This window comes from Anopheles arabiensis, chromosome 2 (genome assembly GCF_016920715.1).
Source record: "Anopheles arabiensis isolate DONGOLA chromosome 2, AaraD3, whole genome shotgun sequence".
NCBI lineage: Eukaryota > Metazoa > Arthropoda > Insecta > Diptera > Culicidae > Anopheles > Anopheles arabiensis.
In genome coordinates, this window is record NC_053517.1 from 18871594 (window position 1) to 19359180 (window position 487587).

The following is a 487587-nucleotide window of genomic DNA, read 5'->3' on the forward strand; positions in this document are numbered from 1 at the left end:
CCATCGACGGGGCTCATGCTCTGGACCACCATGAAGGGCTTTTTGATGGCTCACTTTCCCCGGCCGGCTGCGTGCGATCAGTACGGACAGTAATTATTTCATCAATTAAACTACACCGCGTTGATAAATGAAAACTAATTGCTCATTGTTTTTTGTTTGTTTGTCGGTACACGCGTTCACTTTTGCCACAATTTATGATTGACGTTTGAGCCGACGACGTGCCTTGTCGAATGATTGCGTGCTTTTTGGAAAACAAAAAGCATTTAACTTCAACGGACACTTTTGGATGAGGGATTCAACGGATTACGGGGGTTCCATTTAATACGCACTCACTATTGCAAAAGGGTAGTAGATGGACGCAATTTATCCTTTCCTTTTATTGCGTAACGCGTTCCGATCCGATGCTATTACACTTTCCAATCCTTTCGCTTCAGGTCAGCCTGATATATCCTCTCTTGGCTGGCGGGTCGGTCAGTTTGCTAACGCTCCCGTTTCAGTAGCGAGTGTACGAAGAGGGTTTTATTTATGATCCTTCGAGTGTACCATAAGCACCCTATTACACCGGTCATAAAAGTACCTAAGGCGGGCTGCTAGTAGAGAGAGAGAGAGTCCAGAGAGGGAGAAAGAGAGAGAGAAAGGTAATGCGACTGTTGCACCTCCTCCAGATTTGAAGTCGATCAGGCGGCATGTATTGCGGGTTTGCGTTTTGATTGATCGATCGCATTTCACTCTCGATCGGCAAAGGTGGCTTTTTGGACGCGATAGGGCGAAACAGGGTAGCGGCTGAAAGGAAAGCAGAAAAACAGGCAGAGAAGAAGTCGGTTCGAGAAAAATGGCAAGTCATTTATCGTGTGAGATTTGCTTCACTCGTCGCATCCATAAATCGATTTATTGCTGGTGATGGGTTGGGGATGTTTTTTTTCTTAGTTTAGCGCTTCATATTTTCCTTCGCTTTGTGAAATCACACTGCGGGCTGCTTATTTGTTTCGGTGGCGCATGATTTGTCCACTGGTGTGTGTGTGTTTTTGGGTGCCATTTAGGAAGATGAGCATGTTGAAAGAAGGAGGAAGCCAATGGTTTCATATTGACGTGTTTTTGTTCGTGTTTTTTTATTGAACAGAGATGCAAAGAGTGACAGATTGGGAGCATCGATCGATGCGGCGGAGTGATTTTGGTAGATTGATGAAAAATTAGTCGCACCAGTCGCCGCGTTACGCAACGAGCGCAATAAAGAGGAAAGTTACACATCGGGTGCGCGCGTTTATTTGAAATCAGCACGAACAATGAATGTGGGTAAAGTTGATTAATAGTTCAACACAGACAAAAAAGCATCATCGTCCACAGCTCTCCCACCCAACGGATGCGTTACAAAAGTGGCTAATTTCCTCCCCGTAGCGGAAAATAATAACCCCAATCGTTTAGTGGGCAGTGGAAACCTTTTCCCCGAAAGCGAAAGGAAACCGATCGGCGGCAACCAAGCGCCCACGGGGGGCTGGGCAACAGACAGCGACGAAAGATCGGCTCCATTTTTTTTACCAAATTATCCATAATTGCCCTTAACCCCCCTGGGGCAGGCTGCAAAGGGGGGAGTTTGCATCCACCCGATTGCGATTGCACCATAAATGAGGAAAAACGATGATCATAAAATAAATAGCACCAGCGCGGCGATGTGCCGCCACCGCACGCAGGCGAGGCACCGATGCGGACTCAACCTGTGGCCCCGGTTGTTGATATCATTAGGGGGAATCCGTGGCGCTGCGCAAGGTGCTAACTGGCACCTCTCCGCATTCGTTCTGTTGTCTTTGCGCGTGCGCTCGTTCGCTTTCAGTGTGTGTGCAGAGGAGCGATGAACGGAACACGGTGCCGTGCCGGGCGTTTATGATCGGACCGGCAGCATAATCGAGCCACCATGCACACAATGGAAGCATGTCGCTATGGGGCGTTACGGTGGAGTGCAGCATTGCGCCAAATTGTAGGCGCCGTTGGTGTAATTTCATTAGCAAAACTCACTCCACCCTTCTTGGTGTTTATTTTTTGTTATGCTAACGAATGAGCTGATTTGTCACACTGTCACCCATCCTACTCTGTGTGTGTGTGCTTTGGCATGCATTTGAAGCCACTTACTGTTAACTAGGGTGGGCAGAGTGTCAGTAGTGTAGTGTGTTGACACTTTTAGCTTTATAAGCGGCTGGATAGTAAGCGTGCAAGAAAGTAACATCATTGTTCTACTTGTGCGCTGGAACGATCGCGCCTGGGTAGCTGGCTACTTAAGCTCCTTAAGCCCCAGTGTCTGATGGCACTTTGACGTGTGCTTTGACTCAATCGTCACGGTGCCGGGAGTAAACACAATTGCACGCAATAGCAGTTCCGAATAGTGTGGTTACTTAACCTCAGTAGTAAGCAAGCGTAAATCAATGTGACAAACGGCAGCGCGCTGTTATGACATGTGGAGCATTTTTGAATTTGGCTAAGTGGATAAAAAGCATTCAAAAATTTGCAACCACTGGCTAATCGCAATTTATTTGCTACATTTTATGCGCTCATCTGAATGCGGAGGGTTCCAGTCGAGCTTTTACAGGCTGAGAACGTTCACATAGTAGGAGAGTGTAGACGTTCCCTCTCAGGTCTTTGAATAATTAAAAGCCCAAGCGAGAAGAAAAGGGAAGGGTTTTGTCTTCCAAACACTAATTTAATGTAGCGTCCACAAACTCTTCCTCGATTCGTTTGCGGTTAGTGGTGGGACAGCGTGAACACAGCTTTATGCAGATGCGTCGGTAGGCGGTGTCGGTAATCGTGCCCGTCTCATCTCGCTCGCTCTCTCTCTCTCCCTCGCTCTGGGCCCGGGGTGGAGGAGAGTAATTAAAAGTTTGCAATTACAGCCTCTGGGCCCGTGTGTCTGCTCTAATTATTGCCATTTTTAAGACTTTGCGGCAAGAAGAAGGAACGACACACTCACTGGTGGTTGTAGGTTGTTTTTTGGGTTTGTTTTGCGGTCTGGTTTCGCAAAAGTTACTACTACGATTTTATGTCAGCTCCGATGGTCGGCGCTTCCTCTTATCTTGAACAACCGTTTTTTTGTTGTTGTGTGTGTCTCTTCCCTCTCCTGCCTTATGCCACAACCGCATCTCTTAGCTTTGTGCGATATAACCGACGCCAGTGCATCTGCATCGAGCAGGTTGCACTTATCTGTTTCATGGTCTACATTCATGCCGTTCATAATGGACGGACACACACACACACTCTTTCTTTCTCGGGGCGGAATCCAACCGGGTGACGTAATTCACAGGCGCCCGCTTTCAGATCGCTCGGTTTGAAGATCGTTTCTTTCCTGCGATCGAGACGCGATGCGGCAGGTTGTAGCGTCGCCTTTTTTTACTTTTGATGGGTTTTGATGGGATTTCAACAGTCGGCGAGAGGCGAAAGATTCATTCCATTGTAACAGATTGTGCCAGATGACAGACGAATTTGAATATCCGGTTAAGATTTGCTCCACTGCATCTTGAGGTATGTTGCTGGCGGTCACGATGAAGCTGTTTGTCCACACAACAAGCACAATCCCTTCTGCACTATACACGATAAAACGCAAATTTAATTACTCCAACTCCTGTCTTCGTGTTGGTTGCCGTTATGCAAAGGCGAGCCCCCAAAATAGGATATTAATTTTCCCGGTTTTCGGGTTGTTTTCTTTTTTTTCTTCCAGAGCTTATATCATGATTCCGACACCATACTTCCAGCAACAGCAGCAGCAGCAGCAAGCACCGCACGCGCCAGCTGCCCCGACCGGGCCAGCCCTGCCATCGATTACACCGCCCTCATCGCCGGCAACGCCCCATTCCGCCCAGCAGCTGGCCGCGTATGTCAACGACCCGGACAATCACATCCAAACCTACTCTCACGGTGAAACTGGAGCACAGTCCCCAGCCACCGGGGCGACGGTCCAGCCTACGGCGCAACCCGATGTCGTATACGCCGCATCCTCTACCCCAGCTCCACCCCGGCATCAATCTCCGTCGGCCGAATTTTCCATCGTGAAGAGCGTGGAGCAGCCGGTCTACTACTCACACGACCTTCCACCGCTCCAATCGAATAAGCTGCCCCAGCACGGCGATGGTTCTGTGTTTCAGTTTGGTGGCGCACAGGTACACCACCCCGTCACCGGCAGACCTTTTACGGGCCATCACCACCACCAGCAGTTTCATCACCACCAACAACCTCCGCACCAGCTGCACTACCCTACGTACGTACAGCCGCACGGACACTCGTACGCCGGGGCCCAGCAACAGCTTCACTATCCTTCCCTGGCGCATCCGAACAACGGCATCTTGAACTACTTTGGCGTACAGCAGCGGCCACCCACTAGCCTGCTCGACTCGTACGTACCGTCCTCGCTGCAGCTTGCGAAAACGCCACTGTACACCACGAAACTGGCACCCCACGCGTACCCGGCGGTCCATCACGGGCAGCTGCATCACCAGCAGCCACGTCCGGTGCAGTTCTACCAGCAGGGTGCAGTTCCAGTGTACCCGGTGAACCCGCTCCACACGACCATCCTGCAGCCGGCCGGGCCAGCAGGACACGGCGCATCCTTCCCGCACGCGCAACCACTCGCGCTGGGGCAGCTTCCGTCGGGCCCGTCGGCCACCGCCCCCGGGTACAATACGATCGCGTACTCCGTGCCGCTGGCGTTCACGAAAACGTCCGCGCAGTACAAACGCTCACCGGCGCTGTTCAGTGTGGCCGGCTTTGCAAGACCGTCGACGGCCGGTTTGGCCACGACCAAGCTCCAGCCGGCGAAGCAGTTCGCGTGAGCGGGAATGCAGCTGCACACACGGTGGCGTAAACATAGAGGTTAATTTATTTAGTTGATAGAATACATTGTTGCGAGAGTTGTTGAATAGTTGCGGGTGTTTTATTTTCGTCATTTGGTATGTAAATCCGTTTGAGAAGACCGCAAATGGTTGTTTTATGGTGCGACTGCTGAACAAAAGCATCACATAGATCCTCATGATTAGACTGTACTGGGTAGCCGTGTGCCGTTGTCGACGTTAAAGCTATGTGAGTGCTGGTTGTTCCTGAGTTCGAATCTCGCGGTGGATGTCTTCTTATTAGTTTTCTACTCGCCGTAACATGAAGTCTTGGAAAAGGATCAGCTTCTCTTCTCTCTTTGGAACAGCTGTTTTAACAGAAAATGACCTGTCCATATTTTCCCAGTGGTGCTCAACTATTTGCACGCGGGGGACTATAAAGCTATATATTTACTTAGCAAAGTTATTGCTGGTTTTGCTATAAACCTAGCAAAAAAAGTGTTTTATTACGTTCCGTTTTGTAGCCGCGCTCTTTACAACTTCTCCTTCGGACGTGTATTTTACACCCACGGTACCATAAACGCACAACGCGCACCGTTGTGCAAAACCTTTACAACGGCTGTGCCAAATAAATGTCATCCGTTTTGCGATGCGCCCCGGTGGGAGGACCATCGTAAAAGTGTGAATCGTACCCAATGACTTTAATCGCCCTGGTCTTGGCGGGGAATAGATCACGACGCCATGGTTAGCGATCGCCACCGGCACAAACAACGCAGGCGTTTGTAATTGCTTTATACCGATAACAACCCCCCGACACTTACGCTCAGGCACGCGGGTAATATCCTCGTTTGCTATTTTACTTTCGCATTTCGGCAGCGAATGGCAGCGTGGCCGCTGGATCGTTTCTGTTTTTTTTTTTTTGTCACGCAGAATCATCTCCATTCTTATGCAACACACCGGGTCCACCGGGCGGGCGTAATGTAGCCGCATATATTTTACAAAGCTGATCGCATGCCGGCTATGGCCACAGAAGAATGACGGCCATCTCTCGCCCTCGGTGATCGCTCATAATCTCGTAAAATACATCGCATCTTGTTTGGAGCCGTGCCGTTTGCATGGGGAGTGTGAAGGCAAGAGAGAAAGAGAAAAAACGCCTCATTTTCGTCCCCCCCTCCATGTTTCGCTCACTTTTCTTCGTCATCGACCCTTCGTTCTTTTTTTTTTGTATTAGCCCCTGCGTTCACTTTCGTGTGTCATCCATGCTCGTTTATAACTATTTCACCACAAAACCGTTTAATTGACCAGCGTTGGCAGGGGAACGGGTTTCCTCGCCGTGGGAAATGGCACTTCGGTTGGGAATGCGGCTGGCAAATGGTGATCATACAGCAAATCGGGAACAAAAGTTGCCCTATTCAATCATAATGCGTCCTCTCCCCAAAAAATAAAGCTTCCCGGGTCTCATTATAATGGCGCAATGGTAAAGAAGAGAGAGCGAGAGCGCGAGAGAGAAAGAAAAACTCGCCAAAAGATACAAGATAAGCACGAACATTTGTGACTAAGACAGTCGCGCGCTGATGTGATCTCCGGTGACGGTTGGAGAAGAAATTTGTATGAATAATTTTATTCATAATATTTTCCCATCCAAGGCATGGCCGCTGCATTGGAGGGATGATCTGGCAAACAACTATAGTGCAGCGTTTGCAAATATGCAAATACAAAACTGTCGCAAAAAAGGGTGTCTATGCGGCGGAAAATTGGAAAGGAAAGAAAAACGATTGATTGTAGCTGTGTATTTTGATGGAGAAATAATTGTAAATGAGACATAAAACAAGACCTGACTGTCGTCTTACAAGAATAGCTCAATGTTTAAAAACAAGCGTTATGAAAGCTTTGCGTGGATTATCTTATTGGCAGAGCTGGCATGGAAATGCTTTTGCTTAACGTTTGCCACATTTCCACACCTTCCCAGATGGATGAAGTTGCGCGATGGATTAACCCTAACGCAATCCACCGTCATGTAGGTAGAAGAAAGATCGTGATACATCCCCCCGGCCGGCCGGCCAAATCAATTTGCTGACACAAAACATTCCAACCAATCGCTACAGACACACACACACACACGCGTTGTACCTTTGCGCACCCTGTATTTAAACGGCCCAGAAACGGCGCGCCATCCATTTCCCAATGCGCTTGCATCGTTTTCACTCACTCTGTGTGAGTGTGTGGAAGAAAAACGAGCAGATGTGAGTCTCACACAAGAAGGAAAAACACAACAGCATCTTCATCCCTTCAAGCCCCAAGAAGCTTGACCGTGTGCGCTTGAGCTCGTGCTTCGAGTTGCTGGGTGTTTAGTAAACATAACCCACAAAACTGTGCGCCGGAAAACGGACTGGGCTGGCGCCCGAAAAAACGCAACGCGCCTAAATGGTTGCCATTGCGATTGGCTTTTCAGACGAGAGGGAAAGATATGATGTCTCTCGGTGCAGCAAGAGTTCACTGGGCTACTGGGGGGAGAGGAATTGGCATACCCTTGAACCGCATCTGTGCTGCCAGTTTCGAAGCCTTGTTCAAACGATTCGTACACTGTAACTAAACAAAAAACAGCCTAACCCCGTGTACCACGGTGTGGCGGGAAAGATGTTTAATTTTTCCGAACGATGAATTATTCAATATTTGCATCGTTGTCTCGTGAGGTCAGGAAAAAAAAGTGTACATGGCAGTGTACATGAGCAAAAAAAAAAAAAACGATCATTCGACCAGTTTTTGCGCACGATGATGACATGCCATCGTGAATGTGGTTCGGCTCGCCAGTCGTTGGGGAGGCTACAATTATTGTCCCTTTTAGCTCTTTAGCAGCCGGTCTCGTAGTACAGTCGTCAGCTCGTACGACTTAACAACATGCCCGTCATGGGTTCAATCCCCAAATAGACCGCGCCGCCATACGTAGGATTGACTATCCTGCTATGGGGGGGAATCAATTAGTCACTGAAAGCCAAGCCCACGAGTGGGTACAGGCAGGCCTTGACCGACATCGGTTGTTGAGCCAAAGAAGAAGAAGAAGAAGCTCTTTAGCAGCAGTGTGTGGCTGAAGTGGCCTTATACAGGATCTTTTCTTTTCGCCAAGCACGAGTCAAGTAAAGTGTTCCAAGTGTGTGAGCAGCATTAAATGGAAGTCATTTAATGCTTAGGTCTTAGACACGATTTAATATCAATTGGCCGTATCCGGCCGGTTCGAGACAAAAACCCTTGAAGACTGCTTGGAGTTGACGACATTCGATTGTAGTGATCGTTGTGTTACGATCGAAGTGCCGCGACAGTTCACTGATCAAGTCTGACAGAATGTCTCACTTCACGTGCAAAAATGAACATTTTAACGCCGCCGTTAGATTATTAAAATAAATTGACAAAATTTGGTCAAAGATTATTATAAATCGGACTGCGCTTGTTTGAATACGAACATTTGGGCTCATTAAATGTGTCCTTCAACTCAACTCAACTACCAGTGTGCTCGATTGGAAAAGGTTTTGTTCGTGGAACGCCTCATGAAGCGTGAATAGGGTCGAATTAATTTAGCAACAAAACTTGAATCAGACAACTCATTTTATGCAATCAATCTAATTCGAATTGACGCATCCAAATCCGTCAGCTCCGAAGGACCACCCGTTTTTGCCGATGCCCGTTGTTGTCGCCTCACCACCTGACCCACTTTCAAACGGTCCAGTTTCGTGCGGGAACGTAATCGTTTTGGTACTGCTCGCTCGTATCATCGATTACACGAAAGCAAACCTTTCTTTGTTTGGAGACAAATAAGTTTCTACCGGCGTGCTGGATTATATCACGCAATGTGAAACAGAAACGCACAACAAAACCACAGCGGCGGATGCGGTGGGATCGTATGTGGGCCACTGACTGATCCGTCACCTCGATCGTGTGCTTGCTCTCGATCCTCACCTATCGCGCGCACGTCATTGATTGGCTTTCCGCTGGGTCCACTGAGTTTGTGTATTATTTACCAGCTCGCGCGCGCGTCCCAGACTCCAGGCTGATGCAACTCGGGAACACGTGGGGGCTGCTGCACGAGCTCGGGTGCGTAATTAATTGGAGCAGGTAACCATACTCTCCCCCCAAAAAGCAGCTAATCATGCTTCCTGCCTTTTTCATGCTGGCCGACCGACTACTACCTCGGGAGCCATTAAATCATCAATGGGATCAGGTCGGCTAATGCTTAACTGCAGCAGGCTGTTTTTTGTGTGATGAAAAGAATGTTGATTGAGTTGTGCAGAGTGCAGCGGGAGGGCTTGAAAATTAGATGCTATAATGGAATGGAGACATAGGAAAGCACACAGATCGATAAAAGTCGGGCTCGAATAAAAGGGAATGCGCGCACTATCCCCAACTCCGATCGCGATGCATTTCGAGGCAGGAAGTGGCTCGGCCTCACACACTAAATGTCACTGAAAACGATCTCTTGTCTTTAAAAGCTTTGGTGTCCCCTCCCCACCGATGCTCATCCATTAGCCGGCGAGAGTGTTTTTTTGTAAGGATTAACTACGCTCGATTCGGTCCGTACCATCTAGGAACGCTCGGTAATGGTAAGCACCGATCTTCCACCGCCCGTACCCAAAGTGACGCTGCTATTTTGTAAATAAAGAGATTGCATTACACAGGCGAGCTGAGTTGCAAATAACAAAAAAAAGAAAGAAGCAAAAACACAAAAGTGGAAAGAAAATGAGGCGTCGATAAATGCACATCTGCGATGAACGAAACAAAAAAACACAAAGGGCAAGATGTAGCAAAATTGACAGCTTCTGATGGTTGGGTTGGCGTTTGTTTTTTCTCTTAGTGCCGTTTTGTACACTTTCACTTGCTTAGGTTGGTATTTATTTTACCATTCAGCACGGCCAATATCTACTTAAAGCTGGCGATCTTGCATGTTCTGTTTCCAAACCCGTAGGAATCGCGCAGATGAGCTTAACGATTCCGGTACGTTGCATACGGCGATTGCTGCACTCGTGCTGCACTTTTGATGCACCAGCATCGGCGGCGACGGCGGAGGTGGGTTCGGTAGTAAACCAGTCTAACCAGGGAGCGAATGTTAATCGGCGAATTGTTGTTCATCGACCGGCAGATCACACAGCCGTGGGGAGAGGGATGGCGTTGAAGATGATGATGACCAGTTGTATTGGCCTGTTCGGTGGCTAAATTATTGGCTGCTGTCGGTGACGGGCCGTGCCGATACGTGCCGTGCATCCGTGCGCCCTTTTGGCTAGTCACTTTCACTGAGAGAGGGGGGGGGGGGAGGTGGTGGTTGTTTTTCGCGGTGGAGGATGCTTCACATTACACTGATATTAGACGAACTAGAACGTAGGAGCACAGATTATGCAATGAAGTGTAGTTGAGACAAGCTTAGGGATTTTAGTGTGATGAAGGCAGAAATCAAATCAAATTTAAATCCAATTTGAATTTATTAACATGAAAATATCGGCGATTACTTGTGATAATACTGAACAAGGTGGAGCAATATTACATTCGAATTAATCGTTAAATACTGCAGAAGCATTGGATTTAGAAAGAAAGGAATTAAAGTGACTAACTTATAAAAGGTATGAAAGCAAGTATAACTAAACCCATTTGCCTTGTTTTCTATTCCTTTTTGTACAGATTTTTGACCAGATTTTGACAACTTATCCAACTAAACAAACTACTAACTGGCAAAGACAACACTTTGATAAATGGAAATATTCATCTTGAAGTTTTCTTGAGGCCTAACATGTGTAAAACACGAAAGCTTTTTTATTTTGATTCAGTATTTATGGAAGTAGTATTCAAATTGGATACAAATTGCTTGTCAAGGTACCAATTATGGCCTATAGTGTTCCTAGCAATTCGCCATAGCTGTACCAATTGTGGCTGTAAGCCAAAACTCGTGAATATTTACTCCAAAAATTATTGTGTGACATTGTTTTAACTCAAATCAAGTAATACAAGGTTTCCCACGATTTATTGATCAGTTTCCATGATTTTTAGGTGCGTTCCCATGATTTTTTGATCGTATCCCATTGATTTTCGGTTCGTTCCCATAATTGATTGGTATTTTCCGATTGGATATCAATACAATTGGACCAAAAAATTCTGGGAAACGGCCAAAAAATCGTAGGAACGAACCAAAAAAATATGGGAACTCACCAAACATTGATGGGAACCAACCAATAAATCGTGGAAAACCCTGTAATGTGATGACTGTAGGTGAAGAAATATATGAACCCCATAAAATACGTGAAATTCATAGTTTAATATCTCCGTTTTCTTCTATCACAGGTTGCGTTAATAGGCACACTCAATCAGTCGCACAATTCATGGGGCTAATCCTTCTAAAATGTTACTGTCTTATTCTACTGATAACACCGCGTTTGGACACCTGGATCACCTGGAAGCTATACCGCAGTCAGCTACCGTTTCAGCACAAGACTCAGTGGAGCGAAAATCACGACGATCTGTTTCAATTGGTTTAAAGGAAGAGTCGTAGCCACTGTCCTACTATCCTGAAGATACCCAAGTAACAAAATCGACATGCTTTCTCATTCTACCCAATAGATCAGTAATCCTGAGAGAGCGAGAAAGCATGTCGATTTTGTCGCTTGGGTACTTCTCTCCAAGATTTGCCCTAACTATCGATGCAGGCAGAATCGCTTGTTACTGTTAAACATAATTAATGTAAAAAAGCCCCTTCTCTAAATTTAGCGCACAGTTAAACTAATAAACAAGACTCCCATCTCCCTCTCACCATAGGCACCGATCATCACCATGTAATCGAAAAAAGCTTTCCAACCGGGAAGACACCGAGAACGCTTCCCACTGAAACGAGCACTTCAATTAAAGACAAATGGTCACAAACATCAGGGCAATCATCGATAGTGGACTGCACCTCGAGACCGCAGCACTGTCGCTACTCTCTTCACGCGACGGTGGTGACGTAAGTGGTGTTAGCCGCAAGTGGTAGCCCTCTCTCCCTTGGGCCCACGGGGCGAAGAAGCCAGCCAGGGGTTTGGGAAGACCTGCAACGGTCGGTCGGTGCCGGTGACTTACTAATCTGAAAAATGCTGTACACAAAAATCTCTTGTCCGTCGCAGGCTAGCCGCGGCCCGTCGTCATCAGATCGACTCACGCCGTGAAGGTGGTCCTCCACCGGGCGATGCGCCTCGTGGGGTGGTAAAAATTGTTTTCATAACACCAGCAGTACCACCACCAAGCGCAGCGTAGGGTGTACAGCGTAGGGCAGTAAGTGCGCGCGAGCGGAGGCACTTACCTTTAGTTCAAGCAATTTCACACTAAAAATCATCAATTTGTGCTCCGAAGATGCCTGGTGAAAGATAAATGGAACGAGTGAGCGCGCAGCGCCTTCTCGTGGGGTGAAAGGGAAAAGGGGGCAGAGCAACGCGCGATCGCATCTTCAGCTGGCCAGAGGATCGCTGCAGTGGGTCGCCTTTTTTGTGAAACAATCTGTGGGGAAACATCTCCGGGAGGGGGGCCCTGTTGGGTTGACCTCATGCGAATCAAACCGCAGCATACGATTAAAGTAACCGTTTTCCTAATGCGAACAAGTTGTCGCCCTGGGTTGTCAATCGTGGGCTTACAAAATATGAAAGAAAAAACCGATCGTACCGCCCCGGCCTTTCCAGGGGGCTTCGAGAAATGGTTGCAAACTGTGTGTTTTTCCGAGACCGAACGTTTGACGTCTGGCTTTTGCTACAACTTTGCAACTGCTTCCGTGTCCCCCTGAGAAGTACAGGTGGGCCCGCCGGGCCACGTCTGGACATGCAAAGTACGGGGGCTGCCCTGGATTAGATCCGTGTTTTTGGACGCGCCAGGGAGGGATTCCAACGAGTTTCGTTTTCATATCTTTCGAGGAGATTTGCGAAAACATATCATGTTATGGTGCATAATCCCCGTTGTCTCTCTCTCTCTCCTTGTCGCCTGTTGCATTGCCACCAGTTTGGGGCGGATCTGTTGCTTACTTTCTTATCACATTTTATTTTCACTCCAGTCGCGCAACTGTTTTTTCCGTGTGGTGGTAGGTAAGGTGTTTGATAACACTTTCGCACTTTGCACATTTGCGGAACCGATGTCTGGTGTGGGGCGCTTCCCTTGTTGCTCGTTTTTAGCGACAAATATTACGTGGTGTTTATCTCTTTATAGCTTTTCTTTTGGGTGCGTTCCAAACGCACCGCCACAATTATTTGGGTTATTTCATTCAGTTTTCCATAATAATTGCCCGTTCGAGAGGTTTGGCCCCGCTCGGGCGACTTCAAGGGAAGGGCAGTGGAGTAGCTCCATTTCTAAGCGTGCTAAACGGCCACTGCATACCAACGCACACCAACCCCGTACCTTCACGCGGTTGATGGTTCGAGAGGTGTCGGAAAGAATAAAATTTCCTCATTTTGTTGTGTGATGTTTATTCGAAGCCGAGGGTTCCCCAAACGGAAGCACGTTTGTTGCAAATAAAAACACACACACACATTAATGTTCACAGTTTAGTGGGCAAAAAACTAAGAGTTAAAAAGAAATTTGAGCCTAGTAGTAAGTGGAAAGCGTAAGTGGACGTATGTATTCCACACATAAACACGTAGTGCGTGCTATTGGATCGTTTGGCGGTGTAATTGTTAACTAACACCTTGCTGCGGAAAGCTTTATTTCAAGTAAATGACGAAGACGATACTAAAAAACGGTAAGACATGCAGCCGATACATGGGAAATGCGTAATAGATCGCATTAAACAGCTGTGTTAATAATTATTTGCAATTAGCATGAAGTTGAGCGGGCTCACTAAAGTCTAATTGATTGTTTAACGGAAATCAATTCCCTTTTTGGCCCCCGAGGATTAGGAAAGAACTGCGCAAAGTTTATGTTCCGCCATCCTTGGGGCTAAAGAGAATTGCTGCTATCGTTGAATTGTTGATGGTGCTCTGGAAAAACACTCGAAAATTGCATCGATCGAAAGGGCTCCCGGTTGCAATGCAGCCAGTCCCCTTTTCTATCCGCCCGAGGTAGACCCTCCTCGGGCGTACACTTCTTGCGTAGATTAGAGTGCGCTTTTCTACAAGAGCCATCGACCCCTTCCCCTTCGACGCTAATCCACACCTGTTCTTCTTCCTTGTCCTAGCCACACTTTCGCCGCATACGCACCCACCCACCGGACCGACGGCGATCGATGATTGCGCAACTTCCGTTGCGTGGTTCGTGGTTTGGCAAACGTGGTTGCTTCCGTTGCTACTCGATTTTCGTCGTTGCTTCGTTGCTACACTTACACAGTGCTGCATGTGTGCTCTAGTTTTGTGCGTGCGTGATTGTTTTGTTGTTGTCTACCCTTTTTCTTCCTTTTTTTGCCTTTCCTTTTCTTTCACCTTTTCATCCCATTTTCAACGAGCGTTACAATACGACCCCCTGTGCAATAGGTCACGCAAATTGGGCGCGCAAAAATCGTTACGAACGATTGTTTTTTTTGGCTTCTTCTTATTGTTCGTTCGTTCCCTTCGTTTTGCTGGTACGAGTTCACGAGTCAACGAACAGTGCTCGCGCCAGTGCTGCAAAGGGGGTATGCGGTGACGGCAGTCGACAACTAAATTAGGCCAACAAATGATGAGATGGTTGTTTTTTCTTTCAATGTTTCGGGATGTTGAAGCAGCACACGTGAAGCAGCACACGTGAAGCAGCACTTAAGCGTGAAGGAATTAATAGGATGTCCCACGAAATAAAGCTCGTACAGGCGCTGCGGTAGTGGTGTTTGCTGGCACAACAATCGTTACACGCACATCGTCAGCATGACTGACCAGCGTGATTTCGGCGTTACGTGTGTGGCGGGAGCTGCAGCGTGATGCATTTCGCACGCAAGCTCCGTGGTGCGTTGATCCCGGCCAGAGCAGCAGGGCATCATTAAGGGCGGAAATAGACGCGGGAACAGTGCTAAAGGTCATCGCTGGATTATGTTGGTAATCTTCTTGGATCTTCGGCAAAGCTTGAGAAGACGTGCAGGATTTTAACAGAGTTGCCAAGAGTAAGCTACTTTCGACATACATGCATGTGTTGGCTAAGAATCGTCCCGATGATATTTCAATTTTTGTAAATTAATGAGTTCTTCTTGGATAGAGAGAAGATGCAATGCTGTGTGCATAGTTATTGTAGGCCTTATACAATGCTCCGATTGCACATGGAAATTACTTGGAGCTAAACTTAAGTTCCTCATACGTACACCGAACAAAAAAAAAGCGTCCAGAGTTTTACGTAAAGCGAAAGAATGCCCGGTTTTTCTGCTTAAAGACACCAACCCGTTCGCCAGGGTTCAGGGTCTCCGGAGGGAAGCCGTCGTAACCGCCAGCGAAGAAGCAATGCACACCGAAAAGGGTAAACATCATGCGTGCGGCGGCTCATTCTTGTTGGGTTAAAACTAACGGACGTACGGGGTGAACCTCATGCACTGCAGCTCAGCCAAACATCAAAACAGCTGTACGTGCACCAAACGCGGTACACCCTTACTGCCCGGAACAACGGGTAAACATGTCTGCTGGCAACAAACGCATATTTAAGTTTAGTGAGTTTATGTCGTCTTGCTCACAATCTCGGTAGATTGCAACCTGTAGACAGTGCCACAGTGAGTGAGTTGGGTTTGCGAAAGCTAGCTAAGGGCAAGTGAATTGTGCATCAGATCGTTTAGCAGCAGTGATCAGAGATGAAGGGCCGCCGGTTCCTTCAGCTGCTTCCAGTGCTGGCACTCTATGCCAGCAGTTGCCTCCCGCACAGTGTGTCCGCCCAGTTCGGCATGGGACCTTCGCCGCTGCTCAGCCTGGAGGATTACGATTCGGACGAGATGATCCCGCTGGTGCGGCAGGTGCGTGTACCCGAGCCAAGCAGCTACGCGCGATCGCAGCCAAGCGCGAGAATGCTACCATCGGTCGAGTCTTTCCCCATCACGGACGATGTGCTCAAGCAGCTGCGGTCGCTTTTGATCGTAACGCCGGAGAATAAAATTACCAAACTAAAGCTACCACGCAAGAGTGCAGCGAAAACGACGGTAAAGCACACTGCCACCGTTACTACCCCGACCGTGCCCACCAGCTCGACGATGTCGACTGTGTCGACTACGAGCGCACGGCCTGCGATGACCTCGACCGCCAGCCTGCCCGATTCGCGAGAAGTCGGCAAGAAGTGGTTCCCGCTGCTGCTGCAGGAAGCGATCGATAACATCCTGCAGAAGAACACGTCCGAGCTGGACGAGCTGGACGAGCTGGTCGATCAGATCGCATCCGGCAGTCGGGTGCACCGGCAGGAGGTGTATGAGGAACCGCCCGCGTCCTACCGCAATGCGTACGAGCAGCCCAGTGCGGGCGAAAGTGACACCGCTGGATCGCTGGATCTTCCCGCGGTCAATCTGGAGCAGTTCAGTGCCGGTGTGCCGTATGTGGTGAACATCTTCAACAACACGCAGATCGGCTACATCGTGATGCAGGTGGCGAATGATTCGGAAATTCGGGTAGAGCCTCCGGAAGATGCCCCCGAAAGCGTCACCGTCAGCTTCGATGTGGAGCGAAAGACGAGACGGACCGTGCCGGATACGAACGAAGAGTACGATTACAACCTGTTGCCTTCCTCGAACAGTTTGCCCCATCAGCTGTCCAAGTCGGCGTACAAAGAATCCCCAACCGTACAGTACATGCACAAATCAAAGCCTCCGGTACCACTGCCCGCTAGGGCGCCCGCGGTCGAGCCACCGTTTTTCAACCTTCTCAACACACCCGACAACGAACCGGTCCGGTACCGGGTGCTGCTACGCAACAACGACGCCCAGCCGGACAAGATCAACGTGCGGCTGCCACTTCCGGGCCAGATGCTAAGCTCGCCAGTGAAGCTGCTCACCGGCGACCGTCACCCAGCGAACCAGCCGCACGGGAAACCGCCCATACCGAAGCGGACACCGCTGTACCAGGAGCAGCAGCCCACGGTGCTGAGAAGTCGCCTGCCAGCCGCCGACACTGTGGTCGAGTCGTTCGAGTCCCGGCCAGCCGCCCGGCGACTGACGAACGGGCGCGTTGTGCGTAAGTATGATTACGAAAGCTCGGAAGGCGAGCTTCCGAGCGAAGACCAAACCGACCTCACCCTACCGGCCACTAACACCGTTACACAGCGGACAGCCAAAATTTTGTCCAGTGGTAAGCACGACCGCCCGACAACGACCGCTGTCCACCGTACCACGCCGGAACCGTACTCGGAGGCGCAGAAGTACAACATTGGCCGCACGTTCGGATCGACCGATGCGCAGCAGGACGGAGACAGCGAGCGCGGCCAGCCCACTACGGCGCGGTCCGCCACGAGCGCCGACAGCTCCAACCTGGCCGACCTGCCGGGCGATGACGTGCTGTTTAATCAGACGCCCGAGAACAGGATGGTAAGGGCGGGCCAGGATTCGGTGGTGGATGCGTACCGCAGGAAGCGGAAGGAAGAGCGGCCGCTGAAGCGATCGATCCCGACGAGCGACGGCGCACTGAACGAGCTGTTCGGGCAGGGAAAGGGACGAAGGCGGTGGGGTTCCAGGCTGCTCAGTTCCGAGGAGTCCGAGGAGGATAGGTCCTAAAGGCCGGGTAGGACGTGGTGCGACGTGTAAATAAAGACTGCCATAGACGTTTAGTAGGGAGCTTTAGTGAGCATTAGTGTGTTAAGGGGGTGTTGCTGTTGGAATGAATTATGCAAAAGTTAATTGTTTTATACATTAAAAAAATAACGATATTAGTAAAACGCGTTCTCATTGCAATTGTTGATCTACCAGTGCCTGTGTGAAAAGGGATTTAATATGAAACATTTAGAGCGTCAAAAGCGTGTTTCGTAGTGTCACTTAAGCCTGCCCACAATCTATCATCTAATTGCACCAGCAGGCATCAAAAGCTTCCTCCTAATGGCTCATCACTGGCTCGTATGCAATGATCTGCACGGCATAAAGCGCTAAGTAAGTATGTTGACATGAAAAGGCACAACAAGTGTCGTAAGTGTGTTGTGTCGAATTCATTAATCTTATTACGCCCGTTTTTGTGCCGTCGTTCGAGCGACTATCAACGATCTGGCCACACTGGGCACACCGGGATCCAGAATAGAGCACCCGACCGTACACACCGTCCACGGGGTCCACCGTTTGGGCGACAGTTTTGTGAAGAAATCGGCGGCTCGGTGGCTCACAATCGACACCTCAGACACGTGATGGCGTGACTAATGCTCTGCCAAGTGACGAACCGAAACGAACTCATCTTCCCCCTCCCCCTCCCCCCAAAACAGAGAAGGAAGCAAAAAAACAGCTCCATAAAGCAACAAACAACCAACCCGATCTAAGCTTGCCGTGGAAAAGCGTGTATCTCATCGCAGTCCCCTTCCGAGGTCCCGGAGGCGCCACGCCAACGAAACGGTTCCAAAAACCATGAAGAGGAAACACTTGAACTCACCATCTCCTTCCCGACCCCACTCTCGCCGACGACGACGACGACGCTCGGCAGTCTCGCAGCGGTGGCAGCGAAAGGCCCCCACTGGAGAGTAACCCTTTCCACTCGACCAAACCAAACGACCGCTTGGCTTGGCACCCGTTTGCGAAGGCTTCTGGCTCCAAACCCGCCGACCGTGCGCCGCGAGTGAACGACGCTATGAAAACCGTGCCAAACGGCGCGCAATTCGTTTAGACGCAACCGAGCGGCCGAGGCGTAAGTGCGTGCGCATCGTTTGGCTCTGGGCTCCGCCATCTCCGTATCTGTATATTCTCCGGACAGCAGCACAGAACCACACACACGGGCTGTGGTTTCTGGGTGTTTTGGGGGTCCTCGTGGTTGTGCTTGTGTGTAAAGCAGTTTCCGTGTTGTTTGCCCGGTATTATGCCGTTCGCTCGCCAGTTTGTGATAAAATGTGCATTTTAATAACGTTTTAAAAGAGGAAACGGTTCAGCTCACGGTTAGCCTTACCGGGGGAAGGAACGTGTAAAAAAAACATCATACCCCTCCTTTTGCGAGTGTTTTTCGCTGGTGTTTCGTACAGCCCGTGGCAAAAGGGGAAGTAAAATAATATAAACACAGTGGTACAACAATAACACCAAGTCGAGCACGAAAGTGCCCGGAAAACCCCCCCTCGGTGAACAAATAGTGTTGCATGCCTGCAGTGCAGTTCCGGTGCGTTACCAACGAGAAAGCAACCCCCTTTCAGAGCTTGTGGTGTGGTGCGGAGTGTGAAGCACCGGAGTTGTCCAGAACGTGTGAGACGAACGATACCGTGCCAACATGAGGTGGCAAATTGTGGTACGTAGAAGGAGGTTTTTTACTCGTTTTTATTAATATCTTGGAAGAAATGGAGCGAAGTGTGTGTCTTGCTTGAGTTTAAACAATTTCAACGAATGAACGAATTGCTCGAAGCAAATCGTCTTTAGGAGTCGAATTACTTCAATTTCCTGTCCAATTGGAAAATGAAATTTAAATGCCGCTAATGGGTTTATAAGCGTGTGATGCTAGAGAGAGAGAGAGAGACCTTTGATATTGCCGCCAATTCGAATTGCGACCCATTACTGGCACCATTTATTTGCATCCTCACGTTTGGCTTTTCACGCTTTTCACGAACGATCATTCGCTTCCTCTTCTTCTTCTTCCTCTTATTATTTCTCCTGCTTCAAAATACATCCATTTCCGTTACGGTGGAGCCTTGAGGCTTGCGAGTTCAGGGTTTACGTTTGATGCGTCTCAGCATTGAAACTCCCCACTTTTTAGTGTCAAAGACTTGAATGCGCTGAAGACGATGCTCTCTCACTTTAAAGAACGTAAATCGTGTTTTTTTTTTCAAAAACATGCGTTTTGGTGTTGCAAAAATTTGAATTGTTTGTTTGTTTGGCTCGCAAAAACAGAACGGTGTTAATCACGGCGTCAGCCGAGGGCTTTTAAGATGTGGGAAAATGTGTACAGCACAGCGCACCGGTGTAGGTGTGCACAATAAGTAATTAGCAAAGAGTGGTGACATAAATTAGCTAACTATGCGGTGAGAGGATCAAAACCCTTCCTAAAGCGTTCTTATTTAATTCTGCAACATCATTTCTGCCCGCTCGGGAAGCTCCTCTTCAGAGGAGGGAACAATTTCTATGGAAGTGACCTTACTGAGGGAAACGATGATTGCTAATGTAAATCGTGTATCGTATTTGTTGCTTTTTAAAATGCTTCTCCATTATTTTTGACACACGGAAATACAATTCAAACATTCGTCGAGTTGCTTTGCAGTTTTCCTTGAGCTTTTGCGAACAAATAAGTTTTGCAATTGTTGGGGTTTTTTTTTTTGTAACAAAAAGCGAAACATTTACCGTGTGATTTCATCCAGTATGTGTCTCACAACGTTGCATAATCCAATTTTTTCAAACACAGCCGGGATATTAATGTGAGCGCATTAATATAGTCCGATTAGATTTGAATAAAATCATAAAGGAACGCGTTGAATAACGTGACGGCCACACAAAAGACCTACTTGAAGTGGTTCTTTCAGCAGCGACAAGCAGATTGAAGCGTGCCTTTCATCGTCTACACATAATTGACCGATTGGGTTGGGCTGTCGCACGCGCGCCCGATCAATTCCGCTTCCCCTAACTGGAAGAGGCACCATCCCGATCATGTTTTTTTTTTCTCTTCCTATGCATAATCCTATCGCCATCTACATCCTCCTTCTCATCGTCATTGGAGGCCCATTTGTACACACACACAGACACACTACTCGGCAACTCGCACTCGGAAAGATATTTGAATGATAAAAAGAAACCATTTCACATCTCTTTGTTTGTATGACCGGCTGTTGGAGTTACGGGGATTCCCCCCCCCTTGCTTTTTGCTGGCCGATCCTCTCCATCAGGTGGCGTATGCATAACGGAACCCTCCCGGTCCACTCGGTCGGCAGCGGTATTGTGCGCATCACACTTGCGCGCGCGCGCGCTCATCGGGACGGCGGCTTGCGTAATTGCAATCAGCTTCAGTGCCGACAGTACCGATCCTATCGGTCCGTCGGGTTCGTTGCGGTGGCTGCGGTGCGCTTTGGTGCTGTGCACCCCAAGGGGAAGAGGAGGGGGAGGAGGAAGCTGTGCAGATCTTCTGCCGTGTTTCAAATCGATCGATTACCGGTTTCGGTCTGCGGGACAAAACCATCTGGTACTGGCGCTGTGGGGAGATGTGTGGTGGCTTCCTGTAGCGATTAGCAGCAAAGTTGTGTATGCCTAATGATGATTTCGGAGGGTAAGGTTGAGGGGTCCAGTAGCACCGCACATCAGGCTGAAGAGGTAGCAATTGTTTGAAGCAGTTGTTGCAAAGTATTAAATTAATTGTACGCTCTTTACAAACGGCGTTAAAGGACTTTCAATCAATTCGAGGTTCGTTTCTTTGCTCTAATTCAGCTCTTTTTCCCCGTTTGCCCCGTAGACACGTGTTACGGGTTGGATTTTTAGCAATTCAGCATTTCTTTTATATCTTTTTTTTTGTCTTGTAATGTCATAGCCTCATGACTCATGAGCCTAACGAAATTTTGCATACACTTTCCCTCTCCCCCTGTTTCATTATCTTCGCTCATTTGCCTATTTGCCTCATCTTGGCGAGCCTTTGTCGGTTTTGCCGCCATCGCACCGCGGGTGATTTTTCTCTTTGTACATTTTCCAACACCACACCAGCGGCCACTGGTCGATGATGCGCAATCGCAGCATGCCGATGTTGTGCCACACGGAGCGGGATGAGCCTTAGGCCGTGGTTTAACTGCCCCGAAATACACGCAACCGTCCGAACATTTAAAACCCGATACGCTGGGGCTAAGGAAAGAGCGCAGGGAAGGCAAATAATAATTAAACAAAAAAATACTACATACACATACACACGGGTGCGAGGAATTTTACACTGCGAGCGACAGCGGTTTTCCAAGGCACGAAACTTGTGGGGTGGGATATTTTTCATATTTTCATGCTTGTGGAGCATTTTTTGTCTGTTTGATTCTTTGTGTGTTTGCTTTGCGCTGCGCGGCTCGAAGCGTGCTTGTGTCTTGGGGAAGATTATTATTTTTTTATTTTGTTAGCTTACTAGAGTGAAGAGATAGGAGGAGAGATTGAGAGAGAGAGAGAGACAGAGGAGCTGAAAAAGTGTACGAAAGAAACAATTAAATCGCGAGCTGCCGTAAGCGCGAATACTGGCATCGGGCAGCAATACCAAACATTGGTCGTTGGTGCCCGATTGTGAAACGCGGACGCACGCCGGTTGCAGGTTGTACCCCGCCGGTGGCTGCGTAATTTCGCGGGGTCACTCAGTCACTCGTTCAGTAGTGTGTGCGAGTGGCGCAGTGCTGCCGTAGCGGTTCGGGCGGAAGATGGCAAGATATTATGCTCGGTGTAGTTGCTTTTGGGGGTGGATTTTTTTGTTTGTTTGTTTGGTGGTTGGGCTCTTCGGGCCACAAGACAGCGAGTGAATGAGCAAGCGGAGCTAATTAGACGTATAATTATATGTCTTAACTCTTATGAATTCTCCGCTCTACCCTCTGGAAATACTCTTAATTTTCGCTGCAAAAGAAAAATGCGTTACACAGTTGTAAAGCATAGATTTCACTTTTCATGCAGCTAGAAAAGAGGCACAAGAAAATAAGCAAACGACAAACCCTTTCTATTAAAGGTGATGTACGAATATGGAATATGAAGAAAAGCGATAAGAAAAGGAATAAGTCATTGAAAATTATCGAAAAACGCTAAGATGCGTAGTAAAACAATGAAACGAAGAAAAAACAAAATTGCCTAAAAGGTATAAAATACAGATACAATTCAGTAGAAGAAATGAAAAAAAGGAAAACATATTCAAACAAAAAAGTAAAAACAAAATGGATTTAGTATGTTCAGTTTTCAAATATGTTCAATTAAATTATGAACAAAATAGAAACAATGCGATACAATCAATTGAATAACAATGAATAAATAACATGAACAATAAAAGACAAAACCAAAACATAGAAACTGGTGCTTATTTTCAAAGTCTCAAATTACAAATGATAAAAAAAATAAAAGATATTAAAAGAATAAGCAAAACCAACAAAGATCATATTAATCCAGTTTTCGACTCAATCTTGAACTCATTAAAAAGGGCAACCTAACTTATTTGGAAGCCACACAAGCTCCTTGTTTCTTCTTTCATCTCTAACGCATAACAACTCAACCAAGCTTAATTGCTCGTTACACCCGTTTTAGACCAGTGTTGTGCTACTAAACGAGTGTGTACCATACCATTTAGCGACTAATTAGACGATCGCATGTCTCTTTCCACACACACCACCGATTGCTTTCTTCGTCGCGTCGGCGTCGAATCCACAACTGCTACGACTGCGGGCCAGTGGGTAAGCCTAGGATGTTTCGCTACACCTTGAAGTTTGGCGATGACCTTGTCCTTAATTGTGGCCCTTGTTTTGGGGGCAGTCAGTCCTTCGATGGTCGATGCGGGCAGATTTGGCATTAACATGTACGGTCATACTTGACACGATGCTGCACGATGTAAAAGGTACAGCAGAATCAATTAAAGTTTAGCAAAATCATGGCACAACTCTCCATTTGCGCACCGGGAAACGGCACGCGGACACGGAGCGAATAAAAGTCGACGTTGCAACAACGCAGCGCAAAAAGATGATCCTCCACGATGATTGCCACATTGACCAGGTGGCGGTGTTTCATGTGCGAAAATGCCTGCTGCAGCGGGATGTTGTGCAACTGTGGGCCGCTGACGATGAAAATTCGTACAACGGGTGGGGGGGGGGGGGGGGGCGAAAGAAAGTTGCACCCCGGGTGAGAGCAGAAAAGAAGATGCGCCAAACAGGACCACTTTCATCTTGTTCAGCTGTACAATACCAGAGGCTGGCTGGATGGTTGTAAATATAAATTAGAAATGGCTCTAGCACATCGGCCCCGGTACCATACGCGCACGTCTTACAATCGCTCCAGGGCTGGAACGTTCGGATTGGAAAAACCGGCTTGTAACGGGGTCGGGGATCGTCCGAACCGCTTCCTGTTTGGCCACTTTTTGTGTGTCTTTTTGGACATGTGCGACTCGGTGCCCGATTGTGACTTAACACAAACGCGCGCGCGCGAAGGTCCTCTAAAAGCGTCCAAAACAGGTTCGCTGGACTGCTGCGGGGTGGATGAGGGTAAAGAGAGGGAAGTTTTCACGCCTTCTGAAAAATTTCCCCTTACCGGACCCCGAAGCCATCGCCATTGGATTATACAACCACGCTTGTAGCCGGCCCCGGTGCCGGTAGAATGTGTTAGATGTTTCACGAAGGCGGGCGAGCGAGTGAGAGGCCCAGCGCAAAGCAAAGATTCAATTTCTTTGGCTTCCAGCATGAAAGATGAAAGTTGTTCTTCGCTTGCGCAGTCGCCCGGGACTTAGGTGTGGCTTATCCACACACTCACTGTACCCTTCTTGATTGGCTTCGATTAAATAATCGCACTTATCGTCGGTGCACAGGAGCCTGTGCGATACGCTGGTAACGTTAGTGCTTATTTACATAATGCCTGATCGCACATGATCTTGCCGGGGCTGCCATCCCACTCACGCGAAAGAAAGCCCGACACCCGCCAGTTTGGTTTTATGCGGCCATGCTGACCCGACTACAAAGTGTGTAACACACTAAAACAACACTGCAAAAAAAGTGGCAAAATTCGCATACCGACGCACTTTCGCGGTCGCGATGTCGAGACGGGAGGAGGATGGCGTTGAAAACGGGAGCACAACGATTAAAAGCTCGTTTCGGTGAATTCGATAATTGCTCTAGTTTGGGGGGGGGGGGGGAGGTTATTCCTCCGTGTCCGTTTGTTCGGCGTTAGTGTGAGATGCCGATCACGCACGCGCAGGCGGTTCGTGAGGAAGTCGACCGGGCTAAACGAGCCGCGCCGAAGATAGTTTGGGCCGTGCGCGCGGGCACCAAGAAGAGGCTGCTGAAATGGTCGAAAATAGCCACTTTACGGTTAACAGCACGACCCGTGCTTCACATTATCGTGCATTGTGTGCGGATTTGGTGTTTTTGGTTTTTGCACTTTTGCACGATGCCTATTAAACACGCAGGAAGTGATCACTGTTTGCCGTGTTGTACGGGGCAATTTAGCATTCTGTTTTACTCGTGCGTGTTTTTTTCGTAAGCGATTTGCGCGATTATTGCATCGGCACGATAACGTGCTAGCACGGGGACGATGGGCGTGAAAGTGAACGAATAATCGCTTCCGAAAGTGTGAGTCTTGGCTGGTTTGGTGCGTGATGTGTGTCCGAAAATGTGGACGGAGCGGCTTATGCGAGGCATACAAAGAGCTTTAAGATGTTTTGTCTGTGAAGCTTTTTTTAAGAAACTCAACCAAACAATGCAAAAGATGTCAACTTAATGTTGTTTCCTGTTTTTGTTCCTCTTTCCCCAGTTGCTTCTAGTTTCAGTGGCGGTCGCTTCCGGCGAGAAGAAACTCGAGAAACGACCGACCAAAAAGGCTCACTCGGTAAAGCCGACCAAAACGCCCAAATCCATCCTCGAAGAGTTTACCGCTCTGCCGCCGGCCGATGTCGACTTCATCAAGGAGCTGGACCGTCAGTTCAAGGAGCATGGCGACAAGATCCGCATCAAGGTGGAGCGCAGCAATGGGACGGACGGCAAAAACATCAAGCGTACGATTGACGGTGAACTGGGGTAGGTTATCTGGAGGAGTCTTCCAACAGCTCCACTGTGATACTAAATGTGATCAAATTCTCTCATGTGTTTTGTTTCTTTTCGCCAGATACGGTCACTACAGCAATCAGGCCGATACGGGGTATCATTTTTCCAAGCCGAAATACATGATCTACCCCTACTCGCAGCATGACATACCGCCGGTTCGATCGACGCACAGCACCCACGAGACGGTGACGGACATTGAGATCACGCCCTCGCACAGCTACGAGCTGAAACCGATCGAGGAGGTGTACCAAGTCTATCCGACGCAGCAGTACTCGCACGAGCAGCAGCATCACCAGCATCACCAGCAGTACTATCAGCAGCACCATTCGGGCCAGCAGCCTAAGCAGCTGTTCCACCAGGAGGATGATTCGCCGGTGATTGTGCTGAAGATTCCTGGCCCTTCCAAGTACGCGGCACATCTGCAGGCACTGTTGCAGCAGTATCTGGAAATTCGGGCCGCCCAGCTGTACAAGGAGTTGGAAGAGCATGAATATCAGCAGCAACAGCAGTATGAACAACATCATCACCAGCAGCAGCAGCAGCAAGTACAACATCACTATGTGCAGGAGCAGGAGGTGCATGCTCACCATCACCACCAGCAACAGCAGCAGGAAGAGTTGCAGCAGCAGCAGCAACATCACGAGCATCACACGAAGACAAAGTACAGCCAGCCCGATCCGGTCTATCCAACCGAGATCGCCTACGTACCGATGATTCGCACGCATCAAAATACGTACGTCCCGCTGCCGGAGCAGTACTACGACGCTCCCAAAGCTCCGTCGCCCCGGCCTACCAAGCATCGGAAAACGACCGTCACGCCAACGCACGTAACGTTCCACAGTACGGCCGCGCCAGAGCCCGCCTATCACTACCAAACCTACCATCCAGAGCAGCACGCGCAAGTGCACGAGCAGCACGAGCAGGCGCACGCGCCCGAACATCAGCAGATCCAGTACCAGTACGTGGCGCAGCAGCCCAGCGGGCACGGGGCCGAACATGAGACGCAGTACGTGTACGAGAAGCCGATGGTAAACTTTGTCACTCCAGTGCCCGAGACGCCAACGCACGCACACACGCACGAAGAGGCGTACCACCAGCATCAGCATCACCGGCAGCATCAGCCACCGAAGAAGTATCCCAACTTTGCCGAGTACCACCATCACCATATGCCGCCGCAGCAGCAGGAGGAAGAGTATCTGCCCGAGCCGAAGCTGGTCGAGAACTATCCCAGCCACAAGCATACGCGCGTCATCTACAAAAGTCCCTCCCTGAAGACGGAACTTCAGCAGGAAGCATTACAGCACGAACACTACCATCATCAGCAGCAGCAGCAGCAGCAGCACCATGAAGACGTCCACCATCATCATCAACAGCAGCAGCATCAGCAGCAGTACATACTGCAGGAAGTGTACCCGTCGCAGGCGTCCTACTTCGAGGACAAATCGTTCGTGGAGTCGGTCGGTCCGCAGGCAACGACAGACCGGAGTGAAACGGCTTCGCCGCACTACAACACCGAGCAGGTGGTGGCGATCACGCAGAAACCCAAGCGGCTGTACAACTACCACGCCCACTCGTCCTCGTCCGGCCATCACGGGTCGGGATCGCGCGGCTCCCGGATGGCGGCCGGTGGCAGCCGCTCGCGAAGCGGCTCGAAAGCGTCGAGCAAACGGGATGCGGCCGGTTCGCCCGCACCCTACACCGAGGACGAGTTCCGCAAGGTGAACAAGATGGTGCAGCGCATGAAGAAGAAGAGCCGCACGACGCCGGCGGACGAGGGTGGAATGATGACGGCCACCGCAATGAGCCCCACTAGTCCGAGTCCGCGGATGGTCGCCTAGGTCGGTCCGTCTGGTTGTCCGACACCCGTTTAGCAGTTTAGTGAAGTTCTAGTGAAATACCCCCGCACGACCAGTGCTGGCGATGATGCACACGTGTAGGAATGCTTCTTTGGCAGGAGTGTGTTTTCAGCCTGTTTTTTGTATTTAAATTATTAATAGCAGCGTTTAGTAGCGTCGTATGTAGATGGAGGATCAATGGAGACGGTGGGATAGCAAAGTGCTCCAATTCAGATGATAGAATACAGGCATAGTGGAATTATAAAGCGCCTAAAGTCATGCAATCTGCACGACAAAGTTACCGTTGTAAGGAGGTACACTGTCATTTACATGTTGAAAAGGAACAAATGTATTTAGCGATGATCGATACAATTGGATTGTCAGGAGAGGAGTCTTAACATATGAAAAATGAGAACGAAAATGACACTTCAGACGTCTTGCGAGGAGGACAGGAAGGATAAGCTAAAGAAATGCATAACAGCAGTGTAACTATTAACTTGTAAATGATGAAACATACCAGTTATTAAATAAATCTATTGATTAGCGAAACATTAAACATAGCTGGTTATTTTTATTGTTTTATTTATGAACTCATATACCAAGTAGGTATGTGGCAAAGGCCAGCATCCCGCAGTTCTCTTTTGTTGGCCTGCTCACGATAGAGCTCGTCGATGTTACATGGTCCGGTCAACAATAATTCTCAAGGATGCTCGGCCCCTGGCTGCAGCCTCCCATCCATGTAGACATCTCCGACAGGTCTCGCTGCACCTGATCCAGCCATCGAGTTCGCTGTGCTCCCCTGCGCCTTATGCCAAACTGGGAATCGCTGTCGAACACTATCTTGGTGGGGCATGAGTCCCGCATCCTCATGACATTGCCCACCATCGTATCCTGCCAGCCTTCGTCACCGCCAGTTGTCGTTGTTGAAGCGATGTTGAAGAGCAGAGAGGAGAGTCCGTCACCTTGCCTGAGATTCCTGTAAGATTCGAACGAAGCCAACCTGGCTGAGATTGGAGGTAGACAACCTGACCATGCCATGCTAGCGCAACGAGCTCGACCGAGAGAAAATCGTCATAGAGGAAACAGATCGGCATGACTGCGTTAATGACAAAAGAAAGGAAGATATTTCAAATGAAATGAAAATGAAAGGTATGAATCTGTACGAAGAAAATCTGATGTTTTCAGGTGTCGTGCAGATTGCATACATGTACATTTTGCACCCTGCTCACAAGGTATGCAATCTGCGATGCATCTCTAAGAAAAAAGAGGATATTGAAAGAAAAAGTAGCGGATTGATAAGAATGTTTTTGTTACTCTTTGTCAAACCAATAAAGGAATAATGAATTTAGCTTTTCATAAAATTCATAATCGTTCCATTTCACTTGTTTTTTCTCTCTCTCTTAGACTCCCTCAAATAGGCATGCATAATTGCAACACTTTAAGCAACACGCACACCGCAAACCATACTCTATTGGACAAAGCAAATGCGTTCCATTTAAAATATTAAAATTCTTTATTGGTAATGAAAGAAAAAAAAAACAGCATAACAAACACCACAGCATGCACCTTGCAAAGTCCGGCCATTTTCCACGTGAAAGTGAAACAACATACTCGGGCGGATGGTTCGCTAAAAACTGAAACCAACGTTCACTAACCTCATCGGCCGTCTGCGCGTGAATGAAAATGAAGAAGCCACGTCAGGGAAAGAGTAAGAAACAGATAAAAAAAGTAACGTAAGTCTGCTGTGGGGAAGCGTTTTACATACTGGCAGCTTGTTCGGGCGATGCAGTTGTGCATTATGCGTTTGTGGCAGGGCTTAGATTAGCTCATTAGGGCATGGAACATGATTTTATTATTTATCGTTGTTCGTTTGGTTTTGTTTTTTTGCGTGAACTTGACTTCAATTAAAGTGACCGCTTGCTCAATAAAGTAATTGGGATGCGATAAAGAAAGTTGTAAATAACGTGTGAGCTATAAAGTTTAATTTAAACATATGTGTTCATTTGTGTTTTACCATCAAGCTTGTACGAAAAAGGAAATGAGTCATAAAATAAATAGTAAATAAATTGGTCGATGCGCTAAACAAGTGATTACTCATCACAATCGCTTGCATTGTTAGCTTTTTGTTTCTATTTGCTAAGCCCATAAACTTTTAATTTGTTAAGCTGAAATTGGATGATCAAGACTCAGGCAAGTTTCTAGCATCACTTCAACCGCTCGATCATTATTATTAATGACGCGACAACGAAGAGGACCCATAACAGCACGTGCAGGAAAGGAAAGCACCATTAAGGGATCTGCTCATCTGACAGGATGGGCACTTGGGCTCGTTCGACGGTGCAGCCGATTGCACGGACACGCCACACACTCACGCACTCACGCGCATGCCCTCCCGAGCAGCACGCGAACAATGCCAATGCACTTTCTTTGCCAATAGAGTTTTACCTTTAATAGACCGTTCATGCCGTTTCAAACCACCGATCCTCCGTGTGTCTATGCAGCATAAAAGTAAAATCACCTGTTTAATCGAACACACCCGCGCGAGCACTCGTTCGTTCGGCACAAAAGCTTCAAATCTTTTCAAACGGAAGCCGCGATGATGGTCGGTCACTTTGTGTGAGCGGGCCCTATTATGCCTATCCCCGTGAAAGGGTGATTTACTCTGGGTGTATTGATACGATGGTTTGCAAACGTTCGCTCACTTCCCTTTCCGAACGATTGGTTACTGTGGTGGCCGTTTGGCTGGATGGATGATCATTAGCAGTCGCGCTAATCAAGAGATAGATGGCCGCATCGGTAATGTCTAGGTAATGTTGTGTGCGGGGTACGGCACGGGTCGTGCTACATCGATCGATCATCGAGAAATCCGGCAATGGGCAATTGCGTAATTTATGAGCTGTGTCTAAGTAGATTAAGTTGCAAGCAGAGCGCAGGTTCAGTTATTTTTACAATGTTTTCACTGTGATAAGCGAAGGGCTATCGTTCGTATCACACAATTAATATCAACTTTTATCGAAGAGAGTTTAACTTTTTTGCTTTGTTTTCCAAGCACGGGAATAACTGAAACTTCAAAAAAAAAATGACTGTAGTGAGTCATCATTGGCACAAAAATAAAGAATTTGTGTCGTCAGCAATGAACTCCACCAATCAGCAAATGACCACCAATGAGCAAATGTTCGTTTACAATCTATTTAATGATCTTTTGATTCAAAATTAAAATATCAATAAGGTGATAACACAGTGAAAACCTGCATTGAGAAATCCGCCGCAAAGTATGCAATCTATACAGCACGCTATGCTTATTGGAACATTGTACATTCCCTATTAATCCCTATTAATCAATCCTTGGTTCATGCTTTGCAGTTGGAATCGAATACAAATAATCAGAGAAAATATGTTAATGTTGTCCAATCGAAAGCTCCAACCATCATAAAAGAGCCATCGGCAACTCACCTAAATGAAGCCCTTACCAACAACGTCATATCTCCGCCCGAAAGGACATTCCGTGGCCGCGGTGTGAAATCTCACTCGCCAAGGGGCAAACAAACCCAATGCAACAACCTCTAAACACACGATCACACGATGCACCCGTACCATTGCCCTATTGCATGGGCTATAAATCGGAATCGCTGGGGGGTGTTGTGCGCACCAACGTCCAAGCAAAGCTAGCTAGCTAGCGCTTCGTCTGAGTCGCATGCCCCGAGATTGTTAATCCTGTCCAAACGCCAACCGTCCGTCTGCCGTGTGATGAGAGGCAAAAAAAACTCACCCCGCCTCCGTCCCAAAGCAAGGTTTTCCACCTGAAAGGAAAATCTGCACCTCCCCCCCTGCGTGAGTGCGATGGATGAGGGGTGAAGGAAAAACAAAAAGGCAGGTAGGATTAGTTTGTACGACTATGCAGAGCAGTCACTACCCTTTAGCGGGCGAAAGGGAAGGTATAGGAGGAGTGTGGGCGGCCCGCAACAATGGGGTGCTAACAAACGCCCGAGATGCCAAAGACTTTTCTTCTCGGGCGCAGTCTGGCGTTAAAGTTTGCGCCGCGTGGTGTATAAGTGGTGCGATTTCTTTTTCACTGCACAGTTTTGCTCTTCCTTTTCTTTTGCGGCAAAAATTGGGCGGCCCTCGTGAGGGAGAGCGAGCGAACCAATCCCCGGTACTGGCCGCACGGGAGGAAACTTTTGCAGGTGCACATCCTATAGTCTAGGGACGGATTTCGACAGAGTTTATATAAAACGCGCGTGGCCACGGTTTGTGCACAGTCAGTATCAGCTCGGCAACCGTGGCGCGTTACGATGAGGTTCCATGCACGTGCACTGCTGTTGATAAGCCTTGCCGTAAGTTATCAGTGTGTTTGTGTGTTTCTTGGGAGCGGAATATGGTGTAAAATGGAAAAAAGGACTTTGTGAATTAGTTAGGGGGAAAAGAATCCTTTGTGAGAAAACATAACTTTGCATTGCAAATGAAATACTGAAGTTTACTGACAAAGAGTTATTGTGAAGTGATGAACGTGACACCATATCATAAAGACATGTAAACAATTCTACAGTGAACAATGCACTAGTTTAAAATTGACATTGAACTACGAGTGTAATTTTGAAGGTGTTTCATAGTGAAGATTACTGATTGGATGTTCTTTTATTTTTCATTTATTTATTGGCAACTGTGGTGAAACGCAATTCGTGCTGACGATGCAATCACAACCCCAAAACAGGTGCTTCTATGCGCGGCCAGCGGTGAAAGCGGAAAGCACAAGAAGAAAAATAGACGACACGAGGACGAGCGGTCAGAACAGGTTTACTATGTGGATCAAATAGCATCTGCTTCTGCAATTTCACCCTGGACATCGAACCGTATCATCGCCAAAACTACTGGTGAGTAGCGAGCCGAATTTCCAAAATTTCCCACCTGGAAACTGACCTCCACTCTCCGCACGGCACAGAAAATGGTAAGGAGTCCCAGTACGTGATCAACATCGCGCCGGACGACGAAGTCATCATCCACGATGATCGGGCGGCAACCGATCGCACGTCGGACCGTGGCCCGTCGGACGACCAAACTCCGCAGGACTTTGTGCACGAGGCGCTGCGTCTGCGCAAGCAGTACATGCAGAACGGTCCGGCGAACGGCGGTACTACCCCGCTGCCGGCCAGCTCGTTTGTTGAGTTCACCACGGTCAAGTACGATCACTTCGGCCCGAGCAAGGCGCCACCGGAGCGGGAAGCACCGCAGCCGCACATCATCTACCACAGCAAACCTGTTCCGACGAAACCGGCCACCACCGTGGCTCCTGCGCCAAAACCGTCCGTCATGCCCACCTACCGGCCAAAACACATTAAGCCGAAAACTACCCAACCGATGCTGGTACACACGGTCACGCCGTACGTGGCGATCGAGCACGAGCAGCCTGCACCGTTGCCAACGATGGGCTATCGGCCCAAAGAGATGAAGGTGCAGGCAGCACCGAAACCGGAGACGGTAGCAAAAACGGCCCATCTGCCGGCAGGCGGGAAGGCTACACCTATCAAGCAGCAGGATACGGCCGCTTCCAGTGTGTACGTGCAGGCTGTACGGCCGGATGAGTCAACGTTCGGGAGCAGTAGCTACGCTACGCACCACGAGTCCGGCAGCAGCTACCAGGAGTTCCACAAGTTCACCCCCAACAGTGACACGCAGAGCAGCAGTTCGATACTGACCGTTCACAAGGTACGACCACCGCTCGAGGTGTACCGTGCCAAACCGGCGAAACATCCGCGGGAAGAAGAGCACCGAGAGTACCAGCCAAAGGGACCGAAATATCCGCGCGAAGAAGAGCATCGGGAGTATCTGCCGAAAACTCCCAAACCAAAGCCACAAGCACAGGTCCCGGTAGAGCTGGGACGCTATCGCCCGACAAAAGGTTTTGTGGTTGAGGAGGACCACACGCCCAGCTACCAGCCGGAGAAGAAACAACACTTCGTTTCCGAGGTGACCAACCCGCACGTGAAGTACGAGAAGGAAGTGGAGGAAAATTTCCTCAAACAGCAGCAACAGCAGCAGCAGCAACAGCAGCAGCACCAACAGCAGCAGCACCAGTACCATCAACAGCTCGAGCAGGAGCATCAGCACCATCACCATCATCACCATGGCTACGAGACGCCGCGACCTGAAAAGAAGCACAAACCACAGCCTACCGAGGAGCCGCAGTACTACCCTCCCAAGAGCTACCATCCGATCGAAACGATCACGCAGGTGCAGATGGAACCGGAACCGATGCCTTCCGAGGAACCGTATCGATACAAGCCGGTGAAATCGCACCACGTCGATACGTTCAAGCCAGCAGCGCCGATTAACTACGAGCTCGATCCAAGCCCGCCGGTGCAGGTGAAGGAAACGTACATTTACCATCCTGCCAAGTCGCACCACGTAGATCCGCCCAAGAAGCAGCCGGAAGTGAGCACGATTTCGTACCACGGCTCCAAACACTACGAACCCTCCGACAAGCATCTGCCCGAGGCGGTGTCACCCGACTTCTTGAAGCTGGCAACGGCGCGACCTGCGAAGCACAAGTACGCCGACCTTCCGAAACCTTCGCCCGCACCGAGCTACTCCAAGGTGACCAGCTATCCAACGCTGCAATCTACCAGCTCGCAGCGCGAGAAACCGACCTACGATCCGTACAAGTATCGCCCCAGTCCTACGCCGGAAGTGTCTAGCGTCGGGCATGGATTCCAGAAGATCTCATCCTCGCCGGCCTCGTTCCCGAAGTACATTCCAGCAAAGATTGGAGAGGCACAATCCGATGCCAGCACACCGTACAGCTACAAGCAGGGCCAGGTGGCGCCGGCCGAGACCTTCGCCAGCTACGTGCCCTCGTCTACGCCGGAATCGTTCAGTGTCGGTGTGTCGCAGGACTACCCGAAGATGTTCTCCGCATCGCCAACTCCGTACACCAAGTATGGGACGGGCAGCGCTGCACCACCAGCGTCCGACACGCTGTACGAGTTCCCGCACATGAAGGAAACGCCCAAATCGTTCTCCAAGTTCCAGGAGCCGAAGACGTACGCCAGCATTCACCCGTCCGAGCAGCCGTTCAAAACGCTCAGCACCACGATCTTCATGAAGCCGGCCGTTTCGGAACCGAGCTTTGCGTCCACCGCCGGTAAACCGATCCAAAACCTTACCACGTCGGTCGGGTTGAACGCTTCGCCGAGTGACGCTACCAAGACGGAGTACTACACCGATTCCGAGGTGACGACGTACTATGTACTCCCCAACGGCACTGAGATCAGGCTCGGAGACGACCCAGCCAAGATACCGCAGGAGTTCCGCATCACCTCGGACGATGCGTCTTTCCTCAGCAGCAACTACTCCACCAAGCTGGCGGAGGACTTTGCGATGAAGTACAACTGGGACAGTTTGCATGCGGTCGCCGACGGGGAGTTTTATCTTGGGTCTGCTTCGGATGCGGGACTGAAGGCGCTGATGAAGGATGCAGCCAAATCGTCCACTGCCAAGCACCACGAACCGATCGAGTACATCGTGCGGGACAAGAAGAAGCTGAAACCGCTCGTATTCCCCAAGGTGCCGCACAAACCGATCAAAACGGTAACGATCTACAAGTCGACCCACCGGTCGTCGGACGACATGGAGGGCGGATTCGAGCCAATGATCGGTGTGCAGCCTCCGATGGACAAGAAGAGCGAACTGCCCGGAGGGGACGACGAGTTCTACTACACGAACGAGGCGGTCGAGCTGGAGGAGGATCCGTCGAAGGCGTCCAAGAAGAATGCCGTGTTTATGCCGGGTCAGGGCATGATGGGTGGACGAATGCCCGGACCGGGCATGATGCTAAAGCTCGGACCAGGGTCCATGCCCGTGCGGGAACCACAGGGACCGGCACCGGCCCAGGACATGGACATGAGTGCGGAACCGTCGAAAAAGCACCAATACTTTGTGCTGTACCACATCGAGGACAAGGAAAAGAAGCCGTCCCGTCCGCATGTCCCGCAGCCACCGCCAACTCCAGTTGTGCCTAAGCAAGAGATACACTACCACTACAGCGAGAAGGAGTCGGAAGAGCCGGAGGTAACGCACGAACACTACAACTACCACCACGAGGAAACGATCGAAGATTCGGACGACGATATTCAGCACCACTACGTCAACCCCAACTACGGTAAGTTCAACTATCGGCCAAACATTGCGCACCCATCGTACCAGCGGCCACTGCGCGACAGTATGGGCGCTGGCAGCGAAACCACGCTGAAAGTAGTCGATCCGGATGCGAAGAATTCGCGCCCGCTCGAGATCACCAAGCAGGAGTACATGCGCCACGTACAGAACGCCGTCCTGCGGTACATGCGCCAGCTGCAGGAGGAGGGCCGTCTGCCGCAGATTGCGTCCCGCGACTCGGACGACACCCAGAAAGCGTTCGAGGAGATCGATCTGGCCGCACTGCTCGGCAATGGAAATGGAGGCTTCCCGAAGCAAAAGTTCCCCGCGCTGAACGGGGCGATGCGTGCGAACGTGCCACCGAGCCCGAGCCACTACAAGCCGATGAAGTCGGTGCCGAGCTCGTCGACGTACAAACCGACACCGGCCGCGCCCCAGAATGTGAAGCTCGGCAAGAACACGTACACGGCGGGCAAGCCGCTGAAGGTAGCGATCGAAAGCATGCAGGACACGCTCAGCAGCAACGTGGATTTGACGGTGAAGGGTAACAAGCCGCTGGTGAAGCCGGACCTGTCCGCCATCGACGTGGGCCAGTCGTACCTGCACGGGTCCACGCTGGATCATGGATCGCCGTCACCGAAGGATAGCCACAGCTACGGAGGGTCCAACGGGGGCGCTTCGCCTAAGACGAAGCTCCATTTCAACCAGCAGTCGCATCACGACATCAACTCGATGCTAAACGCTAAGGAGGGAGGTCTGCAGGGATTGCGGCCGAACTTGAAGGGTTCGTATCTGGACCATGCGTCCAATAACTTTGGTTCGATCAAGGCCGGGTCGGCGAACGTTGGTGCTTCGATCAGCTTCGGCAATGGGGGTATGGGAGGGCATGGGAAGGGGATGCATGCGGGTGAGGATGAAAACAACAAGATTGCGCCCGAAGCGCTAGATGCACCGATCCAGATCATCAACGGTATTCCGATAACGAACCCGTACAACATTGACATTAACACGCTCAGGTAAGAGAATATAAAAGGGATGGGAATTTGAACTTCTTATCGATATTCTGTGTTCTTCACTTTTCAGATACATGCTGGGAGGTCTCGCACAGGCACAAGCGGAACAGCAGCAACAGCAGCAACACACGCACAAAGAACCGACGCTCAAGCTGAAGGGTTCCAACTGGATGTCACTGCCGACGATGGCTAGCCCGACGCAGGTGTTTTCCTCGCACATACCAACCTACCAGCATCCCCCATCGGAGGTGAACAACTACAAGTACAATGCCAACTTCGATGCGAGCAACTTCAAGATCAAGTTCCCGAAGAACGTCAAACCGAAGGGAGCGTCCGGTAGTGTCGGTGATGCGGCGACCAGCGGCTCGATGAACTATGCTGCGTGGGCCGAGTCGCCCCGAGCACCGAACCTGCTGGTGAACGGGAACCACTTCAACCACGGTAATGGGAATAACAATCTAAACCATGGCAATGGCAACCAGAACCAGAACGGTATTGTAGGCAACAGCCGCCCGATGGCGGTACAGAACCATCACCATCATCAGCAGATGCAACAGCAGCAGCAGCCGCAGCAACAACAACAGCAGTTCCAACAGCAAATCCAACAACAATTCCAACAGCAGCAACAACAACAGCAACACCAACAGCAGCAACAACACTTTGTGCAACAACAACAGCATCAACAGCAGCAGCAGTTTATCCGTCCCAACAGAGAGTTCAACCCGGAGCTATACCTCAACCCGAACGGGCAACTGTTCCAGGGGCTGCTGAAGCAGAACCCGATCATGAGCAAGAAGGCGGCCACCAGTGACTGGAAACCGACCACAGTCAAACCAACGACCGGACCCTCCAAGCCGGTCAAGATCGACACCAGTCTGCGGCCACCGCCACCAGTAGTAAAGGGTTGAGGAGAGGGCGTAGCTCGAACCCTAACAGCACCACCATCAATACCAAAGTCAGATAGAACCATCCTAACTACGAAGGCTCCCAATGCGCTGTGATCATGTACTTACACTGTTTTCTGAGCCAGTTTCCAACGTTAAAAGCATTATTCAACGCTCGCGAGATGTTTTTCAACAGTACAGCAGTCAGAAGTATATGACAGTTGTTGAAAAACATCTCGTGAGCGTTCAATAATGCTTTTAACGTGGGAAGCTGACCCTGACAGCAGTATAGTATTAGCATGATGGCTAATGGCAGTCTGCTGAAAGGTGCCGAAAGGGCAGTGGTCGTCCACAGTTTAGGTGATGAAATGAAAGTATTTAGAGACATTGCATGCTTTGCATTGACGCTTCACCAGACCAGTTGCACTGGATGTTGTTCTATCAGCTTCCGTTTCTTCTTTTATGTAGTCGATAGGGAAATTAATTTATTTTTTACTCGTAAGTTCATCCTGCTAATCATCCTGGATAGTGGCTGTTCTTTATAGAGCATAAAGACAGCCCGACGTACTCACTGTAGCTCACTATAGATGTTAGGTAGTAAGTAAATAAAAGTATGATATATTGGATCGAAATCAGATCTCTTATGCTAATGATCGCAGTTCATCTTTTCGTGTGAAGTAGTGGATTCCCTAGACAGCGAAAGTAAAAAAAGAGTAGCAAGAAGACCGCTCCGTGCCCAACAAAGCGTGATCTTGATGGCGATAAGGAGCGTGTGATATATGCGGCAGTGCGCTTGACCCGTGTTGTGTTTGCACAAGGGCGCGAGAGCGTGTTGAACTTGAACCCTCTTTTGTACTTTTCCCCGAAAGTGACTAGCGTTCGCTGGCAGCATGAAAGTGAAACATTCAACATTAATTATCTCTCCACCGTCACTGACCAACGATGATCACCACAGTTGATGCCTTCATTAGGGCGACAAAAGGGAAAAATGAAAAATTACCCTTTGTAGCGATTGTGAGGTAAGATTTCAATTAAATCTAATGCCCAGTGTAGCACACGGAAAGCGAACGAAGGGTTGAAAAATTCCACCACCGCCTTCTCTCTCTCATTTACCCACACACATAAACCATGAACGATCGCGGGTGCGTATGTGCAGCCTGTCTGTTTATGCATTCGTGTGTGCACTTGTTTAGGTTTCGCTTTTTTCCTCTCCACCAAGCCAACAAAACAACATGCATGGCGATCGTTTTCTACGCTTTCTTCCCATTGGACGTTATCGTGGGCAGTGGTCTGGCGGGTAATAAACGTCTCGCGATTAGACGCTTTTGACGCACGAACGGCTTAGTTTCGTTGTGTTTGATTTTCTGTTAGATTCCCGTGTGGTGTTGTTTTTCCATCTTTCCTTTTGGTTGGTTTTCAGCCGAGTGTTAGTTTTACTACCGGAACATGCTTGTGATGAGTTGTTGTTATATATTTCTCACTCTCTCTCGCTCACTTATTCTTGCGCACACACTGTACCCCGTGCGAACATTACAAGTTAATCGTCTGCATCGCAGGTAGTGTGTGTGGTGGGCATTTTTTGCGCTGTAGTTTTTATCGTGAAACGTTTGCATTAATTAATTATTTATGATAAGCCCGCCGGCTGGGTGGTTTATTAACTAGAGCAAATCATCCGTAGATGGATGTGGGGTGTACTGATTTCCTGTGGATTATCCATACACCGGCACAATCCAGCACTTGAAAGATGCAATGGGGGTGAGAAAGCTCAGTGAGATTCAAAACCTATGCAATTTTAAAGAAATTATGACAGCACACTATGTGAGAGGTTCAAAGTATTAAAGCAGTAGGTAATTTTTTAAAATCCAATTATAAAAAATTAAAACTATAAAATACTAAATCACAGCAAACAGGTTTGCCAGGCCTGATCACGTGTTCGAAAGAGAAACAAAGACTCATTCCTCAGGTTATGACCATTTACGATCAGAGATTAAGAAAAGATGTTTGCGGACATGTTTAACATATGAAAGTAATTATTAACTGTAAAGAAAACAAATTGATTTTATAAAAAAAACGACAATACTTGGCACGTTTTTTTTTAAATAATACTGCACACTTAACCGCCAAAAAGGAGCTTTATTCGAAATCAAAAAAGCTCTGACCATCGCGAGCTTACGAGTTCGTTCATCTTGCACGCAAGTCATGTTCGCATGCTTTAGATCGCAATCAGTGAATGTCATCTAAATGAGTTTGTTGCTTTCATTTTCTTAATTAAAGATTTTTTTCAAATTATTCTGTGTTTAACACTTATTGTAATGTTAGAAATGAGTGTAATTTGTACGTTTTTATTAAAATATTTTCACTACAGTTGCTTACCCTAATCAATGTGCTCAATGAGTGTGTTTTCGCGATGCTTCTGGTTGCAAACTGGAAAAGTGGGTAAAACAATGTAAAATAAATATAATAAACGTGGTAATTATGAATAAACTTATACACATTAATGGATTAGACTATTTTGTGCTGCAGTATTATAATTTTTCATATAAGTCAGGAGTCATATCACATCCGCAAACCAATCGTACCTGAATCTTAATATTTCTAATCAAAACGCATAACTTTCCCACACTTTAATCGTCCTTTAATCGAGCACGTTTCCCGCCAGGCACTGCGGTGTCCACCAGTACGGACTTCTGTGTCTGATGATATTAAAATGCATCCCGCCGCGCCACAAAGCGGGCTGCGGATTGCAACGAGAGAGCGAGCAGAGAAATGCATAGCAAAAAAAAGTGCACCAGAAAACATGAGAAATGAAAGTAAAACCCCCGGTACTGCATCTAAGCGGGGTGACAGCAAAGCCGTGGAGAAATGACGCCAAGCTAAACGCCGGTTAAGAAACGCGTTTCCTGTGCGCTTATGCAATGCAAAAAACCATCGCCATCGTCCGTGGTGGGTGCATTCGGTGGGACGCAGATATATTGGGACGCGAGAAATTATGAAAGACAGCATCGCCTCGCCGAAACAAACAACAGCCACACGTGATGCCTGAAAAGATTTGTGATACATCCCGAGGGCTTAGGTGGGTTTTCCGATCCCACACAAAAAAATTGGATCATATGCCCCGGAGCATAAAATTGGCAGATTATGCATACGCGAAAACCGGATGTGGCGGATAAGGGTGGACGGCTGAATGACACAGTTTTGTTTCTTTTGCTTTCATCGATCGTTTTTTTTACGTTCGATTTGAGCCACGCGCGATTGGCCTTAATTTAGAGGAGGCTTGTGCGGTTGAGGATTTTGGGTTTTTGTTTTTGGGGCTTTACGAGCTCCAATTTTGATGCCCTCGGGAAGTGCTAAAGGCAGTGATCGGCCTGTACACAGCATGCAAGCTTTATGTAAGCTAAACGAGAACGACGTCAAATATCATTCATGCTGCGTGCATAAAAGGAAAGGAATATGTTTTTGGTTTTTACTATAGTTTGATTTTACGCTATTTTTCCGATTTCTATTGGATTTAATTTAAATTTAAATCTCGCTCCCAAATCCCTATTTTAATGCAACACACATCAACCATATGCAATTGCACACCTGGCATATAGATGTGCCAAAATCCGTGCGTAGGAAAATTGCACACGCTTCCACAACGTCGTGACACTTTCTTTCCCGGTTTCGCTCCAACCTGACCAACATAAATTATGTCCAAAGCGCGCGCTCGGTCGCACTTTCGCAGCTCGTTGAGATGCCCTGTCCATAAAGGCGGCCAGCCCTGCCGACAGCGTGCCCATTTTTCCATGTCAATCCAGTGTCAATATCCTGTCAGTGTGGCTGCTCCTAGCCACCGACCTCCTACACTAATCTTCCCAACTACTCCCACAGCTTTTGCCAGTGCTTCCTGCATCGGTGCTCCCTTTCCCATTTACGGGGTAGGCGCACACACTTGTTGCGCATTTTCACTTTCCTCTCGAAACGGCTGCGGCAGCATTCACGCACCAAGCGTGCGCAACAAACTTGCATCTAGCGCGCGGGATCGCGTTCTCAGGTGGCGAGGCGAGACTTCAACACCCGGTGTCCTGCCCGCGGAAACCCAGGAGGCCACGCGTCACGCTTGGACGCTCATTGAACTTGACATTTCGTTGCGTAATCCTATCCCGCGGCAGGCGCGTTGTTTGCGCACGTTTCACGCGTCCCTTGTGTGTGTGTGTGCAGTGCAGTTGCAGTTGGAGATGCAATTTGTGACCTTTTTTTCTTTGCTTTCCAACCGTACAAAACACGATTATCGTTTCGCTTCCCAGCTGCACGGAACCAAAATCGTCCTCCTCTCTGTTGGTGTTTCGTCTCTTGTGTGCGCACGCTGTGCATAACTAGTTGAGCCACACACACACAAGCACACAGACGATACGTTAAGCTTCCGACTTCCGGCTGTCTTGCTGGGCTGGCTTCGCTTCGGATCGGATCGATAAATGGCGTTTTCCGCAAAAAAACAAAAACCGTCCAACGAAGAGGGACCACGTGCGCGCGCGCCACTAGCGAGCACATGTTGGTATGGAAGCATGCGCGGCATCATGCCCCGCGGTTGCGCCGCTTTTGATGCGGTGGGTTAGGGTTTTTTTTTTACTTTTAATTAATTACCGTTCGCTCAGGGAATTGAGGGGAGGGGGAGGGGAGGCGCTAGGCACTAGTGCATGTGAAATGACATTGTTTGTTTGTGTTGTTTTTTTTCTTCGTTTGTTGTTCCATGATGAGTTTTTATGGCGCACTTCTAATTGGACTGGTTGGAAGCCGTTACACAATGCGGTGATTAAAGGTAGTAAGTGATCTGATATTTTTGTAATTAAGATAACCACTTTTTGAAGGGAAAATACAAAAAACAGAGACAAAAGAAATGTAAAATGAGAAACAAAGCAACACACGCGTGTAAAGCAATAAGAAAAGGAGAGGGGAAAAAAGAACGCATTTAATGAGCAAAATTTAGCAAAGCATGTAATAGCTCAAGGAAAATTATAAACAAATTAAACTTTATTCAAATAAAATGGAAAGTGGCGAACACGCGCATAAATTGTAGCACAAATAACCCACCGCTGTAGCGAGGGGGAACAGAACAGAGCGAAACATGACCGAGCAATGCTTATAATTAAACACAACAAAGCTTAAGCGATCAAGATAGCGCCACACACTATTTCTAAAGGCACCAAAGAAGTAGCCTTTTTGAAAATGGGATGGGGGGAAAATGGTTTGTCCCTTCCTTTTGTTTGTGCCAAGCTAGTCGAGTACAGAAAAATAAGCTTGGGGTGCGTGTATCACGCGAGCCTTTGCATGGACAGCCACTCTTCCCGCAGGGAGGCCCAAAAGATGCAAAACAACTCGGGGAACAATTAAACTGCGGTGTGCATAATAAATCAACTGCATTTCAATCGCCTTATGACCACACTCACGGCCCTCACAGTGCCGATGCTTTCGTCTGCCGAGCCCTTTCCAAACAACGCCGGAACAACGCTGGAACGCACGTTCGCCGCTCGCTGCACGATGCAGTTGGATGCACATTGCTTGCAAGCAGGAGCTTGCGGTCTTTTCCATTAGCCAGCAGGGGGCAGTAGCGATGAATTAATTCCCACCTGAGAGCAACTTCTAACCTCTCCAAGCTCCAAGAAAAGGGAAAGAAAGAAAAACGCCAGCCAGTTCAACGCGCTCTGGTCCACAAAATGAATTGAAGCCTTGTTGAGGTTGATCGTTGAGCCGTGAAATCGTCCTAAATCCCTTCGCATAATCACCACAAAAACATCATAACTAGTCTATGGTGGCCTGTTGCTGCTTGGTGGCTCAGTTTTGGTGGGTGGATTACTGCGCCATGTAATGCTCTCTCACCGGCTACAAACCATCATTTATGCAATGCGATGACCATAAAATTATAAAACCGAACCGTTTTGTGAATAGGCAAAAGGCTACGCTGAGGCTGGCGACTACGTGCCTTCTCGACAAGTTGCAGCAAATGACGATTGGTGTCGAACCGCCGGCATGTTGCGCGATGCACTTTAATAGAGCGCAGCTAATGGAGTTAGAAGATCCGATCCGGCAGGGGCCAGCAGCACTGGTAGACTGGTGTCTGGTGTCTTGTTGTGTTATGCCAGCAAACGCAGATCAACAGATCAGGTTGGTGAGGTGCTTGGCAAAGATCAATTGAATGGATAGATCAAGTTTACCTGAACCATATCTCCATAGCGCTAACGCACCGCTATCAATTTCATCTTTAAAAGCTCTCTTTTATTCTGTCAATTTAGCTGTCCCGACTCTGGCGGTGGCGCTTGCAGTAGTTTGAAGCTGTGGATCGTTTTTTTTTTACATTTCATCCCCCATAAGAAACAAAGACACATAATAGGGACCCGCGAGTTCCAGAGAAAGAAACTCCCAGCTTCGTTCTTCACGCTGCCGAACGCCGATTACGCAAAAGGGTCGCTCCCTGCTTTCCCTTTGCGCCTGCTGCCTGGTGACGTATGGGAAGTTTGCCTCCCATTTCTCGCTGCTTACTGTTACTGTTTTAGCGCCTCACAATTTATGGTTTTATTACTGGTGCTGGAGTGCATTTAAATCTTTCCATCGCCATTAGACGCGATCACCGCGAACCGCTAATTCGAGCGTTCAGGGAGAAAGACACACACACACATGGCATATCGACGATCGGGTGAACTCACATTACGTGAATGCTTTTGTGCAGTGCAGTGCGGTGTGTATTGTCTAGCCGAAACCTGTACCAGTGCGACGGTCGGAGGGATCGGGAAAATTGCGAATTGGGGGAAAAAAGGTGCGCACATTCGTTGCTTCTCCCAGGCGCCCCATCATATCGGGACGCCCTTACGCTTACCGCTGCCGCGTGCATCACGATCGCACGATCATCTCTCCACCTTCCCTTTCGCACCCGTTGTTCTTTAGGGTTTAGTTGGAGATACATTTTCTTTCCCTTTTTTTGGGGTCGCTTTCGGCCCGACCCGCTTATTTCCATCGCTCAAAATTGGCACATCGATTATGATTGCAAGTTGATCGGCCCCAAGTGCTGCGGCACGGTGAGAGTTGGTGCATTGTTAGGGCGGCGAACGGTTGCATGCACATTTCTGCACACTTATTCGTGCATCAATTATAGGAGAACTAGTACAATTTGCAAAATAGTACCGAAAGCTTCCAAAACAGAAGTACTTTTCACACAAATAATGGTACTTCTGCTTTGGCTGTAATTTCTCCAATGATCGTTGGAAGGATTAATAAACGCTCGTCACATGGCGTAACTTCCGGTCATTACGCGTTACCACGTTTCGATCAATTGGAGCCAACCTCCCCATTAGAAGTGTAAACGACTACACACACACACACTCTCCCATTGGGGAGGGTACGATGATGAGTTCAAGATTCAAGTCGTGATCGTTTCGCAAGCAGGAACCATCACGAGCAGTGTAGAAATTGTTTCCAACTACTTCTCTGAACATCGTCCATCGGGACCGGGGTATGATATCAATTTGCGTTCCAACTTCTTCGACACGGTCGGCTTTATGACACACTCCTTTTGCCGACTTCCACCACTTCGACGCCCCTCTAGAGCTTGTTGAGTGAACGAGTTTTGGTGCAACTCGTGCTTCCTGTTTCGATAACTTGTTTTTTGCTTCATCTTTTTGTGCCTGAAACTGTGTTACGTTGCAGCTGAGGTCAAAGCAGTTTGAAGACACGATCTTTACCTTTAACTGGACATATTCTAGCGAAACGAATTCTCATGCACCTTGAAGTAAGCACCGATCACCAACGATTGTGTTTTTCTGTATCATCTGCGATGGGGGAATTCCCTTTTCCGGTCGGGGCAGCCTGAACACGGTAAACCTGTCGCACCTGGCAGAAGAAAGTAGATCCACCGCTTCCACCCGACGCGACATGACACCGAGTCTGGTCGGAGCCAGCCATCTCTCGTTAAGGATGATCTCCACGGTTGACCATGGACTAGGCGTAGTAAAAGATGTAGTAAAAGATGGCCATTTGATAGCGTGGAACGCGTGATGGAAACCGGCGATCAAGAGTGAAATGGCTTTCGCCGGCCCTTTTTCGCTTCGTTTCGCTTGACCATGCGGGACATCACCGTCGCTCCGTCGTCGACGGACTGGCTGGCCGGTAAGCATCAGGCTGAGCAGCGCAACCGCTCAAGGGGGGGGTAAGCTTGATCATGAGAAATCAATTTACTGATCGACACGGACAACTTCCCAAAGGGTTAGGGTCTCGCTTTACGATAGGGTCGAAAGTATGCGGCTGTACCGGTATCGGCCCCGTTCCAGCAAAATGGATGAGCTGCGTTACTGCCCTTTGCGTAAGCTCTGCGTGGTGCGTATCGAAAACGGTCAACGCAGCTGTGTGGCACGTTGAAACGAAAGCAAATCCCCGAAAGCTGAACCATTGTGGTGGCGCCAGATTGTGTCACACACACAGGGATGTTGAAATAGGGCTAATAATGTGTTTGTTTTCTCCCGCTGCAAAAGCGATCGACCTGTTCGCGAGCTTTAGGAGTGGCGCTGTGGCGCAGCATAATTGGAGAAGGTAAAAATGATACATCAAACCGGAGATCTCATTACCAGGACACTTTGGAATGTAGTGCCTGCTGCCTGCTGCCACTGTCCATTGCGCCACGACAATTAGAGTCATTTTGTTTTGTTGCGACGTAATGTGATAGGATTTTCCTGTAAGCATAATAATCGCGCTCTGGGCAAGGGGAGATCATTTCTCGGTCTTTTTTCCTCACATTAGGTAACGCTAAGGGTAAGGGTAGAGCGGATCGGCGTAATTCTTGGTTAATGAGGTAGTTTGGGAGTATACTGTGTTGTTGTGACATTGGAGAATTAATGTTCGATTCAATTCAACTCTGTTTATCATAACAATATATTTCACAAGTATTTTTATGATCTATTGAAGATCATATCAGATTGATAAGATATCCGATAAATTTTGTTGTAGCTCTTATTTTTAAAGATTCGATATCTTCAATATAGAATGTAGGGCATTAAAATCACGTGAAGCCTTCATGAGGATCTACTTCAGATATCTGAATAATTCATTCTCAAAGACTAGATTGAAAATTCAGTATCTTCAGCATAGAATATCAAACAGATAGGACATTAAGATCACGTGAGATCTTCATTAGGACCTAGTGGATCGTCTGTCTTTCCCTTGCTCGCCTCTTACCACTAACCCTTGCAAACCATTTCCAGAGCGCGAGCTCATTTCCAACGCATTCACTTTCGCTTTCGCTGGGCCCCGTTTGGTGCACTTTTCCATCCCAACCACTCCCACCACAACCACCACCACCACCACTACTAGCATGGGCACACACGGCCGAACCGAATCGTTAGTTCGTTAGGAGGGGCACACCACTATAAAGCCCGCCGACGGTAGCCACCGAAGACATCACAAACCATCGCAACCCGTCCGCGTGCAGTCGTGTCGACTATCTCGAGTGTTGTGATCCCGTTGTGGTGTTACCCGTTCGAAAAACCGTTCGTGTTTGCCTGTGCAAGTTTCCGTTTCCGGATAGTGTGCCCGTTTAGCAGGAAGCAACCGTTCGTACGAAAATGTTCAAGTCTATTGTGAGTAGTGAGAAGTGATGGGGTTGACCGTTTTCCCAGTGTTGAATGTTCTCGTGCTCGTGTTGAGGAAGTTGAAATTCGCCCGAAAATCTAACATGACGTGATCTACCCCTTTCGCAGATCTTCGTGACGCTGTTTGTGGGCGTGTGCTATGCCGGTCTGATCCATCATCACGATCATGATGACGATGTGTCCGAGACGGAGCATCATCACAACATCGAGCATAAGCATGCGACGTCGCACCAGAGCTTCAAGTTCCACCACTTCCACGCCGTGCCGGTGTACGTGAAGAAGGAGGATCAGCAGTTCCTGAAGCATCCGGTTGAAATTTCGGGCCTCAAGCACAACCTGAAGGTGGGTGGCGTTTGGATTTTTGGGGGAAGAAACTGCGTCAAGAGGGCTCCAATATATTATTCTACATATTCTACGCTCCTCCTCCAGATCGTCCATCCCGAGACTGAGCAACATCATGGCCACGGGCTGACGCTGGAGAACCACAGCGAGTTCGAGAGCAAGCTGCACGGCGGACACGGATACGATCTGGGCCATGCCGGTTCGGAGCATATCGGCCAGGAGCACGGTTACGGTGGCCACGAGTTCGAGCAGCACCAGTTCGGCCACGAGCTGGATGAGCAGGAGGAGTAAGGTGCAGGATGGGGACAGCGCGCGGTCATTACGTGCATCGCGTGTGCAAAATGTGATATAGTCATTTAATGTTTAATCTCACCCGCCTCGTCCACACCCCGCAAGATGGCTAAGGATCCATAAGTATTAATCCATTTCGCTCCAGTCGTGTTTTTAGTAGCCACTCACACAACAAACAAATTCCGATCATTCGAATCATGACATAGTATTATTATTCCACTCTGGAAGAGACTTTTGCAGTTGTTAGATAACGTGGACAGTAATTTAGATTCATGAAGCCTCACTCAGCCTTTGTGTGAGAGAACGTGTTTTCTCTTCTCAGTGCAAGCTGTTAAGGGTTAAATGTTACTTGTTGTTAACCCTTAATATGACTCGCGAGAAGCTGTTCACATATGGCACAAAAAAAGTTGTAAAAAAGTCGAAAAGACTGACGAAAGACAAATTCTACACAGGCAAACACGCTACGACTGAATGAACTATTAAATGATCATCAATAAAATCATGAAAAATATACTGTTGAGTGCGGAATTACTTCCCATTACAAATGATATCACAATTAAAATGAACGCTTGCGATTAGTTAACATATTAAGCGAATTAGCAATATTTATTAGTATGGCATAATACAAGAAGCCATCCATAAATCTTTATCTCTCTTTCTCTTTTTGCTCTTTCTCTCTGCCACAATTAAGCACAGTTTACAACCTCTATTCGTCCCATTCTCCAAATTTGTCCTTACATAGTTTACCTTTAGATGTCCTTGTCTTGCTTCTTCTTCTGCACCAGACGCTCCTCCAGCTGGTCCAACCGGTCGGTCATGGCTTTGAGCGAATCCTTAATCCCACTCTGGATCTCGCTGTAGCGCTGCATCGCAATCACCAGGCTTTCCTCGAGCAGCTCGTTTGCCAGCTTCTGCTCGCCGGCCGTCTTCGTCATCGCACTGAGCTGCTCGCTAACGTCCGGCACATTGCGGAAGTATTCCGCGCCGAGCGTCGGTTCCAGCGATTTGATCTTCTGCAGCGTCTCGAACGTCCCGGCCAGATCGTTTGCTATCGTGTTGATGTACATCTCCTTCGCCTTGATGTCCTGCTTTTCCTCCAGGTAGGCCGGATCTAGGTACGCTTCCAGCTCGTCCTTGCGCTTGAACGATTCGAGAATGGCGCCACGGGCAGCACCATCCGCCAGGTGGCCGGTGCTGGCCGACGGCAGAAAGGACGACGCGGACAGGATGGCATCGGTTAGGTTTTCCGCCTGGCTCTCATCGGTTGGCAGCGGGCCGAGCAGTTGGTTTAGATTATCAATGCGCTTCTCGATCACGTTCAGTGCATCCATGTTGGTGTTGGGACGGGATGACGGAGGATGGGAAATCTCTGGAAACAGGTGGAAATTAGGTGGTACCGTTAGAAATCGATCGATGAGGTCATCGGGGAATTGGCACAAACGTGATAAGCTGCACACAGACAGCCGAAATTGCTTGATGAGATGAATATCTGCAACTTACCGTAGAGTATTTTATCACAGAAATCACAGAATTGTAAGTGAAGTTGGTTAATTTCTATAACTTTTATCGAAAACTTTGCTCCGTTCCGAATGTAAACAAATATTTTTCTGGTGCTGTCAACAGTGCGAAGGAGCATATAGTTCAGGTTGCATCGTCGTGTGCCAACTGTCTAAAGATGGCTGATAAAAAAATATATTGTTTTGATAAAATACGTTGTATTCAGCATCCAGAACAGAAAGAGATTAATTTACGTGCCTTGTTGAAGAAATCATGCTACTTGCATTATTTTTTTCATTTTACATTTTCCAGTTCGCGCAGTGAGAAGAACTGAACCTGCTGCCATAAACCCAATTTACTGTCACAATAGAAGTTTCGCGTGCAACTTGAATGAAACTCAGGTTGGTCAACGGTGAAATAACTGGCAGATTGAATACGGAAAAGAATTGGATATTTTCATGCAATAACATTAAAATGCAACGATTAAATTGACAGAAAATGCTCAAAACGTTCAAAACTAGAACAAAATATTGAAACCTCAGACCAAGGCTCAACTAAAAACATTAAATGAATCTCCTTCTTGCGGTGTCATTGCACTGCATCGCATAATGGCTTCCCGAAACCAAACTTGTGTACCAGCCTGGCTGCTCTGCGTGTGTGGTAGTGTTGGTGCAATCTTCAAGGCTTTGCACACCGGTGTGCGTGAGCTCGGCATTTTTGCGCGTGAAACGGCCTGGCACGCAGCATTGAGCATACTGTATGTAATATGCTCACGGCAGTCACAACACAACAACAAGCGGATACGCAGCGGCCGGAGCAGCGGTCTGCCGTTTTCAGAACCCAGCACGTTTCCACCCAGAGAGTGAGAGCAAAATAGAAGCAGTAGTAACCTTCACGTAATCTGTGTGCGTGTGTGTATGTGCATGTGATGCCTGTGTGAATGCAGGTTTTGATTGCGTTGTGTGATTAGGAGCAGCAAACACCCACGTATCAATTGCTGTCGCTCGCGTGAGGGTCGTTTCACGGCAAAAGATATTTCTGCGTGCGTGTCCAATCTATTGTTCTAGTGGAGCTTTCCTCCACTGTGGGCGAAAGAAAGGCAAATAAGAAAAAAGAAAGGTTTTTGTGTGCGCTAGAGCGGGAGAAGAAGCAAAAATAAAAAAGCAGCAGTGAAGTAGTGACAGAGTGAAGCTGTCAAAAGCGAAAAAAGGAAGAAAAACAACATTCAGCGGATGGAAATCAGCAGCAGCAGCAGCAGCAGCAGCTGAGCAGATTAGCAGAGGAAGCTGCTGCATTCCCCAGTGTTGTAATCCCAGTAGTGCGGTGTGCATGGAAAGGAAAGCGCACCCCCGTGCGTTTGTGTGGTGTGTGTGCGTGTGCGTCCTAGGTGTGTGCGTGAATGTGTGTGCGCATATGCTTGAAGTAAGAAGCAGTGAGTACGCATATGGTCCCTTCGCCCGAAGCTGTAGTTTTGAAGCACAAGAAGCAAACGCGCTGAAAAGAGTGCGCGACAGTACGCGCTTGAGCGAGCGAGAGGGAGCGCGCGAATAAGCAGCTGCGCCAGAGCAGCAGCAGCAGTAGCGTGGATGAAATTTTCGTAAAAGTGTACACAAAGGCAGCGCCAGCAAGCGGTTCTTACGGTATTGTCATTTCGTTTCGGGCCTCTCGCACACAATCCGCTGCTAGATAAGGAGTGTACACATGCAAATAATGAAAAAATGTTTCAACAATAAAAAAAAGAGTGAGCGCAAAAATTGGAAACCGTCGTCCCCCCGTTCCCACAACGGTGTGCGTGTTTATGTGTGTGTGAGAGAGATTGGGCGTGCGTTTGTGTGCGTGCATCAAGCGAAAGAGGTGTGATATTTGAAGTGCGCGAGTGTGTATGCGTGTTTGTGTACGTGCTCTCAAGAGGCCGATAGAGAGAGAGTGGGAAAGAGAGAGCGAGAGCAGTCTAATCGTTGTCGTCAGCATGTGCCATTGCGCTAAATGTTGCTGTCGGTATTAAAAATAAAACCGTGTCATCTTTGCCCGTGCCCGTGTGTGTCCGTTGATCGCACAGTTGATCATCAATCTCGCGCGTGTGTAAAAGTGTGCGTGTAATTTCTCATTCTGTGTGTGTGTGTGTGTGTTGTGTTGTGTGCGCCCACTGTGCTGAGATTTTCCAACCAATGCACCGTGTTGTTGTGCTGCTGGTGAAAAAGTGAGGCGTCCGGCCGCTGTTGTTGAAAGAGAGCCAGTAATCGAAAAGGAACGGTCGCAATAATTGTGCAACAACAGCGGTATCACCAAGTGCACCACATTGCGGCAGCACGGCATCCCCACGGTCCGCCCCCGGCGGTGGTGGCCGCGGACAGGAATGTGCAGCAAGTTGGCGCCCGAACGCAGCCGCAGCCGTCCTCCAGCCCGCAGCCGACCAGCTCGACTACCATGGGCAAGTCCAAGTTTCCCGGCAAACCGTCGCGTTTGGTGAACAAGAAGCGCGTCTCGGTCCTGTCGCCGGCCGGGCTCACGTTGAGCGATGAGGACAATCAGGAGAACCACGGCCAGCAGCAGCAGCAGCAGCAGCAGCAGCAGGTCCAGTCGGGAGTTGGGAGTGCCACGGGGTCAGTCCTGGCTGCCAGCAGCAACACGCACCGCACGTCGTCGCCTGCCTCGTCCGGGTCGTCCGCAGCAACGGTTTCGATGCGGTCCAGCAGCAGCAGCAGCAGCAGCGGCAGCGAGAAGCATTCCGCGTTCGGACAGCGCAAAGAGCAGCAACAACATTCGTCCGTGTCCGGTGCCGGCCCGAAGGCAACGAAAGGGTGCACAGTGACGAGCAACGGGGGCAGCAGTGGTACAGTGACAGCCGGGTCCGGCCAGTCCTCGGCGACCGCGGAGAATGGAAGCGGACGAAGGAACGGCACCGACAAACAGACGGCCGGAGCAGCAGCAGCATCAAAGGTAAGTTTCGCAACGCTTGTTTTTTGATTTATTTTTTTGCTTGTCGTTTTAGAAACATTTTTTTACCTTAAAGACGCTACAAGGATATGTTCAATTGTGTTCTTATGTTACAATTTTTTTGTCCGATCGAATTATCTGCTGATAAGCTCTTCAACACGTGTTGCATGTTACATTATCTACCAATGAGCTGGCCCAATCCTAGAACAAACGTCCCAGCGTAGCATTCCTCGGAAGTATGAAACGTCGTGCAATGCCTACTTCTTCACATTTCAAATAGAGCAACACCATTTCATTAAAAACAAAGCTCGATCGTATCGGAAGTGTTTTCCTATGCAATGATTTTCCCATCGATGGCAGAGCAATCAGGCCTGTTAAAAACATACCTTAATGTATGATTAATTGCCGCAAACGTTCCGAAACTACATGATAATGCATCGTTCTGCTTCACACAATGCGTGTAAACAGAACAATTGAAAACGTTGCTAAACAGTTTGAGTTTGAAGACCTTGAATTGAAAGGCTATTCTCCTGCACCTTGATTAATTCATTATTACCTTTTACACTCAATGATACACACTCTCCACGGCGTCAAAGGTGAGCGTCCGTACCCCGACCGTGTGCTGTACATCGCGCTCACACAGAAGCTGCAAATGGTTTTGGATGCTGCGCTGCTGTGCGTAATGTAATAACCACCAACCCGCCTTTTTTCTTCCTTCATTGCAGACAAGGTAAAGAAGGCGCAGCAACAGAAGCACCCCAAAAATGACGGGGCGATTATTAACTCTAGACGCTTGCGCGCGGCATTAAATCGAGTTTGCTGTAATCAAATATTCATTTGAGCTCATTACAAAACAGAAACTACCGCCCCAAATTATCCCTCGTTCTCGTACCATTTGCTTCGTACCTTTTTGGCCGGCGGTAGTGGTGTTGGCGGTGGGCTCCGGTTGCTGATGGCTACAGGAAGAGGCAATCAGTCGGGATTGGTATAATCTGTGCAGGTCGCGATCGACCATCCAGCATCCAGCGGCATCTCGAGCGGCTGCGTTGCTACTCACAACAGCGATCGATTTTGAACGTTCTTTCCGGTCGGTGCCGCCGCCGCCGCCGCCACTTCCTTCCGGCGTCCGGCGATTCCGGCGCCCGCCGGTAAGCGGAAATGATCCATCTCGCAGCAGGGGGAGGGCAAAATAGGCTGCGGTGGTGTGTTGTGGCGAATCATTAGCGAGCTGAACGCAGCGAAGCGTTCGAAGGATAATAACACGGCACTTAATAACATGTGTCCCAGCGCGGCTTTTGAGCTTTTTTTTTGAGAAAAGGCGCGCTTCCGAGTTTTTGAGTTCGTTTTTTTTTGCGACTCAACCTCTAAAACCCGTCCCGTGATCGTTTCTGTTTTCCCCCACCGTCACCATTGCGTCAGCAAAAATGTGATCTTGTGTTAGCTCGTTAGATACCAAAAAAAAAACCCTCCCAAAAAACAAGCAATTATCGCCGCCTCCATGCTGTGTGGAACCAAAAAAGAAAGAAAGGTCAGGCGCAACAATTACCGCTGTCGTTACCTTTTGCCCTTTTGGGCCGGTAAATGGTGTGCATTGGTGTGATCTTTCTCTTGCATTTTGGCTTCTTCTTCTACTTCTTCTTCTCACCATTGCTGCCCTCCTTCCCTTCCCGTGGGTGTGCCTCGGGCACTCACTCTCTTTCTGTCCCTGCTCGCTGCTTGATACCACTGCATCCGCCGCCGCCGCCGCCCCGGCGGGGAGGCGACGCATTTTCTGTCCGAACCACCGAACGCACACAACCCACATGCTGTCTTCGTAATAAGAGGGGGTTTGTTGTTGTAAACGGAGGCTTTTTTTCTGGACTCTCACCCCGGTTCTGGTTGTTTGCCGGCCAAAAACTGCGTACGTGCTCCGGTTTTGTTGCACAGCGTCAGCCGAACCGTTTTCTTCTAGCATTTTCCGGTCTGGCTGGAACAACCACCCTGCTGACACCTTCCAGCGATGCAGAACCGGTCCCACAGAGCCGGGTGAAGCCGGGAAGGGTAAGGAGAGGGACGGACGCCGAACCGCCGATCGTTCCTCAAGGAAAAAAAGAAGGGAAATGGAAACAACACTAATCGTGTCCGTTGATTTTGCGTTTCTGCCCTGTCTCTTGTGTGTGTGCGTGTGTCTAGATGGGAGAGACGCATACACACACACATACAGAGAAGCAGGAAGAAGAAAGGAAAGGAGGGAGAAAATGCATCACACGCGCGCACACATATGCTGCACTTTTGGTCGATTATGTGTAAAGTGTGTGTGCGTGTGTGTGGTGGAGCGGCGGGGCCCTTTGGAAAGAAGCGTTCAAATTCCGGGCTCTGTGCTGGCATTGTATGCACCCGAGGGCTGGCTGAGAAACAGCTGAGAAGCATAAAAAAGGGGAATTCCCCTAGACACAATCCGCGTGCGTCACACATTGGACGAGGAGCTTCTGCCGCAGGAGTTGTTGCAGCGGCGAGCGGGTTTAAAACAGCCGAAACACACACTCACTGCCACACTTGAAATGTAGAGCTTCCTTGCCTGGTTGTAAAATGCAATGCCGTGTTCGGCAAGAGGGAAGAAGCCGGGTGACGCAAGATGTTCTAGATATAATGGAAAATCTCTTCCACACACCGAAACAACAACAGCAACCACACCAGCGCGTGTTAATCGATCGATGCCGGAGAAATTCAATCAACCCGTGTGGCGGTTTATTGGCACTGTATAATTTGTGGATGCCGCCTGCTAAGACCGTGTTTCTATGCGTGTGTGTGTGTCTGCGTGGTGTTAAGTGTGATAAAAAGCCATCGCCGCCACCGGCGCCTCGACGACCCTTGTCGCTTCGCTGGCGCAAGGAGGGATGAGGTTCAGAAGCGTGTGTTGTGGTAATCGATCGACCCTTCGAAAAGCCGCCTAGCTTCTTCTCGCCCTGTGGGCGCTATGCTATGGTCATTAAAACTAATTTTAACAAGAACGCTCCCGGTCTCCGCCTTTCCTGCATCCTGCCCGCCCTTCGGTCGACGGAACGGAATTAAGTGCCACTTTCTTGCGCCTTTCTTTAAGTGCACAAAGGACCGCACACACATACACACACAGACAGACACTGCTGTGTGGCTGCTATGTAAATGTAATCCATTATTTAAGTACCACCGCTTTGGCCTGGGCTCTCTGTTGATCGATCTCGGCGTGACCGTGTGTGCACCCGAGGGAAAGAGGCTCCTATATTTTAACTCTCTCTCTCTCTTTCTCTTGGTCTTTTCGAAAGTGCCAGCAAGCGCCACCTATACCTCCCTTTTTAATGTGTGTTTGTGTGTGTGTGTGCGTTTGTATCAGTGTGCCCTTTTTGCCCGAGTGTGTCCCGATGACGGAAGGGGGGAAAAGGACGATGCGCGCCGAAAGGACAGAAATGACAGAACACGGCAGAGGCGAGCAGAGCAGGGTGGTAGTGTGTCCAGGTGTGTTAAACGCAAACGTTCGCCGCAAAAACCCCGAAAAAGCCGCTACGAGTTTATTTTAATGCCCTTTGGGCAAGTTTTCAATCTTCGATGCTCGTTCCACTCGCTCTCTCTCTCTCTCGTGCGTGCTTTTTCGCTCTCTCTCTCTCCTGCCTTGTACACGGGAACTGGTTCGTCGTTCCCCCCGGTGTGTGTGTATTGGTGGTTGTCACACCGCGTAAAGAGACCGATTTGCGTTATTTTATGCAACAAGAAACGGTGAGGTGATACAACAAAAAAAAAAAAAACGCGAGACTATTTATTAATCGATGCTCTGGAGGAACGGGGGGTTTTTCTTTCTTTGTGGCCCTTTGCCATTGTTGGGCTACACACTGTTTGACCCTTTGCGTGTCTGTGGGGATCTGTACGATTGTTCCTCGCCTTTTATGCAAATGATGCCGGTGAAATTGTTGGGGAAAAGAGTGCGACGCTTTCGCTTGTAAACATCGTATCGATGTACAATTAGTAAGCTTGCAACAAAGAAAACCCCCATGAACATAATCAATGGCGCATTCCCTTTTTGTTGCGGTGCTGTGTTTATGTTTCATTCACACCCCTACCCCGAAATGATCATTCACACACATTATAACTGGGGTCAATGGGTGATACTGATGTACCCGCAGTACGCACCACCAACACCACAAACAGTCTATAAATTAACCGTTTCAATTAAGGCGAATAAAACGCTAGTCAATAAATAAATTATCCGCAGTAAAGATGAAATATGCGTTCGCTTGCGTGTGCGTATGTGTGTATGTTTGTCTCATCGACCCAACTCTCCCACCGCGGGGTCGTCTACCCGTCATCTCTTCGAAGCCGAAGGCGAAATCAAATCACACACGCAGAAGAGAGCATTTTTGGATGGTGTGGAGGTGAAAATTTCGCTCTTCCCGCAAACAAAAACACACAAAGGTGGCCGCACACCCCTACCCCTACCAACCCCCCACGGTCTCCAACCCCCACCCGTACAGTGTGTGCTCATTCATGTATCTCTATGTGTACGCAAACACGCGCAGAAACCATCGCATATACGCACACAGCCAAACACATGCTCATCACCGTATATTGACCAGGTGCGTTTGAGAGGCTTTCGCGTGTGGGAGGGAGGGAGGGTTTGGTTGGGTGTTACATCGTGTTTTCTGCAGCGCAGCTTGAAAACGCGTTTTCGTGTCGGGTCGGATCAATTTTCTATAACAAAACTTGGGTCCCCCTTCGTTGTTGCAAGGGCACAGGGGGGAGAGAGAGAGAGAGAGCGCGTGAAAGAAAAAGAGAGAATGTAATATGCTCAAACACCACCAACCGAACATGTGTAGAGATTGAGCGTTTTGCGGTGTTTGAGGTTGAAGATGTATGCGCGCGCGTGTGTGTGTGTGTGTACCTTTCCCTCCCCCCTGCAAGAAAGGGGATGATTTGGTAGGGTGACTCTAGCGCGACCAACTCCTGTTGGGTGGTGCATTCATGAGCGCCGGCGGGCCATCAAGCAATTATGAGAGAGAAAGAGAGTGCAGATCCACAAAACTTCTCTCGAGTGTGTGGCGGCTGCGGCGGCGGCAATGGTGGATGATATCATCATCATTGCCTTCATCGGTGTGCACTTACACACACACACACACACACGCACACATAAATGGGGAATGGGAGGCTGATGATGGGCGGCGATGTAAACGCGATCTCTCGCTTCTGTAAAAGTCGCTTCTGTTGCGTTACGTTTGTTGCTGCCCGTCACGGGCAATATGTTTCTGCGTGTGTGTGTGTGTGTTGGTGTAATATCTCCCTTTAACTGTGGTGTGACCAAAGGGGGTGCTTTCTTGACGTTGCCCTTTTATTCGGTTGCTGACTGGCGCGAAAAGAAAGTGCAAGAAGAGAGCGCCTTCCTTTTCCCGCGCGTGTGCGTATGTGTGTTCGATGTAATACAGTTGCAAATCGACCCCCAAATTGACTTCACTTGCGCCTGCAGCCAGAAGCGAGAGAGCCACTGGACCCGCTCCGTATGTGTGTGTGTGTGTGTATGGGCAAAGGAGAGCGAGAGAGAGCAAAACGTGTGCTGCTGCGTGTGCGCACTGCACACAAACTCCGCGCGCTAGTGTTGTTGTTGTTGTTGCTGCTGTTGCTACTGCTTTTTATTTCACAACAAAAACATAGCTCCAGTGTCAACCATCGTTCACCGTGTGTACTGTCGGTATATACCACCCCCGCTGTCTGCCCCCGCCAGCACCGTTTGATAGTTGTTTCTTCTGATAAAAAGGGCATCGTCGTTGTGTCTGCCCGAAAGCAAACGCTCGCGCACATCAGAGTAAGAGACAGAGAGAGAGACAGAGAGAAAGAGAGCGTAAAGGCACGCGGTTTGCCAAAAATAAAAACAAAAATTGTCACTGACTCGCTGCCTAGACACGAACGCTTGGTTTTGACGGGTGGAAATGGGGAAAACTAGGTTGAAATAAATTAATGAATTTTGAATTATTTTCGCTCCTAGTTTGGCGTAGCGGGGGAAGCTTCATCATCGTCGGGGGGTGGTGGTGAATTCATTTGCTGTTGATTGAAGTTTCGTCATGAAACTAGCCTTGTTAACACTTTGGATCCTATAAATATGCTTTCATTCGTTATCATTGTTGTCTAGTTATATAGGGTGAAAAGATAAGAAGGCTGCAAATTTTAGGCAATTATTAGTATGAAACTTTAATACGATTGTTCATAATTGTCATCCTGGCACTTTTCCCTTTTAAGAACGTAGACTGAAATTTTAGCTTATCAGCTGTTTTAAATTGTATAGCAGTTTTCGAGCAGCTATCAATGTCGGTATAATATACAGGTGGGCTTATCCCAAGGTATAATTATTTAGAAGATTTTTATCGCTTCTGCTTCTGAATGAAGATTTTAGGAGTGTTTTATGTATTCGTCAAGTTACCAGAAAGCCGGTTTAAGCAAAACTTTTCATCCGTTCTGTCAAAAAGGTGACGTTCAAATTTGGTTATAAAAAACAGGCTATGAGAGTACCTGGTTTACATACACTTTGATTCTAAATTCCCCCAATCTGATCTCTAATGCACCTTGGGATAAATGAAAACACTTGTTTTGAGTTTTTTTCGAGCAGGTACTCGAATCTAATTCTAGCCTTGAGGCTTAAATAATCTGAGCTAAAAATCGCATGCTAGTTTTGTGTGTAGTTTTTTATGGAATGTTGACATAAATTCAGCCGCCAAACATGTCAAACTCCATGTAAAAAAGCTGTCTAATATCGTCAAAGGCCCCAATGACTGTTAAACGAACTGAATGTAATATATAGAAAGAGCTTATCTGGACGAACGAAACGTGTACTTATCGTTGGGAAGTTCAATGACACATCGCTTCGTTTGTAAAACATTATACTTCAACCTTTTATGCTAAAACATGTAATCCCAGGGTTCCAATTTTCATTATCACTTGCTCAGCTTACGGCCAATCACTGCCCAACTTTGGTCGTACATTCCTATTAAGGACGCACAGAGGACGCCCTATCGAACCTGGCCAATCACCCGTATCCTAAACGGTTTGTCCTCCTTTCTTTCGGGTCATCACTTTTTACTGCATGGACCATGAGCGTTAGTTATCTGTGCCGTGCCACGATCGTATCATGTTGATTAGCTCTCTTATCGCCATCCTCCCATCATCATCCTGTTGAAGAGCTTAATGAGAAACTGTAAGCATATTCATAGCAGTTCACACACACACACACACAGAGTGTAGCATATGCATAGGAGTAGGTGAAAATAAGAAATATATTCATTGTAATCCTGCCGATCTGCATAGAGAGAGAGACACACACACATGTAAAGAATGGAAGAGAGTAATAATGGCCAAAGATAAAACCTCACATGCAGCTTTTGTCCTTCGATGGTTGTTGGGCCAAAGTTGTAAAGCTGGCGATAAAACTCGGGAGATTGAATAAAAGTTGCTAACCCTTTCACCCGACCGAAGGACGAAAAAGCCGCCCCATCCAACCCCAAAATGGAAGGTATACGTGTGTATTAAGGAGTATTCAATTACATTCACTCAATATCTCGTTTCCAGCAAGCGGGGAGCGTTGCTGTGTGCAGTAATGCTTACAGCCCTTAATAAAGTATCCATTTTTTCCACCTTGTGTCGTCGTCGCGGTGGCGGCCAACTGCGGCATCAAATTGCACGTTGCAGCGACAGCACGACGGCGCTTTGTGTGTCGTCTGTATCTGCTGCAATGGACGCAAACCACAGGAATGTCGCTGTTGTGTCCTTATCCTTTCGGCACTTAATTTTGAACGTGTTGGGGTTTTTTTTTTTTTGGTGTGTGATACGCTCCTACAGCAACACGACGTTCTGGTCGCTCTGTGTTCTGGTCACGGTGAGAGAGTGTGAGAGAGCATTAAAAGACAGGCGCCATAAAAAAAGGACACGGAGAGATAAATGATAGCTCGAGTAGCTTAGATGAATATTAAAATTCGGGCGCCCGCTACCCGATGGGAAAGTGCGATAGAGCAGGAAGCAAACGGGGTTCTGTTCGGGAAGCGATGCCAGCAATATGATACTACAAAAGGTCACTTATTTGTGCCTCTGTGTGTGTATGCGTATCTTTGAACCCTCTTTTTACAGGCCAAAAGCATAATTCATCCGAAAAATGCACGGGAAGGCGTGCAAAACGCCACAGACGTCGCCAGTCGTGGAAGATAAATGATTTTTTTATTGCTTTTTAAACATGGCAACCGCACCTTTACACTCAACAACCTTTCCTCCTCCAGTAGCGTAGGGAGGGGGGGGGGGGGTGGCGTATGTTGGTGTTGTTTGATGGCTGGTGGTGGTGGTGGTGTTAGGTGGCTCACCAATAAGCCACACCGAACGCGCACGAGACATTGTATCGGTGGTCGTTGGAGATAACGCGATAACGGCTTCAAAATAATAAACGGCGTCGTAAAGTCTGTTTCCCCCTGTTTTGCACACACACACACGCACACATATAGAGCAGCAATAGATGAGGAAGAGACTGCTCGATTGACGCAATGTGACGCACAAACAGTTCCCCGGGCTCCATCTCGTGTGCGCCCGCCCTGTGGACGATATCGGAAACTCGTCGTGCCCACTTGTTCCGACATTGCTGTTGGTTGTTTAATCTTTCCGTAGCATAAAACACACACACACACACGCTGCTACATGGACGCAGCAGACTCTGCAGACACGAAGGTAAATGAGCTGCTGCGCTCCTAGAATGTTGCCCTTTTTGACGTCTCCTCCGGTCCCGCGTTTGACGCCTGGTGGTGGTGGTGGTGTCGTCCTTTGTCCTTTCGGCGATGAGCGCGAGTTTTTCCTCGCCCACACAATCTCCCATGCGACACAAAACGGTGAGCAATCATTCCGATGCAGATGGGTGTGTGTTGGTGTGGGAGATATGGGAGAGAGAGAGAGAACATATTTTCCACGGTTTGACGTCGCCGTGTGGTGGTTTTTCCTGCTTTTTCTTTTTGTGTCGATGTCGTTGCCTTTGTTTCCGTGGCCCCTGACACTGATTATCACGCATCAACTCCGGGACAATAAAAGAGAGAGAGAGAGAGAGAGAGAGAGCGCGCAATGTTTTTTGGGTGGAGAGTTAATTTACGCAATCCGACCGCGGCGACCGCGTGTTTCGGTGTGTGTGTGTGTGTGTTGGTGTGGAGATCGCTGACACACTGTTGCTGAAACCTAAGGGGGGGATGGTGGTGGCGCGATAACAGCATGGGGAAGGGTGTTGAAAAATCAGACTTTTCCAGAGGCGAGTGCAATCTCCCAAAAACAAAAAAAAAGTCGAAAACACCAACTATGAAGGGGTGCCTGGTTGGTCGGTCGTTCTCCCCCCATGATGGGGGGTGGGTGGAAAGAATCTTTTTTGGATGCGCAATAAAAACGTGCCACACACCAAACTGAGTGTGCCGAGCGCGGCGTTATGTGTGGTGTGATCTTTCGATAACCTTGGGATATATTTATATGTATGCATGTATGTATGTATGTGGGGGTGTAGGTGTGTTTGGAATGTTTGGCACTACAGCGACTTGCATGTGGCGGTTGTTGCGTGTTGTGTTTTTGATAATTTTTTTTAATGTCTTTTTCGATCGTTTGATGAGATTTTTGCAAAAAAAAAGAAAGAGAAGGGAGTAAACAACACTTTCCGCCGATTGTGTGCTGGGTGTACACATGATGTAGGACCTACACATACACATGACACACAGCATTCAAACTCCAAAGCTGTAGCAATCTAATGCCACTGTGCCAAAGGACGCAAAGTACGAATTTGAAGTGAAATTGGTTGGTTCCAAATTCCAACCCCAACTAACGATTTTCCGGACGATGAAAAACTATTTCTCCCCCCCCCCATTTTTTGTACTGCCGTTCCCCGTTTGCTAACAGGGGAAACAAAATACAACTGGATGGAAATATGATACAGGTTGAGGCTGTTTTTTGCACCTGTTATCCAACCGTCATCGATTCCTGGTTGGTCGTCCGTCCCGTTCTGCGTTCCTGGATCGCTCAACACGTGACTGGTGTTTTAATTTCTGCTTTTTTTGCATCCACGTCTGTGCTTCTGGGCTTGAAATTGTCGCAGAAAATAAAACCAAAACCAAACGGGGGAAAAAAAATCGAACCAACCAGCTACCACGCGGGCGCTCGACGAATTGGCCACAAATCGGTTGCAGTTTTTAGCAAAACACAAACAACAAGCGTGTTGTGTGTGTTTGCATGGTAGTTGTTGAAACTGTTGAAAAAGCAGGGACCGATAAAACGCATGCATATGCGCTCGCCGCCATTTACCTACACCCACCCTGGCCCCCCCGCAACTCGTTGCCAATGGCACATTAGCAAAACAAACAAAATCCTTTCGCTCGGTTTCTTGCACTTTTGCATCAAACCTCAACCGTCTCCCCTCCCAGTGGCGCTTGTTGTGTGGCCAGTTCGGTGGTGCAGAGGGTAGTTTTTGTTCGCCTACTTCGCTCTCCCTCTCTCTCTCTCTCCCATGCCACAAAAAACAACCCCACAACAATGCCAACGATGAAACACATTCGAAAACAAGGACACAGACGTTTTGCTGCGAGTGGAGGAGAAAAACACACGAGGAAGGGGGAAGGCTACTTTTAGGCGATGGCGCGCCGCGTGATGTCGTTGAACGGTTGCACAATGCATCATGCCCTTGTTTAGTCGCTCCCTCGATGCAGCGGCCTCGTCCCTCCGGTCGCTTTTCAACATACACACACACACGCACAAGGAAAATGGCTTCATTTAGACCCGCGCGCGGACTTGTATACGGACATGGGGTTTTGGCTTGGTGTGTAACAAAAAAAAGCAAAAAAAGGACCCCAAATTGACATCCATCCTTTGCCACGGACAGGCTTCACAGGTCCTTGGAATCGAAAAACAATTCCGGTTCGAGCGTGACATCGAAAGAGAGAGAGAGAGCGAGAGCTATTGAGAGTGAGATGGTCTAGTCGGACTCGTTCTCGGGAGTTTTTCTCTCAATGTTCTACCGACAAAAAAGGACCCGAACTGGGAAAAATATCAAATTTTCAGAGAGAGAGAGAGAGAGAGAGAGAGAGAGTGCAAGAGCTCCCCACAGGAGGGGGGCAAAAAATGGCAAAAAGAAGCCCAGACCAGAGGAGCACTGCAGATTTTGGCTTTTGTGGTTGATTGCATGCAAATGGCGAATTGAAAAGCATGTCCCCCTCGCGTGTTCGTGTGCTGGCTTTTCCTCGCTTTCTGTACTGTACGGCGGGACGACAGGCCGTGAGGCATTTGAAGAATAATTGCTAATTGCTTTTAGGGAGGCGGGAGATGAGGCCGCGGCCACCGCCCGATCAGGAGGTTTGTACGTCCAACTTTCGCATATTGATTGCATGTTCAAATTTCGGAGTCGTCCTCCCCGTCCCAAACGAATGGTTTGGTTGGAGTCCAGGAGTTGGTAGCAGCGGGAAGGAAAAAGGACAGATAAAAAATGATTTTACAGCTATATTCGATTTGTCTGCAACATGTCCTGTATCGGAAGTCATCGCCATCGGGACATGGGACTGCGATGCGATCGATTTGCAGGGTTTGTTGTTTGCCACAGTGCGAATTAATTTGAATAATTTCGGATGGAACTCTTTTGTGCTTAAAAGTTGTTCTTTTTGTAATGTTTTTTTTTAATTTATGTTTATGTACTAAACATTCTCAACGACAATAAAACAGGTCCTTTTTAATCCAATCATTTTTGTGCTTAATAACCCTTACAAGACATCCCCACCACCGGCAGAAAATGGCACGAAAATTCCACATAATTACGGTGCTTTTGCACAGCTGGTGGCAGGTGTAAACCCTTCCCAACATTGTGTATCTTTGTTTTAGCACCCACACCGCCGGAATCATGTTTTGGTGGCACACAACACACACACACATGGTCGGTACCGTTTCAGTGGAAATCATCTACCATATGCGCTCTCCTGGTATTGCCATTTGTTTGTGGTTATCAAATTAGAAGTGGTATTATTATAACCCTCTCTCTCTCTCTCCCTCCGTCTGTATCCAGTGGGACGGAGGAGAGGAGAGGAGTGTGTAGGGAAGAAGCAGCCCGCACTTATACCCAGGCCTAATTGCTTTCAGGCAGGGCAAAATTGAAAGAATAACTATTTTTTCCCTCTCTTCACGGGGAGCGGTGGCAAAGCACTGACGGTGCTCCCGGTACCACCACCGTGGCAGATACATCCATCATCTAGTGTAGACGCCTTAATTGTTTGCGGTAGCTCACCCCGGAACAAGGATCTAATTGCATTTGGCAATTCATCCCACTGAGGTGGGTAACAATAGGACGTGGAAATGCGAAACAGGCGGAAGTCTTTTACCGTCCGCGCTACCACCACCCCCTGTGTGTAAGGTAGCGTAATGTGTCACCCTCTCTTCTCAGACTTCCGGTGTGTGTGTGTTTCTTTTTTATTGCATCTGTTTGCTTTCTCCTTAAGAAAAAGGATCGATGTCCGGGGACCAAGCGTGAGCGTAATCGACTGAGCAAAGTCGCCGTTGTCGTCGTCGTCGGAATTCCAAATCGAAATCCCTTCGTTGTGCCACGGCGCGAGGTTAACTCTCACACTATGTTATTGTACGGTGGAATAGAGTGTGAAGCAAACTGATGGCTGAACTGTGTTGGGCGGGATGACGGGGGTTTGTAAGAGGGGACGCAATTCAATTATTCTCATAAACCCGGCCCCTGCCGGCCCCGTCTACCAGACGATATAATACAACCATCTTTCTAGCTGCTTGCTGCTGCTGCTCGATCCTGGCGCTATTACTGAGATGGGGAAACGATTTAATCAAATGCTACAGTTTCCACTTAATCCAACCGTCGTGTGTGTGTGTGTGTGCTTCGTTTTCTCTCCCCCCGACCGGATCATTCCGATGCCTCCAACCATTCCATTCTGCGCCATATCCTTTCGTCGTCGTAGTAATTGCATGTCGAATTGACATGAACGATGAATTCTGAACGAGCAAATCGAGTTGGCTGTGTTCGATAGGAATTGCATACGAATTTTCCCCCGGCACGTACACACAACCACCACGGAACAATGCTATGGTGTGCGATGGGTGAGAATGTTACATAAAAGGGGGATTTCAGATCCCTTTTTTCGGTTGAGAGTGGTTTAATGCGTCGGTGTGTTGTGCGGCCCCGCTGCTGCTGGCATAAGCTAAGCCCGCCCGAAAGTTATCCCTAGCATATAGTTTGCTAAGACCGTTATGATGTTGGGTGAAAGCTATCGCGGGCATTATCGGGGCGCCGTTGAAAGTTTTGTCGGCCAAAACTATCATTCCCGTGTGTGCTCGCTGTAAAATGGTGCCGGAAGTTGTATCGCAAACACGTTGATCTCGTTGGCCGTTCCAGAATCACTTTTTGCGTTCGTGCTAGTCAACGGGGTTTTCGCTCCATGAGAAAGTACGTCCCAGTTCTCCTCTCATGGGACAACGTAATGAAAGCGCGAAACCCAGACATGAACGGGAGCCAATTCCTGTGTGTTTCGGGAGCGCATCTGCTTTTGGAGGAAAAGTTTTCGACCCCCCCCACCCCCCAAAAAGGACCCAAGCGAAAAGGACACATGGTGCAATATGTTTGCGTAGTGAGATACTACTGTGCTTCCGAAAGTGCGATAATATGCTCGCCGTAGTCGTACCTTTCGCACGGCACTTCCAAACTGCATACAATCGGCGGAGGGCCATTGTGCCGCGTGATGTGCTGCATGTGTGCAGAATGCTCGTTATCTCGATTATTTATTCGCAAACGGGATTTCTATCAGGCCACACACGCAGAGCGGCATCTGCTGCTGCTGCCGGTATTTACGGCAATTGTTTTCCGATGCTCTCCCAGTGTTTGGTGTGCTGTTATCGTGGTTTCGGTAGCATATTTTCACGCCCCACTCACCCCACCCCACCCGCGGGTCCGATCCGGGTTGATGAAGTATGGAAATTAATTTCGAGCACGGTTTATAATTAAGATTTGAACACCTTTTCCCCCCGATGCGTTATCACCACGATAAGGCACACTCTTTCGGCGTTTTCGTTCATGTGCGCCGTACTTGATTTATAATTTTGTGCCTGTGTCAACGAGACACAATTTACAATGCCTGACAAATAGACAGGAAGATGTGGGAAGAAGTGGGCCCGCTGAGTGAGGCAGCGTAAACCCTTGTCAAGCGGGCACGGGCAAATAATAGTTGTCATGTTCGTGATTGATCGAATGTTGAGCACAATTTGGAGAAGTAGAAGAACGAAAAATAGATGTATCTATCATGCCTGTCAAGCGGAGAAGGCCACAAATGAGGGTGTGTGTGTATGTGTTTATTGGTTCACTGCACAGAAGGATGGACTTGGCTGGTGCAGACGTTTTGCATTAATTTATACAACGCTTCTGCGTTTTGGGCGCTGGGATTGAAAGAAAACAGGCGGAAATAAAACGGCTGCGCGTGGCGAGCGCAATATAAAACCGATTAATAACGATGTATTGGTCGGGGCGTTCCCATGGTGCCGTGCCAAGCGTTGGAGCTCACATACTGTTGGTCTTGCGATCAAATCCGAATATAATCCATCTTATTCGAAGTTTTAATTTGATTGTTCTGTGATGAGTGGCTGCTATTATGTTACTTGATTCCACGGTTATTTCCAGAAGTACGAAATCAACTGTGATTGTAAGTAAGTTACTTCACATACTTCACATGGGGAATATAAACGGTTAATTTAAACCATTGAATGCCTATCCATAGCTACCGTTTAACAGCTCTTGACGAAAGCATTATATATTGGGCCCTATCTGAGTAGTTATTATTTAAATGCTACACAAAACAAATTTTCCCTATTATGACCAACCTAACAGTGCTCCTTGAAATGTTCGCCCTTTTTCGGCACTCTAAACCTTTTTTTCCGGGCACATTGCTGAAGTATTATCCCGAAGAAAAGGGGACGAAAGTTAATCGCCGTTCCCCTCCGTCGGTTACGGTTGCGTTGTGCTACGCTCAATTCAAATCGATGCGTGTCACCCTGCGGCGGCCATACAACCGAACTCTGCTAATGGATGGCGACGCAAACGTAGTAATTGATTTTAATTCCACCCCACCCAGACTCTAAGCACTATAATAATAACAATATCCGTTTGTGTGACAAATCCGCAAAACCGGAAAACCGGAAACCCGGGGCAAAGCCATTTTGAATGAGCTCTCTCTCTCGCCGGTAGTTCGCATTGTTCACATTGACGGACGTGTGCACACTTCACGGTGTGTGTGTGTGTGTGCATTTTACTCAGTAAGGATTTTGGGAAGTGAAGCCTATTTGTAACACAATCGCACACTCACTATTGAATGAAGTGTGTTAGCCGCCGCCGACGACCGTTGGAAACAAAATTGAATAAACAACAGTAGTAGTGTGGTGGCAATTAATTCCCCCCCCCGGCGCTCTCTGCTGCTGCTGCTGCATCCCCGCGGATCTTGAACAATTGCAGTACAACAGCTCCTGCCGGGCCGCCGGGTGAAGTGGGAAGGGAGGATATAAAACAGTTTTGCATTCTCACCCAGCCAGCCCCAGTAAGTGAACCATTTTTCATTCGCTTTCCTTTCATCAATGCAAGGACCGCGGGCAAAACGCGGGGAGGCGAACGACACTGAATGCTTCATTAAACGTTTTTTTTTCTTATCCTGCCAACCACGGCGCCGCTGAATGCGCGCTGTCATCATCATCCAGCCAGGAAGAAGGGACTGCTGGAAAGTGCCCTCCCGGCGCAAAAGGCGCTCTATTCGAATGCGATTGTGACAAACGTGACGAATCGGCACACCACCCGGGCCCCAGCGTCAGTCAGCTGCTGCTGCTCTGTGCGCTTTGATTTCCAATTTTCCAATTTTCCCAAAAGAGCCATTCTACTACCTCAAAAGCACGGCGCATGCTGTCTGTGTGTATGTGTGAATATTGAATTACCACGGTGGCGGAACACGGGGTTTAAGTTCATCAAACGTGCACGAATTTCCCTGCCACACTTGCCAGGATGACGGTGGTGTGTGACGTGCTGTTTGCTGTGGCAAACGCTATGATCTGTGTCTCTCCAGCAGCAGCATCGGTCGACAAAGCAACATCGACGTACGACGGTACGAAATTTGCAATTCGATTTCCGGCTTTTCGGTGGTTTTGTGCGCATATAAATGCGCGCCATCGCGTCCCAAAGGACGATCATCGACACACACACACGCTGCATTGATTTGTGCTCGCTCGAGTTGTGTTGTGTCTTTGCGGGTGCGGCGAAGGTTTGCTGTTTGTGGCAGCCTGTTGGGCGAGGCGAACTTGTCTGACAGTAGTTCCACACTGTGGTACTGCCTGTTTATCGATGGAAAGCTCGCGATGTGTCCGCTCCGCTTTGCAGCAAAACAAAAAAAAAACCCCTTCGCACGAAACTTCTCCTTTGCATTTTTGCGCTTTGTATCGTTGCGTCCTCTTTTCGGCGGTATCGAAAATGCTAGAAATCAAATGCAAACACGCCGCCGCCGCGATGATGATGTTGCTTCTGACGCCGACCGCACATTGCACTGTGGCGCACCGAACCCTTTTTTCAGTGGCCTTTTTGTTGCGCACCTCACACACACACACACACACACACACACACACACACACACACACTCCGCGAAAGGAAGTGGCCGGATGAATGATGGCAATTATCTAGCGCCGGCGGTTATCGAGCTGTTTTTGCCGCTCCGGTCTCTATTATTAAGTGTGGCTTAAAAAATACCAATAGCTCCTCCTCCCCACTCCTCCACACACACATTCACACGCATGGCCACTCAAAGCCAGATCAATCAAAAACTCCGTTGCGGATGATGGCGGCTGCGGCGCTACGCAAATCGCGCTCTGCCGGAGCCCAACAACGAACGGGGTGGCGCCATTGTTGGCCTCTAATTGGATGATCTCTCGGTTCCGAGTCCCGCTCGCTCGCCGAAAGGGATGAATTGAAGCGCGCACATAACGAACAAAAAATATATAAAAAGCAACATAAAAAAAAACAAAAAAAGAGGAAAGGAACTTAAATTGCCGGCAGATGATCTTGTTAACGGGCATTTGCTTGGTGCGGTGGTGCTTGGAGTGTTATTTTTGGTTCCGGAATTGGGCATTGGCGGGGTGATGAAGATTTAATTTGCTGGTTTTGATTTCAACACTCCGCCGCGCCGCACGGGAAGCTTCCCCCCCATACAATATGCAGCAGAGGGGCCTCGGAGGGGCAGATTGGTTTTGATTCGGATTAATTGAAGCTTAATGCGTTGGAAAAATGTACGCTTTTGGGTGTGTGTGTCTGTGTTGTTCGTGTGGGTGGGAAGAAACAACAACTGGATGGAACTGTATCCGTTCTAGAAGGCTAATTAGTTTATTTTTAAAACCCAATTTTTAGCAGCAGCAGCATCATTCCGTTCGTGTGTGTGCCATTTCCAACCACAGCATTTTTTACCTTTTTGGCAGCCTTTTGCCAACTGCAATCTCCATTACGAACAAACCCCAAAAAAAAAAAAACAAAACAAAAATCGAACCTTGTATGACGTTCCCGTCGCGCGTTTGAAAGGTAAATAAACATAAAAATAAATGGTTACCCCCCCCCCCCCCCGGGGGCGGGGTGGGCTACTGTGTGTGTGTGCAGCAGCTGCTTTCGCTTGAAGCGGTTCTTTCTTTTTGTTGGTGGTGTGATTTTGTGCTGTTGTTGTTTAGCTGTTCATTGCTGCTGGTACACGCAAAAGTGTTGAACATTTTCTATTTACCTGGCGCGCAACAAGCGCGCAAATAAATGAGATCATCACCCCATCATTTGCAAGTCTTTCGCGCTCGTCGCGCCCCCCTGGTCAATGTTTGTGCTTACGCGGTCGTTACGCGGCGGTTACGGTTTATTTTTCTTTCCTTTCCCCAAAATTCACCCCAAAAACTCGGTGTCTGGGCGTGTGTTTTTTTCCTTCTTCTTCTCCTGACCCATGCCCGTGCATGTTAGTGTGGTGCCAACTCCGGGGGGGACCGGCCAGCATGGGGTTGCATGTTTTGCTGTGCGGTAGTGTGCTCGGTGTACATTTTATCGTTTTTTTGTTGTTGCATTGTTTTCATTGGCTTCCACAGCGATTGATCATTTCATCTCATCTCTCTCTCTCTCTTTGGCGCATCAAGTATGGTTCGTCGTACATGGCGGGGAGGTCACTTTTTTTATGCGTTTTCTTGAAGCAAATCATGCCAAAAGCGTCACTGCACGCGTAATCTTTTTTCGCGTAAGCAGCTCTATTTCTGTGAGTGATCCATAGCAACAACGGTGCCAACGCCATTTTGCCATTTCTCATTACCCGCTGTCTTCAAAATGAGGCAAACAAAAAAACGTGGAAGTAACGATAGAAAAACAGATGCGCTGTGTTCTTGCGAATCGGACACTTGCGGAATCGCAAAACAGCAGATCCCCAGCACGATTCTGGGAACTGTAAATTGGAAATCGTTAGGGCATGCTGCTGGTGGATTGCTTGATCGGGCTTGATTCTTCAAACCCAATTTAGGGAGCCAAAAATTGTAGTTTAAGTAGCGTGTTTGTACACTTCACAGTCAGTTTCGAACTTTGTTGTTCTCTCCCTCTGCTGCTGCTGCTGCTGCTGATGATACACGATATACACACACAGCATGAAAAAGAAACAGTTGCACACGAGCAGTAATTTATTAGATCTGTTACGATTATCACCTCCTCCCCGGTGCTGCTGGTGGTGGTGTGTTGGGGTGCGATGGTTGGTAGCGATTGAGCACACTTCCGTTGGAAACCGGGTTCCTCCTAGACTGCTGTCTATTTTTCACTATTTTCTCGCTACATGGGTGAATTCGATACACACACGCGCGCCTGGTTCGAACTTGGAACCATCTCCGGGGGCAACGGTATCTATCGCGAGCGACTTCACTGCCGCCACCGCCGCCGTGTCAAAGCAGAAACGGGTTTTCGGGAAAGAAAGCAGGAAGCGGCGGCAAGGGAAACGTTCCACAGCACCACCACAACCACCACCGTTGGTAATCGTTCGTTTCGCATGATCTCTGGCCCGACTTTTCCTTTGCACACCGTGATCTATATAAAGCCGGGCCTTCCAAGTGAACGGGCAAATTCCCAATTCGCATATCGGGGGGAGCGCGTGTAAAAATCCCGTTTTCTCCCCACACATCGAGGGAAGCGAGCGAGCGAGGGGCTTACATGCTAGCTGCTCTCTATCACGCGGTCCCGTGTCGTCTATGTAACCTCGATCAAGCGTCATGTTTTGCTGCGACTGTATGTTCTGTGCATCCCCCACCCGTACCAGGAGGCATTGGTTGGTATGCATCTGCTGTGGATGTCTCTTTGTTGGTGGATGGCCGTTCCGTTCATTGCGCTCACCGATTTATACTCCCACAGATATACAGAGTCAGCGCCAAAAGATTGCTGCTCCAGTGTGACCTACCGCGTGCTCTCACTTCTTTGTGCTTTGGTAGGTGACGTGGAAAGGGAAAAAAGAAGGTAAAAATGGCGTTATTTACACCCTGGTTAGCTTTCATGGTAGTGCCGAATCAAACACCCCACCGCACATTGTGTGTGTGTGTGTGTGTGATGATTATCTTCATCGTGAGGCTCATGTGATTTATTCCCGCACTATGTGTTGCGTGTAGTGATGGGTAAAGTTGGCAAAAATCCGGAGTTGACTCCGATCCGACTCCGATAAATTCGGAATCGACTCCGGAAGGTAGGTCCGCGCTGCAATATCCGGAGTCGATCGGAGTCGTCCGGAGTCGTTCGGAGTCGTCGGAGTCGTCGGTGTCGTCCGGAGTCGCCCGGAGTCGCCCGGAGTTGGAGTCATCTGCAGTCAGAGTCATCCGGAGTCGTTCGGAGTCGGAGTCGTCTGGAGTCGTTCGGAGTCATTCGACTCCAGACGACTCCAGACGACTCCAGACGACTCCGGACGACTCCGGACGACTCCGGACGACTCCGAACGGCTCCGACACCATGCGGATCTATTCGTTCCATTTTGCCGGAGTCGGAATCGAACTAACAATAGTCGGAGTCGGATCGGAGTCGTGGGTGCGCTCACTACAGCATATCACTAGTTGGGTGGTGGACGCCGTGTTTTTGCCCTGCGGAATCAGACATATCGTTTGCTACTCTCATCTGTGTGCGTCTGTGGGCAGTGTTTGTGTTGGCTTTTAAATTGTTTGGCTGCTTCCACTAAATGCGAAGGACAAACTTTCTCTGCTTACACAAGCACACCCCCCCCAACCAGGGTTATAAGGATGCTGTTGTTAGGTCATCAGACGCAAGGAATTCTCCTCTCCCGAAGGAAGAAGCGGAGCTGCCCAATCGATCCATCATCTCCTACCGTGTGCCGTACGGAAGTGCCCGCAAGAGTGACAGCTGACAGCTGATTTATAATCCATTTTGTGTGCAAGGAACTTATCCTACTTGAAGTTTCGTTCCGTTTTTTCCTCCACCCCTGTTTCATTGCGCTTGATTTTTTCCCTCCCCGGTTTGAGAAGAATAATAAAGAAATCATCTCTATCAAAGATCGATCAAACTGTTTGTGGAGTTTGCTTGTCGTATCGTGTGTTTTTTTTTGGGCTGGACTCTGTCTCCCTAATCGACTGTTACTTCAATCCTCTTATACGATTTGAGCTATCCTTGCGCGGCTCTCTTTGCTGGATTGATTTTTTTTTCTTCTAAAAAATCTGGTAACCGGAAAACGCGATTATATGCGTGGTTACGATGAAAGGAGATTGTCAAAATGGAAGTGATTAAGGAGCGTTGAAAGCACACACAAAAAAAGAAACGCACACACACACACATTTTTAGAGGATACGGCTCACTGCACGGAATGTGATCGAAGCTAGCTTAAGGTTAAGAGCTTAGGAGCGTAAGATTAGCGGTGTGGAAAATTGGCCTTCCAAATCACTTTCCCAGCGACCGGGTTTTTTTTCTCCTCCCCCCGTTGTCGTCGTCGCTAAGCAGATTGACATTATCGGCGGGTGATGTTGAGCTTTCGGGATTTCGAACCGAATCGTGTGGCAATCGTCCTGTAGCTACAAAGCCATTTGGATGTTTTTTTTATTATCGAGATAATATTGTTTTCGTTTCAATATTGCTGTGTGCAAACCGTGTGCAGTCGGGAGGGGTGAGATAAGGGGGGGAAAAGCGAACAATAAATTGACATGCTGTGACGGACAAAACCATTACAGGAGCAAACTCGTCAGTAATGTAATTGAATCAATAATCTCATTTAAGGACGGCAGTGGTGTACTTCCGTCTGGGAGGGAAATGTACAAAAAAAAAAAAGAATCATTCTTTTCGTCTTTGGCTTTTTCCCCCTTTTGTTCCGCTGTACCCATTTCCCATCGCCATTAGACAATGGCTTCGCTTTGCTAATGGGCAAAGAGAGGAACGCCAAATGGCCATTTACCTCCAGAGTGGAATAAAATAATTGCCCGTTTCCGATGTCTTGGTCTCGTGTCTGGTCCCGCGTGGTAGGTGTATGGCAGACACACAAACACACACACAATAGCGAATGGGAGAAGCAAATAGACAAACAACCACTCCGCGAGGAAGCGGAGCGGTTGAGGGTTGAGACACTCCTGCTCCGGAGCGTTTACTGTGATCGGATTAATTCGATTTAGAATCCTTGCTGCCGTCCGCCTGTGTTTGGCTTTGTCGTCAGACAATCGTTTTACGAGACACGGTTGCTTTGTTTGCAAATTAATTAAATCTTTTGTTGCTTGTGTGGGGGAGGTTTGTAACGCCACGGGCGAACTCCTTGTGGCTTGTCCTCTACCGTCCTGCCAAAAAGGATATTGACCATCCATCGTGGCGCCATACAGTTCAATGACATCTTGTGTGTGCGTGGGGATGATTACGTCTTATCGCTTCATCATCTGTATTCCCTACCCCATCATCACCTGATCACCCGTCAGACAGTCTGATGTAAGATGCAACACGCGCGACAGAAGATGAAGACAATCTGGAGATCAAAAATGAATGTGTTGAAAGATTGGTAGAGGAATTTCCACACACTTCACGAATGTTGTGTTTTGTGGGTTGATCCGCCACCGATTTCCCAAACTCTACGAGCATCTGCTATCATCGCGCGCCAGGGACGCTTGTGAGACGCTTTGCGCTTCCATCTTTGGCTCCTTGTCATCACCCCCACACGTGGCTTTTCGTCCCCACCCGCGAGTGTCGGTGATGGTTGGGGGCGAAGGTTTTAGCGAAATTTCATTAACATGCTTCGTGTGCTGTGCATAATTAACGAATTTAACTTTGAGCGTACGCAAATGCCGCCGGAGCGTGTCGCGTGTGTGCGTCGGTGAGGACAGCTTACGTAAGTACAAGCGGGAGAAATGTTGCCCTTTTGTTGTAATTAATATCCTTTTGACGGCGGGGTGATATGAAGCGATGAATGATGTGGGGTGTGGGAAGCGTCTGTAGGAAGCAGTGCAAGTGTGTGTGTATTGGTGTATACTACACATCGGGCCAAACGGAGTTGATCAATCTTCGAGAGCAATAATGATGCAGGAGATAGCGGAATTCGGGGGTCCGACAACGCCGTCCTTACGCTTCATTGGAGTGTGTGCAATCACGCTCCCGTCGCCCACTGGTTTTGGCACACGTGTGTCTTGTGACACTGACATTAAATAACAACTTAACACACTCGATTATTCACTATCTTCACGCTGTCGCGATCTTCACGCGTTTCCCAGGAATGGATAATTAAACGCCCGTGCGAACGACTTTCGGAAGCCATCGACCCGTTGGGGCAAATGTCAGATGCTTCACACTGTTCAACCATTCAACACCACCACCAACCTCTCCACCCCCGCAACGGAACGAATCATTAAAGATTTGTTTGCGTAGAAAAGCAGCCTGGCCCGGCGCGCGGCAGCAAGCGGAGACGAAGTTCCAGGAGAAGTTAAGCCCCGCCGTATTGCTTTTACCGAGATTAAATTAATGAGAGCTCAGTCAAATGGCAAACGGTTTGAGTGTGGATCGATTCCCCCTCTTTACGGACGTCTGCGGGTCGGTCCCGGGGAGCAGTTTGGTGGTTCGGTGTGAGAGTTTGGAAAAGTCTGAAGTTCTGTGCTAGCGGAGAGACGACCACCGAGCACAGGAATGTCCCGGAGCTCGACAAACAGACACGTACGTCCGCCGGGCTGCTGCATCCGTAGAATTAGGATATTGATCCGTTTCTCAAACTCGAACGGCCCCGGAATCACTTCGTCTCTCGCTGGGGCTGTGGTGATATTGATTTATTTGTCGCTTCTGTGTTGCGACTGGCAAATGGATGTTTTTGGGGATGTTTTTTTGCTCTCTTTCTTCTCCCATCGTGTGCTGGCTTTCCTTCCCTCTCTATCGTTCTCTTTTCCGTTTCAAAAGTTTTCTACATCTCGGGGCAAATTGGACGGTAAAGTTTTTCGCCTGCACACTCGGAGAAAATCAACCGATCGAATCGTCGAGCTCTCCTCGTTGCTTGATAGCTTACGAGCACAGGGACACCGTTTTCGGTGTTGTATCATCATGCCTCTTTCCTCTTTCGAGCGTTTGCCAAAATATCGGTGTCCCGGTCAGACCTTTTTGGGGGGCACCGTACCCTGGCAAAGGTTGCTGAATAAATTATTATCTTCGCAAAAACCCAAAATGAGCGCACAGCAGCGGTACAGCGTATAGAAGAGTTAATTAAAATGTGACACCAAAGCAGCAGACGCAAAATACACGCTTATACACACCTTCCAAGGAGTAGGGTAAAGTTTTGGCAGGTGCTTCCCTTCTTTTTGCTGGAGGTGAAATGAGTTTATTTGCCGGCTTGTTTTAGGTTGACCGAACAGCGGGTAAAGTATTACGTTTCTTTTGCAAACCGGCCATCTCCTTCTAATGCCCGCAAGATGAATTGCTTACCCAAAAATGGGTAATTTCTTCCATTGCTATCGCTGAAGCTACCGCTTTTATTCGAGCTAAAACTGTGGCTGTTTGATTATGCAAAAACCAACATTCACCAAGACGCTCAACGTGGGGGGGGGGGGAGGGGGGCGAGACGCGTGTGTTCTTCTAAGTGATCGGGCCCGGTTTTCTGCGTCGGCTGGGTCTCTCCCCATCATCGACTGTAACTACCGAGGTACCGAAGTTTATAATTTTATAAGGGAGGAACCCCTGCTGCTGCTCCCCGTTTGCCTTTCCTCCTTCCTCCTCCCGCCTGGAATGGCGACGGCGGTGGTTAAGTCCTTTTTAAAATTCAATCATGATTATTATTTGCCTGCCCCCAGTTTCGTGACCGGATCGAGCTGGTGGTGGTGGTCGAGTTACTGTGCGAGTGACCAAGCAAAATCTAAACCATCAAGGGCGGGGACCAAGCATGGGTGAGAGAAGCGTAGTGTGGGGTTAAAACATTAGTAAGTTATTGAGGCCCATTTGACGTTTGTGGTCGGCGCATGGAAAGCGCACGGGTGTGTACGTGTACCGACCGAGAAATTAAACGATACCTTTAAATTACGGGTGTCGTGATCGAAAGCTTGGAGCTGTTGTGTGTTTGGGATTCGTTCCCCTACTTGTGGACGCAGGGAGCGACAGAAGGAAGGGGCGGCTTAATTGGGGTCTTTTATTTACTCAAACATTTACCCCTCACTCACTCCCACCGTGGAACGGAAGTGAACTTTCTTAACGGCGGGGTAGCGGCGGGGAAATAATTCCCCATCGAACGTTTGTGTTCGCCATCCGACCAGAACAAAAGTAGTTCGCGTTGGGTGAGTAATGGGCATTTTCGCTCTCTTTCTGTGTGTGTGTCAACTCTCCAGCCCCAAACCGCCGAAACAGTGGCAAAGAAACGAAATTGGATTCGACGCAATCGGGGGCGAAAACCAACCTCCACCCCCCCCGGCATCTATAAAATTGTGGTTGACCGGTGTGCGGTGTGTGCAGCCGTGCTGGGGTTTTCCCGTGTTTCCCTTGCTTCCGGATGCACGTGAGTGCAATTTTTCATTCCATCTAAAAGTAAAGTGCATGCGGCACAGTTCACCAACCAAACCAAAACAGAAAAAAGATGGCAAAGAAAAACGCACTCCACTGCAGTTATTCGTTTTTTCCCGGTGGGTGAGGACGATGGAAAATCCCCTTGGCCATCCCCTCGCAGTAGCTATTGCGCTGTGTGACCTGTTCTGTTTTATTGCACACTTCCTACTTCCTTTTTTGAACGCGTATCGAACGGCCAGGATCGCTAGCACAACTTGCCAAGCTTAACGATTTGGAAACGCCAAACGTGTGTGTCCCCGGGGGGGTGGAGTTGACATTTTGCGCCGGTCGGCCCAGGACGGTTATGATTGCATTTTCGCTGACCTCAGCTGCCGAAGGGGGAGTAGATGGAGCGGTAAAACACTACTGTGCTACACTCGCAGGACACTCCTGGTGTGCCGCGCAAGGACAAAATCCTCCAGTCCTCGAACGATAAAATGCTACGGGTGGTCATAATTGGTCCGCCCGTGTCGGTGGACATTTGCTAGCCCTCGAGGGCCTGGCAGAAAGTGCTGCAAAAGGACTCCCGCAGGACCAGGCAGAAGGACGCCACGGTGTGTGATCCTTGCCAACACGCGTCACGCTTCATTAGAGTCGAAAGCTGCTGCCGTTGAGTTGCCCGCTGTGTGTTCGTGTTGTGCAGAAGTGCACATGCAACGATACTTGGGTCCGTTTTTCGTAGTGTGCCGCAGCGGGTTAACATGCGGTTTCGGGACGAGTTTCTTTTTTGCTGTGTTTGCTACGTTTGGAAGCTAATAAATGGACGTGTGATACTCGGAGTTCGGCGCTGAGGTTCGTTTTGGCAGGGAAAAGAGCTAGGAGGAGCCAAATGTTTCATTGCGAGTAGTGTATTTATCAGTGGTTGACATAATATGGCTACCGTTTTCGAAACGTTTTGACAGAACATTCAATTGGAATAGCTTATTAAATCAAGCATACATGTTGAAATCAGTAGATACGTGTAGCACATAGAGAAAATCCATTAATATCGCAAAACACGCTTCCGCTTATCAAAACGATACTTTTGCTATTTCCACCGGCAGTGGTGGCTGTAAAAAAGAAACAAAAACTAATCCCTCCAATAAAAGATAATCTCATTGTTCGGACGGTTTAAAGTCGCTCTCGAAAATGCGCTCGATTGCCGGGGGTCTAATCGGGCCTAATCAGTGAAGGGTAAAAATAATGTTGATATTTAATTTACCCAAGCATGATGGCGCCTCCAAACTGAGGATCATCCCCAAACTCTCCACAGCGTGGCAAAAGAGCTAACCAGCCGCGTAATAAAACATTTACGCCTGCAAAACAGCCCGGCAGCAGAAACCCGTACCCTTCCCTCTCCCGCCACCAGCGAATTGTGAACCGTCTTCCATCAATTATCGCACAAATCCTTCTGACCGGCGGGGGGGCTTTCCGCGGTCAACCGTTACCGCCGAGGGACGGTTCGACCAGAGCTGACCATAAAACAAAAAGGCCAAAACTTCAGCTCCGCCGCCGTATGTTTCCGCTCTTTGTTGTTCCCCTTGCCACGCTCCCCGTTCTTCGAGCAGCTTGTAAATTTTCCACCGGGCGCGATCGTTTCGCGCTAATTCGCTCTCCCTGGACCTCCTCGTGGTGGTCATTCGCACCGGGGTCGCATTTAGCAGTTGCTCGCAGTCTTTTTGCTTCCCCCCTCCCCCCCCCGGTTCATTCTTGTTTTGTTTTAATTTACGACGATTGCGCCTGCGTTTTTAGTGTCCCCGTGTGCGCGGGTGGTCCCGATGTTGGGCGCTCCACCGTACGCACTGTGTGGAAAGGGCGGGAAATGGAAGAGGCGCGGAAGCGCGCGCACCCCGAAAGCTATTATCGCACACGGCGGGGCTTAACAGGGAACAATAAAACGGCAAACCAGAAGGCAAAACCCGTCGTAAACCCCGACCGACACACAGCACACGCACCAGAGCACGGATTCCTCCTTCTCGGGCTGGTGGCTTCTGGTTTGGTGGTGGAAATGTTTAAAATGTTGAAGTTTACAGCCATCAGCCGCGTAGCAAGGGGGAAGAGGGATGGAAAAATAAAACATCAACCATCTGAAACCATACACACACACACACACACACACCAGCCCCCCCCCCCCTTCACACGACGGATTGCTGCGCCGTTTTTCAGGTGTTTGGGTTTTTGTCTGGCAATTTTGCTCGGCAATTTATATGTATTTTTATATAAACGTTTTTTCCTGTACGCGTATGTGCGGGGCCTCCCTGCTGTGTTTAAATTGTGCGGCAACATGTTCTCTTTCGTATACTACGCGGTTCCCTCTCTTTGTGAAGGTGGATTATTTTTTGCTTCACAAAAATTCTACAACCAATGTTTGATGTCCAATGACCAATGTCTACGTGTGTGGAAAGAAAGGGGGCAGCATCAGAAGCAGAATAGTTGTGCTGCCTTTTTCCATCGGATTCCCTTTGGCAGATAATGGTGAACGGTGTTCATATGTCTGTGTGTTTGGTTGTGCTGCCTTTTTTATTGCCCTTTCCAAACCATCGAACGATCGAGTGGCGCATCGTTTTGGGACGGCACAAGTGTAGCACATTCTCCAGACGGACTGTGTCGGTCGCAAAACAAAATCAAAATCATCCCTAACGACGCACCGTGCTGGAACCGTGTTATTTTTGTCTTGGCACAGCGAGGCAGCAGCAGCAGCAGCAAGTGAAGCGAATTGTAAATGTGAGCGCACGGTTCCTTCTGCTCGAAGAAATAACATCTCCACCCAAGGGGGAAAAAGCGACCACAACGCTACAATCCTTTTGCGAACAACCAGCCCCAGTTGGATCCGACCGGAGAGAAAACCCGCAAAGTGCGAAGTAGCTAAACGGTGTGTGCTGTGAGCGGCACCATCATCATCATCATCAACATCATGGGTTCCCCGGGATGTGTGGTACACCGGAAGAAGCGTTTTTCGTTCGCTTCGTCTTTGATTGTTTGTCTTTGTCAGCGAACCGGAGCGAAAATCTGCGTACCGGAACGCGAAAAATGAATGATACACCTCGTCATCGCCGCTGCTCTGCAGCTGCGGTGGAGTGTGTCCCGCTGCTGTATGGGGGAACACGGGGCATTAAAATGCGAGTTGGAGGAAAAGGAAAACTCCAAAGCGGCAGTCGAATGCAAACATTGGCGACGGGCGCCCCGGGTGCGTCGAAATGGTGAAGAGTCGGAAAAATTAAACCAGCCACAAAGGGGTTTTGCGGGTGAAGAACCTGCCATAGGGAAGGAATGAAGCATCGAAAACAATATCATTCCAGACACACGCGATGTGCCGAAGTGTCGGTAGCGTTGAAAAATCGTTGACTGAATTCTTTGTTAGCACATTGGAAACAACGAGAGCCGAACCGGTGAAGAACACCGGGCTCGTTTGTGGACACTTCACACCACCGGGTCGAGTGTCTGTCTCTTGCGGAGTTGTGCGACGGTTTTTGTAGCGGAAAGCGCAATACAACCGCGCATCGCATCTTGAGGTTTTGTAATTAAAATGGTCCAACGTGATAAGAGAGAGTGTCGCGCGGATGTTCGTTAGGACACGGCGCTGCACACTGCACTGCTCGAATAAAGAGCGCAATAATGAAGCTAGAGTGGAAGGGGAGCCTCTTAAGTTTGGTAACAAAAGCAGATAACAAAAAAGAATAAGTAAGCTAGTACTACGTTAACAAAGAAAGCGGATTACACTGAAGAGTGGTACTCCTTTGCAACACAAAGAAGTTGTATATTTGTATAACTTTTCCCTCCAGCCATGGGCCGCGATAATACACCGCAAGCACAAAAAACGGCGCTAACACACGTAATGGATCCTTTTTCGTTGAGCGACAGACGCCCTCGATTCACCCGCGCTCATCGTGTAAATTGAGCCTGGAAGATTATCCAAGATTACATTTCATCATGGCCCCCTTTCCGCGCTGGTGTCGCTGTTTTAGCGAAGCAGTAGTGGAGAGCGCGTCACTTCTACGGCAAATGGCAGTCAAACCGGTAGCGGATGATGATGTACTACTGCTGCGTCACTAAACTGCGCCACTGCCGTTTGCCACTCATCTAAACATTGTTTGCACAACCACCACCACCACCACCATCCCCGGTGATAAGTCCGCCGATCGATGATTATGTAAATTTATGCCATTTTACTCACCCGCCGACGAGGACCGACCGCGTCGTTTCGCTATCATCGGCGCCTTTTTCAGAAAACTCCATTCGCCGCCCGGTGCGCGCACGCAAAACTAATTGACACCTGAAATGTCGAGTTTTCGTCTTGAAAGATATGCCGCAAGGCGAAAAGGTTTCACCACTGGCCCCCGAAAAAGGGACCACTTTTGGGGGGAGGACGGAAGAAGAACCGCTGTTGTTAATTCGCGGTGTACTACTGGTTGTTGTTTGTGTAATGGATTTTCTTTGGTGCGTTTGCATCAAGAGTTTGACGGGTATACAGTATGGGCACTTCACAACAGCGTCAATTCTTGGATGGATGGATCCAGAGAAAGCAAGTGAAAGAGATTGGTTGGGTTTTTCACTTTAGTTTGTGGTCGTTTTCCTTATCCCCATTTCCTTGCGGGTAACGATGTGCTGAAGATTGTGTGTCTGTGTGTGTGTGGTTCTTGCTGAGTGCTTTCCGTGGGCGTCTTGTGCGATGCGTGATTGTGTAGAGTTTGAGGAGGTAGGAAGAAAACACATTTTACCTTTCTTGATGGTGAAGAAAAGGTTCACTTCACTGGCAGTTTTACACCAATGGGGAGAAAATCCCCATTGGGAAGTTATAAGATCTGACTATTACACAACCTTTGTATAAGAATACATTCGCTTGACGAGTCTTTAAAAAAAAAGATTTACAGGGTTATCTGCTCGGATTGTACGAACTTGGGATGCTGGTTGATATCACTTTGTCGTTATTTATTGACGTGTTCTAGCAACGCATTCACAGTGTCGTGTTAAGCGCTTGGACTGGCACACAATAGGGAGTGGGATCAATTCTAGCATCCTCGATCATGGATCACATGAGTGTTGATCAAACAAAATAAAATACAAAGACGTGTTAAATCTTTGTTTAGATATTAAAATGATGGTATGAAAATGTGTTTGGGTAACCCTAATGTAGCAAACAACAAAGCTTATGATGTCAAGATTTGGTTTGCAGTACCGAGATGAGAAGAGGAGAAACTGTTTTCCTCTTTCGTTTAACTTATCTTTCTCACCCAAAAAGGATTGTGTCCGTAATTCATTTCTGTTCCGGTGAGAGTTTTCTTGTTTGCCCTTTCTCTGCGCACGTCCACGTCCACGTCCTTTCAGCCAGGATGGCGGGATATCCTTTCCGTTTCAATTACTTTTGGACACTTTTCCGGGGGGCAATTTCTCCTCATTGTTACTGGTCACGCCTCTTGCCAGCACACTGCCGTGGTGGGGCAATTTGTTTTTTACCCCAAAGGAATGTGATGGGGAAGTTGAAGGCGAAACAAAAAATAAACAAGCTCCTCTACGGGGCACGACTGCCCAAGAAAGCGGAAGAAATACGTCAGAAATTCAACCACCGCAGGCAATCGGATTAGAAGGTCTGATTTTGTGTGTGTGTGTGTGTGTGTGTTTTTTTTTGCGCCCTCCGACAAACATGGATGCCAAATGCCACGTCCTAATATCTTGCCTTATTTCCCTCCACTCCCTGGGGGGAAGTATGTGTCCGTGGATGTGTGTGTCAGTGGAAAGAAAGTAAGACATTCGTCGGCTTTACCACCTCATCGTTTTCATCTTGATTGTACACCAGCCAGCGTATCTTTTCATTCTCAACTTATCCTTGCCGCTCCGAACCCGGCCAGTCGTCTAGCTGACCGTAAAGAAAGGATTTTCCAGCGCTTCAACCCGCAACACAAAATACCTTCGTCGCGCCGCCACAAAATAATGCTCGAAAATGTGTTCGTGGGAAATCGCAAGACTCTGTGGTCTTTCTTGTTTCCTCTTAGCTCCCTTTTTTTTGTTTTGCTGCTCCCACTGTACTGTCCAGCAATGCACAAAATCCTTTGCACGGGTAAGGCGCACTGGCGCACACTGGTGAGTGTCCCACACTCTTTGCATTCCCGGATCCAAATCCTTTGCAAACACAATGGCTAAACCGAAGAGTTATCGACTTCTCGAGTGGTGCACAGTGGTGCGCAATTGTGTGATGCACAGAAAGCTGTTGCCGTGCAGGAAGATGGATCTTGAGGTGGATGAGGATGAGGTGATGTGGAACGCACTCGTAACGCTTTTCCCACCCAGCAGGGCAACGGTGCTTCCGGGGGCGCCACAGGAGGAGGAACCCTGTCAGTCCGTTGCCCCGGTAAGCTGTTGCCGACCGACCGAGCATGATGTACCCCGGGTGTGCGCAGTCCTCAGCAATCGGCATTCTGTGCCGCTGCCGTACAGTCAATTTCAGTTTCACTGGCAACGAAGAGCGGGAAACGAAAATGAATTCTGGGCCATCTGTGGTCGGACTACAGGCGGTGCTACCGGGATCGTCCGCCGGGGGGAAGGCTTCACCCCTTTCAAACTGTCTGGGAAGGATTTGCAGTTTTGTATCCATTTTTGTTGCTTTTTTTTTGAGACTAGTTTTAGTGGAGTTGAAAAACCATTTGTGAAAAGGACCAGGAACAGGAGTTTGTTCGGTGATTGTCGAGATTGTTCCGGAATTTCGACCAGAGAGGTCGGATCCTTCGTCCGTTCGGTTTCGTAGTTTTGTGTGTGTGTGTGATGCCGAGTTGGTAGGATCTCTTGTGTGAGGTACCAAATCTAAATAATAGATCAGTATCGAATTTTCCCGACAAAAGAGAGGCGTCGAGAGTGCAGTTGAATGAGAACATGCAACAATAACAAATGCGTTTTTGAATTTAGGTAGCTTTCTTTCAATACGTAAAGCTGCTGGTGCCCACTCGTTTCGAGCATCTTAATCCCACCGAGCATATGAGGCTTGCAGAAGAGCAGACTCACTCACACACAACCAAACACAAAAACGCTAGCGACCGGAACCGTTCTAATCCTTTTCTCAACTCATCTCAGCATCCATTTTCGAACCATTTCTTATGATGTTTTTTGTTTGTCTTTTCTTTCACGTTTAGGTAAGTCCTGGAAAATCTGTGCTCACGAGAAGAGGGAGAGAAGCTCGCTTACGGAACGGAAGGAACAATAAACACACTCTTAAGAGAGAGAGAGAAGGCCCAAACCAAAAGGTGTGAGTAGACATAAAATCGCAGACTTCTTCCTTCCCGGGTACTGGGTCTAAACGTCAATGAGCCAACAACGACGATCCGGCGCGGTAAAAGTTGTTTGTCATCCCTCCCTAGCAGCAATCGGTCGGGCTACCTGAATCCACTTTCCCGTCTGCCTCTCGGTGTGTGTGTGCTTGTGTTTATTCTGCTTTTAAATGTCAATGAGAAGAAAAATGATGCCCATCAAGATACACACACACACAAAACACGTTCACCCGAATCGCTACTCAACCACAGGGAGGAGATTAAAAAGAGGTCAACAAACTGAATCCTTACGGGTTGCGCCATGCTATTCAAGGAAGGGAACAGGAAGAACGGAAAACTTATTCAAACTTGCCACATATTTTTTTCTAAATCTGTGTATCACTTCTATTGTTGTTGTTGTTGTTGTTTTTGTTACCATCATTTTACGCTTTTCCTGTGGCGCCTTTGCCGCCTTTATCCATTCCGCATGGGCCATATCATCGCCGCCGCTCGAGGGTCGAGTGCTAAAAGCTAATGGGTTTTCCCGTCCCGTTATTCTTGCAAACGCCAGAAATCCCCCTTGAAGTTGTTTCCTCCCTCGGCCACCGGCCCTCGCCCAGGCTTCAGGGGTTTTTAATAGAGTGAGGTGAAGAAAAAAAAGGATTTTTAGATCATTTCCATTTTTCGGATGTGGCGGGGTTCGATCGATGCAAAAGCAAGCCCGTACCGAGAGAGGGCTGTGGAGATGGGGCTGATAAAGATGGTGAAAATTTGTGCGCGCCTTCCCCCCCCCCCCCCCCCCCTTCTGTCGGAACACCTCGTTTTCGTGTTTGATGTCAGTTTTTCGCTCACTTGCGTATGGAAGTCACGTACGGTGGCCGTGTCTCGAGCAAAGGCCAGCCGGCCGGCCGGCCGGCCGGTCGGTTTCCGAGCGTACAGTGTGCTGCTCGTGTGATGCTTAATAAAAGGCTGAATCTCTGTAGCATACGTCCTGTGTGTGCGATGAGGACTCGTGATGGTGTAGTCTGATCACGAAGCATCATCACGGAAATTGACAGTATTTAGGGTAATAGGAACCCACAGCTCTCGACTGACGACCGCCCCGGGGCCCCCGGCAGAACGACCGATGAAGTGTAGTTTTGGATAATAAACACTCCACGTGAATTCTAAACATATTTTAAACCCGATCCATTCAAATGTGGTGGTGGTGGTGGTGGTGGTGGGGGTGGTGCCCCTATGGTAACGTATCATTACGTACGCTCATTCAATTATCACTCCCAACGAGCAGCCCCGGAAAGATATGCAAAATGTTTAATGAATTCGAGTCGGAACCGTTCCTCCGTCCCATCTCTTTCCTATCCCAACGTTGATTGGGCTCGGTGAACGTGTTCACGTGGCAGCCCCAAATTGCTCCCCAAAAAAAAAAAAAGAAAAGAAAAGGAAAGCAACGCAAACACTCAACGTTATTTATGATCTCGAAGAAATGGGATATTATCCTTTTTCAGTAGCTCGGGGTCGGCCCCGTGTTAAGCCCATTACCGACCGCTCGAAAGTCTTTGAATTTATATCCTTCCACCCTTCCCCTCTATAACCACTCCACTTACAACACATTCTCTTAAAAAGGATTCATTTGTTGCCATACCAACCACCATCCAGCGCCCCTCCCCCCCGGGGGCTATATCACAATGCTAATGAGCCTGGCAGATTGTCAGCCACTCTCGAGAATGTAACCGTTCCATTTTTCGGCACGGGGGCGCCTGGTGGTTGTGTAGAGTGGTAACGCCCGCGGTGTCTCTATTTAGAATACAATTTTGCACCCCATCAGAACAGCACACACAGAGGGCAAAACGGGAGTGAATGTTTTCGGTGGCCTTTTGTTTCGTGGAAAACCTCGTTGTTCTCGTGCTCTCTCTCTCTCCGCTTTTCCACCTCTTCACCGCTCCGGCTAAGCTAAAGGAGTTTATAAGCTTTCAATTAACGGTTCGCCGCTTGGGCTCCGTTTCGATTGGCTTGTTAGCGCCGGATTATGGTGCGAGTTCACTCCCGTGGCAAGGAGAGTGTGGCTGTATGTGTGTGTGTATGCGCCAGTTATAAATCCATCCACTGCTGTGCGTCTTTTAATAGGAAATACACAAAAACACCCAGGTGGTGGTGGTGGGTAACCTCGTAAAACAACACGCGCGCTAACACATTGTACCGCTTGCTGCTCGCCCGAAGGCGGAAAGGGAAGGAAATTGTTTTTCATCCGCCCTTGTCGATGGCCCTTTGCGTATACAGACGACGGTGCTTAGTTGAGTGGCCTGTTTTTCTATTATTTCTCCAGCGGTAGCGTCCCCCATCGCATCGCCGTGGCCGTACTAAATCTAATTTGACCAAATCTGGTCCCTCCTCCTGGCCCACGGAGAAAATAACTCTCAGTAGACGCTTCGAAACGCATAATAAATGTGGCAAATAAATAATGCAATCACAGAAGGAATGTTGTGCGCGCCACCATCATCATCGTCGTCGTCGTCCTTGTGGTGCTCTTTTTTTGGGAATCGATTATGTTTACCCGGCGGGGCATACAAGTGTGGCGACACGCAAGCCGCGCCACTACTACTACTACGCTTCGTTTCCGTTTTTTGTCGCCAAATTATGCATGCAAGCGCCGTGCCAGAACGACCGCTCTCTCTCTCTCGTTCGGCGGTGAGTGTCCTTTTTTCCCGTCTTCGCTTTCCCTCTCGCTCCACCCCTCTTCTGCGTGGATCGGCTTGTTGACATTCGGCGTACCCGAGAATGGATAACTTCCGTGTTTGTGCGTGGCGGCCGGCCGGCCTGTTGAGCGATGGGGGAGGGCTGCTTGCGGCGGGTGTTCCGTTCATATTTATGTTTATTTGCGTTGCAAACATGAAAAATTGGAACCCAATTTATGTCACAGGACAGGCAGTTATGGATGTTTTATTGAAGAGGTATCATCTCACGGTTGGGAAATTCCGGTGGCGATAACCATTTTGTCGACTCCCGGCACAGACACACACACACTAATGATGGGTTTGGTGGGGTTGTGTTTTTTTCAAATGAAATCACAGCATGAAATTACTATCTCATCCTTTTGTCAACATCTTTTGCGCCGTTGAAAAGCAATCAATGGGCAAAGAAAGATGAAATTTATCGATTTTCTTGAAGACGGGCGTGCCTTTGGCTCTTGCCTTGACTGTGGTTTGTGCAGAGGGGGGGAGGGAGAGACAATCGATTATGTTTTCAATTGTGGAAAACCCGCATATTTGCCCGCGGGCCATTTTTTCGCTTTTATTCCTTCCGCGCACAATGGGAAAACAGAATGGAAAATTTATGAAATTATTCATGGTGAAGACTGTCGCTGCTGTCTCGTTCGCAATTTAAACACACTGTCGATCAAAGCACATTTTCGACTGTTTGCAAACGTGACCTGGGGAGCATTATAATAATTTACAGCTCGAGAGTTTCCTTCTCACAAGGCAGGCAGGAAAAGGAATGTGAGCTGAAAAAATGCACGCAATCGGTAGTCGACAAGCGCTAACCCCAATCCGAGGACACCAAACACCGGCAACAGCGGGTCTGCTTGCGTCTACAATGCCGTTCAGCATTGTGGATGGGGAATGTATCTTGCTCTCCCCTTCCCGAGACGCTCACACAACCCCCGGCGGCTCTCGTTTTATGCTGGAGACGTTTCAAATTCAAGTGTTTATGCAAAGTTTTGACAGACGCCGCTCCCGTTCTTACCAGCCGTGCAGGGGAAGGCAGGGCCGTTTCATTTTCGTCTTGTTCGCGTACCTGCTGATCATCTGACATTTGCCTGTCATTATTGCTGTCGTTTAGATTTGAATGTTGATGTTTTGTTCTTTTTGTGGCACTGCTCGCTCCACTCTGTTTTTAATGCTGCCGGTTCCACTGCCGGTTGACAAAACGATATGGCAGTAAGGATGGCGATGATTTTAATTTTACTTTTGCCACTTGTTCTGTACCTCTCTGCGTTGGTGGGGAGGGTGCAAGCCATTATCGTAAAAACTGCGATGAGGTGTGTGCGCTTTCATGTACGCCTCGCTTCGTATGCATTAATTATGTTGAAGCAGTACAACGCAACAAACACACACACACACAAGGGTGCGAAACGTTTTGCTTCCGGAGGACCCCGACAAAAAATACTCGCTCCGGAAGAAAACAGTAATTAATATATAATTTCATTTACACATGCTTGTTCTTTTCCCGTGTGATGTTTGTCTCAATCCACTGCAACGGATACCCCTTTTTTGGTTGTAATTCCCGGTATGTGTTTGTGTGTTTGCCGAATAATGTTCACAACTTTCTTGCGCGCACCACTCGATCGAGAGAGAGAGAGAGAGAGGAAAGGATGTTTTCTCTGGTAAAACAGATTAAATTTCCCTCCTTTCCCGCCCATGTGTGTGCTCCCGCTTTTGCCGGTCTAACAACAATGTGTGCCCCGGCAGAGGGAGGGAGGGGAGGGTATGAGTCATCTCGGTGTGGCAGTCTTTTCACAACCCCCGGTTTTTATGCGCCTCCATTAACGGTGGAACGAATGTGTGTGCTTGTGTGCCTGCGCGCTTGTGCGTCTGTGCTTATATGCGCGAAATTTACACGCATCTTCGCAAACAACAAGCGGTACAAGGCCGCCCCGCGAAGATGTCAGGACGGCAATGACGGGGACAGCGACAATAAAGACAGGAAGCGCATAAAAATATAATCTTAATCTTAAACCCTCCTTAGTGCCGGCGCTACCTTCTCGGTTTCGGTGTGGAGGGGCGGGTGGGAAGAAAGGGAAAGGCCTTGGAAAATACACACGGTGAAGAAGAACCCGCCACGGCCACATATAAGCAGCAACGATACTTTTAACGTGCGGGGTGAAGTCACAGGAGAAGATATCTCGTGTCCTTCCTTCCTGTGCTGTACACCATCATCTCCCTCCATCAATGGGTTGGGGTGGTGGAATTATGCGACACGGCATCTCTTCGCATTTCAGTCGCTTTTGTGCTTCGGTGTCGCCCTCCATGGTTGAACGAGCAAAGAAGTGGCAGCGTGACTTCGAATGGACTGCAGGATCGACTGCTGTGAGTGGTCTTGTTGACTCGTTCACCTCACTCCCCCTAGCAAAACCAGATGTGTGTCTACGCCAGCACCGAATGTAACTACAGTAACCGACACACACACACACAGACACTCCAAGACATTCCCTTTATGCGTGACAGCAGCGCAGCGCACACACATATCCTTGAACTGTCTGTCTTCGGTTCCGGCCGCCGGTTCCGTTGCCGAGACACCGCACACTGCAAAGACGATAAAAAAGGGCTTCCTTGAGACACATTATACAGGAGGGCGCGCACCACACACACACACACACACAAACGCACACCAAGCTGTTTGCCCGGCAGCGGCTCGAAAAGTAAATCGGGAGCAAAAATAAACGTCTTACGGCGGTCGATTCACTACCATACCATCAGATTTATTCTCTACTTCTCGCCCGGTAACGACTCCGGTGTGCGCACACACCAGCGCGCACTTTGAGGGATTGGGTTTTGATGTGTTTGCTGCGTGACACCGGTTGTCGATTCCTCCAAATTTGGGGTGCGGTGTGTGGCAACGGCAAAAGTCGCTCAGAGGGTTTAATGGCGTTCCCCTTAATGTGTCGCTGGTCTTAATTTGGTTGTTTTCTTCTTCCAGCGGAGTTGTGTGGTTCTATGTGTGTGTGTGTGGTTCCCATTTTCTCCGTTTGGTCGCTATTATTAGTCATGCGTAATTTTCGTCACCCTATTTTGTTTTTCTTTTCTTCGTTGTTGTTTCCCTGCTACGAAAAGTGAATGACGAGCGCGCGGAGAGGCGTCCGAAGGGGGAAACGCGCTTATGCGAGAGAGAGAGATAGAGAGCGGCAGGGAGCAGGGAAAGAGGCGAAGGTCATTTAATTCCCGTGCGTTACAAATAGGGCTGCCCTTTCCCGCCGTACGCTGGCTGCTTACGGTTGGATTTAGTGTGTTTCCACCGGTGTGATACGTTTATCGCGATCGGGCCGAACGGAAGCGGCACCCGCGTGGCCCCCGTCGGGTTGCTCGGTCGCGTAAATGGCTGGTAACCTATTTTAATCCTCCTCAGTGCCGGCCGGCCGGGGCAAGGTATCGTGTTTCGATCGCTGGAAAGTGATCAAGATATTTAAAGAGTGGAAAAGTGGTTCCACCACTAAAATAAGGCTCACACAAAAAGGGATTAGGCGGCCCGGGGAGGGGATCAGCCGTTTTGTTTCTCCCCGGGTTGATGTGTTTATCTTTTGACAGCTAAATCTTTTGACGCATCAAAAAAGGATGGTTAAACGGAAATTGATGGATTTGGAATTAAAAAAAAAATAGAACATCCAACAACACCGATCAATCCCGCGCGCGCTGTTGGCTGAAAATGGACGCGCCCAGCTGCAGTGCTGTGTGGTTTCTTCGTTTGTTTTTGTCGCTCTTTTTGGATCGTTTTTGGAGGGATGAGAGAGAAAAAAAAAGGGTTAGAGTGGGTTCTTATCAAAGGAAAAAGACATTTTACCGAACGTTCCTGATTGACATGCACACGGTGGTGGCCGAGGATTGACTCAACGCACCCTCGCGCACAACAAATACCCACCAGCAAAAGCAGGCTTGCGTTTAAAACAGAAGCCACAGCAAAATGGTAATTGAGAGCGTCCCCTCATCGAATAAGGTTTGAATGCTAATTTGCTAAGGGTTTTTTTTTGTTCTTTAGAGCGTTATATATCCTTGTTTTTCCTTGCTATTGATCCCTAAGGCCGACGGGCCCTAGCGCGATATCCTTTTGACGAGCATGGTTTGTCTACACACACACAAACACGCACGCAAGCACCAAAAAAGTTGTATCAAATTTATTATTTACAAATATCCGCTTCATAACTTCCAGCTAGCGAAGAAGTTCGTTTTTATTTACGCAAAGTGAAGCGACGACATCGGGCGACGGGTTTCTCTCTTTCCCTTCGCTTTCTGACGATAAATTGGAAAATAAGCCTTTTTGCAGTGGTTTGCTACACGCTTTCCTTCAGCTTTGGTTGTCTATTGAGATGGGGATGGGGGGTTCAAAACAAAAAAGAAAAGAAAAAAACCCTGATGAAGTTGTCAGAAGGAAAAACCAACCACTTTGCTCTCGCTTCCAGCCGTCAGTAGCAGCGACGGCAGAGCGGAACGACAGTGTTGAAGGATGTGTTTTTCCCCCGTTTTTATTCATACCGTTAGTCCTTTGCCGCTTCTCGTGATGTGTTATTGACTGGTCGGGTGGGACGAGGATGGGTTTTTTTTGTTGAAACAAGCGCACATAACTTCTCACCCATCCATTTTGGTGGGGGCGGCTTTAGCGAACGAATAAATCCATTTCTAAGCGAAGAGCGACCCACTGTGTAAAAGGCTTTCGGAGATTGATGGAAATGGTGCTATCAAAACGCGATCGAAAAAATCGTAAATGTGTATATGGTTGTGCGGGCCGGAGGAAGAATTGTGTAGGTGTGTGTGTGGCGACTTTGGATTTGACGTCGAGTGAGGAAATCATAAAGTTGTTGGAGCCGAGAAGCGACAGCAGCAAAAAAACATTAAACCCGGAACAACCCCGGGTTCGCTCGCTCATCCGAACTGGATGGTGTGAAAGGGATGAAAACACTCGATTTCGGATCAAAATCTCTATATTCCAGGTGCTGCTGCAACCTTTTTTTTGTGGGGGTTCGATGATGATGGTGTTGTTTGGTGCTGCTCCTGCTCCTGCTGCTGAGTGCTGTGGTGATCGTTGTGGGATTTTGGGACTTCCTGCCAAACGCAAGTGTTGTGTGTCGTTTGATGGAGAGATGGAACACACAGCGATAGAGACACTAGGATAAAAGATGTCACACGATGCGCGGGGGGAAAAACTGAAACACAAAAGCAAGGGGAAAAACTACTTCAAACGAATGTCCGAGGGGAAGGCGAGGTTGGATGTTGAAGTGTCGATTTTCGTTAGTGTGTATCGACTATCATCGATTGAGTTGAGCGGTTGCTGCGCCGATACGCCGTATCTTCATGATTGCCCGATTGCAGATTAGGTTGTGAACCGGGTGGAAAATTCCTCTTCTTTCCACCGAGCAAAAAGGACGCGCCCCTAGCGTGTACGGCGCAAACGGTGCGCCGATATCGATTGGGGTTAACAGAAAAGCTGCTCTCTACGTTCTCCCAACCACCGTACAGCGAAAGGTGGTTGGTAAATCGTGACGCTACATTTAATATTTCTGGAAGAATGCATCAAAGTCCTGTGCCACGACGGGAAGGGTTCAGCAACAATCGGTATTGGTTCGGCAAGCAGCAGCAAGAAAAAAAGTATAGTATCATCATACGGTTTCGATCCAAAGATTATCGAGGAAAAGGGTTTTAGCAGGGTGTACAACAACAATCGGCAACCTTTTCAGGTAGGGCAATTGGGCAATAGCAAGAACCGCCCCGAGAAGGTACTCCAAAATATCCTGTTTTCCAACAGGAGGGTCTTCAAAGCAGGGCCCAACCCAACAGCGAGACTATGTGACTTTTCTTCCGACGATTCAAACGCGACGTGTCCGTTTTTATATTTTTCATTCATTTTGCTACCGTCCTTCGGGCGAGTTTGTTTCGATGTTTCTCCCGCTTTCAAATTGGGTTTCCATCAAATTTGCCCCAATCGGAAATTGGCATAAAAAGAAACTGACGAGTACGATTTATTCCAGACGATGATTCTCGCTTTCCCATAGTCCTCGCTGCTGTGGCTGGGTAGGTTTCAGCAGGCGCGTTGTGGAGGATTTTGGGAGGGTGGAATATTTACCAAATTTCTCCCAGAAGGATAAAAACAGCAATCGTCCCCAGAGGATGGGCGAGTAGATAGAGGACCATGAAAGGACATGACACGGTGATGGTGGTGGAAGAAAAATCCACCAAAAAGGAAGGAAAAACAGTTCACTTTTCATCGGAATCGCTCGGAATGCGGAAATGTTTTGAGCCAAAGTGACCGAAACGAGAGGGATTCACAATTTTCTTTTCGGTTTATTGATCAAATAGAAGGTTAGATGAAATTAAATCAGTACCATCTGTGTACGGCCTGGTTTGTGTGTTCTGCTTTTTTGCTTCGTGTTTTTTTTTTGTTGTTGAGCCGATCTTCAAACAGATTGCTTTTTCCTTCTGGTGCTTCTGTTTGCAACCGTTTTTTCTTCTCCTTTTTTGCATTAATGGAGAGCAGGCGAGTACCATTAGAATGTATTGGAGAGGAAGCGAACTACTTGCGTTACTGTCCATCAAATGGTTGTTTTTTTTTATGATTTTGTTCCGTCCTTCTGCTTATCTTGTTCCGGTGGATTTGCTCCACGATTGATGTTGATATTGACAGTTGCTGACAGGAGGAATAGCACGCAGGAGCACGTTAGGACATCCGGTTTTTCTCTCTCTGTTCTCCCAAACAATAAGCTTTGGAATTCAATTTGGTCGATTTACATTTACTCCTCATCGCATTGTTGTGGGTAGAGGAGCGATAGAAAGCGGTGCACACACCACGTCAAAAATTGTAAGCTACAGCAGTGTGTGTTGGTGGTTTTGCATTTCCTATTTTCCACTTACCGAAACACACACACACACACACACACACCCAAGTGCCCAAGAGCGTAAGAGGATACACTTCTCGATAAGACCTTAATTTAGTTTGACGCCAGTGCGCTTGAAAGGAATGCTCTTTTTTCACTCTCAACGTTTGCGAAAGTTGTCCGTTTTGTAGCGAATGCAAAAGCTGTTTTGTAGCGAAACAGGGATCAGGAGGGTGTGGTGGGGTGTTTGGGAAGAAGTAGATAACAGTGTATGCTATTTACTGTTCGATGCTACCCACTGTTTTTCAACCTCCATTTGCTCTACTACCGGATTGCGGAGGGTCATCCTTGGGCGAGCGCTTTTACAAAGCCAAATGGGGGAGCAGGAGGAGAAGGGAGGGGCTGCATCTCCATCGCTGTGGTCGGTGGGGAACACACAAACACATTGCATTCGGATTGGATGCAAATCGAAGCGCAGAGTTTTCATCCCCTTTTGCTGCAGGGAAACGGAAACCGGATCCGGATGGTGGAAACTGCAGCAGAAAATGTACTGTAAAGCTGCAAAATGCTGTCAATGTGTGTGTGTGTGCTGCCTGTAATGTGGTTGGAAGGGTTTTTCTTTCCTTTACCGGTCTCGGTGGAAATGAAAAGCGCCGCTTGATCAAACGGTACAGATACGGGACAGCGCATTAAAAAAAAACTCAACTGCGGCACTTCCCCCGATAAGGATGGGCGTAATTTTGCTGATTGCTATTTTACAGACTTTGTGATCCGCTGTGTTCTGTGTGTTGAATTGAATGGGAAGGGATTGCTTTCTAAAGGGACATTGTACACGAAGCGGAAAGTGTGTTTATCCTTTTATGAATAGGAGGGACTCCTTTATAAAGTTGCTGTATAGAATTATGCTAATTACATTAAATCAGACGCACACACACATACACACAGAGAAACACATGAATGAAGTTTGTAACAAAAGGTAAGCTGAGTATGATTTAAATGTACAAAAGTGCATTAGAGCCCAGGATTATCACATTTCCACTAATGCGCGTTTCCATTACACATTACCCACCACCATCATCGCAACCCGGCACGTGAGACCATACGCATGTCCTAGATGTGGTGGTGATGTGTGCGGTTTCGGGTGAACACATGCGTAGAAATCGCGCCCCAAAACCGAATTGCTGCGGTTTTTGCGTCTCCGGCAGCACAGTTTTCACCAACAACCGTCGAATAAAAAAAGCCCAACACGCATCGAAAATCACAAACTCCGTACTACCCGGTACCATTACTCATGTCAACGTTGCAGCTATGTGTGTGCTCGGTTCCGGGGTCGCGGATGTGGTGAATAAAACGCAGAAAGTGATGAGTGAGTGTGTGGGGGTGCTTTTGCAAACGGGGAGAGTTTTACGAAACGCGCCCAAACGCGACACTTTCCCGAACGGCAGCGCGTGCAATCCTATTAACTGTCCTGGATTTGCATATTTTAACACGCCTCAATGCCTCCATGTTTTGGCCGAGGCGCATCACACACTCCACGGCGGCGGCGGCGGCACCCTGTTTCGCGATCCGTGTGCGACCCGTGGATAGAATAATTGAAAGTGCGCGCACAAATCACCAACAAACCCACACCCCACTCACTCCAGAAAAATATGGGTCCCTCCCACCACCGCCCTCCATTATTTGGAGGATTTTGCATGAAGTGTGTAGTGCGATGGTGTGTAGACTTTCCGAGCGACCGCAACCGCGAACCGCGCAAAGCGCAAAACGATAGTAATCCTATGTGTGTGTGTGTGGTTGCGAAAGGGGCGGAGGCGATCCGGCCACCGTCAAAATTTCGGCATTCGGCTTTTATTTTATGTACAGCTGTATCCGGACCAGCGGGTTGTTGTATTGTGTCAGGCTGGACGGATTTTATGACCTAGACACACGACGGGGCACGACAAACGACGGCGGCAACCTTTCACCGATAATATGCAAATGTGTAACGTCAAAATAAATGGCATCATTATCGATGGCCGCCGCCGCCGCCGCCTGTGCCCGTGTGCTATCCGTTGAGTTTATCGGAACTTAATTCGCCTCCGTAAGAGCCCTGCTCCCATCAGTACGGTATCGTTTTTCATGTACTGCATGGAGGACGTGGGGCACTGTTAATTGCTATCGCGTTGCTAATTTCCTTAACCTCTTCGAGCTCCTTTCCAACGCGGATTGGTTGCGTGTTGCGATGGGTGAAACGATCCGCCTCCGAGCGCGGCGGTTGGGGAATGCTAAATGTCAACTTATTGGCTGTCATTGGGTGCATTTCTAGTGCCTTGGTTGCGTTGCTGTGTGTTGTGTGGTACAGGTGTTTTAGCTGCTAGGTTGTTGAGGCAGTAGCTACCACGCCATCTACAAAACGCTTGAGCAGGCATGGGGAGCGGGATTGGAATTAAGCGCACCAACCATCAATCTAAACACGGGTAAGGTGATGCGATATGGTTGCGCAATCAAAACACATCTCGAATGCATGCAAACATACACACACAGCGAGAAACAGGGAGAGTGAGAGAGCGAGTGAGAATGTGCGATGGACGCGCGATACCGGCGCCATGTTTATTTTGTGCTCACGGATGTGTGCCAAGTACGCTTGGCAATTTCTGGCGAATCGGACGGACGTGCATCAATGCAGCCGGCTGCGCGCCACCCCGGTGGAGAGCAATTTTGGATGGAAATGTTCGTTTTTCACTTCATTGCCAATCCGATTGGCCGCTGCGGTTCGATACGATTGATGGATTAGAGTTTGCGGGTAGTTGCGATTATCGTACGGGTAGGAGGTTAAGGATTTCAGATAAGCGCAATGTATAAGTTATTTTTTTATGAGGATTAAATGTACAAAGGTTATGTTTGTATTAACTCGGTCGTTTTCGTATGTTTTTAACATCTGTAACATAGTTTGAACAATTTTGACAGCTGTCAAAATGTGATTGATTTTGCACAGAACATCTTTTGGAGTCAATAAACCGTAAGAGATCTATGAACTGATGTATTACAGATAAGCTGTAAATGTCTGACTGATGACAACACATATTTAATTGCTGTCGCATTTTGTCTAAAATGGCGTAATAGTTCTTCAAGATGTTGATAACACTAATCAAAAAGTGTGTTTATATATCCTATCCATTTTCACGAACATCTATGACAGATTTCATAACTTGGGAGTACATATTTTCACATGTTTAGGGCTCAATTGTATGCATTCCAAAACTCATTCCACGTTTCACAAAGATATAAAATGAACTTTAATCTTTTTTGACAGCTATTATAAACCAAAATACTGACAGCTGTCAGGTACATGCTACTATGTCTGACAATAATTGCTCATATAAGAGTCCTAATATCAAAATGTGTCTACAACACATACATATAAATACTTTCATCTCCGGCAAGATCGAACAGGCGATACAGGCAAATCCGTACGACTCATCATCATCACCGAGTTGTAGAGGGGTAAAGTAATCTGACCGCCAGATTGAAACACTGCTCTTACTGCTCTCGCCTCATCGCAACACACTTGCTGTGGCCGGGCTTTGCATAATTTGTACTTCGAGCAATTAACGCATTTGCTCGGTTACTAGCCGCGTTGCGCTCCTACGACGCCGCCGTAGTGCCTAGTGAGGTTTAGCGGCTTTGGGGTTATATTCGTGCCGCGATAATTGCGGAGACCGTACACAATTGAATCAAATGTCGGTTTGTCTGTCTGTCCCGTCCGGCTGTCTGTCCACCCTTTGCCCCCTGCCAACAATCAATCTCTGTCTGTGGCTCTTTCGCACACAGCAAACGCGGTCGGGTCTCTTCCACCAGCGCAAGAGATACACAACCAATCGAAGATGAATTCGAATCTCAACGGCTCGCGCGAAGGAAAAGCGTAAATGCGAAACCACCAAGCACAGTACTCTACGGACACACGCACGTCATAGCAATTTATGTTGCCTGCTATTTGCGCTCAAAGTGCTTCCTCTCTGTCTCTTTCCATCGCTCGGCACTCCGGTACTCCGCGCGTTTGTTTGATTGGCTTATTGGTTTGGTGTGTTGTGTTGGCGGGCTTTTTGGCTCGTCGCGGTTTTGTTGCTGCTTTCGTTCGTTCGTTTGTTTGTTTGTTTATTCGCTTATTAGCTTGTTGTTTGCTCGTATTAACAAACTCGGCTCGGATTCACACGCCGGCCGGTTAAAGTCATAGTGGTTGGAAGGTGTTTTTCTTTAACGAGCGTTTAATTTTTTTATCCACAGCAACAACAATAAAAAATAAATAACAACCTTCATAAAAAAAACTGTGTGTCGAAAGGCAAAAACAGTCTAATCTTCATTTCTTGCTCCCACTTGCTCCGGGGCAGGAGTCGTCTTCCGCAGCTAGTGTTGTGTTTCAACGCCTGTTTAAGGATGCATTTATTGCATCCAAATGAACTGTATCGGGACTCATGCAGCGAAAACAAAACCACTTTATGGGGCTGCTGAAATAGATCGATTCGGGTAGGAAGAGGCAGACAGTGAGAGAGCATGCCATGAAACGCTTTTGTGTGACTTCTTGACGCTTAAGCAGCGGGCCCAGAAGGGACGGCAGAGACGGTCCGATGTGTAAGCCGATACCACCGGGCTTGCAAGGAGGCAGCATGGGAGGAACGCTATACGACGTACCCACCATAAAAACGTCAATATTTATGGTTTCTTCGGGCGTGTACGGGTACAGCAACCGCGGGTGCTGTGTGTTGCTTGCTTTCTTTCGGGTGTGGGTTACACTTTTGCTTCGAATTTACTACTGCCGCGCACACAGAAACACGTACACACACACACACGTACACATAACAGCCGCAAAAAGGATTCCTTCACGGATAACGTGCGGGGCAATTAGTGGTGTGTATTACGAGCTGTTAAGAACGTGCGGAATGTTTGTAAGAGTCCCTTCGCACACGCACACAGTTGTCCCGTGTGTTTCTGTATAGCTTTTTTTTTACGATGCCCACGTACATTTGTATATGACGGTTAATAGTTTAATGGCCTGATAGTGCGTGTGTGTGTATGTGTGCCCGTAACGGTACAATGGGGAAAACTGGCCTTAATGTGACTTGAATGGTTCCTCAACACGAAGGATTTTATGACGCCCTATCCTCCTGCACCTTAGCAGCACGCGGTAAGAAAAAGGTAGTCGACACGACGATTTGTGTCGACAAGGACGATTGGGTCCGTTTTGTGACGCGCGAGTGTGTGTGAGTGAGTGTGTGGCAGGCATGGTGTAAAACGTTGGCACCCACTCCTTACCCCAGCAACGACAGCGAGCCAACAACAACAGCTCGCCACCGCCACCACGTCCCAAAGTATATGCGGCGCCGTTGCAAAAATCCCACCTTGAGCCGTACTTACCTTGTTATTATTTTCGCTGCTAATCTGTCATTAGTTGTTTACCCTTGGATCATTAGCTTCTCCTTTCGCACTGTGCTCTCTGTCCCTGTCTTGCCAACTTCCTATCTTCCTCTCCAAAACCGATGGGAGGTCATATTTCATGGGGATTGAAATGCACAAACCCTGATGATGATGATGATGCCGCGGAGTTTTCCGTTTCGCCGCGTGTGATGAGTGTGCACAATTTGCACCGCAATAAGACGCTCAATTCGATACGACTCTCGATGGTACGTACGTGTTTTGTGCCGTTGTTTTGCGCCCGCAAGATCACCGGTGCGGCGGCCGGCTCGGGAAGCAGGAATTAAGTGAGGATTAACAGGAAATGGATATTCTGGCTGCCTGCGTACGGTTGCCGCAGGGATGGGAAATTAATTCAAGCAATTGAAGGAATAACATACATTTAAGCGAACGAACGAGCTCATGATTGGTTGTACGGGGAGGAATTTTGTACCTCACGATGGTCAGATCAGATCAGTGAAACTGTTTTATGTTTTGATGTTGTTTGCTGAAATAGAAGATCGGTTGCCAATTCCTTTGGCCCCTGGCTGGGAGGGGAAAAGGGAGAATATGAAATGATTGGCTCGATACCAATTGCGAAGCGAACGCTCCGGAGACTCGTGTAATGATATATATTGTGGCAGGATGAGTGAAAGGAATTTAATAAAGCTTATTATACGTATTTTGGGCAGTTTATTAATTTCAGCTTGCGGCCTTGATATGTGCACACTGCACTGTTTCTATGTTTGTGTTTGTGTGCGTGCATAATTACGAAGTCCCAAGCTCCTCTCCTCTCCAACCCAGGCAAATGGCAAACTCACCAGACCTTAGTGTCAGATATTAATTGGCACAGATAAATAGACTCATTTGCGCCGGCCCGAATTAGTCACAGCTGCCGCCGTCATCGCCGTTCCGTGCTGTGTGCAGTGCTCACGTTTCTTCTCATTTAAAAAATAATAATAATAAAACGCGCAGTAGCTCATCACCACAGCCGCTCAATCATCTTCCGCCGCCACCGCCATCGCCACCCTCGCGCTTTGCCATTGTTTTATAGCATCTTCGTGCGACGGCCGCCAATGTTCCACCGAATTTATGAGGTTTAAGATAATTATTCGCCCTTGCGGCTTCCTGGGGCACCACCACCACCGGTCCATTTCATAGTGCAATGAATTGTTGTGGAAAAATAACACTTGACACACCACCATCACCATCACCGAGTGTGTTTGTGTGAGATCGTGTCGTTAGCTTGATTGTGACTTTTGCTAACGATTTGCTGGAGAATCGAGTCAAAATATTATCTCCATTTATGTGTGGTCCGTTCGTTAACCGTTGTGCGCTTCGATGTGTATGTGTTTCACTATTTTTCCACTCTGCCCGCTGGTGTGTGTATGTGTTTGGGTGCCCTTATGTTTTAAGGTACAAGCACACCTGCACACGAACATTTCGGTGTCATTTAATTCGCGAGGGAAAGTAAAACAAAAACAGCCGGAAAGGAAGGAAAAAAGCGCCCAAACAGAAAAGCGCCGCGTGTTTGCGTGCGCGCCCCTTACTCCCCTCCCCTTGACATGCGGCACGGAAAACCGTTGTTAGCGACCGTTTTTACGATTATTGTACACCACTTAATGGACAAAGTTTCAGCGGTTTGAAACGATGTGGGGCGCGGCCGTGGCATTTTGTTGCAATAGGGAAGTAGTAGGGGTTGGTCGGGACGGGTGAACCGGATGTTTGTTATTTGGAGAGGACTGTTTTCTGGCACCTATTAGAATTTTTAACACAATTTTCCCAGTGTGTAAAGCAGAGAGGGGCTTACAACCTGCGTTGTAACGTTGACGTCGATTGGTGCTTATGATTTAATCTTGTTTTTATTCTCGTACGATCGGAGGGAAATTGTGCCCCCCGTTTCACCCCTGCCTTGGGGGGCCGTCAGGTGTGTGTGTTGTGCGGTAGATTCGACTGCCAAGATAATGATGGAAACGATTTTTCCCGAACCGCAAGCCCGGGCACGGTTTGTAACTGGTGCGCAATCGTACGTATCGTTTGCTATTGACGCGCAAACGATCTATTTCGAGCGAATCGTTGAAGCGCGTTGTTGAAGTCTAGGGTCGCGAGAGACGGTGCCGGGGAGGCATTTCCTTTTTTTTGCCGTAAGCACGGAATTTTTCGTTTCGTGCTTGCTTTAAACCTGCTAACCTGACGCGCTGATGATTATTGTAGTACACTTTTACGACACGAACCAGTAAGGCGATTGGGGGGGAAGCAAAATGGCAACGAGCAATAAAAGTCATCAAAAGCACAACTCACACTACTTACATTTCGCGACGGAGAGTGCAACCGGTAGGGAAAGGGTCGGTTCACGAGCAAAATATCTACCTCACGTACATCGCCACCATCATCATCATCATCATCGTCGTCGTCGTTCATCATCGGTGAAGATTTTTCCACCGGACAACGACGACGGTTTGATCGCTATCGCCCATAAATTCATCCGCCAGTTTTCCTGGGGCGTTCAGCATGGGGGGCTGGTGGGGGTCCGCGAGAGAGGGAAGCTGCTGCTGCTGCTGCTTTGCCCCACCAATCAAGATGCGCTGACGATGATGATTTAGCGCCGATAACGTCATCACGGTGGAAGCGTAATTGCGCCAGGTTTTGCACGAGAAGCGGTGAGGTGCGCTGTTTTATTAGGTGTGCTTTGTTGCTGTTGTTTTGGGCCTCGCTTTTTCATTCTTCATATACGCTGAGTGAGACAACAGGGTGCTTGAGAAACGAGGACACACACACAGAGGGGCTGTGATGCCGTGTGGTGCATCCGGTGTGCGGTGTGATTTTATCGGCAGTTGAATTGGTGCGAATGTTTCCGAGATGTGGTGCTGAGGGCTAACCTATTGAGGTAGCAAGGGGGAAATAAAACATGATCATGAGGAGATGGCCGTTTACCCGGTGGTTTTGGTTGCGACTAATTTTAGGAACGTTTTACTGTCTTAATGCCAAGTTTATCGTTTAAGAAATGTGCAATGAGACGTAAAATGAGCATTAGATGTGATCTTTTAAAAGAAAAAACGCAATAAAACGCAACAAACGCATGACAAACTGCTGACACCCGACCATTCATGGCAATGTGTCGCGATCTCATTCACGGTTGTGGACTTCCTCCTCCCCCTTCTCCCCTGTTCACTGGACGATAATAATTGACGCACGTTTCGTTTGACATTTTGGCGTCTATTCTATCGACACGCACCGGCCTTCCACCACTCACAGCCCAGTGAACTCAGTGTCTAAGTGTGCGTGTGTGTGTGTGTGTGTGTGCGTTGACTGGCTACACTCAAAACCCATCCAAACGTGTGATCCAAGGTGGATGGGGGCCAAGCTTTTGTTTCGAGCCTGAGAAAAAAAGAAGCCGGCTCGACTGTGTGTATAAATGCTGTGCAGTGGATCTGTTCTCTGCCCATCATCACCTCCTACATCTTGCCTCAATCCTCCACCCTTCCCCTCCACACCCAGCTACTGGTTCAAGGTCAAGCCCCCGGCGGGTGGGGCTGGTGGCGGAGTTGTAACGCGTTGATTGAGTTCTTGGCGCTAAAACATCTTTCCGTTCCGTAGAAACCGGTAGAAAAGCACAACCAACCTCCATTGTCTCGCGATGTGTGTGTGTGTGTGTATCTTGTGAGAGGCCTTTGCGAAGAGAATGGGCGAGGGGTTGAAACGGTTTCGGAAACGCCACTATTAGCCATCTTGTATGGGCCATGTGTGTGTGTGTGTGTGTGTGTGTGTGTCTTGCCCTGGGAGACTTGGCGATGCTGACGGGTCTGGGGTAGTGATGGGTAAATTCAACAAAAATCCGGAATCGCTTCCGAATGACTCCGCCATAATTGGAAGCGGTTCCGGAAGGTAGGTGCAAAACTCCGACCTCGGAGCCGTCTGGAGCCGTCCGGAGCCGTTCGGAGCCGTCCGGAGCCGTCCGGAGCCGTCCGGAGCCGTCCGGAGCCGTCCGGAGCCGTCCGGAGCCGTCCGGAGCCGTCCGGAGCCGCTAGTCGGCAGCCGGAGCCGTCCGGAGCCGTCGGAGCCGTCTGGAGCCGTCGGAGCCGTCCGGAGCCGTCCGGAGCCGCTAGTCGGCAGCCGGAGCCGTCCGGAGCCGGCGGAGCCGTCGGAGCCGTTGGAGCCGTCCGGAGCCGTCGGAGCCGTCGGAGCCGTCGGAGTAGTTGTAATAGTCGGAAGCATTCTGAAGCGCATTAATTTCTCGATATTAGTGATAATTTTATTGTAAAAAACAGTTTACGAGTAAAAAAAGAGTCTTCTTCATTTATTGATATGAAGTTTGTTTGTGTGTTTTTTTTTCAAAAATAAAGCCAAAAATAATTGTTTGCTCCGTATATATATAGGACAAAAATGAATCAAATTAGGAGGTCAAGGAGCAATAGAACTATGACGGGAGGTGGGTTTGATAAAATACGAAACAACGTAACGTAATTATGGCAGTTTTGCACGGTTGTTTACATCGACTAACGTATATGGTTTAGGCCGTACTTGTTTTTTACCGAATAACATGATGGCACATGGACAAGACAAAGAATATAACTATCAATCATCCGTCCATCTTTTATGAAAATAAAGATCAATAATAGTTTGGTTCATATTTTTTCCCTATATATACCGAGCAAACAATTGTTTTTGATTTTATTGTTTAAAAAAAATACAAAAAAACTTCAGAGCAATAAATGAAGAAGACTATTTTTTTACTCGTAAGCTGTTTTTTTAAATGAAATCATCGCTGATATCGGGAAATTAAAGCGCTTCAGAAGACTTCCGACTATTACAACGACTCCTACGGCTCGAACTGGCTCCGTCGGCTTCGACGGCACAGACGACCCCAACGTCTCCAACCGGTTCCGTTGGCTCCATCGACTACGACGGCTCTGTCGGCTCCAACGACTACGACGGTTCCGACCGGCTCCGGACGGCTCCGTCGGCTCCGTCGGCTCCGGACGGCTCCAACCGGCTCCGTCGGCTCCAACTGCTACGACGGCTCCGACTGCTACGACGGCTCCGACCGGCTCCAGCTGCCGACTAGCGGCTCCGACGGCTCCAACGGCTCCGACGGCTCCGAACGGCTCCGACGGCTCCAACGATTCCGGACAGCTCCAACGGCTCCAACGGCTCCGACGGCTCCGGACGGCTCCGACGGCTCCGACGGCTCCAGCTGCCGACTAGCGGCTCCGGACGGCTCCAACGGCTCCAACGGCTCCGGACGGCTCCGGACGGCTCCGACGGCTCCGGACGGCTCCGGACGGCTCCGACGGCTCCGGACGGCTCCGGACGGCTCCGACGGCTCCGGACGGCTCCGGACGGCTCCGACGGCTCCGGACGGCTCCGACGGCTCCGGACGGCTCCGACGGCTCCGGGCGGAATCGACGATTTGAATTTTTCGGAATCGGAGCCGGAGTAGCAATGCTTGGAAGCGATTCCGAACCGTGGGTGCGATTCCGGTTACCCATCACTAGTCTGGGGCTGGCCCGGCTGTGAAATGCGATAGTTAATGGTGTTACGAGCTTTAAATCACGCTGCTTACCACCGCCTGACTGCCGCGTCAATGGCGTTTCGGCGGCGGGATTTCAATGAGCGCGTTCGGTCGGAATGAAGGGGGGAAAATTATCTGTCAAAGAAGATTAAAATTAACTCGAAAAACATTTAGACCGCTGCTCATTCAGCACCATTTACCTGATCGTGTGAGATGGCCTGGCGAAAAGGGTTAACTGTGGCCAAAATAATTGACACATACTACCACCCCCCCGGACCGAGGGGTTGGACTGGACGGTGGTGGTGAGGTTAGAGAGGGCATTTTTTGGCTTAAAATCCCCCTACTCCACCTGTCACTCTTGATTAATCCGTGGCGGCGGTTATTTTGCAAAACGGTCACTTCCCCCCAAACCACCGTCCATTTTGAATGCGTTTCCGTTCTGCGCGCGTTCTTAGCTGGGTTAGGTCACCGCTTTGCGCTGACACTGATGACGATGACCACCGGTATGAGGAGACGCTTCTTCTTAGTCACAAACACACACGCATACACTAATCGAAAACTAACGCGATTTTTATTACTGTTTTGTTTTAAAGGCAATTTTTTTGATTCGTTTGTTTGCTTCGCGTTGCGCTGTGTTGTGTCATTTCAACCACCGGTCGCCAAGGTTTCACAATCGGCCTTCATTTCGACGTGTCGTTCTTTTTGTCTTTTTTTTTCATTATTTGACCATTCATTAATGGTTTTTTTTCGGGCTTGATGGTGGTGGTGGTGGATTCTGTTGTTGCTGCTCCCCTTCCGTCCGTCCGTGACCGATGTGTTAGGATTTTTGGCTGTTCGGGTTTTGAAGGTTATAATTTGCATACGATTATAAAAGCTTATCTGTGCATGAATAATGTCATTCGATGACATTGTCTTAACTGGGAAGCAGCAGGCGATGGCGATTTTTTGTTGGTGTCTGTGCGTGTGTGTGTGTATATCAACTTTTTCTTAAGCGATATCGGGCGTGACACGAGCACGATTTATGTCTGTGTTTTTCTTCTGTCTGTACCATCTTTCGTAATCACGATCATTAGCCATTTTTTTTTTATTTCGAATTCCGTGGATAATAAAAAGGATTTCCTTGGCTGAGACACTGTTGCTGTGTGGTTCTCGGTGTGGAGTTGCTTGCGTATAAATTAATTTGCGTATCTCACATCGTGGCATGATTTATAAACGTTCACGTTCACGTTCAATTATATGCACCCATCCATCCGCTTGCTTCTCGCATTCTGCATTCGCCGGGCGGTTCGTCCGTAATCAGACCGAAACCAAACAGCTCCCAATCCGCCTTTAAGTGTGTATGTTCAATGGTCACAAATTGGTCGTAAAGCATGAGATCGCCCTGTGTGTCTTATCAACCTTGAAACAGATGAGATAGTTTTACTGCCCCCCCCCCCCCAAATTGAAGCCTTTCTCCAGAATGGTTTGCAAAAAGGAAGGGCGAAAAAAGGAGTTGGGCCAAGGGTGCTTAACAATACGGTGACTCAAATATGGCTGCGTTACCGGCGCGCACCACCACAACTGCTGTTGCTGCTGCCATCGATGGTTGGTTTCGAGTACAAGTGCGCCTTACACACTCTCTACTGTGAGTCGTAAATGTTTATTGACCGCCATAAAATGGCGTTGTCTGGGAGCAGCGAATGCAATGGGAAGGGTTTCGGGTGTTGTTGCAAACAAAGCGCTGCCTGCGGACGGAGACGTTTTCCATGTCCATTATTTGTCAATTTCGTTACAAATAAAGTAAGATAATGAACGGAAACATGGAAGTCATGTTCGAGCACAGCTGAAAAAAAGCAAAGAACATCTGCACAAAAGATTACTACCATAGCAAATTAATTCCATTTTCGCTCCGAAATGTTGCCGTCCGTTGTCGTCAAGATGATTCTCAACGATTCAATTTACGATTTCCGAAACCGGGGACTGTCTCTACTACGGGCACTTTCCGGAAAACTGCTGCTGTAAATCATCGTTGCCCGAAGCAAAAACAACATGTGCTAAACTAATTATTTGCTGCTAGGAACGTCTTCCCTAGCACTCTCCAAAGCACTGTACGGAGCTTGGCATAGCAAATGTGTGGTGTTGTCGCAACCGTGTCTCCTCCCTGTGTCCTCTGTGTTGCGTGATAATTTGTGATACGCCAGAGAAGATTGGGCCTCATCAGTAAGTCTGTACCGAGCGACGCATAACTTGACCTTCCAACCCAACCACCAGCACTAACCCCTTCTCGCATTGGTCTCGGAGTGTTGTTGCGCACTCAGTTGAGTGACATTTGGCTCCGAGGCCAAATCGCTCGTCTACACTCTCCGCCTCCGCAAACGGGGGGGTAACGTATGTGTGCAAAGTTAATGCCATTTCTCAACTTAAATGAACACGCTGCGGTTTAGAGGGGTGGGGGTGGGGGACAGGGGGCATGTGCTGTGTCTTTCCGTTGTCTCCATGTACACGCGCACTGCGATCGCGCGTTAGAGAGGCATTCGAAGTTGTGCGCCAAACGGCCGGAGCGACTAATGCGCAGTAATGTGTGTACATCATTCTCGAACCACCATCGCCACCACCCACCCACGCCGAGAACGAATGGCCCCCGGAGGTCGAGGAAGCTGACACGGGTAAGGAGGGCAGAGTGACGAGGTCTCATCACTCAATTCAAGTCATCCGTCACCTGTGGTACAGATGCTCTAATCATCCACTAACTGCAGCTGTCAGGCGTACAAACAGTTTCTTATTTTTAGTTTCCTCAGTGGGGCGTGTGTGTGTGTGTGTGTGCACGTGTGTGATGCCATTGAAAATTGCACGATGTCTGTTTGGCTCGCTGGAGAGAACTGCGGAATAATTAGATCGATAAGTTTGTGGAAGAATTAAGGAAAAAATACGAGTCTGGTGCGCTCTCGGCAGGTTTTGATTGAGCGAAGCCCCAGCGCCGCCGCCGCGCACATTATCACAAAAGGCACCAAGCGTGACGAAATGTTGCAAACACCATTAGCATACAATTTTGCGCCAATGCTGTAATCTACAAAGCTCTGTCACCGTTTAAAAACCCATCGGCTTTAGGAGGACCCATCAGAAACGATGTGGAGGCTTTTAACCGGCTCGGTATTCAATTAATCAGACTGGTCCAGGGGGGGGGGGATCAGACTGCTGATATCGCTTAGGCATTCAAAAGAAAAGAAATAATCTACCCTTTAAACACAGTCAAGGCACACAGACACCCTCACACAAAACCCGCTCAACGAGTATTTCGTTTCATCCATCCCGGTGCTCTAGTGCTTTCGTTTTAAATATTCATAAGATACATCTTTTAATGATAGCTCCCAACACCTCCGGAGTGTCTCTCTGCCGGTGGTGTGTTGTGCTGTTGCGCGTGTGTCTGCCGGCTTTATTCCATTTTAAATTGTCAAAGCGATTAATATCAGCAAGCTTCTGGTGTGTAACCGGCTGCTGATGTTGCTGCACAAAGCCTTTCGTGCGTTTAAAGCATGGGAATTAAAATTAATAATTTAAAACTTATCATTTACCAACTTCCCCATTCTCTCCATCACTCATTCTGCAGGGATATTAACCAGACCAGGTCGTTACAAAAAAAAATAAAACCCGGCCCACAATCACTCGCTTTTGCCAGTGGCGATATTGATTTAATTGATATTGACAAATACCAAAGCATACACGCGCGCGCGCGCCGGCCACAGTTGTATGCAAATGTGCAAACGGAATTGATCGTCTTGAAAATCGAACGTTTACTGCCAGTTTTAAGCCTCGGAAACACACACACACACACGAACAGTTGTACAGCATTGAAAAAGAGAGAAAAGAGAAGGGAGATGCAAAAAATGGGCCCTGTCGTCTTACCATTTTGCCCGATGGGAGCGCGATATCGTGCGGATTATGATCGTAAGACATTGATTCGCTTTGGCACCTTTTGTGTGTGTGTGTGTGTGTGTGTGTGTGTTGTATTTCGATACACGTTTTCCGCTGGAGGACAGGGAGGGTTTTTTATTATTATTATTTCGTTTGCGTTTTGGGGCAGCCCCTGTAGATTGTGGCGGATGATGCCCCCAAGGGTGTCGTTTTTTGTTTGATGTGTGTGTGTGTGTGCGCACTGCTGTGTGTATATGCGTGAGATAGTGATACGGCGATGAAGCACGATCAGAAACAAATGAACGAACAAGGCAAGGCTATTAACGATTAGCTGGTGTCTGTGTCGCCGTAGGTTGATTTTTTTGTTTGGTTTCTTTGGGTATCCATTCTCGTTTTTTTCCTCTTCTTTTTTTCATGAGGCAAACTCGTTCGACCGGTGAGAGAAGAAGCATCGAAGCGGCCACGAATGCCGCTCAAGAGCTGTTGTGGCCCAGGGGACACAACGTATCGCGTACGCAAACGATATTCTACCGCTAATGAGACAGACAGCAAGGCGAATAAAAGCCTCCTCCATACGCCTTGGCTGCATCCTTCGGGCTGACAGGCATCATGACGTAGGCAGTGGCGGGGGGTGGGTGATTCACCAAGTGAGATGGTGTAATTTGGATATGCGGTGGTGTCCGTCAGGTTGCGCTCGTGTGTAATTAGATCTATTAGGGAAGCGTCTCTTTTTTGTTCGCTCTTTCGCTCCCTCTCTCGCTTGCTCCTACTGCGGCTAGTGGGGCCCCGTATTAATGGTCACAGGGACGTATTAAATTCGTCCAATTATTAACATAATCTGTTGGGTGTTGTATTAGATTACCCTCGCGGTCTCATATTTCGAGAGCTTCACCTCAAAATGATGATCGTTTATGTGCTATGCTGTGCTGTGTGCGTGTGTATGTTGCTCACGCGCCAAACCACACCAAACAAAACGGGCTCTCCGAAAGCCTTTAGCAAAATGCCTGCAATTTGCATATTTCTGTATGCATATCGTTCGCACGCTCGGCGTCGTCCTCCGCATACAGAAATATGATGCAGGAAACGAAGAGGGAGGGAAGAGGGATGGAAGAGAGTGAAGGGAAGCCACACGATGGAGGTGGCTTTTGAGAAAAAAAAACGGCACGACACAACAACAAAAAATCAGTAAGCCCGGGCGTGTTTGTAGGATGACAAACCGAGTTGGGGGTGCGATGGGAATCAAAGCGGGGACACAGAGAGCTCTCGCTGTGTGTGTGTGTGTGTGTGTGTATCGACACGCAACGAATGCGAGCGCGCGCCCGCGATGATCGACGCAAAGTCCAACCGAGCGACACAACACGATCGCGCTCTGGCCGGGGAAAGGTGTTTTTTTGTGCGCCTGGGCTTGCCTGGTGTGGAGAGGGGTGTACGGTGTGTGGAGGGGTTTACCCCCTTTTTGTTGCTGTTGCTTCTCCTTCACTTCTGACTGATCCACACACACACACACACACACACGCACACATGATCCGGCGGTGATTAACCTTGAGATGAAACGATTATTATTAATTCAAAATGGCGACCGAACGCGCGCCCCAACAACCGTCTCCTCCTCCCCGCAAGAATAACACTGAAACGGGCGGGACAAGGAAGGTGCGGTGGATGGAAGGGGGAAAAACTGGAAAAGACCACAACGAAGAAGAAGTTACGAAGGGGGGGTCGGAAAGGGTGCGCTGGGGAGTGCGTCCAGGGGCGAACAGCGACATCGAAACGTGGCATATGTAAACGATCGGTGAACTATAGGAGGAAGCGTCCGTTTTGTTGGCTGAAGGCATAAATGGACGCACGGACGACGACGACGACGCACGATTGCTGGGCAGTTTGGCCCGAAATCGAAATCGGCCAGGTCGGGGAAGAACGGGTCAAACGGAGGGACACACACATTATTATCTCCTGCGGACACATACTGGCTTGAAGAGTGGAAGAAGTTGTTAAAGAAAAAACGTCGAACCAGTAAGATAAGCAGCAAAATGTGAACATACAACACAGCCTCGCAAACGGGAAGAACGCGCGTCTCCCCCAGTCGCGGGTGTGTTTCTGTCGGTTTCAGCGCCGTGAAGGTCACCCGTTACGCTTCTGTCTGTCGCGCTGTATTTTTTTTTGTGTGTGCTGCTTTTATGAGGTTAGTCGTAAAAAATAATATCATCTTTAATCAATAAAACAGTGCACAGCCTCATTCGCTGGTGCTAATGATTTATGTACACTTCACCATGCTGTGTGCGTGGTGTGTGGTGCGTCATTTTGCCATCGTTTTATTTTTTTAATACGATCGGGGAGAATGGGCGAAAAAATGAACCTTGTTTCAATGTAGTGACGGCGGGAGTGTGCGTTCCCCTCTCACAGTCTCCTCCAAAACCACCACCACAACGGGCACTTCAATTCAATTGAGGCAAAACCAACGCTTACCAACAACAACAACCCCCCATCCACGAAACATGTGCTACACTTGTCGGAGCGATCTTTACAATTCGACAGCGAAACGAACGATCATGACATACTCAAAACTGTGTGAGCGTTTTTTTTTTGACGGGTCCATGTTGAATTGTTTGTTTTTTGCTGTCCGCCATTTGCACACGCAGCTCGCTTACAAATAAGCCATCATTTGTGTGGGTAGTGAGGCTGTTGTTTCCACCACCACCACCAGTTGAGTGAATATTCTCTTACAGGATGAAGTTAATTGCCGCCATTTGACTGACTTTTTGTTGCCGTCGTTGTCTGTATGTCGCGGCAGTGCAGAGTGCAGAGAAGAAGTAGCTTATGATTGTCCTAATGAGATGATAAATCCTGGCACACGAGATTGCTTTTGATGGCTTGTTTACGTCGATTTGTGCGGATAATTACTTGCTCTGGTGCTAGTCAATTTGGTGTACCCGCTTTTGCTGCATGTTTAGGGTTAGGCGGGGTTATCACTTAACAACTGTGAGCGAACATCCCAACCGAGCACAAAGACCTCTGATGCTACGGACACATCGGACAAATTGGGTAGGTTCCAGTGGAAACCATGCGAGAAACCCTGCCCTGACTATTGAGAGATGTCTACTAAACTGGATTTAGATATAAAAAGAATCATCCCATTCTCGCTACTAGAATCTTATTTTTCCGGATGTTTTACCTTCCTTACGAATTTTACGAGAACCGTAAATAAACAAACCACCCCCACCACCCACCAGCTCGGTGTAAATCGGTGGGGCGACGTCGTACGATGCATAGTTTTATTACTCCCTCAACCCCCGTGGTGGCTACTCATTTTATTGCGTTATGCACAGAAAATGATCCATCCCGGGCGCGCGCGATCAAACCATGCCGTACTTGCCGTTGGCCGGATTTTCCCTTCCGTGTCCCGTCGGCAAAGCGTAATCATTGCGGCACCCGAAAATGACATAAAGCTGTGTGTGGGAGCCCAAAATCGTAAAACTGGCAAAGATTTTAGTGCCATAAAATGCACTGTCGTCTGCTGCGCCTTGTCATCGTCGTTGCGCAACCGGAAGAATATTGGCACACCATTCTTATTGGCCATCGATTTATGGAGCGACAAAAGGCGAACACAAGTGATAAAAAGTGTTAAGACGGACGCGCACAATCATTCAGTCTGATGGTTTTTGTCATTTTATAGAACCATTTATGGTCTACCTTCTTGCATGCTTTGTGGTGCGCTTAGCATTTTTGTATGAACGTTCATTAGCATTTTTATGTGGCTTCTATCTGTTTTTAAATTCTTTTAAACTCTTGTAAAGACAATAATAATGATGAAAGCGCACGCTAAACTGTGTGTTTGTGCGGTGTGTGACCAGTCTAGCAGCAAATGGGATGAAAATTAATCAAACAAAAAAACAAAGGGCAAAGCTGATACAATAAACGAATGAACAACCTCATCAACGAAGCGTGACCGGAACCTTTTAGAAGCTTATTTGTTGCTCCATAAGTATATACAGGCTCCTTTTCACCTCCTGTTCGCTTCCCCTGTTGCAACACCCCCCCCCCCCCCCCCGTTATGACAGTTCGCGGTTACACCGCTCTCGACAAACTCCTGCTTTTATTGGGCCCTGTGTAAAGTGTAAAAATGTGCGTTTCGCTCTCCCTCTCCTTCTCTTCCGATGTATGTGTTTGTGGTAGTTATTATGAAGCCTTTAGCCTCTGCTCGACCATTATTCTGGTGATGATTTGCACGTTTTACGAGCCACCTTTTTTTATTGGGAAAGGAAAAGAGCCATGACGGACGGCGCCGAGGCTGCTGGGGCCTACACGTCGCGGCAATCTGTGGGGACTGAAAGTGTCGGCTTTTATTCGGGGCGAATGAATTAACTACGAGCCTACTTAATATGGGTGTTGAGAATGCTTATACGGCAATTACTGGCTCAAAGCGATGCGAACGCGGCAGGATGATAAAGGTTAACCCGAAACGGAAAACAGAATCTTCTTTCCCTCCCTGGTCTGGGAATAAGAGGTGCCGATTGATCGAAGGTCAATTTAATTTATTGGATGCAACACAGAGCGCTCTCACAGATGGAAGTAATTAACGTTGTTTGCTCGCACATTCACACACACACACATACGTCTGTTTGTTTAATTATCTTGCTTGTTCTTTCCGAACCGAATGTTACAATGTTATACAATGAGGCGGCAAATGTAAGAGATTTGTCTCGCGCGCGAGTTTCTGCATTGGGGGAGGGGGATGAGATCTCGCGGAAAGGATGTAAACAACACTGGTGGCTGAGAGCGTGCATTTGGGAGGGAGGACGCCACCATCATGCCCTTATTGACAGTATCGTTAAACCACGGGATGACTTGACGCATTTCGCCCCTTGGCCAAATCTTTCTAGCCGCTCGGCTGCATCGGTCGGAAGAGGGCGTGTTTATACCTTTTAATTATCAAAGTTAATGGTGGAAATGGAGTATCGTTTTCATTAGGATTACCGTTAGCCATCCATCTCCTATCCATTGTGTGTGTGTGTGTGTAGAGAGAGCGTTTCGGTGGGAGCGACAGGCATCGGATGTTGTAGTAATCATGCTACAACCGGACAACCCTAATCAACGCACTTAGAAAAATATGAGAGTAAAAAAATGGGGAAATTGATCCATCAGTCATAGAAGATAAACAAAATAATGATAGTTACCTGGGAAAATGGACGTAATTTACTTTTAAGTTCCACTAACGATCAGTGCTGTGCTGATTTAAATTGTCTACAATCCGGTGAGATGATGTACGATCGGATAGAACCATGCATAAATGCACGAACCAACGCAACAAAGGTCGTGTATCGTGTCCTCATCTACGCCCAAGAACTTTTATTTGGTTAAAAATGCAGCAACATAAATAAAACATTTACACCTCGTTTTTACTGGAAACTACTCGCTCTGTAACCTTTATTTCAGAATAAAATTCAAGCCAAATTCGCCCCATCAAATCATAGGCAAATCTAGCAGCAACTCATGCCTCGCCGCTCACCGTCAGCAATGACCTAAACTCAGTCACTCGGGCCCCATCGTGTGCGCATAACATTAGCGGTCAATTTTATGCACACAACACCACCACCTGTCAGCATATGGCAACATCCAAACGCCAAACCGGTGACATTCTCTCCGACCAGCCACACGGTTCATGGTTTCATGGCGTTTGACACACATTTTCACTCCCGGGGCCGGAGCAAAAAAAAAAAAACGAAAACAAATCGTTGACAGCGAGCAAGATGCGGGGTGAATCTAAACCCCTTACGCCGTACGTGTCCACACGCACTTCAGTGTCGGCCGTGTGCTGTTGGACGTCGTAGGGGTGACATCGTAGCGTATGCGTTCCTGATCTGACCCACCACCACATCACATTGTTGTGTAACGTGGTGTGTACGGTTTGTGCTTGCCTGTGTACCTTAACGACGCAGCCCCAGCCGTGTGGTGGTACATTATGGTCGTTAAAATAGTTATACAGGGGGGTGGTGGTGATCGTGTACTGGCCGCGTGGTAGGTTTAATTGTTTTTTCCCACACCAAAAAACAACCACTCTTTCATTATCATTATCTTGCCCTGATCCCTTCTTCGCTCTTCTCACCTTCACGCGCAAGAAGATTGCTGTGAAGACATCACAGTCACCTCCCCCCCGGGCGAGCTGCAAATTAGCACTCTCCAGCAAATGCATTTTCCGCCATATTGTGTGTAGGTGTTAATTATGATAATTGGTTTCGGTCGGTGGGCGGAAGCGAGCCGACTGCAGGAATACAAATTGCATTTACCGGTACGGCCCGGTCGAAAGCGAAAGCAGCACATTTGTCGTCGTCGTCGTCGTTCCTTCCGCAACTACCCCGGTCTACCCACGCTACCGCGTAGAAACCAAAATAAATGTCAGCCCGTTTTGACGGATGGAATCCCATTTGCCATTCAATTTGACGGTGGAAATGTGTCGACGGAGGTTTTAACGGCTGGCTGTGCCGGGCGCATTTTCGCCACGGTGTGATGCTGATAAGCCAGCCAGACGAGCTCGCGTATTGTTTCCCTCCTTCAGCGCACCTCCCCCTCAGAGGGGTGCTGGCTGTTCTAGGTCGTTTGCGATAAGCCGGCCAAAGTCTTGCCCCCGTTGCCATCCGTGGCCATTGCGCTCTCCCTTGCCGCGCGTGAAAAGCGTGAGTGTCAAAAAAGAGTGTGGACTTATTTGATGCGCTTGCTCCACTCTTCTCCTCCTCCTCCGACCAGGGACTGTTGGAGGCTGTTGACAGCGACCTGTCGGCGGCGGCACTGTGTGCGGTGGGCTTTGCTCGCGCTGTCAATTAATCATGCGACGACTTATTATCACGATCACAGCCGGGATGATGGATCACAGCGGCGGCGGCAGCAGCAGCAGCCTGTCTTTGAGAAGTTTCGTGCTTTTGTTGTGCGTTGGGCTTCCCCGTCCTACCGGTTATTATGCTCGTTACAGTTAACCTTTCTCTCGGTACCGGTTGGTGCCTTTTCGCGTGATCCACCACCACCTCACTAATGTGAAAGGTTTCCCGTCAAAACGTGATGTAGCCCAGATTTTGACCCGCCCGCCGCTTGCGGTGGTCGTCACAGCAAGGCGATGAAAAAGAGACGCTTAATTTTGTAAAGCTATAAAAACACGCACTCGCACACACACAGCCGCCTAATCCCTCTCGGGGTTTTAAAGTATGCCCTCTTAATCGATTGACGGTTTCATTCAAGACCACACCGAGTGCCACTCGAATTAAAAAATGAACATTTTCACACGAGAGAGAATACGAGCCGTTTCCTTCTCGCTTCGAATGGATCCGGATGATGTTTTGTTGTGATCAAAAGGCGGTTTCAATGGGTCGCGCACCCCCGCACCACCAGAACGTCATGAATGGCGACTTTGCTGTACGGCGAAAGAAAACGAAACCCCCTCAGGGCAAGCCCCAAAATAACAGCGAAAACGATGGGAAATTAATATCCAAACTGCTGCTGCTGCTGCTATTGCTGCCTGTGTTGCCCTTTGGCGGCTAATCTATAAAGCACCGTGCTTGAATTGAGGTTTCACTCCAATCGTCCAAAAAAAGAACATCTCTTGGAATGTCGGTGAGGTGAAACGGTTAAGAGATTTAAGAGCAACGGACGAAAATGGTGTGCCATAGAAACTATAAACAACCCCTTTAGGTGAAACCAATATTCTGCTAACCTTCCCACACACACACTCACACACACAAACACCATCTTGCTGTTTGTGTGCAGATTTGTGTGTGTGTGTGTCTTGGTGTTGGTGGTTCCATTCGCATCCGCTTCGAATTTGCTGGCCCCGCCGGTGAGGTACCATTTCGGTGCGCTCTCGTCCTTGGCAAAAAGACGCTCTCGGTCTGCGGTTTGGAGCTAATGATATGGCGTTAACGCTGCCGTGATGGCGCCGTTTCCATGCTCCCACCCCATCCACGCGAATGAGATTCTGGGAGAACAAACTGCCAGACAGTGCCAGACGCGACAAACCCACACGCTCCGCTAAAGAAATATATATAGCAGCAGTGCAAGGTTGCGATAGTAGCAGAAGAGTAATTTCATCATCACCCCGAAACCCCGTCGCACTGGTTTATCTGTCGCAGCGAGACAGATTAGACTTGAGAGTGTGGATGATTTAAATCGCCCGCGCTCTATCGATCGGCGCTGCGCGGTATAAATCATGCAAAACTCAAGCAAACGGATTCACTGTTTGCATGCACACAGTGCTTCGCTTGTCTCTTGCTTGCTGTGTGTGTGTGTTGTTATGCTAATCGCCGGGCGACAAAAAAGAAACGTATCGCAATCAATCGCGCCCCCTTACACTTCGGGGTCGGGGTGCAATAAAATATATTCACTAATCGTGACTGACGGTCCACAACAACACACCGGGACGGAAAGGTGTGGTGATGAACCTTCCCGGGGGGGGGGGAGCTGACCTCTCGCATTGGCGCGTAATTCGTTGCGCCCCTGTGTGTGTGTTTGCGTGTGCCTTTGCCCGACTAATTTGTACGATTTCTAATGCAAATAAATTCAGCGTGTCCCGCGACTTTGGGCCGCGGTTCGCTGTTGTGTGTTGCCACTGCACAGATATCGAAGTGGGGAAACGATTAATATCGTACATCAATCAATCGGGCGTGTGTGCTTGTGTGTGTGTCTATTATCAAAGGTGGGAAAAGGTACATTATGCAATAAAATAAAGTAAAAAAAAAATCGATCGACCCTTTTGATTGCTGGTGCGTGTGCGCTCGAGTAAATGAAATATTAATGACACTATAATTTCTTTCCTGCGTCTGCGTCTTCTCGTACGTTCGCGCGACGCATGCAAATGTAATGAAATGTATTTTAATCATTTATTTTTATCTCTCTCTCCTTCTCTCGGTTTTAGGTGAGTTTGCAGCTTTGCCGCGTGTGTGTTTATGCGTCTGCAATCTTGACGCGCCCGACGTGCATATGCCTTCATTCGCGCAAGTATATATATATTCCTCACATTCCATCACAAATAGCAGCAGACGCTGCTCACGCGAAAGCCATTAGAGGACGGTGCGGCACGCGGGACACGGGATTGTGTAATTAACTGCGTGATAGTTGTAAATTGTCAACGGATTTCTTGTGTCTGCACACTGCCTCTCTTTCTTTCCCTTTTTTGTATGCGCACCATACATAAAAGCTTTTGGTTCTGAATGAATAATAATTCATTCCTGCTGAGATACGCTCAGAACGAGGGATAGCATGCGCGCACAGCTATTAATATTGCAGTACAACTTCATTAAAGTTGAACAGCAATTAAAAAATCATTCTTCTCATGCTTTCAAAAACCTAATGGGATTTAGATACCAAAAAAAAAAAAAAAGGAAAGGTCCTAACACTGCATGATGATACAGAAAAAAACTTGGACAACCAACCAGTTCGTGTGTGCGTTGTGAATGGGAATTCATTCTTTTCTGTTGTATGAGTGCAATTTAAAAACAAGGGACAAAAAATAGATCGCAAAACGCGACGTCACTGTGCTAGACAGACAGACAGACAGATCATCGTCCACATGGTCCTCTGGCCCTGCACGCCTCGTCCCGGGGACACAATGGGGTGGGTGAATCGTCGGGGCACACTATAATGTCGCCACCGGCAGCTGGATGTTGATGAAGTTTTGAATTCCAATTTGCGTACCGAAGCTGTGACGAGATATGAGGATCAATTTCAACTGTCAGCTGAGCTTTGGGGTTTTGGGATTTGTGCGTTTTTTTGGTTTTGCAGCTGCTTTGCACATCTTTCCAGCTGCAATGTTGTCCTTGGTGTGGGTAAAACGGAACGTCCGCACCCACTATTCAACGCGAAATTGCGAAAAGTCGATCGACAATGGTTCATCCCGTGTGGAATAGCTCTTGGTGGTCGGCCCATAATGAAGAGTGCATTTGGAGTGCACCAATGAATTTACCTTTTACTTTTCTTCCCTTTTTTGCCGGGGCCATGATTTCTATGGCAATTTTTCATCTCACTTTCGCGGGCGGCAACAAAGCATCAGCAGCAGCACAAACGCAGAGAACCCAAAGGGCACACTCTGTGCTTGCAACTGCAAAATGGTTGAACTCTGTAAAAAAAACAGGGTACAACAAAGCGCCACTCTCCTTTGATCGATTCTTCCATTATCTGTCACCTAGCGCGCCTAGTGCAGCCCCCCCCACACACACACACAGACAGCCGTCGCAGTGTCCACTCCCAACAACCAACCCGTTCGCAAACCGTTTCGAAACAGACGACGGACTTTTTCGAAAGGAGGAAATCATACAGCGTTTCCCCTTTGCCCCCCTCTCTCTCTGCCATTCCCCAATGCCCTCCCGACCCTCCCTCTGCTCAACCACCAAGAGGGCGCGATCTGTTACGCTTGTGTAGAGTTCGGCATAGCGTTCGGATCTATCTGTCGAAACGCTGCTGCAGCTGGAGATCGTTTTTACGCCGCCACCATTTGAATGCTGTGGTGTGGAAGCTGAAGCGCGCGCGCGCCCCGCCAAACACCACCAAACACGTCTTGTTGTAAGCTAGTATTTTACACTCTGAACCCCGCTCCCCATGCGGCTACTCACAGAGCTCTATCGAATCTAGCGAATCTCGAACGCGATTTCGAATCGGCACCGTTTTTCGTGTCCGTTGGAGTGTGAGAATGTCAAACGAATGCAGCTCTCTGCATTGGAAATGGATCAGGAAGAAACGGGGGGGGGGAGGAGGGAGTTTAGTGGCAGGTTTTCCAACCGTCGCCATCGCAACCGAACCGTCTGTGGCCTATCGACCCACAAAGCGCACAAAACGGTAGGTGTGTATGTACAACAGCCACAGAGCGAAAGCATCGCGCTCAAGAGAAATTGGCCAATCGCGAGCGTGCCTGCCATTGTGCCATTGTGGAACACCTTCGCATTCAGATAGTCAGTGGGAAAGAGAGAGAGAAAGTGTGTGTGTAGTTTTTATTATTCAATTATTTGTGTGTAGTTAATTCACTGCGCGGAGCGACATGATGGAGAGTCGAATTAATCTTTCTTTCATGCATGCAATCTAAATAAATGGCGCGGACCGACCACACCCCCCTGCGATGGCGCTGCGAACAAATATGGCAAGCGAATTAGTGCGGATGGGTTTCGATTTAATTGATCTTTACGCTGCTGTTGAGCAAACACAGTTGCTGCCTTTGGAAAGCACTGTGCATGACTCACCGATTGAACCGCTCACATATGGACTCACATGGAGTTCGAATTGCCCCTCCTGGTCGGTGTTGGACGGTGCACAGTAGCGCGCGCGCTGCCAACACAAATCTCTCAGCATAATGGGCTTGCCCAGGGAGACGGGAGGCTAACACATTCCTGCATAGTTGGAGCAGCAGCAACAGCAGATGTGTGGCAAATGTTGATTTCGTCAGGCATTGCTACCACCACCACCCGGACAAGTGTGACAAGTGTGTTTAAGCTTAGCAAAGAGCTGTCAAACGCGTTTGCCAAGATCGGGAGATCCGCCGTCCGATGAAACATTAGGCGATTACTGAAGGGGATTTGTGCGTGTGTGTGTTTGTTTTTATTTTCTATTTCACTCCGGGTTTTTTTTTCTTCTCGATCGCCCGCTCCTTTGCTCGCTTGCCGAAGGGCCGAATGTGGTTACGGTGATCAGTCGCGGGCGCGCTCGAAGGTTCAGTGAGCAATATAGCAACAGCTATTGACACGATCGGCCGATTATTGTCAGTCGAGGTGCTCCGGTTTTGTCCGCCGACACACTGGCGCACACTAGCAAAAGGGTTGTGATGGTGGGTGGAGGGGGGGGGGTTGGGTAGAGTGTACTTGAGCGGTACGCCGCTTAGAAGTTCATTGACCGCTGCCAATGTCTTGGCTGTCCGAGTTGGTGTTGCCTTCTCGCATTGGTGTGTGGTACGCTCACGTGTGTGTCTCGTTTTGGTTGGATGTGTCGTTGGGTGGGAATGGATTTTAAACACACCATCGCGCCGTCATCAGTGCCCCCCCCCCCTCCCACCGGATTGAGTGTGGCAGAAGGGGGAGCGGAGCGGAGCTGGACAAGTGCGAGGAGGAGGAGGCGAGTGGGTGGTGGGGTGTCTTTCTCGCCACCTATCTCCCCGGACGGCAATAGAAGCCGGGGACACCAGCACACCAAGTGCCGTAGCGCAAATGCGAACCGCAAAGCGCAAAGATGCAGCAAAGACTGTGTTTTGTCTGTGTGTGTGTGTGTGTTATGGGGGGGAGGTGGGGTGAAACTAGGCAGATTACATGAAAAGGTAAAACCGTGTGTCCACGGCCGCTCAACCCGTTGTACGGTTGTACACGCATATATATGTGTGTGCCCGATACGCTTTCGAGTCTTGTCTGCTGCGAGGCACCATGTCACAAAGCTGTCATTTGTTTGAAGTTCGCCTATTCACAGCTCAACCGTACCGGCGAGGTGTGTACAAAATGTCTTGATTAAACACTGTTTCGGTTTCGCTTCTTGCCGACCGGCCGAGCGTCGTACGTTTTGGGTCTGCGGTGCTCTTGGTGCTCAGCTGTATTTGCACGACTAATCTACAAATTGTTACCACCCTTTGTCTACATGAATCTTTTCAACTGTATGCTCTGCAATGCAAATTCGGGGGAAACAAGACTTAGAGGAGATTTGAACTAAATTGAACCGGGATTTTGGGGGAGGGGGGTTCAAAGTACCTCAGTGCTCTATAAGAATTTTCCTCATACACTAGAACTGTGATGATTGCTTAAATTATATTTAATTTTGGTTTCCAGCTGCTGCAAGAGCATATCTTATGATAATTAAAAGCATTTCTTCTACTTCGTTCTAGGAATGAGAAGAAGCAGAAGAAGAAGACACGAATTTAATAGTTTAAAAACACACAGACAGCATTTCCCACAACACACACTAAATCATTTCAGACGATCGCGAATTCGATCGTTGACCTTTGCGAATTTGCGCTCTCTATTTATGTGTTTTTGTTTGTTTTTAGTGTAAGTTATTCTAGTCCTCGTTATGCTCTCAAACAAGCTCGGATTTAACGTTTTGTGGTTGTTCCGTTTTTATGTTCTCCCCCCGTACGGCGGTGTGCTTACCGCCTTTCTCACGTTCACGCGCTTCTACTACACGGCCAGTGCCACAGTGCGTCAGTGATGGTGATGATGGTGTACACTGGGTGCAAATGTAATCAACCCCTCCACCCCTATCGTTGGCCCCTATCTTCATTCAACTAATCCTCTAAACTGTGTGAGGCTTTGGACGGGCGATTATGATGCTCAGCGGGCGAGGAGAAGCATCCCCATTCCCCCCCCCCCGCCAATCAAACAATACCCCACAACACTCTCTCGAATGCCGCGTCCGTCCGACCAACACCAACCGGCCAGAACGGGTGGCCACGGGCGCGCAGAAGCTTAACGATATATTATTTGCGACTTTATCCTTCCATTTCCATCAAAACCATCGTACAAAAGAGTTGATCCTCTCCAACAAAGGAGAAACCACTAGCGGCACCGGTCGGAGGGAAGCGGCTCAGCCGTGGAAGGGTGTAATAGAATAAAACGGGAAACGGATCAAAAGATCAAACTCTGCTTCCCTTCTGTCCGCGTGTGGCTGTGTGGCAGTGTGTGTGTGTGTAGCAGGCCGAAGGGAAGCTTAACCATCAACCATTATTTTGGAACGCAACAAAACGTCTCGCGCGTCGATTAAGTGCTCGAGCGACAAAACAAAACTAGGAAGAAAACAAAGAAGGGGAAAAAAAACTGGTGTTGAAGCTTTTTTCACCCATCATGCCCTTCGCCACGCTCCTCCTACCACCCCTTTGCGCGATCGCAGCCGGGCCGGGTGGAAAACAAGGCACAGAATAATAGGGGAGTGAACATGCCGCTTTAAAAAAGTTTAATGCTTCCAGGGAGGGTCAGCCGCGAACCAGTGCGCCGAACTGCCGAAAGAAACAGGAAACTCGCCCCGACAGCATTTAGATGCCGGCGTGAATCAGGCTTTAATCATCTAGCGCGGTGGCATGAGGGAGGAGGGGTAGGCTTTTTTCGGACGTTTAGTGAGGCGAAAGGTAAAATAAGCTGTTCTTGAATGATGTTCGTTTTCTGAGGCACCAAGATAAATGATATAATCATCGCTCTTGGGCTGCTACTTTGAAACCATTTCTATTCAAACAAATCATTTGAGGTCATTTCATCATCCGGTGGCGGCAGTTGCGACCCTCCACCGTGTGCGTGTGCGTGTGTGGCGACCGGTGCAGGAGTGGATGCTACATTGAAACCAACACCAATCATACTTGATAATTATCAGCGTGATGATGTAATAATGAGAGCACTAAAAAACATGACAACATCGCCGATCGTCTCTGAGGTCCGCTTCTTCCCTCCCTCTATCAGATACAGAGAATTGCTTTGTGCCAGTTGTGTGAAGTAAAAATAGCCCGGCTACAGTTGCATATTGCAATCAGCACCATCATCATTACCGCTCCAAGTGCACCAACTGCTCCGCCGGATCGAACACCACGAGGAAGGGGCAATAGGCGCAGCAGTTAGCAGTGGTGTGTGCTCTCGATAGCAGTTGCGTCGCTGCACATTGGGTTTTATGCGGTTGTGCCTTGTTTGCCTCCGTGACCGTTAATCAACGTTGATTGGATGCGACGACGCGTAAAATATAATAGCTGACGCACATGCACACACACACACACACGGAGAGTACCGCCGGATCTCCCAAAGTGAGGTCGGGGACGATCGTAAATTATGGTTTCCGATAAACGCGCGCGTCCCCGTTGCTCTCAATCACCCTGCACCACCCGCCACTGCTGCAGCAGTATATCTTACGCGCGGGTGGCATCAGATTTGACATCAATCATAAATTGGAATGAGCGGGCGTGATGATGAGGTAACGGGTGTTAATTGTGCCTCGCTTTTTTCTCCCCCCCCCCCCCCCGTCGTATTCCAATGTGCGCTGCAGGCACACGTGTGCTATTAAAACTTCCATTAATTTGTGTTCATTTGTGTGTGTCTGTGTGTGTGCACACATCATTTGAAAGTGATCGCAATCGTGCTGTGTGTGCCTTTGAAATGTGTCGATTAACCTCCAGGAACGAACGAACGATTTCCTACTGAATGGATGTCCTAATGCCTAATGTTCTCGATTAAGTATCATCAGGAGGAGAGGGGGTTTCTTTTCAAAACCCCAAGGGGCAGCCAATTGTTGCGCGCCGGGAATGATTAATGAACGCACGGTGCAACGAGCAACAAGCAAGACAGAGCAAAGTCAGTAGCGTGAAATCGCATTTCCTCCGACACACACACACACATTCATTTGCCTCTTTTTCCACCGCTAAGTATGAATTTGGCTGTGGAAGTGACGAACATTTGAAACGCATCAGTAAATAGTGAACTAGAAATTAAACCGACACACACACACACTCGCACACCATACTCATAACCCTCTGCTCTTGTATAATTAAAAGCCCCGTCACTATACTCGCGTTAGTTGCCCCTCCCCCCGTCCCCCCCCCCCCCGTAGAAGGGGGCAATTAGCAAGCAAAACGTGAGATGATCAGTATCAGCAGCAACAGCAGCAGCAGCGATTTGTTTTGCATTTTTTGTTGTGTTGTTGTTCGTTCCTGCTGCTGCCTTCGTAAGTGTAATTGTGCTATGTACCACCTAGACCCGGGAAGAAAGGAAGGTAAAGTAGCTGGGGTAAGGGGTGTGTGGGAAAATAATCTTGCCTATAAATTTGCAAACACTTTGTGTGTTGATTTCGGAACGCGATAATAGGCACCTTTACGTATGTGTATGTAAGAGCGGAGGGTGTAAGCGGAGTGCGTGTTTTTCCACCGTATGCCTCCGGATTCGTCCGGATGTGTGATGTTTATCGGTCTCAAATTTTGTACAATGCTCCTCCGACGCTATAATGGTAATAAAACTGAATGGAGGGGAACGTGCGGGAGATAAGTGGGGTGGGGAAAATATTAAAATAAAGGCACCATTTAACATCGACGAGAAAACGCGCGCGCGCAAGCACGCAGGTGGATAATAAGTAATAGGAAAGGGGGAAGGGACCTCCGCGCCAACGGAAAGCAGCATTTAAAAACACTGAATGATGTGAAGTATCTAGAAGGAATGGAAATGTTAAACACAGCACACATCACCCATAAGATAGAAGAACATCACTATACACAAGCAACAAGACAGATGATTATGGGCAGTACGCAGGAAAGCACTTTAATATGCTCCATTGCGGATAGTTCAAACGGAGGAGAGCTAGAGTAGAATTAGTCCACCTGGGGCGCGAACCACACACACACACACACACGCGCACACACTTATCATTTGCATAAAAGCAGAGCAGCTTGTGAAGGGGTGTTAGGGAACAGCGTGTGTGCTGTATAAGATAACAAAATAACCCGAACATAACGCTCAAAATGCAAATCACCTACATTAAACAAACACTAGACACTGGCGCGAGTGCACAAAAAGGGAAGAAAGCGAGACACAGGCCAATCAAAAATGTTCCCTCCGAAAAAAAAAACCAAACAACTGTATGCTGGTACAATTTTGTGTGTCGCCGCCGCCGCCGTTAGCTTTTATATTTTGTCCGTAAAAAATGTTGTCCGAAGGTGATGAGGTGTTTTGTAATGGCTTTATCTGTGCGTGTCGTCCTTCCTTCGGTCGGGCTCTGTTCGAGGGGGGGGGGGGGGGAAGGGGTTGATTGATTGCGTCTAACGGCTGGCCCAGGATAGTGGGCAGAGAAGAATGTTCTTTTAAGTGGTTAACACCTTCGCGAACGTATTTTATAAGCAAGAAATGAAATAAATTCTCCGCGCCCGATAAACCGATAGTGACCGGTTTCTCTGTCCCCCCTTTTCGCTCCGATATATGTTCTGCGCCGAGCGCGCCGGAAATCTTAATGATAAGTGAACACACACTGCCCCATCGGAAATGTCATCGCCGAGATCGCCAATAAATGGTTTGGTGGAGGGGGGTGGTGAGGGAAGGAGCTTCAAAAATACAAGCTGAAATAACAACACCGACAAAGCAGCGAAGCGAAGGTGCTTTGGCCGTCGACGGATGTTGGCCGTTGATAGTTCGCTTTTCAGTTTTTCTTTTCTGTATGTGTGCCTGGTGGAAGAAGACACACAAAAACAAAACAAAAAATACTCGTTCGAAAAACTTACACTGTAAACTAAGCGCTTTCGGTGGTGCGCGCTCGCTCTCATACACACAAACACCCAGCGATCCCAACGCGGGGTATTTGCGTGGGCAAAAGTTTCCTTTCCAGCGGAACCGAAAAACTATCTATGACCTGTTGTGAACGGTAAGCAACGGAAAAGAAGCATCTGGAAAAACAATCTTTCCACTTCCGGTGGAGAGTGTGGGTGTGTGTGTGTGTGGAAAAACAATCGACTGATGGGACACTGCATCCTGTCCCGGGACAGCACATTTATCTGCTATTAGTTGCCGGTGTGTGTATACGAGCGCTCTTGCCCTGGTTAGTAACCGTAGGGATCGGATTTTCACACTCCAGTGCTGGTAAGGTAGCACAGCAAACAAACAGACACATTCCCCGGAAAGGCCACCGTTGTGGTGCATGATCCAGCTCCACAGGATCCTTTGTAACAAAAAAAAAAACAAAAACTCCCCAACTTTTCCGTTGGATAACACGACTCGGGAACGGGTACTGAGAAAAATAATTAAATTAAATCCCCACAAACTGCAATACCATTACAATCTCGCCCTCCCAAGGGTATGTGTGTGTGTAACAGAGGATGTCGCTGTCCCCGTTTTGGGTGTCCCATTCCCGGAGCCGCCGCTATGTTGGCACGGTCGTTATGTATTTTATGCTGCTCGTTGCTAGTTCGTTGACAGTTTGCGCCCGTAGTTACGGATGCGGACGACCGCCAATGCGCTAAAATTTCAACTACCCACCGACCAACACTCGGTGTACAAATACCAAACCCATCCCTCCCTCAAAGTTTAGTCCTTCATGGGAAAAACGACAAAAAGAAGAAAAAAACGAGGACGAGAGAAACGACCCCGGGGTTTGTGTGTGAGGTAAAGTGAATTTCAAAAGTGCAACTTTTGCATGAAATGAAACCTTCTGGTACATCCCCGTCCATAACCCACCTACACATTGTCGGCACACGACGCAACAAGGCTAGAAGCACGGTAACTCTTGGTTTTGTTTTGCTGGAAACTACTGTGTGTTACGCTGGTTTTGTTTTTTCAGTGCAGCAGTTTCCAATTCGCCTTTTTGCCCGGTGTGCAAAGTTTTTGGTCTACTTTTTAACCTTTCCTTTTTGCCCTACCGGGCACACGGAACAGCTGGGAACTGGGAAAGGGGTCCTTCTGCTCCCTGCTGGTTCACGCGAATCCTTGCATTTCTGTGCCCCTTCAATACCTGTCGCGAGAGATGCTTTGCAAACACATTGAAAACAATATTTTCCGGAATTACGAACTAACCTTTTCGCCGGAAGAGAGAGCACACACAGGTGCCCAACGAGCCCCTGTGGGAAAGAATAACGCGCGGGACCAAGCCCTCAGGCAGCAATTTTTCATCAACACAATCGGCCACGTGCGTCGTGTGTGCAGTGCGAGAGGAAATGGGGAGGAAAAAAATTAAATAAAATCATGCCAAAGCATGAAACTATTTTTCATCAGCTAACCAAGCCGGTAAGCCGGGGTTGGGGTGAAGTGGTTTTTGCTTTTGCAATGTTTTTAGAGCGCATCCCCCACACTCACTCCTTTTTTGCATATAAAACACGAAACCAAAACTGGAAAGCTGCTTATACCTACTGGATGTGCCAGGATGCTTTAGCATTCTTTATCCTTTAGCTGCAGCCGGTCAAAAGAAAAGAGAGAGAGCAAAAAATGGCAGCGAGAATACTTGAAGAGATTTTAACATGGTTTAGTTCAGTGCTGGAATGTGTTTTCTGTCTCCCCGCCACACTACTGCACCCCGTGAAGATGGCAAGAAAGTGATGGCAGGCGAGGGGGTAATTGATTGCATCAATGCTTTGCACAAAAGTTGGAACATTTTTATTAAGGCTCACACTCTACTCCCTTTTCTTTATTCGTGACGCTGCAAGACGGCTTGCGATAGGGTTTAAAATATGCGAACGCATACTAGCACGTACGTACTCTCTCTCTCTAGAGAAGATGTAGGATAAAAACTTTGTCTACACTGGTAGAGGGCCTTCCCCATCAGAGAATGAAGAATAAACCCTTGAAGAGGGTGGAGTTACCGGGCCGTGCGCTTGCACACACAATTTTAAGTGCGATAATCTGGCGTTCACGCTCACAACACAAACAACTATGATGAAAATTAATCCAATTTTACGCTCATTAAATATCTTTTTCTCCCGTTTTGAGCGCGCGTCTTTGAGTGTGATAAGATTCGAGATTTAATTAGGAACATCAACCCGTCCTGCTGTGTGCTAATGCGTGCAGCTACGAGCGGCTCTATCAGGCAGTTGCACTGACGGTATTGTTAATAGCCGCTTTTACTGATACGAATGGGTGGATTCATTTAACTAATCAACATCGCATAATACATAATCGAAATGCGTTACATAATGTCGAAACGCGCACAAAATGTCACCTTTATTACCTGTACTGTTCACTAAAGGGTAAGTTGTCGCTGTGTGCTTTCCACGCGTGTCGCCCATTTTTCACTTCTACGACGTCCTTGATTCTTTTACGCGCGTTCCCCACCATCTCCTGGGGCGGTCTAGGGTTTCTCTAGCTACCTTTCTGCCTGTGTGTGTGTGTGTGTATATGAGTGCATAAACCTTGGCACGACTTGCAAAACGGCTTCACTACACCCCGTACCGCATCTCTCGAGGTCGTTTCCCGTTCGATGGTAAAATTAATCGAACATTATCGTGCTCTTTGTTTTAAATGCCAATCAAGTAAAGAAGTAGCCACCCTGCACCGAACGGAGACCAGCAGAGCAACTTTGGTCCACAACGAGAACGGCTAGAGCTAGCGCTCTGCTTGTTTCCTCTGCTCCTTTCATATAGATCTGGCCTTATTGGCGTGTCCTCCCCAATAGCTTCTTAACGACGTTCACCGATTCGCGTTTGATCTGGCTGCTTTTTCTGCCTTGCACTGGGCGCGAGCGTGCACGATCCTCTGCAATCGCCATGGTAATTCTCCGAAACCTCCAACCAACTCCCCCCCACCATCCGTGGTGGTTTGCTGCTGCCGGCTTCAATTTATGTTCCCGTCGCCTATTTCTTTATCCTTCTGCATTAATGTTGCAATTGCTGGCGAGCCGGATAGTTTCGCAAACTATCTTTATCTGGTTCCCGGTTTTGCCTCTGTTGCGTTCGGCTCGGAGGACCGAAGAGGGGTTTTTTTTTGCTTCCCAAGGGCAACGGCAACGGTTTGCTACCATCACCATGCCCCTCCAAGGATCAGCCCCTTTCACATCGCCACACAGAGCGTCCGGCAGTTAGAGGCGGTAGTTGTGTGAGAGTTTTTATCGTCTTGCTCTGGTGTGCGCGCACTCTACCTCTAGTTAGGGGTTGTTGGGACGGATGCTTTACCTTCTGAGCGTCTGTTGGGTGGTGTTGGGCGGGAAAAGGGGGCATGAAACTCGCAAGCCAGCCAGCTCGTTAGTGAACCATGGGAAATGAACGCTTTCAATACCTCAATCCCAACATCCCCCCCACACACACACACAGCATTAACGGCCACGAAAAGAACCTCGACCCGTGGTGTGGGGGCAGCAGCAGCAGCTTGTTTTTGACCGATTGGTTCGGTTGAACAATTTAATAAATGTTATGCATACCACACGCTTCTTGACTCTAGGGTTTTAGCGCTGCTTGGCTTTCTTCGCTTCGCCGAGAACCGTTTTCTCCCAAATCTTTTATCGCGGCGGAACGGAACGGAAAAAAGTAATTAAAATGGGGCCTTTTTGGGAGGGAAAAACACGGCGGAGGGATTTTCAAATTAGTCCCTAAAGTGTGTGTGTGTGTATCAGAACTTAAGCGTCGGTAGCATTTTCTCGAACCCCGAACCATGCCGAAATTCCAGCTGTGGTGTGGTGCGCTTGCGGGAGCGGGTAAATTTTCATCATAATCGATCGGGGACCACCACCAACTCTTCTGCTACATCCTCCTCTTCAGCACGGGGTGGGAAGACAAGCCGAACAAAAGGGTTCAGGTGAACCGTGGAGCAAAAATCAATTTGCAGAAGCAATCCTTTATGCTTTCATGCGCGCTGTCCCGTACTGCTCTCCCAAACCCACCCTACCGAGGGTATGATGGAGGTCGCATGCATCGGACCATGCTAAATACACGGGACAATGATGGAGCGAGAGAGCAACGGGCCGGCAAAAAGGGTTCTGATAGACGAGGCACACAAGCTCTGGCACAAAGGGGGAAGTATGCCAAGAGGAAAGGAGCAGGGAATGGCGGGTTAAATTGTCAAGGAGTGGAAAATATATGACGATCCTGTCCTCCGTTCCTTCCCATCCCCACCAACAGACACCGTCCGGTCCGATCTCAACCGTCGCGAACATCACCACACACACAGGCACACAACATCACCCAGCCGGGGCGGAGTGCGGTGTCCTTCTGGTCGGTGCTCGGCGATGGGTTTTTGTTTTCGGATTTTATGTATCGTTTGCTTCTTCACCCGTGCCGTGCCACACTGCTGCCCTTCAATTAACCCGCGCCCGGTACGGGAGGGGGGGGGGTGAAGTAAAGTGAAAAGTTTCGCTTACTCTGCTGATGCTGCAACGCAGAATCCACCCAACCACCGCAAACCACCTTACACCGTTGGTCCTTAAAATGCTTTCCATCCTTCCACTTCTTTTTTTCTTTCGCCTTTTTTGTTTGTCTGTACTTCTGTGTGTGTGTGTGTGTGTGCCGATGAGAATAACTTATTCTCATGGAAACACAGATGCACATTCTTGGGTTGCGAAAGAGAGGGGGGGGGGGGTGGGTCATCATAAAAGAGTGTGTGGTGAAGGTGGCGAGAGGTCATGCAAAAATGAAAAGCATGCAAAACCGAAACCCAACGAGTGAAAGGTCAACCAAATGTCACACTGACATGCGTGCGTGTGTGTGTGTGTGTGTCTGGTGTTGGTTTGTCCACCCATCGATGTCAGTGGGGAGGTGGATATGGAAGGTGATAAAACGTAAAAAAAAGGTAACTTGTAATACCAGCGACAGGAGAGAGAAAAAAAGTACAAACCAACAGAAAAACACTCACCAGAAGCTTGAGAGCAAAGTTGTTCATAGAGGTGGAAAAAATACTTCATTTAGGAGGTAAGAGTTATGGGGATGTAACCCTTGTTTTTTTTTGTCTCGCCCCAAAGCGTATGATCAGAAAAGGGTTTGCTCTCGCACCGTTTGCCTTGCAGGTTTATATTGGACGGTAAGTTATGGGATATGGGATACGTGTTCGGTAGGAAATAAATTCCCCATTCCACGTATGCAACTGTTAAGGACCATCGTTCTGTGTTTCTGTCTGTCTGGACGCTTGTCAAACATTATTTTTCTCTTAAATACATACACACACATACATATATTTGATAAAACAGGATTTTTTTTTAGCAAGAAGCGAAAAGGTAAAGGCGTGTCCCAAGTGCGCGAATATGAATCTTTTCGCCTCCTCTCCGTTTGTTCCGATCTTCAGAACCGATGTGTGTGTAACCGCCGAGATATTGGCGAGAGAGAGAGTAGCATCACTTTTCGCACATGTGTGTTTTTGCGGGCAAAATCACATGCCCCCTCCCAGAACCGCAAGGACACAACTTTTCGCACACCCGCCCCACATCGTTCGTGCCATCTCCCATCTCCCTCCAGACAGCAACAAAGTGCTCGAGACACTCGACAGCGCTGAAGGATATGTCCACCACTCTACGGGCTCTGAGTGTTGTTGCGGTTGAATATGCGCAAAATTGCTTGTTTAACAAATTATTTAACCACTCTCCGCCGCGCGCGCACAGTGGTGGCCATGAGATCCAAAATGTTGGTGAGAAATGGCTGCCGCGAATGGACCGGGTCTGGCCCCCGAGACAGCACACCAGCGTGTGGGAGGGAGCGGCGAACGTTGACGTCGTTAGGACACGCCGCCGCTGCCTTCGACAGGGTGGGGGGCCCTGCTGTCGGACAGTTAATTAGCGTAGAATGTATGGAGTTGTGGTTTTGGAGTTGAGCAAAGGTAATAAGCTCTGTGTGTGTGTGTGTGTTTCCCTTTTTTTGACACACAAGAATGCGTTTGCCTGAGAATGTGAGCAAATTAATAGGTCTGCTTGTTTTGTGTTTAATCATTCTGTACGGTCCGCTGATTGTTCCGTCATCAAGCGCGGACCACTGTCTTTGTGGTCTGTTGTCAACGGTGGTATCATTAGAGAGTAAAACGCGAGTTTGGAGTTTTGTTTCTGTTTTGAGAGGTGTTGTTCAAGTGTACGGAAACTCAGTTGTTGAGACATGGAAACATGGAAAATGTTTTTAACAGCCAATTAATTGTGCGACTCGAATTGCTGCTGCAGCAAGTCTTTGCCCACGCAAGGTTTTGCCTGCTTTCGGGCGTTTTTTTTTTTATCTAGACAAATTTACTCTTTTTGTAAGGCAAATGTAAATTATGATGCACTTGTTGAAACTTTATTAATTAACTTAATTTTGAAAGGCGCATTGTGATCCTTCTTCACACTAATCAATATAAAGCATCTACGCTCACTTCAGCTAAAAAGCTTGAAGTACGGGATGCCTCTTAAACCCTCCTGCTCCCATACACTCCTTCAACCATGCTCTACATTCGCTGATTATCCTCTTTGTGTGTGTGCGCTCGTTGTAAAGCGACCGGGCCTTTCCTTTCTGCCCTTACCCCGCTTCGGAAAAAGACGGTGCGCGCTCGATCGGTGCTGCAGCACATCATCTCGTACGTTGCACTTTACACTTGTGGAAAATGCGTCCCGTGCGGTTAAGAACAAAGGACCGTCGCAGCCTCCACCGCGCTCTGGAGCGACGCGAAGTTAATTTTCCAAAGCCAAACATCGTAAAATAAAGGCTAAATGCAGCTGCTGCGGAAAAACGCTGATGATGCTTCATTAAGCACGATTCTTCTGTTTACCCAGCGGGTTGGCACCGGGGCAAGTGCTGCTACCGATCTTCCAAGCGGCTAGTCGGGTCTCGGTGGTTGTCTTGCTCACACAGACACACACACAAGAACGCTTTCGAAGCGTTAGAAGTGCGAGGAGCTTTATTGACCAATTTATTCTAACGTCCTTCGCTGTCGGGAACCGCGCCACAGCCCACATACAGCGCGCGCCTGTTTCGGGAACCTCCTCCTCCTGCCGTGACGGTTATCCGAACCTTTTCGGAAAGGACCGAACATAATCCCTTCACATCCACCGTGTGCTGGCAACTTCACTTTGGTGGCTGTTTTTTTTTGCTCTCCCTTTTGTAAAACCGGCCAATTTGTTTTGCTCACTCACACACCATTAGAGAAGGATCTCGAGCACAGCGGCACAGACCGGCCAAGACCGGCTCAACACGCTAAAGAAGGTGAAAATTGCTCCCTATTGTTTCTCCCAATCCCAGCCAGCCAGCCCCCTTCCCATGTCCATTACGCGATGAAAAATGATCGGAACTTTCCGTTCCCCCAGGAGGACCCACGGACAACCCGCTCTCCGTATGTCGCTCGGTCAAGTATCGTGTAATTGTGGGTGCCTTTTTTTGTTTTTTTTTTTTTTTTTTTGAAAACACAAGGGAGCATCGTTACAAAACAGACAAAAGAGCAGCACAGTGAGCGGCGAACAGAACAAAAAAAACAAAACAAAAAAAGCAACCGTGTAATGTGTGGACGAATTGTGCTAGAATTCCAAAAGTTTGCCACCATTCTTTTCCCTCTCTCCCCCACACCGAACACGGCCGATTTGCGCCACGTGGTGTCCATGGGAGCGGGGGAAGGGGGGGGGGCGTAACGACCCCGGGAAAGATTGCGTCATTTGGTGTAATCGGGCACCACTTCAGCGCTCATCTCATTTATTCGTCCGCCATGGAGCGGTTTCTCGCCGAGTTGTGTTTGAAGTTGTCGTTTTTTTTTTCTTCGGTTGCCTTTCATCATATCTTCTCAATCAAACTTGCTTCTTTTTTTGTAACGTGACCAACTACGACACACTCACAAAAACACCCACAATCACTGCCGCCCCACACGAAACTGTCCGGAAAATGTGTGGAAGTGGTGGGGTCGTTCACAGGCAGGCGGATGTTTCGGGGGAGCATAAACCGATTTATTGGTGTCGTTTTTCTGGCGCCGCACGAAGGGTGGAGTGTAATTGAGAGGGGAATATTTTTATGTGTTTGTGAGTGTATGTGTGTGTGTGTGTGTGTGTGTGTTTTTTTTTTTTTGGCTGATAGAAACAACAGTAACGAAAGCTGTATAAATCCACCGCACACAAAGCAAAGCAAAAAAAAGCCACGCACACAAAGAGAACCAAAACCAATCAATGTGTGGAAAATTCCTGTTTTTCAGTGTGCGCCGCATATGTGGTGGAGAGTGCCACTGCTTGCGGAAGCGGTGGGTGAAATGACACCATTCATCGGTAAAATATTTTCATCATGTTTCTGCATGCTTTTTGTCTGTTTGTCTGTATACCCCTCTGTCGCGCCTTGGCAAAAGGGATTGGAAATTATTTAAATACCTTACAAACGGAATAAAAACTCTGTGTGTCGGTGCTTCTGTTTTTCCCGTACTTTTCTTTCACTCTTTTTTTCGTGCCTACTGGTTGAAAATGAACTCCAGCTTTTTGTTGTTGTTTGGGGGTCGCGCGCCACATCGATCCGTGCTGATTTCGTTGTTTCGTGATTTTGACATTCTACCGCCATTTCGGGATACATTTTTCCACGCAGTTTCTCATTCCGCTGTGTATCAAAAATGAAAGGATTTTTTCCTCATCGTTTTTGACTGATGCCGGTTGCCGGAAAAGCCGCTGCCCGCGTGTCACGTGTGCTAAAACCGCGCGACAGATGCACGCTGCAACCACAAACCCCCTCCCCCTGCAGATTAACCTGCAGTGTGATGATGCAACACACACAACACTCTTTTTTCCATCCTTTCCACTTGCAGTCCGCTTGGGCTTGCGTGGCCTTTTGCAACAGAGAGAGAGAGAACCGCATCAGGATAATCCACATTTCCACTAAATCCACCCGAATGCCATTGTGTGGTGGGATTTTCCCGACCGAGGGTAAAACGCCAGGCCGGTTTTTCTACACTTAATCCATTGTGCAGTGTTTTCCACCGTCTTTTTGTCCCCCTCCCACAACAACCGAAGCCACACTGGTGTTGTGTGGCTGTGGTTAGGCTAGATCAACCCGAAAAAAGTAACCCAACTACTTGGGCTTGCCTCAAATAATTGTACCACTGCCACAGCGGGGGGATTGGGGCCAAAAAAAAAAGAAAGACTGTTTTGTGTGGTGACCACAAAGCCTCAAAAATCCAACAAAAGTCCTCCCTCTCCGTTTACGCCCGCTCACACGGGGAGACGATTTTCCAGACCATTGCTGGTGTTTGGTTCCGGAAAGAAAGCCCATTTGTTTATGTATGTGTGTGTGTGTGTGCGCATGTGATGTGGGGCGATGAGGGGAGAGTGTCGGATAGCCGGAACCATAATCGGACTAATGTTAGAATTTTCTCCCCTCCTCTTGGCCAGAAATTAATGGTTAGGAGGGAAGGGAAAAGTGAGTGTTGAAGGGACAGCTGAATATGTATGTAAATATCGTTAGAGATTATCGATTTTTCGTATGTCCGGTGGCGGAAAAACGAAACTAATCCGAGACGAGTTTTCCCAATCACACAAAGGAAAACTTTGCCGTCCTTCCTTCTGCTCCCTGCCCGCCAATCACGCTTGCTTCTTACGCACACACCGCATGTACCGCTGTTTTGTGCAAAGAAAACCGAGCGCCTCTCTCTTAGTCATGTTAATTCAACTGAATACGTAAGCGATCCTGTGGCATAATCCTCCCTTTCGTGTGTTTATGTACTCTAGTGTTTGCCTTTTCCACTGGTGGAAATGCTTTTTTTGTTTGTGTGTTTGTCCCCGGTTTGGGGCCACGGCGGAAGTTCTGCATACAAACGAGCGATAAACATCGTCGATGACATGATATTAACATGTCATTAACTGTGGCCGTTCATCTAAAGGCAAATGCTACTTTTGCTCCTCTCTCTCTCTCTATTTGTTTGCCAGTTTGTTTGCCGCCACTTTCACATTAGAGCACCACCGGGCTCGATTACACCAATCCTGCCAGTTCAAATTACCATAACGGAGCAGCGCTGTGCAGTGCTGTGCGTATATAAACATGTGCGGGCGATGGAAATTGGCAGAAAATTATAGCTCCATTGCCAGCGACGAACCAATTTGTAATTCCAACGCGACAACAATTCACCAGTGGGGATGTGGGGAAAAACAAATCATAATCGGTTGTGGTTTGGAGCCATTTTTTGTTGTTGTTTGTGTTGTGTTTGCATCGGTATTGCTCGCACAAATCAAATTAACTGTTATCGATCGGCTTCCGATAAAGTGCAGCATTGGCCAGTGATATCACACATATCGCTCATATCGCTCGGCACACACACACGTCCACCGGGTGGTGCCGGGAACCGTTTTATTGATTTCCATAATGAGCGTTTGACGTGTTTATGAGCAGCAGAGCAGCGTTCAAATTTCTAATCGATTTTTGTTATGAGGTGCTTTTTGGTCGCGTGAAAAAAGGAGATAACAGACACACACACACTCACTCATAAACGGTTATTTTATCGTGCCACCATCATGTGCAGTCGTTAAACAGAATGAGGGAAGCCAACACCAATAAAATATGAATCTTTTCGGCGCTGTTCGCTGTCGCAGTTTGCGCAGTTTGTGCTGTTGACAGCACCACCACACGGCTCTTTGCTGTTTGTTTGGAGGATGACACACCTGCGGAAAAGATGAGAGGTTTTATGGTGATAGTTTTCACTTTTCTTGGAGGTTTTTTTTAACCCCCGTATAGGGTATTTAAAAATCAATAAACGCGCTCGCACACACGGTTAATGTCTTAAAAAGAATAACAGAATCTCTGTTTTTTTATGTTTTTCACACATTTTATGACCGTTTCAAATTTCAACCCTTCGGGCCAACCTTTCGAACGAAGTTGCTCTGTGTTGCCGTGTAAGCGTAGAGGAAGAGGAGGGAGGGATGTAGGGATATAAAACGAAGCATACACACACACACTCACGCATGGTTTTAAAAGGGAAAAGTTTTCTCATTCTGGGTTCGTTTCCTGCTGCATTCACTCGAAATGTGTCCATTTATAGTCTCGCAATGCTGCTAGTGGAGGGTTAAAAACTCCAGGACGAAATAGCATTTATTTTACCATCCTTTCCACTTCCTTTTCCACCAACCACGGCCGCTCCACCAACCGGTGGCAAAGGAGGGGGTGCGTAGTTTTAAGCGGAAAAAATTCATCCCGGAGAAAAATCGGAAAAGTTTCTCTAGTCATGAAATCGGAGATACCGAAAAAAAGAAGACAGGAACGAACTTCCGGTGTTGTTTTTGCTCCTCCACCGTCGTCGTCGTCGTACGCTAAATAATTGCAGCTCCACAGCTTCCTTCCAGTTCCAGTGCCGTGTTTAGCCGTTTTTGTTACGTTTCGTACGACAGAATGCACAAAGGAGTTATCCTTCCCCGTTTTTTTTTGTTGATGTTGCGGGAGGAGTAGAAAATATTTAGCTTCCGCTTTTTTTGCGACTGATCGAGCTGAAAGGCGGAAGTGAGGAAATAAACGGTCCGTGTGTGTCACATGATTCACTTCAAGCGTATTTATCCATTTCCATTGTGTGTTGCTTTTAGGTGCGTTTGTTTAACTTGTTTCCATATCCCTGTTCCGCAATGCACCATTCCCGTTTCCTTTCGGTGTTCTTTTTATCCTTTTTTCCCCCACGATGTACAGAAGCCCGGAAAAAGGCGCAAACAGGAGGGAAAACAAGAAAAACCCCGAAAACCGAAACGATATGTAAATGCTCTTTTCCGGCTGTGCCACCACCACCATCGGGGTCAAAATCATCCCCCTTCGGTGGTCTTTTATTTGACCACGCAACAAAACGATGTTCGGCCGGAGTTGAACCATAAAAAAGCCGGAATAAATCCAACAACGGGGAAAGGAAGAAGGTGCACGTGTCGGAGGTTGTGATAAAAAAATAAATAAAATAAAAAACCCCTTTCAATTTGCTATGCAAGCGTGCGTGTTTGCGTATGCGTCTATGTGTGCAAAGGCGCAAAGCGCGATAAATTAGAATTCTTTTCTCAACAATCGTGGAACCGTAACTATTTCCACTATTATGCTACCGTTCGCTTCCCGATCACATTACTGCGCTGCGGCTCTTGGGTGGTGTCGTCTTTCCGGTTTCGCGGGGAACCGTTGCAAATTTCCTAAATATATCGAATTAAGCCAGCCCATTCGCCGGTTTCGGCCAAAAACGAACGAACTCTTAATGGATTTCCGGTTTGATTTTTATTACCATCAATCGCGCACTGACGACACGAATCCGTAGCGAATGCTGTTAAAGTATGTTTCCGCCACCGCTCACACCGTGAGTTAAGTGAGTTGAGCAAACAATGGAACGCGGCGCAATTTATGTCTCTCTTTGCTTTTGTGGGAAAACAGAATGAGGTGGAACGGAGTAGTGCTTCTCGTTTTATTACGACACTTTTTTGTTATGTGTCTGTATTCATTCAGTAAAACAAAAATGCAAATAGTAATGGGTACACAAACACGGTGATTCCAAGCATAATCTCATCGTATTATAAAAATATCAATCAAACGAAACTGGCTTCATAAAAGCCGGTTCCGACTCGATGCAGATAAGTAGCTTCCACACTACTACAGTGTGTCAAAAACCGATCGCACTTGTCAATAATACAGTCAGTAATATGCTGCGTGGGAAAATTAACATTACAAAGCTCCTCTCGCGCTATCTCGGCACAGTTAATGCTCTTCTGTAATCCCATCCCAATTTGGCTCCATCGGGGATTTTTAAGTGTGAACTCATTCGACACTCATTTAGCCTCCCTCCCCTTGGGCGCTTCGTGTGCTTGTTTGTCGGCTACTGTTTGTGCCACGATTTTGTGCCACTCACCCGTAAAACCGGCCCCGGCGGTGTGGTTTTTTGTGTGGAAAATTGATTTGCACCGCGGATCGATGAATTGATGAGGAAATGCACTTTCCTTCTCTGCAGCCTGTTGTGGCAACTCCGACCATTCCACCTCCCGGCCAACACATAAAAAGGGATCCATCCCTGCCTGCTTCATATCATGCAGTCTCTCCCTCTACGGTGTCTGGAATGCATTTCCGCAGGTCACGTTTAAATAGATCAATATTTCAATTTTGATACATTCGATAGATACACGGCGCCGCGTCTCGGTGTGCTCTCTTTCATGTGGACACAGGAACCACCACCACAGCCTGAACGAATTTTTCCCATTCCAAAGCTGTGAGGGAGGGCCACAGTAGGAAAAAAGGGGTTGAGCAACGGAATGGACGGGGATCCTAACCAAATCCTTTTACGCGTTCCATTTGCCATGATGGTCCTGGTGTTGTGGTGGAAGGCAGACAGGCAGGCTGGCACGTGGACACATAAAACGGGCGCACACTTACTTAATGCGCGCGTCATCAGTCATAACCGCAACCGCAGTGTTTTGAATAGAGTTAAATGGCGGTGGGTGGTTTTCGAATATGGAAATGAAGGGGGAGGCGAGAAGCAGAGGAGGGTGCGGTGTCAGTCCGGTTGCAATGATGACTTTCCGAGTTTTCCCCGAGTACACTGATGGGTAGCATCATCATCGTCCATCCATCATGCTCTGTCATGTTTGATGTTTAACCATTGAACGTGCATAATTTCCACTAATAAACTGATTTCATATTTGTCCACTCTTGTATGTGTGTGTGTGAACTTTTCTCCCGTGCCTTCTCCACCTTCCGGTCCCTTTCTTTGATACATCCAAATATGTTTGATGCCAGTGTGCAGTCGGCCGGATGAAAGCCATCAACTTTGGCATTTGCATTTTGTTTTTCACTTGCATGGTGAAACTTCAAACAATCACAACGAGGGCTGTATGTTGGTCAACTTATCGTACATATTTTATCATTCTTTCTGTTTGATGCTGTCTGTGCTCTGTGAGATTGATAAAGCAGCATGGAAAATGTACAGCATTTCCAAGGACCGGCTCAATCAACCAGACAAAACTGTTGCCAAACAGACACAGGGACAGGTGTTGCCTGCTGAACGGAAGGAATGGGAAGCTGATTAAGCAAATAATGTGTCACATATACTGTGTTTCAGCACGGAAAAGCATGCATGTTATCGAAAGTTAATCCATTGAAAAGGCTGTATCGTGTGCCTCTCTAATTAAACCAATTGCGTGAAAGGAATGAACTAATGAATTACATTCTCAATCGCCTCTGCTCAACGTTTTATTCGAATGTACAAATGTGTGTGTGTATTAAAATTATATTTCTTCCCCAGCTCCACTGTTTCTGTATTATTCGTTCCCTTGCGCGCATTCCCTTGGTGTGGGGTAATACGAAACCCGATCGATCGAATGATAAGTCGTGGCTGCTCAATTACAAAAAACGAGAAACTCGTACCACATCCGGGGAGGATCATAAATGCTGTTTTGCCCTCCGATCGTCACGCTCCGGTACACAAAACCGTCCACAACTCATTAAGCGAGACGGACGGTAAAATAACACCTTTGGTGCGCTGTGTTACACCACCCCGCACACAACAAAAATATATATAAAAAAAAAAAAAACGCAGAGACATTCGAACGAGAGAAGCGCGCGCGCGTTTGTGTGCATGCAATTGAACGCTTAATTTATCCATCCTCCGGTCTCCCTTGTTTGTGTGTGTGTGTGTGTCTGCGATTGCATCCTACTGCAATTTGCGTCGCCATGAATATCCGGTTTGACGTGGCAAGAGAGCTCAACAACGACGCCGAAACACGATGCAATATTCTTTCACACAGCTTCATTCTGTGTTTCGATTTCTCGCGCCTTCCGAACGCATCATTTTTCTTTTGCGCCTTTTTTCTCGCACGCTCAAGCCCCCCCCATCCTACCGGTTCCATTCACAACGTCCTTGTTCTGCCCGTTTGGGGGCCTTTGTATCTGAACTCTTTCACCTTCTTCCTACGCTTACGCAATTGCGCTCCAGCGTTTAATGTGTACCCATGCGACGACGAAAGACCCTTCCCTGGAACGAAGAAGTTGTTCCCTTCCATACAAGGTGATATCTCTCTTTCACGCTTGCCCTCTTCCTCCCCCCCCCCCTCCTCCTCAAACAGCGATGTGAAGGTGAATGATTTTGATGATATTTTTGCACAAACATAAAACCTCCCTGTTCTTCTCCTCCCGATCGTGTCGTCACTTGCATCGTCTTGCCGAGAAGAAGCGTTTGCGTGAGAATGAGCGCTTTGCTTCGCTGGCGCAGGGAAAGTTAGCTGATTGGGGCGCAGAACACATTGTTGAAACCGCGTGTTGTGTTGAATGGAAGGGGGTAGAGAGGGTTTGTCCCTTTCCCCCCTCTTCCCATCTCCATGGGTTTGCAAGATGCTTCAACTTTCGCGCGCCAACAGTGAGTGGTGAGTGCATTTTTACAATTGCATCATGCTGAAGGGCAGCAGCGTTGGCAGGGTTGTGCTGTGCGTGATTATTTTTGCCCTTTTTTGACGGGAAACTATTAAACCGGAATTCGCTTCCCTGTGTACGTGTGTGTGTGTGTGTGTGTGTGATTTTGGTGTGTGGCACGGCAGCAGCTCTCTTCAGTGTTCGTGCACACGGTCGGTTGATTATAGCGATTATTATGCATTCTTACCGTGTATGGTGGGCAGTTTGCAAAAAGGCGGGTGGGCCGTTCGGTTCTTGCCCAAAACAGGATGCAGGAGTTAATTTTTATACCACCGCTACACTCCCAAAAAAAAAAAAAAAAAAAAACCACAAAAAAGCCGTTGGGTTCGTGTCTTGTTGTGAATGTGACGAAATGAGTCTGTTGCAGGTTGATTTTTTTCGTCCTCTTCTCTCGATTTCATTCCCTTTTTTCTCCCTCCGGTAGATGACGAAACAAGTTGTCATCGAATGTGTTTGTCCTTGTAAAAAGTGTGTTTGTATCTGTGCGCGCACACAGACAAAACCAAAACGTGAAATCGATAAGAATGGAAAGTAGCGCTTAAAAAAGCAGCAACGACCGTTAACGTACAGCGGTTAATAATGGTCGGTACGGACAGGCGGATGCATATAATGCTGTTCCTGGCTGATGCACTTCTCCCCTCGTCTCAGCACCCCTCCCCTCCCTCGTTAATGCACTCCAGAACGTTTATATGCTGTTTAATTTTATTTATTTATTGGTCTAAATGGTTTGCGCTTCTCTCGGTGCAGAAGTGCATGCGTGCGTGCGTGTACCCCGGCCGTTGTGGTGTGCACTGCACTGCTGCATATCGAGTGCATATCCTGCAGGTGTGTGCGTTTGTGTCTTTGGCTGGAAACGCCACTTTCTCTTGCCCCCTTTTTCTCCTCACTGCGCCGAGGACAGCGAGAGGAGGCAGCAAAGGAAAACGGCAAACGCTTCAGAACATGAAACAAGTTTCTCGAAAGAATAATGTTTCTTCCCCGCTTCGTTCTGCTTCACCGTTTTGCTGCTTCCTTGTTGCTATCCCGCCAAGTAACGTCGCTTAACGTTTATCGAAAGCATTTTTTCAACACAAAAAAAAACAAAACAAAAAAACGCACACAGAATAAGGCAGCGGCAGCAGACACGGAGAGAGGAAAGGTTTTGAACGCAATGGACATGTTCTCGACATCGGTTGGTTGATTTCCTTTTCGGGGCAGCTTTGGAAACAGTTTTCGCATCTTGCACCACGACACCGGCACGGTTGTGGGAATCGGTTTTATCTTGGGGCGGCCCCTCCCCCTCCGTCGTCGTCGTCCTCAATCATCATGCATCGACCGGACGCGCGCGGGCACATGGATGAAAATGTCTCAGCGTCACACTGCGCGCGGGTTCGTCGTGTCGTGCCTTTTTGTGTCTTTGCTTCGTCCTTTCGAAACATGTCGTTTGGGGAAGGAGAGTTATTTATTTTTTTGTTTTGTGTTTTGGACGATGAACGATTATGGCAGCCGGAATGGAAATGTACATGTCCGATATCATTACCCCCCGTCTTTCTCGCCCTGCCGTCCACTGTGGTAGGCTATTATTTTAGGTTATCAAAATTATCATCAATTAATCTTGCGGTATTTAAGTGATAGGTTGCACTGGTGGTCACACGTGGCTACGTTCGTACCGGGCCTGTGTTCGTGTTTTAAGTTTTATCTGATAGTTTTTCGAAAAAAGAAAGATAATTAATGCAATGCATAGGGAGCTTAATCCCTCCCTTTATATCCTGAGGGTTTGAAATGTGTGTGTGTGTGTGTGTGTGTGCATGTGCACATGTTTATCGTGCCTTTGTGGCACCACGTGGCATTTAATTCTGATCACGCATGCAATTAAAAATAGAACGTAAATTAAACACATTTTACGTTGAATATTTTTGAATCGAAAAAGCATTATAAATAGGGTAATAAAAAAAAGCTCTTAGTAATAAACCTTGACAGGCCCAATTTCGTCCAATGCAATACAAAATAACTCGCGATAAAGAAGACTTTTGTTTGACACAATGCTCCTGACCACGATCCCCCCCCCCCTATTACTTGTGGTGAAATGACTCTGTGTGTGATTTAAACAAAAATACCCTCCAACCCAACCGAACTAGGTTCCCCGGGCGCGTAATGGAAGGAGAAATAAATCCTGCAATTATGCTCCCTCACGTGTGCAGTGTGTGGGCCATATAGGGATTACCGTGCGGCCAGTAACAACCACAAACCTCCACCACTGGTAGCAAATTTCAACAAGAAAGAGAGGGGAAAGAAGAAAAAAAGGCACTGCATTACGTACACACGCACCCCCTCGAAACCAACAATCATCCTTCCTTGTGCCCCCCCCCCCGCGACACGCCTTGAGCTGCACATCAAAAACCCGTTTTCGGGGGGGAGGCGATATCTCAAATGCATCGAGACACACTGCACATGAATGTGGTGGTTGTGGCGCAGTGTGGCCTTTTATTTTGCAGAAGCTGGAAAAACGGCCCGCGCAATTCGCATCAATGACGCGACCGAACCGTGCGCTTGTGTGTTTGTGTACTTAAGGGGTTTTAATTTTTCAGCAAACTCCTCTCTACTGACCACAATTTGTGTGCAATAATAATCCCCTTGTGCGCCCCGGGAACACTGCGCTCCTGCACCACGCAGAGTGTGATGTGCACAGGCAGTAAGAAAATCGTAATAAACATTAACAGCACTCACCGGCGTGTGTGTGTGTGTGAGTGCAAGGGTGGGAAAAAGGGTGGCAAGACTTTTGCCATATTAACGAGATTTGCGTACCCGGCTGGGGTTTCGATAATGAAATGAACGATTTTATTACATTGCAGGGAGGAAATAAAACAAAAACAGGCAAACGTTTTACTGCGGTGCAATTTTGTGCGTTTGCACCCGAGTGAATCATTGTGCCATTGTGGCACTGCATGCACTTTTTGTATGTGTGTTTTTTTATTCTCTTTTTCCTCCGCTTCTGTTTAATTTCGTGTGCAATCGCCTTCCATCAATAATGGACAGGCGATTGACGTAAAATCAATTCTAAAATTAAAGCGCATTGCTGCTGCCGTTTCCATTCTGCATCGATGCACCCACCACCACAACCACCCCCTCAATGGTGCACCAATGGAATGAGTGCAAAAAAAAACCAAACGGTGCAATGATGCGGCTTGATATAGAGGAAAAGTTTAACATTAATCAGTTTATGTCAATTCATGTTTACCACCACCATCCACCACCGCGGGCAAGGATTAATTAAATCCCTTTACTGACAGCTGCCTTAATTGCGGAACACACAATATAATATCGATTTGTGGGGAGTGATGCGCAGGGCTGGGGGGGAGAGCTTTTATGTGTCGTCCATCCACTGTCGGCAAAAGTAATGACGCGTTGAAAACCGTTGAGAAACGGCAAAAATTCGAATTGGTAAAGCGTCCACCGCACACACACACAGCCATATAAACGTCTGTGCAAATATTCGGCCACACACACACACGCACACAAGCAGGCGCACATGCACACGCAATGGTCAAAAATGCAGCGCGCAGCGAGTTGCATAACCTTTCTCTGCTCCTTTCGAAACTTCCATTTTTTTTTCCCATTTCGGGGGTTCGGTGCAGCAGCAGCAGGTTAAAAACGTGCCCCTTACGAAAAGCTTCAACGCTTCGATGTCTCCATTCCGCCCCTGTGCCAAATCGAAGGCCACCTCCGCCACCACCACCACCACGTGCAAAGCGCGGGAAGAACATAACAGAATCATTATCCAATCAACTCTTCCCAGCTTTCTGCAAAATGCTGGTGTGTTTTCTTTCCTCCCCACCGTTGGTGCGTTCATTCCTTCTCTCTCTCTGCACACACTTGCATATTGCGGGAGAATGCAACTACCCTTCGGGAACTGTGAACGCACACACAAGCGAAGGAAAATGTCGAATGTCGCTCGAATAAAGTGCCCCACGAGAGAGAGAAGCACTGGAATTTTATGTGCGCGCCACCAGCAGAAGCAGCATGCATGCATGTGCATGTGCATGATGCGAAGACGGTGCAAGCGGTTGCCTCGACGGAACCGGTCCCGGCGGGTGTAATGGTGTTGTGGTGCCGCAAGAATTAATGTCGAGATGATACGCTTTTTTTTTGGTGTGTATGTTTGTTTGCGCCAACATCCAACATTTCCGCGCGCGCGAAATGTGTTCTTTGGTGCATCGGGATTTTTCTCTTCCATTTCCTTTTCGTTATGCATGTGTGTGTGTGTCTAGGCGTATGTAAACACGCTATGCCCACAGCTCTTTTGCTTAAACCGAACCCCACCGCGGTGCCCGCGATGCGTATAAAATGTATAATCACTTATGATTGGCATTAGGAGGAATTAGTTGGCATGTTTTTGTCTGTGCCGTTTGTGCCAGCCAAGCCGAGCCGAGCTGAGCATAATGGCGCCTCGCGAAGTGTGAAGAGCAAACAAACACGCGGGGGAATACAAAAAAAAATAACGGGGAAATTCAATCTTCCCCGCTAACACGAATGAGTGGAACGCCGCCATGTGAGCGGGGCGCTGCATTCTGATGCCTTCAAGAATGATGCTTTGGAATGCAGTTTTTAAGTTCGTGCTGTTATGGGCACTAAGAGGAGACGGATTTTGCAGCTAGTCAGTCGTGATTGATGCTGTTAATTAGTGCAATAACGTCTAGGGAGCTAACTTCTTCATCTGTTCCTTTTTTTTCCTTCTCTCTCCTGTTGCCTCTTTTGCTTCTTACACATACGCACGTCTAGGCTTGACGCGGTCTCAATATCTCGGTCAACTGTAAAATGTGACGCAAAGGGCGGGGCGGGGGATTCAGGAAGAAGCCCGTTCCGCATTCTTGAGGCGCAAACGGTGGCGCGTAAACATTCTTTATGAAGTCGGTCTGTTTTGTGATAGAAGAAATGAATTTTCCTGCATGCAAATCATTGCTTAAGGGATTTATATTTGCATCACATGTTACATTTTTTTTTTTCGTTTTGATAAGTAACACTTTTAAACACACATTACACTAGCATGTGTGTTGCTCTTATTGTGTGCATAATGTTGCTCTTCCATGTTTTAATTTCACATTCATCCCACGTCCCGAAACGTTTAGTGTGGCAGAGTCAAATGTACACAAAACATACCTTGCATAATTCTTTTCATTGTGTGTCTGCGTTTATATTTGCATAAGGACCATCTGGTTTTTTTTTTGTCTGCCCCGCACACTCACCCCAGTAGTTCTTGTTTGTTATTTGTGTGTGAATCGGTTGGAAAATTGAATGCTAATTAGTGTGCAATTATTAGCATACGGTTGAGGTGTTGCGGCGGTCGCTGCGAGGATTTATTTATCTATCCATTTTCACTCTTTTTCACCCCCTCCCTCGCACCATGTGCTCTCTACTCTCGTGCCTCATTCTTAATTGTGTTGTGCGAGTTTATAATGAGTGGCAAAGAAAAGACCGCACAAACCGCGCAGTGCGCGCTCTCCCAGACGAGCTGTCATCGACAGGTCGAAGCACTCTCTCTATAAAGTTAAACTGCATAATTTCTGTTCCTCCTCCCTCACAACTCCCCCCCCTCCCCACTCCATTTCGTCAATAATCGGTTGCCGAGTGGCGTGGTAAACATTTAATGTCCCGTCGAATAATTAAAACTTCATTACGGAGGGCTCAAACACACACACACACACACGCACCCATTCACACATCAGTTAATGATGACGAGACACCGTAGTGGTGTGTGCATTTGGCTTCTTTTTTTTTTTGCGCAATTTGAATGCACCGATAAAAACAAAATACTCACACAACCTCTAATGGATGGGGGCGCAGTACATGCGCTTTACGTTTTGTACGGTGCAAGGAAATAATCGCTTTCAATAATTTATTACATTTATCATGTGCCCTGTCCCAGAGTCAGCAGCGAGAACGGGTGCATAAATTATGCTCTGCGGTGCTCTGCGAACAACACCATAACAACACACGCGCGGGCTGTGATGGTTGAGTTATCGAGCGGAATGAACGTTCTGACACATGGTTCGTCACCGGCACATTAAATTCAACCGTCGTCTCCCCAAACAACGGCGACGCGTACAATTGTTTTTATTTTTATCTTCAACAGCGCGCGCACAAAACACACACACACACACACAAAAATGGCATTAAAATTCCAACGTGACTGTAATATCGATTACTACCACTGCTTGTTTGTACACTTTGTCGCCAGCAAACAATTACCTGCAACAAACAAACAAAAAACGACGGAGTTTGGGTTAGAGCAGCGGGTGCGTGCGTGATGGTACGACACGCATCTTATTTTCACAATTACGATTATGAATGTTGCAAACCCCCTAACACCACCCCCTAAATGGAAGAGTCTAGGCCTGCCTGCCTGCCTGCACCACATCATGCAAATCGAATGCAAAATGAAGTTGCAAAAAAAAAAAAAAACGAGAAGAAAAACAAACGGTGGCACACCAAACTTTTCATGTCGTCAATTCCGCGCGAGTACGCGCGCCTGTCCCCTTCTTCCTGGTGCCGGTTGTTGCTGTCACTGTTGGCCCGTGTTGCCTCGCTGTGGTTGTTTGGTTGTTGACAGCCCCTTTTTGCTAGTTTGTGTCGTTTGTTTGGGTAACCTTTCGACCCGTTCGCCCGTTTTTTCTTCCTTCTTTTTCGCTGCGCTTATTATTATGCATTCCCCCATTAAATGCACCTTGCGCGTTTGCGTTTGCGTTTAATGTTACACCTTTTACGCTTATGCTTTTTAATACATTTTTACTCCATCCTGGGAAAGGGAAGATAGGGAGACCGAGGCAGAGGGTTAGAGGGGCAGGCTAACATGGTTCAAAAAGAAGAATATTTGCAACTGCAACATTCACACGCAGCCCAGTGTGCAGGCGTGTGCAAGTGCATAATGTTTGTTTATGCTCAGGCGGGGGGCGGGTCCCTCTCACACACTCTGCCATTCAATGTGTGCCTTGGCATTATTAATTAAAAAACGAACAAGAGAGAGAATGAGAATGAGTGCGAAAAATCCAAACACACACGGCAGCACATCTTAATGCTCTGCTGTAGGCGGAAATGCAAAGGGAAACGAACGGTGGTGCAAAAGCGGTTCATGCGTGACATTTTTGCAGTTGTTGGCCGTGCTGCTGCTGCTGCTACTACGTTTGATGATTACCATTCATTTAGAATAGGGAGTGGTAGGGAAGCAACTTACACTTTTACCCGCCCCTTCCCTGTGTCTGCGTAATTACTACTTTACGTGTGATGGTGTGTTTTTTTTTTTGTTTCTCCTTACACACATTCATTTGCTCGTATCAATTGCAACCTGCTGCTGCGTGTGTAGGTTGATTTTTTTTTAATTTATCCCGACTAGTTGCAGCAGTTATGCTTATCGAGATTACCCGAAACCATTTCGATGGTAATGTGCAGCCCCCTCTCCTCCATCATTAAACGTGGTGACCTTTCTCTCTTTCTCGCTTTTCCCTGAACTGCATTCTCTTGCGCCAAGGGCTGTGCGCTGCCGTGACGAAATGGCGGTGAGAGTCGACCGCCGCCTGTGCCTTTCTTCCTAAATGAAGTAAGAATGTGTTTTGCTATTTAAGTGCGTTTATTTTTTCACTGCCATCGTCATTATTCATTATCTCAGCAAGAGAAAACAATGGGGGGCGGCTCTCCACTCCACATTCTAACGGCGCAGAGCCCCGGTGACACAAACCCCCCAATAGGATGTGAAGTACGGTAGCGGTAAAGAGTGGTGTGCATTCTTCCCTTCCGACGATCGTTCGAAGAAAGGGTAGCGAACCACGAACCACCGGAAAAAAGTAGAGCTTGTTGCAAAAATATCCCAGCCCCACCCCAGCTCACGGACAGTGTTGAAGCTTAACCAACGATTAAGTAGAATAAATATATGCACTTACTACACCCAACGATCGACGCCCAAAGGTGGTGTTGAGCACGGCATGGTGGCATTATTCGCACCACCACAACCATCCCGTTTACACACCGTGCCCCCCCCCCCCCTCCGATGCTAACGATGCATTTGCACCCTTCCCGAGGCGGCGCAAAGGGAACGGAAAGTTGCTTTTAATTTTTTTTATTATTTTATTTTCCTCCCGTGTGTACCGTGTACTCGCCCAAGAAAAGTTCGGTTTCGTTTTGTGGTTTGTTTGAGCGCATTTTACCTTCTTGCGTTGGAAGCGCCTGCCTGTGTAAAGTGGTCGCGATCGATCATATCGTGGGGAAGTAAAGAGGAGGTGTGTAATGGGTGGAAAATGCTAAAGAAAACTCGTTTTTTGCACCATTTGACATTCCTTTCGGGAAGGGGAAGGAAAAGAAAAGGAAAAAAAGAGAGAGAGAGAGAGAGAGAGAGAGAGAGAGAGAAAAAGCACCCGCCGTGTCAGTGTGCGCAATTGCAAAAGGGAATTTCTGAGCAAAAGGGTCTACGAAGCAGCAGCAGACATGAACCTTCCGCCCTTTGCCGGTCGCCGATCCGTGTGTTAACCCTTTAATTAAGTGGCTGCTAATGGCGGGAACAGCATTTTGGTGGCCCCCCCTCTTCGTCGAAAAGTCCCTAATTAATGCCCCTAATAATGGCGCAGCTTTTTGGTGACCTCGGTAACCGTTCAGTCCCTCTCCTCCTTGCCGTTAATCAACCATCTCTCCGTACCTTTCCATTATTAACCGTTGATCTGGCAGGAAAAGTGCTACACCTTTAAGGGTTAAGTGAAAAGAACGTACCATCGGGGGAAGCCATGACGCAAAGTTTGTTTTTGTGTATGGTCCCACCCATCAGAGAGAGAGAGAGAGAGAAAAAGGGCGTTGCGATCGGAAAGCAAAGGTACACCATGCATAAGAAGAGGAAGGTTGCAGCGATCCGGGGTGTACTTACCGCGATTATCACCATCAACCAATTCGCAATCACAGGAATACGAAACCTCCAAGCACAGAGAACAGACAAGCGACCGGTGTACATCTCTATACTGTAGAGCCTCGAGAGTGTACAAAGTACTTGTCGAACGGCCCGTGGTGTAGGAAAGATTTTGACTTTAAGAAGTCTTTGTATTCCCTCTGCTCGGTGTCCTGTAGTTGTGTTCGATCCGTGTGTGTGCCTTTTGACCATCGTTGACCGTCGAACAATGGTCGGTGGGTGATCAACAACAGTAACAAAAACTACAACAACAAAAAACATTGGAGGGAAGAAGTAAGAACTCGATCACCTTTTGTGCCCTCCGCGTGTATTTCTTGCGCTCTCGAGGGTGTCTTTCTTCACATGTACAACGTGCTCGCTGGTCGTTCCGGTATCTCAGACAACCAGGAGACAAGCAGTAAGAAGGGACGGCGGGACACAGTTGCTGTGTGTGCATTCAAGGGTGCATTAAAAATACAGCAACACACGGTCAACAAAAATCATCATTTTAAAGTCCTTCCGATCCCGGACACCCTTGAAGATACGGTATGAATGCGTGCAGCAGCAGCAGCATGGGTCTTTTAAAGTGCAACAGCGCAGCGAAACACCGCGATGAAAAGAAGGTCCTCCTCGTTCGATGCGCACCGTGCTGCGCTGATCGATTCGCGCTGTATTTATGAAAAGAAACGCACTGCACTTGTGCAAGGTTAAGGCCTGGGTTGGTCGGTTATGATTATTTTATTAGTCGGGGACTCGCTCCGAGGTCTGTTCTTGTTTTTTTTTTCCTTTCCTTTCCTTTCCTTTCCTTTGCTCTGCATCGCCGGTACACCAATCGGCCAGGCGCGTTTAGCATCCGATTGTATGTGTGTTGTGGCCCGAATGGCATCGGGATCCGTTCGCTGGTCAATTTATCATCTTGCCACTCCAGTCGCGCGCGTATCTTTGATGCAACTACAGCGTGGCGAACCGCAACAAGAACGAGCACAGAAATTTGCTCAATTATGTGTAGAGCAACGCGCGCCCTCCTTCTCTTTGGATTTGCTGGTGCACAACAGTTTTTGCCTGTTTGCTGTCCGTTTCCTTCTCCTTTTCACCGTAGGTAGTAGACTGTGTGCTTTTGTCCTTTCCAGTCGCTGCTTCGAAAGATGAATAGAGACCCAGAGGATGAACGTTGAACACATTTGTAAAGGAAATCTGCACTGCACGCTGTTATCTTCATTTGATTTGTATTAATTATAACACATTTGCCGAAGATTGATCGAAATCCATCCATCCCTGGCATCGGTGCGGTGGCTGGCATTCAGTGTGCTTCTGCTGCTGCTGCTGCTGCTGCTACCCGTAAGTCCATTAGAGGTGATGATGCACTGAATAAAATGCATGAAGCCGTGGTGTGTAGCTGCTGAGTTCATTTACCATTGCAACTTCCATGCATTCTGCTCTGCACACACACACATACACACTCATCGTTGACTCGGCTTTTTGTGTCCTCTTTTTGTGCGGCCCACCCCACCCGATCACCCTTACCCTGGTGTGTCTGCGCGTGAGTGATATTTAATCAGCATAAAGAATGCAGAACAAGTTTTTCATCAAGTTTCGTGCGCGCTCTCTCTCTCTCTCTCTCTCTCTCTCTCTCTCTCCATCGACGATGCATACTTCCCATTATTTTGCTGCAACCTGAGGGCATTTCTTAAGACGAGACACCAACTCTCGTGCACCGCTCTCTGCTTTTTTCCCAACTGTTCGTTAAGGGGAAAGAAAGAACAAGAGAAACTCTTTCAATCCAGCGTCCAGAGTAGGACGAGAATGTGATGGTGTGCCAGCTTGGGAAAGCTTATGTACCGGAGGGAAATATAGTGCACGCTACCGCCCTCCCCCGCAAAATCGATATCAATCGATGGGGTGGGGAAAAGGGGGGAGATGGGTGTAATGTAAATGTTTGCAAACGATGTAAGCGAATTTATCCACGGCAGCGCTGCACTTCAGTGTGCGGTTAGGAGGACGAGCGTTTGTGGTGAGGCGCGTCCAAGGGGACGGATCGTTTTGATGGAATGTAGTTTTCGTCTACAGGATCTACACACCCTCACCAAAGCTGCGGGTCAAAACGCTCGAAAGAGGATAAAAATTGCTAAAGTACACACACAAAAACTGTTGTTAATCTGAAAGGCGATGGAAAAGCGCAACGGGCGGGTCGGGTTATGGGCAGTAAGCATCGGAGTTGTCGGACGCCGGATAACGTGTAGAGAGAGATACCGCCAGTTCCGTCCCCGGGAAATGCTTTCGTAAATGTTAGCTCAATATTGAGCGAACGTCGTGTCTTCTCGCGGGTAAGCTCTACTGTCAACACAGCTGCTACTGTGGGCAGATTGGATTCGAAACGGGAATGAAGGCAAAGGAGTTATCTGACCCGGCGGAAGCATCGCCCGAGACAGTCATCCCGTAATCTGCTTGCCAGTTGTGATTTTGATCTTAATGGAGGCGGGTTTTACCATTTTGTGAACAAAGCAATTCAATATTAATATGCTTCACTTCTTCACTGTGTTTAAGTTCTGCTCCCTCTGTCGTCGACGTGCGGCAATGCTTCTAAATGACTATACTTTTCGATTTCCGCCCCCCTTTTAATATCATTATGCGCGCGAGGTTTTGGTTTTTTGTAAATTAATGTTTTTCTTGTGTGGTTTTTCTTCTCGTTTCCCCCGTGTGTGCAATTTGTAGGATGGTGGCGCCAGCGAGAACAATGAAACCGAAAGCGGTGGCGATGATAACGATGACCACAACAATAATGGCGAAAACGAGGACGCCGAAGAGGAGGAGGAGGACGACGACGAAGAGGACGACGACGACGAGGACGATGATGAGGAGGATTACGACGATGAAGAGGACGACGAGGAGGAGGAGGAAGAGGAGGAGGATGAGGAGGACGACGAGGACGAGGAGCAGGACGGTGAAGGGCGAAAGATACCGCCGCCGGTCGGTGCAGTAGGCACGGCGGGGGACGAGTCAACCGCAACGAGCAGCAGCAGCAGCAGCAGTACTGCAGGGACAGCTGCCGCCACCACCACCAGTGCCACCAGCGGCTCGTCCACTGCAGCATCGATCGCTTCCACTTCGGGCCCCATTAGCGGCACGAGTGAGGTTAGGTCAGTCGTCGGCAACGGCCAACAGCAGTCGTCATCGCAGCAGCAACCGACGATGCAAAGCAGCAGTAGCAGCGCCCGAAGCGAGAAGCTGCCAGCCACCGGAAATGGTTTCGAAATGAAACCATCCACCCTGACGTCGGCGCTGGCCCGCCGGTGCCCGCCCGGTGTGGCATCCGGTCGAGTCAGCCGGCAGCAGTCGCCGGCGTCCTTCGACCAAACGCTCAACACAAGCACCAGTAGCGAAAGCAGCAACACCAGCAGTAGCAGTAGCAGCAGCAGCAGCAGCAGCAGTCTAAGTCCCACCATCGGCAGTACTGCGTCGTTGGGTCGCTCGCAGAAGACGGAAGTATCGTCGTCGGCCGAGCAGCAGGGAGCAGCGATAGCCGACGGAAGCACCGACTCCTCGCAGGCAACCGCCGCGACACTAATGGTTGGCGCGAAGCTACCAACGAACGCTTCCGCCGCCCAGTCGCCACCGGGCACGGTCGCAGCAGCACCACCGGTGAAGAAGAAAAGTGTTACGTTTCACACCACGCTCGAGACGACGGACGAGAACATCGTGCGGAAGGTGTACAACCCGGACACGGTTCCGCTGCCATCGATCATCAAGAAGGAGTGTCTCGCCCGGCCGATCCGGCTGAAGAAGAGCTTCAACCGGAAGATGAAGAAGCGGCTGCAGCGGGCGGTGGCGGCGGCGGCCGCTGCCGCAGCGGCCAGTGCGGCCGCCTCCGCGTCGGCCGGCACTTCCGGTGCGAGCAAAGCGATGGAATGTCTGGTGCGCCCGTCCCGGCTGACGGAGATCGTGCAAAAGTCGTCGTCGGGCGGCAAGCCGGCAGCATCCGGTGCTGCGTTGGTGAGCTCACTGGACAGCAAGCCCGGCTGCGGCTCGGTCGGTGGCCTTGGCTTTGGGCTGAAGGTGGCCGAGGGGCCGAAACCGGGTGGCGTTTGCTCCTTCGGAGCGTTGGTTGAACCGGCACCACTGGTACAGCCAGCAGCAGCAGCAGCGGCTACGACGACGGTGGCCACAGAAGGAGGCGAACTGACGAGCAACCGTAACCTCGAAAGCGGTGGCACCCAGTTCGGTGACAAGCGGTTCATTCTGCCGAAGCGGAGCGTTCATTCTAGTCGTGTGATAAAGCCGAACAAACGGTTTCTGGACGAGTTTGAGTTGGAGATTAAGAAGAAGAACAAAAACCTGGCTGCGGCGGCTGCCATTGCGGCTGCAGCTGCGGCCGCCGGTACGGGTTCCGCTTTGGGCGGTAGTGCTGGTGCTGGAATGGCCCCGAACTCCTCCTCCACTACGGCAGCCGGTCTGGGAGCGTTGGGCAAACCGACCGGCGGAGAGCTAGCAGCTGCTGCTGGAGACGGAAACGAAGGCGACGGTGTGGCCGGAGACGATACAAGGCGAAGGAAGGACAAGAAGAAGCTCGATGAATTGACGACAGGATCGTCCGACAAACTTTTAGCTACAGGTATGTTTTGTATTGCTTTTTTTTGGTGAGAAATTGTTTGATAATAACCCATTTTTTATCAATTTACTTTGCACAGCGCATCATCACAGCCCGGAGGGAAGCCCGGCCGGCGACCGTCCACTCATGACGCCCATCAGTATTAACCCATTCGCGAAGACATCACTCTCGGACGGTACGCTAGCGGGCGCGGGCACGAAAAGCGCCGGCTCGAAGCTCATGAAACCATCGCAACTTTCGCCGGCGATCGGGCCCGGCTCGGTCCTCGGTGCGGCCGGCAGCGCCACCAACACGACCACGAATCTCGCAGCGGCTTCCTCCATCTTTGGCAAGGGCATCCTGCGCCAGCCACGGTTGCAGTTTGCCACCTCGCTGCTCAACAGCGCCGGTCACAGCATCGGAGGCATGAATGGTGCCGCCGCCGCCACCCTAAACAGTATTACTTCCTCAAATTCCCACGCTCTTCACGCTGTGCCGTCGGGCACGAACAACTCGGTGGTGACGGCAGCAGCAGCAGCAGCATCGGCAACCCTCGGATCAAGCAACGGCGCGACCGAAGGATTGTTTACAATGCATCTGAAAGCGAAGGCAAAGCTCGACTCCTCGAAGCTGTTCTCGGCGGCGCTCGGTGTTGGCGCGGCCGCCGGTGTTGCCGGCCAGCCGGGCACGGGCAGCTCCGCCGGTGCAGCACCCTGCTGCATCTGCGGCATCCCGGTGAACTCGCGCCACTACGCGCAGCCGACGAAGAAGTACGGCGTCAGCTGCTGCGACGTGTGCCGCAAGTTCATCTCGAAGATGGTGAAAAAGCTGGCCACCGGGAGCCTGATCGGTCCGGGACAGCCGGCCGGCGGGGCGGACGTTACAATGCTCAAGTGCAAAAATGAGGGCAAGTGTCTGATCGTCCCACCGTCGCAGCTGATGCGGCCGGAGGCAGTGAAAACGCGCCACATCTTCAAGGAGCGGTGCCACGCGTGCTGGCTGCGCAAGTGTCTCGGTAGCTTCCAGCTACCGCCCGTGCTGAAGATCCGGCTGGGCCAGACGCTCCCGCTGACGATGCGCACGTTCGAGCCACCGGCCAGCGGAACGCCGGCCGGCTGCCCGATCACGCTGAAGAAGGATCCGTCGACGGAGGGCAATCTGTTCGCGAACAGCATTGCCGAGCACGGACCAGCGAACGGTGGGACCGCCGGGCGCATCCTGTGGAACAGTGGCGACAGGAAGCCGGGCACGCTGGCGGACGGTTTCAGCAAAGCGTTCAATCCCTTCCTGGCGCTGCACATCAATCCACTGTCGCAGAACAACAGCACGTTTGGCAGCGTGCCGCAGATCAAGCTGTCGCTTGGAGGTAGCGAACGGAGCAGCCTGATGGCGGCGAGCCCGAGTAGTTCGTCAGGCGCCAGCTCGTCCGGCGGCAAGAGTCCGCTGTCCGGCAAGGAGGACATTTTCGCGCCGATCGAACCGCGGAAGGAGAAGGACGGCGTTAAGGTGGAGGATACTAAATCGGTGCTGGCGGCAGACGGTGTCGCTGCCGGCGCTCGTAAGGACATCAAGGAGGAGCAGGAGATCAGCCCCATTAAGGCACCGCGCACGCGCAGCAAATCCGAAGCGACCGGCACGGACGCAGCAACAGCAACCACGGCAACAGCAGCGCTCGAAACGAAGGCGGAAGCATCCACCGCTTCGTCAGCTGCTGCCAACGGCTCGACGCAACAGCCTACGGCTGCCGGTGGCAGTGCTGCTGCCGGTTCGCAACCGGCGACCGGCCCGAACAAGGGTGCCGCGTCCGACCGGCAGCGCATCGATCTGAAGGGCCCGCGGGTGAAGCACGTGTGCCGCAGCGCGTCGATCGTGCTCGGCCAACCGCTGGCCACGTTCGCCGACGATGGTTCGGTCGGGTCGCCCAGCGGTGGTGCGCTGGAAAACATCGAAACACCGCCGAGCGATAGTGCGGCCGAACCGGCCGAAGATCTGCCGCTGATGGACCGGGAACGACGGGCCACGAAGACAGCGGTGCCGTCGGGCGTGAAGCCCCAGGACTGCAACGATTGTATCGATCCGGGCGTAGCGCTGTCGCCGCCCGCGACACCGGACGATGATGCGGAGACAGTGCGAGGCACACCGACCAAGAGCGATCGATTCGATCCGGACACGAGCGGATCGACGGAGAAGGAGCTGGTAATCGACGAAGACAAGCTGCCGGATGGGGCCGAGGCAAAGGAAGAACAGCTTGCCGATGCCGAATCGATTGTTAGTGATTTGAAGGCGCAAATTGGCGAGAGTGTTGCCAATACCATCGCGGCGACGGAAGCGATGCCCGCTAAGGAGGATCAAATGATGAAACCTCTTGCCGTGGCAATTCCTGCCGCACCGGTGGCAAAGCGGTACGACGAGAGTGTGGAAAAGCCGACCACACGGAAGACGACCAGCTCGTTCCGCCCGCAAGCCTCGAAGCAGTTCGGCGTCGGTGCAATCGCGAAAGGTCCCTCGAACATCAGCGGCCGGAAGCAGCAGCAATCGCAAGGGTCCTCCGCACTGGTCGCCCTTGGCGGGCGCAATGCAGCCGCCTCGATGGGCGTCGGAACGAACGGCGGCCTGGGGGCGGGCTCAAACCTACGCACCCCGAGCGATGTGCCGATGATTTCGATCGACTTCTGGGAAAACTACGACCCGGCCGAGGTTAGCCGCACCGGGTTCGGGCTGATACTGTCCGAGTCGATGCCGGTCCGTGCGCTCTGCTTTCTCTGCGGCAGTGCCGGGCTGGAGAGTATGCTGTTCTGCGTGTGCTGCTGCGAACCGTACCATCAGTACTGCGTGAAGGACGAGTACAATCTGCGAACCGGCACGGGCACGGGCCTGGACGATACCGGCAACATGAGCCTGCTGGACGTGACGCTCGGTGCGTCGCCCCAGCAGCAGCAGGAGCAGCTGCTGATCGCACGGTACAACTGGATGTGCCCTCGGTGCACGGTGTGCTTCAGCTGCAACATGGCGACGGGCGCGAAGGTAAAGTGTCAAAAGTGTGCGAAACACTATCACACCACCTGTCTCGGGACGAGCAAGCGGCTGCACGGTGCCGACCGGCCTCTGATCTGTGCCGCCTGTCTGCGCTGCAAGAGCTGCGGCACCACAAACGTGACGAAGTTTATCGGCAACCTGCCGATGTGTACGCCCTGCTTCCGGTTGCGCCAGAAGGGCAACTACTGCCCGCTCTGCCAGAAGTGCTACGAGGACAACGATTTCGACCTGAAGATGATGGAATGCGGCGACTGCCGCCGGTGGGTGCACGCGCGCTGCGAGGGACTGACGGACGAGCAGTACAACATGCTGAGCGTGCTGCCGGAGAACATTGAGTTTGTGTGCAAGAAGTGCGCGAAGCACAGCAGCGACAGCACGGCCCACCTGTGGCGTGATGCGGTCGCGGCTGAGTTTAAGGCCGGTCTGCTGAGCGTCGTGAAGCTGCTGAGCAAAAGCCGCCAGGCGTGTGCGCTGCTGAAGCTGAGCCCGCGCAAAAAGTCGCCCAACTGTACGTGCGGTGCTGCGGCCGGCTCGATCACGAACGGGAAGCAGATTTCGTTCTTCACCGCTGGGCAGCTTGGAGAGGGCGGATTTTCCGCCTCGAAGAAGCCGAAGCTGGACGAAGACTCGATCTACGACTTTAGCAGCGAGAACAGCTGTGGAAGCAGCAGCGGGAACAGCAACACCGGCGCTGGCTACGCCGTGGTGCCGGTGGCGGGCAGTAAGTGTTACTGCGCTGGGCGTCAGGCAATGCCGGGCAAGGGTTCGCCGAACGGGGGCGACATCAGTCTGGTCGACATCAAGCAGAAGATCAACGCCAACGAGTACTACTCGCTGCAGGATTTCCACTACGACATGAACCTGCTGCTGCAGGTCGTCGGCTCGGAGGAGCTGACGGTGGCGTACAAGGAGTTCCTGAGCGAAACGTTCCCGTGGTTCCAGAACGAAACGAAGGCGTGCACCGATGCGCTCGAGGAGGCGATGCGCGGCGAGGTGGATCAAGCGAACGGGCTGGATCAGTACCACCACTCGTCGGCCGGGGTCGGCGGAATGGGCGGTCGGGTCGGTGGGCACACTGGCGCAGCCCATCTGGCTGGCGGTGCGTACGAAGCGTTCGGACCCGCGCTCGACCAGAAAGTGCCGCAGATCGACATCCCGCTGGACGAGCTGACGGATTACTTCCACGACACGGAGGAGGAGCTGCTCGACACGCGGATGTGCATGCTGTGCAAGCAGCACGGCGAAGGGATGCCGCTGCACGAATCGCGCCTACTGTACTGTGGGCAGAACAATTGGGTGCACACCAACTGTGCGCTCTGGTCGGCGGAGGTGTTCGAGGAGATCGACGGTTCGCTGCAGAACGTGCATTCGGCGGCGTCGCGCGGCCGCATGATCAAGTGCTGCCACTGCGGCGTGAAGGGTGCCACCGTCGGGTGCAATGTGAAGAACTGTGGCGAGCACTACCACTTCCCGTGCGCCCGCCGCATCGGGTGCGTGTTCATGCTGGACAAAACGGTGTACTGTGCGGCCCACGCGGGCGAGGCGAAGAAGAAGCGCTGCCCGGAGGAGCGCCACTTTGAGATTGCGCGCTCGGTGTACGTGGAGCTGGACCGGCGGAAGAAGCGGTTCGTCGAGCCGGCCCGGGTACAGTTCATGATCGGTTCGCTGAACGTGCGCCGGCTGGGCCACGTGGTGCCGACGTTCAGCGACCACGCGGACGTACTCATCCCGACGGACTTTGAGTGCACGCGGCTCTACTGGTCGGCCAAGGAGCCGTGGAAGATCGTATCGTACCGCATCAAAACGTCGATCCAGTGCAACAACTACGGGTACGGGACCGATCTGGGCAAGAACTTTACCGTCGATCACTCGTCGCACAGCAGTACGGTGCAGTGGGGCCTCACACAGATTGCCCGCTGGCACACCAGCCTGCAGTACAGCGATGGGCAGGACGAGGCGGAGTTCGATGCGCAGGACGAGAGCGAAGCGCTGCAGCAGCATCTCCTATCGTCCATGTCCTCAACGGGCACGACGATGACCACCACGACAGCTACGACGCAGTTGCGCAATTACGACCGGGGCTCATCGGTGAAGCAGCAGCAGCAGCAGCAGCAGCAGCAGCAACTGCAATCGCTCTGCGAGTCGAATCACGGCGTGTGCGGCGACGATACGAACGACGAGGAGCCGCAAAACACGAACGATCTGCTGCCGCCGGAAATTAAGGACGCAATCTTCGAGGACCTGCCGCACGACATCCTGGACGGCATCTCGATGCTCGACATCCTGCCCAAGCTGATGACGTACGAGGATCTGCTCGCGATGGATCTGAAAACCGATGCCACCTTCAACGTGGACATACTGAAGGATCCGAACGGGCTGCTGCAGGTGCACAGCAATGTGGCTGGCTCGTCCTCGTCCTCGTCCGGTGCTCTTGCGTCGAACGCTCTCGGGCAGCCCTCCAAGCCGGAGGATCATGCCGGCATGGATGTGGACGATATGGTTAGCCTGCAGGAAGCGATCGGTGGTGCCGTCGGATCGGAGCTGAGCAACGACAGCTGGGCGAAAACGATCGGCACACCCGGCATCGAGGACGCCCTGCTGTCCAGCATGACGAAGCCGAACGCTACCAGTAACAGTGCGACAGCAAATGCTGGACAGCAGCAGCAGCAGCATCGCGAGCTGAAGCGTAGCAAATCGGACCTGCTGGAAGCGATCGCAGCGGTCGGTAGCCATCAGCAGCCGCGCGGCCAACGGTCCGGCAGCTTCTCCTGGAGCACCAAGCAGCTCGAATCGACGGCGGCCGTCGTGGCGAAGCGTCGCAAGATCGGTAAAAACAACATCAAACTGTCGGACGTGCTTTCGCTGGGAAGAATCAAGGAGGATGCGGCCGGCGCGGCCACCTTTGCCGGCACGCTGTCAACGACGATCACGACGACCACGACGACGGCTACACTGGCGACTGCAACGACCACCACCGTCGTGATGCAGCAGGAGCGGCGCAAATCGCAGGACGAATACTCCTGGGCCGCGATGAAAAAGTCAACGACCGTGCTGGAAGGCGCGTCGTCGGCGGAGAGTGGCCACGTGTTCCAGAAGCTGAAAATATCCCAGCTGGACGGTGTGGACGACATCTGTCTCGATGGGACGGTGGGCGAGATGAAGATTTACTCATCGCGCTCGATGATCGAGGCACCGGTCAAGTGTGACCGCTGCCAGGCAACGTACCGCAACCAGGAATCGTACCAGCGCCATCTCAGCTCGTGCGAAGTGCTCTCGACCAGCGAATCCGAGTCGGAAACTCGATCGCCTCGCCTGCTGAGTCCCGAACAGCAACAGCAGCAGCAACAGCAGCAACAACAACAGCAACAGCAGCAAATTATCACCGGCCAGATTGCGGGCACTGCCGGCAATACGTTCCTTTTGCCGCAGGCCACAACTCAACCGCAAACGATCACAACCGACATTTACGGCAATACGACGGGCTATCTGACCGGGACGGCGCAAGGTGCCGGCCATCCGCAAACCATTTCAGTGCTGCAGACCGGACAAACGATCAATCTCGGCAACGGCAATCAGGCGATACTGTCCAACCTGCCCACCTCGATGCCGATCACGATCAACCAGCTGTCGTCGAACGGCATCCCGATCCAAACGTCAGCGGCCGGGGCGCAGCAAATCCCGCTCCAGGGCACGGTTGGGTTGCAGAATCTGGCCGGCAACATGATCATCTCCGGCCCGAACGGTCAAGGGCAACTGTTCGCCACCACGAACCAGTTCCCCAACGCCACCTTCCAGCAGCAGTCGCAGCCGCAGCAACAGCAGCTCCTGCAGGACAACGGGTCGCAGCAGTACGTGCAGAGCAAGCAGCGATTCATTCAGCCGGCACCAACCGCTTCGCCGATCACGTTGCCCCACAGCCTTGCGTCAGGCGCGGGCCCCATGTCAACCACGACGCTCAGCACCGCCCAACCGCTCGGCAGTGTATTCGCCCAGCAGCCGCAGATCATCTCGATCGGACCGAACGGGCAGCCGCAGTTGATGACGATCGCCGCTCCACAGCAGCAGCAGCAGCAAACGATCCTGCAGACGGGCGGCGCTCAACAGCTGACAATGCAGCCGACAGCGAAGAAGATTGTCTACACTACCGCCTCGCCGAAGAAGATGATGAGTAAGCTGGGTCAGCAAGGCGCACTGAAAACGAAACGTGCGATGGCATCAAACGGTGTGGCCAAGTCGGCGATGCAGATGAAGGCCAAACAGCAACAGCAGCAGCAGCAGCACCAACAGCAGCAGCACCAACAGCACCATCTCCATCAACCGCAAGAGCAAACGATGACGCTACATCCCACCTTGCTCGGTGGCCAGACGATTGCTACACCTCAGCAGCAGCAGCAGCAGCAACAGCAGCAGCAACAACAGCAAATCCAGCTGATAAACGCATCCTACCCGCTGATCCGATCGGGAAACACACCACAGCAAGCGCCGGGAAACATCATCTTCCAGACCCAGCCGTCCGCCAACCAGCCCATCCTGGTGCAGCAGGTCGGCGGCAATCAGATCTCGTACCTCTCCGACCAGGGCACGCTCACGCACAGCCCGGTCCAGTACCAGCTGGCCCCGGCGAACGTGCTCACGCAGAACGGGTTCGCCATGGCCACGGCCGGCACGGATGCGGGCACGCTCGCCGCCGCCGCCAACAACATTCTCATCCCGAACGGTACCGGCGGCTACTCGCTCATCCCGGCGAGCGCGCTGCAGATCGCCACCCAGCCGCAGGTAATTGGCACGATCGTGCAACCCCAAGCAGCTACCCTCCAGTGCGGCATGATGGCGGCGGAGCAGATGGTGCTGGGTGCGCCGGGCGGTGCGACCGCCACCGCCCAGCCGACGCTCGAGATGATGGTGACGGATCCGGCGTCGGGCTGCATGTACCTGACCAGCCCCTCGATGTACTACGGCCTGGAGACGATCGTGCAGAACACGGTGCAGATGTCCTCGCAGCAGTTCGTGTCCGCCACGGCGATGCAAGGTGTGTTGAGTCAGAATTCAAGCTTTTCCGCTACTACGACGCAAGTGTTTGCGGCTAGCAAGATTGAACCGATTGTCGAAATGCCCGCAGGGTACGTGGTGCTGAACAACGACGGCACCGCCCAGCCGATGCAGATAGGAGCGACGTCGACGGCGTCCGTCGTGTCGCAGGCCCCGGTCCAGATCCAGACGTCCACCAGCGCGAACGGCGGGCAGCCGATCTTCCAGCAGGCGCAGGCTCCACTTCAACCGACCACAGTAGTATCGTCGATGGCCGGCACGCTCCCCAGCACGATGCAGACGAGCCACCAGCCGATGGGAACGATCCAGCAGCAGCAGCAGCAGCAACAGCAGCAGCAAATGTGGAAGATCGATGTGTCCTCCCCGTCGGCAATCAGTATTCAACCGAGTACAAACACAATTGCTAGCAGCAGCTCGACCGGCGCCACTACGTCGATCGTTACGCCACTGAAACCGTCGATGAAAACGATCGTGCCCAAGGCTCAGCCGCAGCTCGTCAACAAGGTCATGCCGAACACGGCCATGAAGGTGCTGAGCAGCAGCACGGAGCAGATCACTACCAGCAGCGGCGCGGTGTCGACATCCCAGCAGCACAAATCGTCCGCTGCCGCGTACCAGTCGATCGTCTCGTCGTCGGTCTACACGACGGCCACCGCCATGACCACCTCCACCAAGGTTTCGAACGTGATCAAACCGATCACCAAGACGACCAACTACACCAAACCGAAGATCGTGGCCAAGCCGGTCAAGCAGAAGAGCTTGTCCTCGGCCTCGTCGCTGCTTTCGCCGCCACCATCGACGCCGCCACCTCCGACCTCAATGTTCCAACTGGCCCCACAAAATCAGCAGCAACAGGCGCCCCAATCACTGATGATCACGACGCAACCAGTGCCGCAGCAGCACCAGCAGCAGCAGCAGCTACTACAGAACAGCATCACCCTGATACCGGCCGGCAATGCTATCGCCTCGGTAGTGAACAACTCATCCCAGCTGGTACCGATCAAGCCGAACGTGGGCGTGAACGGGCTGCCGACCATCACCGCCAACCAGCTCACCGTGAGCGCGATCAAGCAGCAGCCGTCGATGGTGATCGAGAAGCTGGCGCAACCGCCGGTAGCATCGCCCACAGGGCCAGCACCGAGCGGCGGTCCGATGATGATCATTCAGCCCACAAGCGCAGCGCACAAGAAGCCGCAGCACGGCAACACGCAGGGCGCTATGAAAAAGCAGAAAACCATGCTGCCGACGCAGATGATCAGCTACGCGACGCCCCAACAGCAAGCCCAGCCGGGCCAGCAGCAACCGTACCAGCAGGTAATGAGCGTGTCCACCGGCAGCCAGCAGCAACTGGCCGGACTTGCCCAGCAGCAACAGCAGCAGCAGCTGCAAGCTCAACCCATCACCATCACGCAGGGTAAAGGGTCGCTGGCGAAAAAGTCCGCCAGTGCGGGGCAGATCACGCTGTCGATTGCCAACACCGGCCCGAACGGTGGCAGCGGCCCAGTGCCGGTTTCGATGCCGGCCTCCACCATCACGATCACGCCCTCGCCGCCGGCCAGCATAACGCTGCCGACCGCACCCTACCCGATGCCGCTCTACTCCAACATTCCCACCAACGTGGTGAACCCGATACAGCAGCAGACGAACAGTCAGGGCAGCGGCGCCGGAGCGACGATCGCGTCCAGCGGCAACCCGGTACAAAACCGGCCCACCAATCGCGTCCTGCCGATGCAGGCCTCCGTACTGCAGCAGAAAGCGCCGGAAGTGTCGCAAACGCCGCCACCGCCACCCCTGAAGCTGCTGCAGCAGCAGTGCTCGGAGAAGCTGGACGAGTTTTCCATCATGCCCAGCAACCATCCGGCGCAGTCGCCGTACGGTGTGTCGACGCCGAGCGCCTCCCCGAACGATGTGGACCGGATGAAGCTGGCGGGCCAGGAGGAGAAGCTGCTGCCGTCGGCCGGCAAACCGAATAGCCGGCTTGAGATCGAGATCAAGCCGATCGAAATCGCGCCGCTCCCGTCGGCACTGATGACGCCGACCACGACGAACGGTAGTTGTACACCTTCGCCGCTGCCGCCAGCCATGCAGCAGCAGCAGCAGCAACAGGACTCCTCTCCGATGGTATCGCTAGCGCAAGCGGAAGAGCAGGCGAACAGTATGCTCATGGAGATGGAAGAGCAGACGGAGCAGCTACAGCAGCAGCAGCAGCAGGACCATCTCCAGCAGTCGCACGAACCCCTGACACCGAGCTTCCAGTTCAGTCTCAGCTTCGATGGCAACGGTACGCTGATCCCGCTCGGCGGTGGACCGCTCGATCCGCAGCAGCCCACCATGGCGGCGCAAATCGAAATCAAGCCGATTCTCCCGTCAACGACCGACGGGCTGCAATCCCCGCAGCAGCAAACGACGACGCTGATGTCGCACGATTCGCTCGAGGACGCGGAGCGGCGGGACACGGAGGAAACGCAACGCATCGACGAGCTGAAGCATTCGCTCGAGGCGGAAACGCAGGAGATGCTGGCCGAGGGCCACGAAGCGTCGCTGTGCGGAGACAGTGGGGCCGGCGGTAGCTGTGGCGCGGCGTCACCGTCCCTGAACGACGGTGAGTCCGATTCGCCCGAGATCAAGCATAAGATTTCGGAAATTCTGGACAATCTCGAGCAGCAGACGAGCCAGGAAGGGGAGCAGCTGCAGATGGACGCGTTCGAGAGCCTACGGCAATCGAAGGAGCTGCAGCAGGAACATCACCATCATCATCATCATCACCGTGCTATCGAAACGGATGCGGAGTGTGCGGCCGAAACGGAGCGGCTGGTGGCGGAGCTGCGGGAAGAGTTCCAGAGCTCGGCGGCGTCCTCGCCATCGCTAGCGACGACCGCCACGACCGTACCGTTGATGACGGTCGTCGAGCAGCAATCGAACGAAACTGGTGCCGCCGGCGGTGGTCCGCTTGCCGATCAGCAATCGCTGCTTGCCATCTCGAGCAGCATGTTCGAGCCGAAGATGAAGCCGGATGAGGCCGGCTGCTTCCGGGACGTGGTGGAGCGATCGAGCTTTGGCGGGTGCGGGCCGGCGGCGCACGATTTCGACAGCGTCGCGTTGCTGCACGGTGGCGATGCGGAGAGCGTGCTGTTCGGCAAGATCCGACAGCCAGAACCGTCGCCGATGTCGCAACCGTCGCCGACCGAGCACCACCACCAGCAGATGCAGCTGGACGAGGAGCTGCAGCAGTACACCTCGGTACAGCAGCTACCGCCCCAACCATCGGTGCAAACGGCAGCAGCCGCACCGAAACCACAGGCAGTGCCGCGCCCAACCAGTCCGAAGCTGCTGTACGAGATACAGTCACAGGACGGATTCACGTACAAGTCGACCTCGATCGCGGAAATCTGGGACAAGCTGTTCGAGGCGGTACAGCTCGCTCGGCGTGCCCACGGGCTTGCCGCACTGCCGGACGGTCAGCTGAAGGAGATGGCCGGCGTGCAGATGCTCGGGCTGAAAACGAACGCCATTCGGTATCTACTCGAACAGCTGCCCGGGGTGGAGAAGTGCTCGCAGTACAGTCCGCTGTACCACAAAAAGCAGACCGGTGGCGTCGGCGGCGGCCCGTACGGTGCGGGTGGAGCTGGCGCCGGAGTGAACGGCTTGGGAGCGAATGGTGGAGCGTCCGAGTATGCGGACTACTTCGAGGATCTGCAGGAGAACCCGCACGGTACGGCACGGTGTGAGCCGTACGGTACGCGCTCGGAGTACGACATGTTCAGCTGGCTGGCGTCCCGGCACCGCAAGCAACCGATGCCGATCGTGGCCCAGAACATCGACGATACGATCATTCCAAGGTAAGGTTATCATCAGCCTGTTCCGAAAGAGAGGCAAAACACACACTAAACACTGATCTCTTGTTGCTCTTGTTACAGGCGTGGCAGTGGCAGCAATCTGCCGATGGCAATGCGCTATCGCACGCTGAAGGAATCGTCCAAGGAGTCGGTCGGCGTCTATCGGTCGCACATACACGGTCGTGGACTGTTCTGCAACCGTGACATTGAAGCAGGTAGGTTAAAAGCGGCTATTCACGCGCGTGTGTGCGCTTGAATTCCGGTAACTAATCGTGTTGCTCTCGTCTTGTTTCATCTTTCAGGCGAGATGGTAATCGAGTACGCCGGTGAGCTGATCCGCTCCACGCTGACGGACAAGCGCGAACGGTACTACGATAGCCGCGGTATCGGTTGCTACATGTTCAAGATTGATGAGAACTTTGTCGTCGATGCGACGATGCGTGGCAATGCGGCCCGCTTCATCAATCATTCGTGCGAGGTAAGTTGTGTTTGCGGAGCATCGCTCCCTTTTGTTTTGTTCTTGCTTTACAGCAGCAATCTAATGTGTCTTTCTTTCTTCCCCCCCCCCCCACAACAAAACAGCCAAACTGTTACTCAAAGGTGGTGGACATACTGGGCCACAAGCACATCATCATCTTTGCCCTGCGGCGCATCGTGCAGGGCGAGGAGCTTACCTACGACTACAAGTTCCCCTTCGAGGACGTTAAAATTCCGTGCTCGTGCGGTTCGAAAAAGTGTCGCAAATATCTCAACTAACATCCAGCAGTCCAATCAGACCCCAAACTTGCTTGCCCATCGGTGTAGCAGCCCCGTGAAGAGCGATGGAGGAGAACGCACACAAACTGTACAGACCGGCCCCCATCAGTGTTAGGCAATTCGAGAGGACGAACACTTTGTCTCACTCGCACGTACCCATCCCCAGTTATTATTAGCCATACAAAGAAAAAGGAAGCAACAGTGTGTTTGTGTGTGTATGTAAATGAATAAGTCAACATGGAGCCACTCCAGCAGAAGAGTCACCGATAGACGGTCACTATCTCCAGCCTAGCGAGCTAGAGAGAGAGAGAGAAACGTAGAACGAAAGTGTAACACTCTAGTTTCGCCACTAGCCAGTGTGTGTGTATTTGTATGTGTGTAGATGTGTATGTGTGTTTTATGTAATTAGCCGTTAAGCTGTTAACAGGATATGTGTAGATACTTTTACCTTAAATGTGTACATGTATAAGTCTTAAACCGCGTGGCAGGTCAGGGCGAACTCCGCACCGTTATTGTCGCTTGTGGTCGCTCGACCCATCAGAGTGTATACCCTGTACCATACTATTGTAGCTGTATATGATGGGCACGTTCCGTGCCTGCCCGTATGTTTGCGTGTTTCTTAGTGTGTGTGTATGTGTGTAAAACTAATCGTTATAAGTATTTATATTGAACCCTGTAGGTGTAAGGAAATGTTTTAAACGTTTTTTTTTCCGCGTGTTGGTTTGGGTGGGAGAAGAACAACTGTATCCAGTGTGTCTCCTCTTCCTGCTCGTTGTGCATGTCTGTGCAGGCGAAACAAAAACAAAGTCACTTCGTCGTATGCTAAGCCATGCACCCACCCACCAACCCGAGTGCGTACTCAGTATCAAACACGGGGGGAGTGCATTTTACCACCATTTGAAGCTCCAAGTTAGGTTGAATTGTAAAGTAAAAGTCACAGGCGAGTCACAGGCGGGGACGGAAAGATGGATGGATGGAGGCCATATCAGCGCTATTTTTATTGAGCTGTCGGTGCAATGCTGTAACACTGATAGCTGCAGCATGCGCTAGTACACAGTTTTAAAACAAACAATTCGAAACGCATCTCCACACAACGTCACTGGCGTGACGTGGCGAACACATTTTAAAAGACGAAACTCACACATAAAATCACATCAAAATCCAAAAAAAAACTAGTAGATCGGTGTATCGGTTTGTCGTTTACTCCCATTAACAAAGAAATGCTCACAATATATTAGCAAAAATCAAACCTCTACTGTATATATGCAGTGCAGTAGCAGCGGGTTATTATCATTAGCAAGCTTACGGGCAGTGTTGGGGGAACTGTTCGAGGATCAATAGAGAAAAGTCCGTCAGTTTTGTGAACAGAGAAAAAAGTGGAAGAAGACAACAAACATAACCATGCTACTACTAGTAGTACTATTGCTACTTCTACTAATAGCTGTAATAACCCGCAGGACAATAGGCGAACTAAACGATTAAATTGCCATTTGAACCACATGATCAAAACATTTAAAAGAAATCCGTGAAATCTCTAATCCCGCAAACGCGCTCCCCTTGCTCCGTTGGCATCAGTATCAGAAGTAAGCAAACATCACAACTACTTTTATCGTAATACATTAAATGGGCAGATGGAAGAAAAAAACTGGTGGAACAGTTAATGGCGAATGTTTCCCAATGGCCGATAACGGAGACTCACCCCGCGACCGCGACGGGTGGTATAAGAATCCTTTAAAACTGATCTTGCCATTTCGTTGTGAAGCAAATGAACTGTGTGTAGTAATGTTATAATCTTTAAGCGTAGCAGAAAACGAAACGAAGAAACGGTAGAAGGAAGTGAAGAAAATTCCAACAAGTGGATGTGAATGTGGAAAAAGCATTAAATGTTTCACTCAACTAAGCGATAGTAAGCGAATTCAGTAGCGAATGGTGGTGAATATGCTGTTGTTTTTAACAAACGGTTTCTGACCATTTCACAACCAACACACACGAATCGGGCAGAGGTGTGTCAAATAACAAAACAGGAATGAAATTAATAATCAGATCAAAAGAAACGTTTTAAAACACGGCCCAATGCGTCGCCGCATGTTTTCCGCAAATTCTCATCATTTTAAGCTCATCTTTACCACATCTTTGTAAAGGTGGGTAAAACGGAGAGGAGGATAACAAGTGAATAACGAAGAAAAATTGTGCAAACATTTTAGCAAACTCGATCAAAGAACAAAACACGAAACAAATCAAACATACACAGAGACAGACGCGCGTGGAATGAATGTAAAAGTAAGAAGCAAAACAAAAGAAAGAAAAAAAGCAACAACAGTCACCAAACAATGTGAGACAAAGCTGTGACGATTACAGCTCACGAATGAAGAGAGAAAGGAAAACGCAAAAAAAGAAAAGAAAAACAAGGCAAGGATAGAAGGAAACGAAAGTAAGTAATCAACAGGCAACAACAACAAAAAACGGTGAAAGTGAAAACAAATGTGATACTAACGGGAAAAAAAGAAACTATTTGCGACAAGTAATTTAATTTAATCTTAGTGTAGGCATCAGTTAGGAAGGCAAACCCCGCTAAAACAAACGAGTAAAATACGGAATGGCGTGTGTAGTCACAGGAAGAACGCAAGAGAAAGACAGAGAGAGCGAGAGAAGGAAGGCAAAAAAGAAAAAATACAACACTCAACATTACAGACACATAAAAACCGACCCCTTTTGCTGTTTAGTCGTGTAAGGGAATAGTCAAAATCAAGCAGAAGATAGCAGCCAGATAGGTGCAAACCAGATATGTTAAAACAATGGGCAACATTATCTCCGCAATCCCCAAATGAAATGCGCGCAAATTTGATAACAAAGTCATCCCTTCATTATTTCACCGCTGCACGATCATCAACTTCTCATCTACTCTACTTACTCAGTTTGTTTTACCAGTGTGCGTTTTTTTTTGTTTTTGCAAAATAACCCTCCCCCAGAACCAGAATTTGCTCAGTGAATGTTCAGTGTTTTATTTTATTTTATTTTTGTTTTACCGCAGTTTTTGGCTTTTTACCGTACAATAAAACTCTGTGTAGTACTCTCTGTGCTGTTGTTTACCGAAATAGATAGACAAAAGTGTAACATGTAACGAACAGACTTGAGGGGAAAGTAGTAAGTCTCTGCCTGTGCCAGGCAGTGCAGGAAGAAACAGGCCGACGCGTAAAGTAAACTATAGAATTGAAAAAAAAAAACAAAACACACACAACACATAGAATAAAACTAAACAACAATAATCCGAGCGGGGAAAAATAGCAAACAAGATGTACCATAACGTGCGCAGCGTAAGTTTAAGTTTGAAGTAATCATTTCTTTCTGAAGTATTATTATATGTTGGGATAAAAATAAAAATATATCAACAATGGAAACAATTAATTTTGCGAGTTTTCCTTATTTTTGCTGCGAAATCCAAAACATCCGAAGTTCATAAATTAATTAATAATTAATAGAAAATTAAAACATCTTTTTCATTCTTTTCACTTAAATATTAAAAATGCTATTCTGTCCGCTAATTCATAGTTTTGCTGCACTATGTCTCACTCATCACGTCTCACGTTGCACACCGAGTTCACGTTTGGACATACACATTTCCTTCTCACTATTGAATACCCTCCTGAGCAACGACACCAACATGCTTCTCGCTCTGTCACCTTTGATTGGTCGCTGAGATAGAGCGAGAAAGCATGCGCATCTGATTGCTTGACGGTAGCACTGCTTTCCACTACACGTCCCATAGTGATTTACCGCTGACAGCAAAGCAGCGTACCGAACCCGTCTGTTCGCGTTCAGAGTAGCCAAGTAAACAACGCGCCACACGGACAGCAACGAATTTAGAACATGGAGAAACGAAAAGACTCACTTAGGGTAGGTGTACGGGAAAGTCGGCATTGTGTTCCCGGCCTCCTTGCAGGCACACAGGCAATCGGTAAATGGCAACCCGGCTCCTAACCTCATTACCCTGTTTCTGGCCAGATAATCGCACAAGCGCTGAGCAGCTACCGTGCCGAGGAGATGTTCATATCGTTCAACGGGGGCAAAGACTGTACGGTGCTGTTAGACCTAATCCACCAAGCAAACCTGAAGGATGCGAAACAGATCAAATGTATCTACGTTCGTCCCTTGAACCCTTTCAGCGAGATCGAGGAGTTCGTGGACCGGTGCCGGCAGCACTACGGCATCACGATAGCGACGGTGGACGGCGGCATCAAGGCGGCACTCGAGCAGATCTGCCGGGCGGATCCACAGCTGAGGGCCTGCATCATGGGGTCCCGTCGGTCCGATCCGTACTGTGAGCGGTTAGCATCGTTTCAGGTAAGCCCTTGCTTGCGTAGCAGTGTCCCCGCTCGTTTGGCGCGCGTTGTTTGCTGTCCCTGTCTGCCCGACGATTGCGTAATCCATTTCCGCGTTTGCACACACATCACTTATCGGACCGGACTTGATCATGATTCCGCGCGCTGTTTGCTGCTGATGATGGCGGCTGTACATTCAGGAAACGGACCCGGGATGGCCTCGATTGATGCGCATCAATCCACTGCTCGAATGGACCTGCGAGGACATCTGGAGCTACATCCGGGAACACAACGTACCGTACTGTGCGCTGTACGATAGAGGGTAAAATTCGTGATTCCGTTCACACTATGTGACGTGACGTGATAGAGTGCGCTTCCTCCCTCCTACCCATTCTAGCTACACTTCGATCGGCGATCGAACGAACACAATTCCAAACCCTCACCTGAAGGTGGAAGCGGACAGCAGTGGGGAAGTGACTTACCTGCCGGCGTACACGTTGCAGGACGCGGACAAGTATGAGCGGGCGGGCCGGCTCTAACACTCCCTCCGGTGACCCCGTGGTGCCTTTTGGTATGGCTTCGAGGAGGAAAAGACATAATTAAGCTGCCCTCCACGACAAAGCAGCGTGAAGATAAGGGCTGGTCGTCCCTTGTATCGCTTGAACGGGTGAATTTATGGCAGTTGCTTAGCAACATGACACTTACACACTAACACACGTACACTTTCCTTTAATGTTGTCCCCTCTCCCCACACACGAACAATACGCTGTAACACAAAACCGGTGGGGGGATGACAACACACTGTTAAACTGTTTTACAAAAACTCTAGCCCAAATGACTAAACGTTTCTTGGATTTTTCTGTGAAGAAAAGTTTTTTTTTATTTTTTATCTCGATCTTCTTTTTTACAACTTATTAATGACGTACGAAAAAAAAAATACGGAAAGAAAGGAAGAAAACGGTCGGCGGCGCAATGGTGGAGGGAAAGTGCAACACGAGAGTTGGTTGTTCGTGGCCTACTTTCTTTGTACATTGTTGGAAAGGAATGCCAGCGGGCCCTTCGTGCACTTGTTGGCGTAGTGTCCTTTGATGCCACACTTGAAGCATCTGGAAAAGGAAATGGAAAATGAAACTTTTTTTTTTAAAACAAATCTTACGCAAAACCACATTGCCCTCGATTACGTACGTAATTTCCTCGATTGGGCGTGGGGGAGGTTTTTGTGGCATGAAATTTCCCTCCTCGCCACCAGCACCACCACCACCCGGATTGTTTCCTCCGTCTTGATGAATTCGGTGTTTGAAGTAACCGAGGGCACGATACTTGGCATCCTCCATACGTTGCGTTGCTTCCCGTTGCTGTACCAAAAACAGAAGAAAGGTTGGCAATTATAATTCTCCTTTCCATCCTGCCCAAAACCCGGAGCCCTCGATACTTACCTCCAGTGGCATCTTCGGACAGTACGATGCTTTGTGGCCCACCTCCCCACAGTAATGGCAGGTGGTGGGACGCTTCGGCGTTTGGTCCTTAATCTCGGGCGGGGGCGGCAGTTCGAACCGCGGATGCATGTACTTACACTCCGGCCCGTCGGGACAGAAGCCGGCCAGATAGTTGTTGCACAGGACGCGCCGCACATGCCGGTGCCGGCAGTTGGGCCCATGCCGGCAGAACCCCCGATCGTACCAGGGGCAATCTTTGATTTTGCTCTCCGGATCGATGTGCAGAAACGGGCACTCCTTGTTGTGGCAGGCGTTGAAGCGGGAGTAGAAGTAGCATTCCGGCATCTTGGTCATGTCGTACTCGTGCAGAAACTCGCACTGGTCGCCCTTTTTGCACAGACCGCGCAGCCAGTGCTTGCACACGATCGTGCGATCGCCGCGGATGTGTCGGAACGGGCAGGAGTTGCCTTTCTTGCATTCCGTCCCGTCGGAGGCATTGAAAAACAGACACACGGCCGCGGTGGATTCTGAAAGCGGAGACCGGAAAGAAGCATTGGTAGAGAGTGAGTGGGAGGGGAAGAGTGGATACAAACGCCGTAACCACTTACTGTCCATCCCGGGGAAGGGAAGCGCCAGAGCTCCATACTGTTCGTTGAGATCCTTTTCTATCTTGAAAGTCCAACTGTCGACGTTCGCTATCAGCATGTCCATGGTCGGCACCGGTTTGTTGTGCTGCTCTGCTGCGTGATCCTATACACCTTCCCACCTTCCGGCACTACCGCAATGTACACCAGCTAAATGTGGCCGCAACGATGCTAAGCATTTAGGGGAGCAGCTTAATCACGGAACTGCTTTACCGGCCGCACGGGAAACACATGGGAAAACGGTATTAATTGGGGGAGAAATTCGCACAAATTCGGTGCTCTGCCGCACGCACGAACTGTTTGTTCCCGTTTTTGTTTACAAAATTTGACAACGCGTTACGCGCGGCGGTTGAATACTTGGTTTGATTGCAGGCGAGTTGGCCGTTGCCCACACGGCGCAACATTAGTTGTCTACAAACTGAGCTACTTTGGTCAACAATTTAGGCGAAAGGATCCATGTTTTTTTTTAAATAAACATTATTTTACATTGTTTGATGTGAAATATAGCTACTTGCATGCATACAAAAATCAGACCTCTAATTAAAGCTTCAGGTTCGTGTGACTTTTGGTGAATTTTAGTGAAAAGCATTTTAACCATCTTAAATCACAAACTTTTTATTTTTATTTATCAAAGTGTTCTCTTATTTCATAAACTGAAGTTCAGTGAAATTTTCAACATATCATATTAATAAAGAAATCAAAATCATCAATCAAACTTCATTTTGCTACCCATACCCATAAGTAGCTCAAAGTGCAATTCGAATAAAACTGAGCTACTGGACATGTGCTTGCTTTCTGACTCGAATCGTTTCAAAGCTCTTTACGTGGCAACATGCGAAAGTAAGCTTTGCTCAAACTTCTTTGCTCACACGTGCTACTTTCTCTTCAGTTCAATGTACGACCAACCGTGCAGCAATTAGGGCTTTCACCTTAATACACCTCTGCTGTTTTTCAAATTTACCTTTTTTTCTTATTCAACATTACATTTGGCCCTAAGAAAACAAAAATATGTTTTCGCATGAAATTTTCGGATATTGTAGAATAAAATGCAATAAACATCGGAAAGCTTTTAATTAAAAGTCGTAATTTAAAACATACAATTTATTCAATGAAAAGGTTGTTGTTCTCGCGTGTATTGTGTATTCTTCTTCTCCACCGTCCTCTTCTCTCTTCTCGCCCTGTTCCTCGTTCGACTGGGGTTTTTTACTTAAGATGTGTAAGTGTGTGTGTGTGTGTTTGTGTGTTGTTTTTTGTTCTATACAAGAGTATTTCGAAGGGATTTTAATATGAGCTAATACTTAACTTAACAACGGTGCCTAATGCTCCTCACTGTCCGTGTCACTTTTGTCTGGAGGGAAGAGAGCAAAGTTCCAGATTAGATGCTTGATGCTTGATAACACAAACAAAGGCTCATATAGCAACAGCTTACCTTTTTTACCGGTATAAGCGTGACGTTTTAGCCGATCGTACAGATCGTCCTTGGTACCGTACAACGATGCATTTGATCGAGCCAACGAATTAAGCTTTCCGTTGGCACCTTGAACACCGATGAATTGATCTGGAGTGTGGGAGAGAGAGAGAGAGAAAGTTAGAAGATGGAGAGAAAAAGGCAAATGCCAAACCAGATACGTACCATCTTTAAGATACGTTTCATTGTAGAAGTTGGGCATCTCCCAACCGTCCTCCTCGTCGTCGTAATAGTGTGCGTACGTGCTGTGATGCGATGGCGCAATACTTTCGGCATATGGCGTGTGCGCTCCGTAGTAGAAGTTAACCTGCGACCCGGTCTGGTCCGCAGCTGGTGAGATGATCTTCTTTGGATCCCGTTTGCGATTGGCTCTGTGGAAGCGAGAGGAGAACAAATTTAACACCTGCCCCCCAGTGCCGCCGTCGCACCACACTTACCGCGCACAAATCATCCAGATCAGTAGTACGATGAGTATGATGAAGATGACGGTAGCGGCAACGCCACCGGCAATGTAGGCAAACTCGGACCGCTCGGTACACTTGGTGCCGGTGAACGATCCCTTGCAGCGGCAGGACGGCATCCCCTTCGCATCCTTCACGCAGTGGCCCGCGTTCTCGCAGAAACCATTGCACATATCTGTAAGCAGGGCCAAACGAGGGGATCGATCATTAGCATCTTGACAGCTCTTGGCAATGCACCCGCAATGCACACTTACCCGAACACTCCATGCCGGTTCCGTTGAAGCCTGGTTTACACTCACACTTGAAGTCGGACGTTTCCGGTATCAGTATGCAGAACGCGTTCGGGTCGCAGCGCGGCGAACCGTCCGACACGTCCTCGCACGGGTTGATGCATTCGTTTTTGTTGTTCTGAAACCGACCAAAATTTGTTTTAATTTCCCGTTTCATCTCTATTCCCTTTTGCAGGAGCTGCAGCCCCCGAGCCTTACCGTTGCCGTGCTGCGCGTGGTGTGGTTCGGCGGACACGGAATGCAGGACGTCTGCTGGTACTCCGACTGGTAGAAGCCCTTGCGGCACTCGACGCACACGTTCAGCGTACCGTTCAGGTAGGTGCCGGGCGAGCAGATCGGCAGCGAGCACTCCTCCACGTTGGACGAGCCGAGCTTGGCGGTCGTGCGCCCGTTCGGGCACGGCAGACAGGACGACTGGACGCCCTGCTTGCGGTACGTGCCGCGCGGGCACGGCTCACACTTGCCCTCCAGCCCGAGCTGCATGCCGGAGCTGCACTCGTCCCGGCACTCGCTCTTGCTCGTCGCCTCCGCCGTACGGGTCGTCTGTCCTAGGCCGCAGATCTCGCACGAGAACGAACCCTCGCTCGGCTGGTAGTAGCCGTAGCCGCACGGTTGGCACAGTCCGGTAACGGAGTCGAGATACTTACCGGCGGCACATCGTTCTGCAAGGAATGGGAAGCGAGCGTTAATCAAGGGCACTGCACGAATGTTGGAGTTGTCTACTGGTCACTACTTACCCTTGCACTCGACGGCCGAGCGGGCACCAACCAGCGCCGTCACGCCGGGCCGGCCCGCAATCTTCGGGCAGCTCTTGCACTGCAGCTGGCCAATCTCCGGCTGGTACGAACCCTCCGGGCAGGGCAGGCACGTCTTGCTCGACACGTTGTAGAACGTGCCGACCGCGCACGGCACACAGTCCGGCTCGACCACCACCTGGCCCTGCGGGCAGGCGTACTCGGTGACGAGATTGAGCGAGGACGCATCGCCGAACGTGTTCGGCAGAATGTCCTGCACCGCAAACTGGTTGTCCTCCAGGATGAGCTTCTCCAGCAGGTTGAGCGTGTTCAACCGCTGGCCGTTCGAGTTGCTCACAATCTCACTGGGAAAAAGGGGGGAAAAAGTAAGTCATCGCGTGACACAATCTCTCTCTCTCCCCATCACTCTCTCTCTTACCTCTTGATCGGAATCGTTGCATTGATCGCGTACGCACTCTCCGGATTCGGCGAGATCTGCAGCACCGTCTGGCGCTTGACAATGTTCGGATGGCGGTTCCGGTCGCAGCGCACATCGATCTCCACGTTGCGACACTCGCGCGAACCCTCCATCGAGTACGAGCACAGGTTCCAGTCGCGGTTCAGTGCGTTGATCGCATTCTTGATGCGCTGCCGCAGCACACCCTGCCCCGCCTCGTTGCACAGCACGTCCGACGGGAACTGCATCTGGATGCGGATCAACCGCTGGGCCGGCTTGGTCGGCGAGCAGGACGGGTACACCAGCGGCACGGTCGGGTGGGCGGTCGGGCGCCAGAAGCCCTCCGAGCCGCACGTGTAGAACCGTGGCACCACCTGCGAGAACTTCATGCCCGGATTGCACGCGATCTCGCACACCTTGAACTGGCCGCCCGCACCCCAATCCTTGCAGCTTTGCGTGCCGCCGAGCGGATCGGCCAGCGCCGGACAGAACTCGGCCACGATCGTCACCCTGAACGCGCAGGCGGCCGTATTACCGGCCGCATCGTACGCCAGATACATCACGTCGTAGATGCCCCACAGCAGCGTCTCGCCCGACCGGTGCCCGTTCCGCTCGACGATCTTCGAAATGCCAATGTTGTCGGTAAACCGGGGCTCCTCCCAGTTCACCACCGTCGAGCCGTTCTTGGCCACGATCCACAGATCGGCCGGACAGTACTCGACCTGCGGCGGCTCCCGGTCGACCTGCAGCTGCTGACAGTTGGCACCGGCGTAGCCCGGTTTGCACTTCTTCTGGCCGCAGGTGGACGGGACGGAGCGCTGCACACCGCCGAGCGTCTGCTCGTAGCCGGCCCAGTTCAGGATGAGGTTTTTGTACAGTACCGGCTCGCTGCGACAGTCGCGCACCTGCTTCTGAATCTCGTTCGTCACGTCCAGCGCCCGGCTCCAGATCTGCACCTTCGTCAGCTTGCCCTGGAAGCCGAGATCGCTGTACGCTTCCTTCCGGTTGCCATCCATCAGCGGTGCGCCGAGTACGGGCCAGCAGCTAAGACGAAGTGAGACGTGTCATTAGAATGCTGCTGTGTTGAAGAAACTCCTCAGTATGAGACTTACTACTTGGGCAGCACTCGGTTCACACCGTACTCTGCCTTGCTGGCGATGAAGCCCTCCGTGATGAGCATCAGCTGTCCGGTTTTGCCGTTCCACACGACGGCAATATGGTGCCACTGGCCGTCGTTGATCGTGCTGTACTCCTTGAACGGCAGGAACACGTCCTGCAGATCGTCGAAGAACGAAACCTGCACTCCGCTCGAGTGGGCCTGCAGCATCGTCCTGCGCTTGGTGATCACGTTCGGTGCGCTGGAGTGGGAAAGCAAGAAAGCAATGGGAAGAGCCGGTGTTAAGCCTGTCGGTCTATAGAGATGCCCTCTCCCACACCCTGTACATACTTGGCCGAGTAGAGCGTGATGAAGATGCCGGTGTCGTCCTTCTGGGCGAACTGGACCCACATAGCGAGCGTCAAGCTGTCCGGTGCGGTCGTGTAGAACGGTACGACCTGCGACGCGGACGAATGGTACGGATCGCTGAAGTACAGATCGTAGTCAATTTGGACCGCTGTTGGAGGATTAAGAACGAACGGAACGAGATTAGTACAAGGTAAACCCCAACAAAAACACTGCTCCCTCCACAACGTGCACTTACATTTGCGACAATCGTCCCCGGTCAGGTTGAACGGACACTGGCAGTAAAAGTCATTGTTCAGATCGATGCAAACGGCCCCGGGTGGGCAGGAATTGTCCTTACAGTCGACCTGATCGTGCTCACAGTTCTTCCCCGTGTAGCCCGGCGGACAGATGCACTGGTAGCCGCTGCCCCGATCGACACACGTCGCCCCATTCTGGCAGGTGCCGGCCTCGCACGCATCAAACTCATACTGACACCCAACGCCGGTGAAATCGCTCGAGCAGGAACAGTTCAACCCGGAGCCATAATCCTTACACTGGCCCTCGTGCATACACGGCTGCCCAATACACCGATCCGGCGCCGTCTCACACTTCTTCCCATCGGTGCCGCTCGGACACACGCAGAAAAAGTCCTCGAACAGGTCGATGCACTCCGCATCGTTCTTGCACGGCCGCTCGACGTCGCACGCCGTCACCTGCACGTTGCACCGCTCGCCCGTCCAGCCCGCCGGGCACTGGCACTCGAAGCCACCGACCCGATCCAAACACGTTCCACCGTTCTGGCACGGCGCGTACTCACAGTCGTCGATGTCGCTCTCGCACAGCTTGCCCTCGAAGCCCTGCCGGCACGCACACTCGAACGCGTTCTCCCGATCCACACACTTCTCCGTCCCGATCGGGCTGCACGGATCGCTCAGGCACTCATTGCGGTCGGTTTCGCACTGCACACCGACGTACCCCGGTCGGCACATGCACGCGAACCCGTCGAGCCGATCCACACACGTACCGCCGTTCTGGCACGGTGCACTCTCACAGTCGTCCACCGTGTGCTGACAGTTCTTGCCCGTGTACCCGTCCGCACAGCTGCACTGGTAGTCGTTGATCAGATCCGTACAGACGCCACCGTTCTCGCACGGCGCGCTCTCGCACTCGTCCACATTGACGTCGCAGGCCGCTCCCTTCCAGCCCGGCGTACAGACACACTCGTGGTAGAAGTACCGATCGACGCACATGCCGTGATTGCACGGCTCGGAAAGGCAGAGGTTAATCTTCTCCTGGCACCGCTTGCCGGTGAAGCCCGGCGGGCAGGAGCAGCTGAAATCGTTCACCAAATCCGTACAGTTCGCACCGAGCAGGCAGGGCTTCTCCGCACAGTCGTCCGTGTTGATGCTGCACAGGTGTCCCTCCCAGCCGGCGGTACACTCGCAGCGGAAGCGGCCCTGCTGCAGCGCCACACAGGTCGCCCCGTTGCCGCACGGGTTCTCCCCGGCCGTGCACGGATCGATCGTGACGTCACAGTTGTCGCCGGTGTAGCCGCTGCGGCACATGCACGTGTAGTTGCCGAACCCGGGCTCGTCCTTGCACATCGCCCGAGCCGGACACGGATCCGCATCGCAGTCGCTCTTCGCCTCCTGACAGTTGATGCCGGAGTAGCCGCGCGCACAGCGACACTCGTACCCCTGCGGTAAGTCCTTGCATGTACCGCCGTTGTAGCACGGCTGCGACGCACACTCATCGATGTCAATTTCGCACCGCGTGCCCGAGAATCCGGCCGGACAGAAGCAGTGGATGTCGTGACCGAGCGGCACACACAGCCCACCGTGCTGGCAGGAGTTTTCATTGCACGTGATCGGTTTGCAGTCGTCGGCCGTTACCGAACCGACCGTATCCGTGCGGCGGCCCGACGGACACTCGCTGCAGCTCGTCGCGCCCTCCGACTTCTGGTAGTAGTTCTTCGGGCAGGGCGTGCACGGTGCCAGCCCGGTGTGCGAGTACGTACCGGCCGCGCACTTGCGCCGGCAGTCCGATTCGCTCTGTGCCGCCGGCTGGTAGGTGAAGGTACCGCTCGGGCAAGCCTGACAGTCGCGGAAGCCACCGAGCGGCGGCATCGCCGAGAAGGAATTGCGCGGACACTCCAGACACGGCACCAGACCGGTCGGCGAGTACGTACCGTAGCCGCAGATGGGCACACAGTCCTGTACCGCCTTCGAACCGTCCTCTTTGGTGTAGGTGCCGACCGGACACTTCAGGCACGAACCCTGTCGTTCGCGATGCTGATAGAATCCCTTGGAGCAGGGCGAGCATGTTTTCTGGTTTTCGCCCGCGTACGTACCCGCCGGACAGTGCAGACAGCGCGGCACATCGTTCGTGTCCATGTTCAGTACCTCCCCGACGCCACAGGTGAAACCGCGCGAGATCGCACTCTTGAGTGCACGCAGCGGTGGGCACTCATTCCCGATCGACTTCACGTTCGACAGCGGCTCGATCGCGGCACTCGCGTACGGGACGCTCAGATCGAAGATCAGATTCAGCGTGGAGCCGCACAGATCGTACAGCTGCGGTTGCTTCACCGCCGGATCGATCAGCAGTATAAAGTCCATCTGCACCACGTTCTCCTCCAGCAGGCGCGGCACGGACCGCAGGATCGTCACGTTCATGTTGACGTACACGGCCGAACAGCGCTGCGACAGCACGCTGCTCAGGCTGGCAAAGTGTTTCGCCGTCTGCTCCTGGTACTGCGGCAGGCACTGTTCCGACACGACACCGTTCGCCCGGTACGTGGTGGTCGCCACCACCTGATAGTCCGCCCGCTGCGTGTTCTCCGACACACAGTCCGGCACGACGGACGATGGCTTCCAGAAGCGTCCCTTCCGACAGGTAAACACCTTCTTCTTGTCCGCATCCGTAAAGCGGAAGCCCGCATTGCACGTCGCCTCACACTCGACGCCGCCCGACTCCTGCGCGGTGCACTTGATCTCCCCATTGCCCGGTGCCTGCAGGTCCCAGTCGACGCACTGCGTCGGCTGCACCGACACCTGGAAGTTGCAGGTCGCCTTGTTGTTGAACTTGTCCGTCGCCACGACGGTCACGTTGCGGAAGCCGCCGAGCGGGATCGAGGCCGACTCGGGCACGTACTCGATCCGCACGTCCCCGGAGCTGTCCGACGCTTTCACGCGCTTGATCGTGTCGTTAAAGTTGACGTAATAGTTGGCCTGCTTTTCGCCCAGCTCGATCACGAAGCTCTGGGGGCAGTCGAGCAGCGGCGGCGTAATGTCCGGCACGGTGATGTTGATCTCGCAGATCGCCACGTTGCCGTCGTAATCGTACGCGATGTACTTGACGACCGTGTTCTCCAGCACGTAGCTGGTCGTTTTGAAGTGCGGTGGCTTCACCTCGAGCCGTGCGATCGACCCAGAATTGTCCAGTGCCGTCGGTTCGGTAAAGTTCAGGGGCAGTACCTCGCCGTTCGGGCCCCGCTTCACCAGTATCGGTTGCTGCGGGCAGTTCTGGAAGATTGGCGGCTCGTTGTCGACGCACGGCGAGTAGCCGTAGTCGTAGCCGAGCAGCGGATCAGCCGTCGGTTCCTCGCATCCCATCAGCTCGAACTTCAGACACGGATTGTCCATGTAGCTCACGATGCCAAGTATGACAAAGCGAGCCTGCACGTACTTCGGCAGCGTAATCATCGCCAGCTCGCCGTAGTTGCCCGGGTCGCGCTTGGTCAGGTTAAAGTTCGGGAAGTACACCACGTAGTCCTCCTTCTCCGACTGCTTGTAGAAGAAGCGGATCTCGGTCGGCCGGCCAACGATATCGTTCGTCACGACACCCTTCACCAGCAGCGCCTTCACGCGGTACACCTTGCCGAGATCGACGCTGACGTACGTGAACGTTTCCTGCTTGCCGCACCAGCCCGTGACGGAGTTGAGCCGCACATTCTTCGCCTCGTAGTTCGGGCGCTCCGAGGTCGCATTGATCGCACTGTCCGGGATCAGCCCGGACGAGATGCCGATCGGTTTGATCGTTTTGCACTCCGGCTGCTTCACGCACGTGATCGGCCGCGGGTTGATCAGAATGTACCCGGCACGCGAACATCCAAACAGTACCTCCGAGCTCTGCTCGTAGCTGTTCGCCACCTGGAACCCATCGTTCGGACGGCCCGGATCGACACACACCGGCCCTTCGCAGCGCAGATCACCAAAGTCCCACACACCGTTCGCCTGGCAACGCACCACATTGTCGTTCATGGTCGTCTGGCCCGCCAGCTTGAACGTGTTCTGACAGCCGAAGAAGAACGAGCTCATGTACTTGGTGTCCGCGTACTGGCCGTACTCGGCACCGGCCGTCGGCATCGGCACGCCACAGTCGGCCCGCGAACAGGTCGGCAGCACACCCGACAGCCAGTAGTCCGGATATCCCGGCTGCGGATCAAACACACACTGCCGGAAGGTGGAGATGGCCGTCTTGCCAATCTGCTTGCCCGCGGTCGTACACTCCAGCGTGACGTTCTCGTTGAACGGCACCAGAATATCGTTCTGATCGCCCCGCTTCACGAACAGGCCTTCCTTTTCGTCGTCCGGCAGCGAGACACACTTGGCACCTGCGGGATGGTAAGCGGAGCAGTTCAAGGTCAGTATCATTAAACCGAGTTCAATTCATCCCGATGCCCATGCAGGAGCCCCCCCCCCACTTACTCAAACACTTGGGCATGGAGGCGTTCCAGTTGCCGTTCGACATGCACGCGAGCGACGAGCTGCCCGACAGCACGTAGCCAAAGTTGCAGTGGAACCGCACCACGTCACCGAAGTGGTGCTGGATCTCGCTGCTCAGCAGCTTGCCATTCTCCGGATCGGACAGGGCCGGGCACATCTTGCGCACGCACGTCTTGTTCCGCTGGTACACATCCCCATCCAGCTCGCCCGTCTCGTGCCGTTCGATGAAGAATCTGCAAGTGAACGTAAATAAGCAAGCGTCAGGTTTTTAAAACCAGGTGTTCTCCCATGTTTGGACAACGACAGCCACAATCACTTCCGCCACGAGACACCTACCCTTCGGTTCCGTTCTGGCGGAACAGCTCGTACCCGAAGTTGCACGCACACTTGTACGAGCCGGGCGAGTTGACGCACTTCTGGTTGCAGCCACCGTTGTCCTTCGCGCACTCGTTCACATCCAAACAGTCCAGCCGGGTGCAGCCCATCAGCTCCAGCTTGATGCACGGCGCGACGACAAAGTCCTGTATCTTGAACTTGATGTACCGCGCCTCGATCGGCATCGGCAGGTTCAGTATCGAGAGCGTCGGCTCCAGTATGCGGAACTCGACCGCGGTACCGTCCGGGTTGGCGTAGTCCTTGAACACGTCGGACAGGTCGTCCGAGTACTCGAGCCGTATGGCGGACGTGAACGCCAGCGAGCCGTCCATGCGCTGCACCGACATCGTGCGGAAGCCGCGCACAATGGTCGGCGCCTTCAGGTCGATGATTACCCAGTTCGAGCCACGCTCCTTGCCCGCGCCGCACCAACCGACCGAGTTGAGGCGTATCATCTGAAGAGAAACAGGAAAACAGGGAAATGGGGAGGAATCTTTTAGTTTCACGGCAGGGTGTATGCGTAAAATTCCGGTTTCTGTTGCTAAGAAAGGGGTTAAGCCCACACAGCTCCCGGAGTAAAGTGAAAGGCACTAAGGCAAGGCACACCACCAAGAGGCCGCACTGCGTAAAGTTCAATGCCAGGAGTGGACGCGGTGAAAGGTGACGCGGTACTTACGCCTTTTTCGAAGCCCGCAGCAGTCGACGAGACCGTTACGCTGTCGTCCGATATACCACCGTTCGAGAGGCCCAGATCGACCACCGGTCGGCATTCCATGGACGAGGTGTAACCCGTCTTACACTTGCAATGGAACGAACCGGCCGCATTCATACACTCGGTCGAGGACGCATCACACTGTGACGTTTGACATTCATCAATATCTGCACGAGGGAAAGAAAGTGGCAATTAGCATCGGGGCATCGCTGTCGCTCGCCCACCTGTCCCCGACCTACCTTCACAGACCGGAACATTAGAGAAGTCTTGCTGCTCGTTGCACTTGACAGTGTGCGAGCCAATCAAACGGTAGCCCTTGTAGCACTGGACGCGTGCCTCATCGCCGTAGTAGTACTCGCGCGTCTTGTCCACCACGTAGCCGTTCTGTACCTCCGGGATCCTGTCGAGGAAGGTCACACGTTCACACAAATTAGAACCCAAAAATTGCGTAGAAACTCGAAAGGGAACACCTACTTGTAGCACTGCTTGCGCGAACAGCTTGGCACGGGGCTGCTCCACTGCCCATTGGACATGCAGATCAGTATCGGACGACCCGTCCGCACGTACCCAGGAATACATTCGTAGCTGATGATCGTACCGTAGCTGCGACCACCTCCATTCAGCACCGTCACGTTAGCGTGCGAGACCTCCGGCAACGGGGGGCACTGGGACGCCATACAGGCTGGCTGCCTTTCCCAGGTACCGTCCGCCAGGCAGGAGATGGTTTCCGTCGCCAAACCGGATCCAAAAGCAAAGCCGGCATAGCACTGGTAGGTGGCAATGCCTCGGTACGTAACGTTGGTCGTCTTGAACGAAAAGCCGTTGTCGATCTGAGGCACCGGTCCACAGTAAACCTCTGTGGTTTGGGGTTTTTTTTGTTGAGAAAGAGGTGCAAAGTGTAAGATAAACAAAGATCGGAACGTCGTTCGAACCGCGGACCTGCAATCGCTTACCTTGACAGTCGGGGATGTAGCTGATGCTCCAGTTGCCACCGTTCTGGCAGACGGTCGTGATGCGGTTCTTGCCCGTCGCAAACTCCTGCCCGACGGGGCAGGTAAAGTTGATCACCGTGCCGAACGCGGTATCGCGACTGCTAGCGATCGCCCCAATGCCCGGCTTCAGCTCGGGACAGTCCGCTGAGAACTCCGCCGACCAGCTAATCCATTGGAGGAAGGTAAGGAATAAAGAACTTCAGAGAAATTCTCCACACAAAAACAACTGACTCCCAAACAACTTACCCTTTGCCGTTGTAGAGCGCATCGGTAATGAACTTGAGCAGCATCTTCCCGGAGGAAGCGGTCAGCGTGATCTTCGGTGCGTTGCTATCGGTAAAGCCGTTGCCCGCGTGCAGACGCACCCCGGACGTCGATGGTCCATCGAACACCTGCACCAGATCCGACCGATGCACGTCAAAGTCGACGAACCGCATCGACAGCGGCTTGCCGGACGGGTTCTTGATCACGAAGTAGCACTCCTGGTTGTTCGGGTACGGGGCCAGATTGTAGGCGGGCGAGGCGACCGTACCGTTGGCCGCGTTCACCACCGCCGTACAGCCCTCCACGTACCGTATGCTGAAGCCCTTGGCCGGCTGGGCCAGCGACGTGCTGAAGTACAGGTACAGCCTGTTCCCGGTGGAAATGATAACCCGGCTCGGCTTCGACTCGAGCGTACCGGTCAGCTTGGCGATCGGCTTATCGTGCGCGCTCTCCCCGTCGCGTATCAGCAGGAAGTCACTGTCCGCGTTCAGATCGAGCTCCTGCACGTCCAGCGAAACGGTGTAGCCCTTCCGCGCGCTAATCACGTACAAACACTCAATCCCGCCCGGATACGCCTGCGGGAAGCCCGGACTCTTCAGGTACTGTTCCTGCTTGCTCGCCTGCAGCACGCCGCCGCACGTTTGCGGTTCCGTTTTCCACGTCGCCCGGAAGCCCTTCTTCTCCACGCTGCCGTCCGACGTGAACTTGACGATCATGAAGTTGGACGCGGTAATGAACGTCCTGTTCGGCACGTCCCCCTTCCCGGACAGGGTCGCGAGCGACACGGCCGTATCCTCCGTCCGGCTGCCCACCAGTATCTGCACCGTGTCGAAGTTCTTCTCCGTGTCGAACTCCTGGAACTGCAGTATGATGTTGCTGCCCTGCGGTCCCTCCAGCGTCCACTTGCACGAGCGCAGCGAGCTGTACTTCTGCGGGAAGTTGGGCGACTCGATCACGTCCCCGCCCGACGCCATGTAGATGTTGCAGCTGGCGCTACAGTCCAGCTCGTCGCTACCGTCGCCACAGTCATCGTTGCCGTCGCACTTGTACGCCTGGTTGATGCAGGCCCCGTTCGAGCAGTGGAACGACTGCTGCGGGCAGGCGCGCGCCTTGCACATGAACGGCAGCAGCGTTTCGCACGAGCGCAGCTCCCAGCTCTGCTCGGTCGGGCCCAGGTTGGCCGCCACGCACTCGCCGGCCAGCGGGTTCGGCTCGCTGATCGCCCAGAAGCCGGAGTACTGCGAGAACAGGTCGCCCGACGTCGACTCGAGCGTGTTCGTCCGCAGATCGTCCAGCGAGGCGAAGCCGAGCCAGTACTTGACGTTGTTGCGCGTCCGGTACTCGCTGCCGGTCGCGATGCTGTACGTCGCGTTGTTCTCATCGTACGAATCGACCGTCACCAGCTCGGAACCATACCTGGTGGGGGGGGGGGGGGCAGCGGGTGATCACGCAATAGGGGAAAAGAAGCATTGAGCCGAGATTTTCGCAAAAAAAAACGGGGATCTGGTACAAACGGGGCGCCACTAAACACCCTTTCAACCTACCTTTTGCACAGTGTGGCCGACTTTTCCCACGAGTGTTTCACGTTAAAGTACTTGTAGCAGTGTAGGCCCCGTAGCTTCCAACCTGCGTGCAGAACGGAAAGGAAATGTTAATTCTTCTTCCCTGCTTTCCTTTCCAGGGACTAAGGCGGCAAAAGGGTACGCCCACGACACGACCCGTTTCGACCCCGCGGCTGCTTACCATTTGGGCAGGTGAGTACATCCTGTTGTTGTTTCACGGCGTTTCCACCAGCGGCAGCGGCGTTGATAAGGGGCAAAACGGCATCACACAGCGCATGAAAAATATGCAAATGAAGGTGTCAAGACAACGAACCCGATGCGAGGGAGTCGAGTGGTAGAAAGGTTTATCACAAACCACTCGACAAACCACTACGCGCGTGTTGTCCCAGAGTGGCTAGAGCCTCTCCCGGGGATGGCTTACCTCAGCGGATGTTCCCGTTACGGCGGCGGCAACTATCAGCAGCAGGGGCCAGCATTTGGGGAACGTGTACATGTTTGTAGTTTCTGACTGTCGAAAGTGGAAAGAAGGGAAAAGAACGCATCGGAATTAGGGTCTTGGGCCGTTGACTGGGTTGACTGGGTTAGTGGAGACGCGCGATGGTGTTTGTGGCAGGTAGCGTGGCAAAGGTAGAACACAGCACAGGCAGCCAGTTGCGACAGTAATTTATTCCATGCGAGTCGCGAAAAGCTAACGGGGCCCGTGTATCTTTCTCGCTTGCGGGTTAACGATCGAGCGCCCGAAGTTTCAAGTGGTATGTCGAAGGCGCTTGAAGACGGCACGGAAAGGTGACGAACAGAGTTTGCTTTACATTATTGGAAAGATTTGGCGCTACTGCTACTGGTAAGGAAGATACTGCGGATGCCAACGTCCGTTTGATTGTTTGGCTTTTCGGTATTTGATTGCCAAATTAAGCACACGATTAAGCGCGATATGAGTGCGGAAAGCGAAGGGAAAGGACGGCTGAGGAAACGTTTACCCGTACGAAGCGCACCGCGTGTCACTGTTTGAGGTTAGTGAACCGTTGCGGTGTGGCTGGCGATGACGTACTACCGCCGGCCCGTAACCGAACAGGCACGCACACACACACTTGCTGCCTCCTTTTGCGTACCGGGGAGGAGTTTTTGATGTGTGTCTTGCCCCGTGCCCCGTTTTTCCGTCCAACCATCGTCGATGGTGCTAAAAAGCTGCGGCCAAGAACGCAAAACGCGAAACCATTGATCATAATTGTGTCACGCCATGGTTGTATGTTTTTTTTTTTTGCTGCCATAATGGCGTCCAAGCTTAACGGTTGTGGACCCGTCCCGACAACACATTTCCATCCCACGGAATTGTGTGTCTGTTTTTTGTGGGTCAAATACTTGTTGCGGGGCGATGATTGTGTTGCAGAAATATATAGACAGAATGAGAGAGAAAGAGAGACAAAGGAGGAGAGAGAAAGGATCACATTGCTTCTGCTGTGCCGCGGGAGGAGGGAGTGGACATTCCAAAACTTTCTCCCAAAACCAAACCGTCCCCCTGGTCAAATCGTGACAATATTTTGCCTCATCGAATAATGGCAAATTGTGTGCCAAAGGCCATCGAGTGTTGGCGGTCACTCGGTTTTTCGTGGCGTTAACTTTAAGCCCCTTGGCCAAGAGCGTTAATTTACTAGGTTAATTAGTGGTGGCCCCAAAACCGTTCAGCTGATGCACCAAAATCAACCATTGTGCGGGATTGCAAATCAAAAACCGCTTGCTGAGAAGAAGCTCCACAAAAACAGCTGCCGGTGCTGTATTTCTTTAAAAAAAATAAAGAAGCATAGCAAAATATGACGCCCGGCCAGGCTCATAGATCACAATAAAATGTGCGGCCACATCGCTTACCTAACGCAACGCTTCCTCCCGCCGTATAGCGGTGGAATTGGTGGCCCAGCCGGGCAGATTTATTGTCTTTCTCGCGGGTCGCTATAAACTTTTCCCATGAGTGACCAACCAAGGCTTTGGGTTAAACCTGCCCTGCCGAAGCGGTTTTGTTTGCCAGCTAAGCAACCGAGCGAGAAGGTTCGCCCACTAGGCCATTCAGCCGACATTGCCGACGTGCCCGGGGGAGCGTTTTGGTGCTAAACACACATCTACGCCAGCGAGTGTGTGTGGGGCACTGGCACTCCGATAACATGCTATCTTCACGCCCAGTGTCTTCAGATGTCGGTGTCTGTCTGTGTGTTTGAGGCCGTTTCAGTTCGCTTCCAACCAAGAAGAGCGGGCGGAGGCGCTTATGTTGGTCAGTCCTACAAACAGGGGAGGAAGAGGGAGGGGTAAAATAACCCCCCCCCCCTCCCATCCAACACACATTGCTCACATTTCCTTCCTGCGCTTTCTTTTTGGCCTTCATTTCGGTTTTGCATCTGGACCTCAATCCAATCCCGCAATCCAATCCGCAGCAGCGGATCGATGTAATGCAATCATAAAGCAAATTGGATCACTAACAGCGCTCGCCTACTATCTCGCTGCATTTCACTGGTTCGATGGTGGAGGTGGAGGAGGAGATAGGGGGGGGAGAGGGTTTGGACTCATTGCTGACGCCTGCCTGTGTTCGCCTGCCTGGCTGCGTGGAAAAGGCACACTTTCCTTCCGCACGGAAAAACAACACTTCGTACGTTCGCCACCTCGCTCGCGCTCGATCTTTGCGGCCAACCAGGGCCAGGGCGCGGTGGCCGATTTGTTTACATGCCCAATGCGGGGCCAGGCTTGTGTGTAGGCATATGTTTCTTTTCGTTCCACGCGCTCCCTCACTGACTAGCGCGCGGTTGATCTTGATTGAAGGCGATCGAGGCAATGGGGCTCGGTTGGGGGAGCCTTGAAAGCCGTGCGTTACATTGAGCGGGTATCGGGCACGGCACTAGCCATTGATTGATAACACTTACCGGAGATAATGAAGTGGGTGGGAGGTGGGTGGGATAGGCGTCTATATAGCTAACCTTTGCTGGCGGTGGAGAGAGAAACTCTTTGCAAGTGTTAAGATAAAGCGGTTTTGATTGATTTCGATTAGGAGCATTGCCAATTCCCAATGATTTGTGTGTAAATCTTCCTTCCGTATTGATGTCGGATATTGGAGTTTGACCTCTTCTGTAATGGGACGAGGTAATACATGCATTTGACTTTGATTAGAGCATCACAACATCTCTTCCCGCAAGATCCTCCATGAAGATCGCTCATTACTCCATTATTCCTGGTAGGAAGACTCTCAAGAGACTCATCAGCGGTAATCGAAACATTCCAACACGCAGATACATAGAGTGCAAGTAATTGCTTGACATATTATCTTCTGCCCAGTGTGTGTGTGCGTCTGTAGGACATCTGATACATCTTGGTCTCTCGATGCCTACGCCCTACATCCAGCAGATACTGCTCCGATGCTAATGATCATGCTACAGCACGCAAGCACATACACCTACTCCCTGTATCCTCTTCGTAGCCACATCCACCGCAATTGTGGGTCATCCTTTGGCACATTTCGTTCTGTCCTGTTCGTCACAGAACCACCAGCACCACCACCAGCTTCCTAACGGTGGTAAATTATGCACAAGCCCCACCGCTCGCATCGTATCGCCGGAACCGGTCCTCAATGATGCCGGTCGGAACGGGGAACAATTACGGAAGAATGTTATTGATAACGTCCGCCTCGGAGGGAGTGGCTGGGGTGGAGCGCACACCTAGGCTGTTGCAATGTCCGCCAGGAAGCGCCCGCTCACCACATTGTGTGCGATTAGTGGTAGCTAGAACCTTCTTCCATGATCACGGAAGTGCTGCTCTATCTCTCTATCTCCAACGGATGCTAGCTGTCTCCCTTGCGCACGCGTATCAACACAGGTGCTAACGGAAGACATTCAGAACTCACCGTGACTGTGGGACCTTTTTCGCTGGGCCCAACCAAGGTAACACTGGTTAGCTGAAGTGATCTAATTTTTATTCCCCTCGAGCGAGAAAGAAAGAGGGAAACACACAAAACGAGAACAAGATGAAGAAAGCTCCCTCCACACTACACACGTACGTGTGTGTGTGTGTGTGTGTGTGTGTGTGTGTGTGTGTGTAAGGAATTAGTGTTGCGAAGCGAAGTTGCCGCAACACAGCCCACATCTCGCCGCGGTGGTGACGTGGTGGCCCGCACACACAACTCCCCTCGTGTGTGTGTGTGTGTGTGCGCTCGTGCAACCAAACCGGTTACTACCGCGGTACGATCCGTCCGGGGGGAGTTTGGGTCGTTTGGGTTGGGCCGTTTTCCTCGCGTGATCTATTTTCCGCGCCATGAAAACCAAGACCAGAGCAACGGTTCTGTCAGCTGTGTGTGCGCGCACAGCGCGTTTACAGTGCGTGTATTATTTAACATTAAAAAAAACATAACCTGTCGGCTCTCGCCTCGCCGTTCCCCTAGAGGCTTCCACCTTTTTTTTTGTTTTTCCCGACTTCCCCACCATGACGTGTACGTTCGATTTCCCTGAAAGTCGGGAGCATGTGTGTTGTTGCACGCGCTTGTAAAAAAATGCCTTTATTTTGAAACCGTTTTCCCGGCGGACCTTAAAACTGGAATTGAAGCAATACACACACACCGTTTGGGTTAATTTCTTCTTATCGGTCTGTTTGTGTGTGTGTTGTTTTTCCCCTCCTGCTCAAACCTCCCTTCGCTCGTCTACTGTTAAGCCGACACGGTCTCGCGATCGTTCGCTTGAACGATCGTCATTCTCGGCCGTCTCCTAGCGACCGTCTCCGCTTCTAGCATCTCGCACTCAACGCAGACCTTTTTCGAAGCCCCCCCCCTTCCCAGCCCGCATTGCGGCTGCATTCTACTGCCCCTTCCGCACCAATAAAAACCACCCCCCCCCCCCCACACGGATGCGTTTTTTGGAAGATTAAGAACTACCAACGCGTACCACCGGATTCTGGAAGGTTATTAAGTGTACCCACAAGGTAGACTGGAAAACCTGCCTCGGTGCTGCTGCTGCTCACGGAACACCCCTGCAGCTAAAGCCCGTGGGTCTAGATATTAACGCGTTAACCTTGATTCTTACCGTCCCGTGGCAGAACAGAAACTGAGAAACAGAACACACATACACACAAAAGCGACAACCAACCAACGACATGGTAAAAAGTATGTCCAACGGGCACAAGAATGCGCTTTCGACATGGACGCATTGAGGACAGCAAAGCAAAGCAACAAAAACGGGAAAAAGGTGCGGCAAGACATTCACGATTCACGCCGGCATCGTTTCGTTCGATGACGAACTGGCAGTGTGGCTCGGAACGGTTCGTTCTATTTGCTGCCACTGCTGCTGGTAGCGCTGCTGCCATTAAGCCCGAGATGATTGTGCTGGTACTTCTTGGCATCTCGCATGGCCTTGGTGTGTAGAAACAGCACAAAAAACAAAAACATTCACTCTCGAGTGGAACCGATCGAACCAGTGGGCCCTCGCCGTCACTGCCGATCGATTTTGCAACAAATTGCGTACCCTTAAACAGTTGGTAGAGTGTATCGCTCTGCGTCTGTGTGTGTGTTTGTGGGGGAAGTAGGCAGTTTCGAAAATTGGAACCGACCACTCCATGCGTGCGTTGGTTGGCCTTTGTTTTAAGATCTTACACGCTGCATCCAAACCGATGCTGAGCCGTTCGTTGCGTTCCGATGACGTTGCATTCAGACGCAGATCGACCGTCACACACACACACACATATACACAAGAACGGTGGCCTAACGGTGAGGTTGGCAAAGCAAAAGCTGCCAGAAGATTCACCTTGTGCTTATCGTCACTCGCTACGATCGTTTGAATCTGCCGTTAAGAAGCGTTGCGTCTAACGGATCAGCCGTGTAATGTCCCAAAGCCGACCCGTTCTGAGAGCGCGCGATCGAGAAGGGAAATGAAAAAACGCACATTAAAAATCATTATCGTACATCTCTTCCGTATTCCTACGCGAGCCTTCTCCTCCCTGTCCAACGAGCTGGAAGGTGAGGTGACTCAACCGGGTGACGGTTTCGTGTGTGCAATCCCGGTTTGCTTTCTAGCCGACATTCCTGCACAGGTATAGCGTGTTCAAAATCCCTCCGTTGAAACACCGGACCGGATGAAGGTGTTGACTGGTGATCGAATCCCTCGATCCCTCGATCACTTTACCTGCCAAAAGGTACAGGTTTTGGTTGTGTTTGAGGTGCGAGGGAGAGAGAGCGAGAGCGGGAACGGGAGAGAAAGCAAGGGTTGTACGATGATTTATGAATGACTCGCCGCTTTTGCTGTGTGTCCGTACGTGCGAAAAGGTATGGTTCCGGAATGCTTAATAACCATCATAAGGGTTTTAGTAGCGTCCGACATCCGGTACGCCGGTACTGGTACTCCTGCCAAACTGCAATTTTCACCCGCCCGAAAAGCCCGAAACCTGCCCGAAAAGAAACCGCGCGCGCGCTCCCCAATAGGGCGTCTATTGTGTGAATAGAAACGCACCGAGCAAACAGAAACTTTCCACCGCCGCCAGCCCGTGCGGTACGACGGGAATACTGATGTACACCGCCACCCAATCGTGGCGACCAATCGAAAGGAAAATTAATCTCCCGCACGTTCCCCCCTGCCAGCCGGTCAGCTAGTCACTGGTAAATCTCAAAGACTGCCCCCAGCGGACGGCGGGTTTGTTGATGAAAAATGCATCAAAAACACCCGCCATTCGGTCGGGCGGAAAAACGGTCCAACCAGCGTGAGCCGTGGTCGCATAATTGTACTTCCATCGAACCCCCCATCGCTCTCACCCTCACCAATTCGAAATGAATCATAAGTTTGCCGCGAATGACAAAACGAATCGAATCCAATTGGAAGGGGAGGTTCGTCGCTTGTTGGCGCAGCGCGCAAGTCACCGGGCGACTGCAAGCGACGAAACCGACGAAGCGGCGAAGCTTTTAAGATGGCGTAAGCGCACCAAGCGCCACACTGTGGTTTGCAATTATGTGTTTAATTTAAAACAAGATGAAAATGAAAAACAAAAAACCTCGTCTCATTTCAAACCACAGCATGGGAGCGGTGGAAAATGTTCCCCAATTCCAGTGCGAACTAGGTGATTGGGGGGAAAATGGGAATTTTGACAAGCTTGTTTGACACAATCTATCGATTCCAATTTGGCAACAACCCGTCGACCAACGGGAAAACAATAGAAATCGCAACAACAGCAACAACAGCAGCAACAAAACGCTCATTGTGTTACCTCCAAATTGGGTGAATCTTTTCGGGGCCGGCTTGGAAATTCTTGAAAAGCTACGAGCGGTTAGCCAAATTAGGATAAAGAAGACCCGCTCGGCCGCGTGCTGTGGAGTGTCACTCCAACGCGGGAGCGTTTCTATCCAAAACCCATATTTCGCAACGTGTGTCCCTGTTTTGTAGCACTGTGTGTGTGCAATTTCACCACAGCGCCAAATTCGGCGTACCACTCCCGCGGGCTCCTTCGCGGCTAGTGGTGAAACCGAGAACGTTCCATTAGGGGTGGAACGGAAATTTCACCACATCACACCGCATCAGGCTTTGGTTAGTGGTTTTGCATATGGCATAAATATTCTTCCTTACAAACAAACACACAAACACATTCAGCGTGCCTGCAGCCTTACATGGGATGGCCTGGTGGTCCAGTTTTTTCCGTTTATTTATTTTTTTTTGCCAAAACGGTTTTGCTTTCAATCGTTTGTGCGCGATGGTTTTGAGGCGAGAAACCGATCGTTGTTTGAATTCGATCTAGTTCAACAGTGCCATGGTTGGGGTGGATGGATTAAAGGCAGTAGCAGGAAGGAACTAATCCTATAGCCACACACACACTTGCACTCTCCATTCCCGCTTTGCGGTGGTCGTTAGTAAAAGCAAACAATAAGACCAGCCCCAGCTCCATCAAAAAAGCATCAAGGGAAACTGCAAAGAATCAATTCGCGTTGCCATTTCGCCGTTTCGGGAACGATCGATTTTCCCTTCGACTGAGCAAGCAAAAGATTAAGAGTGATCTTTTATCTTCCTTCCTTTTTTTGTTGGTTAATGTTTCGAGCGTAATGTGTAATGTGCCTTGTAATGTAATGCATGCAGTCCCAGGCTTTTCTTTTATTATCTCTCCCCATGCCTAGGGGGCGCCTTTTTTGTGACGACCACTTCACTTTCGGTTGTGCACTGTGCGGTGCTGCTGCTGCTGTCGGTTTCATTGGGCATCGATCATCAACATCCAATCGATACCGACACACACACACACACATGCATGCGGCCGTCTCCCCGGCCAATGTTTCCCGCCCGGTCGGGTCACCATCGACGAACGACAAGAGCTCATCGACACCGAAACTTTCCAATCGTTCGGCGCAGCGTTTCGCGTCTCTCTCTCTCTTCTGCGCCCGTGCCACCCTTTTTCTCTACTGCTCCCTGCCCCCCTTGACGCGTTTTGTAGTTTGTTGTCTTTACCAAAGTGCCAAGTGGCCGCGCGCAAGTACGCAAAATCTGGCCACTTCTCCCCGCTCATGGCGGTGAAGCAATCGTTTCATCGAGAGTGTGTGAGAGAGAGAGAGAACGCGACAGGGGCCGCAAAGGTCCCGCTGACACTCTGAAGGAGTCATCGTCACCCTCGGGGCGGTCAAATCGCGGGAGGGGAGGGGGAAGTGGTGGGCAGGGGGACACGATTGATCATACACACACCTCGAGCCGTGCCGACTGGTTTGAAGATTGGACATTGGGACATAGCGAAGGGAAGGACCGGCCAGGTGACGAATGCGCTGTGGCGCATTCCAATGTGAGTGTGTATGTGTGTGTGTGTGGACCCCTCTTTCGCCCCGTTTTTTTCCCATGGCTTTCAACCAACCTGAAGGGAAACCAACGGGTCCCGAGCGTCGTCACTTTCCGTGACAGTCCTCACAAACTTGTAATCATTGCTTTCCCGTGCGCCGTGCCGCGGCTCGCTCAGGTGCCATCTTCAACGGCACGGGAAGGGATGAATGGAATGGGTTGGTTTTTATATGCCTCCCCAGCCCGCTTCCTAGCCTCCTGTTCTCCAATCTGAGGCCATTGCGTCGTACCAAGTGGTCGGTCGGTCGCTGACTACTTCTGGTGACAAATGCGACATGATGATGCAGTGAGAGCTGATTGATGTTTTTTAATTAATAACGAGAAAGGCTTTTATTTGATTTACCACTCCTTACTTCTCTCTCTCTCTCTCGCTTTAAGTTGCTTTAAGGGCTTTATGCCGAAGTGGACAACTTCGTATCAATGAAGGTAGCGTTGACGACTGTCTTTCGTATAAGGAAAGGATGAAATTTCTCTATTTTATCTCGTTTGTTTAAAAACATTTATCTCAATTTCATAATGTTTAATTATGTTTTTTTAATGTTAAAAACAAGATAACCAAATTGCCAAACAAAATATACATATAAAAAAAGCAAAATCACAACCCAATGCGGATTGAATTTCGCAACGCGGCAAAACAAGTGCACAGGCTCCCACCAGCCCCGTGGAGCGCGCTGGTGTGTAGCCGATTAGCCAACTCATCAAATATTTTTCCGAAAAAATGGGTCAACCAACTTATCCCGCACCGTTCCACGCGCACATTTCACAAACTGTAAATTCCTTTCTACCACCAAACGGGCCCAGCAATCCGCCCTCCCTCCCTCGCCCGCCCGCCATTTCCCATCACCCGAACAGCACGACGAACCAGCCACACAAACACTCACACATACGTACGCCCAATCGGGAGTGTAAGCGAGAAAACCCGCCAGTAGGTGTCCGTGGGAGTGCGAGCGAGAGGCAGGCCCCGTCAAGAAATCAAGAAAGCTTCTTGGCTTCCTTTTCTTCCCGCTGTCTGCAAAGCAGCAGCACACCAACACAGCAGCAGCGGTGGCAAAGGGAGAGATCGGACGCGCTTCTTAAGCGAGCTAAGGGGGCCGGCTGCGGGTAGGACGCTGGGAACGCTGGTGCGCGGGTTTGGTGTGATGGCGGTGCGATGGAGAGCTGAAGAAAGAAAAAGCTAAGATCCTCTCACCAACACCAACACCGCAGCAGCAGCCCGCGAGCGTAAGCTTTTAAGCTCTCGAATCTTGGGCTTCGCCACCACCGTGCAAGATGCTGTGCGTTTGCTGGCAGCCCCGTGCCCGATTTTTTCGTCTTCTCTCTCTCTCTCCCTCCTCTTTGCTGTGTTTGTGTGATAGTGCTTCATCCCCTGCACCTTGCACCCCTCACGATCAACCATCAACCCCGATGGCGATGGCTCTGACGCTGAGAAATGTGAAATGAATACCTTAGAAATTGTCTACGTCCACAGTTTTTTCTCTCTCTCTCTCGCTCTTTCTCTCTTCCCTTTGATCTCTCGCTCTCTTTCTCGTTCGTTCGTACGCGGTTCTTCGTTTGCGATTTCACATCCACATTCACTACTGGTTTTTGGTACGGGATTTGCGGGCACTGCTGGCTGTTTGTTGTGGGGCAGAAAAGGGGAGAGGGACAGAAAGGGGATGCTGGAAAGGGTGAGCAACACAGTCCTCCCCCTCCCTTTGGGCTCGCTCTCACCACCGACCGAACCGCACCCCGACAGATCCCCGACACACTGGGCTGCTGGGGATGTGGATTTTCACTGACGTTGTTTTATTTTCGTTTGATTTGACTGTATCTCTCCCCACCACCACCTGCGAAATGGGGACACAGCGGCAATCAACGGGAAGAACAGATACATACACACACACACTGCCACGCTACCAACGAGGCATACCGAGCGGAAAAAAGGACAAAAACAAAATCTCAAAGACAAACTTGTTGGACGTGAACTAACCTAGCATAAAACAACATGGAAAACTTGGCGCGGACAGGGCGCGCGCGCGCTCGCTTCTTGGGTGTACTAGTTCACACAACACTTCTTGCTCTGGGGTCACTGATGATTTTCTTCTTTTAATATCTTCCGAAAAAAAATCCACAAACACACACGCACACACGCAAACGCACACTCAGACACACTGTTTTCCAACCAAGAGATTGCACCGAGCGGGTTCCTTCTGTTGCACTGCGCGCAGCCAGGTCACAACGGCAGCCCCGCGCATAGGCTCACTTCCACAGCCGTGTGGATGCTGATGGTGATGCGGTGGCCACTGCTACCTATCTCTCTCGCTCTCTCGCTCACCTCTTCCTCCTCCACTGCTTCAGCGTATGAACGCCCAGCAAACAGACGCGCGTCGGACTACTCGAAGCGGACACCTTGCTGGTTCCACTGTCTGCTACGTATTGAAGACCGTCGACCGAGGCCTCGGAAGAAATTCTTCTTGCCCGCTCGGGCTTTCCACCACTTGAGACACGCGCGCGCGCTCTCTCTCTCTATTTTAGACGGCTCTCGCGCTCCCTTGCCTTGGCTGGCTTTGGCTGGCCGGGGTTTTTGGGCTCAGCGTGGCTGTGGAAAGTAGGGAAGCTGAGAGAGGGCCCCGGGACCCTTAGATCCGATCCCCGAACACACCTTAAAAGCCACCTGCAGCACCGTTTGCTTTGCTACGAAACGGGAGAGCGGGGCCTGCACTACGCAAGCAGACGACGAAGAAACACGGAGAGAGAAAGAAAACGGTATATTACTCTCTCAGGTGTACAACAACGCACCTGAGCAACGCGAGTGAGTCCCGAGCGACACGCTAAAGGGAACAAACCCAGTGCATATACACACACACACACACACACACGCGCATACAGCCAACGCACCCTTAAAGCGTGTGTTTCTGGTCGTTTCGTTACCACGTACGTTCGCGGCAGGGGTATCGCTCAGGTAGCCCTGCACCACCAGAGAAGGATAAAAGGGACAGGAAAAAGTCGAATGTTTGGGCTTCCTTGGCGTAATCGATAAGCAGGTCCTGGGATGGTAGGATCAAGTTACAGGACGAAACGCATCCTTTAAGTGATTCCCGAACTCGGCCAACCACATCACATCATGCACCTCAGTTTTGCTTCCCACGTGCACCGCCACGACACCGCCCGCGTATCGCCCCGAAGGGTTCGTCGCCTTACCGTGCATACTGCGGGCGTTCAGCTCTTTCGGAATTCGGAATTCGAGCTATCGGAATCAAACAGTCAGTCAGTCAGTGAAAAATATTTGTCCCCTTTTTTTTTGTTCACCACCGCCCGCCTCCGAATGGGACGAATTGTTTTTTGTTCCTTCTTCTTCTTCTTTTTCTCCCATTCATTCCCTTTTCGTACGTGTGGTTTCACCCGATCCAAATACCTTCGCAAGGTGTGGAGCCCTGGGAATGGAGCGGTCGAGTTGGTGGTCGATTCCTCACATGCACACACACACACATACATACGCTGCTCCAGTGACTCGAATGCAAATGAATGTTTTTCGTATTTCGAATATTTGCCGCACCTGGGACAGCGCCAGGGATCGCTCGTAAAGGAGGAGGGTTGTGATAATAGTCATCACCATTGGGTCTTGGTCAGCGAGTAGAACCCCGCAGGAATGGAATGGAAAGATGCGTCTTGTCCTGTTGTGATTTGATAACTTTCTCGTGCTCTTTCACTGTCTGTCTCTCTGTCCCTCTGTCCCAACTGCTCGGATGGTTCTAGGTCGGGAAGAAATCGTTCGGCACGCATAATCAAATGAACGTTTGAAATGGATTTTTCTAATTTCCATCTAAATTAAGCCAGGGGGTGAAATTATTTCTACAAGGTTCGATAAGCGGCAGGCCCCATGGTTTGGTGACCGCACACAGCCACACAACTAGGTTTCGGGAAGGACCTATTTCCCCCGGACCACGTATTAATACCAATTGTGAAATTACCACCGGACGTTGCGTTCTTTGCCTCGACCGCATACGGTAATGCTCCCGCTTTCTAAATGACAAATACTTTTGCCTAATGAAAACTGTGCCAAGAACGACGGGCAGACGCAACCGGCGTATCGTCCAATTGTGCATAAAGACTACCGTTAAGCCGTTGCCTAATCGGGCAGGGCAATCGAGGGGTTCGAATTAACACATCGGCATTAGTGTAACCATGTGTTAAATTTCACCCTCGTGACTTGGGACAAGCGTATACGCCAGCAAATGCATTCAAATTGTTGGCACCCGGTTGTGGACGCACCGGCAGAAAAGGTTCGTTGCCACACATTCCGCTTTGGTGCGGCATCTCGGGAGCCCCGGATGCACCCGCTGATGATGGGTTCAAATCAGGCGAAAGGGAATATCAATATGCGCTTTATAGGTTCACAGTAATTGTTGTGTCTGAGTCATAAAGCTGCTTCAGAGGTTGACTGATACTTTTAGGCACAATTATCACACCAGAGCGTTTGGTGGTAATGAAGGGGTAAAATTGTAAATCTATTAAACAAAATTAGATTTAATCGTAGAGCAATGTAATAGCTTCCAGCTTCTTTCTGCTACAGTGCTATACGATTCCCTCGTTAACACATTGTTTAAAAATTATGCAAGTAGCATAAACATAAAATCAAATAGTTTTAATACGCCTCTTAAAACGCACCTACGACTCGCCCAAACTGCAAGATCCGCGCGGCGCTGCTTCTAATACGCGTTTATACGTTCTCTCCACCCTCTTCCTTCACAACTTCCTAATGTTTATTCAATGAGGCAATTCATTACCTACCGCACCCCCCTCTGACAGGCTGACACACTAAACATGAAATCATCGTTGTCAGAGACAAAACCAAAATTCCCACCCACCCGCAGCCGCGCAATTTTCGGTTCACGCTCCGCTGAAAAGCTTTAGCGAAAAGCTTCCCCAGAAACGCTTAAAAGCTCGCTTTTGTTCCGAACCCTTACGGCCAAAACCGAAACAAAAGCGAAAACCCTTGAACGCAAACTCCCTTGCACTGTGAGTGAGCTTGACGGTGGGTGAGAAAGAAACCTGCCCGAGCCGAAGCTTTTCTGGTCGTGGGTGAGTTTACCAAGTCACCCTTGGCGAAGTCTTCACTTGTGAGCATGTGCGAGCGAGCAAGCTCATTGACAGTGAGCAACCCTTAAAGCCTGAGGGCGGTCTGAGTGTTTTTTTATAGAGTACGAACGGCTTGAGAATGAGTAAAACAAACAGAAAAAGCCTCACGTAACAAACGGTTGACATGATATGGGTTTGTCGTTCGCAAGCGAAAGTATGAATGACTCTGGGATGTTGAATGACGACGTTGTGGAGAAGCTTTTTTTTCTGTCGTTTGAGTGGAGCTGTCTAGAAGGTCTAGAGCGGTACGCGCACCGTTAGCAGCGTGCGGCGTGGCCCTTGAACCTTGTGTTGAACGCAGGGCGGAAGGTTTCTAATGAAAACAAATCGATTCAAAACGTCTGTATCGCAGGATCGCACCGGGGTCAAACACCTGCCATTAATTGGATCAATGTGTGATGTGTGTGTGTGTGTGTGTGTGTGGTGCTGTCTTGGGTGATGGAATGCTACTTTGTGTGTTTCTTTTAATGTAGAGAACGGTTAGTAAAGCTGAGGATATCTCATCAAATAGGAACGTCCAAGGAACATCTTATCATAGTTTGAACGATGCTAGTACGATTATTTCATTAAGACTTCTTTTTCATTTGAATGTCTTGTATGACCTAAAAAGACTTTAATAAAACTCATTTAAGACTGACAGGGTCCCTCTACATAACTAGTTAAAACCATTTCTAGGCCTTTATTCTTCTAGACCTTTATTTCTAGATATGTGATTGGTGCGGTAATGAAGTCAAAATAATGCTTAAGAATGATTAAAAAATGTTGGCTTGATATTTTCCTGATAAAATCGCTCGCGTTTGAGCAGAAATCAATGCCAAACAAATGTCACTGTTCAAATACTTTATATTAATTTAAAATACATCAAAGCACATCAATAATATGAATATTTTTAGTGCAAACAATATCATTTAAATTAATACAGATTTGTCGTAAACGTTCACAAGTTGCACCAAAAGCTATTTCAATAATAATCATAACATGAAAAGCGTTTTGGAAATTGTCATTTATCTGTTTGTCATATGAATTATGAATTTAAAAAAATCTGTCACATAACGGAAACTCAAATCAATGATCATATCAATAAAAATGGATTCCATTGGCTTAAGATCAAAAGGATGATCTCATTTTATTGATTTTAATACATTAACAGTTAACAGTAACATGGTTTTACTGTATAGATGTGTTCCAAGTTCTCTTCAACTCATTCAAGACTGAATATGCATTCAATAAGATCAGTTGATCTTGGTGCCTTACTCTCTAATGAAGAGTCTGCAAAACGTACTTCAAAATACGTTTACGGGTTGAATAAAGCCAGCCATCACAACCCCAATGCTAGTTTTAACAGACAGTCTTGTAAACATCTTCAGCACGTTTGAAAGGTTTTACAACTGTGTTGGGCTAAGAGTGTCAAACCTGTGTAAGGGTAAGAGGTGAGACTTATCATCAGCATCAAATTTTAAAGATTGTTTAGCATCTTCAGAAGACATGTTGGCACCTATGTGACAAAACTATGTGGCTTAGTACAGCCATAATAAACCATTTTTTACATTTCTTTAAGTGTAAAAGGTATAGGAAATGTTTCATGGGACAGTAGCGTTGGACTTGGTCATGATGCTCGTGCCCAGGTTCCCATTCGTAATTGGTTCACAATCCGAGATGTCAGGAAGCGTCAGCGAGTTCCACCTGGTAACTGACCATTCAGCGGCTTTAGGTTTGTTTTTGAAACATCCTGTAAATATGATCCCACTGGCCGGCTCTCGGAAATGGTGTGTTTTTCCCCGCGAGGCACCAGCCGTTTGACGTCGATTTAGCTAGAACGCCTATCACCTAGAAAGGCTCTTTAGCACGCACGTGAGAAACGGTCACCATTTGTACACACGCTACAAAACCACATGAGTCAGCATTAATATTTATACCGTAGTAATGGACGCTACTACTGGTTACTGCATTCTAACACTACAGCTACAAGCACAATCCGCATCTCGACATCACGACTCGGATATCCTCGGTTCGGTGCACTGCACTGCACACACAGGTGACGCTTAATGTGTAATCAATTATCCGCTTCCCAGTGACAGTTGGTAGGAAAATATAGCGCGCGCGCGCTCAAGTGCATCCGCGGTTAGAAAAAGATATCAAGATATCAGAATCTCTCGGAAGCTCCGAGCGGGACCAATTACTCACGGCGGAACGATGATGAGCCGGCGCTTTCGCGTGGAAAAGTACTCCGGTGCGGTAAGTTGTAAGACGCCACCGCAAGCATTGTGTGAGTGTTTTTCCCGCGCACTCGCTCACTCACTCACTGTCTCTCTCTCTCTCTGTGTCGTGGGCGCACTCCCGTTGCGGAAGCGCACCCCATTACGCGGTGTACAGTTTTCCGGTTGGGCGACATTCGGAGGGATTCCCCTGAGTCATGAGCGGGTGCGTACGCGAAGGTCACACACGCGCGCGGCTTGTTGTTTTGTAATCGTGGAACGCTAACCGAGAAAAGGATGTCGACGGCATTCTTGGCTCAACAAGAAAACTAGTTTTGTGCGAGACACTTACTATGGATCCACTTTCGAGATGAGATTCCCAATCCACAGGTCAATCGATCAGTACGCGCCAGCCGGGCACACGATAATGAGTTCACGCGACGCGGAAAAACAGTCGCTTCCGAAGGTAGCCAAGATGAGGAACAAAGGCAAATGGGTTGCTGACATTGGGTGGTAGGGGGTCGCACGCGTGTGTGTGTGTGTGTGCACGCATTCTCGCGCGTCAATTAGCTAACGAGCTAACAGCGACGACGAACTCTAACCGTCCACGTTTGGACGACGAACTGTCCACCATCGCAAGAACACCGACTAACCCACATACACGCACAGACGATGCACACATACACAGGATGGGGAGGATGGGGGGGATGGGGGGGTCTCCGATGGCAATGGAGTGCAGCTAGAATTCAAGTGCGGTTAATGCACCTCTCCCAACCGCACACAAATGCGCCACACAAAGTTCCCTATTTCTTGCGTCCTCTCGCCAAGGAGTCGCACTATTGCCATGGAAGTGTGCGTGTGTGTGTGTGTGGGTGGTTCGGTTGTTAGGTGGTCTGGGTAAGGAAAGGAAGATACCACGGTTCCGATATCCGGGTGTCCGTACCGTGCAGCCACTGTGTGACCTCGACCCCAGACTAATTGCAGTGTGAGTGTGTGCTCCTGTCATACGGCAGCGGTAACCATTATTAATTTCGTCTAATCGCTGTCCAAGCGGCGGCTCCAAGGCAAGGGATCCGATAGTGCACCGTGTCGTGCGTGCATGTGTGTGTGAATAATAACGGCATGTGCACGGCACTTCCACCGCCAGCGCAGTCGAGGGCAAACAGTGTGATCGACATTTTGCCTCAGAAGCTTCCACAACATCCTTGCCTGCATCCTAGGAGGTGTGTTAGAGAGAGAGAGATAGAGGGAGAATGAGAGAGAGGAAGAGAGAGAGCGCGAAAAGATCGTTCGGCAGACAGGTTGACACTGGGACGAGCGTGTGATGTGAGGGTGTTCATTGACGTTTTCTTGCGATTTTACTAGCTGGACCTCACCGATGCAGCGTCACAGCCTCCAGCAGCTCCAGTGATGTTTATTGACTCACGCGCTTACTGCAAGACGCCTCCCCCCTCCCCCCCTGGCGCACCCTCTCTTGCCCCCAAAACGGGCCGATGCATCTCACGAACGCGGTGGTGCGTACGTACAGATTGCAAATTGCACCGCCTGTGCTACCGCGTAGTAGTGGGTACACGCACTGCACTCACGAGTGCATATTCGCTCGCTCGGACCACTAGTACTGGACCGACTGGGAAGGGAGAGGGGTGGGGGTGGGGGAGCTGCAACAGTATCAACTGGTTTTGCAATGGTTCAACTCTTCTACTACGACAACAACCACTACCACCGCACCCCTGCCATCCCTTCCCATTTAATAAGCCACTGTCCTTTTTCATCTTAAAACGCTGAAGCCACTGAAGCCACCGTCTCGTTCGCACACACACACACACACACACAGCACGCGGGGTTCGAGTTCCAGCAGGTTCCAATCCGGACGGATCCATCCAGCGCGTGTGTGTGTGTGTCTGTGCGCGCAAGGCACGGCAGCTACGGACAGCTATGGGCCGGTGTGTGTGTGTGTGTATGTGACCCGGGGAAGGCGAAGAGGGAGGGTTACTTAACGCACACGGGCGGGTGCAAGTGCACTACAAAGAAGCCCGCGCCTGAGCACTCGCCACAGTCTACTACCGCGCGCTCATCACGACGGACGCAGAACGATCGCGAACGAACGAACGAACGAACGCGTGCAATTAAACAGAAGCGGAAAAAGAGAGGAAACAAGAACGCTTCGAACTCGTCCGAAAGGAGTTGAAGTCCTTCCCGTTTTCAACTTCGTGCAGCGTGCTTCGTGTCAATGCTGGTGAATTGTGTGCGGTGCGATGCGATAACGATCCCTGGTGCCCCTCGCACGCGTCCATAGTTTATATGGCTGATTTGTCCTTTTTCGAGCAAGGATAAAACAAGGTTTTGTGATTGGTGAGTTCGCTTTCTGGAGTGATTTTGCCGCGCAGCGGAGTGAACAGACAGACAGTGAGGGAAGTGAAGTGACACCGAGCTCTGGCGGGGGTTCGATTTTCTGTGCTGTGGGATTCAACAACTTTGTGGGTGGGTTCTTGTGAAAGGTGTAATCAAGGGTGAAGGAGTTGCGAGCGGACGCTTCCATTTTTCGATTCCAAAAACGACGTAGTAGGCTTAGTGAGTGAGGAGCGAAGGTTCCGCATCCTTGGCGTTTGGCTGTCAGTAGTGCTGTGTGACAAGTGAGCAAACACAAAACACATACAAAAAGAAGAAGGAGAAGAAAACACAACCACACCATGCGTGACTTTGCGAGTCTGTTCGGCAGTCAGTATCAAACAATATTCGGCGGCAGTCCGAGCTGCGCTGGTGGCAGTTTGGGCGGTAGCAGCAGCGGCAGCAGCAGCAGTGGAGACTGTTGCTCCTCGGCGGGCGGTGGCGGCAGCTCCGGGACGTCACAGCGCCGCCGGTCAGTGAGCCTGGGCCCGTTCCGGCGCCGGATTCGGAGTGAATTTTCCCTGCTCGACTATTTCTTCCACCAACCGAAGCATGGCCGACACACGCGCTACCCCAACCGTAAGTATGCCGCAGCAGCAAGGGGGAGGGAGAGTGGTTTTGCATTTGTTTAGAAAAATTCGAGGACGACAGTGTGTTTGGCGGAAGGAAAATTGTGTCTCGGCTTGTGCGGAGATTCGGAACCGGGCCAACGGACCATAGTCGGAGGCCTGTGTGTTTGCGTTCGTTCTGGCTGCAGCAATCCCTCCCCTTTCGATGGATGGATTGCACTCAAACGGGCAGCCCTGGTGCCGAAGAAATACCACATTCTCGTGCCCGAGACGCAGAAGTCGAGCCGCGCACACACACGCAGAGACACGCCGCGCCGAGCGTCGTGAGCGCAGGCGGGGGGCTTGACACTCGGTGCGCGAGGCGCAATGCAAACGGAAAAACAGGCAGCCTCCGAGTGCTCAGGTGATCTTTACGGCAGGAAGAGGGGCCAGGGAGTGTGCTGTGATCGAAGGGACGAGGAAAGGCAAGACTTGGTGTGCGGGATGTTGCAATCATGCGCTCGCATCGAAGGGCAACAAGTGTAAACCCATCGCCACCCGATCACCCGATCCGATCGGTGTCCAAATTTTTGCGCCTACCTACCGATCGCGGGGACCCGGTTTTCTTCTTCTTCTTCTTCTTCTTGTGAGAAGGCCAGAAGACTTGCACGCGTAGTATGCTGCAGCGTGCAGCACCATGCAGCAGCACTTTGTGCAAGGAAAAGGAAAACCTGTACCGAGACACAAACACACACACAAACAACGCACACACAAGAGTGTTGGCGCAACGAGCTCCGACATCTTGATATGCGCGCACTACACATTGGCTGGGTGTTTTCGCGGCCCAGTGCCTTGTGTGTGACAGAACCTTCCCAAATGTCAAACGCCCGATGTTGTTTGTTTGGAAAATTCCACTCGATCACCGCATTGTTGCCTGGCCCGGGGTACGTCTATTTCCGCGTACGCCACACGCATACGACAACCAAGACATTCCCCGCAGGCGCGCACATTCTTTGCGCGTGTTTAACCTTAACCGCATGGTGTACCTTGTTTGGCGTATTGTGTCATAGGGCACCATCTCTCTCTCTCTCTCTTTCTCTTTATCCATCTCTGTCGCTCTCTTTGTATCCCTCTCTATCCCTGTATCGGTGCTGTCCCGCTGGACACCCCGAGATAGCGCCCGATATCGCCTAATTGCCGGGGACAGTAACGACCATTCCATTCGGCGGGGTTGTAAGAATATTGAATTATATGCATGATCCGACCCGTCCACCAGCTCGGACGATCATTATTTTCCACCACCACCATCGCCACCGTTCACGGCGGTGTTTTGTGCATCTTGGAGTTACGAATAAGTCTTGCCAGAGCTCGTGTCACGTTGCGAAGAATAGCTAATTTCTAGCGATCCGTGTGTACACAGCTCTGCACATTCACTGTCGAACAAAGCACGCCATTCAACCGGCACAGGATGCTCGCCGGACTGATCGCTTCAACTGGGTTGGAGGGAGTGTTAGTGTGTCTTATGTTCTGCTGTGTCTCAGTCCCCGGGGATGCCGAGGTGAGCGACTGGCCAACCGAACCGTTCGAACAGGCCAAACCAGTATTTGATGGACAGCGCGGGCTACACCATCAATCGAAACGCGCCCGTGTTTGCTGCACGCGCTCCGGGATGATCGTTCTTGGTGGGAAGGGGCGTAATTTGTGGTTGATTGATTTTAGGAAGCGATTTCGGATTACAGGTGCTTATGCTCACGTTTCAGACAAGCCACCTTCCAATCCCATTGGGTATGGGATTAATGGACATTAGCAGTAGCTGAGTAGCGTGGTCCTAGGAGCTTTCGCTAGCGATTGGAATCATTTGGTGGGTTGCCTTTCGATCGTATGTTGTATAACGTCCAATTGTTGGTATTAGCGGCAGGAGTGGCATTAGTAGACAGGGTAGAATTACATTTCATCATGCCTTGCCTACCGTGTGCAGTTAGTAGAAAGGTACCCACTCTCTCACTAGCAGCCTGCTTTAGGGCGCAAAAACGAACACTGTGCAGAATATGTGCGCGGAAGCAGTTCGACGTTTAGCAGGTGCGCAATCAAACCGGTCCCGTGGTGTAGTTGGCACGGGGATCACCTAATAAGTAGGGGGCCCGTTCAGGGTTCGGTCCTCGAAAAATGAGATGTGATTTTGTGATTAGGGTTTTGTAAGGAGATTACTAAAGGAAAGGATATATAGAGCCTTATTATCATCTTAAAAATCCTTATCAATAAGTGGGAACCATTCAGCAAAAATGAGAATGAGAAAATCGGTTCTACACACTACACTAAGCTGTTGTTGGTTGTGTCAGGCGCGTTTGTTTTGACGTCTGTGCTGCTAAACTGTTGCGCCATCTATTTGTCAGAAAAACAACTACTACAACTTTCAAAAAACAACCTTTACGTCACTTTTAACAGCGTCTAGCCGATAATATCTCACTTGCTCGCTGCTTGCAAAACTGCGATAAAAACATACATTTTATAAATTCCATCGGATAGATTCTAACACCCCCTGTTGGCTGATACGCAAACAAACCCCTCCAACGTCTCCCAGCTCCCCAGCTAGGACAACGGATAACGGATCGGACCACCCCCTCCTACCCCTTCTCCCAGGGCTAATGATTTTAACCCTTAAATGGTTCCTTGAAGAATGAACGGCAGTCGGGTAAAGGGCGCGTAATGGGGCCCCATGCGACGAGACCATTACCATATCCTGTTACCTCTACCGTTTTGACCCTCTGCTGCACCCTGCTGACCGATTGCTGAAAGGGAGATCCAAACACACACACAACCTCCCCTGCCCAAGCGCCCTTTTCCGCCCTTTTTTGCATATGCCCGTAACGCTTCGTTTGCGTGTCATGTGGGACACAAATGTGTACCGATAATTATCAGGCACACACAGACCCACTTCATTGCCGCTTTTCTACGCACCCTGCCTCGCACCGCTGGACGCGTACGCCGATGGCCAATGTCGTCGGAAAGCGACAACGACGACGACGCAGCAGATTTCTACCGGCTACCGGCCGTCGTGCGATACGTTGTTTAGCAGCAGCAGTAGCACTAGCAGCACCGTCGGGAAAGTTCTCCACTTTAATTGACTGTTCGAGGGTGTAGGTCGACAGCCTGCGCAGTTCTCAAACGTGCAAGGTTGGCCTTTTCGGGAGCGCGGCTGAGGAAGGGATGCGCGAGATTTGAATGAACGAAGGGATTTGATAAACGGCGCACGCTGTTTATGCAATGCCGAGCCGGTGTTACGTAACGGTGGGGAAAGGGGGGGGAGGGGAGCGGATCGTCCCATCACGCCGGGGTCGGGAGTCGGGATGAGCTTGCAACATGTCGCTCGTTTGATGCTGGATTCAAAATTAACTTCAGATGAGTGCGAGCGGAGTCGGGAAACAGTTGGGTTCCGACGGTTTGCTATGACGTCGGTATTTGTCCGTCGGTCACTGCGAGTGAATGCAAATGTTAATTGCTCATTTGCCGTTTAGGTTGATAATGTTGCCCGTTTAACCAGGCTTGCATCTGTAGCCCCAGCACCGGACACTGATGATCGATTCGCCTTCAGGATCTAGCCGAGCGTGCGCTAATGAGTTCAGGTGCGCCGCATGCGTATGACGCACCAACGGCCAGAGGAATTTAACTGCCAATTGGGTGGCAAGATCAGGGCAGCAAGAACATATACACACACACACCGGAATGTTGACACACAGCAAGATCTGGTCGATTCGATCGTCCTGGCCGGTGATCTTCACCGATCACCACCGCCAGGGTCAAGGAGTACCTGTTTCATTTGGTGTGCGCTGTTTTGTTGCATGTTTTGTTGTGTTCATTTTGCATTTTTACCGCAACCCGCCACCGGCCTTCATCGGACCGGGTGGCCATCGTTTTCTTTTTATTGTTACTACTTTTCATGGCCAGTAATTGTCGCTCCCTGAGCGGCTCTCTCTCACCGGCCTGCCGCCAACTCGGCACTCGGTGCGATCGCGATCGTCCTGAGCTGATTGTCACTCGTGGCACTCGAGGACAATTAATTACGCGTGCTGAACTTCAATCTTTTGCCCGCTTTGTCGTTTGGATGGTGGACCGTTTTTTTTACTAGTCATTTGGTGTGTGACATTTCAGTGTCATTTGTGAAGAAGTGCCTTGATGGATGGGGCTGTAGATAACAAACAAAAGAAAGAAAAGCTCACTGATAAGTGATCTGCACCGATACACTCCACCAACGGTGCGTTTTTCAACACGAAGCCACACACTCTTGCACGTCCTTCTAGCGATTTCCCATTAAGGCAGGTTTGTGCCAAGACTCTCGTCCTTCGTGGCCATCTCCTCGTGGCAAGAGTGTATGGGTGTGTGTGTGTGTTTCAATTTCGCTTGCGCGTGTGCTCGCGGAAGGTGAACACCGATACGCCTTTACGCAAATGCAACAACAAAAAAACACAAAAACACAATAAAAAAAGGCCCGATAAGGTTACACACGATTAACGGAAGAATTACTAACGGTCGGTATCGGGAGGAGAGCAAAAAAAAAGGGCCCCAGCCCCCCCCCCCACAATACAATACACAAACCGTCTGGAAAGTGCACTCGCAATTATGATTTCCACATGACTGGCTAGCGATAGTGGATCGAAGACCACCGCACCTCTAAGCGGTCGGACGCGCACTTCACCTGTTGCACCCGATGCACCTACCAAGCACACACACAGAGTGCAACCTTGCAACATTCGCAAGTGTCTCTTGTGGGTAGCGCTCTCCGTTCGGAGTGTGTGTGTGTTGTCCAGTCAATGGAGCGCGGCAAAATACGACCGCCGCAAGAACGGCTCTTCTTGATGGGGGGGGGGGGAGATCGGGGGAAAAGGGAAGAAGGGGTGGCCTCTTGGAATGTGTGCTCGTACATGAAGCATCTAGTCGATAAGCATAGATTTTCCGAATCGGTCAAATGGCTGCACTGGTGGGGAGGAGATAGTGAGTCCCAAGGTCGAACGAAGCTCGCTTCGGCATGCATTAGATTGGAGTTTCTTGTTTTTCTCCATGCCCTGCTAGCGTGTATGCAAGAGAGTGTATGTATCAGGTCGGTTCGATGTATGTTTTATTTAATTTAACAAAAAGAGAGGGATTAATTGCAGTGGTGTGTGAGCCAACGCTTTAGGGCATTGAGGGTACAGGCCGGTTAGGGAGGGTTTGTTGGTTTTTTTTTCGTAAACTGGTATTAAAAAGCCCTAAGAACTGCAATTAAATATCATGAGCATCGCCCCATGAGCATATATGCTTGTACATGCCTTGGGAAAGGAACTCAATCAATGTCTATTGACACTCTGTACTAGATACTAAGATTTTCTGAAACTGACTCTGCTGAAACAGATAGCGGATCTGGATCATCAACTGAATTGTATTATCGGTGCTCATCTGACAGCTTTTTGACGATTTTGACAATATTGTTGAGGTTTTGTACTGTTCCTGACATAATTTACATGTGATTAAAGTAGAAGATTACACTAACAGGTGCGCTTTTCAGATAGGCTAACAATCACAGTTTGACGTGGGACTTTAGAACGGATTGTTGACATAATTTGAGCTACCAAAGGTGAAACTGCATAGGGGAAAAATAAAAGATATCCTAAAATACCACAATGTTGGAGATAAGTTATCTCTTCTCCTATCCATGTGCATATTCTAGCTAGGGGTAAAGGGCATTCATTAGCTTTGTTACTTCCTGGGTACTAGCATGACTAATTGTCAACATCTACCGTAAATGTCTGCGCTGAAAATACAAAAGAACTGCTACCGAATGGAAGGCTTCATTGATAATTGTGGCAGTGGAATCAGCCGCTAGATCGGAGTGGGTACTCTATCGGTTCTTGAACAGTTTCACGATCCATTTCAAGACTGAGATTGATCCAGCTACAGTTTTTGCATCAGAATACAATTTAAGGATCAATGTTGGTTCAAAATCAGATCCAGAAATGATTTAAGTAGGGTTTCAGTTTCAGGAACGTTATAGGTTTGTGATCACTTCAAGGATCGATATGAGTGCAGAACCAATTCCTGCACCAATACGGGTTCAGCATCAGTTCTAGGACCAAAAGGGATTCAGAATCAGTTCCAGAGCCAGTGTAGGTTTAGGGTCATTCTCAGGATCGATACAAGTGCAGAATCAGTTCCAGGACCAATACAGGATCAGCGTCAATTCTACCATCGGTATGAGTATGAGGGACTCCGTTCCAGAAACGATATAGATTAAAGATCAGATCCTGGACTGTCTTGACTTCTAGCAGACGATGGAGTACTAAGATCTCTCAAAGATAGCGTGTGCAAAAATCAATCTTCAGAAAATCTCCCATACAAAATTAGCAAATAAAAATAACATTATCTTGCAAGATGCGAACAAGAGCAAGAGGAAGCATATACCGCACGTCAAGAATGACGCATCCGGCAGAAGCAACCTCGCCAACCGTACGGTATGCAGCGGTGGCGGTGTATGCAAATATAGTCCGCGGTTAGCTGTCGTACCAAAGGCAAGATGGTGGCTTACTGTAAACAATCCGCCCGCTTCCGAACCAGTCCCGGGGCTCGCTGCTCGGTGTTAAGGGCGCAATCGGTTGATTTGAATATCGAATAGACGGATGGATGGACACTGACAACACCACACCATGTCCCGTTGCCGTGGGGGGATGTCGTTCGAATGCAAATCGTCCCACCATCCCAAAGCCGTGTGTGCGTGTGTGTGGTCAGTGTGCGTGCGTGTGTGCATGATGGGCTCCCGATTATAAATCACACAACGCCTCGCGTGTAATTATTTTATGAATCTCCTCGACCATACCCAGGAGATGGTAATTTGCTGATGAATGCCTTCGGCCGAGTCGATCGGCTCACGTGTCGGCGGTGGCCGATCCTGTTTGCGTGTGCTGATTGATGTTGTGGCAGATTGATGGGGTGTGGCCGGCCAGAGTGCTGTTGTTGTTGCCGTTGCTCCCAAAAGTCCCAAGGACATGACATTTAGCATTGCCACTCATTACCGTAGGGCTTTTCGATTTTTTTTTTGTTTAGCATCAAGTTTTGGGAGAGAATGGTTGCGATCCAACCTCCAACTGAAGAGCGGATTGTTGCACGCAGTCGTTCAATTGCGAGCGAGAGTGTATGTGAATGAACAAAAAAAAACTAGGCTACACACCACCATAATACCCCCTACCGTTCGGTATGAATGCCTTGAACATTTTGACGATGTTCTTCTTTTTTTTTGCTTTTGTACAAGCTCTTTTAAATATTTGAAACCATTTTTGAAGCGCTATCTTGGGGGGGCCTGGCGTCGATTTCGATTGTTCGATAATAAAAAAAATGCGGCCATTTTCATCGAATCCAAGTAACCTTCGCTGCGTCCGGACGGAACGTTTTGTTCTCTTTGGATGAAAAAAAAAACATGCATTTTATGATTTCTTTCGTTCCGCGCCTTTGTAGTAGGCGCTGACTGATCGCAATCACGCGATCAAGTACGATTCACCCGTGGCCAGTGAAGCGTTACGACTGATTTACGCATTTATGTTTGATCGCTAGCAAATTGATGTCTTCTTTCGGCGGCTTGTGGATTCAATGATACGGTTGAGTACCCCTGTAATTAATCACCGGTATCATCACACACCCCCTCACCATTGAAGAGGTGTGGCCGGTATGTCCGGCGCACATGTCATTAACACGTTTTTGGTCGCCGCGGGTGTTGTGCGGGCGACAGCGTGCAACCGATCGATGAGCATTTAATTGCCTCCATGTGAGAGCTAACTGTGGAATCGGTTTTCTCGCGCTTTCGTTTTGGCCCTTCGAACCGGATTTCTGTGCACAATTCTCGCGGGCTGGATTAGCGGTGGGTGCAAAACGTGACGTCCGCTAATCGATCGTACAGTCTGCTTAAGGATATGTATGGGATTTGTACGATGGTCCTGCTCGGTGGAGGATCATGTGGGCCCACCGATCAAGATCCAGTCTGAGCAAAGCTTCTCACGCAAAGCTCAATTCCAGAACGCTAATCTCCGCTGCAAGCTGGGTTAGTAATTTGCTTATTATTGTTTAAAAAAACAGCATACCATTAACTGCTATTTGCTTCATCGTGCGTCACAGCACTGTCACCCCGGTAGAGTAAGTGGGATTGAACTTTAGCCCTTCCATGCTGCAAACTACCTTACCTGATCTGTCTTTCTGCACAGCCACAATTACGGCGCTCATTGATGCGCACGAGTGCTAGAATGATTGCAACGGTCCTTTCCCTTTCCACGCCTTCTCACGCCCCGGGGGGAGGGGGAGGTAATCGAGCCCGGGTGGAACAGGTTCAACTGCAACTTGGCCGGTCAGTGAGCGGTGCAGTGGTGTGGTAAATTAGCCAACTAGCTAATCCAACAGTGGTACACAGTAAATCGTGCTGTCGATTAGTAGTAGCAGATCAATCATACACCCGCTGTTCGGTGCGGAAAAAAGGATGATGGGTTGGTTGGCTAATCTACCGGAAGTTCACGTGTTGGTGGCATTGTTTCTGGTGGTCGTTCCTGGGCACGTTTTAGCAACACCTGCTGCAGATTGATTAATAATTGTTGGATACACGGAAGGATGATTAAAGGATGCTACGCGCATAACGCGGTGATTAATGATTTGTTCTAGGAAAATGTTTTTTTTATGGGGCAAAAAGTTGATATAATTTGCACAATCACGATTTGATGGCGAATTGCGTTCAATGCAGAGCTGTTTGTTTTTTGCTATTAAGGTAAGGTCCCACACATTAACGAGAATTTGAATCGTTCTAATGACAGTGACCTTTAGCATCACGTTTAAGGAAGTACGCCTCAAATCAATTATTTCGTCTTTTTTCCATTGCCATTTCTTAGAGTTGTTGTTGTTTTATGACTACCACCCACTAACACTATCATTAAAATGCGTTTTATTTGTATGACTAAGGATTTGAAAGTATTCCACCCCAATGGACATAATTATTTGAATGTGATGATTCACAAAAACAATATACACAAGATGTATAAGCATCACGGTCTTTTGGGTCATTCTCTATGAATCAGTTCAAAACAGTTTTACAGGGTTTTCCAGGAGTTCTCATAGTTGTGGGACACTTTACTAACTCTTTCTTGCGGGAAAAGAACTTTATGCCACGTGAATTGGACTCTATAGCGCCGTTGTTAGACAAATCCAATAAGAATTTCCAAGGAGCCTGTCCAATAGGGATGCCACACAGTCCAATTCCCATCATAAAAGTTTCACTTCCAACAAGATAAAGTCAAAGAAGTGTCCTACAACAATGAGAACCCCTAGCAAACCCTGTATAGAAGACGTACCGATAAGTTCGTAGTATTTCGAATCGAAGTTGGACGCTTTTTGTAGTAATGGAACAACATATGCTCCAAAGTTTGTTGCACTACTTCTTTCGATTTTTAATGATACATTTCGGCACTCGGCTCATTGGCCGCTATTTACGCATTGGTCTAGTTTTCGGTTTAACCGTCATTGGAGAAGTGCTGGTCGCGCGGGTCAGACCATGCTCCATCGACCAGAACAAACAATAATTTCAAGGACCAATGTCTAGACCAGGGGTCTCTAAACTACGGCCCATCTGATCGTGCGATTAGAGTCAATAATGCGATAACTTTGTAAAGGTATTTTTGATGTATACATTTTGGATTTTTTAAAGCATAATCGAATGCTGTACAAAGTTAAAAATATTCAGCTATTATTTTCCCCTATAAAAAACGAACGTTACTTTTAGTTAAGGAACGTTTGAATCTCAAGTAGGACGCCTGAAAGTTTGGTCACCTGGTCAAAGACCTTACAGCGAGTGAGATACAACATCCCATAATGGTTATTTTTAGTACTGTTTAAGCTCTCTTAGTACTGTAGTTGCTCTCAACTACCCTCTCTAAATAATAAGTAGTAAACAGATGGGAACATCTGACACTAAATTGCTGCGATTTAAATATAAAACTTAGTAGTGAATTTCTATACAATTCTTCAATGCGAAATAACTGAATAAGACCTGTTTAAAATTTAAGATCCTTCCCACTTAATTTAATATCTCTCTTTTTTCTCTTTTCTCCTTATCACAGGAACGTTTATGCTTATGGCCGCCGGCTTCATGTTCATTATCTGCGGTGCGCTCATTCACATCCTTGATCCTTATTTACTAATATTTAAATGGGTAAGTAGTAGTAGTAGTAGTAGTAGTAGTAGTAGTAGTAGTAGTAGTAGTAGTAGTAGTAGTAAATGCAGAGCAACTTTGCTGTAACACCACAACAAGAGCGACATTTGCTTGTGGTTTACCATTTACCATAGTGCGTGCTTTAAGAATACTAAAGCGTTCGATTAAGTTTCGTTCCCCTCCCTCCCCCTTTGCTATGAACGAGCCTCTCAACTTCATTGACATTCAATTCCTGCCCTGATATTACCAATGCATTACACAAAGCAAAGGCAATTCTGTTTTGCGTACTCTTGGGGCGGGGGGAGGTCTTGCGGGAATTTTACGCAACATTAATACGCACCCGATGAAAGTTCCCTCACAAGATGGATGGGAATGAAGGGAAAAAGAAAAAAAAGAAAGGAAAAAAACGACGACGACGACGGCAAATCAACCAAATTCCCGGTGGTTTTCTTTTAAAAATGCATCGCGCTTGTGTTACGCCGACATTTTTTCTTTTATTTTTATTTTTTTTGCGCAAAAACTCGTTCAACCGCTCTTTGTGCTGCGTACTTTCGGACTAGACCTTGAAAAATAAATGCAATAAAAAATGCACACCACCAACGCGCGCACAGCACTCAACTCCTCTCCTGGTGAACGAACTTGACGCGAAAAAAGCGCCCTGTTTGTGTATAGAGTGTGTGTGTGTGCAGCATATGCACCCGGTTTGGACAGTGATTGGCATTCCGAAACACGAAACGAGCAATCTCAACAACAGCAAACTAAAAACTTGTCCTCTCCGGGTCGGTCCCGGTTGTTCCCTACGCGCACAATCGAACGTCGTCTTCCCTTTGCGCCGTTATTTGCGGGACCGCCATCGCCACCACGTAATTGCCAGGAGCAGGAAAAACAAAGGAGTGTTCCTGTGTAAACTCATCGTACCGGTTTTTTTCCTTCTTTTTCCCCTTTTTCCATTGCTGCTCTGGATCGGTGCTCCCCGGTTCCCTCTCGGCAGAAACTAATCTTCCAGGAAGGGTCGGAAATTTTCAACCTCTGGCGCACACCGCCCGTCGATCTGTACATCAAGATCTATCTCTTTAACGTGACCAACGCGGAAGACTTTATGGCGGGCCGGGCCGAAAAGATGCAGATCGAGGAAGTGGGCCCGTACGTCTACAGGTGAGCGTCTACATTCCCCAGGTGCTCCAAGGACAAGCGCGTACGATCGCACGAAAAAAGGGATCGATCGATCGTGTCGACGTTGCTTTACCCCTTTTATTGTGGCTTCCTCTTGTTTTTTTGTTTCAATGCCTGTGTGTCTATTTTTACCCACTATTTATAAGGGAGCTGATGTCGCACGACAACATTACGTTCAACGACAATGGGACCGTTTCGACGAGACCGCACCATCCGCTGATCTTTCAGAAGGGCATGTCCGGCAACCTGCGGGAGGATGACGTCTTTATGATGCCCAACATTGCGCTGCTGGTAAGTTTGAGAAGTAATGCGATCGACGTCAAGGTGTATCTAACTTCGGGAGGTGGCCAAGGAACATCTAACATACTTTTTTTGCTGTCTCTTCATCATTAAACCGGTTAACACAATGATTTAAGGTTAAGGTTAAGGCTTAAGTCGTCCTGTTCTTACTAATTACAAACGCAAACTTGCAAACTGTAGTAAAGAGTTTGTAATCTTCTTTCCCGAGGATTCACACTTCTCAATACGCACACACTTATTAACCAAAAACCCCTCCCCCGAGTGGAAACGGCTTGTATGTTGTGGTGGTGGTGACGGTGGTGTAATGCCTGGTAAGTATCTCTTTCTCTTCCTTTGTAGTAACTTAATTTAGTTTTATTCTAAAATTCCTCCATTCTTCTTCCCCCCCCCCCCTTCCTTTTCGTAGAGCATAGCGCATGTGGCCGCCAAACAGCCGTACTTTATCCGCTGGCCAATCAATCTGCTCATACGGCAAACGAAGGTGCAGCCGCTCGAGCGACAGACGGCGCGCGAGTTTATGTACGGCTATCCGACCACGCTGACCACGCTCGGCTACACCTTCCTGCCGAACTGGATATCGTTCGACAAGGTGGGCCTGATCGATCGGGTAAGAATGGGCGAATGAAGGGAGGCTTTCCGGGTGGGTAGCAAGCACTAGCTTCTTCCTTCACCTCTCCGCAGATGTACGACTTTGATGATGATTTCGAAACGTTCTACACGGGGGAGACGACGGCGAGCGTTTCGGGCCTGTACGATACCTACCTCGGGTCGCCGGACCTGGCCCAGTGGAATGGTAGCCATTGCAGCAACATTCGCAACGCGTCCGACGGTACCAAGTTTAAGAGCTTCATCGAGCCGGACGATCAGCTGCTGTTCTTCCGCAAAAGCATGTGCCGTGCGCAGATACTGGTGAGTAATGTGTTGCGTGAAACAGCGCAAGCCCACAAGAACATTAAAGGGAATAAATAATGTGACATTCTCTTCTTTTTTTTTAGATCCAAAACGGTACCGACTACGAGGTGGACGGGCTGAAGGCAACCAAGTTTGTGTTTGAGGAAAATGCGCTCGATAATGGCGAGTACGATCCGCGCAACAAGTGCTACTGCCGCAAGGGTAAGGATTTGCCATTTTTCTCTACTTTTGTGCTAAAAAAAGGTAATTTTATTTATGTAAAACCCTCTTCCCAACACACACACACACCAGGTAACTGTTTGCCGCGTGGTCTGATCGACGTTACCAGCTGCTACTACGGCTTCCCGATCGCCCTCAGCTATCCGCACTTTCTCGACGCCGATCCGAAGGTGCGGTCACACGTGAACGGTTCCCGGCCGGATCCGACCGCCCACCGGAGCCATTTCATGATCAATCCGGTAAGCAAAACAAAACCAGCGGCGAACATTGTCGTTCAGAGTGAAGCCCCTTTAACGCCACCAACCATTTGTTATGACTGTTTCCGATCGCACTCGATGGTACGCAGATATCGGGACTTCCGCTGGAGCTGTCGGTCAAGTTCCAGATCAACATGGTACTGGACGATCTGAGCAGTATGGCGCACTGCGAGAAGTTCTCCAAGCTCGTCGTACCGGCACTCTGGTTCGAAATTGTAAGTGTACCGTACTACCGGTTGTTGTGTTTCCTCCTCCCAGGGGCATGTTCATCTCAACGCGCATGAGCTTTTCGCCATCGTCGCCTCCATCGCCGGTGCTCATAGTAACTATAAACACTATCGCAATGTTTCCATTATCCTAACCAAACCGCATGGCCGCATGTGTGTGTCATTCATGTTTTCGTTCCATTGATGCCGGCTTGAGAACGGAGAAAATGCAAGTGTGTGTGTGTCTGTGAGTGTGTGTGTGTGTGTGTTTATGCTTGTGTGTATGCGTGTACCAAAGAGGTACACACAGAAGACATCCCTCCGTCATCCGCTTTCTCATACACATTGAATCTCACAATTGCGCCTTCCCTTCAGGCGAAGACTTCATTTCGATCTTGTGCTGCATACAAAACCACCCGCCGCTCAATGTCGCGTAACTGGAAATAGGGGTGTAAAAACCCCCCTTTAGCCCCATCGTGACCGTTATTAACGTTTCTTTCTTTGCTGCATCTCTCCCTTTTTTCGAATTTTTGTATTTTCCTTTTTCACGCGCCTCCACCAGATGATGCCAGGGCTGCCGCCAACGCTGCTGTCGCGCTTCCTCTTCTACCTAAAGATACTGCCGTTCGGCGACCAGGTGGTAAAGCACAGCCTGCTCGCATTCGGCGGCATCCTGCTGCTCGTTGCCATCACGAAGGTGTCGCTGACGCTCTCGTCCGCCTACTCGTCCGCGTACCGCATCTCGAACGAGCTGCGGGAAAGCCTCTGGTAGCCTAGGGGAAAGGACAGACAGGCACACACCCAACAACAACAACAACAACAACAACACCAGGCCAAAACTGAATTGCTTTCATCTCGAGAGTGGGGTGACAAGCATGCAAGACTAGTTTTGTAGGAGATTTCAGCTTAATTGTTTTAAGTTTTGTAACTAGGCTAAGGCTAGCTGTTAATAAACTGGCTATAGAACACAAGTAGAACCACTCGGTTTAGACTCCGTCTAGCGGCTCCAATTGCTACCGCTAGCGTACAACAGATGGCGCTAGTCGTTTGCGTTCGGATACGGGCAGTTCAAGGTCATGGGTACGTCCGGCCACGATAAGTTTCTTTAAAATCGTTTCTGTTTTATTCATATACAAACACGAAAGCTTCTCTCTTTAACTAAATGATTGGGGGTGGGGGGGGGAGGGGTTGTTGGGAGAAAAGGACAATAGAGTGGGGGAAGAGAAGGGGGGTTCATAAAACTTACTAAAAAGGTAAACAATGTTTCTCGCAATGCAATCTCTTTCAAGTTTGAATCATCCACACGCGATTCAGACGTTCGATGCGTTTTAAGGGATTAAGGGGTGAACAGGCGACGAACTATATATATATACTGCCGGCTTGTGCTGTTGTGCTGCCGGTTCGCTGTTCACGCCAATGATGCTGATAATGATAACTTAGCTGCTCCTAGTACCACCACACTAGTTCACTTCGCTTTTTTTTTTATTTCGCAGAAGCAACGTGGCGTCGTCAAAACACAATGTAACATTCCAAAATGAAACTAGAAAGGTTGGAGGAGGAGAGAAGCGCCAATTAGAATTTCGATTTACTGCCCAATTGCTTAAACCTCGAATCCTTCCGCTTACCTACAAGTGTAAAGTTTCAGCGCCGTGCTTTGCATGCATTTATTTCCGGCCCTTATCGGGTGCGTCCCGATCAAGATCGTCCTCCAGGTGCTTCTTGTAGCCCCTCGGTGGCTTGATCTGCGCGGGGAGAAGAAGAAGAAGAAGTAAAAAGCTCATTAATCCGACCTTCCAAACAAAAGCATCTCCCTTACACGTACCGATACTTTAGTGAACGAACGATCGATGCCGTGTCGATTTCTGGCCACGATGAAGTAGGCACCCTCGTCCGCGACCACTGCCTCCTTGATCGAGAATCGAATGTAGTCCGCGTGCACTTCCTTCACCGTTCGCGGCGAGTTGGTCAAATCCTTCGTGCCCTTCATCCATTGAACTGTTTGAACAGGGCGTCAAAGAAGAAGCGAAAACACGCGGGAGAGCGAAAGAAAGAGAGAGAGAGAAACAAAAAAGGGAATACGCTCATTAAGGGGCTTGTTCCCGCGTCGAGCAGGTTCACTACCACCACTTACTCTTCGGTTTCGGGTCGCCGATGATTTTGAACGCCATCGACAGCGTGTCGCCCTGTCTGATCTTGATCTCGGGCTGCGGCCGGGACATGAAGATCGGTGGCTTCGCGCCCTTGATCGCGTTCGGGTTGATGATGTCCACGTTCGAGGAGGATTCCGCCTTGCCGAACGCGTTCGTCGCCCGGCACACGTACCGGCCGGACGCGTCCATCGTTGCCGCCGTAATGCAGAGCGCAAACAGGCCGGTGCCGTCGCTGTACGTGCGCACCTTCGGCGGCTTGCCGGTGACCGGGTAGCGGTCGCGGAACCACTGAACCTCACAGTTGCCCTGCACCTCCACCACCAGACAGATGTTGCCGCCGGACGGGATCGAGTAGTCGGCGAGGCCCTGGTAGAAGTGCGGCAGGTTCGGGTTCCGGTGGTACACGCTGTGCGTGCGCTCCATCAGCACCTTCTCCTTGCTGACGAACTGCACGTTGTGGCTGATCGCGTCGCTGCAGCCGCCGCTCTCCGCCTCGCACGTGTACGTGCCCGAGTCTTCCTCGCCCGGGCTGGTCACGATCAGCTTGCAGGTACCGTCGGCATGGTCGTACTGCTCGTACTTGTCGCCCGGGATGATGTACTCGCCGTCCTTGATCCAGGCAATGTTCGGCCGGGGCGTACCGCGCACCCGGCACTCCAGCACGATCTCGTTCGAGTGCAGCGAGTACGTTTCTGTTGCGTTTTTGGTGGAAATATCGGGTGGAAATATATCGGGAAGGAAAATTGACATCACGCCCAAGGGGCAGGATTAGCATGGGTTTGGGGGGGGGGAGGTTGGGGTCATGGTTCGATTGGCCTCCAGGTGACATTCTCGGCACCTTCAGTTCTCTTGCCCCGCGGTAGTCATGTAGAGCACAGGTACGATTTATCAAAACGGACACACGCAAACACACGGAACGACAGTTACCGATATACACATATACAGAAGAATCATACACACACACACGCAAACATGGAAACACATACATTCGATGGGAATTTGACACACACACACAGACACACAGGCAGCGGTTACGGACTAAATGGTGCTATCTAAACACAAACACTCCAGCTTCTGCTCCCACTTCTACTTCTGCGGGGAGTGCCTAAAACCGTCTCGTCAGCGTGTGGCGGTCCGGTCGGGTTTGCTTCGTCGACGAGAGCCGTATGTGGTCCAGCACGAGAATGCAACAGTTCGTGACGTCCTCGCCACAATCGTTCCGCACCACGCACTTGTACATGCCCGCCTCCTGGTGCGTGATGTCGTAGATCTCCAGTATGCTCATGCCCTGGTGGCGCGAGATCCGATACTTGGCCCCGCTGCTCAGCTTCGTGTAGTTGTGCACCCACTCGATCTCACAGTTGACGCCCCAGAACGAGCAGACCAGCAGCAGGTTGGAGCCGCGCTTGACCAGCCGATCGCGCAACACCGTCTGCACGATCGGTTGGTACATCTCGAGCGAGCTGTGAACTGTCTGACTGTCGTGGCCACGGGACAACGTCGTTGCGAACGTGTCCATCCGGTAGTGGTACGGGTAGGTTTGGGATCGTTTACCACCGACGGTGGTGGTGGTGGTGCGGTCCATCATCTCGGTGGACACTTGAAGCTGGGCGGTGCGTTGGGATTTGGATTCTTCGCGAGTCGTAGTCGCCGCCGATTCCGTTGTGCTGGTGGTTGCTGTGGAGAAGAATAAGCGAAATGATTAGCAGAGGAGCATTACAATAATCGAAGAACATGGCAATGTACTATTAGTTAATATACTAAAACTTTTGAAGGGATTTTCAGCGGTTCTAATACTGTTGGCGCACTTCCGGAACTCTTTGCGATGTTGTATCATAATCGATCAAATAAAAAATATGCCATGAATGTATCACAGAGTTTCAGAACAGCTGAAAACCCCTGTAAAGCCCACTAAGGCAATACGAAATTCAATCATCAGTCTCTACATAGTGGTTCTAGTGCATTAAAGATGTCATAAGAATGCTACTGAGCGATTCTTGTTTGGTCTAATGATTCCTATTCTTATTAATTCTTTGCAATAACAGCATCGACTTGCTCGTTAGTCTATTTGATAGAAGCACTGGCTTCTACAAGATCGGACGGGATAGATTCCCATCCAGAACTTTCCTCCCAAAACCTTTTACTGACGCAACTGGTAGACATACGGGGGGAAGTTTAATATGAATGCGCGCCGATGTTTCGCCGTTTTACGCCATAGTACGAACAAGAGTGTCTGTCGCGATATAATCAATCAGTTGTGTGTAGCTTAATTGGTACACTACATCAAGTTGTTATCGTGGAGTGGTGATCAAAGTCTATACAGTAGCAGCACCTCTCTCAATCAACAGAAAATGATTCTAGAAAATTGACACACTCTCTCGAGAGCGATTGTTTGTTTGTGTTCAATCTGTCCACTCAAACCTCCCCCCCCCCCCCCCCTTACAATGTTTGAGAGTGTTTATAAACACATTCCAAAGTGGTTGTTCTGTTCTCCATCACAACAAACGGGTGTTCTTACCTTGCACGGCACCACCGCTACTGCTGCCCCTGCCACCACCAACGGAGTGACGGCCGCTTGTCGCCGTATCATCCTCCATCGTCTCGGTAAGTGGCATCACCGTCGGGCTAGTTCGCTTGATGCGGGCCCAGTCGCGTGAACGCCATTCCGTTCGCTCCACCTTCGTGAAACCCTGCTGCTGCTGGTGCTGCTGCTGGTCCGCTACGGTCGGCGATTTCCGCATCGTTGTGCCGGTCGTCGTCGTCGTCGTCAACCGGTCGTAGTGAGAGAGGTAGTTGCGACGCTGTCTCGCCGCAACGTCTGAAGAGGTTGTTACATCACGACCCGACGATTCACCGTGGCTCAAGTGGCCAAGCCCCTGCATGGAACCGTAATAGTACGGGCTGCTGCTACTGTGAAGATGGTGGTAGCTGCTGCTGCCCGTAGAGGCACGCAACGATCGACGATGCTCGAAGGTCGTTTGCCTGCTGCTCTCACGGCTGCTGCTGCTGTACGCATGATGCTGATCGGCGGTAGTACCGGTGTGTTGTTGATGTCTTCTGTAGTACTCCTTCACTTTGGTGTGATCGTACCCGGCACTTGCCGTCGACCGTGTCGAAGACCGCTGATGGGAGATGGTGCTGTGGCCACTGACAGTAGCGGTGTTAGTATACGATTTGTCTGTGTAGTGATTTGTACTGGCCTGCTGGTACTCTGGGGAATCAAAACATTCAAAACAAGTGTAAGATAAACACACACACATACACACACATACATATCTAGACATGTTACCCGGGCCGGAATGTGGCCGATGCTCTTTGTGTTAACAGAGTACAGTTGCTCACTGGTTATCGGTGTTGCTTAGGAATATAGAAAGACCCTTCTGCTTTGACAGACAGATACGTGCAGATACGGTCCGATATAACGCGGAGACCGCTCAAGGTAGTGACAGTAGTTGACAGATAGATATTGACAGCGGGGATTAGCTAGTGTACGGTTTAGTAGTAATAATCAGATACTGAAGCAGTATGCAGGCAGTGACAGCCCCGGCTGCTGCCACCATGTTTGACCCGGGTGCTGCCGCCGACTGCTAGCAGCAGACGCCATCAGGCTCATTACCTAGGATGTTGCTAGCAAAGATTGGCGGTACGAACTTGGTGTACGGATTCTCGTAAACAGTAACCACCGACTTGGTCTCAATGCTACCGGCGTAGTTGCGCGCCTCGAGCTTGTACGTGCCGGCGTCATCCGTCGTGACGTTGACGATCTCGAGCGTCACCTTGCCGTCGCGGCGCGTCTTCTGCCGGTACTTGCGGCCCTGCACGAGCGGTATGTCGTCCTTGTACCACATGAACAGCGGGAACTTGCCGTCGACGTAGCAGGTAAACTTGAGGTTCGAACCCTCCGGCACGGTCTTATCCTGCAGCTGCGTAATGAACCGCAGCTTGTACCGATAGTCGTACTCCTTGTCGTGCTGGCTGCGCGTTTCCGACCACTTGATCAGCGCCTCGTCCTCCGGATTGTAGTCGCAATCCTTCGCCCGCAGGTGCCGGCTCAGGATGGGCTTTTCCGACTTCTTGTGCAGCTCGTCCTCGAACACCTTCAGCACATCCTCGTCGCTGTTCTTGTAGTTCAGCCAGTACGACATGTCCGTCTTGTCGACGCTGTTCTTCGCCCGGCACACGTACCGCCCGCTGTCCTCCTTGCTCGGCTGAAAGATCTTCAGCAGCTGGCGGCCGTCCGGGTACTTGCGGAAGTACAGCCGGCCGCCCGTATTGTGGCGCATGAAGACGCCCTGCACGATCCACACCGTCTCCGGTTCGGGATCGCCCCGCACGCAACACTCGAGCGTCAGCTCGTCCTGTATCGGGTCGTACTTTTCTGTAAGGGAGAGTGGAAATCAGGAACTCGGTCCAAAAACCAAAAAAATGCTCGCAATGTTTGGGGGATTTCCCTCGCTCGATGTCCGACCATCCGACGTTTTGCCGACCGCTTCTGCCTCCTCTTCATCTCGTGCATACCTTGCATGGGGCGGGTAAAGACCGGCGCCTCGCCCTTAATCTCCGTCTTCTCCACCACCGACACCGTGCACGTTTGCTCGATCTCACCGTAGGTCGGGCACTTGGCCACGCAGGTGTAGCTGCCCGCGTCCCGGTACTTGCACTTCTCTATCTCCAGCACGCACGTGCCGCACCGCATCGTGGTGTGCGTCAGGCGCAACCCGTTGCCCAGCACACGCCCGTCCCGCTTCCAGTAGGAGCTCACCTCCTCCGGGCACTTCACGTACGCGATCAGCCGTAGCGTCTTGCCCGGCTCGACCCGCACGTTCGCCATGTGCGACACAAAGTCGAACTTTTTGCGCCGCTCGAACTCTTCCAGCGCCACCTGCGTGCGGGACTTGCGCCGCTTGTAATGCGGCTCCGGTTCGGGTTCCTTGGCCGGCGTCACCGGTTCCGGCTCCACGATCTGGACGCTACGCGGTTCTGCCGGGGCTTGCGCTTCCGCCTCCGCTTTCGTTTCCTCCTCCGGCAGCTCCTTCACGTCGGGCAGCTTGGGAGCGCGCTTTACCTTCGGCGGTCCCTCACCCTCCTCCCCACCTTCCGCTTCCTCTTCCTCCTCCTCGCCACCGTCTTCTTCCTCCTCGCCAGTTTCGCCATCGCCAAAGGTGGGCGGCGGCTCGACCGCAATGTACGATTCGGCCTTAAACCAGCCGGGCCGCTTCTTGGCCAACCACTCGAAGTACTGCTCCTTGCTGCAGAAGTCGACCACATGCTTGCACGTCGCCTCGCCGACCGTGTTCGTCGCGATGCAGATGTACTCGCCATTGTCCGTGTACGAAGGGTCGTAGAACACGAGCGACGCGATCGTGTGCTCGGCCGTCTCGTCAAAGTGCTGCGAGATGCGCATGTGGCTGTCCGGGTAGACGCCCAGCTTGATGATGCCCTTGTACCACGTCAGCGTTGGCGTCGGATTGGCCCGGATCACAAACTCCACCGTGAGGATGTTGCTGTACGGGTCGTAGTTTTCTACATCCAAAAAAAAGAGAGCGGGACAGTATGCAGAGGTGTTAGAAAATAGAGTGAAATGTGTGTGTTGCACCACCACCGCTTTACTTTACATTCTGATTACTTGCGGTTCGTCGAAAAAGATGGATGCACTCGCGAGACATTAAGTATCTATTAATTAAACTGACAGGGTTTCTCTAGGCAGCCCAACATTCTAAGCAAAGTGTATGGAGACCAGATGACTACTGCGTATGTAGACTCAAGCAAAGCAATCAGTTTCCGTAAAGATTCATTTCAAAGTTTCATACAAAGGTCCTTAGCAACCGTTACTCCCCTCCTAGCAATCTCTATAGAAATTCTCATCCATGATGACAACCAAAATCAGACTCATAAGCCTACTTGTAGTCTATCTAGCCACCTTGTTAAAATCCTACTTCAAGGTTAAGAAATCTCCAATGAACCTAGTCCAACCAACCAATGACAGATTATTCTACTCAAGATTGATATTGCTGAACGTTGAAATGATATGTTTGCTTTTGGCTTGAAGCTGCCCAGAGAAACCCTGTACTATTACTACCTACAGTTCATCACATCGTGTAGCATGAGCTACAACACAGGAGATTTCGAATATCTTTCCAATGTGAACAGCATTAGTCATCGTTCGCAAGATGTTTTTCAACAACTGTCACAAATATTATTTCCATCACAATATTTGTTTAGCTCTTTATACATGATGTTCAAAACGTCACTAACTGAATCCAGACTGTGACGTGTTAAAAGTCATATTTAAAGAAATGAACAAATATTGTTATGCAAACACAAGGTTCTCCGAGTCAGTACCTAAAGTGAACAGCATTACTCAACGCTTGCCATATGTTTTTCAACAGCTGTCACCTATTGTATTTACATCACAATAAATCTTCAGTTGTTCCACAAGATTTTCAACACATCACAATAAAATGTTAAACTCAGTCAAAAGCTTGTGGTGCGTTGAAAGTCATGTAGAAGAACTGATAACGCACTGAGTTGTAAATACAACAGACATGTGACAGCTGTTGAAAACATCACACGATGTTCCACATCGGAAAGCGGCTCGGCAAACCCTGCAAAGCATACTATAGTTGTTGAGTATCATATCACAAGATGCGACTAATGCTGTTCACATTGGAAAGTGCATCGAAAACCCCCCATTGTAAGTGTGCACAAGCAATATGTCAAGAATAGGTACCACCACATCCAGTGCTATTATTAGCAATGCCCCAAAATCTAAACCAAACTAGCATCGGCATCAGCGCAAACTTACCTCGAACCATGCGCACGAACGTGGGCGCAAAGGTTTGCACCGTGTTGACCGGCTCGACCACCGTCAGCCGGCACACGGTTTCGATCTCCTCCGTCGCGTTCTTCGCCTTGCACTTGTACTCGCCCGCATCCTTCACGGTGACATCGTTGACCCACAGGCAGCCGTACGCGCCCCGGTGCATGTCGTTCATGTCGACGATGTGGTCGTCGTACTCGACTGGCTGCCCGTCCTTGAACCACTCCAGCGTCGGATCGAACCCGGTGGCGCAGCACATCAGCTTCAGCCGGTGGCCGGCCACGAGGGCCCGGTTGGTCAGGTGCACCGACCACTGCAGCTTGTCCCGCTGGTGCAGTATCTTCTTGTGGTAGTAGCGGGCCATATCGCCCCCGATCGGTGGCGGCGACGGTGACTTCTCCGGCGCCGTTCGCCTGTGCTTGGCATGGCCCCCCACTTCCGGTGGTGGCGCGGCCGGTGCTTCGCCCTCTTCGCCCGCGGGCTGTTCTTCGGTCGTCGGTGCGGCGGGTGCTTCGACGGCGGCAGGAGCAGGAGGTGGTTGTTCCTGCGGTTGAGCTGGCGGAGGTTGGGGAGCGCCAGAGGGAGGAAGTGCGGCATCGCCCGAGACGGGTTGTTCGGCTGCCGGAGCATCGCCAGCAGCTGCGGTAGCTTCTGCTACTGCTGCCGGTTGTTCAGGGGTAGAAGCAGTGGCAGCAGCTTCTGCTGCTTGCCCTTCATTTGCAACTACTGCCGGTGCCTGCTGCTGCTGCTGCTGCTGCTGCTTGTCCTCTAGTGAAACATCATCTTAATGTATTAGTAAAATGATACAATACATCGAATTAGAATCCACCGCCAATCGACTATCACGACAACAGAAGGACACAGAGACACAGCTTTAGTGATAGCTCCGATGGATATCGACCGATGTGTGACGACGACGTGCGGCTACGACAGTAGGACGGACGGGCACAGTGACGACGACTGCTACACGCACACCACGGGCGAAGTTACACACACACACACACACACACAGAAATACAAACAATACACATACACAAAACCAATACACACAAGCGTACAATCGTAACGAAGAGTGGCCGGCCAACGTCTGGCACGTACACTGTGCGGCTACATGACTCTAAATCGCAAAAGAACTGCTCGATGGTCGAGAACTCCATCACCTCAGCCAACACCTGGAGCCCCGGTAGCATAAACACACGCTTGCACACAGCCTACTAGCCTACTACTACTAGCGCTTGGCAGGCAATTTTGGCGTTACCTTTGATCGAGATGAACGTCGGCGGCGTTGGTTTGGTTTCGTAATTTTCGTACACCGTCAGCGAGGTGCTGGTGGACGTTTCGCCATTCTTGTTCTTGATCATGCAGCAGTACTCGCCCGCGTCGGCATTGTCGATGTCCTTGATCTCCAGGCTGAGCAGGCCCTCGCTCACCTTGAACGTGTGCTTGGTGCTCTTCTCGATCGGGTCACCGTTCTTGAGCCAGCGCACCGTGATGCCCGGGCCGGAGATCGTGCAGGTCAGCTTCACCGTCGAGCCCTTCGGGGCGGCACGCGCCTTCAGATGCGAGATCACCAGCGGCGGTCGCATCATCTGGCGCTGCCGCTGCCATTCCAGGTCGCGCTCCCGTTCCGTCATCTCCTGCGTGGTCGATTCGCGGCGCGACGCTTCACGGGACTTCTCTTTCTCCTTCGCTTTCGGTTTCGCCTCCGCTTCCGCTTGCTGCTGCAGCTGCAGTTCGAGACTGTCGATGCTCTTCCACACCGACGGATCGAACTCTTCCTTCACCGGGATCAGCTCTACGTCTGAGTCATATTCGGGCTCGGGCGGTGGCTTTATCGGTTCCGGCTCGGGCGTCGGCTCCTTCGGCGGGGGCGGCGTCGGCGCCCGAGGCGGCTCGGGTTCGGGTTCCTCCTCCTCCTCCTCTTCCTCCTCCTCTTCCTCCACCGGTTCCGGCTCTGGTTCCGGCTCGGGCGGGGGCGGCGGCGGCGGCGTCGGCTCCTTCGCGGACTTACCTGCCTCCTCCTCCTCCTGTATGCGGGCCAGCTCGGCGGCCGCCTCCGCCTCCGTTTTGGAGTGCTCCTCGGCCGGCTTCGGCGGCTCGGGCTCGACCATCTCCTCCTCCACCACCACCACCTTGACGGTCGAGATGTCGCCGCAGCTGGCCGGATCCAGCGAGCACGAGTCGGTGAAGAACAGCGAGATGTACTCGTCCACGTTCGTGACGCCGCCCGAGATGTCCATCACGAGCGCCTTGTCGATGATGGCCTTCTGGGACGCGACCTGCTTCTCCGGCCGCTCGCCGATCTCGAACGGCGACTTTTCCCGGTGCAGGCTGCGGAAATCGCGCGGCGAATCGCCCCGCCCCGGTATCTTCAGCAGGTCCAGCATCGTCGGCTCGGCCGGCGTCACCTCCACCTGGACCGGCTCCTCCGGCTGGTTCTTTTTCGACCGCGACCGGCGCTCCCGTCTGCCCGTCATCGTTTTCCCTTTTTCCTCTGTTGTGTGTTTCTGGTGCTACCCGGAAATTACCACCTTACAACCTTACCCCTGCTCTTTTCGACGGCGTAGCGCTCCACAGCATACACTTACACAGACACACACACACACACGCACGCACGACACACAAAACACACAGACACACGCGGAGATGGATGGTCGCCTCCCCTGCAGAGGCGCGATCAGCGACGTCCTGATCGCTGACGATCGATTCCGGCGCACCAACAACACCAACCACCACCAGTTCTCAGTACCACCAGCAGCTCCACCTTTCGGAAGGGGGTCGGGAGAATCTGGGAAAATTGGACAGGAGAAATTAGAACGGAAATGGAGTACTACACAGCACCGGCACCAAACCACCGTGTTTTGGGGGAAACTTTGGAAACGGAGAGCCCAACTACGGGCAACAACCACACAACCAATTTTTGTTTTTTTGGGTATATTCTTCCCCCAAATCTCGGGCCAACCCACCAGCGAGACCGTGACGACACACTGTACAGGCGAACGCTGTCGGAGAAGTGAAGCGCACTTCGCACGGTGCAGGGTAGTTCAATTTTCTCGGCTGGTACGAAAGGTACGAACCACCACACAAATCCCCACAAATCGGTACTCACTCCCTCACATTAAAAAAAAAATCCCCACCGGACGTGGACACAATGTTAGCGCGAGGCCTAGAATCGGGGGCTACTTTGCTGCGTTAGCTAAAGCGCGCAACTATGTCAATCGGATCGTTTCGATCGGTTCTGCTGGTTGCCGAATCGAACCCGAAACCCGACCGACGCCGAGACTTGGGGAGTTTAACGTGTATCGTTCTGTTTCGTGTGACGACGGAGCCTGCCGACTATTCGCTATTTAGTGGTGACATAGTTTACGCGACATAGCTGGCTGGCTGTGACATAGTTTAGCGATGCGCTGTTCTACTTTATCGCATTATTTATAGGCATCTGATGACACCGACACGGGTACGCGCGCCCGCCCCAAGGTGCGAAAAGAGGTTGTTTTGCTATCCCTCCCCAGCTCCGAGCTTAGTGGGTCAATACCTGATTGATTCAATGGCGCGCACGCAGCGCAACGCATATCCTATATATCCCATCGTCATTCGGCCGATTGGTAAGCGTGAGGCATGTGGGCACACTCCGTACAAGATGGCGCACACCCCACCATCATGTTGAGCGGATGGTATGGCTCGAAATGGGCTTAAATAACATTGCGTTTAGCGCTTTAATTGATGTACAGGGCACTGCATTATCGGAAGCAGCGCAGGCGGGAAGGCCAGGGCGGGAAGAAGGGTGGTTGTTTGTCTTATGTTTTTTTCCTCTAGTCCTTGTGCTAGAGCTTTCCTTTGTTGAGCAAGGCATAAATTTCACTTGCACGAAGAAGAAGAGCAAGTACACGCAAGTCCGACTGGGGTTTAGCCGAAGCAGTTGCCCGATAACGATCATCCCCGTACCTCACGAATGCAAAAGGTATTTCTGGGTAATCTGCCAAAACCCTAACTGCGCACAGGGCTGTGGCTGTGTGTAATGGCGATGGGATTATGCCAAGTGTTACTACTGCATGCGAGGTCCACGAGATCTGTGAGTACCACGAGAGCCGACAGTACTCGGAACATTGAATGCTGGAATTTGCGTAAAGGATCCTGAAAGTAACATTTATACTAGTAGCCGTAGGATAACCAGTGAGACTGTTCCTGTTAACATTAGAGATGGTAGTTAGAGCATTGGTGATTTGTTCAATGGGAGGTTTGGGCGTCGCGGCCACCTATGATCGGAATGATCGTCTCCGCCCACAGCAACATTGAGAATATTTCTATTGAAATTCCTTGAGATCATCCCCTCTTAGTAATCGAATCGAGCCGACCAACTACAGAGGATCACTTTTACTTGATGGACAGAATGAATTCCTCCGATCATAGTCACACGGATCTATCTTCGAACATGTGTATGTAGGGATATTTTTACCCCTAACAGTGTCGCACGACTGCAAAACGATTGTAATAGACGCTAGACATTGTCCACCGTTCGTCATTTCGGATGTTCCGCACATACGCTTTGTTCCGATCGCGACACCATGCCACCATGCCATGCAGCCAAAAATACTAATTTACCTACAAAGGGGCAGACCGCGGTTTGTGTATGTGTGTGTGTTTGATCGATAAAATTAGTTCCCCGCACAACAAGTGCGACATGTCCGAAGAAGAAGCTTTCCGTCCGCCCGCGAGAAACCTTCATTGAACAAATCAACCAATCAACAAGTTGGGTTAAAAATAGAAGATGAAAACAAAAGAAAACCACAACAAAAAACACGTACCCATTTGGTGCGGTATGCTGAACGACGGGCAGATGATATCATCGCTCGTATCATACACCTCGACGGTGCACTTGTTGAACGACTGGCCGTAATTGTTGAAAACGTGGCACGCATACACACCGGTATCCTCGTACTCGGCGTGGTCCACCTGCAGCGTGATGAGCCCGTTCTTCTGCACCATATGGTACCGCCCGGTTGGTGCGATGTCGCTGCCATCCTTCGTCCACCGGACGTCAATCTCCGAGTCCAGCACCACGCACAGCAGCTTGAAGCTGTGATCGCGCTCGATGAACACGTTCTTCAGGTACACCGCAAACGATGGCCCGCGCTTGGACGGTAACGCGCCCAGGCTGCACCTGGACGAGCTGCGGGGCGGATCGTCCCGCTGCCCGACCGGGCTACGGGTGGCATGGCGCCGTACCGCATCCGCCCGGCTCTGCCGCGCGTCTACCGTGCGGCGGGCACTTCTTTCCCGGCCACCGCCCGTCACCGATTCCGCCTCGTCCGTAAGTCCCCGGCGTGCGGCAATCAGCTGGATGTGCGTCTGTTCCGACTTTTGCTCCCGACGCACCTCCTGACTGCTGGCGATCTTGTAGTGCGTTATCAGCTGCTTCACCGCATGTATCGCATCCTGCGTGCTGGTGCGGGTGTACTTCTCCTTGCTACCGATCACTATGAACTGTTCCTCGCTCAGACAAAACTCGATCGTGTCGAAGATCTTGAGCAGCTGCAGCTGGTAGCGCAACAGCCAGTCGGAAATCGTCCCATTGTTGCCGAGCCTTCGCATCACGTCGCAGTACCGCTCCAGAGACTCTGCTAGCAAACGAAGATACTCGACGGAGTCGAGCTGCAGCGGGTTCACCGTTAGCCGTTCAATTACCAGCTCGAACGCGCCCAGCAGCTGGTCGTCCTTCTCGACAAGCGTCTGCAGGCAGCAGGTCGTCCTAACCTGCCGCATGACGCTCTTGAGCGTGGCCAAATTCTTACGAACCATTTCCAGCAGATCCTTCTGCTGTTCCGTCTTGCTGTGCAGATCAAGCAGCGCCTTCAGCAGGCGGTCCAGGCTAAGAAGCTGCCGCTTGATCTCCTCCACGATCGTAACTTCGCGCTCATTGCGCACCCTGGTAAGGTGCTGCTGCGAAATTAGCGATACGATGCGATACAACTGTCTCAAGTTATGCTTCAGTGCCGGACTTAAGGCTTCAGCGTCTCCCGCGCTCGTGCTTGGCGGCAGAACGCTCACCAGATCGTGCACGGGAAGGGTAAGCTGCTGCAGAATGTTTACGCAGGTCGCGTAAGACGGCTTCTGGACAGTGGCCACCACGGACGGATGCAATAGGGTTAAGGATTTACAAATTTGCACAAAGTAGGACTGTACGGTCTTTGAGGTAAGATCTACCCGGTCCGAACCGAAGTTCAGCTGAATGTACTCAAGATCCTTCTGCAGCAGCTGCAGTTCCACGCTCGTTTTGCTTAGCGCGAGTTCTGCTTCTGCCTGTGTTGAACGTCTTTGGTAAATGCATTGTCTAACTTCGGTGAGCAGTACCATTACGGTTTTGTAAAGTGTGTAAACGGTTCTCCATTCCGTAGCTTGAAGCTGTTCGCTGCGTTGTGGCAACTGGCCGAATGAATCCACCAATTGCAGAAGGCTATCTTCAAGCACTTTCCATGTCTCGGACTGCGCTGAGTAAAGGTCAATCTGAGACAAGGTGGTGATCCATGTAGCGATTGGAGCGTGGAAATGCTTCACAAGTGGCATTTGAACCTCGCAACGCTCGAGATCGGCAGGGCTCATCATGCTAAGCTTAACATTTTTAAGTGCAAAGGACAAATTTTTCCCGGCACTATTGGTCAGGAACATACGCTTGATTTCCAGCAGCAGTTCATGCACATTGTCTAGGACGGTTTGAACCTTAGCAATAGTCTTTTCCTGCTGAATAGTATCTTCCGATTTCTTCATCATCACCACAGCGGCTTCCGTTGTATCTCCTATCTTCCTCTGAACTTCATCTTCTTTCTTTTGCTGCTTAGTTTCATTCGTTTCCTGTACCATCCTTACCCCTGCTTCTTCTGTTTTCTTGCTCTTTTTCCTTATCTTTTCCTCTTCCGCCTTCTTCTTAGTATTTTCTTCTTTCTGTATTTCCTTCTTAGCTTCGTCTTCTTCCTTTTGTTTTTTCGTTTCTGCTTCCGCCTTCTTTTGTTTTGCTTTTTCCTTTTCTTCCTTCTCTTTGATTTCTTCCTCTTCTTTCTTCTTCGTCTTTTCCTTTTTATTTGCTTCCTCTTCTTCCTTTTTCTTCTTGATGTCTTCCTCTTCCTTCTTTCTCTTAGCTTCTGCCTCGGCCTTCTTCTTGGTCTCTTCTACTTCTTTTTTCTTTCTAGCTTCTTCCTCTTCTTTCTTCTTCTTGGCATTTTCTTCTTCCTTCTTCTTCTTGGCCTCTTCTTCAGCCTTCTTTTTCTTGGCAGCTTCCTCTTCCTTCTTCTTCTTAGCCTCTTCTTCAGCCTTCTTCTTCTTAACTTCTTCCTCTTCATTCTTCTTTTTGGCTTCTTCCTCTTCCTTCTTCTTCTTGGCTTCTTCCTCTTCCTTCTTCTTCTTGGCTGCTTCCTCTTCCTGTTTCTTTTTTACCTCTTCCTCTTCCTTCTTCTTCTTGGCTTCTTCCTCTTCCTTCTTCTTCTTGACTTCTTCCTCTTCCTGTTTCTTTTTGACCTCTTCCTCTTCCTTCTTCTTCTTGGCTTCTTCCTCTACCTTCTTCTTCTTGGCAGCTTCCTCTTCCTTCTTCTTCTTGCCTTCTTCCTCTTCCTTCTTCTTAGCCTCTTCTTCAGCCTTCTTTTTCTTGGCTTCTTCCTCTTCCTTCTTCTTCTTGGCAGCTTCTTCCTCCTGCTTCTTCTTGGCATCTTCCTCTTCCTTCTTCTTCTTAGCCTCTTCTTCAGCCTTCTTCTTCTTAACTTCTTCCTCTTCTTTCTTCTTTTTGGCTTCTTCCTCTTCCTTCTTCTTCTTGGCCTCTTCCTCTACCTCTTTCTTCTTGGCAGCTTCCTCTTCCTTCTTCTTCTTGACTTCTTCCTCTTCCTTCTTCTTCTTAGCTTCTTCCTCTTCCTTCTTCTTCTTAGCCTCTTCTTCAGCCTTCTTCTTCTTGGCGTCTTCCTCTTCCTTCTTCTTGATTACTTCCTCTTCCTTCTTCTTCTTAGCCTCTTCTTCAGCCTTCTTCTTGACTTCTTCTTCTTTCTTCTTCTTGGCTTCTTCCTCTTCTTTCTTCTTCTTGGCTTCTTCCTCTACCTTCTTCTTCTTGGCAGCTTCCTCTTCCTTCTTCTTAGCCTCTTCTTCAGCCTTCTTTTTCTTGGCAGCTTCCTCTTCCTTCTTCTTCTTGGCCTCTTCCTCTTCCTTCTTCTTCTTGCCTGCTTCTTCCTCTTGCTTCTTCTTGGCTTCTTCCTCTTCCTTCTTCTTCTTGGCCTCTTCTTCAGCCTTCTTCTTCTTAGCCTCTTCTTCAGCCTTTTTCTTCTTGGCTTCTTCCTCTTCCTTCTTCTTTTTGGCCTCTTCCTTCTTCTTCTTGGCAGCTTCTTCCTCCTGCTTCTTCTTGGCATCTTCCTCTTCCTTCTTCTTCTTAGCCTCTTCTTCCGCCTTCTTCTTAACTTCTTCCTCTTCTTTCTTCTTCTTGGCTTCTTCCTCTTCCTTCTTTTTCATGGCCTCTTCCTCTTCCTTCTTTTTCTTGGCTTCTTCTTCAGCTTTATTTTTCTTAGCCTCGTCTTCAGCCTTCTTCTTCTTGGCATCTTCCTCTTCCTTCTTCTTCTTGATTTCTTCTTCTTCCTTCTTCTTGGCATCTTCCTCAGCCTTCTTCTTCTTGGCTTCTTCCTCTTCATTCTTCTTCTTGCCTTCTTCCTCTTCCTTCTTCTTCTTAGCTTCTTTCTCTTCCTTCTTCTTCTTAGTCTCTTCTTCAGCCTTCTTCTTCTTGGAGTCTTCCTCTTCCTTCTTCTTGATTACTTCCTCTTCCTTCTTCTTCTTAGCCTCTTCTTCAGCCTTCTTCTTGACTTCTTCTTCTTTCTTCTTCTTGGCTTCTTCCTCTTCTTTCTTCTTCTGGGCCTCTTCCTCTTCCTTCTTCTTCTTAGCTTCTTCCTCTTCCATCTTCTTCTTGGCCTCTTCCTCTTCCTTCTTTTTCTTGGCTTCTTCTTCAGCCTTCTTTTTCTTAGCCTCGTCTTCAGCCTTCTTCTTCTCGGCATCTTCCTCAACCTTCTTCTTCTTAGCTTCTTCTTCTTTCTTCTTCTTCTTAACTTCTTCCTCTTCCTTCTTCTTAGCTTCTTCCTCTTCCATCTGTTTCTTGGCTTCTTCCTCTTCCTTCTTTTTCCTGGCTTCTTCTTCAGCCTTCTTTTTCTTAGCCTCATCTTCAGCCTTCTTCTGATTGGCTTCTTCCTCTTCCTGCTTCTTCTTGGATTCTTCCTCTTCCTTCTTCTTCTTGATTTCTTCTTCTTCCTTCTTCTTGGCTTCTTCTTCAGCCTTCTTCTTCTTAAATTCTTCCTCTTCCTTCTTCTTCTTGGCTTCTTCCTCTTCCTTCTTCTTCTTGGCTTCTTCCTCTTCCTTCTTCTTCTTGACTTCTGCCTCTTCCATCTTCTTCTTGGCCTCTTCTTCTTCCTTCTTTTTCTTGGCTTCTTCTTCAGCCTTCTTTTTCTTAGCCTCTTCTTCCGCCTCCTTCTTATTGGCTTCTTCCTCTTCCTGCTTCTTCTTGGCTTCTTCCTCTTCCTTCTTCTTCTTGGCCTCTTCTTCAGCCTTCTTCTTGGCTTCTTCCTCTTCCTTCTTCTTCTTGATTGCTTCTTCTTCCTTCTTCTTCTTGGCCTCTTCTTCAGCCTTCTTCTTCTTAGCCTCTTCTTCAGCCTTCTTCTTCTTGGCTTCTTCCTCTTCCTTCTTCTTGGCTTCTTCCTCTTCCATCTTCTTCTTAGCCTCGTCTTCAGTCTTCTTCTTAACTTCTTCTTCTTTCTTCTTCTTGGCTTCTTCCTCTTCCTTCTTCTTGACTTCTTCTTCTTTATTCTTCTTGGCTTCTGCCGCTTCTTTCTTCTTCTTCGCTTCTTCCGCTTCTTTCTTCTTATTGACTTCTTCTTCTTCCTTCTTCTTCTTGGCTTCTTCTTCTTCCTTCTTCTTCTTGGCTGCTTCCTCTTCTTGCTTCTTCTTGGCTTCTTCTTCTTCCTTATTTTTTCTGGCGTCTACTTCTTCCTTCTTCTTTCTGGCTTCTTCCTCTTCTTTCTTATTCTTGGCTGCTTCCTCTTCCTGATTTTTCTTGGCGTCTTCCTCTTCCTTCTTCTTCTTAGCCTCTTCTTCACCCTTCTTCTTGACTTCTTCCTCTGCCTTCTTCTTTTTAGCTTCTTCCTCTTCCTTCTGCTTCTTGGCTTCTACCTCTTCTTTCTTTTTCTTGGCAGCTTCCTCATCCTGCTTCTTCTTGGCCTCTTCCTCTTCCTTCTTCTTCTTAGCCTTTTCTTCAGCCTTCTTCTTCTTAACTTCTTCCTCTTCTTTCTTCTTTTTGGCTTCTTCTTCTTCCTTCTTCTTCTTGGTATCTTCCTCCTCCTTCTTCTTCTTGGCTTCTTGTTCTCTCTGATTTTTATTGGCTTCTTCCTCTTTCTGATTCTTATTGATTTCTTCTGCTTCCTTCTTTTCTTCATCAAGCTTAACCTGCATAGCTTCTTCTTCTTTCTTATTCTTAATGGCCTCTTTCTCTTCTTTCTTTTTGTTACTTTCTTCTGCCTTTTTCTCAGTTTCTGTTTCATCTATCTTTTTCTTATATTCCTCTTCTGATTTCTTATTGCTGACTTCAGCCTCTTCTTTCATCTTCTTGGCTTTTTCTTCATCTTTAGTCTTCTTAGCTTTTTCTTCTTCCTTCATCTCCTTATCCTCTTCCTCCTCTTTCTTTTTCTTGGTCTCTTCCTTTTCCTTCTTTATCATAATCGCATTATCTTCTTTCCTAATCGAACTATTATGTTTTTCTCGTACATCCTTCTCTATTTGGATACACTCGCGGATGTCGTGCTGTACATGAGTGACCGTCTCGAGCAGTTTGCTATGAACTGTGCCCTCTTTGGCCTGTTCCAATGAATGCTTAGACTGTGCCTTTTCAAGCGACTCGCACATCTGCAGCAAACAATCCTCCATCACTACCGTCGGCTCTACTTGAGCCGACTGCAGATCGATGTTCTTCAAGGTCTCTGTCACCTTCGCAATAGGAGTTGCAATGGCATTCACCAGCTCAATGCTCTCAAGCTTCATAGGCTGGCCGACGAGCTCGTTGATCGTACTCTCCAAAGCGAACAACGGCTTCGACACCTCCTTCACTACAATCTCTGTCTGGATGAGCTGTTGGACATCAGACAACGATTGCTTCAGCGACTCCAGAGCGCCCTGTTGCATCTGAGATACCTTGGCCCGAGTGTCTTTCTCCAACTGGATGCACTCGCGAATGTCGTGCTGTACATGAGTGACCGTCTCGAGCAGTTTGCTATGAACTGTGCCCTCTTTGGCCTGTTCCAATGAATGCTCAGACTGTGCCTTTTCAAGCGACTCGCACATCTGCAGCAAACAATCCTCCATCACTACCGTCGGTTCCACATGAGCCGACTGCAGATCGATGTTCTTCAAGGTCTCTGTTACCTTCGCAATAGGAGTTGCAATGGCATTCACCAGCTCAATGCTCTCAAGCTTCATAGGCTGGCCGACGAGCTCGTTGATCGTACTCTCCAAAGCGAACAACGGCTTCGACACCTCCTTCACTACAATCTCTGTCTGGATGAGCTGTTGGACATCAGACAACGATTGCTTCAGCGACTCCAGAGCGCCCTGTTGCATCTGAGATGCCTTGGCCCGAGTGTCTTTCTCCATCTGGATACACTCGCGGATGTCGTGCTGTACATGAGTGACCGTCACGAGCAGTTTGCTATGAACTGTGCCTTCTTTGGCCTGTTCCAATGAATGCTCAGACTGTGCCTTTTCAAGCGACTCGCACATCTGCAGCAAACAATCCTCCATCACTACCGTCGGCTCTACTTGAGCCGACTGCAGATCGATGTTCTTCAAGGTCTCTGTCACCCTCGCAATAGGAGTTGCAATGGCATTCACCAGCTCAATGCTCTCAAGCTTCATAGGCTGGCCGACGAGCTCGTTGATCGTACTCTCCAAAGCGAACAACGGCTTCGACACCTCCTTCACTACAATCTCTGTCTGGATGAGCTGTTGGACATCAGACAACGATTGCTTCAGCGACTCCAGAGCGCCCTGTTGCATCTGAGATGCCTTGGCCCGAGTGTCTTTCTCCATCTGGATACACTCGCGGATATCGTGCTGTACATGAGTGACCGTCTCGAGCAGTTTGCTATGAACTGTGCCCTCTTTGGCCTGTTCCAATGAATGCTCAGACTGTGCCTTTTCAAGCGACTCGCACATCTGCAGCAAACAATCCTCCATCACTACCGTCGGCTCTACTTGAGCCGACTGCAGATCGATGTTCTTCAAGGTCTCTGTTACCTTCGCAATAGGAGTTGCAATGGCATTCACCAGCTCAATGCTCTCAAGCTTCATAGGCTGGCCGACGAGCTCGTTGATCGTACTCTCCAAAGCGAACAACGGCTTCGACACCTCCTTCACTACAATCTCTGTCTGGATGAGCTGTTGGACATCAGACAACGATTGCTTCAGCGACTCCAGAGCGCCCTGTTGCATCTGAGATGCCTTGGCCCGAGTGTCTTTCTCCATCTGGATACACTCGCGGATGTCGTGCTGTACATGAGTGACCGTCTCGAGCAGTTTGCTATGAACTGTGCCTTCTTTGGCCTGTTCCAATGAATGCTCAGACTGTGCCTTTTCAAGCGACTCGCACATCTGCAGCAAACAATCCTCCATCACTACCGTCGGCTCTACTTGAGCCGACTGCAGATCGATGTTCTTCAAGGTCTCTGTTACCTTCGCAATAGGAGTTGCAATGGCATTCACCAGCTCAATGCTCTCAAGCTTCATAGGCTGGCCGACGAGCTCGTTGATCGTACTCTCCAAAGCGAACAACGGCTTCGACACCTCCTTCACTACAATCTCTGTCTGGATGAGCTGTTGGACATCAGACAACGATTGCTTCAGCGACTCCAGAGCGCCCTGTTGCATCTGAGATGCCTTGGCCCGAGTGTCTTTCTCCAACTGGATACACTCGCGGATGTCGTGCTGTACATGAGTGACCGTCTCGAGCAGTTTGCTATGAGCTGTGCCCTGTTTAGCCTGTTCCAATGAATGCTCAGACTGTGCCTTTTCAAGCGACTCGCACATCTGCAGCAAACAATCCTCCATCACTACCGTCGGTTCCACGTGAGCCGACTGCAGATCGATGTTCTTCAAGGTCTCTGTTACCTTCGCAATTGGAGTTGCAATGGCATTCACCAGCTCAATGCTCTCAAGCTTCATAGGCTGGCCGACGAGCTCGTTGATCGTACTCTCCAAAGCGAACAACGGCTTCGACACCTCCTTCACTACAATCTCTGTCTGGATGAGCTGTTGGACATCAGACAACGATTGCTTCAGCGACTCCAGAGCGCCCTGTTGCATCTGAGATGCCTTGGCCCGAGTGTCTTTCTCCATCTGGATACACTCGCGGATGTCGTGCTGTACATGAGTGACCGTCTCGAGCAGTTTGCTATGAACTGTGCCTTCTTTGGCCTGTTCCAATGAATGCTCAGACTGTGCCTTTTCAAGCGACTCGCACATCTGCAGCAAACAATCCTCCATCACTACCGTCGGTTCCACATGAGCTGACTGCAGATCGATGTTCTTCAAGGTCTCGGTCACCTTCGCAATAGGAGTTGCAATGGCATTCACCAGCTCAATGCTCTCAAGCTTCATAGGCTGGCCGACGAGCTCGTTGATCGTACTCTCCAAAGCGAACAACGGCTTCGACACCTCCTTCACTACAATCTCTGTCTGGATGAGCTGTTGGACATCAGACAACGATTGCTTCAGCGACTCCAGAGCGCCCTGTTGCATCTGAGATACCTTGGCCCGAGTGTCTTTCTCCAACTGGATGCACTCGCGAATGTCGTGCTGTACATGAGTGACCGTCTCGAGCAGTTTGCTATGAACTGTGCCCTCTTTGGCCTGTTCCAATGAATGCTCAGACTGTGCCTTTTCAAGCGACTCGCACATCTGCAGCAAACAATCCTCCATCACTACCGTCGGCTCTACTTGAGCCGACTGCAGATCGATGTTCTTCAAGGTCTCGGTCACCTTCGCAATAGGAGTTGCAATGGCATTCACCAGCTCAATGCTCTCAAGCTTCATAGGCTGGCCGACGAGCTCGTTGATCGTACTCTCCAAAGCGAACAACGGCTTCGACACCTCCTTCACTACAATCTCTGTCTGGATGAGCTGTTGGACATCAGACAACGATTGCTTCAGCGACTCCAGAGCGCCCTGTTGCATCTGAGATGCCTTGGCCCGAGTGTCTTTCTCCATCTGGATACACTCGCGGATATCGTGTTGTACATGAGTGACCGTCTCGAGCAGTTTGCTATGAACTGTGCCCTCTTTGGCCTGTTCCAATGAATGCTCAGACTGTGCCTTTTCAAGCGACTCGCACATCTGCAGCAAACAATCCTCCATCACTACTGTCGGTTCCACATGAGCCGACTGCAGATCGATGTTCTTCAAGGTCTCTGTCACCTTCGCAATAGGAGTTGCAATGGCATTCACCAGCTCAATGCTCTCAAGCTTCATAGGCTGGCCGACGAGCTCGTTGATCGTACTCTCCAAAGCGAACAACGGCTTCGACACCTCCTTCACTACAATCTCTGTCTGGATGAGCTGTTGGACATCAGACAACGATTGCTTCAGCGACTCCAGAGCGCCCTGTTGCATCTGAGATGCCTTGGCCCGAGTGTCTTTCTCCAACTGGATGCACTCGCGAATGTCGTGCTGTACATGAGTGACCGTCTCGAGCAGTTTGCTATGAACTGTGCCCTCTTTGGCCTGTTCCAATGAATGCTCAGACTGTGCCTTTTCAAGCGACTCGCACATCTGCAGCAAACAATCCTCCATCACTACCGTCGGTGCCACATGAGCCGACTGCAGATCGATGTTCTTAAAGGTCTCTGTCACCTTCGCAATAGGAGTTGCAATGGCATTCACCAGCTCAATGCTCTCAAGCTTCATAGGCTGGCCGACGAGCTCGTTGATCGTACTCTCCAAAGCGAACAACGGCTTCGACACCTCCTTCACTACAATCTCTGTCTGGATGAGCTGTTGGACATCAGACAACGATTGCTTCAGCGACTCCAGAGCGCCCTGTTGCATCTGAGATGTCTTGGCCCGAGTGTCTTTCTCCATCTGGATACACTCGCGGATGTCGTGCTGTACATGAGTGACCGTCTCGAGCAGTTTGCTATGAACTGTGCCCTCTTTGGCCTGTTCCAATGAATGCTCAGACTGTGCCTTTTCAAGCGACTCGCACATCTGCAGCAAACAATCCTCCATCACTACCGTCGGTTCCACATGAGCCGACTGCAGATCGATGTTCTTCAAGGTCTCTGTCACCTTCGCAATAGGAGTTGCAATGGCATTCACCAGCTCAATGCTCTCGAGCTTCATAGGCTGGCCGATGAGCTCGTTGATCGTACTCTCCAAAGCGAACAACGGCTTCGACACCTCCTTCACTACAATCTCTGTCTGGATGAGCTGTTGGACATCAGACAACGATTGCTTCAGCGACTCCAGAGCGCCCTGTTGCATCTGAGATGCCTTGGCCCGAGTGTCTTTCTCCATCTGGATACACTCGCGGATATCGTGCTGTACATGAGTGACCGTCTCGAGCAGTTTGCTATGAACTGTGCCCTCTTTGGCCTGTTCCAATGAATGCTCAGACTGTGCCTTTTCAAGCGACTCGCACATCTGCAGCAAACAATCCTCCATCACTACCGTCGGTTCCACATGAGCCGACTGCAGATCGATGTTCTTCAAGGTCTCTGTCACCTTCGCAATAGGAGTTGCAATGGCATTCACCAGCTCAATGCTCTCAAGCTTCATAGGCTGGCCGACGAGCTCGTTGATCGTACTCTCCAAAGCGAACAACGGCTTCGACACCTCCTTCACTACAATCTCTGTCTGGATGAGCTGTTGGACATCAGACAACGATTGCTTCAGCGACTCCAGAGCGCCCTGTTGCATCTGAGATACCTTGGCCCGAGTGTCTTTCTCCAACTGGATGCACTCGCGAATGTCGTGCTGTACATGAGTGACCGTCTCGAGCAGTTTGCTATGAACTGTGCCCTCTTTGGCCTGTTCCAATGAATGCTCAGACTGTGCCTTTTCAAGCGACTCGCACATCTGCAGCAAACAATCCTCCATCACTACTGTCGGTTCCACATGAGCCGACTGCAGATCGATGTTCTTCAAGGTCTCTGTCACCTTCGCAATAGGAGTTGCAATGGCATTCACCAGCTCAATGCTCTCAAGCTTCATAGGCTGGCCGACGAGCTCGTTGATCGTACTCTCCAAAGCGAACAACGGCTTCGACACCTCCTTCACTACAATCTCTGTCTGGATGAGCTGTTGGACATCAGACAACGATTGCTTCAGCGACTCCAGAGCGCCCTGTTGCATCTGAGATACCTTGGCCCGAGTGTCTTTCTCCAACTGGATGCACTCGCGGATGTCGTGCTGTACATGAGTGACCGTCTCGAGCAGTTTGCTATGAACTGTGCCCTCTTTGGCCTGTTCCAATGAATGCTCAGACTGTGCCTTTTCAAGCGACTCGCACATCTGCAGCAAACAATCCTCCATCACTACCGTCGGTTCCACATGAGCCGACTGCAGATCGATGTTCTTCAAGGTCTCTGTCACCTTCGCAATAGGAGTTGCAATGGCATTCACCAGCTCAATGCTCTCGAGCTTCATAGGCTGGCCGATGAGCTCGTTGATCGTACTCTCCAAAGCGAACAACGGCTTCGACACCTCCTTCACTACAATCTCTGTCTGGATGAGCTGTTGGACATCAGACAACGATTGCTTCAGCGACTCCAGAGCGCCCTGTTGCATCTGAGATGCCTTGGCCCGAGTGTCTTTCTCCAACTGGATGCACTCGCGAATGTCGTGCTGTACATGAGTGACCGTCTCGAGCAGTTTGCTATGAACTGTGCCCTCTTTGGCCTGTTCCAATGAATGCTCAGACTGTGCCTTTTCAAGCGACTCGCACATCTGCAGCAAACAATCCTCCATCACTACTGTCGGTTCCACATGAGCCGACTGCAGATCGATGTTCTTCAAGGTCTCGGTCACCTTCGCAATAGGAGTTGCAATGGCATTCACCAGCTCAACACTATCCAACTGCATGTGCTGATCCACAAGCTCGTTGATCGTACACTCTAAAGCACTGAGTGGCTGCTCGATGTTGAGCGTAGATGATTTAGCTTGCATAGTTTTTCTGATTTCTATCACGCTTGTTTTTAGCGAATCTAGTGTACTCGTTGATACAGTTTCACTAATATCCGTACTCTTTACCTGCTTTCGCTTACCAGTCATTATCAACAGATTCAAATCTTCACACAAGTTCTGACACAGCAGAGCCATACCGTTTTCATTACTTTGCGAATAATCGTCCGCAGCAGCATGGAGAAACTCCAAGGAAGTTAAAACCTTGCAATGATCGAATGAATTATTCATGATCTGATCTTCCACCGTCTCACAGGACTGGCGCATAGCAGTTGCCAACTTCAACAAAGATGCAAACGCTGCCTCATTGTCCGCAAATACGGACTGCTCGTGAGTTTTCAAACACAAAGTTGCACACTCGTCAAACTCATACAAGCATTTCAGCAACCGGTGAGCACTGTCAGTATCTCCCAGCAGTTCGGAGAAATCCTTCTCCAAACCTTCCCTCATCCGTGCCGAATCGTTATGGATAGAAAAGAGCGCAATCTCATAGATGGCCTTGCGGCGTTCCTCCGTCGCCGTGACGGAAGACTCTCTTTCAATTAGGAAAAATACCATCTTTCTGGCGTGCTGCAGTATGTCCTGCCGTATCTTCTCGTACTTATTGTTCGAGCGCATATAGCTAAAGTGCTGCAAATTGTCATGCACGTTCAGGAAAGCCGTCGACATGTATGACAGCATCTCCTGCTCGGACTTCTCCTGCAGCGCCAGCTCAAGCTTCGTCAGATGGTTCATCAGCAGCTGGATCAGCACAATCTCCATCCGAGCGCACTCCTCGTCGTCGATCGAATCGGCCGTGTGGATGCAAAACAGCCGATTGAGACAATCTTCCAGCCGCACAAACACGTCCCCATTGCGGGTGTACTCCTTGCTCGTGCGCTGTATTTCCTCCTTGAGGTGTACGATCATCTCGTAAAACTCTTCAATCTGCTGCTCGAGCGCCTGATTGCTGCTGTACTCCCTTTCCGGCACATGGCGCAGCTCGCTCGACAGCTTCGACAGGGCCGCCTTCATTTCCTCCAGCGGCACAAACATATCGTTGAGACAGGTGATCACCTCCGCGTACGATGCGCTCGCCTCGACCAGCTCGACCAGGCTGCCCAGCTCGGTAACGGCCGGTTTCATTTCCTCCGCCACGATTCGCTGCTGGCGCTGCTCGGCGCTCTGCACCAGCAGCACCTCCGTCTTGTTCTTCAGCTCTAGCAGCACCTCCGTCAGCCCAAAGCGGGCAATTTCCGACCGCACGTTGCAGCTGTCCGACTGCGAAACGATCGTCAGTATGGTGGCGAGCGACTTCTCGAACTCCAGCACCGTGATCTGCAGGTTTTTGATCTGCAGCCCACCGATCGGTTCGTCCGCCTTCAGGATGAAATCGATGTCCTCGAAGATGGAGCGATTCGTGACAATGCTGGACAGGTCCTGCATCGCCGCGACCGAGTCCGCCTCCTGCAGGATGCGCTGCGACTGGATGCTTTCCTGTGCCGACTCGATGCTCGTCTGCACCTCCAGCAGCGCCATGTAGATCTTTTGCTGGGTGACAAAGTCCGCCTCCGGCTGCTGGCCGGTCAGCAGCCGCATATCGGTCAGACAGTTCAGAATCTGCTTACCGCAGCCCTCCACAATGCAGACGCTCGTGCGGTACACGAACGTGCGGCTGTACCCGCCGATCTGCACACACTTCTCCACCACGCTCAGCCCGCGGGCCAGATGTTCGACGGGGCCGAGCAGGCTCTCCAGCACCACCGGGCGGCCGGCCAGCTGTTTGTGCAGCTGCTGCACCGGATACAAGATGTCGGCCAAAATCTTCTCGCTCCGCTCCAAGAAGCTGGGCGTCATGGTAAGGTCCGTCTGATTGCGAACCTCCTCCCGTATCGAGGCGAGATGGAAGACGACCGTCTCCACCAGCGAAAGCAAGCGTTCGGCCGTATCCGCACCGCCGGACGCTGCTCCTCCGTCCGTCGTCTTGGCCGGGCTCGTCAGTACGGGCAGACTGTCCCGGCTCAGTATGCTCATCATCACGTCCTGCTCCAGGTCCGAGTGGTCGGACGGGGTCATGCTGCGGAACTCGTCCTGCTCGCCGCTGCTCTGCCGGTGCGTCCGCACCTTCGACGACGCGATGCCGCTCTCGAACGTGAACGTGTTCTCGTCGTGCATCTCGTCGATGTCGAAGTCGGTGCGCCGATCGTCCTCGAACACGTTGCTGTCCTCGACCACCGGCACGTCGATGACGAGCGCCTCCATCACCAGCTGCCCGGACGTGGACGTTTCCTTCACGAACCGCAGCGACGGCAGGCTGGTCACGTTTTCGTTTTCGTTAATGTTCTGGTGCAGCTGGTCGGCAAACATCTGCACTATCTGCAGCGCCTCGTCGTTCGTCAGCTCGGGCGTTTCGTACAGCGACACCGACACCTCCTTGCCGTCGAAGGTGAACGAGATCTCGCCCCGCCCATTGCTGGCCGCACTCTCGTACGACGCGGCCGTATCGAACATCTGCGACGTGCGCTCCTCGTGGATGGTGGACAGGGACGCGTCCTTCACTAGCGGGCCGGCAGCCGCCCCCTCCGGTGGGAGCGGCCCTTCGTCCGCTATCCCGTCGTAGCCGTGCAGCGAGGCGGTACTGCTTACCGAGCCCATGCAGTTGACCGCCTCGCACGTGTACGTGCCCAGGCAGCACTTGCCGTCCTGCCCGGTAATGATGCGATGAATGTCGCCCGGCTTCAGCTCGGTCCCGTCCTTGTACCACTTCAGCACCGGCTGCGGCACGCCGATCACCTTGCACTCCAGGTTCACCGTGCCGTCGCGCAGCATCACCGCCTTCAGGTTTTCCAGGAACTTCGGCTTCCGGTAGTGCTTCGGTATGATCAGCTTCACGAAGCAGGACGTGCCGGCCTGGCCGAACTCGTTCGACGCCACACACTTCCACTCGCCCTGATCGTCCAGCTGGGCCACCACGACGTCCAGGTGGTACGTGTAGGTGCTGTCGTCCGCCGTCAGCTTGCAGTTGTCCGAACCGTCCACCACCAGATCGTCCTTGTACCAGCAGACCGTGGGCTTCGACACGGAGCTTACCACCACCGTCAGGCGGAACGGTTCGGCAATGTTGACATCGCGGCTGTTCAGCCCTTGCTTGAACACGGGCGCCTGATTCACCTGCAGCAGGTTTAGCCACTCCTCCTCGTTCAGCTGCGCCTTGATGTCGTTCACCGAGAGGAAGGTGGTGCTCGATGCCTCGCCGAGACTGTTGCGGGCCACGCAGCAGTACGAGCCGAGCGAGTTCACACCGGTCAGGTGGTACACGTCGCCCGGCTTTAGCTCCCGGCCGTCCTTGTACCAGCGCAGGATGGGCGTCGGGAAACCGATCACCTTGCACTCGAACGAGACGAGCCCCTCGTCCGTCATGACCGCTTTCAGGCCCTCCATAAACCGGGGCGCACGGTAGTTCCGGGGCACTGGGAAGGGGAGACAGAGCATTACCACAAACTTTCTCCCAGCACGTTCACCACTGGCACCGCATGCTTACCGTCCAGCTCCACCACATTGGTGGTGATGCCGATCAGACCGTCCTTGCACGTAATCACACACTTCCACTCGCCCGCGTCGCACAGTTCGGCCGCATTGATGTCGACCAGAAAGCAACCCAACCCGTCCTCGAATATCGAATACTTTTCGTTCGCTTCGATCAGCCCATTCTGGTTGTACCATCGCACACTGAGCGGAGCTGCAGATAGATTGACTGAAGAGCAGAACAGAAGAAAGAACCATAGTGTGAGTGGGGTGGGGTTATGTCTTGCCACGTGTTTCCGATTGTTTACACACTTTTGCAACGCAGCTCCAGTCGATCGCCTATTTTGCCCTTAATTCTTTCGAGTTCTTCGATAAACACCGGTGAAATTCTGTAATGGGAAGCACACACACACGCATTAGTGCAATGACGCAATGACCACCAGCGAACAACACCACCCATACTTATCGATCGTTTTTTCCTTCGCAATCGTGTCCTGCTCCTGCACGCGAACCTTCGAGCTGGAGCGGCTGCGGCCGACACAGTTCGTCGCCACGCAGGTGTACACGCCGAGCGATGCCAAATCACCTCCGTTGATGGACAGCCCGAACATATCGCCCGCCTTGATCTCCTTCTCGTCCTTGTACCAGCGCAGCTCCGGCGTCGGGTAGCCGATCACCTTGCACTCCAGCGAGATCGTACCCTGGCTGGTAAGGATGGCCCGCAGCTCGTCGACAAACTCGGGCGCTTTGTACGTTTCCGGCACTGTGAATGTGGAAAAAGAAGGTGAAAATCTGCTGTACCAAGTAGGGGTGGTTTTGCCCAGCCTCCTATTGCATACCTCGCACCGTTAGCTGCCCACTGCAGACACATTTGCCCAGCAGGTTCTCCGCCTGGCAGGACCATTTGGCATTATCTTCGGGCAGTACGGTCGCAATGTCGAGCGAGTGCAGCTGGCCCTTGCTCGTACACACGTACCGTTCCGACTCGGCGAGCGGTACCTCATCCTTCAACCAGGTGACCTGGCGTGGTAAAGCAAAACGAGAAAGCATATATAGAGCAGAATGTACAACCCATATCACGAGCAACAGAAGGCGTGCACAAATACGATACCTTTACGTCCTTAGTGTTGGAAATGTGCACCGACAGTTTCGCTTTCGTCCCCACCAGCACCGTATAGTCACTAAGCTTCCTTAGGAAAAATGGTGCCCCAAAGTGTGGCGTTTCATCCACTGGAAAACAGAAGAAAACGGTGCCCCAAAACGGTTAGTTAGAATAGTTAATAATATCGCCGGGAAAAGGTAAAAAAGGGTGTCATTCGCTTTCATCGCCTCCTTAGCTTACCTTGGAATGTTTCCTCGCGCATCATCTCCACGTAGACGGGGCTGGAAGAGATAGAAAGAGAGAGAGAGAGAGAGAGAGACTGAGTGTAGCTCAGAAGTAGTGGTGGGAGCACGGAATCGGACCTACCCGATTCCGATGCCGTGTTCGGAATTAATTCTGGAGTCGATTTCGTGGTTGACTCCGGAGCTGATTCCGGAATTAACTCCGAAGCTGATTCCGGAATTAACTCCGAAGCTGATTCCGGAGTTGACTCCGGAATCAGAATCGGCTTTGGAATCGGAGTCGACCTGGGAATCGCAATTTGCTCCGGAAACGGGATCAGAATTGACTCCAGAATTGGAATTAGCTCCGGATCAGTTCTTGAATTGAAATAAGAAGCTTCAGAAGCAAAATCTGTCCGAGAATCTCCATTAGAATGGATCTTTTACAAGTAAATTTGGATTCTTTGCGGCTATCAATACGTAATATCATTGTATCCAAACGCCTATACTATCCAAACGCCTATATAGATGCCGAAACTGACTCCAATTTTGAAGCCAATTCTGATGTCGGAGCCAAATCTGATTCCGGTGCGAATTCAAAAACCAATTCTGGAACCGATTCCGGAGCCGATTCCGTTTCCGAAAACTGATTCCGAGCCTACTATCCACTAATCGCTTCCAGCAAACTTCGGAGCTGGAACCGTAATCGATTCCGACGAAAACTTCATTTTTCCCATCACTACTCAGAACATCCGCGTCGGCTTCAATCGCAATTCCCGGCCACCGTTTGGCATTACACTCTGAGCCGCGCACAACCGCGGGTGAGTAAATTATTATGTAATGGGTCGAACGAAACCGTGTGTCGTTCGTCTGGTGTTCGAGGTGTGCGGTCATGCTCTAAGAATGTCCAACAAAACTGCATGAGATCAGAGACGCCTGTGCTGCTACTGCTACGGCCTGCTACGACTGTGTGCGGCATCATTTAATTAGCAACAACACACGCGCCCCAGTGCGTAAGCACCACACATATCCCATCAATGTAGCTCATTTTCGAACTGCGAACCGACTAATTACGCGCATAATTTTGAACCGATTTCCTGCCCTGTGCGCCTGTGTCCTTTACTGCCACACATTGTCGTCACCACGCAGATCGACCGATAGTTTTTGGCTGCGAGCGTGTGCGGAGAGCGTTATTGCGCGAAGCAGATGTGTCGTCGCGCGAACGCGCTGTGCTGCTGCCGCCGTTCCATCTAATTTGTTGTGCAAAACCGTTTATCCATGGGCAGCGCCGTGTACGACGGTTGGACGAAGGGGGCTGGGCGGGTACGATAATGTTATATTTATAATCGGTCCGCCGATGACGCGTTGACCGCCGCCGTCGCCCCGAAAACGCTCGCAGTGAACTTGATCAGTCTGCAAAGTGTCGAAAATATTACCCTCCCGGACATTAGCGTTGAGGGGGAGGACGCGCTCACGTTAAGTATTAAGTAATGCGCGCGTGTGGGAGTGTTGGTGTGGTTCGAGGATCCGCGACCTCGCACGCGATCCAACCTTGCACGGATGGATGGCGTATACTCCAACAACCGTCGTCCAAATGGGGTGTGTGCGTGTGTGGACACGGTGGACCAGAAATAGAGTGTGAAAAGGTGAGCACCAGCATACAACATTATGCTCAAGGATGCACACGAGACACAGTGTCCGGGACGGACGGCAACCCATGCCCATGCACCGTCCCAGACGTGCGGCTGCATTGCCATTTCGTATGGTTCGGTGAGCATAGCAGAGAGCACGGAATACCAGCAGCTGTTGCAAGACCGGCCCGAGCTCGTCCTGGTGCGCTTAAAATATAACAATAATTAGCACAGGGCACACAGACAACAGATTTATGATTTCGTGGAACCGGGGGACTGGGACTGGCAGTGTTGGGGGGGGGGAATGGGAGGGAGGGTCATACCTATTCCCTTTCGATACGCCATCGATTGCCACACATCGCGAGCGAAAGTGGCGCTGCCATTGCAGCGAAGGTCACACTGTTTATATTGTGACTGATTGTGACTATTGCACACACACACACGCACACAAGACAGGTCGGACGCCCGCAAGATGCCTGCCAGGACACCGACCGCCGATCACCGACCACCGATCGGTGCTGCTATTTTTAAGTCCACCGCCATCGCCGCCGACAGTGTGTGACATTGCATTGGGGTGGGCCCCATCAAACAAATGGCGCAACGTTGGCCGTGAGCAGCAGCAGCAGCAGTTTGAGGACCCAAGGACCACACCCCCCCCTCCGATATGCTGATCGATCCATCCCTTTCATTGATAAACATAAACTCACAAATAGCGAAGGGCCCTACGCGGTAAGAACGGTCGAGGGGCCCCATAGTCCATCGTTTTGCGACACATCCCTCAAACCCACTCACCTTTTCCGTTGCCGAGGTCCAATCGATATTTCGGTGCCATTCCCTTTGTACACCTGGGTGCCTGCCTCACCCTTGCAGCAGTTGCTCCCCATACTGTGGCCGGGGGCGGCGTCGTCGTCTCTGCTAGCAGCAGCAGCAGCAGCAGCACAGAATTTCCCTCAAAAACAAAAACTTCCTTCCGATCACGCAACTCGATCTCAACCAACCAAGCACCACGCGCCGCAAACACTTCACCTCTTCACTTCACTTTCGTTTAGTGTGTGTGTTGTTTCGTATTCGCTTTTCCACTTGACAAGTAGAATTTCCAATTGGATTCCTATTACACTTTCGCGCAGAATGGTCCAATTGCTTAAAACGATCGCTTTGCTACTTGAAATCCTTTGCCTTTAACAGGCCTGGGGATGATACATTTCCCCCCCGGTACTACGGAAAATTCTGACCCCACTACCACCACCACCACCACCACTAAACACACGTCGATCGCGCACTGCTTCTTCACATTACGAAATCACGCAGACGAATGCTGCGAAATGGAAAACGTGGGAAATCGATCCTCCACAACGCACACTGTAATCCCTCTTCCCTTTTCGACAGGTGTTTGATCTGGGCTGTGCCACGCTGATACTGCCACACACACACACACGTTCTGCAGGGAAAATAAGCAAATCTCCAAAAAAAAGTCCCTTCCTGGTTGTGCGTTGTGAATTAGAGAAGCTCACTTTTTCACACACTTTCGCTGTTCGTTATACACTAATACGTAACGGGTTCGTTCGGTGATGTGCCCGGTCTTAAACTACACGTGCAGCCCAGTGTTCCGGGGGCGTGGGGAGCATTCACAGCCCCGTTTTGCTTGCCGCGAAATGCTGGACGGGGAAGTTCTGGTTTTTTGCAGGAATTTCGTCGGGATCGTCGGTAGTATATCTTCGTCGTGTCGGAACGACGGAACGCGCGGCGCTTAACTAGAGCCACGACAGCGCTGTGTCTGGTTGCGCTGGTGCTGGGTACGTCCAACACACACACACAAACGCTCTGGCTTGCTCTCTTTCTCTCTGTGCCCCCGGGTGCGCAAAGTCGTGTTTGCATGAACTTTTCCCTAGCGAACTATATTTAGACGCTTCTAGACCAGATCCAACAATAACGTATACTTTAAAAATAGTGTACCTAGATGGGAGTAGGGATAGGAGGGTATACACTGCTAAAATGTACGCATGCATACAGTGTGAAGGAACCGTTCCCACTAGCGGGGGTCGTCCACAGTTCACTTTCGGTACCGATGATAGTTTTACAATTTATTTTTTTTTTAATTTAAGCTATTTTATTAATCGATCGGTAGAAGAGCCTAGTATGAAATTCTAAACATTGAGGATCTTAATTTGAGATCTTTTTTCAGATTTTTTATTCCAAATATTCAAAAGGCGTCGGTTGCGTATTTCAAATGTCATTTCAAATAGCCTATTGCAGTTGTCTCTGAATGTTTAGGACGTTATTCTACGTCCCCTGTATGCAACATACAACTCTGCCCTCATCAACGCCGATCTCTGCCGAGTTCAACCAGTCTGACCCAATTCCGATCAGTCGCCCTCAAGAACCCATTCATCACCACCCCGCAAGCAAACTATATCCGCTGTCGAACTAGTCCCGCTGCCTGTGCTATTCTTGGTGCTGCTAGGGGCACACACACACACACACGTGTACGGACGGGTATGTCAACCAGCATCAGCCATGACCATCCTCAATGGGTCGGATCCGGCCACAGTCCGGCGTGGTCTCGATCGGTGACCCTTCCCTGCCAGAACGCGCACGCACGGTCACGCCATTGAACGCGCGCACAGCCCGTGCGTACGGGTAAAAGTGTCGTCAAAATATAGCGCAGTGTAACGCAACCGGTGACCTTACCTACGGTGTCAAGTGAGTGGCGTTCTTCCCACTCGCCCACAGTAGCAACGTGCCGCATTCCTTCCGAGGGCGACATGGCGTGAACTTCGTATGTTTGGCCGTACCTTCAGCGCAATTTTGGACATTCATCTTTTTCCCGTTTTCTTTCAACTGTTTCTCGATTTACACCAAAACAAGTGTTGCGATGTGTTGCGTGATTGTGTTTTGTGCTTGAGAATTATTAAATTATGTTATTTTTGCTTATTCTTTAACGGTTCTCCGTTCGGGTGTATCTGTGTGGTGTGTAGTTGTGTGTTGTGGTGTATAATTAGTTTAAAGTATTTCGGTTTGTTGGGTTTGTTAAAAAAAAAAAAACAGGCAATAAAATAAACTCTAAATCACATTAAGCGGGTCCACCGGAGAGGGCGCAGAGGGCGGAGAGGGATGGAGCGGGATGTGAGAGTTCGATTCGATGCTAGGTTGAGTATCTTACAGTACCGTTCCTTAACCGGCTGATAACGCTGTCGAACGTTTCCTCCAAGCCCTCGTACACTGGAATGCCGTGCCGTTTGGCCAGATCAATCAAATAGGCCCGCCCGCGGTTGTAGTCTTTGATGGCGGAGGAGGAGAGCTGCAAAGAGTGGAGAGCAAGCATAAGCGTCTGACCTTTGTTGGCGGAGGGGACGCCATTCACCCTCCCTTCCCCGGCCTTCACTACTCACTGTTGTGTTGTGCCCGTTCGGTGCCGATTCGTTCGAGGGAAGCATTTGCACGCACAGCACAACGTTGTAGCCGAGGCCGATGTAGTGTGCGGCCATTGTCATGGGTGCTAAAGATCGGGTTTCATTCGTGATCGCGAATATGACGATGCGGCAAGCGTCCAGCATGGCGGCATCATACCGGAGCGTGCTCTGGGGATCAAACTGTTGCTGCTGCTGCTGCTGCTGCTGCGGACCGGCGCTTCCATCACCGCCGGCCGGTTGCTCCTGCTTGCCGCAGCAGAACCCTTCGTGCAAGGCCGACACGTAGTAGCTGAGATTGTGGCGCTTCAGCATCGGGAAGGCCCACCGCTGCCGCCAGCTCGTCTTCATCCAGCAGCTGCCCCCGAGATACACGTCCCGCGGCTCGATGCGCCCGAGCAGTGGTTCGCTGTCATCGCCGTCATCGCCGAACGGATCGCCGTCGAATGTAAATGCACGTGGTTCATCGATCGCGGGCGGCAGTGGCACGGGGGAGTGGAGCTTCGGCCCCTCCCCACCCGGACCCGCGTCGACCGATAGGGGGGTGGTGGTGGTGGTGTGGTTGAGTTCACTACTGCCGCTGCTGCTACGACTGCTCGGTGGGCCAGCCACCGAAGCCGCCGCCGCACTGGGATCGGTTGTTCCGTTGACTGCGGGTTCGTGCCCACTTTTCGGCAACACAAACGTTCGCGGGCTCTTGTGGGAACCATTTTCAAACGGTGAAAGCTCCGGATTCGTGTGATTCCATGCTGGGAGGAACGAAAATGGAAGCGAAATTACTTGCCTGGCGACAAAACAACCCTCAAGCGTAACCGTGTGCGCCGCCTCGTACCTTGCAAATCTGTCAAATACACCGGCGGCTGCTGCAGGTTCGTGCCCTTGATCGGTGACGTGCAGTTGTGCTCGTAAAAGTCCAGCATCAGTATCGACACGCACGCGTCGATGATGCAAAACTCCTCGAAGCTGATAAGTACGCTTTCCGCGTCGCCCCGTCTGATGAGCTGCGTTTGCACGTCCAGCCCGGTCACCTCCTCGTAGCAGAGCAGAATGTTTTGAATGTTGCCCATCGTGCCGACGTTCGCCGGGTAGCCTAGGCTGCCGAGGGCCTGCTGACACTGGGCTAGATTGATGCGGGCCGACTCAGTCACATCCGCGGCAACGCGCTCGAACGTTCGTCGCAGGGAGCTACAAAAAGGAAGGGGAAGCGATTAGAACACGCAACGGGGGGCGAACGCAATGATCGCAACGGTAAGGTGGGTTCCTCCATTTACATTAAGCGTGACGCTAGATTGACTGGCGGCTGCGGGCAGCAGTTCCCCAGCAGCACTTCCTTGATCTGCTCCAGCGCGGTTGGAATACTGTCCAGTACCGGTAGCCCACGGCGCAACACCAGTTGCCTTAGCATTAGCTGATTGCTCATGAGATCCATATACTCGCTGCAGAAAAGGAAAAAAAAAAGACGGATTCGACGCCATTAGATGCTCCCATTGCTCAATGGCTTTCCAACTCCCACTTACTCTTCCAATAGCGTTTCATTGAGAATTTTCTGTCTGCTGGAGTACGGCAGTAGCACAAGCAATAAATATTTCGAGTTCTGGCCCGCGATGTGTGCCACCTCGATGGCCCCCGCCGTCGAGCGGGTCTGTGAGTCGAGCACGAAAAACAGCACCTTCGCCTTTTCCTTTGCTCGATGCTCGAGCTCGATCAGATCTGGTGTCCAGTGGGATACTTGCTGGAAATATGGCAACCAAATTAAATCCCCCCACCCGATTAGCTCACAACGAATCGAGAAAAACAATCGGCCACCTGCTTACCGGATTGTAAAAAGATATGCCCAGCCGGTCGAGCGTCGGTATGGCCACGTCCGCCCGCCAGGTCGTGGGATTGCAGGAACCGCCGAGAAACACCTCCGGTCCGGGCGACGGCTCCCCGTCCTTTGCCGTGCCAGCGTGATTTGCCAACACGCTGCCCAGTTCGTCGACGTTGCGCGCCCTCATAGCGTGGAAGGATGACTGTCGGCTACAATGGCAATACAAGATACACATCGGCTACACGTTAATTAATGCTGTACTGGCGGGAGGGGGTGAGGTGGACGATGACGGTGCAGTCATGCGACGTAAAAAGGAGACCAACTACCCAAAACATTTCGTACAGGATGCTATCGCGGTGAACTCGCCGAACGTTAACCGTTCGCCCGGTGGTGATGGTGGTCGGTTCGGTCTGTCCTTCCGCTGCTGGGACGGTGAATGGTGCCGGTTTGGTTGCTGTTGTGATGGTGCTGCTGCTGCTGCTGCTGCTGATAGCGATAGTGTTGCGTTGGCCACCGGCGTCTGCACGCTGCTTGGACGCGTCGTGTTCATCGCCGGAGCTCGTGTGACATTTTTCATCGTGAACAAAATGTCCCGCACTGTAGGTGGGGGGGGGGGTGAGCAATGAAGACACAAAGAGAGGAAGAGAGAGAAAAATAAACACACTTTTTTATAATTTGAGCGATTGCGTAGGTGGTGAAGGAATGTTGAAAAAAACAACAGCAAAAATTACAACCATCGATGTGCGGTGCAGTTGGGGAATTCAGGAGGGAAGAGGATGGCACAGTATCGTTGTACCGGCGGGTACCGATCAGAGTGTATTAACGAACATAAATAGAAGATGATCGGGTTGTGATGAGTGCACCGCGGGACTGGGATAAGCAAAACGGAGCATGATGCAGGCGCACTGGGAAGAGTCAATGCAACCGCGTTCACTACTGGTTGGTTGCAATTTTGCCATTGCATTTTAAAATTTAATGATAAAAGATTCAATTACATACAATCCAAATAAATATTGGCTTACCTTGCTTCCTCGAAAGGGACTGCTGCAGGTCCGCAAACAGTTCCGCGATGTAGGGTTGTTCGCCCGACTCCGCCCGTGCCTTCCAGCAACGGTAAGCGTCCCTGAAAGCAGGCGAAAGAAGAAAAAAAGAAATAAATTTGCCATTGTCGTTCAATCGTCCAATCCGTTTCGCACAATTGCTCCGCTCTTCCATATCATGGCCGCCTTTAATCACATTATCTCCAACACGCGTGCTGCTAATATGACAACGTTGCAAAGCCCACTTTTCGTACGTTAATATTTGTTCGTTGCTCCGTTCGCCTTATCGGGTCTGGGGGGGGGGGGGCATTAACGGGGCGGTAAATCAAATTCCCCACCGGGACCATGAGCTGATCAAACACAATTTAAAGGAAGGCGCGAAATCAGCTCTCACCTCATGAACGTGTAGCATCCATCGTGGTAGTTTGTTTTGATATCCAGCGTGCTGGGGCGCATCATGACCGTCGAGATAGCTGGAGGAAGAAGGAGGAGATAAGAGAAAAAAAAATGAAGAGTGAAAACACGAAAGTAAACAAGCCAGTCGGATTAAAGCTGCTAGAGGAATTAAATCATTGAGCCCTCATTGAGCCCAAGGGGGGGATTTTGTGTGTGTTTGATCGAATTCTTCCAAGACGAAATGTGTGCCATGACACACACACACACACACAAACACCGCTCTTTTAGTTTATAGTTCGGTTACAGTTTCTTGCTTCACGGCGCACACGCTGCCCGGAAGTGATTCACTGGAGGTCGCATAAACAACTGCCCCCTCCCAAGTGGGGCGTGGGAGAGGAATGTGAGTGTGCGCGGCCCGCTACGATCGCGCTTAAGCGTGTAAGGAAAAGAGAGTGATAGAGTGAGAGAAAGAGCCAGAGAGAGAGAGAGAGAGAGAGAGAGAGAGAGAGAGAGAGAGAGAGAGAGAGAGAGAGAGAGCGTGTTCTTGCAGGTCACGCTGTTTTTCGTATTTTTGCCAGAGCAAACATTATAATGTTCGGGAACGGGACCTACTGGTCGCGCACAGCCTGCGGGGAAGGATTGGATTGGAATAATTACAACGTGATTCGTGAAACGGCATTTAGCAGTCACGGCACTCTGACTCATCCGCGCACAGCACGGGAGGGAACGTGCCATGACACGATCACCCTCCCCCATTCCCCCGGGTCAGTGTGGTGTGATGGAACGCGGCCCTGGCGGGATGCGAGCGGTGGCCAAGAGGAGAGGTGAGACAATCGTCTCGAGTCACCACACAGGCACACACACACACACACGATTGATCACCCCAACTAATCGGCAGACGTTGGTAGAGAGAGAGAGGCAAAGGTTCGTCAGCAAACCCGCACCGTCGCGTCATCGCTACAGCATTAGATCATTCTGAGATTATCCGCACCAAAGGCTGACGCGCGAACGTTCGCTTGCGCGCGCACTCGCGCACACACACACGCACGCACGCCTCTCAAGAAACCGTTGGTCAAGCGCTCGGCCGTCCCCACGGGCAGCGTGTTTTGTTGTGCGTAATTATCTTTTAAGATCTTTATTTTGCGCGCCACTTTTACGCCTCGCCGATTAGCGCGGGCGAAAGGCACGGGACAACAGCGCAGAAGGCCATGCCTTTCATCTGCTAGTTAGAATTTGCGTGTTTTTTTTTTGTTGTTGTCTGCTTCTGTTTCGTTGGTTTCGCTCACTGGTACACAACACTACCCATTAATTCAAGTGCGTTTGTCATTCGGCGGGCGGTGTGGTGGGGAGCCACTTTTCGCAAACAGCGCAAACAGCATATGGCCGCAAGGCGCGTCTCCACCCAACCCAACCGCACTCCAACCCACGGGGTTTCTGTAACGGGCGCGCGCGGTACGTACTTTTCAAACAACTGTGCATCACCGTTTAACCTTGTCCAGCTGGTGGTAAGGTTAACACCAGCGCAGTAGTAGTAGCACCCAGGCCAGAAAAATCGATACCGTGCAACCTGGAAAAAGTTGATCCGCCGTCCGTAGTTGCTGTTGTGTTGTTGTGTTGCGTGCGCCTCTTGACTGGGTGTTTGGGGGGAGAGGTTTGGTTGGCTGTTGTGCAGGCAGGCAGGCTCGTTCGTTCTCTCTCTCTCTCACACACTCTCTCTCTAGGGCCTACGATATGTCTCCGACACGGTTCAAGGATGAGCACAGAGGGCACATGTGAACTGCTGTTTGCAACGGGCGCGCTCTAACTACTCCACGCTCCCGCCAGACTGGTGGACGACTTTCTCACAAACGACATCCGACGACAGGGGCATGCATTATCGCCGTACAACTCGGAACCACCACAAACAACAACGACAACTACAGTCGACAACACTGCACAGACTCACTACAGTACCAGCGCACAACAGCACACTTCCAGCGAGCGGAGACATTTGATCGACCGATTCACGCTTACGGCTACGAAAAACAGGGCAGGCGTGGGGAGGGAAGGGCAGCGCGGTCCTCCCTACGCTATGCTCGGTCGATGAGTGAAGCTATCCATCCAGGCGGCACACCGTACAGGCTGAGCATGCCATTCGCGCTTGATGTCGAAACAGTTGTATTTTTAGAACTGACGTCATACGCCAGCCAGATAAGCTTCGCCATTCGCTAGCCCCAGGGCCCCCGCACGGCGAACAATTGACCCGGAACCGGTCCGGCCCGCACTTCCTGCTGGGTTGGGCTACCGAACGGGCGCCCCGGCCAGCGTCGGGAAGAAATTATTCATTTACAATTATTCAAAAACACTTACGGCACTCGGGCAGCGGTGCTGCAAATCAACAGACAAAACAAACTTTCTACACCAACAAACCCGTTTATTATCCATGCTTGACAGCACGCGCCAAGTGGCGTTGTGTCAAACCGGCTGTCTACGGTGCCAGGCTGAGCGCTTGGTGCGTGCGCATCTGCCCTCGGCGGGGGAAAAAAGCGGTTGAATAATGGGGAGTTTTTCGGTGATTTCATGACAAAACATATTAATATATGCGGTAGGTATGCATTAAATTCGTATAATAATCCTACTGAGCGTTAGGGCTCACAGTATTCACGTAGAAATTGTGTCAACAAATGTCCAGCGATAAAAATCTCAACGGTTCTGGTGAGCGGATTCAAAAACAAAATCCATCTAAACGAGAACAGTAAATTAGGTTCATGTAATGCAAAATAAACAAGAAAAAAACAGTACAATCTATTGACTTTCGTCTTGGAATTATGATTAAAAAGCGAAAAAATGCTCGTGTGTCATTTCAAACCAATTTCTGTCCCAGCGGCAAACACGGACGCGCACCACTGTCAAGCCTCTCGACCAGCGCCCATAAACGCACCGCCTCCTGGCAGCTGAAGTTCTCAAAAGAAAGAAAAAAAAAGAGTCGAAGTATGCAGCACGCACCCTATTTTCGTTTTACTTTGTGCAAATAAGCGAAGAAATTGGCCATTTTATCAAGGCTGTTGAAAGTTGCCCCGCAGCGGGGTAGGCAGAGCAGTGACGCATCGGCTCGAGTGAACCCAAAGCGAATAATCAAACGCAGCAGCAGCAGCAGCAGCAGCTCCCAGCTCCGCCTTTCGGAAGCGGAAACGCAAACCGCGTCATCTGTCCCCTCTGCGCGTGTGTGTGTGTGTGAGTGTATGTGCGCGCGCGAGGGTCCCCTCGCTTACACCTCTGCGCTACGTGCCTGTGTGTGTTTTCTTCGCTTCTTTTCCTCCACTTCGCATCACAAAATCCGTCGGAATCCTTCCCGTCGTCGCACGAATTTTCCCGTGCCCGCGTCCCGCCGCTGCTCTCTCCCTTGCAACGAAAAAGCGAGCGAGCGAAAAAGGCGCAGCAATAAGGGAGTGCGAGCGAGCGAATGGGCGCGCGCGAGAAAGTGATGAACATGTATATAAATATTCACGACGAGTGCACCCCTGACCCGGTTACCAAGTGATATGTGTGCCCAACGCAAATGCCGTCTCGCTGGCTCCGGATGCTTGTTCTTGGCTGTTGAGCGTGTGCGGTGGTGAAGTGTTTTTTTTGTTGTTTTGCTCTGGGCGAAAAAGAATCGTCATCATCTTTCCCGCGAGTGTGCGTGCGTGCGTGCGTGCGTGTGTTTTGCAACGTGCTGGAGGGGCTGGAGCGGAACTTGCACACAAGCGCCTGTGTGGCCCAAGCGTGTGTGTAAATACGACAGAACAGCAGCAGCAGTGGTTCGATTGCTTTGCTTGTGTGTACGGTGGGGAGCGCTAGCATAACGCACACACACACACAAACAAACACACGCTCGCCCGTGTGCGTTTGTGCGCCGCGATAGCGTTTGTGCGAGGCCCCGTGTTACCTGCAAAGGGAGACCGAAGAAGAAGGTTCGTGTGTGTGTTATGTTCCGGAATATGCCCGAAAGCAGCGCCAGAATCGGTGCTGCGCCAAACGGCAGGGGACAGTGTGGTGAGGTGTGTTGAGGCTGTATACGCGCAATTAAAACAATTTGTTATTAAAAAAGACAATCAAAATGGCGGCCGCGCGCGGTGCTGCAAATTCCGGAATGGATGTGTCCGATCGGCAGCAGAAGGATTAGCATACGCGCTCTCTCGCAGCGAACCCCCGTGTGTGTGTGTGTTAGATTGGTGAGTGGTTCCAGCGGGGTGAGCAGTGGTGGTGTGTTGCGGTGAATACGTGTTTATGCTGTGTGCCGTTCTAGTGTGCTGTGCCCGTGCCCGTGCCATCCGGTAATAATCCTCCTCCTCCATTCTCCACTTCGTCCTCATCGTCGTCATCCTTCGTTTCGCTTCTCCTCCTCCTCCTCCTCTCTCGCCTCGTCCACGGTGAGAATCTATTTTTGCGAGCGGCCGCTGTCTAATTGGCGGTGCGCGTTTTTGCGCTTGCAAAACAAGTTAAAATTCGCATGTGTGTGTGTATTGTACGGCACCGCAGTGATCGGTCGGTGATGAGAGGAGGATTTTTTTTACTTCGTGTTGCTTGATTGCTTGCCGCACACGCTCTAATGTGTGTGTTGGTGCTTTGCCACACTTCCCGATGTGCGCTGGTTGGTGCCGGCAGTTGCGATTTTTTCGTTGCTGTGTTTTAGAAATAATATTATTTTTACGTTTTGGATTTCGAAAAGCTCTCTTTTCTAGTCCCCCCCCCTCCCCCACCAGAATCATCGTTCAGCATTGCGTGTTAGTGTGCGTGTGTCATACGAGCGATTGAGCGTGTGTATGTGAGTGTGTTGCGTGTGTATGTTTGTACTGGCAATGTTTACTATGATTCATTAGCACACAACACCGTCCTCTGGATGCACCTGCGTGGCTGCATTAATTTTTCGGCGCAGTAAACTAACGATCCCCTTTTTTCTCTCAACCCTTTCATCCCCCCCACCTCCACCCAATTGCGTGTGCCTACAAGTGTGTGCAGTGTGTGGAAGTAATTGGCGAGGAAAATGCGTGAAAATCCCGATGACGTGAGCCCGCAAGTATGGAAAGAGTGGATCCTGGAGGCGATCAGGCGCATCCGGTTCCAGAAGCAGCGGCCTAGCATACAGCGCATCTGTCAGGCGATCGGCAGCCACCACAAGTTCCACGAGGACATCGTGGCGGAGAAGCTGGAGGAGGCGGTCGAGGCCGGCTCGGTGCTGAAGGTGTACAACAAGGGGCTGCACTCGTACAAGGCGCCCACCTCGACCCAGCGGCGCGTCATCAACGTCACGAACGAGAGCAACCTGTCGCGGCAGGTGGCGAAAGCGGTCCGCGATCTCGGCGAGTTCGATGGGTCGTCGCAGAAGTCGATCGAGAACTATGTGCAGCAGACGAACAACCTGCACATCGCGCCCGACACCGACTACAAGAGCGTGATACGCAACGCGATCCGGATTGCGCTGGCGGAGGAGACGATCATGCAGGAGGGCCGGCTGTACAAACCGGGGCCGGTGTTCAAGCCGATCACCAAGCGCAAATCGACCTCGCCCAAAAAGCGGGGCAGCAGCAAGCATTTAGACGTAAGTGAACGTGAAAAGGGTTGTCCTATTGACACGCACATATGTTCACAACGATCGTGTGTTTCTGTTTTTTTGTAGCGTTCCGCCGAGGGAAACATGTGCGTGGTGTGCCAGGAGGCGGAAGGGAACGGGTCCGACGACGAGGGCGAACCGCTCACCAGCTGCAGCAGTTGCGGCGCGGGGCTGCACGACAGCTGCGCGATTGGGCCGGGGCAGAGCAGCCGGGCGGTGACGCTGTCGCGCCTGCTGGAGAAGGGCAACAGCTGGCATTGCGAGGAGTGCAAGGTGTGTGACGCCTGCTCGAACCAGGACGACGACGAGGACGGCGTGAAGGGTGTCTGTCTGCTCGACTGCTGGAGCTGCAAGAAGCATTTCCACCTTTCCTGTCTCAGCCCGGCCCTGACGGAGATGAAAAAGTGCAAAACCGCTTGGAGGTAAGCAGCAGCAGGGTGGTACTGCGGGGGACCGTGCAGAAAAACAGCGTCATTTACCGGTTATTTCACTATCTTTCAGATGCTCCGACTGCTTAAGCCAATCCAGGGACAGTGATAGGAAGTCCAGCATCATGCGCCCGGCAACCGGTGAAAAGAAGCGCAAAAGGTATGTCGCGCAGGGGTTAAGGTTTACGGCTGCACTTACAAATGTGTTGATTCTAATTGATTCTGCTTATTTAAAGGTTGCTCACTGGCGACAAAGACCCCAAGGGAAGTTCGGAAGCTATCAGTCTACCAGTACCTTACAAAAGTGCATACGATTCTACCAACGAGGAAGCGATAGGTAACACTCTCCCCACTCCAATTGTCCCCATCCCCCTGTACCACCAACTAACGGCCCTTTGGTTTTGCCACCACGCAGAAAAACAAACACTTCCGGAAGGTGTGACGCAGCAGGATGCGGAGCTGTACAAGTACGTGCGTGAACAGTCGACCAAGATCGTGGTCGGCGTGTCCAAGGCGCCCACCATCGCCGCCCATCACAAGCACAACAACAACAACAGCGAGCAGCGGGGCCGACACTTCTCCCCCGATCGGGCGAGCCACCAACACCAGCACCAGGCGGCGAACAGCAGCAGTATTCTACAGCAGTCGCCATCGAAACTGATGGCAGCGCAGGATCGTTGTCCGGCGGCGATAGAGTTTGGCAAGTACGCGATCGAAACCTGGTACTCGAGCCCGTTCCCGCAGGAGTACGCGAGGTAAGGAGAAAACACGGCGTGTGTGTAGGCCACGGAAGAGACCATTAACCAAATTTTCACCGTTTCGCCCCCGTTAGACTGCCGAAACTGTTTCTGTGCGAGTTCTGCCTGAAGTACACCAAGAGCAAGGCGGTACTGCAGCGACACCAGGACAAGTGTTCGTGGCGCAATCCGCCGGGGACGGAGATCTACCGCCACGACGGGGTGTCCGTGTTCGAGGTGGATGGCAATGCGAACAAAATCTACTGCCAGAATCTGTGCCTGCTGGCGAAGCTGTTCCTCGACCACAAGACGCTCTACTACGACGTGGAGCCGTTCCTGTTCTACGTGCTGACGCGCTACGACCGCAAGGGCTACCATCTGGTCGGGTACTTCTCGAAGGAAAAGCACTGCCAGCAGAAGTACAACGTGTCGTGCATTATGACGATGCCGCAGTACCAGCGGCAGGGGTACGGGCGGTTCCTGATCGACTTCAGCTACCTGCTGAGCCGGGAGGAGGGCCAGCCGGGCACACCGGAGAAGCCGCTGTCCGATCTGGGCCGGGTGTCCTACTACGCCTACTGGAAGTCGACCGTACTGAACTACCTGTACGAGCACCGGCGCCGGGCGGAGGAGGAGTCGGGCGGCGGTGGTGCCGGGTCGAAGCTGCTTCCCCTCTCGATACAGCAGATCTCGCAGGAAACGGGCATGGTCGTGCCGGACATTGTGCTGGCGCTGCAGCTGCTCTCCTTCATCAAGTACCGCAAGATCGACCGGGGCGGCGGCTTCAAGGTGTACCAGCCGCTGATCTGCATCGACTGGCGGCTGGTCGACCGGCAGCACGAGCGCATGGTGCGGTCGCGGGCCCGCCTCGCGATCGAGAAGGAGTGTCTGCGCTGGACGCCACTGTTTTTCTCCAGCACGGCCTCGTTCTCCGAGCTGGACGGTAGCAACATACCGATGGAGGCAACCGAAGCCGATGACGAGCCGGCTGGGGGAAGCAGGATAGGCGGTCCCGCCGTCAGCCCCAAGCCCGAGGAAGAATCGGACCAGGAGAAGGAAGAGAAGGCGTCGCGGAATGGGCCGCTCAAGAGCGGTGCAGCTTCACAACAACAGCCGCCGCCACCCCATCGGAAGGCGGGAGGAGAATCGGGCAGGAGGAAAAAACGCGGCCGCGATGTGTCGCCGCCACCGGAGCCAATCGCCAATTCGCGCTTGGAAAGCGACCTCCCAGCGCGCAACAGAACGCATTCGCTCAAGCTGGAAGAGCAGACGGATGAAGAGGAGGTGGCGGCGGCAGCGGCGATGCTAGCAGCACGCAACACTGCCACCGTGACGACGGGCGGCCGAAAGCGGGGCCGAGTGGCGCAGGACAAAGAGCCGACCAAGCCCGGAAGCGCCAGCAACACGTTCGAGCGGCTGCGCAAACGACGTCGGTTGGACTCGGAAGAAGCGGCAGCGGAGGAGAAACAGCAGCCGCCGTACGGCGGCAATCTGCTGAAGGATGCTTCGCCGCTAACGGGTCGATCGGGTGGGCTTCGCCGAAAGCGGCTAAACTTGCGGCTTTCCGACTCGGAACCGGAGCCGGAGCCGGAAGCTGCCCCGCGCGTCATCGAAGACAGAAGGACAAAGGCCGGTAAACTGGCAGCACGTGGAGACGCCGGTGAGCCGGTGAATGGGGGCGTGTTTGGCCGTGGCCAGGCTGGCCGCGATACTGCGCTGGAGCAACGCGCGTCACCGGCGGCAGCAGCCAAACGAACGGGCGCCACCGGGATGCGAAACTCCAAACGGCTGGCCAGCAGTCCGGCGAATACGGTCGAGAGCGAGGAACCGGCGGAGGAAGCACTGGCGGTGGCTGCCGAGAAGGCGAAATCATTTCGAAGCTCCTCAACGGCAGGCACGGTGAGGCAGAGGCAGAATCACGCATCGGCAGCTACGGCCGGCTACACGTTACCTTCCTCCTCCTCCTCGTCGTCGTCGATCGCCGGACCTTCTACACATTCCCCGACCAAGAAGGAAGCGGCTGCGGCGGCGGCAGCAGCAGCAGCAGCGGCAGCAGCAACAGCAACAGCAAGTGTTAACGCAACCAACTTGAACAGCAGCAAGTTACGCCATAAAGCATCACCTACATCGGGCGTAGGGCGCCATAAGAAACGCCAGGGCAAGAAAGCGATCGTTCCCGTGGCGGACGCCAGTGAGGACTACTCGTCGGGAGAGGCGGACGATGAAATGGAGGAGGAAACGCGCAGTGCACCACCACTACCGCCACCAGCATCGTCGGCTAGCAGCGTGGTTGCCAGCGTGGGCAAGAAGTCGCCCTCTAAAACACCACCGTTCAGTGCCGGCACGGGCGTGAACAACAGTGCGGCGGACACCGTACCGCCCAAGGTGTCACCGCGCGTTCCACCGCCGCCCTCGAGCCCGGATGCAAAGGCAGCGAAGGGTGCCGCCGGCCCCAAGAGCAAGACAATAAGCGAACAGCAACGACGTGTCAAGGAGGAGGAGCACTCAGAGCGCACTGCGACCAATGCCGATTCGTCGACGGGTGCTTTGGAGCGCACGGTGAACGCAAAGCAAAGCAACAGCGGCGAAGACGGCCACAGAACTCCACCCATTGCGGCTGAAAGCACCGCCGGAGCGGCGGCACTGGACAAGGAGACGCCAAGTGTCGCAAGTTCGGCGCCATCGGACGACAGCCGGCTGCAAGGCTGTGAAGCGAAGAGTGAAGCTGTTTCAGCAAACTCCAAAAAGGGCTCAGTGAAGCAAGAATCCAGCCCTTCCGCGAACCGTTTATCGGTGGAAGGTGGTCCGAGCTCCGTTATCAGCAGATCAACCGGATCGGCCTCTGTGGTGGAGCAGGGCAAGGGTGAGCAAAAGGAAGGAGTAATCCTGCAGGCGCCTCCTTCCTCGAAAGCTGGCACACCCGAGAAGAAGGATGCCACCGGCTCGCCGAACAAAGAATCCTACGCGAAAGCGTCCGAGCAGGCGAACAAAGAAGCGTCCAAGGGCGGCAGCAGCAGTAGTGGCGTTATAAGCGAGCCCGCCTCGCCGCCGCTCGTGAACGGAGTAGTAGAGATCAACGAGAAAATCTCTGTGATAACCGAATCAAAAAACTGTCTAACGACCCATCCGACGGTGGCGGACACTGCTGAGCCGTTGCCGGTAGCGGCGGCAGCAGACGGCGGCAGCAGCTCCATCAACGGGCAGATGCAGAGCCCGGAGAAGAAGACCGTCGGAACGGGCACGGACACTGCGCCTGCTAGTGCCGACGGTGGTCAGATGAACGGTGTCCAGAGCTCGCCGAAAATGCAGAAGATGCTTGCAAGCGATAGCGACAACAACAGTACAAATCGATCAGCGGTAGATCGCGCTTCTAGTAGTGCCAATAATACGGCCAGTGTTTTGAAGATTAACGAAAACTACGATAAACACCATCACAACCACCAGCAGCAACAACATCACGCGGATCCGCTCCGAAACCGGCCGAAGGTAATTGTGGACGGTATTACGAGCTGCTCGGGGGAAGCTAAAGCAAAGGAGGAACCGGCGCCCGATGCGGTCAAAGCGTCGTCCGACGTGATCCGGACGAGGGAAGAGCCCAATGGTGTGCCCCCAGCTGCTCCTTTAAACCACGAGCCGGGCAGCATCAAGCCGACGGCTGAATCCGGTATAATTCAACAAACATCCGCCATCGTTCCGACGAGCAGCAGCAGCAGTAGTAGCAGCACTACCGGCACAACCGTCCACGAGATGGCGATGCACAAGAAAAAGTTCATGAAAAGCATGGAAAGCTCGACCGACAACGGCTCGATTCAGCAGCAGCAGCAGCAGGTGGCGAAGCAGGCGGCAACAGCTAATAATGACCAACCGGATCAATCCGTCATTAAGCAGAACGACGAGGTGGTGACCAGTACGAAGATAGCGAGCTTTACCCACAGCAGCACCGCCAGTGCCAGCGTTCCTGGACCGTCCGCGCCAACCGATAGCGCGACCGTGTCCGCCACCGTAGACATAAAGAAGGAAAAATCGCCCCCGAAGGTAAGCGGCTCGTCTACGGTCGCGCCCGTCCTCGCGTCCTCGGCATCGAAGGGTGCAAAAAACGAATCGCATAAATTGGCGCCGTCGCACAGCAACGGCAGTGGTGGTACGGCAAAGTGTACCGAAAGCACCACCGCTAGTGTCGCCACTGCTTCGTGCGCCACCGCCGTAGTGACAAGCGCCGCTAGCACGCAGCAAGCGCTAGCGGAAGCGGGAAAGCGAACCACGTCCGAACCAAACCACGCCGGCCTGGGCTATGGGGCGGAACCAAAGACGGAATCGAAGCGTGGAAAGGATAAGTCGCACGCCGGCAGTGGTGGTGGTTCCTCGAGCAATGTCGGCGCGAACGCTTCGGAAGATGGTGGCCAGGGCGCGAGCGGTAAAACAAGCCGCAGCAACTCCTCGTCTTCATCGTCCGCGAGCGACCACCAGCAGCCGCACGGTGGCAAACGGTCCGGCTCGACGTCGTCCACCAGTTCCTCGTCCGGTGCGAGCAGTGCGAAGGGAGGAGAGCACGCTTCCTCGTCCTCAGCCACTGCCGGAATAATGACGACGGCGGCGGCCACCGCCTCCACCGCCGCTTCCAAGCGCTCCGAAGCGAGTGCGCGCAAGGAAGCGAACAAGCATAATGCCGCTAATGCGTATGCCGGGCAGCAGCAGGGTACGGGTGGCAGCAGTATTAACAACACCACCACCACGCTCAACAACCATTGCAAAGTAGCTCAGGCAGACAATCATCAGCTTCATCAGCAGATGCAGCAGCAGCAGCAACAGCTGCCTCAGCAGCAGCCACAACACCAGCAGCAGCAGCCACAGCAGCAACAACATCAACAGCCGCATCTACATCAGCAGCAGCAGCAGCAGCAGCATGTTGCGCAACATCAGCAACACCCGCATCAGCATCATCAGCAGCAGCAACATCAGCAGCAACAAGCCTCACAGCATCAGCAACAGCAACAGCAGCAGCAACAACAGTACCATATGAACGCGAAATCATCAGCTACCATGCCCCCGTTGCTGATGGACGGCAGTGGTGGTGGTGGTGGTGGTGTGGGTATTACCCCGCCACCCCAATCCTCTGGTCCTTCGATGCAAGGACCAGCGAGTGCGGCTCCGGGTGGTATAAGCGGTACACCGAATAACATACCCGTAAGCTCTACGCCGCCAGTCGGCAATGTGCACGGTGGCAGCAGCATGATGATGCCGACCGGTCCCGGGATGGGTTCGGCCGGTGGCGGCGGTGGTGGTGGAAGCACGCTGATGGGCATGAACAATGCGCCTTCCTGCCGGACGGACAAACACGCGTCCAAGCACGCGATGCACGATCCGAAGACGACGATCGATCTGAACAAGATGACGCCCCAGTTCCCGGGCATCAACCAGCTGTCCAGCTACGCACCGGCCCAGTACTATCCGATCGATCCGTACTACCACCAGGGCTACAATCTGATGCATCTGGACACGGGCAGCCAGAAGTCGCCGAACAAGTTCCATCTCGATCTGGCCACCAGCATGGCGTACGGCAGCTTCACCTCCAACCTGTACCCATCGTTCCAGCACCAGGAGCAGCAGTACCAGCAGGTACCGCCCGCCCCGGCCACGCCCTCCTACCAGTCGAAGGAACGGGCGAACGTCAAGTCGGAACGCAAAGGTGCCAACGCCGGCAGTGGCGGCAGTACGCTCGATCAAACGTCGTCCGGCACGTCCAGCTCCTCGTCCACCAAACACAGCAAGTCCGCTTCGAAGTCGGGAGCCTCGAACGCTGCTGCAGCCGCCGACGATGGGAGCAAGTTTAAGGGCAACAATGCAGCGGACGTCCATCACCTATCGCAACATTCCTCTCAGCAGCAACAGCAGCAGCAGCAACAGCAGCAACAGCAGCAGCAGCAACAGCAGCAACATCAACAGCAGCAACTCTGTCCCTCGCCGTACGATACGGGTTTGCTGTGCGGTAAAGCGAACCAATACCATCATCTCACCTCAGCGCAAGCCATCCAGCATTCCCATCAACTAGCCCAGCAACACCACCAGCAGCAGCAGCAGCAGCAGCAACAGCAGCATCATCAGCAACACCATCAGCAACAGCAGCATCATCAGCATCATCAGCAGCAACAACAGCATCAGCATCACTCGCAGCAGCAACACACCCAGCAGCAGCAGCACAAATCCATCCAGAAGGGTAAAAACGAGCCCAGCAGCAAGCTTAGCGACTCCTCCTGCATGGTTGCCGCCGGTGCTGCGGCCAAGTCATCGCCCGCCGTTACCGCAGATCCGTGCCACGCCGCCGTGCAGCAGCAAACGATGCATCTGATGGGCAGTGGGGCCGGTCCGAAGGCGGGCGGGTTCCCGGGCGGCGAGCCGGATCTGCACGGCGACGGTGCAACCGGTGGTGGGCAGACGGACCTGAAGCAGCAGGGTACGCCCGGTCCGGGTGGGGACCATTCGATCGGCGTGTACACGCCGGAATCGACGACCTCGAACTCGGTGCAGAGCCTGCACCAGTACGGCCAGTGCGACATAGACGTCAGCCAGCTGGGGCTGGAATCGCCCGCCAGCATAGCGAGTGACGTGACGTCCCAGAACTCGGCGGACGCGATCCGTCCGCCCAGCGTGGTGTCGCAGCACGGCGGCTCGATCGGCGGCGGCCCCTACTCGGACTGTTCCGTGCAGCAGCAGCAGCAGCAGCAGCAGCTCCAGCAACATCAACAGCATCAGTCACAGATGCACATGACGATGCATACGCACGTGCCGGAAACGAGCCCACAGCATCCCCCGCAGCAGATGACAATCATAGCCAACAACAGTGGCGGCGGCGGCGGCGGCGGTGGCGCTAGCGGTAGCACTGGCTCCGGTAATGGAGGCAGCGGTCGGGGTAAGCAGCAGCATCCTTCGCAGCAACATCTCGCCCAGCAGCAGCAGCAGCAGCAGCAGATAGCGCACGGTGGAAACGGCAGCACGGGAGGGCGGCAACGGGCGTCCACGCCGAAGGTCAGCCGGAACACACCGACGCCGGGAGCGCAGCAGCGGCACCAGAGCCGCACGACACCGCCCGTGGTCAGCAACGTGATTCAGCCGATCGTGAGTCCCGGCCATCATCAGCAGCAGCACCAGCAGCAACAGCAACACCAGCAGCAGCAGCAGCAGCAGGCGGCAATGCAAGCGGCCTCCCTGAATCAACAGCAGCAGCAGCAGCACCATCAGCAGCTGGCACTGCAGCAGCAGATGCACCAAGCGTACGGCCAGTCGCTAAACCACCAGGCGCACAGCCAAAACATGCACCAGGCGGCGGCCGGCGGGGGCTACCTGGGCGCGCAGCTCGGTCTGGCGGGTCAGGCACCGCCCTACCCGCAATCGCCGACCTCCTACGGCAGCGTGATTCAGCACCGCATGTCCAACAACCACACCCCGGCCAGCCTGCACAGCCCGCACCAGCGGCTAGGGGCGTCGCCCGTCTCCTCATGCGCCGTATCATCCTCCAACAACTTCTACGTGCAGCAGCAGCAGCAGCAGACCGGTGGAGTGACGCTCCCCGGTTCCCACACTCCCATCCCGCAAGCTCCAACGCCCGCTCCCACGCCCACACCCACCCCGACACCGCAGCTCGAGCCGCAGTCCTGCCAGGGTGGTCCGCCCGGCGCGGCCGGACAGCTTCAGCAGCAGGGCCCGCAGCTGTCCTGCCTCTCGAAGCTGCAGCAGCTAACGACGAACGTGGACATCTGCCATTCTCCCGTTACGCCACCGCCGTCCGCCCACCATGCACCCCATCCGCACGGTGGGCCACCGGGTGGTGGTGGTGGGGGTGCAGGCGGATCTGCCGGGGCCGGTTCCAACCCGTCCGCCAGTGCGCCGGGTGCCGGGGGCGGAGGTGGTGCCGGTGGTGGCCACATGGTGGCGGCCCAGAACGTCGTCCGCAACATATCGACGCCGCCCGTCTCGATCCATTCGGCCCAGATGTCCACGATCAACTACCACAAGTACTACACCGGCAACATGAACATGCCGACGATCGCACAGAACGCGGTGGCGGCGGCTGCCGCGGCCGGAGCGGCTCGCCGCAATGCGGCGGCCGCCTCGTCCGCCCAGATACAGCACATGGCGGCGGCCGCGAACCGATCCAGCAGCGTCAGCCCGAACGTGGCCATCAGCACGAACCTGATGTCGCCGTACGGGTCGCTGAACGGGTACCGGATGACGACGGCCGGCCAGTCGCCGGGGACGGGCGGCTACATCGGCAACCCGGCCGCCGGCTTCATCCAGAACTCGGCCCAGCTCGGACCGGTGCAGATGGGCGTGATGAACATGCCGTCCCAGTACCAGGACCCGAGTGCCATCCAGCGCGCCCAGCAGAACTCGATGTACTCCTCCTACTCCGCCTACCTGCCACCGATGAGACGCTAGTAGTAGCAGTAGTAGTAGTGGTGAGGTGGCAAGCACGCGCAAAAACAAACAAACCTGACCGTGTCGTTTGATTAGGTTAGCGAAATGAGTTGTTTCGTTTCGTGTTTCGTCAGTTTTCAAACGATGCTGATGCGGAATAATGCGGGAGATTCGGCTGCGCTCCTCGCTCCTCTTGAGGCTAATTTGTAGGACTGCGGGGAATGGAAGAACTAACAGAAAAAACCCATGCTGAAACGCCTTAAAAAGTTACTCTTTCACGCAATGCGTATCGTTGCCGCCGAGAAGGTAAAATCCCACACCAAGCCTCCTCCACTATTATTCGGTTTAATGACTATTGTACTAAGCCGTAAGTCCAATGTTTTATTCCACACACACACACAACACACAGACGCGCCTTCGTTCAGTCCGTTGTATCCCGTTTTTGTTTTAAGTCTTTAATACTGTAAATGCACTCACGTACACACACTCTGTATTGTTAGGGAAAATAGATGTTAGCGAGTAAACATAATGGAACAAGCATTGGCTGCAGGAAGTGGTCAGCGAACAACAAAACACACCAGACCCACACACACACAAGCACTAAGGATGGACGGGACGGGCGAACGCGGACGCGTCAAGTGTTTTAGGTACGCGCATGTAAAGATATATAGTTAAAGTTAAAGCAAGTATCGACTAAAAAACAAACAAACAAACAAAAAACAGTAGCATAGAACTTCAGCAAAACCGGCTTCAGTTTGGAAAACAACGGGGTGGGGAAAAGTGTGAGCAACAACACACGCAGCTTGTACATTTTATTAAGGGTTTCATATCTCGATTATCAATTCGTGTTAGTATTTTTTCACTATTTTTTTTAAATATTCCTTACCTTTGGTTATTTCTATTTAGTTGTGTACCTCGATAGGGAGAGAGCGACAGAGAGAGAGAGAACGAGCAAGGAAGAGAGCGAGAGAGAAGGTGAGCGAGAAAGGCTCGAATTTAGTGCGCATACTGTAGGGATGGAAATGGATTTTAAACACGAACCGGGATTACAGGCCGCGTCTCTATTCTCGATAACGTACAACGTCTCGCGTCTCTAGCTCCAGTGGTTAAGTTAATGCTGTAGGAGGTAAGGGGGAGGTGGGGGGTGGGGGAGGGTACGTGCGGTCCGGCCACCGCGTCGCTGCCCGTTCAGTTCGGCAGTGCGCAATGTGTTTTCCTCTCGAGGACGACGAGGTCCGTTTTTTGCTTCTCCCCTTTCCCTCCGGGGGTGGTTGCGCTTTAAGATATGTAATGTAGATAAGAAACAAACACCCAAGCTGTCGCGCTTCAAACGCCATCGTGTGTGTGTGTTTCGTTTTTATTATTAGACGCAACAATACACGCGGCGCCCCGCAACACAGAGAGCAGACAGCGGTTAAGTTATGAAATATTAAGTGCGCGTGTTTAAGGTACGAAATGGACAGCACAAACCTGGCGTTTAGTGAGTTCGTCGCGCGAAATTGAGATTGCACACACCCACACACATCCCGCTATGCAACACATCAAACACACATATAAATATATGGGAAATTAGGCGATCGCGCACGCTCGCTCGAGTTCCGATGATATGCTCTAGGAGATGTGAACTATTACTGAATTCTGTACACAATACACACGAGCGCGCCAGTTGTTTGAAAAGTATAATAAACAAAACAAAATCAATCTACACAAGCAGCAGCCTACGCCGTTGGAAGAGTTTGTGCCATCCGAAGCGATCGTGTCCGAAATCTTGTGGCGGTTCCTGATTGGTCCAATGTTTGCCCTTTCGAAGCGCCCTAGAACTGTAATGGAATATGACCAGTTTTTGGAGTAAAGTGATGTCCTGTAATTCTATCCCAAAAATCTTAAACGGCACATTTTAAATTAATACACTTTTATTTCTCTTCTATTCACATCTAATCACAATTTCAAATCAGCAAACCACTCCGCCTCAAGTCTCCACGCTGTGCTCGTCGTCCTCCGCGCCATTCAACCACTGGATACGCATTGGAAGTAGATCGCCCCACCGGCTAGCTTTGGCGCATCGATGTACAATCCTGAAAAAAGCACAACCCAAAAACACGAAATTACTCAAAACTGCCATCTTGCCCCAAAACGGTGCCCCGCCACTTACTGGCCGTGTTTCGACGTGGTAAAGGAAACGTCACGCAGCTGTCCGTCCGCCGCGCAAACGTGACACACGCAATGCTTGGAGCGCACCGCCGTCGGGCGTACGAGTCGCGGAAACCCGTGCGCACTGTCCGGAGGGTTCCTCCTGTACACCAGGTACGAGTAAAGAATGCTACCGTACTGATGTCCACCCGGGGCGGGAAAGTTGCGCGTGTAGGTGGCCTCAAAGTTGCACGGCGTACCATCGTCCTTGATCATCCGCGGGCAGCCCATGCTGTGGGGACACTGCAAGCACAAAAGATCCTTTAGCTGGGACTGATTCCTCACTAGAGTGCGGTTCTCGCACACACGGCTGCCCGCCCACTTACCGGTGCGAAGAGATGCTTCTCGTCCGCATCGTGATGCCGCCGGATGTGATTGCGCACGCCGTCCAGCAGCTGGAAGCCCGCGTTCGAGCCTTGCTCCACCAGGATCAGATACTTGTCGAACGTGCCGTACAGCTGGTCCACCAGCTCGTACAGCCGCCGCCGGGACGGTTGATCGAACAGCGAAAACGCGCTCAGCACGATGTCGTACTTGCGATCCGGGCTCGCCGGAAGAAACTGCCGGTAGAACACGTTCCGCACCATGCTCGCCCGGTTCGGATCGCCCTGGCGCAGCACCAGCTCGGCCAGATCGTTCGCGTGGCGCGATTTGTCCACCGACAGTATCTCGAACAGGTGGTCGCGCCAAAAGTCGGCCACCGCCCACGTGCCCGTGCCGACGCCCGCCCCAAAGTCGAGAAAGCTGCGCGGCCGCAGCTCCGGATCGCGCTGGTCAATCTCGGTGAAGATGCGCCGCAGCACCGCGTACTCCGCATCGGACCGGCCGAACAGCTGCGTCAGGCAGCTGTACTCGTCGTGCAGGTCAAACACGGACGCGTCCTGCCGCCGGGCACTGGGCGGCGTCCGTTCGATCGCCCGTTCCGCGCCCCGATTCGTGGCCGTACCATCGAGCGGGTACCATTTGCGCGAGCGAACGCAATTGCTCAACCGTTGCCCATCGGCTATCAGGCTTTTCAGTGGATGGTCCTTGGCGCAGCGGATCATCGCGTCGTGTATTTCCGGCGGCACGGCCGTATTGTTGCACTTGATGCGGCCGCGGTGCTTGCGAGGCTTGAGGCCACCCTCGGCAATCGCTTTTTCGGTGGTCGCATCGAGCTCACACCTTACCTTGGTGGTGTACCGGAGCTTACCGAGCGTGGCTACAGAGCACAGCTGAAAGCCTTTGCTGCAGTGTGGCACTCTGAAGATGCTTAGAAAAACACTCATCTTGTGATATTGTGCAAATCGGCATACGCTGCAAAACGCGTGCACTGTTTGTTGTTTATTCGCACATGCTTGTTTACATTCGGCGAGCGCGAACTGTCAATGCGCGCTTTTGTTGCTTTGACAGCTGTGGGGGCTGAATGGAGAGACAGGGTTGTATCGCCTAGGCAGAGCGGCCCAGAAACGATGGCGGCTAACTGTGAGCACTTTCGCACTTTCAGTCCAAAATTCAAAGAACACAACAAACGAAACGCAAATTCGTGCAAGTGCAACGGAAATAATTTATTGTTGAAGTGTGAACATCACCAGCAGCAGTACCAGCTCATACGACCGCATCATCGTAATCTTCGATATCGTCCCCAGCATCGATCTCGGCCTCCAGAGATGGATTTACCGATCCTCCAATCGTTTCACCCGGCTTCATCAGCTTCACCCCCTTATCGCCTATCCGCAGGCAGTTGAACGATCTGCACCAAACAACAGAACAAAGTTACAGAAGAGAAGTTACGGTTTTAGCAGAAGCCCTTTCCAGAATGATCCCAGTTCGAAAGACAGGGTCACGGCTTACCTGGAAAACAGCTCGTACCCCTCGAAGTTGCCGTTCATCTCCATGCACACGTGCATGTTACGTCCGACAAAGTAGACGTCGTAGAAGTTGGCACACACCTCGATAAAGTCGAACCGGGGCGGATGCACGCAGATCGGTTTCGGGTTCTTCCCGCTGATGCGCCGCTTGGACAGTACGCGATTGTTGAAGATCATGCGAAACTCAAAGGCAAAGTCCTCGGGAATGTAGGTCAAGTTGGCGCAGCCGTTCATGCTGAAAACACCTGCCAACGAGAAGTGAACTGTGAGCAAAACGGACGAAGCTCAGAGTCCATTGAGGACAGACGATAGTTACCCAAACAGCAGCTGCAGATACCGTGCAGACATTTGCAGGGGGTGGCCGATCCTAGCGGGGCCGACGAGAAGGTGGGCAGCTGCTTGCCTGCCGGTTCGGGAACGTCCGCTTCCTCCTTCGATCGGGCAAAGGCTGTTGGGTTGGGCACAAACATACAAAAACAATCGATTGTATCATAATTAAACCTCGGATGGAGCTGGTTGACCTCAAGACTTGCTCCTCGAAAATTCCCCAAACAAAGCCATGAGTCACGATTTGTCCGGTTTGCAGAAACCAGTTTTATTTGGGAAATGGAACGGTAGAAGCCGCCCAAAGTAGGCTTTGTGCATACTTACAGCGAAGAACGGCACGCAACTCCGCAGCGGACGATGGTTCCCAATCGTGGCCGAAAGACTGTTCAGTTGCATCGGAAGTGTCCACAGTGGCAAGAGCATCAGCCCCACCACCACCACCACTGTGCACGTTAAGCAACAACGCCGGCAGCAAGCAGCACGCAACCGCCATTAGCACCTGCTCCGTCGTCATCTTCAGCTTCAGCAGGGCGGCTTGAGACCGAACGAAAGTGAAATTTCCGCACCGTAACCGTCGATGCACACGCACCGGAACGTCCAAAGAGAAACTGACCGCGGCCCGAATCGTCGCGAGTGAAAACGGTGTGTCTCGTTTGACTGTGTGTCGTTGAGGTGGGAACTGGCGTTTTAGCGCGACAAAAGTGTGAGGCGAACGAGAAGACTCACGGCGTGCGCGGGATGCTGTGGTGTTTGCTGCCGTTGTCTGCCCGTCTGCTTTTATGCTTTATCCTGGTGCCGGGCGGTTGTGCTGCTATCCCTCACTGGGTAGCTGTGACTGCAGGTAAGCATTCAAACCCCTTATCTAACGCTAACGGGCAGAGCAGAGGGGAGAGCCATCAGCAGCGATAGAGCTGAATGCTGGCGAAAGTGGTTGGCCATCCATCGTCGTTTTGTCATTATAATTATGCTGCTTCCGACCACCAACACCGCGGACTTGTTATGATAAGCGTTTAAGTCGACGGATGGGATTGAACGGAACGAGGGGGAGTTGCTGCAGTTAATGGTGCATTTTTGTACGTTTGATTTTTACTCTCCTGTCTGCCCATGTTGTTCCAGAACAGTCCAGGCAGTGCAACAGTGCAGGCTGTGGAACACTTCAATTGAATGTATCAAACGCTAGGGACAAGCTGTTATTGAGGATGCGGGTTTTAGGACAAGATAAACACTGCACGCAAAGGCGTTAGATTGTTAGCGAGCGGCATGTGGGCAGCAGCGATCGTAACCTGCATTGGTGCCGGACTAATTGGAATGCAGTAAGTGTTTGCATGGTGATGATTATACTACTACTGTTGGAAAGCCCAGTGGTAAAAAGGCGGCCCTAACAAAGCTGTTTTGTCATACAAATTGCCTACCTTAAGGCGTGCTGGATTGGTTTTCCAAATTCGCTGTACCCTTATAGAACAGTTATATACACTGGACCCTCTTATAAGGAGTTTTTCATATAAGGAGCAAATCTATATCTAAACACATCTTTGAATGTGGAAAATGTTGCATAACGAGCAACAACCTCTGCTTGGATATGGACCGCATCAATATGTTCATATGTCCTTTGCAGCAAAGTCGTGTAATAGTCAATAGATAGTTGTTTCAGCATGGTTTTCGGCTTAGGAATCAATTGTTTTATTTCTAATGCAAATTATAAGGCAAATAGCTTTGCTGGAACGGTTTAATTTCGTTGTTGAGAGGTTCGATTGTACTGCGAAATTTCTGACTAAATTAAAATTGTTATAAAAAGACACTTGAGGTGTATTTTAGAGCAGAATTAATCTTCAACTATCATTTAGCATCTGAATAATAGCAAAATCTTATGTAAGGTGTAGAAATCATGATATTTTAAGGATGCATATTTTAAGGTATGAAGTTTCAAGCGCTGAGACTAATGGGTTTATGTTTCTGGATGTTAATGTACTAATTTACTTTTCTAGCGCTAAAACTGCATCCTAGTAGTCTTCGCCTACTTCCGCTTAAATGCAGGCGTGTCCATCTTAGCTAGAATTTATGAGAATTCCAATACGTTGCAGGAGTTTTGAGACAGAGTGTAATGTCTCAGAGAGTTATGTGAACAGTGGAACTACAGTGGAAGAATTTACAACAAGTGTTTTCTCTTTCCTTATCATACGTCCCAATTAGTGTCGGGTTTCATGAATCTGTCGTTGAGATTCATTATTATAAATCTTCAGTAATGAGTGATTCGAATCTTGAGTCGAATCTTCAAAGATTCATGAATCTGTAAAGATTCACGAATCTTAAAAGATTCATGAATCTGTAAAGATTCACGAATCTTCAAAAATTCATGAATTTACAATGAATCCTTCGAGATTCACGAATCTTTCGAGATTCATGAATCTTTTAAGATTAATGAATCTTTGAGATTCATGAATCCTTCCAATCGGGATTCAGATTCATTGAATCATTCCAAAGATTCATTCAGATTCATGCGCGAGGAGATCAAGTTCTTTCGGCCACCTGTTAGAACACCCAAACGCCTTTTTGTTCATAGTTCAAGATACGGGTTTATTAGCTTTTTCGTATGTCTTTAAATCCTACCATCGTAACGTACCCATAACAAAAATACGAAATAAACGAAATAAGTCATACCGAAGGATCATCCTTCTACGGTGAACTCCCCTATTCTTCACCATCACGATATATCTTCCACCAACCGAAACCGACCAACGAAAACTTCACCAACAAAGAATTAAGCATTGGGGCGGAAGGGGAGGGAAGGAAATATTATGCAAATAAGGAAACGTTGCAGCTACTCTACAAAGTGCACAGCAAAGGTGTAACCCAACAGACGGGGAATCGTCTTCAGGATCTTGCCACCTTCTTCTAGCGATCGTTTGTTTTTTCTTCTGTGATTTACGTGCACCCTTTTCTTACTCTCTCTTCTGCTTCAGTACATTGCTTATTGGTTCTTTTCTAGCCCTGCATTCGTCTTTTTTTTCTTTTTCTTCTTCTTCTCTCGCATTATCACCCGGTGTTGGTATCATCCGGCAGGGGCGCAATCTTCGCCTGATCGTCGCGATCCCATTTTCCCCCTTTTTCCTTCATGTATTTTTGCATACATATCACAGACAATTTGCTTCTAGTACGGTTCCTCATCCTTTTCCAAAACCTTTTTTCGCTCTTCGGGCTTCCTAATTGATCATCCTTCTTTGCCCTCTCAACAACGCATTAAGTTTCCGCTTGCTCTTCTGTCCCTGCTCTCGTTTCTCTCTCATTCCATTGCATTGGCCTTCATCACTCGAACGAACGAACGCGACGATCGCGATCTTCTCTCCAGTTGCATCCCCGCGCCAAACCGCCAACCGCCAAAGAGATATATGCTATTGTGCGCCCATTTACATGCCCGGTACGGTATGGCGTGGTGGCGCAAAGTGGAGAGGGAGGATCGTCGCGCTAACATTCCTTCAGCCTCTTCTTGGGCCCGCTCGTGTGATAATTGATATGAAGCTCGGCTTCTACTGTTCGGCAGCGAAAGAGGGTTTTTGGTAAAGGCCAACGCCACCTTTGGCGGTGCAATTCGATTGCCAACACGTAGCTACACTCACACTGCAGATGTAAAATCACACACCACGATTGGGACGGCCCAAAGAATGAGTTAGAGAGTGTTGCACAAATAGGACACACGGTGGAAATTGTGTGCTTGCGCGTGTGTGTGTGTGTGCGCGTGTGTGTGTGTGTGCGCGTGTGCTAGTAATTAAAAATCCTCCACGGCGTTACCCAACACTGCCTTGCTTTGTCGTACATTCGCTTCGCCTAACGTTTCCTTCTCGCGTTCATCAATTTGAACAACCGAAACCCGGTTAAGCTCTATGGCACCAATTGATGGTCGACGATCTGTGCTCCTCTGCTGTATTCGAAACGAAACGGCACCTACTGCTTACTAACTTAATAGTGAAGGGAAGGGAGGAGGGGTGGGGGGGGGGCATAATTTGCCTATAAAACCATCACTAACAAACTGCACTCCACTACTGTGCGGCTGGGTCTCCATCCTCTGTACGCTTTGAGCAAAACGGTTTCCTTCTCTCATCACCCGTTTTTAAACCGTGTCTCTGCTACTTTCACTACACTTACATCTGCTGGGGAGGAGGGGCTTTTGTCTATCGTGTATCAAATCTAATCGACGCATTGTTTGTTGTGTTGTGTTGTATTGTTTGTCAGCGCAAATTGCTATCGAGATATAAATAGTTCCAAAAAACAACAAAAAAAAACCCCGAGCGAAACCACGCTGCATTGGGTGGGAGCGCATGATAAATGAGAAAAAAAAAACAACAACCCTCAAAACGGTCCCAAAAAACTGGTTCCACTGGTAGTTCATTAGGCGGCGGGAGTGTTTCATCTCTCTTTTCTTCATTTCAACTGTGAGTAGCAAAAGCAAATAAGAAAAAAAAAATCGAACTGAACCCGAGCATAGCGGCTTCGGGATCGGTTTCCTATCGGCTTCCTATTGGTTTCATATCATTCTATCCTGTTCTCTTCTGGTCGGTAGACTAAACTCTGGGTCACTACTACTACTAGGGCCTCTTGCGAGCACGCAAATACTACTTTCGGCTGGAACCCGGTGTGGATGAATGAAGGAAGAAATGGGTTGGTTATTGGTGTAGTAGTAGTAGTAGTAGTGGTGGTGTGTCGGTTGAGTTTTGGCCATTACTGTCATCGCTGTGTTTCGACTGTTGTCCCGCAACTCCCGCATGTATCGCGTAAAAAAAAGAGCTACTACTGCTCACTGTACACTACCTGTACTTACTGCAAAGCTTGTAACCAATCCTCTCTCTCTCTCACACACACAGATATACCTCACAATACACGTTGGCTGTTCCTTTTCTAAGGTTTTCAATTAAAAAAAAACAAAATTCCTAAATCACTCATCACTCAAGCTGTCGTTTACATCGCCGTGCGCCGTCGTCATATGCCCGCACCAACACCAACAGCGCGGCTGCAGGCTTAAATGCATCTCTTCTTAGTGTCGACACGGTCACACCATCTTATCTTTCTTCCTGCGAGTGCGTATCCCTCCCCCCTGTACTTCCATTTAAAGTTAGTTATCAAACTAAACGACGCACAAAAGCTTTTAATAATAAATTAAAGATCAACAACCGAAAACACACCGTGCGCGTTCTCTCTGCTAAAGGTACAAAATCACACATGCGCCTCCCCTCCACAAACACGGTGGCGCATTTCCGCTCCAGTAACGTCCCGCAAATACACTTTGCAACTGTTCGCGGTACTCGTTGCCGGCAACGTAACTCCTCTATCTCTCTCCCTTTCACTTTCCTCGTAATGTAGTTTTGTCTGTTTTTTCTCTCTCTCTCTCTCTTTCTCTCTTTCTCTGTCTTCCTTCATCGATCCCTTCCTACCTAGTCCTAGCCCGGGTAAGGGGTTGGGCCCTTTTTCCTATGCGTAAGCTGTGTCAGCAATCCCGCCATCCCGGACAAACCCATCTCACGCACGCTATGTGGCGTCCTCGTGGAAGTACTGTTGATTTAAGCTGCCACCGTCCCGATCGAGCACCACGCGCCCCGATTCGCCCGCAATCATCGCGCTCAGCAGCGCTGCACCGGGCGTGTCCTCGCGCCCACCGCTACCACTCCCATCGGTGCCCGAGTCCTGGATCAGCAGCGACAGCGTCTCCAGGCTCTTGCGCACCTTGATGATCTGCTCCAGGTTCGAGCTCAGCACGATCTGAGCCTCCTCTTTGCTTTTGCTGTGCAGCCGCTTCTGCCACCGGAGCACATCGAGATAGAAGTCTGTATCGTCGCCCTAAAAATTAAGTTACCAAAACGTTTTAGTCCACTAAAGCCAACGCTTGGGAAAGTACAGAAAAAACTCACCAATCGGATGGGCGGTGCGGCGAGACGGGCCTGCAGCGCGTAGATCTTGTAGGCCAGGAAGCAGGAGAACAGTGCCAGCAGGACAGCTAATATTAAACCTATGTGTATAATACCAAAATCGGAGGGAAGGATGTGCCGGAGCTTCTGCTTCAGCAGGGACAGTCTGCTGCGGCCGGCGCCGTCACCGTAAACACCACGACCTGCACCACCGACACCGCCGACACCGCCGGCACCGATCGAACTGCCCATCGTCCCGTCGCCAGCAAGCAGCAACGGCAGCGCCTTGTCGCCTGCCTTCAGCCCCTCGAGGGCGCCGGCCGCAACCGCCACCTTGAGAATGGCCGGGCTTTTCACGATGGCGGGCGATTTGAGCAGCAGTTCCTTTTTAAGTTTCTTCTGCTTCAGCAGCACGGTGGAATCTGTGAACGGGAGGGGGAGGAGACAAAACCGACGCATTTAAAGCGTGTCCTTTGCTTGAGACAAAAAAAAAAGGGGAAAGGAGGTTGGTCCATCTTACCATCGGACGATTGATTCGTGCCGCCGCCCTCGGTCGCATTCAGCTGCTTCTCGTGCGAGTCGCCCGAATCGAGCAGGTCGGGCAGATCGTCCTTCCCGTGGAACGAGCTCTCATTGCCGTCGTAGCAGCTGCTGTCCTCGTCCAGCGAGCCTTCCGAGCCTTCGGCGTGCAGCAGCGGGGCGAGCCGGGTGTGCTGAATGCTGCCGAGCGAGTCGCTGTGCGGCGTGGTCGCCCGCTCCCACACGCTGCACATCAGATAGTAGGCGGCTTCGCGGCTCAGGAAGCTGCCGAACACGTGCCGATCGTCGCGCGTCTTCACGCCGACCGCGTTCGGGAACATGTAGGCCGTCTTTTCGCGCGATATGTCCAGCACGGAGACGGTCGGTATCAGGAGCTGGGAAATGGGAAACGTGGTTGAAAATAAAACCTTTACTTGACCGGCACGGCACACCCTACCTTCGTCACGTAGCCAAACACGTTCGAGTAGAAGGCGAAATAGTTCTGCGTGATGTACAGGTAGCCCTGCAGCAGGATGTCGCCAACGAGGGCGCAGGAAAAATCTGCAAAATAGAAGAAACGCTTTAAAAAAAAAAAAGGTCAACTTCTTCCACCGAAAGGACACTTACAATCCAGCACCACCTCATCGTCCGGCACTTGCGCAAAGTGTTGGGCAAACTTTTTCTGCTCCCAGGACAGGCCGCCCTCCTTCTTCTTGTGGTGCTTCTCCGGCTTGTCCGGCTTGTCGACGCCCGCGTCCCGCGTGCTGCTGAACGATTTCAGCGGATGTGGACTAGAGCTGCGTACGGTGGACGACCGGGCCGACGGTGACAGCGATTTGAGCGATCTGGGGGGAAAAAAGCGGAAACGACAAAAAAAGCAGTTAGAAAACACCACCAGCGAGTTCAGTGCGCGAGTTCCATTCGCTATTGCCCTTGATAAACGGCGACCTTATTGACTTTAGACACTGTGCGCGGTCTCCACCCCTCCGAAGGTCAAGATCAACGAGCGAGAGGAGCTGTAATGCAATCGATAGTGGGTGGGGTGGGTGGGTGTCTATTATTTATTGCTGAGAATGCACCACTTTGGGATGCAACAGTCGGTCGGTAGTACAGTGCAGTAACGTGGCATGCGGCTGCCCCCAATTAAGAACAGCTGTTACGGATCGCACTACCGCCTTCCGTGTGGGTCTCTCGCTCTCTCTCCCTGGTGCCACGTGTGTGCTGCTGAGCGTCCCGATCGGAAGGTGTCAAGATACAACAGAACAACAACGGCCAGCACGCCGTCATGCAACAAGATGTACTAATTCAATTTGCATTCCATTTGCATCTGATTAGTAGCCGCGACCAGTCCAGGAGTTCCTCTGTATTGCGTTTTCCCACCAGAGACTGAGACTGGCTGGCAATAGCAGGCAATAGAGGTATTCTTTCACTTTGCGTGTCCAACATCCCAAAACGACCAATAAATTCCTTGCCAGCAAAGCATGCATACAACCGATGTTGGTGTTGTTTCAGCCATGCTGAGCACATAATTACAGCACAGTGTCGTTTTAGCAGCTGCTAAGTGAGCCGTTGATTTAGTGCGGTACCATTCCCTCCCGGAGGTTTCATTGCTTGCTTAATCTTTTAAGGTAGAAATGGCACGAAAAAAGACTCACTTGTAGTCGCACTTATGTCATTCGTAAAGGAACTTGCCATCGATTATACAACAGTAATTAAAGTGGGTTCAGCTATATGTCTTATCTGGCAAAGGTCTCCAGCTAATTCTAACCGTTTTCACGCTTCCACTCCTGATACACTATCAGCATTTAGTGAAGCATTAACATTCCTGGTGTTAGAAAAAAAAACTAACTGATAACAGGTGTGCTCCTTACCAGGTGGAAAAGAATGTGGCGTGATCGATTTGGGAGAAACTACTAGGGAGATTGGAGGAGCTCCATCGTGTGCCCTAAGTGCTAACTGCTACCTTATGAATTAGTTTTATGGAATTGTAGGAAAATAATGGGATTTCTGTTAAGCTGTCGATTGCTGTTGCGATTACTTTGACCAGGCGGCAAAGGGACTACAGGGCATTAGCTAGAACAAAACTGTCGCTGCATGCTAACCTGTAAAATGTGCTCTACGTGGGTACCTTCATATTGATTTTCAATCCCTTTTAATTTTGCACAGAACTCAGCATGTCTTCCTGTGTAACCTCATTTACCTCGCGAAACACAATTGGCACCACGGGTAGTATCATTGCTTCGCAATGTCAACTGATCATCCGGTTCAATTGTAACTGCCGTCTCACAATGACCACATTCATACCCATTGTACCAAGGCAATGGAGGGGTAGCACGTTCAACCGATTAACCAAACGATTCGACATCGCAATGATAAAGAACGTGTACAATCACCAGTTGTTACCACGTGTGTGTTTGTGTGCACCGTCACTACAAAAGCGGGAATTGTATTTTTGTGGTGTCAGCGCTCGGGTTAATCTAAATTTAATCACCTATTTTTAAAGTTCATCTTCTTCCGCTTCTACACGGGCTCAGCGTTAAATATTAGATTCGAGATGAAATTATAGCATAAAACTGTACCACATATCGAATGCTATTAGCCCTACAAGTACAAGACAACCTGAAATGGGAAAGAGTTCCACTGCAGACTATTAACAAAAATATCCGCAAACGCGACACACCTTCTCCTCCGCTTGGCAAGGTGCCAAGTTCGTTTGATTCGCATGATTGATTAGTCAATTGTTTATGGCGCTTTTTATATTCCGTCAGACGTTATAATATTCCTTTCCGTGACAGCGCAGTGCAAAGAAACGACATTTTGAGGCCAAGAAGAGGTTTAGCAGGTTAATCAAAGACTCGATAATTGAATGACTTTTTTTTGTTGTACATTTTGCATCGCTTTGTATCGTTCACTCCTTTCTTGCTTTGTCGTATTTCGAATGGTTGCCAATGTTGTTAAACTTGTCGTTTATATACGCTTTTTAACTGCTTCTCGTATTCCAGGCTTTGTGGCGTACCTGAAAGATACAACACGCCTATACTAGGCAGCATCCAGCACGACTCGGTTGAAATCTCGATCTTTACTTATACCCGCAAGTGATTGTTTACCTTTTAATAAAGCTCTATACAATTGGTTTGTGCCTTAAACAAAGCCTCGTTCTAATCTTACCGGTAAAGTGCACTATGTTTCCGCAACCGAACGCTCGATACGTCCTCATCCGCCTCGGTGGTGATGTTTGGTGTCGAATAGGCTGGAGTTAGAGGCATTTTGGAGCAGAGTCTGTCCTCTGTGTACGATTCTCTCAACAAAGAGTTCTACTCGATAGTGTGTGTGAGTCACTTAACAATGCAAACACACAGGGAGAGGAGATGAAATCGATCTTAATTTGATGGTTTTCTCTTCGAGGCCTTTTCGATTCGTATATCGAAACTCTCGAGCAATAATAGCACACAACAGCAGTACCAACAACACTTTATAACGATTGCTTGTGCCGTCACCGATGAACTGCAACACAAAAAAAACGCAAGCCAATTCGTCACAATTGCACGCACGCACTACACCTCATTTCGCGATCGTTATCGTTCTGATCGTGTAGCCGGTTTTGAATGCACACAGCACCACCACCACCACTGCACGATGAAAGCGATGTTGTCAATTGCTGATCGTGTGTCTCTCCGGGATCGCGCTCGGGGGGTATATGCTTTCATAACAGCAAACCCACCCTCTGCCACTGGTACACACTCGTCGGCGGGGCAGTGGCACGAGTTCAATCAACAGACAACAAGTGTTCCTTCAACCGAAGGCCGTCGTCATGATCGGCTGGGCCCAGAATGGGAGCGCAACAACATCAACAAACACGGCACAGACGAAACCCACAACACGGACCGGCGACAGACGGGCCAGCAGGCGAAGCCGAGGAAGAAGAAGAAGGGAGAAGTTTCATCTCGTTTTGACGTTTACGGCGAAACACATGATATAGCAGTAGCAGCAACAGCAGCAGCAGCAGCAGGCGGTGCAACGAAGCACAGGTTGGACAACGAGTGAGCAGTATTGAAATCGTCCGTTACCCGATGCGGTAGGGTAAGTTTTCTTTTTTTTCTTCTTTCTTCTCCTGTCACTTATTTTCCCGCTAACGCGCCAGCACGACTTGAAGCGAACTTATTGTTGTTGTTGTTTATTTTTTTTGGTTGACTGATAACCACCAGCATTAACTAAGCGCTTCCTCACACAAACGGTGCCCAAGACACCAAGATAAAACTAGTGTGTAGTGTGTAATGCCTGTCGTCACAGTGCTTGTCAACGATTTCATATGCTGGCAGGCGGAGCACTGTACAATGCCGCACTTTACTCGCCCTTTGCGCTTTGGTCTTGGCAATCGATATGCGCCGGTCTCAAATATCACACGCTCGCTCCCTCTCCCCTAATGTACGCACGCACGCACTTTACCAGGCTGATATCGTAAATAAGGGGAATTGTGTGGCCACGACAGCTGTTTTCGTGTCGGTACACGATCAAACGATTTTTGAACACACTCTTTCTCGGCTCGGAACCAAATTTGCGTTGTTACTGCTCTTTTAGACAGTTACGATCAAACGATGCGCGCAGAGGTTACTTTCTTCACGCAAACGCACACACGCGCGCACGAGTGACAGTTCACACTGTTTACAAACAACAATGATCACTATTTTCTAACCCTAATTGTCACCCGCCCGTGTAAAACCTGAGCGAGTGATGGTGATAGTAGTGGTTTAGTGTCGCCCCTGTCTGTCCTGGCCACAAAATTCACGTTCACGGACGCGGTACTCCGCAAGGTTCAATGAAACACACTGACTGTGTGTGCGGGTGCGACTGTTGCCCGTAAGTGCTGACCCGAGCGATCCCGATGCCACTTGAGAACTGAACTGTCATCTTGCCGCATGAACGCAAGACTGCTAAGAAAGTTCGATTCCTATCGCAAAGGTCCGGATCCCCCGAAAAGCCCACTGCTTCCAGCGGGACGCCACGTATCGCTCAATCTTGCTCTGTCTCACTCTCTCTGTCTCCCTCTCGCTTTCTCTTTCTCTCTCTTGCTTCGTTTTGATAAGGATTATCTTATCAATGGGATGCCATTATCGCACATCCCCCGGCTGGATTGGTGCGTGGCCACAGCTGCTCATCCCAGAACCTCTCTCTCTCTCTCCCCATTTTTACGTGTGGAATGATCAAAACATGTTTGTAGTTTTGTTCTCTTTCTTGACAAACCATAAATCGGTAATGTTACACTCTAGCGAAACGGTTTCTTTCTCTCTCTCCCTCTCTCTTTTTCGGGTTACCATAAATCGGTAACCGATACTCTCGAGAACCCGGTGATAAGCGCCATAAAATCGAAAATCCATACCCAACCCACTCCCATTTACCCCCGTTTTACAAGTTCGTTTATTATATGGCACTTCTTTCCCCCGCTAACCACCGGTAGAGGGAAAAAAGTAAAAGTCATCTGCTGTTTTGGTGTAGATTTGCTAAATCATGATTTTTTTTTGCAAACCTACCAAAGAAACCCCCCTTACACTGATCCCATTCCCGCTGGGCGGAAGCATTTTATTTCCCTTCAACCCGCTTGTTGGCCGAGATAAGTCGGCAGAGCAAGCAAGCACGGGGTGTGTGCCAAAAATGGACTTACCCGTGACCCGATTGCGCCAATGCGCAACAAGCTACGCAATGGCATCACCTGCCTTTTTGTGGTCGGATGCAATAAAAAAGAAGGCTCGTCTTATCGAGGTATATGCCTCTACTTGCCAAGTATCTTCTCTGTATGACGGGAAGCATTTTGTGCTGCATTTATTGTCAAAACAATCGCCCTCTGCCGGCAGGTGCATGTCACAGCCAAGTCTCGTGCTTCGGTTGGATTAGTGTGACGCGGGGAGAAAAAAAAACATGGAATAACAGCCGATAAGCCTTACTTACTGCTCACGTGGGCACAATGAAAATTGCAACAAACCAACCGTTCAGCCAGCCGGATCACACCCGAACCAGATTTCTGGCTGCAAATTGTACGCGTACCACGTGGTTGGTTAATCCTTTCTTCCTGTCTGTGACAGATAGAGGGTGAGAGACAGTCGCGCAATGGTTCGCGGACGTGGTGTTGTGAAAGGTGTGTCTGTCGCAGGGTGTAACACCTGGCCGTTCGCCCGGAAGACCTGATAAGCGCGTGATCCCGCCCGCGATAGCGATAGCGGCGGAACCACTCACAGCCACGTGTGCGAAATTGTGCGTGCAGAAGTAGTTTTCTTTCTACCCCCTTTTGATGCGTTAGGCTTGATATCTTTAATAATTAAACACGGTTTATCGCTAGCCATTTTAATTTGTGTGTACAATGTGGCCAAGCGGCTTTTTATGACACATCTACAGGGGTCTGCTGCAGGGCATTACTCATGACGGTGTTCTACAATCGAATCGATTGTTGCCAAAAAAGACGGTGCGTTTATCGCAATGAAATGATTCACACGCCAGGCAAAAACGCTCCATTCGTCTGATAGATAACGCCTGTTCCATTTTCCCTTTGCGTTTGTTTCTAGTTGAAATTTGACACTGACTCATCTTTCGCTAAACAGGTGAAACCGGTGTTGCGCTTAGAGAGAAGTCTTTGTTGACTCTTCACTTTCTCAAATAAAAAGGGCCCAGCTTGAGAGTACACAGCAACCACCACTGCTACTTACTTGGGATCGCTCTTCGTCGTCGAATGACTAGGGCTGCGTGAGAGTACATTTAGGTGGGCCGCTCCCTCCGGCTGCCCACCGGGGGTTTCCACACTGCTGAGCGGTTCTATCGTGCTGGACAGTGGCAGGGGTCGCGTTCCTAATCCCACACTGTTGGCGGATCTGGGAAGGAAAAGAAAAGAAAAAGAAAAACATTTAATAAACAGTGTCCTACAAACAAGCAGCACCAACAGCATACGTTAGTAGGCATTTTTGTAATATAAGGCAAAGATTTCATGCAATATAATGTCAGGTCTAGATTATAGTGAAATGGGATACTTTATCCATTGTTCCAATAGGAAAGATTTCGTTGGATTAAATTCAGAAGATAACTACATATTTTGAGATGGCTCTGTGGTCTATTCGAAAGACGCATTGGGTTCTACAAAGTCGGACGACAACAATTCCCATCCAGAATATCCTCAGGTACTTATGAATATTGGAAGTAAAGGCCCGGCATGACCACACGTAATTATTCGTAACGCTAAAGAATGAGATGATTAGTTTCATATTTTTGGAAAAATGTAAGCTTTAGAAACAATTTCTGACTTTTAAATGGATTCTTCTCAATAGTTTTTGAACAGATCTTCCTGGATGACGATTTTGGATGTTTACATTTTTAGCATGCAAGTTATGCCATCGCTTCTTGATGTGAGCATTTGCTCCCTACATCCTTAAATTTCTAACACTTTCGATCTGTTCGAAACGATTCTGGGCTAGTTAGGCGAGCTCATCTATTACTTGTTTTATTACTGCGATTTGGAGTTAATTTGCCGTAATGTTTCCAAAAACACAGAACTCAAAGACCCTAACGAAGGGTAACATCTTTTTTTTATATTATTTGCTTGAACATGTGTTTCTAAGTTTCGTGGTCATATCTAGGCCCAAAAATGTTGGTTAATCAACTCCCTAACTAACGATGTTTATATGACATTTGAAACCAGGAATATGAGAGTGTAGTTGATGGAACTAATACGTGCTCCAGAATTAACTTGCGCAAGATTATTACTACTCAACGTCAATGTCCTAGTATACATCAACATCGTCTCGGCAAAGTGGTCCATTTCTAAATGATCTAAGCTTTACTTCCTAAAAACGATAACTTAGCGCAACACACATAACAAACGCGCACGAAGGATGATTTCTCTGCATGCAGTCATACATCCTGCGTAACCGGGTCGTAATTTCCCCGTGCTATATTCATTGCAAAAATCCGTTCCGAACCCCCATTCCTGCGGCCCGTTTCCGCGCATTAGCGCATCATAACGCAAAGCTTCCGATGCGCTCTCCTTCTAGTCTGCCGTTTGGTGAACGTCGTAATAGCGGACACGGAGTAACCTAGACCGACTTTACCAGCGAAAAGGGGACGCGACAATGAACTGTCCAACGTTTTTGCCGGTTACAGTTTAGCCGTCAGTAAAGTATAATCGATACAACAAGCGGCGGCTGCTGCCTGCAGGTTCACTTCGAAATTTTTCAACACCACCTGGGTGGGTTGGTGGGATACCTTAAAATAGAGCTGCATGCCAACAGGTCCGGGGACGCCAGCGCCGGTGTGTGTGTGTGTGTGTGTGTCTGTGTAATGGGATTATGGCCCACCACCTTAACCTATGTCCCGCCTCCCCACTCCAAGGTGTGCCACGTGTTTTGCGATGAAACTAGAGCACACCGGGACCGGGACCACCTGCCCCATCCTATCCTATCCCCTCCTCGAAAACCAGAGTTACAGAAGGTAATGCAAAAACGTAGAAAAAAAGAAGAAGAAATACGCATTCGCCCAACGACGGGAAGGTGTCATTACGAATCGCGCCGTTCGCTGCCAGCTCCATCGCCGGTCGGTCGTTAATTGTCTTGCTGATGACGAAATTTGGACACCAGGTGTGGTAAGAGATTAGGTACGCGCAACTCTCAGGTAGCACGTGTTGTTAAGCACATTGCATTTCCCCTCTCTTGTGCAGTCCCGTCGCAACTGAGGTGGCCAACCAAGTTATCCTGGCGATTAGCGCGTCACTCAATTGCAAGGTGCAGAGCAGTGTGTGTATGTCTAAATTTATATGCGTCAAAACTGTCACAGCAAACCATCTGTCCCTTCCCTTGCGCCTATACCTGGATTTACGGAGCATCATGCGGCGGGCCTTGTACAGCCGCTTGCCAGCCGGCGACGAGGACGATGCCGACGACGTGGACGACGCCTCGGACGAGCCGAGCTTGCTGTTGCTGCGTACCATGACGGTGTTGTTGTTGCCGCTGGCAGTGCCGCTACCGTGGTTCATGCTAGCGATGCCCTGCACAAAGCACAACATGATGATGATCTCGCCCGGCACCACCACCCGCGGCCTATCGCGTTGCTTGCTCTTGCTCCGAAACTCAAACGGTAGCGCGGTAGTGTTCTTTGCCACTCAAACATAAAGTAAAACCACTCGACAACACCCTTAACCCACCGATTGGACACGTATTTTACATGCTCCACACTCCGGCGGGGTTGTGTCCTTTTCGGGAAAGGGAAAGGCGGTTCCTATCGACGATAACAGCGCGAAACCAGCACTGTATTACACACACCCGTATACACTAACAGCGATCGATCACAGTCCCCAGTACCGGTTCTTCGCTGCTTTCACTTCTTCTTGTTCTTTTTGTTTTCTAATCAGGCTCTCTGCAAGAACACTACACAGGAGAGTAGAGGAAAAAATCAGCAAAAAAGCGAAATGAACCGAATATTTTACGATTTGTTCCGTGTGTTCTGACAACGAACCACGCTGTGGGAATGTCTCGATAACACGACACACGGCCTGCTGCTCGGTGCTGTGCCAAACACACTGTGTGCCTTAATACTTGTTGATGTTGATGCCATTTCTGTGTCCTACATAGCAGAATGTCGTGTCCCCGAAAGCAAAGGAGCGCGTGGAAGAGTGAGTTTAACGCTTAAGCCGCGCTATCGGGTTGGAGTTGGAGTCAAGAGGTATTCGTTCCCACCAGAATGTGTACTCTCTGCCACCTCCAAATGATGAGGTCGCAGTTGGGGAACCGTGAATTATGAAACGCGCTTGTTGAATAATTAAAAGCACCAACCTGGCCCCGACCGTATGGTGGTGGTGGTGGTACCACAAGGATCGACGGCAACGGGGAAAAAAAGGAACTTGGCTACCTCAAACTTCTCCTTTCTCTTCTCCGTTCGTACCATATTGCCACCTCTAAATTATGGGTGTACAGGTCTGCTGACACCACTGCTCCACTGCTGACACATCTCGCTCTCCCATTCGCTCCCATCACTTTGTCAATGCACTGTCAACGCATTGTCATTACACATTGTCAAACCACCGCGGTAGTGGAGCGGAAAATACAGGTTTCTAGGCGGTGGGTGGTTCCACCTATCAGCATATTTGCGTAGCCCCCAAAAACAGATGTCCACAATGTGTGCGATAAGTCCGCAGCGCCCAGGTGCCAGGTGTCAAGGATGTGTTTTATGACGTGTGGCTCTGTGTGACCTGTGGCAGAGCGCGCCCCTGATATCATTGTTTATTGACGTTGTTTTGTGCATCTGCTGCTGCTGCTGCTGCTCTGCCGTCCAGTCCTCCTGCTTACTGTCAGCGAGCGAATTTGCGCCGCGATGATAGAACAAGACGAGCAATTTCCGTTTCTTATCAGCCAGCGCGACCAGAACGACCATGTCTCTTGGAACTGATTACGATACTGTACCCAACAGAGTCAGGGGCTTAAAAAGATAGAGAGTACACTCTATTAGAAGACGCATGTTCTAGAGAAGATTCTAGAGCCACGCAACGTCCTTCGTATGCAAAGATATGGGTGTAATTAGGGATAAATAAGTTAGCTCCTTATTAGAGTGATGTTTGTGCAGGGAGACATGTTTGAAGCAGTGTCAGCCAGTCTCCAAATGGGAAAATCCAAAACGTGGCGACAGTTTGGCGATGAAACAAGCACTTGATTTCTTGCTTCACTGTGCGCTTCACTTCTTTGATCAAGAAAAACGGAGCAAGTGCCTTCTTCTCTGTATAAGAAGGCATCGTGCAAAAAAGCATACCATCGTGCTCGCATGCCGGTTGCTGCGATAACCTCCTTCCCATCATTATCGACCCCCCCCCCATCCCAGTTCGGGCTGGGTTTCTGCCGGTTGGGTTTTATGGGCTTTGCGACGCGTAGTACGACGCGCAGGGCATCATCGCCATCGTGCCTTCCGGGGTGGGTTTTTGCCTTCTTTTTTAACCATCGCACATCAATACACGGGGTGCCCGGGTTGACGCGCCATGCTGGCGGTCTCGGGTGGTGCCGATGACCGACCAGAGAGACCCGGCCGGCATTATTCGATCGACGGCAACGTGTGTCGGCCGTCATTTCCCCCATCAGAGCTGGTAGTTGGGGCACTGGTGCAAGCAAATGGATGCACACTTGCATCAGTACAGGAAGAGCAATGGCGACTATTCAACCGTGATACGATGGAGTGGCGTATTATGAAATCGATGTACCAGCCAGCCCACCCAATGCAATGGATGGGGAAATGCTCGCATTGAAGCAGGAAGAGGCAAGGAAACTACTAACCGCTCGTTTAGCCTACCGACACTTCCTACCGCTTTCGAAACCAATCGGATAGGGATATTATTATTGAGCGCTATTTGGTTATTTGTTGGGTTTTTGTGCCTACACGTGTACTTTTGCACACTTTCGAACGAACTGTTTCTATTTTTCTATCCTGTCTGTTTGGTTGTCAAAAAAAAAAACATGTCGAATTTAAATTATGTTTCAATTTGAATAACCAAGGCCAGTGGAAATCCTTCCTCGTTTGAGAGACGCGAGCAGGTCGAGGAAGAAAATTACAGCATACGTCGTGTTGGTGGGAATGGAAAATAGAGGAATAGAGTACGTTCCCATCGTCCCCATCAATGAAAGGGTTATGTCACGATTGCACGAATAAACTATCGCCGGTACGATAACAGGGGAAAAAAGGAATCTGGGAAGCCTTCCACACCGGTTCCCACTATTTGCATTATGTTTGCACTGATTGTGTTGTTTCGCTTCCGAAAACATTACGCAAATTCGAATGCAACGTTCATCACACATGAGAAACAACAGCACTTTGTCGCAATGGAAATGAGACGGTGGAGGCATCCGTGTATATGTTTGAATTCGCAACCCCCACGCAATAAACACACTTAAAAATGCGCGATCGTACACTTCGATGCTATTGCGAGCGAAAATTGCCTTTTACATCTTCACTTGTGACACGTTTACAAAATATGATCGAACACTAATTTCCACGCGCTTGCAATAAACCATCGTCTCAGCACAAACAACAACAAAAAAAACCCTTCTTTTCCGAAACGTACGAGAACGACGAATGCGTGAGCGCGCGCGACCGACACCGGAAAGCGAACGCGCAAACCCACCGGCCCACAGGACAGCACGGTTAACAATGGCAGCCGCCGCTCGCGATCTGCCGCAAAATGCTCTGCGGACTGTCGAAGCAGCACAACCCGGTGGCAACGTGGTAGTGTGTCCACGGCCCAATAGTGCTGTGTACGCGTAGCAGTTAACGGTTCGCTGTGTGGTGTTACACACCGCGCGGAGATGCGCCACTGACGTCGGGTCGGGTCGGGTCGGTCGATCGGCCGCTGTGCTTTGGCGCAACTCTCTCCCCAAACACGCCGGGCCAAGGGGTGCTTTCCCGCTGCATTGTCTCTGCTGGCGTGTACATTCTCACTCTCAGTGCAAACTCTATTTGCTCCACTGCCGTAGTGTGTGTGTGCTGTGTGATGTGTGTACAATGGCGAAGGGAAAAACATACATCGTCGCAACAGCAGCTGAGCTTGATGTGAGTGGATTTTCCACGCGTTTTTTTTACACCACCCTCTTTTCGCCGGGGGAGACTGAGTGAGGTTTGGAGGTGCAAAAAGGTTGAAATAATACGCTAAATTCCATTCGTAATTAACTTACACACACACACACGCACAGGCGGTAAGATCGAACCACGTTTTCGGTGATGCGTAAACGCGTCGCTCAGCAAAATGGCGACACAACTGGTGGTTTGTGTGTGTGCGCGCGCGAAGGGTTGTGATCGATGCACCCGCACAATTTGAATATGCAACACACAACATGGCCAGCAAATTAATGTGCACACACCACAGTGTGTGTTCACCCGCTTTAATGTGCTGCTTTTAATGCATTGTTGGGGATGCGCTTTTGAACTGTAATTGGCGCAATTAGAATTAACCTTTCGCATACACATTTACATTAAAATAAACCCGCCGGTGCACGAGCTGTACGAGGAAACCCAGTGCTTAACGGAAGGTAGTGCGAAAGATCACTTTAACGTCCATTCACCCGAATGTGAGACAAAGCAAAGCGGGTGGAAAAAGAGGCAATAAAACTCTCCCCCTTGGCTCCCATTTATCAGGCACTGTTAGGCGTTAGAATTCAGCGTTCCCGCAGCACAACACTGAGGAGAGATCGTTCGCCATGTGTGTTTTGTTTTTGCTGCGTTTTGGGGTGGAAAACCCCGATTGGAATGGTGAATTCTCCGTTGCCAATATTGGCCAGCCAAACCGGAAATCACACGTTGTACACAACGGGAGGTTAGTTTTTGGAGGAGTGTTTTTTCTTGTTGCTGTTTATACTCTGGAGCTAAGCGTATCGGTACTTCATCTGGCCGGCCATTTAGATCACACGCGCGCCCGACTTCATTCGCCAACTGGGCGGCAGGACAACGACCCGTTTTTTTTTGCTACCCCACCGTTGACCTCATTACGCGAGATGTGCGGGACGGCGGAACGCGATGTTCTTTTTTGGCAAACGGCAAATCTTCTTTCGCGCGTCCCGCTCCGTTATCATCGTTTCTGAGATTTCAGACAAAAAAGAAGAACACTATGCTTTGCTAATTAATGGCACACTCAGCCGGCAAGAACCGTTCGTCTCTGTATCGCTTCGGTTTTTGTCACTGGTTTACTTTAATGGGTTTTCGGAGGAATTGTTTTTGTCTGTAATGCATTGCGGTCCATTCCAGTCCGAATGTATAATGTCGGTTGGGCCATAAAACTGTGCCCGTTACACCATCGTGAGACAAGAGGCACGAACAAACCATCCAGCTCTTTTTTTTTTCTTTTTGGTAGAGCTTGGTTTGCCGTCGGAATTGCAGTGGAGTGGAACCTCAACGAACGAAGGAAGTACACGAAAGGCCGGAACAGAACGCGCGTTTGTAATCCACATTTGGGACGCACACACGAGCGTTGACGCATTTTTGCTTCCCTTTTGGTGTTTGAAGACGTAAAGAAGTTGCTAGCGCACACGCATACCAAGTGCGGTGGAACTCGGGGACGTACACCTGTCCAAAAACTGATCTCGAGCAAGTGAACGAGTTCCTCCTCCAAGAACTGGTTTACGGTGTTGCAGCTGATGATTGCGGCCGAAGAGAGTGTTTTTAATGGCTTCATTTTGTGTTGGCCTTTTCTCATGTTGGTCATGTTGGTCGTGCCATAGGCGGCATCAAGGAGCACTTTTTTTTGGGAAGGAAAATACGAAATAGTGCGTCTAAATGGTACATTAAAATGTTATTTAACCACTTTTCTGCTGGGAACTGTAGTCCAACCAAAAGTCGTGATCTTGAGCTCTATTATTCTTCTTTTTATTTTGACGCAACAACCTTAGCCAATCTAGGCATAGGCTTTTAATCTTGAACGGGTTTGGCTATCTGTCCTATAGTATAGCAATAGCAAGATAGTCTAGTTCTGAGCATGGGAAGCTCGATCCGTACAAGATTTGAACCCATAACTGGCGTATACTTGATGACTGTGTCACGGAACTTCCGCAGAAGTTTACTGATTTCTAGATTGCAAAACGAGAGTTTAGAGCCTGACAAATTCTCTGTTGACTACTGGAATGTCTTTAGTATATCAAAGTTTATCAAGTAAATAAAGAAGGTAAATAAATACATTTTCCACTGGAAAGGTTAAAGGTCAAGGCTGTAAGAGTAAGTGCCCTTAGCACGTGTAAAAGCACCGTTCGACATCACTGTCAAGTTAGTATTGGTGGGAAAAAAACACTTCATCAAAATGTGGACACAGAACCAGAGCACCACCCACTCACTTGCTCGCTCTCTCACTCTCTCTCTCTCTCTCTCAGTAAAGTGAGATCAAAACCAAAAGGTACCAAACACATCAACAAAAAACTAATATCAATCACCTCCAACCGCTCGGCGACGACCTTGACCTGAAAATGGGCAGCAAAGTTCTTTTGATTATTCACCCCATTATGCTGGTTTCGGTTTGAGGTGTGGCCAGCAAACGCTCACCACTCACCGCCACCTATGCTCGCTGTTAAGTATGCTCTCTTCTGCTTCTATTCCTCTCCGCCTTCCTCTATGTGCCTCGATCCATCCATCCCGCCCATCCGTTCGGCCTAATCCATTAGAAGTCTATTTCTGTAAGCAGTCCCGGGGTGCCAGAACGGTGAGCCTTACTACCTTACTACGCAGACTACGGGGCACATGTCATACACTATTTGCTGAACTCATTTCCATATTGCTTTTTTACACACTGCGGCGCCGTAAGCTAGGCAGGGGAAGGGAGCCATTTAATTAACTACACAAGCCTACGGGGATTGCTGTTTGCTAATACTGGGTGTGTATTACTGATAGAGAAAAAGAGAGTGAGAGAATGAGGAGGGTCACACCTAAAACACAAGCTCTACATTAAAGAGAAAAATAAGCAAATTCCCCAAAAAAAAGCATGCAAGGAAAGGTTAAATGTTAAGCTGAGTAAACCACAAATGGATAGAAAAGCGAACATGAGAATGGCTTTACATGATTTGAAATGAGTTGGTGTAATAATGATGAAAGTCGTCGAACAAGTAACGCTTATTTTTAGCTCCCTTGTGGAATAAAACACGGCCTCCCATTTGGTAAGGACGGGGCGGGAAGTTGTCAGCTAACCGAAGCTATAACACATTCGATGGCCGCACGCCAAATGAAAACTCGTTTTGCATTCGCAAGATTGATGAGCGGCCGAGATCGGAAGGTAAAGGTCAGAGCGATAAAAGCTTGCCTCTCGGCTTGAACCGGGAACTCGGGGGCAGCTTAGAACACGCTAGCGCTACCGCCACCATCCGAGATTCGCCATTGGGGGAGAATGGGCACGAGGATAGAATGGAACAAAGTCGGAGACGCAAAGCCAACGGTGGGCGTACCCGAGCACGAGAAGGTCTCGTTGTGTGCCACTGATAAACCTAACCATCCTTTGCATGGGCCGAGTTAAGTGAAACACTCTGCTCCCCACCACCAATCCAATCCAATCCAATTGTCAGTGGCGGGTGAAAACTTAAGCGGATATTATGCACAAAAAAGGTCATCAGTGTGGAGCTGTGTGTGTGTGTGTGTGTGGTGAAGGCAGGGATGTTTGTGGCTAAAAGATAAAAGCAGAAATAGGGAACGGGAACACTCACTTGGGTTGTCCGGGTCGGGAGGAGCTCGGCGGCTTGCCCGCCATCGGCCCGCAGCCGGTCGAGTCGGAGTGCACGCGCCGATGCCGCCCGGCACCGGGCACTCCCAGGCCCTGGGCCCGCTCGGTCGCGTCCAGATCCTCGTTGAAGATGTCGCCGGTGCTGTGCCGCTTGGCCGGCACCTGCTCGGGCAGGAACGCATCCAGCACGGGGCGCTTGCCGCGGGCCCCACCGCCCCCTGCCCGGGCCGCGTCTTCGTCCAGCTCGTGCACCACGTCACTGTCGCTGGTGCAGGACCGCTCGGTCAGCTTCGGCCGGGTGCGCTTGAGCAGATAGCTCAGGCTCTGGCGGAACGAGTTGCCCCGCTTGAACGGTGGCGGCGGTGGTGCGACCGTCCCCGGCACCAACAGCACCATCGTGGCCGATTCGGCACCCGAGCTGCCCGTCAGCAGCTCGTCCGGCGTGCCGGCAGCGGCCGGATGGCGCAGTATCACAATCTCTTCCGACTCTCCGCCGGCGCCGCACTGGCGGTCCTCCTCCGAGTCCAGCTCGAGCAGTTCGTTCGGGGCGGCGCTTGCCGACGCGCCCTTCGCCTTGGACGAGCCCTTGCCGATGCGGAGCCGGCGGGCGAAGTGGGTCAGAAACTTGCCGGAGCTCTTTTTCGGCCCGTCGGCGTAGTACGACGGCGGTTCGCTCGGCATCGAAACCATTGCCGCGGCGGCCGGCATCGACACAGTTTGCGCCTCTTTCTCTCTCTCTTTTTGGTCCGTCCTCCCCGTCTCTATCACTTTAAGCACTACTCACACACACACGCACACTGCACAAGGGTTGTGGTAATAGCACGGTTATTGCATCGCTGCAGTTCAGTTTTGGTTCACAAGCCACTCTTCATCTTCGTGCCGCGACATGCACACGGCGGCGCGGAACCACGGCGAATGTGAGGACGACGATGGGCACGTACTAAAACTGCACCGAAGAAGAGAAAACCAACGTGGTAGGAGAAAACTGAAACGTTAATATCGGGCCTCGAACTGTCGTCGACTGGCTGTACTGTCCCCTTTGGCGAGCGGCAGCAGCTAAATGACGCAGGTCCACGTCATTTTATCGTGCTTACGGAGGAACCGAGCCGTAGCCGCCGCGTGCTGTTGCTGCGTTATAAATTAATCGCACCGAAATAAGATCACACCGAAAGGCAAGAGAAGGGGTGGGGGTTGGGGGGGACAAAAACACACGCAGACGAGAGTTTTAGCAGCTTATGACGACAGAGATGTTTTGCGCTCTGGTAGGCGTTAATAATAATATATGTTTACCGAATGTTTTGCTCTGTTTAAGCGGGGGTCCGATCAAACATCAACACATTTCGGTTCGAAGAAGCAAAATTCGCATTTAATGTGTGATTAATCGGACATATTATGGTGAGTGAGCGAAGTATACAGATGAATCACATATGCAAACTCACTCTAGTGCACCTCTTTTTTACTTCTTTTGATGATCTGGTCATAAACACGCGTTTGGAGCACACTCCTAGCCTAAAATAGTCATGACGAATGGGGACAAAATTATCTCTTTCATCAATACGTTTTTTGCTATATTTTTTATCTTTAGTAAAAGTAACCAACACGGTTCAACTAGCAAAATAAAAGCCTTCTAATCCCTCAATTACCGGGCTTTCAGGGGTTTCGTCCAGAAAGAATCTCAACAGGGATATTTTTACAATTTCTGGCTATTTTTTTACATGGAGTTTGATTTTTACCCTGCTTATGTGTCCACATTCCATACAGAACCAGGCGCCGGAACATACTAGTCTGGCAGAAACACACGTTTTTGTCAAGAATTGGCGGAAAACGTGTTTTGAAACGATGTTGTCAGTTAAATAGGGAACTGTTTGCAATTTAAAAATGAAAAACAAACCTTTTTTTACAGGGTTTTCCAGGAGTTCTCATAGCTGTGGGACACTTTATTGACTATTTCTTGCATGAAATGAACTTATTGTAATGGGAATTGGACTCGCTTGCATCCTTGTTGGACATTTCGAATAGAAATTTCCAACAAGCTTGCCCAACAAGGGTGCCATAGAGTCCAATTTCCAACGTATGAAGCTCACTTTCAATATGAAAGAGTAAAGGAAGTGTCCCACAACTATGAGAACCAATGCAAAACCCTGTAAGGTACAATTGTTTGCCCGAAATTAGCGTAACTCAATATGGCGAATCACAATGTTCCATTAGGTATGAAAAAAAACAACCATCTGACACAGTGCAATTGAAATTGCAGCATTAAAAACACCAAAGTGGCCTCCGAAAACATGCGCCAAGAAACCCTGTAATTGGATTGAAAAAAGCCTACCGATGCTTTTGCTACAACCCAATCTACGCAATGATTAGCGCTGATAAGACACGCTCATTGCCGCGGGTTGATTCGCTAATTTTGTCGCCATCGTCGTCGTCGTCGTCGCCATCCCGTCAGCTGATCGTGCTCTGCTCTTTGCGCATCACCAACACATCATCGCGCTACGCAAAACAGCACAGCCGCATAGAGTTGCGCCTGCATGTGTGTGAGTGTGTTTGCGCGTGCCGCTCTGCTGCTGGTTTTTTTTTTGTTTTAATCATTGCGCGCGGTTTTTTGTTGTTTTATCATCAGCCATGTTTTCTTTCCTCTCTGCCCCACCGTGTGTGCTTCTTCTATAGCGTCCGAGATAATCGGCCATTGCGCGAAAGGATGGCCGTCAATCAGTCAGCGCACACACTTGTATGGGCGAAACGTATGTACATGATTGTCGCGTCCGGTTTCTCCGGTTGGCTAGTTACAGCAGTTACGGCGAGAGAGAGGCCAGCAGAGGTGTGTGTGGGGGTTCGGTGTGTGGTGTGTGTCAACCGGTCAGCAATAAAATGAAAGCAAAGCGCTCCCCGGGTTCCGTTGGCGGCAATTAAATGGATTTGCAGCAGCAATTATAGTTACATGGCGGTGCAGTCGGGATGGCTGCAAGGTGTATCATTGGATTTTCCCATTTGTTGGTGGAAATGCCGTGTGTGTGCTCTTTTGTTAAGGGTTAAAAGAGACTTCTGCAATGCACTATTCAGCATCTTTAGTTCAGTTAGTTAGTTCAACAGTACAGAAAAAAGCCAGAAAAGCAGTTTACTACAAAATACGCCTTTTGAAAAGGAATAGCAAAATGTAAATTGTGTTTAAGGTTAAAACACTTAGAACGAAGTTGTTGCCATCATTCCCGTTGTCACGCTGAATACACTGTCCAGCACAAGTCCCCAAGATGACGACTTCCACAACCGTACACACCCGTGTACACAGCATCCACCGGCGCGGACCAAGGGTGACACAGAAAAATGGCACACGGCTACTTCATTTCTCCGCGACGTTTTCACCTTCCCGCCCCTTTCTCTGCACCACCGCACTTTCTCTGCACACGGCGCAGCCCGGACACGTGCAAACTGTACATTTGTGAGAGTCTTGGGTGTGTGTTTTCTGGGAGTTGAACTGCAAAACTTCATCCACTTCTTTCCTCAGTTCTCTCTTCAGCAAGGGGGAAGGATGGTTCTCCTCCACATAACGGTTTAACCCGCCCAAACGCCGCCCTCCGCCCTTCCCAAAATTCGCGTTCAAGATCGCGAGATCGGCTAGCACACGCTGCGCATGAAAATGATATTAATCTTGTGGATGCTGTTTTTCACCGACTTTGTGTTATGTTTGCGTTTTCCCCCCGCTGTCTGCCTGAGTGTGCTGCTACACTACGCAATGCTAAAAATATGGCACTTCGTGTTTGGTTGTCTGTTTCTTTTTTTTTTGCAGTTTCCGCGTGCGATGTTTGATGTGTTGCTCTGCTTGCTTGCCAGCTCGACAACAACACATCAACACATCAGCACGGCACGGTCAGATGGATTCGAATGCGCAAAAATAGTGAATCAACAGCCCCATATTTTCAGTTCTTCGCCTTCTGCTTCCTGTCCATTGCTTCCGATCATGTTCCGCGAGTTGATAAAGCAATGCGCGCGGCGCACATCAAACCAGCGTCGTGCGCGACCCTGGTACATTTGCAATTCGCATTGCATTGCGTCACTTACTACACTGAGACACACACATACACAGCTACATATCACATGCCTTTGCTTCTTTCTCCTTTTTGGTAAGTCAGTGAGGGTTGATTAGAAATCCAAAAGAAAGAAAAAAAGACCACGCTCATCAACCTTGTTTACCTTCGCAATCATGCAAAACCGTCGTTTGTAAGCCTCACTACACTTGCACACACAAGCACACACACACGGTGCTGTCACGCGTTTTTTGCCCAACTTTCTCATCCGCTTGTAACATCAACCGAAATGGGATCAAGTGCTTGATTAAAGCGATTTTGGATTTGGAGCACAATTTTTGGCGACGTTTGTCGTTTAAACCAAAGCAAACACACACACACACACACACACTCCGCCACAGAAACAACGGGCGAAAGCGAAATTACCAATGCCCCAAAGATCAGCGCGCTACTACTCCGCGGCCCGTCTTTCTTCAAACACTAATCCACGGCGAGTGATCGCGATGATCCGCGAGCGTACTTTCAAACAAATGATCTACTCTTCACACTAACACACACACAGACACGTGACACTTTATTATTTTGTGAGACTCCCCACTTTCTGCGTGATGCAGACGCTCTTTACTCTTTCTCCTTTGGGGAAAAAGGGGGCGAAATAGATCGCCCGAGTTCCGTAGGCCGTGAGCGAGAGCCAATTTCCTTCCAACTACTCCGGCCACTCCGGCACTGAAGGCAACCAACAACTCCGACGCTCGGTGCGTGAATGTGACAACGGGCCGCCCAACCAACGAGGGGAAAAGCCGCGCACGACGCTTTGCTTGCTGGTTGATGTCAGCTTTTGGATCGCAAAATGCTTTGCAGCGGAGCCATGCGCAAACGCGAACTGGGGAGGGAGGAGGGGGGAGTCCCGCCACCCGCACAGTCACATTTGCTGTTCTTCCTTTATTCGTGCGTTTCTCCCAACGCCTGCAACGGAGTGGTAAATATTTACCCAAAAACCTCAAACTCGGTTCCGGCTGTGCTTCCACCGCGCACGGTTTGCGCAGTTTGGCCACGTACGGTTTCTTACAGTTTTCGTACAAGAAAAATGCGCTGTGTGTGTTCACATCGCTTGTTTGAAGAAAGGTTGTGTTGGAGCCGTCGTAGTGTGCGTGTGCGGGTCGGTGGTATTGCCCGTCGGAGAGTTGAGAGAAAGAGCCAAAGGGGTTTGTTGTTGCTGCTTTCATCGGACCCCCATTCTCTTCCTGCGTCTGGAAGGTTTCTTGGCGATTGGGGCAGGTTTGCAACATAAAATGGGAAGCTTAGAACAACCGAAAAGCTTCGCTTGCTACGATCATTCTGAATATTAGCGCAAAACAAACTAAATTTCCATTACAACGAGCTCTCTCTCTCTATAAAGGGTACCATATCAAGGGTTAATATCGCTGTATGAAGCTTTCGCACATTTGCAACCCTCAGGGAACAAAGAGAGCAGGTAAGTCACCCCCTTTTTCTCTCTCGTTTTCACTCTCTCTCTCTCTCCCTCTTGCACGGTAACTCTCTTTTACGCGCAGCACCGGCAGCTGCAAGAGTGTGTTAGTAGAGCATGCTCCACCGTAACGTACACACACACACACATATGCGTCTAATGCTTAGCAAACATCAACACCCCCTCTCCCCAATTGCTCTTCTCTCACACAAACCACCCGCCTGTAAATACAGCGCGTGTGTATTGGTAGCAATGCAATCGTTGTTACTTTCATCCCTTAAATCAACCGCGCTCCAATGCCCCGATTGCCAACCCCCAACCCAACGTACACAAACACACACACACAGAAGTTGTGCAAGATAAGCGATACAGGGCGATTAATAATCATCGTTATTTAAGCTGCTAATTATCGAACGGCAACGCTGCATGCGCGCGGCAATTGTTGCATTTGCAATCGCCCGCTAGTGGGGTGGACAGGTGGCAGTTGCCTCGATCGCAAAACAATAGCGCACTGTACAATGTGAACAGTAGAAACGAAGCCACAGCATCAATTCCATTGTGACATGGACCACAATGGACGACACTACGGACCACCGAACGGTTTCGAGGGCAAAGTGCCGGTGCGAAGGTTGTCTATCTGGGGTCTACGTTTGCTGCTATTTGAATTTGTCTCGTTCATCAACTGAAGATTATTGACAGTTTCCCCGCTGGCACAGCTTAAAACAACACACAATCACACAATTTTTACTTGTTTGCTGTACGTCGCCGTTCTCTACCACACACTAGCACACGCAGGTCGCCGGGTCTGTCGCTTGGCAGAAGAAGAAGCTGCGAACTGTCCACACTTCGTCGCCACTGTCTCACGGAGCTGATGATGAATGGGTGGCAGGTGGTGCACGTCTGCTCTGACGACTTTGGCTCATCAACACGCACGGGCATCAACCCGACTCCCCCCCGGTCTTCTTGACTGCTGTTTGATGACTGTTGGACCATTATTTCGGCCGAGCAGAGCCACTCATGGCACCCATGTGTGCTAGCACCTGGAACACCTGCTCAATTGCTGCACGTTGTAAAGCCCCCGCGGGGTGTTGGCGGCCAATTCCTATCTTATCAACGCGCCCAACACACGCGGTTGTGCTGGCCACGCCACACTTGTGCCACAGCTGTGCCATTGCTTCTTTCCGTTGTTTTTGTTTTGTTAATTTCGCCATAGCAATCAATAAAAATCACAGAGCCCTTGTGGGTGTGTGATTATTTTCCAAAGATATACCCCGCGCTCGCTCACCCGTAACAACGCGCCATTCAACCCGACGGAAGGATTATTACTGCTAATCAGGCTAAGCGGGCAGTGTGTGTTGCCAGACAACGTTGCCGGGGTGAGTCATGTTATTGCTTTTTTTTTTTGCTTTTTTTGGGACGATGAGAAATTAAAATTCAATATTCATGATCCGCAGAACAGAATAAACCCGGCACACTCACACACACACACACACACGTCGAGAGTCCTTTCGGGATTGAAAACACTTTTGTGAGTCAGTTGTGTGGTGTTGCTACTCGTCGTTGGCTTGGCTGCAGTTCAAGTCGCATAAACAGAGCTTCTGCCAAAAGGGGAAGATGGTCGTTGCAGCATTATTGACAAGGGATTTAGAATCCATCCCAACGCCGCCTGCTGCATGGAGCGAGCGAAACGTTGTGCAATGTTTATTTTAGCGTTATCCAACATGGTTTCAAGTTTGCTCCTCCACCCCGAGGAAATGGGCGTAATCGACTAAGTCGTTGGCTTTTTTTTTTTTGAATTTTTTAAACTCAAATGTTGCCTCTTTTGGGTAGTTTTAATGTTTTGCAGTATATTTACTAAAGCATAAGCGTGATTAGTGGTTAAAAATGGCAAGAGTAGCTTTCATTTGCTACACCACGGCCCCAAGGTCCACTCCGCGCGCTCGTTACATGGCGATAAAATTGGTCCTTCGAACCGGATAGCGAGACTTGATCGCTTGGTCAGTGGCACTTGCAGTTGTTTGCTGTGTAAACAGTTGTATTTTTTTTTTTTGAATAAATATATAAAGAACAGGAGCAACAAGGAAGGAAGAGCATTACTCATTCGAATGGCAAAATGGTACCAGTACGATTGTAGTTGAGACAGTGTGCAGAACATGAATGTTCGAGTATTACGGCAAAGGGTGTGCGAGTTTTTGAGTGACGGTGGTGGGTATGGAGGGTTGGGAAATCGCTCATGCAACAATGAAAAACTGGAAACATTTATACACAACAATGCATACAGTCTAGTGTGTTAATGTATGTGAGCGTGTGTATGTATGTATGAAAGTGAGTCCTTGAAGGTTTTAAATTACAACAAAAAACAGCGCTTAGCTTTTAATTTTTTGCTTTACTATTCTATAACCTAGAGGTACATCAAGAGAATGGAATATAAGAAGAAAATGCATTACTCAGCAGCACACACACATGCATTTTTGTTGTTGGTTTGTGTCCTTTGGCAACAAGCGCTTACTCTCTCTCTCTCCCTCTCTCTATCTATCTCTCGATCGCTCTCTCTAACTTTCGCTCGCTCAGCAACGCCAACATAATACATATGGAAGAGGTGGCCAAGTGGGCGGCATATACACACTTACCCTTCAATGTCCAGGCGAGCACATTCGGCTGCAACAATTCCGCCCTTGGCATGGAACGTTTTCGCTAAGCCCTTGCGGGGCGATCTGGAACGAGCCGGACGGTAAGGAGGGTGTGTTGGTTTGGTGGTGGTTGGTGGTGGGGGGGGGGGGAGGCGCTTAGTGAGTGAGGGTTGGAATATTTTGCGTAAAGTCCCAACCTCGCACACTAATTCTATTCACTTGCTTCTGCTTAAATGGGGGGGGGGGGGTGAATGGTGGGTGGGGTCGGGAGGGAGAGGGCGATGAAGCAATCATGTTGTGTCTCAATTTTGAGCATAAACTATCCTTGGACTGGCGTTTGAATTATCTGGCAATGATTGTGATGTTGTGTTGTGGTATGAATTTAAAGCCCTTTTTTGCATGTGCGTGTGTGCGTGTTTCTGACAAGCACTGTGGAAAGGTAATGAAGATGCTCCAATGCTTTCGTCTGCCAAATTCTTCCACTGGCAATGGATTGAAGAGCAGTCAGGCAAGAATTATGCTTCCATGCTTCCAATCGTTGCTGAAACTCTCTATTCTATTTCTCTCCAAAACTATGTCAGGCTCAAGCAAGCAGGTGAATCTTCTCTCTCGCGTGCCTCAAGCTTATGAATCGGTAAATTCTGGCTCCTGACATCCTTATCAGCTTTTCAAGAATACATAAAAAAGAAGAGAAAACAGGAGCAACATTGATGGGCTGTCGTAGGAAGGGGAATGTTGTTCTGAAGCTCTGTCCTCATGAAAAAATCAGGACATACAACTCTTCTCAAGTGTCTCAAGAGTTGGAGGCATGTGTAGGAGTGCAGCCAGGGGGAGGGAAAATCAATGACATAAAAATGTGTTTTACTCCAATTATGTAACGGAACATGAACATATTATGCTGACAGGGCACCCTTCTCAGAGGAGGGAGGGAACTCTACCGGGCATTCTCTGCTGGAGCCCGACGAAACATTCCGTGTGACAGCGCGATGGTACATGGTATGGTTGTGTATGAGAAGATGTGTGTCTCTGGGTGTGTAAGGAGCTTTTACTTCTTCAATTGAGAAAATGACGCGGAGAGGCAGTACAATGAAATTGGGGGTGGGGGCGGGGGGATTCACTGAGCCGAAGGAAGCATGCCAGGAGATGATATTAGAAAGGTGGCCGGGGCGACGACTAACGCCTACCAGCCGTGTCTGGCACCACGTACCCCTTGAGATCGGCCAGGCTACGGTTTTTCCGCAACATCTTGCTCCCTTCCGGTCGTGTGTCCAACGGACTGCTTGTGGAGATGGCAAACGAGCGTAACCCGCGTCACCGGATCGACCGGACAGCTAAATCACATCACACCCCCCCACACCAGACTCACTGTCGGCCCGCAAAGTCTTGCCGTCGGTCGGCCGTGCTGCAAACGCGCCTCACCGGAGGACAGTTCATCGTGGTGGAATTGGGCACCGATTGGCCGCACACACACACACACAAACTCGCACGTACACACACACACACAGGTCCTGTGTTCACACTACCATCGAACGATAGACAGCAGGCGGCGGCGACCTTAGGCTCAGTGTCCTTAGGCTCAGGATCGAACGCTCATGGCTGCGTGACATGTCTGTCTGTTGGCGTTTTTGTTTCGCATCCACGACTCACTCCGAAAGGACCGTTTTTGTATTACGCTGTTCTTCTTCTACCACTAAATCCAATGTGCTCGTGGCATTGCTCGGCTGAGTGGGAGCTTTCTGGCCATTTCCCCTGGAGGAGCCTGTGAGGAGTCGCTTTTCCAGGGCTAGCGACACACAGAGACGCACACGACACGACACAACAAGCCTCCAGAAAATCAGGTGGAAGACTGCAAATTGCACACCACAGGTCTGTGTGCCCATCATCCTCGTCCTGGCTGGCACGGTACCTGTGATCTCTCTCTCCGGCTCGCTCTCTCTCTCCCTCTCGAGCTCTCTTTGTGTGAGCACTAAAAACTCTTCCTCGCTCGATCCAAAAAGGTTGGAAACGGTCTCATTTTCCACTTGCCGGCGTTCTAACACGCATGTGTGTGCGGTATTCGTTCTTTTACGCCCCACACACGCACAAACACACATTCCGACGTGGAGAAGACGGTTTCCTTTTCTTTGTACGTGGAAAGGGAAACCCGTGGAGGTGTTTTCCTTCATTTAATCGGAAAATCAAAGTCGTAAATCGACATTTCCCTCGAGCAGAGCGATTTCAATCGGCAGTCCCTCCCCCAAAGGACTCCCCACTTTTGTTGTTTTTTCAATTTCACTGACCCCCCCCTCCCCCACCAACCTCTAACAGATACATTTTCCATCCCTTTCCTACCAAACGCGTCGCCGCTTGTGCTCTGTGTGATGTAATCGTTTCGCTTTAAGGGTTTACGCACGCAGCGCGCTCTCTTGTAGCGGTTCTTCGATTTTCTTCCCTTTTGACAGGCAAACCGCTCGGCCAACACAACCCTTTCCCACTCCTCGCCTGATAGGGCCGTCACGGTGTGAGTTATTGGTGTGAGAGATTTCGCGTAAACAACGCATTCTAACAAACTGCTTTCGGGCCGTGGAAAATCTGGCACCGTACTACGCAATATATGAGGGGGACGAATGAAAATTTGCCACCCTTCCATTTCATCCACCACCTCCTCTTCTTCCCCAACCGCGCCGTCAGCGGGCGCTGGTTGTTACCATGGCGATGGAGGAAAATTGTGTGTTTCGCTTACTGCCGCCACTTTTGCCATTAAACACTTTCCATAAGGTCCTGCTGAACAAACCCACAAGCTTCGATCCACCGTCACTTTGATTTGTAATTCTCTCTTTCCGATAAATACTTACTGCCCAGCGCCCTTTTTCTTCTTTGCAAATTTACGCACCGTCCTTCAACAACTCTTTTTTTATTTTGGTTTTGGCAAACACTCCACACTACAGCCCCGGCACACAGCAGCAAACCGTGGGGGAGCCTTTGTTCCTTTGCTTTTGCTTTTTACACCAAGCGGATACGGTTCCGACGGGCCGTTTTTACGTCGAACGTCGCCATGGGCCGTCGCACGCTACCGGCACCAGGGTACACTTCCGGGGGGACATATTTTCATTGAAAATTTCCGATTTTACACTCTGTCACAACAAAATATGACAGCCAACATCCGCTATGCGCTCTGTACTGTGTGTGTGTGTGTGTGTGTGAGTGAGAGAGCGAGAGAGCGGCCTTGAGGGAGATGAAATCGGAAAATTTCATTTGTGCAACAGCGCACACACAAACTACACGCACACACTGGCACGGGCGAGGTTTGTTGCATCGATTGTGAAAGAGAAAGAGAGAGAAAGAGTGAGAGAGCGAGAGAGCATGAAACTTAAGGCGTGGTTAGACGAACGATTCAGCCGAGCTATAAGAAATAAGGAATTTATATTTAATTTCGGCCATTTTTCTCCAATAAGAATCTGCACGTGTTTCTATCTCAAAATTAATTTCATTTATTGATTGTTAAGGAGGTAAAATTCACTACTACTTATTGTAATTCTGCTTGTGCCAGCACACGCACACCACAGCTGCCGACAGGATGAGGGGGAAGAAGCGTTCGAGGGGAATTCGTCTCCTGGCTTCGTTTTTGTTTTTGAATATGACTGCACATTTGTACACTAGAAGATTGCGTTCGTTGGATGGGCTAACAACATAAACTATCCATAAACTCTCATCGAAAACTTAACATCGTAAGCAGCAGCTGACGGGTTCGAAGAAGCGAAAAGGTGCAGGCCAACAACGGACACTAGGACTAGGAGGATGAGAAAGCGCGAATGTGAGCTGCTGTTCCTAGCACAATCCTAGCCCGCCCTACTGCTGCTGCTGTCCGAACTCGAGCCCCAGAAACAGTTTGCACCACTGGCCGTGCCGTGGGTCGGTCTGCGTTCGGCGCAGCTCGTTCGCTTTCAGCGCCTGGAGAAACGTGCTCGCGTCCTCATCCAGCCGCGTAACCTTCGACAGCGGTTGGGCGCAGTATCCGCCCGGGCTGGCGTACAGGGCGGCCGTACTCGAGGTGTTTAGCAGCCAGCCCGGCCCGACCCGTAGCCGATCGATCAGAAACTTCACCATAAACTTGCGATGGTTTTCGAGCGCTTGCGACACGCTGTGCAGCGCGGCCAGCTCGCCGCACAGACGCAGATCGTACGCGGCCAGGTTCAGGCAGTACAGGAAGGTGCGCACCCGGAGCTGGTTCAGTTCGTGCTCTTTGGTAATGGCAGGTAGCAGGTAGCGAAGCAAATCGTTCACCGTGGCGTCGTCGGTGGGTGATGGGACAGCGCCACCACCACCACCACCACCGGCCAGCGATTCGATCAGCTCGCAGAGAGCGTTGTACTTGCGAGGAGTGCGACCGGCCGCTTCCGGCAGCTCCTCGGTACCGTCGTCCTCCTCGTCGTAGTAGCACAGCTCGAACATCTTCGCCAGCACGAACTGCCGGTGGTTGTAGCAGCTGTAGTCGTGGATGTGCTTGCGGATGAACTTCTCCGTCCGGTACACCTCGTACTTGAGCAGGTTGGGCGCCTTCATCAGCACCCACTGCCGGTGGCACCAGGCGTGATAGTTGGTGTTGCTCTTGTCCGCACACTTTTCGCACAGGCTGATCTCGAACGCCCAATCGATCGCGTCGGAACCTGTCAAAGAGAGCAGATGTGGGTGATAATGACGGTGTCAAAGGCAAAGGGTGTGATTTTGACCGCAACCCTGCTAATTACTCACTCTGAAACAGGTACAACCAGCGCCGGTACGCGAACGCTTCGTTCGATTTGGGCTTTTTGCTGAGGACGAGCGCCGAGAAGTGGAACTCCTTCGAGATGTCCAGCCGGTTCTTTGCAAATAGCTGCCGGCGCAGGTTCCAAAACGTCGCCACATCCGGGTTGATCAGTATGGCACAGTTGAGGTACTTGATGATCGGTACATTCCCACCGTTGGTGCACCCGCCAGTGCTGCTGCTGCCACCGCCCGGCCCCAGACCTCCTCCGCCGGACAGTTTACCCTTGTCGGACACATTCCAAGGGGCCGACCCGCAGCCAACCGGGAGTGCATTCGACGACAGCCACTCGTTGCGGTACTGCAGTATCAGACGGTGGGCGTACGCGTACACACACTCCACGCACCACGACTGTAGGCCAAGATTATGCTCCAGGTGGATTACCGGGGACTTGTTTTGATTCAGCGGCATCGGTATGATTTCGAATCCAACTCTACGGCGAGAGAGAAAAAAAAGATGATAATCGAGATGGAAATAGAAAACGGAAATGAAAGGGAGAGTTATTTACAGAGACAGCGCACGGGCGGGCGAGCGAGCGCGTGTCCCCACACTGGCGCAACCCAGCAGGGAGAGGCTGGAGTTTCGTCTTAATCAAAATAAATTGCTGCCACCAATTATGCGGAATTACGTTCAATCAAATGTACGCGCCCGCTGGCTATGCTCGCGCGCAAACAGATCGTTTTGCAGGCAGAAAGGGGAGCGTTTGCCTATATCCCTACCGAGAGAAGGTTTGCATCGCGTTTTGCGCTCTTGCGCTAGGTCTCGCTCAAGGCCAAGACGCCGTACCTTCACGCGATACGAAAGACGAAAACAATCATCGAGAGTCACAAAAACATAAAGGAAACCGTGAAGGACACAATACGGCAACGATCGGGCTTTTGCGCGTTTGCGGTTGTCCAAAAGTTGGAAGAACCCGTGCTGCTAGCAAGTGCCACGAATACGTTGCGAAAACTCGCGCACACGGCACAAGACTTTTGCACAAGCAAGCGTGCCTTTCTTTTAATTCTTCGCTTAATTTATTTGACCTCTCAGGCGCACGAGATCATCAGTGCCGCCGATGAGCGAACCCGAACGGCGGTCTAGCGATGCGATGCTCCACTTTCCGCGTAATCATCTCGCGGAAACACACGCCAAACAGAGACATGACGATCTCTCGAAGGCTCGTTTCGGGTGTTGGTGTGTCTCGGAAGAGGCCCATTCGGTGCCCCCCATCAGTTCCTAAAGAGGACTTTGCCAGGAATTTGCCCACCAAGCCGAGGTGGCAGGATATACTTACAAATCCGGATCGCGCATGAAAACGGCATCGATCTCGTTGATAATCTTCTCGCTGAACGCTGTGTCCTCCTCGTCCTGGCCCATATTGACGACGATCGCCTTCGTTCGACTGGGGGGCAGGGAAAAACACTGATTTTCACGAGCACCTTGTCACCCGCCTTTTGTTTGCACCTTGCGTGCTGATGCTGCTGGTTGTGTTGCGGGACGGGAATAGATCGTCCTGAGATGAATTTCAAGCATCAATGAACATCTTGTTGCCTTTTATATACTGTGTTGGGGAGGTTTCGGTTGATATTCTCAGCCCCTGGCACAAACAATCTCTCTTCGCGGAAGATGACAGCTCGATTCAGCTGAGAGGGAGAGAGAGCGAGAGCGAGTAAGAGACGCACTGTTATTGTTCTACCATCTCTGTCTTTTGTGCGCTGTCGATAAATACACGCTGCGAAAAGTTGAATTGAATTGACCTTATTTTCATTTTAATATTCTATTTTAATGAAAAACTGCATCGCTTTGAAATATTGTTTTAATTGTTATTTACAGGCACAAATTAAAACGTCGAATAAAAACCGCCACACAATCAAAACAGGCCAAGTTACGAAACCAAAACAAAGTACCCCCCCCCCCTACCTGCATCAAATCAGCTGTCAAACGCCTGGTGCTGTCAAAGCAGATCTGCTTTGGATATTTCAAAATCGAGGTGAGAGTGCGGCCGAAGGAAAACAATTGTTGTGAAATAGTGATCGAAAACGTAAATAAAATAGTCATCTCCACGCATCGTTCGCTACAGAACAGCACCCGGGAAAGGGCGAGGGCAGTAAATTTCCAGTGAAACAATGGCCTCCAAGATCGTGGCCACCGCCACCGTGCGTGCCGTGAAGCATCGGAAGCTGCTGCCGATGAGAGCAGCACTGTCGCTGGTAAGATATCGATCGAGCTGTTTTGGAAAAAGGACATTAAACGATTCATTTGCTTTCATTGTCTACCTTCCCCACATCAGACACCGGCAGCAGTGAACAGGATAAAGCAACTACTGGAAGGCAAAAACGAATTTGTAAGTGCATTTCGAACCTACGACGCCTGAGTGTGATGGCTATTAATTGCTTTTATTTTCTTTTTATCTGCAGATCGGTCTCAAGGTTGGTGTACGACAGAGAGGATGCAACGGATTGTCCTACACGCTGGATTACGCTGCAACGAAAGGTTCGTAGTATACGTGTTTATATATATGTTTTTGGTCCAGGAACAGAGCAAGCAGCATTGCCCTCATTTCGGTATTGATTACATAAAACCAAAACAAAGCGGCATGCTCTGGCCGAGTGTGTGTGCAGTGTCATGACGTTTCCCGCGACCAAACCGCACGATTGCTAATGCTTATTTTTCCCCGTTTCAAATGCAGATAAAATGGACGAGGAAGTAGTGCAGGACGGTGTGAAAGTACTGATCGACAAGAAGGCACAACTGTCCCTTTTAGGTAGGTAGACCAGAAATACTAACCAACTACGGGTGAACGTTTAAAAGAAGACATTTGTGTTTGCTTTTTAGGCACGGAAATGGATTACGTTGAAACGGACCTGTCGGCGGAATTTGTATTCAACAATCCCAACATCAAGGGCACGTGCGGCTGTGGCGAATCGTTCAGCATCTAACGAGTCAGAGCAGCAAATACGAAACACTTTTAGACGTACTGTAAGTTGCTTCGCGATAGAAAAATGGGATCGCTCCCTTCCTTCTCGGGACGACGGTCCCGCTACTTTCTCGTGGCTTGTTTTTTTAGATTTGTAAAATCTAGCGTTGAACAAAGAGAGAATCACCTTGTCCTGTACATAACATAATTTAGCTTGTTAGTAGCGTTATTTTGAGTGTAATAAATTAGCCGTGTTGAGTACCTAAAACAGTTTTTCGGCTTGTTTTCTCGCACCACCCGATAGGAGCGACAGCGAACGGGAACCACGACGCGACGCGCGAAAGTAACGAACCCGCTAGCTTGAACGCGCACGTAAACAAGCCGAGCGAAAGAGATGGAGCGATGCGAGAGTATCGAGAAGATTTTCTCCGCGGAGATGCAAGTCGTACTCTTTCTCTTTTCTGTCTTGCCTCGTTTGACGATATCTCCCACTCACTCACTCTTTCAGTCGCTCGCCCTGGGGTAGGATTAATCATCACTATCGCACGGGACGGGAAAGTCGACGTTAATCACGGTGAAAATTTTGGACATCCGCGAAAAAGTTTCCGCTGGGAAAACCGCTCTGGTGGTACCGTGAAAAAGTGTAAACTCGCCGCCCCCGTTCGCAGTACAGAAATCCGTATTAGCATGCCGTAGCCGTGAGCCGTGTGTGCGTTGTGCTGTGTTGCGCTGCCAAAAACCAGGGTCCAGGTCGTCTGGATGGGAGTGGATGTGAGTGATCGAAATATGGAGATTTACTAAACCCCGTCAACATCACGGTTTTGGTTGCCGTCGCTTTTCGCTGTTGTTCCTCCCCCGACATCTGCCGTGGTGGGGAAACAATCGGGGGGGTGTGTGTGCAGGTGTTGCGGGAATTGCAGGAAAAACAAATCGATTTCCATTTGCACCGAACGCGACGGAGGCACACACAGGGGCAGCACTATCTATGTTTTCCTCTATGTGTGTGTGTGTGTTCAGTGCGTGTACATTGCCCTGCGGGGCCTCCGAGAGTTGCCTTTCCAAATATGCTTTGTATTTTTTTTTTTGTTGCTTCGCTTCTTTTCTCCCACTTCTGCCTCCACCCCCGAGGCCAGTAGTGCGTTGTGCGGAAAAGGGCAACCAAACCGTGATATCTTTGCGTTTTTTCTTTCTTTCTCCACATTCTTTATCCTAATTCCTCGCGGGGACGGCTCCGCTTTGTGCTGTGCTCTTCTTGTTTTTTTTCTTCCTTTTTCCAGTTGCAGTACCACCCGTTGCAGATTCGTCATCGTGGTGCGCTGCACCAGTGTAATGCACTAGCCCCGCCGCTGCGGCTGCATTCCGTTGCGCTTGGTGCCGTGGTGCCGGTGCAAACAAAGGAAACGGTGTGAGCAAACGATTGCGTACGACTTTGGTGAAGCAGAAAGGCCGACGGAGAGAGAGAGAGAGGAAGTAGAGAAAGGAGAAAGGGAAGTAAGATTGACGGCGAACAAAAGGCATGGGTGACATGATGCGGTTAAGCAGCAGCGGCGGAGCGCTCGGCGGCGGTTTCCATCGCGACAAGCTCGGCTCACCGTCGACCGGCTCGGAGGACGGCGGTGGTATCGATCTGGCCGACATCGCCCAGGAACTGGACCAGGACGAGTTCGACGGTCCGGCCACGCTGAACGGTATGGACTCGCTAATAATGGAACTTTCCCCTGTTGTTTTTTTACTGTTGCTCCGTTCGTTATCATTTTTCCACATTTCCCTCGCACCAGGTGCATTCGACCGTCCGGCAATTACGGCTCCCCCGGAGAGCGAGTGGTACCACGGGCGGCTGGATCGGTACAGTGCCGAGCAGCGGCTAAAGTCGACCACCAAGCTGGGCAGTTATCTGGGTAAGAGCGGGGCTGTGGTAGCTTGCAAGCTTTCGACGTTAATCAATGGTTGGCTTTTTTTCTCCCCTCCTGTTTACCCCACCACAAACAGTGCGCGAAAGTGACCGCAAGCCGGGCTCGTACGTGCTGAGCTACCTGGGCCGTACCGGCATCAATCATTTCCGCATTACGGCGGTGTGCGGCGATTTCTACATCGGCGGACGGCAGTTTTTCTCGCTCAGCGATCTGGTCGGCTACTACACGTCGTGCAGTGACCTGCTGAAGCGCGAACGGTTGGTACAGCCAGTGCCACCGCCGGAACCGGTCAACGACAAGAAGCGGGTGGTGGCCATCCTGCCCTACACCAAGATGCCCGACACGGACGAGCTGACCTTCCAGAAGGGTGACATCTTCTTCGTGCACAACGACATGGGCGACGGGTGGCTGTGGGTGACGGCCCACCGGACCGGCGAGCAGGGCATGATCTTCCGCGAGCTGGTGGAGGATCTCGATCCGGCCATCGACCCGAACACCGTGTTCCCGTGGTTCCACCCGACGTGCACGAAGAACGAAGCGGTCGACATGCTGGTGAAGGCGGGCCCGGGCAGCTTTCTGGTGCGGCCGAGCGACAACTCGCCCGGCGACTATTCGCTGTTCTTCCACATCAACAATCAGATCCAGCGGTTCCGGATCGAGAAGAAGGGCGTGCGGTATCTGATGGGCGGCCGGACGTTCGAGTGCCTGGATGCGGTCATCAACCGCTACCGGAAGGAGCAGATCGTGGAGGGCCACACGCTGATGCACCCGGTCATCAACGGCAGCCAGCCGGAGTACCATCCGCCGACGAATCTGGCGAGCGCGGCGGAGAAGATCTACGCGACGCTGCGCGAGTGCCGCGACCAGAACATGCTGAAGAAGACGAAGGGCATCAAGCACCATGGCTATCTGCTGAAGAAGTCGGACAAGACGGCCAAGTGGAAGCAGCTGTTCTTTGCCCTGCTGGTGGAGGGTTCGGAAACGCACCTCTGCTTCTACGACAGCCCGAAGAAGACCAAGCCGAAGGGTTTGATCGATCTTTCGTGCGCTTACTTGTATCAGGTACGGCGGGGAGGGAGAGGAGTGTGATACAGGGATGTCCCAGGAGTTCTCATAGCTGTGGGACACTTTATTGACTCTTTTTCAAGTGAAATGAACTTAATGTAATGGGAATTGGACTCTATTGCATCCTTATTGGACAAATCCAATAGGAATTTACAAGGAGCCAGTCCAACAAGGGTGCCATAGATTCCAATTTCCATCATTTGAAGTTCACTTCCCATAGAAAAAAGTCAAGGAGGACACAACTGGAAAACCCTGTAGGCCAACAAAATAGGTTAGGGTTTTAATCCTTTATTTTCCTCTTTTGTCCCCCACAAAAAAAAACAGTGCCATGAATCGTTTTGGGAGCGGCAGCACTGCTTCCAGATCGTCGAACGGGCGCTCCCGTGTCTCGCCACCATCACCTATCTCTGTGCCAACAATCAGGAGTGCTACGTGGAGTGGATATCGGCCCTCAAGTCGCACTGCGTGTCGCAGCTCAGCAAGGCGCAGTCGAAGGTGCCCCGGCTGCGTGAGCTGCGCTGCCTGAATCTGCAGATACTGGAGGCGCACCGGCTGCCGTTCAAGCTGGTACCGCATCCGTACTGCGTCGTCTCGCTCAACCAGGTGAAGGTGGGCAAAACGCGCGTCAAGACCGCGCCCGATCCCGTGTGGGAGGAGGAGTTTGTGCTTGAGTAAGTGGCGCTGAGCGGTACGTTCGCGAACGGGACGGCATTTTAATAAAACAATTTCTTTCTTCCCAGTGACGTGCCGCCGGATGTGGTGACGGTTACGATCACCGTGCTGAGCCGGGGCAAACGCGGCAAAGACTCGGAGGTCGCCGAGCTGACGGTCGATCTGTGCAGCCTGAAGAACGGGCAGGAGACGGAGGAGTGGTTCCCGCTGAACGGCATGACGCCGATGGGCGAGTGGGGCTCGATCCGGCTGCGCATCCGCTACCTGGACGATCTCGTGATGCCGTGCGAAGAGTACAGCCCGCTCCAGCAGCTGCTGGTCGAGTCGGAGCTGAATGCGGTGCGCGCCCTGTCCGAGATCTGCCACAACGATCGCATCCCGCTCGCCACCTCGCTGCTGAAGGTGTTCCGGCACGAGAAGCGCGAGACGGAGCTGCTGCGGATCCTGTGCCAGGCGGAGGTGGCTCGGGAGAACGAAACCTCCACCCTGTTCCGGGGCGCCTCGCTCGCCACCACGCTGATGGATCTGTACATGCGGGCCGAGTGTACGCTCTTCCTGCAGTCGGCCGTCTCCGACACGGTGCAGCGGATACTGGACAGCAAGCAGTCGGCCGAACTGAATCCGACCAAGATGGACGTGAACGATGACGCGTGCTCGAACGCCGAGTTTCTGCTGATGATACTCGACCAGGTGACGCAGTCGATCTTCACATCGCCGGACGCGTGCCCCCGGACGGTGCGCTACATCTGCAACTGTCTGCAGAAGGCGGTCGTCGCCAAGTGGCCGTCGCCGAGCGAGCGGCTGGTACGCACCCGCGTCGTCTCCGGCTTCATCTTTCTGCGGCTGCTCTGTCCCGCCCTGCTCAACCCACGTCAATTCGGACTAGTCAATGAAACGCCACACCAAATGGCGACCAGGTCGCTGATCATGGTTGCGAAATGTTTGCAAAATCTGGCCAATCTCGTCGAGTTTGGCGGCAAGGTAGGAGTAGCAGCAAGGAGGAAAACAGGCTTCTTTCTTTTTTAAATGCTAATGAGCGTTCGTGGTGTCGTTTCAATCGCAGGAACCGTACATGGAAGTGGTCAATCCATTCATCTTAAAGAACAAGGAACGCATGATCGTGTTTCTGGATCAGCTGTCCTCCGTCACGGATCCGAACCCGCCGCCGGGATGCATGCAGGAGCAAAGCAGCTCCTCCACACTGTCCAGCTCCGATGCAGGTAGGGCTGAACGTGCGCTCCTTTTGTATGCTTTTCGCTTAACCATCGCTTCTGTCTATCACACAGGTCGCGAACTGGCCACGCTGCACCACATCTGCGTCTCGTATCTGCCGGAGCTGCAAGCGATGAGCAAGACGAACAACGCACTCAAGAAGCTGGTCACCGTCACGGAAATGCTCTCGAAACATAAGCTTAAGTATCGCGAAATGATCAGCTAATCAGCTCGCGCGCACGCGCAACCCGGCAAACGCAGAAACAAAAGGGACAACCGTGATTGTCCTACCCAAAAAAAAAAAAGTACGCAACGATAGCAACGAGGTCTTTCTTCATACACGCGCGCACGCACGTGCATGGTGTGCAAAATTGGATAGGCGAACCCCGCTACGGTCTATGTGCAGCAGTAGCTTTTGTGTGTTGTGCTTCCCGATCGCCGATGTGGTGAATGTTTTAGCGAAGGAGTGGAGTGAATCTTTTGTATTTTTCCCTTTTATTCCAATTGCAAACGTTTTACACCCGCCGATTGCTACTACTATCCCCCCCCCCTTTTTATTACGATTTGCCTTCCTGCCTGTGAGGGCTTTTTGTGTGTGTGCGTTTGCATTTGCTTTCCCATTTTCTTCTCTCGCGCGTGTTGCGTGTGCCGCTCCCAGTGTAAGCGAATTGATAACCGGGTACACTCACTCAGGAGAAACTAACTTTAGGCATAAGGACGACTGATGAAGATGATGATGATGATGATACAGACAGACAGTAAGCAGCAGCAGCAGCAGCAGCAGATGTTGTTGTCGTTTGGATGGTGATAGTAAAAGGATACAAAACAAAACAAAAACAACCACAAGACAACCTTATTGGGAATCATTTCACGTGCTCGCGGCACAACGCGTGCTCTTCTCTTTTTGCTTGGTTGTGTGTGGTTCTCTGTGCGAATCAGTTATGGGAAAAGAGCCACCCTTGTTTTGATTCCATGTTTGTCTCACTAAAACGACTGATTTTCTATGTTTGACCCCGATAGTGGTGCATTGCATTGGTAAAATAGTATGAAATATTTAAACGCATATACGCAAATATATAGACAGAGCGAGAAAGAGAGAGAGAGAAAGAGAGAGATCTTACGCTCTACTGGTAGCGAATCGATACGCTGTAACGTTGATAGCAAAACAGATCCAAGTAGCACGTGATTTTTGGTGTCGTTGTTGGTATTCTTTGGTATATATGATGCTGCCCAAGTCCTCGTGTTTAAGAACTTTCCTTTTGCCATGTGCTTTTTTGATAGTTTTTCCAAGCATCTTATATATAAAACAAACTGTAGACCCATTCTTAGTAACACAGGCGCTGTATGCCTGCGGTGGCATATCCGGTGCTCCCTAGTCTTTTGGACTTTTTCCCATGCGCAAACCGATCCCCTGCTTACTTCCAGATCAGCAATTTGCTCGAATTTACATCTATACGACGCCTCTCCTGAGTTTTAGTTTCGTTTTGAAAAAGGACAGATGATGGAAAATGCCCATAAAAAAGCCAATAAGCATAACCATTTAGGTCGGGGTAGCATCCTCGCCACTGCTGTCGGCGTAAAACGTAACGAAAAGACACATCTTGTACGCTCGCGATCGTCCGTGCGTACGTTTTTTTCTTTTCTTTACTTCTTCTCCCAGCATATAGAGATTAGATCGGTAAGGGCCACACCACATGCATTAACAATCCAGGGATAGATTTAGAATTAGCGGAAGGAAAAAAATGAAAGAGATAAAACTCACACAAATACACACACATACACAAGCAAATGCAAAATCAAAACCAGAAGTTTATTCTTTAAGGATAGGGAAAAGTCTTGCGGCTGAGGTGGTTTTGTTTTTGCCGAACAAGTGAACCATAATAATAACTAATTAATAACAGTAATACTAATCGAACAAAAACGGTGCACCGTGAAGGGGGAAAAGCGACAAAGACAACACCGGTGGGTTCGGGAATGCGTGCACAAATCTCATGCGCATAACGAAAATGAAACCAAAAACTATTTTTTATACAGTCTCACGCGTTTTTGCAATACTCAAAAGGCCTTTTCAAACACGGAAAGGATTTTGGGTGCGATTTAACTGTGCTCTCTCTCGGTTTTCGCTGTGTATTTTAATTTTCGGATGCATTATGATGAGACTGCAGAAATGTATTCTATGCCTCTTTTTTATCTTTTCTATTTACGAGTATTTTACTAACGATCTTTTTTCGAGACTGGATTCGAGTTATTTCTTTTTATCTGTTTGCTTTTTTTTTTAAATAATATTCTGCGCTTTAGGCGATCAATTATAACACAATATGTAACACGATAAACTACTAGTATGAATAGGGGGCATGGGAAGGCACCCCTTAAACCCAGCTCCAACCGAGCGCAGGAGTTTAATAACGGAAAAAGATGGAAATGGATACACGGAAATGTGGAGAAAGACGACAAAAGCGGTAAAAATCGGCGGTACTGCTTTACAAACAAAAAAAAAACTGTTCTTCTTCGCGGATGCATTTTAATACGAATCGAAAAATATATACACAACACACACACACACACACACACACACACACACACATACGATTATTTAGAACCAACTATAACATGCTACGGATAATAAAGAAAACCAAACTCCCGGTACGATAATACTCTCTTCAACCTTTAACTGCGTCGTTTTCCTTTCTTTCCTGAGGCTTTTGGATGGAGGACGGGGAAATGTGTGGGAAAATGAAAACTGCCGGCAAAAGGTGTGTTTTTTTTTTGTTTTGACAATTTGAATCAACTAATTTTGAGACAAGTTTTATTTCGACTTTTTGGTGAAACAGTTCCGCGCATCATTCCGTGTGTTGTTAGTGTTTACGCACGCGCGCTTGTTCGTTTTTCGTTTCCAACGTTCAGTTTACGGTTTTTAGCTCTTCCACTAATGCATTCAATTCTCGTGGGGCAGGCAAAGAACACCCATCCGAAGGGGGGAGGGGGGGTGGTCGGGGTGCGGAGGGGCAGCCTAATGACTAATTCATAGAACAAAACGAAAGGGGGAAAGCTCCATTCTGCAACTTGACATCCTAACATCACAACACCTTCATCCTCCGATAGAGGACGAAATGCGCCAAGCTGCGTCTTATTGTCTGTGTCTGAAGGAAGCGGAAACGGATACTCCCGAAGGGATGCTGGCGCAGGCTGTGTGAGTATAATGTTCCAGTTACTTGTGGGGCAGGAGTCGGACTCGTTTGCTCGATACTTGGTCGGTTTTTGGACGTATTTTGCCGGGTGGTTAGGGTGTCTTGTTCATCCTAATACTGGTGCCCATGTCTGAAGAAGCCTACATGTCGCGCGGGTGCTCCTCGGATGTGGGGTACATTTGCTGTTAGTACATTGGAAAGAAAACGGGCGCGCCGGGACTGATCGGTGTATGTGTGTGCATGTCGGTCTGTCTGGTTGGTTTGTGTTGGATTCCGTTTGCTTTTAAAATTACAAATAAATAGTTCGCTAGTTACTGCATGGGTGTGTTTGCATTCCTCTTACGATCCTTTGCTTCGCAATTCACTAGAAACAACCACTATTGTAGTACTTCCTCTCGCAATCTCTCTCTCTCTCTCGCTCGCTCGCGTCTTGTTTTTTTATGGCGTTTGAAGGGTTCGCGCGCGCGTTTTCTTCTATCTCAGGCAGGCGTCTAGGACTGGTAGGAATTTTTCACCCCGCAGCCACAGCCTACTTGCGTCGCCGGGGCGGTGACACGCGCTTTTGGTTTACTTGATTCTATCGCAGATGGCATTGGTGTACTCGGAGCACTTGGCCTTGCCGCCGAGATCGCCGGTAAGGTACTTCGCCTCCTTGATCGTCTCGAAGCAGGCGCTCTGGATCTTGTCCGCGTGCTGGTTCAGCTCCATGTGCCGCAGCATCATCACCGCCGACAGCAGCAGGGCGGTCGGGTTGGCCAAATCCTTGCCCGCGATGTCGGGCGCCGTGCCGTGCACCGATTCGAACAGCGCACCGTTCAGGCCCATGTTGCCGGACGGCGTGAGGCCGAGCCCACCGACCAGACCGGCGCACATGTCGGACAGAATGTCACCGTACAAGTTTGGCATCACCTGCGGGGAAGAAGACGCACGACGCGTGGCATTTTAATGGTTGTTTTGCTGTGTTTAAACCCATCATTCCAACCCGACTTACCAGCACGTCGTACTTCCGCGGATCCTGCACCATGTTCAGGCAGACCGTGTCGAGGTAGCGCTCCTCGAACTTGATCTCCGGGTACTTCTGCGCCATGTCGCGGCAGCAGCGCAGGAACAGCCCGTCCGACATGCGCATAATGTTCGCCTTGTGCACCACCGTCACCTTCTTGCGGTTGTTGTCTTTGGCGTACTTGAACGCGTACTCGGCCACGCGGTTCGACGCTTCCTCGGTGATGAGCTTGATGCTCTGCACCACACCGTCCACGATCTCGTGCTCGATGCCTGAGTACTCGCCCTCGGTGTTCTCGCGGATCGTCACCACGTCCACGTTGTCGTACAGCGTCTTGTAGCCCTCGAGGCTGCGGCACGGGCGCACGTTCGCGTACAGGTTGAACTCTTTGCGCAGGGCCAGATTAAGCGACCGGTGCCCCTTGCCGACCGGCGTCATCAGCGGTCCCTTCAGGCCGACCTTGTTGCGGTTCACCGAGTCGATGGCGCCCTGCGGGATACCGAACTTGCCATCGGGGTTCTGTGTGTTTCGGGGAAAGAGAGAAGTTTTACTGAGTCTCCGGTACGGTTGCATCGACAAAAAAAAACGGGTTCCACTTACCCGCACCGGCGTTACGTCGACCGTCTCCCATTCGATCGGCACGTTGGCGACGGCGAAGATCTTCTGCACGGCGGCGGAAATTTCCGGCCCAATGCCATCCCCCGGGATGAGCGTCACTTTGCGCGTGCCGGACGCAAACGTGCGGGCACCGAACGGTGCAACCGTCTGAAAGCAGAAGGCAAACACACCACGCGCGAAAGGTGAGAAAAATTTGTCAACGTAAAGTTCTCCGTTACGTAATGGCCGCGTTTTAAGGCGAACCACCTTCGAACGGGTACTACGATTGAAACCACGGCAGTGGCCTACTACACACTTCACACATCGTGCACACTATCTTGCCCATCTCCCCGCGCTTATCTTCCCTACATATCCTCCCCTCTCCCCCACTAGCCTGGATTGAGCACGGATTACTAACAGCACCATCAAAGCCATCTTACGAAGGGGTTGTGGAAAATGAGGCTGTGTGTGTGTGACTACGTGTGACATTTTAGCATTTAGCATTTACAAAAGCGGTGCACATTTTGGCCAATTTGGTTATTTACTTGAACGATCGGTTCGGCCCGCTTAGCATTGGTGGCTGCTGCCTTGGAAACGGTGCTGTTGGTGGAGGAGGAGGAGGAGTTGGAAGAAGAAGAAGAAGAAGAGGAGGAGGTTATGTAAATCTTGACCCAGTTGTCCTTCAGTTGGGCGGAAAATTTCGCCAGCAAGCTTCCAAATTCGCCATCCAACTAGAACGGAACACAAAAAAACAAGAACACGGAAGCGGACGTTGGGTTTTTGGCGTGTGAGAGGGTGTGTGTGTGTATGTTAGTATGGAAATTTGTTTTTTTTAGCGCGCGGTGTAGTTTTCCCCCAAGCTTCTCAGGCACCTGCAGGGAAGATTTCTTTGCGCAACCGTTTTTCTTCTCCTATGGGTAGTGAGGGAGGGGGAGGTAGTGGGTTCGATGTGTCTCTCGTGTCACACACACACACACACGAGCGTGTTTTTCACGCGAGCCAGCACCCCCACGTTGCACCGGCAGCAGTGTGCACAATCCGTGCGCGAGAGCACCGGACAAAAGGAACCAGCTCCCCGGCCCACCCCACAGCAAAGCGAAACGGCAGAATGTTCACACACACACACACACTCCTAGGTATAGTCACATGGGTTTTCCTTACAATTTTCTTTATCAATCGTGCCGCCATGCTTCGTTTCACTCTAGAACCAACTGCGTGCTTTAATCGACGGACAGCAGACGACAAAACACACACACTCGGTGTTGTGCGAGGCGATCTTGTGCGGGAAGGTTGTTGCCGTCCTGTTCGCGCTACAGTGGCGGGGCCGGTTCCGTGCTCGTGCCGACAGTCTTCTCGCTCTCGCTAAGCGCGATGTTTACTGTCGGAGTTGTCAGTCCGCGGCGGTGTGTTTACTGTACCCGGTCGGTTGCTCTGCTACTGCTGTGGTGTGCGCGCGGCTCGCGAATGACACTGCAGACGGATGGGAATTTAATTTGAAATTAAAATTATAAACATTACAAATTAAGCAATTATTCCTTAGAAACATTAGAACAGGTAGGAGTTTAAATTTTTAAATGTTTCGTACGGCATTTATTTCGAATCAGAATACGATTTCTGATCGTTAAGTATACCAAAAACACGTGGCCCACCAGTTATCCCGAAACGGTTTCCAGGGCATTCATTCTAAATCAAAGCTTTATCAAGTTGAACCTTTCCATTTCCATTCAATTCGAAACCCCATAGCTCATTTTATTCACCCCATTGTTGTGTAGCTTTTTTAGCGTACGAAACGATTCCTCATACCCGCCGGCGCGAACCGGCGGACTTTGTCGGTGGCTGCGACCGGCCACCCGTCCCACGCTGTCCGAGGATCTGCAGCAGAAAGTTGTACACGGCCATGCTTGCCTGCTGGTCCAGCGTGCTACTGGCGGGCCGACCGGCCGGCTGGCTGTTGCGGCGTGGCTTGGTAGGCCGCTGGTTCGCCGCAACCGGATAGTACGACCCATCGTCATACTCGTAGACGGGTCCGCGGCCCCGATAGATGGGGCGGCGCTGCTGCTGCGGCACGAACGATTGCACCGGTCGGCGGTTGGGCGCACCGTACAGATTGTACCAGCCCTGCAGCGGGGACTGGGTGCGGGGCCAGAACTTGTTCCATCCCTGGTTGCCGCGATTGCTGGTCGGTCGGTTGTTCGCCTGCGAATGCATCCCGTACATGCCGGTGTAGATGTTGAGCACAATGCCCGGTTGGGAGGACGCTAGTGTAAGGGTAGTGTGGGGGAGAGTAAATATAAGTATCTTTGAAGCGGCACAGTGGCAAAGTGATACTACTTACGCCTCTTGGTTGTTCTGGTGCCGGGACGTGTAGTGTTCAGCAGCGACAGATTCGTTCGCTTTTCGCAATCAATACATAACGGTTTACCGGACACAGCCGTGACGGAAACGTTCGACAGCACCGGATAGACGATGTTTGGCTCCTCATCGGCATCGTCGTTAATGGGCATTGGGGAAATGGGTACTGGGTTTATGTTGGTCGTCTCCAGGAAGGTTACCGTCGATGTCTCGGTAGTCACATTTTCTGTGGCCGGTGTCACATTTTCAGTAGTCGTCTCGGTAGTCGTCTCAGTTGGTGGCGTTGTAGTGGTATCATTTGTTGCGCTCGTTGCGCTTACTGTAAGATGTAAGAGGGAAAAGCCAACAAATTAAGCATAGTCCCGTTTCATCTGCCAATCAACGTTGTACCTTCTTCGTAATAGTATTCATACTCATCTTGCTGCGTTAACGCTATTTGCGCAACGAACGAAAGCGCCACTAGATAGAAAACCAACCGCGAACTGGCCATGTTTAGATGGCAAACAGATGGGTTTAAATCAGGCTACATCCTTTTAAGGGTTTCCATCCATCAGCTCCCATTGGTGTAAATAGGCTCATTAATAGGATATTAATAGGATTTTTAGAGTTTGTGTTGTCTTCCCTCATTATCTCAATATTTGGAACAAATACAAAATTAAACGCTTTTTTGCTTAGTATATCTGTTTGTTCCTACGCAGATTGATATCTAATGCTAAAAGTGTGCACGTAATTGAGCTCTCGTTAGCGATTTTAAACCATTTAGTTAGGAACTTTAATCACAAACAGTGCCAGACGACCTTTTGCTAAATAGCGGTTATTCCGGGGATTTTTGAAGCTAATTTCCGCTTTTTACCAACCACGTCGAAGGTTAATTGAGATATAATTCGACAGTATTCTTGTCCGTCCTTTGCTAAATGGAGACCACAATTTCCCTAGCAAAGACTATCCCTGTCTACCGTCGCACAGATCATTACCCGTTGTTCAGTGCAGTGATGAGGATGGTCGTTTCCGTGCGTACACTCGTGCTTCTCGTATTGCTGGTACTGTGGGCAGGGTTAAAGTGTTGAGATCTTCCGGCCAATCCAGTACTAGTAACGCTCTTTCCTCCCCCATTTTTCCATACTCTTCTCCACCACATCCAGGTGACCGTGCCGGGAGATGACGCCTTCTTCCTAACCCTCTACCGAGACCAGCCGACCAGTATGGCCTGCCGCTGGTACAACATGCCAGCGTACGCGAACGCCATCAATGGGCAGTTTCCGTCGACTGGCGGCGGGCTGGTGAACAGCTACAACGGCGGTGCCAACGGCGCTGGAGGGCTTAGCTACCTTGCCGGCCTAGCCTCCATGCTGACCCGGCTCTATCCCGATGCATCGATCCCCGTGCCCGGCGGTTCCTCACAAACGCGCCCCCGCGTGATAGTGCGAGTCGACCAAACGGGACCGGCCGGGAACAGGAACCCAGCACAGGGAGTCCCCGGAGCTGGTGGGACCCAGGTGCCGGTCGCCGGTGGTACTACAAACCGTGAGTTAGACTATGCCGACCCCGACTCGGGATACTATTACGATGACGGGGACGGTTACGCCTACGATGATGATTACAGTGATACTACCTACGATGGGAACTCTGATACGTATTATGACGAGCCTGCAACGCCGCCTGTACGCCAGGCCGGCAACGTACTACAGGAGTGGTACGCGTCGTCGGCACCGACCGTTGACCCGTGCAGCGTTTGCCTGCTAAACATGTTGATGGGATAATAAACGAAGGACCAATGCCAATTGTGCTGAATTTCAAGTAAATTGACAAACTGTATTCTTCCCATCCGAACCCTTAAATCCCATTTCGGGTAAAGCTTCATTATTGCGAGACTTTATTGCAGTGAAAGTTTAGGTGCGTTACATCGTCCGCTACAACCTTCTACCAGTACCAATATTCGATGCGTCGTGTCCCCGTGGTGCTTGGGGCATTGGAGCTGAGGGCACGGGAACCCGCCAGCATGCTGCGATAGTACGGTGGCATCCTGCTCAGGGACGATCGTCCCATGCTGCGGCGACGTACAACGGTCGTCGCCCGTACCGGCATCGAGCCCCAGTCATTCATGAAGTACCAGCGCACGATTCGGTTCGCTCGCTGCCGTCTTGTAGGTCCCGATCGTCCGGTAGGTGTCGGTGGAAACACCTGCCGTCTTTTGGTCGGTTCTGTGGCGGGCGTTGCGGTGGTCGTTGGCACCGTTTCCACGTAGCTGTAGTCGGGATATTGGGGCTGCGGATTGACGGGCTGTGGGTTGGTGGGTGCCGGATTTGGGGGCGCAGGATTGCCATAATCGGGGTACGCATTGGTGTCTTCTGGAGTGTCCTGCGGGTAGTTGGGATAGTCGCTCTGACCGAGCGACAGGTCGAGAAGCTGTTGGAGCAATGTGTGAAGATCACTTAGAAGTTCTTCCCAAAAGTGATGCTCAAGGCGCAGATCTTACCGCTAGAGTCACCAGCAGCTGGCACAACATCGTGAATGCTTGCACTAGCAGTGAAAACCACCGTTCAAATGCTTTCCAATCTAGGCCCTGGGGTACCTGTGTTAATCTTGCCCTGCCCGCACCCATTAACGCTCGCCACAGTGGGGAAGGAGAAAATGTCATTTTAACTGCCCGGTCCGTTTCGATCATTTACTTCCAAAACGACCTTGGCAGCCGCGAGTGCCGAGACTGTGTTTGTGCATTTGTTCTGCGTTTGTGATTTAGTGGTATTGTTGTTGTTCGAATATTATTAGCGTTCCGATGACGTCATGACGGCAATGGAGAAGAGCAAACCCGTTCCAAACCCGATCTCGATCGATTGTTTACAACTTGATCGTTTTATTGATGAATCATCACATTTGCATTTTATTCTCAAAATCCTCAAACGCGCTCTGCCTCACTCCACCTCGTACTTCACCGAGGTAGCTTCAAAGGCTAGCCGGGCCGCTTCCTGTTCCGCCCCGATGCGCGCATGCTCCTGGGCAATCTTTTCGTACAGCGAAAAGTGGCGATCCTTCGCTTTCGCCACCGCCACCGTGTCCTTGGGCAGTTTCGGTTCCTGCAGGGAAACGAAAAGAAAAGGGAAAGGGGTTTTTGCATCAGCCTGCAGCAACCGGTTGCGTACAGCAAAGCTTACCACCGCCCGTCCGCTGTGCGCATCGGCATGCTCTTGCGCAATCTTGGCGTACAGGGCGAAGTGTTTCTCCTGGGCCCGGGCGACCGCTTCCGTCTGCTGGGGCGTCGCGGGCAGATGGCTCAGCACCGGGTAGAAGCCGTGCGAGTCGGCCGTATACTCGACCGTGCGGACCTGATTGCGCGGATCGACGTAGGAGAAGGAGCCGCGCACCACTCCGCTACCGTCCGACACCTCGCTGTGCGTGCGATCCACGTGTCCTGGCGAGCGGCCGGCACTGTACGTGAAGGCGTACGGTTTCGGCGGCGGTGGCAGTGTGGTCGTCTGCCTTTCCCCGTACTCTTCCACCACCACGAGCTGGGGCTTGTGGCGGGTCACGTCACGGCGGCCAGCATGGCAGCACACTACCAGCGTCGTCACCAGGAACTGGACGGGCAGGCGGAAAAAACGGCAAATTAGACGCAGTAGATGCAGATTAATCACTTCCTCTTACTTACTGCGAGCTTCAGCATCGTTGGAAGCAGCAGCAGGTGGCAGAAACAACTTCTACGTGGTCAGGTGGCCAGCAGGATCGATACACTACTTCAGACAGGTCCGTTTAGCAAGCGTTGCGCGTCGGCACTGATCGTGTGTGGGGAGCCAAACCTTTCCAAAGACCTTCGCGCACCGTCGCTGGCTGTGAACCGTCGTCTTGCGCGACCGGGGATGCCGGGGTGGTTTTCGGGCTCGGATTCCACCCCTACCCTCACCCCTCACTTTGTTGTGCGCGCATGCAAACACGTAAACCGAGCCGAGCTGAGGCGTTTGCATGAAATAGACACATAGACATGGTGGAAGGGGAAGAAGTGTTTCTTTATACGGCTTGCATAAGCCATGCCACGGAACGGTGGGATGAATCGCGGTTGAACAACCGTCGTGAATCAACAGTTCATTTTGCGCTTGCATAGGTGCAGTGGGGAAGCTTTTGTTGGGGAGCTTGTACAGTAATGCACGGAAAAAGGCAATTGGTTGAGTTGGAATTACAACAAAACGGAAGAAAAATATTACTTTGTTTTGCAAGTTATTTAAGGCCTTTTTATCTAAAAATCAATCCAAACCGGTTAGAAAAGCAGTCAAGAATAAGCCGATGAAGCAATGCTGCTTAGGAGCTGCTTGCAGCTAGTCGGCAGCGCTGAAGCTTACGATATCTTTGAAGCTACTGGAAAAGCTTTCTCAAAGCTCAAACATGTTAGCATGCTTTTCAAAAATGGTATTCATGTAGTTTTTTGATAAAACATAATTCATGGTTAAAAACACAATTAAAAACTACTTTATTAAATTTTTTACAGTTGAATATGTGTTTAATACAATATGTACGTAATATTTTGTTTATATTAAAGAACGAGATGAACAAAATAGAATGTTACATATTTTTAGAAGATTATACTCCTTTGATTTTCTACTGTATTCGGGTTCGGGTTTGTATGTTCTTCTTTGTACTAGAATTGTTTTTTTTTTAAATCTAATTTAATTTATTTATCTTGTTTAGTAGAATTGCTTATGCGAAGACTGCTTAATTGCGAAGAAATTTGTATTTTGATTTGATTTATTTCTTTTGGTTTGGCGCTAAAAATCAACACAAAAAGCTAAAAAAAGCTCTCCGAAAAGCTTTCAATTCCCGTTTAAGGGGTGACACTGCCATGCTTGAAAGCACATCACTAAGTGTCTTACCCGCGGGAGGAAGCGGAACGAGGAAAAGGGGTAAAGATTCGTTGCCTTTAAACCTGTTTCTCCTTCCTCCGGTTGGAATGTGGCTGGCACGAAAGCGCCCGAACGCCCGAAGCCATCAAAAGCGGGGTTCATAAAACATGTCTTAAGATGTGGTCGCACACACACACACACACACTAACAGACATATCACCCTTAACGACCGCTACGAAAGAAAGAGAAAGAGATAGAGGGAGAGAGAACGAGCGAGGAGTGGTTGGATGACGAAAACGAGCGATCGTAAGGTCAGCCAGCAACTTGATGCGCGTACCCCGATCGCGAAGAATAAGAGAGAGAGAGAGGGAGAGTGAGAGAGAGACACGTAGGGAGAGCCTGAGCGGGGGGAAATGCCAGCCGTCGAGGCCATTCCCAAGATCTGTTGCCGCCCGCCAGCCAAGAGCGCGCACGGCCGTGTTGGTGGTTCAGACTCCCAGCGACCGTCGAGCAGTGTGGCAGCGAGCGTTTACTGTGCTGGCGACCGACCGGCTGAATGTTGGTTCCGATGCGATTTGGTTGCGATCATACTCACACACCCCGTCGTTACCCCGTACTGCAGTGAGAAGTGAAGGGGAGAAAAAAAAACAGTTTTGTAAAAGAGCGGTAAAAAATTGGCCAAAACACAACCTCACCGTGTGTTTGTGTGTTTTTGCGTGAGTGTTCCTGCTACGGTGTGCTTGTGTTGGCGCTAAGAAATGCAACTCAAAACATAAAGTGCAACCCCCGTCCAGTGTGTGTGCGTGTTTGTGTGTGTGCATCGCAAGCGTCTTTACTTTGCGCAAGCGACAAAAGGAGAAAGGAGCCGCAGCGGTGCAGTGTGTGTGCCCTAGTGTGTGTGTGTGTGTTGCAGAGTGTTTTGTGCCCAAGAATTACGGGGAATGTGCATGTGCAATTTCCATCGAAAACCGCATCACCTTGCCGCGTAGCGGGATTCTGCACAAAAGGCCCTTTAAGCTTGTGTTAGTGTGTGTGTGCATGTGTGTTTTGCAAGTTGGTGAAGGTGTTTTGTGCATTTGCATAGTGCAGCATTAGCTTGCGCGTCGTGTTGCGCCAAGTGCGCGAACATCCAGGCAGCCACCGGAGCACAAGCCTTGCAGCCCTGTCCAAACCACCCCCGTCCCATTGCTATCCGGTTTGGGCCACGAAAGCTACCCTACATCGTGGCCCGTCTTGGTTCGTGTTTGTAAGAATTGTGCAATTGCCACAGCTGAGTGGAGGAGTGGTCTGTACAGGCGGTTTTGTCTGTGGTGGTGGTGATAGATTGTTTGTTTAGCTACCACCCAACCCCCCGCGAGCTGTTATTATACTGGAGTGTCCACGGTGTGTTCGCTGCAGGGTGATTTTCCTCATTTCCTCGCGCGCCAATCGGTGTGCAATCAAACACACTTTGCGGCGCTGGGCAGATTTTTGAATAGCTATCGTACTAAGTGCTGTGTTGCTGTGAGGAGGTGTGTTCTACAACCACCCACCCAACCACCCACTGTAAGCGAGCGCGCACACACACATACACAAAGAGATCGACGCTCGATCGTTTCTAAGTCGTGCTAGAAAGCGCCATTGCGTTGACATTCTACCTCCGCCATCAAGTGGTGCCGTGACTGGGATCCCGCCGTCACACCCCTGCGGACCAGCGAGACGGGAAGAGAGAAGCGGAGGGTCCGTGACTGACTCCGTGCTCGCGATCGGAATTTTAAGCTCGGCAGCGTGTGGGGTGGCAGAGCGTGAACGAGCAAAGAATTTTAAGCAGGTCGAAAAGGTAAGATTACTATTCCGAAAAGCCAACCAACACCAACTAACAACAAACCGAAGCTCGATGGTAGGATGCAGACTGCCTGCTTGCCGTATCCAGGGGTTCATTTTTCCGGTTCCAACAGTGCGACACCCTTTTCCAACAGAAACACACACACACACACATACACTTGTCTTGACCGAATCTTCCCCTTTTTAGATTACCACTCCTCTGGCCGGCCGTTTTCTAAGCGCCCGTTTGCCCGTCACCCTGGCAGACCTAGTTTTGTGGCCACACCATTCCTATTGGGTGAACCTCCGGCCCATTTCTCTCCTTTTGGTTGCTGTTCGACGGCACAGCGTGCTTTCTCCCCCCGGGCTCGGTTCTCGGTAGGGAAATCGGACGTCCAACAGGCACAAAGAGGAGGGAAGCGTTGTTTTCTCGCTCGCTCGCTCGCTCTCTCCCTGCGTTATCTGTCGGTGTATTTCCGACCTGGAAAAGTCGACAGCAATAAAAAAAACACACGAAGAATGCTTTTATGTTTGGCTGTCTTTAGCTCTGCGTGTGTGTGTGCGATTCCAGCACACCGTCATTCGACGTAAATTCGTTAGATTGCTCTTTAATTGATCTTACACAATTCTTCCCGTCTGTCGCCCATCACACATTCCGGCTTTTTCGTCCGTCTTTAGTGCGCTTGCCGAGCGTTTAATTCTGCTTGTGCCCGTCCCGCCATCGTCGACATCGTTTCTTGAGCCGTAATTCCTTACCCTGTGGAATGTGCGTTCCTGCGATGCGATACGAAGCGAGAGAGAGAGAGCACACGAGAATCAAACCACAAACAACGAAAGACTTCAATGCACGGTTAGGGCGCGCAAAGAAACGAACCCGGAACTTTGGTCGGCCGGTTCGCCCATGTGGATAAAGAGACGAGGCAAGATGATGATGATGATGAGTGAAGGATTGCTCTTTGGACGTTCCTTTTTTTCCCAAACGCGGGCATTTTCTTCGCGTTCGCGCTTACCAGAAGAGACCTGTGGCGCTTGATCTCTTGATCGATCGACCGTACAACGGGATGATCGCATCGGGGCCGTAAAGCGAAATGAAGATAGAGAAAGAAAGAGATAGGGAGAAGGGAGCCTCAGAATGAAGTGAAAAAGGGGTACAACAAAAATCAATTAACTCAAGCCTAGAACATGTGTTGGCCAGCGTTACCGGTTATGTAACACACAGGGAAGAAGGTGATCGGACGTCCAATCCGCTGGAACGGTACCGAACCCCAATATCGGATTATTAGCATTCCGTTGTGTGTGGTTGTGTTTGTTTGTGTTGTGTCGTTTTGTACGTTTTGTTGTCGTTTGTTACACATTAGAAACATCGCTCGCTGTACGATGCAGCAGCGCTTTTAGTATGCAGCGGATGGTTTGGTTCAGAATAGCGCTCGGGGTTCGGTGGCCTTTGATTTTTTCCCACCCCTCTACCCTTCTTTTTGTATTACAATTTACCTCTGCCCAACGCCCCGCACTAGAATGCTCAGAATCAACAAAAATGAAGCGTTTGCTGATTTGATTTATGGCGTAATTGTACGGGCGTAAGCTTCAAGGCGAACCCATCGTGTGCTCACGCGGTCGTTTGCCTTAGCGACGCAGAAGCGGCACCCAGAAGCCACCGCGCGGACCCGGGCTGTGAATACATATGTATGTACAGTTTGTATTTGTGCACGCCAGCACACGACATCGCCAATTCGCATCATCGCTTATGACATCAACGGGCTACGGTCGGCCCATCATCATCATCGTCAGCGCCAGAACCGGGCCGTTGTTTTTTTTTACCCTTTAGAAACCTCTTACAAATAGAGAGAGAGAGAGCGTTTGCGTGTGTTTGTATTCTTGGTAAAACACTGGAACTCCAGGGAGGGAGGGGAGACAGAGGGTCAGGCGGATTAGCTAAGCCGCGTCTCTTGCCGCACCGTGTTGCCACCAATTAAGGCAAAATCAACTCAACCAAGACGAAGAAAGAACGAAAGTTTATAAATCATTCATAAGCTGCCTTCGCCCGTGCTGTTGTGATGTTTCGCTTTTCCACCAACGCCGCTTCTAGTGGCTGCTTTCCGCCTCGGCAAACGGCAATCGGCAGCTTTTGGCAAGCCGCACACTGCCCGAAGAATTTTGATTGTGCGTCGAAGAGCCCTACGCCAGCCACTGGGTGTATCATTAAAGTGGAATAGATCGCCTATTCTTAGCCTCAGCGTTTGGCTGCGCCTGTCCGTCAAAAGGTTCTTCCCGGGGTTAAGTGTGTGTGTGTGTGTTTTGAATAAAACCAGATGAGTTCATTTATTACTGCAACAACGCGCAGCACCATCATTTAGGGAAGCGTGAGGGAATTAATGTCGAAATATGAAAGAGCAGGGTGCCCAACGAACACGCCAAAAAGGGAGAAAAAGGTAACACGACGGCACAGATCAGCGTCATAACAGTATTTGGCAAGGGGAGAACATGTAGGTGCTCTTTGCACCTTGCGTCCTGGCCGTTTTTTTTCGATTGGAGGTTTCATTCCTTTCCTAACAAAGCTAACAGAAAACGGACAAACGGCTTCAAACGGTATTCGAATTACGCATCCTCGCTTACCCCGAACCAGAGGGCCAAAGTGTTAATAAGGGCAATAAAAGTAGATTTTGCGCACTTGCGTACTGAGTGTGTGTACCCAGAAGAGAAAAAAACATGCTGTAAAGAATAAACAAGTTCTTCGTTTGCGAAGAAGCACCACTTCCTTCCCAGCGCAGAGATGCAGATGTTGTTTGCCGAAAGATCTTCGCGAAAGATCGTGGAGCTGGAACACATGTTGGATGAGCCTGTTGTTTTTTCCGCTTCTATTTAATTCGAGTGCCCAAAAAAAAACCTGATTAACAAAATTGCCCGTCAAGCAGTAAGAAAAAACAATAAAAAAGGGGAAGTTAGTTGGCGATGGTAAATTTAAAACGAATCAAAGCGCAACGCAATAAACGTTCCGGAAGATGGAGCTAGATGGTGGTAGATGCTGGTTGATGGTGGTGAAAAGCTATTTAGCAAATAATTGTCACTTTTTTGGGGTGGCGATCAACAGTTTCAATCACCCTTTTAAGCCGGAATCGCGATCACGATCGCGCTGTGTGGGTCCGTTTGGCTTCAGGTGGGGTTCCGCAATTTCGCACACCGCTGGGCACATTTTAGCGTGAAAGTGTGAACACACAGATGATTTTTCGAGGGTGACAGATTTCTCCCGCTCATCACAGCGTGGTGATCGAAAGCAATAATGGCAATCATCTCTGTCCGTTAAGTATGGAATTGAATCGAAGAATGGAATGAATTATATCCGGGTTGGGATCAGCGTTCAGGCAATAGTGTGTCAATACATTCCATCGGTTTCCCTTCAGTTCGGTGTTGATCCGACCGGGAAGGAAGCAATGCCCACTTCCGGGCAGCAGAAAGAGAGCAACGATAATAAAGAAGCAAGCAACGGAAGAAGGTTCCGGCATGATGTCTGGGTGTGTTGCTCCAGTTTTCGTCCCACTCTATCGCGACACACACACACCGGGCCGGTTTTCTGTCTCCGAAACGAAACCGCAGCTAATGTCACCTTCGTTCCCGGTCCCGGTAAGCTACCAGCTCTTTCCGGTGGCCTCAATTTTTAACCGATTGGCTTCCCGGCGGGAGGGGGAAAGGGCTTGCAAATCTGCTGTGCAGCGTCGAAATTTGTCACGGTGGGAAACAGCAAGAAAATTCACCGCCAGAACCCACCTTGGCGCTCCAACAATGACGGCTTCGGTTCGTGTCCCACATTCCACTCTCTCGAAACGACCTCCTCGAAAGACTTGCACGCTGGAAAAGTGATGAACCCCTGCCCCTACTGTTTTCTTCACACTGTCTTTCATTCATTGTGGCCTTTTTTTGTTGTTGTTTTATTCCATGATTGCATTATAAAAAGATTTCCTTTTTTTCTAATAATAATTAGCCAACACGTTTTCCCGCTTTCGCTCCCACCCATCCCAGCGCGTAGGAGCGTTGGATTAGCCTTTGTCACAGCTGTCCAATTTTCAAGAGCTCCCCTCCCGCGAATGGTCCATTAGGGTTTACCTAATTTTTCCGGCTTCTTTCACAGATGATAAAATAAAATTAACCCATCACAAGCTCGCCGCACCCGAAAGGAATTGGTGGCTCGCGATAGAGGCGGCAGTGCCATTCAAATGGGAAGAAAAGAAAGAAGATGGTTTCCCCGCAAACGACGAAACGGGGTGAAGGCGCGTCAATAAAAGCGACACGCCAGCTCGTTTGCAGAAAGACGGCGGGCTGGGAGGGAGGTTGATGATTTGAAAATTTTCCACACCCCGTTGGGAAATGGGTGGGAAAATTGGGGTCAAACAATGTGCGCCCGTTGATGAGGTGAGGTGTTGTAAAGTTGAGCAGCCAATGTGTGTGTGTGTGTGTGTGTGTTTTTCCTTTTTTACAACCATGTCTCATGTTTTCCTTGCGCTTTTATTGCACACCGGGTGGAATGGAGAGTGCTTCCCTTTCGGGTCACCACACTCCGCGCTGGCATACGGGTCCGTTTACTACTCCGCGCTGGCACACGATCGCAACTAGGAAGCACTGTAGGGAACTGTGCTGTTTTTGTTGCCACTGGCTTTTCCTACTTCACAATGCACGCGGGACGGGTGTTTTGCTGCTGTTCGATGTAGGTTTTTTTTCTTTCTCTTTTCGCAATACGGCACGGGTGTGCGCTATCATTGCGCTATTTTGCTTTACGGTCAGCTGGCTGTTGATGGCCGTTTTCTAGCGCACTCCGAAAGTTCATTCATTTATGGCACACCGGCTCGGTACATTGCAATTCCACTCCTGACTCCGTGTGTATGTGTGTGTGTGTGTTTATGGAGGAAGCGAACCAATTCCGCTTGACCGATCAGCTCGGCCCTCCAACTTGTCATCCACGCGATCGTGCTCCTTTTGCTGCTGCAGTTGCTACTACAGTTGTTTTGCTTTCTGCTGCTTGCCTGCTTTCCCCCGATTACACTTTTACTCATCCGTGTGTGTGTTTTTTCCCTCCCTCTTCTTCTTCTTCTTCCTCTTCTTCTTCCTCTTTCTTTCACTTTCAATACCCCCTCTCCCACTTGGTATCATTTTTCCATTTTTGCCAACAACATCCATCGGTGGTGGCCGGTTTTTCGGTGCTGCTGCTGCTGCTTTGCGTTTCTCTTTCGCTTTCAGTGCTCGGTTTCCGCAAACATATGTTTTTCCGGTCCGTTTTTTCCAAAGTTTTTCCGGTCCGATCGCGGCTGGCCAGCGTTTTTGCTTTCCTTTCCGACCGGCCGACCGATCGCTCGCTCGCCCCGAAAGGTTCGAGTTTCCATAGCGGGAGCGGCCGAAGAACGCGATCCTTCTTCCTCGTGCTTGTTTTTACCTTCGGTTTTTTTGTTTGATTAGTAATGCTTTGTTTGGTTCAGTACCACCCGGAGTAGGGTCCGAGTAGTACGCCGATGACCATAAGGGAAGGAAGTCGCCGACGTCGTATTGACGATCGGAGCGAAAAATGTGGTTTGGAATTGGAAAACATGTACACACAAACACACGGACATACAGAGAAGTGATACAAAAAAAAAATCGACAACACATAAAACACATCCACTTTCTTCACGTCTTCACCCCGGCCACCACACACTCCAAAGCGCGGAACACAAGACACAAGGAGTTCTGCCAAACGGGCCGCGACCGCTTTCGCAGTGCAGCAAGAAGCAGCACACGGTGTATAGCGCTAAAAGATACAGACACAGCACACTCAATGCGGAAACTGGAAGTACAGGTTCGACAAGTACAACTTGTCCGCCGCGGCAACGGCCCGAACAGGTCCGGCCGATTCATCTCGTCCGGGTTCGTCGCTGTGTGTGCCTTTTTTTTTGTTTGTTATTCGCATTCGCTGCTTTTTTTGCGAATAACACGCGTCACACGGCGGGCGAAAGCAAACCCCTTTCTATCTCATCGCCCTGCCACATTCCACCAAAAATCACGCCCAATACTTCGCCAATGGTTTGTAATTAGTAAGCACACAGAAACAGTCGGGAAGGCCGAGGTTGCCCGGCCAAAGTTCGAAAGTGTACGATCACTTTGATTTGTTGTCGCCTGTGTAAATGTGTTTTTTTTTTTTCACAGAGGTCGTTGTTGCACCTACCCGGTACAAGGAAAGTAAAAACAAACGGGCACGTGATTCATAACGAGTGGACCGTGCAGTGTTGTGCGCTGTGCCAGCGAGAGAGAAAGAGAGATAGCATGGTTGGCAAGAAAATGCCTTGCCCCTTGGCAAAACAAATAATTATAAATTATGATGCGTTGTTTTTTTATTTTTTTGCAAACTTTTATCTGTTTTCTTTCGCATCAACCCGTCGCGGACAGTTTCGCGTATCGTATCGGTGGTCCGGTGGAATATCGTTTTCGCCTTAAAGGTCACGGTTGAATGGTGAAGCAAAAGCGTGGTCGGCCGAAGCCATTTGTAAGCGACGGCGGTGGTGTTTCGGTGGACAAAATATATGCATACGCCGATCCGCTCGACAATCGGCGTCCCCCTTCTTCCTCGTCGCGAAGCGGCTGGAATTCCAATGTCACCGCGATAATGACGCGTTGCCGCGGCGCAGAAAACGACACAATTTCAATGTGACATTCAGGTCCGGTCCCTGAAAGGGGTGCAGAAAGACCGAGCTAATGACAGGTGGTGGTGGTGATCTCGCACAGGTTCCGGCCAATAAAACACTCGATCACTCGATCACTCGATCAGCGGCGGGAGTGAGAGTCGCGATGAAAGTTTTTGGCCTCGGTTTTGCGATGGGAGGCACCATCCCGTACCTGGGGACCATCGTCGTCGTCCGCCAGCCCCAGTGATGATGACTTTGCGCACCAGACACAAACGAACGTCTGTCGTTCCCTTTCCTCGTCGCCGTGTGGCCATCGGTCGTTCCCGGTTTTGCTGCTCGGCCGTTGCGACTTTCTCCAGCTTAGGACTCTCTCTCTCGCTGTGTGTGTCGCTCTTCAATCTCCTGGGCGGAAAGGGAAGGGACCCGGGACCCAGTCAACTTCACCTGAATTCGTTCGCAAGCCGGGCGCAACTTTCATTCTCCGATACGGTGCGCCGGTTTTCGGTGCATCTTTTATGCTGCCGTTCAGTTTTCTTCAAGCCTTCACTTCACCCGCAGCGCCCTTTTTATGGTTAGCTCGGCGGGAGCGCAGTTGGGTAGAATTGGCTCCGAGGGAAGGGGCTGGGTTTGAATAGCCCTCACTCACTGTACAGCCCTGTCACCCTTATAAGGGAACGCACGAAAAAGGGGAGCCACTGCCACTTGGACACACCCTACGGGCAATCATCGTCTTCATCTCATGCCATCATCATTATCATTTCCCTTAAATTGGATCTTCACTTGCACTTGCAACCCAGGCTGACTGTGTGTGTGTGTGGTTCCGTTTCGCATTGGTTTCGTTGCCCAACAAGTGCATCCGAGCTGTGGGGCAGCTCGGCATTGCTCAAGACGCTCCAAGAATCCGGCTGCGGTGGCGGCTGCGGTACGGATCTGGTTTCGGTCGCATGAGCACCGGCGGTGCGGTGTTCATGCTTCACGAAACACTCCACCGAGACAGCACGGTTTGGTGCTGCTACGACGACGACTTCAGCTGGTACTTTGGTGAAGGTGTTCGCAAGGGGAAGTGCTCTGCTGTTGCAAGATCTCACCACCGGCGAGCAATCGAGCGTGTGCCACCACTGGCGGGCTCGCACGCGGTGTCATCATTGGACGCTACTTGTACTTTCGTTTGTCCGTGCGTAGGTCGTTGAGCCACGATTGACCCCGATTGGCCCCGCACATAACCCTTAACGCCCGAGTGGCATCATCATCATCAACAGCCGTGCTCGATCGTCGTCGATTGGTGTGTGCAGTTTTGCTGCGCGATGTTTAACGAACGGAAAAAACGTTCGCGGCTTTAATCGTTCGTGAGAGGATCGTGATGGTGGATGGTGTGCAACAGCGGACATTTGTCAGCACGACCTCCCCAACCCACTGCCTAGCGGGTCTTAAAGGTCACCGGACATGCCCGGTGGGTTGCCTAATTAACGCTTCGCTTTTTACCGTGCGCTTATCGTGGGGCCGTCCGATCGAGAGGCAACGATCAATGCATTTTACAACACTTCCCTTGAAGAACACACACACACGATGTCGAGGTGTGGAGAGCCATTTGGCAGCAGTTGTCATACGGCACACCGTCCACCATTAGTCGAAGGGAATTTCGACTGGGAATGTGTGTCGCCCCACGGTTTCACATCGTAGCTAGCAGTCAGCCAACGAACCACCTTTCTTCCCACACTTATGGTGGCCCCCTTTTTCTTGCCTTGCTTGCCCACACCGGGAGAAGTGTTCTCTGCCCTGCCTCGGGGGGGAGGGGGATTGTGTGGTTTTTGGTGAGACTTTTGTTTGCGTTCCACTGTTTTTTTGTTTTTGGGGGGAAAGGCCCAATTTCCCCTTTTTTTCTGCCGCCTCTTCTGCAGCTAACGGAAGTTGTTTGGGCTTTGGTATTTTCTTTTCTATTTTCACTAAACAACGAAACAAAAAAAGAAAAGAAAAGAACTATTGAGATAGGAGAGAAATACCAGAGCATCAAAATAGGCAGGCCCAAACAGAGGCATCTTCGGCAATCGTTGACCCAATCAAACGAAAGCGTCATCATCGTGCCCGGCTCGCGGTTCCGGAGGCGAAATGCAACGCCAGCCGGGGGACGGGTAACCTATTTGGTTGCTGATTGAAAATTAAAACGCACCGCGGGAGTGTTTGTTTTTCCACGCCAAAGATCGCCTCGCCCACCTTCACACACACACACACACACACATATATACACCGGCTGCGGATGCGGATTTGATTAGGTTTTATTTATTTCGCGGTCTGGGTTAATGAGCTTTTCCATCCACCTTCCGACTCACATCCGACGCCGGTGCGATGAGTGAGTGAGAGAGAGAGAGGGAGAGGTTTTATTTTATACAGGGAAAAAGAAGGAGAAAATCCGAACTGATGGATGGAATGGAATTTTCACACCATCCACCGGCAAAGAAAAAGGGTAAACATCGGTGGGAGGTCGTTTCGTGACGACATGGTTGGGTACGAATTTCAAGGATTGCAATTCAATTTTGTGGGCCAAACGATGACTTTCGAGGGTGTTTGATCGGCGATCATCGGGTTGTTTGGTACGCGTTTTGATTGTTTGCCGAAGCCGAAGAAAATTGTGTTTTTGCTTCCAAACACGCTAAACGATGCGCAGTGGCAGCGGGTGGCCTTCGGAGTTTGTTTTGCGATACAACGGCCACAAAAACACTCCAAACGTGATTATGAAGCTGTGAATGAAGGCTTGAACACACAAGGATAAGGAGGGTGGAAGGCGATTATTAAGCTTTGGAAGTGACGAATGGTAAGAAAAAGCAATTATTGGGCAATGTGATCAAACAAACCTTTTTCGCCTTGCTGTTTCAATAGCTAAAATGCACTAAAAAAGGTTTTAATAACGAAAGCAGAGATTAAGTAATAAGCTCTTATGAAAATGTCCATACGACGAACGAGGTATTTTTTTCGACATGAACCTCATGTTATTATAGCTTGTGTTGAAATAAAAATAAAACAAAAACCCTTCGGAAACCAACCCGGAACCCTTTCCTAACCCCATTCATCTTTTTCAAACACATATTCTCACGTACGCAGCAGCTTGATTTCGTTGCTCGGCTGACGGCTTTCGTTGCTAACCCAACCCGAACCCATGTGTGAGGTTTTTATTTTTTTTTGTACGAAGCTACCTATTTGTTTGCATCAACAATTAGCACGCTTCTGATAAATGATCACCACCACACTGGGCGTAATGTCTCTATCACGTGCTTCGAGACAACAAAAAAATAGCGCAACCATTTGCGTCGTACATCTCAACATACGCACACACACACGAGTAGTACAGAAAACAGCTCTTCCAATCTCAGCACGAGTTTGGGACCGTTGTTTGGTGGTGGGCCTTCAGGTACACCTTGACAGTGAGATTGCAACAAAGCAACAAACAAACAAAAAAGCCATGAAAAACACATTGCCCACTGCGGTTGATAATGACGCTTTTCCGATTCGGTAGCTACACTGCTGCGCGGTACGCGTGATCGCGGCTGCTCCACGAGCACACACAGCAAAGGTTGGTGTGATTATTGAAATTGCCTTCACGTGACACGCTCTTCCCTTGCGGGATCGGAATCGGAATCGAATGGGAATTCGCTGTGGCTTTGGTTTTTTTGTCGAGTTCGTCGCTTGCTCGCTGGCGCAGCTCTTTTCTTTAAGGGTGCGCACAGTACGGTGGCCTTTATGGATTGTCTACGCTTGCTTGTTCCTGGTGTTGGTGGTGGTTATGGTTGTTGTGTTAGAAATTCGTTTCTAAGCGACGAACCCGATGGGGGAAGGCGTTCCATCTCATTCTCTCCGTTTGAAGTAGCCCCGCGAAAAGTATTCGAAATCGTGAGAACGACCATCAGCACCATCATCATGATCATCATCATCAGTATGATCATGGAGCAGCAGCAGCAGCAGCACGGATGGTAGTTTTCGGTGTGGAATAAAACGATAGCAGCGATCACCATCACCACCAACCACCATTTCAATACCAAGAAAGGGACGTGTAGTCTTCTCCATTTGCGCAAAGCAGTTTCTATTCGTCCAAGCAAATGTGGCAAAAGTATAGCGCGAGCGCACGATAGTTGCCAAAGATTGCCAAGGTAACGAAAGAGCTGCTTGCGCGGGCTCGTTCGCTTGCTCGGCGGTTCTTTTTCCCTTCGAAACCAGAAAGGAGGGAGCACGGTTTCGATGACGGCGAAAGGGAGCACATAATTTCATTGCCAGAAGGGTTTGATGCTTTTTTTTTCTTACTTCACAAAATTCCGAACGCTGCAGAATTCCACGTTTGCGTTTGGCGTATGCAATTTGCCGGATGATTGGTGAGGCTTCTACCGCCAGCTCCCTTCTGTTCGTGCTTATGAACAAACGCAACACGCTACGCGAGATTTTGACTACAGAATGCGGGCCAGACCTTGGGGCAAATGGAAAATGGTCGAAGCTGAAACTGGAGAGAGAGTGAGAGAGAGAGAGAGAGAGGGGAGAAGCACAATCGTATGCGTCTGCGATGGCCACCGGAGCAGGCCGGTTCGCTTGAGTGCCGGATCGCTGCTGGTAATAAGCCATAAATGGATAGAGATGGCGTTTACGGGTGAAGTTTTAACCGCCGACAGGGTAGCGTAGGGTAGGGCAAACATTCTTTGGATCCTCTTTCGCGAAACAACAAGCTGAAGGTTTTGTTTTGCCATTCTGTTATGTTATTATTAGAGTGAATTAATCTGCCAATCGAGCGATGCCGTGCGTGAAGCGTTTTCCATTAACAATCTCGAGAGGTTTGGAGTTCGTCGCGATGTTGAAATGCTTTGAACTCCAACAGCAAAATCACGGCACGAAATCCATCTTAATTGCTTTCAGTGATAGAAGGGCTTTGGATCCTTTGGTTTTTTGTCAATTATTGTTAATAATGTAAATGGAAAATTTAGAGCACGACAAATCGCTCATTAACGTTCCGAGCAGAGAACGACACCCGTCGTAATGGCGGCTTTTTTCAAGACACCAGCACACAAAAATGGGCAAACGGTTTTGAGACACAAATTCGATTCGATTGGCGACGTTTGCAGGGTCCCACGGCCTTCACGGTACACGAGGCACGAAAATACTAATAATAACTGCCCCCGGGCAGCGAGTGTGAGGAAGGGAGATTTTTTAAAGATCAAAACCTCGCCTGTGTCTCCCCCTATTTGTGTGCCTTCCTATGATAGCCTTTATGCTTCACAATTGCAGTCTCCGCTCACAGCAGTGTAAAGCAGTCATTTGATCTAGCGTTTTTGTGTGTGTGTGGTTGTTCCTATATTGCTGCTGTTTAATTTAATTTAACGTCCGTTACGATGGAAAATGTGCTGCAGATTGACGAACAATGCGGTTCGCGTGTGGGTACATATGAGCGACGATTGCAGCATAGTTTTTTGTTTGTGTGTGCCAGAGGCTGCTGCTCCGGTTCACTGTCATTCTCCCATACTTTGCATACCCCCATGTGGGGTGTATTATGCGATGTGTTGGCTGTACACTGTTGTGTTGTAGTTGCTGTGCTCCATTCATTCGTCTTCTCATTGCTATTACTGCCAACTGACTAACAGTGGAAGGGAGCTGCGGAGGGTGAGGTGATCATGAGATATTTCAATAATTTTCCCTCAACATTCATTTCCTCCCACTGTGGAGACCCCGTGGTGCTGGCCGCGTGATCACACTTCTCCACTCACACACATGCCTCTATGGCCGTGCGTTCCGCGAGCGTTCGTTTCTTGCTTGATTGCTTACCATCCACCCCGTTCCTAATGCTAACAATAAATGGGGGTGAAAAATGCAAAAAAAAAAACAGTGCAACCCTTCAGAGGCCAACAAAGCTGTGGCCAACAACATTACATCGAGTGTGGCCAGATGATGCTTTGCTCACCAGCCTGCCAGCGGGCGATGGGTTCTTTCACTGCACAGCCCCGTGCAGATTTGCAGATTGATATCTGCAATTAAGTGCACTGGCAAGTAGGCGCCCGCCACTGGAATGACAGGCCAGGCTCTCTAGCGGGCACAGGAACGGGGACGGGGGGGGGGAGTGGAAGAGAGAGATCATTAGAGCGCGGGAGGCCTAAAATCAAGATCAAACCCCAAGGCAATCGAGGGGCTCGTTCACGTTGAAGCTGTGGAACCTTTTTTTGCCTCCCTTTTTGCTCGCTTTTAGTTCACATTTTGTGTGAGTAGTGCCGGTGGCACTGGTGGCAATAAAAGCGCGAGCCAACAACGTACAATAGAATACGGAACATTTACAAGAACTAGAGACACACACACGCGTGAACGCTTGGGAACGAATTCTTTTGCACATTTTAGAGCAACAGTTGCGTCTAGTGGCAAGCAGCCTTCAATAACTCGCTCGCCCTCGGGAAGCTGCCGGAAGGCAAAACCGCTCAAGAACGCTCACGATGGGCACGGTTCGGCGGAGAACAATTCCAACCGGTACGCCCGGGTAATAAAGGTCACAGAAACATGGTTCTGTGTTGTTTCTGTATTGCATCACCGCGCTTTTAACCAGCCGATCACCAACCAACGTGTGCCTTGACGTGTGAGAGGAAGAAAATCCCCCTCACAGAAGAACAGAGTGTTTTTTGCCGATTTTTTGCCGGTGACAAATTAAACGGCACACCGAGGAAGGTGCCGCTCCCTTACAAGGGGGTTAAGGTGGCCGCAAAGAAAGAAAGAAGAAGAAAAAAACTCGCACAACAATTGCCGGAACCGTGACGAGAGGTGATTTGGTGCGTGACCTGGACCTGGTTTCCTAATTGTTTTTCGGTGTGCCGTGTGAGCTGTGGAGAGTGCACCAGAGGTTGCACCTAGCTGCATTTAGTGGAGCGCGCACACTACGATCTTTTAAGATCGTACAGATTGGGAGGCCCATTGAGGAGGCTTGGTTTTAAGGTGGAAGATATGTATCATCGTGGTGAGAAGGGCACAAGTGTCTCGTTGCATATGTTCTGACTGTGTGATTCGTGGCATCTGATTCGCGGTGACCCAAAAGGAGGATCTATCGTTTCGATCTAAACAATTAAGCTGAGCTGATTTTGGTTTGATTAGGGCTGGATAATAGACTTAGTGGGCTCATTATGTGTGCACTGTTTGTTGCTAACAAGCTCTGTTGGGAGAATAATAGAGCGAGTCTGAAATGTTTGTCAAAACAAATTATTCCTAATTGAGATGAAGCGAGTACTACACTCGCGTGATTGAATTTAACACTATAATGAGGGTGAGCTTTTTTTTGTACACCATTGGCTCATTATTCCGAAATCACAACAATCCTCCAAAAGGTATTTCTTTTTCGATTTTGTTTCTGAATAATACGGGCTATTTAAACTCAGCTTTCAGGTTCAGCTTTTGAAGTGTTAATAGAATCATTGGTTTCTTCCACATATCCTCTTTTACTTGGCGTACCGTCCCACGCGGACATGCCGTCCGTATACAGTAGAGATGTGCCCTAAGAACCAGAACGGTTATAAACATTTAGCTCATTCTAAAGAACGAACGATCTACGTTCATCTAATGTTCATAACGTTGACATTCAGCTCTTTATAAATTACAATGTACTGAGTCGTTCATAACAAGTACGTCCTAGCCGTCGGAAGAAAGAATGTCGTAGTACGCCAGTTCGTTCATTTCCTCCAATACAAATATGAACGTGAACCGTATGACTAGGACGTTCCCAAAAAGAAATAAAATGCCGAATAATGCTCGTGGTGCATCAACTGAAATGAATGAATGGATTGCGATTCAAGGACAGTTCATCTAAATCAGGTGGCTCTCCAAACTTTTCTGTTCGCGGGCCACATCGCTTCGTAAACAACTTTGTTGAAGACCATTGTAATGGAAACTAATGGGAAAATTTTATTTTTTTTTTTTTGGCAAGAAAATGAAGCAGTGAATAATTCAAAACTCTAAATCTTTCTGATAATTACGCGTTGAATTAGTTCAAAAATTAAATTCTTGATGAAAATTGTCAATTTAATTTGTATAATTGATGGGAAAAATGATGTTTTCTGGAATCGATTCCGTATAGTATAGGTACGTATAGGTCCGGAATAAGCTCCCGGAATTGGGTTCGGAAACGGAATTGGCTCCGGAATCTGAATCGGCCTCAAAATCAGAGTTGGTTTCGGCATCTCCATAAGAATAGGCAACGATGATGAACGTATTGATGCCGCAAAAAAAACCAAACTTACTTGTAAGCGATCAATTCTCATGGAGATTCCCGGACTGATTTCACTTCTGAAACTTCTTATTTTAATTCATTTACTGATTATCATTACGGAGCTAATTCCAATTCTGGTGTAAAATCTGATTCCGTCATTCGAGCAAATTGCGATACCCAGGTCGATTTCGATTGTGGAACCGAACCTGATTCCGAAATCGCCTCCGGAATCGGAATCGGCACCGAAATTGATTTCGAACAAGGAATCGGGTAGGTCCAATACCGAGCTCCCTACATTATACACTACATTATAGGGTCTCGAGGGCCGTAGATTGGAGACTCCTGCTCTAAATGAAATAACTAGTACACGTTCACGTTCATGAAAATGAACCGAAATGCCCAGGCCTACTATACAGGCATTCGAGAGTTACTCAGTCAACCCGTGCTACGGGGGGACGGTCCATTCGGTCCATAGACTTGAACCCACGACGGCCATTTTGTTAAGTCGTACGAATTGACGACTGTACCACGAGACCGCCCCACACACCTCTCCTCACGGTACACCGGGATTGAACAATTGTGATAAAAATCATTCTTAAACATCAGTTTTTGTCATTACTGTCTTGTAAAAATTGACGATAGAGTGGTTGTAGTGGTTATTATTCAGATCGTTACTCTATGGCTTAATTTAACCTAAACAAAGCATCATGAACACCATGTTAATTGTTCGATTTTTTCGTTTTTTTCTTCTCTCCGCTACAGTTTGGATGACCAGATGATGTAAAAACAACAAACAAACAATCAACACCGCCCTATTTCCCCGTCGCAACCCGTAATAAACGAAGCATCACACACTGCCACACAGGATGGCGCTCCGCCTGCGCAAGGATGTGCAGAAAGCATCCTACTACGTCTGGTTTCTCGGCGCTCAGGAGGCGAAGGCGCTGCGCGGTACCCGCACCCTGCTGCCGATGATACCGCGCATGGTGGAAAAGTCGAAGGAACAGGAACCGCTGAAGGTTACGCTGCAGGTTTCGCACAAAGGATTGAAAATTGTACAGGTAGGGCGGTGCACCACAGCATGGTGCTTAGCATGGTGTTTGCGCGTCACCCACGCGCTGCAACCAACCTACAAAACGGCTGCGTTGCTTACTTTACCATTCCCATTGACAGGGCTCGGCCAAACACTTTATTCCGCACGGGGCGATCACCTGCTCGGTGCAGACGGAAGACATTGTCGCCTGCACGCTGCTGCTGTACAATCCGGCCACCAAGTGTCCGCTGCACGTGCACGCCTACCGCTGCGACTCGGAGCTGACCGCCCAGGCCCTGCACGACCAGCTGCAGGTGCTGATCAACAGACCGGAAAACCAGAAACGATTCACCGAACTGGAAGCACGGTAAGTTACACAGTAGTCGTCGTCGTCGTCGTTTGTCGCGCCGTTAGTGTGGCACAGGGTGGGCCGGTTTGGCGACCGTGTTTTACGTACGAAATAAATAATGAACGTAATGGAGAAGGAAGTCAGTCGAGTCGAGCAGCGGGCTGGTTATGCTAGTTTGCCATCGATCGTCCCATACACTGTAGAGAGAGGCAGGAAGAGCGAAGTTGTTGCCATGTATTTGCTTCCAGAGATGGAAGTTTTTGGGACAGAGGGCTTGTTGTTTTCGTTGCTTCGCTACTCCCGTCGCGGTCCAAATGCGGTTGATTTGTTGCTTCGGAGGTCGGAAAAAACACTTGCCCGTAGCAACACAGCTAACAGTATTATTGGGCTGACGTGCGTAACGAATGTCGACAAACTCCCGTTAGAGGACGAATCGGGTCTGTGGCTGGAGGCTTGATCCAGATTCGATCGACGTCAGATTGAAGGCGCGTGTTTGTTGCTGTACCGTCGTGCCCTACTGCCGGGGCAATCTCATCTTCCGACAAAAAAAAAAACAACACCCGGAAATCGATACATTAATACTGTGTTTTAGAATTAGTTTATCACGTTTTTTTTTTCATCTTCAACAGCATCTTGCAATCGATGTAAATTGCACCCTTTAATCTCCGCTTTGTGTACTTGAAAACATTAAGCACTGCATTAAGAGCGCTCTTCTCGCTTCTCTCTTTAAACCGGCGTGTAGCAGTTGTTCTAAAGGTGTTTTAAATATTATCCCACCACCACCACCCGAGCATAATAGATCAATTTATGGGAGAAATTTCGGTGCTGCAGCTAACGGTATGAAAATTCACCCCGAAACGCTTCACTCAACTCACTACACCTCTCCGGTTGGGAATGATCGTACCAGAATCATAGCTGCGATCATACATAATCGCAATCAATAAATCATCGGTGCCCCGGGGAGTGGCCAAGATGTGTTAAAACAATGCGTCAAAATATGCTCCCTTTTCGAAGGGGGGGGGGGGGATCCGGTGGGAAGGTTCTAGCGATCATGGGGGGTGCGATCGTTAGAAGCGTTTTTTTTCTTTCTTCATTAGTTTGCTACGATTACGATCGTGCCCGTTACCACATTTCGCAACTGATTGATAGCCGTTTTGAAGTGTTTCAGTGTTCCAGTTGTCTGGGTAGGGCAAGAAATGGTCCCGAAAAATGTCTATAATTACCGAACCGCCTCACGCACAGGCTAATGCCCGATCCGTTCAGACGGAGCGTTGCATAACCGTGCGAGCGCACTAACGGTGGGTCTTTCCTCTCCTCCCCGGGGGCGTTTTGCGAAAAAGACGCAAATAATTAGGTAAAGCAGGAGTACCTAACAGCAACTAGCTGTAGCAACTAGCAAGTAGTGAGTGAGTAAAATAAAGAAAAGAAAAAAAGCCAAGCACGCACAAGCCGTGTAAAATATCGTCACATCAGTTACGCGTCCAAACCTCAACACCAAAAAACAGAAAAAAATCCCCAAAATTACACCGTTGACGCATTTTTCGCTCGCCATGCTGATGGTGGAAGTGTAACGACACTGGACGCTGTAGTAAAAGGCCTCTCCCCTTTTTGGGGGAGCGCCAAGGAAAGGAAAGTGCGACACACACACACATACAAAGTACAGGTGAAAAATTATCTCACCGCGTAATTAAAATGCGCTGAAACCGTGGTGGATTAGTGTCGGGCGCTAATCGTTGATAGTGTGTGCGCGGTGTCGGTGTACCGCTTCAATCAAACGCGGCCGGTGTTGGTGGACGGTTTCACACGTAAAACTGGGTTTGGCGGGATGAGGGGTCTTGCTGGGTGCAATTGGGTGCGAAAAATTAGAGAAATGGCTTTGATATAGCAATGGCCAATGATTCGCAAACTCTGAGACAAGGAGCAAGAGTGAGAAAGAGGAGGCGAAAGAGAGAAAGGTGGAGTGGAAAAGTGTTAGTAAGACATGGAGGACTGGGAGGCCAATCTTTGACCGGGTTGTTGTTTCTTCTTTTTTTGTTTGTTGCCTTTTATGCCCCCCCAAAGTGAAACTGACGATTTTGACGTTTACGACCATTTTAAGATTTATTGCTCTCTTTTTCTAAGGCTTTCTCTCTCTCTGTCTCTCTGTCTCTCTCTCTCTCTCTCTCTCTCTCTGTCTCTTTATCTTTCGCCATCGGCCGGTCGGGGAGTGGTCCCTGGTAGAGAATGGGCATAGTGGAATGCCTGATCTGGTCACCTCTAACCAGAGCGGCGAAATGTGGGTGTGTGTGTGGACCATTTTCTTTTTCGACCGCTTCGGTATGTATTGGGAGCGGCCTTCCCCACCCTCCCCCGCCTGGTGGAGCACATGGGGGAGCCGTGGGATTATGAAATGCGATGCAATTGGTGGCAACCGATCAAACGATCGACGAACATGCGCCTGCATTATGCGTGTCTCTTCGCCAGCTGTGTCTCGGTGCGTTTTGCCTGCGTAAACGGCCGTGCCTTAAAAGAGCGTTTTTTTGTTGCGTTTGCTTTCTCGTGGCGAGGCGTTTGAGCCACCTGTTTGAGTGGTTTGAGCCGTTTGAGTGATGCTGTACACCAGCACCAAGCGTCGCTCGGGTCGGTGATCTGCTGATCTGCAGCACTCGCTGCTCGCTTACGTCGAGCAATTACCGTTTTGGACCAAGTTTTGTCTAATTACCGCTCACCACAGTACGGTCTGGGTGTGTGTGTGTGTGTGGATGCTGCCATGTAAGCCTTCGGCTCGTAAAAACAGTCCATTAGTAGTTGCCCAACGCCAGCAGGCCAGATCCTTATGGCAGATACTTTCACTGCACTGGGCTTGTTGGCAGTTTCGCAAAACTAGGTGTAGATGGGTTTGCCCACTTACCCCGGGCCATCGAGGAATGTGACCGATTTCGTCGCGCTGGTGACAACGGCACCATTTAGAAGGAAAAAAAAAACATGCAATAATCGGGCCCTTAACCGATAAACCCGCTCCGGGAGAAGATGCCCAAGTCGGTCATCGGTCGGGCAGATTACATCACGATAGTGTGCGCGTTAACGGTTTTGTTAAGAAAAATGTCTGTAATTTGCCACCGATCGGCGGCGGTGGCGGCTGTTCGGATGGTGACAACTGTTGCGCAATCGTTTGCGCATCGAACGGTCGAGATGGGGTCGATGGGGTGCAAGACACGGGATGCCGAGGCGTCCCGCAACTGTGATGCTCGTCTCGTCGATAGCCCGATGGGCTTCTGGGCTTCGATACATGCGGCCGCACAGCATGACTGTGTTGCGTAACGTCTTTTATCGATCTCGTCCCTCTCGATTTGAGGCTCAAGGTATTGAGGTATCGAGGACGTGGACGCAGTTCTTGGCGCTTGGGCACGGGCCGTGGCCGGGGTTTCGTTTGCTAATGAACGCTAATCAATGGCCCCATTCTTGTCTCCTTCACGGGGAAATCCTTTTGAGGCACAGGCGACCGGGTAACGTAATCGGGTGGTTTTTGGGCACGATTGGAAACGGGTTACGGGGACAAATAGTGATAGCAACAAAACCAGTAGCAACGCTAACACACTACTCGAATGACATAAGCAAAGCAACAATTTTCATGCTAGATTGAAACGCCCGGAAAGAGTTTCGCGCCCAACCAGTGGCACCATGTCAAAGCGTTTATGTCATGTAATTTAACTGTCAAATCAAATCAATCGCTACAAGTGAACAGTTTGAGTAGCACAGTAAGCAGCGCCTGAGGACAGCGCCATCTAGGAGCAAAAGTTGCGTTCCAAAAAGAGTAGACATCCGTACGTAATGATTATTGCTAGTTTAAAACACACTTCCTCCTCACCAATGCATTGCAAGACTGATCACACTCGACCACTGACTCTGTTTGCATGGTTATATTTATTATCGTTGTGCAGTTTCGGTTACATACATGTGTGCTTCCCCTTTTCCGCATTTCCCGAACGCATCGGCTCAGCTCGAGCTCTCCGTAATCGCGTCGACTGCTGGCGCAATGGTGGTGCGCTTTCTGCGCACCCGAATCCGTATCATACCCGGGCTAGGGCCGGGTGTGGTCGTGGTGACCTTTTTACGGCGCTTCCGTACCATGTTCGGACCGGCAGTCGAGGACATACTGTTGTGTGACTCCATGCCGGGTACAACCGTCGTTACCACCGGTGTAGTTGCATTGTGCTGCTCCTCCGGGTAGTCATATTCGGGCGGGTTTGGCCGTTCTTGGGGCTCCTCTTCGTACTCCACCGCGGCGGCGGCGGTGATGGTGGTTGCGTTCGCTCCCGGTACTACCGTGCTGCTGGACGACGTGGTGCTCATCGTGCTGGTCGTTTCGGTTGTGCTGGAGCTTACGACAGGATTCTCAGTAGTTGTCGTGTTGGACGTGTCGGTTGTGTTGCTGCTGGCTACGGTCGTTGTGGGTTGAGCGTTGAAAAAGCTGAACGGTAACGAGTACAATTGATACCCAAAGAGCGACAAAGGCGATACGGCTACCGTTGGACGAGGAGGCTGAGGGAAAACTCAATAAAAAGTAAAGCAATGTACAAATGGTGCACAATGAAGGGTGGAAACTTACCATGCGAAGCAAAACTGGAGGAATGGTCGTTCGCACCTGCGGTCGTTGCGTTGTGGTTGTTTGACCGGGACGCGTCTAAGGGACTCGGAGATAGATCCAATTAGAATGATGATCCAATTGGAAAAAGAATGGTACTTTACTTACCGTAGGACCTTGCTGTATTTTCTGCAATCAAAAGGAAAAGCTTTCAGTGGTAGTCGCGTTTAGTAGAAAACACAGATCAAAATGACTGCCTACCTGCGGTATTCCACGTGGTTTCGTAGTTGTCCTGCCCTGCAAATTGTACAAAGTTTGTAAATACTTTGTTGCAAAAATAATGTATTAGAATCGTTTTCTGTTCTTCATCCATCTAGAGCCAAAGTTGACAAACAAAGCTTACAAGAATTTCTCCCTGGGACTCTATAGGAGGAAGCTGTAAAAATGGGAACCGAAAACAATTCTTGTACACACGGAAACCATCATTCCCAAGCGAACAGTTTCAACTTACTGTTGGAGGCTGTATGGAATTATGGATTTAGCAGAGACAGAGAGAGAGAGATAAGAGGTATCATACATTTAGCTTAAAATTGGTCATTTTAAGAGGCAACATGTACCTGCATGGATTTGGCTGTAGTAGTGGAAACTTTGCCGTTCGGTCCGCTGGAAATTCTCTGAAGAAGTTGGTTTTGGGGGATTTTTATGAAAAAGTACTACGATAAATGTTTAGTTACATTATTACAACAACACTTACCAGAGCCGTTTTAGTAGTTCGTGATGTTGTAGTTGGTGGTTTAGGACCTGCAAGAAGCTGCTCGGTGGTAAGAACAAATACACAACATTTAACGTTTAATCAAGCAAGGGCATATTTTGCTGCGTTACCTGACCGGATCGTTTCGTAGTGGTCGATGTTCTACCGGCAGCGCTGGTAGGCTACATAAAGGACAAGAATAAAAGGTATTTCAATGTATCTGCCAGTAAAACGTACATTTCTTCGACTCTTAAGCTACCTGTGCGGAGCGCGCTGTTGTTTTGCCTCTAGCGACCGTTGTAGTAGGCTAAGAAATGGCGAAAACACTCATATGAAGGCAATAGAGAGATGAACCATTCCGCGAAAGCTTACCGTCCTTCTAGTGGTAGTGGTAATCCTCCCACTGCTAGGCGTTGTTACTCTGGGTGCCTGCAATATTCTCCATTGCTTCGTATCGTTCGCGTTAGATGCGACATCATCTGCCGTAGTAAGCGACCCTAACGCCAAATTCTGACCACGTGGAACGAGATTCAGTTTACTCGGCTGAGCTGCCGATCCCTGCGCACTAATCACTCACCTGGCAGAATAGGCAAAACACCGCCAACAGTAACCACTTGGGCTCCATCGCTTCCCAGTAGTAGTAGTTGTTGTTCTGCGCTACTGCATTGCTCAAACGGCACTGGAAACGGTGCGGGTAGAAAGCTTACATTAAATTACTTACAATACTGTAATCGAACCAGCTTAATGTGAACCGAATACCTTGTAGCTTGTTTTGCACCACCACTAACGAGCTATTAACGAGCGTTTTGGCTGTTAGCGTGTCATTTTGGTATTACTCCGAACTGGTACATTTGACATTGAGCTGGTGGGAAATGACAGTTTCCAAGCGCTAGGTTCGGCATTCGCATGCAGTGCGACAAAACATCATTGCCATTGAAGCTCATCCTCCAAAACCAATCCAATGGATGGCCAGAATCTATTAGCCAAAAGGGCTTATTACCCCCAAAATGACAAAATAAAAGCTCATCCACCGAAACCCTAATATCTGGCACAAGCGGCTCTTTGGCCACCGCTGGCTAATGGGTGCGCTTCCAGGAGGACGCCTTACTTATTGCGCCGTGTGGCAAAAGATTAGCATATCTTGATCGAATTAAAGCGGGATTGTACCATTTCCCATGGCGCCAGTGGAGTAGTGGAGCAGTATTGTTACGAACAAATCCATTAAATATAAGATGCCACGCCAGCTCCAAAAACCCTCGAGCAGGGTAACTACACTTACAAGCACGGGGAGATACGGACGGATCTTTTTGGTCAAAACCTTGACGATGAGCGTACGCAGTGAAGAAACAACCATCACAATAGCTGCACTACAGTTGGAGTGCGTCGTTTTCATCTCGAATTTATCTCGAAATGATCGCATTACAAATTACCACGACCCGCTCTATCTTTTGCTCCCCCTTCGCTGATGATATCTGTCATCTACCCGGCGGCGGATGGGGCGGATGATGATAAAGAAACGAAAACTATTTCACATCTCACCCCGCCTTATTAGTATGGCCCTTACCCAAGGGGGCGGGGGGCAGGAAAAACCTTCCTTGATGAATTGAATGCAGCACCCAGCAGCATTTCGTAGCGTTTTATTTCGTGTTCATGTTTTTTGCATTTTCCCGCCACCAGGGGCAGCAGCTGCACAAGCTGTTTCCCAGCTGCAACCGAGCGCTTGTGGTGCTTGCCGCTCCTCACACTTAGCGCTTTGTAATTATGGACGCGCGAGTGCGGCGAGTTGATGGATTGAGAAACCGTTCATGCTCTTGTTTTGGGTGAACTGCTAACCTCTCAACCTTCTCTCCCCCTTTTTGCGTTGGTGGTTTTGCGGGACCACTGCACCTGGGGGGAGGGCTGCATTAACGGCGATTGCACGCCCCCGAAGATGTGGCCTTATCCAACGCTTTCCACGTTGGATTGAGGTCAGCTACAGTGCGATCGTTTTGTGCGATGCCGACAGATTGGTTTTGGCCGGGAAAGATGATGGAGCTTAGAAAACGGCAACACGGGAAACCCAGAACAGAACATGATCCAATCCGTGCCCGTGGTCCCGCTTGGCTTTGTTCTTGATAAAACCCCACCGCATGTGCTGTCGCGAGGCACGAAAATTTCAAACATTTGCACGAAATGCAAGATTCTCTCGCTCAAGTTCACATTAGGCGGGAGGGCGTGTACCCGCTGTACACAAATAAGTATTACCCGCCCGGTGCTTGTATAACAACCACACGCTCGTCCGATCGTGTGGCACTCGACTGTGATCGACGAACACGTGATCAATCGTACACGATCGCATTGAACCCTCTCCTATGCAAACGTCGTGGTGGAAAGACGCCCTCCCCCCAAAAAAACAACAAAACCATTCGGGAATCGGAAATCGTGAGCCGCGATTTAACTCCACCACGGCTTGGGGGGTTATTGTTTCATCGTGCGTTCATATGTGTGTACAAAAAGTGAACGGACATTGCCTTTCCGCTGTAAAAGTGTTTGCTTACTGGACCGTTTTTACTGCTGCACGATCGAATTTGATCGGGGTTAAGTGGCGTGATCGGGTTGACAGTTGGGATGGGTTCACTTGGCAGGGGTGGCGGAGTTCATACATAACCTTCTTTCGGGCCGGTATTGGACAAAAAAGCAAAGCAAAAAAAAAAAAAAAAACGGAGTGAAAACGGCAGAAAGCTGGTAATAAAGATTTATTTCATTAGTTGCGGGAGAGCTGCGGGAATATATTATACAAAAAGGGGTACACACAGACAACACACAACACACAAAAAAAAAAATAAAATAAAACAAAATGCGGTAAAGATAACTTTGTGCCGAGCAGAATTGGGAGCAAACACTTTCATTCAATCACACGCATGCGTACGATAGGGCAAATGCGAACAAGTCCATCCATTAGCATGGAAACAAAATTTCTACAAATTTAACTAAAATCCTCTTCTCCCTTTTCTTCCGTTGGCTCTCACCGTTGGCGGCGGCTTGCTAAAATATTATCGTATCGATTTCACGCGGGAAATTATTTCTATTTGCTATCTTACTGCCCCTTCCCCCCCCCCCTGGTGCACTTTCTCTTCCTTTGCGTGCCAGGGCGAGAGTGGCCGCCGCCGACTCGCGTAATTAAACGTTGGTTAAATTCGGAAATTTATCTGCCTTTTCATTGCATCTCGCCTCAGCTCACTTCCTACCAATCTGCCAAAAAAAAAGGCTGTGTATGTGTGTTTGTGCGTGTGTGGAATGAGCGTTTCAGATCAATCACCACAAAACACCGCCCGCGACTAAAACAGCGGCCGCCGAACAGGGGTACAAAGTTCAACGGTTTCACTTTCTTCGGCGGGCCAGCTTCGGGCCTTCCCTGAAACCGATTGCGCGTTTGGTGCGCGAAAAACGGCGGAATGTAAATCAAACTATAAACTGCGATGCTTACGAATTCGCTACTGAAGCGACTTTGCTTTTTTCTGTTTTTTTTGTGTGTGTTGCTCGATGGAAAGTTGAAGACCGTTTGCCGGATGGCGGTTGTGTCGTTATTTGTTTGGTATATGGAGTCGCAAAAAGTCTCATTTTTGCGCATGGCGCGTACGAAGCAAACGGATATGCGACCCTCCTCCCTGGACACGTGTGTGGAAACTTTATTCAATATGCTAGCTATCCAGTACGACGTGTATTGTGCCTTCCAAACCACCGCACCGGACACCAAATGGTTGCAAAAGCTGGAATTTCGATCTGCGGGTGCGTTCGTCGTCTGCCCGCGCGCGTTGAAGTCTTTCGCTTTGCGCATTTTGTAAGCCGCTCGGCGAGAAGGGCTCGTTTGCTCTGTTTGTACTGCTCAAACCAAGCCTCAAACTTTACAGCCCGCCAGATCCGATCGAAACACCGTCAAGTCCGTCAGTCGTGGTGGGTCACCGTTTTTTGTTTGCTTTTGTTTTTCGAATTAGCATCATCATCATTGCATCGACAGCGGCTGTGCGTGTGTGGTTGGAATGTGCGTAGCCATTATGGTTCAGATTTCAAGTCCCCGGCGCGCGGCGGCTCCATCAAGAATTGCGCAATGAAATATTTCAGAACGAAACCGGAGGTATAGCGTGTAGCGGTTATTTCTTGTGTGTTTTTTTCAGCAGCAGTGTCCTTGTACACCACGCACCCCTACCACAGAAGACAGTGAGTGAGTGTTGCGTTTTGTGCTGTCTTACCACGATGATCACGAACATTTAATCCACTCACACGCTCACTTACACAAGCATGGACGGTCGCGATTTTTCATTGACGAGAGATTTTATCAATTGCGCCATGCCCGGCGGGTGTAACCATTGAGCAAAAACAAAAAAAAGACGGTTAAAACGGAAAGCCAAGATGCGATCGCACATTCCAGCACATGGGGGGCAGCCCCGTTTGGTCGGAGCAGCTAGGCAATTCAAAAGCAAAAACCGCCTGTGCTGAACCGAACCGGGCGCGTGCGAGCACACCGATCAACTATCACTTTCCATTTTCTTCTTCAGCGCTCTCACCCGTTCTTTCTTCTTGTGGTGTGCTCGCGTTTCCACTCTCCCCGTCCGGTCTCCCCTTTTAGGTGGGTTTGGTTCCATTTCCGGCCCCAGCCCGAGCAGTGCTTTGCGCGAGCTATTCACTTGCTGTGCTTGAAACTTTTCCCTTCCCAGCGTCGCCTGGCGCAGTGCAAAAAGGGCGTCGCAAAAGGCAACCACGGCAGCGGGCCTTCGAGAGGAAAGTGAATCTGTCCCACAATCACTCACACACACACACACACACACACACACACACACACACACACACACAGAGTCTCGAGCTCGTTGAAAGCTATGACAGCGAGGAGGTTACTGTTGCGGCTTGCGACCGCTGCTTGTTTGTCCACATGGTGGTGGCTGCGCTGTCCGCTAATTTAGGTCAACAGGTACTGCTGCTGCCCTCCCCAGCCGGGCCCTCTTCTCGCCCCCACAAGACAAAACCGGGCCCATACCATACCGACCAATCCATCTGCGATTTATGCTGCACAAAGATCAATCGGCGACCAACAGCACGGGGGTTCGTCGCCACCTGTGCCCGTTCCTTATGTCGTGTCGCGTTTCTCAATCAAACGCCCGTGTTTGGGATGGGTTAGGAAATCGGAAAAGTGCCGCCGCGTTGTCTGCTGGCCTAGATGTCAACGGCTGGCGTATCGAACAGCTTGCACCATAATCAAGCGGGCTGAAGTGTGTGTGTGTGGCAACCGATTTGCACTAAATTGAACCGTGAGTCAGCAGCAGGCCAGCTTTCGATTCCACGGGCCGCGCTTGCTATATGTCAAAGATGCGAGCGACTGTGCCGAGTATGAGCTTCATCAATTTATTGCCATGACAAGGCCCCATTCCCATTGGAATGTTTTTATAACAAAAAAAAAACGAGCCCAGCAGCTTCTCAACCGATCACTCCATCTAAAGAGTGGTCCCGAGAGCGGTGCGAGCAATATTAATCATCCTCCAAATATCTGGCCGAAAAGGGTGAAATTTCTCACACACACAGGTACCGAGCCCGACCCTCTGACGGCGTACCCTTCCCCCCGCGGGTCCTCTTGCTGTTGTTTGGGGATGATTTTGCGCGCGCGGCGACGGGAAGACGCGCATCGATGCGTGCGGTTTTGACACTTGATCGAGCCGACTGTTTACTTTCACATTTTTCGGGAGACCCCATCCTGCCCGCCCCTATCCGTATCATTGCCGCTGACAAAAAAAAAGCTGAAGATCACGTTAAGGGTGCGCTAAGAAAGCATTGCCGTCTTAAGTATCGCCCGCGGGCTTCCCACAACAACCGGCCCACAAATACGAAGCGAAATGAGCAAAACGAGAGGAGTCGCCCTTTGCGGAACCTTTCACACTCTCCGGGAATGTCACAAATAAAAGGAATAATAACAAAAAAAAACCAACCACGATTCATTTCACTTTCAGGCTCGGTTTGGCGGCCCAGCTAACCGGTGGCCCGTGCGGTAACGGTGCCGCCGCCGGCCCGGTCCCGATCGGCGATGGTGCGCAGGGGCGCAAGCGGATGCCGCGCCGGTTCGAATCGCCGCGCCGCTTCCCGGACTCGTCGCACGGCAGCGACACGGGCACGGCCAGCACCCGCGAGTCGGAGTGCTCCGAGGAGCAGCAGCACTCGCCGACATCCGGCGGGCCAGTGTCACCGCTGATCAGCCAGTCCAAGCTGTACGATTCGCTTGCGGCCGAGCTGCGGGAGAAGCTGAGCGGCGGTGTGCCGCTGCTGCTGCCCGCGAAGGACCCGGAGCACAAGAAGGAACCGGTGCACGGTGTCAGCGATGCTGCGGCACGACGGTAAGAATCAATGCAATGTACCATTCCTTCCAAGAACAGTATCATTTAACTGTTCTCTCTCTGTCTCGCTTTCTCTGGTATAGTTTCCGCAACGGATGTTTGACCGGGTCGATCACACCGTCGGCGGGCGTCAACCAGAAACACGGCGTATCGTCCCGCGGATCGTCCGGGATCGGGTCCGATCTGGCCCCCAGCCCGGAACGGCACGAGCCGCAAAGCTCCAGTGGTAAGTAAGCGGACACAAGGGAGGTTCCCCGATGGGTTCATTCGCACCTTGCACCACGCACACACTCTCTCGGTTGATTTATGCCGGCAACCGCCGCGCGGGGTGAATAATTGCGCGAATTACACCCCTCGAGGGGAGAGGGCAGCCATGCAAACGTGTTAAGCCAGCTTTCTCACGGGGTTAATTAATTAGAGATTGTTGTGGCTGGTTTCCCTGCTGTCTGCTATGGTTTAGCATGCAAAACCCTCTGCCCCTTCGCGCCTCGGTTGTGCATCTTCCACAACTGCAGCGCCATCCCTCGTACAGGTTGGGGCGCACAAACATACGCAGAAAGACAAAACAAGTCAAACCGGGCGCAGCTTGTGATGCGATTACTGTCGCTTGAACTTTCACTGCAGTACGTCTGCAGGGGTTTTGTTTTTTTTGTAGTTTTTCGGGCCCGTGGAAGGCTGATGATGGTAAGATCAATTTGTTTGCCTTTCCAGTAGGGGAACGGCGGTCACCGCTGAGCGAAGGGCGAAGGGCAATGCGCATCGTCTGTTACTACCGGTTTTTTTTTGCATCATGAACACGCGAGCCATTTGTGTCAAATCGTTTAGTCAATTCCGGCTGCAGCGTTGAAGCGCTGGATGCGCAACACTTTCTAATGATGCAATTTTGCCGCCCCACAAAACACAATAAAAACGAAGCAAATGAGATGAGTGGAAGCGGGGGGAGGGGGAGGAGGCAATAAAAACAATCAAAACGAGCTGAATCCGGGAGCGGAACGCGATGAACCTTCAAACCTCACGTGTTTAAGCTGCAATTGCATTGCTAATGCGTCATGTGTGTTTTTCTTTCCTTCTCTCTCTCTCTCGCTCACAAACAGAGGACGAGTGGGTAAACGATCAGGAACCGGCGCTGAATGGCAGCTCGCTGCATCATCATCCCCATCATGCCGGCGGCCGGCCGGTGGACCGCTACCTGGACGATCAGCCCGTGACACGCATGAGCAAGTACCGGGAGGCGGCACCGCCGACCACGACCTACCTGTACCCGAACGTGCGCGACGAGCCGGGCCGGTCGCGGCACGGCCGTTCCTCGAGCCGCGAGGAAGATCGCAGCCTGCAGGGGTCGGTCAACTCGCGCGAGGAGGAGGTGAAACCGATCATCACCAACCACACGCCGCGCTACCGCAACGCGTACAAACCGGACGCGCCCGGGTACGGGCTGGAGGAGCGCAAGAAGAAGATCACCATCGAGGACGGCAAGTACGGGGACGAGCGGGACGGTGGGCGTAGAGGTGGCCGATATCCGCCGGCTCACGAGCGGGAGGAGGATGAGTTCGAGTACGGCAAACCGGCGCCACCGGAGCAGACGCGCCGCTACTTCGAGGAGGAGTACGAGCCGGAGCGCTACCGGGACAGCTTGACCGATCGGCAGAAGTACCGCGGCAAGGAGTATGGTGACCGGCGCGGTCCGAGCTACCCGCCGGCCGATGGACGCTACGCCGATGGGCGGGAGGACTATCGGGACTACTCGCCGGAGCGGCTGCCAGTGTCGGGACGGTCGGGCGGTAGCAAGTACACCGGCGCCCAGGATCATTTCGGCGAGCGGCGGGAGGATTTCAAGGTCGAGCGGGAGGCGTACCATCGTCGCTCGTCGCCCGTCCACAAGTCCGACCGGATGCGGTACGACGACCCGACCGACAGCGTGGAACGGCGGCCACTGTACCGGGCGAACGATCCGCACGACGAACCGGGCGCGTACCGCGAGGAACGGCGAGCCTTCCCGAGCGCCCGCGACCTGGAAGTGCCGAAACGAACCGGCTACAAGCTGGCGGACAAGTACGAGGAACGCTGGCGGCAGGAAATGGTGACCGGGTACGGGGACGCACCGGAGCAACCGTCCGGCCTGCGAACGCGCTACCATCGGGATGACGCGGCCAAACATGGTCCACAAACGGGCCCGGCACCACCGCAAGCGGACGCGTGGAAGCAGCAGGAACCGCGCAAAAAGTCGGTCGAAATACGCACCAGCTCGCCCGAGTCGACCATGCACCGCATCTCGCCCAAGGACCGGTTCCAGACGGCCAAGGAAAAGTTCCAGCAGATGGAGCGCGAACGGCACGAGCAGGAGCGGCTCGAGCAGGAGCGGCTGGAGCGGGAGCGGCTGCTGCACAGCAAGCGGGCCGTTGAGCACGTGGCGCCCGTCGCGCGCCGTGGCTCGCTCGAGCCGGCCCGTGACGTCAGCTCGCACGACAGCAATGGCTGGAGCTCGGACGAGGAGCTGCCACCACCGCGGGGGCATCCCCGCTCGAACGGTAGCTTAACGAGCGGCACCAACGGCCCGGCCGCGATCGGTGACCGACCCGGTGGCTATCGGGAGCTGGCACCGGAAGAGCGATACCCGGGACTGGACCGGGAGGGCCACGGTGCGGGACGGCGCATGATGCCGGCGAAAAGCTTGACCAGCCTGGTAAAGGGCTACCGGCACAGCTATGCGGAACCGCGGCCGCCGCCAGTTTCGCGCAGCAGCGGCCGCGTTGGGCTGGCCGCCGTTAATCCGTACTGAGCGCTAGCGCGGCCCGCCAGTACGGACAGTAGATGTCAGCAAATACTCCCTAGACCCTAGACGGTTATGTAGACGGTTATAATTGTTTTTTTTTCTTTTTGGTTTTCCATGTGCCTTATAGTGTTAACGGTTTTTGAAGCGCATATCTTAAACCCACCGGCTGGGAGGCGGGGCGAGCAGTGCCGGCGGTGGACAGTGTACATTGCAAAGGTTCTATTACTACATGTACGATTCTTTAGAGATAATAAAGCCACATTATAGCCGAGCTGTCGTGTTGATTTTGTTTAAATTAGGAATATTAATGTTAACAAGCTCTTTTCGACAAACTTTGACACTTTTTTCATCGTCTTCCAATACTTTTTCCCATCTTTAGAACATCCCATTTCAGTGTTTCTTTGTACGTTTTTGCAGGAGTAGTAGAAGCTGTGGGTTACAAGTGAACAAACGGCCTCCGACATCTCTTGACTTCAGTTCATATGGGACTCCTTACATCTTAACTTTTCAGATCTATCGCATTACTTTTAATCCTTGGGATATTACTTACTCAGATACTCTAAGTGTCTTCTTGATGTGTTTGATTTCTTGATGCTCCTTACGTGGCGCCCAGGAACGTTCTTCGATTTTGACACCAACCTTACTACTTTGAAACCCTCCAAACCCTCCCGATAAGTGGCTTCCGTTGGAGCATGGTTACCATAACTTCTACTAAAGTACGATGGCTTACGGCATACGTTGTCTCTTTGTTCAATAATGAAGAAAAACTCCCCAAACAAAAATAGCACATTCGTTAGTACCTCAACGTCTCATTTACACTGTTAATACTTTTGTTATTTAAACTTTTTATTCAAACTCATCCACATCTTCCTTAACCTAGACACAGTCTATCAGATCCGATAAGAGATACGCGCAACGCAGCACCTCCAATGCTTTGTTGTGAATCACTTCTTGTAAGGATGGCGACCCATTTCATCTAGCAGGCGGTTGCTGATCCGCTCCAGGTGTTGGTTCATGAAGCACAGATAGAGGGCAGCACTGGCAGCCAGCACGAACAGTACCGCAAACAGTGCTGTCAACGTAATCCAGAGCCACTGTTTCGGGCTGATTGTTTCGTAGCTAGCAGGAGGGTTTTGTGTAGTGGCGAAGTACGTCGTCGTTGTTGTGCTGCCCGTCGTCTGTGCGCTGGAAGTTGTTGGCGAGTTGCTGTCGTGTTGTTCAGTGGTGCTGGAGGTCGGTTGCAAGGAGCTGTCATCACGCGGATTATTGGTGGTGGTTGTTGTTGGTTCAACTGTGGTGGTAGTAGTAGTAGCAACAGTCGTTGTAGTTGTTTGTTCTAACGAGCTTGTCGTCAGCTCTTCGCTGACTTCCGTTGTAGTTGTGGTTGCTGCTTCGACGTCATCAGTTGATAATGCAGCGGACGTCGTTGTCTGGACCGGTGTAGTTGTGTCAGGTTGTTGAGTGGTTGTTGTATCTGGCATTGTGCTTGTAGTTGACGACGGCACGCCAGTTGTCGTTGAGAACTCATCAATCGTACTACACTCTTCCGTTTCTACCTCGTAGTTAAATATGGTCAGATACTCAATAGCCAAGTCGCTTCCGGCGTTGATGTTGGCTTCAATTTGAATCTAAATTAACAAAATAAATTAACCATCGACTCCTAAGGCCGTTCCTTCACGCTCACAACCTTACCCGAGCTTGTTTCACCGTTTTGTTAAGCTTCTCGCGAAAGTATCCCCATCCATCGGTCGAAACCTTAGTGCTCCAGTACTCCACCAGCGTCGGCTTGTTGTCTGGATCCGTATGCTCCTCGTCATACACGCGCACCTCGAGCATGGCGCCACTATCAAACACAAGATTGTAAGCCATGCGCAGCTCCGTTTCGGCATTGAACGCGTACGTATTCACAGTTTCCCCGCACGTTAGTCCCTGCCAGCGATGGGACAGATAATACACCGCGTCCGACCGGTACGGTTCGAAATGGTCCGACTCGTCGTACCGCTTCGCAACAAACTCCTGCATGTATTCACACTTGCGCAGTGAGGACACTGTTGCCTCATCAAAGTCCAGCTGCGTGCAGGAGGAGCCCTCGCGCACGTCTAGCGCACCGAGCGTAACGAACGCCATCCCAACAACACACCACACGGAACGCGTAAACACTTGGCTGAGCGGCAGCATTTCTACAGTTCCACAACCAACACCACCGGCTCGGTCTCTGGCTTGAGCGGAAATTATCTGGCGCCACCTTGGTCTTCACCCTGAAACCAGCCACACTGTTGGGCTGTGGTGTTCTACTACAGTGTGTCAATCAGTATGTAACGAGCAGGTGCACCGCTCCAACAATGCATGTTCTTCTGGTGACGTCTTTATAAGTCGGTTATCGGACGGCGTCCGGCTCACTGTCACCACTCGATGTTTAGTGGTTTGATTGATAGTTTTAACCCGTTTTATTGCCTGCAAGGACTTCAGCCCGAGATGGTCCCTTGCACTTCGGGTTGAAAGTTGTATTCCATTCCCCAGCTCACCCTCTTTTTGGCCTAGCCGCGAACAATACAGGGATGCAATTCGTTCGAGTACATGCGAATCACCTGCCATTAATAGTGGACTATTATTACACGATTGCGTTGGTATGATGCTTGATCTGATCCTGTACTGTTAAAGCAATCTTGGAATGCCGCGGGATTTAATGGCGGCAGATGATAACGAATGCACTTGCAGCCCTTTGTTAAGCGAATCTCAAGAGCGTAGGCCATGGTTTGATTAGCTTGATTAACCCGCTGTTAGGATAGGGAGTCGATCGGTTGTAGCTACAACCAAGCTCAAGGTGATCTTATCTTTCCCGATATCTAGCACCAGCTGTTGTTTTGAGGTTAGGTACATATTTAGAATCTTGTAGGATGTTCTGTAACTCCAACAGCAAAATACTTGTCAAGTACCACAACCACTCGAGCCGAGCTGAAGCACTTTGTCAATTTGTCTCCTGCCCGATATGTCTCCGGCCTCTTATGCTATCAACTCAATTTCCGATCAATCATTCGTGCGTTTTAAACTAATCACATCTCGAGGACGGTCGGTTCGTACCACCTTCAATCACCGCCGCGTGGCCTTATCAGCCGGCCCGGAATGAAATCTCAGCCCGCGATCCGCCCGCGACTGATATGATGCGATGCGTCGCTTCGTTTTGGGAGCGATAGCAGAACGCGACGGCTATCGCCACCATACCTTTGCTATCGCTATGTTCAGTGTTACCGTTGATAGTGTGCTGGTGAGAAGGTTGGTCGTCGATAGCACGGGCCACACCACAAGCCGGAACCGTTCACTTTGCGCTCTCGATTCGGCAAAGGGAACTTTATCGCTTTATCAGCTTCCTCTATGTGTGTAAGCGCGGCTTAACTCGATGATCCTTGCTTACCCTGCATCCATCGTACGTGCGGTGTGTCGGTGGCAATTTGGCTTCTACCTGCCCAATCGGCAAGACACAAAACGCGCTTACGACGACGCGTACGTCCTATCAGAGTAGTGTTGTGTATAGTGAAGTTGACAAAAAATGGATCCTAGCACGATTCGACTACCCAATCTAGTGATGTGCGTCTGTGCAATCGTAACACTGCTACTACCAGCTGTAGCCAGTGGCCATGTCATCCAGGCACAGGAACGAGTCGGAGAGGCCACCCCGCTCGCTGGAACCGATGCCGAAACGGCCTGGATGGTGACCGGGATCATCTTTATCGTCCTGTTTGCGGTGGCCGTCATCGTGTGCATATACCTGTGGTATCTGCGCAACGCGAAGGTGAAGGAGCTGCGCCATCTACAGAACCTGCGAGCCGGCAAGGATCATCAGAATGTGTGGTACGGTGGCAATGGGGGCGGTGGCAGTGGTGCACACATATGAATGGGAAAGGAAGTGTTATGTTGAAACAAAAACAGGAGTGATTCACGGAGGTCACAAGCTCACTGGAATATTAGCAGCGAGGTCTGGTGAGTGCGTGGTGAGGGCAACTGACATCGCAGGTTTGCCTCACTATCTTATCGTGCGTGTGAACGGATTCTTCGGAACCGAAATCGACAGAAAGGGGAGTTGCACAATAAGCGGACGGTGATGACGAATTTGTGTTGGCGGATTTTGGTGCTTAAGTGTTTGTGTTAAGCTTACGAAGTAAGGAAGAATGTTTTGGTGTAATGTAAAGTGTGTTAAAGTGACGGCAGATGTGGAGCAGCGGTGACGAATAAAGAAGAATTGCTAGAGTACCTAACGTGCTGGAGTGATGTGTCATTGGTTGGGTTAATTACGGCCAAAGGATATAATGCAATGAGGAAGAGTCTTTGGTAGTTGAATCTAATATTAGAATTCGCGTCATTGGACAATTGTTTGGAGTAACATGTAACAGTACAGTTCTTGTTCCTCCCAAACATCTCCCTAAACCCCCACATCAGCACAACACAATCCCCAATTGGTGTATGTGTGTTGAGTAAGTGAATAATTGTACTTTCCTTTATTTATCGTTTGTAATACACATTTAAATTATTGTTTAGCTTCAATACATTATTATTGCTGGTGGTTAACGTTTCTTACGCTTATTGAGATCTGCCGCCGGAGTCACGCCACCGTGTAAACCTTGCGACGACGCTTCCTGGATCGATCTGTAAATTGATGTCTGTTTTCCGCATCAGCTGAGCAAAAACATAGGCTAATAACACGCACGTCCGTCTGTAACTATGCACAGACGTAGCTGTCGGCCTGCCCTTAGCGTACGATCAACTAAAGCGACATCGAACTATGTGCACACAGACAGTTGCACACACAAAAAAACCCATACAAACTATATATATCACAATCGGTTTCGCCCTCAAAGACGTACACGGCAAAAAATGGCCAATTCAGTTTGGTACAAATAGCAGCCTAAAACAGCGCTCGAGAAGTGAAAGAAGGGTACTTTTTTGACTAACAATTTGGATATTATTTTCGTTTTTTTTGTTGTTGTTGTCGTGTTCTGTTGCTGGAAGACCGATCGCTTTAACATGCAAGCGCTGAAAGAAGAGGGAGCGTCAACAGAAGAGGAAAGCCCTTACCATTAAACGTGTAACATTGTAAACCTCGTACGCACATCTAACATCGAACAGTGGGAAGCAGAGAAGCAAACCTGGGGCGTAGACCTGGGTAGAAAGGATACACACTACTTGTAACAAGATCCGAAAGTATCGAAGCGACTAACGATTGTATAATCAAGATATCGTCCCTTTTCTTTTGCAACGTCGGCGGAAAAGGGTTCTCCTAAGCTACAATTGCCACTGGAGCTAGTATGTTGGCATGTTGGCTGGGATAATAATAGCACACACTTCGTTCTGCCTCATAAGCGTACATCGTTTGCATCGACAGGGATGGCAGTGCCTTTCCCCTTTGCTGCTTGTCATTCGTTGCCAGCCGAACAGGTATTCGAGCAGAGTGTTGGTGTTTTGTCGTTAGTTTCGTTCATCATCAGCATCGTCATCGACATCGTCATCGATCCCGTCTTACTTGGAAATCTTCTTCATCTGATCCGTCTGATGCTTCATCGAGTACGTCGCGTTGTCGGCTTTGTGCAGCAGCGAGTCCAGCTTGTCCAGCTGGGACGTCACCTTGGTGCCGATGTCCTGTGCTGCCGCCTTGGCCACCGTAGCGTCCGAGGCTGCGTTCAGATCTTTCATCGTGTCCAGCGTGTCCAGCGCGTCGTTGATGGACTTTCCTTCCGCTGCACCGGCGGCCGGTTCGCTGCTGGGCGTGGACGGGCGCAGCTTCAACAGGCTGGTTAAACTGCCGCACGCCACCTTAAACTTGTTGATCTTTTGCTGCGTCGCGGTCAGTATGTTCGTCAGCTCGTCCATCTTGCCCGACGTGCCCTGCAGCGACTCGTCCTGCAAGTCCACATCCTGTGGAAAGCGTTAGGAAACGGGTTTGTTAAAATAGTGTTTGACCATACGGTAGAGGACACAGGTTCACCGCCCCCCCCCCCATACCTTCAACTGCTCGGTGAGCTGCTCCTCCACTTCCGTCTCCTGGCGCAGCTTTTGCTTCTCCTCGAACTCCTCCCGACTGGGATGGGCCAGCCCGAGCAGTTCCGCTCGCATACACTCATACTCGTACGTGCCTTCTGCCATTGTGTTTCGACTGTGTGTTCGATTCGGTTCGTTTGGATTGTACTTTTGCAGTGCTTTCTACCCTAAAAAAACTGCTGGTGCTTACTACCCACCCGCCGAGGAGGATGATTTGTGTTCGGCTAAGCAACGGTACGGTTTGCTACTGCTACACAACGGGAATGCTACTAAAGGGGAAGAATGTATTTCGTCTTTGGGATGTTTTTTTTTTCGTCTGTCAATGTCTTATCGATTGGCGTATGTCACTGGCGTGTATTGTTCTTCGTGCAATGCACGCACTGCGCATGGCCGTACATTTGACGTGGTGGATGGCTTTTAAAATGGCCAGTGCAACCTTTTTCGTACAAATAAACAGTGTAATGAGGGGCGAAACGCTTAAGAAACCTATTTTTATTGTGTGTTTTGTTTGCACTGCGTGCGAGATTCAAATGCTTTATATACGTTACATGTAAAGCGTATTGCATACATTCAGGTGATTGTTGTTATAGACGCGCCTACAGGGTATGCAATCTGTGTGCTCCAATACGGTATCACAAATTATTGCTGATTGATGGTTTGCAGCAAGGTAAAGTAGGAGTAAGATGTACTGCTTATCTAAAAATAAGATTAAAAAAAAAAATAGTATTTTGCACATTTGTTTAAGGCCCAGCAGTTCTTACTCGCTGAAAGGTTTGCAGCGTAACCATGTAAAATTTGGACGCCGTCACACCGGTAGGCTTCTGGGCTTTAACCATGAATGTGAGAATGTCTTTCTGCAGCTTCGGATCGGCCAGATACCAAGGAATGTTATAAATATGGTCCGACACCAATCGCGCCTCCTCGGTAATTTGTTGGGCGTACCAGCAAAACAGAAAGAGCTGCAGGATGGCCCCTGGCAGGTAGGTAACCGTTTTGAACGTATCCTCATTCCATCCGAACACCTGGTAAAAATGCATGTAAAACAAACAGATTTGGATAAATCTTTCGCAAGCGGGGAAGGTAAATCAACCAGCTACCATAGTTAGCTCATATAGCACGACGCAAACCAAAATCGAGCTGGTTAGAAACTGCGCCATCAAAAAGAAACTGAAACCATCCTCCAATTGTTCGATCAATCTGAAAATAAAGCCGTGTAAAACAATTAATGCACAACAAGGCACGCCTTGCATATTACTAAAAACGTACGATAGATTGGTTTTGTGCTTCAAAATGATTTGTTTCAGCTTGGCCTGCAGTTCGACATGACTCTTTCCGGCACTCAGATCCAGTCCCAGCTGCTCGATTTCAAACTTCAACACCTTGAACATCATTTTAATGTGCATGACGAGCGTCGAAAACAAGCTATCAAAGCCACTGAGCGTTAGCGCCAGCAAGTAGACACCGATCAGTATGAAGAAATACGTCCACGCAAAGCTGGTCGTGGACTCAGTGCTATAAGCGAACCTGCGAATGATTGTAAAAGTGTTACGACAGTTTTAGTGCCTGTTTACTCTAAATCCGATGGAATGGTTTTGAGAGTTTTGTTTCTCAATTTTTTTTTTCTCACCTGGACAAGTACGGTAGAGCGATAGTGTAGTTGGATTGCTTACCGTAAACTGCGCTGTGGTAGATCAACTTGAACAACGGCATTGAACTATACTCGACGCAGATAAGCAGGAAAGAGGTCGTGTAGATGATGACGAAAATTTTCGACTTTTTGGCAGTGGCAGTAATCAATGTCTGAATTTCCAGGTGTTCCGATTTTGCACCTAGCAGAACGGTTAAATTATTCACAACATTATTCGTAATAGTTGGCTCTCTTACTTACATTCGTCCCATGCCACCTGCACCTGGTTGATGAGATTGATAATTTTCCCCCGCTTTACGTTACATATAATCATTTTCCCATTCGTCAGCAGGATTTCCGTAATAGGCACCAGTACTGAGATGAAATCTATAAGGCTTTTGGTATCTACAATTAAGTATGTGAACTGTAGGGAAAGGTAAAAAGGGATTATTTGTTTTGTTTGTTTCAGCATTCTCACACGAAACATCATCTAATGAACAAAAGAGACAACATAAAAGTGAAGTCAAAAGAAAACACACGATTGCCATACGAAAAACAGTTGCTAACCACTGCATCGCAACAGGTCGTCTCATTCACTCTCACCATGCAGTGCGAATTGCATACTCTACGGCGCAAGCAGCACGGATAATCGCGAAAAGGTGGGACACACACTTACCTGCGGTACACACAGCGAAACGATTGGGATGAACGTCAGAAACCAATAGACGTACAGATCAATTGTGGAATTTTGAATCTTTGTTGCCATACCCCGAGATATGTAAAGCATCGCCATCAACACGTAGCGCACCTCGTGCAGTACCAAACGGGCCATTTGAAGCGTTTCTTGTCGACGGTCGCTGCAAGTCACTACCCTGTACTGGAATGGCTTTGCGGCCGGCATCTTACCCCGGTTTTATAAGATATTGCTGCTGCAATACCTAGGGTACCTTGGTACCTTGCACACGCGTTACCCGTTTGTCTTACAAGACTATGGTTAATATTTTATAAGGTTTGTTTTTAAATTGAAAACTAATCACCGTCGGAAGCGGAAACACCTGCCCTAATCGCTGTCGCCGAGGAGTGTTCCAAACTCCCATGCCGTGTGTCGTGCTTCGCGTGTGTAGATCTGCATCGGTTGTATGGGGGAGTGTAGCACCTGTTGTTGCATCAAATCTGGTAAAATGTAATGCGCCCCAGCGAGTAATTCGAAATTATACAGTACTTGTTGCGGAAGTTTAGCTGTGAGATTGACCGATGACATGTTTAATACGATTAGTGTACTAATCAGTAAGTTTATATTCCTACTAGTGTTTTAAATAAAGATGCAGAAATTTGGGTTTTAAATAAAGATTTTGGAGATTTAGTTATGTTGAGGAATCGAAACTACGATACAATTAATTCCCAAAAACCTGAGTGAGTTGTACTCAATGTTCTAGCTTCCCTCAGTGTCGTTTACATTCCCCGTTTCGATCCCGCCGAATGCTTATGTTGAACTTCCAAAACAGCATGAATTTCATTGGCTTCTTCCGGTATGTGTCGGCGTGCTTTGCCTGCTTTAATTTCCCCTCCCACCTCCCCCCGTCCGATAATCCTTATCGAAAATGGCTTCGATGGCATGCTTCCAACCAACTGGCAAGCATCTCCAGTTTGATAAGTTCTAGCGCTACCGTTGCCATCGGTTTTGCCTGCGCTATTAATAGGTAGTAAGTCTTTCCGTGCCGTAAAACCGTACGCATGATGATTTCAACCAGTTTCGAAAGCGAGCAGCGTCCGTTATCAGCTCGCAGCCGCCCAAAACCATGCGTGCCGTGCGTCTTATCGAAGCATCTGCACCGAATGCATGTCTGCACGTGATTCGTGCCCACCGCAAGGGGTACAGCTTTTGATACAGCCCACACGGGTACAGATGCCACACACGAACCCGATCCCTATCATGGTGAGCGTACGATCGGTCACGTTACAAAGATTGCCATATGTCGCTGCGGTTCGGTCGGCGCTCTCGCCAGCCTTCGCCTGACGTCATCGTGCACGAGAATCCTTCGCGAATCCTTATCACCTAGGCGGCCGAGCAGTGTACCCGCGGTACCACACGCACATGTTGGTTGGTGCTTGCGAGTAGTAGCAGCAGCAGCTCGACCAGGGGTTTCAGTTGACATCGGGCTACCGTACGGTGCGGATCGTTTCCCCTTCTATTTGGTGAAAGCAAAACTACTCCCAAACTAAAACCATCCAAGTGTTAGAAGTCGGCGTGTGACGTGAAATACAGAATACAATCCTTTCCACAATGAGCTGCCCAATGAGAAGTGGTTTTGTGTAAGTTGATGCTGCCGTTGTTTGTTGCTCTAGTTTGGTAGAAGCGCACCTCGTAGCGTATCTAAGCAAGCTGAAGCCCATTAAATCGAAGATGGGGCGATGTGATTGGGCGCAAGTGTCAGTGCAAAAGTGTTTATGCTCGCGCTTCACTTGCGTCTTTGTTGCATCCGTTCGGCAGCAAACATCATTAAGATCGTAGGTGCGATTAAGGTGAAGTTAATGGGTCTGTTTGTTTGCTCCTTTTCCACAATGTCAGCGATTCGGTGCAGGGTGGACACCATCTCGGGTCGGAGGCGGGCATGCTGTACGGCGAGTACCTGATGCTGGACAAGGTGCTCAGTGCGCAGCGCATGCTGTCCGTCGAGGGCAAGAAGCCGGTGCACGACGAGCATCTGTTCATCGTGACGCATCAGGGTAAGTACACGGGGAAATGCGGGGTTCGGAAAAAGTTCCTGTGGTTAATGTGTCGTGGGTTTCCTTTCTCCGCAGCGTACGAGCTGTGGTTCAAGCAGATCATCTTCGAGCTGGATTCGATTCGCGATCTCTTCAGCACCGAGCACATCGAGGAGTCGCGTACGCTCGAGATTCTGAAGCGTCTCAACCGGATTGTGATGATTCTGAAGGTAAGTAGGTTCTAAGACACTGACGGATTGAATTTCTACTCCAAAAGACTCAAACGCCCATTCAAACCTCGCCTTAAAGGTCTTTTTGGGCTTGTCTATCCATTCCTTGTCTAAATCTCCATCAAACTGTCTAAAACTAGACGAATGAAGCCTTAATGAACTAAAGGTACACGCGCCACCAATGAAATAGATATCTATGTCCGGCCAGTCGAAATAGGAACCCACGTTAAGGATATGGGACGAGCGTCGGAACGGGCCGGGGAAACGGCCATGCCCACCACCCAAAAGGCCAACCACACGGCGTAAGGAAGGAAATACAATCTGTGACCGGTTCTGAGAGGGTGGACCCAACACCACATCAGCCCAGCGTAAATCGTAACGGCACTCGGGAGGAATGTTGTACTCCAGCGACACTGCACTTGTGCGAGTTCTTCGACGGTTTGTTTTGCTTCTGTTGTTGCGTTCAACATTATGCTCCCGCCTGGCGCAATGCGAGAAACATTACCCTGCCCGGTGACGGAAATGGTTCACAAAACTCAAAGAAATCATGTTCCCCTGCTCGGTTGGCTGGAGGGTTTTGTGTGTGTAATGTTTGCTTATGTTTCGCTATCGTTCACCCGCAGTTAATTGGCAAAGGTTGGCGTTTGGTGCTGCAAAACGTTGGTGCTGGTGCGGTTGATCATGCGAGAAGCCATGTCAATGACTGGGCGCACGCTGCCGCATGGTCCGCAAACGGAGACCGTTTTTTTGTGCGGTTCCAGGAATAAGGCGTAATTTTCGCTTCTGCCAGAGTTTGCCGGAAATTGTACCGGCGAGATAATGAGCACCGCGTAGTTGATGAGAAACCACGAGGTTAGAGCATCGGAATCATGTTTTTTGTGTGCTTTGAGCCACTGTCGGAATGTCTTGTCCAGTGTCGGACAGCGAAGGAGTCCCGTTTTTAGTGGATGATTATTGCCGACAGTGATTAAATTCCGCTTTAACTGTACGGCCAGAAAATCGACGCGCGATGTAGTTTCTAGTAAAGAAGCAGATCAACAGCAACAAAAAATGCTGATGAAAGAACAACGGACAGCAATCGCCCACTTATCAATTCTGGCCTGTAAGCTGGTCAAGAATTGTTGGGGAGTAAAAAACGGAACAGCCAAATTCGAACAAAAACCATTTACGCTTCTCTTCCCGCTTCTTCTTTCGGCTCAATCTAGCTGCTGGTGGATCAGGTCCCGATCCTCGAAACGATGACACCGCTCGACTTTATGGACTTTCGCGACTACCTGTCGCCGGCGTCCGGCTTCCAGAGCCTGCAGTTCCGGCTGCTGGAGAACAAGCTCGGCGTAAAGTCGGAACACCGCGTCAAGTACAACCAGAAGTACACGGAGGTGTTTGCCAGCGATCCGGGCGCGATCGAGCGGATCGGTACCACCGAGACGGAACCGTCGCTGGCCGATCTGGTGCAGAAGTGGCTGGAGCGTACGCCCGGGCTGGAGCAGGATGGGTTTAACTTCTGGGGCAAGTTTCAGGAGAGCGTCGAGCAGCTGCTGGCCGAGCAGGAAGCGAGCGCAATGGTACGGGCGCAATTGATGCAATTTTTCAAATAGTTGGGAGGAAAGTTTTAATAATATCGCTTTCTGGGTTGCATTTTTTCGCAGTCGGAAGAGCATGAGAACGTGCGCGAGTATCGGCTGATGGACATTGACAAGCGGCGCGAGGTGTACAAGTCCATCTTTGACGCGCAGGTGCACGATGCGCTGGTGGCCCGCGGCGAGCGTCGCTTCACGCATAAGGCGCTGCAGGGTGCGATCATGATAACGTTCTATCGCGACGAGCCACGGTTTAGCCAGCCGCACCAGCTGCTAATGCTGCTGATGGACATCGATTCGCTGATCACCAAGTGGCGATGTGAGTATGCCAACGAAGGGTGGATTGTAAAGACATTAATGTTCCTTTCCTTGCTCTCCCCCCGGGACAGATAACCACGTCATTATGGTGCAGCGTATGATTGGCTCCCAGCAGCTTGGCACCGGTGGCTCTTCCGGATATCAGTACTTACGTTCAACCTTAAGGTAAGCGGGTTTTCCTGAAATGTATAAAGCTTGCCTACTGTATTACTACAAAATGTCTCGTGCATCCCATTTCAGCGATCGGTATAAAGTGTTTCTCGATCTGTTCAACCTGTCCACGTTCCTGATCCCTCGCCAGTCGATACCACCGCTCACGAACGAGATGCAGAAAGCGCTCAACCTCGCCTGGGGATCGCCGGCCCACTTCGCACGCAACGGTTCGTTGCACTAATCTAGATCGGGGAAAACACAGCAACAACCCTCAATGCCCCAGCACCTTCAAGTCTTCTTTCACCGAGCGGCAAGCTAGTTCATTGTCGGATAATGGGTTGCCGGTAATCTCGTTGCGGTAATATCATATTGCAACCTGTCACCCGTGTATGATATAAGGCGACCGTTTTCGGTGCAAATTGAGAGCATCCAAGATGGCCTTTCTCTGTTTGCTGGGGAGTTTTGTTTTGTTTTTTTGCACAGATAAGATAAACATCAAGGTTAAAGAGGGATCGCGGTGGCTCGTGGCAAACCGTGCAAATAGACACCCATAAACATGCTTCTATTTTGCATACCTTCAGCAGGGGGGATTTTGTTGTTTGTTGGGCGCAGAAGAAACATGCTAAATAAAATATACTAATGATAAGCACAATAAGAACAATAGCATGCAAATAGGTGTATTAAAACACTCACGACGGGAAGCAGGAGAAGCCCTGCACGTTCGGGCAGACACCATTAATCAGAGCAGCGATCGGGCGTTGGAATTTCGAGACGCTACAGCAACAGAATCAATAAAAAAAGTCGTTCCAAAAATAACACAAACACAGCGTAGATAAGCGTACTTCACTGCTTCACATGGCCAGAGCTTCACATGAAACTGATTGGCGTCTCATCTTGCGTAGCCCTCAGCAAAGGTTCGTGGCTTGATCTTGAATGAGTGGTTCTATGAGTAATGCCGCTCTCTCGGAAATCAGCAATTCTGTCAACGAAACTGTTCTGCCGCACGGACCGAAAAACGGCTCGTTCCGTTTCGCTTCCCAAAACCCGTGCTATAGCAGCGAACCACGCACGATTGCGAAATCCGATGCCGTCTGCCATGTGTCGAAGCGGGAGGTACCTCACAGCGCAAAAACAACAGCGGGCGAGACCTGCGGGGTCAAGCGTGCCACGGCCTGATAAGCCTCGGAGGATCGAACCAACCATTCTGCTCGCCAGTTGGCTGTTTGCTCAGTGCAAATGCAAGTGCCACGGTAGACAGACGTGCGCGTGCGTGTGTGTGTGTGTGTTTGTTTAGCCCATCCGACAGCCGACAGCCGGGGCGGAAAACACACGGAGACACCATGACGGAAGTGATCGAGATGCTGATGATCATACTGATCGTTACGCTCTGCTTCCTGATGATCCCGTTCAACACGAAGCCGAGTGCGGTGATCGAGTCGCGGCGCAAGTTCGACGTGTTCGTGCGCCTGTACGACAAGCCTTATCGGGGGGATGCGCGCGAGTACGCGTACCGGTTCCAGATCTTCCGCACGTCGCTCAGCAAGATTCGCGCGCTGAACGAGTGGGCCCGCGAGGCGAACGATACCGCGATCTACGGCATCACGCAGTACGCCGACCTGACCGATCGGGAATTCGTCGCCCGCCAGCTGGCCGACCTGCTGCCGGACGAGCCCGGCGGCGGTGCGGGAGGGCCGCGCGCCTACCAGAAGTACGTGATCGAGTCGCGCAGCGCGGAGATGAAGAACGACATCATATTCTCGCGCGCTCGTCGCGATGCGCTGCCGGCGGTGCGCAATCTACCGCCGAGAGTTGATTGGTATGTGTGTCTGAGTGAATGTTGTGCTGGTGTGTCTGTGTGTGTGGTTTGAGTTGATCTGTGGCATTTTCTGCTTGGGTTGTGTTCGGCAGGCGGGAGCAGGGCGTCATCTCGACGGTGAAGAACCAGGGCGGCTGCGGTGCCTGCTGGGCGATCAGCGTGGTCGACACGATAGCGGCACTGGCCGCGATCAAGCGCAACGATCGCAAGCTGATCGACCTGTGCCACGAGCGGGTGGTGCGCTGCGCCGCGAACGGTAACAATGGGTGCGACGGTGGCGACACCTGCCGCCTGCTGGAATGGTTGGCGGAGGAAAGCTACCGGATCGGGGCGGCCGAATCCTGCCTGGAGCGGAACCTGGCGGACCAGGAGGGTGGGCTGAACTGTACGGGCGAGCCGGGCGTTCGGCGGGAGGACGGTGCGTTGAATGCGACGCTGGTCAAGCGGTTCTCCTGCCAAGGGTAAGTCCTTGGAGAATGAAGAGTTAGGTTCAAAGTCAGTTGTTTGTTACACTTTTACCGGCAAGAGATGTAATTCGTCTCTAACGGCGCAAAACAACTGCTTTTGAAATGCATTTTGCATAGCTTTAGGCGTATCCGCAACTAGTGTTGCCTACACTCGCCTTAAAGTATGCAATTTGCGTGTTGGTAACGCTGCCGCCACAGCAAACGCTGACTGATTTTCGCTTTCATTTTGGTGGCTGGTAGCTTCGAAAACGAGGAACATCTGATGCTGCGCCATCTCGCCACGAAGGGACCGATCGTGGCCGCCGTGAACGCCATCTCGTGGAAGTACTATCTGGGCGGTGTGATACAGTACCATTGCGATTCGGACTACGAGCTGCTGAACCACGCGGTCGCCATCGTTGGGTACGACCTGAACGCGACCGTGCCGTACTACATCGTGAAAAACTCCTGGGGCCCCCGGTTCGGCGACCATGGGTACGTGAAGGTGGCGATCGGTAGGAACCTGTGCGGCATTGCCAACCGCGTCTCCTTCATCGAGCTGGTGTGAAGGGTGGTTTGAAGGTGTCATGTGATTGTTTTTTCATTTAACTTTAATACTCAACAAATTACATCCTACCGTAATGTGTTAAGACGTTGCGAATGGTTTACTCACCCAATTGACAACCGTGTGGAAGTTGACTGTTATCTTTAGCTTGTAAGTAATACACACCGTTTACGTTCATTTATAGCAAGTATCGTTTTACTGTTCGGACTGTTCCCATACCTTCGATGCGTGGCAACTATTTACAAATCGTGTTAGCTGTCTCTCTACTTTTTTTGTTTTTGCTTCCGTTCTATAACTTTTCATCCTTCTAATCTCGTACCGCTAATAAAGAATGTGTACACACGCTCTTTGCAATCGTTTTCCCAGGGTGTTGCTTATTTATAAGTTTCTTGCTCTGCAGTCCCTATCCCCTGCTCAGTACGGGGACTCTTCAACGCGGTGCCATTGTTCTGTATTCTACTTGTAATGCACTTTTCCGATAACATAATTCAATGTCAACGAAAGACGACTGCCAGCACAATAAAGAGAGCTGCAAAGCACCATAAATGGATGTTACTGTCTACTAAAATGGTGAACTTTTCTACTACTTTCCCACACCCACACCCTGAAAACTGAATTACTTGCAACGACCACCCGCTTTGATGCGCTGCTATTGGTGATATTTAAACGTACGCGTGAAGAAGGTGAACATTTCTACATTGCTGTCGATGGGCGGCAATCGTGAAGATGAAACAGATTAAAGGCGGAAAATTCGCTTTACCTAAAAGCACCCGAGGAAACAACATTCGGTAAAGTGGGCAAACGATTCGAAGATAAATACTACTGCATATGCGCTTCCTTTCCGCCCTAACATACACTCTATGATCGTAATGATTTGGTTCAAAAAATGGCTTTTCGCCGGCTCAACCACACTTTCGTCATGCCAATTTAACAACTTTATCGTTCTAACTACTCAGTATATTTGTCTTTGCTTGCAGAAGATGAAGGTATTGTTTATGTATATATATGTGTGGTTTAATTTCTCTGCCACACCATGCTACACTCGATTTACGTGTTTAATACTCTTTAACGCGCGCGTCCCTTAAATAATGTCCCCCCCCCCCTCTAACCCACCCGCGACGGAGCATGACGGTTATGAGCATCGATCGTTTTTGCCGCTCCGGGCTTGCATGTATTGTATTGGTGATTGTGTATATGGAAATATGAGTGTATATATGTATATAAATATCATCATCAAGCATTAAGCGATTGATTCACATTCTGTTTGTTAAAAAATAAAATAAAGAGGAAGAAAAATAGGGTCGTTAGTGTCTGTGTTTGTGTGAGTGTACAGTAAGGATACAGTGGACAGATAGAATTATGCTACATTTCTCATCCCTTTCGTCGACCATCGTTCAAGTATAGTTACCCGTTAACAAGAATAGTGGTTTTTTCTGCTTTGTTTGCCAACTGTTACATTTCGCTCTATTATTATAATTGTTATTATTATTATTGTTATAGAATTCCACCGTTCGTGTATTCATGTGTATGTGTTTGTTTCCATGTTATGTAATGGTACCGAAGGCGTGTACTCAAAATTGCTACAGTTTAATAGTATTATCGTTTTGATTTATTTATTCGCTTACAGCAAGCGTACCGGTATCGGTTATTATTCCCTTCATGCGCTCTTCCCCATCCCTCCCTTTGTATGATACCCTTCCCTTAAGCTTACTCCCAAACTTCGCTTTATAAAAGTTGGTCTGCAGGTTGTCAAGTCTCTGTGTGATTTTTTTTTCTTTCGGTAAGAGCATTAGCGTAGAGCGCCCACCGTTTGCCGTCGTGCGATTATTAAGTATGATGCGATGCGAGTTTACATTGGTATGAATGCTTGCTTTTCTGTTGCTATATAAGGCGATATAGTACTGTGAATGTGTCTCCGAGCGAGTGTCTTAGTGTGTGTATGTGTTTGTGTGTGTGTAGGTTTGAGTGACTATCTTAACATACGATTCGAGCAGAGCGTGAACAGCGCTCAGTTATAGTACATCCACCGCATGGGGTGTTCTTATGTTTAACATGTTGTCTTTTTTTCACTTGATCCTTCCATTTACTATTTATACAGGAAATTGATTTGTTTAACGGGGTTTTTACAATAGTTTTAGCTAGTTTTAGCTACTCGCTGCACCAATGAATCGTTGTGATGCGGTCGCTTGGCTAAAGCTTGCCAGTGTTCAAGCATATCAGCCTAGTCGAAACGCGGCGAATGGTATGATATACTCGGTGCATTGCCGTACTGTTTCCTAGCATGTGTGCAATGTACTGGGTTTTCTGTAAGCAATTTTCTAATATATAACAAAAACAAAAGAAATTGGTGGTGAGTAAAAATGAGTAATAACAGCTAAAGAAAAACGCCTTCAGTTATGCAACTAAAACTAACATGGATTAATAAGAAATGTAATCATTTCAAATTAGAATTTTCTAGTTTTGCAATATGAACTTAACGTTACCAAGCTACATTGGATTGCAGTTGTAACAAGAATAATACACATGTTGGAAAAACAAATCGTCATACAACAGCGCCTTAAAGTATGCAACTCGTATGACAAATTCGCCATGGCATAAAGGCCTCCCAAAACACAAAATTACCTTATCAACACCTTGCTAGTAACTGAACTTTCTGAAAATCAATATTTTGTCTTATGTGCGCAGTATTTGCGGGAAATGACGAGTAAGGAACGAAATTTTCTTTGAAAGATTACAGAATCACCATCTAATGGAACATTGAAATTAATCATTTTCATCACAATCGTTCACGAGCCAATTCTTTTCTTTGTTTTTGTTTTGCACTAGAGTAAAGATTTAAATGTTAATTAAGTACGTTTGTTTGATTAGCGAGCCATCTTCTAACTAGCCAATCGAAGAGTGCAAAAAAGATACAATTTTAAGGTGCCGAGTTGGGCTGAAATACCGAACCCACCTAAAGCAAATAATTCTACGCAACCGTCGTGAATATTTGAAAAGAAATCAAATGTTCTATTTCCTAACAGCCTAAATTCAACATTACAAATACTCTTGAAATGCTCACTTTTAATCGTTATGAAAAAATAACTGTAAACTTATTTTGATAAATTAACGCTATCTCGATTCTCGCATGTAACAGTACTCCACAGATATTTCAATTCCACCTATCTCAGCTGTAAATATGTTACCCTTTTAATACATTCTTTTTTCTTCTTACTCACAACTGTTCAACCGTGGCCGTTTCATTGCACTAGTATGTTATTTTTCCACTACACTTGCAACAAACGAACGAAAGGCATGAGCAGGTGCCATTGATTCGATTGTTGCTTCGTTTGTATTTGTAAAAGAGATTGAATGTCTACTAAAGATGATTGCAATAATAAAGACGCTTCCGACAATGGGGCAGTCATTTTAACCTTTCTGCTAGTGTATCAGCTAACCTAGTTTTATGTCCAATTCCTGAAACACACTCCGACGTGAGAATACTGTCCGTAACAGGGCCGTGATGGCTACTATGATACAAACGCCCAGACCCGGTTGACAGTAGAGACCCGGTGACGCAACAGAGCAATGGCTGACAGTTGCTGCTAGTTGTAAAAAGTAGGTAAAGATGGCGCTGCTCACCAATCTTGATAAAGCATGCTGCAGTTACAGTGGCTGTAGTTTTGTAAAATTAACAGTCTTCCTGCTTATCCGGACTGCTCTAGAGGCTGCTCGTATGATTGTGTGTGTGGTGTGTGTGTGTGTGTGTAGTCTGTAACCCGTAACGTAACCCATACCGTTACGTCCGAACAGAGACGCCAAAGGAGCTCGAGAAACCATATTTGAACAGCAGAGGCGCAGAGAGGTTCAAGATAAAGCTGTTCCACCAACCATTGGGCCGGCTAACCCGGCCCCAATTTGGGGGGAATAAACAGTCACCCGTGTGTCATCTAAGCCTAATCGCACGGCATGTGTGCTCTCTCCTTTTTCCATTCTCTCTCTCTACTGATTGCCATTTCTGTTAAGTTAAAGAGTGGCCGAGCCTTCACTGGCCGCTTTCTGTCGCACTACGTACCAGCTCGATCCGAGCATTGTCTTACAGTGTGAGGGGTAGATAGAAAAACCCGGGGAAGTAAAAGAGGGGCATCGAAAGAACGAAAATAGAAGGTTGTAGCAAGAGAGAAAAAGGGAGAAAGAGAGGGAAAGAGAGAAAATGGTGTATAAAAAGTCTAGCCGATAAAAGTCGGTGCGAGTGTGTAAGTGTGTGTTGAAAGATATTAGTAGTATCCTGCTTCGTTACCTTCGTTTGCTAATAATCCGTTCAATATGTCTACGTACGCTACTGTTGTTGCTATCCTGTTCACTTCCCTTCTTCCCTCCTCAAATCCAGCTACTAATAAACACTTCATGCATTTTCTATCCCTTACTATCAGCTTACTTACTTACACCTGGCAAACGCTACTATCCTTCATCCTCTACCGTCTGCAGGAAGGAATGAGAAAAAAGGTTCGAAGAACCACCGTACAGGTCGCCTGTGAGTAAAAACCTATAGAATCTATTCGAATGCATCACGAACGCAACCGCTACCGGTAATAGATATGTGTACAAATTGGCAATGTACTGCCCGATGGACCGAAAGAGACCGAAAATATCTACACCCGAAACGCAAGGTGGCAAAGAAGGCAAGCGGTCCTGTGCGGTAAGTACGGAGTGGTGGTGAGTATGGTGGTGAGTATGGTGGTGAGTTGGTACGGTGTGGTATGATGTTTGGGTAATTCGATTGTCGCTGTGCGGTCTGTGCTGCTGCTGCTGCTGCTAATGAGCGTTTGCGTGCGCTGGCGTGCTGGCGTGCTAAAATGCTGAACTACCTCCCCCATTTCCCTCCTCCTTCTCTAACGCAAAACGAACTAAGCTGGGGCGGAGATGCAATGGGAGAACAACGTCACTGTGCTCGACATGTGTGTGTGTGTTTGCTGTCCTGATCGATCGAGAGTGTCGTCAGATCAGCGTTTCAGATTTGCGTGGCCCGCGAGCAGAGCAGGAAGCGCGCGCCGCTTGCAGGAGCGCCGGATGGAGCGTGGCCACTACTGCTGCTCGGGCAGATGGTCCGCCTGGTGGCGCAGCAGTATCCGGGGCTAGAGGAACTCGCGCTTGCGCGTGGCCGACGTGGACGGGAGCTCGCTGTCCAGCAGGCAGGTCTGCTCCGGGCTCTGCTTCGGTGGCGCCGGCGCCTTGCGGCTTTTGGAGCGCCGCTTGCGCAACAGGATCGGCCCGAGCCCGTTGCCGCCACCGGGACCGATCGCTGCGGCGGTCGCCGGACTAAGGCCTAGTGTGCCCGGGCCGGCACCGGGCGGGTTCGGTGCCGCCGGCGGTACGATCGCGCCCGGCACCGCCACCTGTGGCGGTACCGCGGCCACCACCGACGGCATGTCGCCCGGCGAGCTCTGGCCGGACGAGTCGATCTGGATGCGGTGCACCAGATCGTTCAGCAGCTCCTCGATCCGGCCCATCCGCTGGGCCATGCGCTGCATCTCCAGGCGCACGTCGACCTTCATGTCCAGGACCGTCGCAATGAGATCCCGCTGGGCGAGCGTGGACGGCTGCTCCCGTAGCCCGGTGTCGTACGTGTCCGAGGTGGTCGAGCGCGACTGGGCCATCTCGATCTGCCGCTCGCGCTCCAGCGACAGATTGCGCTCCATCTGCCGCTCCCGCTCGCGCTCGCGCTCTCGCTCCCGTTCCCGCTCCCGTTCCCGCTCGCGGACGCGCTCGGTCGCGGCGGTGTCCAGCAGCCGGTCGCGCTCGGTCGGCTGCCGCTCGAGCGAGGGCGGCTTCACCAGCTCCCGCTCCATATGCACGACGGGCCGCTCCGGGGGCCGGACGGTGCTGCCGGTGGCCGGTGTGTGGTCCGCCTCGCCGCCCTCGTCGATCGTGTCCTGGCGGGCCAGGGTAGCGCCCGGCCCCGGCGACAGTTTCGGCGTTTTGGGGAAAATCTGCAAACACCCGAGAGCGGGTTGGTGGGGGAAAAAAAACAGTGGAAAAAAGAAAACATGTTAGCCAATCGCACGGTCCTGCTTCCGGATGGGGTTGAATGTGCGTGAGGAACTGCGAGTGCGCTATCGTTTAGTGTGCATGCATGCAATACCCACAAAACCCACACACACACACGCACGCACCCACAAAAACGCACACGCGCGGAACGAGCTACCTTGTTGCCTTGACCGCCATTACTACTCGAGCTCGAGCTCGCTCTACCTTGTGCACTCTCACGTAAGCTTTCGCGTGCACTTAAACTTCTAGACACGGCTACCTTTGTGCTGGTGTCGCTGGCCGAATCGACGCTGGAGCTGCCGAGCAGCCGGCCCCACTTGCTGGCCCGCGGCCCCTTGGCCGACGGCGGTCCGGACGAGGGCGATGGCGATGGCGACGGGGACGGGACGGCGGTCGTGAGGGCGCGGGTGTCCTCCGTCAGCGTCAGCTTGGCCGGCAGCTGTAAGCAGGATAGAGACACGGGATGAATGTTTGGGCCGGATGACGGTAATCGGGGAAGGAGGGCATTTTAACGTGGAACCGGGAATGGTAAGGGTATACAACAGAAACTAGAAACTCTAGCAGGTACCACAACACAATTCGAGCAACTGTAGCCAACCACTGAAACTGCGAACGTGTACGTAGCTCTATTGCAACACACCATCAGTACTGTCACTAAGCATACTAAGAATGTGGGAAAGGGGTCTTAAAGACAGGACAGCACTTGTGAGGATCGGTACTGGCCTTCTTGTTTTCATGGAATTTAATAAAGTGTACACCAAACCAAACGGAACAGCCCTACATACAAGAGTGTTGATGCAAAACGGAAGAGGGAGCACGTGCAATCGTGCAAACGACAGTCACTAAACAGACAATAATGTATTTGCGAACGCTTGTGTTGTTTTGTGATGTGTTTTGTGTTCTTAGAGTGAAAAAATTGCCAATTTTATGGACTGAACATTTACTGCAAGCTTCTAATTGGCGCGATTGCGCGCTCCGTAGAGTGATACATTCCTTCCTACAAAATATCTAACAACTAAAAACTATACCGTATGCAACATTGAAACAAAAGTTTGGTAAAAATAATAAACAAACAAACTTGTAAATGCATTAATATCTAGATTGCAAACACATCGAAAAACATTAAAACAATCGATCTTGCTAAAACTGACAAGCAAACAAGCAATGGAGCAGCATTTGCTATGCGGATTGCATACATTTAGGCAATTACAAACAGCGTGCCCGTTTGCTTGTCATTTTTCGCCTTAAACTAACCACAAAAATTGTACAGAAAATTCATCATACTCATAAACTAACATTGAGTACTACCTACTAACACCGATCAAACGACAATCATACGCTAAAAACGATCCACGGGTACACGATCCAATCGAAATCACGTGTGAGTTCATTTTAAAGGACATTTTGATTGCTCATGTTTATGGAGGAGGATAAAGTATCGCTTTTTTTATAGAGAATGTTTTCTTAAGCTTTACTGTGTGTGTGTGTTTTTTTTTTCAAGGGAAAAGAGTTTAGTTTTAGTGTAAAATATTCACCTTTCCTTTGTCTGTATCTGTGTCGCCCTTCTCAACGTCGCTTTGAACGGAACCAGTTTGGTCCTTGGTTCCTTGTGCATTTTGCTGAGCTCGTCTAAATTTTGAAAATATTTTTCTTACCAGGTGATCTTGACTAGAGCCCAGTTGTGGTTCGTTCTTCCGCCTCTCCGCTAGCTCTTTCTCGCGCCGAACGTCCGCTACTTTCCTGTGTGTGTGTGTTAAATTTATACATTAATTTAAAAGGTCAACATTTGTTCATACTTTAAAAGATCTAGGTGTCGAAAACAAAGAAAAACAAAAACCTTACCTAAAGATTAGTCGATGCCTTAGGTTGTACGTTAAAACTAGATTCCTCGCAAAACTATTAGCAAAAGCCTGATAAAAATCTAATACTTCGAGCAGCTTGTCCCGCTTTATCGCATGTAAATCACAGTAAGTTAACGCCCGTACGTTGGCTGCACTTTGCCCCACAGCCGAATCCTTCCAGAACGAGTCGCCGAACACGTCGCCCTTGCCCAGTATGGCGACCACCTCGTCGTCCTGTATCACCTCCAGGCTGCCCGTCACGATGAAGCACAGGCTGTCGATGCTTTCGCCCGTATGATAGAGCAGATCGCCTGTGACCGGGAGGAATGAGAGGATGGGGGCAAGCAAAACCACAATCGTATTATTTAGCTAGCTATTCTTTTCCCGTACGCATTCAGGCCCGCATGGACTCCGAATAAGCTCCCCAATGGACGGTGGCTGGATGGATGGCAACCCGTTATGCTCCAATCGCCGGAAACGGAAATCAAACGATGGAAATGAAAATCAATCGGAACCGATGCGGCGATGGTCCGGGATGCGATCATCTGGTGGCCACCGCCGAGCCGACCCCGTCAGACCTACCCGGTGCCGAGTGTGACATGCAGAAGTGCATCGCCAGGGCCCGGAGGCAACCGTCGGATGCTAATCGAAAGGCCGGATGCTCGTTAAATACCTTCCGGTTCAGATGGACGCAGATATCGGCCTTCATGTCCTTTGGGCAATAGTTTAGGACCTGTGAAAATTGGTGGAGCGGGTTAGCTGGAGGGAGAGTTAAATGTGAACGTGCCTGGCGTGGCGGCTGCACCAACAACACCCCGTGGACGCTGGTCGGCGGAGTACGGGGGCAGAGGTTTAAGCAAACATACATAAATCAGTGTGGTCTCGGTGTATGCCAAAGCAAACTTTAGTTTATCGCCTGAAACGATGCGACGATGATGATGATGATGATGGTTACGCTTACTGGTTACGTTGCCGGTGTTGGTGGTTGCGCAACTATTCCCGCGCGTTCTTGTTGAGGTCAAACCCCGCAACGTGGGATGGTTTGAATGCGAGACAAAGAGTTGCATATTTTATTCCCATTGTTGGGGCAGTGCTTGGTTCCGGCCGAATCCGGCCAGTCGACAATGTTTGGTTAATGGACGCCATTTCGGGGGAATTCGGTGGAAGAAAACACGTCCCCTAACGAGTGCCAGTGTTTGATCAGCAGCGGTTGTAAAGCAGCACTTTACTTTATCAGCGAAATTAACACTTTTTTGGGAGAATATTGGAAGTAACAGTAAATGAATTTCCCCCATTTCATCAACAGCCATGGTTTAACCCAGTGTGCTTTTCAGTGTTCAGTTACTCAGCTCAGCAAAACATCATTAAAATATTAAAGCGTTGCTATGTTACACAAATTGTATAACGAAAGGCGCAGCCGTTCGAAGATCCACTGCAAAACGCCTGAATCCACGCAATGCCATCTTTTCAACATGTCGTTAGCTCGTTCGTTCGTGATTTGTCACCTGGGCACATTATTCGCTATCAAAGCGGATAATATATATTTTGTTTTTCGCCCCCTCCCGGTAAACGGGCTTTTAATACTTTACGCTTAATTTGTAATGGGACTGCACACGCGTGGCCTGAAATGGATGTGTATATAAATATAAAATCCTCCCGAAACCGAAAGCTACCCTTCGCCCCCCCGGGGGATTAATAACTCGCACCAGCCAACTCCAGCCTCCGTGGGTCTGCATCTCGAGGGCCATTCGGTCGAACTTAATGGATTTCCAACGAAACCGCACCACCGTTTTCCCGCCCTCAACCTCTTTCTGTTCCTTAGCGCGTCACGGGATGCGTGTTTGCAGCAGCAGCAGCCGCCAGCGCCAGTTGTTGCTTACCTTGTCCGTGTCCAGCCCCTTGGTCATGGCCCATGTTGATACAACATAGTCCATAACGCGCTCGCTCAGGGCCTTCGGTACCTCGTGCAGCTTCATGAACTCGCGCACGTTGTTCAGCATATCGTGGTACTTGGCGGTGGCCGATGTCATTTGCTGGATGATGGTGGTAACGTGACCGAAAATGGTCGCGTACAGCAGAGCTATTGGGTGGTTGTTTTTTTGTGGGTAGGCGGATATTTTGGTGGAGGTAAGGGGATGGTAAAGGTTTTATTGTATTTGGTTTGGTACGGGCAGGGGCAGGAAGCAACACCAGGACATGAGCGCATGGGGTGAAGAGAGAAGGAAAAGCGCACCACACAACGGTGGCAGTGTAGAGAAACAAAACAGACCAAAGTGAGTATCGGGCAAAAACGGATCGGGCCGCGGGCTTGCCGTTCGCTGAAACGCTCGAACGCGCGGTGGGATCGGTGAAAGAAAGGTTGGACATAGGAACAACACACACAGCACACGCACACGCATAGAAAAACTAACACAAGCTCCGAAAAATATAAAACCATACATACAGAAAGATTGGGAAAACAAACGAGCTGGTGGGGAAGATGTGCGAAATTGTTGGCGGGGAGAGTCGGTCAGGAAATTCCAACAGCTAGCGGATTGGTTTCGTACGGTTGTTGGAAACTTTTTTAAATGCCACCGAGCGGAAGCCCAGATGAACATAATAAATCTTCTCCTCCCAGCGAATAAAAAAACAAACGAGTATGGTGGAGGTTTTTCCTCTTTTTTTCATTCTCTCTCTCTCTCTCTATCTCTGTGTGTTCGTCTTTTATAGAAGCAGTAATAAGAAAAGCCTTTTGGGGCTTAATTCGCAAAAATACACACACACACACACGTGTTGGTCACGTGACACATGGTAAAAAGGTCACGCGTGGCATTCCGGAAAGATGACGTGCGGCAGCGCACCGAGACCGAACCGACCGATGCTGCCGGCGGTACATTTAATTTATGGTACGGTGCTGCTTGTGGGTCGGTGGGTTGAGCTGTGACGTTTTTCTAGCGAAGCGCGAGGGCGGCGAAGAAGACGATGGAGAAACAAAAAAAAACTACACGGCCACGTTTTCTTTCGGTTTTATCTAGCTAAAGCCAATGGCGGTGGGCAGTGGTGGTTGGTGCCGACACACACACACACATACGGTGGCAACAATGATCACGCAACACATGGTGGACATGGTGTATTGCTCTGGTTCTGCAAACGAAATACTTGTTTGATTTCAGACCAAACGAAGATCACTCAAAATATGGTGATTTTAACAAATGAAAAAAAAAGAAAAATATGAATGAAAAGCTAAATGAAACTAAACGAAAACAAAGATGAAACTCAACAAAAGAGCAAGAAAATGTGGAAAACAGAGATAAATTTATAAGAATTATTTAAAAGAGAAAAAATGAGTATAAAAGCAACCAATTGAGGGAAAAAACTTCAAATAAGATGAAAATGGATTATCCGAAACATAATAATAGTGCCAACATACAACACGGAAGATACTAAAATAAAACAAACAGGAAAAGAAAGAACACAAAAGCATGAAACAAATACACAAAGGGGGGGCAGAATCACGTAGCGATACAACATACGGAACCATGGAGGCGGCGAGACGAGCTTTAAAGTAGATAAAACGTACGCTTAGCAAGAGGAAAGCAAAAAGTAAGCCGACTTCACGAAACACGAAACAGTACAGGCGATGGTGTGAGTGTATGAAGTGTGAAAGAGAGGCCAACATGTGACTGTATGGGTGAAAACAGGACAGGGAAAGCGGAAAGCTGTGTGATGGAAAGCTAGGATTTGGGTTGTGTTTCTCCCCTGGGCCCCTGTTTTTCGGTCTAGTCGGTCACTTTAATCTCCTGCAATCGAGAGGCGCGCACTTTCGCGAGAAACGAAAGCCTGTGTGGTTTTCTTTCTATTTTTTTTTTTTTGTGTGGATAAAAATAACTTAAAACTTAATCTACTCAGAGGACACGCAAGCTAACGCAAGGGGACGGTAAGAAATTAGCTCAAGAGTGGAGCAACAGCAAAACAGATGGGCTTCGGGCACCACCAACACACGGTGTAGGAAACAGAACAGAACAGCACACGACAACAACAAACGAACGAAAGAAAAAAAAACCCTCGGTAATCAAACAACAAGGACGTGGCAACGGAACGTAAAACACTGCACCTGCAATTATCATCATGCAGATAGTGAATACCTTCTCGTTGTCCGTCTCGGCAGCAACGTTTCCGAATCCGACCTGAAGCAGTAAGGATGGCGAGGCGCGTGTGTTTGTGTGGCGTTGGGATGGGGAAGGATATTTGCGCCGAAGTTTTGATAACGATCGAACGGAAAGGATTCGGAAGGGAAAACAGGACGGGATTAAGAGAAGAAGAAAAGAGTACTTTACATTAGGATTGAATTATCTCGGCTGGGCAAATCGTGTTCGTGCAAATCGTTGACGTTGTGGACGGGGAGTCCTTCCCGAGCTGTCAATCATCCACACTTTAGCACACGTTCAGGATCGGTTCTGTCCGCCAACTAATCGCCTATTTGTGTGTGTGAGATTGTGTGCACATCTCGTTCGAGTGACTGAAAATAGAACACAAAGGCACCGGCACCGGGGGTCGTGCTCTCGGGCCCATGACGGCCACCAAATTGGTTAAACTTTCTAGCCGTTTCCACACCGGCCTGCGCTGCTGCTGTGACGCTACGATGGGACGTGGTGTGCCCGCCTGGGAGTGCACGAATTCAATTTGGCGTACAAAAACCGACCGTTTGCTGGTAGAGCCACGGTTGTTATCTCGGGTGGCGGCTGTCCCGTCTGAAAAGCGGCCCGAAGTGATGATGGTGCGCTGGGGAACAGTGTGTCCCTGTGTCTGTGTGTCATCCCTTTCGACGTGTTGTGGGATGGGGGTCCCCTTGTTCACTGTGGACTGTGCTACCGACGGAGGGGGCTTTTCGGAGGGGGTGAACGGATCAATAGTTTAATTTGCTTACCGATGTCATACATGTCATGGTGAAGTACAGCGCCGTAACGTACATCGTTTTTCTCGACGGACCGTTCACCAGCTCCGGTGCATTGGATTCGTTGGACCAGATGTACGAGTACGGGCTCTGGGTAACGTTCGCCAGCTTCCACAGCCAGCTGTACTGTACCTGTGGACGTGCAGGGGGAGGGGGGTGATGAGGATTTCAACGGGTGAAGAGATAAAAGAGAGAAGAGAGCGCGTATTAGCTTTACATGTTCAAATATGTGTAAAATGTTAAGCGATCGGGTGCGGAACGTCGGTCCCGGGTGTTAAGGGACGACGTTGGCTTTGTGCTGGATTTGATTTAACCGGTGCATTGGACCGTTTTCCATGTTGCATGTTGCATTGCGAACAGTTTTCTAACAATGTCTGCGGTTGCCCGCTCGGCTAGTGATTACTTTTAAGTTTCTAATTCTCCCCCCGCCCCCAAACCTATTCCAATTGTAGCGCAGGATGATGGGTTAATTGTTTGCCATGCCACCATATGTGCCTGTGTACCCCGTAACGTCCGCCTTACCCCGTTGTCGGCATCGCTCCGCCCGATCGAGTACCAGATGCAGGCCAGCCAGTGAGCGACCAGCATGTAGAAGCACAGCAACAGTATCAGCATGGCCGCACCGTACTCGAGATATCGATCCAGCTTCCGTACGACCCGGCCGAGCCGCAGCAGCCGCACCACCTTGAGCGCACTGAACAGCGATCCGATGCCCTGGAAGAGTGTGGCGAGAGAACGAACGCATCATTAGTATTGGGTGTGGTGGAGGGACGCTCCACTGTTTTGGGGGTCCAGAATTGTCATCCGCAAGATGATGTTAAACGTTTACATCTTCATCGTGGTCGAACGCATTGAACACGTCGTACGGCAGACAGCTGAGCAGATCGATGATAAACCACGACTTCAGGTAGTTCATGCGGATCACCTTCGGGTCGCTCACGACCTCACCGCCCGGTCCGACAAACGTGGTGTGAAAGTTAAGCACTGCAAGCAGGTAGAACAACGAAAAACAAGCCAAAAGTAAGCCATTAACCACGCACGACCGTAATGGGCCATCAACTGGGGCCGGGGGCGATGGTATTCCGTACCGATGTCTATGAAAAATATTACATCTACTATCGAGTCAACTACCAACAGTGAAACATCCTCCGACGTCTTGTTCTTGAAGGCTACGTTGTATGGTACCTAGGAGAAAGTGTGACCATTAGTGGGTGTATCTGTGTGTGTGTGAGTGCATTGCATTAGCGCATCAGCTACTTACCATAATTGCAGTATAAAATGTTAAACACAATATCACCCAATCCCAGATTGCTTTGAATGCACAATAATGCAGTAGTATATGCGGCGGCGTTTTCGGCGCTTCCTGGCGATACTGTGGCATAACATCGGCACTTAATGACATCATCTGTGCAGGGTGATGAGAACAAAAATACCAACAAATATAATTAAATGATTAGAGGAAGCTCTGCCTGCTTCGATCCTTAAAGGAAAGGTTCAGTGGCTTGCTATGTTTGGAAGCTCCTGTATCCCGTTTGGAAACTGATCAACAATCCTTCAGCCCTCTCTCTCTATCGCTCTCTCGCTCTCTCTCTTTCCCCACTCCATCGTGTTGTTTTGCGTCTTTAATCCCTTCCCCTCCCAAAATCTAACCCTCCCGAAGAAAGGACGAAAAGAGGGGATTGGATGATTTAAAATTAAAATTGTAATATCAACCCAGCGCCATGATAACAAACATCTGAATAAATAATGCACGGAATCGGGATCCACACGGTGGTGGACCCGACCCGGCCATGTTGCACTTATTTTTCGAAAAAAAAAAAAACTCCAGCATCTCGTATGGAAAGTTACTGCCCTCTCGGGGGCGAGGTAGTCCTTTCTACGCCTTTTAATACGAAATTAGATGGATACGACGGCAACGGTCGTGTTCTGATGACGCGACGAGCCGCCACCGGACGATTCTTAACCCACTTACGCGCGCGCGCGCTCGATGGCAGTACTTACATGAGCTAGATTTGATTGCTTAGTAGGATCCTTTAGCGTAGGCAGGTGTGCACTGAATTGACGGCTTCTGGTCACGGAACGGGCCAGCTTGGCGAACTTGGAGAGTCCTGGGATTGGTTGGTTTGTTTGTTTGTTTGTTTTGTAGAGCGAAACAACCGGACCGTGTTTCGGGTGGGTGAGCAGAAGAGGGAAGGAGAAAAAGAGAATATTTATTTGCAGTTTTGGGAGAAGAAAAAAGTCCTTAAATCACCAAAAAACGGTCAAGCTTAGTGTACAACTGCAAAAAAACAACAACTCCGTACAGCAAAATGATGCAACAAGCGGCTTACGTGGGATTTTTGAATGAATGGGATATCAATATCTCTATACAACATGTAACCGCGTTCGCAGGATTTCAAGAAAAAAAGAAAAAAAAACAACATCTCAAGCCTATCGTACACGGAAATGAATGGTTGTCCAAAAGGGCATTTCAACCGAAACGCCTAAATGGATGCAATGCGCACAGCAAAGAGGCGCAGTTTTTGGTGGAGCTTTGATTTGAGCAGAGCTGTCCTGTGGGCGGATTTCGAGGTGGATGTGATTGAGTTTTCGCGGTATGAAACGCTGTTTACAATTTGTAGTGAACAAAAAATGCATAATGAGCTCAGGCGCACAATGAATTAATTTATAACACCACGTTTTCATTAGCGATTGTGAATGCAATGTGACCTGGCAAAAGCTGAAGGGAAAAATTAACAAAAAAAGATTCGTAAAATCTGTGCCAAAGCTGCAGAGGAGTGTAATAAATAACAAAACAATTGAAAGTGTGGATCGCACCGATGGGAAATTGATATTTGGCTGTACAATTTATGTCAAGCGATATAAATCAGTAGCTCAGGGTTGGACCGCAAACAAAAAAGAATACTTTTTACCAGAAGTGTTTGGGGAGAGCGGTCCGCGCAAACAACAAATCATTAGAAGAGGAAATGATTAATGGTCCTTTTTTGCTGCTGTTGTTGTTGTTGTTGTTGTTGTTGGGTAATGCTATCCTCTCTTGATGGCATGGTGGAACGGTTCCAGAAACGGGAAAAGCCGTTCATAAAGAAAGAAGCGCCTAAAAACCTACTTCATAGATGATGGTAGTTATCATGCGTTTGCCATTCGTCTTCGACCCGATTCTGTTTATGGTGCTATGAGAGGATACGGCTTTCATTCACCCCACCACGCCGTTTGCTATCACGTGCTTGGTGCCTGCCCAACCGTTTTGCTTGTAGCAAATCAAAATTCATTTGAATTCAATCATCAACATGAATGCGTGCGTAGGGTTGAGAAAATCCACCTCTAAGAAAGGCAAATGGTGAAGCACGCCCGTAAGAAACACCCCACACACGCTCATCCTACATCCTGCGTTGCTGCCGGAGGATGGTAATGTAGCCGCCCGTTCGATTTGCCCAATTCAAAGAACCCCGCATTTCGAATTTAACGATAATCTTATAATCCTGTAATTGTATTCAAACATTATCGTTTGCAGCGTCGGCAGACCCGGGTTTTGGGCGAAACGGCTTCCAGTTGCCCTGGCAAGAAAGCATTAAGCAAACAACAACAACAACAACGCTCGGAGAAAGGTCATACGGTGAAAGCTCATCATCAGGCTGCCATTAAAAATGTACGCGCACCGTAGCATACATCGTGCGAATGGACTCAATTCACGCGGGCAAACGCAGGACGAAGCGCTCAACAAATTGCCATCCACTAGAAATGGGGGGGGATGTTCAAATAAAAGGTTTGAACACTTTAGTTTTCTTTCCTCCCGCTTGCGCCTCGCTCTTTCCCATGTTCGGGAATCATTCGAAGCCACTCGGAAGTCGAGCAATCGTATAACCTCCGTTCCGGCTGGTAAAAGATCCTGCCTCCACCGTCCCGACTGCTTGGTTCAAAGGCGTTTGGGTCGTGTCGGCTGGGCCGGGTTCACAACCTTTCAATAATTCCGTTAACGTTCGAATCGAACGAATCGAGCCTTCCTTTCACAAACTAACACCGCTTCCGTTCACTGAAAGTGACGGAGGACTCGGTTTGCCTTGCCTTCCCTTTTTTGACGTGCGGTTTTGACGTTTTGTTTGCCGAATCGTTGTCATTCACACAAATCAAAAGGCATCAACTAAAGGAGAAAAAAAGCAAAAGAAAAACGGAACGGAGTGATTGGTAGCTTTTTCCATGGCAAAAGGGCATTCTAGAAAAGCCCGTCATTCAACACCCATTTCTCTCACTCTCTCACTCTCTCTCTCGTGTTCTCTATATATCTGTTCCCGCTATTATGCCATCAACAATCATGGGGGAGAGCGCGGTGTTTTTCTTCATGCTTCCGGCCGCATCACCTCAACACAAACCCCAAACAAAGGGGCTGGGATGGCGGCGCCGAGCCGAGGTTGCGGGATCGGGTTTGGATAGGTTACAATTTCCTGTTGATCATGGCAATTGGTGGCAGGCGAGCTGAACTCCTTCGCGCTCCTGGCTGATGGTTGGAAATCGAGAATTGCTTATTCAAATTTGATTAACAAAGAAATCAGGCTTCCGGGGACAGGGGGGGCACAAGAGGCCGCTTCTGGCAACCACGAGCCACGGGGTTTAACGATTTTTCTTCTACGTTCTTTTGCGCTCCATTCTTCTTGGCTGGTGTGCACGAGCGCGCTAGAAGCATGTTGCATCATTTCCCAACCGCCACTGCACGATTCCGGGCAGTGGGACAATCGAACCAAAGCGAAGCAACCTTCGAACAAAGGGGTGGAGTTGTAAGAAGCGGCGAGAGGGGATTCCGTTCGTAGTCGCTTCAAAATTGATCCCAATTTTTTTGATGGCGTTGATGGGAAAGCGCCCTTATGCAATCGTCGCCGTGACGGGCGCAACCTGTGAATGCAACAGTGTATTCGGTGCTTCGGTCGTACTATTTCATCCATTTTTAATGTGCCTGCTGTTTTCATTTCGCCACGATAATATAGCTGTGCACAATGGGGCACGAGAGTTATGCAACAAATGGCTGAGGGGGGGGGGGTTGGAAAATATTTCCCAGAAAATGACTGGGATTGCATTTTCCGCCCTGGACCGACATGCACTGAACAGTGATCGCTGGATAGTTTGCTTCATTTTGCTACGCGCATTGCATTAATTAGGGCGCTCTGTTATGCGTGTTGCATACGTTGCGGGGCATAATGCAAACTGGCGCACAAAATATGCAAAAAAAAGGGAAGGAACCCATTATCAACTGTTCGATAGTCTGCAAGGACGAAAAAAACTTTCCAATTAGAATATTTTTAGTCTTGCAACATGCAGTTTGGATGGAATATGGACTCCATTTTAAAACATGCCATTTGCATTCGAGCATAGTCAGGTTGGGCATTTAATCATTGCAGACCGTAAACCACATCGGCCCCCCTTCTTCAACGGTTGCATGCAGTTGGTCGGCTGCCATTCGGCGAAACAGTCGGAAATTCCTATTGTTGCACTGTACATTCCGATCAGTGCCGGAAATTCCTCGTACCCTTCGTACAAACCGCACACGGTTCGGCAGCGTTCGAAGGGAGAATTAAATTCTACATCAATTCCGAACAGTTCCCACGTGCCATTCCGTGCCGCCTGCTTGCTTGCTTGCCGGTGGTTTTAAAGCCACAATCACCCAGCCAACGACAAGCGCCGCTTCGCCCATCGCCCATCAAATATTGACTTATTGCCAATACGCGTCCACATACACACAGACCACCACCATTGCCCTACTGTAAACGCCGCCCGTTTCCAGCGGGAACTTGTTGCTGTCAATGTTCGATGTGCTGTGGCAGCGGGGAGTCGCGAGGTTCAACGTCGAAAACAATAACGCCACTCAGAGACAGTCGGAAAGCGAAATCACAAGCTGCCATGCGTTTAACGGCGTGCTTACACAATTTCCGTTTTAGTGCTGCTCTAAACTGGCTCAGCCTTTCCCGCTTCGGCAGGAAAGGAAAAGCGCCGGGCGTGCCGTTTTCAACTCCAGCCGACTGACAGCCGACCGACAACAACATTGTTTATGACCGCGCAATTTTCCCAACAAAAGAGAGGCGCGCTCCCCGCCAACGGGAATAAGTCAAAGTTTCTTGTGTCTTTTACTTTTGAATGGTTGTGTAGTTGTTTGAGCGCTCGTGGGACGATTTTTGTTTGTTTGGGCGATCCAGTTTGGGTCGAGTAGCGAATGTAGAATAAATCTGTAGGAAATGAATAATATGAGTATGAACATTGCATAACTTCAGGCGCTTGTGGAATCACGAATTTCGAATTTTTGAAAGTTACGCCCCTCAAAGTATGCAATTCACACGACAAAGTATGTCGCTAAGTTCGATTTTAGCCTGCAAACGCTTTGCTAACCGTTTTTTAACGCTCCCTTTCTACCAGCACCGTCCCAATGGGTTTGTTTTCGTCGCGGGCATGACATTTTAACTTTTCCCATTCCCCACATTGCAAAGGAATAGTTTCTACCCCGTACGCAAAACGATTTTTCCCTTGCCACCTTGGCGAAGGTCGTGAACCGACTGTAAGCACAAGCTCCATCCTTTTGTTCTCTCTTGCAACCGCCCTCCCCCCCCCCCCTCCGCCCTTCCGGCAGGCAAAAGTTTACCGAAAAATCAAGAAAACAAAAGCAACTTTTGCAAACCCGCTCGGAAGCTGGGCGGCTACGGCACCAAAAGCGTTCACGCCTCCAATTTCCGTTTTGTAAAGTTTTCTGCGCCGCGGTCGGCACACGATTGAGCAGCTCCTCAAATGTCAAGCGCCTTTTGGGTAGGTACGGCAATCGGTTGACGGAATTAATTTATTCGGGCCCGAGCTAATTTAATGCCATGTTTAATGTGCTGTGGCACAGGGGTAAAGCGGTAAACCCCTATGCCTGGCGCGATGGATTTGGATTTGTACGCGTTTTGTGTGCCTGGTGTTTTCGGTTGCGATTTCAAACGTGTGCACAAACGGCACCTCACAGCAATTGAAAAGTTCCAAAGTTCGTACGTCAGCTGTACGCTTAATTTAGAACGGTGCAAAAATAGTTTCGCTTAATCGAAGCGTGGCGCTAAGCGAAAGTGGCAGTTTGATTTGTTTGTAAATATGCTCGCGGGCGTAAATTGGCACTAATGAGAAGCAGCGTACGCAAATGGTTTGGTTTGGCAAACTGTCTAAAGCATCCGAGGTTGTAAAACTGTGGAAGCACTATCGAAAAATGCACTAAAGAGCGAATGAAGCAATTATAGAAGAAAAAAAAGATTTGCAAATTGTTTCACAACTCTACAGCAGCTTGCGCACAACCGCAGTCAAGGTATGAACGCAAAGATAGCAAGAAAGTGTCTAAAAAAATAATAAAAAAGCTGGCAAAACTCCCTATCCGATCAGCAAACTCTCTTTAGCAGTGGAAAGGAGCAAAGTGAAAAGTAAGTGGAGAAAGGGAACAAAAACGACAGAACACGATAGAACGTAACACTTACCAAGAACTGCTTGCGTACAAAGAAAAGGAAGAAAAAGAGAGAAAGTATCGAATAGAATAAACCGAAGCGAAGCACAGACAGAGAGAAAGTCAAAGTTGCGTTCAAGAGAGAACAAAACAGTTCAACACAAAGCCGGAAACAAAGTCCAGCATGGTAGGTAGGTCGATCGAAAAACTAAAGAAAACAATAACAACAACAATACACTGATCAATTTTGCTCCAATTAGAAAAGATGATAATTTGTTCAGGTTTTCTTTCCCCGATCGTTCGTGTCTTCCGGGACTTCCGGGTTGCGTGATTCCCGGTGTGCCCCATCGGCACGAACAACAACCGAACGCCAATCGTAGTGTGCGTGAAGGTTCCATGCAAGTAGGGCGCGATTGAAGCAGTTAGAGCCCGTTTTCTCAGCCCACTCTAATGTGTTTCTGGTAAGATATTCGGTCGCTTGAATACATTTCCCAATCTTTCCCAAATCACCCCCTGCCTGGGGAGAGTTCCAATGGCGAGGCCGTTCACATGATGGATGATGTTTGGTTGCTCCACGGTTTTTGTCCGAGTCCGATGACGACAACAAAGGGAACAAATCGTCTTTTACACCGCACACCGCAGAGCATTTACCCTGTAAACACTTACCTCCTTTCGTGTCCTCGCTGTCGATCGGTTGCTTGAGGGCGGTAATGTCCCGAAACGTCAGCAAAAACAGCACAACCAAATCCCGTTCGTTGCGAATGGGAGCGACCTGGAGCAGGAGCCATAGTGGCGTTTCTGTTGCAGAGGAAGGAAGCAGAATGGAGGAGCATTAGTAAATCGTGGGGACAAGGAAAAATCGATCACTAGAAGCGGTGGTGCATAATGGTGGTAATGATACGCGTCTCGACCATTGCGACCATTGTGACATTGGAGCAGTGTCGTGGGAAGTGCCGATCCGTGGGCAACGGAGCCACGACAACGAAGACTAGCAACCGATCGATCGGATTCGGATCGGAAAAAAGGCAACGCGCGGACACTACTCGAACGTACTCGAACCTTTCTGAAAATGGCCTCCCTCGCTTCCTGTGCGCGCCTATTTTTTTTGAACAGTCATCGTGACCGTGACATGGCGGCGCAGCGTTCGGAGCGTGCCTTACCTGGCACGACCTGGGACGTCCACCAGGTAGGTGCTTCATTAATCATCGCGCCCAAACACTCCAGAGCGCGTATCGATCAAAACCCCGAACTTAATTGGATCAAGAGTTAAGCCGGGCGGTTTCGTTCGTTCAGTGCTGTTCAGTCGGACCACAGGGGCGAGGAACTGTGGTCTGCAGTCGAATGTGTAGCTATCCGTGTGACTACTTACTGTTCTTCTTGTAGAGTAGCACCTCGAACTGGTCGTGCTGCTGGTGCTCTAGCGCGTACTCTACCCGGGCCACCGTCTCCTTCTCCGTCAGCTCGCCGTACATGAAGCCGCACCTAATGTGATAATACGGGAAAAAGAAGGACAGAAAAGGGAAAGCCAGCAAAATGAGATATGCGCTAAATCGGATTTCGAGCCCCGGGGGTGGGGGGAGCACCATGTATGGGACGCAGCACGTGTAATACGCTCTGCGCGCTAAAGCATTAAGCATTAGCGCGTATTTTAAGGATCCAAGTATTGCTGCTGCTGTTACTTTTTACCTTTTAATCTGCTGCGCCCTTTCTGTAGATGTGTGTGTGTGTTTTTTTTTAGTTCTCATTTGTTGCAATGAGGAGTTTTGTGCCAGATAGACCACTCCGGTCGACTTACCTGCATGACTTTTGCATAACTTCAGCACGATTATAGCCGCTAATTTTACAGAAGGCCTCATTGCAGTACACGATGGGGAAATCAACGATTTGAGCGTTAGCCAATAGAAAGGAACTGTCCGCTGGAATGAGAGTAAAGAGAGAGAGAAAGAGAAAGTTAGTGAAAAACGGATGGATGATATAAGGATGATTTAACAGCAGCTTAACTGATAAGGGTAATTGAAGGAGAAGGTGTATCAGAAGGACTCAAAACTCACTAGCAGTTATGATATACTCATCCTATGCATTACAAATAAAAATGGGTGTATGGCATGACGATGCCAAATACGATGACAATGACACAGAACGATGACACGCCTGTATGGGTAATGGGATAAAATGGAAGAATTCCTGATATAGTGACATAGCACAGTAGGCGAGGAGCCTGAGGGAGCTTCAATTGAAACCGAACGCTAAGGAAAAGCTCAAATATTTCCCAATTATTATCCCGTCTTCACGTTTACTTGTCAAATGCAAAATTCATTATACTACCAGCGCTCAATCCATGTCACAGCCTTCCTTATTTTAGAACTTATATACAATATTTATTTCCCGCATCTCGTTCTACGCCATTGCTGTAACATGTTGAAAAATTCCAACATGCCTCGCCGCCCTTCCTGTCGACTCACTCTTCTCAAAACACTTCACAATCTCATATTTTCATTGCATCTATTTAATAAAGCTCCGGCTGTCAAACTGTACCAGCCCTATGTGTGTGTGTGTGAGAGAGAGTACGCCCCATCAGCATGAAGCGCACTCGGCACTCGGGATTGTTTGCAAATTCCTTATCACTACTGCCGGCGTCAACCACCGACGCCAAACCAACCTACCAACCAAAGGGGCAGATGAGGAGGAGCGATAGCGGTGGTGAGGGAGCGGACATTCTTCACGTTGATTGATTTATGCAAAAACATTCAACACAAGCACCCTTCAACCGATGGGATCGGCCACTTCAGCTAGCGCTCGCCTTGGCAGCCGTCTACAGGCAGAAGAGTGCCCAATACTCCGCTATCTGTAATGAGGACGATGATCATGGTGATGCGGAGGATGATGCTTATGATGGAAGTGTGTACATTTAACTCGACGAGAGAGGGAGAGAGAGACGAGATAAAAAAGCCTCTCACCAGTCCTGAAATGCGCTTTTGTTCATAAATTGTTCCGAAGCTTTCCGGAAAATTATCATGCCTGGCATGGGCAAATGGATAGGAACTACCTCTACTGATAAACCGTGGTGATTCCACTGCCGTTCAATCACATTCCAAACGATGCTGCTTCGTATTCGTTTGTTCGTATTTTTTTCCAGAGCAAGATGGTTGTAATTTTCAATAATAAATGGCGCTGACGTTAACAAGCGGGATAGCATTTATCAATCAGCCATCAATCTTTCATGGTAAGAAAGAGAGTGTCAACTGTTAGATGTGAGTTTGTATCCTTAGCAAACACAGTCCAAACGGGGAAAATAAAAGCATATGTAGGTGAACGACCAGGGAAACGACAAAAAAACCTAACTCGTTTCGCAAAACGTGAGCTTTTGTCACTTCTTCCTGCAGCAGGAGGAGAACTAAAAGTTGACCAAACCGGACGTTTTGCCATAAAAGGTTATACAAACATCTTACAGTCGATTTCGCTATATTTTGGCTGTAAATCATCTATTCTTCAATGTTTGACAGTGCGCAACCATGTTTGTCTCCAAATCCCGGGGGTTGCAGCTCGAGTAAAAGTGAACGTGAAATGTTGTGTTTTTTTGCAATATTGTAACTATATGCTTCAAAACTGCTTATTTTAATGAAAAAGTTATTTATTTATTTGATACATGAAAATATAACAAATATTATGCCAATTTTAGAAAATTTAATGGAATGAAAAAAGTTGGCTTGTAATTGCAGGTGTAAACAATGTCTGGAAAATTTATGAAATTTCATAAATTTCACAAAAAATAACATTACAATTACAATGTATTTATTGTGTTTTTCTAATGTCAAATTACACTTGTCATAAATCTGCTCAAATGCCTTGCAAACTTGGCATGATTCCAACAAGAGTTATAATTTGTCGACTTATATACAAAAATAGGTGCGTCAGAGTCGAAGATTGATGCGTTAGAGACAAACATTGATGCCACAGAGGCAACGACTGAAAAACGGTGGTTTGGTTTGCAATTAGCAGCTATTTTTGGTGTTTTTGAACGAAAACACCATCCCTAATGCATTCAATCCTATGTGTTTGCATTGTACCTCTCGCCTGATTGGGACGGGTTTGTCACTTTTGCCAAGGACAGAGCTCTTCTTTACAATCGACAAGCCATTTGCTCAAAGGTTGACAAATTTGTAACTATTTTATCGCTGCCGCCCACCACGCGCCTAAGCGATGAAAATACCATTTTATGCGCGTTTTTAGATTATTTTAATTACCGCTTTTGTGCTGACACGTCGAAGAACAGGGCAATAAAAGGAAACCCATTAGGGTAACCGGCATCTCAATGTTGCGAGAGCTGCGACACTGCGATTTTAACACCACATCTTGCAAGACAAAAGCTTTACCGGGAGTGGTAAAGCTTTCTTTTCCATCCCACCAATCTGAGAGCTTTAGTGGATGTGTTTGTGTGTGTGTGTGTGTGTGTGTGTGTGTGTTTAGCGAAACAACATTTGCACCAGCTCAGCAGGAAAAACCCCCCGGTACGAGCTTCTTAACGGCAATCCGTCACCTAAACAAACACACAAACCGAACACACTGGAAACAAACACGGTAAAATCAAAACAGAGCAGCTTCCTCCAGCGCTGAGATGGGCAAAGCGCCGGGGACATTGTAGGAGTAGGCAGGGCAGGGGTGGCAAAATCGAACGATGCGCTTTTACTATTTGGGAAGGGCAGCGAAGGATGCAGCCTTCACACACACGGAGTGGGAGTACAGGAATTGGATTTTCCTGGGCATGACGCAAAAGAAAAAACGCTGACGAAAGGCGAAACACAAGAGTGCGCCATAAAAACATTGCTTTCGTCGCACCGTCCTCGTCATCGTCATCGTGGCCGAAAGTGGGGGAGGGGGGATGTGTTGAATTTCATCGCCTTTCCCATGCCCCCACTCACCGTCCTTTGTGGGTGGCCTTCGACACACACACACACACACACTATGGAGCGAGTGAGTGGGGCCATTTATTTAGGACGAACATATTGACCAACCGTTGCCACTGCTACTGAACCACCGCTGCTTTCATCGACTGCGGTTCCCCTTCGGTTAAGGTGGGATGGATGAAAATGGAGGGGGAAAGGTTCAGTGAAAATCATTACCACAGAAGGGTGGAGGGATGTAGCGAGGATCACACATATCCGTGGGAAAGAGGACAATCAAAACGGTTAGAGTGGGGGTAAGGGTCCAATACTTACGCTGCGAGTTCGAGCGCCGGATAATGTTTTCCAGAAACGTGTTCTGGGGAGCGACGAGCCCCCTCCGTCCGCCGGGCATCGTGGATCACTGGCGGGGTGGGGGGATGGGGAGTTCGAGGGACGAGGGTTCGGTGCCGGTTAGCGGGTAGTGGGGCAGCAGTGTTGCCAGCGTGTCTATGTTGCCTCCAGCAACTCGCCTTGCACGCGCGTTACGCGACTACGATCGATTCTTATCAACACTGGCCACAGCACGGCCGGCCGTGGATGTGCATACTGGAACCTGCACCTTGCTGCTCACCCTGCACACACACTCACACAAAAGCCCACACAATATCTACACACTATCACTATCAGCGAAAAAAAGGAACTTGGAACTGATACTTGTGCCACGCGCTCAAAAGCCCTTTCGCGCTGCCGTTTGTAGCTTGAAAAGCTGAAGGACTTTGTGTGTTTTTCTTTTCTGATTCGCTTTCTCTTCTCCTTCCACTCTTCCAGCACGTTAATTCTGCTTGTATTTTAATTTTTCACCAACACAGACACACACACACGCGCGAGTTGCTCACTTGGGCAGCTTTCACACGACACCACCGTGGACGTGCCGCGATCTGGTCGGTTCGGTAGCAACACCGACGATGGGTGGATGAGCAGGGTTGCTGCTGCTACTGCTTCTACTGCTGCTGCTGCTGCTGCTGCTGCCGGACAGGACGTTCACCACCCACGCGCACATGTTCGTACATTTGCCGCGTATAGTGGCAATTACTCTGCAATCACTGCACCACCAACACACCACGCGTTACAACACCACTCCAGCCACACACGCACTTCACTGTGGCACTTTTCTTACATGCTTGACTTTATTACACATATATATATATATATATATATATATATATATATATATATATATATAGATCGATGTGGAGAGGAGAGAGAGCGCGTGCGGTGCACTTCGAATTTACATCTGCTAATCGATATATCCCGCGGCACTGGCGAAACAGGCACACAGTGTATGTGTGCGTGTGTGTGTTTGCACAATATCCAGGAAAGGCAGGATATGATGATGATGCACACACAACACGCTATCGACCGCAGCCGCACACACAGCACAACAGTAGCGCACTTTCCCTGCAGCACACACAGCACACTATCGGGCACTGGTTGGGCTGGGATTATAATTCATGTTGTTTTTTTAATTCACACACATTTTATACACACCCACACACACTTCACTTTGCGCTTGAAAACTCTATCCTGAAAAGCACGGGGAAAAAATACAAAGGTGAAAGAATTAATAACATTATTCTTTGTGAATGCGGAATGACTATCGATCAGAGAAGGGATTTTGCCGGAAAGAGTGTGGAGAGGAAGAATCGGCACTGCCCTATTATTTTAATTGTACCGTTCACATCTTCAAAAGTCACTTGTTATGAAGTGGTCCACTTCAGTTTTGCGAGGAAAAACTACATAGTCTTGCTAAACGAAAGGTACAATAATAACAAGGGCCTTTGGGTCCGGATGAGAACACTGCTGATGGCCGGCGGTGTGCAACGCCCACCGCTTACGCACGGATCTATTCAGATGAACACGGATTATCGCTTCATTAATGAATTTGCTTTCGCTGCCACAGCGTATCTGACTGCGTTGGTTTTCGAATGCAAACTTCGTCGGTTTATATTACCGTGAACACGATGGAGGACAAGGATTGGGAACATTTTACCAAAACGGATCTCTTGAATTAATGTGTTAAAATGATGTGTGCTCATTTCTGACTTGTATGACTATTTATATATTTTCTAGGTATCTGTAAGCATTGTTTTCGTTACAAATAGGATTAAGTGACCCTCATAATTATAATACATTCGACATTTGCGCTTCATTTATAGTTTGTTTATGTTTCAGTGCACATGTTTTCTCAAAGGTTAATACATTTGTTTGAACCTAATTGCAACTTGCTGATACTCTTATCGCACTACCATTATCGAACAACCACCAATCATTACATTTTGCCAGACGAGCAAACTTTCAAATCGTTCCCTTACCACTATACTTCCGATCCTGCACGAATCCTTGCATCCACACCAAACCCGTACCCGCACATGTTCCCACACAGCAAATTCACACACAAAAGCTCTCGCCGTTTTATGGACGTGTCACCGGCATACAAAAGACACAAAATCTAACATTTGAATAAACATTACTTCCCACACACCAAGGGGACACCCACCCACTAGCTTCGGTTCAATCTGATGATGAACACAGAAATAGGGAACATCATCCTTTTTGCTCGTACCGTGCAAGGCAGCCCCATTCCTTCGCTTTTCTGGAACGGACACCTAATTAGGTGGTCCTTCATTTGAATATTCCATTCACCGTGTCACCCCGTGGCAAAAACGGTAGGGTGACGGAGGTTCATAAAGTAACAATAAATGGCAAACAAAAAAAAATCCCCCTTTGAGACTCAACCTCCAACCTCCGTTGACATTCATGTGTTTGTGCTGTTGCTCAACATCATGTACGCCTCGTGTAAGGAGCAGTTTCCGCAAAAGTTTGTACCCCGTTGTGGCTCATGTACCCCCCCGTTCTTTCTCCTTGCTGACTGGAAAGGTCATACCGGGTGGACCTTCCGGGAATTATCACCCCTGACAGTGTACGATGTAGCGCGACACACTAACCTAGCCGCCTACGGTGGCCAACTGCGCGGGTCGACGACGCATGCAAACCGTTAATATGTGGCGCATATGTGATTGATTGAGGTCACCGCATGTACATATGTGTGTGTGTGTGAGAGAGAGAGAGAGAGAGAGAGACAAAGGGTAGAGGGAAGAACACACATACAGCAGAAGGACAATGATTGGCTGGCTTCCGCGTGACCTGGCCCCGTGACGAGCGCCGTAACAGTGGCGACCTTACTTGGCGTTGCAAACTCACGGTCATTTGAAAATCAAATACTCTCACGCCTGGGGTAATGCCTCGGGACGGTTCCCCATACCACCCCGCCCGCCGGGGGTGTTGGCCACCATTAAAATGTAGGGTAACAGCGGGATGGCACAGGGTAGCGAGAGTGTTTATAACATTTTTTCCTTCTTCTTTCTCCTCGCCCTCTCGACGGTCGCCGCACGCCACCGCCACCATAAATCCTGCCCGTGTGCCATAAATTTTGCCTTGAGGCTTATTTATGCAAATTTAGCCTTCTTGCTTCTCAAAACCGTTGCTCGTAGCGTGTGGTTCACCTAAACTATTGTGTGTACGTGTGTGTACCTGCGCGCGCGTGTGTGTGTGTGGTGTATAGGTGTTTGGAGCACCTAAATACCTTGCCGATGTTCCTGCAGGAGTACCGAACAGCGAATGAGAGTGAAACTAGGCAACGCTGCAGCTACATACACACTTTAATTGAAGTTTTACTGCTATACCGAATAGATTGCACAACCAGGGTGGCCACCCTTCCCTTACGCTCTCACGCTTCCTCACTCCCGAAGCGGAAGTTTAAGGATAGTTCACCCTCCCTTAATGGCTTCCAAACCTCCCAAGTATCATTAAAGCTCGGTAAGCCTCGCAATGAAGTAAGCGCTGGGAACTGATTCGAGCGTTTCAACGCCACAAACGCACACACACAGCGTGAACGAGAACGTGGAATAAGGATTTGGTCCGCTGTGAATAATTCAATCCAGCAATGGAAGTGTGCTGCAATGGAGGTGGACGGGCGTGCAAGCATGAGCATAAAATCCACGCCTCTATTCATCATCCCGAGCGCCGGGATCCCGCCGGCATGTATACGGGACCGCTCGCTTAAGGGGCAGTTAAAATGAGCGACGTTGACTGGAGCATAAACGTACCTCGGGCGGTCCTACCTTGGATTACTGTGTGCGGTCCTTTATCCCGGCCCTTTGCCAGAGGATGGGTTATAAATAGAGGGTTACGTTATTTTTAAAACACAGCACCTTTAGAAGCAGACTGCCACTGTTTTGCGGGCTATTCAAAGCTTCGTGCTCTATGCTCGCTCGATGAGTGATGGAGCTAAATATATACACACACACGCGCGCGCGCGCTCCCAAACACCTGGATGTGGTGTGGCGGAAGCAGATAGCAGCAGTCTATTGAGTTATGCATATCTACGCTGAATGACAGGAAGCAGCACAAAGCTGGCTTTAAAGCATGGGATTGTAGGGCGCGGCCGTGTTGAAAGAAGCCATTGATGCTGTGGAAACTATCGCGTTAGTGGTTGTAAAGGGTACAGATAAGGTTGAATCTAATGAGATGGAATCATCCCAAGGAGGTTACAGCTTATGAAATCAATCTCACGTACGTAGCGCAGTATGAAAAGCAAGAATTTACTTCAAACCGTTGAAAAGGGATTAATATTAGGAATTAACAGTTCTATATGGGAAGTTTTACGATTTCAGAGAGTGTTTCTACACGCAGTTTGACATTTGCCGGGTGTAACTTTGAAGCCACATGTCAGGATGACCTAAAGCGTACATTTTTACGTCAATCTGACCAAATGTAAACTGGTATCGAAAAGGATAGCTCATGTACGAGTTAATTCTTTACTGAAGTGAAAATATGTTGTAGTAGATATTAACAAAATTGGTTTGAGATAGACCAGAATTGACAAAATCCAACATGGAAGGGAAGCTTTCAGGATACTAGCCAGCTGATTAATATGGAGTTTGACAGTTGGCGTCTAAAATCATGTCCACACTACACACAAAACCAGACGCAAAACTACTCTCAGTATTTCTGCCTAGATTATTTATGTCTATCTAATATCTTGGCTGGTGGTCTGGGTCTGGTCTGTTGGTACAGTCGTCAACTCGTACGACTTTAACAACATGCCCGTCATGGGTTCAAGCCCCGAATAGACCGTGCCCCCATACGTAGGACTGACTATCCTATCCTGCTATGGTAACCAAGGTCTTTGAAAGAGAACAGGTCGATGCGTTTAGAGTAAATTGACAGAAAGCCATGGGAAAATTTTGACAGTTACATTCAACATTGTTTATGTTAAGCGATGTACGTTGGTGTGGAGTGAATGAGAGTTTAGTTCAGCATTATGCACTCTTTTTCTTTTAGAATATTATAAGAATTAGAATCCAATTAGCGTGTTACATGGCTGATACTATCCAAGGATCTCTTTTATTCGTCGCTGGGTTATAAGCAAAGAACGATTTACATATTGTACCAGTGTGTGCCGATTGGATGTTTTATTTAACTCTCAGTGTTTAATTGAAAGTAAATAGGACTTCTTTTACCCAGTTGGAACATGTACTGTGCTGGTCACGGAATGGCAAACAATGAAAAAGGTTATCAACGTTTCTGAGTCTGCAACTGAGAGTATGGTTGTTGTGCCAAAGAAGAAGAATATCTAGGCTATATTGAGTCCAGAAACACTAACAAAATGTTTTAAACGATTTTTTTTATTTTAGAAATGTAATACAGTCTGTATGACTGTGACTGAAACCCCCGAAATGAAGTAAATCTCTTCTCAACAGATACTGCTATGAAATTGCACCAAAAATAATCATTTTAAAGCAGTCGACAAATCGGCAAAAGCCTAATTGGCTGCCGTCCTGCATTCATCCAAATGTGGCTTCTGAATCACAAATTGTAAGCTCGGTGAGAGTTAATAACAGATGTGTGGGTTTTGATAAACATGTTAATCCCCTCTTAAATGGCGGTGCGAATCACACTGCTAGCGGCCAATGCAAACGGAGCGAAAGCTCTCGATCACTACAATCGGCCGGCAATCAGGCACACATCGAACCAATTCCTCTCCATAGCCGGGAAGCCGTAAATTTGATCGACCGTTTATGGTACGATTGGTGAAGCATCAGCTTCCAAGCTTGCACGGCAGCACGAGAGAGAGAGAGAGAGAGAGCGAGTGAGGGAATAATTGCAAAATTAATTGCCAGCTTAAGGAAAAGCGCACACACGCACCGACGTATACGTCCGCATGGAAATCGCATGACGCCACCGTTGCCGGCACGGTTTATGTCGCCAGTCGGCCTCTCCCCCCTACCCGTTCGGCGTCAAGCGAAGCCAGAGCGCACATAATGATACCGAGCGAGCGGGCCCTGGTTTTCTTCGCCCTCTCCTCCACACGGACACCGGGATACGCCGGATCGAGAATGCTTCCCTGTGCCCGTGCTATGTACCGGCATGATAAATGCTGCAAAATCTTCCACGTACGTAGCGGCGTATGCAATGGCGCCGGTGTCGGTATCCTTCGGCAGACCGGGGGCGTCTGTCGTTCGTTTTTCAGTCAGCCGCCTAGCATCCGTCTGCTGCTAAAACGGAGCTGAGCTGCTGAGCTGAGAGAGTGTCGCTGGGCCACCAATCCGGCCACCGCATGACTATTTCATCAGCGTTCTCAGTCATGGCGTGGTCATGGCTCTCCCACCATCATGGGATGATTTCATTCTCCATCAATTTGTTCCTCCAGCGTCTTCGGAGGTGGTGACGATACTATGGCGCGCCACAGTGACACACACATACAGATAAATAGGTAAAACAAAAAAAAAGAAAAAAGGAACGGAAACGGTTGCACACAAAAGCAACCAAAAAAGTAAGATGAGCTGGAAAACCGAGATTCCGTGCGACAAAAGTCATGCACACACACGCACATGAGAAGGGATCCGGTTCATTGTACGTACGAGGGTGGGGTCAAAAATCGATATTCAGATTATCTTGATTGTACTTCGAAATGGGTGAGGATGGGTTGTAAAACAAAAAAACTTTCAACTCCAACCGAAAAAGACCCAACCTTGGAAAGGCAAAACACACGCACACGCACATACATTGACCTTTTGCTTTCGTTCCGCGTGCATAATCGAGCAGTGGACATTAAAGCGAAGGGTTATGGGCAGCACGGCCCCCAGCACAAGAGACCGGGAGCGGAAGAAGACAACATTCTTTTACGGTCAAACCGTCACCGTCCTTTACCGGCGACTGGGCGCCCGCTTCGTACGCTGGACACGCGGAAGGAAGGTTGTCGCAAAATCGCATTCAAATCAAGGGGTAATTTGATCGCAGCAACCATCGATTTGGTTTATTGCGTTTTCCCTGTGGTTTCCGCTGGCCCAAATTATCACCATTTTACAATTTTAAGCAGGCTAATTCGGGACAGGAACCTTCCCAACCAGGGGTGGGTGCGAGGTGTATATATTTTTAGCACGAAAAAGGGGATCGTTTCAGTCGCTTCATCAGTTCACATGATCAATGACCGGGCGTAATGTATCTACTCCCTCTTCACCCTGCAGCCGCGTGATGCCGAAGTGCGAAGAAGCTCATTTAGTATTCATTATACAGTTTTACAAGCAACAACGAACAGAAAAGCAGATAAAGCGAAGCAGTTTTGCAGTAGAAGGAAGCCTTTCCTTTGGCCCGCTGCCATCTTAACGCGGCTGCTGGGGCGGTTGCCTCCAAACATCATCCATAATCCAATTTTCAAACGATACCCCCGGGGGCCACCCTGGGAGACGGACTGAGGGAGAGTAATCTTGTAATAAAAACGATCCCCGTGAGCCGTTTTGTGGTGGGCTAGTCTCGCAAAAAAAAAAAAACACACACCACTTTTAGACGATCTCGGCGTTCGGCTCTCACTTTGTGCCGGCGGTAATTAATTTCACTCAATCCACGGGCGCCGATCCGCGCTTTTTACGACGCCCAAAACAATCCATTTGCTGTATCACATTATTCACTGTGCGGGGAGCACAGGGGTGGGTGGTTGGCTTTGTGTTCGAAGCGCGAAATAATAAATGAATAAATAATTTGCATTCCCTTTGCGTTTTTTCAAAAACTCCATTCCCTCCTTTGGCTGTTGTTCCAGCAGCAGCAGCAAGATTCTTACAAGGTAACAGTTTTTGGGGGCTCTAAAACGGAATCGCTCTGGGAGCTAGGGGGGGGGGGATTGCTGTGGTTTAGGGATATAAGATAGAGCAGTCCCATCACCACCACCACCGCCGCCGCCGCCGCCATCGCCAAGGATTTATCGCCTCCTGGCATCAGGAAATTAATGTTAACACCGCACGAAAAACACACACGTGTAGAGTAAGCTCCAGTAAGCTAGAGCGCTGCTCCACACTTGCCTTTTGCAGACACATTTGTGCCAGATGGTACGCGAACGCGTTACTCCGGACTCATATGCTCATAAGACACACGTGTCCGGGCCCGCGATGGAGACGCTTGGTGTTTCACGCACGGGCAGCATTCACATCGCAGGAAGCCGTTTGCTAAAGTCAATTTCCTGTGCAAATTTATCTGTATTTTGCAAAAGCGTCCACAGACAAAGGGCTCCAGCACACACACACATGCACATACACACCTTTGTGTGGGATGGTTGATGGAAATTTTAAATGTATCCGTCGTACCCGTAGTACAATTTGGCTAAAGTGGACCAGATTATTGCTCCGCAAACAGCGCTGGGCAGCCGTAATCGGTTTGTTAGGTAGTGCGTTTGTGTTCTCCACAGCCTCCACACACATAGACGCAGACGACGACGATCGATTCCAACTCCTTCCAACACGAACAAAGATGTTGGTTGGCCTGCACACTGTGCTGGATGAGTGTGAAAAATGCTCTCCTGTCAAGTTCCTTCCTCTACCTACGCTGCTGCGTGTTTGGTTTGCATGAAGATGTCTTCGGTTCGGTGTGTCAGACCACCACCAGCACCACCACCGTTTACCCTCGCCCCAGTTCGTTGGCTAATAACAGAGTTTTCTCTGTTGCTAATAACCGTTTTTGTAATGGCACTAGCTCTTTATTGCAATGCGCACGCACCCTGCCCTTTGCTGGGAAGGTAAGACGACGACTAAGGCACAGGCACAACGTTCACAATGGTAGTGGTTTCCCCACTGTAGCCGGGGAAGAAACCGAAACAGAACGCAACGCCAATCTCCGAGCGCCACCCAAATGATGGCATTTCGCATATAAATTTGTGTCCGAGTGTGTGTGTGTGTGTGTGTCTGTGAGTGGGTGGGAGGAGTTTTTCCTTCTTTTGTTTTTGGCTTTCTTGTACTGTGCGTGCTTCTAGCCCTTAAGTGTTCACAAGCGTCTTCTTGTCTTTGAGAGACTTGCCATCGGCTAACTGCTGGTTCGTTCTGTATTGTATCCCCGCCCCCCTCCCCTCTCTTTTCCCGCTCCTTACGGGTGAGTTGTGTGAGTTGTGGGATTGGTCAGACCAAACACTGGCGACATTTATCGCCTGCTCCAGTCTCCAGGGTGGAAAAGGAGGGGCAAGGCACACTGAACCGGGTCAGCCCCGGAAAGATACCAAACTTTGTTTGGTTTCATGGGTTTTTGTATTGTTTTGTTGCCCACCGGCTCTAGGAGTGTGTCTGTGTGTTCTTAACTACGTCCACTCGAATTTAGACAAGCACATACACACACCAACACACACACTGGCCGCTAGAAGTCATTTTATTGTGGAGTGTGGTGACATTGTCATTTTCCATCCGTCTACAAGGGTTCGGAGTTCTAAAGCATCCCAAAACGCCAACATTGAGTAGAAGCAGGTTCTATTTCCGTCTTCCGTTTGATTTCGCTTACTAATTCTTCCTCCCCAAAACTCTTATCATTCACTCACCTCACCCCAGCGAGGTGTTGGTGGTTTTTCGGTCATGTAAAATGAAACAAGCCAGAAAGCTTTCAACAAAAAAAAGCTAGACAGAGACAAAGAGACGACAAGTAGCTTGCCAAAAACACATGCTCGCTACAGAACAGGAAGCCACCAGGAAACCCCCATCATCATCGGGTTAGCTGTCATTTTTACATTCGGCGCACGGAAAAAATGCCTGCGAAACACGCACCGCCTCTGCTGTAAGCCAAACAAAAGAAACATTATAAAAGTCACCGACAGGCGCTGCCGTTTCAGTTTCGGGATTAATCAAAAGCAGCACAGTGAGAGAGCGTAGCCGGCAAAACATTTGGCTCGTTGTTGGAGAAGTTAGAGTGAGAAGGGAAGATAAATTTCAATTACATTTCGTAACTCACACGAAACGCGGGCAAAGTAATGACCATAAAAATTGTGCCCCAAAAAAGGGGGGGGGGTTTTCCCGAAGACTTCGGTTTGCGGGCGAGCGCGGGCACTGGTGGCTAATGAGTTTAGGAGGAAGAGGGGGGGGGGCAACATAAAGGTGTACACATTCGACACGAACTCGTTTCTGTATCTAAATGTAACACGAACGTGGGGTTTCTGCTTTTAAGTTTGGTAAACCCATGTACCAGACCTTATTAAAAGGTGTAAACAAGCGCTTAACAAAGCTCCTTCATGTGGGTAGTTCAGGTTTATCACACAAACAGCGAATGATCTTCCCCTCCTGAAGGTATGCTATATTGCAATACAATACGCCTGAAGTTATGCAATTGGAAAGATAGTGCAGCCACCTTTTTGAAGCTTTTGCAGCTCATGAACATGCTATTTTGTCTCGCTTCTCAAGTCCTTTTGCCCCTTGGGACCATCAAACTCGTGCTGGAGCTCACAAATGCCACCAAAGTTTCCTACCGAGTGTACAAATGATTAAGCAAAAGCACCCCCAAAACACGTTTGGACAAACTGTACTGGTTTGATAAGGCGCGTCGCGCTCAGCACGAGCGTGTTGCATGCAAAAAACAACAACTCATTTGCTCGAAGATCCATTAAATGGTAGCGTGATGGGGAAGGGGGAAAACAAATTCATGACAAAACAAACGCGCACGGCACGGTCAAAACTTTCGCCATTTTTCGACATTTTATTTGTCTACGGTACACGCTTCTCTCTCTCTTTCCTTCTCACTCCGTTTCTCACTTTGTACGTGTGCTTGATGTTGTTTCTCGCTGGTGTGCCGCTGGTTTTCGAGAGCTTTGTTTTTTTCCGAGATCGCGGTCGGCTCAAGACAAGATGGTACAAGATTCCTTTGGCGTTGCACCAGCCCAGAGGCAAGAAAAACGCTTGCTACAACGCCAAATGAGCAGAGTGGAAGCGAGGTTTTCGCTTGAGAAACAACGTGACTGACGTCATTGGGAGTCTCGTTTCGAAACCCATAAGTGGAACGTGTGAAGTCTACACTAGCCGAAAATGGCTTTGGTTCCTCGTGCCCGGGGACTCGCCCGGTGGTTGAAAGTTTACCCTGCTTCTCTGCTTCAGTTTGAACGTGTCGTCCCTTCATTCTTACGCTCTACCCGTAGGTTTGAGTTCGTGACTTGCAGCACACCCCCCATTACCAGGCCACTACGTGTGTGTGTTTGTGTTCGCTCTGCAAAAGGTCAAGGTATGAGCGCGTTCTGAAAGCTTCTTACCATCAACAGCAACGTTGCTGCTGTTGATGATGCTTATCGATTACCACGCCCCGGGCTTCGATTTCGGTCGGCGTTTCCCAGCAGCACCGGCATCGGTAGCAACGGGTGGGAAAACCATGCCATGGTTTTGTAGGATTGGAATTTTGCACGCAATCTCCCCCTACACACACACACACACACATACACACCTATTTATGTCCTTGACGCACGATCATCTCGAGAACGGAACGGCCCTCCTTATTAATGAATTAGACACGCTCGAGTACTCACTTCGACTGCTTCGAGTCTAGCGTGAGGAGCAAACGCTCCCCTGCCCCACACCATAGGCCCATACTTGAAAGACGTGCGTACCCCCGCATCGGTGGTAAATGAGGAATCATTTAATCATGCTCATCAGGGGTAGGCAACGAAAGGCAACAAAATTGGGGTTTAAAATTTATTAGGCCACAGGCTGAAGCGGCTTTTGCAGAACTTTTGGTGCTAACAAGAGAGGCAAAAAGGCAGCCGCATGGAAGCAACTTTCAATCGATCAGCTTTAATCGGAAAAGGATGGTGTTTTTTTGGGGGAAGTTTTGGTGAGCATGTTGGCGTGAGCGGGTTGTGCAAACTGTCACACGAAATCGACCAAAGACATCCATTAGCGTTGAGTTGTCGTCTCTGGCTGTATCAGTTGAGCCGCGGCTGGATGGGAAAAAGTTGCGCTGTAGAAGCAATTAAAAGAAAACTTTCCAGTTGATTTATCGTACGCAGATAAGTAAAGTTGGACATCTTTAACGAACGCAAAGCGAACGGTGTTGTGTTGAAAGCGGAATACAATCCGCAGTAAGTAATTATTTTAGTTCCTCAACTGAGAGCGTTGTTAGGTAATTTTGCCATGTCGGTTGCATACTTTTAGGCGGATTTATCGATACAGCTCGGAAAGTCGCTGCACGCTTCAATAGTTTTGTATTTTCAAGCTTAAAAAATGCCAACTCTTCAGAGCACTGAATAGTTTGGGTATGCATTTTTCTTCCCTTCGACAAGAAATTCCCTATCTGACACGATCGGAAGCATGTTCATTTGTATCCGAACCGTGTACATTTATCATGCCCGTCCGTATAATGAAGCGATGCTAAAAGCGATGCTAGCAAAGTAGCAGCAGAGCGCGCCATCACCACCAAACCAACACCGAACTTCGTGGCGTTTCTACAATTAATGGCCGAACCAGATAACCTGCCCACTTCGTCCCAGGCCTTCCACCCTTCCTTCAAACACCTTTTCAACACACTGTCACCGGGTTTCCTTGGCCGGTCAACGCGTCAGCCACACATATGCGCCCGCTTTTCGGTTGGCTGACTTTTGGCTGGCACCGTGCCAACCGAGGCCATAAGCTTCTGGTTGAAAAGTGCATCGCTAGCCATCGTACGGGAGTGGTGGGGTAAGGGCGGTAGGATGGGGCGAAGAGCGGAGAGCGGGCAGAGATGCCACCACTGTTGTCGGTGGCCTGTTTTATGAAAATGGACATTAATAGCTACCACATAATGGCTGTTACCACTCCAGGTAGGTGCTCGAGCGGCGAACAGTAATGTATGAGCGTGTGCAACAATCTACCGCACGGCTGGTGATGGACCGGCGCGGTTATCATAAACCGTGTTTCGGTAGGCAAATACAAGGAGCCGAGATGAATTATGATGAAGTAGCTGGTAGGATACGGGGTTGTACATACGGCAGCTCGCAATGAAATGTGTATGAATTAGGCTAATGAAGCGAAAGCCACATGGTGTACCCAAGGGAATACATCGCTGGTTTGTTAGGGCAATTTCGCCCGAATGTATGCAATTTTTGATGCAAAACGCCTAAATTTATACAAATTGTGAGACAAGTCTATCCTATTCGATAAAGAAGTGTCGTTTACTAGCAAAAGCAATAAATTTGAACGTGTCTTATCGAAACAAGTTCGTTTTTAAAAGCTTAACTTACAGATGATAAAAATCATTGAGGTTCGCACAGCAAACTACTGCTCCCAGCAACTGCGCGAAGATAATTAGTTTTTCCACACGTTAATTACACCCCCAATACATTAGCGCTTCCCACGCTTCCATTTTAAGCCATTAATCCACACACACACACTATCTTAATTTCGCATCTTTTACAGCTGAAGGACATTGTTTTAAATTTATGTCCCAAACCGTAACCAAACCAACCCATCCCCACGGGAGCCTCCACCGGAGTGTTTGGGCGAATGTTCGATGCAATTGCTTTATTTCACCTTTGTGCCGTGCAAAGGCAATCAAACGGCAGCGGCACGACCTGTTTGCCTCTGGTGGGTAGAGCGCATTGTATAGTTCGTGTTCGCTTCCCACCATCTCGGGCCTTTGGCTCGATCTCTTAACGGGCTGCCTTTTTGTGACACTTGCTTGATTTATTTGCTGCTGCTAGCTACGCTCCAGCAAGCTCCTCCGGAATCCGACGAAACCGTTGCGCTTGACTTTCATCCGGTAACTAGTTTTGCCTGCTTCACTCGTGCCTTGGCACATGGCTCATCCTTCCACCCGGGAGGGAGGGAGATACTTCCGGGACTGAACCACACAGAAAAAAAACAAGCTTCGAGCAGGAGTGGATAAACGAAAGCGTCCGCTTTAATCCTTTTGCTCGCTATCTCTGCCCACTCAGTCCACTCATGCTCGGCTCGTGTCTCATTATCGTACCGCTTTTCTGGTGCTTCTGTTTTCTTTGCTGTTGCTTTCTTCTGCTTGCCTTTTCGCTTGAGTGAAACCCCGAATGGCCCCAAGGAATCGGTACGGATGGGTTCTGTTGCGCGTCGGTGGCACCAGGCGACAGACTGATCGCTCGTTTACGTCAGCCTTTTGCGTCTTGCAGCGACGGGGCTGGCAGGTTCAAGGCTGACAACGACCTCCTCCACTCTTTTCCTCCCCCTTTCTGCCGTCGTTCCGTAATGCTACCGAGTGGGTGAGCGAATTGCACCCGCGCCGTCCTCGACATTGGACGTTGGAGGCGCCCCCCAAGCGCTCGCACGGAAAAGGTGGGTTTTGCTATTGTGTGTCGTGCGGTTTGGCAAAAGGGATGGCAATAAATAAGATTACTTAACTTTTTCGTATCTTGTAAATTAGTTCGAGTGCTCTCCCGGTCCCTCCGGGTATCGCTTGCGCCCATCGCTGCGCTGCGCTACGTTTTTGCAAGAAGTTTTTACCGTTTTGCGACGTGTGCCTCCTCTCTGTTCACCATTTGTTTTGCACTCACACCGTTTTTTGTTGTTGTTGTTGTTGCTACTGTTGCCAGTACTTTTGAAGAGCACCGGGCAAACATTCCAAGCGTAACCGGATCTGCGTCCTTTCGGGCAGTGTTGCAGCCGCTGTGCCGCGCGGAAGATACTTTCCCTGTGGCTCTCCGGACGTTCGAACAGCAAACGTTGGGCGGGAAAATAAATCTTCCCTTTCCTAAGGGCCGCACACGATCACACACACACATAGACACAGGCGCTCATGATTGATTGTGCGTAATTATATTTGTATTATGATGTCCACCGCCCGATAGGACAAATTATAGTAATGCCCTTCAACAAAGTTGCTCTGTTTGTCTTCATTCCGCTTCGCTCGTTTGCTCCACCGAGACAGAGATTTTCCACCAACTAGCGTAGGGAAAAATACTTCACCACGGGGACGGGGGAATTGAAAAAGAAACCCCACAGGAAATTACGGCGCTTTTTTCCCTGCCAACCGTTAATGAAACAAACAAAAAAAACACACTCACACACAACTTTCTTAGCAGCAAAAAAAAAGAAGCTTTTTCCCCGCACAAAACAATGGAGCAATGTCCTGGGCGTGCCAATTCCAGGCTCCATCCCGCTGGCCGCAGCGTGCCTTCTGCTCCGGTTTTATGTGCCCATTGCTTCTTTGTACCTCGCTGGCACGCAAAACCAAAAAGATGAAAAAAAAATAGAATGAAAGAAAGCAAAACTGTTGGCATCTCGAGCACGGTGTCCACCACCGCGTAGTGGTGGTGCCTGGGCCTGTGTTTGATAGGGGACCGAAATAATTTTAGCCCACTTCCCAACCGAAGCGCTCCACTAAAGAATAATAGAAAGATGAGCTACATAAAATACGTATCCCGGTGGCAGCTACAACTACCAGCAGCAGCAGCAACAACAACAACAACAAGAACAAGAGAACAGAAACCCCCGGACCACTTGCTATTCCCTGGACGTACGGAGAGCAGTCAACGAAAAAAAAAGGGGACTACAAACGCCCCAAAACCAAAGCACACAGGGCTGTGCGCGTGTACGGGAGTGCCAGCATCATACATTCACCCGCAAGGTAAGAATCTGGTACCTGGACCGAGGGTTCTTTGCTACCATTTGCTGTCAGTTCCACTCACACACTCACAACCAACCGCTTGGGAAAGATTCGTGCCAGCAGCATTCGTAACGACCTGTGGAAGCTTTCAGCGAATATAGTGTGATGTACTTAAGTGGGACTGGGCTGCGCTATTTCACCCTCCAGGACGGTGCCGAGCTGACGGCGGAGAGACGGATGATATGCTGCTACCGTTTGGAGGCAACCGGCCTGGACTTTGGATAGGTTTAGGTAATTACAACTATTCTGCTGAACCACGGGATCAGTCGTTTGCCATTTGCCGGTGTGGGTTGCTTTCGTTTATTGGATTGATTGTTGGCTATTTATGTTCCCACCGGCTGTAAGCAGCGATTTGTCTTATCAAAGGTGTTTGGGAGGCAATCCAACGATAAACGGATGATTGAATCGGCAAACGGAATCAATATCCGCTGATGCAACTATCTCCGAGCAAGTTGAGGGATAAAATGGCATAAAAGATTGATTTTGAAATGCAAATTGCATACATTTAGGCGTTACTATCTCAATTTTTTCAGTGAGTTATGCAATACGCCATTAAGTATGCAATTTGCATGACATTTACATGGTTCTTTTTGTGTAATTGAACAGATTTATGCGTAGCAATTAGAAAATTTAATACGAAAAGCAATAAATATGGGATTTTTATCCCCAGACAAGCTCCTGCAAAGCCTCAGCAATAGAAATTAGCAAGCTTGCATTGTACAGCATTTCAAATCAAGGCTTCCACCCTTTGCAACCATTACCAATCCCATCTTGACGGGTAAAACAATCCTCTGCCCCATGTAACCCATAAATTATGAAAAAAGATTACGTTTGAGAAGCGTAATTTGCTCCCCTTTCCATTGCGCGAACATCCCACCTTACGTAAGCCGTAAGTTGCCAGTTCCACCCGCACATATGGTACAACGAAACCATGCACTAACCATTACTATGTTTGCAAAACATTGCACCGATTCCTATACCTTTCGTTCTGCCCTATATGCATGCATGAGAATGCCGGGGACAGAACGACAAACGCGCCGAGGGTTTTTTACCTTTGCCGGTTCAGGTGCACCCAAAAACCCCTCGCCGCTACAAACTAATCCACAAAGGCAATCAAAACCATTATGACCCATTCAAAATTTAGTAACTGCGACGTACCCAGACACACACAGAGAGACGCGTGTGTCGAATGCAGCTCAAGCGAAACTCAAACGTGTTTGTAGGTGAAGCGACCCCTAGAATGCGCTTATTTCTAGCGCCCCTGGTGCACCAAAATTCCAGCGGCCCATCTCAGCACAGCCCAGGGGGTGAGCGTTCAGCAGGACTGTCCGCACGACAACAACAAAGCAAAATAGCGCTAAAACCTTCACCATTTGACCCAAAACCCAAGTTGTTCTCGGTACTTCACCTCTTCGCGTACTTCGCAGTGCACACACAGACTGGTTCCCGAGCGATAGATGACCTCCCGCCGACACACATGTGGGCGTTCTTCATAATTGATAGACAGCGCAGACGACGCGGCCCGGCCCTGCCACAGCGGAGGGCTTGAATGAAAGTTTAATTTTGTCATAGCGCAATGATTTCTTCTGCAGTCTGCAGCAGGGAGCGCAGAGAGAGGGGGGAAAAACACAACCTGCTGTTAGAGGATTTACTCTGCACCCGTTCTCTAGGCGCACAGATTCAGTGTGGCGCACCGTTCGGCACCATCGTCCCTTTCGGCAAGCACACCCGATATATCGTTTCTCCTTCGCTTTCGACTTTGGTTCAACGACGGTCGGACACGTAAAGACGTGCCCATAAAATTCTTCACAAATGAAAGCACCCACAGGACGTGGGGGGGGGTGTTTGATATATTGTAGTGCTTGGAAAAGCTTGGAAAGATCTCAAGTCCGCAGGAGAGCCACAACTTTAAAGTGCTGCAGTTAACGACCTCATCTTGGAGGAGCTCATCGGTCCATTTCACCGGTTCAGGTTGGAGAAAAATTGAACAAAAATTGCAAGTGCCTCTTGGTGTGTTGACGGTACCATCCAGCAGTTTCCAGTGGCTCCTGAGAAGCAACCCAACAAACGCAGGATGTCTTTAAAACCGGCCCGTTCTCCGAAGGTGTCTTCGTTTTCCCCGTTCGTGCGTGAGAAACGTGCGCGCACAGGGTTTTGTTTTATAACCGCATTAAGCTTCCGTTGCTCCGTTCAGCGAGCTGCTGCCTGTAATCTGATTATCTGCCCCGGTTTGCCCGTACACGCTCCAAAACGAGCCTTAAAGGCAGTCGGCTGGACGCACCAAACGTCGCCGAAACTCCGAACGGAAGAACGGAGTCAAAAAAAGGCCTGCTTACGGCCATCATCACCACGCAGCACAGTTGCTAGTACGTAAAAAAAAACAACGGAAGTCATCATCACGCAGAAGGCGACCTCGGCACGGCTCGGGAGAAAGACTGCAGGTTGGTTTGCATCGGGGTTCGTTACCAACCCGACCCTTATCACGGCAAGCTCGATCGTGCCTTGGCACGGTGGAAAAGCTTATCTTCATTTCCTCGACGGTGAACCAAGGACCCTCCCCCCCACGGCTCTAATCACCTTGGGCGTAATGAGAATCATGCAACACACACACACGCGCGCGCGTACAAAAGGACGGGAACAAAGAGAAAAGCGTAATTTCGGTACGCCATTTCGGTTGTTGCGCGGGGTCGTTTCGCGGAGAGATTGTGCACACACGTGCGTGCGTGCGTGTAAATGGAGCGGCGCACAGTGCTGCAGTGGAGCCTTGGCGCTATCGATACTACACACTTAGACACACACTTAGACACTGTTAACTTGCCCATGTAACCACACTTTGCGGCGGCCCGACACACTCCAACCGCGAAGGCAGCTGTCCACCCCAAGGGTTGGCGTGCGTGTGTGTGTGTGTGTGGCGTAACATGCCTAGTAGTGACACGCTCACTAACACACCAGCCGGGAGAGGTGGTCATAAGGGGTCCCAGGATCCGAGCCACTTGGTAACACCACACAAACACACAGATACATTGTTGTTGTGGCGTTCATTTGTCATGTCGACTCCAATTCCAACGGGGCTGGTATCCGGTTTTGGGAGGGGCAGCAGCGAACGTGAGGGTAGGATAGGATGTCATTACCGTCCGTTTCGAAACTTTGCTCACGAAACAAATACACACACACGCGGCCTTCGCCGATAGTAAATGCCCCCTGTGTGTCCTTTCCCGCTTCCGTCCCCAAAGTAGAAGAACTTGACCGCGGCCGACTGATCACCGTGACTGTGGCTGTGTATGTGTGTCTTTCTCTGGCTGTAAAACACGGTGGTAGCGAAAGTTTTGCTTCCCCCCCACCTCCTCTACTGTTCCTTTTTGGCTGCCTGTCACGCCGGGAGCGGCAAAGGCCACGACACACAAAGGACTTGCACCCAAGTGGCACCCCACCCACTTTGGTGCTGGTTTTCGCTTTCGCGAGGTCTGCCGTTTCCAGCCACACACACACACCTGACCTAAGAATTACTTCAAACACACACACACACACACACACTTGGAAGGTAGAAAAGTAGTTGGATGACCGTTCCCGGTTCGTCGTGACACGTCGGCAGCCTTAAGGTCGCGCAGAATTGTGATGGGAAGCCCTTGCATTTCCGTGGCGTTTTGCAGAAAGGTGAACCAGTGGACATTATGACAAGCGCACACTGCACACACATACACACACACACATGCACACGCGAGGATTCACTTTACCTTTTTTTGGGTTGTAATTTTACACCACACTTTCTACCAACTTCCACTTCACTGAAACCGAATTGGGCAGAAGGGCACCGTTTCTTCCCTCAAAAAACCGGACGTGGTGAATGTGTCTTTCACGGTCTCAATTGCACGCACACGCACACACACCGGAACACTCACAGACACACACAGAACAGTGTCAACTTCAGCAAAACGTTTTCCTATTTTCACTGGTTCACAATTTCTCGCACAAGCTTCGCGACCGAGCGCACGGGAAAATGTGCCCCATAATCTTTGCAAACTCGCTCGAGGAAAGCCCGCCCGCCCCCTTTTTCGGCTGGCCCGAGAGCACACACATATACACCGCGGCACGGCACCGCACAAACAAGGGGATGAAGTTTTTCGCACCCAGCTTCACTGCGCCCTCAACGTAGACTGACTTCCTGTTCGGGACTGCACGGCACGAACGACACAAACCTTCCTTTACTCCTCTCCCACTCCGTGAAAACACGAACATGTCCACATCCTGCGGGACACGAACCCCAAAACCCCACCACTCTGCCCTGTGCTCTCACGTCTCCTTTGCGCGTCATGTCTTTGGGAGGAAGGCGCGATTAGCGATGGTAAAAAGCTTTCCCCGACGCGAACGACACATCTCGCACATCCTTGCGCTGAGGGAAGAGGGAGTTGCGGCGGCGGTGGAACCACTTTACTGGGCAGGCGCACTCACTGTCTCGGAGCGCGTTTCGGCTTTCGTAGTACCCCGTTTTGAACGTGTGTGTGTGTGTGTTTTTGTTCTTTCGTTTCCACTATTGTGTGCCACTTTTCGGGAAACTTTTCATTTCTACGGCACAAAACGTGTGCACGAACGCACACCTTTGCTCCGGTTTTGGGGGGTGCCGTTCGGTTCGAGGCACAGGGTGTCTCGGACGGTGTGCTCAAACGGCGGAAGCAAATTTGTGATTTAACGTACTATTTACAAAAAATATTTGAAGATATTTCAAACGATTCTACAAACCACCAGGCGTTTGGCAGGCGGATTGCATACTTTCAGGCTAATTTTATTTACAGGCTTGTTGTTTTTTTTTAAATTTAAATTGAAAATAGCAAATCTTTTTCGATTTTTTTTTATTTTTCTCAATATTTTTTACACCCTGAATTATAATAGAATGTCAGTAATTTAAAAGGTACACAAGACTTCCATTATTTATTTATTTTTATTTTTATTATTTTTGTCCATATTTTTCCCACTATTCAAACACGCAGTTTTTTTTTACAAATAACAGTAAATACTCGTCAGTAAATACTCGTCAAAAGCGTTTTCAAAAATGTTACAAAAAATTAAAGTTAATTAACGCCCCCAATTCTTACCACTCGACGTTAGAGAAGAAAAAAAAGTTTGAGATGATTGAGAAATTTTAAAATGGAAGCAACAAATGACAAGCAACTGAAAGGCTTAAATCGCTACCCCATTGACGCATCATCAATCATTTAAGATTTAATTTTTTCCCCCGCATACACTGTTGCTTGATTATGCTGATGGGCATACATATTTTGCGATAAGAAAGCACGCAAGAAAAACAATCCCACAAAGTAGAGAATACTAAGTAAAAAAATGTATTTAAAATCATTTTATGTAAAAGTGATTGGCCTTCGCGTGAGCAGATTTAGTTTAAGTTTATCACTTTTTTGCAACGATTTTCGTTTTCTCCGCTACACCAAAACAGTGCCAGACATCTGAAAACAAATCCGAGTAAGTAATACGATCTTCACTCGACAATCCCCTAAACGGTAACGGTTGCTTCTGGGTATTGTAAAAACGCTGGTTGTAAAGCTTCCCAGTACATCCTTCACCACAAACACACTTCTATACGCACACAACGGCACGCAAAGACACACACACACACACACACATTGTGCGAGTCTACAGTACGCATGTCCAGTGATGTCTCGCGGCACGAGAGTGTGTTTTCCTTACCAAGCGAAACCTTTCGCCTCGTCAAAGGGGGCCACCAACCAGCAGGGTTGACAGGCCCTAACAGCAGGCACACAAAAAAGCATTCGACACCTTCTTCGTCCTTCCGATACGGCACACAATCACTACTGAGCTACGGCCAGCACACTTACACACACTCTGTTTGTCAACAAGCGTCACGGAAACGAGGAAGGTGTTACTTTGCTGCGCGCTGTATGTAAACATAGTTATTTTTGTAAGCTGCTTAGCAGGAAAAAAACGGACCCCACTGCTAAGATTCGACCAAAGGTGCAGTTTTAAAGTGCTGCGAGGTGAATTGGTTGCGTTGAAAGTGTGTCAGTGCGGTTTGGATTGCGTTTTAAGCATCGTTAAGGTGAGAAGAATATTAAGGGGTTTCGCGACATTAACTGCGTAGAAGAAAAAAAAACTGGAAGCAAAATTGTTGCGTAGAATTTAATGCGCTCGTGGCAAAAGAGGTAAAAAAATGTGATTGACAAGGGGCACGATTACATTGTGGAAGAGGGAACAAAGGTAACACAGCTCCGCCAATTTCCTATCAACAAGTTTTACGCCTAAATGTAGGCACGACAAGCAGCACGGCAAGGTGCGCGAACGGTACAGTAGTGTGAACCGCAACTCGTACACTGTACAAAATGGTTTGCAAATATTAGTGTTTTTCATCAGATTGTTTTTGAGCACATTTTGTAGAGAAATTTATAAAATTCGTTAAAATATAAGATCATGAATGTTTTTACAATTATATATTTTCTACAAAAAAAAAAAACCATTTGCCATAAATGGGGATTTAGCGTTGTGTTTTGATTGTGTAGCTGCATTTTTTTTGTCTTCACGCAAGTACGTCATCGACGCAGCATCCCTTCAAACGAGTTTGAACGTATTTGAGCGAACGTCAACGTAAGAGAGAGAAAGGGGCAGACAAGCTCAGCTCACGTGTGAGCATCTTAGCGCAGCATGAAGATGCCTTTCCACGAATGCTAAGCAACATCTTCAATTCAATGAGTAGAAAATACGATATATTGATGTTTGTTTAAATAATGATTCCAAAAACCGTATAGTTTTGAGGCACTTTAGGGCAAAATTGTTAGTAATTGGTTATTACTGTAAAATATAATGTAAAATATAATTAAATCAAAAATAGAAAAATCCGTCATATATACAGTTAAATAATTTAAAAAATAATCTAACTAATCTCTCTGCTCAAACAACATGCTTAAAACACTCAATTACATTCCTCTACAGTCTACAGAAGAACGCACACACACCAACAAAGCCCGTCCAATCAACCCCCTTTCGCAACACATCTCTTTACGCGCGCACAAACACATATCCCTGCCGTAGATCAACCCCCTTAAGCACGCCGGACCCGCATCACATCATATTTACGGCGCGCCACAACCACGAGACGCGTCAATCTGCAGCGAACCCTTCAACTGGTCGGTACACAACCCGGTACACAATCCAACCCTCAAGGCCTGTGGTGTGTAGTGTTGTGCTGCTGTCGCTGCTGTTGCTTTCATCTCGCGTTCTCGTGTGCTTTTTTGCCCAGTGGCTGTGGTGTGCTCGTGTGTGACCTGTATTGCCTCTTCCGACAACCGACAAGTGAGTTAAGCGTGCGCATTTGTTGTTAGAAATCTTGCTCCCCACGGGCTGAGAAGTGATTGCGCGTTCTAGGAAGCAGTGACAGGGGTACTCGCCTTTATCCACGCTTGCTTTGCTACCGCGGTCGTAATGTGATGCGGCGCGTGGTAATTATACGATTTAGCCGGCTGGTTGGCGGGTGTGTGTGCGAGTGCGCAGGCCCGCTTTCTCCATGCGCGTAAAGTGTGTATTGTGCAAGCAGCCCGTGTGTGTGTAGAGGGCCCGATCGATAGGCAGACTGGCCGGCCGATATCCATTTGCACGTACCAAATACATGACCTACGGCAATACAACGCAACACGAGCGGCAAGCAGATTTTGAGTGGCTCTCTGTGTGTGAAGCGCATTGCTCGCTTGCATCCATCGGCCCCGTACGGTGGTGGTGAGGTCATTGAATTGCGCGTCCCGTGCAGCGGCTGCGTCGAACAAGGGGTTGTGCAAAGAACGCGCGCGCCCCGGTGTGTGTGTGTATTTGATTCCTGCGCCGGTTTCACGTGCGCTGGGCGATAGAGAAAGAGTGAGCGAGAGAGTGTGTGTGTGTGGTGCGCGCGTTTCGTATCACATTGCGACTAAAATTAGCACACCGCACATCTCTTCCCGAGTGCGAGAGCGGAGGACGGTCACCCTGCAAGGCCAATAAATTTATCAGCATTTGTTTTTTTTCACTTTCACGATTTGTGTTATGTGCTGTTGGCGATCGGCGATCGGTGCGTTAGCGTCTTGCGCTTAAATTATGAGCCATGTGCGCCTGCTTCAGCTGATCTCCGGTTGGGTGCCCGTTTTGAAGGCCGTTCTGATAACATTTCACTCCCTTCGGGAAGTGGGGAATTGCATTATCGATCTTTCGTTTGGCTCGATGGAGTGCATTGGAGTTGGGCAGTGTTACGAATGGGTGTTGTAGCAGCATACAGCGAAGGTTAGCCGCATCCACACGCGGAAGCGAACGGAGCCACAAAACGGAGCGATGGGAAACTCGTTTTTCTACCTCCGCTAAATGCCACTCGCATGGAACCGATCGAGTCTAGGGCAGGGGAAGTAAATTACAAGCGCCGGGTGAAGAGAACATACCAATTAAGTATGGCTTCTCGGGGAGTTTACATTTATAATTACACACGATGTAAAATCTACCACCCAACCGACAGCGTGGCGATCGAGCTAGAAATAGTGAAGGCAAACAGTTCTGAGTTTGTTCAAACACTTTTGTTTGCTGTATTTTGTTCCGTTTTTTTTTCGACAGCAAAATAGCAACATCCGTCGTTGATCATCTCCGTCGTCTATTTAGGTGCACGCGATGTTCGGACGGGGAGAAGAAAAAAGAACCAAAACCCCCTACGCGTACGCAAGCAAGCACAAACGCAAAGCCATAAACTCGCCCCCAGTCTCCGCGAACACGACCGTCACGAAAAAGTATCAAAAGTGGGAATGGGACGCGGTAGAAAAATGCATAACGAAATACGAAGACAACGAAACAAAAAAACAAAAAAAAACATTGAACCTCGGCGACGATGGTTGGACTTTGATCAGCTACAGCAAGATCACAACAACAAGCGTCGATCGGCGGCGGACGGTTTTACTTCTCCCTTGCTTTACCACCGCTTTCGACGCGTTTCATCGCAGCAGGCAGTGCTCGAGACCGGTCCCAACCGGTAAACATTCACATGCTGCTGGGTGTGTGTTGATGTTGCGTACACCCGTGTCGCCCTTTTGTGATGGGGAGCAATATCGCGCGCGCGTGGAGACCGCGAAACTGTGTCACGAATCACTACGGGAGAGAGAATGCTCGAGAGCAGCAGAGACGTCCCCGGATGGGGCAAAATTGTTATTTTTGTAGCGACAAATACTGGACAAATCAAATGGATTTGGGTGTGTGAGGATCGCTTGCTTAGGAAGGTTCTACATGCAAATCTTAAAGAGAATATAAAACGTTCAAGCAACCCTTTTTACGTTAAGGCGATAAGGCACGTCGGTCCAGCAAATATTGCTCGTTCCTCTGATGATAAGCAACCTCTTCGCACGACACAGAACTATAGTTCCGTTTTGCAGTGCGCGATCGTTCACAGACGCTAAACATACTTCCAGAACAGCCTACACGGGGTACATGGGCACAGGTCCGGTGATTGGCACATATTAGCGACTTCATTTGCTGGTCTAATGATTTCCCCTGCCTTCCCCTATTCTGCTACGAAGGAACAATGCTTTTTTTCTCTCCGATTTGAAGCTCTTATCTAATTTGATTGTATATAGTTCCAATAGGTCTATACTGCCAGACGATTGTTGGACGATAAGAGCGCGCCCGCGATAGTGTGCGGTGCGTTTTGTCTGCCGTAAAACGTGGGGTTGCGTGTCCACCCGTACTTCACGCACCCCGCTAGTGTGCTCTAATGGTCGACAGTTTTATTGGATCAATCGGACTTTGGCACTTGGAACAGTCTGGATCGTACTCTGACGCGGGCGGGTGCGACGAGTTTGTGGTGTAATTGCAGCAAGAACGCTACGGGCAATTGAACGTGTTGGTGAGATTGATTTTGAGTTCCGGCTAGCTTGTTTGATGCTGTTCCAGGGCATTCCGCAGTGCTATTCAGAGGTGATCCAAGGATCTGAACGGCACTTTAAGTGAAACTGGTTCTGAATCCATACTGGGTCTTAGAAGTGGTTCTAAACCAATACTGGTTCTGGAATAGATCCTGAAGCCAAATGGGCCCTGGAACTGATCCCGAACCCAAATCAATTCTTGAGCTTATCCTGGATCTATACAGGTCTTGAAATTGATCCCGAACTCATACTGATCCTGCATTCAATTCTGAGCCCATACCGGCCCCGGAACATATCCAGACCCTATCTCCATTCTGGAACTGATTTCCAACTCATAACGACCTTGTCACTCTTGCTGAAACAGTACTGAAATTGGAACTGATGCTTAATCCATGCTATACGGACCATATGACTAGATGCATACCAGTCTTGAAATTGATCCTGAACCTATACCGATCCTGGATACGAGTCTGAATTCATTCCGATCTCGGTACATATCCTGTCCCTATACAGATCCTATACCCATAACGACCTTATCATAACCTTATCAGTCCTGGAACTCATCCCTACTTTATTCCGATTTATAAATTGAACCAGAACCTATATCAGTCCTAAAACCCCGATACAGTACCTACTCTGATTTAGTATCTTACTTCAGTGCTAGCATTTGTGTAGCGAGAAGATGTCCGACATGGTATTTCTTGTATTGTTTTCTGCTGACGATCGCTATTTTTGCGTCGCGCGTTTTACGATCCTCACATTCCGCGTTGATGTAACTATTCGCGTACCTCATCATTACAGAGAACCATTGTGTGTGTGAAACCAGGGAAAATAATAGCCACTGTCACGATGAATCGGCCAGAGAGTGGCCAAACAATGTGACACTCCACCACCAGTTGCCTCATCTTCAAAACTGCCAGCACTCACTCGACTAAAGCACCTTTGTCAAGCCCTTTCGGAGGCAACCTAGTGTTCCGCGAAAGTAACGCGCCCAACCCGCGGGAGGATGGAGGAGGGTGTCAGGCTTCCCGGGCACATCATCTTTCCGGTGCTCATTACCACGCAAATGGGGGACGTCCTCTACGGTTTGTCGTGGTCGCTCGCATTGAAAACTATTCCCGTTCGCGCTCGATTAAGCACGTGCCGTTCTGTGTGGCTTTTTTGCTTGTTTTGTTGTTTTTGCTTCCCATTGCTCGGTGTGTAGTGTGATGCTCACGTTTTATTGTAATTTCATTTGATGAGAAAAACAGCTCGAGCTTGGGGGAAAAAATACCTCTTCCTGACTGGCGCTGGGTTCTGGCGCGAAAAGGAGCTTAAAGACCCGGTAATTGGATGTAAAGAGAGAGAGAGCGGGAGTGGGTAATTAAAGTATTTTCCTTTGGCCATTTTCCTTCCCATCATTATTCATCATTCCATCTCTAGGGGAGGGAGGGCTGTCAGAAGAACGAGGGGGACATCATCTTTTTCCCTATCATCAGCATACTAGCAGGACATCGTCACGCTGTTGCGCCTTTCTATTCTATTTGAAGTGGAAGGCTTCAAAGTGGCCTGAACCTCGTTTCAAGTGTTCCGCCATCGGGCACCTGCTCCTTGACAGCGATGAAAATGAGCTGCCGGAAGGAGCAACCCCAAGCAAAGATGTCCTTTTTGAACGGGATGATGTCTCTCTCACTCTCTCTCCTCTTTGTGTGTATTTAAAACTCGTCGAACGTCTTGAAAGAGTTAGGCGCGAGCAGCGAAAGATTGATTACGTTTGGAGCACTTTCAAACAGCTTCAGGGCTGTTATAATTCCGGGCATCTCCCAACACTAGCACGGAAGAAATGGCCCCGAAGCTAGTGATAATGGAATTCCCACAACCCACCGCACGATGGAACATATTGTTTACTTTGCCCCACGGACTCAATCACAGGTGGAAAAATGGAAAAGGCGTTTCGTTGTGCCTTGGGTTCACCACCATCCCATGAAGTGCCGGTAAACATCATCAACGTAAATGAGATTGGCTCGTGTCCACACGGCGTCACACCGACCGAACTCTGGGTGAGGAACCTCCATCCTTTCGAGGCTGTTTTAAAAATTCAAATATTCATTTCTACCCCACCATGGGCACCAACACACATGCACGGGGAAAAGAGGAACAACCGGTGCTGGCCGTTGTTTTCGCGCCACGTCAACCAAAATTGAATGCCTCGGGAGCATATTAGTAGTGCCAGGAGTAGTAGTAGTAGTGATAGTAGTAGCAGTAGTAGTAGGGGCAGAAAAACAAAGCGCCCAAGGTTATGGTAAACAGCCATTCTAGAAGGGCAAACAGCTGCAAACTCAAGCCTCCGGATCATGCAATACAGAGTTCAAGTGCATTCGGTGACCACCCGGGGTGGGCCTTGTCTTAAGAAATATGTCAAAAGACGATGCCCATTTTGTCCCCGCTCCTTTTCACCACCACACCCTCCACGCTCGTGAAGATCCTTTTCTTCTGACCTCATTTTGCTGTTTGTTTTGCGCTCCCAGGGTTTTGAAGGAGTTGCGCGTTTCCTTTTTTGCAACCTTCAAAGAGGGGGGGGGGGAGGTTTCCCATTGAATAATTGAAGCTGTTTGTTTTGTAAACACACACCCACACATACACCAGCACACCTTTGGTTACTAAATTTAGCTTCGGGAATGTTTCCACTCCACACCCATCCCTTTAAAATAGAATTCGTTGGGGACATGTTGTAACCCTCTCTCTCACGCTCTATCTCTCTTCGACTACACAGAGCGCAACGTAACGAACACGTGTCACGCACCGAAACTTTCAAACGTGAGCAAACGTTTACACGCATCCGCGTATCGATCGCAGGTGGCGCTGAAGCACGGACGGCACGCGTTGCTTTAAATGATTCATTGTGTGTGTGTGTGCTTTAAAAATGTACTCCCAACAAAAAAAACGGTTGAAAACCACTGGACATTTTTTTTTTTTGAGGCAGCCGCTCCAACAGCAGTACGTGTGCAACATGTCGGCTTTAATGTGTTTTCTTCTTCTTCTTTTTCTTCTTTTCTTACAGCCCCATTTAAATACACATATCATACAGCAGAGTTTACAGTGCCAAAAGCAAGCGCAACACACAAGCGGACACTGGCAAAGAAGCCATAAACAATCGTTCCACCTAAAGTTCTTCCACCAGTTCTTCCAGCTAAGTTAAGGCTAGCAAATAAAGTTACCGTGCGGCCACAACCGAGTGCAGCACAGCACAGTTTGTACAAGTGAATCGGCAACTTCTCGGTTATCCCGAAAAATAGCAACGTACACCCACTATCTTATCTCGCGATAGGAGGCAAATAGTTCCATCCGACGAAGACTGCGACCACGTGTGCTCTCCAAACCCAAGAATCATCTTTACCGCAGTTTTTTTTTCAAAAAGAAGCCAACAAAATGATGCGCTCCTTTGGACCGTTGGCCGCCCGGCTTATTGGGCAGGGGCAGGGGCTCCCCGCGCCGGTCGGCCGGCACCAGCGCTACTGGAGCCAGCGGTGCGTACGGCTGCTCAGCACCAAGCGGCAGGTGAAGTATCTCGAGGACACCATCTTCCCGCCGGAGAACGGGCTGGAGCAGAACTCGCTGTACGACAACAACATTCCGGTGCCGCACGTTACCCTCGACCACTACCTGTGGGACCAGTTCAGCCAGTGGGCCAACAAGACGGCAGTGGTAAGTGGCAAGCGGGTGGGAGGGATGAGACCGCACAAACAAGCAGGCAGGGTTCAAATTCCGCGCACCGTTTGCGCCCCCGACTTGAAAGCTGTCAAGTCGTTAGCCAATTGTTTTATGAGATAATTTATTCCTGCATCCCCCTCTGCTAGGAGGGTCCGCCTGTGTTTGGTTAACCTGTGGCCGGTACGGGAAGGCGATAGTGCCTCGCAGTACCCCGCAGTACGCAGACGACAAACTGCGTTATCTCGCGTATTGTTGTTGATGCATCTCGCGCCTCGCGCCCGGGGCCAAAGTGCGCGATGATTGTGGCAAACGCACACACCACAGAGGCCCAGAGCAAAGTGGACACACTTTATCTGTAGCAATTTTGAGCAGGTTTTGATAGGACCGAATTTATACCGGATTTTTAAGGGTCCGAAAGAGGGGAAAGAAAGTGAAGCCAAAATTTGGCACTATCAGTGGATCGTCCGTCTGGTGCAAACCGGACGGAACGAGTGTGTAGGTTAAAAGGGAAAAAGTGACCCATTCGGTGGGGATGTTTGATTGTGATTTAAAGAAGAAGAGCAAGCAAAAAAGGAATAAATTTCCCCGAATCAAATGTGATCTGGAACGGTCTGGACAAAAATTTGTCGGAAATTTGGCTTGTGTTTGCGTCAGTTGTGACCCTATTTTTCTGCATGCTTATCACGCTATTAAGTTCTAAACATCAACATTCGACTTGTCTAACGATGCTTCTCTTTCCCATTGTCCACAGGTTTGCGGTATTACTGGGCGCAACTACACCTACGGCACGCTGCGCGATCACTGTGCGGCACTGGCGATCCGATTGCAGCGGAAGTTGCACCTAAACTTCGGCCAAACGCTCGCCGTGTGTCTGCCCAACATTCCAGAGTTCCCGCTCGTCACGTTCGGTGGCATCGAGGCCGGACTGGTGGTGACGACGATTAACCCGATCTACACGGCAGGTACGAAGAACTGATCCACGTGCGTGCGTGAACTATAGATGGTTAAGGTCCGAACGATTCATTGACAAATATTGTATGGGAATCATTTGCTGGATCGGAGCAGATTCGGAACAGCGATCGGAGTAGAAGAAGAAGATAGCAAAGCCTCGCTCATACTGGGATGAATCAGAAGCATCTAGAAGATTAACACTGACACCTCCAGTATGATGGATGGTTCAGAATCAATTGGATGATGATAATTGACTGACTGGATTCAAGATCGTTATGGGATAAATATCTGTTCCAGAACTGGTATGAATACGAATATCAGTACCAGGACGAATCACTAGTTCCAAGATAGATTCAAGACAAGTTTTTAAAATGTTATGAGTTCAGTATCGGTTACTGAAACAGTATTAGCTTAAGATCAGTTCCAGGACCGGTACGGATTAATAATAAATTCGAGATCAGTTCCAGGAACAGTATGGGTTCTATATAAATCTCAGAAACGGTATCAGTTCTCGGGCCAGTATGAGGTCCAGTATTAGTTCCAGGATCGGAATGAGCTTATAACCAGTTCCAGGACCAGTATGGGTTCCGGATCAGTTTTAGAAGCGGCATAGCTTCGAAATCAGTTCCAGTAACGGTATGGGAGCTGTATAAATCTCAGAATCGGTATCATTTCTAGATCCAGTATCAATTCCAGGGCCAGTATGAAATCCAGTATCAGTTCCAGGACCAGTATGGATTCCGGATCAGTTTTAAGAGCAACATGTGTTCAGAATCAGTTACGGTATGAGTTCTGTATAAATCTCAGAATCGGCATGGGTTAGGAATCAGTTTCAGGAACGATATGGGTTCTGTATAAATCTCAGATTCTGTATCAGTTTTAATTAAAGTGTAAGATATAGTATCAGTTCCAAAACCAGTATGGATTCAGGATCTGTTTTAGGAGCGACGTAGGCTTGGAATGAGTTCCAGGAACGATATGGGTTCTGTATAAATCCCATAATCGATATCAGTGCTAATGCTAGTATGAGATCTAGTATCAGTTCCAGGAGCAGTATGGGTTCCAGATCAGTTTTAGGAGTAACATCAGTTGTGAATCAGTCCCAGGAACTATATAAATCTCAGAATCGGTATCGGTTCTAGGTCCAGTATCAATTCCAGGGCCAGTATGACGTTCACTATTAGCTCCAGGAACCAATACGAGTTTTGGATCAGTTTCAGAAACGACGTGGGTTCGACATGGTTTGGGAGAATCATACGAGTTCAGTATATGTATCAGAATCGATATCAGTTCCAGAACTAGTAGGAGGAACAGTATCAGTTCTTGGATTGGTACCAGCTTAGAATCAGTTCCAGGACCAGTATGAGTTCCGGATCAGTTTTAGGAGCGACATTCGGCTTCGGAATCAGTTCCAGCAACGGTATGGATTTTGTATAAATCTCAGAATCGGTATAAATTCTAGGGCCAGTATGAGGTCCAGTATCAGTTATAGGATTGGTACGAGCTTAGCATCAGTTCCAGGACCAGTATGGGTTCCGGATCAGTAATAGAAGCGACATTCAGGTTCGGGATCATTTCCAGGAATGATATGGATCCTGTATGGATCTTAGAATCTGTATCAGTTCATGTACCGGTACGAGATTAACGTCAGTTCCAGGAACCAATACGAGTTTAGGAGCGACATAGATTCACGATCAGTTCTGGTACAAATAATGGTTAAAATGGTCAAATAATGATTGCTCTAAATTGTCTCCATTCTTTAAATATAAACACCAAATTTGTATTTCCACATTCACGCTGCCTCTCTAATCACTGCATAAGTGAGGGCAGAAAGCCAAAAAGTGGAACACGATGTACTCAATCCCCGTCCAAAGATTGTGCTGCGTTGTCATTGGCGTGTCGCGTGCAATACCGGCGCCATTGATATGTACACCCACATGGAACTGAACCCATGGGAGGGTTTGGTTTATCAGTCCCACTCGTACCTCGCCGGATTAGTGTATTGTCATCACCCACGAATTGAGGGCGCCATTATCATACAGCATCTCTCCACACGGTCATGCTGCGTACTCACGATTACTCACTGTGGCCATTCATCGCCCCCAATCGATCATTGAAATTGAAGGGTCGTAGAACGCTTATCAGATGCGAGTGGAAGTTCACTTCCTCCTTGCTTGGGACAGGTACATCGTACACATACCTCAAGCAGAAACCAAAAAAAAAATAGGCCAGTCATTGCTTTATCGCAGCCTTTTATGAGCGTAGCGAATCGATTGAGCTGTGCGCGAAGAACCAGTATTCGATTGGTTGTGCCGGTTTAAACGGGGGTTCCAGCAAGACATGACTCCCCACGGTACATGAGTCGTAAATTAGCCCAATAACGCCGCGTGTGATAACGTTTTTTTCCACGTTCCCCCTTTTTTGTGTAGCCCGCGCAGACATTTCAGCATTTCTTAGAAAGGTCGCTCCGTTTCCCGCGAGATAACATTCAACTGTCGTCTGCAATCGATTCGGCCGTTTCTTCCACATTCCCTCTCTCGATTATCTCACCCATTCTCTATCACTGATGGGACAAGGTTCGTACTGAGTTTAATGTTTTTTGTTTTTTTGTTGTGATTCCGTCTTGCAGAGGAAATTTCCCGCCAGCTGGTGGACAGCGACGCCAAGGTGCTGATCGGACTGGCTTCCAACTATGCAGTATTACGGGAGGCGGCACAGCAGGCCAAGCGCGACATACCGATCGTCTGCATCCGGTGCACCAACGACGAAAGCCTGCCGGCCGGTGCGATCGACTTTGCCGAGCTTTCCAACCCGAAAGGTACGGTTCGTGGCCTTGTCAGCATTGTAGTTTCTCTAACCCATTCTTCTCCTTTCCCACACACACGCACACAGGCATTCACTACAGCGAGCTGCGGCAGCACGATCGCACCGCGGACGATATCGTCTTCCTGCCCTACTCGTCCGGCACGACCGGCATGCCGAAGGGGGTCGAGCTGACGCACCTGAACATTGTCTCCAACAGTGAGATGCTGGCGGTAAAGGCAGGCAACGGCACGGTGGTGCTGCCCACCACCGACACCTTCCAGGACGTGCTGCCGTGCGTGCTGCCCTTCTTCCACATCTACGGCCTCACGGTGACGATGATCTCGAAGCTGCGGCAGGGCTGCAAGCTGGTCACGCTGCCCAACTTCAAACCCGACACGTTTCTGAACGCGCTCGCCGAGCACAAGGGCACGGTGCTGCATCTCGTCCCACCGATAAGTAAGTCCGTCGCCCCCCCTTTTTGCCGTCCCCGTGAGATGCTTATGGGTTTGCTTTTTTATCTTCCTCCAGTTATCTTCCTCGGCCATCACGACGGCGTCAAGCCACGGCACACCGACTCCATCCGGAACGTGTTCTCGGGCGCGGCGCCGATGGGAACGCCCGACGCCGAACGCTTTACCGCACGCGCCCCGAACGCCGAGTTCATCCAGGGGTACGGGCTGACGGAAACGGCACCGGTGGTGCTGATGGGTGCGCTCGGCTCGCGTAACTACGCCTCGGTTGGATCGCCCTGTCCTCGCACGCAGGCGAAAATTGTCGACCTGAACGATCCCACCAACACGGCCCTGGGGCCGAACCAGTCCGGCGAGCTGCTCGTCCGGGGGCCGCAGGTCATGAAGGGCTACCACAACAACCGCAAGGCGACGGACGAGATGATCATCGAGGGCGGGTGGTTGCGCACCGGCGACATTGCGCACTACGACGACCAGCTGCAGTTCTACATCACCGACCGGCTGAAGGAGCTGATCAAGGTGAAGGGCTTCCAGGTGCCGCCGGCCGAGCTGGAGGAGCTGCTGCGATCGCACGAAGCGGTGGCCGATGCCGCGGTCGTCGGCATGCCGCACCCGGTGGCGGGCGAGGTGCCGCGCGCGTTCGTCGTACCGAAGGCGGGCGCGCGCGTCTCCGAGGACGCACTGAAGGCGTTCATCGCGGAGAAGGTGGCCGTGTACAAGCGGCTCGAGGGTGGCGTCACCTTTTTGGACAGTATTCCGAAGAACGCGTCGGGCAAGATCCTGCGGCGGCAGCTTAAGCTCGAGCATTGCTCGTAGACCGGGCAGGGAAAGGCTCCCGCATCACACGATATTACCCTTGGGCTAGGTTGAAGGGTTCCACTACTTGTAAAATCTCATCTTCCTCTAGGTTTTGTTTGTTTTTGTTTTTGGGCAGGGCAATGTGAAGCGAGGGATAGGAAAGGAGCGAGAGAGAGAGCGAGGGGAGGTTAGTGTAGGCACGTGTGCTGTTTGTTTTTTTATTAAGCTGACCATTCTCGAGCACAAACCGGTTTTAGCGCGACCCCCTTTGGGAAAAATGATCGCCAAAGACCGTACTGTGTGTGAAGGGCTCGGTTTTAGCGCGGCTTATCCCCCATTTTGTGGGGCGGCTTAGTGGTGGTTTTCTGTGGTACTGTATGTTATGTTTTTGTTTTTAATAGGAGGACGTGTTACTTTAGCTTTAGCCCGCCCTTTCCGCCTTTCTCCTCGAGCCCAGTGAGCACAAAGCATTAAGTACATGTTAAAACGTAAGCGTAAAAATAGACCATTTTGTATCCTTAAAAAGTGTAAATGCTCAGTGCAGCAAAATGTCGCTGTCAATGTCATAAAAAAATCTGACTAAAACAAAATCCTTATCAGCGTCATGTACTCAATTGTGAAAAATCAGAGGTGATACTCAAAACGGTTGGTGTGACCAGTACATGCTTCATGACATTTTTACGACCATTGCTTGGTCAGTCAATATGTCATGACTTTTTTTTTACTGTGATCAGTTTTGCAAAATGTCACTGACATAGTCATGACAAATTCCGACTAAAACAAAATCATGTCAGCGTGACGAGCTCGACTGTGATGATCAGAGGAGAGCCTCAAACAGTTGGTACGACCATCACATGCTTGATGACATTGTGTGCGACCAACTCTTGGTCACTTGGTCGCGACATTTTCAGTAGTTATACGGTGCTTGCGAGTAATTCCAAGAAACATAATGAATATTGTTTTTCTCTCTCTGTTTGTCCCGACAGATAATCAAAACAGACAGAGGGAGAAAGCATGCTGTTTTGATTATCTGTCGGGTCAAACAGAGAGAGAGAAACCATGCTGATTTTGGTACTTGAGCCCTCACGCCAAATATACTCCAAGAATGTCGTGATTATCACCGACAAAAATGTCGTGACCAAGTAAGTGATCAAGAGTTGGGTGCTAATCAAAGTGTCACCAAGCATGTGATTGATCCTCCAGCAGTTTGAGTATCGTCACTGATCATCTCGGTTGCGTACGTGAGCTGATTTGAGCTTTCCTTTCAGACTTAAGTGTTGGCGACTGAAACAGGCGGCATTTGGCAGCACTGATCACAGCCAGAAAAAAAATCATGATTAGGCTTGCGCAGGCATTAAGATAAGCTTGTCAGTCAGCGTATCGCGTTGGACCCAAGAATTCCCATGTCGCGTTCGGCATGTCATGACGCACTTTTATTGAGTATCAGCAATCACTGGGGTCTCATCAAGCTACCACGGATATGTTCATTGTATGCATTGGTGAAAATCTCGTGATACTCACGACATTTTGCAGCACTGTTAAACGTTAAACCTTCCAAAGGAGGAACATTTGATGACAAAAAAGGACGGGACGGGAACGGGGGTTGGTTTCGGAAGTCACAAAGGGAAACGTCGACATTGGACCCTTTCTCTTACACATCGTTTACTATTCCATTTCCATCTTCCCGGCGGTTTGTTACTGTGCTAATAGTGTGTCATTTGTCTGTGTGCTCCGGCGCGTGAGGTAATGTAATGAAAGAAACGATTTAAGGAAGGAAAACAACAACTTCTGACGCGATGCGGGCACACAAGACAATACGAGCCTGGAACGTAAATAAATACTAAAACAAAACTATGTACGTCTTTCTCTCCTATCACCCTTCCCTTACACCGTACCACAGCGGAAGAGAATGTGTAAAAAAATAAGGCAAATCTCTCCAGCAAATGAAAAAAACAGACGAAAACTCGACAACCCAAATTGCAAAACCAAACCTGCTACAAACAAATCCAATATCCCGCCACCTCGCATTAACTAATCGCCGTCGTGCTGAACGTTTGCCTTTGCACCAGCTCCCGAAACACGCCACCCTCGGTCGCGATCAGCTGCGCGTAGTTGCCGTGCTCCACGATCTGCCCATCCCGCAGCACCGCAATGTTGGTCGCGTTGCGGATCGTGCTCAGCCGGTGGGCGATCGTCAGCACGGTCCGGTTCTTGGTCAGCCGCTCGAGCGCGTTCTGTATCAGCTCCTCCGATACCGCGTCCAGTGCGCTGGTCGCCTCATCCAGGATCAGTATTTTGGGGTTCTGCTTGCAAATGGGACACGCGTTGAGCGTTGAGTACGTTGATGGTGGACCTTTTTGCGCTACTTACCCGTATGATTGCCCGCGCGATCGCAACGCGCTGCTTTTGGCCACCGCTCAGCATCACACCGCGCTGGCCGACCAGCGTATCCAGCCCGTCCGGGAAGTGGCGCACAAACTCGTCCACGTGCGCTTCCCGCACGACCCGCTGGAAGGCGCTTTCGGAGATTTTCTCGCCCATGTTCAACCCGTACAGGATGTTTTCCCGTATGCTGCCGCTGAACAGTACCGGTTCCTGGTGGAGAAGCCGGGATTGTGTGAGTGCAGCCTAGCAGAGTCATTTTTTTTGCAAGCTACAGCGTACCTGATTAACTGCACCGATGTGGCGCCGCAGTGAGGAGGGGTTTAGGTCGCGCAGATCGGTCCCATCCAGCCGAACGGATCCTTGTGCCGGATCGTAAAGCCTAGGAAGGCGATTTTTGTGTCACATTGGTATTGTATTTCACCCCAAACTGCCCCGTTTCCCGTATTACCTTAACATTAACGATGCGATGGTCGATTTGCCGGAGCCGCTGCGTCCCACGACGGCAGTCGAGGTACCCGGTTCGATTGTCAAGTTTACACCGTTCAGGATCGGTGCGTCCGGTCGGGATGGATAGTGGAAGACAACGTCACGGAACTGAATCTGCCCCGCCGGTGGATTACTCACCTCAATTCCTCCTAATAGGGAGAGCAAAATAATTTTAAATTTGCTTTACGCCCTTCAATCAACCATCGCGATTGTCGCGAACCTACCATCGATCGGGATTGCATACTTCCGGTCGATGATTTCCCACAGCCTGCTGGCGGAACCGACGCCCTTGTTCAGCTCGGTATAGAAGTTGCTGAGCCCACCGATCGAGATGGCGGTGTAGCCGGCGTACAGTATGAACGAGGTCAGTGCACCGATCGTCATTTCCGCGTTGTTCACCATCGTGCCGCCGTAGTACAGTACCGACAGGATGATAATGTTGCCCGACAGCCCCGTCTAGAAGCAAGAAATGTAAAATTTAAATTTTGCCACACGAAAAAATCCATTCCATTCTGCCCCCTGCCCTACCATGCCGTAAAATGTCGCGCGTGCTTTCGTCTCCCGGTAGCCAATGTTGAGCGCATCGAGCAGCTGCTCGGAAAACAGCTGCTTCTCGAACCGCTCCTTGCAGAACACCTTTACCGTCTTCACGTTGCCCAACCGTTCCTCGCCGATCTTCATGATCTCCGCGTACTTGTCCATCAGCTCGCGCGTAATGTTGCGCACATAGCGGCCATACACGACGGCACCGCCCGCGACGCACGGCACGATGCACATGCCGACCAGCGCGAGATGGGGCGAGGTGTAGATCATCATGCCCGTGCCGGCCAGTATCATTGCGGTCGAGCGCAACCCGTCCGACAGGTTCATGCTGAGCGAGTTGCCCACCAGGTACGTGTCGGAGGACAGCCGATTGACCAGCTCGCCCGTGCCCTTCCGGTCGAACCAGCCGGCCTCCTGGTTCAGCATCGAGCTGTACACCTTGGCGCGGATGTTTTTCGTTATTCGAAGTGCTGAAATGAAAACGGAAACATCAATCACAAACCGCTTGGTTCAAGCTGGTCCGCTACGTACAGGCATTGCTGAACAGGTACACCCGCCCAAAGTTGGCCAGTCCGCCGAGCAGGAAGATGCCCCCGAGCAGCAAACAGAACTGGTCCAGCTTCTCCTTCGCCATGCCCGTTTCGGCCGAGCTGGCGTAGATGATGTCCAGAATTTTGCCCAACCCGAACGGTACCGACATGGTGATGGCGGATGAAATTATCAAACAGCCAATGCCACCTAGCGCGGGAAGCCAATAAGAAAAAAAGCGTGTTTTTTACTGCCACTTATCACAACGCTTTCGGTTTATCAACCTGTAATGTTCCACTGCTCCGATTTCGCAAAGCCCAGCAAACGCTTCACATCGGACGATCGGAGCTGCAGCTTGGCCGGCTGTTTCGCAATCGATTCCGGCTCCTTGCCGGCAATTGCACCATTTTTGGCGCTCTCTTCCACCTTCCCGCCGTTGCTTGCTAGGTGACGCCTTGGAGATGCTTCGGCCCACAGATTGCCGGCTATCAGCTGTCGATTACGAAATCTGTCTTCTGCAACGCTGTACCGGCTTGTGCTGATGTACGATCGCTTTCCTCCAGCACAGTGGCGCATGTTTCTGCCGCTGGCTGCCGTCCTTTCCAACCCATTTCTGCTGGCGAGGTGGTGTAGCGGGCGAAAGGTACACGAGCGGATTTTACTTTCACTTCCACGGAGTAAATTTATAAACATAGTAAAACTTCGGGTTCGGCAAGAATGTAATGAGAAAGGGGAGGAAAGGAGAGCAAACAGGAAAAAAACACATGTATAGTTGCGGGTGCAGTTTCGGTAGAATTGTTGGGCAAAATGCTGTTGATAGATGGGCGGGCTGAAGTTTAAAATTACGAAATTCAACTTACGCTTCCTGCACACGCTTCCCTCAGCAGCACCGCGATCGTCTTGTGCGATTATTATTGTGGTACAAAAATAAAAGAGAAAGTTCCGTCGGGGGGAAATGTTTTGTTTACGTTTCGTTTTCCCATGCGTTGACAGTTGCTGCGAGAGGGATTTTTTTAAATTGACCGTTTTTTGGTTGTTGTAGTGGAACGAAATTTCACATAAATTTAACAATTTAGAGTGAATTATAGAAAAATATGATTATTTGAAGTGATATAATATATAATAGAGACCAAAATGATAACAAATAACAAACAATATATAATTCATACGAACCTACCACTGTGCACTGGTGGAATGTCAACACAGCTGTTCGTTGTGGGCATGTACACACCGTCGCGCGCTGATTTCAGTTCAATAAAGTTTTTGCAAAATAGAAATTAATTTTTTGTTTTGATTTATAATACGCTGAGATTCATATGAAAAATGTATTTCATACACAGATTAATGATAAAATAATATAAAAAAGAAAGCAATGAATTCACGCAATGCGTCACTTTGGTCTAATGTGCTGACGTATAGCCTGCTACAAGGTCGAATGGGTATCCATTTCTCATACGAATCGTTCGCCCTAACTTTACTGAATAAGATTCAAACATGCCACGGGTGTCCAACCTATCCAAAACTTTTCCGCTTTCTTCCGCATCGAAAAACTTCCGCTCATCAAAAAATAAAAATTATGATAAAAAAAGTTTTTGTTCGTTTTTATGCTCTTCCTAGTAAACTTCTCACGCTCACATCGAAAATGTCTCAATCGGTGAAGAATACTACATTATCTGTAACGATTATTTGAATACCCTTCCTATCCCAACAAATGGATTGAATTTCTGGCAAACTTCCCCGACAAAACCACCTCGATCGCAACGACCAGCTAGTCCCACAACCCCAACCGGCACGGCACAACACAGTCCAGATGTTACCAAAACGGCGCCGGTGGTAGTGGTAAAACTTTCCAGCGAAACGCCGCGATACGACGACTTCCGGCTTCCGGCGGTGAACAAACACCACACCATACCATCGATACGCCCAACCAAGTTGGGAGTTAATTTAAATAAATCGTTTCCAGTTAAACTTTACAGATAAAGCTCATTGCGAATAGCTGTTAGATGATGTGTCCCGCATTGTGTGGTGCGGCCACCTGGTTTCTTTCGTGCAATGTTACTGCATTCTTAGTCATTTGTAATAAAATACAATTTACGCAGATACTTTTCTTAACCATAGCTTTATTTCGCTTCAGATATAGTGCTTGAGATGATGCCGGGGCGACTCATATGATCCGATCTCTGACCTTCCGCGGTCGAATTATTTATTCTATTTATCCTTTCTTATATGCACACTCGTCTTCTACTGCTGCACCTGCCTAAACCATGCTTCTTCTTACCTACGGTGTTAATTATTACTCTTTCGTACTGTATATGTAAAGATATCTGTGTATGTATATGTATATGGTTTTATATAATTTATCATAAAAAATATGTATTCTTTTCCATTTGTCGTCTTTTAACAACCCTTTTCAAGGGGAGGGGGCTGGTGGGGATGATGCTGGTGCTCCTCAGGCTTTTGCGTGTTTTTAAGCGCGTCGAGAACGGTGGCCGCTTTAACCTTCGACTCAAAAGTTATATCATTATTAGTAAGCTTTTTAACAGTGTGTGTGTTGTGACGAACTATGTGCAGTGTTGGTTTGCCGTTCGATTAAATAATCATTAAATGGCTTGCATTTGCATTCCATAATTGCGAAGCACCTTGCGCCTGGGAAAAGGTCAATTAACGATACCGTGAGTAAGTGGTGCCAGACACCGTAAAGAAGTACTGAGCGATAAAGCAAAGTAACCCTTGCAAAGTATACAGACAAATCGACAGCACGCGCGAGAGAGAGAGAGAGAGAGAGATACGAAGACGGGAAAACACATAGGGAGGAAGCAAGCAAGAGAGCAAGGGGTAGATCGTACAGAGAGACAATCAACCAAATCCGTACTACCACGCTAATGGTCTTGTATAAAATGTATGTGTGTGTATGTGTATGTTACAATTCTCAGGATACGATTTATTTCTGTTTTGATTCACCATTATGCATAGCTTGCGATCATAACCTAACTAACTAACTAACTTAGCGGCTATCTAAATAATCGTGATAAGATAGCGTTGAAATATAATACAGGTAGACGTAGCAGAAACCGTTCGGCAATGTGCATGCGTGTGTGTTCGTGTGCGTGCGTGAGTATGTGTAAGTGTATCTGAAGTGTGTGTGTGTCTTTGACTGTATGTAGCTGTAAGAACTAAAACAATAGTTCCACACAATTCTTCCTCGTTTAGCTCATTCTACTTCTCAATTGAATTCTCATTTACCTTCTCACTTGTGCACGATTGCCACGAACGGTTTGCACAAGAGGAAACACACACATTTTAACAGCTTCTGGGTGCTAACTTCAGCACTAGCTGAACCAAAACTAAAAAGCGAAATATGTATGTATTTTATGGGGAGGGGGTCCAACCAAACCGGTGTGGACAGGTGCTAAACTATCTTCTATTCACTGCTACTAGTAGTATCGAGAATTAACGGGGAGAATGCCCTGCTGCGTGTCGTGATCGCGACACCTGCCATACATCATTCCGTACTAAATAGTAATAAATTAAACCGTACCACAAACTGTTTGTCCCCCAAAATCTCACTAATCGTAATTAATATCTCTCTCTCTCTCTCTTGTTCTTCTTCTCGTAAATGAAGGGATTAAATCGATGCAAACAGATATTTATAGGAGAGCATATTACACGATGATACTCATGGATGATGGAAAGGAAAGGTGTAATGGAGAGCGACTCCCACATTTACACGCAATTATCGTGCAGCCTTAAGCCTTGGCCTGTGTGTATATCGTTCGCCTCCCAGCGCGCACTATGGAATGTATGACTTGAGAGGGTCGTTATCGATTGTGTGTATGAGAGTGGCTTAAGCCTGTGGCAAAAGACTAAGCTTAGGATATGATCGATATGTTTTCTCATCTTAGGCATCTACTATGTATGTGTGTATGTGTTTCCCTGTACTCGATGCCACTACTGCTCTGCTGTCGGTAATTCAGTATTCATTTTCCATAGCAAACAGTAGTTCGAGTGCATTGAATTGAAGAAGAAAAGCATGAATTATTAACAAAAAGGTATTAATGACTAGAGGGGAGTATGAAAGAAGAATTCATAAAGACTGTATAAAGCGGTGGTGGTACGGGATTAACGAGCTTATTCAATATACACGCTGTACACTGTAAGCTCCTCAGTAAGAATCATTAACCTGCAATTCCTTTTCAATTCAAGAACGAAGCACTCTCGCTTCTCTATCACCACATCACCGTGTCGTGTGTGGTTGTTGGCATCAATTCGAGGCCGTGTTTTTGCTTGCCTTCTACTACTACTACTACTCCGCGCGGCTCGTATGCTTTTAGGCAGTTTTGTAAGGTAATAAGGTTGTCGCTAGAGGTCGCTAGTGTTTTCTGTTTCCTCAGGATTAAATAAGCCGTCGTGATCCTTCCTTTCCTGTATCCTTTCTTCCTGCGCTACTCCCTAACTACACTATGCAACGAGAAGGGGGGAGTACTGAGTTCTATGTCTCTTAATCCTTTAAATTCTATCTGCTTTTATGTTTGTTCTCTCGCTCGCTCTATAACATACCACGGGCGCGGGAGTCGTTTAAGCTACATAGCTCAGAAGAGGGGGATATTTGACCGAGAATGATAGAGCAATTGCTGCTGGAGTTTGCTGAATTCCCATCTGTTCGGTTCGCTCGTTTTGTTTTGTTTTGCTTCCTTCCTTCACGTGTTTAGGCACTGTTTTGGTCCTCATGCGAGGAAACGCGCGACATTGATCTTTGTTTCTGTTGTGGTATCACAGTTAACGATTTTGGTATCTTCGACAGCAGCTGGGCGGGCGAACTGTTGTCCAGCAGCGAGGAGGAGCCCCCGCCGTTCGCGGCCGTCGCGATGGCCACAAACTCCTGCAGCTGTGCCTGCGTCACCTTGTTGCCGTCCTTGAACAGGTGCTCGAACGGATTCAGCACCGCCGCAGTCGCCGCCGACGCGCTGCTGCTGCTGCTGCTGGTGGTGGTGGTGAGGAGTGAGGTGGGCTGCCCAAGCACAAGCGACGTCGCCGCCGGCGCTGGTCGATGCGAGGGCGATGACGTCTGCGTCATCGCTGCGTTCACTTCGCTAAACAGCGCGGCGACGGAGGAGACGGGCAACGACCCTGCCGAGGAGGTCGCAAACAGGGAGGGTAGAGAGAGGGTGTTGGCCGACATCAGCATCGGATAGACGGTGGTACTGTTCGGCAGGGAGAGCGGCTTCATCGAGGGCGGGACGGTCGCCGTCGCACTGCTACTACTACTACTACTACTACTGCTCTTGGCAAGGCTGTTGTTGTTGACCGTCGTCGTCATGGTTACCGTGAGGCTGCTGTTTTTCTGCACATTACCCATCTTGTTCGCCCCGCTGCTACCGCTGAGGATCGGGATGAGCGAGTTCTGCTCGAGCAGCTGGTTCGGTAGTTGGACCACTTTGGCGGAGGAAGCGACGGATACGGCCACACTGTTGGCGGATCCGTTGTTGTTCTCCACCGACCCTGCGGTGGAGGCCAGCCGTAGGGCGGGTGGTGGTGGTAGCGTGGTTGCCGTCGACGACGGCTGCTTGTTCGGTTGCGGCAGCTGCGACTGGCGCTTGTTGGCCACCGTCTGCTGCTGCTGCTGCTGCTGCTGCATCATGTTCTGTTGCTGCTGGAGCAGCTTTTCCCGCCGCAGGATGCACATGCGGTTGTAGTCCTCGATCGAGATGTGGTAGGGCTTTCCGCCGGACATTACCTGCACCAGCTTGGGCAGGGTGCGCCCGTCCGCCGTCTGGTAGAGCGGGCCCGTTTTCAAGCTTTCCGACACACCGGGCGCGATGGGCAGGAGGGTTGGCCGCCAGGGACGCGTGGACGATTCGCGCCGCTCCGCTTCGGTCAGCTGCTCGGGCATCTGGATGATTTCGCGCGCCGTCGTAGTGGCGCTTGCATTCGCCGAGCCGGTCGTCCCGGTGCTAGAGGGGCCCGTCGGTGTGTTCGCCGTGGTGGCCGTTGCACCGGCAGTTGGCGATTTCTTGGCGAGAAGCGTCGCGGCGGCGGCGGTGGCGGCATCGACGGCCGCAACACTTTGCAGCAGCGATTGCTGCGGTTGTTGCAACAGTGACAACTGTTTCTGGGCAGTGGCGTTAGCGGCTGCTGGTGGGCTGCCGACTGTTGCCAACTGTGCTGCCGCCGGTGGAATGGTGGTGATGGTGACGCTCGCCTTGCGGTTGCTGATGCTGATCAGCTCCGGCGGGGAGGACAAGGGCGCCTTGGGTTCGTCCAGTCTGACTACCTTCGTGGAGCCGCCGCCCACGGTCGAGGAGCTGTGGCCCGAGGTGTTCAGTGGCGAGGTAATTGCACTGGCCCCACCGGACGTCCTGCCACCACTCTCAATCGACAGCTTGCGTTTGAGGCTTTGCTTGGTCGTCCCTTGGTCGCCACTGTTCGCCAGATGGAGGTTGTTCGATTTCAGCAAGCTCACCGGAGCCGGCGGCGATACGGGCGTAATTTCAGCCGACGAGGAACCACCACCCGCCGACGTCCGCGGCCGAACCTTGTTCGCCGGCACGATCGTAATGGTGGCGCTGCTAAACTGCTGGAAGATGTGGCTCGTCTTGTCCGCGGCCACGGTCGGCGCTGTGGCCGCCGGCGTCAGCGAGGCAAGGGCGGGCGGTGAGGACGGCACCACCGACGGTACGTTATCGTACGAGCGTAACCGGTTCTGGACCGCTTCCGAGTAGGTGGTGGCACTGGTTTTGGCCTGCGGCGACAGCACCAGATCGCCGTTGCGGAAGTACTTCTCGAGCAGGAGCAGATGGCGCAGAAAGCTCGACTGGTTGCCGTACGGCTTCTGCAGCTCCTCCCAGAGCGCCCGCGTACTGTCGTCGTACTGTATCGTGGACTGCACCTTCGTCCAGCCCTCCGGCGTGCGCATCGACGACGAGCTGAACGGAATGTTCACGTGCACGCCCAGCTCCTCCTCGCCCGGGAACAGCTCGCGCATCGAGATGTTGGGGTTCGACTTGAGCACCTGCGTCATGTCGATGTTATCGTCACGCGACTGCTGCTGCTGCTGCTGCTGTTGGTGCAGCGCGGAGAGAGATTTCGACGTCGGGATGATGCTGATTTCTTCCAGCTCGCTCATCTGCGTCGCACCGTTGCTTTCCACGATGGTCACGTCGGGCGACTTTCTACTGCTGACGCGCCGTCTCACAGAGACGGAACTATCGCCGATCGAAAATATGTCACCCAACGTTTGATAACGTGGCGGTAGTGGCTGCTGCTGGCTCTGTGTTTCTGTGATGGTAGTCTCTTCAACTTCTTCATCCTCTGCCTCTTCCTCCTCTTCATCGCCGTCCGAAATTACAATGTCCGTGACAGGCATCGGTTGGCGCTGTCTAGGGGCTGCTGCTGGTGCTACTGCTGTAACCGTTACTGCCGCTTCAGCCTGCTGCTCTCTCTGCTCTTCCGCCGCCCGCTGACGACACAACAATCTGCAACAGGAAACAAATGAGTTACACACACACGAAAGTTGCAGCAAGAAATCTTTCTTTGGACAATGGAGACGCCCGGTCATTCATTCTAAAGCAATTCAGAAAAGGAGGAAACGGTCCCCCTAGCTAGGTTCCGAAATTCGTTTCCGTACACTCAATTACGAACGAGTGTGAGTTTTAAACAAAAGGATGTCTCCACCCACCCACTATGGGTGACGGGCGGGATCAAATAGTTCGGAAAAGTGTCATACACGACACGGACACACGTTTCATCCGGGCGGAAACGACGGAGCTAATGACCGGTCGAAACATTTCCCCCTTTTTCACACACACACACACACACGTACGCATTCATGCATTCACACCTATTCACGGTACACACACTTACCTTCGATTGTAGTCGTTCACAAACTGAGCCTTTTTCGTTTTCGGTTCCGGGGGCTTAATCAATAAATTAGCATAATATTTACATAATTTACACACGACCAACTCCGAGCTGCTCAGCCTCATTGAAATCCCCTGCTCCTGGATCAGGCGCTCCAGCTGTGGTACGTTCTGTTGGCGAGAGAAAGGAGAAACCGATACACGGGATGGTTAGAATTTGCTACAAAGACGTTACGATGGTAAAAAAAGGCCGGTGGAAGGAAGGATGCTTCCATGCTACGACGTTCCAGGGTGTGCACATTCTTGTGCCGTTATTGGTGGGAGGTCGCGGGCCTGTTTCGTTGCCACATTCCACGGCAAACGCAAGACGCTGGAGAGCAAAACCCCCAAAACCGCACACATTGGTAAAGATGCTCTCCTTTGGGGGCTTTGATGGAGCAAAGTGGGGTTCTTCTTGTGCAAGCCACAAATCCTTGCCAGTAGGAGCTCACTACCCCTCACGGTACTCGTGTAGTGCTCCGCTCTCTCCCCTAGGTCTTTACATTCGAACAAAGCAGGCTCGCTCGCTCGCTCGACACCAAAACGCGAGCAAGGTTTAGCCAAAATTTATCGCCATTTATTTCCGGACGGCACAACAAACACACAAGGGGAAGAATTTCAACCCCTCCTCCGCGGTAATACTTACATTGTAGAGATGGTACACATGATTCCTCTGCAGCGGTTTCGTGCACATGGCGCAGATCATCAGGTGGCTAATCTGCTCGTAGTGCTTGTTGCAGATGGAGATGTATTCGGCCGTCGCCTTCGCCGCCTGCTCGAGATTGATGTCCAGCTGTTTGCCAATTTTGCGCTTCATCTTCACCATCCACTTGCGGCGCAGCGATTGCATCGCGTGCGCGGTACACTGCCGCACGGCACAGATTTCGCGCGCCTTCCCGCCCGCCGTCGGGCCGTCCTCCATTGCGGTGGCCGGCTGCTCGGTCGCGATGCTCGTCGAACCGTCCTTGTTCGTGGTGACCTTAAGTACGAGCGGCGATACGGTCGATTGCGTTGCGGTGCTGTTGGTGGTGGTGGTCGAGTTGGAGGCAGTGCTGCTGCTGCTACTGCTCGCTGCACCGGTCGACGCGCTCGTCTGCGATACGGTGGACGATTTCTTCTTCTGCGGCGGGCAGTTGGCTTTGCGATCGACGTGCCGGTAGCAGGCATCACACAGACAGCTGTCAAGCGTGATCTTGGGCAGGGTAGCTATGGTAACCGGGGAGGGCAGCGAAAGAGACAAAGCAACATGTTAGCACAATATGAGCGCAGAGCACATTCACATCGAAGCAGGCGCAACACCACTTACCGAGAAGAATCCGCTGCTGCCGCTCGGTCGATTTGATGGCGGCCACGTGGCACGGTGTGTCGTACAGACCGAACTTGCCACCGCAGTAGGAACACTGGTCCCGGCACAGCCGCTCCGGGTGCACATTGAACGAGGAAGCCTTCTCCGGGATGACCAGCGACTTCTGGCTCACCTCTTTGGAGGAAACACTTTCGCCGACCGCTTCTGTGAGGTTTACGCCGTCTGTGGGGAGAGAGAGAAAGGTAATTGATTGATTTCATACAAATTAGATCCAACGCTAATAGAGCGACATTTGAAACGTTTTTGCACCAATTTGATATTTAATTACGTGCTTTTTTTGAATAAAAAAGAGGACTAATCTGTCTGGAGTGCACCTCTTTCCCGCACCGAAGCACTTGGCACTTTGCAACGGTTGAAAAGGTGTCATTCTCAGCAGCGTAACAAAATAATCAACAAACCTTGCCACCGTTCCAGTACTAATATACATAAATTCGCACTTACAGCCACCGTCCACCCTTCCCTCATCCGTTTTACTTCTGTCAACATTTACTTTCGAGCACCGGGAAGGAATCTGCGATGAGCGAAATGAGCACAGCGAAATGGCAAACCGTTATCCTCATTAGAATTCACCGTCTCCCTTTTTTTGGGGGTAGACATTAACGTTGTCCCTTGCTTCGACCGACGCTCCGTGGACAGAAATGTTTAAATACTCGTCCACCACCACCATCGCTCTTCTATATACAAATTCCTCCACCCCTTGACATAGTGCTCCGTGCTGTCATCAGAAATCGATCAGAAGCGAAATAAGAAGGTCAGCGCGTTTTAATATCCTACAAAATTCAATATTTTGATAGGAAACAAAGCGCTTCCGATGGCAAAAAAGGCCCTTCACCCATTCCCTGTGCCGTCCAAATCGGCTGCACAAACGGCAAAGGATAGAGATGATTTACAAATCCGATCAACAGTGTCGACATTTGGCGCTCCAGCTCCAGTGTCCTCCTCCATAAACCAAAACTTGCCTTTACCGTACTGTCGCAAGTGGAAAGAGGGGGAAAAGGTTTCGATTTGCTTCTCTTCCACTAAAACAAACGGCACTTGAATTCGCCACAAGAAAGGATGGGGGGGGGGAGCTTTTGCGTGGAGGGTGGTCGAGAGTCGACGACAAATTTCCCATTGTGTCCGCTTCACAGACGGAAAATATTAAAGAGCCACGACGACACGAAGCAGGGAAGGAACGACGATTGTTGTTGTCTCAAGACGATCCCTTTGCTTCACGCCGACCTTCTCTATTTGCCCGTCAATGTTCATCATATTACAAAACCAACCGAAGCGCTGCTGCCACCACTGCCGGATGATATCGAGCCGGCATTGTCTTCTGTATCCTCCCACCCATCAAAAAACCGTCTGGTTTGTCGCTTTGAAAATAAAAAGCAATATCTTTCTCTTCAATTGCCGCGCCGCCAGCAGACGGTCCTTACCTACACCCTCTCTGCCTGACTTGTGGCAAAAGGGAATTAGGCGAGCGACTTTTTTGTGCACTTCCTTCGGCTTTGTTTGTTTGCTATCTTAAAAAAAGCAAGATTCTTCCTAAGAAGCGTGTCCTGCCCAAAACCGTTAAGCGATGGTTTAATTACATTACACCATTCTTCGTGCGAATGGCAGCGCAGAACAGTGCCGTCTCATCGTGTTTTATGACAACAATTTTAATTATTATCGCTATATTCACACCCAAAACCGCTGTCGTCCCCCGTTTGCCATTTGCCAAGCCAATTGAGCGCCGATGAAGAGCAATCGTGTGTCTGTGAAATAAAACTTAATCCCCATTCCCTTTTCCTCCTCATCAACATCGTGCTTTTAATAATGTAAAGCAGTTCAAATTAATTCACGCGTTGAGGATGGCTCGGAAGTCGTGTAGTAGTCGTACTCGGAAGGAATTTGGCCCGATTTTTACACTGTTCTGATGGGATAATTTAGCAGATTACACATTCATAAAACAATCGCCCACAGTGTCTTGCTTGTGCATTGTGCAAGGCTAGGTACACATGCGATGATACAGCACCGACGGTAAAGTACCATGCGTCTCCATTTGGTGATAGAAACGTTCAGCAGTCCGTGGGCAGTTTCATTTGTTCTGCTACCTTTCGCATTAAATCCCACAATCCTTCCTTATCTAATGCTTAATTCTGCTCTTTCTTCTACTCGGCAAAAGAAACACTATTCAACTCATTCATTCATAACCAACATTAAGGGTAGGGATTATAAAAGAATTAGAAAAACGGACCATCATAGTTGCACTACCCCCTCCAACTCGTTACTACTTTTAACACCTCTTGATCCGATAGATGATACCGGTGTCCGCTTGCTCTATTGTGATTTCAACAAACGAGGACCTGCACGGAGACTTCGTCGTGTGTGAGTCAAAAGTCAAGCGATGATGCAGAACAATCACCTGAAACTCTCTAGAACCGGTGACTTGTTGATGCAGTTTGTATGTGTGGTGGCACAACTTGGGTGTTGATGTGATGCACAGCAAATCCTATCCAAACATTTTCATTTCACCGTTGACCGACCGTTGGTTGGTGGGACTAATCTCGGAGTCTTGGCAGCAAAAAAAAAACAAAAGAAAACATTGCTATGGGAAGTGAAAACAAGCACGGGGAGTGTGTTCCTGTCCCCCTTTTGGAGACAAATTTCCATGGGTTGCGCCTTTTGCCCTCCACAAGCACCTTCATACACACGGGCCATGTCTGACACTAAATGGGAGTAGTAAAAGGACGCTGATTGGTTTTTATGTCCTAATAGATTCAGCTCCCTCCTCCCACTAACGACACAATTCAATGTCGCTTTCGAGAAAACAATCAAAACGAGCTTGGTTCGAACGGCACTATCAATTTCGTCCACTATTTACACGCTGAGCTAAGCACAAAACTCTCCTCCTCTTCTCCGACTTTGGCCCTTATGGAACACAGTCCATGGGAGTTTTGTTAACCCGCCTCCGCCATCATCATCATTGCAGTGTATAGAGCAAACCACCTACCGGTAGTGTGGGAGCGGCTGTGCGCCTTCCTACCGCCTGCAGCGTCCCGGTGCGAATGGCTATCGGATGAGTTGGACGAGTGATGATCCAGCTACGGAGGGAAGGAAAGAAAAGCAAAAAATCAATTACAACATTACAACGTGCAACAGGTAGCAAGGTAGTAGTAGTAGAATGTTCTAGGTGAACGGGGAGAAAATTTTTCAGGGTTTTCCAGGGGTTCTCATAGCAGTGGGACACTTTATTGACTCCTTCTTACGTGAAATGAACGTAAAATAATGAGAATTGGATTCTATAGCGCACCCTTGTTGGACAAATCTAATAGGAATTTCGAAGAAGCCTGTCCAAAAAGGATGCCATAGAGTCCAATTCCCACAATAAGAAGTTCACTTCCTATAGGAAAGAGTCAAGGAAGTGTCCCACAACTATGAGAACCCCTGGAAAACCCTGTAGAGGGAAACGGAAAAGAGCAAAAGGTGTGTGCAACCGAAACCATCTCGTTGTTGACGATACAATCGATTGTTTTTTTTTTTTGGTCCGAGGAAGGATGGAAACGGGATAAAAGAAGGGAAGAGAGCGGTTAGCACGCTCGTTAGCTTAATCCAGGAAGAGGGGAAACATCACAAACGACTACAAGAAGGAGAAGAGATACGCGTGTGGCCCCATCCTTTCGGCGACACAGACGTTTGCCGTCCCAGATGCGCCGCGTTCTTCTTCGCCTAGAAGAAAATGGACCCCCCATTAACACTAATCCTGCAGCTCAGCCTGCACCCTGGCGAAAGGGCAGTAGAGTGGGACAGACAGGATGGGTGTTTGGGGGGTTCGACTACATTTCTCTACTTCTACGGGTGTGTTCTACGGGTTCAAAGCGGTTGTTGTTGCTCACCTCGTTACTGTGCACGGTGTAGAACGTGTTGTCGCCGTTGTTGCCCGTGTCCGTTGCGTAGCCGCTCCCATTGCTCGACACGCTGCCCGACCCGTTCGACGACTCCCGGCCACCGCCCTTGCCCTTGCCCTTCTGGAACGTCATCTTCAGTGGCATGCGTTGCTGCTTTCGCTTCTCACCCCGTGAGCCACCACCGCTGCCGCTGCCACCCTTCAGTACGGTCGTCTTCATCGACACCGTGTACTCGTCCTTGGAGCTGCGGGTTGATTTATTGCCCGCACGACCACTACCACCGCCGGAGTGGGCGGTGCCGGCAGCCAGCCAACCATCGCTACCCTTACCGGCCGTACTCTGGCTGCTGCTGTTGCCACCTGTCCCACCGTCCTGTGCGCCACTGTCCGCCGAAGACGATGGCTTCTGTTCGGCGCGGCGCTGCTTCTCTTCGTCGGCCGCCCGTATCGTTAGCAGGCCGAGGTTAAGCAGGTGGGACGCTTTTGCAGCGTCATCCGACTCGTCCGGCGGCGTCGTCGTCGTGGTGGTAGACGCAGCATCCTTGCCGGTGGCGGGTGGCGGAGAAGGCGACCCATTGCTCGTCCCTTGCTTGAGTACGGTCAGCGGCGACGACGACGACTTGTTGCTGCTATCCTTTCGCTCCGCCACCGCCGACAGAGCAGCGGCCGCATTTTCGCCCTTCGAAGCAGTGCGCAACCGTGACTCGGCAGTATCGGCCAGCGAGGGTGCGGCGGCCGCCGCCCCACCTTCCTTGGCGGGCTTTTCCTCCTTCGAAAGCAGCACAACGGCTGGCGGTGGAGCTCCGTCCGCCTTGATCGGCAGTATTTCTAGCTCGCATTTCTTCGGCACGATGGCCGCCTCCTCCTTCTCGTCGGACGACCCACCGTCCTTCTTGCTGGTGAGGGCGATCGTGATCGCTGGCAGATTTAGTCCGCCGAGCGCAAGCAGTGCCGGCACCGGCGTCGTGTCAGTCTTGTGTTCCTGCTCGTCCTGCGGGCCGCCGCTGCCGGAAGCCGGAGATGGCTGCTCCTCCTCGTGCCCATTTTCTAGCACCTGCTGCTGGAGCTGCTGTTGCTGCTGCTGCTCCTCCTTCAGCCTCCGTTCGGCTTCGAGCCGTTCCGCGCGCTGCTTCTCCTCCCGCACCTTCTCCTCGACCCGCAGCTTCTCCTGGCGGAGCTTCTCTTCGCGCGTCTTCTCGTCCTCCTTGCTTTTCTCCTTGGTCGTGCGCGTTTTCGGCTTGCTCTCCTTGCCGGTGGCAGGTGTCGGTGTTCCCGCGGGGGAAGAAGCGGCGGCAGCGGCGACTGGCGTGGACGACGACTTTAATGCCGTCTTTGGGGTCGCGCCGGTGGATGGCCGCTGCTGACCTCCTGCCCGTGATGATGGTTGATTGGGAGTTGATTGGTCGCCGGTGGTTGTTCCGTTGCTGTCACCGTTCGCTTTGCACGGCACGGAAGCAACGGGAACCGGCGAGGAAGCATCGTCTGCCGGTGTTTTGGAGGTGGTGCTGCTAGAGGAAACCTCTCCGTCGCTAGGGGCAACCACCGCACCACCAGCCGATGACGCTCGTGACGCTCCTGCCTCCTCATCTACCGCACTTCCTGCCGAATCGGGGCGGCGGTTTGATTCCTGCGCCTCGTTTGTGTCCTTTGCCGGAACGTTGTCAGTCTGTGACGGAGTGTCGCCGTCGCTCTTCGCTTCCTCCAGCACCACCGCAGCAACATCTTCCTCTGGTTCTTCTTTAATTTTTACACACTCCACCACTTCCTCCTCCGCGATGTCCATCTTTTCCTCCACCGGCAGCTCCTTGCCAATCTCCTCCTCCTCCTCTTCATCCTGCTCCATCGGTTCCTCCTCTACCTTCACACCCTCAATCGTTATTTCCCTATCCTCGCCCACACTTGCCGTGTCCTCCTGCACCTCCTGCTTCACCTTTTGCACTGTCTCCACTCCCTCCCCCGCTTCGTGCGCAACTGTCTCCTCCTCCTCCACCTCCTGATCGGCGTCCTTTGTCGCACTACCACCAACACCACCTTCCTCACCGTTATCACTAGCAGCGTTATCGCCCACCGTTTCGCTTTTGGCATTGTCCTCCGCATCGTCACTAACCTTGTCGCACCGGAAGCGTCCCTGCACGATTTCGCCCAGCTTCGGGTCCTTCTCGATGCCGAGATTGTTCTCCAGGAAGGCCGGCTCACTGTAGCACTCCTTCACGCTCTGCTCCGACACGCCCTCGCTGACCAGCTCGCCCGGGCTGAGCGACGGATCCTTGCCACTGCTGCCAGCGCTGCCGCCGCCGATCCCCACCACACTGCCCAGCTCCACCTCCTCGCCGGCCGTGCCGCTCGCCCCAGCGATCACCCCCCCACTGCTCACACCGCCCAAACTGCTGACCGTTGTCCCGTCGCTGTGCAGCGGCTCGCAGGCAACACCACCGTCCACCGTCGCCACCGTAGTGTCGATGGTGAGCGGTGCATCGACCGAAACGGCAGCCGTCGAACTGTCCTGCTCGGCCCCCTCGACCGTCAACGATTCCAGCGATTCCGCCGGCTCGAGCTTGATCTCCACCGTGCCGCCGCCGCCGACTGATTTGCCACGCGCCGGCGGCGCTAGCTCCTCCCGGGCCGTGCTTTTCCGCTGCCGCATACTGCGCCGCAACGTTCCCTTCTCGACGACCGGGGACGCAGCGCCGCCGCCCGCCGCTTTGCGCTCATTGAACGCTTCCGCCATCTTGTCCAGCATTTTGCTGCGCGATTCGTAGTCGAGCAGCTCGCGCTTCATCTCGGCCACCGTCTGTTCCGCGCCGTCCTCCGTCAGGACGGAGCCGGACCGGCGCCGTTCCATCGATGCGCTGTCGGGCGATTTGCTGCTGCTCCCTGCAGCTTCCTGCTGCTTCAGCACGGCTTTGCGCTTCGCCACCGGGCTGTCCGAGTTGCGCGGCTTGCCGTTGCGCAGGCTGGGCGTCGTGGCGGCCGTCGTCTCCTCCTCCTTCTCTTTCGAGGCGGCCAGCACGTCCTTTACCGTGGCGGCGGCACCGCGCGTACCGGTCGACTTGGCGGCCGTCACCAGCTGGCGACGGGCCTCCACCTTCCGGCCCAACATTGGCTTGCCGATGATCTTCTTGCCCTTGCGCTTGAGCAGGCCAGCACGCTTAAGGGTTACTACACGCTTCTTCTTGCTTTGGGCAGTGGCTGCCGGTTTGGAGCTTGCTGTTGTTGTTGTTGTTGTTGTTGCGGTTGTTGTAGCAGTTGCGGCCGCACGTCGTGCTCCGATTGCGGGCGATTTTGTTAGATCCTTTGACGCACCACCGGGCCCAGCTGTCGTCGTCGTCGTCGTTGCCGTGGTATCATCCTTGGCCGCCGGCGACTCTCTACCGGCCGAATCTTCCCGCAGCAGTGCACTGCCGCCGCGCGTCGTGCGGGACGGTGTGGTGGTGGTGGCGATCGATTCGATTCCTGCCAACTCGTCTACCGCTCCCTCATCGGCACCGCCGCCCTGCTGGAGCAACTGTTGCTTCGACTTGAGCCGGCTCAACGAACCGCGGGTGGAGGAGGTGTTGGTGCTGCCGCTTCCACCACTACTACTACCACCACCGCCAGCAGCAGCCACCGTACTCGCTACTGCCGCCGCTTTCCGCGTGGAGGTCGGTGTCGTGGGGGCAGAATCGTTTCCACTTGCGGCACCGGTGGAGGAAGAGCTGATGGCGAGGGCGCTAATGTTGCCGCTGCTGCCACTGTTGGCGCTGCCGAGCGAAGGCGTGGGAGAGTCTGCGGTCACCGAACGGGCCTTCTTGTCGCGGGTTGCCATAGCGTTGTTGTGTGCTGTTGTGTGCAGCCGTCCCCCGCGCACCCCAACACCATTCAACGGTGCCCGGTGCCGTGTGGGGTGGTGGTGTGGCGATCGGTAGTTAGTTCACTACCCCCACCGCAGGCGCGCAAATTATGCGCAGGGATGTGTGTCGCGTTTACTGCGCCACACGTGCTTTTGCTCCTGTAACGGAAAGAAGAGAAAAGGTTGATTAGAGAATTTAGTTTTAAGTGTGCTAATTTACGAAATCGAAATGTATGCATTATTATGATTTTTTCATTATTTTTAAAGCTTTTTTTTGATGATGTCAAAACCAAAGTCTTATAGGATTTGTTTTTACTATAGGACGTTTAAGGGTAAAACCTAACACTAGTTGCATTTTAGTTGCATCGAGCCTAAGCGATGCCTTATCCATCTGTCAGCTATTAACTTTCTAATCGTCGCCCAACCCCTAACACAAGAAGGAAAGTCTCAGTGTGCCCCAAGCATTGGCAGAGCATAAATTCGATTAGATAACGTTAAACGGCACTCAAATCGACAGGCCACTGTACACCTCCACCAACTCCTTCCTCAACATCATCCTTTGCTTAGCATAACCAAGGTGACAAAATTATGATTTGCGGATAAGCCCCTCTTTACACACCGTCGTTCATGCGTATACGCACACACACACACACACATTGCTGATGCGCAGCCATGAAAATTGACACACACACACATGCACACAGTAATGAGTGATCGCGAAACGGTACCGAAAGGGCATTAAATATCTTAGGCACGTACACCACACACAAAATGTAGTGCAAAAAGTAAATAGATACAGCGAGAAAGTTGCTGCACTGACATGGGCCCCTTAGGAAGGGAGGTAGCACTGAGGTAGTCATTTTTTTAGACGAAAGAGCCAGCATACATAAAATTAGCAGCTTTTACCAAAAATAAAAATAAAAAAAAGAACAAACAAATAAAAATGAATACTAAGTTGGTGTTAAAGTCAGTCGTTGTCGCCGTCGCGCAGGATAACGTAATCGACACACACACACGACACACGGCACTGTTCGGCTGGCTGGTTGGCGGATGACGATGATGATGATGATGATGATGGAGTGCGCATTACTACGTTTATAACTCCGGCGCGATGGGCTTGCCCGTCTTACCGAAATCCAACGGAAATCCTCTTCAAGGGCACAATCACAACAAACAAACAAACAATCGCTTCACCCACCTCCGAACCACCATTCCTCCCACGCCCCTAAAAAGTGCAACAATTTTCGGAAGGGGTAAAGGGTGGGGGGGATCGCTTTGCAAAGCCAAGTGTGTGCGTGAGTGCACTTTTAAAGGGAAATAAAAGGATAAACGGGGCATCGGGCTCAGCACACCCTCCTGCTTTTGCCCTTCTTACCCCGAGCGAGTGCGTGAGGTTCACATACACACATACACACACACATCCAAACAGTGCGCTGTCACTTTGGCAGCAACAGAGCTGCTGCTGCTGCTGCTGGTGTGTTTTGCCTGTTGCACACTGCTGCTCGCACGTACACACACACACACGCACACTGGGCGTTTGTTGTCACGGCAGGGCTCACGACAGCAGCACCACACAATCAGGAGGTATCTTCCAAATAGAAGGAGGACGGGGGCGTACGATGATCGTGATAAAAACATTCAAATTGCAATTCACACATACACCACTTACTCGGACACACTCAAACACACTGATGGTGTGCACCATACGTGCAGCAAGCGATGCAATCACGCATATCCCCGGTACGTGTGCGCGCGTGTGCCTGCTCTCTCACACACGTCGGTAGCTTCGGGCAAGCGATGCGGACGAGCGTTTGCTGTGAACTGAGTATTGAACCTGCTCTTCTATCCGTGTACAGCAGCCGTGCAGCTTCTCTCCTGCGCGCGGCCACACACAAACACACAAACGCACACGAGCACACACACACACTCCCTTTCTATCGTTGCTTCATCGCGCCCTCTCTCTCTCACTCGCTGCAAAATCACACGCACACACACACACGCTTGAAAAGCCACCGTCGCACACATCAAGCAGGCGACTTCGAAGCTTAAGCTGGGGCGAAAATCTCTTCCCGTTTGCCACACTACTCTCTCTTTCCCTTCGCGGCACACAAACGCACCCGAAAACACTGTTAGAAAAACTGTCAACATGGTACAGCTCTCTCTGTGTGTGTGTGTGTGTGTATTGGTTTCGCTCTATCTATTCCACACAGTTCGCCCTTATGCGCGCAGCTTACTTGCAATTGTGTGTGCAAGTTGCTCGCGACCCCTGCTGCTCCGGATCGCTCACGCATACAAAGCCCGACGCGCCCAGATCCAATGCGAAGAATCGCGCCGCACCTCCACCGATAGCTTTTTCCCAGGCATTTCTTCTTCCCGTGTGTGTGCCGCCGCCGCCGCCACCGCCGCGATTATATGCTGCGGGAGAGCATAAAACTTGTGCGCGCACACACACAAACACGCGCAGTGAAATAACGCGAAATTTTCACCTCACCATGCAAAAAAAACGAACCGTGTGCAAAAATCTGACTTGTTCACCACCACTGGCACGATCGCGCATGCTTGTGTATGTGTGTGTGTCTGTTGCTTTGTTCTGATCTTCTACTTTTGCCAACAATTTGTCTGCACTGCGTGTACGTGTGTCCGTCGTTCACCGATCATGAAGTCGTTTGGTGTCTCTCTCGCTCTCTAAAAATGGAGATTTCTTGCACCTCTTTTGCGCTCTCGTTGCTCTCCTGCTCCCTCTCTTTTTAGCTCCTTCCGTTGTGCGGCCATTACATCAAAGCCGGCTTCATCATCCCTCCCCCCCCCGCGGTCAGCGCGGAATGTGCGCGAACGCTTTTCCAAGCTGGTTTTTCGTGTGTGCTGGGTTCCACCATCGCACGTCGCCGAATTTTCCTCTTCATGCGGGATAATACACCATGCGTCCGCTCTCACCACTACACGAGTGAAGGGGCGCACACAACACACACACACACATATATACGCGGCCGCTTGCTGAAAGTGCGCTTATCAACCCAAAAATTCTCCGAACTGCTTTATGGCTCTGTCGTGCGCTCTCTCTCTCCCGTCATGCTTCTTTCAGCTGCGTAGCTTACTCACACAAACGCGTTGCGCATGCTTTATGTTTTAAAAATCTGCTCGCTCTCGGAATGGCGTCTCTGCGCATATTATATGCTGCCGCCTGGTGCTTTCAGCTTTCAATGAAACCGTATCGCACTGATTAGGTAGAAAAAGGTAGAAATTACCTTTTGGGGATGTATTTCCAGTAAAAAAAGAAAAACTAAAAGCACAAATAAATTAAGTTCCTACAGTTCCTTTAAAAGCGGAGAGCCCTGTGCTCGGCACGAATGTAAAACCATTGCGATTAGAGACACACTTACTTGCTGTAAAATCTCTCGCCCTGAACTCTTGCTGCTGCTACTGATATATACCCTTTCCGCCTGTTGCTGCTGTTTGACGGCCGTTGCTTCCAATCTGACACAAATACTCGCTCACATCCTACGGTGGTGGTGGTGGTGGTGGGTACCAAAACAGAGGGAGGGTGCGAAAAAGCACATTCAAACACACGTTCAATTACACATTCCGAAGAACCAGAGGAGTGCTCTCTGGTGCGCGAAAAAGCTTGGAAAATAGAGCCATCTTGTGGCAAGGGTTTGCCGTTTTGTTTTCATAGAAAGGTTTACGAGTTTAAAGAATATCATAACATTGTTTAAAAAAACTACAAACCATAAATTATTCTATCAAGAATGGATATTCGATGTGAATTGGGTCTTCTTGTGCTTATCATTTTTGCATCAAAGCTATATTGTATTACTTTTGATGTTGATTTATATAAAAGCTGACTTCTTATTCATATTTTGTGTTTATTTCAAAAGCAGCCGGTTGTTTATACTTTAAACATTATTTTAAGTCGATTGTTGGCAGATTCTCAGTATGAAAACACTATAAATCTTGATGTACAAAATTCAAAAAACAAAGGGTACCGCATGTTTCCAAAAGTATCCAAATGTCTTCCGCCAAACGATAAGAGCGGAAGACGCAATTTCCTTTACAGCCTGCTCCAAAACACGATTGCAAAGTGAAACCAATCAGTGCGGCCAACATCTAAAACCCAACCCGGGAAACTGGATAGAACAAAAACTTTACCAAACTGGTCAAACGACTCTTCCCCGACTATTGACCACCCGGGGAGGATTATAGAAGGAACACCATTTACCATCCCGCTGCCCCGAACATGCTCTCTTCAGTTTTGTCCACCCAAAAACCAACAAAAGACAATGATCCTCGATATGTTTGCTCACAGCACCAGAAAAAGGCAAACCTCAACAGTGGCAACTACCCTTTAATGTCCAACTCTCTCACACACACACACACATTGTAGCCGGAAGTACCACAACATCCGGAAGCTCAAGAGATTCCCGAGAGCAAACGAGTCTTTTTCGTTGCCTTAAACCAACCAATTGATGCTAATATTACTAAAACATGACCATCGAGGCGTAACTTCAAGCTGCGTAAAGATTTGCTCACTACCATTTGTTGGAAAAAGAGCATTTTGGAGCCGTCTAATCAAGTTGAAGCGTCGTCGTCGTACGTCGAAACACGAACCAACCCGCCCGACTCGAGTAAATATTAGCCTGTTTGCGTTGGTGTTTTTGGAGGATTTCCCCCTGTTTTTACCACACCCAAGCTGCTGTGGTGGTGGTGAGAAAGAGGAGAACCTGTGTAGAACAATGTTTTGGAAATTTACCCAAGCTGCTGCTCTCTTGACCAACAAACCTGTGCTTCCCCCCTCTTTCCATTCAAACAGACTGTTTTGGGCCTGGCAAAAAGCATCCTAAAAGTGCAATTGCCAGATTGAGAAACGTTGGTGGAAAACGCCACACCAGCCGTAACTTGGAAATTCATTGCTGCTCACTACTTGAAGGAAAATTTTCCCTTCAAACGATCAGAAGCACTGGACAACACACGTTTCTTCCACTTGTGGCATCAAGAGGGGATGGATGGAGGAAAAAGGGTTGTAAATTTGTTCACGTTCTAGAAGAGAACAAGCAAAATGAACAGCACAGTTTCCAAGGAACGCAGGCCATCGAGCTGGAAAATTCATTTCCCGACATTCATCATCCATTGACCAAAAAAAAAATGGCTGGGAAAATCAAGCGAAAAGATTGCTGAAACTGATGCCTTCTTCCGCCAAAGCCGTTGTTTGCCTAAAAAGGGTAATATTTTGCATTTTTTCTACCACAAGCACCCAATAGCAGCAGAAGCAGGCTAGACTGACTTGGTGGCAGTGTTTGTAATTTGAATTTCATTGCTTCAAATTAACCAACCGCGTTCCTGCGTTAATGAGCGTCCGCGACCAGGGACCACTGCTATGGTGTGCTTGAAAGCAGGCGGGGGTACACACATTTAAAGTAAAATAAATTGGCGAAACCATAACAACAGAGAGAGAGAGAGCTCTACCTCTCCTCCCTTTCAACATTTCATTTCAAACAAAAAAGATGGCTTCTTTAGCCCGAGTTTGCTTTACCCGCCACTCCAGCCTTTAAAGACTGACCAACAACGCACAAGCGCGCACAGCTTCCTTCATACACAGCCCTTCAAAATTCCGAAAACGTTCGTGGATGTATTCACTCATTCCTTGCCTTTACCTCTTCTCTCTACCACAGGCTACACGAGGCGGGTACCAGCTACTGTTGGAGCGCATTATACGTTATCCTGCAGGCGAAAAGTGGAGCTTGGCTGATATTGTTTTGGCCCCAAACCCGAAAGGATTGTTTGGAAATAAAAACCTTCATGTCTAGAGTAATTTTAGCTCGTGGGAAGGTAGGTGGGGGCATGCTTTGTTTGCCCTTTCCAAAGCTTTACCTCTTCCTAACGCACGGTGGACGGTGCGAGGACGCAAATGTCCATATTTGCGCTTGGGGTTTTCGCACGGTTTTGTTTTTGCTTCACATTAGGGGAGAAAAAGGATCAATCCAGTATAACTTTATCGTTGCCGGGGAGGTGTCGGAATACGGATTTTTTTTTGTTTTGTACCAGTGAAAGTTCCAGATTGCAGATGGAATCAATTAAGATAACGTGTGACGGCAGCAACAGCAAAAGGATGCTGTGCCGTCGTCCGATTTACAATAAAGATATGGCCCTTGCGATACGGACACACCAAATGTGATGTCTCTGTTTTATAGATGTCCTTTTTTTTCTCTCGATCAAAATGTCCTCGTTCTGTACCCACCAATCCATTGTTGGCACCAACTTTTCCCGTGCAGCTAGCGGGAGAAGAGACAGAGACACAGATGTTCTCCGGTTTAAAAACTTTTTCCCCAACAAAATTTGGGGCTTTGTGTTTTCACACTGAAGCTTTGCTTTTTATATCATTTCCTTCCTGTCTCATCATCGCATCCGTATGTACACGCTACAGAATAGGTGGAAAAGAATGAATCGATTCCACAACAAGCCATACGTTTCCCCACCATTTTGTGGCATCAGCATCCACAGATCCACCAGATGTGACACAAACCCCTGGCAGGGCATATTTGTGGCAGCAACGCCGAACCGTACAGAAGAGGGAAGATAAATTGCACCAAATGAAAGCGTTCGTGATTGCACTTGCGCCAGCCAGCAACGGTGGGAGACCATTTTTCGCTTGTCGCTAGGGCATTTTCAGGGGGTTGTGTGTTCGTAGAACACTGCCAGAGCATAAATTGGATCGGCATGATTGTAGACAATTCCTGCGGGATCAAATGCTCATCGGAAGAAGATGAATGTTAGTGAAATTGAATAGTAGTAGTACCTGGCTTTATCAAATTTATAAGTAGCACCAGCTTTGCAGTCATTAGATAATTGTAATGGAAGTGTTTCCCTTTTTTTTTGGAAGTGATTATCTGGTTTGAGTGTGTTTTGGTTGCTCTTTTTTTATGGCCACAAATGCACCTTAGGTACTAGTGAGAAATTAAAAATTAAACTCCCTGCTGCTGTTTTTGTCCAAAACCCACTCGGAAATGGTCGACTCCACTTTATTATAACCACACATACACAGGCACACACACACAACACACTTGAAAGAACGTTGAGCGAGAACTTGATTAAGTTTCCAAGGTTGCCTCATAAGCATGCATGAGTACTTCTTGCTTCGAACAATTTCAAAACCCCTTTTTTCCCAAACCAAGCGTGATGATGTTGTTGTATCGCTTCAAACGACCGCTCCAGGCTTATGCTTCATGTTTTTCATTCGGAGTTAGGGGGAAGTAGTCACCCGTCTTGCCTCTCTAGACGCGAAGGGATGCTGCAAGCCGCTCTTCTACGTCAATGTTACGTTTGCCGGGAGGGTATGTATGAATCCCTCGACAATCCCTCTCCTACCGCTACAGTTTGCTATAGACATGCGCGCCACTCGTGTTTGCCGGGAAATGTTTCTAACCTAGGACGACGCTTGGAAATTGCGGCATGAGGAGCGAAAAGGATCCCTTCCACCAGACGCAGACGGCACACACACACACCCACAAATACACACCGTGGAGCCTCTTCCCTGCGCTGTTCGAGAGGGTCAAGGTCGGGGACACCGGCCGATTCGCATCGTGTTTTGTGTTCCGTTGTGTTGTGCCCTGCTCGCCCTTCCTGTGCCGTGTGTGCTCATATCCCTTGCTGGTCGTTGTTTCCTCCACCCTCCTCTCTTTTGATTATGATCAAAATTCAACCCTTTTCATCAACGTCATAGACGATGGACGCTCGCCGTTTGACGTCCTCCCGTTTTTTCCCTTTGAGCAGCCATTTCAATGCCACGAAATGACTTTCACTTGACGGTCGATCGATTCATCGAGCATAGGGCATCTGCCGGGCATAAAAGCGTACGTCAAAGCTGTCCGAGAAAATGGTTGTCGGAAGAAATGCTGAAGGATGATGTTGTTTGCTGCCTCCAAATCAGGATAACAGCACGATGCGCACTCGCACGAAACGATACAAACATACATGATGCAAAGTGTGCAAATACGCCAATGCCCGAAGCAAATGAAGGGGTATGATTTATGATGCTATCGGTGAGCTTTCTCCATTGCTTCGCCCCTTTTCAAAAGAAGTTTCTTTTTCGAACCACAACGCGAAGCAGCGCGCTACTGGGAACGAACTTTTCCAATTCGAATCCGCCTGAAAAGGAAGCACGGAGTAAACACACGCATGGTTACATTTTGCTACTGGATTGTTATGGTATTGCGAGCAATTTCCTGAGTATTTTCTATTTCATTTGTAACGATTTTTCAAAAAAGAGAGACGAAAATCGCATTCAATCTTCGAGGAACGAAGAGTACAAGTGATTGTTTATTTATGACGCATACTCCACCATTTTCTGGAATTCTACGTTTGCCACTGCTAGAATTCAATTTGCCTTTGCCTTCCCAAAAACATTTCGAGTACATTGGAACCATCTACTCATAGGGATTTTTTTTACAGTTAAAGTTGTCGGTTGTATCAGATGGTGCAGTTCAAAAAAGTTGTAATTCATAAAACAAATGCTACTAGACAACCCCATTTTTCGATGAAAATTCATTCCCCCGTTCCGATCACACTTCAGTTTCACACGGGAATAGCAGCAGGAAGAATAAAAACCCAAAAGTAGAGAGAAATTAGTTTTATGATTATTACCAACCGCATTTCTGGGGAGTAGGGGCAAGCTGTCGTTCGCCAAAAATCCGGCTCGAAGGACCAAAAATCATCCGACACACTGGTTGAAGTTGGTCGAAGGCAACACATTTGCGGCATCCACCACCATCTACGTCTCTCGATCCTGGCCAGTTTGATTGTGCGCTTTTGACTGGTTTGGTGGAGAGTGAAACCACACAATGGACACCTTTTTCTCGACCCACCTCCAACGCTAAAGAGTTTCGTACAAAGCGAACAGACTCTATTGTAGCGTCCCAGTTGGACACACCTCTCCTCGGCGCCCAATCAAGAATAGTGGGGTGGTGGTAATGATTTATGAAACGCGCACGGTGTACAATCCTTTGGCCAAACGGGACGAAAAACGGACAACCTGTTATGGCCTTCTGCCCCCGGTGTTCTTCAAGCGGTTATATCCCTGACAATAGTTTTCCCTAGCGTTTGGAAGGTTGTTAGGGGTTGGCTCTGTTGCATCCAACCGAGAGGGTCAAAGAGAAGGATTCTATTTCTAAATTATAATCCCAGACTTGTGGCAAGGGCGGGCGGTGGGGGTGGGGGGGGGATGGTTAGATGACAACAAATTCCTATTTTACCCCAGAGCAAACTAGGGCGGCAGATTTTTGGGGATGAGCATTCTCTCACCTCCATGCGCGCTTCAGCAATCCAATTGCTCATAAATAAGTGCACACAACCCCACTCGGGCCGCTCGGGACCAGCTCTGAGCACGGGACCGCCGCGTTTGGTCGTACGGGAAAACAAACAACCGAAAAAGCCCTCATTTGTGAGCATTTTGGTCGGATTTAGTTTGGTCGTCGGAGAGGTACTGCTGCTTTCTTTTGGAACTGTTGTCCGTCCCCATTGGAACAGGAATGGAAAGATGAGTTTCCCAACAACTTTCCGGCTAAGCACTTTTAGCTCCTACCCGGGGAGTGGTGGTGTGCTCGAGAATTCAATCAATAGAGGCAAGCGCTAAACCATAACTGCTTTCCGGTATGGTGCCCCGCACACCGGAGCGCACCATTAATGGGCAGAAGGAGTCTTTATCGGGTCATTACCATTAACGACGGAATTGGGGTACCGTTTGCTACTCGCTATTCCGAGCTCGAGAAGGTAGCAATAGCAGCAGCAGCAAGCAGCGTAAATGTAATGCGATTTTACTTAGCACTATAGCGCAAACCCTCAAACTCTCTGTCTCTCTGCTTTCATTATCTCGCAGCGAGGGATGATGGGTGGGATGTCTTAGGTGGGGAAGAAGCAATGAAATTACCCACCGTATGATGGCGAATGTTGCGCCCAAGACACACGCTGCGCGTACTATTGCTACACGCCGAGTAGTATAGTACATGGATGCCGCTACACACTGCTGCTGCCACAGCCAGCATCGAATCCTTTAGCTGGAAAAGCTTTATCGGGGAAGTTGAACAACCTACACTGTGTGATGCTGTGCTGTGCCCCATGTGTGTGTGTGTGTGTGTGTGTGTGTGTGTTTGTGTGTAAAGGGTTCACTTTCGCTTCGGGCCATGAAAGCGTGCGATTGGGACATTGTACCGGGGTGCGAATGATGATGCTCGCCGTCGCCGTCGTCGTCGATTGGGACCGGAAAATGTTGAACTTTCCCTTACTCCCTCGACCTTGAACGGCAGTTCTCCCCCAGGCGGAAGCGATCGATCCCAAACACACACACACACACGCATACTCCCTCCCTTTCTCTTGCTTCCCGAGGTGAAAAGGATTAAAGGGACGAGTTGAGATGTAGGCGACACCTTCGCCGACGTTCTCGGGGAGGGTTGCGTTGGCGCGTTGCGTCAAATGATGCTGTCGAGATAAAATGTATTTTACGCCCTTTTATCATCCTCGACCTTTGACGGGAAGAAGGACGAAGTCGGAGTTTGTCTGCTTGCACACAACCGTTGCGGTTGGGAATGTTTCGTGATTATATGTGCGGTGCTGGTTTACGATCGGCTCCGTGGAATGGGGGGCTGTTTTGCGTTGGGAGTACACAGGGCGAAGGGAAGGAGGTTGGGAATAGAATTTGGATGCTCCAAAGACGGCACACCAGGTGCCACTTGGGGGGGGGGGGGGGGGGGGCACCTGCCCTAGAGGGCAATTAGAAAAAGCCTATTTCTAGGTTCGTTTGGGATCTTTTCCCCCGAAATTGCTACTTTACACACATAATTATGAGCGAATCGTAAGAACCATTTTCATCTCCTTCGATTTGATTATCTCCGTTCAATAATGTGTGGCAGTTGGGTTATTTTGGATGATGATCGTTTTGCAATTTATTGTTAATTTACGGGAACGGGAGAAGAATACAATTGACTCAATCTATTTTGTTCTTTGAATTAAATGTAGAGGAATAAAATGAGGATTTCATTATTCGAATCAATAAAAGTTCTGCTTGGAATTCTTGAAAGAGCTTGACATGACCATCTATGAGATCTTGTGATAATGAGAATATAGCATTTCAGGAACAAGTACAATCTCCTTTCTTCTGCTGTAACTCTAGTTTCTTTCAAAAACTATCCTAACACCTTTTCATATTCGTCTCATTATCTTCTTGTAGTATTTTATTATTTAGTATTAATTGGTTTTATTAGTTGAGTTGACTCCGTAGCCGATTCCGGAGTTGATTCTGGAGCCAATTCCCGAGTCGGCTCCGCAATCGAATCCGAGATCAGAATCGGCTCCGGAATCGGAATTAACCTGGGAATCGCAATTTGCCCCGATAACGGGAATCGGGAATCGCGAATCATAATTGACTCCAGAATTAGAATTAGCTCTGGAATGTCAATTAGTTCTTGTATTGAAAAAAGAAGTTTTAGAAGCGAAATCAGTCAGATCTTTTACAAGTATTTTTTTCATTTTTGGCGGTTATCAATATTTAGTATGATTGGACCCAAATGCCTATTTTTATGGCGATGCCGAAACTGACTCCGTTTGGAAGCCGATTCTAATTTAGGAGCCAATTCCGATTCGAAAGCCGATTTCGATTCCGGAACGGATTTCGATTCCGGAGCCGATTCAGGAACCGATTCCGATTCCGGAGCCGATTCCGATTCCGGAGCCGATTTCGGAACCGATTCCGATTCCGAAGCCGATTCCGGAATCAATTCTGGAGCCGATTTCGATTCTGGAGCCGGTTCCGGAACCAAATCGGGAGTCGATTCCGATTCTGGAGCCGATTCCGGAACCGATTCCGGAATCAATTCTGGAGCCAATTTCGATTCTGGAGCCGGTTCCGGAACCAATTCCGGAGTCGATTCCGATTCCGGAGCCGATTCCGGCTCTTATAATGCCGATTCCGGTCAGCCCACCTGTTATAATGCATGGACATGGACAATGTACCTGATGGCAATTGTTGCGTCAAATAAGAAAACGAAGATGAAGAAAAAGATCCCTTAATCGTGAGGTAGATATTCTTCAAATATATTTGAGAATAACGCTTAAATATATATAAAAAAAAACACTGGAATCATTCAATACAAGCCCAGGCCGCATCTACCACGACGATCCAATGGAGTTCTACTACCCATTGGTCATAGCCTAAGAATCCGTTTCCTTGGGCACATCGCTTGCATCGCTATCGCTTCGCCCTCCGCTGTAATGAACTTGAACAGAAATCAACTCAAAAATAATGTTCAAATGCGACAACATGCAAAACTCTACAAAACCCCCAACTCTGTCCGTATCGAACAAAAACAAAGCGAAAAAAAAAGCAACCATCTGCTCTTATCATCATCACCTTCGCGTCGTAACCATTGGCGACTGCATGATGCCGTCCCCACTGTACAGAAGAAAACGCGCGCCGCCCTCCGGCAGGCAAATCTTTCACGCATACTTTAGCATACGCTTTTTTGTTTCCGATTAGTGCGCGGCGCTGTTGGGCTGGTGGAGCCGTGCAAATTTATGACAGAATCGCACGGTTTCTGTGTCTCTCTCTCTCATCACCGTGTCCCTGTTACTCAAAACTCAAATCATCGAGGAAGTAAACCTTTCAACGACACCATTCGACACGTTGTTTGGGTGTAGAAGAAGGCGAGATGCGGGGAAGAAAATTCGAATAAATTGAAATAGATTGTTAAATAAATAAAATCAACAACATCGTGATCGTGAATAAATGCCGCTCGATGGGTGTAGAGCAAGACGAACGATTCCTTTGTGTGTGTGTGTCTGCGTTGGTGCTATGGTTCGTGTACATAGGGCGGAATGGGTAATAAGACGAATAGCATGACCGATCGGTACGCGCTATGCACCCTCCCTGTCGCCATCCACCACACCGTGAAGTGAAGATGGCAAATTTTTCTCACGAAATTTACATCTCTTACAACGATTGGAGGATGAGGAGTGTGTGGAGGAAGTGTTTTTTTTTCTCCTTTTGCTGTCTCTAACTCTCGTTCTGCTTCCTAGAAGAAAAGTGATCAAGGAAGTGACGCAGTGTGAAGGAAGATAAGTCAAACGGTTGGATACTTTATCTGTTCCGTACCGTTGACTTTTCCGGTCCGGGGAAAATGGAACACCCCATCCCGACGGTCGAAGGAAGAACAAGTTGAAGCGAAGTGAAGAAGAAAAAAAAACAATCGCTTTCAATTCGACAATACAGAAGGGAAAAAACACAATCCCGCCAAGGAAAACGATACCGTTACACGAGAGAAAGAGAGAGAGAGAGAGAAAGAGAGAGGACGAGAAATTGAGAGCAAAGGAAAACAGCTCGGCCCAAAGCCGGAAAACCAACAAACCGCTCCTGCATCTCACCACATCCTCCCCACCCCTATGTCAGGTGGCGGCTTTTCGTCTTCCGGTGTGTTCCTTAGTCCGGTCGCAAAAGAAAAGGAAAAACAACCCCCACCCCCCCCAAAACGACGCCATTACATGTGGAGGCTTTCCTTTCGTTTCGCCACACCACATTCGGAAAGGAAGCACGGCGGCGTAAATGTTTGAAATGCCATTAAATTGATTGATTTCCATCGGTTTTCATCCGATCGACGGGGTCCCATCCAACCACCCACCCACCCATAGCAGTTGATTGTTCTACCACCAGTGGAAAGTTTTTTCGACTTCTTGCAGACATTCGCAGCCCTCTCTCTCTCTCTCCCCGCGGGAAGAGTCAACGTCGATTTCACACTCAATCGAAGTAACTTACGGCAGCAGCAGCGGCCCAATCGTGGTCGCGATAAGCCCATAATTCGATACGGATACCGTGGAAAGAGAGGGGGTGTTGCGCCACCATCGGTTGTGGAGTTTTTAAATGTGCGATCATTGTGCGTCTCCCCCCCCCCCCCACACACACACACACACATTTAGCCCACAATGATGCAGGACGCGATGGTGGTGGAGGAGTTTTGGGCAAATATTTGATAACATTTTTCAATTTGTTAATTCAACAGGTAACGGCGAGAGTGGCTTGCTCCGTCCTTTGGTGAAGGGAAGGCAAAAAAAAACCAGGACACAAAAAAGAAACACCGGAAGCTGGACCCATTAGCATTAGTGTTGGGTGTGCTACCAGGGAGAAGACCGTTTTTGGGGAAGCTAAACCTTCGCAGAACGGTCGACGATTCTTGTGGCTCTCGAAGGGAGAGAGGTGGAAACTTTTTAATAAAGATGGAAAATAAACAGGTAATTCATGGTCAATTTAGGGAAGCACACACACACACAGTAAGGCTCTATTTTTGTTCTTTTTTGACGGTCCCAAGGAAAAGTTATGCTCAAGACAAAGATGTCAAAGAGGCAAAGCAGAACCGTCATCAAGCAGCAGAACGGAACGCAAAGAGAAGTTTGTTGGGGAGGTCATGGGTAGGAAAATGCAAATGCTACGCCGATTTTATTGACGGGAAGGCGGTGTGTCCTGTTTTGCGTTGTAAATTAAATAACGAGGCTTGATGAATTTCTACGAGCAAGGAAGAATGTTGATTGTTTCCTGTTAAGTTCACTCGATTAGTTACAAATTTGCTTCTTTGATATAAGCTGAAAGAAGAGTTTATTTGTAGAAACACTATTTGCAACCCAATTGCCCTTCGTAATGATATTGATAAGCTTCCAAATACACCCGAAAACGATAAACCATTTTTCCCCATTTACCAGAGATGTCTGCCAAAACACGGACAACGTTGGCAGATATTAAAGACGCACCATAATCTACCATCGACCGTCGTAAACTGTGCTCCCACCGTACCACAAAACGGGCGCGAGAACACAACGACCCAAAATGAGGCGCAGGTGGTAAAAGGTGTAGTGTAATGTAGTGTGTATGGGTGCGTAAGATTTCACCTTCACCCAGGGGAAAGGATTGGCGCAGCTCGGCACGGCACGGAAGATTAAGGACTGAATACCATCGCCATAGTTAAAAGAGTAAACAAAACGCTTCCATCCGCACGACGTTCTCGTTCGCTGAATTGCAAAATGGCACACAGTGGCCGGGCAAAGGAGGCAGCAACGACGAAGATCTTTCGACAGTTTGCCACGGCTCAGGAACGTGCCTTCAGCGTAACGCCAAAGCTAAGCTGGGCAAACAATTTCCTGCCGTTCCACGAGGGGTCCGGGGTCTTCCACAGAGAGGACCAAAAGAAGTAACGTCGACGTGTCGGCGAAAAATGTAGTCCTGCCACAAGGGCATCTCTCGAGAGCGAGAGAGCGGGCACGTTTCGTTCGATCCTCCGATACATAGAGCCGTCTGGGCAGATTTTCCCAAGGCGGGTTTTTTTGTGGGTTACATTTTCCACCAAATCTGACTTCTTCCCGCTGATCCGGGAAACCATTGGTACCGGCTAAAAAGTAATCCTATTTAACGCATTCGCTTTCCCTTTCAATTCGGAAATTCGGAAAAAGCATCGGGCGAGTAGCGAGGCGAATGCCAAGATCTTTTGTTTCCCGAGAAACATGGCTCGATAGAAGGAAAGTGGAGGCAAGTGGAGAAACTGGAAAATCATTCCCTTTCGCCAGTTTTTTGTTGTACACCAAACCATTACTGCAAAATGTCGATATCAATCAACGGTGTAGTGATGTATTTTTAAAACTAAAAAACGAAATAATCCTTTCCAGGGAAAGTTCCAACCAACCCTACCATTCTATGAGCAGGAGACGACAGAACCTTTTGTTTTATCCCAAATTGTTCGCTCTTGTAATACCGTCAGCATAAGCTCTGTTCTGTTTTGTTCGGCCTTTGTACGTGCCGATGACTCGAGATTGCCTTGCCTCCTGTTCTTCTACCAATGCGCCCCATCCCATCCCAGCACTAGAGCATTAATCATCTTTGAACTGATTGACGCTGACTGTGCGCGCTGGAAAAAGCAGGTGGAAAAGCTCACCAGAAAGGATCTGCAAACAACACCGCTTTCTTTCCGCTGATTGCGCTTTTCATCCCCACGACAACACACCAACAACACAAAAAAGGAAGCTTGTTGAGCATCTGTGAAGTGATTGCATCACGGTCCTCCGGGGCACGAGGCACGAACGGCACGTTCCCCGGATGGATGATGGAGGGAAATCATGACACCCAGAGAGTTTGGGGCGCCCCTGGGAGCTTCTTTTTGCGTCCGCACGAACCCATCGAACAGGTGCAGAACAGGGGTTGGACGGGGGGGAGGCATTTTCCGGTGATTGGTATGATTAATGATTGGTGTGAAATATGAAATATTGGGTGTGCTTAAATTGTTAAAATGATAACGAACGAAAGCTCAGACAGGGCAGATGAGACTGGCTGTTTTTTTAAGTGTTCGTGTGCGTGATGATGCATTACCTGTTCATGGTTGTTTTTGGATTGTTACATGGAAGCAAGCTTTTACCATAAAAAGGTACAGCCCGAAGAAGAAAAAAACATACAAACATCTTTTAAAAATCCTATTGAAGAAGCGAATTCATTGCATGCTTAAATCAGTGTTCATGTATCCCTTTATTGAGATACTTTCAAGTTCATTCAATTGACACCGTGGTAATTGAAAGTGAATTATCCTGCTCCTTGCGCTTCTGCCGAATGGAAACACATTCCGCGAAACAACAGTCCCCGACCCCATCCGTAATCCGGCGGCGGGTGAAGTTGTTTAAAATCTCATTTGGACGCACACCGCACAGACGCGCTTTCCCATTTCGATCCCAAACCGACTGGCTGTGGGCGGCAACTTCCTGTATCTCGCCATCAACTCTCCCCATCAGGCCCGTGTACATGCGCCAGCGGAAATGCGTGGAAATTCTTCGCCTCATTTGCGGCATGAAGTAGACAAAGCGAGTGGTTGGAGAACCACCACAAACACACATCTCCATCTCCAACAGGTGTCGATAATTTAAAATTTATGTACTATCATCGGTTACAGCTTAATCCGTGCGATAGCAAAGACGCCCGCGAACGTTCACGATGGGGCAAAACTGTGGTGGGGGAAGATGGAGCAGTTGGAAAACATTTTCTCGATCTTTGGCAACATCTTTGGCAGTTGGAAGATGGCGAGTGTGTTGTCTGGTATTTCGTACTTTTGCGTTCCTTAAGAATAGGGTGCATTAGTCGTGAAGACTACTGCATCCTCATCCCACAAGGAGAGTTGAAATGATTCACTCCACAGGAAAGAGAGCACATTTCCATGAGAACCAATGGTGTATTTAGATATTGTATTATTTTGTGCTTTTTATGTAAATCCTGGGCTAAATATTAGACTTATTTAGCAAGCTACTAGATAAGATGTATTATTTCAAAATGGCAAAATTATCCGCTGGCATGATGCTCCAGATCGGATTTGGCGCATGGTTAATAAATTACTACAGGTCGCACCGCGTCCAGTGTATTTTGACAAATCTTCATTTGACATTTAGGGAGTTCAAAGCAAGGATGTTGTAAGAGACCAGGTGGTAGAATAGCCCTTCTGACAGCTAGCCATTGGAGAACCCGCGTGTCATTTTCCCCAAGGTTTTAATACGCAATCATCGAAAGTACGATCACCTTTCATTTAATTTAAATGAGATAATCATCATAGAAAGATTTCTCATCCGAATTAACCGTTTGTTCCGTTCGTTTTCCTGAGTATATTGTGTTCTTAAGGTACATATGTTGCGGGTCTCAGTGCTAGTGAGTAGTTGTATTCTAAACTGCATTCACATTTGCCGTATTAATGCAAATAGTGCTGGCTTTTACAGGGTTTTCCATGAATGCTCATAGTTGTAGGACACTTCCTAGACTCTTTCTTAAGGGAAATGAGCTTCATATGATGGAAATTGGACTACATGGCACCCTTTTTGAAAAAGCTCCTTGAAAATTCCTATTGGATTTGTCCAACAAGGGTGCTATAGAGTCCAATTCCCATTACGTTCATTTCAAGTAAGAAGGAGGCAACAAAATGTCCCACAGCTATAAGAAATCCTGGAAAACCCTGTATGTATGTAACCAATTTCGAATGATAACGCTATAAGAAATGAATTTCTAACATGTACCATTCACACAATTGTGTTGAGATTTACTGTATAAACTAACTCTTATAGTGTTTAACTACTTGTTTTGCGCAATACTCGATAGACACAGCATAACTATAGGCAAAAGCTCAAAAAAATATTCGAGTGATATTTCTTTGCAAAAAACCGTTCAAATACGAAATACGATACGATACGAAAGACTGGACGTTTGGAGTAGTATAATAGCTACACTAAACGATGATGAATACATTTTTCGTCATTTTTTCTACAGACGATTATGTTATTTTGAAAAAGTAAGTTCTCTTTTCCCCTGCCATTACCTGTGACTGCACTGCAAAAAGTTACAAAATAATAAAAACCCCCGACGAGCGCGAGAAGGGGGAAGGTCGTAATAAACTTATGCTCACTTTTTTACGACCCACCATTTACGAACAAAAGCAACATTTTAATTATGTTTGTCTGATATATGCCATTTCGCCAGGCGGCCAAGCAGTCGGAGGGGAAAAAACAGCGACCGAGCGGGTTTGGTTTGAAATGTTTTCCTCCCAAACATGTTCCTGTGGAGGTCCCTTTTTACCCCTAAATCTCCACCGCCTTCCCACGGTTGACATGGGGCAAAAATTTGCGTATGTGTAGAGCAGCAGTTGGTACACACGCAGAGACAGTGCTTTTTCTTCAATGCTGTATGTATTTTTCCGCCCTGTTTTGGTTTTGAGTCGGTTCAAGGTATCGATTTTGGGGCCGGAATGCTTCACATTTGCCTCAAAAATGAACAAATTAACTGACGGTGGGAGGGCAGATTTTTCCTTTCCCATGTTCGCTGCTGTTCTTTGCTGCAATACAACCGGCTCCACCGCTGGGCAACATACTGCCATTGGACTTGCTCTGCTTTGACTTTGGCTTCGTCGGCAGATGAGCGCCCGCGGGGAGAGGAAAGGAGCTTTATTTACCTTGCTAATTGGTGGTAAACATAGTCGCTCAGCAAATCTGATTACTTACGCCAATAGCGGGAGCGACATTTTGAAACTCAGACGCTTTTTACAAGAGGAAAACGGAAGAATCATTAAGGATTAAAGGAGCTGTACCATCAAAAGTCCACTAATTCATAAAAAAAAGCGTTGTGATGTCAGAAATTGCCTGCAATTAACGAGGCAAACAGATCGAAAGCTCAACCACGACTCCTTCCTTCCTTCAACATGCCGAAAGTTTTGTCTCATTGAAAGCTTCCACCGGCTCTTTTGCTGCCGTCATCGTCGCCGTCCCTCATTATCTTCAGCATCGTCAACCAAAGCACACGGCAAAAGCACTACCAAAACGACTGTGTGTGTGTGTAGTATTTGTACGTGTTTAAAAACCTACCCAACGTTAAGTATCGAAACCAACGCTGCCAACACCCGTACTACTAGCCTTGGAATGTGCCACAGAAACGGTTTATCAAGGCAAAGCAGAACGAGTAAAAAAAAGTGAGTCCCTCACACAGCTTATGTACTGGCAGGCTGTTGGAGGGGCGCCGAGACTCGCCCGTCCCACAGCAGTGAGCAGTGAGTGTAACGGGGCAGCCCGGGGCAACCACATACGCAAGGGGGCAAATAAATAAGCAACTGAAACACTAAACACGCTGCAAGGGGAGATAGCTACCGCTTTTTTTCTTTCTTTCTTTCTTCTAAGTAACTACCTCACATAGGGGGGACTTTACGGACTATATGGGTGATTGAGAAAGCACAGACTTTAGAGCTGCCGGCACACTTCGGGCAGCTATCAGGAGCTGTGTCAGTGTGTTGTTGGCAGCACACCAAAAGAATGATCGCAGGTAAATAACAGATAGAATGTAAGCCGTGCAACTACTTCTGTTTAGGATGATAGCCAAGATGATTAGTTGCTAACACAGCGAGGACGTGTGAATTGCGTGGCTTAGTTACTTTCAGTGCATGTAATTGGTTTATTTTAGAATTTCATTGGAATATTGCATAAAAAGGGTATACAAATCCCATTATTCTTTCATGGAGCAACCCTTGTCGGTGTACGGCTGTCTTAGACTTATCTGATATGGCGAATATTATGACTAATTTGTTAGTCGATTTCAAGAAAATTCCGTTTGACGTTTTGGGAATTGTAGCTAAGACTGGTATGTGTTTGAGCCATTTACTATTACACTGTCCTTGGTCTTACATGTTGCATTTGGTCTTCTTCTTCTTCTTTTTTGGCTTTAGATTTGATGAAATAACTTGTACTTCTTTTTTTTAATCTGATCTAGAAGCTTTATATGATATTTAGGTGGAGTATTTTCATACTAAGAGTTGTTTGAACTACTGCAAATAGGATGATGTAAATTATGTTTAACTTTAAAGCATATGTTCATCATAGTAATGGGTAATGTTGGGCAAATATTCAGAACTGACTCAAGAAGGTAGGTCCTCATATGCGGAGCAGTTTGAAATCGTCTGGAGCCGTCCAGAATAGCCCGAAGTGATCCTAAGTCAGCCGGAGTCGTCCGGAGTCATCAAGAGTCGCCCGGAGTGAAAGTCGTGGGGAGTCGTGCGGAGTCGTCCGGAGTCATCCAGAGTCGTTAGGAGGAGTTCAAAGTCGGAGTCGTTCTGAGTCGTCCAGAGTAGTGCGGAGTCGTCCGGAGTCGTCCGGAGTCGGAATCGTTCGGAGTCGTCCGCAGTCGGATTCGTTCGAAGTCGGCTGTTGTTGGAGTCGACCGGAGTTGTAGTATCCGGAATCGCCCGGAGTTATCAGGAGTCGGAGACATCCAAAGTCATCCAGAGTCACCAAGAGTCAACCAGAGTCAACCAAAGTCGTCCGGAGTTGGAGTCTTTCGGAGTCGTCCGGAGTCATCCAGAGTCGTCCGGAGTCGCCCGGAATCGAAATCTTGCGGAGTCGTCCAGAGTCGGATTCGTACGGATTCGTTCGGAGTCGTCCGGAATCGGCCTGATTCTGTTGAGGTAGTGCACGCGCAAAGCAAAAGAGAAAAAACACCACGAAATGAAATGCCTGCAGCCGACTACGACTCCAGCTGACTCCGAAAGATTGCGAACGACTCCGACTCAGGACGTAGCTAGTGGTTCAGATTTTGCCGAAGTCGGAATCAGAGTCTTGGGTGCGCTGCTTCAGAGAGCACACCAATAGTTCATTACATGTTGTACATGGATCATGACGGGAAATTAATAAAAAAATACATACAAATGGATAATTGCATAACATGGAATATGCAAACTAAAGACAATATAAAAAAATCATTTGCTTATAGATTAAACCAGATGAAGTGGGGTATAAATATAAAACAGTAATAATAATAGGTGGAGTTAACATTTCGCATAATATTTTTGAAATGGTAAACAAAAATTGGAAAGAAGAATATGACAATTTCATCAATATTGTTCTGGTCATTAATAAACTTACCTTTCCGAAGGCCGTGATTTTCAAGCTACCGTATCCCGTCAAGTCCTGTGTCCTGTGTAATCCTTTTCCACTGCTGTTGCCTGTGTTAGGGTAGGCATAGCAGGTTGAGATGAGATGTTACACTTCGAAAAGCTTCAGGGAGCAATTACTGGAAAGCTCCAAACTGTTTATTCTTTGCACCATTTGCACAGTTACATAATCCAATTATTTTTCCGAAAAAAGAACTTTTGTTTTTTTATTATGCACTAGTCAATTATTCACACTTGCACGCTGAAAAAATACATTTCTCCTTTAAATTGATACGTTTTTGAATACTCCACCTACACATACCACCCACTAGCTGGATAATGTATGGTAACACTTTCACACGTTTGGTTTGTTTGTTTATATTTGTTGTACTGTATGTATTTACATTCCTTCGATGACTTTAGTGCTGTTTGAAAAATCCTGCGAATGAAAACGAAACCAAATTGATGTTTTATGTACAACACAACCCGACCGGTGGGTCGAGGACAATGTTGAGGGGCTGGATATATGCGCCTCCCACCCTTTTCCTCTACCATCCCCATCACTAATTCCACGTTGCTTGGGCTGCAATGCACAACACACTTCTTGACCCGGCACAATGTAAATTCCACACAACCTTGTGCGCCAGTGCCTATGTACAAGCGTCGCTCGCTTGTATATAGTGAAGCACAGGGGTTCGCTCTTTCCCCTTTCTTGCGCTTCTACTCGCACTTTCTCTTTCGCATAGCACAGCTAGAAGTGTGTTAGAAATTACTAACGTAAGCTTTTTAATAAAAAAAAAACTTTTAGCACCGTAATAAGTATGTTTTTAATAATTATTTTTCACCTAAAACATTTGAAAACTTTTAAACATATTTAACGTAGCTAAGAAAAAAAAAACAGAAACCACTTTCTCTCCCTATCTCACTCCCTCCTAGCGAGCAGCATTCACTAACAAAAACCGTAACACGTCTACTACCAAAACGCGACCGTGCATTCAAGCGCGGCGCACCAAAACCCGCCTGCGCAAGAAAGAGACGGCGGAACAACACACAAAACAGCCGAGGATACGAAAACACAACACAACACGACGACCGACCGACCGACCGGGGCGAAAAAGCTGTCAATCGAACGGAAACGGAACCCGCCGACCCCAGTGCGCGGTGACGGGGCGAAAACACGGAGCGAAAACACGATGGCGTAACACACACACACACACACGGCGCAACGATGACCGACAAACACGCACACGCACACGCATACAAACACACGCTCGCCCTTTGCGGAAAAGCCGAACCCGACTGCCGATCGGGAGGGAAAACGAGCAGCAACAACAACAACAACAAAATCGCACAGCGGAAATTTCCCCAGGCGCACACCGGAGTCGGTGGAAAAGTCGCGACTTTTCCGAAGCCGGTGTAGCGGCAAGCGAGCAGCGTTCGCCGTGTGGTAGTAGTGTTTTGGTTGCCCTTTGGATGACTTGGAGCACACACAGAAGGGCAGCAGCAGCCCGACACACAGCCGTGGGGAGGCGGCGATGTTGAAGTTTTTCCCCTTTTGCTTCCTAGCCACGAATATGATGGAAACTGCAGCACCATTTCACTTCGCTTCCTTCACGCACGATTGCACCGATTCGCAGTGATGGGGTTTGCGCTTGGCTTACTTTCGCCAAAAACCTTCCCCCTACACCCCCTTCAGTGAAGAGTGGAAGCAACCAACAAACACTGTGACGTAGTGATCGTAGCAAGCCTTTTTTTCTCGTCCCACACAATCATCAAAGCATGCCCGGTCCTGTATGGAGATGCGCAACGAAAAACAGCAAAAACAATTCCAAAGCAACTCCTTCCACCCACCCTCCCACCCCTCTATAAATAAGTGAATTTCACCCTTCGCGCCCCTCCACCCCCCCTCCACCACACACGACCGATTCACAAGCGCACGCACGATGCCTCTCGCTTCGTGCGGAGTGTGTTTTGGGCTTTTCGAAGACGGCCGTGACCGGTTTTTACACCACCATATCCGGACGGGCTTCCGAGAACAAACACACATACACACTGCACACATAATAGGCACTTTGACCGGCACTTTGACGACCGTGCCTTCGCAACCGTGGTTTGACAATCCGAGGGAGGTCCGTGCGCGGTTGTGTTGTTTTGCCGAGCCGAGCGCGCCACTAGATACGTGCGTGAGGGAACGAGAGGGAGGGCAGGGGGAGGAAACGCAAGAGAATTGTTGCTTCCGTCGTCAAACAGTAGTCCCCCCCCCTCGTAGTGCGTGATGATGATGGGGGAGCGCGCACCTACAGCCGATTCCGATTTGCAGCAGCGCAAAACACACTCACCCGCGGTAGACGCGTTGTTCTCGTAGGGCAGCGGGCGCATTAACCGTGAGCGCGTCAACACTACGCCAAAGCTGTTTTCCGAGTAATACCCGTGTGTGCCCGATTCTGTGCTGACCGTGCGTGTGCAGTCTCTCACTCTCTCTCTCCGGTACGCGGCGCCCCTTCGCCATATGATGCGCTCTCGCGCAAAATTTGCTCACACTTGCTGGCTCTCGCTCACTCGCTCGCATGCTAGTGTGCCCACGGCAGAGACTGAATGGGGCGCACGATTGTACGCACACCGTTGCAAAGGGCCGCGGCGAACTGCGATTCCACTTTTCGCTCCGTGCTCAGCAACAGCAGCAGTACCAGCAACGCAGGAAAATCCCAGCAACACACGCACACACACACACAAACACATGCACACACACACACACTGTACCGTCGACCGGTTGTTGCTTCACCGCGCGCACACACACACCAGCTTACCCTTGTTGTACAGAGAGAGAGAGTGCGATAGAATGAGCGAGAGGGTGCATAAGCGGGAGAGAATCATTCGGCCCTTTTGCGCTCTTTCTAGCCCTTTCTCGCTCTCAGTACGGTTGGCTTTAGCAAAAAAAACCTGATACGTGCCTCCGGGCACCCCTTTCCATCCCTCGTGCTTGCTTGTGCCCTTCCTGCCCCATCCCCTGTGGAAATCGAATTCTTGCTACCCACACACAACTACACACCACCAAGCTTCGCCCCGGCGCCATTTCCATCCTGAACCTTTCGCAACATCGCAACACCAACAACAACAACAGCAAAAAGAACCTTCCACGACCGCCGGCACTACTACACCGACACGCGTCCGCGAGAGCTTCCTTTGTGTAGAGACTCTCCGTGCGCATACATGTGTGTGTGTGTGTGTGTGTGTGTGTGTGTGTGTGTGTGTGTGTGTGTGTGTGTGTGTGTGTGTGTGTGTGTGTGTGTGTGTGTGCGTGCATGCGTGTGTGTGTGCGCTTGTTTGTGTGGGTTTGCGGCCTTTTCTGGTGTTCGGTGGTGCGTCCCAGCTGTCGAAGGCTGCTTACGTCGCCGTCATGACCGCCACCACTGCTGCCGCCGCCGCCGCCTCCTCCTCCTCCATGGCCAACGACAACTTTCCTGCTGGGTTTTGACGACTGCTGAAGCCGACAGCAAAATTTTGCACCCGCTAACGATGTTTTCCTTTTTTGCCGGCATTTTTGACCGGGCCCGGCTTTCTTCGCTAGGTCTTCACTGCATGGCTTCGAATGAATCCTTTTTATTTTCCTCGATGATGGCTTTCGACCGTTGGCTCTAGGCAATGATCTATTGGAAAATGGGCAGTTTTGGGCAATGGAATGGATCGTGCCATGGTTCCGAAGAAGAACTTTGAGAA

At 49.8% G+C, this 487587-nt stretch overlaps 36 protein-coding genes and 1 long non-coding RNA gene across 71 annotated transcripts in view; 16 read left to right on the forward strand and 21 right to left on the reverse strand.

Annotated features, from left to right (window-relative positions):
* The window catches only part of LOC120897570 (ataxin-2 homolog), a 15680-nt gene extending 10783 nt beyond the window's left edge, over positions 1-4897 (forward strand). Inside the window, exon 5 of the mRNA XM_040302553.1 lies at positions 3701-4897. Coding sequence (XP_040158487.1) covers positions 3701-4808 — 1108 coding nt within the window. The 3' untranslated portion in view covers positions 4809-4897. The remainder of the gene's footprint in view (positions 1-3700) is intronic.
* Positions 4898-18481: 13584 nt separating this feature from the next.
* On the forward strand, positions 18482-27944 carry LOC120897292 (putative uncharacterized protein DDB_G0268364). Its single transcript, XM_040302051.1, has 3 exons — positions 18482-19120; positions 25264-25526; positions 25615-27944. Exons 1-3 carry the CDS (start codon positions 19103-19105, stop codon positions 27389-27391), a joined length of 2058 nt encoding a protein of 685 aa, XP_040157985.1. The 5' UTR covers positions 18482-19102; the 3' UTR covers positions 27392-27944.
* A 3719-nt stretch (positions 27945-31663) lies between these two features.
* Positions 31664-38025, forward strand: LOC120897773. Its single transcript, XM_040302860.1, has 4 exons — positions 31664-31722; positions 32100-32259; positions 32328-36555; positions 36623-38025. The coding sequence occupies exons 1-4, from the start codon at positions 31681-31683 to the stop codon at positions 37458-37460; spliced, it is 5268 nt and encodes a 1755-aa protein (XP_040158794.1). The 5' UTR covers positions 31664-31680; the 3' UTR covers positions 37461-38025.
* Positions 38026-46862: 8837 nt separating this feature from the next.
* LOC120896692 (histidine-rich glycoprotein) lies at positions 46863-48191 on the forward strand. Its single transcript, XM_040301019.1, has 3 exons — positions 46863-47035; positions 47156-47389; positions 47477-48191. Exons 1-3 carry the CDS (start codon positions 47021-47023, stop codon positions 47678-47680), a joined length of 453 nt encoding a protein of 150 aa, XP_040156953.1. The 5' UTR covers positions 46863-47020; the 3' UTR covers positions 47681-48191.
* A 64-nt stretch (positions 48192-48255) lies between these two features.
* Positions 48256-49316, reverse strand: LOC120896691. Its single transcript, XM_040301018.1, has 2 exons — positions 49181-49316; positions 48256-49049 (listed from the first exon to the last, which is right to left on the reverse strand). Exons 1-2 carry the CDS (start codon positions 49314-49316, stop codon positions 48430-48432), a joined length of 756 nt encoding a protein of 251 aa, XP_040156952.1. The 3' UTR covers positions 48256-48429.
* A 614-nt stretch (positions 49317-49930) lies between these two features.
* On the forward strand, positions 49931-171011 carry LOC120895604 (histone-lysine N-methyltransferase trithorax). 2 transcript variants are annotated; one of them, XM_040299108.1, is made up of 7 exons: positions 49931-52117; positions 153057-154953; positions 155030-162994; positions 163085-166853; positions 166932-167065; positions 167153-167328; positions 167433-171011. In XM_040299108.1, the coding sequence occupies exons 1-7, from the start codon at positions 51605-51607 to the stop codon at positions 167604-167606; spliced, it is 14628 nt and encodes a 4875-aa protein (XP_040155042.1). In that variant the 5' UTR covers positions 49931-51604; the 3' UTR covers positions 167607-171011. The 2 variants fall into 2 exon arrangements, with proteins under 2 accessions (XP_040155042.1, XP_040155041.1); XM_040299107.1 differs by having other exon boundaries at positions 155030-166853.
* A 357-nt stretch (positions 171012-171368) lies between these two features.
* LOC120895606 (FAD synthase-like) lies at positions 171369-172807 on the forward strand. Its single transcript, XM_040299110.1, has 4 exons — positions 171369-171500; positions 171609-171947; positions 172126-172247; positions 172323-172807. Exons 1-4 carry the CDS (start codon positions 171474-171476, stop codon positions 172462-172464), a joined length of 630 nt encoding a protein of 209 aa, XP_040155044.1. The 5' UTR covers positions 171369-171473; the 3' UTR covers positions 172465-172807.
* A 10-nt stretch (positions 172808-172817) lies between these two features.
* On the reverse strand, positions 172818-174317 carry LOC120895605 (cleavage and polyadenylation specificity factor subunit 4). Its single transcript, XM_040299109.1, has 4 exons — positions 173970-174317; positions 173362-173888; positions 173111-173280; positions 172818-173031 (listed from the first exon to the last, which is right to left on the reverse strand). Exons 1-4 carry the CDS (start codon positions 174070-174072, stop codon positions 172941-172943), a joined length of 891 nt encoding a protein of 296 aa, XP_040155043.1. The 5' UTR covers positions 174073-174317; the 3' UTR covers positions 172818-172940.
* A 755-nt stretch (positions 174318-175072) lies between these two features.
* On the reverse strand, positions 175073-190527 carry LOC120908888 (sushi, von Willebrand factor type A, EGF and pentraxin domain-containing protein 1). Its single transcript, XM_040320364.1, has 22 exons — positions 190395-190527; positions 187913-187999; positions 187673-187694; positions 187474-187555; positions 185912-187345; positions 185627-185829; positions 185148-185529; positions 184913-185073; positions 184638-184840; positions 183923-184416; positions 183569-183819; positions 179116-183474; positions 178863-179028; positions 178528-178773; positions 177398-178459; positions 176962-177323; positions 176423-176886; positions 176189-176342; positions 175911-176109; positions 175639-175844; positions 175435-175563; positions 175073-175353 (listed from the first exon to the last, which is right to left on the reverse strand). Exons 2-22 carry the CDS (start codon positions 187982-187984, stop codon positions 175322-175324), a joined length of 10683 nt encoding a protein of 3560 aa, XP_040176298.1. The 5' UTR covers positions 187985-187999; positions 190395-190527; the 3' UTR covers positions 175073-175321.
* A 15118-nt stretch (positions 190528-205645) lies between these two features.
* On the forward strand, positions 205646-220723 carry LOC120897268 (scavenger receptor class B member 1). Its single transcript, XM_040302002.1, has 10 exons — positions 205646-206584; positions 216669-216760; positions 217752-217915; positions 218080-218224; positions 218640-218840; positions 218915-219142; positions 219229-219346; positions 219437-219603; positions 219711-219836; positions 220390-220723. The coding sequence occupies exons 1-10, from the start codon at positions 206308-206310 to the stop codon at positions 220597-220599; spliced, it is 1728 nt and encodes a 575-aa protein (XP_040157936.1). The 5' UTR covers positions 205646-206307; the 3' UTR covers positions 220600-220723.
* Positions 220724-220927: 204 nt separating this feature from the next.
* LOC120897189 lies at positions 220928-254229 on the reverse strand. Its single transcript, XM_040301862.1, has 22 exons — positions 253280-254229; positions 250876-250916; positions 250645-250763; positions 250373-250553; positions 249996-250296; positions 249846-249922; positions 249550-249762; positions 239160-249478; positions 238971-239042; positions 237864-238934; positions 236307-237827; positions 235887-236243; positions 233603-235097; positions 231515-231585; positions 230056-231304; positions 228783-229580; positions 226496-227500; positions 225594-226355; positions 221959-222669; positions 221650-221822; positions 221453-221569; positions 220928-221367 (listed from the first exon to the last, which is right to left on the reverse strand). Exons 1-21 carry the CDS (start codon positions 253369-253371, stop codon positions 221492-221494), a joined length of 20706 nt encoding a protein of 6901 aa, XP_040157796.1. The 5' UTR covers positions 253372-254229; the 3' UTR covers positions 220928-221367; positions 221453-221491.
* Positions 222945-225587, reverse strand: LOC120897276. The gene is made up of 2 exons (XM_040302015.1): positions 224496-225587; positions 222945-223654 (listed from the first exon to the last, which is right to left on the reverse strand). Exons 1-2 carry the CDS (start codon positions 225259-225261, stop codon positions 223083-223085), a joined length of 1338 nt encoding a protein of 445 aa, XP_040157949.1. The 5' UTR covers positions 225262-225587; the 3' UTR covers positions 222945-223082.
* A 1125-nt stretch (positions 254230-255354) lies between the features above and the next one.
* LOC120897213 lies at positions 255355-261565 on the reverse strand. Of its 12 annotated transcripts, none has more exons than XM_040301937.1 (10): positions 261490-261565; positions 259139-259217; positions 258727-258827; positions 258031-258301; positions 257709-257913; positions 257412-257626; positions 257166-257330; positions 256727-257079; positions 255877-256643; positions 255355-255785 (listed from the first exon to the last, which is right to left on the reverse strand). In XM_040301937.1, the coding sequence occupies exons 2-10, from the start codon at positions 259201-259203 to the stop codon at positions 255630-255632; spliced, it is 2298 nt and encodes a 765-aa protein (XP_040157871.1). In that variant the 5' UTR covers positions 259204-259217; positions 261490-261565; the 3' UTR covers positions 255355-255629. The 12 variants fall into 12 exon arrangements, with proteins under 12 accessions (XP_040157871.1, XP_040157923.1, XP_040157916.1 ...); XM_040301989.1 differs by lacking the exon at positions 261490-261565 and adding an exon at positions 261154-261361 and having other exon boundaries at positions 258047-258301; XM_040301982.1 differs by lacking the exon at positions 261490-261565 and adding an exon at positions 261094-261361 and having other exon boundaries at positions 258047-258301.
* Positions 261566-262075: 510 nt separating this feature from the next.
* Positions 262076-276005, forward strand: LOC120898652 (hornerin-like). Its single transcript, XM_040304787.1, has 7 exons — positions 262076-263435; positions 264121-264700; positions 264779-265134; positions 265214-265300; positions 265377-265477; positions 265556-265895; positions 265973-276005. The coding sequence occupies exons 2-7, from the start codon at positions 264146-264148 to the stop codon at positions 274308-274310; spliced, it is 9777 nt and encodes a 3258-aa protein (XP_040160721.1). The 5' UTR covers positions 262076-263435; positions 264121-264145; the 3' UTR covers positions 274311-276005.
* Positions 276006-276189: 184 nt separating this feature from the next.
* On the reverse strand, positions 276190-277840 carry LOC120898650 (methyltransferase-like protein 17, mitochondrial). Its single transcript, XM_040304785.1, has 3 exons — positions 276806-277840; positions 276442-276722; positions 276190-276364 (listed from the first exon to the last, which is right to left on the reverse strand). Exons 1-3 carry the CDS (start codon positions 277745-277747, stop codon positions 276259-276261), a joined length of 1329 nt encoding a protein of 442 aa, XP_040160719.1. The 5' UTR covers positions 277748-277840; the 3' UTR covers positions 276190-276258.
* A 43-nt stretch (positions 277841-277883) lies between these two features.
* LOC120898651 lies at positions 277884-279508 on the reverse strand. The gene is made up of 4 exons (XM_040304786.1): positions 278981-279508; positions 278646-278777; positions 278313-278574; positions 277884-278211 (listed from the first exon to the last, which is right to left on the reverse strand). Exons 1-4 carry the CDS (start codon positions 279168-279170, stop codon positions 278067-278069), a joined length of 729 nt encoding a protein of 242 aa, XP_040160720.1. The 5' UTR covers positions 279171-279508; the 3' UTR covers positions 277884-278066.
* A 1695-nt stretch (positions 279509-281203) lies between these two features.
* Positions 281204-312517, reverse strand: LOC120894017 (protein Aster-B-like). Of its 11 annotated transcripts, none has more exons than XM_040296341.1 (8): positions 312219-312517; positions 301248-302210; positions 291765-291926; positions 285697-285914; positions 285527-285630; positions 285071-285464; positions 284554-284972; positions 281204-284482 (listed from the first exon to the last, which is right to left on the reverse strand). In XM_040296341.1, exons 2-8 carry the CDS (start codon positions 301970-301972, stop codon positions 284174-284176), a joined length of 2331 nt encoding a protein of 776 aa, XP_040152275.1. In that variant the 5' UTR covers positions 301973-302210; positions 312219-312517; the 3' UTR covers positions 281204-284173. The 11 variants fall into 11 exon arrangements, with proteins under 11 accessions (XP_040152275.1, XP_040152282.1, XP_040152274.1 ...); XM_040296348.1 differs by lacking the exons at positions 301248-302210; positions 312219-312517 and adding exons at positions 309385-309468; positions 310592-311529; XM_040296340.1 differs by lacking the exon at positions 312219-312517 and adding an exon at positions 309385-309468.
* A 313-nt stretch (positions 312518-312830) lies between these two features.
* On the reverse strand, positions 312831-316001 carry LOC120894019 (protein prenyltransferase alpha subunit repeat-containing protein 1-B). The gene is made up of 3 exons (XM_040296349.1): positions 315444-316001; positions 314116-314600; positions 312831-314030 (listed from the first exon to the last, which is right to left on the reverse strand). Exons 1-3 carry the CDS (start codon positions 315524-315526, stop codon positions 313213-313215), a joined length of 1386 nt encoding a protein of 461 aa, XP_040152283.1. The 5' UTR covers positions 315527-316001; the 3' UTR covers positions 312831-313212.
* A 33-nt stretch (positions 316002-316034) lies between these two features.
* LOC120894021 (iron-sulfur cluster assembly 1 homolog, mitochondrial) lies at positions 316035-317336 on the forward strand. 2 transcript variants are annotated; one of them, XM_040296353.1, is made up of 6 exons: positions 316035-316139; positions 316230-316359; positions 316440-316493; positions 316567-316642; positions 316839-316913; positions 316985-317336. In XM_040296353.1, exons 2-6 carry the CDS (start codon positions 316276-316278, stop codon positions 317086-317088), a joined length of 393 nt encoding a protein of 130 aa, XP_040152287.1. In that variant the 5' UTR covers positions 316035-316139; positions 316230-316275; the 3' UTR covers positions 317089-317336. The 2 variants fall into 2 exon arrangements, with proteins under 2 accessions (XP_040152287.1, XP_040152286.1); XM_040296352.1 differs by having other exon boundaries at positions 316105-316359.
* A 220-nt stretch (positions 317337-317556) lies between these two features.
* LOC120894016 (ras GTPase-activating protein 1) lies at positions 317557-324580 on the forward strand. The gene is made up of 8 exons (XM_040296336.1): positions 317557-317837; positions 318344-318754; positions 318845-318964; positions 319056-320041; positions 320369-320715; positions 320785-321697; positions 321780-321936; positions 322003-324580. The coding sequence occupies exons 2-8, from the start codon at positions 318583-318585 to the stop codon at positions 322152-322154; spliced, it is 2847 nt and encodes a 948-aa protein (XP_040152270.1). The 5' UTR covers positions 317557-317837; positions 318344-318582; the 3' UTR covers positions 322155-324580.
* A 117-nt stretch (positions 324581-324697) lies between these two features.
* On the reverse strand, positions 324698-328010 carry LOC120894020 (probable isocitrate dehydrogenase [NAD] subunit alpha, mitochondrial). Of its 2 annotated transcripts, XM_040296350.1 has the most exons (5): positions 327878-327987; positions 327262-327447; positions 326720-326884; positions 326108-326638; positions 324698-326025 (listed from the first exon to the last, which is right to left on the reverse strand). In XM_040296350.1, the coding sequence occupies exons 1-5, from the start codon at positions 327902-327904 to the stop codon at positions 325684-325686; spliced, it is 1251 nt and encodes a 416-aa protein (XP_040152284.1). In that variant the 5' UTR covers positions 327905-327987; the 3' UTR covers positions 324698-325683. The 2 variants fall into 2 exon arrangements, with proteins under 2 accessions (XP_040152284.1, XP_040152285.1); XM_040296351.1 differs by lacking the exon at positions 327262-327447 and having other exon boundaries at positions 327878-328010.
* A 503-nt stretch (positions 328011-328513) lies between these two features.
* On the reverse strand, positions 328514-329558 carry LOC120897207. Its single transcript, XM_040301882.1, has 3 exons — positions 329459-329558; positions 329052-329387; positions 328514-328974 (listed from the first exon to the last, which is right to left on the reverse strand). The coding sequence occupies exons 1-3, from the start codon at positions 329556-329558 to the stop codon at positions 328514-328516; spliced, it is 897 nt and encodes a 298-aa protein (XP_040157816.1).
* A 495-nt stretch (positions 329559-330053) lies between these two features.
* On the forward strand, positions 330054-330835 carry LOC120897193. The gene is made up of 2 exons (XM_040301867.1): positions 330054-330108; positions 330211-330835. Exons 1-2 carry the CDS (start codon positions 330061-330063, stop codon positions 330826-330828), a joined length of 666 nt encoding a protein of 221 aa, XP_040157801.1. The 5' UTR covers positions 330054-330060; the 3' UTR covers positions 330829-330835.
* Positions 330836-330903: 68 nt separating this feature from the next.
* Positions 330904-331855, reverse strand: LOC120894431. The gene is made up of 2 exons (XM_040297002.1): positions 331545-331855; positions 330904-331474 (listed from the first exon to the last, which is right to left on the reverse strand). Exons 1-2 carry the CDS (start codon positions 331731-331733, stop codon positions 330989-330991), a joined length of 675 nt encoding a protein of 224 aa, XP_040152936.1. The 5' UTR covers positions 331734-331855; the 3' UTR covers positions 330904-330988.
* A 37-nt stretch (positions 331856-331892) lies between these two features.
* LOC120894435 lies at positions 331893-332942 on the reverse strand. The gene is made up of 3 exons (XM_040297005.1): positions 332715-332942; positions 332221-332643; positions 331893-332142 (listed from the first exon to the last, which is right to left on the reverse strand). Exons 1-3 carry the CDS (start codon positions 332727-332729, stop codon positions 331981-331983), a joined length of 600 nt encoding a protein of 199 aa, XP_040152939.1. The 5' UTR covers positions 332730-332942; the 3' UTR covers positions 331893-331980.
* Positions 332943-334369: 1427 nt separating this feature from the next.
* Positions 334370-366644, forward strand: LOC120894432. The gene is made up of 6 exons (XM_040297003.1): positions 334370-335716; positions 351310-351608; positions 351721-351947; positions 363220-363600; positions 363684-363826; positions 364695-366644. The coding sequence occupies exons 2-6, from the start codon at positions 351414-351416 to the stop codon at positions 366377-366379; spliced, it is 2631 nt and encodes an 876-aa protein (XP_040152937.1). The 5' UTR covers positions 334370-335716; positions 351310-351413; the 3' UTR covers positions 366380-366644.
* On the reverse strand, positions 355823-357467 carry LOC120894433 (endochitinase A). The gene is made up of 7 exons (XM_040297004.1): positions 357376-357467; positions 357248-357304; positions 357111-357167; positions 356755-356790; positions 356662-356682; positions 356518-356592; positions 355823-356450 (listed from the first exon to the last, which is right to left on the reverse strand). The coding sequence occupies exons 3-7, from the start codon at positions 357114-357116 to the stop codon at positions 355905-355907; spliced, it is 684 nt and encodes a 227-aa protein (XP_040152938.1). The 5' UTR covers positions 357117-357167; positions 357248-357304; positions 357376-357467; the 3' UTR covers positions 355823-355904.
* A 554-nt stretch (positions 366645-367198) lies between the features above and the next one.
* On the reverse strand, positions 367199-368694 carry LOC120898091 (cell wall integrity and stress response component 1-like). Its single transcript, XM_040303443.1, has 2 exons — positions 368066-368694; positions 367199-368001 (listed from the first exon to the last, which is right to left on the reverse strand). The coding sequence occupies exons 1-2, from the start codon at positions 368549-368551 to the stop codon at positions 367318-367320; spliced, it is 1170 nt and encodes a 389-aa protein (XP_040159377.1). The 5' UTR covers positions 368552-368694; the 3' UTR covers positions 367199-367317.
* Positions 368695-370830: 2136 nt separating this feature from the next.
* Positions 370831-372710, reverse strand: LOC120898094. Its single transcript, XM_040303445.1, has 2 exons — positions 372368-372710; positions 370831-372280 (listed from the first exon to the last, which is right to left on the reverse strand). Exons 1-2 carry the CDS (start codon positions 372506-372508, stop codon positions 371885-371887), a joined length of 537 nt encoding a protein of 178 aa, XP_040159379.1. The 5' UTR covers positions 372509-372710; the 3' UTR covers positions 370831-371884.
* Positions 372711-372870: 160 nt separating this feature from the next.
* Positions 372871-376156, reverse strand: LOC120898089 (odorant receptor 4-like). The gene is made up of 7 exons (XM_040303441.1): positions 374707-376156; positions 374292-374454; positions 374031-374232; positions 373670-373927; positions 373501-373600; positions 373165-373425; positions 372871-373099 (listed from the first exon to the last, which is right to left on the reverse strand). Exons 1-7 carry the CDS (start codon positions 374929-374931, stop codon positions 373043-373045), a joined length of 1266 nt encoding a protein of 421 aa, XP_040159375.1. The 5' UTR covers positions 374932-376156; the 3' UTR covers positions 372871-373042.
* Positions 376157-376158: 2 nt separating this feature from the next.
* Positions 376159-379833, forward strand: LOC120898090 (tryptophan 2,3-dioxygenase). Its single transcript, XM_040303442.1, has 7 exons — positions 376159-376343; positions 376600-376757; positions 376833-376966; positions 378172-378531; positions 378616-378865; positions 378936-379029; positions 379105-379833. The coding sequence occupies exons 1-7, from the start codon at positions 376315-376317 to the stop codon at positions 379256-379258; spliced, it is 1179 nt and encodes a 392-aa protein (XP_040159376.1). The 5' UTR covers positions 376159-376314; the 3' UTR covers positions 379259-379833.
* Positions 379834-380233: 400 nt separating this feature from the next.
* On the forward strand, positions 380234-382203 carry LOC120898092 (cathepsin O-like). Its single transcript, XM_040303444.1, has 3 exons — positions 380234-380833; positions 380926-381294; positions 381541-382203. The coding sequence occupies exons 1-3, from the start codon at positions 380358-380360 to the stop codon at positions 381845-381847; spliced, it is 1152 nt and encodes a 383-aa protein (XP_040159378.1). The 5' UTR covers positions 380234-380357; the 3' UTR covers positions 381848-382203.
* Positions 382121-427084, reverse strand: LOC120898088 (potassium voltage-gated channel protein eag). Of its 4 annotated transcripts, none has more exons than XM_040303440.1 (19): positions 426658-427084; positions 407300-408550; positions 403879-403999; positions 403453-403565; positions 402750-402881; positions 402118-402126; positions 396647-396753; positions 395907-396050; positions 395734-395830; positions 395475-395629; positions 395168-395359; positions 394619-394777; positions 393806-393878; positions 391593-391792; positions 390295-390445; positions 389714-390023; positions 389407-389611; positions 388131-388310; positions 382121-387813 (listed from the first exon to the last, which is right to left on the reverse strand). In XM_040303440.1, the coding sequence occupies exons 2-19, from the start codon at positions 407376-407378 to the stop codon at positions 386959-386961; spliced, it is 3282 nt and encodes a 1093-aa protein (XP_040159374.1). In that variant the 5' UTR covers positions 407379-408550; positions 426658-427084; the 3' UTR covers positions 382121-386958. The 4 variants fall into 4 exon arrangements, with proteins under 4 accessions (XP_040159374.1, XP_040159371.1, XP_040159372.1 ...); XM_040303437.1 differs by having other exon boundaries at positions 388029-388310; XM_040303438.1 differs by having other exon boundaries at positions 388029-388310; positions 402118-402123; positions 426658-427083.
* Positions 427085-428768: 1684 nt separating this feature from the next.
* LOC120895792 (4-coumarate--CoA ligase 1-like) lies at positions 428769-442111 on the forward strand. 3 transcript variants are annotated; one of them, XM_040299438.1, is made up of 6 exons: positions 428769-428990; positions 435848-436491; positions 437249-437459; positions 440078-440266; positions 440341-440709; positions 440782-442111. In XM_040299438.1, exons 2-6 carry the CDS (start codon positions 436216-436218, stop codon positions 441537-441539), a joined length of 1803 nt encoding a protein of 600 aa, XP_040155372.1. In that variant the 5' UTR covers positions 428769-428990; positions 435848-436215; the 3' UTR covers positions 441540-442111. The 3 variants fall into 3 exon arrangements, with proteins under 3 accessions (XP_040155372.1, XP_040155371.1, XP_040155373.1); XM_040299437.1 differs by lacking the exon at positions 428769-428990 and adding an exon at positions 430032-430237; XM_040299439.1 differs by lacking the exons at positions 428769-428990; positions 435848-436491 and adding an exon at positions 437010-437146.
* Positions 442112-443164: 1053 nt separating this feature from the next.
* LOC120895791 (ATP-binding cassette sub-family B member 10, mitochondrial) lies at positions 443165-446433 on the reverse strand. The gene is made up of 9 exons (XM_040299436.1): positions 446324-446433; positions 445748-446163; positions 445467-445673; positions 444921-445405; positions 444617-444848; positions 444355-444541; positions 444186-444285; positions 443892-444116; positions 443165-443824 (listed from the first exon to the last, which is right to left on the reverse strand). Exons 2-9 carry the CDS (start codon positions 446154-446156, stop codon positions 443549-443551), a joined length of 2121 nt encoding a protein of 706 aa, XP_040155370.1. The 5' UTR covers positions 446157-446163; positions 446324-446433; the 3' UTR covers positions 443165-443548.
* A 1130-nt stretch (positions 446434-447563) lies between these two features.
* On the reverse strand, positions 447564-486309 carry LOC120895790 (mucin-19-like). Of its 6 annotated transcripts, none has more exons than XM_040299435.1 (9): positions 486210-486309; positions 483863-484309; positions 458585-462583; positions 457702-457792; positions 454665-454886; positions 454005-454564; positions 453324-453490; positions 450724-452935; positions 447564-449771 (listed from the first exon to the last, which is right to left on the reverse strand). In XM_040299435.1, the coding sequence occupies exons 3-9, from the start codon at positions 462398-462400 to the stop codon at positions 449592-449594; spliced, it is 7248 nt and encodes a 2415-aa protein (XP_040155369.1). In that variant the 5' UTR covers positions 462401-462583; positions 483863-484309; positions 486210-486309; the 3' UTR covers positions 447564-449591. The 6 variants fall into 6 exon arrangements, with proteins under 6 accessions (XP_040155369.1, XP_040155367.1, XP_040155363.1 ...); XM_040299433.1 differs by having other exon boundaries at positions 449654-452935; positions 483863-484132; positions 484275-484309; XM_040299429.1 differs by having other exon boundaries at positions 449654-452935.
* On the forward strand, positions 454798-456113 carry LOC120895793. The gene is made up of 2 exons (XR_005738377.1): positions 454798-454906; positions 455168-456113. It is a non-coding gene; the product is annotated as an uncharacterized LOC120895793 (long non-coding RNA).
* Positions 486310-487587: the final 1278 nt, after the last annotated feature.

What these genes read in the sequence shown, in the direction of transcription:
- LOC120895790 (XM_040299433.1), bottom strand. Translation starts at nt 462,400, where the DNA reads ATGGCAACCCGCGACAAGAAGGCCCGTTCGGTGACCGCAGACTCTCCC. An exon ending in ACACCGTGCACAGTAACGAG is followed by an intron (nt 457,793 to 458,584) that starts GTGAGCAACAAC and finishes TTCCCTCCGTAG; the next exon opens with CTGGATCATCACTCGTCCAA. An exon ending in GTGAACGACTACAATCGAAG is followed by an intron (nt 452,936 to 453,323) that starts GTAAGTGTGTGT and finishes TTCCTGTTGCAG; the next exon opens with ATTGTTGTGTCGTCAGCGGG.
- LOC120894021 (XM_040296353.1), top strand. Translation starts at nt 316,276, where the DNA reads ATGGCCTCCAAGATCGTGGCCACCGCCACCGTGCGTGCCGTGAAGCAT. An exon ending in TGAGAGCAGCACTGTCGCTG is followed by an intron (nt 316,360 to 316,439) that starts GTAAGATATCGA and finishes TCCCCACATCAG; the next exon opens with ACACCGGCAGCAGTGAACAG. An exon ending in TGGAAGGCAAAAACGAATTT is followed by an intron (nt 316,494 to 316,566) that starts GTAAGTGCATTT and finishes TTTTATCTGCAG; the next exon opens with ATCGGTCTCAAGGTTGGTGT.
- LOC120898652 (XM_040304787.1), top strand. Translation starts at nt 264,146, where the DNA reads ATGCGTGAAAATCCCGATGACGTGAGCCCGCAAGTATGGAAAGAGTGG. An exon ending in TACCAACGAGGAAGCGATAG is followed by an intron (nt 265,478 to 265,555) that starts GTAACACTCTCC and finishes GCCACCACGCAG; the next exon opens with AAAAACAAACACTTCCGGAA. An exon ending in TTCCCGCAGGAGTACGCGAG is followed by an intron (nt 265,896 to 265,972) that starts GTAAGGAGAAAA and finishes CGCCCCCGTTAG; the next exon opens with ACTGCCGAAACTGTTTCTGT.
- LOC120894432 (XM_040297003.1), top strand. Translation starts at nt 351,414, where the DNA reads ATGGCGCTCCGCCTGCGCAAGGATGTGCAGAAAGCATCCTACTACGTC. An exon ending in AAGGATTGAAAATTGTACAG is followed by an intron (nt 351,609 to 351,720) that starts GTAGGGCGGTGC and finishes TCCCATTGACAG; the next exon opens with GGCTCGGCCAAACACTTTAT. An exon ending in AGCGATGCTGCGGCACGACG is followed by an intron (nt 363,601 to 363,683) that starts GTAAGAATCAAT and finishes TCTCTGGTATAG; the next exon opens with TTTCCGCAACGGATGTTTGA.
- LOC120895791 (XM_040299436.1), bottom strand. Translation starts at nt 446,156, where the DNA reads ATGTTTATAAATTTACTCCGTGGAAGTGAAAGTAAAATCCGCTCGTGT. An exon ending in GTACCTGTTCAGCAATGCCT is followed by an intron (nt 445,406 to 445,466) that starts GTACGTAGCGGA and finishes TTTTCATTTCAG; the next exon opens with CACTTCGAATAACGAAAAAC. An exon ending in ATCGCATCGTTAATGTTAAG is followed by an intron (nt 444,286 to 444,354) that starts GTAATACGGGAA and finishes TCGCCTTCCTAG; the next exon opens with GCTTTACGATCCGGCACAAG.
- LOC120894020 (XM_040296350.1), bottom strand. Translation starts at nt 327,904, where the DNA reads ATGGCGGCACGATTGATAAAGAAAATT. An exon ending in CACGATTGATAAAGAAAATT is followed by an intron (nt 327,448 to 327,877) that starts GTAAGGAAAACC and finishes GTTCCGTTCTAG; the next exon opens with TTGGATGGCGAATTTGGAAG. An exon ending in GGGCCGAACCGATCGTTCAA is followed by an intron (nt 326,885 to 327,261) that starts GTAAATAACCAA and finishes TTCTGCTTTCAG; the next exon opens with ACGGTTGCACCGTTCGGTGC.
- LOC120894431 (XM_040297002.1), bottom strand. Translation starts at nt 331,733, where the DNA reads ATGATCGAAACGGACCGGGCAGTTAAAATGACATTTTCTCCTTCCCCA. An exon ending in AGCTGCTGGTGACTCTAGCG is followed by an intron (nt 331,475 to 331,544) that starts GTAAGATCTGCG and finishes TTGCTCCAACAG; the next exon opens with CTTCTCGACCTGTCGCTCGG.
- LOC120898091 (XM_040303443.1), bottom strand. Translation starts at nt 368,551, where the DNA reads ATGCTGCCGCTCAGCCAAGTGTTTACGCGTTCCGTGTGGTGTGTTGTT. An exon ending in AAACGGTGAAACAAGCTCGG is followed by an intron (nt 368,002 to 368,065) that starts GTAAGGTTGTGA and finishes TTGTTAATTTAG; the next exon opens with ATTCAAATTGAAGCCAACAT.
- LOC120897773 (XM_040302860.1), top strand. Translation starts at nt 31,681, where the DNA reads ATGAGGTTCCATGCACGTGCACTGCTGTTGATAAGCCTTGCC. An exon ending in TATCATCGCCAAAACTACTG is followed by an intron (nt 32,260 to 32,327) that starts GTGAGTAGCGAG and finishes CGCACGGCACAG; the next exon opens with AAAATGGTAAGGAGTCCCAG. An exon ending in ATTGACATTAACACGCTCAG is followed by an intron (nt 36,556 to 36,622) that starts GTAAGAGAATAT and finishes TTCACTTTTCAG; the next exon opens with ATACATGCTGGGAGGTCTCG.
- LOC120897276 (XM_040302015.1), bottom strand. Translation starts at nt 225,261, where the DNA reads ATGTCTAGATATGTATGTGTGTGTATGTGTGTGTGTTTATCTTACACT. An exon ending in TAGCGGTGGTGCCGTGCAAG is followed by an intron (nt 223,655 to 224,495) that starts GTAAGAACACCC and finishes TCTTCTCCACAG; the next exon opens with CAACCACCAGCACAACGGAA.
- LOC120897213 (XM_040301894.1), bottom strand. Translation starts at nt 261,130, where the DNA reads ATGTCTCCGCTCGCTGGAAGTGTGCTGTTGTGCGCTG. An exon ending in AAGTGTGCTGTTGTGCGCTG is followed by an intron (nt 259,218 to 261,093) that starts GTACTGTAGTGA and finishes TTCTTCCTCCAG; the next exon opens with CTATCTCGACGGTCATGATG. An exon ending in CGAACGGGCACAACACAACA is followed by an intron (nt 255,786 to 255,876) that starts GTGAGTAGTGAA and finishes CACTCTTTGCAG; the next exon opens with CTCTCCTCCTCCGCCATCAA.
- LOC120894433 (XM_040297004.1), bottom strand. An exon ending in AACCACGTGGAATACCGCAG is followed by an intron (nt 356,683 to 356,754) that starts GTAGGCAGTCAT and finishes TTTTGATTGCAG; the next exon opens with AAAATACAGCAAGGTCCTAC. An exon ending in CTCCAGTTTTGCTTCGCATG is followed by an intron (nt 356,451 to 356,517) that starts GTAAGTTTCCAC and finishes GTTTTCCCTCAG; the next exon opens with CCTCCTCGTCCAACGGTAGC.
- LOC120896691 (XM_040301018.1), bottom strand. Translation starts at nt 49,316, where the DNA reads ATGCTCCTTCGCACTGTTGACAGCACCAGAAAAATATTTGTTTACATT. An exon ending in CTGTGATAAAATACTCTACG is followed by an intron (nt 49,050 to 49,180) that starts GTAAGTTGCAGA and finishes ACCTGTTTCCAG; the next exon opens with AGATTTCCCATCCTCCGTCA.
- LOC120898650 (XM_040304785.1), bottom strand. Translation starts at nt 277,747, where the DNA reads ATGAGTGTTTTTCTAAGCATCTTCAGAGTGCCACACTGCAGCAAAGGC. An exon ending in AGAAGCATCTCTTCGCACCG is followed by an intron (nt 276,723 to 276,805) that starts GTAAGTGGGCGG and finishes TTGTGCTTGCAG; the next exon opens with TGTCCCCACAGCATGGGCTG. An exon ending in ACCACGTCGAAACACGGCCA is followed by an intron (nt 276,365 to 276,441) that starts GTAAGTGGCGGG and finishes TGCTTTTTTCAG; the next exon opens with GATTGTACATCGATGCGCCA.
- LOC120895606 (XM_040299110.1), top strand. Translation starts at nt 171,474, where the DNA reads ATGGAGAAACGAAAAGACTCACTTAGG. An exon ending in AGCGGTTAGCATCGTTTCAG is followed by an intron (nt 171,948 to 172,125) that starts GTAAGCCCTTGC and finishes CTGTACATTCAG; the next exon opens with GAAACGGACCCGGGATGGCC. An exon ending in TGTGCGCTGTACGATAGAGG is followed by an intron (nt 172,248 to 172,322) that starts GTAAAATTCGTG and finishes TACCCATTCTAG; the next exon opens with CTACACTTCGATCGGCGATC.
- LOC120895605 (XM_040299109.1), bottom strand. Translation starts at nt 174,072, where the DNA reads ATGGACATGCTGATAGCGAACGTCGACAGTTGGACTTTCAAGATAGAA. An exon ending in GTCCGAAGATGCCACTGGAG is followed by an intron (nt 173,281 to 173,361) that starts GTAAGTATCGAG and finishes TTTTTGGTACAG; the next exon opens with CAACGGGAAGCAACGCAACG. An exon ending in CGCCCAATCGAGGAAATTAC is followed by an intron (nt 173,032 to 173,110) that starts GTACGTAATCGA and finishes TTCCTTTTCCAG; the next exon opens with ATGCTTCAAGTGTGGCATCA.
- LOC120898089 (XM_040303441.1), bottom strand. Translation starts at nt 374,931, where the DNA reads ATGCCGGCCGCAAAGCCATTCCAGTACAGGGTAGTGACTTGCAGCGAC. An exon ending in AAGCACAAAACCAATCTATC is followed by an intron (nt 373,601 to 373,669) that starts GTACGTTTTTAG and finishes CTTTATTTTCAG; the next exon opens with ATTGATCGAACAATTGGAGG. An exon ending in TGCTATATGAGCTAACTATG is followed by an intron (nt 373,426 to 373,500) that starts GTAGCTGGTTGA and finishes CATTTTTACCAG; the next exon opens with GTGTTCGGATGGAATGAGGA.
- LOC120898094 (XM_040303445.1), bottom strand. Translation starts at nt 372,508, where the DNA reads ATGGCAGAAGGCACGTACGAGTATGAGTGTATGCGAGCGGAACTGCTC. An exon ending in AGCTCACCGAGCAGTTGAAG is followed by an intron (nt 372,281 to 372,367) that starts GTATGGGGGGGG and finishes CGCTTTCCACAG; the next exon opens with GATGTGGACTTGCAGGACGA.
- LOC120894017 (XM_040296341.1), bottom strand. Translation starts at nt 301,972, where the DNA reads ATGCCGGCCGCCGCGGCAATGGTTTCGATGCCGAGCGAACCGCCGTCG. An exon ending in CGATGAGGTGGTGCTGGATT is followed by an intron (nt 285,631 to 285,696) that starts GTAAGTGTCCTT and finishes TCTATTTTGCAG; the next exon opens with ATTTTTCCTGCGCCCTCGTT. An exon ending in TGTTTGGCTACGTGACGAAG is followed by an intron (nt 285,465 to 285,526) that starts GTAGGGTGTGCC and finishes CCCATTTCCCAG; the next exon opens with CTCCTGATACCGACCGTCTC.
- LOC120897268 (XM_040302002.1), top strand. Translation starts at nt 206,308, where the DNA reads ATGCGTGACTTTGCGAGTCTGTTCGGCAGTCAGTATCAAACAATATTC. An exon ending in ACACACGCGCTACCCCAACC is followed by an intron (nt 206,585 to 216,668) that starts GTAAGTATGCCG and finishes TCCTTATCACAG; the next exon opens with GAACGTTTATGCTTATGGCC. An exon ending in GTGGGCCCGTACGTCTACAG is followed by an intron (nt 217,916 to 218,079) that starts GTGAGCGTCTAC and finishes ACTATTTATAAG; the next exon opens with GGAGCTGATGTCGCACGACA.
- LOC120895792 (XM_040299438.1), top strand. Translation starts at nt 436,216, where the DNA reads ATGATGCGCTCCTTTGGACCGTTGGCCGCCCGGCTTATTGGGCAGGGG. An exon ending in GGGCCAACAAGACGGCAGTG is followed by an intron (nt 436,492 to 437,248) that starts GTAAGTGGCAAG and finishes CATTGTCCACAG; the next exon opens with GTTTGCGGTATTACTGGGCG. An exon ending in TAACCCGATCTACACGGCAG is followed by an intron (nt 437,460 to 440,077) that starts GTACGAAGAACT and finishes TCCGTCTTGCAG; the next exon opens with AGGAAATTTCCCGCCAGCTG.
- LOC120895604 (XM_040299107.1), top strand. Translation starts at nt 51,605, where the DNA reads ATGGGCAAGTCCAAGTTTCCCGGCAAACCGTCGCGTTTGGTGAACAAG. An exon ending in CAACCGTGACATTGAAGCAG is followed by an intron (nt 167,066 to 167,152) that starts GTAGGTTAAAAG and finishes TTCATCTTTCAG; the next exon opens with GCGAGATGGTAATCGAGTAC. An exon ending in TCATCAATCATTCGTGCGAG is followed by an intron (nt 167,329 to 167,432) that starts GTAAGTTGTGTT and finishes ACAACAAAACAG; the next exon opens with CCAAACTGTTACTCAAAGGT.
- LOC120908888 (XM_040320364.1), bottom strand. Translation starts at nt 187,984, where the DNA reads ATGTACACGTTCCCCAAATGCTGGCCCCTGCTGCTGATAGTTGCCGCC. An exon ending in CTACATCCCCGACTGTCAAG is followed by an intron (nt 185,530 to 185,626) that starts GTAAGCGATTGC and finishes CCCAAACCACAG; the next exon opens with AGGTTTACTGTGGACCGGTG. An exon ending in ATCTGGATGATTTGTGCGCG is followed by an intron (nt 175,845 to 175,910) that starts GTAAGTGTGGTG and finishes TCGCTTCCACAG; the next exon opens with AGCCAATCGCAAACGGGATC.
- LOC120897207 (XM_040301882.1), bottom strand. Translation starts at nt 329,558, where the DNA reads ATGGCCAGTTCGCGGTTGGTTTTCTATCTAGTGGCGCTTTCGTTCGTT. An exon ending in TGAATACTATTACGAAGAAG is followed by an intron (nt 329,388 to 329,458) that starts GTACAACGTTGA and finishes TACATCTTACAG; the next exon opens with TAAGCGCAACGAGCGCAACA. An exon ending in CACCAGAACAACCAAGAGGC is followed by an intron (nt 328,975 to 329,051) that starts GTAAGTAGTATC and finishes CCCTTACACTAG; the next exon opens with CGTCCTCCCAACCGGGCATT.
- LOC120894435 (XM_040297005.1), bottom strand. An exon ending in CGCACAGCGGACGGGCGGTG is followed by an intron (nt 332,143 to 332,220) that starts GTAAGCTTTGCT and finishes GTTTCCCTGCAG; the next exon opens with GAACCGAAACTGCCCAAGGA.
- LOC120898651 (XM_040304786.1), bottom strand. Translation starts at nt 279,170, where the DNA reads ATGACGACGGAGCAGGTGCTAATGGCGGTTGCGTGCTGCTTGCTGCCG. An exon ending in GTTGCGTGCCGTTCTTCGCT is followed by an intron (nt 278,778 to 278,980) that starts GTAAGTATGCAC and finishes CCAACCCAACAG; the next exon opens with CCTTTGCCCGATCGAAGGAG. An exon ending in GGGTACGAGCTGTTTTCCAG is followed by an intron (nt 278,212 to 278,312) that starts GTAAGCCGTGAC and finishes TGTTTGGTGCAG; the next exon opens with ATCGTTCAACTGCCTGCGGA.
- LOC120898088 (XM_040303437.1), bottom strand. Translation starts at nt 407,378, where the DNA reads ATGCCCGGCGGACGGAGGGGGCTCGTCGCTCCCCAGAACACGTTTCTG. An exon ending in CATTTTATACTGCAATTATG is followed by an intron (nt 395,831 to 395,906) that starts GTAAGTAGCTGA and finishes ACTTTCTCCTAG; the next exon opens with GTACCATACAACGTAGCCTT. An exon ending in AATATTTTTCATAGACATCG is followed by an intron (nt 395,630 to 395,733) that starts GTACGGAATACC and finishes ACCTGCTTGCAG; the next exon opens with TGCTTAACTTTCACACCACG.
- LOC120897189 (XM_040301862.1), bottom strand. Translation starts at nt 253,371, where the DNA reads ATGGGGAGCAACTGCTGCAAGGGTGAGGCAGGCACCCAGGTGTACAAA. An exon ending in GTTCGTGCGCATGGTTCGAG is followed by an intron (nt 227,501 to 228,782) that starts GTAAGTTTGCGC and finishes TTTTGGATGTAG; the next exon opens with AAAACTACGACCCGTACAGC. An exon ending in CGGCGACCCGAAACCGAAGA is followed by an intron (nt 221,823 to 221,958) that starts GTAAGTGGTGGT and finishes CTGTTCAAACAG; the next exon opens with TTCAATGGATGAAGGGCACG.
- LOC120897193 (XM_040301867.1), top strand. Translation starts at nt 330,061, where the DNA reads ATGAGGATGGTCGTTTCCGTGCGTACACTCGTGCTTCTCGTATTGCTG. An exon ending in TCGTGCTTCTCGTATTGCTG is followed by an intron (nt 330,109 to 330,210) that starts GTACTGTGGGCA and finishes CACCACATCCAG; the next exon opens with GTGACCGTGCCGGGAGATGA.
- LOC120898092 (XM_040303444.1), top strand. Translation starts at nt 380,358, where the DNA reads ATGACGGAAGTGATCGAGATGCTGATGATCATACTGATCGTTACGCTC. An exon ending in CTACCGCCGAGAGTTGATTG is followed by an intron (nt 380,834 to 380,925) that starts GTATGTGTGTCT and finishes TGTGTTCGGCAG; the next exon opens with GCGGGAGCAGGGCGTCATCT. An exon ending in AAGCGGTTCTCCTGCCAAGG is followed by an intron (nt 381,295 to 381,540) that starts GTAAGTCCTTGG and finishes GGTGGCTGGTAG; the next exon opens with CTTCGAAAACGAGGAACATC.
- LOC120897292 (XM_040302051.1), top strand. An exon ending in ACGATTGACGGTGAACTGGG is followed by an intron (nt 25,527 to 25,614) that starts GTAGGTTATCTG and finishes TCTTTTCGCCAG; the next exon opens with ATACGGTCACTACAGCAATC.
- LOC120894019 (XM_040296349.1), bottom strand. Translation starts at nt 315,526, where the DNA reads ATGGGCCAGGACGAGGAGGACACAGCGTTCAGCGAGAAGATTATCAAC. An exon ending in TTCATGCGCGATCCGGATTT is followed by an intron (nt 314,601 to 315,443) that starts GTAAGTATATCC and finishes CTCTCGCCGTAG; the next exon opens with AGTTGGATTCGAAATCATAC. An exon ending in CTGGTTGTACCTGTTTCAGA is followed by an intron (nt 314,031 to 314,115) that starts GTGAGTAATTAG and finishes TCTCTTTGACAG; the next exon opens with GTTCCGACGCGATCGATTGG.
- LOC120898090 (XM_040303442.1), top strand. Translation starts at nt 376,315, where the DNA reads ATGAGCTGCCCAATGAGAAGTGGTTTTGT. An exon ending in GCTGATCACCAAGTGGCGAT is followed by an intron (nt 378,866 to 378,935) that starts GTGAGTATGCCA and finishes CCCCCGGGACAG; the next exon opens with ATAACCACGTCATTATGGTG. An exon ending in TACTTACGTTCAACCTTAAG is followed by an intron (nt 379,030 to 379,104) that starts GTAAGCGGGTTT and finishes ATCCCATTTCAG; the next exon opens with CGATCGGTATAAAGTGTTTC.
- LOC120896692 (XM_040301019.1), top strand. An exon ending in GCCTCAAGCACAACCTGAAG is followed by an intron (nt 47,390 to 47,476) that starts GTGGGTGGCGTT and finishes CTCCTCCTCCAG; the next exon opens with ATCGTCCATCCCGAGACTGA.
- LOC120894016 (XM_040296336.1), top strand. Translation starts at nt 318,583, where the DNA reads ATGGGTGACATGATGCGGTTAAGCAGCAGCGGCGGAGCGCTCGGCGGC. An exon ending in CGGTCCGGCCACGCTGAACG is followed by an intron (nt 318,755 to 318,844) that starts GTATGGACTCGC and finishes CCCTCGCACCAG; the next exon opens with GTGCATTCGACCGTCCGGCA. An exon ending in CGTGCGCTTACTTGTATCAG is followed by an intron (nt 320,042 to 320,368) that starts GTACGGCGGGGA and finishes AAAAAAAAACAG; the next exon opens with TGCCATGAATCGTTTTGGGA.